The sequence below is a fragment of the Somniosus microcephalus genome, chromosome 7 (genome assembly GCF_052327205.1).
Source record: "Somniosus microcephalus isolate GS21.2 chromosome 7, FLI_Smic_1.0, whole genome shotgun sequence".
In the NCBI taxonomy this organism is placed as follows: Eukaryota; Metazoa; Chordata; class Chondrichthyes; order Squaliformes; family Somniosidae; genus Somniosus; species Somniosus microcephalus.
In genome coordinates this window covers 47,247,411-47,725,355 of record NC_140993.1, presented here as the reverse complement: position 1 = coordinate 47,725,355, position 477,945 = coordinate 47,247,411, and the positions used below count along the sequence as shown (strand labels likewise).

The 477,945-nt window shown below is 46.3% G+C and overlaps 2 protein-coding genes across 3 annotated transcripts; both read right to left on the bottom strand.

The window, feature by feature from the left end:
• Nucleotides 1–24,163: 24,163 nt before the first annotated feature.
• Nucleotides 24,164–431,343, bottom strand: col22a1 (collagen, type XXII, alpha 1). Its single transcript, XM_085992460.1, has 62 exons — nt 430,895–431,343; nt 419,516–419,640; nt 392,631–393,197; nt 314,993–315,067; nt 312,805–312,904; nt 298,952–299,075; nt 295,844–296,119; nt 294,080–294,160; nt 289,878–289,994; nt 286,417–286,461; nt 280,676–280,729; nt 278,359–278,397; nt 213,888–213,941; nt 211,153–211,197; nt 205,468–205,521; nt 192,406–192,459; nt 190,972–191,007; nt 178,641–178,670; nt 175,171–175,224; nt 170,852–170,905; nt 154,750–154,803; nt 145,681–145,734; nt 137,254–137,307; nt 134,179–134,232; nt 130,085–130,138; nt 129,912–129,956; nt 127,282–127,344; nt 117,733–117,786; nt 117,599–117,640; nt 115,105–115,137; nt 114,114–114,158; nt 106,074–106,127; nt 104,437–104,490; nt 102,449–102,493; nt 100,529–100,582; nt 98,680–98,784; nt 97,157–97,201; nt 91,922–91,999; nt 88,998–89,033; nt 86,120–86,173; nt 84,087–84,131; nt 82,906–82,953; nt 78,467–78,580; nt 77,451–77,504; nt 73,742–73,795; nt 72,507–72,560; nt 71,530–71,583; nt 65,674–65,727; nt 64,412–64,465; nt 64,088–64,141; nt 62,654–62,698; nt 61,278–61,331; nt 54,647–54,700; nt 52,824–52,877; nt 49,006–49,077; nt 39,791–39,826; nt 37,264–37,308; nt 33,961–34,140; nt 33,442–33,508; nt 32,185–32,367; nt 30,242–30,319; nt 24,164–27,491 (listed from the first exon to the last, which is right to left on the bottom strand). Exons 2-62 carry the CDS (start codon nt 419,601–419,603, stop codon nt 27,304–27,306), a joined length of 4,665 nt encoding a protein of 1,554 aa, XP_085848586.1. The 5' UTR covers nt 419,604–419,640; nt 430,895–431,343; the 3' UTR covers nt 24,164–27,303.
• A 19,525-nt stretch (nt 431,344–450,868) lies between these two features.
• Nucleotides 450,869–461,301, bottom strand: LOC147114627 (uncharacterized). 2 transcript variants are annotated; one of them, XM_085992459.1, is made up of 2 exons: nt 460,491–460,656; nt 450,869–455,697 (listed from the first exon to the last, which is right to left on the bottom strand). In XM_085992459.1, the coding sequence occupies exons 1-2, from the start codon at nt 460,512–460,514 to the stop codon at nt 454,831–454,833; spliced, it is 891 nt and encodes a 296-aa protein (XP_085848585.1). In that variant the 5' UTR covers nt 460,515–460,656; the 3' UTR covers nt 450,869–454,830. The 2 variants fall into 2 exon arrangements, with proteins under 2 accessions (XP_085848585.1, XP_085848584.1); XM_085992458.1 differs by lacking the exon at nt 460,491–460,656 and adding an exon at nt 461,201–461,301 and having other exon boundaries at nt 450,870–455,697.
• Nucleotides 461,302–477,945: the final 16,644 nt, after the last annotated feature.

The window sequence follows — 477,945 nt, the reverse complement described above, 5'->3', positions numbered from 1 at the left end:
CAAGTCATATACCCAAGACAGTGTCGGGTCATTTCGGGTCTCCTTCTCTATATCAGCGTTAGTTACTGGCAAGCGTTCAATTATAGATGAATGAAATATTTCGACAGGGTCCACTGCTGGTGCTTCCTCCGCAGTAGGCAGTGGCAGGTGTGATAGCCCATCAGCGTTTTCATGCTGTTTCGTGCCCTTATACTCGATTTCATATTGGTTTGCCCCTAGAAAAAGGGACCATCTTTGTAGCCGTTGCACAGTCATCACCGGCACGCCCTTCTTTGGATTAAAGATGGAGACAAGTGGTTGGTGGTCTGTCAGCAAGGTGAACTTCTGCCCGTGCAGATAGTGGTTGAATTTTTCACACCCCACACTAGGCTGAGGGCCTCCCTGTCAATCTGGGCGTAGTTACGCTTGGCTGAGGTTAGTGACTAAGACGCAAAGGCTACCGGCCTCTCCGAGCCGTCCGGGAACTTGTGCGACAGCACCGCTCCAATGCCATAGTGTGATGCATCACACGCCAACCGAATTGGTAGTGCTGGGTTGAAATGAGCCAACACCTCTTGTGATGTGATCAATTCTTTACACTTCTAGAAAGCTCGTTTACATTCGTCATTCCACTTCCATGGTACCCCCGTTTGCAGTAGGGTGTTCACTGGGTGTCGTAAGGTAGACAAATTCGGCAAGAACTTATGGCAGTAGTTCACCGGCCCGAGGAACGATCTCAGTTGTGACACATTTTCCAGTGCTGGAGCCTTGACTACTGCCTCAATCTTTTCAGGGGACTTATGTAACCCCTCTTCATCAATAACGTGGCCACAATACGAGATCTGCTTCTGGAAAAACTCGCATTTGTGGCGATTTGCTCGGAGCCCATATTCCTTCAATCTAGTGAGCACCTGCTCCAGGTTGGCAAGGTGAGCACTGTCATTTTCGCCCGTGACCAGGATGTCGTCCAAATAACACTGGGTCCCTGGAATCCCTTGCAGGACTTGATCCATTGCCCTTTGCCAAATAGCCGGAGCTGATGCTACCCCGAACACCAGCCGGTTGTATTGGTAGAGACCTTTATGAGTGTTGATCGTGAGGTACTGTTTCGAGGCTTCTTCTACCTCCATTTGCAGGTACGCCTGGGCCAGATCAATCTTAGTGAAGCGTTTCCCTCCAGATAGCGAGGCGAAATTATCTTCAATCCGCGGAAGCGGATATTGTACTGTGTGAAGGACTGGGTTCACTGTCACCTTTAAGTCCCCACAGATGCGAACTTCCTTTGGTTCCCCAGGCGTATTACTCAACGACCTCTTCATTACAGGAATTATGGGTGTGGCCCACTCGCTCCAGTCCACTTTGGACAGTACTCCTGAACGTTCCAAACCTTCCAGCTCTGCTTCAACGGCTGGGCGGAACGCATAAGGCACCGGTCTGGCCTTAAAAAAATTTGGGCTTGCATTTTCCTCTATTTTGATCGTCGCTGTTATGCCTTTTAGTGTTCCAAGTCCCTCCTGGAACACTTCTTGTGCATCAGTTCGCATTTTTGACAGTCGTCCAGGTGTGGTGTCGTCATCCTTTTTGGCATCTACAGTCAGTGCTTGTATGGAATGCCAATCTAGCTGTATCTTCCGGATCCATTCACGTCCTAGTAGTGGTGGTCCTCCATCTGGCAATACATATAGGTCCATTTTTGGTGTTTCCTTACCGTTATATACAACGTTCACCCTTATTTTTCCTTTGGGGTAGACTTTTTGCCCCGTGTACGTCTTCAAGACAATCTCTGTATCTCTCAAGGGTATATGTGAGAATAGCCACTTGTAGTCCCTTCGGTTTATGACTGTTAGGGCTGATCCTGTGTCCAATTCCATTTTCACTTGGACTCCAGCTATCTTGAGCGTGACCCAGATAGTTTGGTGATCCTCCGTTTGGATCACCTTATGTAGTTTCAGACAACCCAGCTCCTTGCTTCCGGAGTCTGTATCACTTTTCTGTTCGTCTGAACTACTCTCCGTCACCTTATGTACTTTCTTGTATTTCTCCTGTGGAGATTTCTTGCTGCTGGTCTTCTTTCCCGACCTGCAGACTCTTGCTCCTACTTTTCCACACTGTCTGCACACTTTGTCCTTAAACCAGCAATCATTATGGTCGTGTGTTGTTCTGCCGCAGCGATAGCACTTCACTGTTCCATATGACATTTCATTTGTGCCATATCCTTGCGGTCTCCGTTGTATCTCTGCAGCGCCCCGTGCGGCTGCTTCGTATGATACTGCCATGCTGAAAGCCTTGTCCAGCGTAAGATCGTTCTCTGATAGAAGCCATTTCTGGGTTCCTTCACTTTGAAGCCCACACACAAACTTGTCCCTTAAAGTATCTGCTAGTCCCGTTCCAAACTGGCAGTGTTTCGATAGCTTGCGCAGTTCCGTTAAATACTCAGCATTACTTTCATCTTTATGCTGGTTCCTTTTGTGAAACTTAAATCTTTCTGTTATCAGCAGTGGTGTGGGGTTTAAGTGGTTCTGTAGGATTGACACTATGTTTCCAAAATCCTTTTCCACTGGCTTCTCTGGGGTTACTAGGTTTCGCAGTAAGCCATACGTGTTTGCACCCATGGAATTCAACAATACCAGCGCTTTCCTCTCATCTGGCACTTCATTCGCCTTGCAGTACACTTCTATGCATTCGACATATGTCGTCCAATCTTCGACTTAATTGTCGAACGCTGTGATACTGCCACTCTTCGGCATCCCTGGGTGTGGTTAGACTGGCTAAAAATGGCATTTTCCCGCGCTTTCCCTTCTTCTTGCGGCTCAAAGTGGCGTTTTCCCACGCTCTCCCTTCTTCTCCGCTGCGGCTCAAAATGGCGTTTTCCCACGCTCTCCCTTCTTCTCCGCTGCGGCTCAAAATGGCGTTTCCCGCGCTCTCCCTTCTTCCCCGCTGACGCTACTCGCCCCTTGAACACCGGCTGCGCTCTGCGCGTTTTCCTTCGCGCCTCTCTTCTCCCGTCGACGCTGTTTGGTCCTGAACACCGGCTGCGCCCTGTGCGCCCTACCCTCTCTCTTCTCCCTTCAACGCCGTTCGGTCCTGAACACCGGCTGCGCCCTGTGCGCTCTACCCTCTCTCTTCTCCCGTCAACGCCGCTCAGTCCTGAACACCGGCTGCGCCCTGTGCGCTCTACCCTCTCTCTTCTCCCGTCGACGCTGCTCGGCCTTTTCTGTGCCATCGGTCGACTCTAGCCGCTGCTGTCCGGGAAGGGTCTGCGCCGTACCTGTTGCCAGCCCGTTTCACTGGACCACCGTGACTGGAGAACCAAGCCCAGCTCTCAACAGCCTCCCCTGCGATGCTCAAATCTCTGCTGGATAACTGGGCGGTTGCTCGTGGTCGACGCCCGTGCTTCTGGCCTCAACTTTCTTCCACTGTTCTCCAGGAGCGAATCCCTGGGAGGTAATGCAGAGTTGCAGGTAGGTTCAAATCTGCCTTGTCGCCAATGTTAGATCCGGGTATTTTGATGTTGTGTGTCCTTCAATAACTAGACACGAGACTGCAGGGAACAATCAACAGGTATTTACTGGATGAGGGTTACTCTAAAACTAAACGTACAGATCCCTACTCAGGGTTTATATACAGGTGTGGTCACTGCTGGTACTACAGTATACAGGAGCTGTAAAAAGTAGTTCTCCCCTTAAAGGTACATACACTACAGATGTGATATCACAAGATAGATACGGATACTCAAAAGATTTAGGCCAACATTAACTCATCCATCAAGAGGGAATCTACAGTAACCTGTGACTGGGTCCAACTGTTTCTCAGAGAATTCCAGGTACTTTGCCTCCAATTCTCTACCCAGAATCCGATTCTGCATGTTGATCACTCTTGGGGGGGATTTTGAGGCCTCCCTCCCAGCTGAAATGAGGCATCATTTGATGGGGTATGTCTTACCCTATTCCCGCTGATGGTGGGGCCAAGGCTATATTCCGAAGGTCCTACTGCTGGGCGGATGGAGCTCCCCTGTGAGTTAGGCGGTAGGCTCTTTTAATACACAAATGAGATCCTATGACGTACATAGGATCCTGAATGCCATTTTAGGAATTTGCTGGGTGGAACATGCATACTCTGCACAGATTCAGCCCAGAAAGTAAGTTTTTAATCATTTTTACATGGCTGGGAGAACCAGGAGGCTCCTTCGGGCATCTCAAAACCAACTTGGCCAGCAACGCAGCCTCTTATCAAGAATGGACCACACACCCCCGGACCTACCTTTTTCACAGCCCGGCCGGAAGCTGGCTGGGTTAGCTGATATTGCGGCAGCCTGGAGCCAGCGGGCTGTTCTGAGGTTTCAATTTTCCGCTGGTACTGTTGGGTGGCCAACTGTCATGCTCTTCCAGCCGTGACGGTCCGGTGCTGAGATCGCTCTCCCTGCTTCGGGCAGCCAGCTCTCGCCGCTCGCTCCCGCAACCGGAGCGAGGTGCTCGGCGAGTCGGGCAGAGGCAGTGCAGCGCGGTGAGCAGCAGCAGCAGCCAAGCCGACCCGCTGGAGCACATCGGCTGGCAGCTCCTCGGCGGGAAGGAATTCCAACTGGGAGGAGGGGAGCTGAGCATGGCGGCCAGAGGCCGACCCATGAGAGGGAGAAGCAGGCCCCGGGCCGTGGAGCGTGGAGCCGGCGACGGTGAGGAGGAGGCCGCGGCGATTGGAGCATTCACATCCCGACGATGTGTTCGGCGAGTCGGGAGAGGAGCGCAGCGCAACGAGCAGCAGCAGCAGACTCAACGACACGCTGCAGCACGTCGGACGGCAGCTCCATGGCGGGTAACTCGCAGTCCGGCTGGGAGGAGGGGAGCCGGGCATGGCGACCAGAGCGGGAGAAGCAGGCCACCACACGTGGAGCCGGCAACAGTGAGGAGGAGGCCGCGGTGAAGAGGAGGACGGAGCGGCTGAGGGACATCGTGCTCCCACTGCCACGGGAAGCCATGGTATTGACACTGAACGCGGTGCTGTATGTATAGCTGACGCGTCCCTCCGGGGAATAAGCATTCCATTGTACTTGTACTTGTACTGGTTACATATGGCAAATAAAGCTGAACTGAACTGAACTGAACTGAGTTGCCCTGAAACCGCATGAGGAAATATCTACACCTTTTTGTAAAAAAGAACTTGCTGGCATCTGTCCTAAATTTGACATGGTTGTGGTTTACTTTAAAGTAAGGTTTCTAGATGTACCTGTTCTACACTATTTACTATTGTGCAATATATTTGGGACACTAGAATGTTATTGAAAGAAAGCCTTGCATTTATATAGCGCTCTTCACTACCGCAGGACATCCAAAATCTCTTTACAGCCAATGAAGTACTTTTGAGTGTAGTCACTGTGGTACTGTAGGAAACACAGCAGGCAATTGCACACAGCAAGCTCCCACAAACAGCAATGTGATAATGCCCAAATAATCTGTTTTTCTTGCGTTGATTGACCAGGACACCAAGGAATTTGCTGGGTGGAACATGAACACTCTGCACAGATTCAGCCCAGAAAGTAACTAACCCCTGCTCTTCTTTGAAATAGTGCCAGGGGATCTTTTACATCCAGAGAGCAGATGGGGCCTTGGTTTAACATCTCCTCAAAAGACAGCACCTCCAACAGTGCGGCACTCCCTGAGCACGAGCCTAGAATTTTGTGCTCAAGTCACTGGAGTGGGACTTGAACCCACAACCGAAGCAGAGAGTGCTACCCACTGAGCCACTTAGGGACAGCTGTTTAGAATCATATGTTTTAGAACCAACAAGGGAACAGGCCATACTAAATTTAGTGGTGAGTAACAAACCAGAATTAGTGAACAATCTGATGATAAGGGAGCATCTTGCAAATAGTGACCATGATATGATTGAAGAGGGAGAAAGGAGAGTAACAAACCAAAGTTTTAAATTTAAGTAAGGCAAATTCGAAGAGTTGAGAAATGAATTAACCGCAGTAAATTGGGCTGAACTGTTAATGGACAAACCTATAGACAAATGCTGAGAGGTACTCATAGAATCATAGAATGATACAGAACAGAAGGAGGCCATTCGGCCCGTCATGCCTGTGCTGGCTCTTTGAAAGAGCTCTCCAACTAGTCCCACTCCCGTGCTCTTTCCCCATAGCCCTGCAAATGTTTTCCATTCAAGCATTTATCCAATTCTCTTTTGAAAATTACTATTGAATCTGCTTCCACCATCCTTTCAGGCAGTGCATCCCAGATCACAACTCGCTGTGTAAAAAAAATGTTTCCTCATGTTGCCTCTGGTTCTTTTGCCAATCACCTTAACTCTGTGTCCTTTGGTTACCGACCCTTCTACCACTGGAAACAGTTTCTTCTTATTTACTCTATCAAAACTGTTCATGATTTTGAACACCTCTATCAGATCTCCTCTTCACCTTCTCTGCTCTAAGGAGAACAACCCCAGCTTCTCCAGTCTCGCCACATAACTGAAGTTCCTCATCACTCTGCACCTTCTCCAAGGCCTTGACACCCTTTCTAAAGTGTGGTGCCCGGAATTGGACACAATACTCCAGCTGAGGCCTACCCAGTGTTTTATAAAGGTTTAGCATAAATTCCTTGCTTTTGTATTCTAGGCCTCTGTTAATAAAGCCAAGGAAGATTTGTGTACATACACCCTCAGGTCTCTCTGTTCTTGCACCCCTTTAAAATTGTACCATTCCGTTTGCCTTCTCTCTTCCTACCAAAATGTATCACTTCACACTATATGTTAAATTTAATCTGCCATACGTCTGCTCATTTTACCAGTCTGTCTATGTCCTTTTGAAAAACAAACTGAATACTGTGGATGCTGGAAATCTGAAATAAGAACAGAAAATGCTGGAAATACTCAGCAGGTCAGGCAGCATTTGTGGAGAGAGAAACAGAGATAAAGTTTCAGGTTGATGACCTTTCATCAGAACTGGAAAAGGTTAGAAATATAACAGGTTGCAAGCGAGTGCAGAGGCAGGGAAAAGGGTGAGGGGAGGAAAGAACAAAAGGAAGGTCTATGATACGGTGAAAGGTAGGAGAGATTAAATGGCGATTACGTTGAGCTTCATTGAAACAGTGTAGGAGGTTGAGGACAGAGATGTCAGTGTGGGAGTGGTGTGGAGAATTAAAGTGACAGGCGACCAGAAGCTCAGGGTCATGCCTGCGGACTGAACGAAGGTGTTCTGCAAAGCGGTCACCCAGTCTGCATTTGGTCTCCCCAGTGTAGAGGAGACTGCATTGTGAGGGGAGGAAAATATGTGTTTGGTGGTGGGATCATGCTGGAGGTGGCAGAAATGGCAGAGGATGATCTGTTAAATGTGCAGGTGTGAGGAATAATCCATATTTCAAGAGATGCACCATAATATCAATAGAATTCTGATATTTATTAATACATGATATACTGGGTTTAAAAATCTAAAGCCTCAGAGACACAGGCTGCAAACAGAAAACAGGCTTCTGAGATGGGATGGTTTGATAACAAAGTTGTAAACACTACAAGCTTTGAAATGGGAATTGGTTGTTAATGCTAATACAATGGCCCTATTGAAAAAACAGTTTGGCGCTTCTGAAAGGTCTGCGGTTTGGAACCAACACAATGAATGACCCAGGTAAAGTGTTAGAAACTGACACTTCGAACAGGAACAGGATATTAAAAAACCATGGGCTAGATTTTCAGTTGCTTGCGCCAGCAGTTAGCGCCTTAAGAGAAGTGATTTCCGGGCGCTATGCGTGTAGCGCCCGGGCGCAGCGCAGTTTGCGCCCCGCCCCAAATTAAGTTGCCCGTTAGCGCCGGCGCAAAGTTTAGCGCCCGCCCGGATGCGCGCGCAGAAAATGACGTCACATCCTCGTGCAACGCCCTTTGGCCGCCCCGATTGCAAACTTCAGTCGGACCGCCCCATTGTGCGGCGGGCGGCCGGAGCGTTTGGAAAAAGGAACGCAACACAACCAGCGCGGGCCCCGGGGGGCGCTAATTAAAGGGAACGTCCTCTCCAGTATAAAGGCCATCCATTATTTCAGAAAACAGTCTTGTGCCACGCATTTCTGGAGACACAACAAGGAGGATAGCTAACTGGTTTCAAGCAGCAAGAGCCAGGTATTTTTGGACTCAGGCAACAGCGCTGCAAGTGGCCATTTGGAAATTAGAGTGTTTGCCAGGATTTGATGGGGGTTGCATGGGGTGCCAACGCGGAGCTGCAGCTCCATGTCCGTAGGGCTCGCAGACGTATTGTGAGAGGGGCAGCCCTGGCTAGAGGCAGAGGGGGCTACAGGCGTCGGCCACGTAGGCCTTACCCAGTCAGGCTATACCGCCAGCAGCGCTCCTACCTAAACATGAGTGCCGCGCGATGTGTTAAAAGGCTCCGATTCCGGAAGGGGATGATTGCAGAGATCTGCCACCTGCTTCGCCGAGATCTGCGGCCAAAGCTCAGGTGCAGGACGTCTCTGTCGGTGGAAGTGAAGGTGACAGTGGCATTGAACTTCTATGCCACCGGCTCCTTCCAATACGCTGCTGGGGACATAGCAAACATCTCCCAGTACGGCGCGCATCGCTGCATCTGCCAGGTGACCGAAGCACTGTTCAGAAGGAGAAGCCAATTCATTTCCTTCCCCATGGTCCTGGAGAGCCAGCATCAGCGCGCATTGGGATTTTCCAGACTCGGGGAATTCCCCTTGGTGCAGGGCGCCATTGACTGTACGCATGTGGCTTTGCGGGCCCCTCTGGAGCATGGCGAGCAGTATCGCAACAGGAAGGGCTACCATTCTCTGAATGTGCAGCTGGTCTGTGACCACAAGCAGCGCATCATGGCAGTCAATGCCAGCTTCCCAGGCAGCAGCCACGATGCCTTTATCCTGCGGCAGAGTACTGTGCATGACATGTTCCAGGCACAGCCTCCCCCAAGAGGATGGCTACTCGGGGACAAAGGCTATCCTTTGTGCACCTGGCTCATGACCCCGCTCCGCGCGCCCAGGACAGCTGCTGAAGAGGCCTACAACGAGAGCCATCAAACCACCCGCAACATCATCGAGCTAACTATTGGGGTCCTCAAGCAGCGGTTCCGCTGCCTTGATCGCTCCGGAGGAGCTCTCCAGTATTCGCCGGACCGGGTCTCCCAATTTGTGGTGGTTTGCTGCATGCTACACAACCTGGCTATCCGCAGGACTCAGGCACTGCCACCTGACGTTGGACCAGCACCTCAGGAGGAGGAGCAGGAGGAGCATGAGGAGGAGGAGGAGGAGGAGGAGGAGGAGCAGGAGTACGTTCCCAGGAGGGAGCGACCAGGGCCAAGGGCCGCACGACGCCACCTTATTACACGGTACTTCTAAGCCCCCTGTCAGGGAATGGCCAGGGGCCATGAGGGAAGATGAATGCAGCCGCTCCGCAAGCCCTCAGCCGGCGAAGCCAACAAACACGAAGAAGAACAACCATGGAGACTGCATGAATAAAGATAATTTTTTATTAAACAAAAATGAAAAGCCCTTCCCACATGAATCCCCAAAAACAATAAACGGGCCCCACAAAAAGCCCAACAAACGACTCACTCCCACAAACTGGGGAGGAGCCACTCCACCTTTATTGAAACCGGGCCTCAACGTCGGCCTAACGCAAAAAAAAAGCCCTCCAAAAGCACAACCATGGGCAAAATAAAGATGGCCACCGCCATATTAAAGGAAAGCTGGCCACACCCTCTACTGAGTGGCCCACGAGGGCGAGACCTTGGCCAGCATTTTGCCTCCCCTGCCCTGCCTGCTGCTCCTTCGCAAGCTCTGCCCAGTGGCTGCTGCGAGGCTGGGGGAAGGCGCCTGAGGCTCAGAAGCCCTTCCGCCAGATGCCGCTGGGGGGCGGCCTACACGGCGTTTGGGCCTCGAGGGGCCGTCTCCTGAGTGGCGCGCCTGAGCCTGGCCACCATCAGCTGCAGCCGCTTGCCCTTGACGCCCCAGAGGGGGAATGGCGGCGACGGATGGTGCAATGTGGGCCAGCTGGCGTCTGGGATGCGCTGGCTGGTGCTGTGGCGCGGTGGCACTCGGCCGGGCCCGCACTGCAGGATCCGCAGCAATCAGCCGACGGCCGGCTTGCTGGGATGGTCCAGCGCGGCGCCTGCCCTGGCGATGCCTGCCTGAGACAGCGCGTGTGGCAGCAGTGAGTGGCCCTGTGGTCCTGGTGTGCGCGCGCATCACATCCGCCAGGGTCTTGACGGCATCAGTTAGCATGCGGCCAGTCGCGGCAGTTGCTGCCCCGAACTCGCGCACACTGGTCGCCAGCGACTCGATGGCCTCAGGCATGCGCCCCACCACGCTCATGAGCTCCGTGTGGCGCCGGTCCGAGTCGTCGGCCATCTGATCGAGCTTCCGCACCTCCTCCGAAGTGAAGGTGTCCGGACTGGAGTCGCGACTCTCCCGCTGGGGAGGAGGGGGCCGAACTAGGGGACCCTTGCCGCGTTGGTGACGGCGAGTGTGCCGAGCAGCAGCACTCCCCTCTGATCCTTCCCCCCTTTGGGGGGAAGGCCGCGGGCCACACGCACGGCTGCTGGGTGGCTGGACGCCACTGGTCCCAGAAGCTGCATTGCCCTGCGACAGTTCCTCCAGGCACTCGTCCAGTGAGGAGGTGTCGAGCATTTCCTCCTCTCCTGCGGGACGTGACTGTTCCCCCGAAGGTCCGGCTTGCTCCTCCTCCTCCTCCTGGTTGGAGGTGCTGTCACTGGCAGCCTCAGGGTCCTGGTCGTCACCAGCTGAAAGCAGGAATGCACAAGAGTAGCTTCAGAGTGAGGAGACGGCGTCAGCGAGGGAGTTAGGACTGGTGGGATTCAGCGCATTGGTGGGACAGTGGCAAAGGAGGTAGCTCGGATGGGCCAGTGCGACGCGAGAGGGCCAAAAGGCGAGGTCCTTACCATTGCCGGGCAGTGGAGGGTCGGATACACCGCACGCTGTGGGGACAATCACACGTGCTCCCATGAGCACACACACGCGCTCCTCCAGCCGAGTGAGCTTCTGCAGCTTGGCGCGGCCACCCCTGGCACGGGCCTGGCGATTAAACGCTACTTTAGCCTGCAAGAGAAAGGACGGGCTGTAAGTGCGCAGTGAAGCCCTGATGTAGTGTGCACTGCCTCCCATGGTGGAATAGCTTGGACAGAGTGAAGCCCTGATGTAGTGAGCACTGCCTCCCATGGTGGAATAGCTTGGACAGAGTGAAGCCCTGATGTAGTGAGCACTGCCTCCCATGGTGGAATAGCTTGGACAGAGTGAAGCCCTGATGTAGTGTGCACTGCCTCCCATGGTGGAATAGCTTGGCCAAAGTGTAGAGTGCCGAATGGCCATTTGATGCTCATGACTGTCCCAATGCTGCTGGCTGAGGGCTGGCCAAAAGGACTTTCAGGTCCCTTTGCCCATCATGTCAGGTGTACATGCAAGAATGAGGAGGAGACTGGAAAGGCTACTCACCCTCACAATCCTGGTCAGATCGTTGTACTTCTTACGGCATTGTGTGTGGGTCCTGGGGGCCTCGCCGGTGAACGTCACCCTCTGGGCGATCTGCTTCCAGGCTTTGGTGTAGTCGTGGTGGGTTGGATTCCTCCCACTGTCTGGAAACAAGATCTTGCGCCTCACCTCCAGAGCTGTGAGCATGATGTCCAGATCACCCTCTGAGAAGCGCAGGGCACGCTGACGGGCCTTCTCTGGCGTTGCCATGACTCCCTGGGGCTGAGCAGTAGTGTTGAGGCCTCTTTGCAAGGCTGCAGTGTGCAGGGCGTGGCAGCAGACCAATTCGTCCCTTCCCCCTTTAAGAGCTGGTCGGCACCACGGGGTCTGCTGTCAGTGCAAAAATGACCGCACCCGTGCTGCGCCCCGCCTGGGCGCTATCCCTCTGGACCGCCGGCTTAGCGCCTAAAGAGAGTAGTGGAACGCCTCTTTTAGCGCTCCACCAACCTCTTAGGGCGAAGCCACTGAATTCCCGGCAACGGGGCGGTACTTTGGGGCGGGCGCTAACTTCGGGCGGGCGCTAAAGCTAGCGCCCCAAAACTGCCTAAACTGAAAATCTAGCCCCATGTGCCTTTGTAAAAGTAACATCAAATAAGACAGGAAACATAAGATTAAATATGCAACCAATTAAGATAGCTAGAAAACAAGTAAACACTCTGGTTAAAGTGGTTTTGATTTACATATAGTAAATATGATAGCTGCAGAACACTTTGAAGATATGACTTCAATAGATGCACCAAGCAATTACATTGTTTTTGTATTGAACTTGGAACACCACGGAGTCACAACATCTGTGGTTATAACCAATTAAGCCAATATTAAGAATTGAATGGAAAATCTTCGATAAGAATGACATCAAAGAGATAAATCTGTTGTAGCCATTTTATGATGGTTTTTGGAACACCTAAAGGTAGAGACATAATTATGCATGCAGCAGCTAAATTGACAATAAGTTCAGTAAGAATTCAACAGAGAGAATGAATAAGATAATTAGCTTATATCAGCACGAAACTTCAAAGAATAAACCACTAAAAAAAGAGTATAAAAGATAGAGCTTTTCAGATGAAAAGTCAGACGTCGCTGAACGGGCAAGCATTTCTCAACTTCACAGGCACGCTCTGTAAGTTTTTAACTTTGAGTCTCGGATAATCAAGGTATTTGATTTTGGTGGATATTCTGGATTAGAATTAAGAATAAGAAATGTAAAAATGTACGAAGAAAAGATTTGAAAATAAGGATCTCTGAGAAATAAGAAATGTAAGCTAATTGTTTTTGAATTGTTAATGATGCGACTGACTCAACAGCTGTTAAATGAAGGTCGGCTCTTAAATAAATCTATATATTTTTAGAATTGTCTCAGAGTATTTCTGTATAAACTCGCGAACCCAATTTCTGTACACACTTTTGTAAAGAGGTGCAGAATTCTGGGGGGTATTCCGGACCCTCATAATATCCAGAAGGTTATAGTCTAGTTAAACTTATTAAAATTGCTATCTGGAGGACGGTAACATCTTCAGTCGTTCCTTTCCTTTAGGGAGAGATAGCCTGAACCTTTAGACCCATTTAAGCATCTTATAGAATTCGGCTATCTCTAACTTTAGTTGAAGGTGAACGTCTGCGGAATATGTCTGATCTGCGGTAGCCCGAAAAGGGCTAGGACTTGTAATTATCCCTTCACAGGCTGGTGGGGTAGAAGGTGCGGACAAGGGGAACCCTATCATGGTTCTGGGAGGGAGGGGAAGGGGTGAGAGCTGATGTGGAACGGACATGGTTGAGGGCCCTGTCAACCACGGTGGAGGGGAATCCTCGGTTGAGGAAAAAGAAAGACATATCGGAAGCACTAGTAATGGAAGGTGACATCGTCAGAACAGATGAGATGGAGATAGAGAAACTGGATTATTCTCCACCATTTCCGCCACCTCCAGTGTGATGCCACCAACAAACACATCTTCCCCTCCCCTTTCAGCATTTCGAAGGGACTGTTCCCTCCATGACACCCTGGTTCACTCCTCAATCACCCCCAACACCCCCTCCCCTTACCATGGCACCTTTGCATGCAAGCGCAGGAGATGCAACACCTGCCTTTTTACCTCCTCCCTTTCCACCGTCCAGGGCCACAAACACTCCTTCCCAGTGTACTTGTACTTCTTGCAATTTAGTATACTATATTCGCTGCTCACGATGCAGTCTCCTCTACAGTGGGGAGACCAAATGCAGATTGAGTGACCACTTTGCAGAACACCTTCGTTCAGTCCCCAAGTGTGACCCTGAGCCGGTTGCCTGTCACTTTAATTCTCCGCTCCACTCTAACACTGACCTCTCATTCCTCGGCCTCCTACATGGTTCCAATAAAGCTCAGTGTAAGCTCGAGGAACAGCACCTTTTTCGATTAGGCACTTTACAGTTTTCTGGACTCAACATTGAGTTTCACAATTTCAGATCATAACCTCTGCACCCATTTTTTTGGACAGCAGCTGTTGATGAATCTGTAATTCCCATTTACACCTCCTCTAGACCCATCTTTTGTTTCTTCACTTGTCCTATTACCATCTCCTTTTGCTTTGTACAATCATACCTTTTGTCATTTAATCTCTCCTGTCTTTCACCCTATCACAGACCTTCCCTTTTGGTCTTTCCTCCCCTCTTCCCTTTCCCTGCCTCTGCACTTGCTTAAAACCTGTTATATCTCTAACTTTTTCCAGTTTTGACAAAAGGTCATCGACCTGAAATGTTAACTCTGTTTCTCTCTCCACAGATGTTGCCAGACCTGCTGAGCATTTCCAGCATTTTCTTTTATTATGTCCTATTGAAGTCTGTTACAATCCTCCTCCTCGTTTACTACATTTCCAAGTTTTGTGACATCTGCAAACATTGAAATTGTGCCCAGTACATCCAAGTCCACGTCATTAATATATATCAAAAAGAGCAGTGGTCCTAATACTGACCCCTGGGGAACACAACTATATACTTCCCTCCAGTCTGAAAAACAACCGCTCACCACTAATCTCTGCTTTCTGTCCCTTAGCCAATTTTGTATCCTCACTGCCATTGTCCCTTTAATCCCATGGGCTTCAATTTTGCTAACAAGAAGTATTTGGTATGATACAAAATAAGTACATACCCCTAAAAGGCAAAGACTCCACTTGTGGAGTTAAGCAACCGTGATTAACAAATGAGGGATCAGTGTCAAGCTAAAAGAAAAGACTTACACAAATGCAAGGAAAAGTGAAAATCCAGCAAACTAGGCGAGCTATAAAAAGCAACAAAGGGATACAAAGAAAGTAAAAAGAGGTGCAAAAAATGACAACTTTCAAGTGATATTAAAGCTAACAGCAAAAGTTTATATAAATATATTAAGGGAGAGAGAGGTAAAGGGGAATGAGAACTAATTAAAGACAGATATATGCAAGACTACAATGGATAGTAAGGAATTGGCAGACTTGTTAAATTAATACTTTTATCTGTTTTCACAGTGGAGGAAGGGGACAAAATATCAGTGATGTGCCTTCAATAACCACAAAACTAGAAGTTATAGACTTTAACAAGTTGGCTTTTAATCACTAAGATCAGAGCTAACATCTCAACACACTGACTGGCTCACAGGAATGAGTCATACAGATCCAGGGATCTTTAAGTAAGAGAAGTCAGGGGCGGAGCCAAGAGCCAAGACCTGGAACCTTCCAGGTTAGTCAGGGAAGAGGAAGTGAAACTATACACCGTGTGGGGGAGGGTAATATACATGAGTGCAAAACGAATACAGGCAAGACAAACAGATTTCATTACATTCAGCAATACAAAGGAACCTAAACATAAGTCAAGGGGAGGAACTGAGGGGATGCAATATAAGTTAAAATGGCAATGGAGAAAATAATGGGACATAAGATAGACAAACCTCCAGGACCTACAAACTACAAACAATACACAAAACAAGTTTGAACAATGACATTTGTTCATGTACCGTGATTGGTCAGTAACTACAATGCAATTGAAAAATCTCACGCATCATTGGTCTGTCATAGCACCTGCTCAGTGGTCCCTTGAGTATCACTTTTGAACAATGACATTTGCTTTAAACCTTGTGTCTGTGTGAACAACCAACCAATGGAAGTAACAAATGTGGTGTTAGGGATGACATCACAAAGCGGCTTCAAAATGGCTGTATTTTTTAATGTGCTCATCAGCCTTCCAAAGTTTCACAGAAGATTGGAAGCTTTATAGAGTTCTAAGCTGTTTGCAGCAAGCTTCTTGAAAGCTGTCATCCTTGCTCAGTAGAGGAATAGCGAAATATTCCATTGTATTATTTTTAAAGATTTTGTATCCATCTGTCTTTTGCGCATGGAAAGATTTTGTCATATTTCCCTTATTATTGTCATTTATGACGCTTATGGGTCTTACTCCCAACAACTGTCCACTGTCATCTTCTTCAGTGTCCTGTTGGTTGCCCTGATAGCAGCTTTCATTGCCTGCTGATGAAATCAATGCATATCCCTGTTCTCTTGATAACTATTTTCTTCAGTCAGTACTGAGGGAGTCTTTTAGATGAAATGTTCAACCATCCACCTCTCAGGTGGCTGTAAGAGATTCCATTACATTGTTCGAAAAGGATGAGGTGAGTCCTGGCCAATATTTATCCCTCAACCAACATCACCAAAACAGATTAACTGAGTAGTTAGCTGATTACTGCTTGTAGGACGTAGCTGTGTGCCAACAGGCTGCCACGTTTTCCTACATTAACACTTCAAAGGTATTTCATTGGCATTAAAAACCATGTTGTTGCATTCTGAGGCTGTGAATAGTGCTATATAAATGCAAGTTCTTTTTTTCCTTCTCTTCTTTAAGCTTGTACAAATATTTCTCTTTAAGTCTAATTTTTCTTTGAACATGTCCCATTAACCAATTTAGCTTTGCTTTACCATACTCTTAAGAACATAAATTTTGCATAAAGATCATTTGAAAGCATTCCATTTTTCTTCCATGTTGCTAATGTCCTCATGCATATGACTTCTCAATTAAAGTGGATCAAATTATGTGCCATCTTTGCAAATCTAGCCCTCTTAAATCTGATATTAGCATTAAATTTACAGTAGGTTTGGTTTGGCTGATTAAGTTACAACTATAATTAATTTAGTACCCAATTACCCCTAACATGGGTAAGGAAACAGTCAAGTTTTTTTTTTACAAATCTTTCAGCTATCCTGCCCTCAATACTAGATGGAGCACTGTAAAGGAATGAGCCATACCTATTCAGAAAAGTACACCATCCTATGAACAGAATTCTGACTTTATTAAAACATGACAAACTGGGTTTAAAAATCTAAAAGCCTCAATGACACAAAGCTATGAACAGAATACAAGCTTTTGAGATAAGATGAGTTGTTAACGCAAAGCTGTAAACACCATACAGGCTTTTGAGATGGGAATCAGTTGTTGACATTGAAACAAGAGCCCTATTGAAGCAAAGGGTTGGAGCTTCCAGAAAGTCTGAGCTTTGGGAAGAACACAATATCATACCCAATTAAATTGTTTTAAACCAACACTTTGTAAACAGGCACATGAAAGAGCACAATGGTATAATGTTGGGGTGTCATAAACCAACACTTCAGGAAACAGAAACACAGAACATTAAAGAAACATATGCCTTCATAAATATGACATCAATGAAAGACAGAAGGCATAATTCTTAATACAACCAACTGAGGCAGCTAGGAAGACAATCATGTACTCGGTTGAAGTGTTTTTAATTTACATGTTGTAAAAGATACAAACAGAAGACTTTGTAAATATGACATCAATAGATGCACCAAGCAATCACATTGTTTTTGTGTTGATCTTGGAACACAGAGGAGACGCAAAGTCTGCTTACAACCAGCTAAGGTGACTTAAAAATTGAATAGAAGACTTTCAAACATATGACATCAATAGATGCACCAAGCTATCACATTGATCAGTTTTGAAAACCTACACAGCAGACAGAATCCAGCTGAACTGACTGTAAGAATAGCAGGGGTCAACAGAAAGATGACTAGAGATAATTAGCTTACATCAGCAGAAAACTTCAAAGGATATACCACTGAATAAAGGGTATAAAATATAGAACTTTCAAATAGGAAGACAGATGTTGCTGGAAGGGGCAAAGCAATTCTTGGCTTCAGAACTACTCTGAAAGCCTACAACCCTTTGAGTCTCGGGTGATCAAAGGTATTTGATTTTGGTGGATATCCTGGATTAAGAAGACTTAGAAATGTAAAAATGTAACCAAGTTAAGATTTGAGAATAAGGATCTCTGAGAATAAGAATTATAAGCTATTTGTATTTTGAACTGTTAAAGTTGTGATTGAATCACCAGCTGTAATTACATGTCGGTTCTTTAATAAATCTATATATTTTTAGAATGTTCTCACATAGTACTCTGTATCAAACTCCTGAACTCAATCTCTGTACACTCTTCGGAGAAGAGTTGCAGAATTCTGGGGGAGTTTTCCGGACCCTCATAATATCCGGAAGGTTACAGTCTAGTTAAACTTATTAAAAGTGCTATCTGGAGGACGGTATCATTTTCAAGTAGTTCCTTTCCTTTAGGGAGAGATAGTCTGGACCTTTAGACCCAATTAAGCATCTTATAGGATTCGGCTATCTCTAACTTTAGTTGAAGGTGAACGTCTGGGGAATACACCTGATCTGGGGTAGCCCGAAAAGGGCTAGGACTAGTAATTATCCCTTCAGCACCACTGGACCAGTGAATGCCTGGGATATTAGGGGATGAATTTCTGTATGGGTTCTCTTGATCATCCGCAGTACCTTCAGTGGAACAGCCCCAGAAAATTGATGTCAATGGTGTTTATGCGGCTCTTCTGCCAAAGTTCTGATGGACGAGTGGGAGAACCCCCTAAATTCACCCCCTTAAAATTCCCCATTACACAGTCATCACCTAATTCAATTGCCCTTGTAATTTGTGCCCAGAGGGCCCTTTGACCTAGAGGCCTATAATAGGTTCCAGCGATCAATTTTGGGCTAATAGCTTGATGCACCTGTATCCAAATAGCTTCAGCTGTACCTTGTGAAACAAAATCATCTCTTTCCAAAACAGTTTGTTCCTTTTGAACAAATATAGTCATGTCCCCTCCAATTTGTCATGCACAATCCTTTGGGAATCTCTTTTAGTTGGATTTCAACAGAAAAATTTCATTTCAATTTTATTGAAAGGCCTTTTTAAACATTTTAGCCTAGAAATTGCTGCCGCCTCCCTTTCCCAATTGTCCCTCCCTCTCCCAATCCTTGTCCCTCCCTCTCCCAATCCTTGTCCCTCCCTCTCCCAATCCTTGGCCCTCCCTCTCCCAATCGTTGTCCATCCCTCTCCCAATCATTGTCCCTCACTCCCAATCCTTGTCCCTCCCTCTCCCAATCGTTGTCCATCCCTCTCCCAATCATTGTCCCTCCCTCCCAATCATTGTCCCTCCCTCTCCCAATCCTTGTCCATCCTGCTCCCAATCATTGCCCCTCCCTCTCCCAATCCTTGTACATCCCTCTCCCAATACTTGTCCCTCCCTCTCCCAATCCTTGTCCCTCCCTCTCCCAATCCTTGTCCCTCTCTCTCCCAATCCTTGTCACTCCCTCTCCCAATCCTTGTCCCTCCCTCTCCCAATCCTTGTCCCTCCCTCTCCCAATCCTTGTCCCTCCCTCTCCCAATCCTTGTCCCTCCCTCTCCCAATCCTTGTCCCTCCCTCTCCCAATCGTTGTCCATCCCTCTCCCAATCGTTGTCCATCCCTCTCCCAATCATTGTCCCTCCCTCCCAATCCTTGTCCCTCCCTCTCCCAATCATTGCCTCTCCCTCTCCCAATCCTTGTCCCTCCCTCTCCCAATCCTTGTCCCTCCCTCTCCCAATCCTTGTCCCTCCCTCTCCCAATCCTTGTCCCTCCCTGTCCCAATCCTTGTCCTTCCCTCTCCCAATCCTTGTCCCTCCCTCTCCCAATCCTTGTCCCTCCCTCTCCCAATCTTTGTCCCTCCCTCTCCCAATTGTCCCTCCCTCTCCCAATTCTTGTCCCTCCCTCTCCCAATCCTTGTCCCTCCCTCTCCCAATCCTTGTCCCTCCCTCTCCCAATCATTGTTCATCCCACTCCCAACCCTTGTCCCTCCCTCTCCCAATCCTTGTCCCTCCCTGTCCCAATCCTTGTCCCTCCCTGTCCCAATCCTTGTCCTTCCCTCTCCCAATCCTTGTCCTTCCCTCTCCCAATCCTTGTCCCTCCCTCTCCCAATCTTTGTCCCTCCCTCTCCCAATTGTCCCTCCCTCTCCCAATCCTTGTCCCTCCCTCTCCCAATCCTTGTCCCTCCCTCTCCCAATCCTTGTCCCTCCCTCTCCCAATCCTTGTCCCTCCCTGTCCCAATCCTTGTCCCTCCCTGTCCCAATCCTTGTCCCTCCCTGTCCCAATCCTTGTCCTTCCCTCTCCCAATCCTTGTCCCTCCCTCTCCCAATCCTTGTCCCTCCCTCTCCCAATCTTTGTCCCTCCCTCTCCCAATTGTCCCTCCCTCTCCCAATTGTCCCTCCCTCTCCCAATCCTTGTCCCTCCCTCTCCCAATCCTTGTCCCTCCCTCTCCCAATCCTTGTCCCTCCCTCTCCCAATCCTTGTCCCTCCCTCTCCCAATCATTGTCCCTCCCTCCCAACCCTTGTCCCTCCCTCTCCCAATCATTTCCCCTCCCTCTCCCAATCCTTGTCCCTCCCTCTCCCAATCTTTGTCCCTCCCTGTCCCAATCCTTGTCCCTCCCTCTCCCAATTGTCCCTCCCTCTCCCAATCCTTGTCCCTCCCTCTCCCAATCCTTGTCCCTCCCTGTCCCAATCCTTGTCCTTCCCTCTCCCAATCCTTGTCCCTCCCTCTCCCAATCCTTGTCCCTCCCTCTCCCAATCTTTGTCCCTCCCTCTCCCAATTGTCCCTCCCTCTCCCAATCCTTGTCCCTCCCTCTCCCAATCCTTGTCCCTCCCTCTCCCAATCCTTGTCCCTCCCTCTCCCAATCATTGTTCATCCCACTCCCAATCCTTGTCCCTCCCTCTCCCAATCCTTGTCCCTCCCTGTCCCAATCCTTGTCCTTCCCTCTCCCAATCCTTGTCCCTCCCTCTCCCAATCTTTGTCCCTCCCTCTCCCAATTGTCCCTCCCTCTCCCAATCCTTGTCCCTCCCTCTCCCAATCCTTGTCCCTCCCTCTCCCAATCCTTGTCCCTCCCTCTCCCAATCCTTGTCCCTCCCTCTCCCAATCCTTGTCCCTCCCTCTCCCAATCCTTGTCCCTCCCTCTCCCAATCATTGTCCCTCCCTCCCAACCCTTGTCCCTCCCTCTCCCAATCCTTGTCCCTCCCTCTCCCAATCCTTGTCCCTCCCTGTCCCAATCCTTGTCCCTCCCTCTCCCAATTGTCCCTCCCTCTCCCAATCCTTGTCCCTCCCTCTCCCAATCCTTGTCCCTCCCTCTCCCAATCCTTGTCCCTCCCTCTCCCAATCCCTGTCCCTCCCTCTCCCAATCGTTGTCCATCCCTCTCCCAATCATTGTCCCTCCCTCTCCCAATCATTGCCCCTCCCTCTCCCAATCCTTGTCCCTCCCTCTCCCAATCATTTTCCCTCCCTCTCCCAATCCTTGTCCCTCCCTCTTGCAATCATTATCCTTCCCTCTCCCAATCCTTGTCCCTCCCTCTCCCAATCATTGTCCCGCCCTCTCCCAATCGCTGTCCCCATCTCCCAGTCGCACCCCTTACTCCCAATCGCTTTCCCCCATCTCCCAGTCGCACCCCTTACTCCCAATTACTTTCCCCATCTCCCAGTCACACCCCTGCCTCCCAACCACTTCCCCCCATCTCCCAGTTGCACCCCTTACTCCCAATCGCTTTCCCCCATCTCCCAGTCACACCCCTTACTCCCAATTGCTTTCCCCATCTTCCAGTCACACCTCTGCCTCCCAATCGCTTTCCCCCATCTCCCAGTCACACCCTGCCTCCCAATCACTTTCCCCCATCTCCCAGTCACACCCTGCCTCCCAATCGCTTTCCCCCTCTCCTGATTGACACTCTCTCCCAGGACCTACCTGAAGGCCGCTACCAGCGATGCAATGGCTTGAAATTGAAATCCTCTTCATCGGCGAGTGTGCCCGAGGACACCCAGCGGGTGTCTGCAGCTTGTCAGTCTCATGTAAATATGGCTCAAGGCCCAATGTGGGGGCCTGCCCATTCCGGAGTAGGGATTGTTCCCTGTGCCCAGTTTGCTTTCCACCTTTGTCCTCATCTACACATTTAAGTTGTTAAACTAAAGAGACTAAAAGGTGAATTATGAATAAATATTATATATTTATTTTATTGTTTTTCTAAAGCCTCCAAAAATCTGTTTGGAGCAACATCGATGTGAAATATCAGGAGGAAAAATCCGTAAATTTTGGAGGAGCTTACAGAAAGCTGGGCTTTGAGTTAAATTTCATGCATGTTCAAAGGCAGAGGCAAAGCATCCAAATATATTAAATATACATGCAAGAGTCTCAAAGGGCCGACTTTTAGCTTCAGCGGACATTTTCGTGGGTGCCCACGGCCAGGCCTAATGTCACCGGTGAGAAGCCCAAGCAATTTTTATGTTTGGGCCTAATTAACATTCTGTTGATGAGCTGCTGGGGCATTTTGAGCAGCTCATTAATCGGCGGGGTTTGTAAATCCAGCGGCTTCACTGTGGAACCCAGGCAGTCCAGTTATGTTAAAGCGAGGGGTGGGAATCCTGGGAGAAGACCATGAAGGGTTGGGCAGGACAAGGGAGGATTTTAGTGGGGCCTGGAAGACCATTAATACTCCTCCTGACCTCACAAATGTCATTTACCGGCCTTTTCCTGAGAGGCCTACAGTGGTTTCTGTTAAGGACCACTGGTTAGGCTGCTCGGGGTCAAGTGTGTGGTGCTCGCTCTGCCCATTGGTACCTCAAAATTGCAGAGGTGTTCTACTAACATCATAGGCTAATAAAGCTTCAGCCTGGGCCTTCCATTTCAAGGACCCCACCAGAATGATGGCAGCCAAGGTGGTAAATGCTGTGCTGCATTTTTTAGCCCCGTCCCCGCTCGGCCGAGGGGTTTAAAATCAAGCCCTGCCCCCCACAAGGATTAAACAGTTTTTAAAAGGTGGTCCATGCATCAATAATGCTACAGAAGTGCACTTCTCATCACTCATACACTATACTTTATACACATCCATGTACATACTCAAACAATAATTCTACACAGGCGACAAAAGTGTTCAAGAAATAGCACCATGAGATACATCTGCAAAAAAAGAAAAATCTCATTCTGGGATAAGCAAAAGGAAGCATCACAGTGAACTGCTCTTCCTCTGAAAGTCGGCATCTTTTAAAAATGTTGCAACCCCCCAAAAAACACAGTAATAAAAGATAAATCTCATTTTAAAAAATAATTTAAAAACCACGCTGTAATCAGTCTCTGGTCCCATGGTGAAAACTCTTATGTTGGTATTGGTTGTATGGCAATTTTGGCATGTCGGGTCCGTCATCAATCACAACAAAAAAGGAAACAGTGCTAAAGGGCGAAGTGAAAGAACACAATGCTGAGGAACTGCAAACCCACTCAAGTGCCAAGGATTGAATCCTCAGAGGGGCCGATTTTCACTTGCAGCAGTGGTGGAAAAATACCAGTGGTAGTTTGGCTTCCAATTTTCCTTTTCATTGACTTCAATCGAAAGGAAAATCAGGTGTGTATAGCGGGCGGCCAATCCGCTCCCGCCAGTGTTTTGTCACTGCCACCGCTGCAAGTGATAATTGGCCCCTGAATCTCCAGAGTATCTTCCTTGTGCTGCCACAGAGACAGCCTTAATGGCAAGACATGGCAAACAAAACCTGTCGACGCATGGCGATAGGAGGGTGTGCAGAAAATGGTCTTCACCCAGTTCGGGGGAATTTGATTCACTGCTCAGCCCAACAGTGCACGTAAAGACTTTTTAATGTAATACTTGTATCCAAAAAATGTGAATATACCCAGTACATAAGAGTTTTCACTCAGGGTTAATAAAATATTCAGATATTATTTCTTAGGCAAAATATATCAGCTTTGAGTGTGTTTTTGTTAATAAACATATACAATGCTATTTACTGCTACCTCAACAATTTACACATTTGACGGGAAGGTTATGTAGTTCTTATATGTTCATTGAAGCACCCTTCTTCTCTTAATTGATAAATAATAAAGATCTACATTCCCTTTTCATTGTATCCCACTAGGTAAACATCCACACAGCCTTGTGTTTTGTTAAATCATCAACCCATGTGGTCAAAGTTCCCCGAAAGCAAAGATTGAATTTATGGAGGGTGTCAGTTGTCAGACTGCAAATGACAAGTTCAGTGTATTCAATCGCGGGGTTTCGATCGCATCAAATTGTGAGAGCAATTCTGGACATTTGAACTCCTTGACTTAGGTTAGGATTTAGAATATATTTCTATATCTATAATGTAGCTATATGAAAAGTCTTGTGCATAATCGCACACTTCGGCGGTAATGTTAACCTGACCCGCTGGCATGAATCTGAGGGGATCGAGACGACTGCCCGTTTTACACCCAGCCTGATTTTACTCCCCATTGATGTAACCCCTTCTTGTCACACTTTAGTGTATCCTCCAATTCACCATGATCAATGTTGTGATAGATTTGCACATGCACACCTTATTTTTATGTTATATATACAGTATATATATATGTAAATAATAAAAATCTGGTGAACTTTATTTTGCAATTCCTTAGTGCTGGATTTCTGTTACAAGATGCTATACGATACAGAAACTGAAGGTATACTGATTCTATGATGTATAATGTGCTGGAATATCAAATTAGTACTGTAGGACTTGGAACTTCATGTTAGAAATCTTCTGTTATCAAGTGAGCAACATTACATTGCATTTTGCAATGACAGTATTATACTATTATAGAATAAATATTTTTTAATGACACACTCACATACACCAAGCATAATCACAGTCCTCAGACAGCAATTAGCATTTGTCAATGGCCTAGGCTTTCCAATTGTGGGGCATCTAGAGCCAGGAAAGACTTCTGTCCAAAATGAAGATACCTCCTGCCCACAGATGACTTTCCAGCCTGGGGGTTATTGGCACGTTGGAGGAGGGCTCTCCTTTTCCACTAAGGAATAAAGCCAGATTAGGGGTGGAGACTTGCTGTGGCCAGCAGCAGTGGGAGGAAGAAGGCAATGCCGGAACAAATTAATTTTTTAATCAAAGTTTCTCTTCCTGCTGATGGGACTTGTGCATGGCCATACTCTGAAAGCACTTGCATAGGCCCTCTATTACTAGGCCTCTGAGGTCCCCTGGACTCAGCCCTGAATGCTGGACACTGCGGCCTACCTAGCAGTCCCTGTGTCCAGCATTTAAAACTGAACACATGGTGGGAAACACAGCTGCATTTTTGCATGCCGCCAGAACTGTCCTCCAGAAAAGGTGGAGGCGGGTCGGGGGGAGGTAAAGACACAGCAGGATGCATCCCTGAGCACTTTCCTGGCTCTGTCCACCAGGATTCTTACAAAAACTGGAGGGATGGGACTGGAAAGACTAGGCCAACTCATTTATATTTCAGGCTCTCTGGTTGAGGGATGGTGTGAGGTAACTCAAAAATGAAAGATGAAATAATAATTTCTGGATGATATGAACTGAAATAATTTATTAACTGAGACTTCTTCTCATGGAGAAGCTCCAACTCCTTTGTCTCCAGGTTTAGGAGACTGATCATCTTGCCTTTCCATCTTTGCAGTTGTGCTTATCATTAGAGTGAAATAATAGTCACGATATTACTTCACTGAAAAGTATACTCTAATTTAAAAATAGAAGTATAGACATCATCATGGTCAAGGGCCTCAAATGGCTCAATGTGTAAATGTATAGTTAATTGTGGTACAAAGCTATATAGATCCGGTCTGTCCTGAGAAAGTGGATCTCATGGGGGCAGTAGTTGGGAGTGCTGCAAATGGCCTCAAGTTCACTTGGTTAGGGAGGGAAAGAAAAATAAAACCAGTCAGGGCTCTTACTCCATTGTGATGGAGAGTGTGCGGACAGTAGCTGAAGGCAGGAGTTTGCATGGCTGTGATGCTCTCCATGGTCAAGTAAGCGGTTGATACTTACTATCCTACTGGTTCACACATGAAGAATGGCTACTTTAGCGAGGTGCCAGATAGCTGCCAGCCCCAAGTGGACCCATAACCCAGCATGAGTCACTGGTCTACAAATTGGTCTCGGCCCATTTTCCACCTGAAATAGGTGGCGCACTCTGAGCACGCCAGAAGCCGAAGTCCCGAGGCTCGTGCCAAATTGGGCCATCTTTGGGTGTCATCAACATATTGCCGGTGAGCTGCAGACACCAAAATGGGCATCCAAAGGCAGCTTGCCGGTTAGAAGAGATCGAATTTGGGCCAGCTGCTCACCGACAATGACACACAGTAGTGCTATTGAACCAGGAGGAGCATTCCTGCTCCCTATGGCTCCATATAAAGGGTAGCTTAAAAAAACATACGTACCTTTTTTGATGACAGGCTCCAGCAGTCCCATTAGGAACCTAATAATTGTGTGGAGCAAGCCTGGCGCCTGCTCCGCTCAGCACTAACGAATTACTGTCAGAAGTCCTTAAACAGGCGTTAGGCCTCTTACTCACAGATTCAAGGGGCCTAACTCTTGTTTCAGGCGGCCATCAGGGACGCCTGAAAAGCCGCCTTTACCAATATGGCAGTGCCTGTAATGCAGTTACCGATCAGGCACGGAATGTTGCACTCCGAAATTGGACCTTTTTGCCCCTGTTTAAACGGGAGCAATGCGGACCAATTCCTGCCCTCCGCCCCGCCCACCTGTGCCTTGGAGAAAATGGGGAACAAAACGACAGAGAGGACCACTTGGCAATCTCACTCTGAGAGGCCACAGGATGGCTGGGGTGGGAAATGGATAAAAAGTCAAAATGGTGCAATAGGGGGTGCTCTTCCGAAACGGGAGTTAGGCAGATTGTTGAGGCAGAGTAGAGTGAGCTTTACTCTGCATCAGGCAGTACTATACCTGACCAGCGAGTGGTTGATGCGGAAACTGGGTGTTTGAAATGGGAAGAGTTCCATTCTCAGCACTAACATCTCCCACCTTGATGAGCACAATAAATTAAATTTTAAATTTAATTAAAAAAAAAACACAGCGAGCATTGGAGAGTAAATGAAGGCACAGATATTAAATGCACCAGCAAGGTCAGGTATTGCCATTTTCACGAAGAAAATGATAGGAAATCTAATATTCTCTTATTAGTTAAAATATGACTGAAAACTCACATACATCATTTTTGCAAAGTGAAAATAAACTGCCCTTCAAGGGCCAGTAGAAGATATATTTCCTTTTAAATTATGCAGTGGAAATTAGCATGTTGGCTATTAATTTTACTTCATATATATTCACAACACTGAACTCTGACAGAACAACTGAATAATCTAGTGTATGTAAATTGCATTTCACATATGCCACACTGGATTGTACTGTAGATGAGATACAATTATACAGGAAAATAACTGCAGATTTTGAAAATATGTACAGTTAGAAAGCTTTAAAACCACACAGTTAAGTCACAATTAAGAGCTGGTATGAGTTTGCAGGAGGGGCCTGTGTGTGTGCTTAACGACTGGGATACAGTACACTTCTCCTGTTAACCTATCAGAGGACAGGAACTTACATCAAAACACACCTGACCGACAGCAGGCGTGCTTGGAGTGATCGCTGTACGGGCTGCTGCTCATTACATTTTTGTTGCATTTTAATTAAACAGCCTCGGAGTGCTTCATCTCTTCAAACTCTTCTTGTCTTGGTTCAAGGTCCTTTTTGGTTGGCCGGCCGGCTGGCCAGACTTGCATAGTAAGCGCACTGCGCCAGGTCACAGATTCCATTCGGACCGGGGGGTCCCTGAGGACCAGCGGCACCAGGATTGCCAGACTCTCCTTGTGGTCCCAGAATACCAGGAATTCCATCTTTTCCATAGCCAGGTGTTCCGAGGGCACCTAGAGATATAAAATATGATTTATAAGAATATAAGCAAAAGTCTACGATGAGAAAAGGCCATTTGGCCCATTAAGCTTGTACTCCAAGCCACTCAGTCTTTTCATTTGGACTTCACAAAAGTTCATTTGGACACCCACTGTCTTTGACTCTACCACATTATCAGATACATTATGATAAATGTTCCTCACTTTTTGATTACTTCTTAACCTTTTTTTTCACTAAGTTTCATTGATGTCCTCTTTTCCTACTGGCTTGCATTATCTTCAAGTAATATTCTGCATTATCTTATCTATACCATTTACCTTATATGTGGTCCCTCTTAACCTTTAAGCCTCTCTAATCTTTCTCGTAGCTCATCTCCATCAAGTTGAGATATTTCTTGCTGTTAGTTTTGCACCTTGTCCAATACATGTATGTCTCTTTTGAAGTATGGTGACCAAAATTGGACATAGTACTCCAAGCGTGATCCAAGCATTACAAAAACATAGAATAACCTGAATAGACTTACGCAGCAAGTTATATTGATCTCAATATTCTACTTCTGGACATTAAAAATGGTGAAATGACTGTTATCCCCCAGATATCTTTCAAAGTACCTCTGTGATTGAAATGCAGAAAATGTTGGGTACTTGTTAGATGAGTTTTATCAGGGTTGGGGAGGTTCTGAGTGGAGTGCCACAGGGTTCAATCTTGAGACCACTCCTATTCCTAATTTACATCAATGTCTTTGGTTTAGAAACTCAATGCAAATTAGTTACATTTACAGATGTTACCAAACTAGAGGGAGGCACATCAGGAAAGTACAGAATGACATAACAAAATATGCATGTGAGCAAAACAATGGCACATGAAATTTAATGCTGACAAGTGTAAATTTTGAATACAGGAATGAAAATGGATGCAACATGTAGTTCTTAAATGGTGGTGAAATAAGAAGCTGAAAGAGACCTAGGAATCTTAGCAGACTCAACATGCCCAACCAATGCAGCACAGTAATCAACAAATCCAATAGAATGAATAACTACGTAGCCAAAACAATAGAATATAAGTCAGAGGAATTAGTGTTCAATCTATAGAGAGCTCTTGTCAGACCACACAGTAAATACTGTGTCCAGTTCTGATCACTGAGAAATAAAGGAGATATTTAAGCACTGGAAGCATTGCAGAGGAGAGTCACAAGGTTGATTGCCCAGGGGTGAATTTCCACTGGGGTTCACCTGCTTGTCCACTGTAACATCAGCAGAAGAGTTGTGGAAACCTCAGATAAATAGGCATGGGACTCCAAGGCTACTTTTACACAGCCTAACCTTGGCATCAAACACCAATCCCATTGACTTTCAATTACTTGGGGAAATCAGATCTTTTTTACTCATTGCTTCATTATTAACAGTATCGACAAATCTCCAGTGCAGTAGCCAAACTCTCCAGGTTTAACACTATTTAGATCTCCCTCTAAAATTCCCCAAGACTTGGCCAGATTTCCTCTTTACCAGTGGCCAGGAGCAGTTTTATGGCCAGTAGGGTGCCATGTAAACCATCTGGTGGTAGCAGTAAGAGTTGTTATTGCTGGCTTTGATTTCTGACCTCCCCTTCCCTTGAATGCTGCGATGGAGGGAAGTATACTGCCAATCCACCACATAAGCTTCCTCCTTGTATGGCAATATGGATGACAGTGTGGGCATGATCAGTTAAGGGATCATGTCTGTCGAAGGGAAAAGGGACTAGGAGGTTATGCTGATAGATTTAGATGAGGAAAGACGGGAGGAGGCTCGTGTGGAGCATAAACGCCGGCATGAACTGGTTGGGCCGAATGGCCTGTTTCTGTGCCGTATATCCTATGTAATCCTATGTAAGTAGTATTGCACAATTCCCTACCGATCTCAGTTCTGGCTCTGGTGTAAGCACCAATGAAGATTTGGAGCCAGCAAACAAAAAATAATGAGTGAGAATGTGTGCAGTTTTGGTCGCCTTATCTGAGGAAGGATGTTCTTGCCATGGAGGGAGTGCAGCGAAGATTCACCAGACTGATACCTGGGATGGCAGGAATGACATATGAGGAGAGATTGGGTCGATCGGGCTTATACTCGCTGGAGTTTAGAAGAATGAGAGGAGATCTCATTGAAATTTATAAAATTCTAACAGGACTAGACAGACTAGATGCAGGAAGGATGTTCCCAATGGCGGGAACCAGGGGTCATAGTCTAAAGATAAGGGGTAAGCCATTTAGGACAGAGATGAGGAGGAATTTCTTCACCCAGAGAGTGGTGAACCTGTGGAATTCTCTACCACAGAAGGCAGTTGAGGCCAATTCATTAAATATATTCAAGAAGGAGTTAGATATATTTCTTAATGCTAAAGGGATCAAGGGATATGGGGAGAAGGCAGGGACAGGGTACTGAGTTTGGATGATCAGCCATAATCTCACTGAATGGCGGAGCAGGCTCGAGGGGCCAAATGGCCTACTCTTGCTCCTATCTTCTATGTTTCTATGAAAGTTAATCTTGGGATGCTCCTTTACACCCACCAGTAGCCTGACTACAGAACACCATTGGTAAATGCTTAGGAGCAGGACTCCTGTTCTTGACCAATGAATGTTCTGCAACACACAATGACTAAACAAGCAGAACAAGGAAATTATTACTTTAATTCTACTCCTGATATCATTCTTTACATCTTCAATCAAGATTTCAAAACGTATGCTTTAATTTTCAGCAATGTTAAAGATATGGAATAAAACAGAACATCTTACCTGGAGGACCTGGTAAGCCAGAATCACCCCTCTGTCCAATGCCCGTCTCTCCTCGTTCACCCTTTGCACCTCTTTCACCTGCACATAAACGGGAACTACTTATAATATGCCAGGAACTGACAGAGAAAATGCCAAGTGTGCTTTTGTGAAGCCAAATCCAGATTAGGATAAGCATAATGAATGACCTGTACCTAGACTGACATGAATCTCTTAATGTTGGAGCAATACAAGCATGGTATGCACTTACATTTAAATCAGCTCTTTGGTTAATACAAAAGCTCAATATCGAAAAATACTACAATTGGTCTCAATGCTCCAGAGTCAGAGAGAAAAATATCCCACACTCAAAACATTGTACAGTGGCCCTTCCTGTGTGTGTGTGTGTGTGTGTGAGCACGCACAAACCCATTGATCTTTCGTACACTGTGGGGTGGTAATAAGGATTGTTAGGGCAATTTTGTGGAGCAATGCGGCTGGAAGATAAGAGATAGAGATTACTTTCTGCTGTCAGGAATGCAGCAGGTGCTAAAAGTTCCTTCAATTCACCATCAGTCATGAAGCCGAGAAGGACTTGGCACTATGATATTATGAGGTAAGACTAGATCTGTGCTTATTGGTACAATAAGGATGATCCCAGGAATTAAAAGGACATCATCAATGCTGTTAGGTTGACTTCTTAACCTAAAAAGGTCATCAACCTGAAACGCTAACTCTGTTTCTCTCTCCATAGATGCTGAGTATTTCCTGCATTTTCTGTTTTTATTTCAGATTTCCAGCATCTGCCGTATCTTGCTTTTGTAACTTTTTTACCCATTTGTTTCTGATGTTATCTCTGTTGAGGAGACATAATTGACACTTTAAACTGATGACAATGAGGATGCCTCTGTGAGTGACAGGTGGTGACCCTGACATGAAGCTTTAGCTCATGTCTTTCTAATCCTTGATAACTTTGCAATCTATCATCCGCCAAATATTAAGTAATGAAAAAAAAATTTCAATAATAAACATGGAAGTTACTATTAATCACTACACGCACATTCAGGTTTTACTGTTAGTTCCGATTAAACATCAGTCTGCCAGAGTCATTTGAAGGTGTGGATATTGATGATGGCCACTTACATCTTATCACTCTAAGGCACAACTTTATGGTGCGACCAGTGCGTCATCTTGTTATTTGAAAAAATAATCTATGCACAAAAGTTTAAAAAAATCAGGCAAATTTTTAAGTACTTTATGAAGGAGGGATTGGGCAAGTGGACTTGTTTCACAGAAGCAAATTTAAAATGGCAGTAGTTCTTACCCATGTTCCTTTGTGTAGATGATAAATATTATTAGGTAGTTTGGGTGTACAGCTAAGAATAGTTGCTTTTTGGACTTGAACACTATGCAATCCAAATAAAGCTTCAATAAATGATTTCCATCTATGTTGAGGAGCATGAGTAACTGATGGACTTATGGTGCTGAAGTTCATGGAATCATACAGCACAGAACCAGGGCATTCAGCCCACTGTGCCTGTGTCTGCTCTTTGAAAGAGCTAGCCAATTAATCCTACACCCCTGCTCTTTCCCCATATCCCTGCAAATATTTCCTTTTCAAGTATATAGCCAACTCCCTTTTGAAAGTTACGATTGTATCTGCTTCTCCACCCTTCCAGGCAGTGCATTCCAGATCATAACAACTCGTTGCATAAAAACAATTTTCCTCATCTCCCCTCTGTTGGCCAAAGAAAAAGTGACAATGAGGAGTGGTTATCAGATATGTGTTGTTAATGTGTTAGGATTACTAGGTTGTCCATTTGACGGGTCATTGACCTTATCATCTGACAGATTAAAACATGTACAAAGTCAATAAATAAAGCAGAACTTTTACCTCAAAATAGGAACCACCGAGTGATTTTTGTACACTTAAGAACACAGTTTTAAAAAAATAAACAAATTCATACCTTTTGGACCCAATGGTCCTCTGGCTCCTTCAGAGCCAGGTTCTCCAGGCTGCCCAGGTTCTCCTGGGACACCAGACCTCCCAGGAAAGCCATTGTTCCCTGGTGGACCAGGAGGCCCTGGCTTCCCAGGTGCCGCTTTAATGGATGTTGGTTGAAACTGAGTCATGAGATAGGACAGCCGTGCTGGAAGTGAATTTAACAAACCCTTTAATTTACTGAATTGCCAAAAAAGTACATTCACATATATATTTTTTGAAGCTTGTGTTGTTTGATCCATCAGTGCCTGCAGGAGGTGTATTGACACATCCAGGGTCTGGGCATGACGGTAAACTGGACCAGCTCTTCCACAAAGCGTATATTGCTAGTAATGTCAAAGAACCAAGGTTACAGCAAAAAACAAGGGTTTTATATCAGGCCCTGTCACTGTCACTATCTGTTTTTAATTATTTTCCATCATTTTTCATCTCCCTCTTCTCTTGGGGGATTAACTTGAGTGATTTTTCTGACCTATATGTAATATTGAGGGAAGGTGGGCTTCACAACAGAATACAAATAATCTTCAAATAGTTTCTTGTATTTCGTGCCTTAATAACTATCAAATTTAACACCTATTTTTTCTTTTATTGAAATTTTTAAGCCATCGTGTGCTCAAACGTTTCCACCTAACTAGCAGCATCAAGCACTTCCAAGTCAGGAATGGCACAATACACAGTAAAGCTAGGAAATATTGGAAACACTCAGCAGGTTAGACAGCATCTGCGGAGAAAACAAGCAAGGCAGTGAATCAGGCTTGTGTCGTTCATTCTGACGGAGGGTGCAAGCATGAGACATTTGTTCTCTGCACAGATGCTGTTTGAGTGCTGAGTGCTTCCAACATTTTCAGATTTTGTTTCACATTTACAGTATCTGCAGTATTTGTGACTGTTTTTTTGCCCCACAGAGTGAAGCTACCTCTACTCTGCCAATCATATATTTCAATCCGAATCTCAGGAAAGCACGCCGATGACACAAATGTTTTTTATTTTATTTGTTACAACAGATAGCTTTGTACTCTAAGCCAGATTTCCAATTTGTGTTGAATTATGCGGTTGTTTTCTTCCCATTAGGAATTAGGTCGAAACTGCCCAAACATTTACAGTAATCAGAGGGAAGAGAATGTCACCTCACTGCTTTAGGCTAGATTGAAACTTTGGCCCCAGGAACGTGTTCTTACGTAAGTGTAGTGCAGCAAATATAGAAATATGAAGTGCAACCTACCATCGAGCTGCTTCGACAGCTCTTCTCTTATAAGTCTTCTCAGTTGCTCAAATGATGGTGGCTCACCCTAGGGAAAGTAACACCAGTTGTGTGTGTGAGTCAATGCTAACCCTGTATGAGGGACAATTTTACAAAACTGCACTCCTGATGGGGAACCTTGCCTCCTGACAGTATATATCAGGAGCTTAGACAAGGAATTTTAAATGGACAGAAAATAGATGGGAAGTGCATGTCCAAATTCCCGCTTTGTCCGCTTGGTGGGCGAGGCACCCCGCTGGGAGTCCGATTTCACAAAATGATTCCTGATTTTATAAAATTAACAAGTCTAAAATAGGACATAAGAAAGAATCAAAATCAAGTACGAGTGATTCCAACTTTGAGTTTGGATTCAAATTTTGAAGCTCCGTTCTCTGAAGGAATTCCAAGTCTGAAGGATTTTTTTTCCCCATCTATATTCGATTGACACTCATAACTTTGAACATTGGTAACCTGGGTTGCTATCAGTATTCAGTTACTTACTCTTTCTCCAGGTGTGCCAGGAGGACCAGATTGGCCTTGTGTCCCAACTGGGCCTCTTTCTCCTGGAGGCCCCACTGGACCCATTATCCCAGTGTGTCCTTTTATACCTGGAAGCCCCGGGTCACCAGGCCGTCCTTTGTCTCCCAGGGTTCCTTTTTCACCTTTGATACCGGGGTCACCCTGCTCAAAGGAAAGAAAAACAAAATGAAACTTGGAAATAAATGAAAAAAAAGCAGGATATTTAACAAGAATTAAGGGGGAAAAATTCGGTATCAACCATTTTGGGGCGCTAACATCGGCCGGCCGCAAACTTTAGTGCCCGGTGTAATTTAGCGCCAGCGACCAAGAAATTCATCTCCAGCGCCCCAGGAGGTGATTGGAGCACTAAATCAAGCGCTACACACCTCCCTGATGGCGCTAACGTCGGGGAACGGGGCGTTACCTCAGAGCGCTACTCAAGCTCATGCGCTGTCAATTACCTAGTCCTCAGACAGACTGGCGCCTTCCAGTTCTTAAAGGGGAGGGTCCATCATGCTGCACAGCCACACCCTGATCATTGCTGCTTTTGACCTGGGCCTGCAGGGAGGTGCAAATCTTGAACCACGAATATCATGGCTGCTCAGAGGCCCAGGGAGAGAGCTCGCCGGTTTAGTGACCAGGCATTGGAGGCTCTGGTTGTGGCTGTGGAACGCCGACGGGCAGTGCTGTTCCCAGAAACTGGCAGGAGGCCATTGCCCCAGGAGTTCACAGGGATGTGGAGGGAGGTGGCCCATTATGTCTCGTCCAGGAGCCTGGTGCAAAGGACTCACACACAGTGCCGCAAGAAGCTCAACGACCTCACTCGGGTGGTCAGGGTGAGTAGATGCTTGAAAAACCTCTACATCCCACCATCTCAACCTCACTCTGTGCACAGATGGTATAAACTGCCAAATCCCCAATACTCACCCAACAACTATGCCTATCTACTAAAAGTCACATCCGCATCTCACACCTTGCAGATCTTAGCGGCTATTCAACTATGTTAGGCACATCTGCCAAACACATGGCTGCACATTCACTCACACGCTGTCCTTTTTCTTGCAGGCCAAGCTTGCTCATAACAGGAGGCAGCAACAACGCACGGGAGGAGGTCAGGCGGAGCTGCACCTGCTAACACAGCTGGAGGAGCGAGTGCACAGACTAATCGCGAGCCACGTCATGGGCGCTGTGGCAGTCGGAGAGGTCGACCCCCTTGGCGACAGTAACGGTATGTTCATCATCTCTCCCTCCTCTCTCATACCGCTTCCCCCTCACAACATGAGCCCTTCCCACTTTCCATCTAAGTATACTGTCTCCATTGCTTGCTCCCTTCCTGCCCCACTCCCCTCATGTTAAACTCACTCTTGTGCCTTCCTGCTTTCAGATAGTGAGCCACCATCTGAACAGCCTGTCTCTCAGCCTCCCAGTAGCAGCGATGCAGGAAAGGATCAGGAACACCAAGCCGGAGCCTCACTGCCTGCGTCTCCCGAGGCCGACACTGGGGCCATGGGGCTAAAGTCGCCGCGCACGGGCGGTAAGTCGTTAGCGCCCCCGGAGGCACTAATGGGAGGCGCTAACCAACCGAATTTTCCCCCCTAAATCTCATAAAAAACTGGGCTCACTGTCTTTGTTAAAAATAGTTCTCAACCGTGTTATTTATTTCCCTTCTCCAGACTCTGCATAATTCTGTATCACAGTTATTCTCCAGGTGAGTTAAGGAAAGGAAGAACAAATTTGCATTTATAAAGCATCTTACCATGTTCTAAGGATGTCCCAGAGCACTTCACAACAAAGAAATTATTTTTGAAGTACCGTTACTGTTGTTAAGTATGCAAACGTGGCAGGCAATTTGTGCACAGCAGGTTCCCTCAAACAGCAAATAAGACAAACGACCAATTAATCTGTTTCTTCTGGTGTCGGTTGGGGGAGGAATAAGAAATAAGAGCAGGAGTAGGCCATACGGCCCCTCATGTTGGCTAGGATGAGAAGTTAACCATGGGAGGAAACCTCGGCATGAACCAGGAACTCCACGGAGATAGATTTCAGCTGTTACTGCCTGGGTGTTAAGCATTGTCTCGGTGGAGCACAGAAAAGTCTGGCGTGGAGGATCACATGCTGGATTTTCCTTTTATTCATTTCAATGGAAGAAAAATTGATGGGTTCTGTTAGCAGCATGCAATCCTTCTGGACAGATTTCCCCTCCCATATTATAAAAATCTACCTCATGTCACAACACCAACGAGCTGTTCCCTTTAAAACTGAATTTTATGTTGTCTTGGTGGCTCGGTGAATAAATACATTGGCCTAGAAATTGAGTTTTGGCGCAGCCAGGGCTTTAGCGCCGGAAGTTAGTGCCGGAGCTAAGTCGCGCTGGTCGGGCCCAAAATTCAATAGTTTTGCGCCCAAACGGCTGCCGGCGCTGCTGAGAGGTGTTTGCGCCTGAAAACTGGCGCTACGTGCTGAATATCGGCGCTATTCCGGCGCTGCGGCGCCCGCTGCGGTGCGGCAGGTTCGGGAAGTGCAGGCCTCCTCCTTCCCTTAAGGAGGAGCTGCCTGCACCCGGCCGCGGCCCGCGAAAATCGTTCTAAAAATGAGCCCGGCACCTCGGACAAGTGCCGGGCTTGCTTCTGTTCCGGGGGGGGGGGGGGGGGGGGGGGGGGGAAGTCCGGGGAGGGAGTTGCGGCCAGGCGGCCGGCGGGAAAGCGGCCAGCCGCCGCGGGGCCTTTAATGCGCCGGCGCAAAGTCAGGTAAGACTCTGTTGCCAGAGTCTTAGTTGCGGCTGCCACGGGCGAGGCGGCCGCAACTGAATTTCGGCGCTGGGGCCCGTCGCCATGGCAACCGGGACGCTGCGCACACCGATGACGTCATCGGTGCCGGCGCAGCGCTACCGGTCTAGCGCGGCGGAAGGGCCCCAGGCAATTTCGGCGCCGGCGCCAATTGCAGCGCTAGGCCCTCTAGCGCCGCAAAAGCGGCGCTAAGGCAACTCAATTTCTAGGCCATAAACAGTGCAGTACTGAGCTACACAGACCGAGCAAGTTCCAGGTTTGATACCAGGTCTGTGATGATTTCAACTAACCTCACCTGGGGCATTATATTTTCCCTTAGCAGCATTGGCCTTGTGTTTACAATGAAATTAACAACATTGCACATTCAGTTATACCTTTTCACATTGGATCAGTGTCTCATCTGGTGGGTCCCTGATGTGCATCATCAGCTTACTTGGTTAACTGAGTGTTTAGAAAGCCGTAGTAATATTCTATTTGTCTTCATCATTGCTTCACTTACCCTTTCTCCTTTGGACCCCCGATCACCTGATTTGCCTGGAGATCCCTGCACAAAAGAGCAAAGCCAGTCTTAAACTATTGCATCTTCAACCTAAAGAAGAGTCTGTGGCTCAGTTCAGAGTAAGTTAAATAACGACCATGAACAGATGAATTTTATTCAGAGTGATTATTTGCACGAACATTTTTACAGACTTCTGCGCACATGCACGGTATCCCGGCCTAGCGTATGCACACTCGATCCCCTCCCTCGCCATGCGCGCTGTTTACCAACCCTGCTCATGTGCAGTACCCAACCATTGCGGCCTGTAGTGGGTCACGATTTTCTCGGCTCCGTGCGGAGAAAGTCATTGGATCCGTTGGTGGCTGGGAGGGGAAGAGAGAGGATCGAAAGTGAAGAGAGAGAGAGGGAATCGGGGGGAGAGAGAGAGGGAATCGGGGGGGGGGGGAGAGAGAGGGTATGGGGGGAGAGAGAGAGGATCGGGGGAGAGAGAGAGGATCGGAGGGGAGAGAGAGGGAATTGGAGGAGTGAGGGAGAGGGGATCGGGGGAGAGAGAGGATCAGAGGGGAGAGAGGGAGAGGGGATCAAGGGGGGAGAGAAAGGATTGGTGGAGGGAGAGAGAGGGAATCGGAGGGAGAGAGAGAGGGAATCGGGGGGGAGAGAGAGGGGATGGGGGGGAGAGAGAGAGGATCGGGGGGAGAGAGAGAGGATCGGGGGGAGAGAGAGAGGATCGGGGGGAGAGAGAGGGAATTGGAGGAGTGAGGGAGAGGGGATCGGGGGAGAGAGGATCAGAGGGGAGAGAGGGAGAGGGGATCAAGGGGGGAGAGAAAGGATTGGTGGAGGGAGAGAGAGGGAATCGGAGGGGGAGAGAGTGAGAGGGAATCTGAGGGGTGAGAGAGACGGGATCGGAAGGGGAAGAGAGAGGGGATCGGAGAAAGAGAGAGAGGCTCGGAGGGGAGAGAGGGGTGATTGGAGGGGGATAGAGAGAGAGGAGGGAGGAGAGAGAGGAGGGTATCGGGGTGGGGAGAGAGTGAGAAGAGAGTGAGAGGAGGAGGAGAGAGGGGAAGAAAGAGGAGGGAGAAAGAGGAGGGAGAGAGAGAGGGGGAGAGAGGGGATGGAGAGAGGAGGGAGAGAGAGAGAGAGAGGGGAGAGAGAGTGAGGGGTGAGGGGGAGAGAGAGAGAAGAGGGGAGGGGAGGAGTTCAGGAACTCGGGGAGAGAGAAAGTCAGGAGCTCAGGGAGGGGGTAAAGAGCACAGTGGAGATGGGGGGAAGAATGTAATCATGGTCTAAAGGAGGGGGGAAATGAGAGCGAGAACGTGATCCAGATGGTAAGATGGATCACGTTCTTCCAACACCAGCTCCTTTACACCCACACCACGTTCTCCCTCTAGACCCGGTTGATTTCTAGGAAAGCTCGGTGTGTGGGTGGCCAGTGACATCATTGGACTGGACGAAATCCGGAAGTCATGACACTGTCACTATTCACTTCATACCCAATGAACCTGTTAACAATCTGTGACCCACACACAATGCCCCATCTATGGGGGGAAGGTCAAGAACTGGTTGGGGTGAGAAGGTCAGTAACCCGGAGCAGGGGAAGGTCAGGAACTTGGGGGGAAGGTCAGGAACTTGGGGGGAAGGTCAGGAACTTGGGGGGGAAGGTCAGGAACTTGGGGGGAAGGTAAGGAACTTGGGGGGAAGGTAAGGAACTTGGGGGGAAGGTCAGGAACTTGGGGGAAAGGTCAGGAACTTGGGGGGAAAGGTCAGGAACTTGGGGGGAAAGGTCAGGAACTTGGGGGAAAGGTCAGGAACTTGGGGGAAAGGTCAGGAACTTGGGGGGAAGGTCAGGAACTTGGAGGGAATGGGGAAGGTCAGAAGCTTGGGAGGGGAGGTCAGGAACTGCGGGGGGGGGGTGATGGAAGGAAGGTTAGTAACTTGTTGGAGGGGCAGGGACTTGTTTGGGGGATGGGAGAAGGTCTTGACCCCCAAGGGTGAACTCTGTTCTGTCTGGAGCCTGGCAGTCAGAATGGCTCAAATTACACTTTGCAAAGTACAGGAAACTTTTTTTTATCCGGCACGGACGGGACCGATGTGGTGTCGGTTCATCAAAAATTCCGGATAACCGAACGCTATAGTAAAAGATACGGCGCTGAGAGCTCCGTATAAAGCAACAGCTTCAGAACAATGGGAACAAGTTGCAAGCGTCTCTGTAGCTTAGCAACAGCTGCAGCCACACCCTTGCACAGCAACAAATGGAGCAAGGGAAATACAATATGAAGTAAAACCTACTCCTGAATTTGGCCGGTTAACCGAGATTTCTGGTTATTGAGGTGCCGGTAAATCGAAAGTTTCCTGTACGTGATTACTTAGGTAGGCAGGATCTAATTACACATTCCAAATAAATTGCAGGGTTTGTCTTGTCCTCCAAGGGGACCAATCAGAAATCAGGTCTTGTCCTCCAAGGTGACCAATCAGAAATCTGGTGTTGGAAATAAACGCGACCAACTTAAACACAATCTGCATTACTTACTGTTTTGCCTGGGGCTCCTGTCTCTCCTGGCAGGCCCTGTTCATGAAGAAAATGAAGATGACAAACAATACCAACTTGCATTTATATTGTCCCTTTAACATAGCAAAATGTCCTATGCCACTTTACAAGGCATTGGTAAATACAAGAGGAAAAATTGGGGGAAGACAAAATCAAATCAAATCAAATCAACTTTTTATTGTCATTGTTAGTGCACAAGTGCAGTACAACGAAATGTAGGCTTGCGGCTCCCGAGAGTGTACAATTTGGATTAGGACACTTAAACATTTCAACATACATTTGTACATATATATTAGCATAAATATGACCATAATAAAGTGCATCGGCAGATGTGCAGGCTTTAGTGTTTATTTGTGGAGTTCAGTAGGATGACAGCCCTGGGAAAGAAGCTGTTCCTAAATCTGGTCGTACGGGTGCGAATGCATCTGTAGCGTCTTCCAGATGGTAGGAGGGCGAACAGACTGTGGCTGGGGTGGGTAGGGTCTTTGATGATGGACCGTGCCCTCCGTAGGCAGCGTTTCTGATATATATGTTCTATGGTCGGTAGCCGGGTGCCGGTAATGCGTTGGGCAGTTTTGACTACCCGCTGCAGGGCTTTCCGGTCATGGGAGCTACAGCTGCCGTACCATACCGTGATACAGTTTGTCAGGATGCTCTCTATAGTGCAGCGGTAGAAGTTAGAGAGGATCGGGGGTGACAGATTACATCCCTTCAGCCTCCTCAAGAAATATAGGCGCTGCTGGGCCTTCTTCACCAGAGAGGAGGTGTTGAGGGACCAGGAGAGGTCTTCCGTGATGTGGACTCCGAGGAACTTAAAGCTGGCCATCCTTTCCACCTCCGCCCCATTGATGTGGATGGGGGTGTGACTTCCGCCTTTGGACTTCCTGAAGTCCACGATTATTTCCTTTGTTTTCTTGGTGTTAAGGGCCAGGTTGTTGTCGGCGCACCACTTCACGAGATGCTGGACCTCCTCCCTGTAGGCTGACTCATCATTGTTGGTGATCTGGCCTACTACCGTGGTGTCATCTGCAAACTTGATGATGGTGTTGGAACCATTAACAGCCACACAGTCGTGGGTGAAGAGGGAGTAGAGGAGGGGGCTCAGCGCACATCCTTGTGGGGCCCCCATGTTCAGGGTCGGGGGGGGGAGGTGTGGTTGCCTAATTTGACAGACTGGGGTCTGTTTGTTAGGAAGTCCAGGGTCCAGTTGCAGAGGGAAGTGTTCAGGCCAAGAGTTTGGAGTTTGGTGGCCAGCTTGTTGGGGACGATAGTGTTGAATGCTGAGCTGTAGTCTATAAACAACATTCTGATGTAGGTCTCCTTACCATCTAGGTGATTCAGTGCCGAGTGTAGAGCAGTTGTGATTGCATCCTCCGTTGATCTGCTTGCCCGATAGGCAAACTGGTGTTGGTCAAGGGAGGCAGGAACACTGGCTTTGATGTGGGCTAAGACCAGTCTCTCGAAACACTTCATTATGATGGGTGTGAGTGCGACAGGTCGATAGTCGTTCAGACACGTCACAGCCGCTTGTTTAGGCACAGGAATGATGGTGACGGTCTTGAAGCAGGTAGGGACTACTGCCTGGGCCAATGACAGGTTGAAGATGTATGGTTGGTAGACTGGGTGGTTGGTAGAAGGAGGGAGGGTTTAGAAAGGGAGTTCCTGATGAAGGCTCTGTTACTAATGGGAAAGTTGGTGAATGAAGACACAGGACAGAGTTGGAAGAACAGAGAGTGCAAGCTGTGGTGCAGAGCTGGAAAATGTTGCTGAGGTAAAGTGGGGCAAGTCCATGGAAGATTTATAGACAAGGATCAGGATCTTGAAACCAATATTCTTGGATGTGGACAAGATGTATCATACTGGAGAATATAATAACTTAGAGTATGCTAATTATACAGTGAGGAACCTAGAGATTTAATTTAAATTATTCAATCAGATTGGTAAATCATGATTCTGATTTGATGAGTGGCCATTCAAAACTAAACTAGCTAATTTTTGCCACCAAGAAATGTAAATTGTTACTATATATGTAGTAAAATTATAATTAAGCTGGGATGGGATAAAGGTATTTTAGTGCTCCAACCTATTGTTTAAGGGATGATTTTATGTGTAGTGCCCAGTGGCGATAGCTAAATACCCATAAAGTTCTTTCCTGCAGCATCACTTATAAAGTATTAACCCATAAGCTGGAATTTTCCTTACCGAGTCGGGCCAGGTGCGTGCGGGCCGCGTGGTGGGTTGTATTAATCAGCCCGCTCCTCAGAGCGACTTTCAGTTCATGGCCCCTATTCAGGCAGACATGCGCATTTCCCGGCCCTATTAAATGGTGCGGGTCTGATGATGTCATCGATGACTCATTTCCAGCGGGGATATTTAAAGCAGTCTTGGCCACATCACATTTGAAGGTTCATCTAGGAGTTGGAGGGAGTCTCTTGCAGGATTTTATTATTGCTGAGACTTGTAAACATGACTTCCCAAAGACAAAGGGCTGCATCCAGATTTTCAGATGACTCCCTGGATATTCTCGTGGAGGGAGTCAGAACACGCAGGGAGTTCCTCTTCCCTGCGGATGGGAGGAAGAGACCTCCCCAGGAGACAAAAAGAACCTGGCTCCAAATTGCTCAGGTGGTCAACAGCAGGGATGTGGTGAGACGGACCTGGGTGCAGTGCTGGAAGCACGACAATGATCTGATGAGATCAGGAAAGGTGAGTGCAAAGCCACACTCACCTTCATCCTGATGTGCCTGTCAGCACATCCCCATCACCCTGCCTTCCCAAGCACATCATTCCTCACACCAACATACCTTGCACGTCCACCCATCCCTCTCTTTCTATATACATACTAACATCCCCCTCTGACTAACCACCCCTCACACTCACCCTCATCCTAATGCAATCATACCAACTAACACCACAGAAGGAGGCCATTTGGCATTGGCACCACACTCCCTTATAGTCACCCTCTACAGATGTAACCCACACACTCTTTACATGCCATTACTCTCTCAAATTTCTTTTCTTCCTTGTTGTGAGAGCGCACAAGAGCCCATCCCCCCACTGTCCAGCCGGAGGATGAAGACAACTCCTCAGAGGAGTCTTTAGCCTCTGAGAGTGCACCGTCAACAGACCCAAGTGCACCCAGCACCAGCACAGATACGTACACCTCGGTATGTCCTATGCGAGATAGTGTTGTCACCTGGTGTCTCACAAGTTGCAAGTGAGCAAGAGCAGATGGTGGAGACAGGAACAGCAGTGGAGACTCCTCGCCAGAGGGTGCAGGATGCTCCAAGCTCTGCTCAGCTGTATGCAGACGCTGAGCCTCAGGGGCCATCGAGAAAGAGGGTGATCCTGGAGGGGCAGCAAGAAATGCAGGGGCTCTGGCAGGTTTTGTAGCCATGATGTCTGCAAACTTGCAGAGAATGGAGGAGTCCATCTCCAACATGAGTACCACCATGTCGCAGGCGATGGCGACGGTATGCTCTTCTACGGAAAGGATGGCCACCTGCATAAAGCAGATAATGCGCCACTCACATGAGCACATGCTATCTATGAACAACAGATGGCAGAGGCTCATAGATCTCCTCTCTAGGAGGGATGTCAACATAGACTTGGGTGTTCATTGCCCCTCTGCTGTGCAGCAAGGTGGTCTCCAGCCCCTTGCTAGCAGGGAAGTGCAGGTGGCCCATGAGAGGGATGATGGTAAGAGGGGACATGGAAGTGGGGGCTCTTTTCAAAACGCTCACACTTCTCCACTGTTGTCACAGCCTCAGTCAGAGCCCCAAATGCCTCCTCAAATTGTGATGGCCGAGTCTGTCGCTGCACAGTCACAAGAGGGGCAGGTTTTGGCGGGGTCATCAGAGGCTCCAAATCCCAGAGGACACCTGCCAAAAGTGTCTACGCAGTCGCAGCAGGGAAGTGAGCAGCTTGCCTCTACCTCTGCTGAAGCCACAGGAGTTGCAACTTCTAGAAACACGCGGAAAAGAAAGATGACACAGAAGTAGATGCATATGGAAGTTTAAAGAAGTGTTACTGTTAAGGTTCCGTTACTGTTATGACACATATAAAAGTACTTATTTTCACCACTGTGATGAAATAACTCTGTTCTGATATTTGTACTTGTACTTGTAATGTCTGGAATGTTCCACCGGGGGGAACCACTAATGCTCCTCCCTGGCCCCGCCCCTCTTCTGGTATGTTCTACCAAGGGCTCGGTCGATGATGAACTCTGTTAACTCTGCCATGATTCTTACTTAATAAAAGCCCTCAGTCTTAAACTTTAACTTCACGGATTCGGGCAGTTATTTGCACATCAATTTTATTAAGTAACAACTTTTGGAAGATGGATCGATTTTTGAAACCAGAGCGTCTGGATATCGATCCGCATTCGGCAGACGCGTCGAAGAAATTTACGCATTGGCTGCAATGTTTTGAACACTTCATCGCATCGTTCGATTCGACGGTTAACAAGTTGGGTCTTCTAACCAACTTGGTAAGTCATCAAACTTACTCTATAATTGAAGATATTACTACATATGAAGAGGCCCTCACAGCTCTTAAAGCCCAGTACCTTAAGTCGGTTAACGAAGTATACGCCAGGTATCTCCTGTCTACTTGCAGGCAATTACCCGAGGAATCTCTGGACGATTTCCTGCAGGACCTTAAGGCTTTGGCTAAGGGTTGCAACTACAAGGCTGTCTCTGCCATAGTGTATCAGGAAGAAGCCATCCGCGATTCTTTCATATCTGGCCTCCGATCTAATTATATTAGACAGAGACTCCTCAAGAATGACTCGTTAGTTTTAAAAACGGTCGTCGCTGCTGCTCGATCGTTAGATGTAGTCCAGAAGAATTCAGAAGTGTATGCATCAGCCCATGCATCTCTCTCAGCCTCGTGTGTTCTGAGTATGGAGGCATCCATAACACCAATGGAGCCCCCACTTAATCCTATTGTTGCAGCTGTGCCCCATGGGTCTAAGTGTTATTTTTGTGGCCAATCTAAACACCCCAGGCAAAGTTGCCCAGCCAGAGAGGCTACCTGTTTTAAATGTAAGAAACGGGGACATTTTAGTAAAGTGTGTAAGGGTAATCCTGTACCCGAGGTCTTCTCTGCTGCCGCCTATCGTTTTACTCTAGCCTCGGCTACGGTTGACCAGACCATACCGTGTTCCTTGTCAAAATCTATGATGGACATCAAGATTAATGGTCGTCCTACTGGGTGTTTGATAGACTGTGGCAGTACTGAAAGTTTTATACACCCCAACCTTGTTAACTCCTGTTCATTGAAGGTGTATCCTACTCGAAGTGAAATTGTGATGGCGTCCAAATCCCTTACTTCGGAGGTAACTGGATATTGTAAAGTCACATTGACCGTTAAGGATACGGAGTATAAGGACTTTAAACTCCTCATATTACCTCAGTTGTGTGGCTTGGACTTCCAGTGTCAGCATGAGAGCGTTACCCTTAAGTATGGTGGATCTCAGCCTCCACTCACAGTCGGCGGCCTTTCTACTTTAAACGTAAGTCCGCCTTCTTTGTTTGCGAACCTTGCTCCTAATTGTAGACCTATAGCGACTAAGAGTCGACGGTATAGTTCAGAAGATAAAACATTTATAAAAGAGGAAGTGGAAAGGCTTCAACGGGAGGGAATCATCGAACACAGTGGTAGCCCGTGGCGTGCCCAGGTGGTGGTGGTTAAAACTAATGAGAAGAAAAGACTTGTGGTCGATTATAGCCAGACTATAAACTTGTATACCCAATTAGACGCCTATCCTTTGCCTCGTATTTCTGAGATGGTGAACCAGATAGCTCAGTACCGCGTGTTCTCCACCATTGATTTAAAGTCTGCCTACCATCAACTCCCCATCAAAATAGAAGACCGACCTTATACGGCCTTCGAAGCTAATGGGCGCCTGTACCAATTCCTTCAGGTGCCCTTTGGAGTGACAAATGGGGTATCCGTCTTCCAACGGGAGATGGATCGTATGGTGGATGAATACGCGTTGGAAGCAACATTCCCGTACCTGGACAATGTTACCATCTGTGGGCGTGACCAACGGGAGCATGATCAAAATCTCGCGAAGTTCCTAGAAACTGCAAAGAGGTTAAACCTGACCTACAACGAAAACAAGTGTACCTTCAATACTACACGTTTGTGTATTCTTGGTTGCGTTGTGGAGAATGGGGTAATCGGGCCAGTCCCTGAAAGATTACGCCCACTTAAGGAATTACCTTTACCTCACACTGTAAAAGCTTTAAGAAGGTGTCTGGGATTCTTCTCGTACTATGCCCAGTGGGTGGCTAGCTACTCAGATAAAGTCCGACCTCTTATTAAGTCGACGTCTTTTCCGCTATCGGCGGAAGCTCAGGAGGCTTTCCTTAATATCAAACGGGACATTGAGAAGGCAGTGGTATGTGCCGTGGATGAGAAGATCCCTTTTCAAGTGGAAAGTGATGCATCTGATTTTGCGTTGGCAGCAACTCTTAACCAAGCTGGTAGACCAGTAGCTTTCTTCTCTCGTACATTGCAAGGACCAGAAGTTCGACATTCTTCAGTGGAAAAGGAGGCACAGGCAATTATCGAAGCAGTCAGGTATTGGAGACATTATCTCGCTGGCCAACGTTTTACGCTCATTACTGACCAGCGATCCGTGGCCTTTATGTTCAACACTAAGCAGAGAGGCAAGGTCAAAAATGATAAGATTTTAAGATGGCGAATAGAACTGTCAACATATGACTATGATATTCAGTACAGGCCTGGAGTATTTAATGAGCCATCGGATGCTTTGTCACGAGGAGTATGTGCTAGTCTAGGTACAGATAAGCTTCAAAGTCTCCACGACGCACTCTGCCACCCTGGGGTTACCAGAATGAACCACTTCATTAAGTCCCACAATCTACCCTACTCTATTGAGGAGGTCCGGACAATGACCAGAACCTGTCATGTTTGTGCTGAATGCAAACCCCGCTTCTATAAGCCGTCCGAGCCAGCTCATCTTATTAAAGCAACTCGACCATTTGAGCCTCGATTTTAAAGGCCCCCTTCCATCGAGCGACCGTAATGTCTATTTTCTTAATATTATAGACGAGTACTCTCGGTTCCCTTTTGTTATCCCCTGTCCGGATGTGACTAGTGCTGTTGTAATTAAATGCCTCTGCCAACTGTTTTCCTTGTTCGGCATGCCTAACTATATACATAGTGATAGGGGTTCTTCCTTTATGAGCGAAGAATTACGACAGTTTTTGCTATCGAAGGGGATTGCAACAAGTAGAACTACCAGCTATAACCCTCGTGGTAATGGGCAGGTCGAGAAAGAAAATGCGACAGTGTGGAAGGCTATCGTACTGTCTCTGAAGTCATGAGGCCTGCCGACCTTTCGCTGGCAGGATGTCCTGCCAGACGTGCTGCATTCCATAAGGTCTCTTTTGTGTACAGCGACGAATGCCACCCCTCATGAAAGGATGTTTAGTTTTCCAAGAAAAGCTACTAATGGAGTATCGTTACCCACATGGTTGACGATCACGGGCCCTGTGTTGTTGCGCAGACATGTGAGAGGCCACAAGACTGATCCACTGGTGGAGGAAGTACAACTCCTCCATGCTAATCCCCAGTATGCGTATATTCAATATTCGGATGGGCGAGAGGATACGGTCTCTATTAAAGATCTTGCACCTGCTGGAGCTCGAAAAGAGTTCGACTCTGAGAGTAGAGTTTTCAATCGTGGTATTGGACCTTCAGAGACACAAACGCTCAGTGTGGAAAATACTGATGATTCTGGGAATTCGAATGAACCGGAGTTAGTACTCCAGGAGGAGCCTCAGCAAGAGTTACGTCATTCCCAGAGGATTATCAGACCTCCTGACAGACTGAATCTATAGCAGGGGGTGAATGTGATGAAATAACTCTGTTCTGATATTTGTACTTGTACTTGTAATGTCTGGAATGTTCCACCGGGGGGAACCACTAATGCTCCTCCCTGGCCCCGCCCCTCTTCTGGTATGTTCTACCAAGAGCTCGGTCGATGATGAACTCTGTTAACTCTGCCATGATTCTTACTTAATAAAAGCCCTCAGTCTTAAACTTTAACTTCACGGATTCGGGCAGTTATTTGGCACATCAACCACTTTCCGGTCATGCCCATTATTGTCTGCTACTTTGGAAGGGGCTTAGTGAGTTGGAGTGAATGGTGTGACATAACGTTACCTCCAGCAACAATTGTTATACTTACTGCACCAACATCACCTTTCACTTGCACCCCCGAAGTGCCCAGCCTCCCGAACAACGTCTTCTGCAGCTGTCGGTGTTGTCATCCAGCGACGCTGCAGGGGGCGGAACCGAAGTTCGGGTGCGGGGTGCTACCAGGACGATGTGCAGGACAATGATGTCACGATCTCCGAGTGAAGGAGATCGTGGCGCAAAATGTTACCGCCGCCGCAGATCTCTCGGCCAATTTAGTGGGAGTCATTCATTTCGCCGCGCCCAATCGGTCAGTCATTTGCACCCCGTTAGCGCCCCCTGGAGGTGCGAACAGGAGGTGCTAAGGTACCAAATTTCTCCCCCAAATGGTCTGGTTAAAATCCCTGTTAAGGGTCTCATAAAGAAGCAGTTAATGAGATTAATTAGGTCGCCCACCTGTGCATTCGGGTCTGCGGTGCGCTGACAAACGCGCCCAAGTTAAAGGAGGTGGGATGACGGCAAGTTCCTGACCCGCTCCCATATTTTACAAATTTTACTGCCTCCAAACCCGCACGCATGGCAGTGGGAAAATTCCAGCGATAAGAGGTATTAACACGTAGGGTACTAATTCACAGAATTTCTCCATATACCATCAACAATATGGTGCCACCCAGTTTTTTTTATACCATTGGAATTCTGATACTATATCCCAGAGTTCTTCCATCTATTGTGGAGTACTAAACACCATAGAGTTATTTTTTGATAATCATTTCTTGTTTTGGTTTTGTAATTAGCTTTATTTTGGAGCTTCGAAAACAGCCATTCCAAGAAGCCAGGACGGAGGAGACACACTGGCCTAATGCAGGTTGAGGAGCGCCTTCAAGATGTCTGCTTTAGACAATGGGACAGCCTCAGCTTTGTTGTTCCATAGAGAGAAGTTAGCCTTCATCAAGTGTTTAGCAAACACACTTTAAAAACAATTCCACCTCAGTTATGAGGAAAGGAATAAGACAAACGATACTCACCCGCGATCCTGGTAATCCCTGGACCCCTGGAAAACCTGGGTCTCCGGTTGTTCCTTTGGAACCCTTTACTCCCTAAAATTCAAAATAATTTCAGGTGAAACATAAATAGCTTAATGTCTGAAATCTGAAAAAAAAACAAATACAGGAAACTTTGTTATACCCGGCACCGACGAGACCGAGCTGTTGCCGAGCTATCAAAACTGCCGGACATACAAAGTTAATGTTGAAGCATACGGAGGTTTTCATCTCTGTATCTGACAACAAACACTGCTGCTTAGCAACAGCTTGTAAACAGTCGGCCCGTACCTTGGAAGCGTCTCTGTAGCTTAGCAACAGCTTCAGAGAGACTTTCCAGAGCCCGACTGTTGAAAACAAAGCCACGAGAAGAAAAAACACCTAACAAAACAGCTCCTGATTTCTGCCGGTAGATCGAGGTTTCCGGACATACAACTTCCGGATAAACCAAAGTTTCCTGTACATCAATCAACTAAAGGTCTGTCCAAGAATGATGGTATTTTGCATTTTTAGTAGAACATAGTTTTTTGTGAGGAAACTTTCCTATTCAAATATTAGCCTGTGCTTTACAGTATGAATGATGACAGGACACTAACATTGAAAAATCTTGGCCTCATCACTACAAGGTTACAGAAATGTTGCTTTTGGTCTTTTCCTGTTTCCTCCTCTTTTCTCCTGAAGGTGAGGCCTTCTTTCTACCTTACCAAGTGTCTGTGGGTCTAGACAGCAAGCGTTGGCAGGTTATTCTATTATGAAACACATCACTGTTGAAGCTAACCCTGTCCTCACCTAATATTCACACAGAAGACGTGGGTACTCCAACTGAATTTTTGCTCTTTCTTGCCCAAGGACACTTAGATCAATTGTAAGAGCCCCACTGACAACCCAGCTGAGATTGGTTAACTTAACATAGACTAGACATCAAACCTGCTGTATTTCTGGGTACTCACTAAATCATCGGGAGAGCAATCGCAAGAATGTAACTGGCAGTAGATTAACAATAACATTGCTCAAAATAATATATCCATATGAATAAGGATTACTTGGCATAATGCTCAACCTCCTAATACATAAACAAGTCCACTCTTTTGATTAACGTGCCCCACATATTTTTGATAGTGTACATTACCACAAGAGTCTTTTTGAACCTCATTGTTGAAAGAAACTTTACAAGTCTCCACACTCTAATGAGTCTTGAGCAACTGATGTGAGACTTGAGTTTTACTGTACCACGTACTCCATCTGTGCAGTACAGTGTAAATCAAGTTTCATATGTAACAACATTCACAATTCTGAATGAGAAGAATATATGACAGGAACTGAACTGGCAACTATGAGCCGTGACCCTGAATGTGGGATACCCGAAGAATGTAATAGTTGTGAGAGAGAAACTCTTCACTGTGAGGGAAACACTCTGAATATATGATATCCCATAGAATGTGATATGATGCACCAAAGAAAGTGCGACAGTTGAGAGAAACAGCACAGAATGTGCCATACCCCAGAGAATGTTTAATAGCTGGGAAAGATCAAGACCATTAATATGTGACACTAACACCTAGTGAAATAGCTGAGGGAGAGAATTTGAAAATAACTGATATCCCACAAATTGCAAGACAGCTGAGAGACAGAGGGGGAGAAATCAGCCTCCTTTGTGCCTCCTGTTAGCGCCTCTGGGGGTTGTTTATGGGGCGCTACCGGCTTTGCGACCGGGCGCGGCGATAGTACTGACGCCATTGAAATTGATGTGGAGGTTTGCGGCGCCAGTAACTACTAGTGCCACGATCTCCTGCGCCCAGAGATTGTGATGTCATCCAGCCGCGCAGCGCTCTGGTAGCGCCCTGGATCCGAACTTCTGTTCTGCCCCCTGCAGCATCGCCAGGTGATAATACCGGCAGCTGCAGGAGGCATTGTTAGGGAGGCCAGCCACTTGGGGAGTGGTATTTAAAAGGTAAGGCCGCTTATGTCAATGAAAAATTTGTTTTCAAACCTTAGGTTGTTTTTTCAACTTTTTCCTGTGCTGCGATTGATCAGCCCTGCGCTCTGTTAGAGTGCTTGGTGCTGATCGTCGCAGATCAAGGCTGCCGTTGGCGACGAGGGACATCGATTTAATGCAGAACCTGCAGCAATGGCCCTTCCCTTTAAGGAAGGGAAGGAGCCTCCATTCCCGGTAGCGCTGCACTCGACACTGGGCAGCGCTATACCGCTACCGCCCCTCTTGCCAAACCTCAGTGCTCCAAGGGAAGTGGTAGTTTTTGATTTAGCACTCCACTTCCTTCCTGGAGCGCTAAACCCGAAGTTCGTGTCAGGTTAGTAGCCCAGCGCTACTTTTTCGGGGCGATACTCAATTTCTCCCCCAGAGACTCTGATTGTGTGATACGTCAGAGACAAACTGCAAATGAGATAAATGGCCAGCCAATCTGTTATGATGGTGTTGGCTGCGGGACAAATGTTGACCAGGAGACTAGGAACAATCACCTGCTCTCCAAGTAGTGCCATATGATCTTTTACATCCACCTGAACAGGCAGACGGGGGTCCAGTTTAATGCCTCATCCAAAAGACGGAAATAATAAATGGGGCTGCGTTATATTGTATTGGTGCATTCACATGAGATTGGTTGACCCAATTTTAAGGGACTAAACAGATTAAAATAGTGGACAAAGGGATTTCATACTAATGTGCTCATATGTTTGTATGTCAATATCACACAGCATAATTCCAGCCATAAAATATTCAATAGTAAATTAATTCCAGTTTAATCCAAATTTACAGTGACCTAGTTTCTTTGTCCTTCTTGCCCCGACACTGGACAAGCATACCAACTGACAAACACTGTGCCTGCCTAGGCTGAGCAGCACCCAAATTTGGTAACCAGACCGTAAACGTTGTTTGCACTAATGGCGCAGCAGACCTTTGTTGTGGCAAATCGGGGAAAAAAGCGGAGCACAGCTACAGGCCTGAGAAACCTACAGCTGCAGTCCAGGCTGCTGGCTTTAGCGTCTTTCTGACTGATCCTGGGGAGCCCAAAGGCCCAAGGATCTATGAGTCTCTCAAATGAAAAGGTACAACTTAACTTTATCAGATCTCTTCACCTTGCTGTTGGGCCCTCAGATCTGAGGGGTGTCCCGCTACAAACCCACTACCAGCTTCCTGGGATGCCCTTGCATATGGGCACCCCGATAGATGCTGCAACAGGAGACTGGGCTGACTCATTTAAATCTGGCTGCTGGGCCTCAACTATTGCATGCTCAAGCAGCACTCCACTCCTGGGAGAAGGGGAACTGTAGAAAATCAGCCCCATTATTTTATGCCCCCCAAAGTATGTAACTCCTGTAGAGCTATATTGTGGTCAGTCCTGTATATCATCAGCTTTTAGAAAATAAGAACATAAGAAATAAGCGCAGGAGTAGGTCATACGGCCCCTCGAGCCTGCTCCGCCATTCAATAAGATCATGGCTGATCATCGACCTCAACTCCACTTTCCCGCCCGATCTCCATATCCCTTGATTCCCCTAGAGTCCAAAGTTTGTTTGGCAAATCATATCATAGAATCATAGATTGGTTACAGCACAGAAGGAGGCCATTTGGCCCGTCGAGCCCGTGCCGGCTCTCTGCAAGAGCACTTCAGCTAGTCACACTACCCCGCCCTTTCCCCGTAGCCCTGCAAGTTTTTTTCCTTCAGGTACTGATTCAACTCCCGTGTCAGGTACTTATCCAAATCCTGTGCTACTTTAACAGGATATTTCCCCTGGATTCACCCCTGCATAGTCTTCTTTTCTTAAAAATGAACTGTGGGACTTACCGGGACACCTGGAATACCAGACTTTCCTTCAGGGCCGAGAGGACCACTTTTACCCTGTAAACACAATACATACATAATGAGGGCAGAGTCTTATTACAGAATGATAGTCTGCGCCAGTGTTTTTTCCACATGAGCCAGCTCGTCTTATCCCACTCTTCTGCTTGCTCCCCATGCCCTGAAGTATTCCTTTTTTTCCAAGCAACTATCCAACTCCCTTGGACTCTGTTTCAGCAATAGTTTTGGCAGTGAATTACACACTCTACTCGCCCACTGTATTAATAAAGGTCTCCTAACCACCTCATTAATTATTCCGTGATTATCTTAAATCTGTGTTTTCTCATCATCTCCTCAGTTAGTGGAGACAATCTGGGGTAGAAGTTCATCTCGGGCAATGGCGCAAAACGGGCAGTATCGGATTGGCCGCCCACTATACGCAGCGCCGGATATTCAGTTCCATTGGCTGCAATGGGAGGAGCACTAATCCACTTAAACTGTTGGAACTGCAATTACAAAGCAGTTAAGCATCAGAAATAGTACTGGAAAGCCAAAGGCCAATTTTTTTCAGTGGCGAGTATCTCACCTCCTGCTTCCCCAAAGCCTTTCCACCATCTACAAGGCACAAGTAAGGAGTGTGATGGAATACTCTCCACTTGCCTGGATGAGTGCAGCTCCAACAACACTCAAGAAGCTCGACACCGTCCAGGACAAAGCAGCCTGCTTGAGTGGCACGCCATCCACCACCTTAAACATTCATTCCCTCCACCACCGGCGTACCATGGCTGAAGTGTGTACCACCTACTAGATGCACTGCAGCAACTCGCCAAGGCTTCTTCGGCAGCACCTCCCAAACCCGCGACCTCTTCCACCTAGAAGGACAAGGGCAGCCCACGCATGGCAACACCACCACCTCCAAGTTCCCCTCCAAGTCACACACCATCCTGACTTGGAAGTATATTGCCATTCCTTCATCGTCGCTGGGTCAAAATCCTGGAACTCCCTCCTTAATAGCACTGTGGGAGTACCTTCATCACACAAACTGCAGCAGTTCAAGAAGGCGGCTCACCACCACCTTCTCAAGGGCAACTAGGGATGGGCAATAAATGCTGGCCTTGCCAGCGATGCCCGCATCCCATGAACAAATATTTTTTTTTAAATTCCAGTAGATTTCGATGTTACAGAGTGAGGAAAACAACTTTTATAGGCAAGGAGGTGGAATCTTTGCTGCACAGACTCAAGGAGAGGAGGCACACAAATGTAAGGGACTGATGCACCTTTCTAAACAGTAGCACATTCATAAAGATTGACTTCTTAAGTGTGGTGGTGGGCTAATATACTTCTAGAGGTGGATGCTAAAATGACTGACTGGACTAGTTTGTATAGCTCAGCTGTCCACTGGATTAACTTGCTGAGCCTTTGAGAAAGGTCGTTTGTTGCTTACAATACACTAAATGATTCTATCACACTCTGTGGTTTCTACCACTTTATAAATTGCAAACCCAACCAATCAAAAATGTTAACTGTTGATGCAAAAGATCTGAAATTGTTGAGCCCAACAATTGACATGGTCGAGAAAATGTATAAATCTCCTTAAAGAAATTATTTGCTTTTCTGAATGTGCAGCCTTTCAATCTTTTTACATGCTGAACTGTTCAACAGATAACTGACTATTCTGTCACATATGAAAGAGTTTTGAGTCGATGCTTTCATGTCTAGAGTGTTGGTTAACTTCAATCAGGGTCAACCATAAGGAGGTTCTGAGGCTTTCGGCAATAGGTAACAGCTCCCCCATGATCTGAATTCTCCCAGAAATGCATATATCTTACCTGATCACCTCTTAAACCAGGAGGACCCTGAGGTCCTGGAGGTCCTCGGTCACCCTAAAAACAAACAGTGATCCATAGTTAAAACAGATACAGTTAAAACAAGCAGAATATTATAAGTACATTGATAGAATAAATAAGAGCTTGTTATTAAATTAGCATTTTGGGGCTCAAGTGGCCCAGTAACTGTAGATTCTTAAGGTCAATGTGCAGATTTTGTGTTTCCTGCATTAGGCACCTTACTTCTTCTATCAACTGGAACACTAGGGGCTGGATTTTGCTACGGGGGCGGGAAACCCACATTCGGGCTTGTTGTCCCGCCTCCATGGAGATGTGGCCAACCCACTGGATTTTCCTCTGATTGACCTTGTTGAGCCCGTCCTGTGGGCTCTGCAGGCCAATTAAGGGCCACCCGGCAACAGGTGACGTCAGAGATTGACATTTCATCTGTCAAAAGCTTTTGGCAGATGAAATATCAGTGTTTAACAGCTGTTTGAAGCTGTCAAGCACTGAAAAACTGCTAATTCAGCCTCAGTCCTTTCTCAGGATAACTTTAAAATCATTTTGCTGCAGAAACCAAGAAGCTGATTTTTTTTTAAAAATCGGAGCTTCTGTGGTTCTTGCAGCCGACTCCCGACACCGGAATGCAGGACTCCTGTAAAGGTAAGTAAAAGTAAGTTAAACTTATTTAAACACTTGCAAAACACTTACCTTTGCACTCCTGCACCCCTCACTCACCTGAACACTGGGCATCTTGACCCCTCCAAGACCTCAGACCCACGTCCCGCCTCGAAAACTTTTCGTGGTTTGGAGCTGTCGGGAAGCCCACAAACCAGCAATAAAAATCGCGAATAGGCAAAAAACTACCTGTTAACTACCTGTTAACAGGCAGTTTAATTGCCTTTAATCCCTTCCTGCCTCTGGGAGTCGGGTTCCAGCACTTGTCGGCAACCCGACTCCTATGAAATTGACATGGAGGCGGGTTGGAGGCGGGTTGGGGTCGGGACCCCCGGATCTCCGATTTTTATCGCCCGCACGCCTCCAACCCGACTCCAGGGGCTTAGGAAAATCCAGCCCTAGTTCTCTACATCCATTACACTGCTATACTGTGTTAGCTTGGCTCAGTTGATATCACTCCCTTCCTAATCAAAATTTGAGCCCCAAGCAATGACTTGAAGCTCATAATATTCACTGTCATGCTAGACAATTGCTGAGCTCATACTGCACTGTTGGAGATGCTGTCCCTCAGTTGAAATGTTCTCCCACAACCCATCCCACTCACAACCCAGCCTGCTGGTGCAATCCAGAGCCTTAGCGACATGCAGTGTGTGGGATGGGTCTCACTTGGTGCTGAGAGCAAGGATGATGTGTTGCATATGGAGGAAGTCATTGGAGAGCCTGGGTGCAAGCGTTCACCTTTGTGCAGTGATTGTCAGTGTTTGCAGCTGTCAAACTCCATGTGGACGTGGTCCCTTTAAGGAAACCGGCTGATGACACCATCAAATGATGTCATCAGACCTGCTTCCTATTAATTGGCCGGTAACAAGGCCAATCAAGGGAAAATCACATCTGCAGAGCGGATGCAGCTGGGAGCGGGTCTGGAACCCAGAAACCAGCTGACCCGCCCCATCCCACCTCAATTAAATTTGCGGCCCAGATCTCCCTTGTCCCATTTTAGAAGCTCATACCAAAAGCTTAATTAAGTCTCAAATCAAAAAATAGTTCTAGATATTAATGGGCCAGAAATTCGCGGCCAGAAGCGTGAGTACGGTCGGGGTACTCACGCATTTGGCCATTGAAAATGCCGGCGTTCAGCAGGAACAGCGCATGCGGGGAACGCCGGCATTTCCAGACCCGAGGTCTATTCACAGCGCGTGCGACTGCACAGACAGCGCTTGCGCAGTGAACTTTGTGGATTTCAATGATGGATTCAGTGAGGGTAAGTCCTTAGAAGTTACACTTGAAAAAAGCAAGTGTAAAGTTGTTCATTGGCTGCGGAGGAAGATATATTTTATCGTGGAGCTTCTGAAATGCAATATTTTTGTTTGGGAAAGGGAGGGAAGTTATTTTAAGAAATTTTAAGTAAGTTTTAAAGTTAAAATTTTTTTTTTTTAAAAGGGTTTTCAGAACGGTAGGTAGAAGGAGCAATTGTGGCTGTGTGAATGGAATGTGAGAATGAGTTATGTATGTATGTCCACATATATTCCTTTACGTATATGTATGTATGTTTTATATTCCTTTACTAATGTGTATGAATGTATGTTTTTAATTATGATTTTCCAATAAGTTACTTTCTCTGAAAGTCATAATTAAATAATACATTCATACACATAAGTAAAGGAATATATACATGACACGCAAAGGAATATATACAGACATACATACTTTCAGAAGCTCCACGATAATAAATATCTTCCTCCGCAGCCTCTGGAGCAACTGTACCCATGCTTTTTTCATGTGTAAGTTGTAATGACTTGACCTCACTGAAAGCATTAATGAAAGCGGCGAATTATACTGCGCACGCGCTGCCTGTGCAGTCGCACGCGTTCTGCCTCTGAACCCCTTCGTTCAGAGGACAGGAAATGCCGGTTTTCCCCACATGCACTGTGCATGCTGAAAACCGGCATTTCATCCGGCCAGATGCGTAAGTACCCCGACCGTACTCGCGCATTTGGAAGGGAATTACTGGGCCAACATTTTACATGTCAATAAAATGAAAAATTTAACAATTGCACGACTTGCCCCCTCGCATCTGCGACTGAGGGTCCAAGGAGGTGCATTGCGCAAGAGGTCATCATCGTACATATCCTCACACTGTTCCCTTTGGGGAACTGTATGAAGTGGTGGAAGGATTTATGGCCGTGATTAACGCTCATTCCGTGACCGTAACCATCTTTGAACCAGCCATTAGGGTGGTTAGTCCTATGGCGGGAGGGTTTTACGGGCTCCCACAACCCATCTGAGGGGGGGGGGGGCCACCAACACCCACGGACGCAAGTATCCCGCTGGATGTCCACCCAGAATTTAAAGTTGGAGTTCCGACTCCACTTGCCGGGACTGTCTGGAGTGGGGTTCAAAACCCTACTCCTTCTGGCCCAGCGGCGGGGATGCTTACTGCTACACAAAAGGCCCACTCCGCACAAAAGGTGACACCCATACGTTTCCTGCGCCTTTTCCCTCCCCGTGACTGGAGCCCTATGCTGCCATTTCACGTTGCTAATCGGATTGGGCCTTTGTCATAGCGGTAGGATCCCCGCCGCTGGGCCAGATCAGGGTAGGGTTTCGAACCCCGCTCCAGACAGTCCCGGCAAGTGGAGTCGGAGCTCCGGCTCTAAATTCTGGGTTGACATCCAGTGGGATATTTGCGTCCGTGGGTGTGGGTGGCCACCCCTCCTTGTATAGCTTGTGGGAGCCCGTAAAACCCTCCCGCCATAGGACTAACCGCCCTAATGGCTGGTTCAAAGATGGTTACGGTCACGGAATGTGCGTTAATCATGGCCATAAATCCTTCCACCACTTCATACAGTTCCCCAAAGGGAACAGTGTGAAGACACGTATGACGACGACATTGTTAAATAAATAAATGGAATTAAAAACATTCTTTTAGGGCTTTTAAAAGTCTTTAAATTGCTTTAATTCTCTTTAAAACTACTTCAGATTACTCAAAATAATGTAAACATTTTAAAAAGTTTATAAAAGTTACCAAAATCTTCAAAAAACTTCCAAAAACCTATTTAAACTGCTGCTTTGCATGTAAAAATGCTTAGCAGCTTGACAGAAACATTGGGGGCGTGTCCAGTGAAACTGAGACCTCAAGGGGCGTGTCTCACTTGCACTGCACGCTCCTGGCTTCGCGCTGGCTGCACTCCTGGGCGGCGTGACGTCATACGCTGCCCGGGATTCTTCTTTTTCAAACACCAAGTCCAGGCGTCCCTGGAGCTGATCGGCAGTAGCGCGGGGTAAGTGCATATACGGGGCTTGCACGCGCGGCAAGCCCCATTCACCAATTTCTGGCCCTATATTTATTTTCTTAAAAAGGATGGCGTCAGCTCAATTGGGAGTGGAAATGGGGCAGTGAGTTTTACCCCCTGTGATTTTTGGGGTGCTGCCGCCCCATTTTTGCTCAGCAGAGACAGTGAAAATCTTCCCCTGGGTATTCCAGGTAAGGTAGTGCAGTGGTTATGTTATTAAACCACTAATAATCCAGAGAACAATTATAATTTAGTTTTTAAAAAATCTGGAAATAAAATGTTGATTTCAATAAAATTGACCACGAAGCTATCAGATTGTTGTAAAAACCCAATTACTTCACTAATGCCCTTTAGGTAAAGGAGACCTGCTGCCCTTACCCGGTCATGGCCTATATATGACTCTAGTCCCATACCAATCTGATTGACTCTTAACTGTCTTCTGAAGTGGTCTAGCAAGCCACTTAGTTATATCAAACTGCTACTGAAGCTGTTTAAAAAAAATGCCCACAACCACCACCTTGAGGCGACTAGGGATGGGCAATAAATGACATTGATGCCCACATCCTAAGAATGAATTAAAAAAAGTATCGATTGAAGACAATTGTAGATCAGTACGTACGATCGAGGTGGGCAGTAGAGGAGGGAGTATATGGGATGAGGAGGAGGTTGGAGAAATTTATCCCTGAGGAATGCTTTAGGCAAAATATCCACTGAGAACAGAGGATGGAACTGTTATGGGTTGCTGCTCTGTGAGATCCAGGAGCAAGTGCCATGACAGGCCCAGTGAAAAATACGGATGGAGGCATAGAAAGAAACAGTCAGTTCACTGAGGAAGGACTCAAGCCTGGCACAATGGAAAGAAGAGTGATCGGGAGATGGATAGACCTTGAAATTCCATGGAGGTTCTTCCGGTTTCCCACTGTATCTCCAGCAGAAGACCAGCCACATCCCCTGCAAAAAATGGCAGTGACCTGGTATAATCCAGTTATGGTGGAGCTCCGCCTTTTTGTTTTAGGCTTTCCATGAGAATTATGGCGAGAGACAGAGAGCTCTCATCGAATTTTAAGGTGTGCCCAGCCGACCTGATAACCCAACCATTCCAGTTTTGCCCTGGCTGATGAAGATGTCAGGAAAATACATTATTTTTTTCACCTTCTATTGGGCAAGTGGGGGGAGAAAAGGGGCGTAGTTGAGAGAAAAAGGAGAACAGAATGACCAAAGCAAGAGAAAGGAGTAGTGGGTTTGATGCCAAAATGGCAACCAAGTTGCACATGCAAATAACAACAGCTTGAACTGATATAGCACCTTTAACGTAGTAAAATGCATTTCAGAGGAGAGTTATCAGACAAAATTTGACACTGAGCCACATAAGGAGATACAGGAAACTTTGTGCTATCCGGCACCGACGGGACCAAGCTGTTGCCGTTCCCTCAAAACTGCCGGACACACCAGCGCTAATGTTGAAACATACGGAAATCCGTATCTGGCAACAAACCCTGTTCAACAGCTTCTAAACAGTCGGCCGTACTCTCTGTAGCTTAGCAACAGCTTCAGCGAGTCCTTGCAGAGCTTGACAGTTGAGAAAAAAGCAACGAAAAGAAAAAAAACCTAATGAAACGGCTCCTGATTTTTGCCGGTGGCTCGAGCTTGCCGGACATTTAGCCTCCGGATAACACAAAGTTTCCTGTATTAGGACAGGTGGCCAAAAGCTTGGTCAAAGAGATAGGTTTTAAGCAGCATCTTAAAGGAGGAAAGAGAAGTAGAGAGGCAGAGAAGGAGGGACGTTTAGGGAGGTAATTCCAGAGCTTAAGGCCTAGACAACTGAAGGCACCACCAATGGAGGGTGAAGTAAATTGGGGATGTACAAGAGGCCAGACTGGAGGAACGCAGAGTTCTCAGAGGGTTGTAGGGGCTAAAAATGTTTTAAAAAACCATCTACTGCTATTTCATGATTTACCTTGTCTTTTAGCTAAGTAACTCAATTTAGAAAGACATAATTCAACCAGTGATTCAACCAAACTCAAACTGATTTACCAAGAAACAGGACCAAACTGAACTTCAAGTTCTGATACCATTCCGACTTTGATTCAATTACTGACTGGCATCTCTGTCAGACATTTTTTATCCTACATGAAGCAAGTAATGTTTCAACACAGGAAGCCCATCGGGTGTTCAGTGTTTCCACTTACTCTCTTGCTCCTTGAAGGTTGTCCATCTGCGTGCAGTATATATAAACAGCAAATGCTGGAAATTCTCAGCAGGCCAGGCAGCATCTGTGGACAGAGCTGTTTCTCTCTCCACAGATGTTGCCTGACCTGCTGGGTATTTCCAGCATTTTCTGTTTATATCTCAGATTTCCAGAATCTGCAGCGTTTTGCCTTTGTATGCGTGCAGCATATGTTCATTATCCTTAAAGGCAGAATTTCCAATACAAGTATAGGAAAGCTGCACATCTTAGTGTGTGAGTAAGCTATGCATTATAACTGAGAGGAACATAAATAGCCCCATAAGTGAAGTATACATAATGATGGCCTACAGAATATGACCAGATTCTCAAATGGCTATAGTGCTACAAGTGTGATATATGCACTGCAAAGGATAAACTGTTGGAAAATTATCTTTAAGTCCATTAAATAATACCAAGACCCATTTTGGAAACTTACATCTTTCCCATGTGAGCCCGGCTGACCTGGTGGCCCAACTGTTCCTGTTTCCCCCTGTAAGAAAGGAATACAAATTAATTTTAGAGGACTCTTCTGCGCCTTCTTAATGCTTTTTAAATGTAGCAGCAGGAGACCTGCATAATATTTTGGCTCAGAATTGATCTCGGCCTATCAATCAAATACCAATGGCTGAAGGGTCTTTTCTCATCTCTGACTTCTATTCTATGAGACAAAAGCGAGATTCAAGCCACCAATATTTCAGTCAGTGGCAATTCATCACAAGCGAAAATCTGTTTGAACTGGTTTGACTTGTTTTGGACTGAATATTCTGCCCCAGAATTCCCGTAGAGCCTCTCTACCAGAAGAAGAGTAATAGGGAGGCTCACAAGCCTGCTTGAGCAGAGAGGTTCAAACTCCTGTAAAGGTTTGATGTTTGGATGTAGCACTATTCTAGGCCTAACTACCAGATACTGGAAATACAGGATAACATTTATTGTATCCCTTTACCATCTTCTTTTCGTCTTAGTGGCCAGATCTTTCTCCTGCTCCGATAACTCAAGTACTTTCCCATTTAGTGCATAATGCACATCAGCCTTCCCTCTGCCAAGTTTGTTAACCTTACGTTTCCCTATATTGAACTGCATCCGCCATTTCTTCACCCACTGAGCGAGCTTATATAGATCCCTTTGAATTTGTGTGCATTGACATAAATAATTTGCCACTGCTTCTAATTTGGTATCGTTTGCAAATTTGGACAGAATAAAAGACAGTGGTCCTAATTCTGAGCCTTGTGGCACTCCACTGGTAATTGGCTGCCAACCAGATATCTGCCCATGCACTCATTGTTGTCGGCCAACCAACCATTTACCAAACCATTTTAATACATTCCCGTCTATTCCATGGGCTTGGACCTTATGTAGTAGCCTATTATATGGGACAGTGTCAAGTATCTTCCTGAACATAAGAACATAAGAAATAGGAGCAGGAGTAGGCCATTCGGCCCTTCGCGCCTGCTCCGCCATTCAATAAGATCATGGCTGATCTTCTACATCAACTCCACCTTCCCGCACTATTCCCAAATCCCTTAATTCCCATAGTATCCAAAAATCTAATAAGAACATAAGAAATAGGAGCTGGAGTAGGCCATTCAGCTCGATAACATCCACTGTCATTTCTGACTGAACAGGAATAGGAACCCTGGATGAATTTTCCCCTCCATTGCCCAGGGACACTGAAGCCAACGGAGGCCTAGTGGCTACACATCAGCACATTTTTGTGTGTGATACAGGAATAGTTTTCTGAAATAATATAAGCAGTATTTCATGATTCCCCTCTGTATTTCAACCTTCTGCTTGTTTGACATTTCGAATACTCACTCTTGGACCGATTGAACCAACAGCACCTCTAAGGCCTTTAAAACCCTGTGTAAAAGAGGTTTACAAATCAATAATTTAAATACATGCTTTCCTCTTGAGATTAATTTTGTTTCTGTCCATCCTTCATTTAAGCATGGTGTGATACTTAACTATCAAATATTCTACGAAACCATCTCAGTGAAGCTAAGCCAAGGAATCTGGATATAGCATAAACCCTCATGGAAATTCGATCCGAAAGTATTTTTGAAATGTGAGATTGATATTTGGAGGTTTAACTTGGTATTTAAGGTTAATATTCCAGTAATGATGCTATTCCTGATGTTTGAGTAGCTCTATTACTGTAATATTAGTGCTTACTTTCAGTGTCACAGTGCGTGAGCTGAAAACAAACAAAAGCGATCAGCCCAGGACCACAGTTCTCCAAAGTCTGCTGCAATTTCAAGGTGTTTTTTTAAAGAAACCTCCACTTTTCTATGGTAGCCCATGTCAGTGATCAAGAGGTATAGGCCTTGATATTCCTCTCCTATGCACCTGAGGGATGCTCTCTTCCCAGGAGCAAAACAGAGGAAATAAGGATCTAGATCAGAGATGTTGGATCTCTGCCCCTTTACGTTGCCCTGTGATTTCAAGGGCTTCTCCGAGAGTGGCAGAGTGCCTTGGTTTAAAACAGGCACAGGCAGTGCATTGCCATCAGGTAAGAGGGGGCATTCCTAGCCTTCCCGCCTTATCTTCCTGAAAGCTCACCAGTTGGGCGCACAGATGTAGGGGCGTCTAAAGAACCTGGTGCAGGCCCGCGTGTCTGGGATCAGAGGATCTCAGAAAGGTGGTCAGCAAGGTGGAGAAAGCCTAAAAAGTAGCTGTTTTCTTTTTTAGGGCTGGATGCATTCTGGTTGTTGTTTTTGGACAGCAGCTAGCCGGTGGCCATTACTGCTGCTATAGCCTCTCAGGTCTCCAGATTTTAGGTGAGGAAAATGGTTGCTGCAGGCCTGGGCACCTGGAACAGTAGAGCGGGGTCAGATGTCTTTGGGGCAACTGAGTAGAAGGGCTACATTGTTTTTAAATTTAAATCATTGCGGGGTTGTGATCACTTGCACTCCTTAATGAGGCCTTTTAAAATTTTAATCCTCTCCTGCATGCCATAGCAAAGGTGGACTCCAAGAACATACTGGCATTCCTTAGCATTGCTATAGCGATAATGACAGAAAATATGATGACTGATGTCATCCATCATTATTGTACAATTTGAATATACCTACCCATATATGCCTGAAAACATGTCGAATCAAAGCAGAAAATCTTGGCTAAACCCTTAACACATCTCAACAGGAACAATTAGCACCCTTGGCTCAGATACACTGCAGGAATAGGAGTAGTCTTTCAGTTCAGCAAACTACACCAAAATGTGTTGTATAGAATTAGAGATTCAATACTTACAGGGATTCCTCGGATTCCATTCCTGCCAGGAGGTCCAGGGCTACCTGGCCTGCCCTAAAATACAGAAGCAGGGACTGTTGAATAATGTTTTCCCATGGTATAAAAAGCTTTGAAAGATGCATCAGATATTACCCCAAAGCGTGAAGGAAACTTCAACTTAAGTTACTTCCATTTATAAATATTTGAAAGAGTTTTGACCATGGTATGAGATTTATTTTAATGAACAGTATACCCAAGTGATTTTGTTTTCCCCCATGGGATAATGAGAATATTCTATCCGTAGTTAAAACTGGATGGATTAAGAAGAATGTTTTAGTTTCTTACCGGCTCTCCTGCAGCTGCAGGTTTTCCATCCTTTCCATCTTTTCCTGCAAGTCCCTATATATATACAAACAAAGTTGACTTCTACTCTGTTCCAAGGGACAGCAATCTTCACCTGCACCTTGCGGAACTATTTCCCAGGCACTATGCATGCATAACCCCAGTGAACCTCATGGTGACTTCATTGCTGCAAATGCCCAGTTATGTGCTGGTGACTGAATGGGTAAGGAACCAATCCCACCCTGGAGTCCTTGGTGCATATTTGCTGATGGTAACATGGCTATGCAGATTGTGGTCATAATTCAAAACAAGACATTTGTTCGAACTGCCCATGTCCCTTACCAACTAGGTGAGAGATAGACTGTACCCAAGGCTTGGCAGCATGGCTAGGCACAGTGTGATCTTGAGGACAGATGGGGATACTATGAAGGAGACGCAGAAGAGGGGGCTTCAGTCCTGAGTAGTTAACCTTTTATCCACGTGGAATGCCACGGGATATCAGCCATATTATGTATCATGCTGTTGTTTTGTAAGCAGCATATCCTCCAAATCACCATCAGCAACACCATGCGAGATCCACTGGTACTGAAGAGTGTCGGAATTTCCTTGGAGCTGCTCCCACTCCACCACTGTAACTTTGTCGGAAGTGCAACGGAAATACCATTTACGAGGCAGGGTTTCCGCCACACCCGCCTCTGAGTCAGAAGTTTGTGGGTTCAAGTCCCACTCCAGGGACTTGAGCACATAAAGCTAGGCTGACACTCCAATGCAGTGCTGAGGGAGCGCTGCACTGTTGGAGGTGCCGTCTTTCGGATGAGACATTAAATCAAGGCCCCGTCTGCTCTATTAGCTGGATGTAAAAGATTCCCATGGCACTATTTCGAAGAAGAGCAGGGGAGTTATCCCCGGTGTCCTGGCCAATATTTATCCCTCAACCAACATAACAAAAACAGATTATCTGGTCATTATCACATTGCTGTTTGTGGGAACTTGCTGTGCGCAAATTGGCTGCCGTGTTTCCCACATTACAACAGTGACTCCACTTCATTGGCTGTAAAGCGCTTTGAGACATCCGGTGGTCATGAAAGGCGCTATATAAATGTAAGTCTTTCTTTCTTTCTTTCTTTCACTTCTGGTGAGGTTACAGTGGAAGAGTGGGAGTAACTCCAAGGAAATTCCTGGCCTTTGAGAGTTAAACAGTGGTTCCCATTTTCCATGCAACATTGGACTGAAAACAAAATAATGTGTAGAGTTGGATTACTTACAGGTGGTCCTAACAATCCGGGAGGACCCTGAATGCCTGGAGCAGCTTCCTTCCCCTGAAAATATCCACAGATTCAACTATTAACAGTGCTCAGAATCCTTTTTGTTTTGTTAATTGGCATCTATACTAAATATGTTTGGTTATCTGTTCATTTGTACTATCATAGCTCTTTCAAGTTGCGCCCCCACCTTCACTCTATCTGCCACTTTCTTCTGTAGGCTAGTTCTGGTTAATCCCTGTATCAATGCTGAACTTCATTGGTCAATCGTTGGGATATGTTGTATGAATGATTGGATTCTCCTATTGATAACACTACCCACCTAAAATTGTCAGTTGAACTAGGCTTCTTTAAATATGTAGAATCCAATCTTTAAAGCTTTCTGAAAGTATTGGCCTGATTGAGGGGCCTGTTGTTTGTTTCCAACATAATGGGGCTTGTTAAGTATGTGTATTGTATTGAACAATTAACACAAAGACTTAAACGTATAACTCAAACAGGTCTTTACTGGTTGGAGGTAGGGACTATACATAGGTCTTTACTTCATGCCCACAGGCGGGAACTGAGGGGAGATCAGTGCCCACAGTACTATTTATACCCCTATGGCCAGGAGTGGTACTGCGTATCACTACGCCCTACAAGTAGTGCAGTCCTGTCCATAGGTTCAAAGTAGCACACATATTACATACACAACATTCCTCCCTTCTTAGCTTTACAGTCATCTCCCCATTTAACATAACGTAATAACATATATACATATAACTTCAGGTTTACATAACAGAATAACATAGATACATAGATAACTTCATGTCAACACAGATCACAGATTCAGTCTCTGCGGAAAACAGTTCACAGATTCAATCTCTGTGGTGTAGTCGGTTCACGTTGCTGGAGTGACTCATTCAATAGTCCTTCCATGGATTTAACAGTTTGAACTTCCGAACTGAATTGGCTCCGTTCGGAGGGACCACGTGTGTGATCTGGTAGAGGTAATAATGGTTCAGATGGGTCATCTTCTGTTTCGACTTTTCCTTTTCTGCTTCTTGGAGACTCTCTGGGCTCCACTGTCAGCTGCCAGCTGCATGCGCAGTTCCTCCTTCTCTTCCTCCTTTTTCCGTAGTAGAGCCACCTTCTCCCGATGTTCCGTAGACTTTCGGTGCTCCTCCATGATTTCTGTATGGTGGGAGTCGAAGTTACAAGTTGGGCAGGACAGGACATAGTAATATTCGGTGTCGTCCTGATCTAGGCCAGCGAGAGGGTCTTCTATTTCCTCCATACCCAGCTGGGCGTTAGCCAGCTTTTGTTCCAAGTCCAGACATCTTTCCTGAAGAGACTTCTTCATGCGTACCTCTTCATCCAGCTTTTTCTGGGCTTTCAGCAAGTCGTTTACTAATGACCTAATTTGAGATTTTACTACTTCAACTTCTTTTGGAGATTGATTGATCGGACTATTCAATCCCTCTACCGGAGCAGCTGTTTCAGCGGTCTGTTGTTCTACGTTGACGTGAGTCAGCGTACTTTTGGCATCCAAGGGCTGCTCTGTTGCAGTCATCTCAGTCTGTGTTGCCACCTCAGCTCTTCCAATAACCTTTGAGAGCTCCGAACCCCTTTCGTTTGAATATTGAAGTTCGTGTTCAAGTTTTTCCCATTTCAGAGTCCTGTCCTTCAGCATATGCAGGAGTTGGCTGACCGTTAACTCCTCTGACATCAGACGTTTTGTGTGCTCCTGCTCCATTTTCTCCATCAGCTGCTTCTGTTGTCTTTCCAGATTCTCCAACTCTATATCAAAGAACTCTTTCGTTGCATTCAACTCTTGCTCAAAACGGCGAAGCATTTGTTCTAATTGCTGTTGTAGTTTGAAATGGAGTTGAGTTCGAGCCCGGTGTCCCTCAGAAATGGGCACATCAGTAGACTTGCCAGACTCAGAATCCACAGTTAAACTATGTTGTTGTTGCTCAGTGGAATTCTGTGCTGAAACTTTGTCTTTTGCACCTGAGTTGGGCTTACCATCATCCGTTCCAGAGTCTGGGCCGACTATCTTCACCGAGTTCTCACTCGTTATTGTTTGTAGGAAATGCCAGTCCATATTCATTTTCCTAATCCACTCCCGTCCTAGTAGTGGAGAACCTCCTTCAGATATCACATATAAGTCCATTATTTGACTGTCTTCGCCCTTGTGGACCACTGCAACCTCTATTTTCCCGATGGGGTACACTCTTTGCCCCGTGTATGTTTTCAATATAACCCCCGTATCCTGTAGGGGAATATGTTGGAATAACTTTCCGTAATCTTTCTTATTTATAACCGTCAATGCCGATCCAGTGTCCAATTCCAGTTTTACTTGGACTCCTTCTATCTGAAAGTGACCCAAATTGTCTGGAGGTCTGCACCCTTACCAGCGTTGAGTACTCTTAAGCTAGCCAGTTCATTACAGCTTAAGCTAGCCAGTTCATTACTGCTAGCGTCTGAATCGGACTCCTGTTCGGTCACCTTGTGTACCTTTGCGTATTTTCCTTGCGGTGACTTCTTGTTGCTGGTCTTCTTCCCTGACCTGCATACTCTAGCTATATGTCCAAGCCTACCACAAGTTCTACATTCTTGGTTTTTAAACCAACACTGGTTCTGATCATGCGTTGTCTTTCCACAACGATAACATTTGCCAGAACTCACACCCAATTTGTGTGCACTGAGCTCCGGTGACCGTAGCTGCATTACTGCCGTGCCTCTCGCTGCGGCTTCGTGTGCTGCTGCCATAGTGACCGCCTTCTCAAGCGTCAGCTCATTCTCCTCGAGCAGTCGCTTTTGTGTATCCTGTTTAAATAAACCACACACAAATTTGTCTCGTAGTGCATCTGTCAGTCCCGTTCCAAACTGGCAATATTTCGCTAATTTACGCAATTCCAGCAAATATTCAGCATTGCTTTCATGCTGTAGCTGCCTTCTGTCGTAAAATTTAAATCGTTCCGCTAGCATCAGCGGCGTGGGGTTTAGATGATCTTTCAGGACAGTAACAATCTCATCGAACGTCTTATCCGCCGGTTCATCTGGTGATAACAGGTGTTTCAATTGCCAGTATGTCTTCGCACCCATTAAATTTAATAATGTTAGTGCTTTATCAGCCTCACGAATTTTATTGGCCTTACAATAATTTTTAACTCGTTCAACATATATGGCCCAATCTTCGATGTCACTATCAAAGTTGCTAATATTCCCGTGTTTAGGCATTGTAGTACTTTATCAGATTTGCAATTTCTCAGATTTTTTTTTTTACTTGTTATCAAAGATGGCGGCTTCCCGCTCTTGCCGTCGTCCTCCGCCCACAAAATGGCGGTCTTCACCCATCCCCCGACGCCGTCTCCCTTCAGCCCCCGAGTGCGGCCCTTATCTTCGCCGCGATCGATAGCCCGCGCTGTGCACCGCGGCTCTCGCACCTTGAGCTTCTGCAGCCGCCGCGCCTTTCAGTCCGAGTGCGGCCCTTATCTTTGGTCCCGATCGCTGGCCCGCGCTGCGCCTCGCACTTGAAGCGGCTCCCGGCCTCTGGCTCACCCGCTCGCGCGGCTCTTGCTCGCTCCCTCCCGGGCTCTGGCTTACCCGCTCGCGCGTTTCACCGCGGCTCTTATCAGGGATTGCGATCGCCCTTATCTTCTCCAACTTCCCCAGCCCTGTCTTTGCAGCCAACGCTGCACGGCTTACCCCACCACCTAGGTTGAACAAGGAAACTGCAGAAAGACTTCTGTCAGTCGCTGGAAGCTGTCAGGATGGCTGCTGCACTCCAGTGCTCAGTCGCTGATGGAGGCTTCAGAGTCCTAAAGCCTGTCGCTTCTAGTGGGGTGGTGATGTTTGAAACCTCTCTTCAACTGCCGCAGGGTAAGAACCTGACTCGTCGCCAGTGTTAAGTATGTGTATTGTATTGAACAATTAACACAAAGACTTAAACGTATAACTCAAACAGGTCTTTACTGGTTGGAGGTAGGGACTATACATAGGTCTTTACTTCATGCCCACAGGCGGGAACTGAGGGGAGATCAGTACCCACAGTACTATTTATACCCCTATGGCCAGGAGTGGTACTGCGTATCACTACGCCCTACAAGTAGTGCAGTCCTGTCCATAGGTTCAAAGTAGCACACATATTACATACACAACAGGGCTGATTTTCATTTAGGATGCAGATCGATGGGTGGTCGATGGAGCGATGGCGCCAGCGAGAGGCCTGGCCCATTTTCATGGTTGAGCCTTATTTGAATAGTTATGGTGAGCTGCCAGCACTCTACCAGTAATGCCAGTTAGCTTGCCAATCGGGGGAAAGGGTTTGGGAAATCCGACAGCTCCTCTGTGGAGGTGAGTTCAAATTAGAGCTTAAAGTGGAGGAGGGGGGAGGCAATCCTGTGAAGGCATAAGCAGAGGCCCCAAAAGACATGTTCAAAACATATCTTTGTGGGGCCAGGAGGAGCAGGACCCTTCCTCCGGGCCGCAGAAAGAAAGTTTGGGCCGTCTCATGATCCCCCTTCTGTGTTTGCGAAACCCACCCGATGGCTTACCTGTGCGCCGGTCTGGCGGATATATTCACCGACTAGAACCTGGCAAGCTGCCTCGGGAGTCAGGCAGCTAACCAGTAGTTGGGAAGATTATAGCTCCTCCTGGCCCCATAAAAATCAGTGCCACAGCGGTCTTTGCCCTTTTTAAGGACCGCAAGTTCGACCGCTCAACGCTCAGTTCCACTGGACGGAGCATGTGGAGGCTGTTCACCTGTTTCCCAGCTTGCTCCAAAATCGTGGTTGTCTTTTTGTTGCATCAGAATTTTCAGGTAAATTTGCACCTCTTTACAAACCTGTTTGGGTATTCACTAATTAGGGGGGATTTTACTCCCTCTCTGCCCAGTGGAAACTGGGCGGAACGAAGTTAAAGGCTCTGCACTTACCGCTCTGCTTCCTCCCCGTGGCTATTTTTTTTTAACACTGCTCTTTCCCTCGGTGCGTGAAGGCCCTGTCTGACTCAGCCAGTTGCCTCATGAATATATGCACATCAGGGCCATTTCCATTTTAATGGCCTACTGAGCAAAGCATCCGCCATGGTCGCTCCGCTCAGTAGAACTAGCCGGAGCACAAGCAGAGGCCCCAAAAGGCATGTACAAAACTTATCTTTGTGGGGCCAGGAGAAGCAGGACCCTTTCTCCGGGCCCCACAAAGAAAGTTTGGGCCGCCTCATGATCCCCCTTCTGCGTTTGCGAAACCCACCCGTTGGCTTACCTGCGCGCCGGTCTGGTGGATATTCACTGACTGGAACCTGGCAAGATGCCTCTTGAGTCAGGCAGCTCACTTGCTGTATTTAAATGAGGCCTGGCCATTAAAATGGAACGGGCCTCTTGTAGCACCTCCCGCGTGGTCAACCTGCACGCTCTGCTGGCTTTCCACCAGGGAGTAAAATTTCCCCCTATTATCTCCCCACCTTTTTTTGTTCTGTTCAGTCCCATCACTTGCTTTCCATTTACAGATGCTGATGGGCATGCTGTGTATTTCAAGATTGTTCTGTATTTATTTATTTAAAAGAACCTATGATAATAACAATATTATTAATAATAATTTTGGAGCTGACTTCTATTCACTTTTGGTTTACTTTTCCTTTACCCCTCCACAACATTCATATCTGCTACCAGAATGGACAGGTTGCCATGGCATTCTCCATGGTTACTGACAATTTTGCTGTCCCTTGAACTGGTATGGGACTGAAATATGAAGAGTAGGGTTTCTTCCTCAAACAGGTGACAACTCAGTCCCATATTTGGAACAGGATATATTGTGTAGTATTTCTTCTAAAGTTCCATCCTCCCTAATCTATTTGAAGCTACCTAGATCTTACCTTCTCCCCTCGTAGGCCTGGTGCACCAGGAGACCCTGGTACGCCATCAGCTCCCTGAAAAGAATAAAACAATGCTGCTTAGCTCATGCCCCTAATTACACTTTAAACTGAAGTTTGGCTGCAGAATTAAGCAAAAGTCTTTGTGCAATCCCATTGTTATACAGTTTGTAAATTTCACAAAGAAGGAACTAATTCAGGCACATGGTGAATCACTGTCTATGCACAAGCCAGTTTCATCATAAACTGTGAGCACTGAGCAGTAGCGACACCGGTCAACGGGGTGTGAATATAATGAGTTCGTTGAGCGCATACTGTAAGTCAGTTCTGATGAAAGGCCATTAGATTCCTGATATCTGGAATCATTCTGGTATTTCTACCCCGGCAATTCTGCCAATTATGCCCTCATTAGGCCCAACTGAACTCTAACCAGCTGAGAGCTGCCATGAGTTCCACTGAGGCTATTAAAGCTCTGGTAAGTTCTGCCAAAGGGCATCGATCACCTTGCTAAGCACAGCAATTTACTCTCTTGGATGCGTTTTACAAACTACCCTTATCTCATCCTCCCTTGTTGGGCTTCAGTTCCACCACTGGAGTGGCATGGTGCCACTTCGATATTCCTTAGGTTAGTTCGTGCCTCTAATGTGCATGGGTGGCCTGTTCACCTAATTCTTGAAAACTTCAATTAAGCCACTTTAAAGTCAACTCTTTAACATGCCAAATGTCCTTAACCTTTACTCATAACTTAGATTCCTGCTATCTGGAATCATTTTAGTTGTTCACCTCTGTACTCTCTCAAAGGCAATAATATCCTTCTGATGATTAGGTGATTAGAACTCCATATTGTACACCTGGGGTCTAACCAAAACCAGGACTTTTTTTTATTACAGTGAAACACTGAATGGATGGCTTAATTACACTACTTTCTCTTAATGAAAAGATCCTGTTAAAAATGGGACATACTAGAAATTTATACTTACAGGTTGGCCTAGATTACCAGGTGGTCCAGGATAACCCGGCAGCCCTGGACTACCCTAGGAAAAAACAAACAAAATTCTTCAGTAAAAAAAGTAAAGACCTATATCTTTATGCATCAAATACGAGTACGTGATCGCTACCAGCAGGGATCACTGACGGTGATCAGCAAAGGCAAACTTTGCTGATTTTTAATATTCCTTAGCCTGGAGCCACTGATACACAGTAACACAGCATCCACTGACCCAGCACAGAACAAGAACTGAACAAACCTGTGATCTTCCAGGGATTTGTACCACACTGGATGATGTATTCACCCACTGAACCATACTCCGTGTTAAAACTGAAAAAAGCAAGAGTCAGCAGTAATTCAAAGAATCTGTTAAGCTCCCAGAATATCTATTTCCTTAATTTGCTTGCTCTGCTATGTCATTCAAAAGCTATTGACCATGATAACATGAAAGAGCTGGATTTAAAGATGGTAACCACTGTAATATCGACATACAATACACCATAGAAAGTAACATGTGATTAACAGTGGCTGCTGTATTTCCCTGATGTTGAGGTTGGCTCTTAAAAAAAAGTTTATACTAATTTTTCACCGCCACTCAACCTCAAACATCATTTTTCAAAAGAAGCATGATTCTACTCCCCCCTTATACCCACATCCCCGAGATTTTCCTTTTTCACCTTTCCAAACCACTGCATTTCTGAATCCATTATCCTCTACATCACCTGGAGTAGTGAGACTATCATATCTGTCACTGCTTGATGAAATAGGGTCAGGGCGACAGTCTGACCATGTTGAGGATGGTATAGTAAAATATTGTGGGCCATAGGGTCACAAAGTCAAGCAATTGTACCACTAATTTGACAGCACCTCCCAAACCCGCAACCTCTACCACCTGGAAGGACAAGGGCAGCAGGCCCGTGGGAACACCACCACCTCCAAGTTCCCCTCCAAATCACACACCATCCTGACTTGGAAATATATCACCATCCCTTCATCGTCGCTGGGTCAAAATCCTGGAACTCCCTACCTAACAGTACTGTGGGAGTCACCACACGGACTGCAACGGTTCAAGAAGGTGGCTCACCACCACCTTCTCAGGGGCAATTAGGGATCTCAGCTATAGAAGGAAGGAGCTTAGTTTTCATTTGTTACAAAGTTTGGATAAAGGTAGAAAGATGATTTGCTTGATTATCATATTGCTATAGGCAATTTACTATGACAAGTTACCTGTTCGGCCTTTTCACCAGATGAACCAGGCAAACCACGGTCTCCTTTGCTGCCCTAATACATGGGACAGAAGAATAGCAGAGTGTTAGATGCTGGTTGGAATGCAGTAACAAGTCTACTGATAGGGGGGAACAAGGATCAAGATTACTGTTGTTAGCTATGGAATTCCCTCCCTAAACCTCTCCATCTCTCTACCTCTCCTCTTTTAAGTCGCTCCTTAAAATCTACCTCTTTGACCAAACTTTTGGTCATCTGCCCTAATATCTCCTTATGTGGGATGGTGTCAAATTTTGTTTGAAAACACTCCTGCGAAGCACCTTGGCATGTTTTACTACATTAAAGGCGCTATATAAATACAAGTTGTTGTTGTTTAGAATTTCTGCTCAATTTTCTGGCTGGGGCCAATGGCTGTCGTGATTCAGAATAGAGCAGGGAATGAATGGTGCCTGCTGTGGCTAGGTGGACATGGTCACTGGCCAACAGCAGGTGCTCCTTTGTGAAGAAGGAGATTCTACTGTTGTGAAGTCTCAATAGCCAGTCAGTGAAAATTCAGCTGGTGAGAGCAGTGAAGTGAAAACTTATTTCTAATGAGGAAAGATTGAAGAAATTTGACTTGCAGGGGAAACTGTTAAATGCTTTAGTGTCCAAGATAATGAAGGGACTGGCTAGATTGATTCAGGCAAATTGTTCACAATGTTTCAGGGTTCAAATACCAGGGACATTAATTAAAAATCAGATAATAGTAAAAGGGAAAGACGCAGAGAACTTTTTCACCCAAAAATACTGGTCATTTGTGGTCAATTACTTATCAAGTAAGTTCATAGAAGCAGAGCGTGTAGAATGGTACAAGAGATAATTAGATGCATTTTTGAAGAAAGGTGGGATGGTTATAATGAGAAGGTAGTTGGGGTGCAGGGAAGTTATCAAATGTTGGGTCTCATAGCCTGTTCTTGGGCCTAAAATTTCTTACCAATTAAAGGCTGGATTGTGGTTCTGATATTAACGGGAAGGCTGGGAGGGCGCGAGGATGCGCGGTAGCACGGGGAAAACCCGGCAAGGCCGGGGACACGGAGGCCCTGCTGATCTTAACAGCAGGCATCAGTTAAATAATCTGCTGCAGACTCCCGCTCGCCAGCCATCCAAATTGAGCACTTACAAGTGGCACGAGGCCGCACCCGTGGACCCGTGTGGATGGGCCCCGGCAGTCAGCACAGGATGGAAGCTCTGAGCTACCTTTGGGAGGTGGAAGCGGCGGGGGCGGGGGGGGACGGGGGGAAGAGGAGAAGTAAGGATAACAAAGCTGTGATCGGGCCAGCGGGCGCATCATCAGGGGGAGGTGGGGAGCGAGGACAACGGGGCCATCATCAGGAGCAGGGAGGCTGCTCCTCCTGGCCCACAAGGAGCGCTAAAAGGAGCAGATTTTCAGCACTTATCTTGGCCAGTTGGCACCTCTTGCATCGGAACTGATGCCGGGAGTCCCACAGCTTGGGCCTCTCACTCACAGTTAAATTTAAGTCACGATGCCAATGAATTCATTGGGTGCCGGCTTTTCACTGCCAATTAGAACCCCACCTGCCTTACTGAAGTACAAAGGGATCTGGGGGTCCTGGTGCACGAAACTCAAAAGGTTAGTATGCAGGTGCAGCAAATGATTAAGAAGGCCAATGGAATGTTGGCTTTCATTGCTAGGGGGATAGAATATAAAAATAGGGAGGTATTGCTTCAGTTGTACAAGGTATTGGTGAGACCGCACCTGGAATACTGCGTACAGTTTGGTGTCCATACTTAAGAAAGGACATACTTGCTCTTGAGTCAGTACAAAGAAGGTTCACTCGGTTAATCCCGGGGATGAGGGGATGGACATATGAGGAGAGGTTGAGTAGATTGGGACTCTACTCATTGGCGTTCAGAAGAATGAGAGGCGATCTTATTGAAACATATAAGATTGTGAAGGGGTTGGATCGGGTGGATGCGGGGAGGATGTTCCCGATGATGGGTGAAACTAGAACTAGGGGGCATAGTCTTAGAATAAGGGGCTGCTCTTTCAAAACTGAGATGAGGTGGAACTACTTCACTCAGAGGGTGGTAGGTCCATGGAATATGCTGCCCCAAAAAGCTGTAGAAGCTACATCATTACATAAATTTAAAACAGAAATAGACAGTTTCCTAGATGTAAAGGGAATTAAGGGTTACGGGGAGCGGGCAGGAATTTGGACATGAGTCTAGGTTCAGATCAGTCATGGCCCTGTGGGTAGCGGAGCGGGCCCAGGGGCCGTGTAGCATGATCCTGCTCCTATTTCGTGTGTCTAATTCTGTTAGATTCAGGAGATGGTTCTGTGATAGTGGATTGGCGGTTAGGATCAGATCAGCCATGATCTTATTGAATGGCGGAGCAGGCTCGAGGGGCCGATTGGTCTACTCCTGCTCCTGTTTCTTATGTTCTTATGTTTTGCTGGAGCCTTATTGGTGGCCTGATTTGTGTACTCTAAACTTTAAACGGGCGGGAATGGGGTTGGGTTGGGGTCAGGTTGCTTGATCCTGATATTTTAAACCACCACCCACCCCCCACAAACCCTCTCCTGCCCGTCGAGGGTGGGGGGGAGGGGGTTAAAATCGATGCCCGATAGTTTGCCACTCTACCACTATTTTCTAAAGCAGTAATGCTGAGATCATTCGGTATATTCAAAGAATATGGTGAATCAAAGAAGTATTTTAAAATTATTTTAGTTTTCTGATTCTATCTTATAAAATTCAAATTAGAAATTCCTTCGTTATGATGTTCTTTGAGACCGAACAAAACTGTAAAAGGGATTTTAGATTGCATGCTTAAAGTGGTTTATTAAGGTAGTCTGGTGGGACAGGTCACTGGTGTATCAACATGCTGCGGTATGGAGAGAATGGCCATGGAGTTCTCATTACTTCCACATACTGTAGTGAGTTCCTAATCTCAAAAGCAGTGTAGAGTTGATTTCCCCACAGTTCAGATGGGAAAATGGCAATGCAAGACAACCTAGACCATCGTCAAGTACATTCTATCAGTAATGATACCAAAGGCCTTACAGTAGATCACTATGTGCTTCTATTGAGTGTATTGACTGTCCAGCCCTGATATTCCTCTCTGTAGTGCTGGGCAGAGCTTGTTTTCCAGAGAGGCACTACAGAAGAAAAGGTGACAGAAACCCATGTTGGGTCTCTGCTCACTCTGCACAGCCCTGGCATTTCTGCAATAGGCACAGGCCTACTGTAGTATAATGCTAGTGAGGTTGGACGGATGTTCCTGATTCTTCCACCTCTTTTTCCTCCCAGAACCAGAGGGACCAAGGGGGCATGGCAGCAAAGTGAAGAAGACCAAGAAGGAACCGTGCTCAATCTCTCATTCAAGAAAATAGCTGATTTTGGGCTACAAAGCCTTCTGGTTGCTGCTCTCCAGCAGCAGCTGGAAAGCTCTGAAGCCAGCAGGCAGGGCCACAGCCTGCTCAGGCCATGCCAGGGCGTGGGCCTATGCTGGGGGTCTCACTGGGCCATGCAAGGTCTGGATTAGCAGAGCGTATTTCCGGTACACTGCACCTGGGCAAGGAGGAGGGGAGTAATATTGGGGTCTATTTCTCTGACAAGGGACTACTGGCATTCTCACGAAGGGAAGGAACAATACTTTCAGGATCTTTGATTCAGGGAGGTACATACTGAAATTCCTGTTGTATTTTCTTACCGCCATTCCTTGTGGTCCTTGTGGTCCTGGTGGCCCTGATGGTCCTAGGTCACCCTAATGCAAAAGAAAAGTTAATTAATGTCAAACAATAAAGGTATAGCTGTGAGTATGAAGCATCTCAATTTATTTTAAAATGAGTGAATGGAGGATAATATACTCCTGAGAAGGTTAATAACAAGTCAGGTAGTGCATGCAGATGTGCTTCCTGTGATAAAGCATAGAATTTTTAGGAATTGGCTCAACAACTCCATTCCTTTCTGACTGATCTCCACTTCACTTAGTCACCATCTTAGCATGTCCCTTAGTCACTGCTCTATCGAGAAATGCAACTTGTTGCCTCTTGAATTTGTTTATGTGGCCTTACTCTATTCCACAAGCCAATTATTCATTATCGAAAAATTCTATGTCGGTTCTCCCTTCTTACTTCTAACTCTCTTATTTTAAGTTGTGTCCCCTAGCATTTGAATCCTTTGCCACAGTGAACAATTTGTCAATCTCAAAATCAATTAGTTCTCCTTGATTTCTCCCCCTTTCCAAATAAAACAAGTATAACTTCCTTAATACAAAAAGAAAATACTGCAGATGCTGGAAATCTGAAATAATAACAGAAAATGCTGGAGATACTCAGCAGGTCAGGCAGCATCTGTGAAGAGAGAAACAGAGTTAATGTTTCAGGTCGATGACTTATTCAGTTCTGACGAAAGGTCATCGACCTGAAACGTTAACTCTGTTTCTCTCTTCACAGATGCTGCATGACCTGCTGAGTATCTCCAGCATTTTCTGTTTTTATAACTTCCTTAATCTTCCCTCATAACTTAAAATCACAATACTGGAATTGTCTTGGTTTTTCATCTCCAAGCCCTTAAAGTCCTTATTATTAGCAACCAGCACTACATACAGTACTGTCAGCATTTATACTTCAACATAAATGGTTAGTGGTTAAAACAGGTTTATTTTTGCTAAGTTTATTAGTCAGGAATTTAATCTTGCTTATGAAGCCTTTTATGTTCACATACCCTTTGTCCAACTTTTCCATCTTTCCCAGAGGGGCCTGGATGACCGTTGCTTCCTTTGAAGCCTGGTACTCCTGGTAGTCCAGGCGGACCTGCTGGACAGCTGGTACACAAGTCCTGAGAGAACAAAATGAAAATGACTTCAGAAAGTATTTATTATTGTTCCATTGAACGGAAGAAGCCACCCAGTTTGCATGACCCAATTTAACAGTAGCTCCCAATCCACTGAGATTTGAGATCACTGGTAAATTAATTCCAGATTAATTTTGTAATAAAGAATGTAGAATCTCCTTGGATTCCTCATCCCATAATTCCACGCTTCTCCCTGAAGGAAACCAAGCAATGGATGATGGCAATGGAAGTCTAATGAGCTTCCCTAACCAAATACAAATACAAAGCAATCTACGTGGCTGAATTTTGGGGCAAGCCAGATGGCCGTGGGGCAAGATAGAATAGTGATGCAGCACCAACATGCTTAACAACAATGAGACAATCAGAAAGATGGTTGTCTAGATGTATACTTTGTAGCAGAGAAATTTGTAAATAAGCCTCCCTGGTCTAAATACAGATAAAAAGATACTCCTACCTACTGCCAACCTTACCAGCTGTTCAAATGGCATCCCAATCATAATCAAAGTTCACAAATAAGGAACTAATCTAAAAAAAAAAATGCCACCACACGATCTTCAGGTTGGGCTTCCACCCATGGATGTTTCTGCTACTCATGTGCTATAATTGAGGTTTAGGCCATACACGGTGTATTGTCCGCAATTGAAAGAATAGGTTTGAAAGACTGTAAATCCAGAAGGCCTCCCTAACCCTAAACTAGAAATACGTAGAGGGAATATACAGAGCAGATGTTGGCTACTTCTGTGCAGGGAATAAAAAAGAAACCATTGTGTCTCTCTAATGCACACCCAGCACTTGGGTCATGAATAGCGAATATGCATTTATATAGCACCTTTCTCCACCTCAGGATGTCCCAAAGCGCTTTACAGCTAATGAAGTACTTTTTAAGTGTAGTCACTGTTGTAATGGGGCATCAAATTTAAGGTACCACAAATAGCAATGACATAAACTTTTTTTAGTGATGTTGCTTGAGGGATAAATATTGGCCAGGACACCGGAAAAACTCTTCTTCAAATAATGTCATGGGAATCTTTTACATTCACATGAAAGGGTAGATGGAGCCTTGGTTTAAGGTCTCATCTGAAAGACGGCATCTCTGCTCCCTCAGTATTGCAATGAAGTGTCAGCCCAGATTACATGATTACATTTCTGGAGTTGGGCTTGGATCCACGTCCTTCTGACTCAGAGGTGAGAGTGTTGTCAAGGGTTCACCCGAAACGTTGACTCTATTTTCTCTCCACGGATGTTGCCTGGCCTGCTGAGTTTTTCCAGCATTTTCTGTTGTTATTATAATAAAATATATGGGGTAGTTTAAAATCAAAACAAGAAGTGATCTCTTCTAATGATAGGCCACCTTTACAACTTCGGCTTAGCATTGTGGTTACAATGAAAATCTATCCACCTATGTCACAACCATATGACCAAGAGGGAAAATTAGTTCATATCTGTCACTAGTCATGATATGAGTTGTGCTAGAGGTTGAGTGTTTTTCAGTGTCTTACAAGGCCATCTAACACATAGGGTTGAGTTTACGCTACTTATATCAGCACAATATGAGCAGAATTGGCCGAACCAGCGCAAAAGATCAGGGCCGAGAAATTCAGTTGCGTTTGCGCCCACTTAGGGGCGAAAGAGTGGGTTGCGCCGGAAGTTTTTTAGTGCCCGAAATTAAGTTGGGCCATAACATCGGCGTTAGCCGGTAGCGCTGCGCCGGCACCGATGACGTCATCGGTGTGTGCAGCGCCCCGGTTCCAACGCGATTCCGTTCCGAAGGCCAAATTCAGTTGCGGCCGCAAACAACGTTTGGAAAATGGGGCCTTGCAGCTCCGAGAGGCCGGCGCATAAAGGTGGAGGGGCGGCCGGCTGCTTTCCCGGCGGCCGCATGGCCGCACCTCCCTCCCCGGACTCCTGCACCACGCCCCCGCGGCATTGCTGTCTGACTCCCGCGAGCCCGGCACTTCTCCGTGGTGCCGGGCTCATTTGCCGGGGGAATCCAGCGGCGATCTCACGGCTGCAGGCAGCTCCTCCTTAAGAGAAGGAGGAGGCCTGCAGTACCCCAGCCTGCCGCACCGCATCGGGTGGCGCAGCGGCAGCTGGACGCCTGAAATAGACTTTCATCGCCCCAAGCGAGGCGGCCAAACCCTGCAGTAGCGCCCGCCTCCGTCTTGGCCCGTCGCAACTGAATTTCAGGCGGGCGCTGCGGGAATCCGGGCGAGCGCTAAATTTCGGGCGCTGAAGACCTGGCGGGGCCTTACTGAATTTCTAGGCCCAGGAATTTTAAACATAGGTGAATTACGCCCCAAATCACTTACGCTCATGTTTTCTGCTTGTTCAAGATTCAACTTTCCCCAATCAGGCCCCGCCCACAATACTGGCCGTGTCACCAGGTCGATATTGCGAGATTCCGCCGCTTACGCTGGTTCGGGAAGGCTTTTTAAATTGCGCTCATTTTCTGAGGCGCACAGGCACTAGTAGGCACGTTTTAAATGTTTTTCATATCAAAATATTTGCTAAGAACCTGACTAGTCTACATTAATGACATTATTAAATGGTTCATTATAGTTTTTATAATAGTAATTTTCAGTGATTTTAAATCAGGTTACTCACAATTGGAGGACTGGACAGACACCCTTATTAAAAACTCTTATCTTTGGTGAGAAACCCCTTTTCAGCTGTATTAATAAAACTGCACCAGGTTACCACTCTTAAATACATCAAGGAATACTTTTTAATGGAAAGAAACAACTAGTTTCTATTGTGTTGCCTGATTGCACTGGTTCATGGAAGATTTTACGTTTGTGATTATGCAAATGAATTTTAGCGGGAACTTGAAGTCTAACCTAACCAGCGCAATTTCAAGCGCAATTGTGCTGCAATTTCCCAATTGTGCCCAAAGCGGAAACTCTACCCTACTCTGTTTACTCTTCATCAAAAGTCTTTGGAAAATGGAGGAAACCCATCAGTTCAGAGATAATGTCCAAACTACACAATAAAAAAAGCCTGTAAGTATAATCATCTTAACTTACACTTATTAACTGTACTGAAAATTCAGTGAACTCTTGCTATTCAAGTTATTTCCTTAACTAATGAGTGTTAAATATTACTCCTATATTTTACAGTTTTGGAAGTATGTGGAACAGGTAACACACCTTGTTGGGCCACTGGGAGCATATTATCAGGAATGCTTACATTTTTCAGCGTGATCAGTACAGTAGTCTTATTTCAATTTTCAATTGGAGGCATAGACAAGAGTTCATTATAATATCTCACGTGCAGTAGGGCGCCTCCCCCTCTTAATCTGAACAGCCACCCAAATCCCCATCTTTATTTAAAACACAATTGATTAACTGGCACTTCAACTCACAACCTCCTGGTGTGAAAATTACATTATCAGCACCTCACTTGACAGCCGATTACTCACCGCAGTAATGCAAACAATCATCTTTTAGCAATATTCATTACTGTTTATTGACCACCAGAATTTATGATGTCATACATAATGCTTGATTAGTCAATTATAAAGCCAGAGTCATTGACATTCCATATTACCTTACGATTAATAAGATCAGGAGATAATCTTACAGGATAAATCTTAGGGTAATATTTAATCAACCACTGTGACATCATTGCAAAACAGTTCAATAACTGAGAACAGTAGCAATAGGTGTAATAATAGGAATAGGAATAGTAATAGCTGTAATTGTAATAGTAAATGGAAGAATATAGCGGCACATTTTTCAATATTGTTATTGAAAAATGCAAGCATGGAAGAACTTGCAGGACTTTTTTTCCAGAATAGCAGAGAAAGCAAGAACTTTACCAAATCCTGGATGTATTTTTTCCTGAACAAAATGTAATCGTTTTTTACGAGATGCTGACTCATTAATGCGAGGGGATGCCAGCATTAGGGAATTAAATGTCTCTCTTTCTGTCCCTAATGACTGCTACAGGTAGTTCATGATAAGACATGGCATAGTCATTGACATAAGAAAACTACTAGGCACTTGGTCTAAGCGTTAAACAAAGCTTTAATCAACTGTTTTACAACATGGAGGTTTCGTTGTGTCCTTCACTAATTCCTGTTAAGAATGTCCTGCGCAAGCTGGGCCCGTGCTCGAGTATTTATACTCTCCCTGGACAGCGCCACCCGCAGGCCGCTCAGTATTATTTCATAAGTCTTTCTTTCATGAATGACCGATTTATGTCAGTCATCATGAGGGTTTTCCCCAGCATTGGATCAACCACCTACTGCTCTAAACCTCCCTACATTGTCTCCCTGTGGCCATTTTACATGAGGCCACCAAAACACTCACCTTAATCCTGGTATCTAGCTCTCCCCTTGAAATAAGAGGTAATGATGCCTGTAGGTCAGAAAATACTATTGTATTATTTTTATCAATAAAGTAATTTTACATGCAATGTTGGTTATGCTTCTTTTTTTCTGTTTCTTTTTTGGCATCAATTTATACAGGAATCGAATATGGTAAAGTTAGCATCTTCAGTTTGGTGGCTAGATGCTACAAATGAAGTTGCTGAAAGAGCGGGGAAGAAGATAAGAAAAAGAGGCATGTTGGTAGTCAGAAATTTAGTCTCGTTGGTGAGTGGGGAGATATGGGTCCAATCTCCCACTCTGTTGAGCTCCTAATCTTTACTTTAATCCTGTACTGAATTGCTGAGCCTCCCCAATCTCCACAGCCACATGTACGTGGATGTGCAGCCAGCATCTTCCACAAGTTCAGGCTCTCAGCAGCATAAACGCCTGAGTAGGGCAGGAATTTCCAAGGATTCTGTGCCCACCATTAGTTAGCCTGCCTGTTGGTCAATCTGAATGGCATCAGACACCATCTTGCAGGGAAACTCGGGATGAAAATGGCAGCAAGAAAGCAAAATATTTTACAAAGGCAAAATGTGGATGCATTCCAAATTGCAACACCAGGATATCTTCAACATAGCCCTATAAAATTGGGATATATTTCTAAAATTGGGGCACACGAGAGGTATGCTTCCATTTAAAGAAGTCAGAGGGAAAGTCATCCTTTGGTCCCTCATGTGTGCCTTCTGAGGGGCAGTACAGAGTACCAGTGAAAGAGACCTTGGAACAGGTCACACATAGAATGGCGGAGCAGGCTCGAGGGGCCGAATGGCCTACTCCTGCTCCTATCTTCTATAGTGCTTCCTCTGATCCACATGGTGAGAGTTCTGGGAAGCCAAAGTGGAGGAAAATGAGCTCAAGAAGAAAAAAGGGAGAGAAACAAGGAATTATAAAAGGTAGTAAAGGAGACAAAGGTGAGAAATAGCAAGTGGTAACAGCTACTGACTAAAATAAAGATTAAAAAAAATAGAAAAAATATTTCAACTCACAATAACCAGCCATAAGTTAGGAAAATTGAAAATAAATGCAACTAGATAAAAGCAAGTAAACAGCACGAGAGTGAGCAAAAGGAAAATGTTTCTGGAAAAGGTAATAATGGCACAAGAAGAAAAGCTCACATACAGGCTCTCCTGGAGGTCCTGGCTCCCCTCTATGACCCGGTAAACCCTGCAAAACAAAGCAGAAACCACCTCACAAGTAACAATCACTTTAGTTGCCAACAATACTTTGATACATCTTTTTTTTTTATTCGTTCATGGGATATTTATTGCCCATCCCTAACTGCTCTTGAGAAGGTGGTGGTGAACCGCCTTCTTGAACTGCAGAGGGCAGTTAAGATTCATCCACATTGCTGTGGGTCTGGAGTCACATATAGGTCAGACCAGGTAAGGATGGCAGATTTCCTTCCCTAAAGGACATTAGTGAGCCAGATGGGTTTTTACAACAATCCGGTAGTTTCATGGTTACCATTACTGATACTAGCTTTTTATTCCAGATTTATTTAATTAACTGAATTTAAATTCCCCAGCTGCCGTGGTGGGATTGGCGCTCATGTCTCTGGATCATTAGTCCAGGCATCTGGATTACTAGTCCAGTAATGTAACCACTATGCTAACATGCCCCGTTCAATTCCAAATTGTTGCAGCCTACAGAAAATCTTGATGGACTAGTTCAGAGGTGGGGGTTGGGGTGGGGTGATGGAGGCGGTTACCTCCGTCTGCCTGTTGGACTGTATGTTACGCACATCATGCTGGGGTTATGAGAAATAGTTCTCATTAGCAAAAAAAGAACTAAAGGAGCAATTGAGTTGAATGCTGCAATGTTGAACATTAGAGTTTATGATGTTCCAATCAGTTTTACAACCACTCTTTTTAAAAAATAAATTATCATTAAGATTGACGACTGTTGTATCCTTTTCGCTGACTCCTCAAGGAGACCGATTCTGCGATACAGCTCCATGGGCACAGGAACCCTCTGGCACCTGCCAACTGTCCATTTTTTTCATTTATTGTTCCAAACTCTGAGTGCCAACAGGGTATTCGACCAGCAAAGGGAATCAAATCTGTGCCATCTCCAACTGGTGCTCAAACGTGTAAACTTTCAAGCAACGTCACTGGATAGAAATCAGGAGCAGCAACATTGAATTAACTTTCCCCCCTCCTTATCCCATAAGATGCCTTCCATTGCAGTTAGCTAGACAATTGACAGAGCAAGTGTGAGTTAGGAGTACATGGTTGAGGAAGGTACTATACTGAAAAGCGCGCCCAATATATTTGAACAGTTTTAAAGAGAAAAATGCCCTGTGACACTTTCTACTTCAAAGGCATTGACCGTGTTTACTTTCACAAAATATTCAGTTTTACAATGACCTTTAACAACATTATGAAGATGGGAAAGGGATAAAGGAAGACTCCAGTAAACTTGAGTGTAAAAATAAAAGAGCACCAATACTTTATGTACAATATCCCTCTTTAGCCATCCTGGTGCGCATTTGCTTTCCCCAAACCAGAAAGGGGCATTTGGGGAATAATTAGCCAGTTATTTAGTTGGTGATGATAAAAATAAGTTACGTGAATCAAAAATCTTTTCCCTTCCATCTTCTCCGAACAATATATAAATAGGTCAGCACATTCACATTGTTAGCCTACTAAGCAGGCTGATAGTTAAATATCACACTGGGAGAAATTTTGGCTTTTGCCGATAGTGTAAAATGTGCGGTTTTGGCTTGGCCACCCATTAAACATCTGTTCCGATTTTCGTTTCCATCAACTTCAATGGGTGGCCGGGCTGGTATTGTACGTTTTACACTGTCGTCTAAAGTCAGAATTGTCCCCATTGAGAGCGGGACACTTCTTTATTTGAAATGTTTTTCCTTCCCTTAGCTTCATTTGGATCTTCCTGTGCCAGACACCACCCACTGGAAGAGAGAGCGACAGGCTAACCTATTCTCGGGGCTCGATCAGTGCCACTAAGGAGTGTGTGAGAGCAGGCTGTGCTGGCTTTTCTTATGACTTCCCTTCTTCTGTGTTAGTTAATCAGGGATGGAATCTCACTGCAATGGGCTCTGTAGTGTTGGTTAGTGTGTGACAACTTAAGCTACTGGATTTTTTAAATGCAGATGTGACAGTATTCTTATGAATTTCAGCAAGACTTACATCATTTCCAGGGAGGCCTTGCTGGCCTGTGGTTCCAAATGAACCTCTTGGACCCTGGCAAGTAAAATAAAAAATTCAGTTTCGTAAAGAATCAGCTAAACCATCTAATGCAAGTAATAACTTTGAAACAGTGCTGCTGGGCGAATTCAAATGTAAATTTAAACAACTTCCACATAAAAAGAGCTTAAGAGTAAAAAAAAATATATAGGTGTGTGTCACCAAGGTAATGGGCTTAACAAGACATTTTGTAAATAGGCAGTGCTGGGTAGTTTTCCCTTCCAAGTTCCTCCCCATTTCTGCTGAAGGTGCTGTCTTGTGCTGGGGCATGGTTCCATGGGCGCTGCCATCCTCTGGTACCATGCTCAAGTGGTTATTCGGGTGGGAAAGTGGAGGTGAGGTTGAAGATCAGCCATGATATTGAATGGCGGAGCAGGCTTGAAGGGCTGTATGATCTTGGTCCGACCATGGGTGACATCACAGCCGAATCTGATCCTGTCTTTATCCAACGGCCACACACATCGACTTTTCAGCAAGAATCGCTGCACAGTGTTCTGGAGTGGGACAGGCGTTTCCCCCTGGTCATCACTGGTCTATGTGGCTCAGTTACACCGACGAACCAGCACAGACATGACGGGCCGAATGGCCTCCTTCTGTGCCGTAAATTTCTATGATTCTATGAAACTGTCAAGGCAATTAATAACCAAGGTAAAAAAAAAGTATATTGAGGTGGTCCATGATACTGCAGTGACAATACTTATTGCAATGCCAACATGCCAATGATGGCGAGGCTCCTTAGCTTTCCTTAGTAGGCAATAAGCCTCTCTGAAAATTGCTCAGTGTGGGATGTATTGGTCTGTGCATGTTTCTTTTGTATGCTTTGTGTAACAAAATCATGTACTCTTGTAAAATTATGAGGGGAAACTTTTATGGGGTTTGCATTTAGACAACCCAGCACAACTGGGAGTCAAAAGGGGTCATTTTAACGCTGCCTGCAGCTAAAATTGTCTGTGGACGTACCAGCCATGGTTCGGCTCTCTTCTCGCAGATTCCGATTGTAACCTGCTCTTCTGAGTAGGCAGGAAGGACACTGGCGGGGTCCTTCTTTAAATATGCAGATCGGGTTTCGATGATGTCATTAAGGCCTAACTGCTATTTTAACCAGAGGCCTGTGAGGGGAAACCGTTGTGGCTTTTCTGCCAGGCCAACCGAGCGGGAAGAGGAGTCAGGCCCAAAATGGTATGTTCTTATACTTTTTTTTTACTTTCAGGGCTAAAACAGTTGAATTATAAGGACAGGTTGCATAAACTTGGGTTGTATTCCCTTGAGTTTAGAAGGTTGAGAGGTGACCTAATCAAAGTGTTTAAAATGATAAAGGGATTCGGTAGGGTAGATACAAGGAAATTATTTCCCTGGGTGGGGGAATCCAGAACAAAGGACTTCCTCTTAAAATAGGAGCTAGGCCATTTAGGACTGAAATCAGGAAACACTTTTTCACGCAAATAGTGGAAATCTGGACCTCACTCCTGTAAGAACACACTATTTGCTGTAAATGTTTCTGTAACTTGACCACACTTAAAAGTTGACCACATTTTATATACCATCATGCTTCGTGAGGCCAAGAAACTGGTTGCTGAGATGTTATGGTTGTAAGCTGTGAAAGCTGCCAATTGTCTTTCAACAGATAAGGAAAACAGACTTTGAAAGTTCTGTGGGAATAGACTATTGAGCTGTGGAATCAGTGCAAAAACAGAAACACCGTCAGACTATGGAATGTAACTGGCCTTGAAGCCCACGGATGCTTAATGGACTATTGATAAGAGTAACTGAAAAACAACTAATGCCATATAGTTAGGGACATGTATGCAGTGGGAGGGTTGCCAAGTTTTGGGGTATAAAAGATGCTGTTTCAAGACACTCAGGGCTGCAGCCGGGCGACCTGGTCAGTTGCCAGAAATCATACGGATTGACCTGTCGCTGGTGTCAGTACGTATGTGGTGTTTTGCTTCAGCTTAAAGTAAAGGGATAGCTCTGTGTATGCTGAGGTATAATTGGGAATTGTTATACGCTACATAACTGTTGGATGCTTACTTGTAATCTGTTGCTGATGTTTAAGTAAAAGAAGTTTCACAGATTCATTGGGTTTTGTGTTGTCTGTTTGACGGGTCTGAACTTTGGAAACTGTTGGACGGGGCAAGGGGCGATTTCCGCAAGTCTTACACTCCTCCAAAAGGCTGTTGATGCTGGGTCAATTGAGATCAATAGATTTTTGTTGGGTAAGGGTATCAAGTTATATGGTGCAAATGGAGTACAAATACCGATCAGTCATGATCTAACTGAATGATGGAACAATACTGAGGGGCTGAATGGCCTACCTCATTCCTATGCCTGCCAGGAGGAGCAGGAGTGGCTTTCCTTTCAACTGGGAACCAGCTTGCATTATGTTTACAGCATAAGAAAGTGCTTTGCCTGCTGAAGGCAAGCAGTGCCAATCAATACCACGAAGCAGTCTGCTGAGAGTGTGTTCGGCATTGAATCTAGCAAAGAGCAGTCACAGACATGATGGGCCAAATGGCCCCTTCTGTGATGCAAACTTTTATGGACACATTGCAACTGATTGATAATTGAACTCCATTTGCACCATATAACTTGATACCCTTACCCAACAAAAATGTATTGATCTCAATTGACCCAGCATCAACAGCCTTTTGGAGGAGTATAAGACGTGCGTATATTGGACAATCCAACTGAATCTTGGATTTTAAACTTTGAACATAACTGTTTAACAAAGGGATAGATTGTTTGTTGTTATTGTGCACTGTTTAACTTACAACTCTAATTACTATAATTAACTGAATGTTTCCTATCACTGTTATCATACCGGGTGGCCTCTTTCACCATGTTCTCCTGCAGGGCCCTAAACAAAAGAAAACACAATGTTATTATTATTAAAAAAGATATAAATTCACCATTTCTGGTGGACTATTTCTCTATATAGTAATGAACAGTTAGGAGTGAGAAATGGGTCGGGTCGAGTCCACTCTTGTACATGGTTTGTGAAAGGAGCAGGATTGGTCAGCATCCCATGTTCTTTTATATTCCCAAATAAGGTTATAATGCATTTGTGTTGCATCTTTCAGGACCTTCAAAGTGCCCTTTGAAGTGTTATTGCTGTTGAAGGCAAACACAGCAGCCAATTTGCACAGATGGGATTTTAGGGGTCAGATGGCATCTCAAAAACCAAAGTTTGAGTGGCTGATCAATGTTGGATCAAGGGTGTATTTACATTACTACTGTAGACATTTGGCTTTGCACTGGCGTCATAGTTATAAGGACTAGCTTCCCAAGACATGCATGAATTGAATAGATTGGGCCTATACTCTCTGGAGTTTAGAAGAATGAGAGATGACCTCATTGAAACATATAAGATTCTGAGGGGGATTGACAGGGTAGACACTGAGTGGTTGTTTCCCCTGGCTGGAGAGTCTAGAACTAGGGGGCATTGTCTCAGGATAAGTGATTGGCCATTTAAGACTGAGATGAGGAGGAATGTCTTCACTCAGAGGGTTGTGAATCTTCGGAATTCCCTGCCCCAAAGGACTGTAGATGCTGAGTCGTTGAGTAAGTTCAAGGCTGAGATAGATAGATTTTTGGACTCATGGGGAATCAAGGGATCGGATGGAAAAGTGGAGTTGAGATTGAAGGTCAGCCATGATCTTATCGAATGGCGGAGCAGGCTCGAAGGGCAGTATGGCCTACACCTGCTATGAATTCTTAGCTCTTATGTTCTTATGAATTTCCAATACGTACTTTTAGTGTGTGAGGCTCTCTGTTGGGAAGTCAGACAACTCCCTATAGTGTAAATGTAGCCTAAATCCAGAGTGAAGACCCAAGGTGACTCCAGAGTGAAGTGAGCTTCCCTGGAGGAGGCACACTCACACTGCTGCACTCCAGAGACTGGTCAGGCTCTTTCTCCAGACTTACACTATACAGGTTTAATCATTGATGTGAGTTGGAAAATGCTTTGCACCAACATTAAATTTGTAGGGTAAAAATCCCAAAAGTTACAGCATTTTATCCGCTCTACAGTCTTAAGAAAATGCTATTAACAATTAGAGCTGAAATAACGGAGTTATATAATAGCTGATTGTGACATCATCAGGACAGATTAACATGAAAGATTAATAATTTGTAATGATCTACAAGAAGGTATATTTTCCTACATTACAACAGTGACTACATTTTAAAAGTACTTCATTGCCAGTAAAGTGCTTTGGTTGTGAAACCGACTATATAAATGCAAATCCTTTCTTTAGGGAATGATGGTTAGAAGGTTCAGATGTGGTCATGAACTGAAAAACATCCAGTTCAAGCAATTTCGATTTGAACCTCAAATTAGATGATTTTCATCGTTATCCCCGGCCTGTGCCTTTAAGTAAGTGTAGTATGGGGAAAAAGGGCTTGACTTAGGGAAAAAAATCAGAGAACATCCATCACTTTCCCACCATGTGGCCAGGTCTGAGTTAGAAGGTTATGTTGCATATTTCCAATATTATGTACTTTTGTTGTGTATTCTTGCAAGACATTAAATATGTCACTTATCAAATTACTTTGTAATCTATAAATTGTGCAGTGCTGGGACCTTATTGTCAGGGAATTATTCCAAACTAGACTTCAAAAAGTACAACTTTCCCCTTAACATTTGAATCTTGTACGGGTTTTGGTTTCTAATGTGAATTCGCTAAAAAGGCAAATAATTCATATTTTACGCCCACACAGCCATATAGAAGATATATGCAGTACTATTATCCTGACATTTGTTCTGGGTCTGTTGTACACTAATTGATAGACTGATTGCTAGGATTAGTCAACAACTCCATTATCATTGTATCATGACTACCAGGATGGTAGAAGACCTTGGCCTTTTCTCGTCTAACAATTCCTATGTTCCGATGTCCCTGGGTAATGCCTATTGCCTAGCCCTAAAATTCAGGGAAGAAAAAGGACGGAAACCCAGTGAAATGGGTAAATGAGGCGAGAGGAGGTTTTCCCAGCCTCCCGCTCCACATTCTGTTGTAACTGTCATGAGGTGCCCAGATATAGATGTGCCCTAAGAAGTTAATACTGCCCTCAGAAACTACAATGTGACCTCAGGTAGCACAACCAGCTGTAGAGTAATGCTTTCAACCAACAATGGTTGCTACGGCAGTGACATCATAAATTGCAAATCGGCAGCAAGTTGAAGAGGATCCCAAAGGTGAGTAACTAACTGCTTAGCTTGGGTCTTGGGGCCTTCTGGTTAATGCCTTCCTGAGGCCAGTGGCCAAACCCGCAGTTGTAGGCCTCAGGCTCTGCCAGAAAGCAGGCTTGCGCCTGCAATGTCTGCAAAGCCTGTCAATGACCCAGGGAACCAAAATCGGCTGCACGTCAGCCTAGACATGTGCAGTGCACTTTGGTTGAATTGCTCCTGTTGGCTGCATCATGCCATCAATCCTTTGGCTATATATTGCCAATTTCACTCAGCAACTATTGAGTGAAATTGCCAACATAGAGTCAAATTTAGGGCAATTTTGTGCTGTGGCCCTGCACTCACCAGGAATGGGGTTGAGACAGATCAAACCAACATCTACTTTCTTTTATCAGATGTATTTGTGGATTAGAGAAACAAAGACATGCAGAATAGCTATTAACAGCTCATAAGAATGAAGCTTCTATTACCGTACAAATTCAGGGGTCAATGTGACTTAACATTTGACCCAACCCTGCTTTCAGAGTTATTTTGGACAATATACCAAATTGACTTACTGATGGCCCTGGAATTCCTTCGCCTGGAGGTCCTCTGTCTCCTGGTAACCCTGGTAGACCAGGATCCCCTGGCTCACCCTGCAAGAAAAAATAAAATGTTGATCTAAGAATACACAGTTCATATTAAAGCATTAGAGAGATTTTAATGCTCTGCTTTTTATTTTTACACAATATGTATTTTTACATTCCAGTGTTCTCATTTCTTCTCTCCACAGGTGCTGGCACCTCACCCCAATGATCATTCTTCATATGTGAGCCTAGACTATAAGTTTGATGGGATAATTGATCCTGAGAGATATCACAAATAGGAATATAAGAATTAGGAGCAGGAGTAGGCCATACGGCCCTTCGAGCCTGCTCCGCCATTCAATAAGATCATGGCTGATCTTCGACCTCAACTCCACTTTCCCACCCGATCTCCATATCCCTTGATTCCTCTAGAGTCCAAAAATCTATCTATCTCAGCCTTGAATATACTCAACGACTCAGCATCCACAGCCTTTTGGGGTAGAGAATTCCAAAGATTCACAACGCTCCTGATGAAGAAATTCCTCCTCATCTCAGTCCTACATGGCCGACCCCTTATCCTGAGACTGTGACCCCTAGTTCTAGTCTCACCGCCAGGAGAAACAACCTCTCAGCATCTACCCTGTCAATCCTCCTCAGAATCTTATATGTTTCAATGAGATCACCTCTCATTCTTCTAAACTCCAGAGAGTATAGGCCCAATCTACTCAATCTCTCCTCATAGGACAACCCTCTCATCCCAAAATGAATCTAATCCTGTCCTCAATGCATGTCTATAAACAAGCTTTTCCAGCAGAATTTACTGGCTATCAGCATTGGAAACTCTGGATGATTTCACCTCCTTCTCTTTCCACTTGATGTTTCCATTTGTGAGGAGTCCAAAACTAGGGGCCATAAATATAAGATAGTCATAAATAAATCCAATAACGATTCAGGAGAAACTTCTTTACCCAGAGAGTAGTTAGAATGTGGAAGTTGCTATCACATAGAGTAGTTGAGAGACGAATAGCAGAGATGCATTTAAGCCGAAGCTAGATAAGTACATGAGGGAGAGAGGAATAGAAAGATATGCAGATTGGGTTAGGTGAAGAAGGGTGGGAGGAGGCTTGCGTGGCGCACAAACACCAGCATGGACCAGTTGAGCCAAATGACCTGTTTCTGTGCTGGAAATTCTATGCAATTTAATTCTACACTGAGTACACAGTCTAATGCGAGCTTATTCAGCACTGACCAATCTTCTCTTCAACCTACAATGAAAGCTCTGGATTCAGGAGAATGACAAAGTCCCCTGATGTTCATGATGTCCAGCAGTTATATATACCACAACATTTGTTGATGACACTAAGGTTTGGCCAGGTGACAAGTGTAAGGGAGAAGTGTTCAAAGGGTCACGGATCAAGTAACAAATGTGTTGAGGGTTGGCAATAAATTGGTGCTGCACATTTGAAAAGGAAACATGAGACATCCATGAGCAAAAGTGGAAAAGGTTTTGACAATTCAAAAAAACTTTTCAATATGAAACTCATCAGTGAAGCTAGTCAAGAACTGGGATTCAACTCAACATTTCATTATAAGTCAGAGGAAGCAATCCTAACATTGTATTGGTCATTGGTGATGTCCTCTTCAAAAATTTGGAAAGCCCAACTCGTGGCCCTGCAAACCACTTAAGTAATTGTAAAAATAACTGCTGAAGAAAGCAGCCCACAACCACCTTCGCAGGACAACTAGGATGGGCAATAAAGGCAGCCTATATCCAGAGACCAGAGACAAAACCAATGCAGTGTATGTGCTAACGGGCCATTTAACAGAACTAGAGGACACCGGTTCAGAAATAACAGGCCTCAAGTGACACTAGAGGAGTGAAATTCCACCGTAATGTTGGCGGAAGAGTTGCAGAAACACCAGCAAAGAGGCATGAACACCATTTACACCTGGGGATTCAGCAGCTCTTCTGTCTAATTTACGGCGGGCCAGCGAGAGAACTCCCACGCAAATTCACATCAGAGGTATCCGTGAGGTGCAGTATTACCATAGGAATGCTTAATGCATTTCAATAGAATCCTTTGGTTTGAATACAGGTAAACACCCAACAAAAATAAATTGCATTAAAATTGTGGACAAAGGAATTTTACAACTCATAAGCATGCCAATGTGATTTCATTCCATATAATATTTATTTCCCCAGAGTATTGCATACATGGAACAGAATCTCAAGAAAAAGCAGTTAATGCCTTCAAAAGAGACCTGGATAAATATCTGGGCAGGAATCTGATTTGAAAGTGGCTGGCCAGGTTTAAAAAATAGTTAACAAAAAGGCATTATGCAGTCACTGTTATTGGGTTAGTGGTTACCAGACTTATACCTTCCTAAAAGAGGATGCTTTCTTTGTGGACTCAATTTGAACACAGGTACCAAAGTGGGAGAAAAAAGGTAATGATCAAGTGACCCGAAGCTTGGGTTTTAAAAACCTGTAGATTATATGGGCCTGATTTTCCTCTGCTATCCCGCGTCAAATTGGGCAGAAGAAGCAGCCGGGAATATAAAGGGGCAAAAGAGAAGAGGAAATGTGTTGTGGTCTCAGCCGACACTAAGCCCTTAGTAGATGAGGAAATGGGGAGTAGAAATGGAGGGATAAGGATGTCTACTAAGTCCTCTCCCTCCATTTGTAAATTGATATTGTGCTGGTCCAGATCCAGCGAGCAGCATCAGAACAGCCATTTGGGGTGGGCACAGCTTGTCGGTTCCAAATAAATGAGGCCCAGGTCTCGAAATGGCTCTGGCCTCTTTTGCTCCGGGTACAGGCGGGTGAGTGATCCTGGTACATTTGGCCACCCAAGTGTTAAAATCTACTCCTTTAGGGGATATTTTCAGGCTATCCCTGGGCGGAAACTCGGGAGGGGAGGTGCTCAGCGGTAGATTCTTGGGGGAGATAGTCGGCCACACTGCCGGCAGGAACGTGGTGGTATGTCACCCCATTTCTGCCCAGTGGGTGGCCTGAAAGTTCCCCCAGTAGAAAAGGAAACTCAACACATTTTCTCAATAGAATTTAAATAATTTTTATTATTTTGTAAGTTTTATCATTGCCTCTTTTTACATGGTTCTGATTCAGGACTATTCTGGTGGCTTTCTTTCAGCTCCACTTTAGGTCCAGTGTGTGGCTATAATTGAGGCCTGCTCTCCTCTGACTCCACTTCATTTGTTCTGCTTTATTCCACTCCATTTTGGGCCCTCATCCTAAGCTCCACTTCAGGCATGCAACACCTGGCTGTGCCCTTGGCTCCAGTTCAGGGCTGCTCATTTGGCTTATGCCCTGGCTCTGCTTTATCCCTTTGCTTCGTTTCAGGCCCCCATCTTAGCTGCACTTCTCAGGCATGCTTTAGTCCTGGCACCACCTCAGCTGTCTCCCTGTTCAAACTCAACTGCCCACCTCCTTGGTCCTGCTTTATGCTATACTACAGAAGAGAAACAGGGTCTGCAGTTGAGTATGTTTTTATACGGTTGCACACAACCACCACATCAGTGACATTTAAATAACCGCATTTAACGTCCACAACAACACCTAATAAGGGATGATGAGGGTCAAATGCAGCAAAATGTAAGTTACACATGCACATCAATACCATAAAAGGGCAAAAATGTAAGCAAATGCACACTGTGTACATCAATATGGGCAGAAACACAATATAAGGGCATATGATAACATGTTAAGCACTTGTACACATCACAATGGGTGTCATGCACATGTACGCATCACAATGGGTGTGATGGGGAAAATGACAACCCGAGCACGGTATAAAATGGCAACATTTCTCCAGTGGTAGCATTAGTCAGAGGGAAGCCAAAGTACCACTATGGCAAGAAGCCAATCTAGAAGTTATGGAAGAGGCAGAAGACGTGGTGGAAGAAGAAGAAGGAGAAGGGGGAGGAGGAGGAGGAGGCGTCATGGACGCCGAGGGGGAAGAGGCCGTTAAATCTCCTTCAGACATTGCAAAATGGAAAATAAGCCACATTTGGACCAACCGAATATTAGAGTCAACTACTGCATGAAACATCCTGCTATCTCCTTACGATTAGCAGACTGACTGCCCTGCATGTTTTGAAGACTTCATTATCTTCTGTTGATTTGTTGACAATGAATAAAAGCATCAGCAATGATGCTGGAAAAAAAATGTGTATGCCTTGACATTCTTATAGATATATCATTAAGAGCAAAAACTCTGGCTGATCTTGAGTGCTTTTTTTTTACTGATACTGAACTGTTTGGTTTAAAATGTAAGGGGGGAGAAATTGGGTGAGTAGCGCCACCTGTTAGTGCCTAAAGAGGCAGTCAGTGGCTGTAGCGCCACTGGCTGCGCCTCCCGCGATATTCAGCAGGGACGCTAATGGTGGCGTTAGCCATTTGTGCTGCGCCGCCACCGATGACGTCATCGGTGTGCGCAGTGCTCCATTCGCGCCCCGAACGCGATTATTTGGTAGCGAACGCCGCTGTAGCGCCGTTTGCTACCGGCGCCCGGTTCACGGGGCCTTGCTGCGCCGGCAGAGGCGCAAGTTAAGGTGGAGGTGCGGGGCGGCCGCTTTTTCGGCGGCCGCCTGCCAGCACCTCCGTCCCTGGCCTCCTGGTCCCCGCACCCCCCGCGGCATTACCGGCTGTTTCCCGAGAGCCCGGCACTTCTCCTTGGTGCCGGGCTCTTTTGCCGGCACTCGCGATCGGGGTTCGTGCTGTTGCAGGTCCCTCCCCCTTAACAGTGGGAGGAAGGCCTGCAGTACCGCAGCGTGCCATGCCGCAGCATGTGGAGCTGCGGCACGTTGCGCTGCGATATTCAGTTTCAGCGCCCTAAGAGGGACGCGGAGTGCCTCGAGCCTCGCCCCGTCTCCCTCTAGGGGCACTTCAACTGAATTTCTGACGAACGCTACAGCTTCGAATGCTGCGCAAAAACCAGCGCCCAGGCAAACTTGGCGCCAGTTTGGCGCCTCAACCCAATTTCTAGGCCAAGAACTTTTGCTGTAATCATGTTTGTTCTCCTTTTCCTATCAGCTGCACTTGTAGTTCAGTCAGACTCTGGGTAAAACAAGCTATTCCATAAACTTTGCCATCTGTGCTCAAATGAAAACCATGCACAACAATAATGAAACAGGTTGAATATGACAGCTTCATGCTGAGTTCATTTTGAGAGAAACCATGATTTCATTCAACATTAATTGGCTCACCTTGGGTCCTTCGGGTCCCACCAAGCCCGACGTACCAGGCTGTCCCTACAAACACCAGATAACATCAAAGTAAACACCAGCTCATCAAAACAAATACCATGCTGTGTGCTTCAATAATACTTTGAATTAAGGTAAACCCATGTTGACGAAAAGGGCATTGAAGAAAAAGTCCAATTTTGTTCACATAATGGGGGAAAAATTGAAGATGTTATCAGAGTAGTGCTAGTCATTGATATGAATGCAACAGCCAACTTTATATTTCTCTCTATATATGTAACATGTAAATAATTGTTATTCATATCAATGACTATGTATATGTGTATATATGTATATAATCCTAAATAGATATTCTTATTTCTTTAGGTCACTCATGTCACACACACAATTTTCCCCAAATGCCTGAGAGAGCAGGAGGATGACATGTTCGTATGCCTCTGTTTATTCTGCTCTAAAGTTGGCCACAACAGCAGCATGTATCAATCCACCATCTGATTACCCCTTGCCAAAAGGCATTCTCTCTTCTGCTTGACACTTCACTTCCTTCTCTCCCCTCCTCCCCGAACAAAACTTGGTTGAGTTTGGGAATTCATTGTGTACTGGGAATTGATAGCTTAAGCTCTGTATTACAGCGTTGTTGTAAACCAAGAGGCTGTATCACAAGGGTGTTATTTTCTCTCATCATCATTTGTGACATAATCAAACTGTCGATACATTGTGATTACAAGCTGTCACTTTATGACTTGAAATTCAACTTAGTGATTCAACTGCACAAAGTGGGTTCATCAGACCCAGGTAATCTCATGCTAGAGTACAGAACAGGTTTGTATTTTTGTTATCGCGTATCAGTTTCAAATACTCCCAGGACAGGATGCTGATTAAAATTTCCTTTACTCTGTCACACTCTACAAATCCTCAGACACCAGCTCCCATTGCACCAATGGTTTCAGCACACCAACCATGCTTGTAGTTTTTTTGAGTCAGATTGCCAATTTAGTGGCAAGTATTACTGAATTGTGAGCCATTTTGTATGGTTGACTCATACCCGCCAGGAAATAAGGTGGGACGACATTTCATTCCACTTGGGATACATATAGCGAACAAAGGAGGGAGACTTTCATTCTTATATCTGGGCTTAATTTGAAGCTAGATCCCAACTCCTCATAGAGTCAAATTAATTGTGTCATTCATTTCTTTAGATAGTTTCACATTAAGCCGCCCCAAAAATTGTCATTATTATCATTCCAAAGAGATCAAAAACCTTGACATCTTACAAGACCAGGGGTCAATAAATTATCATCAATGGTACTCCCCATCATTACTCATAATAGTAATGTTCTTCAGTGGTTTGAAAGGAACAGTTTAGTTGTACCTCTGAATTGAGGCATTCTGCAAATATCTGTATTTTATTAGCACACGTGACTGCAGTGTCATTGCAATTCTTGGTTTGTACAACAGGAACCATCACCACCCATCGTGCCCTCCCCCCATCCCCAGAATTTGTTTTTTGACTAGGGATGACTTACCGGTTTTCCAGTTTTACCTTCCCCTGGTAGTCCAGGGATTCCAGCCGGCCCGGAGTCACCAGGAGTTCCGGGTAGTCCCGGCTCACCATCTGTACCAGGCGTCCCCTGTGCCAGACAACAGGAAGAATGATAAATGTTTGGCCTCAATCTGCCGGTTACGGTAGAAGACAGAAGGGTGAGCTTGATCTTTTCTCATCCTTGAATTTTCATATGTTTTTATATCTATTTTCCTTACAGTAAGTGTTAACTCCATGTAACACCCACTGCCAGCCTCTGAACTCCACATCAACTGCAGCCAATAGTAGCACCATTTCAGGATTGAATCTTCTCTCTGCTACGATGATAGTTTTGCCAGTTGTTAGTTACACCAAGAGATGGACTACTTTACAGAAACAGGGACTGTCTAGTCCCTGTGAAAGTACTGAGAGACACCATTGTATTATATTCACCCGAATTTTTTTTGATTTTCTTTCTTTTCAACTCAGTAGTCTTTCCATGTTACCTTCGGCCAGGATGGTAGCTAAAGGACCTGCTCACAGGCTCCTGCTGTTGCCACTCTTTCAACTGGTCACAAGAAAAAGTGCGAGAGGGGAGGGGAGGGGAGGGGGAACTCTGGTACCAAATATGGGCAAGATCTCAATCCACTTGGTGCAGTATGGGCATCATGTTAGGAACCACAGTAGTAAATCTGCACCCTGTTAACAGGTTGTGTCACTGCACTCTGCTTGAAGTCTTATCACATTTACACAGAGGTTGAGCAGTACAATGCATTGCCCTGCAATACGGGAACTGCTATGATTTCACGTGGGACTATGAAATGTGGCATCATACCTCTGATCTCCTTGCTTGACTCATGCCGGGGTACAGTTCCATGGACATTGCAACTGTCCAAATGACACTGAAGTGACCATTTTTCACGTGTGAGCATGCCATTTGATGCACATGATGTATTTTCCAGCAGGGGTCACTAGACAGTGATCAGGAGTAGGAAACTGGCTAGATACTTCCCTCTCTCACCTGAAGAAATGGAGGCCAATTTTAGTGTCCCTGCCACTACTCTGACTGAGAGCAGCCAATGGACCTGATCCTGATCTGTGTAGCTCGTACTATACCACAGATTACTTTTACCCAGTTGGGTTTCGGGCAGGATATGTTCACCTTCATAATTTTAATATTGTTAATCTTTCTAAGGAAAGATGATTAATTTGACCTGTTGTCAGGCCATTGTCATGCCAAACAAGCATTCCCAATCAAAAGGGCAGCTTCTTCCAGGCCTCTGTCAATGCCACTCGCAAGCCTGTCACTAGCCTGTGGTGATGTGCCCTCTGATTTTTCTTTGTTTCTGCCCTTGAAAGACATGTTTACGATTCAAAACCTCACCTTCTGTCACACTGCAGTGTGAGTCATACACCAACCGGCTGTGCCACCTTAACATTTTCATTTCATTTTTCATAAATGTATTTTAGCTGAATTTTTTAAATAGTTCGGGTGAATTGTATGCTCAGCAAGGTGAACAATGTCTGGCTAGAGAGTGTTCCAATTTTTACATCAAAGCAAGGCTTCCTTTACTATGTCCAACAGCATTCCAATAGCCTCAGAATAACACTCCCTGCTAATTTCTTCCTTTTACCACAGCAACCATTATTATCATCTCGCTGAGATTGCCAATTCTGTACTTGTTAGTGTGTTTTGCAACTCTAAAGCAATGATGCGCTTTTAGCTGACACCCTTACTTTTGAGCTTCAAAATATCCCATAGGATGCTTACATCTCATCAATCTGGTCTGGATTCAAATCCAACACCCCCAAAAGACAATCGCGGTAAATCACATTATTAGCAGCACTCTTACCTTCTCACCTCTGAGACCATCCTTGCCTGGGGGACCAGCAACTCCTGGGACTCCCTGTGTAATGAAGATGCATTAGTCATTAATTTAATGACAGTTTCTCTTTATTTGAAGATTGGGTAGCTGCCAGCACCTGTGATATATCTCTGAACCTGAATACCTGCCCCAACATGACCGGGAGTTTCCTGTAATCGGAGGTTCCTCCCCTTGAGCGCTGCCTCCAGCAGCCCGCGAGATTCAGCAATTTAAATTTCCCACCGCAGTGCAGCCCCCACCTCACCCCCCACTTCGTGGCTGCTGTTAGAGAAGCCTCCGGCTTGGTGACATCACCCGCAGAGAGCCGTGACTGTGTGGAGGAGGCTGGAGAGTCGGGAAGGCTTAGGAATTGCAGGATTTAGCATTCGGGGGTCCCTGAAATGGGGGGGGGTCTGAAATGGGGTTCTCTGAAATGGGGGGGTTTCTGAAATGGGGGTCTCTCTGAAATGGGGGGGTCTCTGAAATGGGGGGGTTTCTGAAATGGGGGGGGTCCCTGAAATGGGGGGGTTTCTAAAATGGGGGGTCTCTGAAATGGGGGGGGGTCCCTGAAATGGGGGGTTTCTAAAATGGGGGGTCTCTGAAATGGGGGGGTCTCTGAAATGGGGGGTCTCTAAAATCGGGGTCCCTGAAATGGGGGGGTTTCTGAAATGGGGGGGTCTCTGAAATGGGGGGGTCTCTGAAATGGGGGGGTTTCCTGAAATGGGGGGGTCTCTGAAATGGGGGGGTCTCTGAAATGGGGGGATTTCTGAAATGGGGGGGTCTATGAAATGGGGGGGTCTCTGAAATGGGGGTCTCTGAAATGGGGGTCTCTCTGAAATGGGGGTCTCTCTGAAATGGGGGGGCTGAAATGGGGGAGTTTCTGAAATGGGGGAGTTTCTGAAATGGGGGGTGCTGAAAGGGGGGGGGGTTCCTTGATTTCCCCTCTTTGCCTGCTCATGGGAGGCCTCCTGGCTCTTGGAACTTGTCACACAACAGCTGCGGCACCCAATCTTTATGAGGTAAATGCAACAACATTTGTAGAAGGTATGTGAACAAATGTCACATGATCAGATGTCATGTGATCAGGCATCACATGGGCAGGCGTAATGTGGTCAGAATGTTATGTGATCAAACCTCCAGGAATGCCTCCAGAGTTGGCAACCCTACCCACATATTCATATGTAGATTCATTAAAGTAAATATTCGGGTGTTGATACATCGTTAGAAGCTGCCACTCCTAAAACTAAGATAACAGTGACGTGTGATAGACCTGAACTACCTGCACATCTTCATAATTGAAGAACAAATTTCAAAATTGTACATTCGGGGCTGTTAGTTTGTAATTTGTAATTTTTTCTTCCCCCCTACAATTTGTTCCTTCTTCTTCTGAATGTCTTGATCCATGCTGGAGTCAACCTGGGTCACTCTGATACATTACTCAAGCAATTATTCTTCAAGCATGGGTCTAGACAGTGAGTCAGTCCTTTAGACCAAGGCCGAAATGTCCAACCAGCTCAGTTTGCAGTTGCAACAACCAGGATCAGGAATGTAGGCTGATTTTTTTTAAATACCGCTCCTCAGCAGTTGGGTACTGAAGCTAAATATAGTACATCAAATTCTGCTTTTCTCTGTCTCTCTCACACTCTCTCTCTCTTCCCCCTTCCCTCTTTCTCCATGGTTGATCTCAACTCACTCAGCACAGTTTAGGACTGAACCTTAAACCTTCTTGGTGTTCTGTTTGGCTCACACCATGTCATGTATTTATTTACTGAGCTATTGGGGGGGTCAATTAACTTCAGGATTTGTACAAGCATCCGAACCCTAACCCCACCATCTCCCCACCACCCCTGATTTCACAGCACCCAGAATAAAGGAATTCCCCACGAACAATGATTCTGTTGTACGCACCACATTTCCTGGCACCCCATGCGGACCTGGTCTTCCAACAATACCCTATTTGGAGACAAGTAAAAAAAAATCATATCTTAAAAACTGTATCGGCAGTAAACATATTAATCGAGAACATAAATTAAATTGGTCATTTGATGATGTGAAATGAAGCTCTATTGAAATGGTGGTAATAAAGTAACCAGCCGAATAAACATAAAAATATTAAATTCACTGGCCGTTCACTGAAAGTATTCAGTCAATGTGAAGTTGTTATCAATCAGGCTAATTACAGTCTGGATGGACCTCTAGGACAGTGTCTATAAACAGAAGATTATTTTAATCTTGTTTAAGTTTTTGGAATTTAGCGGGGTGTTGGGAGGATTGGGGTCTGATCGTGCTGAGGACAAAGGTCTGACAACATTCACTTGGGATTGGGGTCTGCCAGTGCTCTGACGGGATTGGGGTCTAGTGGCATTGAGGGCGGCTGCCAGCCTTTATGTGGGGAGGGGCTGCCCGCTGTCTCGTAGATCTCAGTTGGTGTTGGGAGTACTCAGTGGAGACTGCAATCTGGCAGTGGTCACTGGGGTCTGTGAGCTGGCAGCACTCAATGAGGTCGAGAAACATTCAGAGGCAATTTGGTGGTGTGCTTGGTCTGGCATCTGTCTGATAGGCTTTGGTGCTATCCATGTTGAGCTGAAAGAAATGTCACATCATCTAGGATTTGAGCAGGGAAGGCTACTGAAGTGGACGGTATAAATGGTTCAAGACACAAGAAAGTGCATTTCTGGAGAAAGGTAAGGCGAGAAACAAGGTAGGGTAGGTTGATGTATCAAAAAAAGGAAAGGCTAAATTGTTTCAGCACATTTTTGTCATGTTTCCTAAAATTACCTATTTTGCCCCATTTTTCAGTAAATATTGTCAGTTTTAGCAACCTTGCCTTTGAATCAGAAAGTTGGATGTTCAAATCCCACTCCAGAATTTGAGCATGTAATCTCTCTTTCTTTGGCTCTGTGTCCACTTATCTTGTTCCTCTGTGGCCTTTTTCTACATTAAAGGTGCTATATAAATGCCAGTTGTTGTTATTGACTGTGTGAAAGGGGCATACAGAGTAATCAAGAACCAGCGTTATCTAAGAGTTCACACCTGCCAAGATGCCGCCAACTATTTCTTCAGGCCCTGGCAGGCCTATCTGGAAATGGCCGTGTGGCCCAGTCTTTTCCGGCTCTAGGTTACCAGAAAACAAGGAAGTTATGCTAAACCTTTCTAAATCACTGGTTAGGCCTCAGGTGGATTATTATGGCCAATTCTGTGCACCACACTTTAGAAAGAATGTTAAGGCCTTGGCGAGGGTGCAGAGGAGATTTACCTAGAGATGAAAGTCTTCAGTTATGTGGAGGGACTAGAGAAACTGGGATTGTCTCCTTACAGCAGAGAAGATTAAGGGGAGATTTAATGGAGGTGTTCAAAAGTATGAAGAGTTTTAATGGAGCAAATAAGGACAAAGTTTCCACTGGCAGGAGGGTCGGTAACCAGAGGACACAGATTTAAGATAATTGGAAAAAAGAACCATAGGGAGATGGGGAAAATATTTTTACTCAGCCATTTCTTATGATTTGGAATCCATTGCCTGAAAGGGAGGTGCAAGCAGATTCAACAGGGAATTGGATATATACTTGTAAAGGAAAAATTTGCACAGTTATGGGGAAAGAGCAGAGGAGTGGAACTAATTGAATAGCTCTTTCAATTGACCATTCAGACAAAAGTTGCACTAGTTCTTAACCACTTGGAAGTGATATAGACCAAACAATAAACATTGTAAACTTTTTGTCAGAACATTCATCAACCTGAAACGTTAACTCTGTTTCTCTCTCTACAGATGCTGCTTGACCTGTTGAGTATTTCCAGCATTTTTTGTTTTTATTTCCGATTGCCAGCTTCCGCAGTTTTTTTGCTTTAACATTGTAATCTTATTAGCCAAGTTAATGGTATTTAAATAAACCACTTACCATTTCACCTGTTGCCCCAGAAATCCCAGGTAGCCCTTGATCACCCTGTTGACCCTGGGAATTCAAGACAGGCCACGTAAGCTAAAGGTCTGGCAGATTTCCATTCATTTTAAAATGACATGCTCAAGTATAAAACATCATTAATCCTAAAAAGGTGCAATAAGGAACTCCTATTTGAAACAATAGTGGATATGCCATGGGCACCTTTTGGTAAACTAAATCTCCACAGGGCAACTTACAATTGGAGCCTCAAAACAATTATATGTGCTGATTTGCTGTTGGCACATTTTATAGCTTTCTGATCGGTCAGCAAAATGGTCTAAAATAGTATAACATTTTATCCTGCGGCCAGGTACATTCTTTGGTGAGGTTTGAGTTTTTCTGCTTTTTTCTCCAACTTTTCAATTCAGAATTTTCTCAGCAATGCAAGTAATAAAGATAGACAATGATAAACAAGCACAAGCCTCCAAAAGTAGTTAAACAGTGCCAACTTGCACTTACATTTTCCTTAACTTTTCAGCGAGAGTCATAACCCCAAAGAGTGTCTTCCTCAATGAGCTACTCTCAGGCGTGCTCCAACATGGGACATGGTCAAGCTTCATATGTGGTGAGCCCTTGGTTTCAGTTGCCGGTGGGGAGTCCATTGAACCTATAGGCCCTGCGGTCTAAATGTTGGCACTTGCTTAGTGCCAACCTCACTTCATAATTGTATTTCTTCCTTTCTCTCACTGGAAATCAAGAGTGGTTGCAGCTCTCTCGAAATCCTACAGCTGTGATTGGAGGCCCAGGGGCACATGAGGTAACAGTTCCATTGACCGAAATGTGAAAAGCAGGAGGGTAGAAAAAGCCTCATTCTTCTTCCTGGTTGTACTATGAGCACCACTGGCCTTCCTATAATGAATCTGAACCAGTACAATGGACAATGTACTACCACAAAATAGGAGCTAGTTTGATGCATCACACTGTACTGGTGCCTAACAATACCAATGTCAAGTAGGCCCAAGCCTGCATTGGGGTTATACTCACAAAGCCCTCATGTGCCTAATTACTGATCTTAGCTGTGGTACACTCTCCATACTATTTAGTCCACTGCCCAAAGATCTGATCCCCTGAGTATGCTTGCAACATTAACAAAGTTTATTACAGAAGTTTTTCTGGCCATGTCTTGGAGGGTAGAGTTACATTGTTGGTTATAAACAGGCACAGTCACATAGATCACCCAGCTTTGAAGAAAGGGGCAAGATAGAGGACCCTTGAAAATCCCATACCTGTCTTTCACATTGTTTGGGTGACCTGCCTTCAGTCCTCTATCTGTATTGCCTACTAGCTAACACAACTCTCGACTCTGAATTTCCCCTTTCACCCTATAGGTAAGCACCTGGCCTCCGCTTGTTATGGCTGAGATTAGTGTGTACAAGTATAAACCTGCTGCATGGCACTACTATTGACGTTCTGATGAAGGGTCACATCTGAAACATGAAGCCTTCTCTCTTTTTGACTGACTGTTGACGGACCAATTGTGCATTGCCAGCTTTTTCAGTTGATTTCCAGCATGTGCACATGTTTTTTTGAGTGTTCCACACTTAGTCATCGAGTAGTATCTATATCACACATCCCTTGAGGCAAATTAATATTACCTTTGAGCCTATAGGTCCCTGTTGTCCACTTTCACCTGGTATTCCATGGGAACCCTAAAACAACACAATTTCACTTGTTACAGAGATGGAAGAGCACAGTGGTTGATTAAAACAGAGCTACTATTTCACTGGACAATGGACTCAAATATCTGCAGTGCTCGATTCACATGTCTACCCTCCAACTGTTTTCGACTTCGTGCCGTGCTCTATGGCCCTTTGCCCTTCACCTAAATTTCTCAATAAAATAAAACAAGAGCACACATTTGTGTTAAACAACATTCAGTGGAATCATATGTATTCTTGAAGAGACCAGTCAAAACCTGAAAAGTCAACCATGAGAATGAAGGAGCTGTTTAAAGCACGGCCAGTGAGCGACCTTGCAGATGAGACTTTCAATACACTATTCTGGGCTGGGTTTCGACACAGTGGTGAAAGGCTAATGTTTTAACCCAGTCCTGAACAGTTCCACCTTTTGGAGTGCCAAAGTATTCTGTTAAACCCTTGTTCCCCAGACAACATTTTAATGAGGGAGTCTCAATTTAAGGGCTCTTTATTTACTTTTATGGTTCCCCCATTTTCCGTCCAATATTTTCCCCTGAATCCTTCTCTTCTGATGCTGCACTCATGCTGGGGTATAGTTCCACAGGAACTGGCTGCCAGCTGGTACCTTGGCCAAGCGAGTATTCTTGGGACGTGCTGAAGATGTGAAGGGCGCCACATGAATGCAGGCTCCATCTTTCTTTCATGAGTGTTGGCACCCTTTTTGAGCAAGGACTGGCATCAGAGCCGAGACTGATCCTGTATTCATCCGATGTTCACACATCCATGTTTTTTTCCATTTTGATTTCTCTGCACTGATTTTGTGCAGCAGAAATCACTTTGGTAGAACACTTTCAAGCTCGTTGTACCAGCATCTGCCCACAAGGTGGACCTTCTCTGTCACCAGCAAAACGATAGCACCAATCTCGTTTTCTGGTGATTTGAACTACGGCAGTGTCAAATGCAACAGAGTCTTTAGTTCACAACAGAACTTTAAGGGACATTATGTAAAGCACCCATCCTAATGCTTTTAACCGAAGACCTTATGAGAATCACTAGTTGGTTATTGGGGAGGCACTGGACTTGATGAAAAGTGTTTCACAGGATCACTTTCTATTGACAAGAGTTCAGCTGACACCAAACGGACAGTTGAAGTTAATGGAAAGGAAAATCAGGCGGGGTGTATAACAGGCAGCTGATCCGATATTGCCCGTTTTACACCATCGCTGAAGGTTAAAGTTAGCCTCCAGTGTGTTAGTGATGTTACAAACGCAGCGGGAATTTTTTCTCTGGTCACTGTGTGTTAGTGATAAACACAGCGGGAAGATTCCTCTGAAAGAAAAAGAGACTTGCATTTATATATAGCGGTTTTCGCAACTCCAGGATGTCCCCAAATGCTTTACAGCCCATTAAGTACTTTTGAAGTGTAGTCACTTTTGTAATGTAGGAAACACAGCATTGTGCACAGCAAGCTCCCACAAACAGCAATGGGACAACAGATAATCTGTTTTAGTGCTGTTGGTTGAGGGATAAATATTGGCCAAGACACCGGGGAGAATTCCCCTGCTCTTCTTCAAAACAGTGCCATGGGATCTTCTACATCCACCTGAGAAAGCAGACGTGGTCTCGGTTTAGCGTGTTATTGGAAAATCGCACCTCCAACAGTGCAACACTCTCTCAGTACTGCACTGAAGTGTCTGCCTATATTATGTAGTCAAGTCTCTGGAGAGGGACTTCAACCCACGACCTTCTGAATCAGGGGTGATAGAGCTACCACTGAGCCAAGGCTGACACCTCGACCGCTAACTGTTAATGACAACTTAAATGCAGCAGGTAGACTTCCTCTGATCACTGTGCTGAGCAGCATCGTAAACACAGCGGGAGATTTGCTCTTATTGATATTTCTAGCAAAAGCTTTGAAAAATATTGCGTTAATGATTTCCCTAGCAAGAGTGATGAAAGGAAATCCAGCTCCCAGAGGAGTGTTTGTTTCCAGCCATGTAAAACATAAAGGGCTGAAAATAAATGCCTTTGTTAACATTTTACAGCCTCTAAAACTCACGTGTAGTCACAGTGGGCACATATGGCACCGTAAGAAGGGACACAGTACCTAAAACAAATGGTTCTGCGCATAGCTAAACAAGCCCTGTGCAATGCCATTTACAATATTGGCCTACAAATTGGATCGCCCCCCAAATTTGTGAGCAGCGGCTAAAGAGGCCGATGGCAGGACCACAGGAAACTGGTCCACCGGCCTCATTTGTTTATTACCGGCGAGCTACGGGTGCTAGTCATGACCCCGGAGGTAGCTTGAGCTTGGTTGAGATGCCGGCCGAGGGCAGCAGGCAAGTCCAGGGAGGGAGGTGGCAGGCAATCGAGGTTGGGGATGGATGGGGCAAGAGCGTCAGTTTTAATGTGAAGCCAGGAGGAGCACCCCTGTGCCCCCCAGCTCCACAACCAGGCAATAACATTTTGTAATAATAACAGAAAACGCTGGAAAAACTCAGCAGGCCAGGCAACATCCGTGGAGAGAGAAACAGAGTCAATGTTTCAGGTCGAAACCCTTCTACAGAACTGAGAAAAAAAGGCAGGAAATGAAAGAGATTAAAAGGCAGTTTGGGGGCTGGGAAATGGGGGAGGGGATGAAAGAAGAGGCATTAAGAGATATTCAAGGTGAGACGAGATAGTAATAGGACAGGTAAAGAAACAAACAATGGCTCGAGATGAAGTGTGAAATGCGCTGGCAGAGTGAAAGACAGCTGCCATGTGGGGGAGAGAACAAAGGAAAAGGCACAAACCAAAAGTGTGGATAAAAAATATTAAAATATAATAGGGGCCGAGGTTATGATCTGAAATTGTTGAACTCGAAATTGAGTCCGGAAGGCTGTAAAGTGCCTAATCGGAAGATGAGGTGCTGTTCCTCGAGTTTATGCTGAGCTTCCATGGAACAATACAAGAGGCCAAGGACGGTGAGGTCCGAGTGGGAATGGAGCGGTGAATTAAAATGACAGGCGACCGGAAGCTCGGGGTCACCCTGACGGACTGAACGGAGGTGTTCCGCAAAGCGGTCACCCAATCTGCGTTTGGTCTCCCCAATGTAGCGGAGACCACATCGTGAGCAGCGAATACAGTATACTAGATTGTAAGAAGTACAAGTAAATCACTGTTTCACCTGGAAGGGGTGTTTGGGGCCCTGGACAGTGGGAAGGGGGAGGTATAGGGGCAGGTGTTGCATCTCCTGCGCTTGCACGGGAAGGTGCCGGGCGAAGGGAAAGGGGTACTGGGGGTGATAGAGTGGACTAGGGTGTCTCGGAGGGAGCGGTCCCTACAGAATGCTGAAAGGGGAGGGGAGGGGAAGATGCGTTTGGTGGTGGGATCTCGTTGGAGGTGGCAGAAATGGCAGAGGATGATCCGTTGAATGTGGAGGCTGGTGGGGTGAAAGGTGAGGACAAGGGGAACTCTATCGTGGTTCCGGGAGGGAGGGGCAGGGGTGAGGGCAGAAGTGCATTTTGTACTTAGCTTTTTTGGTGGCAGCCTTTAAGGACCACTGGTTTGCACAGCTGCTGTGCTCCCGGGAAAAATGACGGCAGCATGCAGTCGCGATACAATTTGGAAAAGGGAGCCTGAGCCAGTGAATTGGGCCTCAGATTTGCATAGTCCACAGCCACTGCGCAGTCGAATTTCTGGGCCATCGACTTTGAGTCTTTAATCTCTGGGCAGCACGAGAGGTATAGTGCAGTGCTGCCCCTGTGTGGTAAACAGAAGTAAACACAGCCATCATTAGACATCCCCCAATGATTACACGCCACCACACTTTGCGTACAAAGGAAAGGGGGATAAAATTGCTGGCATAGATACAAAGGACACCACTAATAAAAAAAATCAAGAGATAATTTATATTGGAGGCCAGTAAACGTCAAATATTTCCAAAAGAAATGCTGTACAGATGCTGCCGGATTATTTGTCTCTACTGCCACCAAGTGGCAACCTCCAGCAATACTTCCCCAATGTATTTACATAGAAACATAGAAGATAGGAGCAGGAGTAGGCCGTTCGGCCCCTCGAGCCTGCTCCGCCATTTAATGAGATCATGGCTGATCATCCAAACTCAGTACCCTGTCCCTGTTTTCTCCCCATATGCCTTGATCCCTTTAGCCTTAAGAAATAAATCTAACTCCTTGAATATATTTAATGAATTGGCCTCAACTGCCTTCTGTGGTAGAGAATTCCACAGGTTCACCACTCTCTGGGTGAAGAAATTCCTCCTCATCTCAGTCCTAAATGGCTTACCCCTTATCCTTAGACTGTGACCCCTGGTTCTGGAATCCCCCGCCATCGGGAACATCCTTCCTGCATCTAGTCTGTCTAGTCCTGTGAGAATTTTATGAGTTTCAATGAGATCTCCTCTCATTCTTCTAAACTCTAGCGAATATAAGCATAATCGACCCAATCTCTCTTCATACGTCATTCCTGCCATCGCAGGTATCAGTCTGGTGAATCTTCGCTGCACTCTCTCCATGGCAAGAACATCCTTCCTCAGATAAGGCGACCAAAACTGCACACAATACTCAAGGTGTGGTCTCACCAAGGCCCTGTACAACTGCAGCAAGACACCCTTGCTCCTGTACTCGAATCCTCTCGCTATGAAGGCCAACATACCATTTGCCTTCTTAACTGCCTGCTGCACCTGCATGCTCACCTTCAGCGACTGGTGCACAAGGACACCCAGGTCTCGTTGCACTTCCCCTTTTCCCAATCTATTGCCGTTCCGATAATAATCTGTCTTCCTGTTTTTGCCACCGAAGTGGATAACCTCGCATTTATCCACATTGTACTGCATCTGCCATGCATCTGCCCAATCACCCAACCTGTCCAAATCATACTGGAGTTTCTCTGCATCCCCCTCACAGCACACACGCCCACCCAACTTTGTGTCATCTGCAAACTTGGAGATATTACATCTAGTTCCCTCGTCTAGATCATTAATATATATTGTGAATAGCTGGGGCCCTAGCACCGATCCCTGCGGTACCCCACTAGTCACTGCCTGCCACTCGGAAAAAGACCCGTTTATTCCAACTCTTTGCTTCCTGTCTGCCAACCAGTCCTCTATCCAAGTCAGTACCTTACCCCCAATCCCATGTGCTTTAACTTTGCATGCTAATCTCTTATGCGGGACCTTATCGAAAGCCTTCTGCAGTTACATCCTCAAAAAATTCCAGTAGATTAGTCAAGCATGATTTACCTTTTGTAAATCCACGTTGACTTTGTCCGATCCTGTCACTGTTTTCCAAGTGCTCTGCTATTACATCTTTTATAATAGACTCTAGCATTTCCCCCACTACCGATGTCAGGCTTACCAGTCTATAATTCCCTGTTTTCTCTCTACCACCTTTTTTAAATAGTGGGGTTACATTAGTTATCCTCCAATCCATGGGAACTGTGACAGAGTCTATAGAATTTTGGAAGATGACCAGCAATGCATCTACTATTTCTAGTGCCACTTCCTGAAGTACCCTAGGATGTAGATTATCAGGCCCTGGTGATTTATCGGCCTTCAATCCCGTCAATTTCCCTAACACCATTTCCCTACAAATACTGATTTCATTCAATTCCTCCCTCTCATTAGACCCTATGTTCCCCAACATCTCTGGGAGGTTATTTGTGTCCTCCTTTGTGAAGACAAAACCAAAGTATGTATTTAATTGGTCAACCATTTCTTTGTTCCCCATTATAAATTCCCCTGATTCTGACTGCAAGGGACCTACGCTTGACTTCACCAATCTTTTTCTCTTCACATATCTATAGAAGCTTTTACAGTCAGTTTTTATGTTCCCTGCAAGCTTGCTCTCATAATCTATTTTCCCTCTCTTAATTAATCCCTTGGTCCTCCTTTGCTGAATCCTAAACTGTTCCCAATCCTCAGGTTTGCTGATTTTTCTGACCAAATTATATGTCCTCTCCTTGGACCTTATGCTATCCCTAATTTCCCTTGTTAGCCACGGTTGAGTCACCTTTTTTGTTTTATTTTTATGCCAAATAGGGATGAACAAATTCTGTAGTTCATCCATGCGATCTTTAAATGTTTGCCATCGCCTATCCACCGTCAACCCTTTAAGTAACATTCCCCAATCCATCCTAGCCAACTCATGCCTCATGCCATCATAGTTTCCTTTATTTAAATTCATGACCCTAGTCTCTGAGTCAACTACTTCACTCTCCATCTTAATGAAGAATTCCATCATATTATGATCGCTCCTCCCCAAGGGGCCTCGCACAACCAGATTGCTAATTAATCCTTTCTCATTACATAATACCCATTCTAAGATGGCCTGATCTCTAGTTGGTTCCTCGACATATTCGTCCAGGAAACCATCCCGTATACACTCTAGGAATTCCTCCTCCACAGTATTGATACTAATTTGGTTAGCCCAATCTATATGTAGATTAAAGTCACCCATGATAACTGCTGTGCCCTTATTGCACGCGTCTCTAATTTCCCATTTAATGCCATCCCCAACCTCAGCATTACTGTTTGGGGGTCTGTATACAACTTCCACTAACGTTTTCTGCCCCTTGGTATTTCTCAGCTCTGCCCATACAGATTCCACATCATCAGAGCTAATATCCTTCCTTACTATTGTGTTAATCTCTTTAACCAGCAATGCTACCCCACCTCCTTTTCCTTTTTTCCTGTCCTTCCTGAATATTGAATACCCCTGGATGCTGAATTCCCAGCCTTGGTCGCCCTGGAGCCATGTCTCCGTAATCCCAATTATATCATATCCGTTTACATCTATTTGCGCAGCTAATTCATCCACCTTATTACGAATGCTCCTCGCATTCTCGCCACAATGTTTGGTTCAGTTCTGCAATCTGATCTAGCGTCAATCCAACAGTGGTATAGCAAGTATGATTCAGAAGGGAGGTAGCTGCATCTCGCTCTTGAGCAGCAAATTTGACAGCTTTTAAAAAATATATTTGAGAGGATTTTTTTTGTGCATAGATACGGAGGGAGGGGGACCCTTGAATTAAAAGTCCCCCCCACCTTAACATTATTTCACTTTTAAGCAATGATGGGCGTGGAAGTAAATTGGACAGTTTGACTGAGCAGTCTTGCCTCCTCTTCCTCTTTACCTCTCACCAGTTGTCTCCCCTTTATATGCTGAGGTACAATTCCATGAGTGCCTCTCGTCCTCTGGTACCTCGCCCATCGGCCACTCTTCATGTGTGAGCCTAAACAGTGAATGTCACAAGACTATGTGGCCATGGGATGGGTGGTGGAGAAAGAGGAATCACTGAACGCCTGATTCTGTCTTCATAACATGTCCATAAAACACACACTTTCCAGCAAGCGTCATTGGATAATGGCCAAGAGCGAGAATTCTGGTTCATTTTCCAACTTCTTAGCTCAGGGTTGCTGTGGTCAATTGCAATACCTTTATTGTGACTCTGGCTGAGATCAGCGAACTCACCACCGGTCACAGATCAAACCATCGGGGTCTGCACAACTCACTTTCACAGTTGACAACTCATTTTCACAGTGAACCATACAGGCACCCTGAGTGGGAAGGCTGAAACAAAAACATCATGATTTGCGCTCTCAGCTGCCATTCAGTAATTTCTTAGAGGGGCTCTTTTCTGAGCCTTGGACACTGTGGCCGATTGTAGTGTCACCACTTGGAAGCCAGCACAGACTATGGATCGAGTCTGGGACCTTTCTGGTCTGCATGGGTCAGTATCATGTGAGGTGGTGCACTTGCCCATTGAGCCATTGGGGGGCGTTGTCCAGATTTGGTGCAATTTATTCTTTATTAAAGGAACTGCCAATAAGGAAGGTCTTCATATCATTGAGACACTGATGTGGTGCTTGCACCCGATGTTATTGCAGGCTATATTTGTCACGGTTCTTGCATTCACCCTCCTGTGCAAAGTGACAACAATGTCCCCATGACACGGTGCTTTAAATAAAGACCCTTAGTTCAGTGGGCGACTACTCACTGGCTCTCCTGGCTCTCCTGAGTCTCCTTTCTCTCCAGGCAAACCCTAAAAAAAAATCAAAGGAATAGAAGTGGCTGTCAATCATTACTCTCCAGGATTACATTTATGTAGATTATATTTGCATGTGCTTAAAGAGGAATTATCACCATTGGGGAGGTTTTCTTAAATACATATGGGGCTAGAATTTCCGCAGGGAAATTCCTTGATTTCCTGCTGAAACCTCAGAGGTGGATTGGTGGAAACCCTGGAGAAATGACTATTTGCTCCGTCTCTTTGGGTTTTCCACTGATCTACTAAAGTTACTGCGGGAAATCAGGGAACGCCCTCCCCCCACCCCACTCCTGCAGAATTTCCGGGTAATAATCATCCCTCTCCCTCCTCTCTTACTGGAGGTTATGGCCCCACAGATCTTGGGTGCCCTGCAGTACCTTGCCATTCTTCAAATGTGAACTTATATAGTGAGTGTCTGCAGGCTATTTGACCACAAGGAGTATTACAACTGATTGCTGCTTTATCCTCAACAGACACTGTTAGAGAAGCTGTATTCGGAATCCATTTTGAATTAAAGACTCCATTTTGTGAGTGAAAGTCAGCTTCTTCAGAGATTTGCTTAAACAGCTAGCATCTGGAGAAAGTCAGTAAGACAGTTGAATCTGTAAGACTGGTGTCTGCATCAAAGATAGATTAAGAAGCTCTGAGTTGCTCATGGATAACTCTATCTGGTTGCCAACTAGTCATCTAAACTTCCAACATCAGAGTAAGGCAGTCTGTGTGGTTTTGTGTATAGGAAAAGACAAAGATGACTTCTTCTTTTGACAACTAAATGTTTCTTCTTTTCTGTACATATAAATAGATAAGTTAATTTATGTTATGACCTGATTAAGTAATCTATGTTACCTCCTGATAAGGTAATTTATGTTATGTTATGTGAAGGTGAACATTATCTCCAACAGGTACTATTAGAGAAAAGCAGCACTTATTATATACCTACCGGTATCCCAGGTACAGGAAAACCTTCACTCGCCTGAAAAAAAGAGGACAGAGAACAAATTTAGACCCATCTGTAAGAACCTGTGTGAACTTGTTCCAGTTCTGCACACTCATTTATTCAGGAGTGTGCCATGCTAACAGCTGGCATGCTGGCTAGCTGATATCTGCTTTCCATGGAAGTGGCTGAAGTGCTAACATGACCTTCCCTGACATCTTGCCTTTATTACACACCTCTGGAACGCTGTGTTCCTACAGTTTGGTGAATCATGCATTATTGCCTCGGACATCTTCAAAACCTGTGCCAGGGTGTGACTCAATGGTCTCTAAGCGTGTTACCATCATGTGATCTTCTACCAAAGTTATGTTCATGAATCACTATATTTGCAGCTATAGCTGATGCCTCTTTCTCTGACTCAGAGGCTCTGGACTACCATTCTGCTCTTTCTCCGTATCTGTCACTTGCTCTACTCATTATTTAATCCCATCCAATGGGGATAGATGGCTCATCTCACAGAGCAGTGATTGAATTGCTGCACTTTAAAATCACTCATACTCTTCAATGAAGCAAGGAAAATCTTGCTTCTTTCCATTATTCAGCACAGTTTCTTCATGTCTCAGGTCTTGGGGCTGTTTTCATAAGAACAGAGGAGATTAAAGGCTGATTTGAGAGAGGTGTTTAGGATTACGAAGGGAAATGAAACAGAGTAGATAGAAAGAGATTGTTTCCAATGATTGGGGGGTGGGGTGGTCTATAACCAGGGGATATAGATATACAATTAAATATAAGAGATTTAAGACAGAAAGCAGGAGAAACTTTTTAACAGTGGATTGTGAGGCTGTGGAATGCTTTAACCGAGTTAGTGATTGAAGCAGGAATCCTTTAAGAATAAGTTGTATAAGTGGCTGAAGGAAAAGGAAATAATGGGATATGGGAACAGAGTGGACACAAGATTAGGATTACTGCTCATGTGAAGGATAGACACCAACCTAGACTGGTTGGGCTGAATGGCCTGTTTCTGTATTGCAATTACTATGTAGCTACTGTTGATAATTTGATGATAACGCCAAACTCTGCCCAATAAACTGACAGAAATTCTACTGAGATAAATAGCTCACTGACCTACATTGGCTCCCAGTCCGGCAACACCTCAATTTTAAAATTCTCATCCTTTTATTCAAATCCCTCCATGGCCTTGCCCCTCCCTATCTCTGTTAGGTCCTCTAGCCCTACAACTCTCCGAGATCTCTGCGCTCCTCCAATTCTGGCCTCTTGCGCAGCCCCGATTCTCAATGGTCCGCCATTGGCAGCTGTGCCTTCAGCTGCCTAGTCCCGAAGCTCTAGCATTCTCTCCCTAAAACACTATGACCAAGCTTTTGGTCACCTGTCCTAATACCTCTACATAAGGCTCAATGTCAAATGTTGTCTGATAACGCTCTTATGAAGCGCCTTGGGATGTTTTTACTGCGTTAAAGGCGCTATATAAATTCAAGTTGTTCTTGTGCATTGCAGAAGGCATCAAATGCTCTCCTGGAGCTCTGCTTGGTTGGGAGTCGGAGAGGAATATCCCAGAATTTTCCCTAAATTGGCCACAGGTTTTTTCTGCTTTTCCCTAGCGACATAATCATTCGGGGCTGGGAGGATGGTTCATGAGGTTACACTGTCTCCTGAATGGAACGGGCCTGCCGGGTGTTTCCCAGGTTCTTTTCACGTCTTATTTATACAAAGCTATTTTTAAATACAGTAATAGCGAAGAAAAGACTGAAGAACAGATTTGCACAGAATGAATATTTTTAACTGAAGTCCAATAAAAGGGAATCATCATCAGTAAAAATTGTTTTCATATATGTGACAAAATTAGCACTATTGCATTAGAACTGAGTCACGCAGTCAATGCTTTTGTGAAGTGAAGATGGTATAATTAGGTAGGTGGGGTCAATCCATCAAAAATGAACAGGCTTGTTTGGCCCAATGGCCTTTCCTTCTTCCTAATTATTTTTAAATTCCTTCGACCTCCCGTGACTCATGCTTTCCCTGTGGTGAATACAATGATCCAATGGATACTTTCTGGAGCAGGCTGTTTCTGGTTATTCCAAGAACTGAACTGCCCTGGAAGCTCCCTGAGAGGACAATGATGGTCCTTTAAAGACAGAATTCCAATGAATCCCCACAATGTCCTACCCAAGCCCAGCATATAGACACAGCACATTACAGTGTGCTCATATTACATATACTGTAGTATTTTTATTCAGGTGGTTACCCTGCTGATTTTAAATGGGTTAACACTTCTGTAAAAGTAGCCCAAACAGCAATATGGCACCAGCCTGGTAAGCATCTGTACGTGAACTTCACCCATCACACAATCTACCCTGTACTTGAAATAGCCTGCAAAAGAGACCAGTCTTGCATAGGAATTGATGAAGTGTAAAGGTCAATATTATCGGAACACTGATTCCTCCATAGAGGGAAGCTTATTTTGCCATTTGCTCTTACTCACCGTCCCTGGTAAGCCTGGAGAACCGGGAAGTCCAAATGATCCCTAAAACACGAGATAAAGAAACTGATTGTAAATAGGGGAAGGCTCAATGCTCCATTGCATTTCAATTCTCAGTTTAATGAAATGTTTCCTACCTTTTCACCCTTTTCTGATGTTGGACCAATAGGGCCTTGTGTCCCTAGTTCTCCCTGTTAAAACACAACATGGTGCATAAATGGTCTAAACTTTCAAAAAACATAACCACGTTCCAAACTGTGACTATACCTGCAGCATCGAGGTATCAATCCACTGGACTCTCCATCGCTACTCTCAAAAAATAGAAGATGTAGGCAGAACAGAGTTTTCAAACCAATCTGCACAGCTGTTTTCCAAAGTTTTAGTCCACACACACTGGGGTAGAAACGGGTTATGCGTCTATTTTCGGGCCAATGGCGTGCAGATAGCCCGCGCCTCAAAAAGTAGATCTGAGGCTCGCTCTAAATTGGGTCTTGGGCCTTGGGCCTCCTTTAAATACTTTGGGAGGCCTACCATTGCGTCTCCAGAGGCAGCTCTTCCATTTCAAGTGGGTCAATTTTGTCCCGCTTGCCTGTCTGTCAGTGGCCATTAGGTAAGTCCTGGGGAAAAGGACAACAGGATACCAGGATGGGGGGGTGGGTGGTCAGGGCAATCGGGGCTGACAGTGAATTTCAGGAGCGCTGTGGAGCCAGGAGCTCTTCTGTTCCTCCTGGCATTTATTGCCCAGCTCTAATTGCCCTTGAGAAGGTGGTAGTGAGCTGCCTTCTTGAACCGCTGTAGTCCGTGTGGTGAAGGTACTCCCATAGTGCTGTTAGGGAGGGAGTTCCAGAATTTTGACTCAGCGGCGATGAAGGAACGGCAATATATTTCCAAGTCAGGATGGGATGTAACTTGGAGGGGAACCTGCAGATGATGGTGTTCCCATGCACCTGCTGCCCTTGTCCTTCTAGGTAGTAGAGTTCGCGGGTTTGGGAGGTGCTGCCGAAGAAGCCGTGGCGAGTTGCTGCAGTGCATCTTGTAGATGGTACACACTGCAGCCACAGTACGCCGGTGGTGGAGAGAGTGAATGTTTAAGGTGGTGGATGGGGTGCCAATCAAGCGGGCTGCTTTTCCTGGATGGTGTCAAGCTTCTTGAGTGTTGTTGGAGTTGCGCTCATCCAGGCAAGTGGAGAGTATTCCATCACACTCCTGACTTGTGCCTCCACATTAAAGTTAAAAAAAAAGAATTGGACTTATGTTTTGTAGGCGGCCGCTGAAGAATCCTGAGCTGAGTGGAGCAGGCCCAGTGCCAGCTCTGCTTAGGGCTATCCAGTTTAGGACAGGGATCCTAAAGCAGGTGATAGGCCCCTCATTCACATGTGTAAGAGGCCTTCCTAGAACAGTTTACGCATAGTGGAGGATGGGAAGCCAGCCAGGAAAGCATTAGATTATTTGAATCTGGAGGGGACAGAGGCATAAAAGAGGGTTCAGCGGCAGAGAAGCTGAGGTCGGGTAAATTATGTTATGGAGGTGGAAGTAGGCAGTCTTTGCGATGGACAGGATCTGGGTTAGCGCAGGGTTGAATAGGATGCTGAGGTTGCGAGAGGTCTTGTAGGGGTTCGCAAAATCCCCATAGTCCCCGAAGATCGGGAAATATTAATCCACATCGTGGACGAAGACTTTGTGTGATTTTAAATTGCCTCTGGGTTGGACAATGTTTTAAAACATACCCAGAATCGCAGGGGGGCTGCGTTGAGCTGGGCGGCATGTGGACAACACCGGAATCGAGGAACTTTGTGGGAAAATTTCGCACACTTTAAGACAGTACATTTTATTAAAAAATTGCACTCTTGAGGTTGGTAAATTGCCCAGGGATAAAATGGCCGTTGGAATGTGTGGCCAAGGACAAAGGAAACAGCTTTTTGTGTCTGTGAAGCAGTGGCAGTCAAATTCTGTCAATCAAAAGGGGGAGTTTCCCCTCCCTCCAGAGACAAGATGTTTGTTTACAGAAACTGCTGAATGTTGACACAAACGATTATCCACTTAGGCTGCGGTTTCGACTGACCACAATGAATGGGTTTCTGTTTACATAGTAATACAGCCCCATTCAAAACCCATCAGGGTGAATGGAGATGGTTCGAAGGCTCAACACAGACATTTGAAAAAGACACTCAAACTTAGGAAGGAACAGTTTAAGAATGAATGGGTTTAAATCACCCATTACTTGACAATGGGCAGTTGTATCCCTTTTGTTAGCCCAGAAAACTCCGGATGTGGGCGGGAACATTTCGGCCCCAGAATGAAGACACATTCAAACCACTCCAAGCTTTATTCGAAACCCATCCCAGACAATAGGGCAGTTTGATCCCTTTTGTTTTAGCCAGATGAACTTGGATTTGGGCGGGAACATCTCGGCCCCAAAATTGGGGTATATAAAGGTAGCTTCTGAGAAGCATCTCTCTCTCTCTGGCTTGCCTCCGTGTGCTTCTCTCTACAGTGTGGAAGTCTGTCTGAAGAAGTAAAAACACCAGCAGTTTACTTTTAAAGCACTGGGGTGTTTTCTTTACTTCGGGACAGTGAAGATCTCGTAGGGCACGGAGCTGGCATTGCAAGTGGTGAGCATATATATTGTTCTGACCTTCTACAAGGCAACATAGGATAGGCTTAGGGGTGGGGGCAAAGTGGGAATTTCGTTAAAATTGTTATTTTAGTCGTTTTCCTCATTGTGTCCATTTTTCCCTCCCCTATTTAAGCAATTTTACAGTGATTACTTTAATCGTGGTGTAGTTTCTTTAGTTTAATAAAGTTTGACTTTCTCACATCCAGACCATTTTGTCCATTTTAATATGTCATTAATTATAAGTTCCTCCAGTCAGAACTGGAAGGGTGGGTTTAGCGATTCGAAACCGTTGATTGGTATTGGTCTCAGTCTGTGGAAAAAAAGGCTTCTTGACCAGGTAAATTACCGTAAACCAGGTAAAGGAAGGTAAATTACCGTAAACCAGGTAAAGGATGCCCCCTACAAATTGGCGACCGCGGCAGGACTGGAGGCAGTTTTTGATATGATAAGTGGTCTGGATCTGGAGAAAGCATCAGCTATTGCTTTTCTTGCTTTCAGTCTGTGGGTAGCCCTGCAGAAGTTAGCGGCAGCGTGTATGCTGGCCTATTATGGTATAGGTGGCTGGGTTAAGAAGCGTGAGATGAGGTTACAAAGGCCAAGAATCGGGAGTCCGAGTTTGAAAAATGCCAGGTGGAGGTAGAATGCCTCATAAGAGAGGTGAATGAGGCCAGAGATAGTGGGATGAGGGTGCGGGAAGAAAATGCACGCCTCACACTAGAGGTCACGAAATGCCAGGCAGAGATAGAGCGCCTTGTGGAGGGAGTCACAGAGGCTAGGGACAGTGAGATGAGGCTACAAGAGGAAAACGCACACCTCATCCGAGAAGCTAGTGAGGGCAAAAGCCATGTGAGGCACAGGATAGAGTTCCTAAAGTGCCAAATTTACAGTTCAAAGAGTAACAAGATGAGACTGTGGGAAGAGAATGCCCGCCTCACCTCAGAAGTAACAGAGCAGGAGGAGAAGGTTAGGGAGGTAAAGGCAGCTTATAAGCTGGCCTGCGACCAAAGGTTTGAGGAAGCAGATCATGGCCCCTGTAGGGCAGAGATAGAAAGCCTTAACATGGCTTTAAAAGGAGCAAAGGGGATGATTTGTCTGATCAGCCCGAAGGCAGGTCAGCCAGATTTTACTGGCAACCTAAGCAAAACAACCCCACAGGCAACACCCAGGGAAAGGTTGGCTAGGGAATTAGAGATCCCAAGACAGCAGCCCACAGCTCCAAGTTTTAAGGAGCTCTGGCAGCAAGAAGGGGTGGACAATGGGGTGGTAGGAGAACGCCAGCAGGTCCCGCTAGGCAGGCGGGGACCAGGACCAGTGTACCCCCTCCGACAATGGAGGTACGGTCCGCCTGTGAACGATAATGACCCAGGGGCTGTTCAGCATACCTATCTGGTACCCTATGATACCCAACAGCTCAGAGGCCTGGTGAAACATATTCCCCTGCTCTCCGAAAAGGGAGACCCCTCAGTGCACTTCCAAGGGATAGAACAGGCAGCCTGTGTTAACGGCTGTGATGACGAAGAGAAAGCCAAAATGTTGCTTTTCTCTGTAGATAGTAAGCTCTATCAGACCCTTTCAGATGAGGCTAAGAGAGGGCAGAAGGGTTTTGAGGACCTAAAGGAGGAAATACTGGAAGCCATGGGTGTGAACGACGGCAATCCATTCGATCGCATAGGGAAAACACTGCAGAAGGCAGGGGAGACCCCACAGGCATTTGCAGACAGGCTGTGGCCAGTCTACAACAGTGCGTGTACAGGGGGACAAAATAGGGCACAAATGAACCAGCAGCAGCGGACCCAATGGCTTCATTGCCTGGTGTCCAATTGCCTGCCCCAGATAAAAGCAAAGGCTGATACTTGGTTTGACCACCGAGACCCCCTGGCAACCGAAGAGACTGTAATCCGGCAGCTCACGGTAGCATATAGGAACGGTAAGAATAGTGGGACCCCCCAGCAAAAGGGTAACGTGCACGAGGTTAAACCTGGGGCCAAATACAAGAAAGAGTGGCAGCAGGAGGGGAGCCGTCCCTCCCAGAACAAGGTCACTTGTTACAGGTGCGGGGAGGAGGGCCACTGGCGCAGGGATTGTGAAAAGCCTGGAAGAGGCGATAAAGTCAGGACCCCCACAGCTGCAACTCAGAAGTCAGAGACAGAAACTCCTCCCGATACAGTCGAGTCCGTCATGGAGGTGATAAAATCTTTCCTCAGGGCCAATCAGGGAAAGGTAGCAGCCATCAGTGGTGTTGCAGCCCCCTCGCCCACCTCTGCCTCCCCACAATGACTGGCCGATATGCTGGCCAAGGAGGGATAACGTGCAGGCACTTTCTGGGACCCATATGGGTCCGGGCCAGTGGCAGCGATTACAGGCAGGGATGGGACACGGAAAATATAAATCTGACCATACAAGTTCAAGTTCACAGGTTGTAAAACCAGGCACTGTGGCTTGTTTCAAGGGAAAAGTTGTCCGGCCCACCAATTGGGACACTTCCCCACCCCAATGGGACCTAAGTTTTGGTCAAAGTTTAAATTTGAACCAGTTATTTGGCTCAGAAACAGAGAAACAGCAGCCTGAGAGTAGAAATCTGCAGGCTGCTGCGAGTCCATTCACAGAAAATCGCCTGGGGGGCTCCAGGGAGGAGCAGCCCTTTGAAAAGACTGCCCGCGCATGCGTAGTCGCTGGTCTGGAGACAGGAATTCCCCAGTCTTTTGAACGGCCTGTTCGTGCAGGCGCAGTTCCCCAGCCCATGCCCCAGCCCTTTGAAGAGATTGTTCGCGCAGGCGCAGTTGCCTGCGGGACAACGGCGGCTCTTTTTCGGTTTTCCCGCGCAGGCGCAGTCGCGCGCCTAAGGGGAGAGGTTTCCCATCACCGGGTTCACGCAGGTGCAGTCGCGGACTTGGAACCCCCAGCGGCTCCTTTTCTCTATGAGGCCACGCGCGCAGGCGCAGTCGGCCGTTTAAAGGTCCCTGCTTCCCAGTCTATACGCGCAGGCGCAGTAGCCTGCTTGGAAGACCCAGCGGTTCTTCCTACCCTTTTCAGTGAAATCGAACGTGCAGCCGCGGTTGCCTGTGATAATATAACAGTTCCCCAGCCCTTTGAAGAGATTGTTCGCGCAGGCACAGTTGCCTGCGGGACCACAGCGGCTCCTCTTCAATTTTCCCGCGCAGGCGCAGTCGCCTGTTTGAATACAGACGTTTCACAGCCTCTGCCGTGGGACTCCGGGGAGGAGGTTTGTGCAGGCACAGTCGCCTGTTTGAAGACAGAGGCTTCACAGCCTCTGCCGTGGGACTCCAGGGAGAAGGTTTGCGCAGGCGCAGTCGCCTGTTTGAAGACAGAGGCTTCACAGCCTCTGCCGCAGGACTCCGGGGAGGATGTTTGCGCAGGTGCAGTCGCCTGTTTGAAGACAGAGGCTTCACAGCCTCTGCCGTGGGACTCCGGGGAGGAGGTTCGCGCAGGAGCAGTCGCCTGTTTAAAGGGACAAGCTTCCCAGCCCGCTTCTAGAGTGGTTCCCCCTATGGTGTGGGACCCTGGGGAGGCAGGGATAGCAATTCCTCTTGCAGGGGACATAGGGAAGGAGCTGGTACCAGGTTTTGGACCTGGAGAGGAATATTTTCAGCCACCAGCAGCGGGTGGTGAGGGAATACCTGCCCCCAGTACCGGAGTGGGTAGGGAAAAGGAGACAAACCCGGAGTACCGGCAGGCTGCCAGGTATATTATACAGTGCGGGCTGTTTACATCAGGGGGAGAATGTTCCCAGCCAGCTAGGGCTGTGACCCAGGCTCAGGGTCCGTCAGCCAAAGTTTCCCCCACAGAGACACCCCTCAGAAGGTCTCAGCGGGTCCGCAAGCCCGAGATAAGATGGTCACCCACTTTACAGTGGAGTAGGGTGGCCTCCCGAACCAGGGAGAAGCCAAAGCGCAGAGGTCCCCAATCAGCAGCCATAAGCTGCGAGGGACCAGAGCTGGAATCAGTCCAGCTTCACTGCGACAGTGACTCCAGAGATTAGCCTGGCCGCCCGGAGATGGGCGGCATTTGTATTATAGCTTTGTGTTAAGTTACATTGTACAACTTACTTTTAGGGTGTTTAAATTTTAAGTTTAGAATGTAACTAGAATTTTAAAGTTTAAGTTTATAAGTGTGCCAAATGCTTGTATTTTGGTCCGAGGTCGAGGGACCCGACCATGTCTCCAGCTAAGGCAGCAGGTCAGTGACAGACCTGGCTGCATGTCCTTTTAAGTTCTTTTGCAGGAGAGTGGACAAAGGAGCAGCCCTGTTCGCCCAGCCCGAGCTGGGCATCGAATGAAGATATGGTTACAGAATGTTGGGGATCACCTCGCCACTGGACAAATCCAGGATGAGACCCCGCAGCGACCTTCGGGAGAAACTGGACAGAGTCCGGAGGAACCTGCCTACTCATCCTATGCGGAAGAGATGGCCCCAGCTGGGTGGGGCACGGCCTCAACCCAGCACTATCCTGACCAAATTTCACTTGCGGGAGACCTCATTATTGAGGAGTCATGGTGGGGAAGCGCGGGCGCCTTGCCAGATAGGGATGCGTTCCCCGGGAGTGGGTGGTGATGGCCCGGGAAAGATTGTAAAGGGGAGGGGGAGACCCAAGAGTCGCGTGGGTGCGTTCGGGGAAGGGAGGAACTCACCCGGGGCCCACGGGCAAGGTTAGTGTGTAAGTGTGGCTGGGGAGGATGAGTGGATGGCCGGATCTGGGATCCAAGTTTGAGTGTGGGGCCAGTGAGAGCTGCTACACAGGCACCCATCATTTTCTGCAGCCAGTCGAGGGAAGACGGGAGGGGGAGGGACTGGGAGTCGCGGTCCCATACTCTCCGGTCTCGGTCTGTGAAACATGAGGGGTACCCCGCCTCCACAAAGGGACAAGGGAACGGCTCGGGGCGGGCGGATCAGACTGTTCTGTAAAAATCCATTCTGTATGTTTAAAAAGTTTAAGACCATTAAAGGGGAGGGGGGTGGAAGGAACATTTACTGCCCGGGTGGGAGGAGCAATATCCACTCGAATTTCGCGACCCATCATTGGCACGTGATGGTCGGGGTTTATTTCAGCATTTTGTTTCAAATATTTAATGGAGATTTTTGTATTTTGTTTTACAGTTCCAAGTGGTGCAGAGGCGTAGGACACTCTCCGTGCTTGGAATCATTTTGATTACATTGTATAACCAAGATTGCAACATTTTGTAATATGTTATAATGTAACAAGTGGTGCAGGGGTATGAGTCCCCTTATTGTAACATTTTGTAGTTGATGTATCTGTGGATGCCTACCGTACCACGGTTTTTTTTCTCGGATTTGAGGGGAATAGACGGGTCGGGGAATCAGTAATAGGTAGCTATACGTAAATACAGGGGATGGTTGTTTGTCGGGGGTCGGAAAATGGTGCTCACTTCTTCAAGTGGATACTACAAGCAAGTTGGAAGTACCCAAAGGGAGGAATGTAGGGGTTCGCAAAATCCCCCCAGTCCCCGAAGATCAGGAAATATTAATCCACATCGTGGACGAAGACTTTGTGTGATTTTAAATTGCCTCTGGGTTGGACAATGTTTTAAAACATACCCAGAATCGCAGGGGGGCTGCGTTGAGCTGGGCGGCACGTGGACAACACCGGAATCGAGGAACTTTGTGGGAAAATTTTGCACACTTTAAGACAGTACATTTTATTTAAAAATTGCACTCTTGAGGTTGGTAAATTGCCCAGGGATAAAATGGCCGTTGGAATGTGTGGCCAAGGACAAAGGAAGCGGCTTTTTGTGTCTGTGAAGCAGTGGCAGTCAAATTCTGTCAATCAAAAGGGGGAGTTTCCCCTCCCTCCAGAGACAAGATGTTTGTTTACAGAAACTGCTGAATGTTGACACAAACGATTATCCACTTAGGCTGCGGTTTCGACTGACCACAATGAATGGGTTTCTGTTTACATAGTAATACAGCCCCATTCAAAACCCATCAGGGTGAATGGAGATGGTTCAAAGGCTCAACACAGACATTTGAAAAAGACACTCACACCGAGGAAGAAACAGTTTAAGAATGAATGGGTTTGAATCACCCATTACTTGACAATGGGGCAGTTGTATCCCTTTTGTTAGCCCAGAAAACTCCGGATGTGGGCGGGAACATTTCGGCCCCAGTATGAAGACACATTCAAACCACTCCAAGTTTTATTCGAAACCCATCCCAGACAATAGGGCAGTTGGATCCCTTTTGTTTTAGCCAGATGAACTTGGATTTGAGCGGGAACATCTCGGCCCCAAAATTGGGGTATATAAAGGTAGCTTCTGAGAAGCATCTCTCTCTCTCTGGCTTACCTCCGTGTGCCTCTCTCTACAGCGTGGAAGTCTGTCTGAAGATGTAAAAACACCAGCAGTTTGCTTTTAAAACACTGGGGTGTTTTCTCTACTTCGGGACAGTGAAGATCTTGTAGGGCACGGAGCTAGCATTGCAAGTGGTGAGCATATATTTTTCTGGCCTTCCACAAGGCAACTTAGGATAGGCTTAGTGGTGGGGGCAAAGTGGGAATTTTGTTAAAATTGTTATTTTAGTCGTTTTCCTCATTGTGTCCATTTTTCCCTCCCCTATTTAAGCAATTTTACAGTGATTACTTTAATCGTGGTGTAGTTTCTTTAGTTTAATAAAGTTTGACTTTCTCGCATCCAGACCATTTTGTCCGTTTTAGTATATCATTAATTATAAGTTCCTCCAGTCAGAACTGGAAGGGTGGGTTTAGCGATTCGAAACCGCTGATTGGTATTGGTCTCAGTCTGTGGAAAAAAAGGCTGCTTGACCAGGTAAATTACCGTAAACCAGGTAAAGGAAGGTAAATTACCGTAAACCAGGTAAAGGATGCCCCCCTACAGTCTGGCTCAATCTGGGACAGTGGCCGTGAAGGGATTGCAGTTGGTGGCGAGGTTATGGAGTTTGTGGCGGAGGAGGCTGAAGTTAACAGCTTTGGTCTTCCTAATAATTAGCTCTGGTTGGATTTAAGCCCATGCCATAGATCTTTAACTTAATATAATGTGCCATCCAGTCTATAAAAGAATGAAACAAAGCCACTGACCTTCTCCCCATTTAATCCCCTTGAGCCCGGTAGTCCATGTGATCCTGGAAGACCAGATTCTCCCTGAAAAGAGTCAGATAAATAGCATGCATGTAAAAATTCACTACGTGCATGGCTTAAACAGATATCAAATATGCCAAACAGGAAATGAAAGTAAACCGCACTACATTAAAGTGAAACAATTGAATGGTGCCTTTCTTTAGTCATTCTTCATTATTTGGGCTTCTCAGTTTCAAAATTATAAGCCGTTTTGGCTACCAGCTCTTTTGTACCAACAGAAAGTGGTAGAGAACTTCAGCTCTGCACTGCATGTGCTTACAGTCATACTATTTAACATTTGCCAAGCTTTTAACTATACCTTTTTATTAGCAACCAAGGACGACTGGACTCATGTAAATATAAGGGCAGAGCTACAATGTGCCTTTACATTTAATAAAAATTGATAAAGAAAGGTAAAATAGAAACAGACTGTAAAAGCTTCTATAGGTGTGTAAAATAAGAAAAGATTAGTGAAAGTAAATGTGGGTCCCTTACAGGCTGAGACAGGAGAAATTATAATGGGGAATAAGGCAATGGCAGAGAAATTAAACAAATACTTTGTGGCTGACTGCACGGAAAAAATGCAAAAAACTTCCCGGAATTAGTGGAGAACCAAGGCTCTAGCGAGAATGAGGGACTGAAAGAAATTAGAATTAGTAAAAAAATAGTACTGATGTTTAACCAGTTAAATGACCAAGTATAGAAGGGATATGTAGCAACATATTGGGCTATAAAACAGCAAGATGTGAATTCATGTACACAATTCCTAATTTGCCCAATCACAGCCAAGCTAATGCAGAGGCTACCATGTGGGTGGAGGGTTGGGGGTGGTGGGATGGGGGACGGGGAGGAGGAGGTTTGGGGAGGTTCTCTCGGTTAAAATCATATACATTTTATTTACACGTTGCTTAGATTTTATTAGAATTAGTGAACAGAGGAATTGTTCCCCCAGGACATGAAAGCCAACAGACAAGTTCCTGGTGAAGGTGCTTGATCTTTGCTTGACACTTGCCCACAACCACTGATCAGAAGCAGCTGATTGACGACTGACTTTGGAGCATGCTATCTGGCCTGTCGGTCAGGGAAATGGTTCCTACCATGGTATAGGGGAGGGAGAAACAAAAAAAAAACAACTCCTGAACAAAATAAATTTAAATGTGGAAAGATTGTGGTTTTGATTGAAAGGTAAGAATGTTACATTGAAATTCCCTCTGATGCAAATCACATTGGTTCATCTGATCTGCATGCCTTCAGCCAGCTTCTGAAAGGTGACAATTTTCTTTATCAAAGTATTTATCAGCTTTTGTTTTCTCTGTCAGGTGGGTGAGCCTCCATCTACTGCTCTAAGACAGCCAACAAGATACAAGCAGGAGCAGCCAAGGGAATTCCCTACACTTCCAGTATGGAGCTGCCTAACCTCTGACAGACACCTACCCACAGCAATTGATCGCATCATCTAGCTCAGTACTGGCCAGAGATTGAACCTGGGACCTATGTGGTCAGGATCACTCTACAGCTGCACTGGGAAACGGGGGAGCCACAATGGGGCTTTTGAACATAGAAAAATAGGAACAGGACTAGGCCATTCGGCCCTTTGAGCCTGCTATGATCATGGCTAATCCTCTATCTCAATACCATATTCCCGCTCTCTCCCCATACCCCTTGATGACTTTTGTGTCTAGAAATCTATCTACAGGAAACTTTGTGCTATCCGGCACCGACGGGACCGAGCTGTTGCCGTTCCCTCAAAACTGCCGGACACACCAGCGTTAATGTTGAAGCATACGGAGCTTTTCATCTCTGTATCTGACAACAAGCACTGTTGCTTAGCAACAGCTTCTAAACAGTCGGCCCGTACCTTGGGAGCGTCTCTCTGAAGCTGTTGCTAAGCTACAGAGACTTTACAGAGCCTGACTGTTGAAAAAAAAGCCACGAGAAGAAAAAAAACCTAACAAAACGGTTCCTGATTTTTGCCGGTGGCTCGAGCTTGCCAGACATTTAGCCTCCGGATAACACAAAGTTTCCTGTATCTCCTTCTTAAATATATTCAGTGACTTAGCCTCCACAGCCTTCTATTGTAGAGAATTCAATAGGGTCACCACCTCTGAGTGAAGAAATTTCTACTAATCTCAGTCCTAAATGTCCTACCCCATATCCTGAGACTGTGACCCCTTGTTCTAGACCCCCCAGCCAGGGGAAACATCCTCCCTGCATCCAGTCTGTCTAGCCCTATCAGAATTTTATACATTTCAATTAGACCCCCTCTCATTCTTCTAAACTCTGGTGAATACAGGCCTAGTTGACCCAATCTCTCCTCATACGACAGTCCTGCCACCCCAGGAATCAGTCTGGTGAACCTTCGCTGCACTCCCTCTATGGCAAGTATATCCTTTCTTAGGTAAGGAGACCAAAACTGCACACAGTACTCCAGGTGTGGTCTCACCAAGGCCCTGTATAACTCTAGTAAGACATCCTGCCACTGTTTGAAAATTTGGGAGTCAGAGATGAGGAAGACATTACATGCTCACTAGTTAAAGAAGTGTGAACAAATCCATTCAGAACTGTGAGTGTAGCTGAAAGCCTTTCCTTACCTTTTGTCCACTGGGCCCTGCGATACCTGGCAACCCGGTTTCTCCCTGTTCAACAAGGAATCGAAGGGTAAAACATACACCAGCAACTTCCCCGCCACAGTGAAAAGGAACCGTTTCGTGCATTCAAAATAAATATTAAGCAGGAATAAATAAATCCATATCTTTCCCCCTACCACTTCACCAGGTTTTCCAGGGAAACCATCCTGTGCTTGTTCTCCAGCTTCTCCCTGTGTTAGTCAAAGGTGAAAGCAGAGTAAATCTGGGATATATTCTGCAGGGATCATTGACAATGACTGTTCTAATCCATTGCGCTTCAAGCAGTCAATATTATTTTACTGTAATATCTGGTGTACAGCCTGTGCTGGTATAAAATATCACGACTATTCCAAAAAAAATGTTGTTTGCATTAGTATACAAATCACAGCCCCGTATTTGATGGTTGTAAAAATCTGGCTTATGCACTGGATGTTATGATCAATTAAAAGCTGGCAAGCAACCTTTCAAATCAACGGGGGTAGAATTTCTGCTGTTGACATCTTTTCTCCAGGGTTTCTGCTGATCTTCTGCCAAAGTTATGGTGGGAGATTGGTAGAACATCCATGGAAATTACTATATATACAGTAAACTCTTGTTTAAACGGCACTTAATCATGCGGAATTCTTTAATAACCGGCAAAATAGATAACCGGTAATCTTGCCAAATCCATCCATTTTTCGTTTTTCCGAGTCCAAGTTTCCCGCGGTGGCCGAGTTAGTCAGTGGTTTTTATTTTTTTATGTTAAAAATTGCCTACCTTTGTTATCCGGAATTTTTCATCAATCGGCACCATCCTGGTTCCATAGGTGCCGGATACAAAAGAGTTTACTGTACTGTGTTTAAAGTAAAATAAAAACTTCCCAAGATACTTCAGAATGAAGGTAGATAGGACAACAAAGAGTGAACTACGGCGGGAGAGATTAGGAAGCGTGAATGAAAGTTTGGGTTGAAAAGGTGAGTTTTGAGTAGGTTTTTAAAAGTGAAAGGGAAAGTTGGAGGGATAAATGAAAGAATTTCCAGCAAGTGGGTCTGAGGCGGCTGAATGCTCTACCACCAATGCTGGGGTGAAGGGATGGGGAGGAAATACACAAAAGGCTTGAATCAAAGACTGCTGAAGGTGATATAAGCTGGAGCTGGTGTGAAGATGTCGGGATTATAAGAGAATGATGAGAATTTTTAATTTAATGCATTGGGCGACAGCAACCTAGTATAGGTCAGTGAGGATGAGGACAAGGTAGTTTAAAGAATGAAAGAAAGACTTGCATTTATATAACGCCTTTCGTGACCTCAGGATGTCCCAAAGTGCTTTGCAACCAATGAAGTACTTTTGAAATGTAGTCATTGTCGTAACGTAGGAAATGTACAATAACTAGATTTGAGATTCAACAGTATAGTGTATTATTGTGAGAAGAGAAAGAAGAGATTGTGTTGCTCAGCAAGAATCAATACTGTTTAACAATTTGGAAGGTTCCTCAAGGTGTACAAAACATGTGACTGACTGGAACAATCTGTGGAACTTAATGAAGTCAATACATCAGCATCTAGAAAGCTGGCTGGACAAGTTGGTGAGCTAGCCAGCAGAGAAAGGGTAAGCAGATTTAATGGGCCGTATTTTCCGATTGGAGGCCTCCTGTGTGTGGAGGCCTCCGATCTGGAAAAATCTACGAACTTCCCTGAGGGTTCCCGAAGTCCGGACACTTCCGATCCTGGGCCTCTCCAAACTCCAAGTGCGCAAGGCCCACGTATCCCACAGGCACAGGCAGTTCGCAGTGTCCCTGGGATCACGTGGGCCATGGGGAGCCAATAGAAGGGAATCTCCCTTCATACACTTGACAGATAGACCTGTCAAATATATGAATGGAGATCACCCCAAAAACACAGTAAAACTTTAAATAAATTAAAGAAAAACCATCACCTTTCTTAAATTAGTTGAAATTACAATACATTAAATATTTTAAACAAAAATTTAATTTTTTGAAAAAAATATTTAAAGTTTTTTACGGGGCTAAAAATAAACTTGCCTTTTCGTAAAAGTATTTTTAAATGATTAAATCAGTGAAAAATGTTTTTTAAAACTTTTTTCAACTCTTATCCTGGTAAAAGCAGGCCTTACACCTGCTTTTACCAGGCGTAAGAATTGTAAGGGTTTTCTGAGGGCAGAGGGTCTCCAGAAAGCGGAATTATCCGCCCGCAGAGGCCCTTCACCAGGGCAGGCGTCCGATCTGTCAAGAGCATTCTTGACAGATCGGAAATGCCGGTTTTCAGCGCATGCGCCGTGCATGCCTGAAACCGACATTTCCGATGTCCCTATGGGTGTGTACACAGCGCGTACACACCGGAAGGGATCAGAATATCCGGGCCATTGTACTTTCTTTTTTGGGAGCAAGGCAATGACAGCTATACATTCACTCCCAGTTTGCACTGCTGTTAAGTTGGGAAGGCCGAATTCTGCACATGCACACTCAAATGCACCCACGTATGATTATTAATCAGTCTTCAACAGAGGGGATTGTATAGATTGCTCTTAGACCCCACCTAACACATTCACACTGCAATACCACACATTTCTCACTAAGGGTGCCAATGCCAATTTTTCTATTTTGTATTGCACTTTTAGCATTGAGCTAATGCCCAAAACGATTGCAGCATTAGACAGAAATGCCTCTATACCTATGGGTAAATAGGCTGTTAATATTCACTGTCAAGATATACCCAGAAGTTAATAGTCATTTGAATGAGGTGTCAGAGAACTGGTTGATTCCTTAGGGAGTGGGAGATAACTGGCATGAAAAATGTTATTAAAGACAAACACTACTGGTATTTAGTGTTTTTGACCAGAAAAGGCATAAATGGGAGAGTTTGTTTTCAAGTTTATGTAAGGAAGTTTATTTTTAAATAATGCATGTGTTGGAGTGTTTAAGGATCCCGATATATGACCGACACAACAACTCGATGAAGGAGACCAAAGGATTGAAAGCACCTTGTTCAATACGATAACAAAAATATTTAAACAGGCTAACATCTTCATTTAAATAATGGAAAAGGGAATTTCATGCCAATACGTTAACAAATTGCTCTCGAATATTGGACAATGCAACGTCAGCCTTTAGGGGCTGAATTTTAATGGGGGAAGGCGGGTTGGGAGCGGGGGTCTTCGAGACGGTTGGGAAACCCGGGAGAATTTAATGGCAGGGCCTGACTTGCATTGGAAACCTCTGTTTCCCACCCACAGCCAGCCAGATTGAGAGGCTGGCTGGCTCTGGGCAGGTAGGCCTGTGAAACACAGAGAAGGGAGGGAGGGATCGCGTGTGGGCTGGGGAGCGGCTGGCGGAGCAGGGGTGGGCCGGGACCAGCACAGGGGTGGGGGGAAGAAGATTGGGGGCCGGAGGTGCAGGATGTGGGGAAGTCGGGTGAGGATCAGGGGCCGGAGGAGCGGCGGCGGGGAGGGGGGTGGGTTGGGTGAGGATCGGGCAGCCAGAGGAGCAGGGGGGTTAGGTGAGGATTGGGGGCTGGAGGAGCAGGGGCGGGGGGGGGGGGGGTTGGAGGAGCAGGTGGGGGAGGCCTCGTGGGTAGGATCTGAGGCCTCATTTGGGGCGATAGGAGGCGGGGCGGGGGGAATCAGAGGCCTGGGGTGTAATCGGAGGTCTCGTGGTGGGGGGGATCAGAAGCCTGGGGGGGAATCGGAGGTCTCATGGTGGGGGGGGGATCGGAGGCCTGGGGGGGATCGGAGGCCTGGGGGGAATCGGAGGTCTCATGGTGGGAGGGGATTGGCGGCCTGGGGTGGAATCGGAGGTCTTGTGGCAGGGTTTTCGTTCGCAGGGACGCTGGATTCAGGAGCTAAGTGTAAAGGCACTTACCTCCTCGATCCAGCAGTCCTCACCATGCTTCAGCTGGCGGGTTTCACGAGGTCTGCAAAACCCGACCAGCTAAAGTTAAATTCAAAATGGAGGATAAAGCAGAGGCTTCCAGCCTCATTATAATATTTAAATAGATGACCCACCTCCTGGCAGTGGATTGGCTGTCCGGCCCCGTCCCGCATCCGTTAAAACCGGAAGTGGGCGGGTTGGAGGTGGGTTCTGGTCAGGATTCAGATTTTTAACACGTTAACATCTCACACGTCCCAACCCACCTTTTTTTTAGGTTAAAATTCCCCCCAAGGTGTCTATTTTCTATAAAGCTATAGTATCTACTTGTTCAATCTTAGTTTCCAGAAGAGAGAAAAAAATACTTGCCTTAACTCCTGGAGGTCCAGGGAAGCCATTTTTCCCATCTATCCCAGGTGCGCCCTGAAAATATATAAATTAGAAAAGATGACTAGCTTGTGATTAATTCTTCTAAACTGGATAAAGGAACTCTGACATTTCCAAAGGTAGATATAGGTTTAAGATCACCGGTTTGAATGCTGAGTATTAATCTCCATTATAGAATCTATACTTAAGTTAACATCACTAACTCCATTAATCTTTGGACGCCAGCCATTTTAAAAATTCCATTTAAAAACAAATTGTAACAGTTTTATTTAGAAGGGAAAATAAATCAATTTTATGGATTTGCCAGTGCCACTGTTTTGGAATCAGTTAAGTAATGTAGTGACAGAAATATTATTTCAAGTCAATGAAACATAAAGGCCTAGAAATTGGGTGTAGCCCCACTTGGGGCGTTAGAATTGGCGCAGCGCAAAGTTTATAGCCAGACGCAACTTATCGCCACCTGGCGCGATATTGGGTTGCATCGCCCCTAAAGGTGATTGAGGCGCGAATTCAGGTGTTACACGGGACTCCTAAGGCGCTAAACGTCCGGCGCAACCCAATATCGGAGTGGACGGGTGCAGCGCAGGTGCTCTCAATTACCGATGACCACGAGACTTCCAGGCGCCGGCCAGCTCTTAAAGGGGTGGGTTAGTCAGCTTCAGCATCCAGACTCTGCGCCTTGTAGGCCTCAGAATCGGCACAGGCCCTTCTCTGGTGCTAAAAAGTTGGACCAGATGGAGAAGGTGAGAGAGAGAGCAGAGCGCTTCACCAATGAGGCTCTGGAGCAATTGGTGGCTGCAGTGGAGCGCCGTCGAGATGTTCTCTACCCAGACAATGGCAGGAGGCCGAATCATAAGGACTACCGACGCGCTTGGAGGGATGTATGCCAGAGGGTCAACTCCAGCAGCATGGTGACCAGGAGCCCTGTCCAATGCAGAAAGAAATTCAACGACTTCACTCGGGTCGTGAGGGTGAGTGTTGTTTCTGCAAACTGCTGCATCCCTTCATTTGCACCTGACTTTATGGCTACAGGTTGGGCTGTGCCCCATTGGCCATCTGCCAGCAAGCACCCATGGCCCTTTCTGGGCACACACATGCACATTTGACTCAAGGCGTCATGTAAGGGCTCTTGCACCATGGGGGACATGAGATGATAACTCAGGGCATTATGTAAGGGCTCTTGCACCATGGGGGGCATGAGATGATCACTCAGGGCATCATATAAGGGCTCTTCCACCATGGGGGGCATGAGATGATCACTCAGGGCATCATGTAACATAACTTCCCCTCCTTTCCCCTGCAGTCCAAGCTGGCGAGGATTCGCAAAGACCAGCTTTGCACTGGTGGAGGGCCTCCACAAGTGGTCACTCTCACGGATCTCGAGGAGAGAGTCCACCAGATTCTTGGAGGACGTCTGAGTGGTCCTGTAACAACTGCAGCTGCCGACCCCATTGTCGACAGCGATAGTAAGGTTCTCACCATTTACAACTGTCTCCTTCCACTTGTTCCCCCCGTCAGCATGCTTTCTCACTGTGGACCCATGTCATAGCCTTGCCGCAATCTGTCATCCCTTGCTGCCAAGCTGTCCTTTTGCTAAAGCCACTCTTCCACCTCCCTGCTTTCAGATGCTGCATCACCAGCTCGGGAGCCGGGCCCTCAAGCTGCCAGTGCCAGTGCCTCCGAAGGCTCAATGAGAAAATTACTGTCCAACAGAAGGTCAGCAACTCTCTCCAGCAATGATCAGAATGGCCAGCCCAAATGGCTGCAGCTTTTATACTACTGCTGTCCCCTTTAAATAGCACCCCCGAGTCCGAGAAGGGCCTGGGAACGCTCCATCCAACTGTCACTAATAGCGCCAGGTGGAATGGTTGCGGGCGCCACCGAATATCCGGTCCGGGGCGCCAAAAAGGCGTTGCACACTGAAATGACGTCATGATCTGCCTGCGCCCGCGGGCACGCGCAAAGTGTTAGCGCCGGCGCTAAAAGGATACTCAATATGGGAGGTGGCACTATATTCACTGCGCCCGCCCGAAAATTGGGTAACGCCCAAATTCTCGGGCTCTTTACGCGCTAATCACTGGCGCTACCAACCGAATTTCTAGGCCAAAATTCTTACAGGGCTTGACAGGGTAGATGCTGGGAGGATGTTTCCCTTGGCTGGGGAGTCTAGAACCAGGGGTCACAGTCTCAGAATAAGGAGTTGGCCATTTAGGACTGAGATGAGGAGAAATTTCTTCACTTAGAGGGTTGTGAATCTTTGGAATTCCCCACCCCAGAGGGCTGTGGATGCTCAGTCGTTGAGTATATTCAAGACAGAGATCGATAGATTGTTGGATATGGGGATAGTGCGGGAAGGTGGAGTTGAGGTAGAAGATCAGCCATGATCTTATTGATTGGCGGAGCAGGCTCGAGGGGCCGAATGGCCCACTCCTGCTCCTATTCCTTATGTTCTTATGTTAAGTCGTCGGAACAGCTGTGGTGCCGGGAGATGCATTCCTGCACCTCCTGGCTCCCCAGAAGGGTTTTTATAAAAGCTATTTTTTTAATAACTTACCTCTTGTTGGTAGCCGCAGAGGTTGCTGAAGAATCCTGAGCAGTGCAGGCCTGTCGCCTATGCTGCTCGTCGCTGATGAATTTTAATCGGTGTTAGGCCCCTAAATTATATATTCAGTGGGCCCAAGGCCTATTTTAGGCATCCACCAGGGAAGCCTAAAAAATGGGCTCCATGAATTTAGCAATGGGACCAATGCCTGTGCTGATTGGGTGCAAGATGTCCCACTGGTAAATTAATATTTAGCAAACCATTGTTCTATGATTCACCTGTCTTTGCTTCTACTTAAGAAACTTGGGGTTGAAATTGTGCTGTGCAATATCAGTTTTGAGACATTGGAATGTCTTCTATTTTAATGGTATTACAATAAATAGGTTAACATCTTTGCTAAAATTGCAAATCAAGAAATTTCATTTGAGCAAGTAAGTGAGTTTGTTACTAATATGGCACAGCAAGGTTTCAACCCCCTTGTGTCAACAAAACAGCAAAATGTCAGTATTCCTTACCGGTTTTCCCACTGGTCCTGGTTTTCCTGGAAACCCAATTTCACCTGGCAATCCCTAACAAATAGAAAATGTTAAATACATGGCAACAAATTCATATCATCATCAAATAAATATACTGGATCTTCCTACTACTACAGCACATCTATATTAAACTAGCACGGGGTGCCCGGCGTTGCCAGGGCAATTTTGGGCAGCGCGGTCTGCCTGCCGGTGTCTGTCCCCTCTCTCTCTCCCTCCCTCTCCCCATTGACGGCCGGCAGCTGCAGGTCGCCCACCCATTGCGTGTCTGGGGCCTAGCGCTTGAGGCCTGGCCAGGCTCTCAGGGCGAGACGGACCTGAGCTGAGCTCCCCCGCGGATCGCGCGGCTGACGGCCGGCCGCTGCAGCTCTCCCGACCGCTGTGTGTGTCGGGCCGAGCGGTTGCGAGGCACGGCCCGAGTGAGCCCAACTTACCTGCCGCTCCGGCGGGGCGGGAGCGGGATCGGGAGCCGCAATGTGTGGGTTTCTTTTGCTGCTGCTGTCCCTGTGGGGATGGAAAAAATGGTGGCGAAGTTTAGGGAGACTGGAGGGTTAGGACCCGCCCGTGACACACTGATTGGTCAACCATCAGGTGAGTGAACTGTAGGATTGGTCAACCGCTAATGAGTGGATTTTTGAAAGTTTTTTGTATACTGTCCAAACAATTTTTGTCTGACGAAAAAGTAAATATGTCTACGAGAGTCCCCTAACGATAAGCTTTCTTTCGATATAACATACGTGTAGTTACGCTCTATAACTTTTGATTGTATAGCCGGACAGACAGAAAGACAGAGAGACAGACAGAGAGATGTACCGGTTTACATATATAGATATGGGCTAGAAATTCATTATAGCCCAGGAATGGGTGGTGTCATTAGAAAAGTTGGAGATTCAGCACCAGGCGCTAATGCTTTAGACTGCATACAAAATTCATGCTCACTGCTCAAAAAAATGATTGGAGTCTTAATTCAAATCTTAAAGCCCAAGTTCATTGGTGTTACACTCAAAGGGTGGTCAAAGGAGTACAATCAAAAGAGTGCACTCAAAGGGTGCACCAATATCAGGTGCCGTCTAATCACAAGTCATGGTTGTCACAGGCTTTTTTAAGTACCTAAAGGGGAGGTTCATTGATGCTGCATTACCTCATTCTCAACTGTGCAGCTGCCTCAGCAAGGAGAAGCAGGACAAGGAGAAGGAGCCAGGGGACTGAAGCAGCTGTACTCATGGCCCAGGGAGAGAGCCCGCAGATTCTGCGATCAAGCATTGGAGATGTTGGCGTTCACTGTGGAGAGACGGAGGGCGGTGCTCTACCTGTCAAGTGGCAGGAGGCCCTCGCCGCAAGTCTTCTGAACCACGTGGAGGGAGGTAGCGCAGCACATCTCTGGCAGCACTGTGGTCCCCAGGACCCACACACAGTGCAGGTGATCAGGGTGAGTGAATGCTTCAACAAATGCTACATACCATCATCTGTACCACAATCTTCACACTCTGTCCAAAGCACCACACCCCCAGCACTCACCTACCAACAATCTCTACCTGCCAACACTCACAACCACATCTTGCACACAATGACAGCTATTCAACTATGGCAGGCACATCACCCAAACACATTGCTCCACATTCACTCACACACTTTCCTTTCTCTTGCAACGGGAGGGATCAGGAGCACAGAGGCGGGGGATAAACCGACACCCTGTGCTGGAGAATAGAGTACTGCAGATTATTGGGCGCCAGGTGGTGGGCGCCATGGCCACCAGCGACGTTAACCCCCTTGGGGACAATAACGGTATGTTCATCCCTACTCCTTCTTCTCACATCCCACTTCCCCCTCACCCCACAAATGTTTTGTATTTTCAAGCTAATCATGCTGTATGCATGCATTTGTCCCTTCCTTGCCCCCTCCTCTCACCTTAACCTGACTCTTGTGCCTTTATGCTTTCAGATAATCAGCAAGCACCTGAGCAGCCTGTCCCAGAGGGTACTGTTCAGAGCAAGGCGGGAGAAGAGGAGGAGGAAGAACACACCGTGTCACTGCATGTCTCACCCACAGGCGCCAGCTCAGATACTGGCACTACGCGTTCATTAGAGGCTAGTATAGTAGTGGGATCTGCACAGGGTGAGGCACCGGGGACGAGTGAGCTGCAGCAAGGCCAGGGTGAAAGGATAGCTCGGGGCCAGCTCCCCAGAGGGTGAGTTCATGCGTGGGTTCTGCTGCACAGGACTCAGATGAGGACCTCAATGGGGAGGCGTTTAGAAGGAGGGTGATGGGCATGCACACAGAGATGATAGGTGCAATGGTAAGGATGCCCGAGAGCCTGTCAGCAATGATAAGGAGCGCGGAGGAGTCCACCTCCAACACGGCACAAGGTTCTGCGCACACCATGGAGCCCATCATTTCCAGATTGCAAAGGATGTTAGACTCCCAGAGAGATCATGGCGACCCAGGCCTGATGCCGCGTGTGATTGGTGATCTGGCAGCTTCCATTGAAGCACATGTGGAAGTGATGCAACATCTTAATGCTGTAATGGAGTCTATGCTTGGTGGCATCCAACCTCAAACTGCTCACATGCAGTCTCAGCTTGATGCCACACAAGCTCTGACTGCTGCCATCGTGGCTGGGTCTACCACCGTCGACCAGGGCTTTCACAGTGTCGCAACAGGTCAGCAATCTGTGCTCCAACAGATTACTGGGGATGCTGAGGTGCTGCTCCGGGGGTTTGGCAGTGGGTCAGAGGAGCAGGAACCTGCAGTCCTCTCTCAGGATGACAGCATTACTGCTCCCACCACTGCCACTCCACCATTGCCCTTGTCGCTGCCTGTCATCCAGCCAGCCCAGACTGCTGCCACCCATGCTGAGGTGGTGCAGTCTACAGCCAGATTTTCCAGGCCCAGAGCTGGTCGAGGGCGTCCTGCAAGGCCATCTGAAGCCTCCTGCACAGAGACTCAGCAGCCTTCCACCAGCCCTGCTGCAGCCATTGGGCCAACACTTCATAGAAGCACTAGAGTAGGCAAAGGCACAGTAATGAGAGGCACTAAGGAATTGCACAAGGGTGAATAGTTAATATTTTTGTTGTAAATATGTGTTCACTGATTATTGATAAATTTATTAATTCAGTTTGGATTCTTTTGTGGTGTGTCTCATTTCAGCTTTGCGCTGTGATATGGCCTGCGACAGGGATGGAATGATAGGGATGTGGTGAGCAACGGGGATCTGGAGTTTAATTAATTGAACCGCAGTCTGATGAAGCGATCATCTCCTCTGGGCTGGGGAGAAACTTGGAGTGGGAGGGGGAGGATCCAGTTGTCGTGGTCCATGTTGGTACCAACGACATAGATAAGACAAGGAAAGAGGTTCTGCTGAGGGAGTTTGAGCAGCTAGGGGCCAAATTAAAAAGCAGAACCACAAGGGTAATAATCTCTGGATTACTACCTGAGCCACGTGCAAATTTGGCTAGGGTAAATAAAATTAGAGAGTTAATGTGTGGCTCAAAGACTGGTGTGGGAGAAATGGGTTTTGCTTCTTGGGACACTGGCATCAGTACTGGGACAGGAGAGAGCTGTTCCGTTGGGACGGACTTCATTTGGCCAGTGCTGGGACTAGAATCCTGGCGAATCGAATAACTAGGGCTGTAGAGAGGGCTTTAAACTAATTAGTGGGGGGGGGAGGTTTTAAGAGAGCGAAAAATAAAAATGACAGTGGAGAAGGCAATAGAGCAAGGTAGCAGTGGGGAAATTAAAAACCAGAGCGTGTCAGGAAGGGACAGAATGTATAATGATAAAGGTAAAGTAGTAAAAGGGGTAAAAGCAGGAATAAATTGTCAGAAAACATATTTGAAAGTTCTTTATCTGCATGCACGCAGCATTTGTAACAAAATAGACGAGTTGACGGTACAAATAACTACACATGGGTATGATCTGGTGGCCATTACGGAAACATGGCTGCAAGATGATCATGACTGGGAACTAAACATACAAGGGTATTTGACAATTAGGAAGGACAGACAGGAAGGAAAGGGAGGTGGGGTTGCTATGTTAATCAAGGATGAAATCACTGCAATAGTCAGAAATGAGATTGGGTCAAAGGATCAGGTTAGTGAAACAGTTTGGGTGGAGATAAGGAATAATAAGGGGAAAAAGTCATTAGTGGGCATAGTCTATAGGCCTCCTAACAGTTGCAACTCTGTTGGTCGGAGTATAAATCAGGAAATAGTTGGGGCTTGTAATAAGGGAACAGCTATAATCATGGGGTATTTTAACTTTCATATTGACTGGACTAATCAAATTGGGCATGGCAGCCTTGAGGAAGAGTTCATAGAGTGTATTAGGGATGGGTTCCTTGAGCAGTATGTAACTGAACCAACCAGGGGGCAGGCAATCTTAGATCTGGTCCTGTGTAATGAGACAGGATTAATAAAAAATGTCCTAGTAAAGGATCCCCTTGGAATGAGTGACCATAATATGGTTGAATTCCAAATTCAGTTTGAGGGTGAGAGAGTTGCATCTCAAACCAGCGTACTGAGCTTACATAAAGGAGACTATGAAGGTATGAGAGTAGAATTGACTAAAGTGGACTGGGAAAACAGATTAAAGTGTAAGACGGTACAAGAGCAGTGGTCTACATTCAAGGAGATATTTCACATCTTTCAAGACAAATATATTCCACTGAGGAAAAAGGGGAGTAAAAGAAAAGACAGCCATCCATGGCTTAGTAAAGAAATAAAGGATAGTATCCGACTGAAAACAAGGGCATATAAAGTAGCCAAATCTAGTGGGAGGATAGAAGATTGGGAAGCATTTAAAAGCCAGCAAACAATAACTAAAAGATTAATTAAGAAAGGTAAGATAGTATGAAAGTAAACTAGCAAAAAATATAAAAACAGATAGCAAGAGTTTCTACAGCTATATAAAAAGAAAAAGGGTGGCTAAAGTGAACGTTGGTCCCTTAGAGGATGAGACCGGGAAACTAGTGGTGGGGAACATGGAGATGGCAAAGACGCTGAACAAATATTTTGTATCAGTCTTTACAGTAGAGGACACTAAAAATATCCCAACACTGGACAAACAGGGGGCAATGTGGGGGGGGGGAGGAGCTAAACACGATTAAAATCACTAAGGAGATGGTTCTCGGTAAAATAATGGGACTTAAGGCGGATAAATCCCCTGGACCTGATGGCCTACATCCTAGGGTCTTGAGAGAAGTGGCGGTAGGGATTGTGGATGCATTGGTGATTATTTTCAAAAACTCCCTGGACTCAGGAAAGGTCCCGGCAGATTGGAAAACTGCTAATGTAACACCCTTATTTAAGAAGGGAAGTAGACAAAAAGCTGGAAACTATAGACCAGTTAGCCTAACATCTGTGGTTGGCAAAATGTTGGAGTCCATTATTAAGGAAACAGTAACAGAGCATTTGGATAAACATAATTTAATAGGACAGAGTCAGCATGGTTTTAGGAAGGGGAGGTCATGTTTGACAAATTTGCTCGAATTCTTTGAGGACGTAACATACAGGGTGGATAAAGGGGAACCAGTGGATGTAGTGTATTTGGACTTCCAAAAGGCATTTGACAAGGTTCCACACAAAAGATTACTGATCAAGATAAAAAATCATGGGATTGGGGGTAATATATGGCATGGGTGGAAGATTGGCTATCTAACAGAAAACAAAGAGTTGGTTCGTTCTCGGGCTGGCAATCAGTAACTAGTGGTGTTCCACAGGGGTCAGTGCTGGGACCCCAACTCTTTACAATCTATATTAACGATTTGGAGGAAGGGACCGAGTGCAACATATCCAAGTTTGCCGACGATACAAAGGTGGGAGGAAAAGCAGTGAGTGAGGAGGACATAAAAAACCTGCAAAAGTACATAGACAGACTAAGTGAGTGGGCAGAGATTTGGCAGATGAAATATAATATTGGAAAGTGTAAGGTTATGCATTTTGTCAGAAAAAATCAAAGAGCAAGTTATTATCTAAATGGAGAGAAACTGCAAAGTGCTACAGTACAAAGGGATCTGGGGGTCCTGGTGCATGAAACACAAAAAGTTAGTATGCAGGTGCAGCAGGTGATCAGGAAGGCCAATGGAATCTTGGCTTTTATTGCAAGGGGGATGGAGTATAAAAACAGGGAAGTCTTGCTGCAGTTATACAAGGTATTGGTGAGGCCACACCTACAATACTGCGTGCAGTTTTGGTTTCCATATTTAAGAAAAGATATACTTGCTCTTGAGGCGGTTCAGAGAAGGTTCACTCAGTTGATTCCGGAGATGAGGGGGTTGACGTATGAGGAAAGGTTGAGTAGGTTGGGCCTCTACTCATTGGAGTTCAGAAGAATGAGAGGTGATCTTATCGAAACACATAAGATTGTGAGGGGGCTTGATCGGGTGGATGCGGTGAGGATGTTTCCACTGATGGGTGAGACTAGAACTAGGGGGCATAATCTTAGAATAAGGGGCTGCCCTTTCAAAACTGAGATGAGGAGAAACTTCTTCACTCAGAGGGTAGTAAATCTATGGAATTTGCTACCCCAGAGAGCTGTGGAAGCTGCAACATTAAATAAATTTAAATCGGAGATACACAGTTTCCTAGCAGATAAGGGAATTAGGGGTTACGGGGAGAGGGCAGGGAAGTGGACGTGAGTCCAGATTCGGATCAGCCATGATCCTATTGAATGGCGGAGCAGGCCCGAGGGGCCGTATGGCCAACTCCTGCTCCTACTTCTTATGTTCTTATGATCACGGACCACCCTTCCGGAAGGCCGATTGAGTGGCTGCCACGTCCCTCGCTCCTGTTCCTCCTTCTCCTTGTCCTCTTCGTCTTCCTCTTTGTCCTTTCCCTCGGAGTGTAAGGCCTCCTGTTGAGAGCCCTGATGGCCCTCCTCCTCCTGCTAGGCACATGTTCCAGTCTTTCTCGCTGCCTCAGCTCCCTCCGTTGAAATGCATTGAATGGCATGAAGTTGCTGTAATTGTGCGGTAGATGCAAACTAAATTTGCCACAGATACTTAGGGCTTGTTCATTCCAGTGTAAGTACAATTTGATGGTGTGGTAAGTCTTAATTATTGCCTGTCAACCTATATGGCACTGAAAATTAACCATTACAAGTGTGGAGTCTCATTCTGTCAGGCTTTAATTGTTGTTTGGCATTTTAAAAATGTAGGGCTAGATTTTCAGTTGCTTGCGCCAGCAGTTAGCGCCTTAAGAGAAGTGATTTTCGGGCGCTATGCGTGTAGCGCCTGGGCGCAGCGCAGTTTGCGCCACGCCCCAAATTAAGTTGCCCGTTAGCGCCGGCGCAAAGTTCAGCGGCCGCCCGGATGCGCGCGCAGAAAATGACGTCACATCCTCGTGCAACGCCCTTTGGCCGCCCCGAATCCAAACTTCAGTCGGACCGCCCCATTGTGCGGCTGGCGTCCAGAGCGTTTGTAAAATGGAACGCTACACACCCTGGGGAGCGCAAATTAAAGGGCACCCCTCCTGCACTATAACAGGCAGTCTGCATGTGTTGTGTGGAAGGATCCAGTGTGTTGTTGTGAACGGTGTATTTATGTTTCCCTCCTCCTCCTCCTCCTCCTCCTGTTTCCCCCCCCAGACTCTGCCTTTGAGAATAACACCCTTCCCCTTTAAGAGCTCACTGGCACCAGAGTGTCTGCCGTGCGCTGCGCCCGAGCTCGGGTGTTGCGCTCTGCACCGCCGGCTTAGCGCCTAAAGATAGTAGTGGAACGCCTCTTTTAGCGCTCCACCAACCTCTTAGGGCGAAGCCACTGAATTTCCGGCAACGGGGCGCTACTTTGGGGCGGGCGCTAACTTCGGGCGGGCGCTAAGGTTAGCGCCCCAAAACTGTCTATACTGAAAATCTAGCCCGTAAACTTTTCTGCCTCTGTTTTCTCTCTCGCTCTTAATCCAATATGCTTTCCCTCCCTTTACTTTTCTTTCTGTACCTGATTTGACATTGAATTCACCTACTCTAATTTACACTTCCTTCTCAGTCCTTGCGCTGTTAATTTTACAATTCTTCAATCTCATTGGTTAGGGAGATACACAGCTGCTTGCCCCATTCACTCAGGTCCCAGATGCTCGGTTTCCCTCACTGCGATGGCATCAGCTCGCACATTCAGCAACTTCCCACGCAAAAAACATAAAAACTTAAACATGCTGGGGCAAGTCTAATGAATGGCAGACACTGTTAGATGCCCTGCTACGGCAAAATTATGGCTCAATATAACCATCGAACTGTTTAAAAAAAAAATTGGCCCTGCTTTGATTTGGCAAAAAAAAACAAGAAAACTTTAAAAGGGAAGTATCATAGTGGTCACTCAGTCCTAATGTTCGATGACTCAAATGATAATTCATGTTCATTTTTTAATCTAATAATATGGTAAGGTTCAGTTGGATAGAAAATATCTACAAACTCTCTCACCTGTTCTCCAGGATATCCTGGTGGTCCAGCAACACCAAGCTGTCCTTTAGCACCCTAGAAGAAAGTAAGAGTACATGGCTAAGAATTGCTCATTCCAAGTTCCTCCAATGGCTCAGTGAGTTAATTTGGCGAGTGGTTGAGCCGCACAAACCAGAAAGGTCACTGGCTCAATCCATGGTCTTTAATGTCAGTTGATCTCACCCAGGATGGCAGAAGGAACATCATGATTGGCCTCAGTGCCCTTATTTTGGGGAGGGGAAAATCAGCCCCAATCCAGCGACCCCAGCAAGAAAGTGTATTGGTGTGGATGTTAGGTAAGGGCACCACTGGGGTTGTCTGTGATGTCTTTCCAACTTTGAATGTTTTCCAAACACTGATTGTGTAGACTCATGAATATTTGGCCCCTTGGACAAGTGGACATCTGCAAGATGCACGGCAGCAACTCACCGAGGCTTCTTCGACAGCACCTCCCAAAGCTCTACCACCTAGACGGACAAGGGCAGCAGGCGTATGGGACCACCACCACCTCCAAGTTCCCCTCCAAGTCACACACCATCCTGACTTAGAAATATTTTGCCAATCCTTCATCGTCACTGGGTCAAAATCCTGGAACTCCCTACCTATCAGCACTGTGAGAGTACCTTCACCACACGGACTGCAGCAGTTCAAGAAGGCAGCTCACCACCACCTTCTCAAGGGCAATTAGTGATGGGCAATAAATGCTGGCCTTGCCAGAGACGCGCACATCCCATTAATAAAAAAGAAATAAGGTGCCAGAGGGCAAATGTACATCCTTACCTCAGCAGAGAGTCAACATCTTCTGGGTAGGAGGTGAAAAAAATTGGTGAGAAGAAATAAAAATAAAATGAATTGATTATTCCAAAGAGCCAATGGGTTAGAAACTCCTTTGTGCTCATTTTCGGGTGGCTGAAATGGACGGTGAGCATGGAGTGCCTGCCCCAACAAGGAGGCACTAAGCCAGCCTGAAATTGGGCCTTGGGCATCACTGACATTATTTGGGTGAGCTGCCTGCAGCTGGTGTGCCTCCATAGGCAGTTCGCTCATTTAATACAACGGCCCTTAGTTAAGTCCCAGGAGTGGGCGTGGAGCGGCAATGGGGGTGGGGGAGTGGGGGGTGGGTGATCGGGAGTACAGTGGAGTGGGAAGAGCAATCCTGCTTTAAAATTGAAAGAGAAACACTTCACCTTTGAAGAATTCCGAGTGGAGCAGGCCCGGCGTCTGCTTCTCTTATCCCAAACCAATTTCTGCCAGGGAACCTAAACCAGGCGTTAGGTCCCTCATTTACATATATAGGGGGGGCTAACGCCTGTTTTAGGCAGTCGATGGGGACCCCTGAAAAATGACCCGACACAATATCGGGTCAGATGACTTTGGATGCGGGATGTTGATCCTCAAAATTGGCCTAATTTTTACCCGACTGCTTAATTCAAAAATACTAAAGAAAATGCTCGAAATACACAGCATCTGAAAGGGAAAGTTAGGTTAATGTATCCAGACCCTTCATATTTTAATTATGCAGTATTTATGATCTTATTGATCAATTTCTGAACCCTGGCTTCCCTCTCTATTACCCAAGGGCCTCAGGGCCAATTGTAATGGCCCTATGGTGTCCTGGCTGAAGTGAGCTAATTCAGCACAGGCCAATAATCCAACCCCCTTCCATTCACTTTTTTATTTTCTTTAAATCTACTCATGCACAATATAGTTTATCGTTAATTTGAAAGTGTGGTTACATTATTTTCCACTTTCCACTTTTAATGAGATCACTAAACCCCCAAGAGCTTGAAGCGCTTTTGAAGGTATGATCTAGTGAAGCCCTGAAATTTTTGCAGAGGGACTAGCAGGCTGATCCCTCATGTTCGGGAATTAAATTACGAGCATAGGCTTGAAGACTCGACTCTCCCGCCTTGAAAGGAGCTGAGTAATGGGGGATCCTATAGAGGTATATGACACTGTGGGGAATAGATAAGGTAAATCTAGAGCACTATTTCAAGTTAAACCACGACTGCAGGACAAGGGTATAAAGAGGGGTGAGTTCATTACTAATGACAGAAAGCTCTTCTTCACACTGAGAGTGTTTAATACCTGAAATGGCTTCCCTGGTGAGTTAATGGAGGCAAAAACTCTGGAGTTATTCAAGAGGTGTTTACATGCTGGGATGGAGGTGAACTGTAGTCTCCCATGAATGGCCTTGAAATTACATCATGAGACATATAGGCCTAGAAATTGGGTTGGGGCGCCAAAGTGGCGCAAAAGTCGCCTGAGCGCAAGATTTAGCGCAGTGTTCGAGGCTTTAGCGATCGTCAGATATTCAGTTTAATTGCTCCTCGAGGGACACGGGGCGAGGCTCGAGGCGCTCCGCGTCCCTCTTAGGGCGCTGAAACTGAATATCGCAGCGCAACGTGCTGCAGCGCCACACGCTGCGGTACTGCAGGCCTTCCTCCCACTGTTAAGGGGGAGGTGCCTGCAACAGCGCGATCCCCGCTCGCGAGTGCCGGCAAATGAGCCCGGCACCAAAGAGAAGTGCCGGGCTCTCGGGAAACAGCCGGCATTGCCGCGGGGGGTTGGTTAGGAGGTCGGGGACGGAGGTGCTGGCAGGCGGCCGCCCCCGCACCTCCACCTTAACTTGTGCCACTGCTGGCACAGTAAGGCCCCGTGAACCGGGCGCGGGTAGCGAGTGGCGCAACTGCGGCGTTCGCAACCAAATATCGCGAACGGGGCACGAATGGGGCGCTGCGCACACCGATGACGTCATCGGTGGCGGCGCAGCGCAAATGCCTAATGCCACCATTAGCGCCCCTACTGAATATCGCGGGAGACGCAGCCAGTGGCGCTACAGCCACTGACTGCCTCTTTAGGCGCTAACAGGTGGCGCTGCTCACCCAATTTCTCCCCCATAAACACTTATCATGGCCAGCTCACATTAATTTTTCTGCTGTTTTAATAGATTGTTAATCATTTAATTTTAAGCTCCTTAGCAAAGTTGCAGAGGGAGGACTTTAGGAACATGGGAACAGAGGTAGGCCATTCAGCTCCTCGAGTCTGATTCGCTATTCAATTAGATCAGGGCTGAGCTGTACCTCAACTCCATTTACCCACCTTAGCTCTATATCCCTTGATACCCATACCTAACAAAAAATTTGAGATGAACGCAGTGTTTGTACACTAGTATCACACAGTGTAATCTTATAACCACAAGTGGAAAGGAAAACCGACGGAGTGTATAACGGATGGCCAATATGATACCACCAGATTTCCGCCACTGTTGGAAGTTGTAATCAGCCTTAGTGATTTATTCTGCAGCACCGATTTACTTTGCACCTCTTGACCACAAGATGGTGGCATTTCCTTTTGAAATGAATAAAAGCACCAGTCTGTATATTACAAACTTACACAAATTTCTCCAATACCCTTTGTTGAATTTAAAGTTATCTCTCACAAGGTAGCTGCGTTACTCCAGTTTTGGCTAATAGATAAATGGGGAGTGGGATGGAGACAATTTACTGGTATATAATTCTTCTTTCATAACATACAAAAAAAAGCTAAGTGATATTACAGCTAATGCAGCGGCCACGGACCGCAGTTTGTGAATAATTATTTTCAATTTATTTTTGTGCGCATGTGTTTTGTGTGATGAGTATTAGTGCTTGGGAATAGAACACTTCCCACTTCATACTCCAGTGCCAGCATCAAGCACTCTCAGGTCACAAATGATCCAGGGACAAGGCTCCTCTACTCTGCCCCAACAATGCATCTGTCCCAATCTCAAATCCACCCCATGGCAAAAACGGGACATTTTTCCATTTTTCACACTATCCATCCCGTGATGTCTTGGAGTGAGATTGCTAATTTAGTATCAATTGATGTCAAATTAGGAACAGCTTTGGTGCTGAGGTCCAATACTCAGCAGGAACTTGATTGAGGCTGTCCCATAAAAATTGTTCATTGTGTTGTACTGTTTCTTATACTCAAAGTACAGTAGCAGTTTTTGAATGCCTTGGGTTGGCTCCACAGTGGCTGAGTTGACAAATGCAGTGGCAGGTGTGATACTGAGTCGTACAGACCAGGAAGAAACCAGGTTTAATACCGGGCCTGTGCTGAGTTAACTGGCACTCATAAGGGTATCACTTAATGCCCCCTGGATTAGGAAGAGAACAAAAACTAGCCAGAAAAGGAGGGGAGACAATGAGTGACTCAGATGTTCATCTCTTATGAACTTTTGATTATTCAAACAGTGTGCAGATAAAAAAACCACATTGGGCAGGATTTTCATTGGGCCATGGAGGCAGGATTGGAGGCGTGTGGGGGGGGTTAAAATCCTGAAATTGGGGGGCACGAACCCATCCCGCCCCCAACCCACCTCCATGCCAGTTTCAAAGGAGGTGGGTACCCGACCCACACTGGGACCCGCCTCCCCGAGGCGGGAAGGGGATTACTGCCAATTAAGCGCCTGTTAACAGGTAGTTAACAGGCAGTTTTTAGGCTCATTCGTATTTTCATTCTTGAAGTAGGGATTCCCGATGGCTCCTAACCACGCCAAGTTAGCGAGGCGGGCCGTCGGGCTGAAGGGCTTGGAGGGGTCAAGATGTCCAGTGTTCAGGTGAGTGATGGGTGCACGAGTGCAGAGGTAAGTGTGTTTGGTGTGTTTAAAGTGTTTAAAGAAGTATTACTTACCTTTACAGCCTTCCTTCCTTCAGGTCTCGGAGGTCCCTCATCTCACCGGCACAGAAAGCAGAATGGCCGCGATCTGTCAAAAATTGCAGCATTCAGCTTTCTGTTCCAGAGAGATCTCTAAATCATCCTGAGAGAAAGGAATTAACTTAGAGTACAGATTGTCAGTGTTTGACAGCTTCAAACAGCTGTCAAACGCTGATATTTAATCTGTCAACAGGTCTTGACAGATGAAATATCAATCTGTGACGTCACCTGTTGCCGGGTGGCCCTTAATTGGCCTGCTGAGCCCGCTGGGTGGGCTCAACAAGGTCAAGCAAGTCAAAATCGCGTGGGTTGGCTACAACTCGATGGAAGCGGGATTACAACCCCGAAAGTTGTAGTCCCGCCTCCTCAATGAAATTCCAGCCCATTGTATTGTCAACAGGTACAGTCATATTGACCATGGACAGAACTTATGATAAAACCCGTAAGGGTGAAATGTTAGGTTCTTCCTATTTACTCAAAGAATGTGACCTCTCTGAACACAAGGCATTGCTTTTGTTTTCTTTGAGATGTTAGTCTGTCCAGATTTTCTGCTTGTTTTCCCACGCTATCTCACTGCCATAAAAGTATCTCTGCAAAAATTGTAAAAAAAAAGCCGCTTGATTTTCAGTTCTTGCCCATTTCTCGTTGCTCTGAGAAGATGGTGGTGGGCCTTCTTCTTGAGCCACTGCAGTGTAGTAGTTTGATACAACTAAGTGGTTTGCTAGGCCACTTGAGAGGGCAGTTAAGAGTCAACCACGTTGGTGTGAGACTGGAGTCACATATATGCCAGAACGGGTAAGGTTTCCTTCCCTAAAGGACATTAATGAATCAGTTGGGTTTTTACGACAATTCGACAGCTTCCTGGCCACCTTTACTGATGCCAGATTTATATTTCCAGATTTTTTTTAAACAAACTGAATTCAAATTCTCACACTGCCACGGATGGGATTTGAACTCACTCTCTGGATTATTACTCGGTGCCTACTGAATTATTGATTCAGTAGCCAATACACTACACGGGTAAACGGGGTTTCCATCACACTTCCAGTGAAGTAACACTGGTGGAGCAGAGCACCTCGAAGGAATTTCCTGACATAATCTAGGTTTATACTCCAGTGCAGCACTAAGGGAGTACTGCACTGTCGGAGGTGATGCCTTTTGAATGAGACGTTAAACTGAAGTCTTGTCTGCTCTTTCAGGTGGATATAAAGGAACCTTGTATAAATGCTGGCAAGGACACCAGGAGAACCTACTCTTCTACAAACAGTACCATGTGATCTTTTATCGCGCGTGCAAGCCCCCGATATGCACTTACGCGACGCGCCGGCCGTTGAGCTTCAGGGACGCCTGGAATTGCTGTTTTAAAATGTTGACTCCCGGGCAGCGTCTGACGTCACGCTGCCCAGGAGTGCAGCCAGCGCGAAGCCTGTAGCGCGCTGTGCAACTGAGACACGCCCCTTGAGGTCTCAGTTTAATAGGACACGCCCCCAATGTTTCTCACAAGCTGCTAAGCATTTTTACATGCAAAGCAGCATTTTAAATAGGTTTTTGGTATTTTTATGAAGCTTTTGGTAACATTTATAAACTTTTAAAAACATTTACATTATTTTGAAGAATCTGAAGTAGTTTTAAACAGAATTAAAGCAATTTAAAGACTTTTAAAAGCCCTAAAAGAATTTTTTAAATTCCATTTATTTATTTAGCAATGTCGTCGTCATACGTGTCTTCACACTGTTCCCTTTGGGGAACTGTATGAAGTGGTGGAAGGATTTATGACCGTGATTAACGCTCATTCCGTGACCGTAACCATCTTTGAACCAGCCATTAGGGTGGTTAGTCCTATGGCAGGAGGGTTTTACGGGCTCCCACAAGCTATACAAGGAGGGGGGTCCACCCACACCCACGGATGCAAATATCCCACTGGATGTCAACCCAGAATTTAGAGCCGGAGCTCCGACTCCACTTGCCGGAGCTGTCTGGAGCGGGGTTCGAAACCCTACCCCGTCTGGCCCAGCGGCGGGGATGCTACCGCTACGCCAAAGGCCCAATCCGATTAGCAACGTGAAATGGCTGGAATGAGCACAATTCACGGCATGAAAAGAACTCACAATTGAACTGATGATGACCTCAGCAATCTCCTCAACGAGGTGGAGGCGCAGCGCCTGCTCATCATTGGTAATGAGAAGTCAAAGGCGCCGCAAAAAGGACAGATGATAGCTTGGTCTTTCAAGTGGCAGCATAGGGCTCCAGTCACGGGGAGGGAAAAGGCGCAGGAAACGTATGGGTGTCACCTTTTGCGCGGAGTGGGCCTTTTGCGTAGCGGTAAGCATCCCCGCCGCTGGGCCAGAAGGAGTAGGGTTTCGATACCCCGCTCCAGACAGTCCCGGCAAGTGGAGTCGGAGCTCCAACTATAAATTCTGGGTGGACATCCAGCGGGATACTTGCGTCCGCGGGTGGCCCCCCCGCTCAGATGGGTTGTGGGAGCCCGTAAAACCCTCACGCCATAGGACTAACCACCCTAATGGCTGGTATGAAGATGGTTATGGTCACGGAAGGAGTGTTAACGTGGCCAGAAATCCTTCCACCACTTCATACAGTTCCCCAAAGGGAACAGTGTGAGGATACGTACGACGATGACCTCTTGTGCAATGCACCTCCTTGGACCCTCAGTCGCAGATGCGAGGGGGCAAATCGTGCAATTGTTAAATTTTTCATTTTATTGACATGTAAAATGTTGGCCCAGTAATTCCCTTCCAAACGCGCGAGTACGGTCAGGGTACTCACGCGTCTGGCCGGAGGAAATGCCGGTTTTCAGCATGCACAGCGCATGCAGGGAAAACCGGCATTTCCTGTCCTCTGAACGAAGGGGTTCAGAGGCAGAACGCGAGCGACTGTACAGGCAGCGCGTGCGCAGTAAAATTCGCCGCTTTCATTCATGCTTTCAGTGAGGTCAAGTCCTTACAATTTACACATGAAAAAAGCATGAGTACAGTTGCTCCAGAGGCTGCGGAGGAAGATATTTCTTATCGTGGAGCTTCTGAAAGGCAATATTTTTGTTTGGGAAAGGGAGGAAAGTTATTTTAAGAAATGCTGAGGTAAGTTAAGTTTATTTTTGTTTTTTAAAACGGGTTTTCAGTACTGTAGGTAGAAGGATCAATTGTGGCTATGTGAATTGAATTTGCTGTGTTTATTAAATGTGAAAATGACTCCAACATTTTTAAGAAAGAAACTTTTCATCAGTAATATATTCTTTTAAGTAATTATGTATGTATGTCTGTATATATTCCTTTGCGTGTATGTATATATTCCTTTACTTATGTGTATGAATGTATGTATTTAATTATGACTTTCAGAGAAAGTAACTTATTGGAAAATCATAATTAAAAACATACATTCATACACATAAGTAAAGGAATATAAAACATACATACATATACGTAAAGGAATATATGCGGACATACATACATAATTACTTATTACTGATGAAAAGTTTCTTTCTTAAAAGTGCTGGAAATGTTACATTACTCATTTTAGAACACTCATTCTCACATTCAATTCACACAGCCACAATTGCTCCTTCTACCTACCGTACTGAAAACCCGTTTAAAAAAAATAATTTAAACTTTAAAACTTACCTCAGCATTTCTTAAAATAAATTTCCTCCCTTTCCCAAACAAAAATATTGCCTTTCAGAAGCTCCACGATAAAATATATCTTCCTCCGCAGCCTTGGAGCAACTTTACACATGCTTTTTTCAAGTGTAACTTGTAAGGACTTACCCTCACTGAATCCATGAATGAAATCGACGAAGTTCACTGCGCAAGCGCTGCCTGTGCAGTCGCACGCGCTGTGCCTCTGAACCCCTTCGTTCAGAGGACTAGAAATGCCGGTTTTCCCCGCATGCGCTGTGCATGCTGAACACGGGCATTTCCTCCGGCCAGACGTGTGAGTACCCCGACCGTACTCACGCGTTCAGAGAGGAATTACTGGGCCAATGTCTCAACTGAAAGATGACACCTCTGACAATACAGTAATCCCTCAGTACTGCACTGATACCTCAGCTCTATGCTCAAATCCTAGCATAGAGCTTAGACCCATGATTTTCTGATTCAAAGGCCCAAGTTCGACCACTGACACCAAGGTAAGCAGTTCCACAGATTTAGGTTAAGTTTAATGGATAAATTCTGCATCATAAAATCTTGTTGTAAATCAAAAAATATTAAGCCTCTTTAAAAATCAACAAACCTGACTCTGTCTCTGTAATAGCAGTACCACATTATAAAATTAGAATAAACCAGAATCTAAGCTTTACTCATTCATGGGAAAAGCTCTCAATAGTTTATCACTCACCAGAGGTCCAGTGATTCCCTGTGCACCAGGCAGTCCCCGGTCCCCCTTCCTTCCCTAAAGAACAGCAGAGACAGCAGGATCAGTGTTAGAACATATCAGATAAAACAGTGAATGCTGGGGATGAGGCAACTGCTTTTAGTGAGGCATGATGGAGTTCTATTACGTGGCTGCGATATCAGTGAAAGAAATGAGTAATATTTTTATGATATACATGTGAATCTTCCATAGAATTACATAGAATGCACAGCACAAAATCAGGCCATTTGGCCCAACTGGTCTATGCCGGTGTTTATGTTCCACATGAGTCTCCTCCCATCATTCTTCATCTAACACTATCAGCATATCCCTATATTCCTTTCTCCCTCATGAGTTTATCTCCTTCTTCTTCTTAGGCAGTCCCTCGGAACCGAGGGTGACTTGCTTCCACATTAAAAATGAGCTCGCAGGTGACTGATGAGTCCAATGCGGGGCCTACAGTCTCTGTCACAGGTGGGGCAGACGGTGGTTGAAGGGGCAGGTGGGTGGGGTGCTTGGGTTGACGTGCGCTCCTTGCGTTGCCTGCGCTTGGCTTCCGCTTGCTCCCGGCGAAGAGACTCGAGGTGTTCGGCGCCTTCCCGGATGCTTCTCCTCCACTTTGTGCGGTCTTGGGCCAGGGATTCCCAGGTGTCGGTGGGGATGTTGCACTTTTTCAAGGAGGCTTTGAGGGTGTCCTTGAAGCATTTCCTCTGCCCACCTGGGGCTCTCTTGCCGTGCCAGAGCTCCGAGTAGAGCGCTTGTTTTGGGAGTCTTGTATCGGGCATGCGGACAATGTGACCCGTCCATTGGAGCTGATGGAGCATGGTCAAAGCTTCTTTGTTAGATATAATTCTTAAGGCTAAAGGGATCAAGGGATATGGAGAGAAAGCAGGGACAGGGTACTGAATTTGGATGATCAGCCATGATCTCATTAAATGGCAGAACAGGCTCGAGGGGCCGAACGGCCTACTCCTGCCCCTATCTTCTATGTTTCTATGTCTATGTTGGCCTGAGCAAGAACAGAGTTTATCTAGCTTCCCCTTAAATGCATCTTTCATGGCCTTGCTCATGGTTTTCACCCATGAACCGCCCAGTATGATTTTCAAGGAATTCTTGATTTAGTCCAGCCAGAAACAGGCGGAAGCATCAGTATTCCATGAAAATTGGAGTCCTATGACTTTTTAGGACCGCCAATGTCATTAACATTGTTTCCAAAGAGGTGCGTGCTCGGTGGTAAATCCGCCCACTATTCTCGGGCAGGAAATGGCCAGGTACAGCATAAGTTAAAGGCGTCTTTGGCGTATTAAAGGGGGATAGAGTGATCGCAACAGCCTGTTGATATTGTCGGCGACAGGGCTGAACCGTTTTGATTGTCGGGCCTCATTTAAATATAGTTGGTGATCTGCCTGTGCAAGTCAAGCGCTGAGTAGCAGCTCACCATTTCTGGAGGGCGGGAAATTTGGTGGGCCAGCCACTGAGCATGTTTCTGCAATGCCTTAAAAGGGAGGGCTGGACAGATAGGGGAAAGGGGGAGGCGACAGAGGGCATAATTTAAGGGGCTGAGCAGGGGCCTGATTCAGAAGGAGCACTGAGGGGAATTCAAGTAATCCTGAAGGCTCAAGACCAAATCAATAAATTAATAATATTTCTAGACCTGCCAGTTGACAACTGCCCACTGCCAAAATCATGGCTTGTGTCTCTTCAACCTGTGGTTGTATGACCAACTGTGGAATGGCAACTGGTTGCTTAGCAACATGGAATGACTAACTGTTGTGGGGTAACTTGGAAGAATCTTTTATGTCACAATCAATGGCAAAATCAAAGGATGTGATATCACGTTGTCATGGAGATGTCAGTCACGATTACAGGATTTTAATTTGGATTTTTTAAATATCTAATTATAGCATTGGCTTTGACAGCATATTGACGAAACATAATTTACTTAAAATCTTATTTTATGATCATGGACTCAATATTAAAGTAACTTTCTCAACGATTTAAATCAGTATCATGAAAACCAACTGTTGCTTGCTGTTTCAATGTATCTCCACTGTTGAAGGAGACTCATGGGGAGCCTGCACACTGGCATGGACCAGTTGGTTTTGAATGATCTGTTTCTATGCTGTACATTCTGTGTAATTCTATGCATTTCTATTTTATTCGTCTTGAAATTAGAGTGAAATTTTATGCTGCTCATTTTAAAAACTTTTCTTTGCCAGTCTTTTCCCCTTCTCATTCAAAGGTGCTGGCTTCAGTTGAGGTACTGAAGTAAGATTCCATGGCACCTTGGCCAAGTGTAGACAACAAATGCAGGATCGGTGTGTGGGGGAACTGAAGCAAGTGGCGCGCCCGCTGGTTGGGAACAAAGTGAGGCTTGGCTGAGTTTAACTGTCGAAGTCTCATTCACATGGAGCCTTTCAACCTCCTGACCAAACCTGGGCTAACCCGCTACCTGGCTGGTGGGCAGCAGGAGGTCATGCTGGGGACCCACAGGAACAATACTGGCACTAAGGTAGGTTGATCAGGGGAGGAGTTGGCTGGTGAGGGAGAGCCAGGGGTTGGGGAGCCCCAAGGTATCTTTGTGGGGCCCGAAGGAGCACTCCTGCTCCTCCTGGTCCACCAGGAAGCTTTAAAACAAATTGAAATAAATTTTTATCTTGCTGGACCTCTTCTAGCTCATGATCCAGCATCCAGCAGGTTTGGCTTGATGGAGAAACCACAACTGCTCCCTCACTCAGGTATTAGATTAATATTGCAGTCAGGCCCTGATAATGTCATCAGAGCCCAATTTGCATATTTAAAGAAGGACCCCACCGGCTTCGGGCAGGTTTCCTTGCCGCCTGCAATTTAATATTTGCAGTCGGCCAAATTGGGGTGGGAGGCTAGCCGATGCATCCCCTGCTTCATTTAACTGACCCTCACTTGGTTTCCACTGGGTGGGGGGATTATCAGGGCCAAACAGATCATGTCCTCTTCTGACAATCCATACAGGCGCATTTTCCAGCAGGAATTATCCGATAATGTTCAGCAGGGGAACACTAGGCTAATTAAACACATCGCATCAATACTTAACATAGAAACATAGAAGATAGGAGCAGGAGTAGGCCATTCGGCCCCTCAAGCCTGCTCCGCCATTCAATGAGATCATGGCTGATCATTCAAATTCAGTACCCTGTCCCTGCTTTATCCCCATATCCCTTGATCCCTTTAGCCTTAAGAAATATATCTAACTCCTTCTTGAATATATTTAATAAATTGGCCTCAACTGCCTTCTGTGGTAGAGAATTCCACAGGTTCACCACTCTCTGGGTGAAGAAACTCCTCCTCATCCCTGTCCTAAATGGCTTACCCCTTATCTTTAGACTGTGACCCCTGGTTCTGGACTCCCCTGCCATCGGGAACATCCTCCCTGCATCTAGTCTGTCTAGTCCTGTTATCATTTTATAAGTTTCAATGAGATCCCCTCTCATTCTTCTAAACTCCAGCGAGTATAAGCCCAATCGACCCAATCTCTCCTCATACGTCATTCCTGCCATCCCAGGTATCAGTCTGGTGAATCTTCGCTGCACTCCCTCCATGGCAGGAACATCCTTCCTCAGATAAGGCGACCAAAACTGCACACAATACTCAAGGTGTGGTCTCACCAAGGCCCTGTACAACTGCAGCAAGACATCCTTGCTACTGTACTCAAACCCTCTCGCTACGAAGGCCAACATACCATTTGCCTTCTTAACCGCCTGCTGCACCTGCATGCTTACCTTCAGCGACTGGTGCACAAGGACACCCAGGTCTCGTTGCACTTTTACTTCTCCCAATTTATTGCCGTTCAGGTAATAATCTGCCTTCCTGTTTTTGCCACCATTATACTGCATCTGCCATGCATCTGCCCAATCACCCAACCTGTCAAAATCATACTGGAGTTTCTCGGCATCCTCCTCACAGCACACACGCCCACCCAGCTTTGTGACGTCTGCAAACTTGGAGCTATTACTTGTTTGTAAACAAAGGGTAAAATCTTTCTCTGCTGCTTTACAAAGAGATTAGTGTTAATTTAATTTAATTTGAACAGTGCATGTTGTAGTTGGAAGACAATGGAAATTACTGAGCAGCAGGAAGTGTCTGGTCTGCAGAGAATGGGCAGACAATAGAGCTCTGAAGTACAAGACATCCAGCACTTTACCACTGAAATATTTTTGAGTCACAGGGAATAATAAGACTTTTGTTGGAAGATGTATTTGCCAGACTGTGGTTAGAGCGTAGGGTTTTCGCAGAATATAATCCTTTTTTGCTCTTATTTCACACAGTAAAAATAACTAAAATTGAAAGACTCTTTCTATAAACCCTCCTTAAACTTAATCTCCAAAGCAAGTGATAGGCCTAGCACACATGCTTGATCTTCACACTGGCTCCTTTGTCTTTCCACAAAGCTCAAGCTGCTTTGAATGTATACTTGAGGAATACTGCATACAGTTTTGGTGTCCATACTTAAGAAAAGATATACTTGCTCTCGAGTCAGTACAAAGAAGGTTCACTCGGCTAATCCCAGGGATGAGGGGATGGACATATGAGGAGCGGTTGAGTAGATTGGGACTCTACTCATTGGAGTTCAGAAGAATGAGAGGCGATCTTATTGAAACATATAAGGTTGTGAAGGGGTTGGATCGGGTGGATGCGGGGAGGATGTTCCAGATGATGGGTGAAACTAGAACTAGGGGGCATAGTCTTAGAATAAGGGGCTGCTCTTTCAAAACTGAGATGAGGAGGAACTACTTCACTCAGAGGGTGGTAGGTCCATGGAATATGCTGCCCCAAAAAGCTGTCGAAGCTACATCATTACATAAATTTAAAACAGAAATAGACAGTTTCCTAGAAGAAAAGGGAATTAAGGGTTACGGGGAGCGGGCAGGAATTTGGACATGAGTTTAGGTGCGGATCGGTCATGGCCCTGTGGGTAGCGGAGCGGGCCCAGGGGCCGTGTAGCCTGATCCTGCTCCTGTTTCGTGTGTCTAATTCTGTTAGATTCAGGAGATAGTCCTGTCATAGTGGATTGGCGGTTAGGATCAGATCAGCCATGATCTTATTGAATGGCGGAGCAGGCTCGAGGGGCTGATTGGCCTACTCCTGCTCCTATTTCTTATGTTCTTATGTTCTTATGTTCTAAGCCAGTGGGGCATTTGGCACCTCACCCAAGTTGCCACATTTCATTGATGAGGCTAGGCAGTGAATTGTTGGCAGACTATTCAACCACAAAGGGGGAAATAAAGACACAAGGCCAAGCCTAATCCTGTCCTCACCCAAGGTTCTCCCATCTGCATTTTCCAGCAGGAGTAATTGGGCCATTTATCAGAAGCAAGAACCTTGATTGACCAAGGCAATGGCTCCCTGGGTGAAATCGACTGGCCCAGTACAGATGAGGCATTGAGCCTTGGACCTATGCAGTCTGTGTGGCTCAGTTTCATACCATTTATTGACTGAGCTATTCCTGTCTCTCGGGGCTAGCTGGCTTTGTTGATCAGACACTGAAAATAATAGTACCAATAATTTAAAAAAAAATTATAGTCTACTTTAAAATTGAATCTGATCTAAATTGTCACCTTATGGATCTATCTTGTCAAATTCCCCTTTCCATATTCTGCCTCCAATTGAAGGAGTTTTGACCTAAACCCAATGGAAATATTGTAGGAATGTCTAGTTCCTATCAAGAAACTGAGGTCGACTCAGGCGATCAAACAAATGATGTTTAATGTGAAACTAATTGAGTTTAACAAACAGATGCAAGAAAACTACGAATACAGGTCTAGTCAGTTCGGAAGCTCCACGAGGACTGCTTGGACGGCCCCGTGGCTGGCGTCATGACATCTGATGCGCTATCAATTACTCATAAAAGACTGAGAGTTAAGAGAGTAACTAAAGGCTTTTATTAACAAAAGAATGAAGGTCTGCCTCGAGTGGTCGACCGGTCCAGAATACAAAGGGGGCTGGGGAGCAGTCACCTTTATACTAGGACTTGTGGGAGGAGTCAGCCGAGGCATGTCCAGGCATGTACACAGTGGAACACAAACAGTGGTTTACCACATTCACCCCTTGTTTAAAATTGAGTCCGGCGGGGTGAAGTGTATTAAAAGTTAGTGTATTGGAGTCTCTCCGGAGGTCTTGTCTGCCGCTGTGATCGGCGTGGCGACGGCAGGGGTAGTGGAGCTTCCGGCGTCGAGTCCCGCGTAGGCTGTGGCACAGGCGTGTCGTCCTCGTAGGTGTCGAGCGGGTCGCTGGGCCCAGGCCTGCCGTCTGCTGGGGCTGGATATCGGATCGTGGGGGGGGGGGTGGTAGTGAGTAGTGGGTTACTGCGGCCCCCGAGGGTGCAAGGTCTCTTATGGAGACTGTGTCCTCCCGCCCGTCCGGGTATGCAATGTAAGCATACTGGGGGTTGGCGTGGGGGAGGTCGACCCTCTCGACCAGGGGGTCCGTTTTATGGGTCCTCACGTGCCTTCTCAGTAGGACCGGCCCTGGGGACGTCAGCCATGGCGGTAGCGATGTCCCCGATGTGGACTTCCTTGGGAAGACAAACATTTTCTCATGAGGGGTGGCGTTAGTGGCAGTGCAGAGCAGTGACCGAATAGAGTGGAGCGCATCGGGGAGCACATCCTGCCAGCGGGAGGTTGGAAGGCCCCTAGACTTTAAGGCTAGCAGGGCGGCCTTCCAAACTGTCGCATTTTCTCTTTCCACCTGTCCGTTCCCCCGGGGGTTGTAACTGGTGGTCCTGCTTGTGGCAATGCCCCTAGTTAGCAGGTACTGACGGAGTTCGTCGCTCATAAACGATGAGCCCCGGTCGCTATGGATATAGCTGGGGAAACCGAACAGGGTGAAGAGGTCGTTCAGACATTTAATGACCGTGGCACTGGTCATGTCCGGGCAGGGGATGGCGAACGGGAAACGGGAGTACTCATCAATAATATTGAGGAAGTACACATTGCGGTCGGAGGAGGGGAGAGGCCCTTTAAAATCAACGCTCAGGCGCTCGAAGGGGCGAGTGGCTTTTATCAGGTGGGCCCTGTCTGGTCTATAAAAGTGCGGTTTGCACTCAGCGCAGACTTGGCAGTTCCTGGTCATGGTCCTGACCTCCTCAATAGAGTAAGGCAGGTTGCGGGCCTTGATGAAGTGGAAGAACCTGGTGACCCCCGGGTGGCAGAGGTCATTGTGGAGCGCCCGCAGTCTATCGATCTGCGCGCTGGCGCAGGTGCCACGCGATAGCGCATCCGGGGGTTCATTGAGCTTCCCGGGCCGGTACAAGATCTCGTAATTGTAGGTGGAAAGTTCGATTCTCCACCTCAAGATCTTGTCATTTTTGATTTTGCCCCTCTGCTTGTTGTTAAACATGAAAGCAACTGAACGTTGGTCAGTGAGCAGGGTAAATCGTTTTCCCGCCAGGTAGTGCCTCCAATGATGCACAGCCTCCACAATCGCCTGGGCCTCCTTCTCAACAGCGGAGTGTCTGGTCTCCGGGCCTTGGAGGGTTCGTGAAAAGAAGGCCACGGGTCTCCCCGCCTGATTGAGGGTAGCGGCCAGGGCAAAGTCGGACGTGTCGCTTTCCACCTGGAAGGGGATAGATTCGTCCACTGCGTGCATGGTGGCTTTGGCAATGTCTTCCTTGATACGGTGGAAGGCTAAACGGGCCTCTGCCGTCAAGGGAAAAGAGGTGGACTTGATCAGCGGATGGGCCTTGTCCGCATAGTAGGGGACCCACTGGGCATAATAGGAGAAAAACCCTAGGCACCTCTTCAGGGCCTTGAGGCAGTGGGGCAGTGGGAGTTCCATCAGGGGACGCATCCGGTCGGGGTCGGGGCCGATGACTCCGTGTTCCACAACACAGCCAAGGATGGCGAGGCGGTTTGTGCGGAATATGCACTTCTCCTTGTTATATGTCAGGTTTAGGAGTTGGGCGGTGCGGAGGAATTTTTCGAGGTTTGCGTCATGGTCCTGCAAGTCACGGCCGCAGATGGTCACATTGTCCAGATACGGGAAAGTGGGCTGCAACGCATTTTGATCTACCATCCGGTCCATCTCCCTTTGGAAGACGGAGACCCCGTTGGTGACGCCAAAGGGAACCCTAAGGAAGTGATAGAGGCGGCCGTTTGCCTCAAAGGCAGTATACTGGCGGTCCTCAGGGCGGATAGGGAGCTGGTGGTACGCTGATTTCAGGTCAATGGTCGAGAAGACGCGGTACTGCGCGATCTGGTTGACCATATCAGCTATGCGGGGGAGTGGGTAGGCGTCCAGCAGGGTGTAGCGATTTATTGTCTGGCTGTAGTCGACGACCAGGCGCTGCTTCTCGCCGGTCTTAACGACCACAACCTGGGCTCGCCAGGGGCTGGTGCTGCCCTCAATAATCCCCTCCTTCAGGAGCCGCTCCACTTCGGTTTTAATGAAAACCCTGTCCCCGGCACTGTATCGCCTGCTCTTTGTGGCGATGGGCTTACAGTCGGGGGTGAGGTTAGCAAACAGTGGGGGGGGGGGGTGACTCTGAGTGTGGAGAGGTTGCACCTGGTGCGCGGCGGGCAATTTGGGAGCTGCTGGCTGCGGACTGTGAGTGGGGGTAGGGGTCCACCGTACGCCATCGTAACACTTTTAAGGTGGCACTGAAAATCTAACCCCAGCAGGACGGCAGCGCAGAGGTCGGGCAGGACCAGAAGTTTAAAATGATCGTACACGGTCCCGTCTACTACGAGTGTCACTACGCAGTAGCCGCCGATGTCCGCCGACTGGGACTCGGAGGCCATAGAAATCCGCTGGTGCGCAGGCAGGACTGGGAGAGAGCAACGCCGCACCGTGTCGGGGTGGATGAAGCTCTCCGTGCTCCCAGAGTCAAAAAGGCAGATTGTATCGTGGCCATTTACCTTAATGTCCATTGTGGAGCTGGCCAGCTGGTGCGGTCTCGCTTGGTCCAGTGTAACGGATGCCAGCATAGGGGTCGGTGTGTCGCTGCGGGTATCAGATGAGGCGGTGTTGGGGGCCTGCTGCATTCCGGCTGTCGTCCAAGATGGCGGCGTCCATGATCCCCATGTGGCTGGAGGCGTCCAAAATGGCTGCTGTACCGGTGGTTCGCACATGGCCGGGGAGGCCCAAGATGGCGACCCGCATGGCCCACACGCGGCGCTGCTGGGGTTCGGGGTGGCTTTGGCCCTGCAGACGTTAGTGTAGTGTCCCTTCTTCCCGCAGCCCGAGCAGATCGCGTTTTTCGCCGGGCAGCGCGCTCTGGGGTGTTTTGCCTGGCCACAGAAGTAGCATTTCTGGCCTTGGGGCACTGCTGTCTGGCCTTGGGACACTGCTGCGGTAGTTGGGCCGTTGCTGGGGTGTGGCTGGGGTGGCACGGCGCTATGAGGCGGTCCTACCGTGTCCCAGGCTGTCATTCCCCGCGGCGTCCACGGTGCAGAGGAGTAGGCATCCATGCCCCGGTAGGCTGCATCCAGTGATAGTGCGAGTTCAGAGGCCTTGTTGAGGTCGAGGTCACTCTGCTCCAACAGTCGCTGTCAGGTGTAATTGGATCTGTGGCCCGCTACAAAAGCGTCCCGGATAAGTTCCTCTGTGTACACGGCGGCCTTTACATCCTTACAACCACAGGCCCGGCCAAGCACAGACAGTGCCTGAAGGTATTCCACGGTCGATTCCCCAGGTTGTTGTTTACGACTCCCCAGAAGGTGCCTGGCGTACACTTCGTTCACTGGGCGCGTGTACTGGTCCTTGAGGAGCTTGATAGCGTCCGCGTACGAGGTCGCGTCTTGGATGACCGAGTACACTCGGTGGTTCACTTTGGAGGTCAGGACATCCAGTTTGTCCTCGTCCGATTTGATTGCTGCGGAGGCGGTCAGGAATTTTTCGAAACACTTAAGCCAGTGAGGAAACTTGGTGGATGAGTCCGCCTCCCGATGATCTAAGTCCAGGCATGCTGGTGTGAGGATCTTCTCCATTATAAAAATTTTGTTAATAAAATTGATGCGCTATCAATTACTCATAAAAGACTGAGAGTTAAGAGAGTAACTAAAGGCTTTTATTAACAAAAGAATGAAGGTCTGCCTCGAGTGGTCGACCGGTCCAGAATACAAAGGGGGCTGGGGAGCAGTCACCTTTATACTAGGACTTTTAGGAGGAGTCAGCCGAGGCATGTCCAGGCATGTACACAGTGGAACAACATCATCACATTTTTCCCACCAATGGGGGATCACGTGATGAACGGCGTGACGTCATCGCGTTTGCCCGCGCTCTTAAAGGGACCGCGCTCTGTACATGCAAACAGTATATACAAAGATACAGATTCAGGCTGTAGTTAACATATTGTTAAAGGGAATTATATACATTTGATCGGAGTCCCTTAGTGGCTCTGCCACATGCGCCCCCCCCCAGAATTGTCTTTAACAGAAAAAGTGAAACTGCGAGGAGGCCTGACAAGCCTGTCAGAGCGACTTCTGTACTGTTGGAGTGGAAGCTGCTGGACGGCGGGCGGGCGGTTGCGCTTGATCTGGCACGGCGACTGTGGGCGGTCGGCCATGTTTTGGCGGCTGTGCGGTCTCGACCGGGTGGTCAAGGTCCAAGTGTGCCGGCTTCAACCGGTCAACCGAAATGTGGTCCAGTTTACCTCCGATATCCACCGAGAAAGTTTTGTCTCCCGGCTCTAGCACGCGGAAAGGACCAGTGTAAGGGGCCTTGAGCAGATCCCGATGAGCGTTGTGGCGGATGAACACATATTCAGCGTTCTTCAGCTCTGCTGGGACGTGGGAGCTCTGAAAGCCGTGATGCGACGTTGGTACTAGTGCAAAACACCTGGCTGCCTCCTGGTGGCTGATGAGTTGATTGGATGCGGACCATGGCTCTGTTGGAGTCGGAAGGAAATCCCCTGGTACGTGTAGCGGCTGGACGAGCTCTGCCAAGGACGAGCGAAGATCTTCCTTGGGTGCCGTGTGAAGACCCAACAGGACCCATGGTAGCCTGTCCACCCACCCAGTGCCTTGGAGGCTGGCCCTCAGTGCGGCTTTGAGCGACCTGTGAAACCGTTCGCACAGGCCGTTTGCCTGTGGATGGTAGGCTGTGGTGCGATATAGCTTGATGCCGAGCCCCTGAGCCACTGCGTTCCAGAGCTCAGAGGAAATTGCGGTCCACGATCAGAAGAGATGTCCGCCGGTACCCCGAAACGGGCGACCCAAGAGGAGATGAATGCCCTGGCTACGTCTGCCGAAGTGGTGGATGACAAGGGAACTGCCTCTGGCCATCTAGTGGTGCGGTCTACCATCGTAAGGATATGTGTAAACCCATGAGAAGGTGGAAGTGGCCCCACCAGGTCCACATTCACGTGATCGAACCGTCGCTCCGGAACAGCGAAGGTGGCCAATGGAGCTTTGACGTGACGCTGCACCTTGGCCTTTTGGCAGACCACGCAGGTGTTGGCCCAGTCGCGGACATCCATATGCATGCCCCGCCAAATGAACTTGGACGACATCAGCCTTTGCGAGGCCTTCATGCCAGGGTGTGACAACCCGTGTATGGCGTCAAACACTTTTCGGCGCCAGGCGACCGGCACGATAGGGCGAGGATCTCCTATGGAGACGTCACAAAGTAGCGTGGTGACTGCGGCGTGGAATTTGACGTCGGCCGCTTGGAGGCTAGAGGGGCTGGTTCGGTAAGCTTGCACCTCTGGATGTGAGGCTTGATCCGCAGCCATGAGGGCATAGTCGATGTCGAGCTGGACTGCCTGAACGGTCGCGCGGGAGAGGCAATCCGCCACCAGGTTGTCTTTACCGGCCACATGCTGAATATCAGTAGTGAATTCAGAGATAAACGTTAACTGACGCTGTTGTCGGGCTGACCACGGTTCGGTAGTCTTGGCCATAGCGAACGTTAGTGGCTTATGGTCGACAAAAGCAGTGAAAGGACGTCCTTCCAGCAAGAACCGGAAATGGCGGATGGCCAGAAAAAGAGCCAGCAACTCCCGGTCGAAGGTACTGTACTTCCGCTCGTTTCGCCATAGTTGACGGCTGAAGAATGCCAGCGTTTGCCATGTTCCATTTACCCACTGTTCCTGCACTGCGCCGATGGCGTAGTCTGACACTTCGGTGGTGAGGGCGATGGTGGCACTTGGCAGCAGGTGCACCAGCATGGTCGCGTTGGCGAGGGCGCTTTTTGTGTCAACGAACACCCGGTCCATGTCGACCGTCCAGCTTACCGGGTCCTTGCCAGACTTGCCCTTGAGGGCCTCGTACAGGGGCTGCATGAGCAGAGCTGCCTTAGGCACGAAGCGGTGGTAAAAATTTACCATCCCGAGGAACTCCTGCAGGGCCTTGATGGTCTGCGGGCGCGGAAAGGATGTCACCGCCTCTACCTTTGCTTACAAAGGCACCGCTCCCTCCGATGTAATGTGATGTCCCAGGAAATCAATGTGGGGCAGACCAAACTGACACTTTGGCCGGGTTGAGAATCAGGCCGTGTTGGCTGAGGCGACAAAAGAGGGTGCGTAGGTGCGCGATGTGTTCCTCCTTATTTCGACTGGCCACAAGGATGTCGTTTAAATAGACGAAAAGGAACTTGAGGTCCCGCAGCACGGAGTCCATGAGGCGCTGGAAGGCCTGGGCAGCATTCTTCAACCCAAAAGGCCGAATGGGGTGATGACTGTGGTCTTCTGCACGTCCTGCGGGTGTACCGGGACCTGGTGGTAGCCTCGGACCAGATCCACCTTGGAAAACACGGTGTTCCCAGCCAAATGGGCAGAGAAATCCTGAATGTGGGGGATCGGGTATCGATCAGGAGTGGTAGCGTTGTTAAGTCGCCGATAGTCGCCGCATGGCCGCCATCAGGTTTCGGTACTATGTGGAGAGGCGAAGACCAGGGACTATTGGACCGGCGAATAATCCCCAGGCGTTCCATCGTAGTGAACGCCGCCTTCGCGACCGCCAGCTTGCTGGGTTCGAGGCGCCGGGCCCGCGCGTGGACCGGGGGGCCGGTGGTAGTGATGTGGTGTTCCACACCATGCTTCGTGGCCGTAGAGGAGAATGTAGGTCTGGTCAGGTCCGGAAATTCACCGAGCAGGCGAGCGAACTCGTCCGGAGTTGGGAAAGTGCAGGAGACGGTGCGTGACATGGTGGTACCACGGTGGCAAGGAATGGAGTGAAACGTGGCCGCATTGATCAGCCGCCAGTTCCTCACATCGACCAGGAGGCCGTTGGCGCACAGGAAATCCGTGCCGAGGATGGCTTGTGAAACCCTGGCCGTAACAAATTCCCAAACAAATCGCTGGCTGCCGAAGCACACCTGGACCCGCTGTTTGCCGAAGGTCCGGATAGCTCCGCCATTAGCCGCTTCGAGTGAGAGGCCGTGCCTCTCAGCTTGAACATCAATAGCGGACGTGGGTATAATGCTGCACTGTGCGCCGGTGTCACATAGGAATCGCCGACCAGAGATGGAATCGATGATGAACAACAGCTTGCCAGAATTTCCGATTGCCATCGCAGCCGCGGGGCACCCGTCAGACCCGTTCTTCTTTTGCCGGGGTTGCAGTTGTTTTTTTTGGGGAGAGAAGCTGCAGGGAGGGCGGCAACATCTGGCTTTCGCGCCAAACCGCGCGTGGTAAAAGCACAGCCCCGAAGGTTGAGGAGCTGGGGTGGTGTCTGTGGGGGATGGGCACCTCGTGGCAGTGCAGTACTGCTGCGTCACCGCGAAAATCTTGTCCGCTTCGGCAGCAAGCGCTGCGCAGTCTGAGACTTCGGACCTGGCCAGGGCAGTTTGTACTTGCTCCGGTAACTGACTGAGGAAGAGCTCCCTAAAGAGGAAGCATTCCGGTTCGGAGCCAAGGAGCGTGAGCATTTGGCTCATGAGCTCAGACGGCTTGGAGTCCCCGAGGCCGGGCATAGCGAGCAGTCGGCGGACGCGCTCCAACTTCGTGAGCCCGAAGACCTGTAACAACCGCGCCTTGATTGTTTCATATTTGCAGTCGTCCGGGGGGTTCTCAAGCAGGCTGACGATCTGGGCTTCGACCTGGATGAACTAGGCGGTCGCTTGTTGCTCCCAGAATTGCGGTAGCTTCAATGCAACGGCGTTCGTTTCCATGCTTCGTTCCTTCTGCGAAAACCGTTCGCAAAAGTCGGGGTCACCAATGTAGGAATGTCTAGTTCCTATCAAGAGACTGAGGTCGACTCAGGCGATCAAACAAATGATGTTTAATGTGAAACTAATTGAGTTTAACAAACAGATGCAGCACGGTGGCATAGTGGTTAGCACTGTTGCCTCACAGCGCCAGGGACCCGGGTTCGAATCCGGCCTCGGGCGACTGTCTGTGTGGAGTTTGCACATTCTCCCCGTGTTTGCGTGGGTTTCCTCCGGGTGCTCCGGTTTCCTCCCACAGTCCAAAGATGTGCAGGTTAGGTTGATTGGCTATGATAAATTGACCCTTAGTGTTAGGGGGATTAAATACGTGGGGTTACAGGATAGGGTGGGATATGTGTTGGTGTAGGGGTTACGGGGATCGGGTGGGATATGTGTCGGTGCAGGCTCGATGGGCCGAAATGGCCTCTATCTGCACTGTGGGGTTTCTGTGATTCTGTGATTCTGTGAAAACTACGAATACAGGTCTAGTCAGTTCAGAAGCTCCACGAGGACTGCTTGGATGGTTCCGTGGCTGGCGTCATGACGTTTTTCCCGCCGATGGGGATCACGTGATGAATGGCGTGACATCATCGTGTTTGCCCGCGCTCTTAAAGGGACTGCGCTCTGTACATGCAAACAGTATATACAAAGACTAGCTGGGGAGCCCCGCGTTGCGAGGGCAATTTTGGGGCGCTTGGTCTCCCTGCCCCTGTGTGTCCCCCCTCTCCCTGTCCTATCCCTCCCCTCTCTCCCTCCTCTCCTCTCCCTCCCGTCCCCTCCTCTCCCTCCCGTCTTCCTCCCTCCCCTCCCGTCTCCCTCCCTCCCCTCCCGTCTCCCTCTCTCCCTCCCTCCCCTCCCCCACCCCCACACGCCCACCCCCGCCCACCCCCTCCGCTCCCCTCTGTCCCTCTCTCCGGCCCCTCCCCCTGCCTAGCGCCTGAGGTCCGGTTCTGAGGGCGGGACGGACCGGAGCTGAGATCCCCCGCGTATGGCGCGGCTGATGGACGGCCGCTGCAGGCGGGCGGCGCATGCGCGGTCAGTGCGGGCGGCGCGAGGCGGCCCGCGGGGAGCAGGCAAGGGCGGCTTGGCGGCCGTTAGCGAGCGGGAAACTTCGGGCGGCCCGCCCGCGCTCCGTCCGCGACACCGTGAAACCTGAGAGGGGGAAGTAGAGCGAGACAGAGAGGGAAGAGGAGAAGGAGAGAGAGGGAAGAGGAGAGAGGGAAGAGGAGAAGGAGAGAGAGGGAAGAGGAGAAGGAGAGAGAGAGAGGGAAGAAAGAGAGAGAGAGAGATACATTTTTTGAGCTTCAGGCCCCGAGTCCCCCCTGCGCGAGGGTGAGGAGGAGGCGGGGGAGGGGTTGCTAAACACAATATAAAACTCAAATAAATTGTTAATTAATTCCCTAACACATAATTCAAATATTTACCTTACTTCCCTAACACACTGAAAGTGTGGGGAAAAAATCGTGAAAAATCAAGATGGCGGCCACTCACCTCAGTTCCGAAGGATAAGGCCCGCCCACACACGCACCGATTGGTCGACCGGTCAGGTCACCGAAGCGTAGGATTGGTCAATCGTCGAGTCACTCGACACTCAACTGTAGGAAGGAACCCGCCGTCCGATTGGTCGACCTCGACGTCACACGGTCGCTAATGAGATGCTAATGAGCGGAAGGCTGAACGTTTTTCGGATACCGCGGGCGCGGTTTTTGTCCGGCCGAAACGTAAATACGCCTATAACCGGTCCGGAATCGCAAGCTTTCTTTTGAGGCGACGCGCGCGTCGGTACGCTCTGTAACTTTCAAACGTATAGAGAACAGACAGACAGACAGACATCGGGACAGACAGAAGAGCTCTTTTATATATATCGATACAGACTCAGGCTCTAGTTAACATATTGTTAAAGGGAATTATATACATTTGATCGGAGTCCCTTAGTGGCTCCGCCACAATATAACTGTTTACATACCCTTTGACCTTGTAATCCAGGTTTTCCAGCAATGCCATCCAGACCAGGAGGACCCTAAGATGAGGAAAAAAAACACGTCATTTTTTTATCTTATTGACCTCGAGCTGCTTACTGTGGAAGTTCACACGAGTTACCCCAGGCTATTTCTCATTGGATTCTCCTTCTCCTTCCTCCCCGGGACAGCAATTTATTACCAAAGCTTTCGCTGCATCGAGATCGGGCCTATTTTTTGTGCCTTCACTGCATTTTCTTCCTTGCATTTGGACACATTTTTACCTATGTTAGGAGGAGAAATTTTAATCCAAAAAAAAATGCATTTTCTCAAAGTATTTTGGTGCTAACCCAGCTAGTTCACTAATGTCCTTCAGGGAAGGAAATCTGCCATCTTTACTTGGTCTGGCCTATATGTGACTCCAGACCCACAGCAATGTGGTTGACTCTTAACTGCCCCCCGAAATGGCCCAGCAAGCCACTCAGTTGTAACAAACCGCTACGAGAAACAACAATAAGAATAAAACTGGATGGACCACCCGGTATCGACCTAGGCACTGACTTTGGACACGGCAATGGCACACCCAGCCCAGTCGACCCTGCAAAGTGCTCCTCACTAACATATGGAGGACTTGTGCCAAAATTTGGAGAGCTGTCCCAGACTAGTCAAACAACAGCCTGACATAGCCATACTCACAGAATTAAACCTTTCAGCCAATGTCCCGAACTCCTCAATCACCATCCCTGGGTATATCCTGTCCCACCGGCCGGACTGACCCACCGGAGGTGGCGGCACAGTGGTATTCAGTCGGGAGGGAGTGGCCCTGGGAGTCCTCAACATTGACTCCGGACCCCATGAAGTCAAGCATGGGCAAGGAGACCTCCTGCTGATTACCACCTACCGCCCTCCCTCAGCTGATGAATCAGTACTCCTCCATGTTGAACGCCAGTTGGAAGAAGCACTGAGGGTAACAAGGGCACAAAATGTACTCTGGGCAGTGGACTTCAATGTCCCTCACCAAGAGTGGCTCGGTAGCACCACTACTGACCGAGCTGACCGAGTCCCGAAGGATATAGCTGCCAGACTGGGCCTGCGACAGGTGGTGAAAGAACCAACACGACGGAAAAACCTACTTGACTCTTAACTGCCCTCTGAAATGGCCCAGCAAGCCACTCAGTTGTAACAAACTGCTATAAGAAACAACAATAAGAATAAAATTGGACGGACCACCCGGCATCGACCTAGGCACTAACTTCGGACATGGCAACAGCACACGCATCCCAGTGGACCCTGCAAGGTCCTCCTCACTAACATATGGGAACTTGTGCCAAAATTGGGAGAGCTGTCCCACAAACTAGCCAAGCAACAGCCTGACATAGTCATACTCACAGAATTAAACCTTTCAACCAATATCCCAGATGCCTCCATCACCATCCCTGGGTATATCCTGTCCGACCAGCAGGACTGACCCACCAGAGGTGGCAGCACAGTGGTATACAGTCAGGAGGGAGTGGCCCTGGGAGTCCTCACCAATCTACCTGTCACAGATGTATTTGTCCATAACAGCATTGGTAAGAGTGACCACTGCACAGGCCTTGTGGAGATGCAATCCCATCTACACACTGAGGACACTCTCCACCGTGTTGTGTGGCACTACCACTGTGCTAAATGGGATAGATTCAGAGCAGATCTAGCAGCTCATTTCTGGGCATCCATGAGGTGCTGCGGGCCATCTGTAGCAGCAGAATTGTATTCCATCACAATTTATAACCTCATGGCCTGGCATATCCCTCACTCTACCATTACCATCAAGCCAGAGGACCAACCCTGGTTCAATGAGGAGTGCAGAAGAGTATGCCAGGAGCAGTACCAGGCGTACCTAAAAATGAGGTGCTAACCTGGGGAAGCTGCAACACAGGACTACATGCATGCTAAACTGTGAAAGCAGTAAGCTATAGACAGAGCTATGCAATCCCACAATCAATGGATCAGATCAAAGCTCTGCAGTCCTGCCACATCCAGTCGTGAATGGTGGTGGACAATTAAACAACTAACAGAGGAGGAGGTTCCATGAATATCCCCATCCTCAATGATGACGGAGCCTAGCACATGAGTGCAAAAGACAAGGCTGAAGCTTTTGCAACCAACTTCAGCCAGAAGTGCCGAGTGGATGATCCATATCGTCCTCCTCCTGAGGTCCCCACCACCACAGAAGCCAGTCTTCAACCAATTCGAATCACTCCACATGATATCAAGAAACGTCTGAGCGCACTGGATACAGCAAAGAGTATGGGCCCCGACAACATCCCGGCTGTCATGCTGAAGACTCATGCTCCAGAACTAGCCATGCCTCTAGCCAAGCTGTTCCAGTACAGCTACAAAACCTGATAATGTGGAAAACTGCCCAGGTATGTCCTGTTCACAAAAAACAGGACAAATCCAACCTGGCCAATTACCGCCCCATCAGTCTACTCTCAATCAACAACAAAGTGATGGAAGGTGCTATCAAGTGGTACTTAGTCACCAATAATCTGCTCACTGATGCTCCGTTTGGGTTCCGCCAGGACTCGGCTCCAGACCTCATTACAACCTTGGTCCAAACATGGACAAAGGAGCTGAATTCCAGAAGTGAGGTGAGAGTGACTGCCCTTGACATCAAGGCAGCATTTGACCGAGTATGGCATCAAGGAGCCCTAGTAAAATTTAAGTCAATGGGAATCAGAGGGAAAAACCCTCCATTGGCTGGAGTCATACCTAGCACAATGGAAGATGGTTGTGGTGATTAGAGGTCAATCATCTCAGGCCAGCAGGAGTTCCTCAGGGCAGTGTGCTAGGCCAAGCCATCTTCAGCTGCTTCATCAATGAGCTTCCCTCCACCATAAGGTCAGAAGTGGGGATGTTCGCTGATGATTGCACATTGTTTAGTTCCATTTGCAACTCCTCAGATAATGAAGCAGTCCATGCCCGCATGCACCAAGACCTGGACGCCATTCAGACTTAGGCTCATAAGTGGCAAGTAACATTCACGTCACACAAGTGCCAGGCAATGCCCATCTCCAACAAGCGAGCATCTAACCACCGCCCCTTGATATTCAATGGCATTACCATCACCAAATCCCCCACCATCAACATCCTGGGGGTCACCATTGACCAGAAACTTAACTGGACCAGCCACATAAATATTGTGGCAACAAGAACGGGTCAGAGATTGGGTATTCTATGACGAGTGTCTCACCTCCTGACTCCCCAAAGCCTTTCCACCATCTACAACGCACAAGTCAGGAGTGTGATGGAATACCCTCCACTTGCCTGGATGAGTGCAGCTCCAACAACACTCAAGAAACTCAACACCATCCAGGACAAAGCAGCCCGCTTGATTGGCACCCCATCCACCGCCTTAAATATTCACTCCCTCCACCACCGGCATACCGTGGCTGCAGTGTGTACCATCTACAAGATGCACTGCAGCAACTCGCCAAGGCTTCTTCGACAGCATCTCCCAAACACATGCCCTCTACCACCTAGAAGGACAAGGGCAGCAGGTGTATGGGAACACCACTACCTCCAAGTTCCTCTCCCAGTTACACACCACCCTGACTTGGAAATATATTGCCGTTCCTTCATCGTCGCCTGGTCAAAATCCTGGAACCACCACCTTCTCAAGGGCAACTAGGGATGGACAATAGATTCTGGCCTTGCCAGGGATGCCCACATCACAGGAATGAATAAAAAAAAACTCAGAGGACAGAATTCCTCAGAGCTGTATGGATTCCTATATTGTATGAAACCTGGCTCAAAAAGGGGTACGGGAAGCAATTCCTGTAAATGCTTGTGCTTGCGGGCTTCCTCAAGCCACATGTGAACAAATAAAATGGTCACTTGAGATTCTTCAAAAAACATCTACCTTTTGACACTCCCTCTAATATAAATTTGGTCCATTGCAGCAGCCATCATCTTCTCCTCTGTTCCAAACTCTTCTTCTCTTCCTCCACATCTCAATACTACTTTCCAGGAAGAGTTTCCTAGATCAGGCATATGCATGCAGCTAACTATTCCTCCTTCAACGTTTGTGGTATTTCCTTATCCAGCATAACATCAACATAACATCAGTTGCTGAAGGACATTGTTGTGATTTAAAGGTCGGTGTTATCTGCAGTAATTATGCGGCTCTTTTTATTCTGTTGGCCTGCAACACAACACGAAGCAAGGGCAAACGCACATTGTGGATGAGAGGAATCACAAGCCTTCATCGATGCTTTGTGATAATGTCATCATGTTGGCTGGTTTGCTCAAATTTCTTCCTTGCAAGTTAAAAAAAAACACTTACCACAGGTCCTGGAGGACCTAGCAAGCCTGGATGGCCGCGAGGCCCTGGTTGACCCTGTAAAGGTAAAGCACATTATATTTAAATCAAAATAAAATACTCTATTTGTATATTCAGTGGCAGCTGTAAATACAATACACAAGAATGGTGCATTATTGAGGTAGTTTTATTCACATTTTCAATTTTTTCTCTTCACTTTGTAGGAGAACTGCCCTTAGAATTGTCTTAAATGTGTTCCTTCCCTTCCCTCTCTGACAATCACTGCACCACACTTCATAGAAATACACAGAATTACATTGATATTTACAGCACTGAAACATGCCAACAGATCTATGTCCATGTAACTCTCCTCCTATCTTACTTTATCTCACCCTATCAACACTCCACCTCTTTCCCCTGCTACTCACACATTTTGCACATCCTACTCTCACCTCTATTGCAACCCTCACTTCCCTACACTTCACATCTTGCACACACAACGGCCCAGAACTTCGGGTCTCCACGGGTGAGTACGCACGGGGTACTCACCCGTAAGCCCAATGGAAGTGCCGGTTTCCTGCATGCACTGAGCATGCGCGGGAAACCGGCACTTCCGTTCCACTGAAAGAAGGGGTTAAGAGGTGGAACGCGTGCGCAGGAGAGGCAGCGCATGCGCATCGAACTTACGTTTTTTTTGCAGGTTTTCCCGGGAAGGTAAGTCTCCAGAAGTTAGACATGTGAAAAGCAGTCGCAAGGCCTGCTTTTTACAAGGTAAGTGGTGGATTAATTAAAAATAAAACATTTTTTCCACAGGTTTATTATTTTTAAATACTTTAAAGGTAAGTTTATTTTTAGCCACGTAGAAAATAAAATTATTTTTTTCAAAAATTTAAATTATTGTTTAAAAGTTATTTCATGTAATTTATAGTTTATTTTAAAAATGTGATTTAAAAAAAAATTTATTTGAAGATTTAGTGATGTTTTGGGGCTTATAGTATTTATAGGTTTGACAGGTCTTCCTGTCAAACTTATGATTGAAGCATTCCCTGCTACCATGTGATCCCAGGGGATGCATTGAACTAACTGTGCCCCTGGGATATGCAAGCACTGCGTGCCGGCAGTTGGAGGAGGCCCAGGATCGGAATCCCACACGGGCCCACAGCTCAACGGCCGGCGCGGTAGGTAAGTGCAGGTCGGGGGCTTGCACCCGTGGGAAGCCACTGACCTGAATTTCTGGGCCAAGATCTGCATTATTCGACCATAACAGGCACATTCTCAAAACAGCTCACAAGGCTGTCACTAACTCACTCCCTTCTATCTTGCAGGAGAAAGTCGCGCACAACACGAGGCAGGAGGCAGCGACCGGAGGAGGCCGAGCCCCCCCTGTACACCCTTTCCCCACCGGGAGGAAGACGTGCTGGCTATCAAGGGCAGTTAATTGGCACTAATCCCTTCCCGCCTCGGGTTGGTGGGTCCCAGTGCGGGGCGGGTACCCGCCTCCTTTGAAACTTACATGGAGGCGGGTTTTGGGCGGGATGGTGTCGGGACCCCCGAATTTGGGATTTTAGCCCCCCGCACGCCTAAAAGCCCGCCTCACGGCACACTGAAAATCGACCCCATTAACTCTGTTTCTCTCTCCACAGATGCTGCCTGACCTGCTGAGTACTTCCAGCATTTTCTGTTTTTATTCCAGTAAAAAGTTGCCAGCAGAAGCCAGAATTCACTTGTGGAACAGAGAAAACAGCCAAATAAAGGCCAAAAAATTAACCAGTAGCCTATGAGGGCAAACCAATTACTAACCTGCATGGAGTGGATAACCCCTTTAAATAGTGCTCCGACCGGATACTTACTGACTGTTAAGACCATGATTTTCTGTGGGAGCTTATCACATGGCGAGTCAGGCACTGGGGCAAACCAATTCCCCAAAAGGGTCCTAAAACAAGTGTAGGACCCTTATTTTTATATTACACTGAGACTTTTTTGTACTTCCGGCGTGCGCCATGGACTCCTACTGAGCAACCCGATCCAATATGGTGGGTGGTGCACTTCCAGCGCAGAATGAGCATGCGTACGCTGCCTGTCATAGTGAACCCTTAGGTTTTATGCCTGTAAAATGGCATTAGCTCTTAGAAATAGACTGAGCGATAAACCACAGATGGCTCCTTGAAAATGAGTTTAGGTGAAGGGGTTAAGGATTCATCTGCTGCCCTTGATGAACATTCTTGTCAGGCTATTGATTCCAGTATTCTTACACCTTCCTTCTTCATGGATTTCATTGCTTATAGGATATGATGTTTTGGGCAGTAAGATGCCTTGTCCAAGTGGCCATTACTCATTTGTGAGCCTTGACAGTCAGTGCAGCAGACTATTGGATTGTGGTGATTTATATGCTCTTATTTTAGTTACCATCAGTTACCGCATGCGTGACCTGTATGAACAGGGATGTTTGACCAAACGTGTAGAAGAATTTTGAGCAAATTCATTCTTTTAAAAAGGAACCTTAAAACTTTAGGGCGAAAAATTGAGTCGCGCCCCCTTTGGGGCGCTAACTTCGCCAGGGCACTACTTTTAGCACCCTGGAAAAATTAGCGCCCCCGCGACCGAAATTGAGTGGTAGCGCCCCGCCTCCCTCTTGGGGCGCTGTGAGGGAATATCGCGGTGCTACGTGCCGCGGTATTGCAGGCCTTCCTCCCCTTCTTAAAGGGGAGGGGCCTTGCGCAGCATGACCAGCTGGGCCCCCGGGGATCGGGAGTGCCGGCAAAAGAGCCCGGCACTCAAGAGAAGTGCCAGGCTCATGGAGTGCAGCCGGCACTCCGCGGGGGGCGGGGGCAGACCGGGGATGGCAGCGGAGGCAGGTGCTGGCAGGCGGCCAGCAACAAAAATGGCCGCCCGGCACGTCGCCTTTAAATAGCGCTGCCCCGGCCGCAGGTAGGCCCCCATGACCCCGACGGACACAGCATCCGGTGGTAAGTCAGGGGGCACTACCAAAGATCGCGGCCGGGGTGCAAGTGGGGCGCTGTGCATGGCAATGACGTCATTGCCAGCGGCGCAGCGCTGCGAGGCCCTAACGGTTAGCACCGCCGCTAACCTCCCACTGAATTTCGAGGGAGGCGTTGGTGGGGCCGCGCTCCTCTTAGGGCACTAACGGGAGGCGCAAAGCAACCGAATTTTCCCCCTTTAGAGTGATAGCAATATTAGTAGATTAGTTAGATTGATTTGGTGATTAGGAAGTACAGAGATCCAGATGAGAGGAATCCATGAGTGAAAGGCAGTCTGATGGAATTAATAACTTTTTTTAATTTCAAACTTTAATATGCTCTTAATATGCTGATAGATTACCTGGATTTGCTCATATTCCCTTGTAGGTGTATTTCATAAGAGTTATTAGCCAGTAATGCACAGCCATCTTGAATAATACAATATTCCAATATAAAGACTAAGATATATTTCCTTTAGGCAGCTTTATGATGATTGTGTATGGGCATTATACTTACTGGTTCTCCCTTTAAACCGCCAAACTCCACCTGAAAGAAAAGATGAAGTTGTTAGTGATCAACGTCAAACTGAGAAATGAGAACAAAAGGTCAGAGTGTAAGGCACAGATATGTCCAAAATTGCCTAGCCTGCCTTTGCCAAATGGAATCGAACCATGGTTTGCATTTGGCTCCTTTTAGTGCTAAAATTTACCAAACTAATTGCAACGATACATGATTAAAGCACCAGGGTGGGGCAGTTCTAACTTCTGAAGATATCGAAGGGTGTAGGGGTAACATTTCTCAATTTGCATCAAATTAGAGGCTGTAATGGGTCTTGTGCATGAGGCAGCATGAGCCCCCTGTGGCTCAGTGCTACGCGAGCGGAAAATACAGATGTATTTCATGCACGTGACTTTTGCTCCAGATTTTCTGTCTGCCTCCTGCCCACACCACAGCAGTGCACAGGAACAGATAATCATCTTTTAATATATGCAGTAGATTAATGAGAAATAACAGTGCTGGTTCAAAGATAAAGAATGCAGGAAATGTGGCAGACTTGGTCACATAGCGAAAGTATGCCGGTCAGGAAAGAAGACCAGCAACAAAAAGTCGCCGCAGGAGAAGTCCAAGAAAGTACACAAGGTGACAGAGAACAATTCGGATGAACAAAAGACGGATTCAGACTCCAGCAGTAAGGACCTGGGTTGTCTAAAAATACATAATGTTTGGTAACACAGCAGACCACCAAACTATCTGGGTCATGCTTCGGATAGCAGGAGTCCAAGTGAAGATGGAATTGGACACTGGATCGGCATTGACGGTCATGAATAAGCAAGAGTACAAAAGGTTATTCTCACACATTCCCCTGAGGGATACGGAGATTGTATTGAAAACATACACGGGGCAAAGAGTATACCCCATCGGAAAGATAAAGGTAAAGGTGGTCTACAAGGGTAAAGAAAGTCAGGGAATGGACTTGTATGTGTTACCTGAGGGAGGTCCACCACTACTGGGACGGGAATGGATCCGGAGAATAAATATGGACTGGCATTCCTTACAAGCACTAACTGTAGATTCCTGTAAAGAGGACGATGTCAAACCTAAACGACTGTCCAAAATATTGGACGATGCTAAGGAGGTGTTCCAACAGGGACTGGGAACACTGAAAGGAATTACGGCAAACATCAAGGTTGAAGAACATGCAAACCCAAAATTTTTCAAAGCCAGACCGGTACCTTATGCGATACGACTTGCTGTGGAAGCAGAGCTGGAAGGGCTAGAATGTTCAGGAGTACTGTCAAAGGTGGACTGGAGCGAATGGGCCACGCCCATTGTTCCTGTCATGAAGCGTTCGTTGAGCAACAAGCCGGGGGAACCTGGGAAGGTTCGCATCTGTGGCGATTTCAAGATCACTGTTAATCCGGTTCTTCACACGGTGCAATATCCGCTTCCGCGGATTGAGGATATCTTCGCTTCGCTGTCTGGCGGGAAACACTTCACCAAGATAGACCTGGCGCAGGCGTACTTACAGATGGAAGTTGATGAAGCGTCACGCCAGTATCTCACGATCAACACACATAAGGGCTTATATCGGTATAATAGACTGGTTTTTGGAGTGGCATTGGCTCCAGCGATTTGGCAAAGGGCCATGGAGCAGGTATTACAGGGAATTCCAGGCACACAATGCTACCTGGACGACATTCTGATTACAGGAGATGATGATAAGGAACACCTCGCGAATTTGGAGCAGGTGCTCACCAGATTGAAAGAATATGGACTCAGAGTTAATCGCCAGAAATGTGAGTTCTTTCAGAAGCGAATCTCGTACTGCGGTCACGTCATTGACCAGGAGGGGCTTCATAAGTCACCTGACAAGATCGAAGCTGTTGTGAAAGCTCCCGCTCCGGAAAATGTATCCCAGTTGAGGTCATTCCTTGGGTTGATTAACTATTACCACAAGTTTCTTCCAAATTTATCCACAGTGTTACACCCGCTGAACACTCTTTTGCAAATGTGAGTACCATGGAAGTGGAGCGAGGACTGTAAGCGGGCTTTTCAAAAAAGCAAGGCACTGATCACCTCTAAGGAAGTGTTGGCTCACTTTAACCCAACGCTGCCTATTCGTTTAGCTTGTGATGCTTCTCCATATGGTATCGGGGCAGTGCTCTCACATAAGTTGCCAAATGGCTTGGAAAGGCCAGTCGCGTTCGCATCCAGATCATTGACCTCCGCTGAGCGCAACTATGCTCAGATAGATAGGGAGGCTCTCAGCCTCGTGTGGGGAGTTAAGAAATTTAACCATTACCTGCAAGGCCAAAGGTTTACGCTGCTGACAGATCACCAGCCGTTGGTTTCCATCTTTAACCCTAAGAAGGGTGTTCCGGTTATGACGGCGCAGAGGCTTCAGAGATGGTCCCTTTTCCTAGGGGCACATCAATATGATATCGAATTCAAAGGTACAAAGCAACATGGTAATGCTGATGGGCTGTCGCGCCTGCCACTACCTACAGCGGAAGAGGCACCGGCAGTTGACCCTGTCGAGATATTTCACTCGACCATCATTGAATGCTTACCAGTCACCAATGCGAGTATTGAGAGAGAGACCAGAAACGACCCGACACTGTCTCGGGTCTACGGTTTGACAGTGAAGGGATGGCCAACACATGGCGAACCACTGTTACCGGCATTCTCAGCCAGACGAGAGCAGCTGTCCGTCTGTCAAGGAACATTGATGTATGGAACAAGGGTGATTATTCCTCCTAAATTAAGGGAGAGAGTTCTGAAGGAACTGCATGAAGGTCATCTGGGGGGAGTCAAGATGAAAGACCTTGCTAGGGCTTATGTGTGGTGGCCAGGTATCGACAAACAAATAGAGGATCTGACTAAAAGCTGCTCAGGGTGCCAAAAAGTTCAAAATGCACCTCCAATTGCACCGCTGCATCCGTGGGAATGGCCTTCAACCCCATGGCAACGTGTGCATATCGACTTTGCAGGTCCATTCATGGATTCCATGTTTTTGATAGCGGTAGACGCACATTCTAAATGGCCAGAAGTGATTAAGATGTCGACCACTACCACTGAAAAGACGATTGCAGTTCTAAGAACCATATTTGCAAGGAATGGGCTGCCGGAACAAATATGTTCAGACAACGGACCACAGTTCGTGTCAGAAGAATTCCAGAAATTCATGAAGAAGAATGGGGTGAAACACTATACATCTGCCCCATATCATCCGGCTACAAATGGGTTGGCCGAGAGATTTGTACAAACGTTCAAAAAGGCGATAAAGGCCATGAGCGAAGACCATATTCCACTACAACACAAGGTGGACAATTTCCTGATGGCATATCGAAACGCCACGCATGCAGTGACAAATCAAAGCCCTGCCATAATGTTCTATAACAGGAGGTTGCGGTCCCGATTGGATTTGTTAAAACCCAATGTGCGTAGGGAAGTCGAAAACAAGCAATTCCAGCACATAAATAACAAGGGCACTCGGAGTTTCGAAATAGGACAACCAGTGTTGGCCAGGGACTATAGGAATGATAAATGGCAATCCGGAACAATTCGTGCCCGACAAGGACCCTTGATGTACACGGTAGACGTTGGTGAGAACGTAATACGACGTCATGCTGACCAACTTGTGGAATCGAGAACAAGGGTCGACCCCATGTCTACGGCAGAGACACCAGTTGAAGAAGTTATTGAGCCTGTAGCATCTACCTCAGACTCGAACGTACATGATGATGTTCAATCCATAAGAGATCAAATGGATGAGTCACCCCAGCAACGAGAACCAGAGACCCCTGAAAGGCGTTATCCGACCCGGATCAGGAGGCCTCCTCAGAGACTGAATCTTTGAACAGTTTTGTATGAAAGTTGTATATACGTTATCCATGTTATGTTTAAATTGGGGTGTACACTGTTAAGCTAAAAGGGGAGGAATTGTAGTGTATGTAACCTGTACCACCTTAAGAGACTACCTTAAGGTGATGAACTACTTTCTGATGGCTCCTGTATATTGTAGTACCGGTGGTGACCACACCGGTATATAAACCCTGTGGAGCAGTTTTTATTTCAGTTCAGCCCTGACCCTCAATTACTAAAGACCTGTTTAAGTATTCTGTTGTCTGTGTCCAGTTATTCAGCATAACTACATTTGGAAAACACAGACTCAACAATCTGTGCAGGGCTTGTCCGAGGCAGTGGAGCGGTCGGCACCTGCCTTGTCCGAAGCAATGGGAAGAACTGTCCAGGCCTTCTCCGAAGCACTGGCACCTGGCACACAGGTCCTCACTGTTGCCACGCAGTCACTTGCTGGGCTCCTCCACAGCCAGATTGACACAACGCGATCTCTCACTGTAGCCACCCTCTCTGCATCAGTTAGGATCACCCCGGGCCCTTCCAGTCCCATACAAGGCCAGGAATCAGTGGAGCATGCGATTGTGGCGGATGAGCCGAGCCGCTCCCCTCAGATAGCCAGTGTGTCGTCCGACCATGGTGCAGATGTCCTCTCTCGGCAGGAGACCACTGCACATGCCAGCGCTGGCGCGCCTGCATTGCAGCTGCCACCACCTGCAGGCCACACTGCTTCCAGCCATGGTCACATCAAGCATCCTGCGTCCGCACCCTCCAAGCCCAGAGGTCGGACAGGCCGTCCCTCAGGGGCTTCTGCGCTTCCAGACAGTCAGCAGGCGTCCCCCAGCCTTGAGGCCGCCAGTGGGGTCCAATTACGTAGGAGCAGCAGGGAGGGAAGGGGCCGGGCGCGAAAGAGAAGTCGTTCTCCCTCAAGGGGCCAGTTGTAGAGGGAGGTGCTGAGACGTTTGTTTGTCCAAATTCAAGGACACCCTCACCTGTTGTTATATTTGCAGAAGGTTTGTTGAGTTTTGCGGCTTGGCCGAACAGTTCACAGTTATTTTGAAAGTTATGGTTTCTGTTGACATTACGTTGTTTAGCTGTAATGAAAGACTTTTGTGCCAATAAACAGAAGTTTCAATGTGGCATGGTGCATGTGACTAGTTTCAGTGATGCTGGCATTCAGAGGCCCTCAAACATCCAAAGTGCGCATAAGTTAAGACTCTCATCATTCCGCCACAGGGGTCTCGACACGAGTCCAGATGAGCCTCTGACGTATGGCCCTTCCACTTTCAGCAGCCCTTCCATCTTCCTCCTCCTCCTTCTCCTCCGCCTGCTCTTCCTCCTCCTCCTCCTCCTCCGCCTGCTCTTCCTCATCCTCCTCCTCCTCCTCATACTCCTCCTCCTCCGCCTGCTCTGCTGGTCGTTGAGGGACAACTGGAATTGGCTGGGTGCGTCGATTCACCAAGTTGTGGAGCATGCAGCAGACGATGACGATGTGTCCCACTTGCTGCGGCGAGTACTGGAGGGATCCCCCCGAATCTTCCAGACATTGGAAACGCTTTTTGACAACACCAATAGTGTGTTGTTTACTGTGCCTGGTTGCCTGATGGCCGCTGCTGATCAGCTCTTCTGCTGGGGTGTCGGCCACACGGAGTGTTGTCATCAGCCATGGCCAGAGAGGATAGCCCTTGTCCCCAGTAAGCCAGCCTCGTCTTCGAGGCAGCCCCTCAAAAAGGTAACAAACTGAGGTCAACCGTAGGATAAAGGCATCGTGGCTGCACCCTGGGAAATGCGCGGTGACTGCCATGATGATTTGGCGGTGGTGACAGACCAGCTGCATGTTGAGGGAGTGGAACCCCTTGCGGTTGCGGAAGTCCTAAGTATGATGGCATGGCGCCCTCAAAGCCACGTGTGTGCTGTCACTCGCCCCCTGCACCATGGGGAAGTTGGCAATAGAAACGACACCATGCGCGCCCTCTGCCTGCTTGTGCAGGGTCCGAGGGAAGGTAATGAATTGACGCCTTCGCCTATAAAGGGCATCTGTAACTTGCCGGATGCAACAGTGGACTGCAACCTGAGCGACAGTCGCAATGTTCCCAATGGTTGACTGAAAGGATCCGTTGGCATAAAAATGGAGGCCATTGTTATGTTCATTAATAACTAGACATTCTTATTATGAACACAGCTAGCTTCTAGCTAGTTATTTATTCAGTACACGTTTTCTAGGTACAGTATCTGTAGAGGCTTCCATGTGTGCTCCTGTGTGCAGGCTGCCATCTTGACTGTTGCCTTCTGGGTAGCCTAGTGCCTCATGGGTAATGTAGTCTTAAACATACAGCTATATACAGCTCTACACAGCTCCACCTAGTGTCCACTATAGAATGACATGCTATTGATCACTACATCCCCCTTTCTTTGAGGTTTAACAAAATCAATATCAATCAACTTTCAAGAAAACAATAAAGATAATATCAGAAACACTTTTGTTAGTGCTCTATAAACATAAACATTTTCAAAACAGTCAACACATTTTCAAAGCTTTACATTGTACTCAAAGATTAAGTCTATCAGGCTCTTTTACTTCACGTGTGGATCTTCTCAACACGGGTAAGTCTGATGTGTCTTCATGAGATTGTTCTGGCGGTGAATGACAAGATGCAGTTGCGGCATTGTCATCAATCTGGTCTTGAATAGTCTGTTGTGTTTTTAGGAGGGAACGGTGGTTCCTCCTGAGAATCTGTCCTTCCTCAGTTCTAACAGTGTATGACCTTGGTCCTACTTCCTCAAGAACTGCAGCTTTCCTGTTCCATGCATCTGGATCCTCAATCCTGACAACATCATCCTTTGTCAATGGTTTTAGAGTTTTGGATGACTTGTCATAGTATGATTTCTGTTTCAGGTTTAACAGTTGAAGTCTCTGTCTCAGTTCCTCACTTTGCTGTTCTTTTGCACAGCAGGGTAGCGTGGTGCGCAACTTGCGACCCATTAGTAGTTCAGCAGGTGAAGAACCACAGTATAAAGGTGAGGCTCGGTAGCTCAGCAGGGCGAGATAAGGATCAGACTTGCTTTCTGTCGCTTTCTTCAGTAGCTGCTTGAGAACTTGAACACCTTTCTCTGCCTTACCATTTGGCTGAGCATACAAAGGACTGGATGTGATGTGCTGAAAGTCATAATGTGCTGCAAACTGTTGCCACTCCTTACAGTTGAAGCACGGACCATTGTCGCTAACGGCAATCCTGGGAATTCCATGTCTGGCGAAGATGGATTTCACATGCATTATGACACTGCTTGCTGTGGTGCTTGAGAGCAGTGCCATCTCAGGATAGTTAGAATAGTAGTTAATCACTATTAGATAGTCTTTACCATTTAAATGAAAAAGGTCCATGCCAACCTTTTGCCATGCTGCTGTTGGTATGTCAGCTACTATCATTGGTTCCTTTGTTTGTTTGCTTTGGTGTTTCTGACATGTCTCACATTTGCCTATCATGTTCTCAATGTCCTTATTTATGCCAGGCCAATAAACAGTGTCTCTTGCTCTCCTTTTGCATTTTTCAATTCCGAGGTGTCCCTCATGAATCCTTTTGAGCATGTCTTGACGTAGAGCCTGTGGAATGACTATTCTGTTCTGTTTTAGTAATAGTCCACTTGCGACACTCAATTCTGACCTTATGTGAAAATATTTTGGACAGGAACCTTTTGGCCAGCCATGATGAATGTTCTCTATTACTGTTTGTAATACTGTATATTTTACTGTTTCTTCTGCTATTTGCTTTGATTTTGTGTCTGACACGGGCAGCGCAGCAGTGACCATACTCACATGAACATCCACGTCTTCTTCAGTAGAGCTCACATGACTCATTGTGGGTGCTCGGGATAGTGCATCTGCTAACACTATGTATTTGCCTGGTGTGTAGATCAGTTCAAAGTCATATCTTTGCAGCTTCATCATGAGTCGTTGAATCCTTGGAGACATCTCATTCAGGTTTTTTTTTTATGATGGCAACCAGAGGGCTGTGGTCTGTCTCAACTGTGAAGGTGGGAAGTCCATATATGTAGCCATGAAACTTTTCTAGTCCAACTACCAAGCCTAGACATTCCTTTTCAATCTGGGCGTATCGACTCAGTATCAGTCATAGGCCTGGAGGCATAGGCAACAGGCTTCCAATCTTCACCATCTGCTTGTAGCAAGACCGCACCTAGGCCATCTTTTGATGCATCCGTTGACACTTTGATTTTTTTGGTTGGGTCAAAGGTGGTGAGTACAGGTGTGGTTGTCAGCACTGTTTTGAGGTTTATCCACTCTTGTTCATGTCTTTCTGTCCATGCGAACTCATTTGTTTTATGTAGCAGGTCTCGCAGACAGGCTGTCTTGGCTGACAAGTTAGGAATGAACTTTCCAATGAAGTTTATCATCCCCATGATGCGTAGCACTCCTTTTTTGTCAGTGGGTTGGGGCATTTTGAGTATGGCGTTTACTTTTTCCATATCTGGCTCTATTCCTTTACCAGATAGATTATCTCCTAGGAAAGTGACTTCCTGGACGCCAAACTGACACTTGGCTTTGTTGAGCTTCAGTCCATTCCGGCGTATGCTCTGCAGCACTTTAGTCAGTCTCTCATTGTGTTCTTTCAGTGTGGAGCCCCAGATGATGATGTCATCAACATAGACCCGAACTCCTTCCAGATCTTCAATTATGTGTTCCATCGCTCTATGAAAGATTTCAGATGCAGATATTATCCCGAAAGGCATTCTGAGGAAACAATACCTGCCAAATGGTGTGTTAAAGGTACAGTATTTGGTGCTCTCTTCATCCAGTTTTAGTTGCCAAAATCCTTGTGAGGCATCGAGCTTTGTAAAGTATCTGGCACCTGACATTTCACTGGTGATTTCTTCTCGCTTGGGAATCTGGTAGTGTTCACGTTTTATGTTTGCATTTAAGTCCTTTGGATCCATGCATATTCTTAGATCATTGTTCTTTTTCTTTACACATACCATGGAGTTAACCCAGTCTGTTGGCTCTTCGACTTTCCTGATGACTCCTAGTGTGGTTATTCTGTCCAGTTCATTCTTGAGCCAGTCACACAGGGATGCTGGAACTCTTCGTGGAGCATGTACCACTGGCTGAGCATCCTGCTTTAGCTGGATCTTGTAAGTGAATGGTAGAACTCCAAATCCTTTGAACACATCCTGGAAATTATTCACTACAGAATCCACCGAGTCATCTGGCCTGCTTATGGCACAGTTTATACGGTAGACTCTTTTGACCCGTTCTAAGTCCTAACAAGCTTTGTCACCCAGTAGTGAATCAAGCCTTTCAGCCACTACAGAAAACATGAGATGATGCACTTTGTCTTTGACTGTCACTTTAAGTCTGCATACATCTAAGCTATCTATTTTCTGTCCATTATAGTCCTTCAGTAGTACTGACTTTTTCTGTATTTTGGGCTTTTCTTTCATATTGTTAATGTCACTCATACTGATTAAGTTTGCTTTTGCCCCAGTGTCCAGTTTCAATTTAACTAATGCTCCATTTATCTGCAGTGGGATCATCCATTTGTCCTCTTTTACTGCATTAACTTTATGTTCAGCATTGTCTATTTCTGAGGGCTGCACATTTTCTGTATCTTTTTTGATATCGTCACATGACACCATTCCTACAAAAAATGTCTCACTTACATCAGTGTCCTCAATCACATTAACTCGTTGCCCTTTCGTCGTTTTTACTTTTGAAAAGCATTGTTTGGCAAAGTGATTCTTTCCATTACACTTTGTGCACATTTTTCCAAACGCTGGGCATTGTCTTAACTGGTGTTTGTAACCACAGCGTTTACAATTAAAAATGTCATCCTCCGATTGCTTTTCATTTCTGTTCTGCCCACGTTTCTTCCCCTTGTAGGACACAGCATCGACAGCAGCATTATCACTCATTACATTTGCATCATTATTGATTTCACTGAAAGTCTTCACGTGATTTCGAGCTAGCTCGCTGGCTTTGCATATTTTCACTGCATTTTCCAAATTTAGTTCGGTTTCTCTCAACAGACGTTCCCTGACTTTTTTATCATGAATACCAAACACAATCTGGTCACGAATCATGGATGCTTTGAGCTCAGAGAAATTACATGTCTGTGCTTTCAGTTTCAGATCAGTTATAAAGCTAACAAAAGTCTCATTTTGTTGCTGTGTCCGAGAACGGAAGATGTATCTTTCATACGTCTCATTCTTTTTGGGAGAGCAATGTGCATCAAATTTTTTTAGCACATCTTCTAATTTTTCTCTGTTCTCCGCTGGATTAAATACAAATGTATTAAATACCTCTATCGCCTGTGGGCCTGCAACCGTAAGCAGCAACGCTATCTTCCTTGCATCTGGCTTCGTACCGAATCCGATTGCTGCAATGTAGAGTTCGAATTGTTGTTTAAAAATCCGCCAATTGTAGTCGACATTTCCCTCGAGATTCAAACCTCCTGGTGGCTTCAAATTCTCCATGTCGCTTTTCACAATTTGCAGCAGATCTTCACCACCCTGGTACCATGTTATGTTCATTAATAAATAGACATTCTTATTATGAACACAGCTAGCTTCTAGCTAGTTATTTATTCAGTACACGTTCTCTAGGTACAGTATCTGTAGAGGCTTCCATGTGTGCTCCTGTGTGCAGGCTGCCATCTTGACTGTTGCCTTCTGGGTAGCCCAGTGCCTCATGGGTAATGTAGTCTTAAACATACAGCTATATACAGCTCTACACAGCTCCACCTAGTGTCCACTATAGAATGACATGCTATTGATCACTACAGCCATCAGTCAGTTTAGCCATCACGGACAGAGAGGCTCTGCAGCGTTCACGCGGCTGCAGATCCTGACCAAGCAGGTGGCACAGATCAGTAACAATGTCCCTCCAGAATCGGAGCCTTCCCAAACACTGCTCCTCCGACATGTCAAGGCTTGTCACCTGCTGCCTAAAGACCCTCGCAGCTTCCCGTCGGATTGGCTGACCTCCATTGCCCCTCCTCCTTCTGGCCAATCCCGGCCCTCTCTCCCACCGTCTCTCTGCCTCTTCACAGTGTTAGGCGATGAAGCCGTCGCCCTCCAAACAAGCTCTCATTCCGATGCCAGTTGGTCAAAAGGCTTTTAGGTGTAGTGCTGCAAGTGCTTCGGACAGGTTTGAAGGTCCCAAGTCCTGTAAAGCTAAATTCCCAGAACTCCGTTCCACATTAGCTCGCCAACTCTCTCTAGCAACGATCGCAATGAGCAGGCCAAGTGGCAGAAGATTCTGCACTAAAGCTGTCCCCTTTAAATAGCGCCCCCCTACTCCGAGAAGGGCCTGTTAGCCCTCCCTCGAACTGTCACTAATAGCGCTGGGCGCTAAGGCTCCGGGCGCCACCCAATATGCGCACAAGCGCTCCTAGAAGGCATTGCACACTGAAATGACGTCATGAACTGCTTGCGCTCGCGGGCGCACGCAAACACTTAGCGCAAGCGCTAAATGTATAGTCAATATCTGAGTTGTCGCTATCTTCATAGCGTCCGCCCCAACATAGGGCATCGCCCCAATTCTAGGTCTCTTTAGGCGCTCAGCGCCGGCGCTACCAACCCAATTTCTAGACCTATGACTCTTAGCTGTTAACCACAACAAATATTTTTTTCCTGGTATTGCAGTGGCACTCAGAGTGCCTGATTAAAGGATTGCTTAGGCTGCATTTGGACATCTGTGGAAAATCTGAAAACCTGCCCTGAAATTTAAAGGCCCCAATTTTTGATCTCTCTGCCGCTCTGTTTCTCAACGAGAACAAGACATTAGCCATGACAAAATTAAAAACCATTACCACCAACTTACCGCCTAAGGCCCCTCCCTCAATTTAGGAGGCCAGTGCTCCTGCCGGAAATAGGGAGGTGCCTCATTAGAGCATGCTAATCAGGGTCTTGTTACCTTTTAGAACCCCAACCCCAGTGCCCAGCTGTCCAGTGTCCGTGCTAATGATTTGGAGATATTTCAATGTGAACCTTTAATTAACTTGTCACTTCAGTTTTGAAACAGTAGAACTTTTTTTCCAGTTACTTCTACAGAGACGGCATTAGTTATGAGGTTTTCATTGAATGTGTATCAACTGAAAAAGTAGCTTAAAAGGGGCAATTTTATAAATTCAAATGGATGGAAAATACTTAGCCGGCATTCCTGATGCTCACTGCTGGGAGGTGAAGCTTTCTGCCAAGTGCACAAATTCATAAATTTACCCCAAAGAACTTAATAGCTGATCACAATCCCTGCTGTAATCCTTTCCTGTATCCATCAGAGTTCTGGTTATGACCAAACCAGACAGCTCAAATTGTCTCTGATCTCAATCGAGCAGCCTGATGGAAAGCGTGGGAAGCCCGGAATGTCTGAAAACCTGATGTTTTCCGTTGCTGACTAAGCTCATCCCACTCCTTGATTTCTTTAACAGGTTACTCCATCTCCCACCGCAATGTGTTTTGCTGAGTTAATACTTACCACGCTCCCCGGGTACCCTGGAGGTCCAGCTTCTCCCTGTGAAACAACACAAAGGAGTCAAATTATGGCCGGAAAATGGATTTGCCTGAGCCTGAGATCCTTTCCTCATAAACTGCCCAGGATGGGAATGAAGCAACATTATGACAAATCCACAGGTATATCCAGTTAGGGAAACCTCCAATTTTGATACAAATCACACAACTTTTTTCCCCTTCCAATTCTATTCCCTTCGCTCCCAAGGAACTTACTAATACAGGAGACATGTTTCACACGTGAATTACCCTAGTAGCCATTTTATTTATGTGTGAGGCTAGACAATGAGTTTTGGCTGGTTGCTCAACTATGGGAGAGCATCAGAGCTGAGACCATACTGTCCTCATCTGACATCCACACAAATATTTTCCAGCAGGTATCCCCAGATAGCAATCAGGAACAGATTTTTGATTCTTGCTGATTTTTACCCTCTGTAGACTGGCTACTCAGCTTAATTGTAGCTCTCCAACTCTTGCCTTGGCCCAAATTAACTAATTTAGCACAGACACAAAAGCAAAATACTGCAGATGCTGGAATTCTGAAATAAAAACAGAAAATGCTAGGAATACTCAGCAGGACAGGCAGCATCTGTGGAGAGAGAAACAGAGTTAACGTTTCAGGTCAATGACCTTTCGTCAGAAATGGAAATAGTTAGAGATGTAACAGATTTTAAGCAAGTGCAGGGATTGAACCAGGGACCTATACAGCAAAACACTACACTGAACAATGGCCCTGAAAATTCATGGGACAAGAGCTCCAATGCTCAGCATCTCTACCTCAGTCAGATCCCTACTTGATAAACTGCCTTCCTGTTTTTGCCACCAAAGTGGATAACCTTGCATTTATCCACATTATACTGCATCTGCCCAATCACCCAACCTGTCCAAATCATCCTGGAGTTTCTCGGCATCCTCCTCACAGCACACACGCCCACCCAGCTTTGTGTCGTCTGCAAACTTGGAGATATTACATCTAGTTCCCTCATCTAGATCATTAATATATATTGTGAATAGCTGGGGTCCTAGCACTGATCCCTGCGGTACCCCACTAGTCACTGCCTGCCACTTGGAAAAAGATCCGTTTATTCCAACTCTTTGCTTCCTGTCTGCCAACCAGTTCTCTATCCAAGTCAGTACCTTGCCCTCAATCCCTTGTGTTTAACTTTACACGCTAATCTCTTATGCGGGACCTTATCGAAAGCCTTCTGAAAGTCCAAATACACCACATCCACTGGTTCTCCCTTATCTATTCTGCCAGTTACATCCTCAAAAAATTCCAGTAGATTAGTCAAGCATGATTTAACTTTTGTAAATCCATGTTGACTTTGTCCGATCCTGTCACTGTTTTTCAAGTGCTCTGCTATTACATCTATTACATTTTCTAAGTTTTTTTAATACTTACTTTTTCTCCCTTATCTCCAGAACCACCAGCGATTCCTGGACTACCAGTCGCACCCTGTGAATATGGATAGAATAGGTTACAACAACAACAACAACAACAACTTGCATTTTTATAGCTCTTTTAACTGAGTAAGACATCCCAAGGTGCTTCACAGGAGGGTAGTCAGACAGAATTTGACACCGGGCTAAAGGAGGAGACATTAGGACAGGTGACCAAACACTTGGTCAAAGAGGTAGGCATTAAGCAGCGTTTTAAAGGAGGGGATTGAGGTAGAGAGGCAAAGAGATTTGGGGAGAGAATTCCAGAATTTAGGGCCTAGATGGCTGAAGGTATGGCCACCAATGGTGGGGCGAAGGAAGTGGGGGATGCAAAAGAGGCCAGAGTTGGAGGAACGCAGAGTTCTTGGAAGGTTGTATCTTGGTGGATAGGGAGCCAATGTAAATCAGCGAGCACAGGGGTGATGGATGAATGAGACTTGGTGTGAGTTAGGATACGGGCAGCAGAGTTGTGAGTGAATTCAAGCTTCTGGAGAGTAAAGGATGAGAGGCGTTATCACACAATTCATAGCTATTCTAGGTCTGTCCCACAATTGCCTCTTTTGTGAATTAGTGTTTTTGTGGCTGAAGGGATTCCACACAGCCTGATAGCTTTTTCTTTATCTTTCTTCAATTTTCTTGTCCCCCTTTTCTAAGGTTCTGGCCCATGTTGGTCACAGTGATAGCTGCTCTGCAATACTTCTCCCAAGTGGCCCGTCTTCATGACAGATTGAATATCAGCAGGCTATTTAATCACAGGGACTTCACAGCCAGGTTCAATGTTGCACTCACTGACATCCACATAAACACACTTTTCAAAGTGAGAGCGGGCAGGGGATGATGAGATAATGATGAAGAGTGGGAACAGTTCCCCCTCCACCTGTTAGATCCGTGATTCTGAGAGTATGATGTTTTTCAATAACTACACGGATGCTGTAACTTAAAAATCAACAGGTGTTTACTGGAGTAGGGTAGTCTCAAGACTGGGGGTACAGAGGCATGCTCAAGGCTTATATACAGGTGTGGTCACTGCCGGTACTACAGTATACAGGAGCTGTAAAAGTAGTTCTCTCTTAAAGCTACATACACTACAATTCCTCCCCTTTTAGATTAGCAGTACCCATAATATTCAAATAACAATTAACACTTTAACATGCACATTAAACAACAATAGTCCATTTAAAGATTCAGTCTTTGGGGCGGCTTCCTGATCCTTTCGGGATAGCGCCTTTCCTGAGGTTCTTGTTCTTGGTGCGGAGGTGATTCTGGCCCCTTTTCGTCGGTTGGTTCATCGGTTTCCACTGCTACTGGTTCTGAGGTAGATGCTCCCGGTATGTCGGGTTCATCCCCAGGTACGCGAGTCATGGGGTTGACTCGTTCCTGTGACGCTAAGATCTGATCGATGTGGCGTCTCACAATGTTTTCCCCGACATCCACTGTGTACATTAATGGCCCCTGCCTTGTGCATATCGTTCCGGGCTGCCATTTCTCTGTTCGGTAGTCACGGGCCAAGACTGGTTGTCCTACATTGAAGCTCCTTGTCGGCTTTTATTGATGTGCTGGAATTGTTTATCCTCCACATTTCTTCGCACATTTGGTCTGAGCAAATCCAGACAAGATCTCAACCTTTGGTTAAAGAACATCATGGCCGGGGTCTGGTTGGTAACTGCATGTGTCGCATTTCTGTAGGCTAATAAGAAATTGTCCACCTTATGCTGTAGTGGAATTTCATCATCGCACATGGCCTTTATCGCCTTTTTAAAGGTTTGTACGAATCTCTCAGCCAATCCATTTGTGGCTGGATGATACGGGGCGGATGTGTAATGCCTTACCCCATTCCTTCTCATAAATTTCTGAAACTCTTCGGACACAAACTGTGGTCCATTATCAGAGCAAATCTGCTCTGGCAAGCCGTTCCTGGCAAATATGGTCCGTAGGACTGCAATCGTTTTCTCTGTAGTGGTTGAGGACATTTTTATCACCACAGGCCATTTCGAGTGAGCATCCACTGCTATTAAGAACATTGAGTCCATGAATGGACCAGCAAAATCAATATGCACCCGTTGCCATGGAGAGGAGGGCCACTCCCATGGGTGTAGAGGGGCATGTGGTGGTGCATTTTGGACCTTCTGGCATCCTGAGCAGCTCTTGGTTAGGTCCTCGATTTGTTGATCGATTCCCGGCCACCACACATAAGCCCTAGCAAGGCTTTTCATTTTCACCCCTCCCAGATGACCTTCATGAAGGTCATTTAGCACTCTCTCCCTTAACTTGGGTGGAATCACCACTCTGGATCCACACATCACTGTCCCCTGGCATACTGACAGCTGTTCTCTTCTGGATGAGAATGCTGGCAACAGTGAGTCGCCATGTGTTGGCCATCCCCTCACCGTCAAATCATATACCCGAGACAGCGTCGGATCATTGCGGGTCTCCTTCTCTATATCCGCGTTAGTTACTGGCAATCGTTCAATTATTGATGAATAAAATATTTCGATAGGGTCCACTGCTGGTGCTTCCTCCACAGTAGGCAGTGGCAGGCGTGATAGCCCATCAGCGTTTCCATGCTGTTTCGTGCCTTTATATTCTATTTCATATTGATTCGCCCCTAGAAACAGGGACCATCTTTGTAACCGTTGTGCAGTCATCACCGGAATGCCCTTCTTTGGATTAAAGATGGAGACAAGTGGTTGGTGGTCAGTCAGCAAGGTGAACTTCTGCCCATGCAGATAGTGGTTGAATTTTTTTACTCCCCATACTAGGCTGAGGGCCTCCCTGTCAATCTGGGCGTAGTTGCGCTCGGCTGAGGTTAGTGACCGAGATGCAAAGGCTACTGGGCTCTCCAACCCGTCTGGGAATTTGTGCGACAGCACCGCTCCAATACCATAGAGTGATGCATCACATGCCAAACAAATTGGTAGTGCTGGGTTGAAATGGGCCAACACCTCTTTTGATGTGATCAATTCTTTGCACTTCTGGAAAGCTCGTTTACGTTTGTCATTCCACTTCCATGGTACCCCTGTTTGCAGTAGGGTGTTCAGTGGGTGTAATACCGTAGACAAATTTGGTAAGAACTTATGGTAGTAGTTTACCAGCCCGAGGAATGACCTCAGTTGTGACACATTTTCCGGTGCTGAAGACTTGACTACTGCCTCAATCTTTTCAGGGGACTTATGTAACCCCTCTTCATTGATAACGTGGCCACAATACGAGATCTGCTTCTGGAAAAACTCGCACTTGTGGCGATTAGCTCGTAGCCCATATTCCTTTAATCTGGTGAGCACCTTCTCCAGGTTGGCGAGGTGATCACTGTCATTTTCGCCCGTGACCAGGATGTCATCCAAATAACACTGGGTCCCTGGAATCCCTTGCAGGACTTGATCCATCGCCCTTTGCCAAATAGCCGGAGCTGATGCTACCCCGAACACCAGCCGGTTGTATTGGTAGAGACCTTTATGAGTGTTTATCGTGAGGTATTGTTTCGAGGCTTCTTCTACCTCCATTTGCAAGTATGCCTGGGCTAGATCAATTTTGGTGAAGCGTTTACCTCCAGATAGCGAGGCAAAAATATCCTCAATTCGTGGAAGCGGATATTGTACCGTGTGAAGGACTGGGTTCACTGTCACCTTAAAATCCCCACAGATGCGGACCTTCTTTGGTTCCCCAGGCGTATTACTCAACGACCTCTTCATTACAGGAATGATGGGTGTAGCCCACTCGCTCCAGTCTACTTTGGACAGTACTCTTGAACGTTCCAACCCTTCCAGCTCTGCTTCGACGGCTGGTCTGATCGCATAAGGCACTGGTCTGGCCTTAAGAAACTTTGGGCTTGCATTTTCCTCTATTTTAATCATTGCTGTTATGCCTTTTAGTGTACTGAGTCCCTCCTGGAACACTTCTTTTGCGTCAGTTAGCATTTTTGACAATCGTCCAGGTGTGACGTTGTCATCCTTTTTGGCCTCAACCTTCAGTGCCTGTATGGAATGCCAATCTAATTGTATCTTCCGGATCCATTCACGTCCTAGTAGTGGTGGTCCCCCATCTGGCAATACATATAAGTCCATTTTAGGTATTTCCTGGCCTTTGTATATCACTTTCACCCTTATTTTTCCTTTGGGGTAGACTTTTTGCCCCATGTACGTCTTCAAGACAATCTCTGTAGCTTTCAAGGGTATATGTGAAAATAGCTGCTTGTAGTCCTTTTGGTTTATGACTGTTAGGGCTGATCCTGTGTCCAATTCCATTTTCACTTGGACTCCGTCTATCTTGAGTGTAACCCAGATAGTCTGGTGATCCTTCATTTTGGTTACCTTATATAGTTTCAGACAACCCAGCTCCTTGCTTCCGGAGTCTGTATCACTTTTCTGTTCGTCTGAACTACTGTCCATCACCTTATGTACCTTTTTGTACTTCTCCTGTGGAGATTTCTTGCTGTTGGTTTTCTTCCCAGACCTGTAGACTCTTGCTATGTGTCCTGCTTTTCCACACTGTCTGCACACTTGGTCCTTGAACCAACAATCCTTCTGGTCGTGTGTTGTTCTGCCGCAGCGATAACACTTCCCTGTTCCATAGGACATTTCATTGGTGCCATATTCTTGCGGTCTCCATTGTATCTCTGCAGCGCCCCTTGCGGCTGCTTTGTGTGATACTGCCATGCTGAAAGCCTTGTCCAGCGTAAGATCCTTTTCTGATAGAAGCTGTTTCTGGGTTCCTTCACTTTGAAGCCCACACACAAACTTGTCCCTTAACGTATCTGTTAATCCCACTCCAAACTGGCAGTGTTTCGAAAGCTTGCGCAGTTCCGTTAAGTACTCAGCATTGCTTCGTCTTTATGTTGGTTCCTTTTGTGGAATTTAAATCTTTCTGCTATCAGCAGCGGTGTGGGGTTTAAGTGGTCCTGTAGGATTTCTACTATGCTTTCGAAATTCTTATTCACGGGCTTCTCTGGGGTTATTAGGTTTCGCACTAACCCATAAGTTTTTGCACCCATGGAATTTAACAAAACCAGTGCTTTCCTAGCATCTGGCACTTCATTCGCCCTGCAGTACACCTCAATACGTTCCACATATGTCGCCCAATCTTCGACTTCATTGTCGAACGTAGAGATACTGCCACTCTTCGGCATCCCTGGGTGTGACTTAACTGTCAAAAATGGCATCTCCCGCACTCTCCCTTCTTCTCCGCTGGCACAAAATGGCGTCTCCTGCGCTTTCCTTTCTTCCCGCGCTCGCCCTTCTTCTCCGCTGCGGCTTCTAAAAATGGCGTCTCCCGCGCTCTTCCTTCTTCTCCGCGGCTCAATGGCGTCTCCCGCGCTCTCCCTTCTTCTCCCCGCGGACACTGTTCAGCCCTTGAGCCCTGGCTGTGCTCTGCGCGTTTTTTTTCTGTGCGCCTTTCCCGTTTCCGCCGCTCGGTCCTGAACCCGGCTGCTGCTTTACCCTTTTTCTCTCCGTTTTGTTTTTCCTCGACGGCGCTCGGTTTTCAACCCCCGGCTGCGCCCTGTGCGCTTCACCCTCTCTCTTGCCCCGTCGACGCTGCTCGGCTTTTTCTCTGCCGTCGGTCGGCTCCAGTCGCCGCTGTCCGGGAAGGGTCTGCGCTGTACCTGTTGTCAGTCTGTTGCTGATCGTCATGGCTGGGGAACCAAGCCCGGCTCTCCACAGCCTCCCCTGCGATGTTCACTCTCTGCCGGACGACTGGGCGGTTGCTCGCGGTCGACGCCCATGCTTCTGGCCTCGACTTTCTTCCACCGCCCTCCCGGAGCGAATCCTCGAAGGGAAATGCAGAGTTGCAGGTAGATTCGAATCGACACTCGTCGCCACTGTTAGATCCGTGATTCTGAGAGTATGGTGTTTTTCAATAACTACACGGATGCTGTAACTTAACAATCAACAGGTGTTTACTGGAGTAGGGTGGTCTCAAGACTGTGGGTACAGAGGCATGCTCAAGGCTTATATACAGGTGTGGTCACTGCCAGTACTACAGTATACAGGAGCTGTAAAAGTAGTTCTCTCTTAAAGGTACATATACTACAGCACCCAGTCTAGGAGTGTTGAGGTCAATCAGGGGTACGGTAGTACAGTGGTTATGTTACTGGACTGGACTTAATAATCCGGAGATGTGAGTTCAAATCTCCACCACAACAGCTGGGGAATTTAAATTCAGTTAATTAAATAAATCAATCTGGAAGTTTGAAAAAAAGCCAATGTCAGTACCGGTGACCATGAAACTACCGGATTGTCGTAAAAACCCATCTGGTTTACTAATGTCCTTTAGGGAAGGAAATCTGCCGTCCTTACCTGGTGTGGACTACATGTGACTCCAAACCCACAGCAATGTGGCTGACTTTTAACTGCCCTCTAGCAAGCCATTCAGTTGTACCAAACCACTCACCATGTGGACTGCAGCTGCTCAAGAAGACAGCTCACCACCATTTCTCAAGGACAATTAGGGATGAGCAATAAATGCTGGCCTTGCCAGTGATGCTCACATCCTGTGAATGAATTAAAAAAAATATTGTAGCTGGTCTGTCTGAATGCAGCTAGTTCAGCATAAAGCAAGGATTGAGCCTGGGACCAATTGGCCTGCATGGGGAACTTTGAGTGATGCATTTACCCACTAAGTCTTTTAGGAATTTGTTTTTCTTTTTTTTCAACAAATATCTCAGAACAAACTGACAACTATTTACAGTTATCATGAAGTGGCAGCTGCCACACTAGTGTAGTGCCCCATTTTATATTTAACCCATCTTAAAACACAGCTACCATCAGGCGCACTAGAAACAAAATCTGGTATTCAGAGTGGCTTGATTGGTGTGTGTGGAATCACAGAATCATAGAATAGTACAGCCCAGAAGGAGGCCATTTGGCCCATCGAGTCTACGCTGGCTCTTTCGAAGAGCAATCCAGTTAGTCCTACTCCCCCGCTCTTTCCCCATATTCCTGCAATTTTTTAACCTTCAAGCATTTATCCAATTCCTTTTTGAAGGGTACTCCATTCTTCATTCTCAAGTACAAATTGACAATGTTAATGTTCTCTGTTTTAAAATGTTGCCTGGTAGTGTTCAGCCTTGGCTTATTGGTATTTTAATAAGGTTTAGTCAGTTTTCATTTGCTCCACCGTGTCAGAATCAATTACTTTACAATTTTAACCATAGCCTCAGAAGCCACATCAAAGACAAAATCAACATTATCCTTAATCTTGTGAGCTGTGAGGAGCAGCCCCACTGTTGGTCTGATTGTGGCCTGTCTTAACTCATGCATATAAGTGATGGACAGCTGGCTATGAATAGTAGTGTGGAGCACCTCAGCTGGTTTATAAAGGCTTGTGATGTGATTTTTTAGCAAGAATACTACAAAAGATAAGATGGCCTCTCCTATCTCGCTACCTAATAATAAGGTCCATGCCTTGCAATGCAGCGCAGAACTGGTGAACCTTACATGTGCAATCTAATTCAATGTTAAATCTAGTTTCCCTTTCTTAGGCAGTCTTCTTCTTAGGCAGTCCCTCGGAACCGAGGATGACTTGCTTCCACACTAAAAATGAGTTCTCAGGTGACTGATGAGTCCAATGTGGGACCTACAGTCTCTGTCACAGGTGGGGCAGACGGTGATTGAAGGGGCAGGTGTGGGGGGGGGTGCTTGGGTTGACGTGCGCTCCTTCTGCTGCCTGCGCTTGGCTTCCGCTTGCTCCCGGCGAAGAGACTTGAGGTGTTCGGCGCCTTTCCGGATGCTTCTCCTCCACTTTGTGCGGTCTTGGGCCAAGGATTCCCAGGTGTCGGTGGGGGTGTTGCACTTTTTCAAGGAGGCTTTGAGGGTGTCCTTGAAGCGTTTCCTCTGCCCACCTGGGGCTCTCTTGCCGTGTCGGAGCTCCGAGTAGAGCGCTTGCTTTGGGAGTCTCGTATCGGGCATGCGGACGATGTGACCCGTCCATCGGAGCTGATCGAGCGTGGTCAAAGCTTCGATGCTGGGGATGTTGGCCTGAGCGAGAACACTGACATTGGTGTGCCTATCCTGCTAAAGTTTCCCTTTAAGATTCTTCTGAAGACACTTCAGGGACTTCTGTAATGGCTTAATTGACCAGTGTGGTGCATTCTGGCAGAGATTACCTGTGTGGACATTGGCTGACGTCAGGATTTATTTATTTACTTATTTATTTTTGGGATATGGGTGACCCTAGCAAGGGCACATTTATTACCCATCACTTGGTGTCATGATAATGTGATTGTAGGTCTTTTCTTTTCATCGCTGTAGTCCTTGTGGTGATGGTCCTCCTACAATGGTGTTAGGGAGGGAATTCCAGAATTTTGACCCGGCGACGCTGGAGGATTGAGCTTGTTTGTGATGTTTGCCCCTCCATGATTGAAGAGCTTACCAACATTCATTGTTAACACTCACAAATTAATAAGGACCACTTGAGTGAGTCACTGGGGGGGCAACCTGCACCTATCCCAGTAGACTCAAAACCTTCAGAAGAAGAAGCCATGAGAAGAAACTAGAAAGTCAAATAGTTGAGAAAATAAATAAATTAAAAAGGTATTTTTCCAAGCATTGGCAGGTTCCCCAGGCATATGTGCAGAATACACCCCATGCAAGGCAAAGATGTGTCAGTGATGGAAATAGAGACTCAGCTTGATTCAAACTGCAAAACCTCTATATTATGGGATGATTTCCCAGTCAGACACTTCTAAAGCGGAGCAGTGTTTGCAGGGAGCACTGGTTGGAAAACCGTAGGCCTACAGGTCTTGATTTTCCAATCATTTAAATGAATGGCTGGAAAATCAGGGGCTTTGGGCCCACAATTTTTGACCAGTACTCCCTGTGCGCACCAATAGGTGCTGTGAGTGCCCTATTGGGGAATCAGTCTATATATCTCTTCTATGTGAAACTTTTGATTGACCAATAGCCTGTGAACTCAACTAATTTAATTAGTAGTCTCTTGAAAGGCAATAGGATGATTTTTAGGATTTAGCATTCCATGTGCAAAGCTACGCGGAATAGAAGCTTACATTGGGAGTTAATGCTAATGTGTGGAAAATTGAACAAGGTTTTATGTCCTCCATACTCCAATTTCCTACCTGTAACCTTGTTGCACGAACCTTTGTGTTGGGAAATCTAATTCATAAAAACTAAATCATAATATGGCAGCTTGAGGATTTTAATTCAGTGTAAACAAAATTTTGGAAATAAAAAAAAAAGCTGGCATCAGTTAAAGTGACCGTGAAGCTGCTGAACTGTCATAAAAACCGAACAGGTTCACTAATATCCTTTAAGGAAAGAAACCTTCTGTTCTTACCCAATCTGGTCTATAGGTGGCTGTTAACTGCCATCTGAAATGGCCTAGTAAGCCACTCATTTGTACGACCATCACATGGTAACTAGGGATGGGCAATAACTGCCAGCCTTGCCAATGTCGCCCACATCCCGAGAATGAATCAAAAAAATATAAAATTATGAGTTTCAGATCGTGACACAGGTCTGCTCAAAGAATTGTAACAAGGTCTTTCTTCCCCCCTCCCCGTATGCACCTGACTAGCTAATGTTTATAATTAAAAAGCAAACAACCTCCTGGCGTAGAAGGAGATGTCCCTGATTCCTATTTCCTATTACTATTAGCGACAGCTAACAACACTGTGGAGATTTTGCTGTGAAATATGTACTTTCTTCTGCTTGTGGTTCAAGTCAGAATCTGCATCTTAGGCGTTCTGTGGCTGGCAGGGCAAGATGAGAAAGGTCACAGACTTCCCAATGCAGCATGTTGCCAAAAAGAGTAATGCAGAGATCAAAGGTCACACAGCTGCTACAGCAAGAATAGGCAGCAAATCCACATGAAGCCGAATCACCAGATGGAGTAACTTTGGCAGAAGTGATGTTTGAAAAACAAGGTCAGGTGTGGAATATCTATTACCAAAATATCCAGTGTGATATCCTTTCCAAGCATCCAACAAGAGATCTGGTCACTATTTGTAAGTAGTGGGGGAAGAATTTATAAGGGTACATTTGATGATGTCATGTTCCCACAGAGCCTCACTCAATGGGAGTGTAGGTCACAGAATCAATCCTATAATGTTAAGGGACCCACCAGTGACCTACATTCCCAGTGAGCGAGGATCTGGCTGGCATTGCTGAATTTAGGAAGGAGCCTTATTAGTTTTATGTAGGAGGAAAGCTAAAAGTAAAATAATGTAAAAGGAGGACGACCATGGGAGATGGCAAATGAGTCGAGCATTTTCCTGAATTCTGAACCTAAATTTCATTAGCCTTAATCAGACTGTATGAGGGAAGTCTTGCTGTCTGCCTCTGGTTACAGGCTTCCAGTGATGGTTGTGGGTTTCTATGCACTTGTATGATTTGCTTTTGGCTGGAAGTTATCGGGATCTTAAGGGATAAATTGGAATTCTGCAAAAGGAAAATTTATATCTTCCAATTAGCTGTGATTCTGTACTCTGGAGCAATCTAACATGGTTTACTGAGGGCTTTCTCTTACGCTAAGTAGGCTGTGTAGGGTAACATAAATTTGGCAGATCTGGCTTCATCATTGCACAGTTACCTTAGAATCATAGAATCATACAGCATAGAAGGAGTCCATTCAGTCCATCATGCCTGTGTCTGCTCGCCGAAAGAGCGACCAATTAGTCCCACTCCCCTGCTCTTTACCCATCGTCCTGTAATTTTTTTGTTTTTTAAGTCGTGACCCAACTAAAATGATTGGTTTTCCTTTTGAGCCAAATTTCAACAAAATTTCAGCTCTGGTGATGTCATCTTACCCACAAAGCACCACAAACAATGTTAGCATTTTGCATCTAACGCTACGCTAATCTGCTTCCATATTTGAGCTTCAAAGGTGGTAGAAACCTGAAGTGTAAAGAGATTTGTTGTTGCTCTGATGAGCTGCTTTTTCTCGGCTTGCTTCTAACAAAATCGGAAAACTGGTTCTGTGTCCGAATTCTGCGTCTCTCAAAGGCCTATCCCACTCTATGTTGGCCGTAACTGATGTTGTTTTGAGGTGTACAAACTAAGAGGGTGCTGAACTCCGCTAAAGGGCATGGGGTCAAGGTGAACAATGGGACTCGGTGTCCCTGGGTTAGGTCATGGAAATTCACCCAGGGTTACCAGTCCTGGTCGGTATGCAGCATTTCCTCCTGAAAGTGCCGCGGTGCGGACAGAATTATGTGATGCCTCCCACAGTTTAATAAGCTGCTGACACTGTCACATATGAATATTAGTCACTTGGATGAAGTACTGGAGGGAAACCAATGTTGTGGAAATATACACCAGCAAGGAATTAACACTTTCAGGAAAGAAAATGAAAGGGTTTGGTTAGGTGACATACCTCACACAATGTGTGCATAAACAGAGGAGCCATAATCTGGCATGTATTGACACCAAGTTATCATGAGCCTTGTCTGCCGATAAGAGATCTTCTCATGGTTTTGCCAAAGAAAGCAGAGGTATATGCCATTAAGGCTGACAGGGTGTCAAACCAGTGCCATTTTTCTATCAGGCTGCTCCTGGTTGTGCCAGGAATTGAAACTGTGCAGAAACTCCCTGGTGAAGTCACACTGCCCTTCGAAAGGTCACCTGAGTGTTACAAATATTTTGCGGCCGGCGGCATAACTACAGATTACGCCGCCAGCATCCGAATGGAATGCGCACTAACCTGATGGGGACCTCCTTCGAGAACTTGCTGGCAGACGCTGCGGAGCATAGTGGCCCACGGATCCCAGGGGCGCACCGTGTGCGGAAGCGTACCTGGGATCATGTGGGCCGGTGCTCCAATCAGCAAACAGAAGGTCTCTCATTATTTATAACATAGATGTTTATGCACATTAAATCCCAGAAGGCTCTAGTAATGAGGGTTTGTTTTTTCTCCTTTCCTCCACTTCCTGTGCGGATTTATTTTTAAGCTAATGCTTCACGTAGATTGAAAAAAAAATCTAAAACCCTCAATGTAGAAACCGCTTCCTCCAAACTTTTCATGGACAATAAATACTTTTCATGGACAAAATCCTAAAATGCTTCCATTTCCGGCCTCATATAGCTTTTAAAATTACTTGGATTCGTCAGGAGGTATCCCCTGACGCTGCGCAAATAGGCCCTGGACCCGGGAAACACGGCCTCCCAGAGTTAGATTTAAAATGGTGCTTCAAAATGAGGCACGCAGCCTCATTATGATATTTAAAGTGCCAACCCACCTCCTGCCCGCTCACCGTCCCGCCTCCGTTAAAACCGGAAGTGTCGGTTTGGAGGCAGGTTGGGGTCAGGATTCAGATTTCTAACAATTTAAACTCCCATCTGATCCAAACTCGTCCGTTTATTTGGGTTAAAATTCCACCCCCCCTTGTCTTCCCTTCCAGGTGGATGTAAAAGACCCCATAGCACTATTCCAAGTAGAGCAGGGGAGTTCTCCCAGTGTCCTGGCCAACATTTATCCCTCAACTACTATCACTAAAACAGACTATCTGGTCTTTGCTGTTTGAACATAAGAACATAAGAAATAGGAGCAGGAGTAGGCCAATCGGCCCCTCGAGCCTGCTCCGCCATTCAATAAGATCATGGCTGATCTGATCCTAACCGCCAATCTACTATCACAGAACTATCTCCTGAATCTAACAGAATTAGACACATGAAATAGGAGCAGGATCAGGCTACACGGCCCCTGGGCCCGCTCCGCTACCCACAGGGCCATGACCGATCCGAACCTAGACTCATGTCCAAATTCCTGCCCGCTCCCCGTAACCCTTAATTCCCTTTACTTCTAGGAAACTGTCTGGGACCTTACTGTGTGCAAATTGGTTGCTGCGTTTCCCTAATATTTCAAAAGTACTTAATTGGCTACGAAGCACTTTGGGATACTGGTACGACATGAAAAGTGCTGTATAAATGTAAACTCTTTCTTTCTTTCTTTAATTCCCTGATCACAATTTTCCACTGTAAAGCCTGGCACTGCATTCACTACATTTTTTGTGTCATATATAAACAGATAAGCAGAAGTTGAATCCTTTAACTTTGAAAGCTGGGAGGTTTTCACTTACCACTTCTCCAGGTAAGCCTGCTTTTCCAGGAAATCCATCAAGGCCATATTCCCCCTAAGAAAAGGAAGATAGCATTAATTATGATGTATACACAGTAACCTATATCCCTGGGAAACAAATCCCATTCAGAATTTATAACGCAATGTGGTTGTGGGTTAAATCCCACTCCGGAGACATGTACACATAATAGCAATTCAGTGCAGTACCGAGACAGTGCTGCACTCCTGGAGAAGCCATGTTTCGATGAGACAGTAAACCAAGTTCCTGTCTGCACTCTCAGGTGGGTGCTAAAGATCACATGTCACTAATTGAAGAACGACAGGGGAGTTACCCTGGTGTCCTGGCCAATATTTATTCCTCAATCAACACCTAAAACAGATGATCTGGCCATTTATTTCATTGCTGTTCATGGGACCTTGCTGTGCTCAAATTAGCTACTGTATTTCCTATCTTACTACAACAGTAACTATGGGGGGGAATTTTTTGGGGGTCAATGGGCGCCATCGGTGGTGGGTCGGGTCGGGATAAAAACATTTTTGTGACAGTAGGACAGGACCCCACTGTCAACCCGCCGCCCCGCGTCTTTCCCAAATGTTGGGTCTGTTAGGGTTGAGCAGACCCGACATGCAGTGGCGGAAGAGGCAATTCAGGTCATTATGACCTTGTTAACAGACAATTAAGAAGTATTTTGAGCTCACCTTCAGAGTTTACCAGGTCACCCATGGGGTCTACACTGCTCAGGAATCACGTCAGGTAAGCAGGTCGGGAGTTGAATGGCCTCATTACTTGACAGCTGCAAATGTGCTATAAAAGCTCCCATCTCCTTACAGCTGTTCACTTTCAAAGCTCAGAAGCTGTTGCTTACTGCATTTGGAAGACAGATTTATGCAGGGTGCAAGTGTTTGGAATAAACTTTGTATCCAGTGTCACCTCATTGGAACAACATCTCTCACCATTGACAGATCGCTTCTATCATCTGAAGTTCACCTGCCATCTATTACATTAGCATTCCATTGAAACTATCTCACCTTGGACCTCAGAATCCCATCACGATCTGCCCCAACACCAGCAACACCAGGCACACCAGCAGCACCAACAACAACATCAACCTTCTCCGCAATCAACTGAAGCTGCACAGGACACAGGTCATCAGCACCCGGGACGTTGCTGTCCGGGACATCAAGGATGGCCTCACCAGGGCCAGATTTACTTCACTTGATGCTGTACACCCTGGCCACCACATGATGCGCCAGGTTGGCACCACCCCACAACAACGCCATAAACCATCCCTACAATGCCCAAGCCATTTCTTTCACACTCATCAGCAATGCGGGGGGTACCGTTATGTCTCACCATTCAGTGTAACTCACTAAGACACTTCCAAAGGTGCACACAAATCTGTCCAAGAAGGCAAAGTGTTAAAAATAAAGGTTTCAATGTTTGACAGCACATTAATAAAAACTTCACATGAACATTGGCTAAAACACTCAAGTGCCTACCCTTGTGTGTTGTTAGTTGATATGATAGGACTAGGATGAGGGTGAGTGTGAGTGGTAGCTAGTGAGATGGAGAAGTGATAATGTAGATAGAGAGGGGTGGGTGAAGGTGCAAGGTAAGTTGATGTGAGTAAGGATGTGCAGGAGTAGGGTAGGGAAGGCAGAGTGATGGGGATGTGATGAATGGCACAGCAGGATGAGGTTGAGTGTGGCTTTGTACTAACATTTCGTGATCTACTGAGATCATTGAAAAGTTTGCGTCACTGCAGCCTGGTCTTCCTGATGACATCCCTGCTTGTGTCCTCCTGTTCAATGTGCAACCAGGCTGCTTTGGTGTCCTGGGGAGGTCCATTCCACCCATTGGAAGGGAAGAGAACCTCCCTGTGTGCTGTGACTCCCTCCATAAGCATATGGAAGGAGCCATGGGAGAGCATGGGTGCTGCCCTGCACCTTTATGCAGTGCTTGTCAGTGTTTGCAGCACCTCAATGCTGTAGAACACTGACAGCACAACTAAATTTGCGCATGGTCCCTTTAAGGAAACCGGCTGATGATGCATCATCGAATGACATCATCAGACCCGCTTCCTTCAATTGGCCGGCAAACGCGCTGGAAGGCTTAACAAGTCCTAACAGGGGAAAATCATTTTGGACAGTGGGATGGAGCCAGCAGCGAGGCTCGGACCCGCCACCGACGTCGCCCATCCCGGACCTGCCGAGGTTGGTAAAATCCAGCCCTATACTTCAAAAGTACTTCCTGAGGCAGTGAAAGGTATTATATAAATTCAAGTCTTTCTTTTTGCTCCAGATATTCTTACTATTTTCAGTATTCATTAGAGAAGCACAGTGGGCTCCACAGAAATGCATTATGAATGCAAATATTTTAAATACTGTATGCTCTTTTCATGCTGAGGCTTACCAGTGTAATGACAGCCTTAGATCAACTGTATAGCATAGCAGTTGGAGTTAGTGTATCCTTGTGAATCGTCAGCATTTCAGTCCCATTTATAGCTGTCACTCAAACTACCAGCCACAGCTGCATGAGTTCTCTGCCAGAGCATCTTGCTGTAATAGAGCATTATTGGCCCCTATTAAAATATGCTTAATCACAAATCCAGGCTCAAAATGATCTGGTTGTGATATAGTGACATGGGGAAAAGTGGCCCACTGGTTATGGTACTAGACTAGGAACCCAGAGTTCGTGAGCTCCAATCCCACTTTGGCAGGTCTGGTAATTTGTGGGCCTACACCAGAAAATGACCATGAAAGCTGCCGATTGTTGTAAAAACTCAATTGTTTCACTAATGTCCTTCAGGATGGGGATTTGCCACCCCTACCTGTTCTGGCCTACATGTGACTCTTAATGCCCTCAGACAATTACAGAGGAGCCATAAATATTGGGGTTCCAGTGTTACCCACATCCCAAGGACAATTAAACAAAAGGTGAGAATGGGAGGAATAGCTGATGAGAATGACACCAGAATGATGTTTGTCCTGAGCGGGTAAAAGAGATTCCCTTGTTATTGCAATTGGGTGCACTAGACCACCTGGGTGTATCCCATTGAGGCCAATCAGCTGAGGAGGAAGCCCACCTGTTTTCCAGCTATTCATTTACAGTAGATAGATCGAAATTACAGGAAACTTCGCGATATCCGGCACCGAGCTGCTGCCGATCTATCAAAACTTCCGGATAGACCAGCGCTAATGTTGAAGGATACGGAGGTTTTCATCTCCGTATCTGACAACAAACACTGTTGCTTAGCAACAGCTTGTAAACACTCGGCTCGTACCTTGGAAGCGTCTCTGAAGCTGTTGCTAAGCTACAGAGACGCTTTCCAGAGCCTGACTGTTAAAAAAAAATGCTAGAAGAAAAAAAACCTAACCAAAACGGCTGCTGATTTCTGCCATTAGATCGAGGTTTCTGGACATACAACCTCCGGATAAACCAAAGTTTCCTGCAGATGGACTGAAATTTGGGCAGGCTCCCTTCTAGACGTGCCTCACCCAATTTTCTAACTATAGCCTGCACACAGGAGATTCAATGCAATACAAAAGAAAGGAAAGACTTGCATTTATATAGTGCCTTTCACGACCTCTGGACATCCCAAAGCACTTTACAGCCAATGAAGTACTTTTGAAGTGCAGTCACTGTTGTAATGTAGGAAAAACAGGAAAATCTATCCCAATCTTGTCAGAAAGTTCTAAGCTTTGTCAGAAAGTTCTAAGCTTTGATCAGTAATTGAGTGTAATATACTTTACAGACATCAAACGAGAGCCTAAGGGTCCACTATGACAGTCGGCGTGCCATGCTTATTCTGTGCCGGAAGTGCGCCCTGTAATCATATTGGTAAAGAGTCCTTCCTTACAATTTCTAGGCCACTGTATCTTCCCTATTGAATTCCTTTATCATTTGAATGCCTCAATTAGATCACCCCTCAATGTTCAATAAATCCAGGATTAAATGAACAGAAATGTCCTCAAAATAAATATTGGGAAGGCCGAAACCATTGTCTTTGGTCTCCACCACAAACTGTGTTCCCTAGCCACTGACTCCATCTCTCTCCCTGGCCACTGTCTGAGGCTGAACCAGACCGTTTGCAATGCTGGCATCCTATTAACCCTGAACTGAGCTTCCGACCCAATATCCTCTCCATCACCAGGACCACCTACTTCCACCTCTAAGATCATCTGCCTCAGCTCACCTGCTGCTGGAACCCTCATCCATGCCTTTGTTACCTCTAGACTCGACTATTCCAATGCTCTCCTGGCCGGCCTCCCACCTTGCACCCTCTGTAAAGTTGAGCTCATCCAAAAGTCTGCTGCCCCATCCTAACTCGCACCAAATCCCAATCACCCATCGCCCCTGTGCTTGTTGTCCTACATTGGTTCTTGGTCCATCAACGCCTCAATTTTAGAATTCTCATCCTTGTTTTCAAATCCCTCCATGGCCTCACCCCATCCCTTCTCTGTCACCTTCTCCAGCCCTACATCCCTCCGAGTTATCTGCGCTGCTCCAATTCTGGCCTCTTGCACATCCCTGATTTTCATCATTGCACTATTCAGCTGCCCAGGCAATAAGCTCTGGAATTCCCTCTCTAAACCTTTCCACCTCTCTCTCCTCCTTTAAGACACTCCTTAAAACCTAACTCATCGACCGAGCTTTGGTCACCTGTCCTAAAGTTCCTGTGAAGCGCCTTGGGACATTTTACGATGTTAAAGGTGTTATATAAATGTAGTTGTTGTTGTTGTTCTAAATTATTGGAATACAAGCCAGGTTTATGCAACCTGTCCTCATAAATTAACACTTTAAGCCCTGGTATCATTCTGCTGAATCTGTGCTGTATCCCTCCAAGGCAAATATATCTATCCTTCCTTCCCGCGGTTCGGTGCCCAAAACTAAATGCCATGTTCCAGATGGGGTCTAACCAAGGCTCTGTACAACTAAACCATCACTTCCTCACTTTTGTATTCCAACCCTCTTGAGATAAAGCCTGTCTGTTCCCCAACTATTGAATCCCCTATCACTATTGCTTTCCTGACCTTCCTCCTCCCACCCTGTACAGCTGAGGCACCCATGTTGCTGTGGACTTGGCTCTGGCTGTACTCCCCAGAGGAACTATCGCCCTCACCAGTATTTAGAACTGAATGAGATGCACTCAGGGGACTGCTGCACTACCTGCCTGGTCCTCCTTGTCTGTCTGGCGGCCACCCATTCCCTCTCTGCCTGCACACCCTTAAGCGGTGGAGTGACCACCTCCTGAATCCCTTTGTTCCTCCACAACTCATAAGAACATAATATTTTCAGTTTCTAGATGTTTTTCTATTACATCTTTGAGTAAGGATTTCATTATCTTTCCTACCACTGCCGTTAAGCTAGTTATTTTTAAATATAGGAATCACATTAGCTGTCTGCCAGTCCTCTGGCACTATTCCCGTTACTAATGAATTTTTTAATATATGTAATAGTGCCTCTGCTATCTCTCCCCTAACTTCTTTTAATTGGTAGCAGAAAAAGATACAGGACTATGAAGAGAAAGCAGGGCAGTGGGATTAGTTTTGGATTGCTTTAGCGTAGATCCAGCACAGACACTATGACCCAAATAGCCTCCTTCTGTGATGTAAAATTCTATAATTCTAGGCACTAACCTAAAAGCTATCAAACATGCTGCGTATGTTAAAACACTTCTCTTACCTTCTGTCCAAGAGATCCTTTCTGACCCCTTTCACCTTTGTTACCCTAGAAACAGAAAAATAGCAATAACTGGATGTAATAAGAACAGATACTGTGCCCATTTCCAATAATGAATACTGGGTTTGCAATAGACTACAATATTGATATGTTGTCAATTACTTTATGATCCTTTTACTCCAGCCTATTGGCTACATGAGACAGAAGTACTTCTGATGGCACATCTTGTTTTATAAGTCTAGCCTGTGCAATCTCCAATATATTGCTAATGTTTACTTTAAGAACGTATGTGATTGCTACATACTGTTTAGTGGTTAGATTAGTAATCTACATAATTTGTTTACATACATAACCAGAGAGAATAAGTTTAGGTAGTCCAGAAAATTAGAGAGTGAAAGATATGGGCTGGATTTTCCCAGGCCACACCCGCACGGTGTGGGGGGACTCAGGAGAAAGCAGGAAACCTGGAAGATTGGGCTTCCCGGCACGTTCCACAGCGTGCATGCGATGTCAGGGGTGGGGTCCCCGCCTAGAAGCCAGCCTGATTGACAGGCTGGCTTCCAATTGGGCAGGGTACGTGGAGAAGGAGGCCGCAGGATAAGGTAAGTGCTGGGCCCAGGGTAGCGGGGTGAGGGGGGGGTCGAAGTCTGCAGGAGCGTCCAATTCCGGGGCGGGTCCAATCCCCGACCCCAGGTCTGAGTCGCAATCCCGGTGGGGGGGGGGGTTCCAGGCCTGGGGGGGTGGGGTCCGATCTGGGTGGTGTCCGAACCCCGACCCCGGGGGATGCGGGCTGATGGTGGGGGAGCTTGGGGGCCGGGATGAAGCACTCCTGCTCCTCACGGCCCACAAGGATTGCTCCCCAAGGCTGAGGACGCCTCGTTGCAGCCACCAGGCTCCCCGGCCACCTGCAGTAAAACCTGCAAAGCAGGTTAAAGTAGAGGCTTCAGGCCTCATTATAATATGCAAATTGCCAACCCGCCTCTTGGCAGCAGGTTGGCAGCCTCCCTCCCCCCAGTCCCTCCTGATTTAAAGGTGAAAGTGGGCAGGTTGGAGGCGGGTTGGGGTCGGAGTTCACATTTTCTGCAACTTTCACTTCCCCCCCCATGTCTCCGACCCACCTGTTCTTGCCTCTGAAAATTCTGTCCATTACCTCTATGGCTCATAGCCTCTCTAGCTTCTTTATTAATAGATCTTACAAAACAGATGCACAGAGACGGCATCCCATCAGCCACCTAAATGTGACCAGGGATTGATTCGGATATTTGCTTTGCTGATGATGAAAATTCAGCAAAAACCGTAATAACCTCAATAACTAATGGCTCCACATCATGAAACACAGAAGCTAATTTGGGAAAAAAAAGACTTATTATTTTAAAACAGCAACTTGGATTTTATAGTGCCTTTAATGTAATGAAACGTTTCAAGGTGCTCCACAGGTGGGCATGACGAAATGGAGACTGAGCCAGTAAAAGAGAGATTAATAGAAACTCGAGTCTGGAATCGTCAGAGTAGAAAGTCAGTAAGAACAGGGTGATGGGCGAATGCTTAGAGTTCTGGACAAGTTTATGAAGAGAGGATGGGAGTCCGGCAAGAAGAGTGTTGGAAGAATTGATTCTGGAAATGAAAAATGGTTACAGCAGCAGAGAGTTGAGGCGGGTTATGGAGGTGGAACCAAACGGTTCTGATGATGAATAAACTATGGGGATTAAAGTTCAGCTCAGGGCCAAACAGGATGTCAAAGTTATGAATAATTTAGTGCAGCCTGACAGAGTAGTTGGGGAGGGAGATGGAATCAGTACAGAGGAGGTACAGTTTCTGGTGGGGCCCAGAGACTTTGGCTTCGGTCAAATCAAAAATCAAATCAAATCAAATCAACTTTTATTGTCATTGTTAGTGCACAAGTGCAGTACAACGAAATGTAGGCTTGCGGCTCCTGAGAGTGTACATTTGGATTAAGACATTTAAACATACAACATACATTTGGCTTGTAGTATATTAACATAAATATGACCATAATAAAGTGCATTGGCAGATGTGCAGGCTTTAGAGTTTATTTGTGGAGTTCAGTAGGATGACAGCCCTGGGAAAGAAGCTGTTCCTAAATCTGGTCGTACGGGTGCGAGTGCATCTGTAGCGTCTCCCAGATGGTAGGAGGGCGAACAGACTGTGGCTGGGGTGGGTAGGGTCTTTGATGATGGACCGTGACCTCCGTAGACAGCGTTTCTGGTATATGTGCTCTATGGTCGGTATATGTGCTCTATGGTTCGGTCTTATTAATGTTGAGCTGCAGAAGTTATGGCTCATTCAAGACTTGATGTTGGACAAGCAGTCTGACAGTACAGAGGCAGTTGAGGGGTTGAGAGAAGAGGTGGAGAGATAGATCCTTGTTTTAGAGAGGGGAAAATGCGGACAGGTTTCCTGATTCTGAACGCCATCCACTATAAGTGCGTGGGGTGAGGACAGGGCTCAAGTTCACGGTTGGATAGCCTGTCAACATTCATTGTCAAAGCCCAGTCCTGATATATGGAACTTCGGGTGAGGTACATGATGTTGCAAGGAACCTATGGAAATATACTCCAGAAAAGGACTCAACCGTTTCAGGAGGAAAGGGGAGAAGAGAAAATCGGCGAGAAAAATAAGCGAAAGATAAAACTCCCCACTGAATCAAACATAGAAATACCAACTAGACTTTACAGCCACGATAACAGGCAAGTGGCAAATTCATTGCATCAACTCACAGGTGGTCCAGCGATGCCTCTAAAACCCTGTTCTCCTGGATAACCCTGGTCTCCCTGTTGGAAAACATGAGCAGTTAAGAAATGAAAATTCATTTAAAACAAACTGTACTATACCTACCAAAAATAGGAACAGAGGTGATTGAACTACAGAGTTTATTTCCTGCACTATAACAGGACGGAAAATAAGTGCAATTTAAAAAATATATATATTTAACTGCAGCTTCCTCACAAAGTAGGTGGGCACTTTAAATTTCTTTCTGAGGAGGTGGGTGGGGGTGGGGGTGCTGGAGGAGGAGGGGGAACCAGCACTCTGGCAAGTTACAGTTGGATTCCTGGTATCTGTACCATGGGAGGCACCCAAGATTCATCTCTAATGGTACAGGTGCCCGCCAATACCATGCAAAATAAGGAACCTCCCCCCTGACCCCTGAACGTTAATCGAGATCAGCAGCGGAGATTTGCAGTGGGCGCGATCCATGTGTAATTACCGGGATCGTAGGCCTGCAGATTTTACATAGAATTACATCAAAATTACAGCGTGGTAACTGGTCGTACGGCCCAACCAGTCTGTGTTGGTGTTTATATCCTCCACACATGCAGTTATAATCACATACGTCTCTGTTCCTGTATCCTTTTATTCCCCTTTCCTTCAACTGTCAATCCTAATCTTCCTCACAAACCTTTATGTAAAAATGTCGCACGGCTATTGATTTTTGCTAGTGTGTCACCAAAGTGTGAGCCTAGATAGTATGTGTTGGGCTAGTTGACCAAGGAAGGCATCTGAGGCAAACCATTCCTATTCTCACTCAACAGCCTCTCATATGATCAGGATCAAGAAACAAGGCTGATTTCTGCCTCCCTAACCCAGGCTGCTACGCCAGTTATAGTGCCCTAGGTGTGATTAGATAATTCGGCAGAGACTAGGGAATCTACTCTCCCAGTCTGTATGGATCCGTTGCATGCTGTCGTTATTAAATAAATCTTAACTTCAATTTCAATAAAATATATTGTTATAAGCACCAGCAAGATATTTCCACTTTTCACACTGCTGTGTGTTGTCTTAATCAGACTTCAGTTGTTCACTTGAGTCGTAACAAATTCAGTCTTCTGGTTATAATCATTTTATTCTTCAACTTCAGCATAAAAAGCAGTTTACAAGCAGAGTATAGTTACAGATAGAGCACGCAAACCTAGGCATGGGTCCTTTCTCGTGCTGCTTGAACAAAGGAAAAAGCTTATACTTATACACTGTTTTCTGATCAAACTGGAATTGGCATTGCCTAATATGGTAGTCTCTGGCTACTACATAGTCCAGAGACACAAGTCTACATTTCCTTCAACATACATCAACAACGTTAAATGCATGTAAAAACACTGTAACCTTGATGTGGTAAGCATAGTCGCTAGAAATTCTTATCATAACATTTTTAATCTAAACATTCTATTATGAAAATATCCAAGGCCGTTTGGTTGTGAACATCGGCTGTTGCTAAGTGAAATCTGCATCTCTCTCTCTTTCTCTCTCTAATGATGCCAACTACATCTTTTCCCTATATTGAATGAACTAAACATGAACACCTTTCAGAAGCTGAATTAACCGAGTTCCATATGCCAACACTGTGGCAGTTTGGATGATCACCGAACTTGCATGTCCATAATATCAAGGTGCTCAGCATGTCAGAAACTGCTCTCTGTGGGTCTTTCCACATGTGTGAGGCAGATGTCCATCATTTAACTTGATGAAGAATCGCTGGGATCTGGGTCAACAGCTAGGAGACCATTACCTGGATGCTGGGTATGAGAACACATGTTCATATATTGCTCTTACCATGGCTGGATTATAAATAGGCAAGTAGCTGAAACTCTGCACGTCCAACTGTTCACTGAGGTACAGGCCACAAACTGAGAACGGTAGAATACAGCAGGGAAATAGGGGAGTCAGCTAAGGTCTTTAGCAGTTGAATCCAATGTTCACACATTGCTGAAGAACTTGTAGGGCTAAGATGGAACTGGCACTAGTGGGGGCAGTACACACTCTGTCCAACTGCTAATCAGTGCCCATATAGTAAGCTGTACATTTCCCTTTTAGTTTCTGAAAAACATAGGTTTCTGTATGAAACATTTTAGAATGGATGACATTACTAGGATTTGCCTAGAGGTGGACGATGGCACAACAATATAAGAGAATTCATAAGGGACATGACAGTCTAGAATTTACATTGTGTACATATTTCAGGTCTGATTCTGATTGGACAGTCTAGTTTTTGAGAGGTCTTTCTGTAAATTTCTAAAATGACATCAAAGTCTAATTTTTTGACAACAGAAATCCATTTTTTTAAATTTACTTCTTTATCTCATGATACTGAAGCAATATAGTTATTATATTTATTAAGCTTTTCAGTTAATTTTTATCACCCTAAGTACAGTGTGTTCTTTGCCTGTGGCAGCTCTGTACACAATGCAAGACTTAGTTGACATTGAATTTGGAATTAATCTATCTTTGGCTGAATAGCAGTAAAGTTTAATGTGGCAATGCATCAATCTGGTGCTACTTTAGATATATTATATATAAAGATCAGGGGCGAGAATTGTAACTTGGTGCGTGTTTCTGGCATGTGGGAGGTCAGGGGGGGATGTCATCAGTTTGACTCCCGGGCTCTTTTAACCACTGGGCCTCATTTACACTCCACCGTCCAGCTGCCTGCTTGAAATGGGCGAAGAGGCAGCTGGCTGTGGGCAGGTCAAAATTGTACGGCCTGGAGGCCACTTTCCAGCACCAAGGCAAGTCACATAGGAGCCTGGGGCAGCAGAGGCACAGACTTTTCTTCTGGGGTCAGGAGGAGCACTCCCATTCTTCCTGGTCCCACTAAGGAAAGTACACCATCACGGTATACTTGTGACATCCATTTTCTCTTTCAGTCTACGATACCTCACCACTTACCTGTATTGAATTTTACCTGCCACTTTTATCAAACTCCTTTTGCAGATCCCTGAATTCTTCCACTGACTTGAATCTTCCTACATTACAATAGTGACTACACTTCAAAAGTACAGTACTTCATTGGCTGTAAAGCGCTTTGGGACATGCTGAGGTCATGAAAGGCGCTATATAAATGCAAGTTATTTCTTATTTTTCTTTCTTAATTTAGTATCATCTGAAAACCAGTCCAGTAGCATTGGGTATCTGAATCTAAATGATTAGTGTCCATTCGGAACAGTAGGAGCCTCAGCACTAATCGCTGGGTCTGGCTAAATGGACCGTAATGGCCTTTTTTGATCCCATATATTCATATGTTCCTGGGGCACTCCACTCAGAGTATATCTTCTCATCCTGCCATCACGTCCTAACGAGGAACAAATAGTGAGTGTGAATAGGTTTAAGTCTTGCTGAGTTTCCCCCTTTAGTCGAATAATTTGTTAGCATTCGCTGTCAAGGCTCACGCATGAGTAATAGATGATAGGCAGCTTCCATGGAACTACATTCCAATATTAGCCACCACGTTCAGCAGAACAGGGGAGAAAATTTGGAGGAAAATATTCATATATTATTTTTATTCTCTTAACCAGAGTTTATTTAGTAGCAGATATGTTGATTTATTTTAGCAAATGCTAGTTGATAATGCAGCAGCAACGTATTCTTTCTTTACATTTCCTGAGGGAATAGAAAGACATGGATGCAGTTGAACTGTCGGGATTAACTTACAATCTGGAAAATTGCTGGTCTGTCAGCTGGTGGTAACACAAGTTTTACAAGTACAGCAAGAAGTCAGCAACTGTAAAACTCATAATAGATTCAAGGCAGGACTGCTGGTACTTCGCTGCTGAACTTTCTCAAGCCTGATGACAGCAATTGTGCAATTAGTTCCTTGTTGGAATATTAGATGCAATACCATCTGTAACTCCAGGTGGCAGCACTACTACTAATCGTGTGATCATCACAATTAGAAAAATACAGTGGATTCGTCAGGCAAGATTGCTGTGTACTCCAACATGCACAGTTTTATCTACATTGTGTCATAATTTCTGCAATTATCTCTGCCAACAGTATCTCAGCCTAGTTCATCAGGGGGTTATGGCCCTAAATATGCAAAATGATCAGCTTTGAATACTCTGTAGAACATAATGGCTCCTGGGCTAATGGAACTGTAAACAGTCATGTCAAGGAAAGCAGCCAAGAAAAGGTTAGTAACCTAGGCTGTACAGTTAGACAGTCTCATGTTTCAGGATTTTTTGACCATTTTTCCACAAAATGGATTTGGGAAAAAAATTGCACCTTCAGTGTTGAACTTTAAATACAAAGTGAATTTAAAAATGAAAGCCACAAGCTGTAGGCATTTGTCGTATAGGTGCAAAAAGTCAGATATTGACACAATTACCCAGGGTAATCAAAAATAATAGGGGAGCCATTATTTCATCCCAGGGGCTCCCAATATTCACAATGGGGGTGAATGGAATGCCCCTTCCCGTTGAACTTTGCACAAAGTTAGTTTCAAAGGGAGGGGACACAGTAGCAGGCTTGATTATCAATTCTTCTCATCGACACCTGGAGCGGTGAAGCCAAGCTCCAACTTCATGTGGGGGCAGGAGGGCCTCGCATGTGAGCTTTGGTTAAAGGAAAAACCGCGAGGGCCTTCGCTGGGGCAGCCAGGCAGCAAGGTGCTGTGATGACACATAGTAGATGTTAGATAATTAACTTTAAGTCAAGCACGATGACTCGCTGAAGTGGGGTAACATAGAATATTCATTATTTTTATATCATTAAGTTACATAAAGTTTTACTGATTGAACTATGTAAATCTGATTATAACTGTTGATCTGCATGTTCCCTTTACTGTGAAATAAAGCATCTTTAATGATTGGTATCAAGTGTCCCACAGCGGTAACTCAGTCTGTCATTGGAAAAATTGAAGAAATATACATGTGAAAAAAATGAGTATCTGGTCCAGCTTGTAAGGAGATGTTATAGTTGCATCCCCAGGTTATGTACAATATACCAGAAGATATCAGGCAGTGTGAATCAGCGCCCATAAAAGTAAGATGCTCAGACAACTTAGGAGCGCAACTGATGCAGTTGAATCTGTAACAGACCAATATTGTTAAATTTTGGTTGAAATAACCTTGGAGGGGAGAAAAAAATCTTTCAAAATCTTTCCTAATGAGATTAAGTGGGGTTGGGTAGAATCCATGACAGAACTCTAGATCACTGCTATACAACAATAAAGCACGCCTACCGTGCCATTGCTCGGCTGGGCTTCGGCAAATCAGACCACATTTCCGTACTCCTACTTCCTGTTTACAAACAGAAGTTAAAGAGCACACCCACAACAGTAAAAACGGTGCGAAGCTGGACAGCGGACACAGAACTACAACTGCAGGGCGGGTTGGAAATAACAGACTGGAGTGTTTTCAAGAACCCAGACCTGGATGTGTACGCAGGTCACGTTACTGGATACATTAACAGACTGGTGGATGAATGCATTCCTACCAAGACTGTCCGTTTATTTCCTAACTGCAAACCATGGATGAACTCAGACATCCGCAACAAACTAAGAGAACGGCGTACCGCTTTCAAATCAGGGGACACCGAACTCTACAAGAAGGCCAAGTATGGCCTCAGAAAGGCTATCAAAGCAGCAAAAAGAGACTATAAGAACAAACTAGAGTCTCAGTATGGCAGGGGCTCTGACGCCAGACGCATGTGGCAGGGACTAAGGGCCATCACCAACTACAAGGGGAGCTCAGTGGGAGTCACCAACACCGATCCCTCCCTACCAGACGAACTGAATACTTTTTATGCTCGCTTTGAGAGGGAGAACACTGAGCCGGCCATCAAAACCCCCAGCCACCCAGAGGATTACACATTACAGCTGACTGAACCCGAGGTCCGGAGAACCTTCAGGAGGGTGAAAGCACGGAAGGCAGCCGGCCCAGACGGGGTTTCACCCCGTGTCTTCAAGACCTGCGCAGACCAGCTGGCTCCTGTGTTCACGGACATTTTTAACATCCCATTGCAGCAGTCTGTTGTACCAGTGTGCTTCAAGGAGACAACCATTGTGCCGTTACCTAAGAAGACCAAGGTAACAGGCCTCAATGACTATCGTCCCATGGCTCTAACATCCATAGCCATGAAGTGCCTGGAAAAGCTGGTCATGACACACATAAGCAGCATCATATCCGATTCCTTGGACCCATTCCAGTTCGCATATAGGGCGAACAGGTCTGTAGACGATGCCATCTCCCTAACACTACACACTGCCCTGGAACACGTAGACAGGAGGGACACTTACATCAGACTGTTGTTCATTGACTACAGTTCTGCATTTAATACTATTATTCCCTCCAAGCTGGTCCTGAAACTGAGGGACCTAGGCCTGGGCACCCCCATCTGCAATTGGATTCTGGATTTCCTGACTGGTAGGCCTCAAGTGGTGAAAATAGGGAACAACACCTCATCCACTCTGGTTCTCAACACCGGAGCGCCACAAGGCTGCTGCCTCAGTCCTTGGCTGTACTCTCTGTTTACACATGACTGTACAGCCATACACAGCAATAACCAGATTATCAAGTTTGCCGACGACACCACAGTAATTGGCCTGATAAGCAACGATGATGAGACGGAGTACAGAGATGAGATAGTCCAGCTGATGAGATGGTGCAATGACAACAACCTTGCCCTGAACGTTGGCAAAACTAAGGAGCTCATCGTGGACTTCAGAAGCCACCGAGGGAACCATCGCCCCATCAGCATAGACGGGACACCAGTGGAAGTCGTCAGTTGCTTCCGATTCCTGGGTCTGCAGATCTCTGATGACCTGGCCTGGAACCATAATACTGAGGCTATGCTGAAGAAGGCACACCAGCGCCTCTACCCTCTACGGTGCCTGAGGAAATGCGGCATAAGCACACAGTGGCTTGTGAACTTTTACCGCGGCACCATAGAGAGTGTTTTGACGAGTGGTGTCAATGTGTGGTATGGTAACACCACTGCACAGAACAAGAAAGCCATCCAGAGAGTTGTGAATACGGCAGAAAAGATCATCGGGTGCTCACTTCCATCCATCGAGGAGATCTTCCAGACCAGGTGCCAGAACAAGGCCCGCTCCATCATCCAGGACCCCAATCACCCTGGGCACAAACTGTTCTCCCTCCTGCGGTCCGGACGTCGGTACCGCAGCATCCGAACCAGGACCAGCAGGTTTAAGAACAGTTTCTATCCACAGGCAGTGCGCCTACTGAACTGCTAATCGCACTGCCCCATATATTATAGTTATATGTTTATGTAAATATATATATTATACTTATATTACCATATATTTATCATATTACATTACTATTATTTCCAGTGGTAATTGAGGCTTTTTTGCACTATTCATCATATCCTGCAACTTGGACTGTTATTGCTATACTTTTTGCTTATTTGCTTATTGTTTTTATTTATACTTGTTTTTATTTTTTTGCTTTTATATTATATGCTTGTATTGTGGGAGTGAGTGGGGAGTAAGCATTCCATTGTACTAGTTACATATGGCAATAAAATGATCTTGAATCTTGAATACATGATGTGGAAGGAATGGGCTTGACAAAGAGACATTTTTCATTGATGCCTTAAGTTTCTACCATTTATAATCACTATAACGGGAATGTTTATGTCAGTATAATGGATATACCTTACATAAAGGGGTGGCCAGGCTTTATGTCTTCCTGGGCCTCATTGGTACATGTCATGGAGCCTCATGGGCATAGTTGTTATGAGTTTAGCCATCAATGCCAAGAACCTTCATTTCCATATCACTGGACCTACATAATTCAAACAGGACAAGCCAGCAAATAATAAATAAAAACGCAAATTGGACTAAGTTACCTGAGTCCATGGATTGTAGGTTAGTCACTTTCATAGTATATCTACAAACAAAAAGTTGCAGAGAAACCTCTACTCTTTAATACAGAGAGAAAAGCTAGTTCTGTTTTTTTCATGAATGGAAATGTTTCATCATATTATGAGTGGATATTGGAGTTATCCACACTGGACAAATTCTACATGTAAAAGTTTTCAGCCACAAACCACATGTGCCAAATTATAAACATGGTTGAAAGCAGCAAACAGCATGTGTTACATTTTTTGCTAAGGTATAGCCAAGTAGCCATTAATGTATTCTTTTCTTCCTCTTCTTATCTTTCCTTTTCTCTCTTTTTCAATTTCTTTTTCTTCCATATTTGTCCTTCTTTCTTTATAGCCACCTGGCTGTGGGATTTCTAAATCTTTGGGGTGAAATCGGTCTTTGGCGACAGTGTAAAAATGGGTGATGACAATCGGCAGCCTGTTTTAGAGCACGCCCGATTGACATCAATGGAAAAGAACATCAGCCACGTGTAAAACAGACTTCCGATTCACTTTCACACATTTCATGCTCCAACCAAACATCAAGGTAGTATCAGCCGTGGTTCAGTTGGTAGCACACTCGCTTCTAAGCCATGAAGGTTGTTGGTTCAAGTCCCACTCCAGAGACTTGAGCACAATAATCTAGGCTGACACTCCAATGCTGTACTGTCAAAGGTGGCATCTTTCAGATGAGACCTTAAACCCCGGCTGGCTGTAAAGTGCTTTGGGATGTCCTGAGGTTGTGAAAGGCCCTATATAAATACAAGTTCTTTCTTTTAATTTCACCCCTTTTTTTCCCTGGTTGGTGAGATAGCTTTGAAACCAGAACTCTCCCAGTGGTCAGTATGATAGTGAAAGTCCTCTTAAGCGGCAAGAACTATAGTTTTAATAGAAGGATTTCACGACTGTAAGAATGCTGGGATAGTTTTGCCTCCACCTGCTTTCTCTTCATCCTCCATGAGAGAAAGCATGAGAAATGTTGGGAATTACTGGCACCATCTACCAATACTGAGATCGCAATCCTCAAGCAGAACAGTGGGATAATGCGATCTTCTGCATAGGACTACTACTGAATGTAGGAGAGTCCATGGCCTGGTGCCTATGACCTTTTCTTTCCAACACACAGTTGGTTTCCACATAAAAATAAGAGTTTAAATGAATATTTTTGTTGTTTTTGTAGCTAAAGGAAGCTGCTAGAAGCTGCTTTCACATGGCACTGTCTAATTGTGCTATCACAAAGCAGTGTACGTGTGCTTGTTATATCCAAACCTGCTGCAGAACAGAGATGATGAGTAAAGTTTAGGCCACCGTAAAGGGATTTAAGTTGTAGCATTTATACCGGTTAAATGAATGAATTATTGTAAGGCTTTACACTGCTGTGAGTCACCGTAGCATGGCTGGGATCAAAAAGTCAATATATTGGGGAAGAGGGGAAAGTTGAGTCAACGTCGCTCTGCTCCTCAGTGCTATATCTTGGTCCTAAAATGCAGTCCATCGCTGTGATTTTAATGTTAACAGAATTAAAAAAGCATTTAATTTCCTCCAATTCATGGGTCATTATAAAACCGCTTAAGTGGCATTTCTATTGGTACAATACATCTATTGTAAATCCATCTATGCCAAGGTTGAATCGAGTGAGGTCTGAGCCTACTAATAATCTGTTCATAACTGCTGCACTAAAGAACAAGACAACATTCAACACCATCACACCCCATAGACACACTAATCCAGATCTTCAGTAACTACCAATTAACGCATATATTCTCTTTCAACACAAGACTGAAAATTCTTTCATGTCGATGTGTAGCAATGGCTCTGCTCCAACTGGTGTGAGAACTGAGCCAAGTTCATTCAAGCTTAAAAGTATCCCCTCCCACTCCTCAAAAACGGAGTTCTTGTCAAGGCTAGCAGAGATAAAAATTTCCGATAAAGAGAAAAAAAACTGTTCCCTGGAGGGAGTTTATCCATTGAGTAGCTGAACCACAGAGGTGAGAGTCCCTGTCGATGCTGAGTTTATTGAGGTAGTAGTAGGGGTGTTACAAATAGTCTCCCCGGGTTAGGAAGAGTAAAAAAGAAATTGGCCAGAGTCCCTGCGCCTGATTGCTATCCGGTGATTCCTGTTAGAAGTGCATGTATGTGGATGTGTGCGAGGATAGAATCAGGCTCATCTGTGATCCCGCCTCCCTAATGCTGAATAGTCTACCAACGATCACTGTGCTGCGAATAATGGCCATTTAGGCAACATATTGGAAGGTACCCAGCATGCACTCAGCTGTACAACAGCAAGGAGTCAATGCCTTTAGCAAGGGAGAAAACTGAGAAGAAAAGGAGAAAGCTATTACATGGTTCATGTAGAAATATAAATTAAATCTTTGTGAGAAAATTATAAAAACAAATTGGAACAATAATGTTAATCTTCAGATCCCATCATTAAAACAGTTACAATGGAAATGAATGATAGCACTCAGTAAAAGAGAGGTTAAAAGCCAGCTGCTCTGCATTTTATAAATAGGATAGTAGGTGGCTACCAGCTAACAAAAGAATTCCATGCCCATAACCAATTTCCACACTGTAAAGTGACAGCTGCTTGCTACCTATTTATTTTGCTTCGCTACACTGAATGGTCAGCAGATTTTAAGTCCTCAATCTTTCCTTCCCACTTCCTTCCGGTGGTGGCAGTAGTGAGTCGCTGTATGGACTTGATTAATGGAGAAAGTTGGGGTCCTCTGATGGTTTAATTGTTATAAGCACAGTCATGCATTGTATCGGCACGCAGACCAGAGCAGAAGTTTCCTATTCAATTCTTGTTCTTGGTCAGCCGTGGCTCAGTTGGCTCAAGAATCTAGGCTGATACTCCAGTGCAGTACTGAGGGAATGCTACACTGTCGAAGGTGCCATCTTTCAGATGAGACGCGGGTGGACATTAAAGATCCCATGGCAATATTTCGAAGAAGACCAGGGGAGTTATCCCCAGTGTCCTGGCCAATCTTTATCAATCAACATCACTAAAACAGATTATCTGGTCATTATCACATTGCTGTTTGTGGGAGCTTGCTGTGTGCAAATTGGCTGCCGTGTTTCCTACATTACCACAGTGACTACACGTCAAAATGTACTTTATTGACTGTAAAGTGCTTTGGGACATCCGGTGGTTGTGAAAGGCCCGATATAAATGCAAGTCTTTCTTTCTAGCTCACTGCTAAAATTGGCCTCAGTATTCTTGGGACGAAAAAGAGAAAAATCAGCTAGGGTTTCTGCTCTAGATTTCTATCCCATGGCTCCTGTTGGAAAGTATGTATATGTGGAAAGTGAATGAGGGCAGGATTGAGTTTGGCTGTGATCTGCCCACAACCTGCCGACACTCACTGTTTAGATAACGGAGGGCTACTGTGCCCATGGAGTTGCATCCCAGCAAGATTAAACACTTTAACGAGAGGAGAGAAGGGTAAGTGCTGAAAATAAAAGAGACAGTAGAGGGCAGTAATGTGATTGATAAAAGCAGACCAGGGACCAGTGCTATGCTTTAACAAAAACACTTCCTTCACCAATGTTCTCCTCTTCTGAAGCCATTGACCTTTTGCTGAATGTTCAAAATTGCAGGTTATTTTCTCAGGTTTACTATCACCAGTCTCTCCCATAAGTGAACCCTGCGTCCTTTATGATCAGGATTTTTCCTTTACTGCCCAATTTCTAGTAATACTATAATATGACCCAGAGCTGTAATATTAAAGCCCTATGTTAAACAAACAGGATACTGTAAACTCACACTTGTCCCCCAGCATGCGCCTCTCCTGTCTTCTGACAGGCAGATCGCTCAATAGTTTACTGAGACGAAGCCAGTGACAAACAATCATGAAGCTAGTTGACTTTGCAGATAACGTATGACTGAACAGAGTAGTAGGTCCAGCAGCAATTATCCACCCCACTCACCTGAGGCAGGGGCCCAAGCCATGTCAAAAATGGTCCTGTCACTCATCCAAAATATTTAAATATCACCTGACCCCGGAAAATTGGCCGTAATTAGGGGTGCACCCGAGGGGCATCTGGAAGTCCTGTCCCACCAAAGGTCTGCCGCCATTGCAGCAGGCATCAAACTCGGACTCAGTAATTCAACTGATAATGTTGGCTTACCCTTGTTTCAAAATCTAGAGCGTTGGAGTGGTAACATTTTAGCAGCTCTTGTGCGGAGTTGTATAATGCTCCATGTGCTGAGTTAAGCAGCAATGTGGGCGTACTCACTTCCTACAATGTGCCAGGACATTCAGTCTGTTTTGAGGCTGATCGTAAAGTGTCCCATTTTTGTTTTAAGCTTCCAGCAAGTTTTTGTTACACTTCCTTCATTCTGGCAGCTAATAATTTATTCATTTTTTGCGCAAATAATATCTCCTCATTTAATATCACTCATCCATTTTCACAAAACGTGATGCTGAGCACATTTCTGCAACCAGGATCCAGCCTGTTCATTCCCAAAAGATTGGCTGTCTCTTTAAACAAAGGAAAGACAACAGCTGTGGACGCAGCTCAATCTTCCTTCCCCATTCTCCTGCAACCCGGTCAATCTTTATGGGATGATTTTATATTTCCATAAAATTCGGGACCAAATTGAATTCTTCAGTGTAATGCGAAGCAATGGCTTCTTATGTGACACAGTGATGCAGTGCTATTTCAACTCTTTGAGTGGAGGCATGCCCAGAAACCACTGGAATTACATGGGGATTTTCGTGACAGGTTCATGGTGTGCCTCCCAGAAATTCAACAGACAATATAACGGCGACTCATGTTCTACAGGGATTTATTGGAGGCAAGGGTTCAGCTTGTTGTGTGGTGTTGTTAATTGTTGTAATTTATAGGCTGCTGTCAAGAGCAATTCAATTGAATTCATTATTTGGAGGATTTAGAGGTTTGTTTCCTGTACATGAAAAGGAAGCAGGGTGATGATCTTACATCTGGGACCTGAATTTGAATTTGGACCAAGTAGATGACATGAAACTTTTCTCTCTCTCTTTCTCTGCTGACTGTTAAATGAGTTTCTGGCAGTCTTAGCTTAGGTTCCAAGGCTTGTAGTGCACAGCATAAAGATGGCACCCTTGCAAAACCTCTTTGCTTTGCCAACTACCTTCCTTCCTTCCAAAGTCATTTAAAAACTTACTTCTTCAACTGCACGCTCAGTTACCTCCTTTAATCCTGCTCATGTCATGCTTGACATCTTCTCCCCCCCATGTAATGTGGTGACGTCTTTCTACATGTGAGTAGTGTGAATGAGTGTTTCCTGACATCAGTCCTGATCTTGGCTTTTTCCAGTTGTTACCTACATCTCCTTGTTCCAAAGTCATGGTTCTTGAAACGATGTTCAAGATTAACCGTTTATATTCCACTTAGTATCTTATATACCTCCATAGGATCTCTTCTCAAGGTTAAAGAGTTTTCTGACCATTCCTCATAAAACAGTCCTCTGACACGAGGGATCAGCGTCTTGGTTCTTTTGTGCACTGTTCCCAGGTCTTGAATGTTTTCCTTGTGCGTCAGTAGACAGACGGAAACACAGTATTTGAGGTGACCAGGGCAGCATGATAGGCTCAGACCTATACAGCATAACTCAGTAGCTGTTAAATTTATAGATTGCTGCTCTGCAACAACTGGACATGGTCAGTGTAGAATAATGGCCAATTGTCGAGGCATCAGAGGGCACCCACACTGCGGAAGCATATCCCAGCAAGGAGTCAAGTCCTTCAGGAAAGGAGTAGAGAAAATCATTGCAAAAAGAAAGTACCACTGGCAGAAAAACTGGCAACCATGGTTCTGTCCAGTCTTGTCATCATTGAATGGTGCAGGTGATGGAATGGTCGGGAAGGGGAAAAAAATACTGGGAAACACTTCAAGAGCACCATATTTTTTGGACTTAAAAGGACAATTATCATTTTCAACAAGTACATTTCCCATTTCTCACCAGTGATGTCATATTATACAACGGCATTGCTGGGAGAAAATGCTGTTTTCCAATAGAAATGCTGTCCAATGGGTGATTTTGGTCTCCCAGCAGTAAATGGAGGTTGGTGGAGCTAGAGCAGTGGCCGCCTGAATGAGTCGGTGTGGAACCTAATCCATTTTCCAGGATGCCCCTCATTTTTTATATTTGTTCCTGGGATGTGGACATCACTGCCAGCATTTATTGCCCATCCCTAATTGCCCTTGAGAAGGTGGTGGTGAGCCGCCTTCTTGAATTGCTGTAGTCAGCATGGTGAAGGTACTCCCACAATGCTGTTAGGGAGGGAGTTCCAGGATTTTGATCCAGCGACGATGAAGGAACAGCGATATATTTCCAAGTCAGGATGGTGTGTGACTTGGAGGGGAACTTGGAGGTGATGGTGTTCCCATGCCCCTGCAGCCCTTGTCCTTCGAGCTGGTAGAGGTCATGGATTTGGGAGGTGCTGTCGAAGAAGCCTTGTCAAGTTGCTGCAGTACATCTTGTAGATGGTACACACTGCAGCCATGGTCTGTTGGTGGTGGAGTGAGTGAATGTTTAAGGTGGTGGGTGGGGTGCCAATCAAGCGGGCTGATTTGTCCTGGGTGGTGTCGAGCTTCTTCAGTGTTGTTGGAGCTGCGTTCATCCAGGCAAGTGGGAAGTATTCCATCACACTCCTGACTTGTGCCTTGTAGACAGTGGAAAGGCTTTGGGGAGTCAGGAGGTGATACACTCGCCGCAGAATACCCAGCCTCTGACCTGCTCTTGTATTTATGTGGCTGGTCCAGTTAAGTTTCTGGCCAATGGTGACCCACAGGATGTTGATGTTGGGGATTCAGCCATTGAATGTCAAGGGACAGTGGTTAGAAGCTCTCTTGTTGGAGATAGTCATTGCCTGGCACTTGTGTGGCGCGAATGTTACTTGCCACTTATCAGCCCAAGCCTGAATGTCGTCCAGGTCTTGCTGCATGTTGGCATAGACTGCTTCATTATCTGGGGATTTCCAAATGGAACTGAACACTGCAATCATCAGCGAACATCCCCACTTCTGACCTTATGATGGAGGGAAGGTCATTGATGAAGCAGCTGAAGATGGTTGGGCCGAGGACACTGCCCTGAGGAACTCCTGCAGCGATGTCCTGGGACTGAGATGATTGACCTCCAACAACAATAACCATCTTCCTTTTAGCATGGTTGAAGTGAGCTGCCAGCACGTAAAGCAAGCCCCATAGGCAGCTTGTCGATTACGAGGCGGGAAATTGGCTGCTTAAAGGGAATTTTTTGTGGGCAAGATACAGAAGTAACACCATGGAACTGCAGGAAGCTGTTTGTGACTGCAGGTGGCATGAGTTCCAGCAAGGCTCCAAGGTTTTTGGATGCAGCCGTGGAGATGCTGGTAGAGCAAGTGAACAACAGAAAGGTGGTCCTTTTCCCTATGATGGTAGATGGGTACCAAGACCAATTCGTTGCTGGGCAGGGCAAAAAGTAGTGAAAAATCTGATCATTCAGTTTCTAACTGGATTTCTGTTGTAATATTTTGAAACAAAGTAAAATGATGCCAAATTTAATTAGGGCCACAACAATGTTAACATTTGGTTCACATTGTCGCAGTCTTCACATTACACAGAATTACATAGAATTTTACAGCACAGAAATAGGCCATTCAGCTCAATAGGTCTATGGCAGTGCTTATGCTCCACACGAGCCTCCTCCCACCTTACTTCATCTCACTCTGTCAACATATCCTTCTATTCCTTTCTCCCTCATCTAGCTTCTCCTTAAATGCATCTATGGTGTTTAGTTCAACCACTCCATGTGCTAGCATGTTCCACATTCTCACCATTCTATTTATTAAGATTGAAAGCAATCTTGTCAGACAAATTACCAGGCAAAAAATGTGTGCTTGAAACTAGTTGTCGACTGACCTTCCTGAGCCCTGATTCAAGAATTTTGCTCTGCTCAAGTGTTGTGCATGAAATTTTCCATCAGTGTCAATTAGTCCAGAACAAGTCTTCCTTGTTATAAAAGGGGATTTTTTGTTCAATTATAATTTGTACAATAGGGACTTTTTTTTCAGTGACTGCAAGATGTGTGAACTCCCATTGATTTGGACCGGTCATTACTGCATCACTGGATCTGGCAACATTGAGAAAACCAGGGAGGATGTCACTGGAATCTGCTTCAGTAATGACCTGCAATCTGCAAACATAGTCATTATTTGCATAAACTGGTGTCTCTTCATTGCATTCATTCTGATGGCTTAAAGGGACACTGTGAGAAAGATGCTCAAATTTATAACTGAACAAGATTTCCTTCAGACTTAGACTCGAGAGTGGGACTACCTCTGTAACTAGTTTTTAAAAAGAAATACCTCTTTAATAAATTAGTGCTGTCATTATATTTATGATTTCCTTTGCCCTCCAATGATCTCTCCTGCTCTGTTAAAGGTGCTGACAGTTGCTCATTGTCAGCCATGGCTCAGTGGTAGCACTCTTGCCTCTGAGTCAGAAGATTGCGGCTTCAAGCCCCACTCCAGAGATTTGAGCATATAATCTAGGCTGGCACTTCAGTGCAGTACTGAGGGAGTGCTGCACTGTCGGAACTGCCTTTTTCGGATGAGACGTTAAAGCGGGGTCCCGTCTGCTCTCTCAGGTAGACGCAAAAGATCCCATAGTACTTTTCGAAGAAGAGCAGGGCAGTTCTCTCAGTTTCCTGTCCTACATTTGTCCCTCAACACCATCATGAACAGATTATCTGGTCATTATCACACTGCTGTTGGTGGGATTTTGCTGTGTGTAAATTGACTGCCATGTTCCCTACATTACAACTGTAACTATATTTCAAAAGTACTTCATTGGCTGTAAAGTACTTTATGACGTCCTGAGGTTGTGAAAGGCGCTATATAAATTCAAGTTCTTTCTTGTTCGGTTATGGTTCCGTGGAGAGCAGTTGTTTTCCAACAGCTCACCCATGAAGATATGCTTAAAGTGTGTGAGCCCAGACAGGAAGTGGCGACAGTGATAGGCTTATTGTAAAACCTCACTCAGGTCACTGGATAGTCCTCAGGAATGGTAACTCTGGCTCATTTTACCCTTTGTGAGGGATCGAAGCTGGGAGCTTCCTGGTTTCAATGGCTCAGTCCCTCAGTGGACAGTGCACTTAGCAAAAAAAGGAAGACTTGCATTTATATAGAGCTTTCACAATCTCAGAATATCAAGAAACGGCTGAGCGCACTGGATATAGTAAAGGCTATGGGCCTCGACAACATCCCGGCAATCGTGCTGAAGACTTGTGCTCCAGAACTAGCCGCGCCTCTAGCCAAGCTGCTCAAGTACAGCTACAACACTGGCATCTATCCGACAATGTGGAAAACTGCCCAGGTATGTCCTGTCCACAAAAAGCAGGACAAATCCAACCCGGCCAATTACCGCCCCATCAGTCTACTCTCAATCATCAGCAAAGTGATGGAAGGTGTCATTGAAAGTGCTATCAAGCGGCCCTTACTCAGCAATAACCTGCTCACTGATGCCCAGTTTGGGTTCCGCCAAGACCACTTGGCTCCCGACCTCATTACATCCTTGGTCCAGCACAAAATAGCCCGCCTGATTGGCACCCCATCCACCACCTTAAACATTCACTCCCTCCATCACCAGCGTACCGTGGCTGCAGTGTGTACCATTTACAAGATGCACTGCAGCAACTCACCAAAGCTTCTTCGGCAGCACTTCCCAAACCCGCGACCTCTTCCACCTAGAAGGACAAGGGCATGGGAACACCACCACCTCCAAGTTCCCCTCCAAGTCACACACCATCCTGACTTAGAAGTATATCGCCAATCCTTCATCGTCGCTGGGTCAAAATCCTGGAACTCCCTACCTAACAGCACTGTGGGAGTACCTTCACCACAGGGACTGCAGCGGTTCAAGAAGGCGGCTCACCACCACCTTCTCAAGGGCAATTAGGGATGGGCAATAAATGCTGGCCTTGCCAGTGACACCCACATCCCATAAAAAAAAGAATTAAAAAAATATATTAAAAAATATCCCAAGCACTTTACAGCCCATTAAGTACTTTTGAAGTACTGCTGTAATTAGGAAACGCGGAAACCAATTTGCACAGAGCAAGCTCCCACAAACAGCAATGTGATAATGACCAGATAATCTCTTTTTAGTGATGTTGATTGAGGGATAAATATTGGCACTGGGGCAACTCCACTGCTTTGCTTCGAAATAGTGCCATGGGATCTTTTATGTCCACTTGAGAGAGCAGATGGAGTCCTGGTTTAACATCTCATCCAAAAGACGGCACCTCTGACAGAGCAGTACTCCCTGAGAACTGCACTGGAGTGTCAGCGTAGATTTTTGAGCTCACGTCTCTGGAGTGGGACTTAAATCCTCAACCTTGGCCGCAATTTTAATTGCCCTGAGGGGGCAGGTTTGGAGGCGGGTCTGGCGCGAAAATCGCAGATATTGGGGTCGGGCTGTGAACCCGCCTCCACGCAACTTTTGGAAGTGTCGGTTCAGCCGCTCCAGAACTGACCCAACACCAAACGGCAGGACATGTTGTTAAGGCAGTTAACAGGTCGTTAACTGCCTGGTTAATCCTATTTTAAAGGGCTGACCAGATTTTCGTGGTTTTTGAAGATGCTGCCCGCCTTCATCAAAACACGCCTGGTGAATGGAGGCGTGTTCACCTCGGACCTCAATAGTTGACAGCTGCTCAAGCAGCTTTAAAGCGGTCCTGCAAGGTCTTATTCTTTCACATGCCACAACTTAGTGGCTTGATGTTTGGGGGACATTTTGGTGCTCAACTAATCTTGTGAGGTTAGAGTCTGACATCCGTCTGCTGTGTCAGCTCCTTGGAAAACCCTCTGGCCATTTTGGCTGAGTGCTCACAACCTCCATTCCTTGACTGGGATATCTACCAGCGGTATGGGCTCCATTTATTTCCTCTCATCCTGGTCGTCATAATCGGAGGAGCAGCAGCCGCGTGGCTCAGTGCAGAGCTTTCTCGGAAGAAGAGGAGGAGGACGAGGAAGAAGAGAAGGATGATGAGGAAGAAGAGGAGGAGGAGTGCCTTACGGGCCCTGTTGTGACCAATGCAGCATCCCTCCAGTTCACTGCTGCCCATCAAGCAAGGGATGCACTCTTCCATGCCACATTCAGATAAGCTTACTCTTCAACCATAGGTGGTTACCATATGGCTCTCTAATTGTAGGCAACCTTCCTCCAACAACATACATCATCTCTGCTATAACCGGTTCTTTCCTATCACTTTCACCGTCATCATTACAAATGCAAGTCCCTGAGCCCTCAATGCGCATTTGCTATTTCCCAGAACACATAGGCCACACATTCAACTGTTTGCCATCTCTTTTGTTTACTACATTGACAAAAGGATCACAATTCAAACTCTTAAGTAGAAGCAGAAAAATCATGACAAAACTCCCAAGTGAGTCCCCTTGTGACTATTTGTGCTTTATCTTCCTCTTACGCATGCTTCTACATGGTGCTTCCCCTGTGGCTTCAGCAGATGTGGAGGCATCTTGCTCACTTGGATGCTGCGCCTGCTTAGACGCCTTTGGCGGGCGTCCTCTGGATTTGGGAGCCTGGGAGGGTGCTGCAACAGTCTGCTCTTCCTGCGGCTGTGCAGGGGCTGAAACAGCCATCTCAGTTGGGTCTGCAAAGTGGGTCTCTGAGCGAGGGCTCCGCAGTGGCATGGTCGTGTGAGCGCTTGGAGAGGAGCCCACACTTTCTTGTTGGCTGCCACCAACATCCCTCTAATGGGTCAGCTAGACTTCAGTGCTAGCAAGTGGCTGGAGAGCACCTTGCTGCACATCAGGGGGGCCATGAGGACCTGTATCTGTACTGGCAGTCCTCATAACAAGGACATCCTTGAAGCTTTGGTGTCTCTGCTCAATAGCTGCCCATCTCTCCTCTAGAGATGACAATCTATTTTGAACAGTCACCCTGTTTTCGTAACTCTGGTGACTTATGTCCTCCATGGCGGTTGCCAACGTATCCATGGAGGTTGCCATCCTACCCATGGAGATTGCCATCCTACCCATGGAGGTTGCCAACCTATCCATGGAGATTGCCATCCTATCCATGGAGGTTGCCATCCTATCCATGGAGATTGCCAACCTATCCATGGAGGTTGCCATCCTATCCATGGAGGTTGCCATCCTATCCATGGAGGTTGCCATCCTATCCATGGAGGTTGCCAACCTATCCATGGAGGTTGCCAACCTATCCATGGAGGTTGCCATCCTATCCATGGAGGTTGCCTTCCTATCCATGGAGGTTGCCATCCTATCCATGGAGGTACGTTCATGCGCCATTGGCTCCACAAAGGCAGTGCTCATGTTAGAGATGGACTCCTCCATTCTATGCACACTCGCACTTACCCTGGAAACAAACCCTTACTGAGAGTCCTGCACTTTAAGAAAAATGTTTTTAAATTCATTTATGGGATCAGGGCGTCGCTGGCAATGCCAGCATTTATTGCCCATCCCTAGCTGCCCTTGAGAAGGTGCTAGTGAGCTGCCTTCTTGAACCGCTGCAGTCCGTGTGGTGATGGTACTCCAGTGCTGTTAGGTAGGGAGTTCCAGGATTTTGCCCCAGCGACGATGAAGGATCGGCGATATGCTTCTAAGTCAGGATGGTGTGTGACTTGGAGAGGAAGTTGGAGGTGGTGGTGTTCCCATGCGCCTGCTGCCCTGGTCCTTCTAGTTGGAAGAGGTCGCGAGTTTGGGAGGTGCTGCCGAAGAAGCCTTGGCAAGTTGCTGCAGTGCATCTTGTAGATGGTACACACTGTAGCCACGGTATGCCGGTGGTGGAGGGAGTGAATGTTTAAGGTGGTGGATGGGGTACCAATCAAGCGAGCTGCATTGTCCTGGATGGTGTCGAGCTACTTGAGTGTTGTTGGCACTGCATTCATCCAGGCAAGTGGAGAGTATTTCATCACACTCCTTACTTGTGCCTTGTAGATGGTGGAAAGGCTTTGAGGAGTCAGGAGGTGAGACACTCGCCGCAGAATACCTAGCCTTTGACCTGCTCTTGTTGCCACAGTATTTATGTGGCTGGTCCTGGAGTTCCAGAACCGCTCTCTTTCTGGATGACCACAGAGGTACAGCGTCTGCATGCAGCTGAGCAGAGCTAGGAGAGTCCTGCGACCTCCGAGAAGGACTCTCCACTGCTGTCGCTGTCTCCACCATCTGCTGATACTCACTTGTGAGCTGTGATACACCAGGTGACAACACTACTCTATGGCGCGAAGGCCCCGCCGAAGTGTGCATTGCTGCGCTGGTGCTGAGTTCTGGTGATGCTGCTCCCTCAGAGGCTGCAGGTTCCTGTGAGGAGTTGTCTGGCTGGTCCTCCTGGACAGTTGGGGGAGGGAGGGTCATTTGATGGTCCTGTGGAAGAGTAAAGGCAGGAGTTAGACCTCTTATTTTGAGGTAGCAGACACATCCTTTTGTAAAGATGATACAAAGAGATTCTCTATGAACATCATATGCCATTGCAGTCCATCATTAAATCTAAATGAGAGGGACGAAACTCTATTGTGTCACCAGCTTCGTCTAATGCCCCGTCTCTCCGTTCCCCACTTCCAGGTCCTCGCCCCCTCCAGTGATGGCGTGCGCTGCCTCCTCAGCACTTGTTAGTGTTGTGATTGAGGCTGTGCCTCCTCCTGTCTGTGCTCTTTCCCTCTTATTGTGGGCTATCTTTTCCTGCAAGGAGGGACACAAGTGGAGTTTCAGCGAGAGTGATGGAGACACTGGGAAGAATCCATAAAATAGAAGGTTGGAGGGAGACGAGGATGGAGTGAGGTTGCCTAGAGGAAGCTAGCTCCCTGTGCGTTGTTAGTTGTTGTCAATGCATAACAATGACAGCATGTGTGAGGGGTGCATAGCAGGATGGTGAAGTGATATAGTTCAGATAGAGAGATGGATAGGTAAGGGTGACAGGGAAGTAAGGGTAAGGTGGGATGTGGAGGAGCCGGCTTACAAAGCACAGTGTTGGTGATGAGAAGAGAAGGGAAACAGATTGAAGGTAAGTGTGATGTGATACTCACTTTTGCTGATCGTAGAAGATCATTAAAATGTTTCCGGCACTGGATCCAGGTGTGTGAGTATATGGACCTTGTGCTGACCTCCTCAGCAATGCACAGCCAGGCTGCCTTGGTTTGCTGAGGAGGCTTCCTCCGGCCATGCAGAGAGAAGAGAAGTTCCCTGCGCCCTCTTACTGCCTCAACAGGAGCTTGGAGGGACACCTCATTGAAGCGTGGAGCTGCCTTGCCTCTGGAAGCACTCATTCTTGCTCTCACACATGCAAAAACCAGCAGAGTCAAGAACTGAAAGGCCGAAGCTGCATGGGACCATTAAAAGCATCTGTAATAATGACATCATCAGAGACAGCTAACAGACCCAATCCCAGTCAATGGAGCGGCCAGCACGCCCCAATGAACTTAACAAGGCAATTGAATAAAAATGTCAAAACCGGAGCTGATCCAGCTGGCAGCGGGTCCGGAACCCACCCACCAGGCAACCCAACTCCAAGCCGCCTCCGCAATAAAAATTGCGGCCCTTGTGACTCAAAGGCAAGAGTGCTACGAATTGGGCCACGGCTGACACTTAGCAATTACGCCATAAAATTCAGAAAGGTAGAAAGTATTAATTTGCAATGGTTGGCTTCCTGATTAAAACCCCCGGCTTTTGAATCCTTTCCCAGGCTTTCCGTTGAAACAAGGCATTTGTCTTGTCTCTCTGCAACTCCTCCACAGTTCCCTGTTGCCCTTACGCAGCAGCCATCAATGATGCACATTAATCCACACCTTCTCACTTGTACTGTCCAGTTTATACAGGTTACGTAAAGTAACAGTCTGGTTTTCTTTGAAACTCACAGTGCATAACTATGTGCAGACAAATAGGGATCGACTTTCAACTTGCTATCAGGGCATGAATCTAATACTACAGATTGGCTATCTGCCCGATTTTCATTTACATTGACTGCAATGGAACTGAATATCATGCGGTTTCTTTAACGGGCGGCCAAATTATCCTGGGCCTAGAGACTAGTTTGCGTCAATTTTGGGCACGAATCCAGCGTCAAACATGAACCGCCGAGCCAAACTGAGCAAAAGCACCGAAACAGCGATTTACTTGTACTTCTTGCAATCTAGTATACTGTATTCGCTGCTCACGATGCGGCCTCCTCTACATTGGGGAGACCAAACGCAGATTGGGTGACCGCTTTGCGGAACACCTCCGTTCAGTCCGTAAGGGTGACTCCGAGCTTCCGGTCGCCTGTCATTTTAATTCACCGCCCCATTCCCACTCAGACCTCACCGTCCTTGGCCTCTTGCATTGTTCCACGGAAGCTCACCGTAAACTCGAGGAACAGCACCTCATCTTCCGATTAGGCACTTTACAGCCTTCCGGACTCAATATCGAGTTCAACAATTTCAGATCATAACCTCGGCCCCTATTACATTTTTACTTATATTTTTTATCCACACCTTTGTTTTGGCCTTTCCCCCCCTCCCCCCGCTTTCTTTTTTTTTCTCTCTCCCACATGGCAGCTGTCTCCCATTCTGCCAGCGCATTTCACACCAAATCTAGAGCTGTCTTTTGTCTCCACTAGTCCTATCACCATCTCGTCTCGTTTTGAATACCTCTTAATGTCTCTTCTCTTTTGTTCTCTCCCAGCCTGGCCTCTTAATCTAGTTCATTTCCTGTGTTTCTTTAGTCTTGACAAGGGGTTCACCTGAAACGTTGACTCTATTTTCTCTCCACGGATGTTGCCTGGCCTGCTGAGTTTTTCCAACATTTTCTGTTATTACGCATTATTGGTTCCCTGGCTTCATCAGGAGACGACCAGCATGCTGTCCCACTGTTGTGCCTATGAGTCAGTTTGTCGAGTAGCCGCAAATTGGCCAGCGGGAACAGCGGCACTGGAGCAAGCGTGAATCCAGGGGGTTGGGGTCGGGGGGGTGGGGGGAGAGATTGGCATGGGGGTGTGCGGTGACCGACAGCAGCCCGCAGTTTTAATGTGGAGCCACAAAGGGTCCTTCTGTTCCTTCTGGCTCTTAAGGTAAGTACGTACATTTTTGGTGGCAGCCTCTAGCAGTCCCTTTAAAGATCTCTGGTTTGGCTGCTGTGTGTCGGAGAAATCTGAATGCAGCACGCGTGACACATGGGCCGGAATTTTGCCGGCGTTCAGTGGACGGGTAGGGTGGTAGGTCAGCTGTTAAGTTGAAAATGATTGACAGCGAGTCAGGAACCCGCTGTCAAAACGTGCACACTGGACTTTCCTGATGTCGGGTCTGTCAGCGCTGAGCAGACCCGATCGGCAGCGGCGGGGCAAGCAATGAAAATCATTAGTTGCTTCTTTACAGCCACTTAATGCTTTTTTCCCAGCTTTTTGAATTTGACAGTTTGCCCACCAGTTTCCCGCTGTGACTAGACTTCGTCTGTGAAGCTGAGGCAGGAGGTCATTGGCCATTGATTCAGCTGATGAGTTGACAACTTCAAATGTCATGTCAAAACTCCCAGCTGATTGAGAAATGTTCCCTTAGCCACTAGCTTCTCTAAACTGCATTTCCATTATAGATTTAGAATGCTGCGAGTCTTTACACAAGTCTCCATCCAGTCTGAACTCATTACCTCTCCCACCATTGGCAGATCACTCTGTCAGCTCTACTTCATCTGCCATCTCTCCCATCAGCATCAGTGCACTTTATACACTCTCACCTTGGTCCTCAGAATCCCACCATGATAAGCCCCAACACCAGCAGCACCAGCAGCAACAACAACACCAAACTTCTCTGCAATCAACTGATGCTGCAGAGGACAGAGGGCATCAGCACCCGACCACATTGCTGCCCGGGACGCCAGGGATGGCCTCACCATAGCCAGATTTACTTCACTTGACACTGTACACCCTGGCTGCCACATGATGCACCAGGTTGGCACCACCCCATACCAGCACCATAAAGCATCCCTACAATGCCCAAGTCATTTCTTTCATACTCATCAGCACTGCGGGGGGTACCGTTATGTCTCACCATTCACTGTAACTCACTAAGCCACTTCCAAAGGTGCACACAAATCTGTCCAAGAATGCAAAATGTTCAAAATAAAGATTTCAATGTTTGACATCACATTAACAGAAACTTCACATGAACATTGGCTAAAACACTCAAGTGCCTACCCTTGTGTGCTGGTAGTTCATATGATTGGACTAGGATGAGGGTGAGGGTGAGTGTGAGGGGTGGCTAGTGAGACGGGGATGTGATATTGTAGATAGAGAGGGATGGGTGGAGGTGCAAGGTAAGTTGGTGTAAGGATGTGCAGGAGTAGGGTAGGGAAGGCAGAGTGATGGGGATGTGATGTTTGGCACAGCAGGATGAGGTTGAGTGTGACTTTACAGTAACGTTTCATGATTTACTGAGATCATTGAAAGGTTTGTGCCACTGCAGCCTGGTCTTCATGACTGCATCCCTGTTTGTGTCCTCCTGTGCAATGTGCAACCAGGCTGCGTTGGTCTCCTGGGGAGGTGTCTTCCGCCCATTGGAAGGGAAGGGAACCTCCCTGCGTGCTGTGACTCCCTCCATAAGCATATGGAGGGAGTCATGGGAGAGCCTGGGTGCAGCCGTGCATCTCTGTGCAGTGCTTGTCAGTGTTCGCAGCACCTCAATGCTGTAGAACACTGACAACACAAATGTCAAAATAAATTTGTGCATGGTCCCTTTAAGGAAACCGGCTGATGATGCGTCCTTCAATTGGCCAGGAAACTCGCAGGGCGGGCTTAACGAATCCCAGCAGGGGAAAGTCATGTTGGATGCTGGGATGGAGACAGGAGCAGGGCCGGGACCCGCCACCGATGTCGCCTGCCACGAACCCACCGAGGTAGAGAAGATCGTGACCATTTTTGGGAAGAGGCTTGAAATAGACATTAGGCCCCTGGTTTACATAGGCAATGGGCCTAATGCCCGTTTAGGGCAGATACCCTGGATGACTACAGGGCACACTAACCAATGTGGCATATGGTGCAAAATGTGTAACACCATATTGGACCCTCCAGTGCCTGTTTTACGTCTGAAAAACTGGCGCTGCGTGCTCCAATTTCTAGGCCCAGGTCTTTCCTCAAAACTCTGTCCGAAGATAGTATTCCATTAGTGAGTCATTCATTTTACAGCTTTCTTGTTATGAGAATTTCACCTATGTGTAGGTTCATTTTTGCATTGCCTGAACTTGATAAACAAAAGTTGCAATATTCACACTGCAATGTTAAAGCAAATTAGGACAAGTGAGTTTCCAGTTTGAGTAACATTGGGTACATTAGTCACAGCACTTTCAGTGGCATTTGCTATTACAAATCAACCAAACTGCCCCGGAACTTGCTTAGTACAAAGGTGTCAGTTTGCTGACTAGCATTTCAACAGCTTTTGTTGTGCCATCATTTGATACGACTGACCTCACAGGCACAATTTAACGCTGATTTGTTGTCAAACACAAACTTTCTTTATTCCCCACTTTCACTGTGCTGTCTGCTAGTGAATGAGCCCTCTGTTCTCTGCCGAGAAATGACATTTTCTTCCCATAATATTTAAATCCCTGCATCCTCCTCATTCGCCCACCTCTTCCTCGAATATGGGCCTTTTGTGAAATGATCTTAATCAGCATGGTTTTATCTTAAAAAACAACATGAAGGAAAGAGGCTGAAAGTACTGAATGGAGGCAAAGCAAAATGAAACAACGTTGAGCAAGCAGCAATTTAAAAACATGGCTCTGGTGCTCCCCACTCTCTTGTTGGCTCAGTTGGTAAGATTACTGCATGATATAGAATAGCAGCAACCGAGGCCTCAGTCTGTCCCTGTAGTTTCTTCTCACAAATCCTTTAAATCTATTTATACTTTTCAATTGTCACTGCATTTGAACTTTGCGCAAAAGGCAATATTTGAGAAGTTCTAAAGTCTATTGAGATGCCGAACAGGTATATAAGAGATTAAATGATATTGGCAAGGCAAACGCGATTAGCATTAAAGCAAATTAGGCTGGTAGGGTCAAAGAACACAAAATTAATTTAGTGAGAAGTAAATTGCTCAAATAATAATAGATATTTGGAATAATCTGCCATGCAAGGTAGTAGAGACAAAGGCATTAGAGCCATTTAAAATGTAGTTGGAGGTTCGGTTGGAAGCATCAGAGTACCAAAGGGATACGCTTAATGGATGAAACTGACTGTTCTTATGTACAAGGGAAAGAGTTCCAAACATCTGCAAAGGTTAGGGTTCATCTATGTCATTGTAGGAAGGAGCTAAGCCCATACTAGGGAACTCATTATAAGGAGGGAGGTAAAACTAGCAAGCTAGTCACTCCCAGCCTGCTTGAGCACCTCCTCGCAGCTAGCTGAACAGCTGGATTGTTGCAGGCACGAGAGTGAGTCTCCCGATCATCCTCTCAGCCAAAGAACAGCCGCAGAGATGACAGGAGAGAAAAATAAAGAAAAGTGATAAATTAACTTACAACGCTCCTCTTGTAACAGCAACAACAACCTATGTTTATATAACACCTTAATGTTCTAAGTGGGAGGTGAGACTCAAGCAGGAGCAGTAGGGAAATTAGGGCTAGTAACTGAAGTTGTGGATGAAAAGTTAGGTTTCAGGGAGCATTTTAATGGTGGGGAGAGATATAGCAAGGCAGAGGGATTTAACAAATTACTTCCAAAGTGTGGTGGCAAGCTGGCTAAAGGCTCTGCCATCAATGATAGAGTGGAGGAAATGCATAGTAGACCAAGGTGACTGTACAGGTATGGGGGCGAAAGCCAATACAGGAGATGTACTGCCTGCTTTGCAACAAGTATCAATGGAACCACTTGAGGGCAGTGCTATTAAGGTGGACCATTGAGGAGAGGTATTGGAGAAGGATCGTGTCATCAGTCATTTCAAAAGTTGTCGAGAAGTTAATGACAAGGATAGATAATGCATAGTGGTCACATGTTATTGGTGATGTTAACCAGGTGGGACGAGAGCCAAAAGGGTTCTAAGCACTTAGTGGTGGAAGAAGTAGATACAGAGTTTGGTGTGATGACATACTCCAGAACATTAGAGAGAAAGGGGAGATTGTAGATGGGGCAGTAAATGAAGAGAACAGAGGATTCAAGTGTGGGCTTTTTAAGGAGTGGGGTGATTATAATAATTCCGAAAGGGAGAGGCAAAACAGTGCCAGAAGAGATGGAGTAGCTGACAATGTCACGCAACATTGGGGCAAGGAGGGGTAGTTGAATGGTCAGGAGCTGATTTGCGCGATTTTGTTGTGATCATTTCATACGACTGACCCCACAGGCACAATTAATGCTGATTTATTGTTAAACACAAACTTTCTTTATTCCTAAATTCCTGAGTTGGGATATGGTCAAGGAAGTGGATCTTATGGAAGAGATAAGTTTGGTAGAGACCTAAGGGGAGACTAATAGAGTGCTATGAGGCCAGAGTTGAGCTGGAGGTGGTTGGGGAGGGAAAAGTTTTGGAGGAGGCTGAGGCAGGTGTGCAGTTATACAATAGCACGGGTCAAGACAATCAGTATACTTTCAGTTCATGTTATAACCTTTCACATTTTCACATTCCTTTCACTAACCTCATCATGTTTACTGCAAAGAAAAATACTTAAATATCTCAAAGCATTTCACTCAATTAACTACTTTTGGAGTGCAGTGGTTCATAGAATCATAGAGTCTTTCAGCACAGAAGGAACCATTTGCCCCATCATGCCTGTGCCTGCTCTTTGAGAGAGCTATCCAATTAGTCCCACTCCATTGCTCTTTCCCCATAGCCCTGCAATTTTCACTCCTTCAAATATTTATCAAATTCCCTTTTGAAAGTTACTATTGAATCTGCTTAAGAACATAAGAAGATAAGAAGTAGGAGCAGGAGTAGGCATACGGCCCATCGAGCCTGCTCTGCCATTCAATAAGATCATGGTTGATCTTCTACCTCAACTCCACCTTCCCACACTATCCCCATATCCCTTGGTTCTCTTAGTATACAAACATCTATCAATCTCTGTCTTGAATATACTCAACGACTGAGCCTCCACAACCATCTGGGGTAGAGAATTCTAAAGATTTACAACCCTTTGAGTGAAGAAATTTCTCCTCATCTCAGTCCCAAATGGCTGACCCCTTCTGAGACTGTGACCCCTAGTTCTAGACTCCCCAGCCAGGGGAAACATCCTCCCAACATCTACCCTGTCAAGCCCCTTAACAATATTGTACATTTCAATGAGATCACCTCTCATTCTTCTAAACTCTAGGGAATATAGGCCTAGTCTACTCAATCTCTCCTCAAAGGACAACCCCCCCATCCCAGGAAGCAGTCTAGTAAACCTTCACTGCACTCCCTCTGAGGCAGGTTATGCTTCCTTAGGTAAGGAGACCAAAACTGTACACAATACTCCAGGTGTGGTTTCACCAAAGCCCTATATAATTTCAGTAAGACTTCTTTACTCTTATACTCCAATTCTTTTGTAATAAGGGCTAACATACCATTTGCTTTCCTAATTGTTTGTTGTACCTGCATGTTAACTTTCTGTGATTTGTGTACAAGGACACCCTGGTCCCTCTGAATACAAACATTTCCTAATCTCTCACCATTTAAAAAATATTCTGTGTTTCTATTTATCCTGCCAAAGTGGATAACTTCACATTTATCACATTATATTCCATCTGCTATGTTCTTGCCCACTCACTTAATCATGGCTGAACTTCTACATCAATTCCACTTTCCTGCCCTATCCCCATATCCCTTTAGTCCCTTAGTGCCCAAAAATCTATCGATCTCAGTCTTGAATATACTCATCGACTGAGCCACAGCCCTCGGGGTAGTTGTTATGTTGTTATATATGTAAGTAGGAATGTGAAATGGTAGGTAAACATGGCACTCATTCCACAATACCAACATCCCAAATAAGAAATGAGATGATGATCAGGTAATATGATTTTATGTGGTATTTGTTGAGTCTGAAATGTTGGACGGGGCTTCTTATTATTCTTCCAAAAGTGACATAAATCTTCATCCACCTGAGGAGTCAGTAGGACCTCAGTTTAATGTCTCATCCAAAGGAACACGCTTCTGACAATCAGCACTCCCGCAGTGGTGTACTACACTGTCAACGTAGATTATGCACTCAAACAGGGGAGGAGGGGGTCAAATCCACAACCAAGTGACCTAAGGAGACGATAGGGCACAACTGAACCAAACTGACTGGTGCGGAGCGTTTTTTTTATTGAGATGGTCAAGAACCACGGTGCGGGAAACCACCAAATTTGAAAAGAGTAGCAGAGAAGAATGCATAACATCAAGTCTGGATTTTCAAAGTCTATGGGGGAAAACTTCAGTCGCGCCCCGAAAAAGTTAGCGCCCCCGTGCCCAAAATTCACTGGTAGCGCTCCAAGAGGGAGTTAGGACGCTACTGGAAGCACTCCCCCTCCCTCTTGGGGCACTACCAGGGAATACCGCGGCGCTACGTGCTGCAGTGACATACGCGGCGGCACCTCGCGCCGTGGTACTACAAGCCTTCCTCCCCTTATTAAAGGGGAGGGGCCTTGCGCAGCATGACCCGGGGCCCAGCTGGGCCACCAGGGATCGGGGTGCCGGCAAAAGAACCCGGCACTCAAGAGGAGCTCGGCCGGCCCCCCATTGCGGGGCGCGGGGGGGGCGGGGGTGCGGTGCTGCATTGGAGGCTGGGGAAGGCAAAGGAGGCGGGGAAGGCAAAGGAGGCAGGTGCTGGCAGGTGGCCAGCAACAAAAATGGCCACCTGGCACCCCCACCCCCCCACGATCCCTCCCTCCCTCCTCTCTGTGGCCTGGTGCCACAGGCCTACCCGCCTGACAGCCAGCCAGCGGACGGGAAACAGAGAATCAAAATGCTAATCAGGCCCTGCCGTTAGATTTGGACGGGCCTGAGAGAAACTGTTTTCCAGACTACCCCTGCTCTCTACCCGCCTCCAAATTTAAATTCCGGCCTTTCAGAACAAAGGCGAATACATTGTTGATGCTGATAGAAGTATGGCAGAGCATCATGAGAAATCTGTACACATTTATTATTGAATGGAGTTGAATTTTCTTCTTAGGAAATTGCAATTTTTAAATTATTTTTTTCACTAAACAAGGGAATAGCTTCAGATCTATACCTTATCTCCTTTGGTTCCTTCCTTTCCGGCTAAACCAGGGAAACCAATTGCACCCTGAAAATAAAAAAGTGAATACATTTTTTTCTGGAACTAACCACATTTTCTATTCATCCTTTCCCCTCCATTTATTTCCGTGGCACCGCCTTCATTTTAAAATTCTCATGCTTGCTTTCAAATCCCTCCAAGGCCTCACCCCTCCCTATCTCTGTAACTTCCTCCAGCCCTACAACCCTCCAAGATCTCTGCGCTCCTCCAATTCTGGCATTCCCTGACTTTAATCGCTCCACCATTGGCGTGCCTTCAGCTGCCAACGCTCTAAGCTCTGGAATTCCCTCCCTAAGCCTCTCTACCTCTCTTTCCTTCTTTAAGATGCTCCTTAAAACCTACCACTTCAACCAAGCTTTTGGTCATCTGTCCTAATATCTCCTTACGTGGCTCGGTGTCAAATTTTGTTTGATAACGCCCCTGTGAAGCGCCTTGGGATGTTTTACTACATTAGAGGCACTATATGAAAGAATGAAAGAAAGATTGCACATATGTAGCACTTTTCACAACCACCGAACACCCCAAAACACTTTACAGCCAATGAAGTACTTTTTTGAAATATAGTCACTGTTGTAATATGAGTACAAGTTGTTGTTGTTGTCTGGTAATAAATGAGCCTCTCCATACACAACCGATATGCTACAGATTAATGTTCCCATCTTTTTCTTTTCAATATTTCGGTGAGAATTTGTTTGTCAATGTGTGGAATTGCTCTGCTTTGGACTAGACCAGAACAACGTTCCTTCTAATTTTTTGGGGGGCCGCGCAGCCCATTTAACGGGCTACGTGGCCCATTTGGAATTCCGCGCATGCGTGGTTTTTTCACATTTAAAACCCGGTGAGCCGGCTGCGCGGGAGCTCCAGAGCGCTGTGCGGCCACGTAGCTTAAAGGGAACGTTGGACCAGAATATTTCTCAATGCTTGAATATCTGGCTTAGCTGCAGTGCAAAGATCTCTCTGCATCACTCAGGCTGCGAATTTCTGCAGGGTTGCGCCTGCTCCGCTCCGTCACTTTGCCAAATTGATGACGGAAATGGGTTTCCTGCATGCTTCCGTCGATGTTATGGATGAGAATCTGCTCCGAGGAAGTTCCCAGCCTTGGGATTTACACTATGCACAAGAAAATGTTTAAAATTACATCAGATCAGATATTAAAAAGACCAACTGGGAGTTTTCTCCAACTAGCAGTTTCAAAGCACAAAATGAATTGCCTGGCTAGCTGGGGGAAGGTGTTTAAAGGTACCACTGGGTGTGGTTTGAAGCCATACAGACCAGAAGCCCCAAAGTTCACTCCCTTCCCTGTACAGATCTAGCTGAGCTCAGCCACAGTAGCAATTAGCATACCAAAATAGTCCTCCCTCAGAGCCACTTGTCTGGGAGAGGGAGAGAGAACAGAAAACAAATCAGCCACCGTTTGAATGCTAACCAGTGATTCCTGTTGTAAAACATGTGGATAGGAACAGGGTTGGGTAAGTTAAATTCTGCCTTTGTGCATTTCCACAGACTCTGTTAGTACTTGCCGCTACATAGCATCTTGCCAAATCAAAATGTCTCCATGCTTCTCACATAATGTGGTAGATCTTGACTTTGTGTAAAATGGGTGATAGCGAGTCCGCAGCCTGTTTTACATCTCAATGTGAAAGTCAAGGAAAACAGGCTACTGATTCGCTATCACCCATTTTACACTATCACACGAAGTCAACATCTACTCCAATCAGTGACTTTAACGGTGCAGTCACTATTATTATATAAGCAAATGCAAGAGCTTTTCTTTCCCACAAACAGCCCCCAGGATAAATGACTAATTAATCTGCTTCATTTTGCGGGTGTTGGTTGAGAGCGAAATGTTGGCTGGGTTACTGGAAGAACCCTGTGTTGTTCAACATTCCCATCGTATCGTTAATGTCCACCTGACCAGGCAGCTGGGAGCTCAGCAACACAATCTTATTTGAAAGATGGCACCTCCACCTCAGTACTGCACTGCAGTGTGAGCCTCGATTATGTGCTCAATTCCAGATGCTTAGCATTCACAACCACAATCTTCTGATATCAAAAATGTGGCTCATACTCACTGCCTAAGCTCACACATGAAAGATGACTATATGGGCAAAATATTAGAGTGTGGTGGTAGTGCCCATGGAATTATAGCCTGACAGCATAAAGGAACTAAAGTGGAGCAGGAGGAGAGGTTTTATAAGGTTGCCATTCATAGGTTAAGAAAGTGAAATTGGATAGTCAGGAGCTGGGATGATTTGGGATGAGAAGGGGTTCAAGGAGCAGGTGATTGGCTCCATGGGGTGGGTTGGTGGTGGGGGGGAATGAGACTAATGAAGGCTGGTGGAGACATGGGGAGAGATTGTGGTGTGTAGGAGAGATGAGGATGTTTTGTAAGGGAGGATTAGGAAGAATGGAAATGAGAGGAGAGTAGGGATCGATGAGATGGCATTGGCATAACTTAAGGCCTAGCATATACTGTAGATCAAAAAGAGCATTAACTTTCAGCATCAGAGGTGAGAATAGACAAGTTTTATGATGGAGAACAGGAGTTTAAAGATACTGTTGCTCCCCAGAATGAGCCTGGATAAATAGGAGCATTTGGCCATGAAAAGGGAGAGGAGAAGCTGCTTAAGGTGGGCAAGCCAGATTGGTTGTATGTAACTTATGTTCCAGTCTATGGCCCATGGAATCCGCAGAGGAGATTCACAGCAAAATATTGAGATGCTGTCTCATGGTGAAGGAAAGAACATCTCAATGTTTTTTAACAAAGATTTAAGAAACCTACTTGTTGTTTGAGGATGCAGGGTCGGGTGAAGAATTCTGAGCTGGACAGGCCATGGCCAGCTCCACTCATCCTAAACTAATTTCAGCAAGGGTCCTTCAACCGGCGTTTACAAATGCAAGGGGCTTAATGCCTGTTTTAGATGGCCACCCTGGACGCCTAAAAAATGGGCCTGATAAATTTAGCAGTGGGCCAAATGCCTGCACTGTTTGGGCACAGGCTGTCCCCACTGATAAATTGGTACGCGTTGCACCTGTTTTCGGCCTGCAAAACAGGTGCCATGCACATCAATTTCTACCCCAAAAGCAATGGAAAGGCGCAGCATAGATTCGCTGGGGATGAGGAGTTACAGCTATCAAGAGAGATTTGAGATTTGAGGGCTTTTTTCACTGTAGATGAGAAGATTATATAGTGACCTGACAGATCTCTTGAAGATTATGAAGTGTTATGAGAAGGTGTTACAATCGTCAGCTTTGCGCCAGATATTCTTTCAGGTTCATCGATCTCTCACCAACTGACAGACCAACATTTGTTCTCTTTTCTCCTGCCCGTAATGGAATTTGGGGCTTAGTTCCTAATCCCTAGCTCTGCAGGCAGCTGGCCAGATAAGTTGCTAATCATGTCTGTGACCGCCCCCCTGGATATGGATCTCTAGAAACTATCTTCTGCAATTATCAAAAGGAATGGGACATAACAAGCCAGGTATAAATCAATTGATTCTTATTGGACTGAAATGTTACGTGAGTAGTGACATTCCACAATCTGTCCAGCATTAATAAACATTCACTCCCTCGTCTCCTCTGGCTGTTATGATAATTTAAATCCCTTGGGAGCTGGATGGAAATTAAAAAGGATACTTTTGAAGAAAAATGGTCAAAAATCCCCAAAATGTCCTTCCTTACCAATGGTTAAACAATCAATATAACCTGCCGCTACCTTTACGAGTTGATTATAGAGGAACCTGGGCAACAGTGATCAGAATACTTACACCACTTTATTTAAAAGAGGAAGTGCCTCCAAGTTACACCTATTGGCATTTACCAAGGTCAAACTGAGCAAAATTTAAGTTATTCAAAATTAATCTGAAAAGATCCTATTTTGACCAGTTCAAATGAATCCTTTGACATCATAATAAGCAGGAAACTATGCGGTATCAAATTAGAATATGACATGCTCGGTATGAGATATGATGAATACTCCCACTTATGAAGCTGGCCATAAATCATTTGTGAATGAATTGCTTACAAATTGCCTGGTTCCGCTAATTTGTGAGTCATAGCTCACTGCTGGCAATGACATATCCTCTGTTATACAGCTTTAAAGAAACCATATATCCTGCAGAGAGCTGAAAAGAGATTGGAATAACAGAATAATGGTAACACTAAAACATTTTACACTATTGCAATGATGAAGACATCAGCGCAGAACTCAGACCACTCTGTAAAATCAAACTCAGCGAAGAAAATGTAAACTCACTGCAATCAGTATGATAAAGGTGTTTCTCGCAATCTGAAGAGTTGAACATTAAACATTTAAAAAAATTGAAAAAACACCCATTGATAAAAAATGGGGGGAAAAATGATCCCCATTCCTGTCATTTTGCCAGCAACTGGCTGACATGTTGGTGTCAGCTGTGGATGAGTGGGTAGCACACTTGCCTCTAAAGCCAGAAGGTTGTGGGTTTAAGTCCCACTCCAGGGGTACATAAATCTAGGCTGATACTCCAGTAGAGTGCTGTCTTTGGTGCCGTCTTTTGGATGAGATGTTAAACCGAGGCCCTGTCTGCTCTCTCAGGTGGATGTAAAAGATCCCATGGCACCATTTTGAAGAAGAACAGGGGGTTTATCCCTGGTGTCCTGGCCAATATTTATCCCTCAACCAACATAACAAAAACAGATTATCTGGCCATTATCGCATTGCTGTTTGTGGGAGCTTGCTGTGTGCAAATTGGCTGCCGCATTTCCCACATTACAACAGTGACTCCACTTCAAAAAGTACTTCATTGGCTGTAAAGCGCTTTGAGACGTCCAGTGGTTGTGAAAGGCGCTATATAAATGCAAGTCTTTCTTTCTTTAAGACTCCTTATACTCCTTATGAATCAAGCAAGAGTCCATACTTCATTCTACTTGGAATGGTAATTCAGAAAGCTATGGGTATGCAACCAAAACCCCTTCCATTGCCTCAGCAGGCAAGCACAGCAGTGCATTCCACCACCACCTTCAATCAGCAATTTGAATATATGTAGGCTGCATACACTGACATCACTATTCCTGGCCAGGATGGAGATGATTGGTTAATTCTCCCGTCATTCATGCCTGTAAGTGACTGGGATTGATTTAGGTACATAACTTGCATTATATAACTATCCTCCACTCATTGCATTTTGCTGGGGAAATCACCCTGCTGTTGTTGGGAGAAGCTGCTGAGTTATGCTTGCTGTAGTTCGTAGAGGCTTTTTTTTAAAAAGTCTCTGTAAATAGACTTTGTCTGCTTTGCTGTTTGCTGAGTAAATAAACGTTGTTTGCTGTAAAATAGACTGTTTGCTGCAAGTCCTGCCATAAGTCCCACCACACCTCCTACTCATTGGCTGACACAATGGTGTCAATAGACACTCTGATTTAGTTAGCTCTTCTAACATAGAAAAAAACATTGTGAGCTGCTTCTTACAGGTGTAATCGAAAATTAAATTAAACGCTGAGCCAAAGAAAGGGGATATTAGGAGGGGTGACAAAAAGCTTGGTCAAAGAGTTGGATTTTAAGGAGCGCCTTAAAGGAGGAGAGGGAGGTGGAGATACAGCATAGTTTAGGAAGGGAATTCCAGAGTGTGGGATCTAGTATGACTGAAGGCAGGGCCACCACTGATGGGATGAAGTTAGGGAGCACAAGAGGGTGGGGAGGGTTGGGCTGGAGCAGGTTGCAGAGTTAGGGAGGGGTGAAGCCATGAATGGATTTAAACAGCCGTAAGAACATAAAGTACAGGACCAGAAAAGATTATACAGTCCATCTTGCCAATCCCAAAGGCTAAGGGGGCTAAATTCGGTTGATTTGCGCCTCCCGTTAGCGCCCGAGGGCGCTAACCAGGCACAAATCAACTAGCTCCTGGGCACGGCGCTGCTAACACCTCCCGCGAAATTCAGCGGGAGGTTAGCGGCGGCTCTAACCGTTAACGTCGCCCGGTGCTGCGCCACGGGTGATGTCCTCGCAGTGCGCAGCGCCCCGCTCGCACCCCAGCTAATATAGGGTGGCGCCCCCCAACTTACTGCTGGACGCTATGTCTGCTGGGGTCAGGGGGGCCTACTGCGGCCGGGGCGGCGCTAGTTAAAGGGGAGGTGGCGGGTGGCCATTTTTGTTGCTGGCCGCCTGCCAGCACCTGCCCTTGTTGCTGTCACGGCCCCCGTGAAGCCACCCCGCTGGGTGCCGGCTGCTCTCCGTGAGCCCGACACTCCTCTTGAGTGCCAGGCTCATTTGCCAGCACTCCCGATTCCTGATTGTAGTGTATGTAACCGTTCCACCTTTAAGAGAACTATTTTAAGGGTTGCACTACTTTATCTTGGCTGCTGTATACTGTAATACCGGTGGTGACCACACCGGTATATAAGTGCTGTGTAATGATTTATTGGGCAGTTCCGCCCTGACCTTCAACTAGTAAAGACCTGTTAAAATTTACTCTTGTGGTCTGTGTAGTAATTCGCAATATAACACACAGACTTAACAGTGGCGACGAGTACGATCTTACCCTGTGGCAGAGATACATTTAAGGCAGTTTAACAGGCGTCGAGAGGAGGCATCCGCCCTCATCATTCTGCTGAGAAAAGACTCGGGTCTGCAGAGCAAAGGAAGAATTCTGACACAAAGCCTTCCATCAGCAACAGGCAGTGATCATCCCTTCTATCACGGTGGTAGGTAAGCCGATCAGCGACGAGCAGCAAGTCGGCCACGTTGACTGTGAGTAGGGGAGAAAATTAAAAAAAAAACGGAGGATATAAGGGCGGAGAACTCGACCACGGCCGGGGAAAGGAGCCGGACAGAAGTCGGGGCCAGAGGCGCTGAGACTGGGGCAGCGTAAGGCACGGAAGCCGCGGTGAATGCAAACGCAGCCGGTGCGAAAGACCGGGCTGCAAGCGGGCTGGGAGACGCAACAGCGTCGAGAGAGAGCTCGACCGCGACTGGTGAAAAAGGCCGGGCAGCTACCGAGGCCGCGAGGCGCAGCGACCGGGTCAGCGTAAGGCGCGGGAGAAAATAAAAACAAAAACCGCGGAGAACTCAGCCGCAGCCGGGGGGAAAGGACCGGATTGCAAGAGGGGCTGGGAGGCACGATTTGGAAACCGCTGGGGGAGGGCGAACGCAGCAAATCGTCAATCGCCATTACAGCCAGCGGGGGAGAAAGGCAAACGCGGGAAGCCGCCATTTTCGGAGGCGGGGGAAGAAGACAAGCGCGGGAAACCGCCATTTTGTAAAAGAAAAAAAAAATAATTCTTTTGTTTCTCAAGAAGATCGCGAGGATGCCTAAGCGTGGTAACATCAACGATTTCGATCCCGATGTTGAAGATTTGGCCACGTATGTAGAATGCATAGAGATATATTGTAAGGCAAATAAAATATCAGATGAAGATAAAGCACTAACCTTACTAAACTCAATGGGTGCGAAGACATACGTGCTATTGAAGCATCTTCTATCACCAGCTAAACCGGCGGATCAGACTTTCGCTAATATTGTTGCTGTCCTGAAGAATCATTTGAACCCCACACCGCTGATGTTAGCGGAACGATTTAAATTTTATGCGAGAACGCAACTGAAAGAGGAAAGCAACGCGGAGTATTTAATTGAACTGCGCAAGCTAGCGAAATACTGTCAGTTTGGGGAAAGCCTGACAGAGGCACTGAGAGACAAATTCATGTGTGGATTGTCGAAAGAAGGAACACAAAAGCGGTTGCTTGAAGAGAATGATCTTACACTTGATAAGGCTGTCACTATTGCAGCATCGCACGAAGCCGCAGCGAGAGGCACCGCGGAAATGCAGCTGAAGGCAGCGGTACTCAGCGTAGATCAAATGGCTTCGGGTACAGCGAAATGTTATCGTTGTGGGAAGACAACACACGATCAGAACCAATGCTGGGTTAAAAACCAGGAATGTAGAAAATGTGGCAAGCTTGGTCACATAGCTAAAGTATGCCGGTCAGGAAAGAAGACCAGCAACAAAAAGTCACCACAGGGAAAGTGCAGAAAGGTACATAAGGTGGCTGAGAAGAGTTCGGATGAACAGAATTCGGATTCAGACTCGAACAGCAAGGAACTGGGTAGTCTAAGAATTCACAACGTGAGTAAGGAAGCTGACCTACAAACTATCTGGGTCACACTGCAGATAGCAGGAGTCCAAGTGAAGATGGAATTGGACACCGGATCGGCGTTGACGGTCATGAATAAGCAAGATTACAAAAAGTTATTCAAACATATTCCCCTACGGGATACGGAGATAGTATTGCAGACATACACGGGGCAAAAAGTATACCCCATCGGAAAGATAAAAGTCAAGGTGATACACAAGGGCAAAGAACACCAAGGAATGGACTTATATGTACTACCTGAGGGAGGTTCACCACTTCTGGGATGGGAGTGGATCAGGAAAATAAATATGGACTGGCACTCCCTAAACGCAATAACGGTAGATTCCGGAAAAAAAGATGTCAAACCTGATTGTCCAGAATATTGGATGAGGCTAAAGAGGTGTTCCAACAGGGACTGGGAACACTGAGAGGAATTAAGGCAAAAATCAAGATTGCAGAACATGCAAACCCAAAATTTTTCAAAGCCAGACCGGTACCGTATGCGATACGACCTGCTGCGGAAGCTGAGCTGGAAGGGCTGGAACGTTCAGGAGTACTGTCTAAGGTGGACTGGAGTGAGTGGGCCACGCCCATTGTTCCCGTCATGAAGCGTTCATTGAGTAACAAGCCAGGGGAACCGGGGAAGGTCCGCATCTGTGGAGACTTCAAGATCACAGTTAACCCGGTGCTTCACACGGTGCAATATCCGCTTCCGCGGATTGAGGATATCTTTGCTTCATTGTCTGGCGGGAAACGCTTCGCCAAGATAGACCTGGCGCAAGCGTACTTACAGATGGAAGTTGAGGAAGAGTCGCGCCAGTATCTCACAATCAGCACGCACAGAGGCTTGTATCGATATAATAGACTGGTTTTTGGAGTGGCTTCGGCTCCGGCAATTTGGCAGAGGGCCATGGAGCAGGTATTACAGGGAATTCCAAGCACTCAATGTTACTTGGACGATATCCTGATTACAGGAGATGACGATGAGGAACACCTTGCAAATTTGAAACTGGTGCTCACCAGGTTGAAGGAATATGGCCTTCGAGTTAATCGTCAGAAATGTGAGTTCTTTCAGAAACGGATCACGTACTGTGGTCATGTCATTGACCAGGAGCGGCTGCACAAGTCACCTGACAAGATCGAAGCTGTTGTGAAGGCTCCCGCTCCGGAAAATGTATCCCAGTTGAGATCGTTCCTAGGGTTGATTAACTATTACCATAAGTTTCTGCCAAATCTATCCACGGTGCTGCACCGCTGAATGCTCTTTTGCAGAAAGAAGTACCATGGAAGTGGAGCGAGGACTGTAAGAAGGCCTTTCGCAAAAGCAAGACATTGATCACCTCAGAGGAAGTGTTGGCTCACTTCAACCCAACGCTACCTATTCGTTTAGCTTGTGATGCTTCCCCTTATGGTATTGGAGCAGTACTCTCACACAAGTTGCCAAATGGCTCGGAAAGGCCAGTCGCATTTGCATCCAGATCATTGACCTCCGCTGAGCGCAACTATGCTCAGATAGATAGAGAGGCTCTCAGCCTGGTGTGGGGAGTAAAGAAGTTTAATCATTACCTGCAGGGCCAGAAGTTTACACTGCTGACAGACCACCAGCCGTTGGTATCCATATTCAACCCTAAAAAGGGCGTTTCCATTGATGTGTGGATCCAGAGTGGTGATTCCACCCAAACTCCAGCATAAAGTGCTAAAGGAGCTTCACGAGGGGCATCTGGGTGGAGTGAAAATAAAGAACCTAGCCAGAGCGTTCGTGTGGTGGCCAGGTATCGATGGAGACATCGAAGAAATGACCAAGAGCTGTCTAGGATGCCAGAAGGTCCAAAACGCCCCACCACAAGCTCCTCTGCATCCATGGGAGTGGCCCTCATCTCCATGGCAAAGGGTACATATCGACTTTGCTGGTCCATTTATGGACTCAATGTTCTTAATCGCGGTGGATGCACACTCCAAGTGGCCGGAGGTAATAAAGATGTCCTCCACCACCATGGAAAAAACCATCACAGTATTAAGGACCATATTTGCCAGGAATGGGCTGCCGGAACAGATCTGTTCTGATAATGGACCGCAATTTGTGTCCGAAGAATTCAGGAAGTTCTTAAAAAACAATGGGGTTAAGCACTACACGTCCGCCCCATACCATCCCGCCACCAATGGATTAGCTGAAAGGTTTGTCCAGACCTTCAAGAAGGCCATAAAGGCCATGGGTAATGAAGACATAAATCTACAACATAAGGTAGATAACTTCTTGTTGGCATACAGGAATGCAACACATGCGGTCACAAACCAAACTCCCGCCATGATGTTTTTCAATAGAAGACTAAGATGCCGGCTGGATTTGATCAAGCCAAACATCAGAAGGGACGTAGAGAACCGGCAATTTCAAGGCATGAACGAAAGGCCAACTAGAACCTTCCAGATAGGTCAACAAGTTTTGGCCCGGGACTACCGTACCGAGAAATGGCAGCCTGGAACTATTTGCACACGACTAGGACCGCTGATGTATACCGTGGACATTGGTGAAAGCATAATAAGGCACCATGCTGACCAGATCATAGCGTCATCCGAAAAGGGACAACCTACACCACAACTCTATACGCCCAATGATGAAGCAGAGATACCCATAGTATCTACCTCCGAGCCGGTGATACTGGAACCAGATGAACCCGACACTGACATTCAAGCCGAATCGACCTTGCCAAAAGAACCTACTACATCACCGAAAACTACTACACCACCGAGGCGTTATCCGGACCGAGTCAGGAAGCCTCCAGAGAGACTGAATCTGTGAACTGTTTTTACATGAAGTTGTGTATATATGTTATGATGTTATGTTTAATGGGAATATATACTGTTAACCTAAAAAGGGAGGATTGTAGTGTATGTAACCGTTTCACCTTTAAGAGAACTATTTTAAGGGTTGCACTACTTTATCTTGGCTGCTGTATACTGTAATACCGGTGGTGACCACACCGGTATATAAGTGCTGTGTAATGATTTATTGGGCAGTTCCGCCCTGACCTTCAACTAGTAAAGACCTGTTAAAGTTTACTCTTGTGGTCTGTGTAGTAATTCGCAATATAACACACAGACTTAACACTGGTGGCCCAGCTGGGCGCCAGGACGCGCTGCGCCAGGCCCTTCCCCTTTAATAAGGGGAGGAAGGCCTGCAGTACCACGGCACGTAGCGCCGCGATATTGGCTCGCAGCACCCCAAGAGGGATGCGGGGCGCTTCCAGTAGAACCCCTCCTCCCTCTCGGGGTGCTACCTGGGAAAATCGGCCGCAGGTGCGCTAACGTTTTCAGGGCACTGGCGAAGGTAGCGCCCCAAAGAGCGCTAACCAATTTTTACCCCAATACCTTTCAATTGCCTACTTCCTGCAATATCAATCCCATTCTCCCCCTAAATCTTTTCACACTATCTACCTTCACTGCCTCCTTGACAGTCCATTCCACACAAATGAAAACCATCTTTATAAAATAGCTAAATCCTGCTCATGTTTCTTCCTCTAAGCATAAGCCTTACTTCAAAAGTTTGTGGCAGAATATCATATTGTAAGCCTCGAAGACAGGAATATAGGAATTGCGAGACAAAAAAAGACTAAGATCCATCTAGTTCACCTTCTACCATCCTGGTAATTGCATGATACAACAATAATAACATTGCTGACAAATCATGGCAATCAATCTCTATCAATTAGTCTACAACAGGTACAGAAATGACGCAAGGAAAACCCCAATGGTGGAGAGTTTTGGGAACCATGGCCCAAAGTCTTGTGTTCTTCTTAAGCATGCTACATTCATCACATATCATGTCTTAAATTAATCGAATACTGTATCCCAAATTTCATTTTCTGATGTTCTGCAAGCTGCTCAACAAAGCTCACTTGCTATCACACTGTATTTAATATGAAGATTAATTCATGGATTCCACACACAGGACAGGGAGCTGTGCTCAAAGGGAGCGTGAGTCAGAGAATCATTTTCATAGTGTTATGGCCCTACTTCCAATCCATGCTCCCTTTGAGCGATGTCCCTGCTGAGAGTGAGGGATTGGTGAATTTACCCTGTGCTGTACATCATAAATATAATGGCCCAGAAATTCATGTCTCCACGGGTGAGTACGCACAGGGTACTCACCTGTAAGCCCAATGGAAGTGCCGGTTTCCTGCATGCACTGCGCATACGCGGGAAACCGGCACTTCCGTTCCCCTGAACGAAGGGGTTAAGAGGTCGAACGCGTGCGCAGTAGAGGCTGCGCATGCGCATCGAACTTCGTTTTTTTAAATTTTTTTTACAGGTTTTCCCGGATGGGTAAGTCTGCAGAATTTACACATTTAAAAAGCAGTCGTAAGGCCTGCTTTTTACAAGGTAAGTGGTGAATTAATTAAAATTAAAACATTTTTTCCACAGGTTTATTATTTTTAAATACTTTAAAGCAAGGTAAGTTTATTGTTAGCCCCGTTAGAAAATAAAATTATTTTTTCAAAAATTTAAATTATTGTTTAAAATAGTTATTTCATGTAATTTATAGTTTATTTAAACAATGTGATGTTTTTTTTCAAATTTATTTGAAGATTTAGTGCTGTTTTGGGGCTATAGTATTTATAAGTTTTGACAGCTCTTCCTATCAATCTTATGAATGGAGCATTCCCTGCCCAGGATCGGAATTCCACGCGGGCCCACAGCTCAACGGCCAGCGCAGTAGGTAAGTGTAGGTTGGAGGCTTGCACCCACGGGAAGCCCCCGACCCGAATTTATGGGCCAATGTGTTTACTTGCTGTCACCGAAGAACAACTGATTTTTTTTCAAATTAAAGAAAACAGAAGACCATTAGCTGAAAGAATCCTCAACATGAGGAATGAAGGTCAAAAGGCTCTATAGTTTAGATGCCTTTCTGTCTATTTAGGCTTGTTTATGTGTATTTGGACAGCAATTGCATATTATTGTGTCTCCCCGTGGTCAAAATATGTAGTCCTTTTAAAAAATGTAGCATGCAAACACCCAGTTTTGGTTAGGTCTGTTGATTGTCAAAAATAAATCCTCAAAGCTCCACGTAGTGTCTGTAAAAATGTAATTGGGTCTGAATATTACAGCAGCATTTTAAAAATGTTTTTTTTAAATCAGGGCAGAAAAATTTTAAACAGTGATTTGTTCCTGGAGCACAGCTGTTATCGTCTATGACTAAGGCAGACTCAGCTTCATTTCAAACATGAGATGATTTCTACCCATCCTCCTGGAATGGCTGTGGGTGTTTTAGCATTACGAACCTGGAAATATTTGGGAATAGAAAAAGATCATTGGCCAGGAATTTCCTCAGGACATCAGCCACTCTGCCGGCATAACTTTGGCGGAAGCCCTATTTATGCGTGTAATTAAGATTTGTATTCTGTCCACCGTTAACACAATCTGATGGAGACATTTCTTCTCTGCCTAAATATTTTGAAATATTGGGCAGAGGAAGTTGCAATGGAGACCCATTACGCCAGATCTGCCCTGTTTGTGTTTGAAAGGCAAATCGTGTTTAACTAACATGATTGAGTTTTTTGATGAGGTAACAGAGAGGGTTGAAGAGGGCAATGCGGTTGATGTGGTGTACAAGGACTTCCAAAAGGCGTTTGATAAAGTGCCACATAATAGTCTTGCCAGCAAAGTTGAAGCCCATGGAATAAAAGGGACAGTGGTAGCATGGATATGAAATTGGCTAAGTGACAGGAAACAGAGAGCAATGGTGAACAATTGTTTTTCGGACTGGAGGAAGGTATACAGTGGTGTTCCCCAGGGGTTGGTACTCGAACCACTGCTTTTCTTGATATGTATTAATGACTTGGACTTGGGTGTACAGGGCACAATTTCAAAATTTGCAGATGACACAAAACTTGGAAGTATATTAAACAGTGAGAAGGATAGTGAAAGACCTCAAGAGGACATAGACAGGCTAGTGGAATGGGCAGATAAGTGGTAGAGGAAATTAATGCAGAAAAGTGTGAAGTGATACATTTTGGTTGGAATTACGAGGAAAGGCAATATAAACTAAAGGGTACAATTCTAAAGAGGGTGCAGGAACAGAGAGACCTGGGGGTATATGTGCACAAATCATTGAAGGTGGCAGGGTAAGTTGAGAAAGCGGTTAAAAAAGCATACGGGATCCTGGGCTTCGTCATAAATAGAGGCATAGAGTACAAAAGCAAGAAGGTTATGATGAACCTTTATAAAACATTGGTTCGGCCTCAACTGGAGTATTGTGTCCAATTCTGGGCACTGCACTTTAGAAAGGATGTGAAGGCCTTAGAGAAGGTGCAGAAAAGATTTACAAGAATGGTTCCAGAGATGAGGAACTTCAGTTATGTGGATAGACTGGAGAAGCTGGGGTTGTTCTCCTGAGGGCAGAGAAGATTGAGAGGAGATTTGATAGAGGTGTTCAAAATCATGAGGGGTCTCGACAGAGTAGATAGAGAGAAGCTGTTCCCATTGGCAGAAGGGTCGAGAACCAGAGGACACAGATTTAATGTGATTGGCAAAAGAACCAAAGGCGACATGAGGAAAAACTTTTTTACGCAGTGAGTGGTTAGGATCTGGAATGCACTGCCTGAAAGGGTGGTGAAGGCAGGTTCAATCATGGTTTTCAAAAAGGAATTGGATAAGTACCTGAAGAAAAAAAAATTGCAGAACTACGGGGAAAGGGCAGGGGAGTGGGACTAGCTGAAGTGCTCATGCAGACAGCAGGCATGGGCTCGATGGGCTGAATGGCTTCCTTCTGTGCTGTAACCATTCTATGATTCTATGACTCGCATTCCTGGTGTATCATTAATGTGGGCTGAAGTTCTCACCTGAAACTTGAATGTTAATTACAGACGAGTGACATAAAACACTTCCCCCATAATTTTCCTGGGTTTCAATTTGGCAGGTGTCCAAGAAGACAACTGCCCAAGAGAATGTGAGTTTTAGACGTTGCAGTCAGATCCTTCCGATTGGAGGATCTGAAAAGGGACTGCCAGTAACCAGCTAGCACCTTCAGAAAGGTAAGTTAGAATGTTGTTAATGATCAACAAGGAGGGGCTTTAGAGCTGGATGCTATCTGACTGCTGTTTTTGACAGTAGACGGAAGGCCTTTGGGTTGGTGGGTATTTGCTAAAAGTTTCCTCCTCCATCTGGGATTCCCTCATTCCCACAGTCATTCTTCTGTCCAGACCATGTAAATAAGCTGAACTCAGAAATTCAGCCACGTTCTGTTGCACTCCAGACCAGTAGCTTCAAAATGCACACTTCCTGACTAATACTGGGGCAAAGGTGGAAAGCCAATCTGCCTCAATATCTTATTTGCTGTTTTATTATAGCTAGGCACAGTTTCATAGATTTATCTGCAATTAGCACTATGTCTTTTTTTGCTGATCACCGCACTATCCCACAGCTCAGTTTAACATTGTCTGTCTGCCATGTTATTTAATATGCTGCGTCAGATATTTTGTTGGTTGCTGATGGTGTTCCAGGATGTCAAATAAGCCACGTCACAAGTGATTGGTTGTCAATTTTTTGCAAAGCTTGAGTTTTATCATCCTAGTAGTAGGATTTAAGGCAAAAATTTTGCTCGAGTATTTTAAACTATTTACAGAGATTGGACCATTTTCCATCGGCCTTATTATGGCACTGACAGCTCCTGTACACCATACACAGGTAATTGGCTGGCTTTACTAGCAGAGCGATGTCATAATTGTGTGACAAGAATGAAAAGATACATGACTATTCCAAGTTACGTCAGAACTGATTAATTCAAATTCCCTGCCCAAGCTACTGACAATCACTAAGGAGCTGAATTTCAGAGGAAGGTGAGAGTGACTGCCCTTGACATCAAGGCAGCATTTGACCGAGTGTGGCATCAAGGAGCCCTAGTAAAACTGAAGTCAATGGGAATCAGGGGGAAAATGCTCCATTGGCTGGAGTCATACCTAGCACAAAGGAAGATGGTTGTGGTGGTTGGAGGTCAATCATCACAGCCCCAGGACATCGCTGCAGGAGTTCCTCAAGGCAGTGTCCCAGGCCCAACCATCTTCAGCTGCTTAATCAATGACCTTCCCTCCAACATAAGGTCAGAAATGGGGATGTTCGCTGATGACTGTACAATGTTCAGTGCCATTCACAATTCCTCAGATAATGAAGCAGTCCATGCCCGAATGCAACAAGGCCTGGATGACATTCAGGCTTGGGCTGATAAGTGGCAGGTAACATTCGCACCACAGAAGTGCCAGGCAATGACTATCTCCAACAAACGAGAGTCTAACCACCGCCCCTTGACATTCAATGGCGTTACCATCGCCGAATCCCCCAACATCAAAATCCTGGGGGTCACCATTGACCAGAAACTTAACTGGACTAGCCATATAAATACTGTGGCGACAAGAGCAAGTCAGAGGCTAGGTATTCTGCAGCGAGTGTCTCACCTGCTGACTCCCCAAAGCCTTTCCACCATCTACAAGGCACAAGTAAGGAGTGTGATGGAATACTCCCCACTTGTCTGGATGAATGCAGCTCCAACAACACTCAAGATGCTCAACACCATCCATGACAAAGTAGCCCACTTGATTGGCACCCCATCCACCACCTTAAACATTCACTCCCTCCGACACCGGCGTACTGTGGCTGCAGTGTGCAGCATCTACAAGATGCACTGCAGAAACTCACCAAGGCTTCTTCGGCAGCACCTCCCAAACCTGCGACCTCTTCCACCTAGAAGGACACGGGCAGCAGGTGCATGGGAACACCACCACCTCCAAGTTCCCCTCTGAGTCACACACCATCCTGACGTGGAAATATATCACCGATCATTCATCGTCACTGGGTCAAAATCCTGGAACTCCCTACCTAATAGCACTGTGGGAGTACCTTCACCATACGGACTGCAGCAGTTCAAGAAGGCGGCACACCACTAGCTTCTCAAGGGCAATTAGGGATGGGCAATAAATGCTGGCCTTGCCAGCGACATCCACATCCCATAAACGAATAAGAAACAACTATCTATTCATCTGATGACCTGCCCCACTTTCTTTGTATAGATATATAGAGGAAATCCTATAGATTAAGATTAGTGTTGTGATCTTTCGTCCCCTGTTAAACATTGACTTAGATATTATATTATAGTTCATTAACCTGAAAAGAGTAGCATTCTTCAAATGTTAATGCTTTGATAATGCCTTCTAATAAGATTTTTTAAGTCAATACAGCGTAACTTGCATCCTCTCACTATTTGATGTATTTACCATGCTCAGTAACCAACACCTATACTTAAGACCATTTGTTTCAATCAGTTACAACTAGGTAATGGCTGTGATTCATCTTCAGTTATAAACATGGGGGGAATTTTAACCTCAAAAAACAGCTGTGTTGGGGTTGGGTGGGAGGTTAAAGAGTTAAAAAACTGAATCCCAACCCCAACCCGGCTGCAACCTGTAATGTATGTACCTTTAAGGGGGGAACTACTTTCTACAGCTCATGTATACTGTAAAGTACCGGCAGTGACCACACCTGTATATAACACTGAGTAGTAATCTGTTGTTTCAGTTGCAGTTTGAACCACGTTGAGTAAACACCTGTTGTACCGTTCTCTGCAGTCCTTTTCTTATTATTACATGGACGTAACAGTGGCGACGAGCAAGTTCGAACCTACCTGCAACTCTGCATCACCTCCCAGGGATTCGCTCCTGGAGAACAGTGGAAGAAGGTCGAGTCCAGAAGCACAGGCGTCGACCACGGGCAACCACCCAGTCATCCAGCGGAGATTTGAGCATCGCAGGGGAGGCTGTCGAGAGCCAGGCTTGGCTTTCCAGTCACGGTGGTCCAGCAAAATGGGATGGCAACAGGTACTGCGCAGACCCTTCCCGGACAGCGACGGGCTAGAGCCCGACCGAGCGGCACAGAAAAAGGCCGAGCAGCGTCGACGGGGGAGAGAGAGAGGGCAGAGCGCACAGGGCGCAGCCGGTGTTCAGGACTGAGCGGCGTCAACGGGGGAGAGAGGCGAGAGAGAGCAGAGCGCAGCCGGTGGTCAAGGGCCGAGCAGCGTCAACGGGGGAGAGAGGCGTGCAGGAAAATGCGAGGCGCTGCCATTGCCACAAGGACCGCAGAGAGTGGCGTTGGCAGCAGCGCAGGAGACGCCATTTTAAGCCGCAGCGGGGAAGAAAGGAAAGCGCGGGAGACGCCATTTTAAGCCAGTCTAACCACACCCAAAAATGCCAAACAGTGGCAGTATCACAGCGTTCGACAATGAAGTCAAAGATTGGACGACATATGTCGAACGCATAGAAGTATACTGCAAGGCGAATGAAGTGCCAGATGACAAGAAAGCGCTGGTATTGTTGAATTCAATGGGTGCAAAAACGTATGGCTTACTACGAAACCTAGTAACCCCAGAGAAGCCAGTAGAAAAGGATTTTGAAAACATAGTGTCAATCCTACAGGACCACTTAAACCCCACACCGCTGCTGATAGCAGAAAGATTTAAGTTTCACAAAAGGAACCAGCATAAAAATGAAAGTAATGCTGAGTATTTAACGGAACTGCGCAAGCTATCGAAACACTGCCAGTTTGGAACGGGACTAGCAGATACTTTCAGGGACAAGTTTGTGTGTGGGCTTCAAAGTGAATGAACCCAGAAACGGCTTCTATCAGAAAAGGATCTTACGCTGGACAAGGCTTTCAGCATTGCAGTATCACACGAAGCAGCAGCACAGGGCGCTGCAGAGATACAACGGAGACCGCAAGAATATGGCACAAATGAAATGTCATACGGAACAGTGAAGTGCGATCGCTGCGGCAGAACAACACACGACCATAATGATTGCTGGTTCAAGGACAAAGTGTGCAGACAGTGTGGAAAAGTAGGACACATAGCAAGAGGCTGCAGGTCGGGAAAGAAAACCAGCAGCAAGAAATCTCCACAGGAGAAGTACAAGAAGGTACATAAGGTGACGGAGAGTAGTTCAGACGAACAGAAGAGTGATACAGACTCCGGAAGCAAGGAGCTGGGTTGTCTGAAACTACATAATGTGATCAAAACGGAGGATCACCAAACTATCTGGGTCACGCTCAAAATAGCAGGAGTCCAAGTGAAAATGGAATTGGACACAGGATCAGCCCTAACAGTCATAAACCGAAGGGACTACAAGCGGCTATTCTCACATATACCCTTGAGAGATACAAAGCTTGTCTTGAAGACGTACATGGGGCAAAAAGTCTACCCCAAAGGAAAATAAGGGTGAACGTTATATATAACGGCAAGGAAACACCAAAAATGGTCCTATATGTATTGCCAGATGGAGGACCACCACCACTAGGACGTGAATGGATCCGGAAGATACAGCTAGATTGGCATTCCATACAAGCACTGACTGTAGATGCCAAAAAGGATGACGACGTCACACCTGGATGATTGTCAAAAATGCTAACTGATGCACAAGAAGTGTTCCAGCAGGGACTCGGAACACTAAAAGGCATAACGGCGATGATCAAAATAGAGGAAAATGCAAGCTCAAAGTTTTTTAAGGCCAGACCGGTACCTTATGCGATCCGCCCAGCCGTCGAAGCAGAGCTGGAAGGTTTGGAACATTCAGGAGTACTGTCCAAAGTGGACTGGAGCGAGTGGGCTACACCCATCGTTCCTGTAATGAAGAGGTCGTTGAGTAATACGCCTGGGGAACCAAAAAAGGTTTGCATCTGTGGGGACTTTAAGGTGACAGTGAACCCAGTCCTTCACACTGTACAATATCCGCTTCCGCGGATTGAAGATATTTTCGCCTCGCTATCTGGAGGGAAATGCTTCACTAAGATTGATCTGGCCCAGGCGTACCTGCAAATGGAGGTAGAAGAAGCCTCGAAACAGTACCTCACGATCAATACTCATAAAGGTCTCTACCAATACAACCGGCTGGTGTTCGGGGTAGCATCAGCTCCGGCTATTTGGCAAAGGGCAATGGAACAAGTCCTGCAAGGGATTCCACGGACCCAGTGTTATTTGGACGACATCCTGGTCATGGGCGAAAATGACAGTGATCATCTCGCCAACCTGGAGCAGGTGCTCACTAGATTGAAGGAATATGGGCTCCGAACTAATAGCCACAAATGCGAGTTTTTCCAGAAGCAGATCTCGTATTGTGGCCACGTTATTGATAAAGAGGGGTTACATAAGTCCCCTGAAAAGATTGAGGCAGTAGTCAAGGCTCCAGCACCGGAAAATGTGTCACAACTGAGGTCGTTCCTCGGGCTGTTGAACTACTACCATAAGTTCTTGCCGAATTTGTCTACCGTACTACACCCACTGAACACCCTACTGCAAACGGGGGTACCATGGAAGTGGAGTGACGAATGTAAACGAGCTTTCCAGAAGAGCAAAGCATTGATCACATCAAAAGAGGTGTTGGCTCATTTCAACCCAGCACTACCAATTCGGTTGGCATGTGATGCATCACCCTGTGGCATTGGAGCGGTGCTGTCGCACAAATTCCCGGACGGCTCGGAGAGGCCAGTAGCCTTTGCGTCTCGGTCACTAACCTCAGCCGAGCGTAACTACGCCCAGATTGACAGGGAGGCCCTCAGCCTAGTGTGGGGAGTGAAAAAGTTCAATCACTATCTGCACGGGCAGTAGTTCACCTTGCTGACTGACCACCAACCACTTGTCTCCATCTTTAATCCAAAGAAGGGCGTTCTGGTGATGACTGCGCAACGGCCACAAAGATGGTCCCTTTTTCTAGGGGCGCACAAATATGAAATCGAGTATAAGGGCACGAAACAGCATGGAAACGCTGGTGGGCTATCACGCCTGCCACTTCCTACTGCGGAGGAAGTACCAGCAGTGGATCCTGTCGAAATATTTCATTCGACTATAATTGAATGCTTGCCAGTAACTAACGCTGGTATAGAGAAGGAGACCCGAAATGACCCGACACTGTCTCGGGTATATGATTTGACGGTGAAGGGATGGCCAGCACATGGCGACTCACTGTTGCCAGCATTCTCATCCAGAAGAGAACAGCTGTCAGTATGCCAGGGGACCTTGATGTGTGGATCCCGAGTGGTAATTCCACCCAAGTTAAGGGAGAGAGTGCTCAATGAGCTTCACGAAGGTCATCTGGGAGGGGTGAAAATGAAAAGCCTTGCTAGGGCTTATGTGTGGTGGCCGGGGATCGATCAGCAAATCGAGGACCTGACAAGGAGCTGCTCAGGATGCCAGAAGGTCCAAAATGCACCACCACATGCCCCTCTACACCCATGGGAGTGGCCCTCATCTCCATGGCAACGGGTGCATATTGATTTTGCTGTTCCATTCATGGACTCAATGTTTATAATAGCCGTGGATGCGCACTCGAAATGGCCTGAGGTGATCAAAATGTCCTCCACCACCACGGAGAAAACTATTGCAGTCCTACGGACCATTTTTGCCAGGAATGGCTTGCCAGAGCAGATTTGCTCTGATAACGGACCACAGTTTGTGTCCGAAGAGTTTCGAAGATTTATGAAAAGAATGGGGTAAGGCATTACACATCCACCCCGTATCATCCAGCCACAAATGGATTGGCTGAGAGGTTCGTACAAACCTTTAAAAAAGCAGTAAGGGCCATGTGCGATGACGACATTCCACTGCAGCATAAGGTGGACAATTTCCTGTTCGCCTACAGAAATGCGACACATGCAGTCACCAACCAGGCCCCGGCCATGATGTTCTTTAACCGAAGGTTGAGATCTCGTCTGGATTTGCTCAGACCAAATGTACGAAGAGATGTTGAGAGTAAGCAATTCCAGCACATCAATGAGAAGCCGACAAGGAGCTTCAATGTAGGGCAACCAGTCTTGGCCCGCGACTACCGAACAGAGAAATGGCAACCAGGAACAATATGCACACGGCAGGGGCCACTAATGTACACAGTGGACGTTGGGGAGAGCATCGTGAGACGCCATGCTGACCAGATCCTAGAGTCACAGGAACGAGTCAACCCCATGCCTTGCCCATACGTACCTGGTGATGAACCCAACGTACAGGTAGCATCTACCCCAGAAACAGTAGCATCGGAAGCTGATGAACCAACCGACGACAGGGGGCCAGAATCGCCTCCGCACCAAGAGCAAGACACTCGGGAAAGGCGCTATCCAGAAAGGATCAGGAAGCCTCCCCAAAGACGGAATTTATAAATAGACTATTTTCAGCTAATGTTGCATGTTAAAAGTGTTAATTGTAATTAGTTTGATATTTAATTGTTAAATGAGTGTTATGGTACTGTTAATCGAAAAGGGGAGGAATTGTAATGTATGTACCTTTAAGGGGGGAACTACTTTCTACAGCTCATGTATACTGTAGTACCGGCAGTGACCACACCTGTATATAATGCTGAGTAGTAATCTGTTGTTTCAGTTGCAGTTTGAACCACGTTGAGTAAACACCTGTTGTACCGTTCTCTGCAGTCCTTTTCTTATTATTACACGGACGTAACACAACCCATGCACTTCCGGTTTTAACAGAGGCGGGATGGGGATGAGGGGGGCGGGAGGGGGGTGGTGGGGGCTGGAGGGTGGTGCCGGAATGCCAACCCGCTCGCAGGAGGCAGGTTGGCACTTTAAATATTATAATGAGGCTGCAGGCGTCATGATGATCCACCATTTTCAATCTCCAGGCCTCGGGGAGCTGCCAGTTAAAGCGAGATGAAAACTGTTCCCAGGTGGCAAGTGCCTTTCCACTTACTTGCTGGGTCAAACATTCCTGCCTCGCCAACCCCCCTCGATTGGACAACCGCCCAACCCTTCTGATCTCACCCAACCTTCCCCCCCACCCCCACCCCCCGCGGCCTCCGTCCCTTCCACGAAGCCTCCGATCTCCGATCCCCCCTCCGGCCTTCAATACCCAGCCCCTGATGCCCCCTCCAGCCCCTGACCACTCACTCCAGTCTCCAATCCCCCCTCTGCCCTTCTGACCATCAGCCCCTGGCCCTCAAACCCTCTCTAGCCTTCCAACCTCCCTCTCCAGCCCTCGATGCCACTCTGGCCTTCTGACCTCCCCCCTCCAGTCGACAATCCACCCTCCGACTTTCCGACCACCCCCACCAGCTTTCCGACCCCCCCCCCCGCCTGCCTGCCTCCGACTCCACCCCTCCCCCAAACCAACCCGATCCCTCCCTCCTCTCTGTGGCCTGGTGCCACAGGCCTACCTGCCCAACAGCCAGCCAGCCTCTCCATCTGCGGGCGGGAAACAGAGATTCTAAATGGTAATCAGGTCCTACTGTTATATTCGGCAGGGCCTGAGGGAAACCCGTTCTCCTGGATTTCCCGAAAACATTGCAACCCCCAAGCCCCACTCCCAATCCACCTCGAAGTTAAAATCCCGGCCTATGCTTCAGTTTGTACATCACATCCAATCTAGTGGCACAGTTAAACAGCTGGAAAAGTTGGTCGAAGAATGGAACCCGTAAGAAAGCTGAGCCCACTTGTGACTATCAACAACTTCAATGTTCAATGAGACCTGTCCATGCTCCATTTTGGATCACTGTAGGGCTGTTAGACAGCACACAGTGAAACCATCCTTTTACTCTTAGACTCAGTGGGGTTAAATTTAACATTCAGCGGAGTGTAAAAGGTACAATATCAGGCCAGCCGCCTGTTATACACAAGCACCATTGTCCTTTACATAGCAGTCAAAAATGAGTAAGCCTTGTTGCCTGTAACACGACTGAATTACTTTCTGTAAATAAACTGGTTTCTGATGTGTACTTTATTCATCATTTACAGAGTATTCAAATGTTTTGCAAGGGTTTTTATATAACATGTATGTTGTGTATGTACCTTTAAGAGAGAACTGCTTTTATCCTGTAGTACCGGCAGTGACCACACCTGTATATAAAGCCGTAGCAGGCTTCTGTACTTTCAGTTCCAGCATACCCTCTGTTCAGTAAACACCTGTTATTATTGTTCTCCTGCAGTCCATGTGTTATTGATACGCGGACACTACACTGGCGACGAGCAGGTTCGAACTCACCTGCAGTACTGCATCACCTCACGGGGATCCATCCCTGAAAAGAAGCTTCTTGGAGGTCGAAGTCAGAGCAACGGGTGTCGACCGCGGGCAACCACCCAGTGATCCATCGGAGTTCAGAGAATCGCAGGGGAGTCTGTGGAGAGCTGGGCTTGGCTCCCCAGTCAAGGTGTTCCAGCAAATCGTGCTGGTAGCAGGTAGTGCGCTGACCCTTCCGGACTGCGGCGGGCTCGAGCTCGATCGAGCGGCTCTGCAAAGGGGCCGTGCAGCGTCGTCGGGAGGAAAAGAGAGAGAGGGTGGAGTGCACAGGGCGCGGTTGGTGCTCAAGAACTGGGCAGCATAGAGAAAATGAAACGAGGGGAAGGAAAAGAGAGAGGCGCCGAAGCCGCGGGGCGCCGCCATTACCCTTTAGAACGCTAGGAGCAGCGTTGGCATCAAGGGGAAGAAGGAAAAGCGTGGGAGGCGCCATTTTATTCCATTGGGGAAGAAGGAAAAGCGCGGGAGGCGCCATTTTAATCCATTGGGGAAGAAGGAAAAGCGCGGGAGGCGCCATTTTAAACCACCCAAGATGCCGAAGAGTGGCAGTATCACTGCTTTCGACAACAAAATAGAAGACTGGACCACGTATGTGGAAAGAATTGAAGTGTACTGCAAGGCAAATGAGGTGGCCGATGGAAAGAAGGCATCGGTATTATTAAATTTGATGGGCGCGAGAACATACGGCCTATTGCGGAATTTAATTACCCCAGCTAAACCAATGGAGAAAAGTTTTGAAGAGATTGTCAATATCTTACAGGAACACCTAAACCCTACACCGCTGCTGATAGCAGAAAGATTCAAGTTCCATAAAAGAAACCAGCACAAAGATGAGAGCAATGCTGACTATCTTACGGAACTACGCAAGTTATCGAAGCACTGCCAGTTCGGAGCAGGACTGGCAGATACCTTAAGGGATAAGTTTGTCTGCGGGCTCCAGAGTGAAGGAACCCAGAAACGACTACTTTCGGAAAAGGACCTGACGCTAGAACAGGCTTTCAGCGTGGCAGTATCCTACGAAGCAGCAGCACGGGGAGCTGCGGAAATACAACAGAAACCACAAGAATATAGCGCTAACGAAATGGCATATGGAGCAGAAAAGTGCTATCGCTGCGGCAGACCAACCCATGATCAGAAGGACTGCTGGTTTAAGGACAAAGTATGCAGGCAATGTGGGAAAGTGGGACACAAAGCAAGAGTCTGCAGGTCGGGAAAGAAAACCAACACTAAAAGAACTACAAAGGAAAAGTACAAGAAAGTAAAAAAAATGACAGACAGTAGTTCAGAAGATCAGGAGAGTGATAATGACTCCAGGAGCAGGAGACTAAGTTGTCTAAAGTTACACAACGTGATCGCAAAGGAGGATCACCGAACCATTTGGGTCACCCTCATGATAGCAGGGTCCCAAGTAAAGATGGAATTGGACACAGGATCAGCCCTAACTGTCATGAATCGACGAGACTATGAGCGGCTATTCTCACACATACCCTTGAAGGACACGTCCATTATATTGAAGACATACACGGGGCAAAAAGTCTACCCCAGAGGAAAAATAAGGGTGCCCGTTAAATACAACGGCAAGGAAACACAGAAACTGTATCTATATATACTACAAGATGGAGGACCACCATTATTGGGACGTGAATGGATCCGAAAATTACAATTGGATTGGCATTCCACTCAGGCGCTAACTGTGGCTGACAAAAAGGATGACGATGTCACACCTGGACGACTGTCAAAAATTCTAACTGATGCGAAAGAGGTGTTCCAACAAGGACTTGGGACTCTAAAAGGAGTAACGGCAACGATAAAAATCGAAGATAACGCAAACCTAAAAACTTTTAAGGCCAGACCGGTACCGTACGCGATCCGCCCAGCCGTTGAAGCAGAGCTGGAGAGTCTGGAGCGTTCGGGTGTGCTGTCCAAGGTGGACTGGAGCGAGTGGGCCACACCCATCGTTCCTGTAATGAAGAAATCATTGAGCAGCACGCCTGGGGAGCCAAAGAAGGTTCGCATCTGTGGGGACTTCAAGGTGACTGTGAACCCAGTCCTGCACACAGTACAATATCCATTTCCACGGATAGAAGATATTTTCGCCTCACTATCTGGAGGGAAACGCTTTACGAAGATTGATCTGGCCCAAGCGTATCTACAAATGGAGGTGGAAGAAGCATCTAGGAAATACCTCACGATAAACACTCACAAAGGTCTTTACCAGTACAACCGACTGGTATTCAGGGTAGCATCAGCCCCGGCTATTTGGCAGAGGGCGATGGAACAAGTCCTGCAAGGGATCCCTGGGACCCAGTGTTATTTGGACGACATCCTGGTTACGGGCGAAAATGACAGTGAACACCTTGCCAACCTGGAGCCGGTGCTCACTAGATTACAAGAATATGGGCTACGAGCCAACCGCCCCAAATGCGAGTTTTTCAGGAGACAAATCTCGTATTGTGCCCACATGCTTGATGAGGAGAGGTTACATAAGTCCCCAGACAAGATTGAGACAGTAGTCAAGGCTCCAGCAGCGGAAAATTTGTCGCAACTGAGGTCGTTCCTCGGGTTGGTGAACTACTACCATAAGTTCTTGCCGAATTTATCTACAATTCTGCACCCACTGAATGCCCTGCTGCAAACTGGAGTAACATGGAAATGGAGTGATAAGTGTAAGCGTGCCTTTCAGAAATGTAAATGCCTAATCACTTCAAAAGAAGTATTGGCCCACTGCAACCCAACACTACCGATTCGGTTGGCATGTGATGCGTCTCCCTACGGCATTGGAGCGGTGCTGTCACACAAATTCCTTGACGGTTCAGAGAGGCCAATAGCCTTTGCGTCGCGCTCGTTAACCTCAGCCGAGCGCAACTATGCCCAGATTGACAGGGAGGCCCTCAGCCTGGTGTGGGGGGTGAAGAAGTTCAATCACTATCTGCACGGGCAGAAATTCACCCTACTGACTGATCATCAGCCTCTGGTCTCCATTTTTAACCCAAAGAAGGGCGTTCCGGTGATGACGGCGCAACGGCTGCAAAGATGGTCCCTTTTTCTAGGGGCACATCAATACGACATAGAGTACAAAGCTACGAAACGGCATGGAAACGCTGATGGGCTGTCGCGCCTACCGTTGCCTACGGTGGAGGAAGCACCTGCAGTGGACCCTGTTGAGATATTCCATGCGACCATAGTCGAATGTCTACCTGTTACAAACTCAAGTATAGAGAAGGAAACCCGAAATGACCCGACACTTTCTCGGGTCTATGATTTGACGGTGAAGGGATGGCCAGCACATGGCAACTCACTGTTGCCAGCATTCTCGCCAAGGAGAGAACAGCTGTCAGTGTGCCGGGGGACCTTGATGTGTGGATCCCGAGTGGTAATTCCACCCAAGTTGAGAGATAGAGTGCTCAATGAGCTTCATGAGGGTCATCTGGGAGGGGTAAAAATGAAGAGCCTAGCCAGGGCGTTTGTGTGGTGGCCGGGAATCGATAAAGAAATCGAGGATATGACCAAGAGATGCACAGGATGCCAGAAGGTTCAAAACGCTCCACCACAGGCCCCGCTACACCCATGGGAGTGGCCCTCATCTCCATGGCAACGGGTACACATTGATTTTGCTGGTCCATTTATGGACTCAATGTTTTTAATCGCCGTGGATGCACATTCAAAATGGCCAGAGGTCATCAAAATGTCCTCCACCACCACGGAGAAAACTATTGCAGTCCTACGGACCATCTTCGCCAGGAATGGCTTGCCAGAACAGATTTGCTCCGACAATGGACCACAGTTTGTGTCCGAGGATTTCCGGAGGTTTTTGAGGAATAATGGGGTAAAACATTACACATCTGCCCCATATCATCCAGCCACAAATGGATTGGCTGAGAGGTTTGTTCAGACCTTTAAAAAAGCAATAAAGGCGATGTATAACGACGACATACCACTACAACACAAGGTGGATAATTTCTTGTTTGCTTACCGGAATGCGACACACGCAGTCACCAACCAAGCTCCAGCCATAATGTTCTTCAACCGAAGGCTAAGATGTCGCCTGGATTTGCTCAAACCAAACATAAGACGAGATGTTGAGGATAAGCAATTCCAGCACATCAATGAGAAGCCAACCAGGAGCTTCAAGATAGGGCAACCAGTCTTGGCCCGCGACTACCGAACAGAAAAATGGCAGCCAGGAACGATATGCACACAGCAGGGACCACTAATGTACACAGTGGACGTTGGAGAGAGCATCGTGAGATGCCATGCTGACCAGATTCTAGAGTCACAGGAACAAGTCAAACCCATACCACGAGCATGCGCACCTGGTGATGAACCCGAAGTACAGATTGCGTCTACCTCAGAATCAGTGGTATTGGAAGCTGACGAACCAACCAATGACAATGAGCCAGAATCGACTCCGCCACAAGAACAGGATACTCGAGAAAGGCGCTATCCAGTCAGGATCAGGAAGCCTCCTCAAAGACTGAATTTATAAATGATTACTTCAGTTGATGTATATAGTACAGAGAAAATTGTAATTGTAATTAGTTATTATTTAATTGTTAAATGAATGTTATGTACTGTTTATCTGAAAGGGGAGGAATTGTTGTGTATGTACCTTTAAGAGATAACTGCTTTTATACTGTAGTACCGGCAGTGACCACACCTATATATAAAGCCGTAGCAGGCTTCTGTACTTTCAGTTCCAGCATACCCTCTGTTCAGTAAACACCTGTTATTATTGTTCTCCTGCAGTCTGTGTGTTATTGATACGCGGACACTACAATGTATGCCTTGGCTTCATACATAATGATTGCAGTTTCTTTATAAAGAAAGCAAATTTAACTGAAATAGACTACTGGCAATATACCATTACTGATTGTTTTTACAATGGCCATTTTGATTCAGTTCAAGCTGGTCCAGGGTGGCTGCTGGTGTCCCATGGAGAGGTATCAAGCAGAAGCAAGATACCTTAGCAATAGCTGGGAGGGGAAATGAGATGGACAGTCAACCTGTACTAGCTGTGCCCACCTTTAAGGCCTGGCTTCAGAACAACATATGCAGACACTGGAATGAAGATCTCCAATATAACACTCAATTGATAAATGGCGTAAGCTGTGGAGCGAGGCTAGTGGCAAGTGAGGGAGAACAAAAAATAAAAATAAGTATAAATTATCATTAAGGACACATGCATTTATATAGCACCTTATCACTTCTGCAAGATAAAAACACCCACAACCAATGAAATACTTTTGAACTATAGTCACTGCTTATATGTAGGAAAACATAAGAGGCCAATTTGTACACAGAAAGGTCACACAAACAGCAAATCAAATGAACAACCCACTATTCTGGTTTTGGTTGAAGGATGAATGTTGGTCACCTCACTGCTCTTCAAATAGTGCCATGTCATCTTTCAGATCCACAACAATAGATGCATTCCTCGACTTTGCTGTCTCCATCTCTGGGGATAGGCTATTGACAAACATTCACTATAAGCCCACTGACTCCCACAGCTACCTGAACTACACTTCCTCCCACCCCGCTTCCTGTAAGACAATGCTCAGTACTGCACTGGAGCGTTAGCCTTGCTCAAGCCTTAGAATAGAGATGGAACCCACAACCTTTCGAGGCAGGAGTGCTACCAACTAAGCCAAACCGACACTTAGGCTGGAATTTTGCGGGCTGTCAGCGGGCGTGATTCGTGGCAGGTCGGGTGGAAAAATGTTTTTTTCCCCCAGTGGGTCAGGACCCTGCTGTGAACCGGCCGCCACGTGCCTTTCCCAATGTCGGGTCTGTCAGCCCTAAGCAGACCCGACACGCAGCGGCGGGTTCACAGCGGGCGACCCAATTATAGTAATTAGTGGCTTGTTTAGAGCCACTTAAGAATGACTTTCAGCTCACCTTTTGCATTTGACAGCTCGCCCATGGGGTCCATGCTGGTCGTGGAACACGTCTGTCAAGCTGAGGTGGGAGGTCAGTGGCCATTGAATCAGCTGTTGAATTGACAGCTTCAAATGTCAAGTAAAAGCTCCCATCTTACAGAGCTATCTTCCCTCAGCCACAAGCTCTTCCTCACTGCATTTCCACAACAGATTCCGCCAGGTTGGCACCACCCCACACCAACACCATAAAGCATCCCTACAATGCCCAAGCTATTCCTTTCACACTCATCACCATTACGGGGGGTACCGTTATGTCTCACCATTCACTGCAACTCACTAAGCCACTTCCAAAGGTGCACACAAATCTGTCCAAGAACGCAAAAAATAAAGGTTTCAATGTTTGACACCACAATAACAGAAACTTTACCGAAACATTGCATAAAACATCCAAGTGCTTACCCTTGTGTGTTGTTAGTTTTTATGATTGCACTAGGATGAGGGTGAGTGTGAGGGATGGCTAGTGTGATGGGGAAGTGATAATATAGATAAAAAAGGGATGGGTGGAGGTGCAAGGAAAGTTGGTGTGAGTAAGGATGTGCAGGAGTAGGGTAGGGAAGGCAGAGTGATGGGGATGTGATGAGTGACACAGCAGGATGAAGTTGAGCGTGGCTTTGTACTAACGTTTCGTGATCATTGAAACATTTGCGGCACTGCACCCAGGTCCTCCTGACCACATCCCTGCTTGTTCCCTCCTCTGTAATGTGCAACCAGGCTGTATTGATCTCCTGGGGATGTCTCTTCCGCCCATGGGAAGGGAAGAGGACCTCCCTGCGTGCTGTGACTCCCTCTATAAGCATATGGAGGGAGTCGTGGGAGAGCCTGGGTGCAGCCCTGTGCCTTTGTGCAGTGCTTGTCAGTGTTTGCAGCACCTGAATGCTGCAGAACACTGACAGCGCAAATGTCAAAAGAAATTTGGACATGGTCCCTTTAAGGAAACCAGCTGATGACGTGTCATCAAATGATGTCACCAGACCCGCTTCCTCTAATTGGGTGGGAAATGCCCTGGGTGGGCTTAACAAGCCCTATCAAGGGAAATTCATTCTACACAGTGGGCTGGTGCCAGCAGCGGGGTCAGGACCCGCCACCGACATCGCCCGCCCCAGACCTGCCAAGGTTAGTAAAATCTCGACCTTAATTTTTAGCTGTTCAGATCCTATAGAACAGCACTAATGTGACTAGATTGAATTAGGATTATTAAGGATTTATTTATAAATTTTATGAAGTAACATAGAGATGTCAAGTGTATTGAGACTGGACTGAGCATCAGATATCAGCCCAGAATCATTCCAATGTTAAAAACAGCTTATAAGTGACGCCAGCCAGAATGACTCAGTCAGCATTGCTATTAGAGATCCAGGTGTCAATTACTGTAAATGTATAAATGGCTCCTTATGAAATTGTACAATTCTGAAAATTAGGGAATGACTCTTCAAATCTTCAACCAATGATCAAAAGATTATTTGCAACAGCCTACTGTCATCTTCTACTAGCATCCCTCCACCTCCCTCCACCCACATCACCCCTTCAGCTTCCCAACATTTTATTTCTACTTCTCAGCTTAATGTAAACTATCCTAGTATCTATAATGGGAATACTTGGCCCCATTATCAATATTTTGCATTTCTGAAGCAGCAGTCCGGGTTCTTTTCCTGGTTTGTTTTTCCAGTGTTAGATGATTGACTAATCAAGGTGCTGACTTTAGAGAGTTGCACTCTTGGAAGATAGTCTCACAAATTGGTGGGATTGACAGGCGATCTCCTGACGAAGGGTCATCGACCTGAAACGTTAACTCTGTTTCTCTATCTACAGATGGTGCCTGACCTGTTGAGTATTTGCAGCATTTTCTGTTTTTATTCCAGATTTCCAGCATCTGCAGTATTTTGCTTTTGGAGTTGAGGAGAAATTGTTTTACGCCACAAATTATGATTTGGAATTCACTGCCTGAAAGGGCGGTGAAAGCAAATTCAATAGTAACTTTCAAAATGGAATTGGATATATACACTTGAAAAGGAAAATTTTGCAGGGGAGTGGGACTAATTGGATAGCTCTTTCAAAGAGCCGGCACAGCCATGATGGGCTGAATGGCCTTCTTCTGTGCTCTGTGATTCTGTGAATCTGTGAACATCACTATCAATTGCAAATGCTTGGCTTTTCTCATTTTCTTAAAAAAGACAGTTTTGCATCTGTTAGAAATTGACAGAGGATGTCCAGTTCGTCTGCTCAGATATGAATGGACGTAGTGTAATAATATCCAAATAAGGGAAACACATCATCTGACGGATTTCCTGTTATTTGTGCCAAAGCAACACTGGATGCAAGGGATGCCTGTTCACCCCTGGTGCTCAGCATGGTTCTGGGCCATTGATTGCATAGCTTTTGGCATCAAATCCAAAACACATCAAATTATTTTTCAAATTTATGCCTCAGCACTGTGGTTGACAGCATCATTACATTGATGTTTTTTGAACTGAGGGCATTGTTCGCCATAAGTGGCTATTGAGGCAGAAATCAGAAAATAATTGGAAAGGGAATGGGATAAATATTTGAAAAGGAGGAACGTAGAAGGATCTTGCATGAATGGGGTTACAGGATAGAGAGCCAGCACCAACATCGGGGGCTGATGGCCTCTTGCTGTGCTGTAATTTCTATCATTCGATGAAAACTCTCCTTTATTAAGACTGAGCCCAGGAAGTGGTTTAGAAATGGTACTGAGCTGAGTTTAGGACAATGTGTCCCGTGAGGAGTGCCCCAAACACTGAGCCCGCTGCCCTTTGTGCAGTCTGTCGGTTTGGTTCAGTTCGGTCTGTGCCGGCTAGGGTTGTAGACAACAACAACAACTACTACTACTTGTATTTATGTAGTGCCTTTAACGTAGTAAAATGTCCCAAGGCGCTTCACAGTAGCATTATCAAACAAAATTTGACACATAAGGTGATATTAGGACAGGTGACCAAAAGCTCGGTCAGAGAGGTAGGTTTTAAGGAGCATCTTAAAGAAGGAGAGGTAGTGGGGCAGAGAGGTTCAAAGAGGGAATTCCAGAGCCAACATCTCTGGAATTATACCCTATCATTCGTCAGCACCTTTAGGAAAGGAAGGGAGAAAATTGGGATTGTTTTTAAACTGACATTTCTTGTTTATCAGTTAAAAAAGGGCCTTCTTTTGTATTGATATGGAGATTGATATCCAAATCTTCCTCGTACTTTCTCTCTGCTACTTCTTTCTGATACACAGGTGCAGTGATACACAGATGGACTGCCAGCAACAATTTGATAGTGAATATTCCCCAGCCTAGCAAACAATTTGTCTTACCTTTTCACCTTGCCCCCTTGAAGCGTAACTTATTCTGCCCTGTAATGTAAAGAATATTATGAGTAAAGCTTCCTCTTATCACAATCATTAACATGAACTTAAAAATGCCCCACTCAAAATGATCCAATTCTCTTCCATCTTTCTCAATTATATCATAAATGATCAGGGCATTTCACCTCTTCAAACGATTGTTGTTTGATTGCTGAGGTGATTCTCAATCTTTGGAGGCCTCCTTTAAAGGGAAGGCACTCGCCAAACATGTGCGCCTGTAATTTCCAAAGGGTTTCTCCCACTGTAATTTTGGTGGGCAATCAGCAGAATCCATGGAGATATGGCATAAATGGCTAAAACAGCTGTTTATACCATTTCTCTAGGGGTTCTGCTAATCTTCTGCCAAAGAACCCGTGGAAATTCTCTCCCATGTTTAATTAACATGTTTCAGAGAGCAACTTGGGGAAGTAACTTTGTTAATCAGGGAGGTGTAAAAAATGTGGAGCAACAATAAAATGATTAAAGATGGACTGTTTAAAAAGGGGAATATTTTTGTGGGTAGAGACAAAGAACCAGAAGTGTTATCTATGACCCTTGCAGTGATGAAGGGACATCCAACTGATTCAGAAATGCAGCAATATTTTTGATGCAATTTGGGTCATGTGACATTTATTTGGCAAATATTTGTTGTTAATTGCTGAAGGTTTTTTCATGAAGGCAACACCCCTTTAATGGAAGATGGAGAGGACAACTGGTACAATGATATTGCCCCTAGAAGCTTTGCAAATGGGATGCGATCTATAATATCCAGTGGCTGAACTTAAATATTGTTCTTACCCTATTTTTATTTAATCGACAGACCATTCAATTTGAACCACTTTTATAGTTTTTATGGCATCCAATCAGTAGACCAACATTAGATAATTGGACATATCACTATATCCAGAATGACTGAGGACCAAGGGAGCTGTTACCTAATCAACTCTCACCAGTTCATAAACTTGTTACCAACGTTGTGGCTACTTCAGTTCCAATATAAGCCACAGACTAGTTTGGTAATAGCACTAGAATGGGAGAGGTAAAGATAATTTTTTTTACACAAAGGGTTGTTGGAGTGTAGAATGCTCAGCAGAGAGGCACCTTTTAATAAAAAATTGAATAAATATTTGAAGCAGAGAAAGACAGCGGGATATATAGAGATGGCAGCGTAGTGTGATTAATTTTTGGATTGCTTTAGCAAGGAGCCAACACAGACACAATGTGCTGAATGGCCTCTTTTTGTACTGTATATGTCGATCATTTGATAGTTCTGTACCGTAGCTTATCATGCTGAAATATCTCAAAATTCGTGAAGCAATGAATCTTCTTCTTCTTCTTAGGCAGTCCCTCAGAACCAAGGATGACTTGCTTCCACATTAAAAATGAGTTCTCAGGTGACTGATGAGTCCAATGCGAGACCTACAGTCAATGGTTGAAGGGGTGGGTGGGTGGGGTGCTTGGGTTGACGTGCGCTCCTTGCGCTTGGTTTCCGCTTGCTCCCGGCGAAGAGACTCGAGGTGTTCGGCGCCTTCTCGGATGCTTCTCCTCCACTTTGTGCGGTCTTGGGCCAGGGATTCCCAGCTGTCAGTGGGGATGTTGCACTTTTTCAAGGAGGCTTTGAGGGTGTCCTTGAAGCGTTTCCTCTGCCCACCTGGGACTCTCTTGCCGTGCTGGAGCTCCGAGTGGAGCGCTTGTTTTGGGAGTCTCATATTGAGCATGCGGACAATGTGACCCGTCCATCGGAGCTGATCGAGCGTGGTCAAAACTTTGATGCTGGGGATGTTGGCCTGAGCGAGAACACTGATGTTGATGCACCTATACTGCCAATGGATTTGCAGGATCTTGCGGAGGCAGCGTTGGTGGTACCTCTCCAGTGCTTTGACGTGCCTGCTGTACATGGTCCATGTCTCTGAGGCATACAGCAGGGTGGGTATCACCAATGAAACAATGAATCACCACCAAGTACAGTAACTGTTATTATGTAGGCAAACACAGCAGCCATTCTGTGTCAGCTAAATCCTATAAAGCTGTCATGAGATGAATGTTTTTGGTGGTATTGGTTGAACAAGAAATGTTGGCCGCTCTGCTTCTCTTTGAACAATGCCATGGGATCTTTTGCATCCATTTGAGCCGCATGCAAATGTGCTCTCAAGTTCAACATTTCAACTGACAATGCAGCACTGGAGTGCCAGCTCAGGGACAGAATTATGGAAACCTGCCTCAACATGCTATCCCACATTGCTGCCCCTAACAAATTAGAAATTACATTTAATATATAAGTACTTACTGGTTCCCCTTTTTCTCCTTTGAGACCACCAGCTCCCACTTGGCCTGGTTCACCCTGCCAGCAAGAAATGAAAAACAAGGTTGTCAGTTCAATCAATAGCGACCAGACCACGGGTTTGTTTGTAAGCATTTTCTCTCCGGCGTCCTACATAATTACTATCATTTAATGGAGGGAAAACATGTCTGTGTGTAAAGGGAGGGGGAAGAGGTTTCAACAGACAAGGCTACTACATAAGCAGGCTTTTTAAAATCCAAGTTTGGCATTGCTTTATCAGTACTTTTTGATTTACCTTGTTTTTTCTCCCATAATTTTAAATTTGGGTTGTGTATAAACCTTAGGGAGAAAAATTCAGTATCGCCCCTTTTGGGGCACCATTATCGGCCGTGCGCAAAGTTTAGCGCCTGGCGCTAATTATCGCCTCCGATGGCAAACTTGGCTTTTATCACCCCTGGAGGTGATTGGAGCGCTAAATCAGGCGCTTCACACCTGTCTTATAGCGCAAAGGCCAAGGAGCGAGGCGCTACCTCAGAGCGCTGGCGAAGCAAGGAAGGGCAAATCAAAATGAACCTGCATAGTGCTGCTCAGTACCCAAAACTCCTTCACACAGCGTTGAATCTCTCCAGAAGTCTCTCTCTCTCTCTCTCAGAATGCGTGGTGCAAAAATGTCACCAACAAAAAGAGGCAGGAAGCGGTCGCCTTTAAATAGCGCTCCCCCAGTCCCTTTCTGACTGCAAAACGCTCCCCTCAACCTGTCGTTGCTAGCGGCAGGTGGTAAGGCAGGGGGCGCTACTGGGGCGTTGTGCACTCGACTGACGTGATGATCAGCCAGCGCAGGAGATCATGGCGGTAGTGTTTAGCGCCGCCACAAAATGTCTAGTTAATTTCGTGAGCGGCGCAATCATCGCCGCGCCCGGGCACTAGTTGCTTTGCACCCCATTGCCTCCCTCTTAAGGCGCTAACGGGAGGCGCAAACAACTGAATTTTTCCCCCTTAGTCTTTCACCCCAGTTTATCAATGAGAAAGAAAGATAATTAGTGTCCCTTTGACCCTGTTTGACTTGAGTTTTTCTCAGGCCCCTTGGTGCCATTCTTGATCGAAGGCCAGCTACTTTTATCTCTTCACTAGCATTCAACACTTTAGTCCATGTCTGGATCAAGACTGCGATGAGGTCTGGAGCCGAGTGATGGAACCCAAACTGAGCATCAGTGAGTTGATGGCACTACTCCTTCCATCAATTTACTGATGATTGAGAGGAGGCTGATCGGTTGGTAATTGGCTGGGTTAGATTTATCCTATTTTTGTGGCTAGTATATACCCGAGCAGTCTTCTACATTGTCGGGTAGATGCCAGTGTCAAGTCTCTACTGGAGCAGCCTGGCTAAGAGAGTGGCCAGTTCTGGTGCACAGGTGTTCAGCACTATTACCAGGATGTTGTCAGGGCCCATATCTTTTGCTGTGTCCCGTGCACTCAGCTGCTTCTTAATGTAATGTGGAGTGAACCGAATTGGCTGGACTCTGGTATCTGTGATTGTGCTGACCTTGGGAGGAGTCTGATTAGTATCATCCACTTGGCACATTTGGCTAAAGGTGCTTGTCATCTCTTCAGCCTTGTCTTCTACACTCATGTGTGGAGCTCCACCATGGTTAATGATGGGGATGCTTATACCTCAATTGCTCAAAAGTGTCAAATCCTGACACTGGTTGACACTCCATTCAGTAAGCCATTGTCTCCTAATAGTAGAGAATTATTAGTCTGTTTAGGACTCTGGCCTACCTGGTGTAGCATAATTACAAAAGCTAATGAGGAGACTGTGACCTTCTGTGAGTAGGTATTAACAATTATACAGTGCACACTGGTTAAAATCTGACTTCACTCACACTCGATGCATTAGAGCTTCCGTGCAGTTCATGTATGATGAAACTGGATAGGCTACCCGTCTACCGTAACAGGAGGCTCAATATTCAAGCACAGAACAGGCTGTGTTAGTGACAGATAATTCATTTTAATCAGACCATCTCAGCAGCTAGAAAATTGGTGGTAAATAAGCATGTATGGTAGTTAAATACATATTGAAATTAGCTTGTTTGATAATAGATGTAAGCTCTAATATGATTCATTTGGACAAAATCTAAATATTCTATTTGATAATTTGGCAAGGAAGAGTTTGGCTTCAGTTCTTCTGATGCTGAGCTACAGCAAGTTTCAGCACATTCAGTACTTGACGCTGGATGGAGAGTTAGATAGTGCAGTAATAGCCATGGAGTTGGTGGAGGCAGCGGAGGAGTGGAGTTTGGTGATACAGGTGTACACGTGGAAGCTCAGCCCATGCTTGTAGATGAGTTCGGACCGCCTTAATTTTTGAAGATCTAGGGGGAGAAATTCGGTATCGCCCCGTTTGGGGCGCGATTATCGGCCGGGCGCAAAGTTTAGCGCCTGGCGCTAATTATCGCCTCCAACTGTAAACTTGGCTTCGATCACCCCTAGAGGTGACTGGAGCGCTAAATCAGGCGCCACACACCTCTCTTAAGGTGCTAACACCAAGGAGCGAGGCGCTACCTCAGAGCGCTGGCGAAGCTCATGTGATGTCAGTCAGCAATGGCACACAGATACACTGGCGCCGTACAGTTCTTAAAGGGGAGGGTCGATCTTGCTCTCCATCCACACCCTGCTCATTGCAGTCTTGAGTCTCGGCCTGGAGAGACCTGTCCATCAAATCTGCTGGAAAGAACAATGGAGAGGCCCAGGGAAAGAGCTCAGAGTGCAGCCCCCATAGTCTCTTCTAAATCGATGCAAGGATGGTCAAATCAAAATGAACCTGCAAAGTGCTGCTCAGTACCCAAAACTGCTTCACACAGCATTGAATCTCTCCAGAAGCCTCTCTTTCTCTTTCAGAATGGGTGGTGCAAAAATGTTGCCGACAAAAAAAGGCAGGAAGCGGTTGCCTTTAAATAACGCTCCCCCAGTCCCTTCCCGACTGCAAAACGCTCCCCTCAACCTGTTGTTACTAGCGGCAGGCGGTAAGGCAGGGGGCGCCACTCAATATCCGGTGTGGGGCGCTACTGGGGCATTGCACGCTCGACTGAAATCACGATCTGCGGCCGCAGGAGATCGTGGCGGTAGTGTTTAGCGCTGCCGCAAAATGTCTGATCAATTTTGCGAGCAGCGCAAACATCCCGCACCCGGGCGCTAGTTGCTTTGCGCCCCATTAGTGCCCTCTTAGGGCGCTAGTGGGAGGCACAAAGCAATCGAATTTTCCCCCCCTAGAGTTTGCCTGGAGTTTGAAGGTTTAGGGCCTACCTGAAGTTCTGAGAATTTGAGCTAAATCCGGTTTGATTTATGATTCAATGCTCAACCCTAGTGAATTATAATCTACTCGAGGTGTTACACATTTAACGTTACTTCTGTAACTCATAGGTCAATTAATTACCATATTCAGAATTGCCACCCATAACATTCACTTAAGTCTGTTGGCCTCGTTTAGCAAAGAACACTGAAGACATAGAAACATAGAAGATAGGAGCAGGAGTAGGCCATTCGGCCCCTCGAGTCTGCTCCGCCATTCAATGCGATCATGGCTGATCATCCAAATTCAGTACCCGGTCCCTGCTTTCTCCCCATATCCCTTGATCCCTTTAGCCTTAAGAAATATATCTAACTCCTTCTTGAATATATTTAATGAATTAGCCTCTACTGCCCTCTGTGGTAGAGAATTCCACAGGTTCACCACACTCTGGGTGAAGAAATTCCTCCTCATCTCTGTCCTAAATGGCTTACCCCTTATCCTTAGACTTTGACCCCTGGTTCTGGACTCCCCCACCATCAGGAACGTCCTTCCTGCATCTAGTCTGTCTAGTCCTGTTAGAATTTTATAAGTTTCAATGAGATCCCCTCTCATTTTTCTAAACTCCAGCGAATACAAGCCCAATCGACCCAATCTCTCCTCATACGTCAGGAAATTGGACATGAGTCTAGGTTCGGAATGGTCATGGCCCTGTGGGTAGTGGAGTGGGCCCAAGGGCCGTGTAGCCTGGTTCTGCTCCTACTGTGTTCTAATTCTGTGTTAGATTTCAGGAGATGGTTTTATTCCTGTTCCTGGCTGGGGTGGAGATCGCCTTTACAGAAGGTAAGTACTGTAGAAAATATAGGGACAGAGTGATCTCCTGGAAGAATTTCGATCGCCTAGATGGGTTGGAGAGGAATTTCCCAGATTTTTTTCTCCCAAATTGGCCATTGGGTCTTTATCTGGTTTTTCGCCTCTCCCGGGAGATCACATGGGTTCGGGTGGATGCAGAGTGATAGAAGATTTGAGGTTAGGATCAGATCAGCCATGATCTTATTGAATGGTGGAGCAGGCTCGAGGGGCCGATTGGCCTACTCCTGCTCCTATTTCTTATGTTCTTATGTTCTTATGTTCTGCCATCCCAGGTATCAGTCTGGTGAATCTTCGCTGCACTCCTTCCATCCAAGAACATCCTTCCTCAGATAAGGCGACCAAAACTGCACACAATACTCAAGATGTGGTCTCACCAAGGCCCTGTACAACTGCAGCAAGACATCCTTGTTCCTGTACTCAAACCCTCTCGCTACGAAGGCCAACATACCATTTGCCTTCTTAACTGCCTGCTGCACCTACATGCTTACCTTCAGCGACTGGTGCACAAGGACGCCCAGGTCTCGTTGCACTTCCCCTTCTCCCAATCTATTGCCATTCAGATAATAATCTGCCTTCTTGTTTTTGCCACCAAAGTGGATAACCTCGCATATATCCATGTTATATTGCATCTGCCATGCTTCTGCCCAATTACCCAACCTGTCCAAATCATACTGGAGTTTCTCGGCATCCTCCTCACAGCACACATGCCCACCCAGCTTTGTGTCGTCTGCAAATTTGGAGATATTACATCTAGTTCCCTCGTCCAGATCATTAATATATATTGTGAATAGCTGGGGTCCAAGGACCGATCCCTACGGTACCCCACCAGTCACTGCCTGCCACTCGGAAAAAGAGCCGTTTATTCCAACTCTTTGCTTTCTGTCTGCCAACCAGTTCTCTATCCAAGTCAATACCTTGCCCCCAATCCCATGTGCCTTAACTTTACACGCTAATCTCTTATGCGGGACCTTATCAAAAGCCTTTTGAAAGTCCAAATACACCACATCCACTGGTTCTCCCTTATCTATTTTACCAGTTACATCCTCAAAAAATTCCAGTAGATTAGTAGACCATTTCATATATGTATTGACTCAGTAACTAAATTTGTTTGTTGTTCTATTAACAGAAAAAATAAAGGAGTGAATTTATATAAAGGATTACAATGCAATATTGTTTACTTTTGGCAACCAGTGCCCGTGTTCCCTGACCACAAACCTCAGAAAATGACTTCTCACTGCAACAGTATAACATTTTCATTTCACACACAGAAATCCTTGTGGTCCCTCTGGGTCAGATTTTCAACGAGTGCTACTAAATATTTAGTTGTTGACAGTTTTGATTATGGACTAGGTTGTGACTGGCCAAACTCATTTCACTTGGGATTCTTACAAGTGACAGAAGGAACATAAGCCTGGACTTTAGAGATGAAAGGATAGTTGCCTATCCCATGTAAAAGAACCTTGAACAGGATACTTTGGGGGAGAAATTCTCTTCATATATTAATGCATTATTATTATCTAGCAAAAGCCAAGCACAGCTTTTAAAATGATTGCAAGCCACCTTCTTGGCCCTCTCCACCCAAACTAACCTTTGGGCCACTGGGTCCTTGAAAACCAGGTAGGCCGTGATCACCCTGTGGAAATTGCAATAGAAAAATCAGAACAGCCGCTGTTTAAATAAAAAAGTATTTGAACCACATCACATAGAGACATCAGCAGCCACTTAGGTTGCAACAAGACAATTGCCAGAAAAATAGGAATAAGTGCATTCTGTCTAGAAAGAGTTGACAAGCTAATCGGCCCAAATGTGTTCAGAATCCAAGTTTTCTGGAATATTTGTTTGGATGTAAAAGTTATCCTATTAGTTTCTAGAAAATCATAAGAGGTTCTTGTTGAAGTATATAAAATAATAGTTAAATAATTTAAGTGCTGAATATTATTTTATTATAAGTCAGCATAATAGGACAGGAGATAATAAGTATAAATTTATGAAAAATAAATTTAGAACAGAAAGAACTTCTTCATGCAAAGGATGATAAATATCTGAAATAATCTGCCAGGCAGGGTAGTGGGAATACAGACTTTAAGGTATTCACAACAGAGTTGGATGTTACTTCTGGTGAATTTGGGTTTTGGAAAGACGAGCTTCACTTTTTCTCATCCTTGACATTTCTTATCTTCTTAAAAATCAGGCCAATACCTGGGTAAGGGTGCAATATTTATTCATTCAGATTCTAGAAATTTCCATTTCTAGAAATGAAGAAATGTGGTGTTCTGGTTTTGTGCATCATTGTGTGTGTGTGTGTGAAAGTATATGAGTGTGAGGGTTTATGACCGTATGTGCGTAAGTGAATATGAGTTTTGTGTGTGTCAATGTACAAGTATTCCTGTGTTAGAGTGAGCGTGTCTAAGTAATTATCTGTATATGCTGAACTAAGCATTAGGGTACGTGTCAGGGACTCATAGCTTTCATGAAAGAACTTAATTTTATTGTGGACACATATTTGTATTATACCATATATTGTATCTGCTGTATGTATGAATTTTGAAATAATAGTACACGGTCATGGTGACTTTTCACAGAAATAATGTGTATTATAAATTGAATTAAAAAAACAACTTGCCTTTATATACAGGAAACTTTGGTTTAACCGGAGGTTGTATGTCTGGAAACCTCGATCTACCGGCAGAAATCAGGAGCCGTTTTGTGAGATTTTTTTTCTTCTCGTGGCTTTGTTTTCAACAGTCGGGCTCTGGAAAGTCTCTCTGAAGCTGTTGCTAAGCTACAGAGACGCTTCCAAGGTACGGGCCCCGACTGTTTACAAGCTGTTGCTAAGCAACAGTGTTTGTTGTCAGATACGGAGATCAAAACCTCCGTATGCTTCAACATTAACTGTCCGGCAGTTTTGATAGATCGGCAACAGCTCGGTCCCGTCCATAACAAGGTTTCCTGTAGCATCTTTTATAACCTCAGGATATCCCATAATGCTTCACAGCCTGTTAAGTACTTTTGAAATGCAGTCACTGTTGTAATGCAGCCGGTTTGCACACCCCAAGGGCCCACAAACAGAAATTTGATAATGGCCAGATAATTTGTTTTGGTGATTTTGATTGAGGGATCATTATTGGCCAGGACACCAAGGAGAAATCCCCTGTTCTTCTCCAAATTAGTGTCATGGGGTCTTTTATGTCTACCTCAGAGAGCAGACAGGGCCTCAGTTTAACATCTCATCAGAAAGACAGCACCTCCAACAGTGCAGCACTCCCTCAGTACTACACTGAAGTGTTAGCTTAGATTTTATGCTCACGTCTCTGGAGTGGGATTTGAACCCACAACCTTCTAATTTCAAGTCAAGAGTGCTACCACTGTGCCACAGCTAATACTGTTTATAGTGATTATGCTATTTATACTGATGGTTTTGAAAGGGATCATTTATGGGGATCAATTATCTTGTCAAATAAGTTCTCATTAAATAAAGCAAGTAGGAATCTGTCCTCTTGCAGATACATCTATTATGATGATTTTTATATGCCCAGTCAATCTATTTTGCTTCAGTCTGGTTTGGTTTGAATTTTCCACATCCTGAAAAACATTCCTGAAATTGTATATTTGAACCCTGTAGACACCTCCAGTTGAGAGGCCGGCTAACTAAGCCTTATGGTCAACGTGACAAAGCTATCATTTTTAAATGGCAAAACAAAAAAAGGTTCCAATAATATAAGCTTTCTTTTACTACTTTCTAACCAACTAGCCAGAGATAGAATTTATTTTAAAATGTGGGACTTAAAGAAAATATTCCCGTCTCCAAGCACCAACAATTTCTAATATCAGGTTTCTGTCACTAGTCTTTAGCCATTGCCTCCAGACAGTACAAAAAAAAAACAAGTCTGGTAGATATTACCCACTTGAAGTAAACATTACCATTAGAGAGCCTTTAATAACTAGATGTTGCTATCATTAGGCTACTAAACAACAAGGTGGAAAACAAGAGATCTGCGTCTTTTTTTTAAGTTCGTAACTCTTGGTGAACCTTACACTTTTTAATGTGAAGAATGAGAAAAAAATGAATCTCTATAATGTCAATGTCTGTGTATCTGTATGATTGTATACATATGTTGAACTAAGCATTAGGGTACATGTCAGGGATTCAGAATTTTCATTAAAGAACTTAACTTTAATGTGGACATACTTTTGTAATATACCATATATTGCATCTCCTATATGTATGAATTTTTGAAATAATAGTACACAGTCATGGTGACTTTTCACAGAAATTATATTGATGGGTTTGTATTTTAAATTGAATTTTTAAAAAAGACTTGTACTATATCGATGCAAGTTCTTTCTTTCTTTTTCTTTTCTTTTATATCTCACACCAACCAGCATTCCATTCTTACATTTTGGTCAGTTTTGTGAATCCACACCACAAAAAGCAGCTTGACTGAAACTGGCTTAAACTCATTTAACACAGGCGGCAGAGAAAGCGAGAGGAAACTTCAATTGCATTCGTCAGGCCTGGATTTAACCCCAGGTCTCAGATCTGACAGGGAACTGCACTAACCCAATGCATGTTCAATTCCCCAGACAGCGATGCTTTTTAAATTTGTGGTTTTCTCATAGAGACTCAGGCCGGAATTTTCTTTACCTGGGCGGGTCCGGTGTGGGCGGCCGCCATGACAGGTCGCGAGCCCGTTGCTGGCTCCATCCTGCTCCTCAGAACGACTTTACGTTAATGGGGCCCATTAAGCCCACCCTGCGCGTTACCCGGCATAATTGAAAGGTGTGGGTCTGGTGATGTCATTGATGTCGCGTTTTCAGTTGGGATATTTAAAGGAGCCATGGCCACATTGCATTTGAAGGTTCATCTAGGCGTGCGCAGGCAGTGTACTTCACTATTCCATTGCTGCACACACCACCAGAGATGGCTGCACCCAGGTTCTCCGATGATTCCCTCCATATGCTTGTGAAAAAAGTGGGAACGGGTTGAGAAGCGGTTTTGGACATGGTAAATAGTGGCAATTCTCCAATTCAGTCAATTACTTCTAGTACCTTCTCTCCCTTATGACAGGAACAGTTGACGGTCTTCGTACTGTCAGCCTCAGCAGGTGCTCGCGGTGTTGTTGAGATCTCAATATGAGGATGTTGGGTGGCAAGTGTAATCTGACACTGGAACAAATGAGAAAGAACTGGCTGTTAGAAATGGAGATTGAGTGGATAAGAAGTGTAAGAACAGTGGCCTAGAAATTCACTTTGGGCCCGCCAGCTGGCGTGCGCCCAAAAGTTAGCGCTGAGCGCGGAGCCAGTTGCGCGCGTCAGATATTCAGTTTTTGCGCCCCAAGTCGGAACCGGGCGCTATTCCAGGGTGTGCCCGCCCCCGCTTGGGGCGCTGAAACTGAATTTCAGCGCTCTAGGCGCCGCTGCGCCACCCGCTGCGGAGCGGCAGGCTGCGGTACTGCAGGCCTCCTCCTTCTCTTAAGGGGGAGGTGCCTGCAACGGGGAGATCGCCGCTGGATAGTGCCGGCAAATGAGCCCGGCACCACGGAGAAGTGCCGGGTTCGCGGAAAGCAGCCGGCAATGCCGCGGGGGGGGGGGGGGGGGTGGTGGAGGAGGCCGGGGAAGGAGGTGCGGGCAGGCGGCCGCCGAAAAAGCGGCCGGCCGCACCTCCACCTTAAAGCGCCCCACTAAGGCTACAGTACGGCCCCGTTTTCTGATCGCTGTTTGCGGCCGCTGCGGAAGAGGCGGCCGCAACTAAATATGGCGGTCGGGCCGGTATCGGGGCGGAACCGGGGCACTGCGCACACCGATGACATCATTGGTGCCGGCGCAGCGCTAACGGCTACCGCCGCCATTACCGCTGCGCTGAATATCAGCGCAAACTCCTCTATTGGCGCAGAAGCCCTCTTTGGGCGGTAACTGGCCGCAAAGCTGGCAGCGCCTTACTGAATTTCTAGGCCAGTTAGCTTCAAATGTATCTCAGTGTAAGCCACGTACAAACAACAGTACTGAAATGAATAACTCATAAGAGAATATCTCTCTTAAAGGAACTCCCTACATTCTCACCCACCATTCTAACCCACCACTCTAAGGAGGTGAAATTCGGTCCGTTTGTGCCTCCCGTTAGCGCCCCCTTTAAGGGAGGGAAGGAGCCTTTGAACGCGGCAGCGCTGCACGGGCCAGTGTGCAGCGTTGCTGAAGTCTCTGTCCCGCCTGCTGCCGATTACGCTCCAAGAAGGAAGTGCAGCACTTGATTTAACGCTCCACTTCCTTCCTGGAGCGCAAATGGTGAATTTTTCAAAAGTTTGAAATCGTTAGCGCCTGGCTCTAACTTTCCAAACATTTAAAACTTAGCGCCCCAAACGGGGCAATAGTGAATTTCTCCCCCTATGACTTAGTGGGCAAACATAGGGAAGACCAAAGCCATTGCCTTTGGCCCCCATCACAAACTCTGTACCCTCGCCTCAGATTCCATCCTCCTCCTCTGCCACTGTCTCAGGTTAAAGCCAACTTTTTGCAACCTCGGCGTCCTATTTGACCTCAAGCTCAGCTTACGACCACATATCTCTCTAACATAAAGACTGCTTATGTCCACCTCTGTAACATCTCCCATATCTGCCCCATCTGCTACTGAAACTCTGATTCATGTCTTTGTCACCCCCAGACTCCAATACTCCAATGCTCTTCTCGTCGTCCTCCACCCTATATAAACTTCAGCTCATCCAAATCTAACCTGCACAAAGTCCTGCTCACCTATCTCTCCTCTGCTTGCTGACCTACATTGGTTTCTGGTTCACCAACGCCTCGAATATAAAATTCTCACCTTGTGTTCAAATCCCTTTGTCGCCTCACTCCTCCCTATCTCTGTAACCTCCTCCAGCCCAACAATCCTCCGAGAACTCTGGCCTCTTGTGAACCCCCAACTCCCTTCGCCCCACCATTGGCGGCCGTGTCTTCAGCCATCTAGGCCCTATGCTCTGTAATTTTCTCCCCAAAACTTTCCTGCCTCTCCACCTCGCTCTCTCATCCTTTAATACCCTCCTTAAAACCCAGCTCTTCACCAAGCTTTTAGTCACTCCTTCTAATATCTCCTTCTTTGGCTCAGTGTCAAGTTTTGTCTGATTATGCTTCTGTCAAGCACCTTAGGATGTTTCCTACATTAAAACTGCTATATCAATGCAAGCTGTCGTTATTGTAAATGAATTACTCATTGTAGTGCTGAGCCATACAGGTCTGTAAGGTCTCAGATTCAATTCCTGATTTGCATTGTGTTAGCTGATTTCAGCTACGTTGTCACTAGGGATGCCACTCTGCCTCAGTAGTTGCTAGTTGCCAAGGTCATCTCATTGATGTCCAGTGACCTTTGCTGGAAAGTGCCTGCGTGGATGTTAGGGAAAGATGGGATTGGGTAGGGTTGTAATGGTGCACCATAGTTTAAAAGCCCATTAATCCTCATTGTCCAGGCTTGGACATGGTATTGGAGATCTGCTGGCATCTGTGGCTCTGTACCCCACTATGCCACTAGCTTCAGTAGAGGAAGAAAGAAAATTGAGGAAAATAAACTATAAAAAATCCCAATAAACTCAAACCCTTGGTGGTGTAGTGTCATGCAGCAATAAGATGTGTTGAAAATGCACTTTTCCACACAATGGGGTCAATTCTGACTTTAGGCTATAGTGAATCAGCAGCCAGTTTTACATCTCTCCTGATTACAATTCCAACAATGTAAATGAAAATCGGGATAGATGTAAAACGGGATGCCGATTTGCTATTGTCACTCCTATGCTACCGCAAAGTGTGATAGAAGTTTGGAACTCTCTTCCGCAAATGGCAATTGATGCTAGGTCAATTGTTAATTTTAAATCTGAGATTGATAGATATTTGTTAACCAAAGGTATTAAGGGATATGGGGCAAAGGTGGGCATATGGAGTTAGGTCACAGATCAGCCATGATCACAGTGAATGGCAGAACAGGCTCGAGGGGCTCAATGGCCTACTCCTGTTCCTATGTTCCTATGCATTGTCCGTTTTGCACTTTTGCCCAAAGTCAAAATAATCCCCATTGATTTTGCATTCAGTCTGTGGGAGGCGGTGGAGGACCCAAATTGACCATTCTTCATGTGTGAGTTTAGCAACTAATAGTAGGATTTTAAACCATTTAAGGATAGCCTGATCCTTTTGTTGCCCTGTTGTGCTGTTTTAAAGCAGTTTCTGGATAGCAAATAGGATTGGGAATCCCTCCTTAAATGGACAAAGCCAGAGTTGATTGTAACCCCCTCACTGCTGTCCTGTCTGAAATCAGCATACTTGGTAGGTATCAGGAACTGAACCGAGCACCTTCCTGCTTTGCATGCCTAATTGAATTGCTTTTAATCTCTCCCCTCTCTTTCCCACTTGTCTTTCCACGCCACAAGAACACAAGAAAGGTTAAGGATGAGAAAAGGTATCATCCATAGACAGTGATTCCTAAAGTACCTTAACTCCCCCATCTTAGCATTTAAGTTCAGCCATGATCTTATTGAATGGCGGAGCAGGCTCGAGGGGCCGAATGGCCTGCTCCTGCTCCTATTTCTTATGTTCTTAACCCCATTCTGCACCATGCATCTTACCTGTAAATAGATTTGAATACTAGTTTTGCCCTGAATGATGTCATCTAACAGTGTGGTGTAATTCACCTTTTTGGAAAGGCAGGAGTGCATAATGGGTAACATCTACGCTCCCCCTCCCCCAGAGCAAAATATTTCAATGACAGCGTAATTAATCTGTTATTCCCAGTCATGGTGTAGTTTTAGATCATAGAGGCGATTTGCCTATTCAAACTACATTTTGCTGCGAACACAAATAAAGAGAGTTGGAACTGAGTGTGAATTGTAATTATATCAAATATCATATTTGTTCAACAACAACCACTTGCATTTATATATCTTTATAATGTAGAAAAGCACTTCGCACAGGGTCTATCAGACAAAAATGGACACCAAGCCAAAGAAGAAGATATTTGGAAGGGAAGTGCGTTTTACAAAGGATCTTAAAACAGCGGAGGGAGGTGGAGAGCTGGTGAGGTTTAGGGAAGGAATTCCAGAGTGTCTCGCAACTAGGCCTAGACGACTGAAAGGACAGCTGCTAAAGATGGGGCATTGCAGGTAATCATTTCATTAAAAAGGTACTTGCTGAATGTGTACCAAAAAACATCAATCAGCTCTGAAGCTTTTAGCTGCCCCTTTGTTTTCTCTTTGAACGTTTTGCTTCTTACTCACCGGGTTGCTGGGAAGATCACAGCAGCTCTCCAGCTCCGCATCCTTGGCGTCGCAGTAAATGACGATCCGCTGAAGGTCAAACTGGAGTAAAATAAAGAAGCACAACAGATTTTTTTTTTAGAAAATGATGAATGAACATTGTAAATTTATTTTGAACCCATTTTTTTTTTCTACCTTCCTCTCCTTTAGGTTCTACGTCAGCTTTCCACTACCTGCTGTGGGTTCGGGCCTCACAACCCAGCTCCATCCACTTCTCGTCAAAGGGGAGTGAACTTTTCCTTTATCAACTAACAAGAGAATGCCTATTTTACTCTGAATTATTGACCCACTAATGAAATAGATTCTCAGAAACTGCACACGTCAAAGCCACTTTTCCCGCAAGTTCCTTTGTGGGTTGTTAATTATTCAGAAAAACAAGTACTTTCCCATTATTTTCATTTAAAAATGACTTTTACCACTATTGCTTGCACTTGGGCATTTTCCAGGGGGATGGAAAAGGAAGGAGGGGCAAACCCTTGCTGAACACCCGCCGCCCCAGCCCAACTGATGTTAACTGTAGTATCTTTACTGGCAGCTGAAATCTTCTAATTCAGTTCAAGCCAGGGATTAAACCTGGGGTTCTTAGTCGGCTTTACGGTTGTGTTTGTGCAAGTGTTAACATGGTGCTTATACCATCGGTTCCAAATGTGAGAATCTCGTTCAGCTGGCAGCAACCCCAAAGAAAACATGACGGATCTGCTAAGGCCGTGAAGACCTAGTAAATTTTCTTCCTGATTTGAAAAATGTATTGTACGCATTTATCCTTACTCCTCCATCACTCTGACCTACTGATTGCTCCCATAGGTGACCTTACCATAGTCCCAGCAGCACAGAAACCATTCTATTCCGTGGTCCCTCTCCAGAAATGTCAGAGTTTGTAGCACTTTTGTCTCTGGGTCAGAAGGTTGTCGGTTCAAACCCCACTGTAGAAACCGATCACATAACCTAAGCTTGCACATCATGGCAGTGTCGCATCTTTAGAGATGGGTGCATGCACCTAACGAGGCCGGTGGCAGGACCACAGAAAATTACTCCCGCGGCCTCATTTGGATATTACCAGGGAGCTGCGGGAAGCCAGTCGCGGCCTCAGAGGCAACTTGTCGCTCGTAGGGGGAAGTGAGATCGGCTGGCTGGGCTGCAGGCTGAAGGCATCAAGCAAACTGGGAGAGATGAGGAAATCAGGAGGCAGGGGTGGGGTGGGGATGGGGCGAGGGAGTGGCGGATGACAGTGAGCTAGAGTTTTAATGCGGAGCCCGGCAAAACATTCTTGCTCCTCCGGGCTCCACATTTACCTTTTTAGTAGCAGCCTCCAACTGTCGTTTAAGGACCACTGGTCTGGCTGCTGTGCGCCCGCGAAAATTGACCTCTGCAGGTGCGGTGCTGCATTTAGTCACAATCCATTATGGCAAAAGGGCCTGAAACAGGCATTAGGACCCCGATTTGCATAGGTAATGGACCTAACGCCTATATCAGGCAGGTGCCCTGGACTACCATAGAGTGCCCTAACCAATATGGCACGTGGTGCATTTCCGGCACAGACTGAGCGGGCGCACGGCATAGTGGACACTTCAGCGCCTGCTTTGTGGCTGAAAAATGGGCACTCTGCAATCGAATTTCTAAGCCATTGTCTGAAATCATTGAAATAAAATAATTTTTGGGCTAAACTCAGGATCCATTTTATTTTCATTCATTCTTATCTAAGATCACAAATGGGACACTACTCACATCGATTGGGATACTGTCATACAGGCGCTTGCCAATGACTGTTTTCCCTTGGATGTTGATGTTCTCCCGTTCTTCCATTGGCAGCGTTTCAATCAGTTTGCAGTCGATGTAGAGGGAGACACTCTCCGACTGAATGCTTAGTGCCATCTTGTGCCAATTGCGGTCAAATAAGCCGCTGACTTCTCGGTTTCTGAAAACAGTCCTCACGGCATCCTTCCTCAGTCCGACTGCGTTGTATTCCACAGCTTTGTTCTCACCATCTAATCGAATGGAAACCTGAATAATGCAAAGAAAGTCATCACTGGGCACTCCAACCTTAAAGAAGCCTCGCTGCTTAAACTGGTATCGGCCACTGACACAGTGATTCTATCACCAATGATCTGGCACAATATCAACATCTCACATATGATCAAGCAGCCCTGCTCAGTCTGACTCTAGGGGGTCGATTTTTAGTGTGCCGTGAGGCGGGCTTTTAGGCGTGCGGGGGGCTAAAATCCCGAATTCGGGGGTCCCGACACCATCCCGCCCAAAACCCGCCTCCATGTAAGTTTCAAAGGAGGTGGGTACCCGCCCCGCACTGGGACCCGCCGACCCGAGGCGGGAAGGGATTAGTGCCAATTAACTGCCTGTTAACAGGTAGTTAACAGGCAGTTTTTAGCCTAATCCCTATTTTGAAGGTTGTTGTGTGGGATTCCCGATGGCTCCAAACCACGCCAAGTTAGAGGAGGCGGGCCGTCAGGTTGAAGGACTTGAAGGGGTCGAGATGTTGGTGTTCAGGTGAGTGATGGGTGCATGAGTGCAAAGGTAAGTGTGTTTGGTGTGTCTAAAGTGTGTAAAGAAGTTTAAATTACCTGTACTTACCTTTACAGCCTTTCTTCCTCTAGGTTTCGGGAGTCCATCATTCAGCCGGCACAGAAAGCAGAATGGCCGCGAGCAGTCAAAAGTGGCTTTCAGTGCCGGTGAGATGTCTAACTGAGTCTGCGTAGAAGGACTCCGTTTAGAAGTAAGACTGTCAGTGTTTGACAGCTTCAAACAGCTGTGAAACACTGATATTTCATCTGTCAACACGTCTTGACAGATGACATTTCAGTCTGTGACGTCACCTGTTGCCGGGTGGCCCTTAATTGGCCTGCTGAGCCCGCTGGGCGGGCTCAACAAGGTCAATCAAGTCAAAATCGCGTGGATTGCCCGCATCTCGATGGAGGCGGGACTACAACCCGAAAGTTGTAGTCCCGCCTCCTTCCCGGCTTCTGGAGGAAAATCCAGCCCTAGGTCCTTACAGCATGAATTTATCCCATCTTCTAGGCACCAGCTGATGCAGTGACAAACTCAACAACCTACTCATTTAATCTGGAAACAGCTGATGGTTACTGAACTGACCAGACTTAAAGGATCGAGTCTGCAATTCTTGCTGTTTTTAAATTTCACGTTTTATTCTGCCCTTTTCTATGTTCCTTTCCTGAAGGCCTTCACTCATGCTGGGGCATGGTTTCACAGACAGTGACCGCCACCTTTATATTTGAGTTTAGGCATGTGTGTTGGCTAACTATTTAACCATGGAGATCATCAGCCACGCCTGATTCTGCCACATTTTACTTCAATGGAAAGTAAAATCAGGTGGGGTGTAAAATGGGTGGCCGATCCCACCAGTTTCTAGCCGGGTGGATTAGGTTAATACCCGAATAAGCCAGTTCATAAAATGTGTTTTGACTATAAGGGATAGTTGTAAAGAAGGAAAGGCAGGATTTGTAGGTTTCATCCCATCACTAACAGAGGTGAATAGTACAACAGAGCTTTCATCCTCACGGCATGGGTGCAGCAGTCCTACCCTCTTTTTAACTGTTCTTTTACTTTTTATCTGGTTATAAAAGCCCTTACTATGTTCTTTAACATTATCTGCTAACCTTTTATATATTCATTTTTGGACTTTCTAATGTCCTTCTTCACTTCCTAACTACACTTTTTACATGAGTATCTTTAGTATTTTTAGCTCTAACTTTATCATATGCTTCCTTGTAAATGTCAACTTAGTTTTAATCCCTTTATTGATCCACAGAACTGTATCCTTTGATCCTTTCTCCTTCTAGGACTGTATTTTGTATTTTGTATTTTATTCATCTCATGTTTTAAGATTTTCCATTGCTCACCTATTAACCTGCTTGCTAACTCTTCTTCCCAGTTCATTTGGGCTAGATCCCTTCTTATCAATGCTGAATGTTGCCTTTTGCCAGTCCAGCACTATTATCTTTGTCTATTCATTATCCTTTTCTATTCTTTTATTGAGGTTGATGTTGTGGTCACTATTTCCCAATTGTTCTCTGTCTCATTTCCCAGAACTAAAGCAATGCTTCTGCTATTGTTGGATTCGAAACATGCTGATCCAGGAAGCAGTCTGGGATGCATTTTAAAAAAAACATTCTCCACTTTGATGACATGCATTACCTTTATTCCAGTCTATCTTGGGATGGTCAAAATCTTTAATATCGTTGCCCTGCTATTCTTGCATATCTCTATGATCTGTATGCAAATCTCTCGATCTGATTTCCACTGTTTGGTGGCCTGTAATTCAAATCGGGAATTGTACCATTTCCTTCCTATTTCTTAGCTCTAGTCAGATGTATTCGATCTTGATTTAATCCCTAGGACATCCTTACTTTTCAGAGCAGTGATAGAATCCTTCAGTAGCACTGCCACCTCAGTCCCTTTTTCACCCTCTTGATCTCTCCTGAAAATATTTCAACCAGGAGTCTTATGTTCCCAGACCTATCCAATCCGAAGCCAAGTCTTCATTATAACTATTACACTGTATCCCTCCACAGTTGTTAATGCTTCCACAAACACACCAGAAAATGCACATCAATGCACAACTTAGAGGAAGTGCACACAATGCTTATATTGTGAAGCAATTTTAACCAGTTTGTAAAAAGTAACAGTTTGTGCTATGGAGCCTTATCCTATATAGCTATTGGAGAGACCTATTTTTAATCTGTGCATGATGCTATCTATTCCATGATTTCGAAGTAAATGGTTGTGTTCTAACCCTTCACGCTTATCCAGTTTTCCTGGACAAATCACATTTGAATGAAGAGCAAACACGTGACAATATACCTGTGGAATCCCGTATTTGTCGATAATTTGCCAGATGTACCAGTCTTCTCTTCTTGAAGCTTTTCGGAATTTGAATGTAGCAACAAAAGCATATTCATCAGGCAGGCCTTGAGGAAACACATCTCTGAAAGAAAACAAAGCATCCTTAAATGTTTAGCAGGTTTAAGCGGCTAGTAGCTGAGCCATACAGATCAAGAAGATCCCAAGTTCTGCCCCCAGTCTATGCTGAGTTAGTTGATTCAGGCAGGGTGGTAGTCAGAGGTGCTGAACTAGCCAACAACTCCCATATATTTCTAGGCTTTTGTTTTCAGCAAACACACAAGTAGACTACACCGCCGAAATGTACTGAAAGTGAGTAGTTGTATATCGGATGACTCAGAGCTGAGCAGCAACACATTGTGGGGTTTAGGAGACAACCTGGAGAACCGGGATAGCCTTAGTGCCCTTACGTTAGGGCAGGAAAATTGCCATGTGCATCCTGCTCCTGATTGCTGACCATTTTCCCCTGCTGAAAGTGCGCCAATGTGGATGTTGGCTGGAGACAAGCTTGGGGTCAGCTGTGACGGTCCCTGTGATCAAGCATCCTACCAACACACAGTGTCAAGGCTCAACCATCATGGTCATCTAGGCAAGGTACTGGAGGGAAACTGGCCCACATGGAACTATACCCTATTAAGGAGACAATTTCTTCAGGAGAGGAGGTGAAGGAGAGAAATTAACAAAATAAAATAAATCAAATTTGAAATAATTATGGTGAGTAGTTGGTGGTTCACTCTCATCTTTGTAACTTTTTCAATCTAACCTTGCTCAACATAAGCTTGAGGAACAGCACCTCATCTTTCGATTACGCACTTTACAGCCTTGTGGACTCAATACCGAGTTCAACAATTTCAGATCATAATCTCTGCCCCCATTTTTTCAGGTGGCAGCTGTTGATGATTCTGCCATTCCCATTTACACCTCCTCTAGACCCATCTTTTGTTTATTTACTTCTCCCATTACCATCTCCTTTTGCCTTGTACAATCATACCTTTTTTTCATTTAATCCCTCCTGCCTTCCACCCTATCACAGACCTTCCCTTGTGTTCTTTCCTTCCCTCCCTGCTTTCCCTGCCTCTGCACTTGCCTAAAATCTGTTATAGCTCTCACTTTTTCCAGTTCAGATGAAAGGTCATCGACCTGAAACGTTAACTCTGTTTCTCTCTCCACAGATGCTGCCTGACCTGCTGAGTGTTTTTAGCATTTTCTGGTTTTATTTCAGATTTCCAACATCCACAGTATTTTGCTTTTGTAATAATCCAGAGAATAATCCAGTCAGGAGTGTGATGGAATACTCTCCACTTGCCTGGATGAGTGCAGCTCCAACAACACTCAAGAAGCTCGACACCATTCAGGATAAAGCAGCCCGCTTGATTGGCACTCCATCCACCACCTTCAACACGGCGGCACGGTGGCATAGTGGTTAGCACTGTTGCCTCACAGCGCCAGGGACCCGGGTTCGAATCCGGCCTCGGGTGACTGTGTGGAGTTTGCACATTCTCCCTGTGTTTGCGTGGGTTTCCTCCGGGTGCTCCGGTTTCCTCCCACAGTCCAAAGATGTGCGGGTTAGGTTGATTGGCTATGATAAATTGACCCTTAGTGTTAGGGGGATTAAATACATGGGGTTACGGGGATAGGGTGGGATATGTGTTCGTGTAGGGGTTACAGGGATCGGGTGGGATATGTGTCGGTGCAGGCTCGATGGGCCGAAATGGCCTCTATCTGCACTGTGGGGTTTCTGTGATTCTGTGATTCTGTGAACATTCACTCCCTCCACCACCGGCGCACTGTGGCTGCAGTGTGTACCATCTGCAAGATGCACTACAGCAACTCGCCAAAGCACCTTCAACAGCACCTTCCAAACCCGCGACCTCTACCACTTAGAAGGACAAGGGCAGCAGACGCATGGGAACATCACCACCTACAAGTTCCCCTCCAAGCCACACACCATCCTGACTTGGACCTGTATCGCCATTCCTTCACTGTCGCTGGGTCAAAATCCTGAAACTCCCTTCCTAACAGCATTGTGGGTGTACCTACACCATATGGACTGCAGCGGTTCAAGAAGGTGGCTCACCACCATCTTCTCAAGGGCAATTAGCGATGGGCACTAAATGCAGGCCTAGCCAGCAACGCCCACATCCCATCAATGAATAAAAAAAAAATAGGACTTCAAATCCCACCATGGCAGTTTGTGAATTTCAATTCAGTTTTTAAAAATCTGGAAATAAAAAGCTGGTATCAGTAATGTCCTTTAAGGAAGGAAACCTGCTGTCCTTACTTGGTCTGGCTTATACGTGACTCGAGTTCCACACCCATGTGGGTGACTCGTAACTGTCGTCTGATATGGCTTAGCAAGTCACTCAGTTCTATCAATATCAGGGCAACTTGGACCAGGCAATAAATGTCCGCCTTGCCAATGAACCACATCCTGGGAATGAATGTAAAAAATAATACAATGGGGCCTCTGCTCAGTTCATCCGTCAACTTGAGTGAGGTGAGAGGTTGTAGCAAACATATCCATGAATTTGGAACAGATGCCTGTCCCAGAATGTTTATCATTCCTACTGCCATGAGGATGTTGTGAGTTGGGATGGGGTCATGCATAAATCTGTTACCCTGAGATAACTGAAGAAACCCTGACAGGGCTGGCAGCTGGGTGAGTGGAACACTTCTCGCAATCCTCTACTGTGCATCAGACATGTCCTTACCAGTGCTTATGTTTTCACACATATCAACCTACAATTAAACCTACAAGCGTCTGATAGCCTAATGTACAGCAGAGTGCGTGGACAGAGTTACAATTACCCGCAATTCAATGAACTGCTATTTTGATCTGTGAGGTAGTGGTTTGGCCAGATGCAGTTAAATGATTCAGTTTTATTTCAGGATGACACTGCCTGACCCATGGACCACTGGGAGCCGCCACAGCCTGGTGTGAGGAGAGGTGAGCCCCTGTAAAGTGACAGCCAGCTGCTCGAGAAGCTAACTTAAGACAGAAAGACATGGGCAAAAGTGCTTTAGCTGCCAGGCTGACAAGGGCAACGGTCAGAAATGACGCAAGACTTTGTTATGAGGCTGTGTGTTTTCAACACCTGTTCTCAGAATGAGGTGAGGAACAGCTGCATGAGTTTGCCTCAGAACTCAAGTCCATTCAGTTTAAAACTTTATTTTCAATTTTTTTTTATGGGATGTGGGCTTCGCTGGCCAGGCCAGCATTTATTGCCCATCCCGAATTGCCCTTGAGAAGGTGGTGGTGAAGCCGCCTTCTTGAACCGCTGCAGTCCGTGTGGTGAAATTGATGGGATTGAAGGCCGATAAATCTCCAGGGCCTGATAATCTACATCCTAGGGTATTTAAGGAAGTGGCCCTAGAAATAGTAGATGCATTGCTGGTCATCTTCCAAAATTCTATAGACTCTGGCACAGTTCCCATGGATTGGAGGGTAGCTAATGTAACCCCACTATTTAAAAAAGGTGGTAGAGAGAAAACGGGGAATTATAGACCGGTAAGCCTGACATCGGTAGTGGGGAAAATGCTAGAGTCCATTATAAAAGATGTAATAGCAGAGCACTTGGAAAACAGTGACAGGATCGGACAAAGTCAACATGGATTTACAAAAGGTAAATCGTGCTTGTTAAGTCTGTGTGTTCCAGTTATATTTAAGGTCAATTACTGACACAGACTACAAGAATAACTTTTCAATAGGTCTTTACTATTCGGAGGTTAGGGCTGTACTACCCAGCAAATCACTACACAGCACTTATATACCGTATACAGCAGCCAGAGAAAGTAGTACATCTCTTAAGGTGGAACAGGTTTAAGTTCTCTTAAGGTGGAACAAGTTACATACACCACAGTGCTTAACTAATCTACTGGAATTTTTTGAGGATGTAACTGGTAGAATAGATAAGGGAGAACCAGTCGATGTGGTGTATTTGGACTTTCAGAAGGCTTCCGATAAGGTCCCGCATAAGAGATTAGCGTGTAAAGTTAAAGCACATGGGATTGGGGGTAAGGTACTGACTTGGATACAGAACTGGTTGGCAGACAGGATGCAAAGAGTTGGAATAAACGGGTCTTTTTCCGAGTGGCAGGCAGTGACTAGTGGGGTACCGCAGGGATCGGTGCTAGGACCCCAGCTATTCACAAAATATATTAATGATCTAGAAGAGAGAACTAGATGTAATATCTCCAAGTTTGCAGACGACACAAAGCTGGGGGGGGCGTGTGTGCTGTGAGGAGGATGCAGAGAAACTCCAGTATGATTTGGACAGGTTGGGTGATTGGGCAGATGCATGGCAGGTGCAGTATAATGTGGATAAATGCAAGTTTATCCACTTTGGTGGCAAAAACAGGAAGGCAGATTATTATCTGAATGGCAATAGATTGGGAGAAGGGGAAGTGCAACGAGACCTGGGTGTCCTTGTGCACCAGTCACTGAAGGTAAACATGCAGGTGCAGCAGGCAGTAAAGAAGGCAAATGGTATGTTGGCCTTCATAGCGAGAGGATTCGAGTACAGGAGCAAGGATGTCTTGCTGCAGTGGTACAGGGCCTTGGTGAGACCACATCTTGAGTACTGTGTGCAGTTTTGGTCGCCTTATCTGAGGAAGGATGCTCTTGCCATGGAGGGAGTGCAGCGAAGATTCACCAGACTGATACCTGCGATGGCAGGAATGACGTATGAGGAGAGATTGGGTCGATTGGGCATATATTCGCTGGAGTTTAGAAGAATGAGAGGGGATCTCATTGAAACTTATAACATTCTAACAGGACTAGACAGGCTAGATGCAGGAAGGATGTTCCCAATGGTGGGGGAGTCCAGAACCAGGGGTCACAGTCTAAAGATAAGGGGTAAGCCATTTAGGACAGACATGAGGAGGAATTTCTTCACCCAGAGAGTGGTGAACCTATGGAATTCTCTACCACACAAGGCAGTTGAGGCTAATTCATTAAATATATTCAAGAAGGAGTTAGATATATTTCTTAAGGCTAAAGGGATCAAGGGATATGGGGAGAAAGCAGGGACAGGGTACTGAATTTGGATGATCAGCCATGATCTCATTGAATGGCGGAGCAGGCTCGAGGGGCCGAATGGCCTACTCCTGCTCCTATCTTCTATGTTTCTATGTGTTGGTACTCCCACAGTGCTGTTAGGGAGTTCCAGGGTTTTGACCCAGTGACAATGAAGGATCGGCGATATACTTCTAAGTCAGGATGGTGTGTGACTTGGAGGGGAACTTGGAGGTGGTGGTGTTCCCATGTGTCTGCTGCCCTTGTCCTTCTAGGTGGAAGAGGTCGCAGGTTTGGGAGGTGCTGCTGAAGAAGCCTTGGCGAATTGCTGCAGTGCATCTTGTAGATGGTACACACTGCAGCCACGGTACGCCGGTGGTGGAGAGAGTGAATGTTTAAGGTGGTGGTTGGGGTGCCAATCAAGCGGACTGCTTTGTCCTGGATGGTGTCGAGCTTCTTGAGTGTTGTTGGAGCTGCACTCATCCAGGCAAGTGGAGAGTATTCCATCACACTCCTTACTTGTGCCTTGTAGATGGTGGAAAGGCTTTGGGGAGTCAGGAGGTGAGACACTCACTGCAGAATACCTAGCCTCTGACCTGCTCTTGTTGCCACAGTATTTACTCTTGCCTATAGGACCAGTTTCCCATGCCAACAACTTTCCCTTCCGTTTAGCTGTACTATTCTGCTTTCCATTTGTGGCACCTCCTGCTTTAGGCAATAAAAGAGAACCTCCTGCTTTAGGCAATAAAAGAGGACCTCCTGCTTTAGGCAATAAAAGAGAACCTCCTGCTTTAGGCAATAAAAGAGGACCTCCTGCTTTAGGCAATAAAAGAGGACCTCCTGCTTTAGGCAATAAAAGAGGACCTCCTGCTTTAGGCAATAAAAGAGGACCTCCTGCTTTAGGCAATAAAAGAGGACCTCCTGCTTTAGGCAATAAAAGAGGACCTCCTGCTTTAGGCAATAAAAGAGGACCTCCTGCTTTAGAGTTGCCAACTCTGGTTGGGCATATTCCTGGAGGTTTCTTCACATGACCTCCCAACCTCTGAACCATCCTGCCCCCACAATCCTGCCATTGGTCCATCCTCCTGGCGCCCTGCCTTCCCACGGCAATTGGAATGGGAACAGGCTCTGTGACTCCGATAATAGCTGCGAGGCGGGAAGGGAGCGGGGCGGTGGGGAGCGCAGGGGGAGGATTTGTGGCCGGGAATCCCGGACGTATGGGTTTCCCGCAGGTCCTGTCAAGTTTAACAGCAGGACCGTTTAAAATTTTAGCAACAGCTCTCCCGGCCGCAGCCAGGCAGATTGAGAGTCTGGCTGGTTGTTGGGCAGGAAGGCGGACGGGGAGTGGAGCAGAGTTAAGTCCGACATGGGGGTGGGGTAATCAGACATCGTGACTGGGGTGTCAGACATCACAGCGGGAGGGGGCGAGTTGGACATCGCGGGGCGGTGTCAGCCCATCGCGGGTATCCCATCGCATGGAGGTAAGTTTGGTGGGCCGGGAGGAAGCACCCCTGCTGCTCCTGGCCTACAAGCAATGCTGCAAAGCACTTACCTAATGGATCGGGCCCTTCACACTTCCCTTCAGCTGCCGGGTTTCCCAAGGCCTGGGAAACCTGGCCTGCAGCCGTTAAAACTAAAAGTTATGTTAAATTGGAGGCACGTAGCCTCCTTAAAACATTTTAGTGACCGGCCCACTTCCTGACAGCACGTTGGTCACCTCCCCCCCCCCCACCCCATCCGCCTCCGTTAAAACCGGAAGTGGGTTGGGTTGGGTTCCCCATAAAGATGGAGGCCAACTTCAATACCTCATTTCAAAAAAGTTACGGTGTGAAGGACTTGAATAACATCTGCAGAGATTGTGATTATTTACTCTGGTGTCCTTCAGCTGTGGATGAATGATTTAGCTCCGTTGCAGAGTTGCATTCACTAATTCAGAAGCACTCACTGTTTAAACAAAGCTGTTCAAAAACTCAACAGAAACTCGGAGGCAAGAAATGATGCCCAGGTGGGTTGGGGTTGGGTGGGAGGTTAAAGAGTTGATAAACTGAATCCCAACTCCAAACCGCCGACTTCCGGTTTTAATGGAGGCGGGACGGGGGACAGGCAGCCAACCCACTCCCAGGAGACGGGTTGCCCATTTAAATATTATAATTAGGCTGGTGTGCCTCATGGTGATTCACCATTTCAAATTTAACTCCAGCTGATTGGGTTTCCCGGGCCTCGGGGACCCCGCCAGCTCAAGTGAGTTGAAGACCTGGATCCAGGAGGTAAGTGCCTTTATGCTTACCTGCGGGATCCAGCATCCCTGCCTCACCCACGCCACCCACCCCTGCAATCAGACCACCCCCCCAACACTTCCGATCTCCCCCTGACATTTCCCCCCCGACGAGGTCACTGGCCTACCAACACCACCCCCCCCGTGGCCTCCGACCTCCCCTCCGATTCCCCCTCTGGCCTCTAACATCCCCCCTCCTGCCCACCCCACACCCCCACCTCCAGCCTCCGACCTCCCCCCTCCAGCCCCGATCCTTCTCCGGCCCGCATCCACTCCTCCCGATGCTCCTCCAGCCTCGATCCTCCTCCGGCCCGCATCCACTCCTCCCGATGCTCCTCCGGCCTCGATCCTCCTCCGGCCCCCAACCACCCCTCCCGATCCTCCTCCGGCCCCCAACCTCCCCTCCCAATCCTCCTCCAGCCCCCAACCACCCCTCCCAATGCTCCTTTGGCCTCGATTCTCTGGCCCCGATACTCCTCCGGCCCCTGACCTCCCTCCTCTCTGCGGCTTAGTGCCACAGGCCTACCCACCGACAGCCAGCCTCTCCATCTGGCTGGCTGCCAGCGTGAAACAGAGCTTTCAAATGCTAATCAGGCTCTGCCATTAAATTCGGCATGCCCTGCGGGAACTCCATTCTCCTGGGTTTCCGATCACTTTCTAGCCTCCACCACTCCCAACCGGCCTCCAGATACCTCATTTATTATCTGTGTTTTAAAAAAAATCAAATGCAAGTGACTTCAAATCCTTCATAAAGTACAGTACATAGCCTTTATGTCAAAAGGCTATTTGAAGCGTAGCCAAGGCAAAGCGCCTTGCTAAGATACAGATTTGCATGTTAGGTTCCTGAGGTAGTCAGGTAGAAATGAAACCCACCCCCAGCCCCAATTCTAGTCCTAATCATAGGAACATGGGAACAGGAGTAGGCCATTCAATGAGATCCTGGCTGATCTGCAACCTAACTCCATATACCCGCCTTTGGCCCATATCCCTTAATACCTTTGGTTAACAAAAAGCAATCAATCTCTGATTTAAAATTAAGAATTAATCTAGCATCAATTGCCGTTTGCAGAAGAGAGTTCCAAACTTCTACCACCCTTTGTGTGTAGAAGTGTTTCCTAATTTCACTCCTGAAAGATCTGGTTCTAATTTTTAGACCATGCCCCCTGGTCCTAGAATCCCCAACCAGCGGAAATAGTTTCTCTCTATCTACTCTATCTGTTCCCCTTAATATCTCGAAAACTTCAATCAGATCATCCCCTTAATCTTCTAAATTCTAGGGAATACAACCCTAATTTGTGTAATCTCTTTTCGTAATTTAACCCTTGGAATCCGGGTATCATTCTGGTCAACCTACACTGCACTCCCTCCAAGGCCAATATATCCTTCCTAAGGTGTGGTGCCCAGAACTGCTCACAGTACTCCAGCTATGGTCTAACAAGGATTTTATCTGAACTCAAACTGTACTCTAAGGGGGAGAAATTCGGTGGGCTGCGCCACCAGTTAGCGCCTAAAGAGGGCACTCAGTGGCTTTAGCGCCACTGGCCACGCCTCCCGCGATATTTAGCTGGGGCGCTAATGGCGGCGTTAGCCTGTTGTGCTGCGCCGCCACCGATGACGTCATCGGCGTGCGCAGCGCCCCGCTAGCGCCCCGATCGCGATATTTGGCAGCGACCGCCTCTGTAGCGCCGCTCGCTAATCGCGCCCGGTTCACGGGGCCTACCTGTGGCGGCAGTGGCGCAAATTAAGGTGGAGGTGCGGGGCGGCCGTTTTTTTCAGCGGCCGCCTGCCAGCACCTCCGTCCCCGGCCTCCTGTTCTCTCCCCGCGGCATTGCCGGCTGTTTTCCGAGAACCCGGCACTTCTCCTCGGTGCCGGGCTCTTTTGCCGGCACTCGCGATCTCTGATCACGCTGGTGCAGGCCCCTCCCCCTTAAGAATGGGTGGAAGGCCTGCAGTACCACAGCGCGCCGTGCCGCAGCGTGTGGCGCTGTGGCACGTTGCGCTGCGATATTCAGTTTCAGCGCCCTAAAAGGGACGCGGAGCGCCTCGAGCCTCGCCCCGTGTCCCTCTTGGGGCGCTCAAGCTGAATTTCCGACGATCGCTGCTGCTCCAATCACAGCGCAAAATCTGGCGCCCAGGCGAGCTTGGCGCCCCGTTTGCGGCTCAACCCAATCTCTCCCCCTAAATCTTATCATAATCCGAACTCTAATCCTAGCATGAAAAATTAAGGACACAGCAAAATATGAATCAAAAAAGGCATTAATTCAGCTCATTCAAGCTGTTCTTTTGAACAAAGTACAATAAGCACAATAATGGACTCTATTTACTTAACCCCTTAAAGGAAGCTGAATCAGTGGATGAAGCTCTGTGAAATTTCTCCCTGACCATCAAAGGCAGTGAAACAAAACATCCAAGACACCCATCTGTCATGAAAATCTATATTTTCCAACCTTGACCGCTTGCATTCCATAGATAACATTCCTGGTGGGTTTGCAGCCTTACAACGTTTGAAAGGAAATTTTTATCTCTACCTATTTCGATCCTCAGTCCCATACCTAACTGAAATATTCATCCAGCTCTTTCTAAAATGAGTCAATCAATATAATATTTTCTGTTTAGTTAGGAATCTATTTAACATTTTTACTACATTGTGCGAAGAGAATGCTTCCAATCTCAAATTTTGCTTCAGGCTTGTTCATTCTGTGTGCATGTCTCCTATTTCTGTCAGCACAGATAACATGGGTCAAATGAAGAAGAGCTGGGAGTCAGTTAAATTGACATTTGACCTGCCACAGCAAAACAAAAAAAAATGGAAGTTTCTTTATAGAAAAACGAATGTGTCAAACTCTAATGTTCTCAATGTTTCTTTAAAACACAGTGAGGGAGAAATTTCCCTCCTTTGCGCCTCCCGTGGGGGGCGCTAACGGGGCGTAAAAGCCTTTTTGCCCGGCCACGGCATTGACTGCGCCTCCCGCCAAATTCCGCAGGAGGTTAGCAGTGGTGCTACCGGATTGCGCCCCGATCTCATGCGCCCGGAGATTATGACGTCATCTCCGGGCGCATCACCCTGGTAGCGCCCTGGCAGAAAAATTCCCCTTCGCCCCCTGCAGCAGTGGTGGGTGATGGCAGCGACTGTTGCAATGGACGTAAGCAGGGTGGCCGGCCGCTAGCAGGGCGGAAGTTAAAGGTGAGGTGGCCGACCACCCTGAAAAAAATGTTGGCTTTTTTGAGAAATGTATTTTTTGCTCCGGAAGCGAGGTCCGTGCCGTGATTGGCCAGCCTGGCACTCTGCTTAAGTGTCGGGCTGGTCGCGCGGCACCCCCATTCCCCGGTGCTGCAGGTAAGTTTTAAAAAAAAACTGCAGAGTTTGCAGCGTGGGGCCCTTCCCTTTAATTCAGGGAAGAGCCCATGCAACGCATCAATGCCACGCGGCCCAGTGCGTGGCGCTGCTGATCCGTGCGCCCCGGGTCATGAATTTCCCCACCCGCCATGCGACCCAAGATGGAAGTGGAGCGCTTGATTTAGCATTCCACTTCCCTTTTGGAGCAAAAAGTGGGAATTTTAGAAAGGCTGGCGCTAACTTTTCCAGCTTTTCTGATTTAGCGCCCCAAACAGGGCTCGAGGGGAATTTCTAGCCCAAATGACTGGGATTTTGGATTGATTTCTTCACATCCACTGCATGTTAACGTCAAAGGGTCAACTTTAATCTGGTTCATTTGTTCTAAAAGACACCACATAGCCTTCAAGTCTTTCATTTTTGAACTAACAAATTGGAGCACTTTAGAAGTATAATCCTTACTGCACTTCCTGTCTTCAGATATTGCAGACTGATAGGGGGCGATTTTGGCGGCACTCAAGGGTCAGAATTGGAGGCGGGACTGCTGGCAAAATCAAAAAGATTGGCAGCGGGTCCCGAACCCACTTCCAACCCGCCTCCAATCAATCTTCCTGGGAGTTGGGTCCCCGATTTGCGCAGGGACTCGACTCCTAGCGGCAGGAAGAGGATTATAGCCACTTAACTGCTTGTTAACGGGTAGTTAACAGGCAGTTAAGAGGCTTTTTGCAATTTTGACACTTCTACTGCGGGCTTCCCAACGTCGGGAAACCCCGCCAGGGTAAGTGTGGTGTGCTGTGGGCCTACTGTAATATTTGTGTATAGATGACAGCTGCAGAAGTGGTGTGAAGGATCCAATGGGACACTGGTGAGTTGCAGAGGTAAGAAAATGTTGGGAAAGTCATTTTTAATGTGTTTAGAATTTTCTGTATGTGACAAGCTTTGAAGTGTTTGTGTAGTCCCACTTCATTGGGAGAACCTCTCTCACCAGTGACAGATCGCTTCTGTAACCTCACCTGCAGCTGCCATCTGTTTTAGCCTAAGGAGCGAGTCACCGGAGAGCCTGGGTGCAAGGGCTCACCTTTGTACAGTGATTGTCAGTGTTTGCAGCACCTCAATGCTGTCAAACACTGAAAAAATCATCTGTCAAAAAGAAACAGTGGTGGCCCCTTTAAGAAAACCGGCAGATGACGCATCATCAACTGACATCATCTGACACCGGCTTTCTCTTAATTGGCTGGCAAGCCCGCAGGGCGGGCTTAACAAGGCCAATTGATGCAAAATAGCGTCTGTGCATCGGACATTGCTGGGGGCGGGTCTAGAACCCGAAAGGCAGCAGTCCCGCCCCCCAACGCACCTCTTCAGGTATGATCCCGGCCATAGAATCTGCAGTGACAGATTAAATATGGCTAGTAAATGTTCACACAGTGCCTCATTAAACATGTAGGTGACAAACCTGCACATGCATTGTGTTAAACACATCGGCTTTGGTTCCCTCATCCTCAGTAAATTATAATGCGCTTGTGAAGTTTGTGTTCATCATACTGAGAGATGCTAGTGCTAAGGAATGGGATGCTTTTTATTTTGGACACTCAGTTCAGCACCAAGCACTCCTGGTAAGACATAGGGATATACAGCCTTGGAAAAGAACTCTGTAGCCCATTTGGCTGGTCCCATGGTTAAAGCAAACTACACTATAGGAGTGCACAAAATGCACCCTGTGGTCCACATGTAACACCTGAGCACTGACAATCCAGCCCTCAAAGTCCAAGCAACTCATTCTTCTTATGGTTATATTTCTTATTTGCTGGTTTGTTCTGTTTGAATTGTAGGTTTGGAAAGATCTGTTCTTAGCACGGAATCTCTAAATCAAGACACCAAGATCTGTTATATCAGCAACTTAATATATATGCCAATTAATGAGAATTAATATGGATATATAAGCATTTTGGGACATCTTACTACGTTAAAGGCACTATGTAAATGCAAGTTGTTGTTGTTATTTTGAACTTTGCATGAGACTCCATGGTGTGAGCCTACATGAAGACAGAAAACCTGGACACCTTTGCTATAGTATATGCTCTATCTCTTATACCTACCAATTGCTTCCATCCCCAAAATAATTTTCATCTCCCTCTTGAATTTGATAACACTCTCTTGTTCTGCTGTGTTCCTAGATAGTCTGCTCCATACATTCATCACCCTCCATGTGAAGTAGTTAAATCTAAGAAGCATAGTTAGGTGCAATGTAAAACTCTGTTTACTCTGCCAACAATATGCCTCAGAATCTAAATTGGATGCTACCACATCAGTATGGCATTTTTCCACAATGTGACCTAGACTCCTCTAACTTCTCCTTTTTGAATATACTTTACACTATCACCGACCAAGAGAGTGAACAGGCAACCTGCTGTTGGGTCTCCATCTTTGCCACACTGAGACCAGATGCTGGAAAGTATGTCAGATTTTTCTTCTGATTTCCTCTCCCTGCCTGAGGGCAGGTGGCTGGCTTCCATTGATTTCCCAACACATGGCTTGCATCAGGAACCAAAGGAGTTGCACATTGATACCTCAGTACTTTGTAGTGAGGGAATGGAGAACAGTGCATTGCAATGGTATCCAACGGAGCACAGGAGTGTGCAGTGGTGTCTGTTTACAGCACAGCCATTTCCAGTGGAGTGTATCCACTGGAGTTCAATAGAATAGAGTGCAAGACAGTTCATTGTATCTAATGCCATAGAGTGGTGAGTAGTGGAGTGAAATGATGTTCAGTAAGGCGGAGAACAATGAAGTGATCTAAAGAGCTGTTTTTTTCATATTCAGTGGAGTGGAGTGGTGAGCACTAGAGTGGAACAAAGTGGAATGGAGTGGAGCAAACTGAAATGGAGCAAAGTGGAATGGAATGGAGCAGACTGGAGTGCAGCAAAGTGGAATGGAATGGAGCAGATTGGAGTGCAGTAAAGTGGAATGGAGTGGAGCGAACTGGAATGGAGCAAAGTGGAATGGAATGGAGCAGACTGGAGTGCAGCAAAGTGGAATAGAGTGGAGCGAACTGGAATGGAGCAAAGTGGAATGGAGTGGAGCGAACTGGACTGCAGCAAAGTGGAATGGAGTGGAGCGCGCTGGAATGGAATCGAATGGACTGGAGTGCATAGAGTGCAGTGACTCCAGATACACCACATTTTGTCACTTACTTTGTCATCTGAACTACTGGCATTATTCCAAGGCGAACAAATCCTCCATCTTTCATTTTGATAATGCTTCTCACATGGAACAGCTCCATCAGGTCAAAACCTGTTTGAATACACACCAAAAGTAATCTGATGTTATGAAGATGGTTTTTAAAAAATATGGGGGAGAAATTCCCCTCCTTTGCACCTCCCATGGGGGGCGCTAATAGGGCGCAAAGGCCTTTTCACCCGGGCGCAGCATTGACTGCGCCTCGCGACAAATTCCGCAGGGGGTTAGCGATGGCATTACTGGGTTGCACTCGGAGATCGTGACGTCATCTCTGGGCACATCGCCCTGGCACAAAAGTTCCCCTTCGCCCTCTGCAGCAGCGCCGGGCGATGGCAGCGACTGCTGCAGGGGACATGAGTAGGGCAGCCGGCCGCTAGCGTGGCAGAAGTTAAAGGTGAGGTGGCCGGCCACCTGAAAATAAGTCGGATTTTTAAAAACCTTTTTTTTGCGCCTCCGGACGCGGGGTCCGTGCCCTGATCGGTCAGCCCGGCACTCTGCTTGAGTGCCAGCTAATCGCGCAGCACCCCCGCTCCCCGGTGGTCCAGGTAAGTTTAAAAAAAACTGCAGAGTTCGCAGCGTGGGGCCCTTCCTTTTAATTCAGGGAAGCGCTCCTGCAACGCGGCAGCGCCATGCTTGGCCACTCGTGGCGCTGCTAAGCACATTGCCCCGGGTGGCGAACTTCCCCTCCTTGTGCACTCTCTTGGAGCAAAAAAATGGGAATTTCAGAGAGGGAGGAAGAGGTTAGCGCCTGACGCTAGCTTTTCCAGCTTTTCTGATTTACCGCCCCAAACGGGGCTCGGGGCTCGAGGGGAATTTCTCCCCCTATATGTTTTATTATCTTTTTCATCATTTAAAGCAGGGGTGTCAAACGCACGGCCCGCAGAGCAGTTCCATTTGGTGTGCTGTGGCCTAGTCTCCCGGGCATTGCTTCTAACAGCCCAGGGAACTGCTCCTTTTAAATCTGGTGCTGCAGCAGCGTCCCTGCTCCGTAACGTCACCACCCACCGTCAGCACAGAGAACTGACCCCCGTGAATAAAGTACAGAAACCTTAATGTATCAGGATGTGGGAGGGACTAATATTTTGTGTTTAAAGTACTGATTTCATTTATGTCTTTAAGGCGCCTGGGATTCTTTTCACCTCTTCCAATAATCCTGCAGGCCAATGTGCCAATGGGAAGCTGGGTTTTAGTTGGACAAACAACAGGAACCCTCATGTGTGTTGAGGAGTACTGAAGCTTATCGCTGCTCTAGTCCTGCTGAAAACTGATAGGGATCCCTAAGCCTTGACTTTGCCAACCTGTGTCTAAGCTCTCTGGCTTTAGGTAAATGGTGGGGTCGAGTTTCCACTTGTTTACACCAATAATAGCAGCGCAATCTGGGCCGAATCAGCAGAACCATTGCAAAAATTGGGGAATTTTAAGCACAAGTGAGATACGCCCAAAACCACTTTAATTCGTGTTTTCCGCGATCTTTTACGCTGTTCCTAGATTCAATTTGCCCGGGTCAGACCCCACCCACCAAACTGGCAGGTCGAAATCGCTAGATTTCGCCGATTGCGCTGGTTCGAGAAGGCTCTTCAAATTGCATTCATTTTCATAGACGCACAAGCACCAGTAGGCGCATTTTAAAAGTACTTCCATATCAAAAATCAGGTTACTCACAGGTGGAGCACTGGACACCCTTATTAAAATTGCTTATTTTTGCTGATAAGCCCATTTTCAGCTGTATTAATAAAATTGCCCCAGGTTACCACTCTTAAATACATCAAGAAATACTTTTTAAAGGAAAGAAGAAAAAAAGAAACAATTATGTTCTATTACGCTGCTCAACTGCGCTGGTTCATGGAAGATTTTACGGTTGTGACTACACAAATAAATTTTAGCGGAAACTGTAATCTAATCAGCCCAATGTCAAGTGCAATTTGAGTACAATTTCCCGATTGTGCCCAAAGTGGAAACTCGACCCCCAAATGTTTATCCTACAGCACAATAACATTCTACCTATCTAGATTTCTTAGTAGCTCGGTTTGGAGACTCATAAGCATGCTGATTGGTTGTTGTGTATGTCAAAAAAATAGACTAACTGCAATGCGACATATATGAGATTCTGCTATTACATGTCCTGCTATGCAACTCACTTACCTGGGATGTTAGCTGGAGCTTTATTTGGTAGTTTGTACTGACTGCCCTCCAATCTCAGATTGGGACATAGCACATCTGTTGAAGCATAAAATACAAATGTTACTCAATGTATAACTATAGAATACCATCAGATCATCTATGGCATTGCTCACTGCAACGTGGATGATTTGCTGTTTTATAATGAGAGGAGCGTTATACCTCGCAATGTACAATGTATTATCCTGCTACTGGAGCTATGTTTAAACTGACCTGTCCATTTAAGACCACAAAGTCTGATTCCTGTAAGCCTGACGTCAAGTATATAATTGTACTTGATGGGGAAGTTTGCGGATTGAGATGTACACCAATAAACTCTGTTCGCTAGAACCAGATTGTTCACAACCTTGGTGTCCTATTTGACCCTGAGATGAGCTTCTGACCACATATCCGCTCCATCACCAAGATCACCTACCTCTACCTCCATAACATTGCCCATCTCCGCCCCTGCTTCAGCTCATCTGCTGCTGAAACCCTGATCCATGCCTTTGTTACCTCTAGACTTGACTATTCCAATGCTCTGCTGGCGGACCTCCCATCTTCCACCCTCCATAAACTTGAGCCAAGACTCTGCTGCCTGTATCCTAACTCGCACCAAGTCTCATTTACCCATCACTCCTGTGTTCGCTGACCTACATTGGCTCCCGGTCTGGCAGCACCTCGATTTTAAAAATCTCATCCTTGATTTCAAATCCCTCCATGGCCTCGCCCCTCTCTATCTCTGTAACCTCCTCCAGCCCTACAACCCTCCAATTTTGGCGCACCCCCAATTCTCATCACTCCACTATTGACGGCCCAACCTTCAGCTGCCTAGGCTCCAAGGTCTGGAATTCCCTCCCTAAACCTCTCCACCTCGCAACCTCTCTCTACTTCTTTAAGATGCTCCTTAAAACCTACTTCTTTGACCAAGCTTTCTGTCACCTGACCTAATGTCTCTTTATGTGCTCGGTGTCAAATTTTATTGCTAACTCTCCTATGAAGCGCCTTGAGATGTTTTACTACATTAAAGGAACTATATAAATACAAGTTGTTGTTGTTTAAATATAAAATTAGGAAAGGTAAAGGATTGGGATTGGTGGAGTGGTAAATCACACATCCACATCAGTAATGTCCCACTGTTGACTATGTAATTAGATACTTTTACTTGTGCTCAAAATTGTGCTTTGTTTCAGAAGAATGACCAACAAGTGCCACTCTCTGGCCTTTACACTCAGAAATGGTAGCTCAGGAGTAGGTGTCTGGGGTCCACTTTTCATATGAAGCCTCACAACGTGCGTAGGCTCCCTTTTTGCAACCGCACGACCACAGCTACATCTGGATCTACAATGCCACCAGTTCCTGGAACCTGGGCTTTTTTTTTACATAATGGAGTGCAACAGATGGATGGAAACTCAAGCACTTGCATTTTGTGCTGCACTGCTATAGTGGAAGAGGTGGATGGTGTCTTCTCTTGCCCACAGTACATCCCTTGTTGGATGACATCAGTTTGATCAGCATTTATGGGCCATTATGCTGATTTTTAGCTGATTTCAAATAATAATAACCCTTCAAAATTGTGAAGAGCTACACAGAACAGATGGAGAGGTCAAACTGCACCAGTACTGACATCCTACCCATAATGCCCCTGGTCCGGGTTTGAAATGTGGGGAAGGGGCGGTTCCAGAGGTGAAACAATGGTGCTGCAGGGCATTGTTGTCACACATTGACTGGAGAACTGGAAACACACCTGTTGACTGTCCTTTTGAAATTCTCGGGAAGCGCGGTGAATTATAAAAAGAACGCAGCTGTCACTTTTAAATAGTAGACTGACTCAGTGTACCATATCGAGTATTGGGTTTAAATCACAGTCCTGTAAATAATCTGTTAAATATAAGTCCACCGTTTAGTGGATACTTTATCACCAACTTGGCTGTCAGCTGGCATTTTGTGATTGTAACTGACCAATTCATCAGTGCTCTGAGATCCTTTAACAGCTGCCAGTCCCAATGTTGGGGAAAAGGATTCTGAATGAAGAAATCCAGCAGTTTGTGTAAGATATGTGCAAAGGAAAACACAGAATTCTATTTCCTTCTGTTGCTTAATGAAAATGACTTCAAATGAATTAAACTTACATCAAGCTGTTTGCCTTTGTCTCCCTAATTTTCTCCTCCCAATAGGGAGTCATCAAGGCACCCTTGATAAAAGAATCAAGACAATAGAGCTAATGGTGATGAATTGCACTGGGTGGCCGGTCACTGGAAGATTCAGATGTGGAGGCCTGAAGCCTGCAATGTGGCCGAGATGCTCAGTGCCTATCTGTGTACAAGGCGAGTGCAGAGGGCAGCGGGAGCTTGTGCACAAGTAGCATAGGGCTGATTCCACGATCGAGCGCTCTCACCAGGGAGTGGAAGGTCAGAAAATAGCGGGCCCGCAGCCCGTGGTTTATTGCCCATTAATATCAATGGCTGGAAAATCATGGGTTGCAGGCCTGCAGTTCCCTGACCTGTGCTCACTGCGAGCGCTGTTCCTTGCTGCGAGTGTCCAATTGCCAAATCATCCCTGGAGCCTGTTGCATAAAAATTGCCATCTTCGCAACAACTGACAGTCATTCCTGGCCTGGAAGTGGTTCTCCAGCCTGGCTGCAGGATTGTCCATAGTTCTGTTGTGGTCCTGTTCAGGATACATGTACAGAAACAAGTGCCTAACCTTGAACACATGGGTGGTGAAATAAGGATAAGCTGTAACGCAGCATCGAAGAAACAAAAGCGCCTGGTTGTCATTCCTGATCTGATTGTCTTTCTACTTCAGCTTTCAAATAGAGAGGTATGCCCATAAGATTCCCATAACTCTTTGCAAATCACCAATGTCATTTGCTGGACTTACAGGCACAGACAAAAGGTGCAGTTATCTTTAAGAAGCTGTCAGGATGGTTCCAAGAAATTTCACCATCTTCAATTGTTCGCCAATAGCAAAAAAAGAGAAAACAGAACTTGCAAAGAGAAACACTAAAAACATCAGTGCACCTTTAAGATTCAACTACAGGAAACTTTGGTTTATCCGGAGGTTGAATGTCCGGAAACCTCGATCCACCGGCAGAAATCAGGAGCCGTTTTGTTAGGTTTTTTTTCTACTTGTGGCTTTTTTTTTCTTCTCGTGGCTTTTTTTCCTTCTCGTGGCTTTTTTTTCAACAGTCAGGCTCTGCAAAGTCTCTCTGAAGCTGTTGCTAAGCTACAGAGACGCTTCCAAGGTACGGGCCGACTGTTTAGAAGCTGCTGCTAAGCAACAGTGTTTGTTGCCAGATACGGAGGTTTTTTTTCTTCTCGTGGCTTTTTTTCAACAGTCAGGCTCTGCAAAGTCTCTCTGAAGCTGTTGCTAAGCTACAGAGACGCTTCCAATGTACGGGCCGACTGTTTAGAAGCTGTTGCTAAGCAACAGTGTTTGTTGCCAGATACGGAGGTTTTTTTTCTTCTCGTGGCTTTTTTTTCAACAGTCAGGCTCTGCAAAGTCTCTCTGAAGCTGTTGCTAAGCTACAGAGACGCTTCCAAGGTATGGGCCGACTGTTTAGAAGCTGTTGCTAAGCAACAGTGTTTGTTGCCAGATACGGAGCTGAAAACCTCTGTATGCTTCAACATTAGCGCTGGTTTGTCCGGCAGTTTTGATAGATCGGCAACAGCTCAGTCCCGTCGGTGCTGGATATCACAAAGTTTCCTGTAAAAGGAAGAGGCCTATTTTTCATTGCAATTTATATGGGTGTTTAGCCCAGGAAGTGTTTTTTCAGGGGCTTTACTCAGATTGGGACATCCCTTTTGACTGAGTACTGGGGCTTCAATGAGCATAGTGCAGAAATGGGCCTGAGGAACTGCTGGATCATGCTGTTGAGGCCTGTGTGCATGGGCACTCGATGACCTCAGACCCCAGCCCACCATAATGCAGCGTGTGGTGCTCGATGTGTATCAATGCTGCAGGCCCCATTTGTATGAGATGTATGGGGTGACTGGATGCATATTTAAAAAATTTAAGATAAAATAAACCCTTAAGTTAAATTTAAAATTTGCTATGCTTCCCCACCCATCAAATAAAACACATTAGAAGAGCTTTGCTCTGATTCAGATCTTTCAGCAGCTGCTATGAAAATTTAACCCAACCAAAATCCTTGCAGATGTTGGGCAGAGGTTTCAGAGAAGGAATTTTGCGCTCCCACTTTTAATCATGTTCCTAACCTTGTCAAGATCCTCCCTCACTACATACTAGTGTGGAGAGTGTGGGCTGATGACCTGCTCTTCTCACCACCCTAACAGCTTGGCTTTTCAAGAAGCGTATTTGACAGCAGCTCTTCTGAGAGAAGAATGGGACATCATATTCTTCTTCTTCTTGGAACCGAGGATGACTTGCTTCCACACTAAAAATGAGTTCTCAGGTGACTGATGAGTCCAATGCGGGACCTACAGGCTCTGTCACAGGTGGGGCAGACAGTGGTTGAAGGGGCAGGTGGGTGGGGTGCTTGGGTTGATGGGCGCTCCTTCCGCTGTTTGTGCTTGGCGTCCGCTTGCTCCCAGCGAAGAGACTCGAGGTGTTCAGCTCCTTCCCGGATGCTTTTCCTCCACTTTGTGCGGTCTTGGGCCAGGGATTCCCAGGTGTCGGTGGGGATGTTGCACTTTTTCAAGGAGGCTTTGAGGGTGTCCTTGAAGCTTTTCCTCTGCCCACCTGGGGCTCTCTTGCCATGCCGGAGTTCCAAGTAGAGTGCTTGTTTTGGGAGTCTCGTATCGGGCATGCAGACGATGTGGCCCATCCATCGGAGCTGATCGAGCGTGGTCAAAGCTTCGATGCTGAGGATGTTGGCCTGAGCGAGAACACTGACACTGGTGCGCCTATCCTGCCAATGGATTTGCAGGATCTTATCATCAGGACATCATATTAACCTGGCTTCAAATAACTCATACAGATCTCAGCAGCAGTGGATGCCGAGTGGAAAATGAGGCAAGAAGTTGTCTACTCATACCAACTGAAACAGCAAAACTTGGAGTCTCTGAGCCCTATACTAACCATAAATACTTGGCTTCTACGAGATTGTGTGCGACCTAGAAAATGGGATGAACACGGGGCCTCACACTCAAAAATGGATCTTGTCCACCCAGCCTATTAGGACTTTCCAATCAAAAATGGCCAGTGACAACTCCAACACAAGTTTGTGAGCAACTTTCTGCCCTCTCTCTTGGTGAGAGTGCATGTTACAGACAGGCCAGCTGATGCAACAAATCGAAAATCACAAATATATCACTTAACCACACACAACCACACTAGTATGTTGCCCTTGGCATTGCCAATGGTGAGTTGATGTTTTTTTTTATATACATGATGATGATTAGTTAGGAGAGAGACTGCAGAAACTCAGTTCACAGAGCTGCCTTGTGACCAAAACATTGCGACAGTTGATGTGGCAAAATTGAAATGGAAATGTTGACACTAAACTGTGTTGAAAAATTGTGACACCAATAGGTAATTATTTGTGTATATCTACACAAGATATGCTGTCCATCTGTTGCTTCCCTTCACTTTAGCACTTGGATGGACAAAGACCTAGAATATAAGAATGCAGGTGTGCAGGTTAGGATGATTGGCTATGATAAATTGACCCTTAGTGTTAGGGGGATTAAATACATGGGGTTACGGGGATCGGGTGGGATATGTGTCGGTGCAGGCTCGATGGGCCGAAATGGCCTCTATCTGCACTGTGGGGTTTCTGTGATTCTGTGATAAGAAATAGGAGCATGAGTAGGCCATTTGGCCCTTTGAGCCTGCTCCGCCATTCAATAAGATCATGGCTGATCTTCTACTTCAATTCCACCTTCCCACCCTGTCTCCATATCCCTTGATTACCTGAGTATCTAAAAATCTAGCGATCTCTGTCTTGAATATACTCAATGACTGAGCATCCACAGCCCCCTAGGGTAGAGGATTACCAAGATTCACAACCCTTTGACTGCTTCTATATAGCAATTCCCTTAGTGTAATACATTTTACATATGGCTCTAAGATAGAGTCTTCTGTTCTCATTGGGATTTGTGGACCCCTTTGTGGACAGATTCATACATGTTCACTTTAAATATCTACCATTGGCTTTCATTTTATTGTTAACCCTTTGAGTTCTGCAGTCGAGTTTACTTGCCCGGGTGCTGTCGAGCAGCAGGGCTGCTGACAGGTATATCTTTAAAATGTATTTTTGTCCAATTAAATTATTTTTTTCCAAAACAGACCATAGGATCAAGAGTAATGGCGCAAGCAGCTAAATGAAAAAAGCTTTTAAGTACATTTTTTAAGGAGGAGCTGGTGGAGAATGTGAAAGAAGGATAATACAAAAATGATTGCGCCAAATAATAATTAGAGCAAGTTACTTGTTGTGATAAGTTTCAATCGCTCGAACACCCTCATTCTCACCGCCTCCACAAGCTTTTATGCAAAGTTTCAGTACTTGAGCAGCAAGTCTGTGGGATATCTATGGGATGTCACGCTGCATCAAATCATTTGCCCTAATAAATATCTGTATTGGACACTGGCTGGAAGGAAAATGTCAAGTTCAATCTTTAGCTGCTGTACTAATGCCTATTGTCCCTACTGTTGCTTTGGCTGAAATTAATACAGCATAGACTGAAACTCGAACCTGGGACCTTATGTAAGACCACAAGAAAGTCCAGAGTGAGAATAAGCCATTCAGCCTATCAAGTCCAATCAATCCAGAGCCCAAGTATAATTACTCTATCCTGAACTTTCCCCTCCCACACCGCCTAGTGATCCTTACTTCAGATATCCTTATCCTATCTCCCCTGAAATAAAGTCAAACAGACTTTATTTTTAAAAGTTAAGAGACAGCAGTGAGCTAACAGTTATAAGCGAGGCCAGTTGGTAGCTATTGACCAGTGTGGCTAGGATCTTCCTGAGGTAATTTTGGATAGTAATAGGTGGAGGGCAGAGTTTCTGTTTGATTTGTTTGATTTGTTCTCACTATGGTAGTTAAGCTGGAAGATGCAAATATAGAACATTTATTTCTATCCAAATATGCCAAGCTCTCAATACAAGTACCAAATGAATTTGCTGTACTGTCAGTCTTGGCTAAAATGGCATCTCTGTGGCTAAAAATGAACCTTCGTGTTTAAATGAGGGCCCAGTGGGTAAGCAAACTGCATGTTGCGGTATTGAGATATAGAGAAAAGAAGCTAATTCGGGATAAATTGACACCTTGAAGAGGGAGCTGGATCCATTTCTGTTGAGAAGTGGATGAAGATTCATCAGGAGACCATTAGCAGTGTTTGACTTTATTTTTGGGGAGATAGGATAAAGATATCTAAAGTAAGGTTCATTAGGCGGTGTGAGAGGGGAAAGTTCAGAATAGAATAATCATACTTGGGCTCTGGATTGATTGGACTTGATAGGCTGAATGGCTTATTCTCACTTTGAACTTTCTTGTGGTCTTACATAATGTCCCAGGTTCGAGTTTCAGTCTATGCTGTATTAATTTCAGCCAAAGCAACAGTAGGGACAATACTGTCATTTTAATTCACCGCTCCATTCCCACTCAGACCTCACCGTCTGCGGCCTCTTGCATTGATCCACGGAAGCTCACCGTAAACTCAAGGAACAGCACCTCATCTTCCGATTAGGCACTTTACAGTCTTCCGGACTCAATATCAAGTTCAACAACTTCAGATCATAACCTCGGCCCCATTACATTTTTATATATTTTTTATCCACACTTTTGGTTTGTGCCTTTTCCTTTGTTCTCTCTCCCACATGGCAGCTGTCTCTCACTCTGCCAGCGCATTTCACACTTCATCTAGAGCCATTGTTTGTTTCTTTACCTGTCCTAATACTATCTCATCTCACCTTGAATATCTCTTAATGTCTCTTCTTTCATCCCCTCCCCCATTTCCCAGCCCCCAAACTGCCTTTTGTTTCATTTCCTGCCTTTTCTCTTAGTTCTGTAGAAGGGTTTCGACCCAAAACGTTGACTCTATTTCTCTCTCCACGGATGTTGCCTGGCCTGCTGAGTTTTTCCAGCATTTTCTGTTGTTATTTAGTAGGGACAATACAATTGGCTTCAGTGTCCCTTGGATAGACAATGCGGGGGGGGGGGGGTGTGCAGGGAGAAATCAGCTGGGGTTTATGCTTCTGATCGCTGTCCAAGAACTCCTACTGGGAAGTACGCAGGTGTAGACTATAGCCAGGGACAGGAACAGGTCCAGTTGTGATGCCCAGTTGCTTGAATATCTTTTTTGACATCCAGGTTGAAAATAACATTCAGTTGCGCAGTTTGATTATTTCATAGCTGAAATACATGGAAAGTACCCACATATTGTTAAACCCCTACAGCTCACACAAAAACATCACCAAACCTACGCTACAACGAATGGCTTCAATAGCAGGAGACGCAGGTTACAAGTTAAGTATATGAAAAGAAGCCAAGCAGAATTACTTCACCCAATGATTAATAAAACTGTGGAATAAGTTACCAGAGAATGCCATTGCAATGGACAGTATAGTGGATTGAAGTACCAATTAGACATACTTCTGAGAGATTGGATTTTGAGGGATATGGTGAGAATACAAGTAGGCGATTTTGATGTCTAAACAGGCTTGTTGGGCGTAATGGCACTACACTATTTCTGAAGTTCTTATATTCTTACAGCGAAGTCAGTGCTAGAGAATGGGTCACTTTGCTAGTTTTGTATCCATAGTCAGCATGAAGCATTTTGAATTAGATATTGCACAGGCCAAATGCAGGATAAAGCTCTCTCAGTATTTCAGCATAAGTATTGGGATGTCTGGAAACTCTTTTGCTGACTTCTCCAAAGTTTCTGGCATCAGAGGGGGGGGGGAAATCTCTTTTTTGGAATAGGAAAAGCAGGCAATTGTGCCACTAGAGGGAGACTCTGGGACACCTGGCCACTGAAGAGACCACAACTTGCAGCACAAGAGTGGCCGTCAACAGGGCATTGGTGGATTCCCGGGAAAAACGTTGAGCTGTCCCCATCAGCCCAGGCAAGCCTGGAATGATCTCACCAGGTATCACCGCTGCCAATGATATGCCAGGTCCCTCTAAGAGCCAGGAACGTGCACAAGATGAGATCCCACAATGAGGTGAATGACTATTCATTCGCTTTTTGATGTATTGGTTGAAGGAGACTGGGAGCACTCCTTGCTCCTTTTTAAATAGCGGGATGGGATCTTTAACATCCACCTCAACCAATCCAGCAGGTAGGACCTTGGGGACCCGGCCCAATATTACTCTCTATCGCCTTCAATGGAGAGTAAATTCGGGCGGGGTGTAAAACCAATGTTGCACCTGATCCCGTCAGTTTCCCAACGGGCGGGTTAGTTTAAAATTGCTCCCTCTGTCTCAGTGAGTGTGGCGTTGAAAGGATTTATTTTGTACTTTTTGAGGCCAGCTGTTATATTTTCAACATGCTCTGATCCTCATTTTGAGTGAAGTATGCATTTAGCTCAAGAGCTTGGAAGTGATCCAGACCACAGAGGGTGCCAACTTTCTCTATTTCTGTCTGTTAAAGTTGAAGTCTTTAATTTTTCACCCTCTATGTGTTTCCAGCTGTCAGGACGAAAGATGGCAAAGAATTAAGTCATCCCTTCATCTCAAGTAAATAATACTGTAGAGGAAATGGTCAGGTTAATAGGGGCTAAACCTGGCAATTGGGATAAAGGCAAACACGTGTTTATTAGAGAGAGAGTAAAAAAATCAAGATCAGCCTTTGGCTCTCCAAACATCACAATACAAAGCAGCTGTCAATTTGTTCAATTACTCCCTCACCTCCACCTTTGATGGCTTTGTCCCCAACAAAACTTTTTCTACCTCCTATCCCAGTTGTTCTCTAAGGTATGGCCCCATCTTCACTCCATCAGGTCGAAGTCTCCCTCCTGCTCTAATCATGAACCCCCATCTCCGCTCAAGCCCTGTCCGAGCTCATCTTATCCATCTGATCCACCTCCTATTCCTTTGATTCCATTCACTCTAAGTTGCTGACCACCCAACGTCCCATCCCTGCCCCCACTCTAGCTGACATTGTAAATGGTTCTCTCTCCTCAAGTGGTGTTCCTGTCCCTTTCAAAACGGTTTTAGTCACCCCACTTCTCAAAAAACTACCTTCAGCCCCTTTGTCCTTGCAAACTACCATCCGTATTCAACCTCCCTTTTGTCTCTAAATTCATTGAACGTGTTGTCACCTGCCAAATCCAAGGCCATCTTTCCCTGCTTAAATTTTCCCAATCATGTTTTTTCTCCTGCCACAGCATCCAAACCACCATAACTAAAGTCACAAACAATATTCTCTATGATTGTGACCACAGTGCAATATGCATCCTCATCTTTCTCGACCTCTCTGCATCAGCTGTGGCTCAGTGGGTAGCACACTCGCCTCTGTGTCAGAAGGTTGTTGTGGTTCAAATCTCACTCCAGGGACTTGAGCACATAAAGCTAGGCTGACGCTTCTGTGCAGTGCTGAGGGAGTGCTGCACTATCGGAGGTGCCGTCTTTCGGATGAGATGTTAAACTGAGGCCCTGTCTGCCCTCTCAGGTGGAAGTAAAAGATCCCATGGCCCTATTTCGAAGAAGAGCAGGGAAGTTATCCCTGGTGTCCTGACCAATATTTATCCCTCAATCAACATAACAAAAACAGATTATCTGGTCATTATCACATTGCTGCCGCATTTCCCACATTACAACAGTGACTCCACTTCAAAAGTAGTTCATTGGCTTTAAAGCACTTTGAGACATCCGGTAGTCACGAAAGGCGCTATATAAATGTAAGTCTTTCTTTCTTTCTTTGACATGGGTGACCACACCATCCTCCTCTAAAGGCTCTCTTCTGTTGTCTAGCTTAGTGGACTACCCTCCCTCGGTCCCACTCTTACCTATCCGATTGTAGCCAGGGATCTCCAGCAATGGGTTCTCTTCCTGTCCTCACACTGTTAACTCTGGATTACCTGAAGGATCTATTCATGGCCCCCTCCTATTCCTCATCAAAATGTTACCACTTGGCAACATCATCCAAAGACATGGGCTCCAATCTTGACTGGGGCGGATTTTCTGAGCGGGAGGGAGGCGTTGCCTGTATCTTTTTTTTCTAGTAGGTTTCCCGCCCAGAAGCCGGCATGAATGACAGGCTAGGCTCCCTGTTGGGCGGCGCACTCTCCTGAAGGACACAGCCCCAGGAGCAGGTAGGGAGCCTGCTGTTGGAGTAGTGAGAGTGTGTGGAGGTGGGGGGGGGCGGCGGCATCTGAATCTTGGGGGGAGGTCTGATCCTGGGGAGGTCCAATCCTGAGAAAGTGGAATTGAGGTCAAAGATCAGCCATGATCTTATTGAATGGCGGAGCAGGCTCGAGGGGCTGTATGGCCTACTCCTGCTCCTAATTCAAATGTCCGATCTGAGGGGGCTGGGAGGGGGGGTGGGGGGAGTCAGCGATCCTGGAGTGGGGGAAGCAGGTAAGCTTGGGGGGCCAGGGGAAGCATTTCTGCTTCTCCTGGCCCACAAGCAGTGCTGGAAAAGCACTTATCTGTTCCACACAGAGGTCCTCGCCTCCTTTCAGCTGCCAGTTTCCTGAGGCCTGGGCAACCCGGCCGGCCAGCATTAAAGCTGGAAAACAGATATAATATGAGGCACACAGCCTCATTATAATATTTAAATGACCAACCCGCCTCCTAGGAGTTGGTTGGTTTCCCGCCCCCGTCCTGCCTCTGTTAAAACCGGAAGTAGGTGGATTGGAGTCGGGTTGGGTTCAGGTTTGTGAATTTTAAAATTTTCACATCCCACCCGACTCAAATCTACATAATTTTGGGGGTTCAAATTCCCTCCATGGGTTCAGTTTCCATATGTATGCTGATGACACCCAAGCTCTACCTCTCCACTACCACTCGACTCCTCTACAGCATTTGTGTTGTCAGATGATTTATCCGACATTCAGTCCAGTTTCCTCCACCTAACATTGGGGTGACCGAGGCTATTGTCTTTGGTCTTTGCCACTAAGTCTGTACCCTTACCATTGATTCCATTCCCCTCCTCAGCAATTGTCTCAAGCTCAACTAGACTGTTCACGTCCTCAGCGATTGCGAGCTGAGCTTCTGAGTTCCGACCTCCTATTTTCTCCACCACCATACGTCACCCTCCTCCACCCCTGCCTCAGCTCATCTGCCACTGGATAGCAAACAGAACTGGGAACCTTGGTCAATTTTACGTCCTCCGAGTCGAACACTGAGATCAACTGTAGATCATCCACTGCCTACCCAGCTGAGATTAGTTAACTTTTTAATAAGGTTGGGAATTGTTGTTGGTGATATTAGTGATTGAATATGTTGATAAAATATTCCTCTGTCCAGTATTTTAATGGAGATATTAAAATATATCAAATAAACAGGCTAATGCATGTATAGTAATAAGGAGGAAAAGGAACACATTAAGCATCTGCTAATATTGTAAACAGTAATTTCCAGACTAGATTTTAAGTAACACCTTGCATTTCTCTACCACCATTAACATAATTAATGTCCCATAGCAATTGACAGATAAGCAGGCATAAGAGAAGAATGGACACCAAGGCAGGAAGGGTGTGCTGAGGATGCCTGACCAAAGGCCCGATCAAGGATATGCGTTTTGAGGAGATTTTTAAAGATGGAGCGAGAGGTGGAAAGATTGAAGGAGGAAATTCCGGAAGCTGGGATGGATGAAGGCCAATGGAGGGTCAAATAGAGGGTAGATGCACAAAAGGTCAGAGAAAGGAGAACAGTGTTCAGAGGAGAATACAGGGTTGAAGGAGTTTCCAGAAATAGGGTGGGACAAATTCTTGCAGAAATTTAAAGATGCAGATGAGGATTTTAAATTTAATGCTTGAGGGCAGTGTGCCAATGTAAGTCAGTGAGGATAGGGCTGATGGGCGAAGAGGATTTAGTGCAGGAAAACATTCTGTGCAGCAGAGTTCTGCACAATGCAGGGTGGAGGAAAGGTGGCCAACAAGGAAAGCATTGGAGCAGTCGAGTCTGAAGATGATTGAAGGTGTTGATGTATGAGAGTTTCAGCGGCAGAGGGGCAGAGATAAAGGTGGACGAAATGTTACAGTGATGGAAGTAAGCAATTGTATTGTTGGAGAGGATATGTGCTCTGAAAAATACTAGCTCAGAGCAGATTATCACACTTGCTGCTCTGCCAAGAATACTATAGGACGAGGGTGGCCTGTGAGTACAACAACAACAACAACATGTATTTATATAGCACCTTTAACGCAGTAAAATGTCCCAAGGCGCTTCACAGGAGTATTATAAGACAACAAATTTGACACCGAGCCACATAAGGAGAAATTAAGGCAGATGACCAAAAGCTTGGTCAAAGAGGTAGGTTTTAAGGAGCGTCTTAAAGGAGGAAAGAGAGGTAGCGAGGCGGAGAGGTTCAGGCAGGGAATTCCAGAGCTTAGGGTCTAGGCAACAGAAAGCACGGCCACCAATGGTTGAGCGATTATGATCAGGGATGCTCAAGAGGGCAGAATTAGAGGAGCGCAGATATCTCGGAGGGTTGTGGGGCTGGAGGAGATTACAGAGATAGGAAGGGGCGATGCCATGGCGGGATTTAAAAACAAGGATAAGGATTTTGAAATCGAGGCGTTGCTTAACCAGGAGCCAATGTAGGTCAGTGAACACGGGTGATGGATGAACAGGATTTGGTGCAAGTTAGGACACGGGCAGCCGAGTTTTGGGTGACCTCAAGTTTAGGTAGGGTAGAACGTGGGAGGCCAGCCAGAAGTGCATTGGAAAAGTCAAGTCTAGAGGTAACAAAGGCATGGATGAGGGTTTCAGCAGCAGATGAGCCAAGGCAAGGGTGGAGGTGGACGATGTAATGGAGGTGGAAATGGGCGGTCTTAGTTATGCTGCGGATTGTGGTCGGAGGCTCATTTCAGGGTCAAATATGACACCACGGTTGCAAACAGTGTGGTTCAGCCTCAGACAGATGTTAGGGAGAGGGATGGAGTCAGTGGCTAGGGAATGGAGTAGGCTGCAACTACACCCTCTTGGCCTGAGTAAATTATAATTTGTGCCCAAGACATTTTCTTTGACCATTCACATCAGCCATATTACATGTTAACATTGAAATAAAAGTGGACAGCAGATTATTCAGAAAGAAAAATGCAGGTTAACGTTGGAGCTGGGACCCTTCAGCAGAACTGGTCAGCAGCAGAATCCTTTTAGAGGACTGACCGAAACAAAGAGGGTGAGGCAAAAACAAGAAGTGAAGATCAAGCATATAAAATGACGTCCCTCCTCTCTACTCACCTTTGTGAAATGCCAGTTACTTCAACAGTGAGGCAGCTAATGGGTTTAATATAATATTCAAAGAAAAAAGTGTATTTATATAGCACCTTTCACGACCTCAGGACGTTCCAAAGCACTTTACAGGTAGTCACTGCTGTAATGTATGAAACACGGCAGCGAATTTGCGCACAGCATGGTCCCACATACAGCAAGATAATGACCAGATAATCTACTATTTTGGGGTTGTTGGTTAAGGGATAAATATTGGCCAGGGCACTGGGGAAAACTCCCCTACTCTTCTTCAAAATAGTGACATGGAATCTTTTACGGCACCTCCAATAGTGCAGCACTACCTCGGTACTGGAATGTCAGCCTAGATTTTGTGCTCAAGTTTCGGGAGTGGGGCTTGAACCCACAACCTTCTGACTCAGTGAACCATTTCCCTTTAAGAGATAAGGGAGGAACTGACACTAAATGATATGTGCCTTATAATAGCTGTGGCTTATGCTCTAATTATAACCTGGGTTTGATGGGTGTAATCCCTCTGTAAACATCACTTACATTGCAGTCCTCCATATAATTGAAGATTGCCTATGTGGCTTTGGACAGCAACCATGATTGTTGTGTGTATTTGGATTTGTACAGTTCAGTTCATCAAGCGATCACACTGATGATTGCCATTTTCACGTACTGCCTTTTCCAAAAGTTGCACTTTGTAAATGACATCCACACCCATTTTGTATATTTTTCCCCCTGCCTTGCTTTTAAATTTTCTGTCCCTCTTGTGCTGTGTTTCACTTCCGTATCTGAATAGGCTGAGCAAGCTCTAATTAGATCTAATGAGATCATTGAAACATTTGTCCTTCTCAACCTGTCTGAAGCCTTTGACATGGTTGACCACACCATCCTTCTCTTAGCCTCTCCCCTGTCAGCCAGCTAGGTGGGACTGCACTCGTCTGGTTCCATTCTTATCTATCCGTTTGTAGCAAGAGAATCACCTGCAATGTCTTCTCTTCCCACTCCCGCACCATTACCTCTGGTGTCCCCCAAGATATTATCCTTGGCCCCCTCCTATTTCTCAGCTACATGCTGCTGCTCGGCGACATCATCCGAAAACACAGGGTCAGTTTCCACATGTACGCTGACGATACCCAGCTCTACCTCACCACCACCTCGCTCGACCCCTCCACTGTCTCTAAATTATCTGACTGCTTGTCCAACATTTCTGCATGAGCAGAAATTTCCTTTGTCTAAATATTGGGAAGACCAAAGCCATTGTCTTTGGTCCCCCCCACCACAAACTCCGTTCCCTAGCCACCAACTCCATCCCTCTCCCTGGCATCTATCTGAGGCCGAACCATACTGCTCGCAACCTTGGTGTCATATTTGACCCCGAGGTGAGATTCCAAACACATATCCGCGCCATCCTATTTCCGCCTATTTCCACCTCTGTAACATCGCCTGACTCCGCCCCTGCCTCAGCTCATCTGCTGCTGAAACAATCATCCATGCCTTTGTTACCTCTAGACTTGAGTATTCCAACGCACTCCTGGCTGGCCTTCCACATTCCACCGTCTGCAAACTTGAGGTCATTCAAAACTCTGCTGCCCGTGTCCTAACTCGATCCAAGTCTGGTTCACCCATTACCCCTGTGCTCGCTGACCTACATTGGCTCCCGGTTAAGCAACGTCTCGATTTTATAATTTTCATCCTTGTTTTCAAATCCCTCCATGGCCTCGCCCCTCTCTATCTCTGTAACCTTCCCCTGCCCCACCAACCCTCTGAGATATCTGCGCTCCTCCAGTTCTGGCCTCTCGCTCATCCTCCATTTTAATCGCTCCATGATTGTTGGCCGTGCCTTTATTTTGCCGAGGCCCTAAGCTCTGGAATTCCCTCCCTAAACCTCTCCGCCTCTCTACCTCTCTTTGCTCCTTTGAGACGCTCCTTAAGACATATCTCTTTGACCAAGCTTTTGGCCATCTGCCCTAATATCTCCCTATGTGACTCGGTGTCAAATTTTGTTTTATAACGCTCCTATGAAGCGCCTTGGGATGTTTTACTACTTTAAAGGCGCCATATAAATGCAAGTTGTTGTCTTTTTTGTATGCACACATGGCAGATGCATATTTAATGTGACTATTAACATTCATTCCACAACAGGAAAAGCTCAGATACTTATCCTTTGCTATTCTTTAATTTCTAGGATGTTGTTTATGAAATTACATGGTGAAAACCATGTGGTGGGCAGTTAAAATCGATTGGATGACTTACCTGCTGATGTCCCACCTAGAACGCGCCGTCCTACATTTAGGAACATAGGAAAAGGAGTAGGCCATTCAGCCCCTCGAGCCTGTTCTGCCATTTAATTTGATCATGGATGAACTGTACCTCAACTCCATTTTCTTATCTTTGCTCCATATCCTTTGATACCTTTACCTAACAAAAATCTATCGATCTCAGTCTTAAAAATGTAAATTGACCCAGCGCCCACAGCCTTTTGGGGGAGAGGGTTCCAGATTTCCACTATACTTTTTGTAAAATAGTACAGGTTGAGCGTTCCAAATCCGGAGTTCTGGAATCCGGACTCCGGGACGATTGGTGGCAGGGGTCCGGGATCCGTAAAATGTTCTGGAATCCGGACACCCTGAGGGAGGCTTACCAAAAACCGGAAATAGCGCAACCTGGGCCCAGGCATTTCCGGACTCGGAACGTGTTTCCTGATGTCCGAAGTCTGGAAATATCGCAACCTGGGCTTGGGCGTTTCCGGACTTCGGACATCAGAAACACGTTCCGAAGTCGGGAAAAACCCGAAATCTGGCTCGGCCTCGGTCCCGAGGTTGCCGGATTCGGGACGCTCAACCTGTACTTCCTTTTTTCCTAGCTCTAACTTTAAGATGATGCCCTTTTGTTCTGGATTCCCCTACCAGAGGAAGTAGTTTATTTGTATCTACCTTATCTAATCCTTTTATCATTTAAAGACCTTGATTCGATCACCCCTCAACCTTCTAAACCCAAGCAAATACAAACCAAGCTTAGGCAACCTGTCCTCGTAAACCATGGTATAATTCTGGTGAATTTTCACTGTACCTCCAATGGCCAATATATCATTCCTGAGGTTCGCTGCCCAAAACTGAGAGCAGTACTCCAGATGGGGGTCTCAACAAGGATCACTTTCTCACTTTTGCATTCCGAATCGAGATAAAGGCCAACATTCCATTAGCCTTTTTTGATTAGTTTTTGGATCTGTGCATGGGATTTGGACCTGCTCTTCTGAGCAGGTGGCAAAGGCACCTGTTTGAAGCCAGCGGGGCCCTTCTTTAATTATGCAGATCGGGGTCCAATGAAATCATCGGGCCCTGACCGCTATTTTACCTGCAATCTGAGTGGCGGAGCCATTGCAGTGTTCCCACCAGGTAAAGTGAAGCCAGAAGAGGATCAGAAGCAGAAAAGCACATTCAAGGCAATTTTTTTTACTTATCATTGTGGGGCCAGGAGGAGCCTGAGGGATATTGGCTGGTATGTTAATGATGCTCCACATTTTAAATGACCGTGGCCACATTCTACTGCAGGCGTGTGGGAATCTAACTGAAACCTGCAGGTTGCCACAGGGCAGCTAAACCCCTCCCCCCGTCCCCCTCACCCACATTAAAGGGACAGAGCCTGGACCTGGACCTGGGAGAGAGCAGCATCGGCGGCAGAGCTTAAGAGCGGCGGCAGTGAACAAGGCCCGACCACAGAGCCTGGACCTGGACCTGGGAGAGAGCAGCATCAGCGGCAGTTAAAACCGGCAGCAGCGAACGAGGCCCGACCACAGAGCCTGGACCTGGGAGAGAGCACCATCGGCGGCAGTTAAAACGAGCGGCAGCGAACGAGGCCCGACCACAGAGCCTGGACCTGGACCTGGGAGAGAGCAGCATCGGCGGCAGTTAAAACCAGCGGCAGCGAACGAGGCCCGACCACAGAGCCTGGACCTGGACCTGGGAGAGAGCAGCATCGGCGGCAGTTAAAACCGGCGGCAGCGAACGAGGCCCGACCACAGAGCCTGGACCTGGACCTGGGAGAGAGCAGCATCGGCGGCAGTTAAAACCAGCGGCAGCGAACGAGATCCGACCACAGAGCCTGGACCTGGACCTGGGAGAGAGCACCATCGGCGGCAGTTAAAACCGACGGCAGCGAACGAGGCCCGACCAATTCAGCAGCAGGGGAGGGAGGTAAAAAGTAATCAAAGTGTGACGTCAGCAGGAAACAGGTAAGTGATTGGTTGGTGAGTATTTCTCTCTTTTTTAAACTTTAACTCTGGTTTATAGTTTCTAAGGTCTCTCTGGTGTAGCCGGGACTGTTGGTAAAACTATTTAACTGTAGTGTAATTAGTGGGATTGATTGATTTAATTTAAACTCAATTAATTAAAGGGTAAATCATGGCAGGACAGCACGGCCCCGTGATCTGCTCCTCCTGCGATATGTGTGAACTCAGGGACACTTCCTGTGTCCCTGACAACCACGTGTGCAGGAAGTGCACCCAGCTGCAGCTACTGACAGACCGCACTGCGGCGCTGGAGCTGCGATTGGATGCATACTGGAGCGTTCACGATGCTCGGGACAGCGTGAATAGCACGTTTAGGGAGTTGGACACACCACAGGTGGAGGTTGGACAGGAAGAAAGGGAACGGGTGACCAACAGGCAGAGTACTAGGCGCAGGCAGGTAGTGCAGGGGTCCCCTGTGGCCATCCCCCTCTCCAACAGATACACCACTGAGTACTGTTGCGGGGTGGTGGCTTATCAGAGGAAGGCAGCAGCCAACTTCCTGGCACCAGGGGTGGCTCTGCTGCACAGAATGGGAGGAAAAAGAGTGGTAGAGCTATAGTAATAGGGGATTCAATTGTAAGGGGAATAGATAGGTGTTTCTGCGGCCGCAAACGAGACTCCAGGATGGTGTGTTGCCTCCCTGGTGCAAGGGTCAAGGATGTCTCCGAGCGGCTGCAGAACATCTTGGAAGGGGAGGGTGAACAGCCAGTTGTCGTGGTGCATATAGGCACCAACGATGTAAGTAAAAAGCGGGATGAGGTCCTAAAAGCGGAATATAGGGAGTTAGGAGGTAAATTAAAAAACAGGACCTCAAAGGTAGTAATCTCAGGATTGCTACCAGTGCCACGTGCTAGTCAGAGTAGAAATAGAAGGATACTTCAGATGAATACGTGGCTAGAGGAATGGTGCCAGGGGGAGGGATTCAAGTTCCTGGGACATTGGAACCGGTTCTGGGGGAGGTGGGACCAGTTCAAACCGGACGGTCTGCACCTGGGCAGGGCTGGAACCGATGTCCTAGGGGGTTTGTTTGCTAGTGCTGTGGGGGAGGGTTTAAACTAAAATGGAAGGGGGTTGGGAACCTGAGCAGGGAGACAGAGGAAAGGGAAACAAGGATAAAAGCAAAAGATAGGAAGGAGAAAAACAAAAGTGGCAGTCAGAGAAATCAACAGTTTAAATCAAACATGGCCACAGTAAATAATAATTCTAATAGGTCTAAGAGCGTTAAAAAAACAAGCCTGAAGGCTTTGTGTCTTAATGCGAGGAGCATTTGTAATAAGGTGGATGAATTGGCTGTGCAAATAGAGGTAAACGAATATGATTTGGTTGGGATTACAGAAACGTGGCTCAAGGATGGCCAAGACTGGGAACTCAACATCCAGGGGTATTCGATATTCAGGAAAGATAGGCAAAAAGGAAAGGGAGGTGGGGTAGCATTACTGGTTAAAGAAGGGATTAACACAATTGTAATGAAGGATATTAGCTCTGATGATGTGGAATCTGTATGGGTAGCATTGAGAAATACTAAGGGGAAAAAAACATTAGTGGGAGTGGTATATAGACCTCCAAACAGTAAGGCGGAGGTTGGGGATGGCATTAAAAGGGAAATTAAAGAAGCGTGCAGTAAGGGCACAGCAGTCATCATGGGTGACTTTAATCTACATATAGATTGGGCTAACCAAATTGGTAACAATACTGTGGAGGAGGAATTCCTGGAGTGTTTACGGGATGGTTTCCTGGACCAATATGTCGAGGAACCAGCCAGAGATCAGGTCATCTTAGACTGGGTATTATGTAACGAGAAAGGGTTAATTAGCAATCTTGTTGTACGAGGCCCCTTGGGTCGGAGCGATCATAATATGATCGAATTCCTCATTAAGATGGAGAATTAAGTATTTGACTCAGAAACAAGGGTCCTCAATTTAAATAAAGGAAACTACGATGGTCTGAGGAGCGAGTTGGGTAGGATTGATTAGGGAATGGCACTCAAAGGGTTGATGGTGGATAGCAAACATTCAAAGACCAAATGGATGAGCTACAGAAGTTGTTCATCCCAGTTTGGCACAAAAATAAAACAAAAAAGGTGACTCAACCATGGCTAATAATTGGGAGCAGTTCAGGATTCAACAAAGGAGGACAAAGGGATTGATTAAGAAAGGGAAAATAGAATATGAGCGTAAGCTTGCAGGGAACTTAAAAACTGACTGTAAAAGCTTGTATAGATATGTGAAGAGAAAAAGATTGGTGAAGTCAAGCGTAGGTCCCTTGCAGTCAGAATTGGGGGAATTTATAATGGGGAACAAAGAAATGGCAGACCAACTAAATACATACTTTGGTTCTGTCTTCACAAAGGAGGACACAAATAACCTCCCAGAAATACCGGGGAACATAGGGTCTGATGAAAGGGTGGAACTGAAAGAAATCAGTATTTGTAGGGAAATGGTGTTAGGAAAATTGATGGGACTGAAGGCCGATAAATCCCCAGGGCCTGATAATCTACATCCCAGGGTACTTAAGGAAGTGGCCCTAGAAAGAGTAGATGCATTGCTGGTCATCTTCCAGAACTCAATAGACTCTGGAATAGTACCCATGGACTGGAGGGTAGCTAATGTTACCCCACTATTCAAAAAAGGTGGCAGAGAAAAAGCGGGGAATTATAGACCGGTAAGCCTGACATCGGTAGTGGGGAAAATGCTAGAGTCCATTATAAAAGATATAATAGCAGAGCACTTGGAAAGCAGTGACAGGATCGGACAAAGTCAACATGGATTTACAAAAGGTAAATCATGCCTGACTAACCTACTGGAATTTTTTAAGGATGTAACTGGTAAAATAGATAAGGGAGAACCAGTGGATGTGGTGTATTTGGACTTTCAGAAGGCTTTCGATAAGGTCCCGCATAAGAGGTTAGCGTGCAAAATTAAGGCACATGGGATTGGGGGCAAGGTATTGACTTGGATAGAGAACTGGTTGGCAGACAGAAAGCAAAGAGTTGGAAGAGTTTTCCGAGTGGCAGGCAGTGACTAGTGGGGTACCGCAAGGATCGGTCCTAGGACCCCAGCTGTTCACAATATTTATTAATGATCTGGACAAGGGAATTGGATGTAATATCTCCAAATTTGCAGATGACACAAAGCTGGGTGGGAGGGTATGCTGTGAGGAGGATGTCATGAAACTCCAGTACGATTTGGACAGGTTAGGTGATTGGGCAGAAACATGGCAAATGCACTATAATGTGGATGAATGTGAGGTTATCCACTTTGGTGGCAAAAATAGGAAGGCACATTATTATATGAATGGCAATAGATTGGGAGAAGGGGAAGTGCAAAGAGACCTGGGTGTTCTTGTGCACCAGTCTCTGAAGGTAAGCATGCAGGTGCAGCAGGCGGTTAAGAAGGCAAATGGTATGTTGGCCTTCGTAGCAAGAGGGTTCGAGTACAGGAACAAGGATGTCTTGCTACAGTTGTACAGGGCCTTGGTGAGACTGCACCTTGAGTATTGTGTGCAGTTTTGGTCGCCTTATCTGAGGAAGGATGTTCTTGCCATGGAAGGAGTGCAGCGAAGATTCACCAGGCTGATACCCGGGATGGCAGGAATGACGTATGAGGAGAGATTGTGTCGATTGGGCTTATACTCACTGGAGTTTAAAGATTGAGAGGGGATCTCATTGAAACCTATAAAATTCTGTCAGGCCTGGACAGACTAGATGCTGGAAGCATGTTCCCGATGGTCAGGGAGTCCAGAACCAGGGGTCATAGTCTAAGGATAAGGGGTAGGACATTTAGGACTGAAATGAGGAGGAATTTCTTCACCCAGAGAGTGGTGAACCTGTGGAATTCTCTGCCACAGAGGGCGGTGGAGGCCAGTTCATTAAATATATTCAAGAAAGAGTTGGATATATTTCTTAAGGCTAAAGGGATCAAGGGATATGGGGAGAAGGCAGGGACAGGGTACTGAATTTCAATGATCAGCCATGATCTCATTGAATGGCGGAGCAGGCTCGAAGGGCCAAATGGCCTACTCCTGCTCCTATCTTCTATGTTTCTATGAGGGGATCGTCATTTAGTAAGAGCCTGCTGATATGTTATTAACGTTTCCTCAGAGGAGCTTCTGGTGTTCAGAGGGATCTGGGTGTCCTTGTACACGAATCACTGAAAGTTAACATGCAGGTACAGCAAACGATATAGATAGGCCAAGGAAAGACGTTCTGCTGAGGGAGTTTGAGCAGCTAGGGGCCAAATTAAAAAGCAGAACCACAAGGGTAATAATCTCTGGATTACTACCTGAGCCACGTGCAAATTTGGCTAGGGTAAATAAAATTAGAGAGTTAAATGCGTGGCTCAAAGACTGGTGTGAGAGAAATGGGTTTTGCTTCTTGGGACACTGGCATCAGTACTGGGACAGGAGAGCGCTGTTCCGTTGGGACGGACTTCACTTGGCCAGTGCTGGGGCTAGAATCCTGGAGAATCGAATAACTAGGGCTGTAGAGAGGGCTTTAAACTAATTAGTGGGGGGGAGGTTTTAAGAGAGCGAAAAATAAAAATGACAGCGGAGAAGGCAATAGAGCAAGGTAGCAGTGGGAGAATTAAAACCAGAGCGTGTCAGGAAGGGACAGAATGTATAATGATAAAGGTAAAGTAGTAAAAGGGGTAAAAGCAGGAATAAATTGTCAGAAAACATATTTGAAAGTTCTTTATCTGAATGCACGCAGCATTCGTAACAAAATAGACGAGTGGACGGTACAAATAACTACACATGGGTATGATCTGGTGGCCATTACGGAAACATGGCTGCAAGATGATCATGACTGGGAACTAAACATACAAGGGTATTTGACAATTAGGAAGGACAGACAGGAAGGAAAGGGAGGTGGGGTTGCTATGTTAATCAAGGATGGAATCACTGCAATAGTCAGAAATGATATTGGGTCAAAGGATCAGGATAGTGAAACAGTTTGGGTGGAGATAAGGAATAATAAGGGGAAAAAGTCACTAGTGGGCGTAGTCTATAGGCCTCCTAACAGTTGCAACTCTGTTGGTCGGAGTATAAATCAGGAAATAGTTGGGGCTTGTAATAAGGGAACAGCGATAATCATGGGGGATTTTAACTTTCATATTGACTGGACTAATCAAATTGGGCATGGCAGCCTTGAGGAAGAGTTCATAGAGTGTATTAGGGATGGGTTCCTTGAGCAGTATGTAACTGAACCAACCAGGGGGCAGGCAATCTTAGATCTGGTCCTGTGTAATGAGACAGGATTAATAAAAAATGTCCTAGTAAAGGATCCCCTTGGAATGAGTGACCATAATATGGTTGAATTCCAAATTCAGTTTGAGGGTGAGAGAGTTGGATCTAAAACCAGCGTACTGAGCTTAAATAAAGGAGACTATGAAGGTATGAGAGTAGAATTGACTAAAGTGGACTGGGAAAACAGATTAAAGTGTAAGATGGTACAAGAGCAGTGGTTTACATTCAAGGAGATATTTCACAGCTTTCAATATAAATATACTCCACTGAGGAAAACGGGGAGTAAAAGAAAAGACAGCCATCCGTGGCTTAGTAAAGTAATAAAGGATAGTATCCGACTGAAAACAAGGGCATATAAAGTAGCCAAATCTAGTGGGAGGATAGAAGATTGGGAAGCATTTAAAAGCCAGCAAACAATAACTAAAAGATTAATTAAGAAAGGGAAGATAGATTATGAAAGTAAACTAGCAAAAAATATAAAAACAGATGGCAAGAGTTTCTACAGCTATATAAAATGAAAAAGGGTGGCTAAAGTGAACGTTGGTCCCTTAGAGGATGAGGCCGGGAAACTAGTGGTGGGGAACATGGAGATGGCAAAGACGCTGAACAAATATTTTGTATCAGTCTTTACAATAGAGGACACTAAAAATATCCCAACACTGGGCAAACAGGGGGCAATGGGGGTGGCGGGGGGGGGAGCTAAACACGATTAAAATCACTAAGGAGATGGTACTCGGTAAAATAATGGGACTTAAGGCGAATAAATCCCCCCGGACCTGATGGCCTACATCCTAGGGTCTTGAGGGAAGTGGCGGTAGGGATTGTGGATGCATTGGTGATTATTTTCCAAAACTCCCTGGACTCAGGAAAGGTCCCGGCAGATTGGAAAACTGCTAATGTAACACCCTTATTTAAGAAGGGAAGTAGACAAAAAGCTGGAAACTATAGACCAGTTAGCCTAACATCTGTGGTTGGCAAAATGTTGGAGTCCATTATTAAGGAAACAGTAATAGAGCATTTGGATAAACATAATTTAACAGGACAGAGTCAGCATGGTTTTATGAAGGGGAAGTCATGTTTGACAAATTTGATCGAATTCTTTGAGGACGTAACATACAGGGTGGATAAAGGGGAACCAGTGGATGTAGTGTATTTGGACTTCCAAAAGGCATTTGACAAGGTTCCACACAAAAAATTACTGATCAAGATAAGAAATCACGGGATTGGGGGTAATATACTGGCATGGGTGGAAGATTGGCTATCTAACAGAAAACAAAGAGTTGGGATAAATGGTTCGTTCTCGGGCTGGCAATCAGTAACTAGTGGTGTTCCGCAGGGGTCAGTGCTGGGACCCCAGCTCTTTACAATCTATATTAACGATTTGGAGGAAGGGACCGAGTGCAATATATCCAAGGTTGCCGACGATACAAAGATGGGAGGGAAAGCAGTGAGTGAGGAGGACATAAAAAAACTGCAAAAGGACATAGACAGGCTAAGTGAGTGGGCAGAGATTTGGCAGATGGAATATAATATTGGAAAGTGTGAGGTTATGCACTTTGGCAGAAAAAATCAAAGAGCAAGTTATTATCTAAATGGAGAGAAACTGCAAAGTGCTACAGTACAAAGGGATCTGGGGGTTCTGGTGCATGAAACACAAAAAGTTAGTATGCAGGTGCAGCAGGCGATCAGGAAGGCCAATGGAATCTTGGCTTTTATTGCAAGGGGGATGGAGTATAAAAACAGGGAAGTCTTGCTGCAGTTATACAGGGTATTGGTGAGGCCACACCTGGAATACTGCGTGCAGTTTTGGTTTCCATATTTAAGAAAAGATATACTTGCTCTCGAGGCAGTTCAGAGAAGGTTCACTCGGTTGATTCCAGAGATGAGGGAGTTGACGTATGAGGAAAGGTTGAGTAGGTTAGGACTCTACTCATTGAAGTTCAGAAGAATGAGAGGCGATCTTATCGAAACATGTAAGATTGTGAGGGGGCTTGATCGGGTGGATGCGGTGAGGATGTTTCCACTGATGGGTGAGACTAGAACTAGGGGGCATAATCTTAGAATAAGGGGCTGCCCTTTCAAAACTGAGATGAGGAGAAACTTCTTCACTCAGAGGGTAGTAAATCTATGGAATTTGCTACCCCAGAGAGCTGTGGAAGCTGCAACATTAAATAAATTTAAAACGGAGATAGACAGTTTCCTAACAGATAAGGGAATTAGGGGTTATGGGGAGAGGGCAGGGAAGTGGACGTGAGTCTAGATTCGGATCAGCCATGATCCTATTGAATGGCGGAGCAGGCCCAAGGGGCCGTATGGCCAACTCCCGCTCCTACTTCTTATGTTCAATTAGGAAAGCAAATGCTAGGTTGGCCTTTATTGCAAGAGGATTTGAGTATAAGAGTAAAGACGTCTTACTGTAATTATATAGGGCCCTGGTGAGACCACACCTGGAGTATTGTATACAGTTTTGGTCTCCTTACCTAAGGAAGGATATACTTGCCACAGAGGGAGTGCAACGAAGGCTCACCAGACTGGTTCCCGGGATGGTGGGATTTTCATATGAGGGCAGATTAAGTAGACGATGCCTATATTCTCTAGAGTTTAGAAGAATGAGAAGTGATTTCATTCAAACATACAAAATTCTTACAGGGCTTGACAGGGTAGATGCAGGGTGGATGTTTCTCCTGGCTGGGGAGTCTAAAACCAGGGGTCACAGTCTCAGAATAAGGGGTCAGCCATTTAGGACTGAGATGAGGAGAAATTTCTTCACTCAGGGGGTGATGAATCTTTGGATTTCTCTCCCCCGGAGGACTGTGGAGGCTCAGTCGTTGAGTATATTCAAGATAGAGATCGATAGATTTTTGAATATTAAGGGAATCAAGGGATATGGGGATAGTGCAGGAAAGTGGAGATGAGATAGAAGATCAGCCATGATCTTATTGAATGGCGGAGCAGGCTCGAAGGGCCAAATGGCCTACTCCTGCTCTTATTCCTTATGTTCTTATGCTCTCCAATGCCTCAGTCAGTAAGTGTGCTGCTCAGTGCTGAATGGACCCATACTAGTTCCTGGTTCAATCCCTGGCCTGGCCTGGCCTGCCAATGAGTTAGCTGATCTCAGTTAGAGTGACAGTATTAGCACAATTGTCCACAGTGCACCGTGTTAGGCAAATAAGCCCAGGATTTAACTCCTGGTTAGTATCTAATGACTTCGAATGCAAAGTCCAGAGGGGGCCATCAAGTGACAGCAGGTTTGAACTGGGCTGTGATGTGGAAAGGCGCTTACCTCCTGGATCCAGCAGTCCTTGCCTTCCTTTAGCTGGCGGGTTCCCCGAGGACAGGGAAACCTGTCAGCCACAGTTAAATTTAAAAATAGAGATTCAAAATGTGGCACGCAGCCTCATTATAATAATTAAAGTGGCAAACCCCTTACTGGGTTGGCGGCCCGCCTCCCCATCCCCAACCCGTTGAAACCGGAAGTGGGCGGGTTGGAGGCGGGTTGGGCTCAGGATTCAGATTTTTAAAACTTTAACCTCCCACCCGACCCCAAACCACCCATGTTTGGGGGTTAAAATTCCCCCCATTAAACGGGCAAGGGCAAGTCTGACAAATGGCGAGCGTCATTCGTTGGCCTGCCACAGCAAGTTTGGGGTCAATTTGATACCAAGATTACCACGGGGACAAAAATTACTTCCTAAGTGTACAGTTATCCAATATGTTTGGTCTCATTTAAAACAGGTATTTGGGTAACAAGTGAAACAAACAATAGTTACAGAAGGTGACATAACCTAGTTCGAAGGGAACTTGGGTCTAGAAATTCGATGGCGTTACACCTGATTCGTGGTACTAAATGGGCACCAAAGCTTCCAATATGGCAGGTAAGAAGTACACACTCATTACAAAGTGGAAGTGCGCCGCCCACCATATTAGTATAGGCAAAATATAGGCTACCAGGGTTGGTGCCTTAAACAGGCGTTAGGCCCTTTGCATATGCAAAGAAGGGGCCTAACACTTGTTTGAGGCACCCTGTGGAAATTTGGGTTGCCCTGAAAATCAGGAAAACCAGGTTATGCGGCCTAACTGCCGACCTTTAAAGAGACCGCTACAGGTCATCACCAAGGTAAGTTTTGAAAAAATACTGACCTGAATGTGGAGTTAGGAGATGCAGGAGTACTCCTCCTGGCTCAACAATAAAACAAGACACTGTCAGCCACCATTTATGCCCTCCCATCCCAATCCGCCACCTGTCCCAATGTGCCGATCAATCCCTCATCCCGATGTCCCTCTACCTTCCTCTATAGCAACAACCCTCAACACCCACTACCCTCAACATATGCTCATGGAAAACTCTCTCCCAGCTCCCTCACTGGTTCATTCTCAAATTCCCATCTCCCTCTCATCTGGCCTTCTTTCTGTCTATCTGTATTGTTGACTTGCTAAACTGCTACCTTGCCTTTCCCACTGATGCCCTCGATCCAACCAAAAACTGTTCCTCACCCCCACCATTTCCCCCATACATTCTCCATCTTCTCTATCTTAAGTCAGAGGGCTGCAAACTCAGATGCAACTGATGCACAACTAGTCATTTATTGACAGATTGACTTGCATTACCATGCCTTGTTTCCTAGACAAAATCCTCCAATTCCTCTAGAATTACATTGGAGGCAAGAACAATCCAATGCTCCTTTTCTGCTCCTCAAATCTATCTCTTCATCCCCCTCCACCCTCACCTCCAATGCCAAGTCTGAGGAGTTCAAGGATTTCAGCCACCTATGCTATTATCTCCCCTTTCTCTCCATGTCCAACCTCCTCTCCCTCTCCTCCCAGTCTCCTACCTACATCAATCACTTTATTAATCACCCTACCCTCTCTAAGCTAATCTCTTCTGAGACATACCTAGTGCTCCCTTGATAACTCCTGACCAATCAACTACTCTTCCTGGCCCTCATGCTGGCCAACGTTGTTAATGATTTTCTTTGCTTGGGCATCTACCCTATCCCTTTCAAAACCACTATTATCATCCTTCCATTATCAACCTCACCTCTGATGCATTTGTCTTCTCTAAGTACAGCCCCACCTCTAGCCTTCCTTTCTTCTATAATGTCCTAGAACGTGGCATTTACTCGCAGCTCTGTATCCATCTCTCCCAAAACTCCCTGTTAGAATTCCTTCAGTCTAGTTTCTGCCCTGCTCACAGCACTGAGACCACCATGACCAAATTTATAAATGACATCTTCAGTGATTGTGATGCATTATCCTTCCTTATCCACCTTGACCTTTCCACAGCACTCAATATGGACAACCACACCATCCCCCTCCATGGGCTTTCCTCCATTGTTCAGCTCCAAGGGACTGCCTTTGTGATTCGATTCCTACCTGTCCCAACACAATGGCACATCTTCCATATAGCCAGTCCTGGAATCCTTTACCTCTCCTCTTCCTCATTCACATGCTACCCTTTGGTGATTTCATCTGAAGACACTAGTTTTACTTCTCCACCATTTCCCTTGACTCCACAATCAGCTCTTTGTAGTCTGCTATCAAGATATGGATAAGCCAATGTCTCCTCTGACTGAACATCGGGAAGACTGTTTCAGCCACCACCATAAACTCACTCCTTTGCCACCATTTCTCAGCCACTTGCTCAAGCTGAACCAGTCCAAATGAAACTTCTGTGTCCTGTTTAACCCAGAACTGAGCTTCAAACCCTATCACAGTTGCACTGCCACTGAAATCCCTATCCGTACATTGCTACCTCTACACTTGCTTTCTCCAAAGTCTTTCTTTCTGGTCTTCCATTCCTCACTGTCCATTAATTCCAACTTGTCCAAAATTCAGGCGTACATATCCTGACCTGCACTAAGTCCCACTCATCCATTGCTCCTGTCCTTGCTTTCTGTTTTCCAATGCACTAAATTTAAATTCCTTATTCTCATTTTAAAATCACTCCATGGCCTCACTCCAATATAACTCTGCAACTTCCTCCAGCCTTTACATTCTCTCCCATACCTTTCAGTCCACTGACTCTGGCCTTTTGTGCATTGTACCCTCCCTTCACCCACCATTGGTCACCTCAGCCCTACTCTCTGGAACATCTCCATCTTCACTTTTCTCTCCATCTGTTAATCATCTCAAAAACCAATGATTTTTCCCAAGCTTTCAGTCACCTCTCTTAACTCTCCCTCCATGTCTCAGCGCTTGTTCATTTATCTGTTTTATTTCATTTTTTTCTCCTCCCCTCTGCAAAGTGCCTTGGCTGACTGCTATGATAAAGGTGCTAAATAAGTGCACATTGCTGTGACCCAGCAGTGAGGGTGAGAGGCACTAAAAACAGATGCCTTGTTCTACTGCCTTTCCCACAGGGCATACAGGAGAGGTAAGCAGTGGAGAAGGTCATAGGTCGCTGATTGAGCAGCACTGTCCCAGGAACCCCAGCAGCAAAGTAAATGCGCCTCTAAAAAAATGGCACTTAATATCCATCTTTGGCACAGACGTCTTGGGCTAATTTTGGTTATCACTATCAGAGCTATTATACAGAAAGAATAGAAGAATAGCTATTGTCTATTAAAAGACTGAGTTCACACTTAGAATTGTAGGAATTCATACATGGTCCTTCTAAACTCCATTCCATTCTCCTTCATCTGTCATGTGTTGCAACCAAACACATTGCACTATCCCCTATTCTAAAGGATGAATTCAATAATCCTACTTTCAGCAGGGGACATACTCAGCTGTGGAGCCAAAACAGCGTAGTCCTGATTCTCCGACATTCAAAAAATGCGGGGAATAATACATTTACCGCTAACTCTTTCTTTTCTATACCCTTAAGAGCTGTGCTGTATGACTTTATGGTCCCGATATTTATAGGGAGGCGGTGAGGGAGCGGAAATGCGGTTAAAGTGGAGGTCCTGCCGAATTTAACGGCAGGACCTCATTTGAATTTTCTTCTCCATTTCCCGGCTAGCAAGCCAGCCAGATTGAGAGGCTGGCTGGCTGTCGGGTGCAAAGGCCGATGTTGGAAGGCTGCAGCCAGAGAGCGTGGAGTAGGGAGAGATCGTGGGTGGGAGATGGGTCGAAGAGTTTGTGGGTTGGGGGAGATCGTAGGTCAGGGGGAGATGGTGGGGGGTGGTTGAAGTGATCACTGGTCGGGGGGAGATCGTGGGGTGGTGGTTGAGGAGATCGCTGATCTGGGGGAAATCTCCGGAGTGGGAGTTGAAGAGATCACGGGTCATGGGGGGCTTTGAATCGCGGGGAGGGAGGCATGTTTGCTTGAGGAGCTGGAGGGAACCACACCTGCTCCACCAGGCCCACAAGCAGTGCTGGAAAGGCATTTACCTGTTGGATCCGGCCTTTCTCATCTCCTTTCAGCTATCGAGTTCCATGAGCCGTTAAATTTAAAAGTCTGTTCAAATTTGAGGCATGCAGCCTCATTAACACATTTAAATAACTGACCCACCTCTTGAGGGCAGGTTAGTTGCCCACTCCCCAACCCGCCCCCATTAAAACCGGATGTGGACACATTCGAGGTGGGTTGGGGTCGGGTTTCAGATTTTTGAAATTTTAACCTTTCCCCCCCACCCTTTCCTGCCCGTCGTGGGGGGTTAAAATTCGCCCCTATGATTCTTTGCAACATTGGCAGTTTTCTCTACCTTGGTCCTTGGCTTTTTATATAGGTTTATTAATTTGCCAATAGTTTTGTAGCTTTGGAGAGAAAGGGAAAGATTATTTCGGACTGAGTCACATACCTGTTTGTGTACAACATCGGGAGCCCTGTAATACAGTACTGCACTCCTCCCAGTGATTTATTTGCTGTCCATTCCTCAAGTGTAGACACCAAGCTGCCTCTAACTATAGCCAGGAATGCAAGTGTGATAATTTGGTAAAAATACGGTGTCTTGTTGTCTGGCCCCATAGCACATGTCTCACTTAAGTTACTTTGATGCTGACTTCATTCAACTTTCACCATTTTGTCAGTTTTTTCTTAAAGTGGCACTATCTTGATAAAAAGTTGTTTGTCAATCTTTCGTTGGAGGCGGAAAAGCCATGCATCTGTTTCCTCAGGATGAGGATAAGGTGCATGATGTGTCTCGATATGGTTGGCATCATTGAGATGTGCATTTTCAAACAAATAGAAGTAAGGTGTGCCCACCACTTTTCCATGAAGTTGGCACCTCTTTAAATCCGGAAAGCGGAGAACACTGCTCAAGAACTAACATGACACCATGTAAACAGATAATAGCAATTGGGTAAAGTTTCACAGAACATCATCAACTGAGAGGACAAGGTTTTCTATATTTTTACGTCCCAGTATTGTGTCATTCATTCTGACAAAATTGTTATGCTATAAAAGTTCCATAAGTAGCTAAGATGCCATTTGGTCCATCGCTGTATGAAAATATCTGCAATGGAATTCATCAGAAAGAATGAATTTTCATTTCTGTAGCACCTTATTACACCCTCAGGATGTTCCAAAGCCTTCACAACCAATTAAGTACTCTAGAATTGCAGTCCCTATTGTTATGTATGCAAGCATAGTAGTCAACTTATGCACAGCAATGCCCCACAAAAGCAAATGAAATGAATGGCCAGGTAATCTGTTCTTTTTTCGCTGTTGATTAAGGGAGAAATGTTGACCAAGACAGCTCCCTGTACTTCTGTAATGAATGTCATGAGATTTTGTTTCATCTACGTGAACAGACGGATAGAATCTTGGTTTAGCATCTCATCCAGAAAATGACACCTCTGACAATTCAACACTCCAGTGAAATGTTGGCCTAGATTAAGTCCTGGTATTATGCTTAAACTCACAAATTTATGATTCAGTGGTCAGAGTGCTACCATCTGAGCCAAGTTGACACACAAAAGATATCAGTAGCAATTAGGTCACATGATAGAAGGATAATGTAGCAAGAGGAATAATGGCATAACTCATATTGAATCACATCATGGAACATAGAAGGCAAATGATAAAGAAATATTTTTTACTCCCTGTGTTTTTCAGAAATTCCACAGCCATTCCATTTTATATCTCTTGAGGACCTGAATCTCAACTATTTCATGTGAGGAACGTGTCTAAATGTAGTATCACTGCCTTCGATCAAGGAGTGGGATGCCCACATCTAGAGGTTTTCGTCTTGTCATTATGGGATACTTTTTGTAATTGGCAAAGTTGAAATCCAAATACTTATAGTCCTCCTCCATTATTTGCTAGGGAGATAATTAGACATTCATTAAGAGAAAATGAAATGACTGGTTTTAAATTGGAATTTGGAAGATAATTATCTATATTAACACATTTAAGCATCTACCATATTTGGGGAGGCTTGTCCACTAGGCTATCCTACTTTCATTTTGGCCTCCAAAACCACTCCACTCTACAGTACTTTTTCCAGTTCTGACGAAAGGTCATCGACCTGAAACGTTAACTCTGTTTCTCGCTCCATAGATGCTGCCTAACCTGCTGAGTATTTCTAGCATTTTCCGTTTTTATTTCAGATTTCAGATTTCCAGCATCCGCAGTATTTTGCTTTTGTCCTCTCTATCTATCTACTGGAATCCTTCTTTTTATTGATATTAGTAGGGTCACACTGCTCCTTGACCCTCCTAAGCTCCTACACGCTCTTCCCCCTTCCAGCATCCAAACCATGTTGAAATCAAGACTCATCATAATGTTTCCATTCTCATTCTTTGTCAGCATGTCAAAACTCTGAACTCCTTGCTTCAGTTTTCCTACAATGCACAGTCTACAATACCTAAGCTTGGTGTCAGCGAACAACTACTATTTTTATTTCACAAAACGCTGGAATCCGAAACAAAAACAGAAAATGCTGGAAACACTCAGCAGGCCAGGCAGCATCCGTAGAGAGAGAAACAGAGTTAATGTTTCAGGTCTGTGACCCTTCGACAGAACTGGAAAAAGTTAGAGATGTAACAGATTTTAACCAGATGCAAGGGCAAGGAAAGGCAGGGACGGTCTGTGAGAGGATGGAAGGCAGGTGTTAAATGTTGCAAATGAGGATGGCAAAATTATCAACAGCTTGAAAAAATAAGGGGCAGAGGTTATGGTCTGAAATTGTTGTACGCGATGTTGAGTCCAGAAGGCTGTAAAGTGCCTAATCAAAAGATGAGGTGCTGTTCCTTGAGCTTACGTTGAGCTTCATTGGAACAGTGTAAGAGGCTAAGAACGGAGAGGTCAGAGTACCTGCCTTCCACCCTATCACAGGCCATCCCTTTCATTTTTTCCTTCCCTCCCCCACTTTCCCTGCCCCTGCACCTGGTTAAAATCTGTTACATCTCTAACTTGATCCAGTTCTGAGGAAGGGTCACAGACCTGAAAGGTTAACTCTGTTTCTCTCTCCACGGATGCTGCCTGGCCTGCTGAGTATTTCCAGCATTTTCTGTTTTGTTACTATTTTTATTTATCTTGCTTCTTCTCATGGAGAGGGAATTTTCTGACAATCGTTATTAGTAAAACTGTGAGCGTCCTTTATCCAGATTTTTATGATTTTGCTATGAACTGCAAACACAAAATCTTCTCTCTAAGGCTTTTGAAACTTGTTGGCATCTTGAACTATGGGTCCTGATCCTACATCTAAGTATCTTGATAGAAAAATCTTCATCAGAACAAATGTGACTCCAGTTCAGTTTCATGCCTTGAACTCGTAATACACATCAAACTGCTTCACAAAACCATGGAATAAACTGCTAGACATTTTGAAGCTGGTACAATTTTTTTTTTTTCATTTTTGTGGCCATTTCCACTCTTGAGCTAGCCAGTTCAATTATTTTAACATGCAGTGGGTGTAGTTTGTATTCTTTAAGTGGTGGGTGTTGAGTTATATCGAAGTACGACTTTACTTCCTAGCCTTTAATCAACCAGTGCTAGATTTATTAATGGTAAAACTAATTATAGTCAATAACATTTGCAATGGCTCAAGAAAGAAATATTTGAGTTGTTACTTAGTGGTAAGGTAGAGACAGAGTTGATAATTTAGGAGTCTAACCACCTACCCTTGACATTCAACGGTATTACCATCGGCGAATCCCCCACCATCAACATGGGGTCACCATTGACCAAAAACTTAACTGGACCAGCCACATAAATACTGTGACAACAAGAGCAGGTCAGAGGCTGGGTATTCTGCGGTGAGTGTCTCATCTCCTGACTCCCCAAAGCTTTTCCACCATCTACAAGGCACAAGTAAGGAGTGTGATGGAATACTCTCCACTTGCCTGGATGAGTGCAGCTCCAACAACACTCAAGAAGTTCGACACCATCCAGGACAAAGCAGCCTGCTTGATTGGCACCCGATCCACCACCTTAAACATTCACTCCCTCCACCAGCGGCGTACTGTGGCTGCAGTGTGTACCATCTACAAGATGCACTGCAGCAACTCACCAAGGCTTCTTCGGCAGCACCTCCCAAACCTGCAACCTCTTCCACCTAGAAGGACAAGGGCAGCAGGCGCATGGGGACACCACCACCTCCAAGTTCCCCTCCAAGTTAAACACCATCCTTACTTGGAGGTATATCGCTGATCCTTCATCGTCGCTGGGTAAAAATCCTGGAACTCCCTCCCTAACAGCACTGTGGGAGTACCTTCACCACACGGACTGCAGCGGTTCAAGAAGGTGGCTTACCACCACCTTCTCAAGGGCAACTAGCGATGGACAATAAATGCTGGCCTTGCCAGTGATGCACACATCCCATAACGAATAAAAAAAATTATCCGCATTTGTGTCATTCATGTGATCTTATAAACAAACTAGATTGGTGTTTTCAAATTTTGTTCCCTTGAAATGTTTTTCCTCCTCTCCTGAAGGAAGTAGCATATGCTGGATCATGATCCATAGGTCAACCTCAACCAGGTGGTCATTCTTACGAGTCCAAATGGCAAATGATGGCAGATCATGCAGAGTATCACAGCTGAGTCCAATCCTGTCACTGCCTTACCTCCACACATGTACACTTTCTAGTAGAGGCCACTGAACACTGGGATCACTAGCTGGTGTTTTTTTTTCTCCTCCTGATCCCAGGGGTACTGAGGACAGTTGTGGAATGCAGCCACTACTTTAACACAGATCTGTTAACTAATAACAACTTTCACGTGTCTCCCTCTATCCCTAGCACTCCTTTCATAAAAATACATCTCAAAGCACTTTGTAAGGTGGAGAAATGGATACCAAGCAGGAAAAGGAGGAATTTGGGAGGGAGAGAGAGGGAGAGACCACAGATATAGTCACAGAAAGGGGAAGCAGTCTTTAAAGAGGCTTTTGAATGCAATAAAGGAGATAGTGAAGGAAAATGATTTTGGAGAGAATTGCAAAACACAGGACATAATGGCTGATACATAGATACATAGAAGATAGGAGCAGGAGTAGGCCATTCGGCCCCTCGAGCCTGCTCCGCCATTCAACGAGATCATGGCTGATCATCCAAATTCAGTACCCTGTCCCTGCTTTCTCCCCATATCCCTTGGTCCCTTTAGCCTTAAGAAATATATCCAACTCCTTCTTGAATATATTTAATGAATTGGCCTCCACTGCCTTCTGTGGTAGAGAATTCCACAGGTTCACCACTCTCTGGGTGAAGAAATTCCTCCTCATTTCTGTCCTAAATGGCTTACCCCTTATCGTTAGACAGTGACCCCTGGTTCTGGACTCCCCGACCATCGGGAACATCCTTCCTGCATCTAGTCTGTCTAGTCCTGTTAGAATTTTATAAGTTTCAATGAGATCACCTCTCATTCTTCTAAACTCCAGCGAGTATAAGCCCAATCGACCCAATCTCTCCTCATACGTCACTCCTGCCATCCCAGGTATCAGCCTGGTGAATCTTCGCTGCACTCCCTCCATGGCAAGAACATCCTTCCTCAGATAAGGTGACCAAAACTGCACACAATACTCAAGGTGTGGTCTCACCAAGGCCCTGTACAACTGTAGCAAGACATCCTTGCTCCTGCACTCGAACCCTCTTGCTACGAAGGCCAACATACCATTTGCCTTCTTAACCGCCTGCTGCACCTGCATGCTTACCTTCAGCGACTGGTGCACAAGGACACCCAGGTCTCGTTGCACTTCCCCTTTTCCCAATCTATTGCCATTCAGATAATAATCTGCCTTCCTGTTTTTGACACCAAAGTGGATAACCTCGCATTTATCCACGTTATATTGCATCTGCCATGCTTCTGCCCAATCACCCAACCTGTCCAAATCATACTGGAGTTTCTCGGCATCCTCCTCACAGCACACACGCCCACCCAGCTTTGTGTCATCTGCAAACTTGGAGATATTACATCTAGTTCCCTCGTCTAGATCATTAATATATATTGTGAATAGCTGGGGTCCTAGGACCGATCCCTGCGGTACCCCACTAGTCACTGCCTGCCACTCGGAAAAAGACCCGTTTATTCCAACTCTTTGCTTTCTGTCTGCCAACCAGTTCTCTATCCAAGTCAATACCTTGACCCCAATCCCATGTGCCTTAACTTTACATGCTAATCTCTTATGTGGGACCTTATCGAAAGCCTTCTGAAAGTCCAAATACACCACATCCACTGGTTCTCACTTATCTATTTTACCAGTTACATTCTCAAAAAATTCCAGTAGATTAGTCAAGCACGATTTACCTTTTGTAAATCCATGTTGACTTTGTCCGATCCTGTCACTGTTTTCCAAGTGCTCTGCTATTACATCTTTTATAATGGACTCTAGCATTTTCCCCACTACCGATGTCAGGCTTACCGGTCTATAATTCCCCGTTTTCTCTCTACCACCTTTTTTGAATAGTGGGGTAAGATTAGCTACCCTCCAATCCATGGGTACTGTTCCAGAGTCTATCGAATTTTGGAAGATGACCAGCAATGCATCTACTATTTCTAGGGCCACTTCCTTAAGTACCCTAGGATGTAGATTATCAGGCCCTGGGGATTTATCGGCCTTCAATCCCATTAATTTCCCCAACACCATTTCCCTACAAATAATGATTTCTTTCAGTTCCTCCCTCTCATTAGACCCTATGTTCCCCGACATCTCTGGGAGGTTATTTGTGTCCTCCTTTGTGAAGACAGAACCAAAGTATGTATTTAATTGGTCTGCCATTTCTTTGTTCCCCATTATAAATTCCCCTGATTCTGACTGCAAGGGACCTAAGCTTGACTTCACCAATCTTTTTCTCTTCACATATCTATAAAAACTTTTACAGTCAGTTTTTATGTTCCCTGAAAGCTTACTCTCCTACTCTATTTTCCCCTTCTTAATTAATCCCTTTGTCCTCCTTTGTTGAATCCTAAACAGCTCCCATTCCTCAGGTTTACTGCTTTTTCTGGCCAATTTATATGTCCTCTCCTTGGATCTTATGCTATCCCTAATTTCCCTTATTAGCCACGGCTGAGTCACCTTTTTTGTTTTATTTTTATGCCAAACTGGGATGAACAAATTCTGTAGTTCATCCATGCGATCTTTGAATGTTTGCCATTGATGACCATTCTCTGATAGTGGAGCAGGTAAGAAGCAATGGTCTGAAGTCAAAGGGGTGGTGAATTCAGGCTGGAGAAGATTGCTTAGCTAGGGTGCATTGAGACTGTGGAGTGATTTGAAAGACAAGGACAAGGATCTTGAAGTCAATCCACTGTGGAGGAAAGAGACGGACAGAAATCAGGAGAGTTCTGGATTAACTGATGGATGGAGGCAAAGAGACCAACAAAAAGAAATATAGGCGAAAGCAGGCAATGTTCTGCAGGTGGAAAAATGTAATCTTGACAACAGCTGGATTGGAGGTAAAATGCTCAGCTCAGGATTGAAGAGGGTGTTGTTGAACAGCACAAGATCCAATCTGAAAGAACAGCCGAAGTGGCTGATGGAGTCAGAGTCAAGGGCATGTAGGGATCAAAGCTGATTCATGCAGCTCGGTATTCTGTTGTATAGGAGGAAGCACATTTTTTTTTGAATAACAAGCAACCCAGAGACCGAAATTTATAACCTCCTGTTTGAGAGTCAAATGGCATCTGCTTGATCTGTTATTATAACTTCTGTAATGTACTGTAACACTTATGATATGCCATGACCTTTGATACAATACAAATTGCTTATGTCTCCTAACAGAGAAACTCACTGTTGCACTGAAACCATTCCAAGCATATCTTTTAGACATGACATCAAATGGTTTCCGTTGAAGGGTCACCATCTGACACTAACGTGATTGATTGGTTGTCCCTCAGGGCTCTGCAATGGGATCATTACAGCTCCCACGTTATGTTAATAGCCAGCAGAAAGTCTGTACCCACACTAAACTACTTTCATCTGCGAGCGATACAGTTCTTCCACAATCATAAATCTATAGACATAATTGGAAAGGTTTTAGCAGATTCAGAACATAAATCAAGAATGAAAAAAGAACATTTGGCCAATTAGAGCTCTTGCCCCTCCTACCCTAGTTCTTAGGAACATTCAAACACAGGAACAGGAGTAGGCCATTCAGCCCCTCGAGCCTGTTCCACCATTCAATTAGATCATGGCCGATCTGTATCTTAACTCCATCTACCCGCCTTGGTTCCGTAACCCTTAATACCCTTGCCTAACAAAAATCTATCAATCTCTGTCTTGAAATTTTCAATTGACCGAGCCTCATCAGCTTTTTGAGGGTCAGAGTTCCAAATTTCCACTTCCCTTTGTGTGACGATGTGCTTCCCAACATCACCCGTGAACGGCCCGGCTCTAATTTTAAGGTTATGGCCTCTTGTTCTGGACTCTCTCACCAGAGGAAATAGTTCCTCTCCATCTACCCTATCAAATCCTTTAATCATCTTACACCCCTCGGTTAAATCACCCCTTAATCTTCTATATTCCAAGGAATACAAGCCTAGTCTATGCAACCTGTCCTCACAATTTAACACTTTTAGCTCCATATTGAATGAATCTGCGCTGCACCCCCTCCAAGGCCAGTATATCCCACCTGAGGTGCGGTGCCCAGAACTGAATGCAGTGCTCCCGATGGGGTCTCACCAGAGCTCTGTACAGCTGTATCATAATTTCCACCCCTTGGTATTCCCGCCTCTTTCTGAACATCACAAATAAGTTTTAGTCTCAACACCCTGGGGTGAGGATGGTCTTTGGCTTTAGCTCCCTCTTCCTGCTCACTTCGATACTCTCTGATCCCTCGCTGGCTGAGTCTCAATGCTTTGTCCCTTCCTATCCAAAGTGCTGTACTGCTTCTGCCTCTCCCTCCGCCAGATCCCACCGCTTTGCCGGAATGTGTCCTAAAGCTCTTCTACCTCTCCGTTGCTGAGTCCCAATATGCACAGCTTTTACAAATCTCAACCAGCTTAGAATGGAAATAATAATGCAAAGTCACGTTCCCTTTTATTTACTGTCTAGCTAAACAGACTGAAGCGATTTTTGCAGAAAAAAATAATAATTTTGAAGTTAAAGGGGGTACTTTTCACTTTTGGCAGGGTGGGAAACTGATTTCAACGAAAAGCAAAATGGGCGGGATGTATAATGGGTGTATAATAATCCAGAGAACATGAATTCAAATCTCACCATGGTAGTTTGAGAGTTTGAATTCAGTTGAAAAAAATATCTAGAAATAAAAAGCTGGTATCAGTAAAAGCGACCATGAAGCTATCAGATTGTCGTAAAAGCCCGACTGATTCACTAAGGTCCTTTTGGGAAGGAAACTTAGCGTATTTAATGGGTCTGGCCTATCTGTGACTTTATTCCCACACCAACGTGGTTGACCCTTAACTACTCTCTGAAGGAGCCTAGCAGGCCACTCAGTTGTATCAGGGCAACTGGGGATGGGCAATAAATGCTGGCCTTGCCAATGATATCCACATCCCAAGAATGAATAAAGACATTTAGAAAAGTGCCACTGCACCTAAAGTGTTGCATCTTTAATAGCTACTTTTGTATTCAGAAGATCACAAGATAGTAACAAATGAGGAAGGCCATTTGGTGTATCTAGATTCTTCTATTCAGAAAGATCCTAAAGTCCTCACATGGCAGCATCCAACTGTTTCTTAAATAGCTACAGAATCTCTAACTTATACTTCCTTAAAACTTAAAAAGGTATAAATTAGAAACCAAGGGCAATTTGTTTTATTGACTTCATGTTACGGTTTAACTTTGACACTTAATAAACCTGGTTCGCAGTTTATGATCTAATTCATACATACCTCATATTGGGCTGAATTTTAATGGAGAACGCAGTTTGGGGGGGTGGGCAAGCTCCGAGGCGATCGGGAAACCCGGGAGAACAGGTTCCCAGCATGGGAAGCCTCTGTTTCCCACCTGCAGCCAGCCAGATTGAAAGGCTGGCTGGCTCTGGGCAGGTAGGCCTGCAGCACTAGGCCGCACAGAGGAGGGATCAGGGACTGCGGGGGGGTGCGGAGGGGGTGCGGTTGTGCTGGGAGAAGATCGAAGATAGTCTCAGGCCGGGGAAGATCGGGGGGGTCCAAAATGGATAGGGGGCCGGGGAAAGATCAGGGGAAGGGGGGTCCAAAGAGAGTCAGGGGCCGGAAGATGATGGCAGGGGGGTACAAAGAGGATTGGGGGCTGGAGGAGCAGTACGAGGCTGCCGGAGGATAGGGGGGATCGGAGTCCTCAGATGGGGGGAAGCCTTGTGAAGGGATTGAAGGCCTCGTAAATGGATCAGGGGTCTGGGGGGAGAGGCATCGTGGAGGGATCAGAGGCCTGGCAGGGCAATTGGTGGCCTGGGGCAGGGATTGATGATCTTTGGGAGTGGGGCGGGGGGGGGGGTTTCGGAGGCCTGGGGGGTGATTGGAGGCTTGGTGGTGGTGGTGGGGGAGGCCTGGGGGGTAGGCCTGTGGGGGTGATTGAGGTCTAGTGGGGGGGTCTCTGATCGCGGGGAGTGGGTTAGGCAGGGATCCTGGATCCAGGTGGTAGGTGTAAAGGTACCTCCTGAATGCAGCAGTCCTCAACTTGCTGTAGCTGGCGAGTTTTACAAGGTGTGCAAAACCCGACTGGCTACAGTTAAACACAAAATAGAGGTTAAAGAAGAGGCTTCCAGCCTCGTTATAATATTTAAATAGATGTCCCGCCTCCGTTAAAACTGGAAGTGGGTGGGTTGGAGGTGGGTTCAGGGCGGTTCAGATTTTTAACACTAACTATCCCCACGCCCCCAACCCACCCATTTTTTTTAGGTTAAAATTCTCCCCAGAGTATTTAGTATTCCACCATCAGAAAAGCACGAGAAGGCTCATGCCAATTTGTTAACAAGGGTTCATGTTCAACCCAGCCCTGGACAATGCTTACAGGACAGACATTGAGTATATAGAGTCACACTCTGGTTGACAGGAATGACGATCTATTATTGGGTGTGGTCTTTAGCATTGACTTTGAGAGAAAAATTTGGAATGAAGCCGCGAAAACATAACAGACGCATCTTTCAGTTTAAGAATGAGCATCAAATGTATATCCAGACTGATTCCTATTGAACCTTTTTAGATTAAATCAGGAAATTCTGAATTTGGCCTAGCGCAGTTTTATGGGTATTTTCCCTTTAAATAAAATGGTGTATATATACGGAGAGAGACATGCCTCACTAAACATGGACTGTCAGAACTAATGACTTCCCCTCCCTTACAGCCAGCAAAGATAGGTGCCAAGGGCTGAGGTCATTCGTTAATTTAATCCCTATTAGTCTAGTAGACGGGTGTGGGGGTGGGGGAACGGGAGGGAGGTGGGCGGGAGAGAAGACAACCAGTTATCCAAGTTTCCCACTGTTGTTAAAGCTGCACGTTGGGGAACAGTAAATACTAGGCTATAACATTTAAATATCAGGTCTGTTGCTGTATAAAATTATTCATTGCTTCTAATAGAAAAAGACTTGTGCCAAAGTACAGCAGGACAGGCAAATCTCTAACCCTGTACTTGGCAATCTTTATGTTGTGAATGACTGTCTGCACCAAACTCTGCTCACTAGTCGAGTGCTGAGTGCCGACAGTCTGGCGGCTGTCAGCAGTCAAAGGCAGAGACGTTACTGAGCTGCACTGATTAGACTGGACAACATTTCACCAGTGATCGCAAAGTATGTCGATGCACGTGTGAGGATAAGTGGTAGTCACTGAGGTGCATAATGACAACAGATGAATGACAAAGCTACATTCCAATTTATATTGGGCGAGTATTTGGGTTTTGCGATAAAATCAATTATACAGTTTAACAACTGAATTCTGTCAGATGCCTGGAGCTTTCTCAAAACCATTTAAAGTTTCCTGTTCAAACACCTGAAAGTTTGTTTCAAATGTTGATCACCCTTTTGTGAACACAAAATTGCCTATTTAGCTTTATACAAATCTTATACAAATAGATATGACAGGAAAAATCATTACAGGGCTATGGGGAAAGGGTAGTGGGATTAATTGGCTAGCTCTATCAAAGAGCCGGCATAGGCACAATGGGCCAAATGGCCTCCTTCTGTGCTGTATGATTCTATGATTCGATACAAATCTCAGAAATACCCTATCACTCTGGAAATCTGTGTACTGTATCAAACATACAGTAACCCTTCATAAACTTATACCCAGTCTCCCCTTAGTCTGCTTGTTTCAAGAGAGAAAATCCCAGCATACACAATCAATCTTCATTGCTCAATCCTCTAAGTTATTTTATTCGTTTATGAGATGTGGGTGTCGCTGGCAAGGCCAGCATTTATTGCCCATCCCTAATTGCCCTTGAGAAGGTGGTGGTGAGCCGCCTTCTTGAAACGCTGCAGTCCGTGTGATGAGGGTACTCCCACAGTGCTGTTATGTAAAGAGTTCCAGGATTTTGACCCAGTGACAATGAAGGATCGGCAATATACTTCTAAGTCAGGATGGTGTGTGACTTGGAGGGGAACTTGGAGGTGGTGGTGTTACCAAATGGCTGCTGCCCTTGTCCTTCGAGGTGGAAGAGGTCGCGGGTTTGGGAGGTGTTGCCGAAGAAGCCTTGGCAAGTTGTTGCAGTGCATCTTGTAGATGGTACACACTGCAGCCACGGTACGCTGGTGGTGGAGGGAGTGAATGTTTAAGGTGGTGGATGTGGTGCCAATCAAGTGGGCTGCTTTGTCCTAGATGGTGTAGAGCTTCTTGAGTGTTGTTGGAGCTGCACTTATCCAGGCAAGTGGAGAATATTCCAACACACTCCTGACTTGTGACTTGTAGGTGGTGGAAAGGCTTTGGGGAGTCAAGACGTGAGACACTTGCTGCAGAATACCTAGCCTCTGACCTGCTCTTATTGCCACAGTATTTATGTGGCTGGCCCAGTTAAGTTTCTGGTCAATGGTGACCCCCAGGATGTTGATGGTGGGGGATTTGGCGATGGTAATGCTGTTGAATATCAAGGGGAGGTGGTTAGACTCTCGCTTGTTGGAGATAGGCATTGCCTGGCACATGTGTGGCATGAATGTTACCTGCCACTTACCAGCCCAAGCCTGAATGTCGTCCAGGTCTTGTTGCATGCGGGCATTGACTGCTTCATTATTGTGAATGACGCTGAACACTGTGCAGTCATCAGCGAACATCCCCATTTCTGACCTTAAGTTGGAGGGAAGGTCATTGATGAAGCAGCTGAAGGTGGTTGGGCCTAGGACACTGCCCTGAGGAACTCCTGCAACAATGACCTGGGGCTGTGATGATTGACCTTCGACCACCACAACCATCTTCCTTTGTGCTAGGTATGACTCCAGCCAGTGGAGCGTTTTCCCCCCGATTCCCATTGACTTCAGTTTTACTAGGGCTCCTTGATGCCACACTCGGTCAAATGCTGCCTTGATGTCAAGGGCAGTCACTCTCACCTCACCTCTGGAATTCAGCTCCTTTGTCCATGTTTGAACCAAGGCTGTAATGAGGTCTGGAGCTGAGTGGTCCTGGCGGAACCAAAACTGGGCATCAATGAGCAGGTTATTGGTGAGTAAGTGCCGCTTGATAGCACTGTTGATGACACCTTTCATCACTTTGCTGATGATTGAGAGTAGACTGATGGGGCGGTAATTGGCTGGATTGGATTTGTCCTGCTTTTTGTGGACAGGACATACCTGGGCAATGTTCCACATTGTCGGATAGATGCCAGTGTTTTAGCTGTACTGGAACAACTTAGCTACAGGCGCGACTAGTTTCTGGAGCACAAGACTTCAGCACAATAGCCGGGATGTTGTCGAGGCCCATAGCCTTTGCTGTATCCAGTGCTCACAGCCATTTCTTGATATCACATGGAGTGAATCTAATTGTCTGAAGACTGGCTTCTGTGATGGTGGGGACCTCAGGAGTAGGCCGATATGGATCATCAACTCGGCACTTCTGGCTGATTATGGTTGCAAACGCTTCAGCCTTGTCTTTTGCACTCACGTGCTGGGCTCCACCATCAGTGAGGATGGGGATATTCATGGAGCCTCTTCCTCCCATTAATTGTTTAATGGTCCACCACCATTTATGACTGGACAGTGTGACTGGACAGCACGGTGGCATAGTGGTTAGCACTGTTGCCTCACAGCGCCAGGGACCCGGGTTCAAATCCAGCCTCGGGTGACTGTCTGTGTGGAGTTTGCACATTCTCCCCGTGTTTGCGTGGGTTTCCTCCGGGTGCTCCGGTTTCCTCCCACAGTCCAAAGATGTGCGGGTTAGGTTGATTGGCCATGATAAAAAAAAATTGGCCCTTAGTGTTAGGGGGGATTAAATATGTGGGGTTACGGGGATAGGGCTTGGGTGGGATGGCTGTCGGTGTAGGGACCGGGTGCTAGGGTTTGGATGATCAGCCATGATCTCGTTGAATGGCGGAGCAGGCTCGAAGGGCCAACTCCTGCTCCTATCTTCTATGTTTCTATGATGTGGCAGGACTGCAGAGCTTTGATCTGATCTGTTGATTGTGGGGTTGCTTAGCCCTGTCTATAGCATGCTGCTTCTGCTTTTTATCATGTATGTAGTCCTGTGTTGCAGCTTCCCCAGGTTGGCACCTCATTTTTAGGTACGCTTGGTGCTGCTCCTGTCATGCTCTTCTACACTCCTTATTGAACCAGGGTTGGTCCCCTGGCTTGATGGTAATGGTAGAGTGAGAGATATGCCAGGCCATGAGGTTACAGATTGTGGTCAAATACAATTCTGCTGCTGCTAATGGCATACAGCGCCTCATGGATGCCCAGTTTTAGAGTCATAGAGTCATAGAGTTTTACAGCACAGAAAGAGGCCCTTCGGCCCATCGTGTCTGCGCCGCCCATCCATCCCTGTCCAGTCTAATCCCATTTTCCAGCATTTGGTCCATAGCCTTGTATGCAATGGCATTTCAAGTGCTCATCCAAATGCTTCTTGAATGTTGTGAGGGTTCCTGCCTCTACCACCCTTTTAGGCATTGAGTTCCACATTCCAACCACCCTCTGGGTGAAAAAGTTCCTCCTCAAATCCCCTCTAAATCTCCTGCCCCTTACCCTGAATCTATGCCCCCTTGTTATTGACCCCCCTACTAAGGGGAAAAGTTCCTCTTTGTCTACCTTATCTATGCCCCTCATCATTTTGTACACCTCAATCAGGTCCCCCCTCAGCCTTCTTTGCTCCAAGGAAAACAACCCCAGCCTGTTTAGTCTTTCTTCATAGCTGAGGCACTCCATCCCAGGTAACATCCTGGTGAATCTTCTCTGCACCCTCTCCAAAGCAATCACATCCTTCCTATAGTGAGGCGACCAGAACTGCACACAGTACTCCAGCTGTGGCCTCACCAGCATTTTGTACAGCTCCATCATAACCTCCCTGCTCTTATATTCTATGCCTCGGCTAATGAAGGCAAGTATCCCATATGCCTTTTTAACCACCTTATCTACCTGTTCCGCTGCCTTCAGAGATCTATGTACATGTACACCAAGGTCCCTCTGACCCTCTGTACTTCCTAGGGTCCTACCACTCATTGTGTATTCCCTTGCCTTATTTGTCCGTCCAAAATGCATCACCTCGCACTTTTCAGGGTTAAATTCCATTTGCCACTTTTGCGCCCAACTGACCAACCCGTCTATATCGTCCTGTAGCCTGAGGCTTTCCTCCTTGCAATTTACCACCCCACCAATTTTCGTGTCATCTGCAAACTTACTGATCATCCCTTTTACATTCTCATCCAAATCATTTATGTAGATCACAAACAACAAGGGACCCAGCACCGATCCCTGAGGTACCCCACTGGACACAGGCTTCCAGTCACAAAAGCAACCTTCGACCATCACCCTCTGCCTCCTGCCACTCAGCCAGTTTAGGATCCAACGCGCCAAGGCACCCTGGATCCCATGGGCTCTTACCTTCTTGACCAGTCTCCTATGCGGGACTTTGTCAAAAGCTTTACTGAAGTCCATGTAAACCACATCCACAGCATTTCCCTCATCCACCTCCCTAGTCACCCCCTCGAAAAATTCAATCAGATTTGTCAGACATGATTTACCCTTGACAAAGCCATGCTGACTATCCCCGATTAATCCTTGCCTCTCCAAGTGGAGACTAATTTAGTCCCTCAGAATTTTTTCCAATAATTTCCCTACCACAGATGTTAGGCTCACTGGCCTGTAATTCCCTGGTTTATCCCTGCTACCCTTCTTGTATAATGGTACTACATTAGCTGTTCTCCAGTCCTCTGGTACATCCCCTGTGGCCAGAGAGGTTCTGAAAATTTGTGTCAGAGCCCCTGCAATCTCCTCCTTTGCCTCCCACAGCAGCCTGGGACACATCTCGTCCGGGCCTGGGGATTTATCCACTTTTTGGCCTGCTAAAACCGCTAGCACCTCCTCCCTCTCGATGCTAATATGTTCAAGTATGTCACAGTCCCCTTGCCCGATTTCTATGTCTGCATCGTCTTTCTCCATAGTGAACACAGATGCAAAAAATTCATTTAAAACCCCGCCTACATCATCTGGCTCTACACACAGATTGCCACTTTGGTCCCTAATGGGCCCTACCCTTTCCCTGGTTATCCTCTTGCCCTTAATATACTTATAAAACATCTTAGGATTTTCCTTTATTTTGCTCGCCAGTGTTATTTCATGGCCCCTCCTCGCCCTCCTAATTTCTTTTTTAAGTATACCCCTGCACTTTTTATACTCCTCTAGGGCTTCTTCCGTCTTTAGTCTTTTGTAACTGCCAAAAGCCCCCCTTTTATTTCTAATGCATTTTTGTATCTCCCTTGTCATCCAAGGTTCCCTTTGCTTGTTGGTTCCACCCTTGACCTTTACAGGAACATGTTGGCGCTGTACTCTCTCTATTTCCCTTCTGAAAGTCTCCCACTGTTTTGATGTGGATTTTCCTATAAGTAGCTGCTCCCAGTCCACTTTGGCCAGATCCTGCCTTATCATATTAAAATCAGCCTTCCCCCAATTTAGAACCCTTATTTCTGGGCCGTCTTTGTCTTTTTCCATGACCACCTTAAATTTCACCGAATTATGGTCACTGTCGCCAAAATGCTCTCCTACTGACACTTCCACCACTTGCCCGGCTACATTCCCCAGAATTAGGTCCAGTACCGCCCCCTCTCTTGTAGGACTTTCTACATGTTGGCTCAAAAAGCTCTCCTGGATGCACTTTAAGAACTCTGCACCCTCTAAGCCTTTCACACTCTGACTATCCCAATTTATATTGGGGAAGTTGAAATCCCCCACTATTATTACCCTATTATTTTCACACTTCTCTGAGATTTGCCTACATATCTGTTCCTCTATCTCCCCCTGACCATTTGGGGGCCTATAGTACACTCCCAGCAAAGTGCTTGCCCCCTTTTTGTTTTTAAGTTCTACCAATATGGCCTCATTTGAGGAACCCGCTAATATATCATCCCTCCTTACAGCAGTAATTGACTCCTTAATTAATATTGCAACACCACCCCCCCTTTTACACCCCCCTCTGTCTCGCCTGAAGATTCTATACCCCGGAATATTGAGCTGCCAGTCCTGACCCTCCCTCAACCATGTCTCCGTGATGGCAACAATATCGTACTCCCATGTGTTCAACAACAACTTCAGTTCATCCACCTTATTTGCAAGACTCCTTGCATTAAAATAAATGCATTCCAGCCCTGCCATATTCCCTTTTGCCTTCACATATTTGCTCTGCCTTCCCAGCTGACTTGTTTTTTCCTCTGTATTTGGCTGTAAATCACCCCCTACTATAGCTCCACTCTGTACCCCATCCCCCTGCCAAGTTAGTTTAACCCCCCCCCAGCAGTGCTAGCAAACCCCCCCGCAAGGATATTGGTTCCCCTCTGGTTCAGGTGTAAACCGTCCGACTTGTACAAGTCCCACCTTTCCCAGAAGCAGACCCAGTGATCCAGGAAACTAAAGCCCTCCCTCCTGCACCATCCCTTTAGCCACGCATTCATCTGTTCTATCTTCCTATTTCTATACTCACTAGCACGTGGCACCGGGAGTAATCCAGAGATTACAACCTTTGAGGTCCTGCTCTTTAATCCTTCACCTAGCTCCCTAAATTCTTGCTGCAGGACCTCATCCCTCTTTTTACCTATGTCGTTGGTACCAATGTGGACCACGACCTCTGGCTGTTCACCCTCCCCCTCCAGAATGCCCTGCAGCCGCTCAGTGATATCCTTGACCCTGGCACCAGGGAGGCAACAAACCATCCTGGATTCACGTCTACGGCCACAGAAACGCCTATCTGTTCCCCTTACTATAGAATCCCCTACCACTATTGCTCTCCCACTCTTTTTCCCCCCTTCCTGGGCAGCAGGAGCACCCCCAGTGCCAGGAAGTTGGCTGCTGCTGCCTTCCCCTGGTGAGTCATCCCCCTCAACAGTATCCAAAGCGGTATACTTGTTTGAGAGGGGAATGGTCACAGGGGTCTCCTGCACTACCTGCCTGCTTCTATTGCTCCGCCTGGTGGTCACCCATTTCCTGTCTTCCTGTGCAGCCCTTCCCTGCGGTGTGACCAACTCACTAAACGTGCTATCCACGACCCTCTCAGCATCGTGAATGCTCAACAACCCATCCACCCGCAGCTCCAGCGCCTCAATGCGGTCTGCTAGTAGCTGCAGATGGATGCATCTCTGGCACACGTGGTCATCAGGGGCACCGGGGTCCCTGAATTCCCACATAGAGCAAGAGGAGCATATCACGGGGCTGGGCTCACCTGGCATGACCTTCCCTTTACTTAATTTAAATTAATTTACTATCACCAATTAAAATTGGTGCTGCTAGATCTGTTCTGAATCTATCCCATTTAGCACGGTGGTCATGCCACACAACACGATAGAGGGTGTTCTCAATGTGAAGATGGGACTTCATCTCCAGCAATGACTGTGTGGTGGTCACCGCTACCAATATTGTCATGGACAGATGCATCTGCGACAGGTAGGTTGGTGAGGACGAGGTCAGGTAGGTTTTTCCCTCATGTTGTTTCTCTCACCACCTGTCACAGGCCCAGACTGGCAGTTATGCCCTACAGGACTCGGCAAGCTCGGTCAGTAGTGGTGTTACCGAGCCACTCTTGGTGATGGACATTGAAGTCCCCCACCCAGAGTACATTCTGTGCCATTGCTACTCTCAGTGCTTTTTCCAAGTGGTGTTCAACATGGAGGAGTACTGATTCATCAGCTGAGGGAGGGCGGTAGGTGGTAATCAGCAGGAGGGTTCCTTGCCCATGCTTGACCTGAAGCCATAAGACTTCATGCAGTCTGGAGTCAATGTTGAGGACTCCCAGGGCTACTCCTTCCCAACTGTATACCACTGTGCCGCCACCCCTGGTGGGTCTGTCCTGCCGGTGGGACAGGGCTTACTCAGGGATGGAGGAGTTTGGGACGTTGGCTGAAAGGTATGATTCTGTGAGTATGACTATGTCAGGCTATTGCTTGACTAGTCTGTGACACAGCTCTCCCAATTTTGGCACAAGTCCACAGCTGTCGGTCAGGAGGACTTTGCAGGGTCGACTGGGCTGGGTGTGCCATTGCCGTGTCCATATCCAGTGCCGAGGTCAGTTTCATTCTTATTATTTTGTTTCGTAGCAGTTTGCTACAACTGAGTGGCTTGCTCTGCCATTACAGAGGGCAGTTAAGAATCAACCACATTGCTGTAGGTCTGGAGTCACATATAGGCCAGACCAGGTAAGGACAGCATTTTTCCTTCCCTAAAGGACATTAGTGAACCAGATGGGTTTTTACCACAATCCGATAGTTTCATGGTTACCATTGCTGATACTAGTAATTATTCCAGATTTATTTATTTATTTGATATTTAATTAACTTAATTTAAATTCCCCAGCTGCCGTGGTGGGATTTGAACTCACGTTTCTGGATCATTAATCCAGGCTTCTGGCTGATTAGCCTAGTGACATTAACACTGTGCTACCGTTCCCTGTTCTGGAATTAACACTGGACACAATACTCGCAATACTAATGATCTCACCAAGGTTGCATTTAATTTCAAAATCACCTCTTAATGATGAGTTAACTAATTGCAAATTAGGCATTGTTAACAAATTGCAAAAAGGATCTGTATCAGAACTACAGGATTATCATCCCCAATAAATAAGGCAGCACCTGCTTCCAGACCTCAGTACTTGCTATTCTATTATTAGCCACTAGAATAATAGAAATTACAGCACAGAAGGAGGCCATTCTGCCATTGTGAATGTACCTGTGAATGTGAATGTGCAAGCACTTTAACTAAAGCAGACTAATCGTATTTTCCTGCCCTCGCCCCATATCCTTTTACCTTTTGCTTTTTTGAGTATTTATCCAATTTCCTTTTAAATGATGTTATAGTTTTTGCCTCAGTATCCACTTGTGGTAAGGTATTCCATTTTCTAATAACCCTCTGTGTAAAACTCTCCCTTTCTTCATCCAGTGATATTCCTGAGTCTCCGTCCCCTTCTCACGTTGATGGGAAGTGGGTAGTTGGTTGCCACAGTGCTGGGCTTTTCTTATTGGTATTCCTACCTATATATATATGGATGATTTGGAATTGGGCATGAGGATCACAATTTTGAAATTTACTGGTGACTCAAAACGGTAATGCAGATTGTAAAAGACTTCAGGGAACATATACATGTCAGCAGAATGGGCAGACAGGTGGGCAATGGAATGGGCAATTTAATGCAGAGAATTGTGATGTAACATTTTGGAGGAAAACATAAGAATGAAAGTTATATACTCAAAAGAAAGATGTTGAATGGTATGGATGAACAAAGAAACTAAAGGGTTCAAATACAGAATTCCTTAAATGTTTGAGTGCAGGTAGTTAAAGCTACAAAATAGGCAATCATAGAATGGTTACAGCACAGAAGGAGGCCATTCGGCCCGTCAAACCCGTGCCAGGTCTCTGCAAGAGCACTTCAGCTAGTCCCACTCCCCCGCCCTTTCCCCATAGCCCTGCAACTTTTTTTCTTTCAGGTACTTATCCAATTCCCTTTTGAAAGCAACAATTGAATCTGGGGCAGTGCATTCCAGATCCTAACCACTCACTGTGTAAAAATGTTTTTCCTCATGTCGCCTTTGGTTCTTCTGCCAATCACCTTAAATCTATGTCCTCTGGTTCTCAACCCTTCCGCCAATGGGAACAGTTTCTCTCTATCTACTCTGTCTAGACCCTCATGATTTTGAACACCTCTAGCAAATCTCCTCTCAACCTTCTCTGCTCTGAGGAGAACAACCCCAGCTTCTCCAGTCTATCCATGTAACTGAAGTCCCTCATCCCTGGAACCATTCCTGTAAATCTTTTCTGCACCCTCTCTAAAGCCTTCACATCCTTCCTAAAGTGCGGTGCCCAGAATTGGACACAATACTCCAGTTGAGGTCGGACCAGTGTTTTATAAAGGTTCATCTTAACTTCCTTGCTTTTGTATAGGGCAGGATTTTCATTGGGCCGTGGAGGCGAGATTGGAGGTGTTTGGGGGGTTAAAATTGCGAAGTCGGGGGGCACGAACGCATCCTGCCCCCAACCCGCCTCCATGCCAGTTTCAAAGGAGGCGGATACCCAACCTGTGCTGGGAGCCGCCTCTTCGAGGCGGGAAGGGGATTAGTGCCAATTAACTGCCTGTTAACAGGTAGTTAACAGGCAGTTTTTGGCCTAATCCCGATTTTTATTCCTGAAGTGTGGGATTCCCGACGGCTCCAAACCACGCCAAGTTAGCGAGGCGGACCGCCAGGCTGAAGGACTTGGAGGGGTTGAGATGTCCGGTGTTCAGGTGAGTGATGTGTGCATGAGTGCAGAGGTAAGTGTGTTTGGTGTGTGTAAAGTGTTCAAAGAAGTTTTACTTACCTTTACTTACTAATGCAGGCTTCCTTCCTTCAGGTCTCGGGAGTCCCTCATCTCACCGCAGAATGGCCGCGAGCTGTCAAAATCTGCAGCATTCTGCTTTCTGTTCTGGAGAGATCTCTAAATCAGCCTGAGAGGAAGGAATTAACTTGGCGTACAGATTGTCAGTGTTTGACAGCTTCAAAGAGCTGTCAAACGTTGATATTTCATCTGTCAAAAGCTCTTGACAGATGAAATGTCAGTCTGTGACGTCACCTGTTGCCGGGTGGCCCTTAATTGGCCTGCTGAGCCCGCTGGGCGGGCTCAACAAGGTCAATCAAGTGAAAATCACATGGGTTGGCCACAATTCGATGGAGGCGGGCCCACAACCCCAAAAGTTGTAGTCCCGCCTCCTACACACCTCCAGTATCAAAATCCAGCCCTTTACCTCCATTTATGAAGCCCAGGATCCCATATGCTTTTTTAACCACTTTCTCAACCTGCCCTGCCACCTTCAACGATTTGTGCACATATACCCCCAGGTCTCTCTGTTCGTGCACCCCCTTTAGAATTGTACCCTTTAGTTTATATTGCCTCTCCTTGTTCTTCCAACCAAAATGTATCACTTCGCACTTTTCTGCATAAAATTTCATCTATCACGTGTCTGCCCATTCCACCAGCCTGTCTATGTCCTCTTGAATTCTATCACTCTCCTCCTCACTGTTCACTATACTTCCAAGTTTTGTGCCATCTGCAGATTTTGAAATTGTGCCCTGTACACCCAAGTCCAAGTCATTAATATATATCAAAAAAAGCAGTGCTCCTAATACCGACCCCTGGGGAACACCACCTTCCTCCAGTCTGAAAAATAACCGTTCACCACTACTCTGTTTCCTGTCACTTAGCCAATTTCGTATCCATGCTGCCACTGTCCCTTTTATTCCATGGGCTTCAACTTTGCTGGCAAACCTATTATGTGGCACTTTGTCAAACACCTTTTGGAAATTCATGTACACTACATCAACTGCATGACCCTCATCAACCCTTTCTGAGACCTCATCAAAAAACTCGATCAATTTAGTTAAACATATGAACATAAGAACATAAGAAATAGGAGCAGGAGTAGGCCATACGGCCCCTCGGGCCTGCTCCGCCATTCAACAGGATCATGGCTAATGTAAATCTAGACACACCTCCACTTCCCTGCCCTCTCCCCGTAACCCCTAATTCCCTTATCTGCTAGGAAAATGTCTATCTCCATTTTCAATTTATTTAATGTTGCAGCTTCCACAGCTCTCTGGGGTAGCAAATTCCATAGATTTATTACCCTCTGAGTGAAGAAGTTTCTCCTCATCTCAGTTTTGAAAGGGCAGCCCCTTATTCTAAGATTATGCCCCCTAGTTCTAGTCTCACCCATCGGTGGAAACATCCTCACCGCATCCACCCGATCAAGCCCCCTCACAATCTTATATGTTTCGATAAGATCGCCTCTCATTCTTCTGAACTTCAATGAGTAGAGTCCCAATCTACTCAACCTTTCCTCATACTCTGGAATCAACCGAGTGAACCTTCTCTGAACCGCCTCGAGAGCAAGTATATCTTTTCTTAAATATGGAAACCAAAACTGCACGCAGTATTCCAGGTGTGGCCTCACCAATACCCTATATAACTGCAGCAAGACTTCCCTGTTTTTATACTCCATCCCCCTTGCAATAAAAGCCAAGATTCCATTGGCCTTCCTGATCACCTGCTGCACCTGCATACTAACTTTTTGTGTTTCATGCACCAGGACCCCCAGATCCCTTTGTACTGTAGCACTTTACAGTTTCTCTCCATTTAGATAATAACTTGCTCTTTGATTTTTTCTGCCAAAGTGCATAACCTCACACTTTCCAACATTATATTGCATCTGCCAAATCTCTGCCCACTCACTTAGCCTGTCTATGTCCTTTTGCAGGTTTTTTATGTCCTCCTCACTCACTGCTTTCCCTCCCATCTTTGTATCGTCGGCAAACTTGGATATGTTGCACTCGGTCCCTTCCTCCAAATCGTTAATATAGATTGTAAAGAGTTGGGGTCCCAGCACTGACACCTGCGGAACACCACTAGTTACAGATTGCCAGCCCGAGAACGAACCATTTATCCCAACTCTTTGTTTTCTGTTAGATAGCCAATCTTCCACCCATGCCAGTATATTACCCCCAATCCCATGATTTTTTATCTTGATCAGCAATCTTTTGTGTGGAACCTTGTCAAATGCCTTTTGGAAGTACAAATACACTACATCCACTGGTTCCCCTTTATCCGCCCTGTATGTTACATCCTCAAAGAATTCGAGCAAATTTGTCAAACATGACTTCCCCTTCGTAAAACCATGCTGATTCTGTCCTATTAAATTATGTTTATCCAAATGCTCTGTTACTGTTTCCTTAATAATGGACTCCAACATTTTGCCAACCACAGATGTTAGGCTAACTGGTCTATAGTTTTCAGCTTTTTGTCTACTTCCCTTCTTAAATAAGGGTGTTACATTAGCAGTTTTCCAATCTGCCGGGACCTTTCCTGAGTCCAGGGAGTTCTGGAAAATGATCACCAATACATCCACAATCCCTACCGCCACTTCTCTCAAGACCCTAGGATGTAAGCCATCAGGTCCGGGGGATTTAGCCGCCTTAAGTCCCATTATTTTACTGAGTACCATCTCCTTAGTGATTTTAATCGTGTTTAGCTCCTCGCCCCCCCCATTGCCCCCTGTTTGTCCAGTGTTGGGATATTTTTAGTGTCCTCTACTGTAAAGACTGATACAAAATATTTGTTCAGCGTCTTTGCCATCTCCATGTTCCCCACCACCAGTTTCCCGGTCCCATCCTCTAAGGGACCAACGTTCACTTTAGCCACCCTTTTTCTTTTTATATAGCTGTAGAAACTCTTGCTATCTGTTTTTATATTTTTTGCTAGTTTACTTTCATAATCTATCTTTCCTTTCTTAATTAATCTTTTAGTTATTGTTTGCTGGCTTTTAAATGCTTCCCAATCTTCTATCCTCCCACTAGATTTGGCTACTTTATATGCCCTTGTTTTCAGTCGGATACTATCCTTTATTACTTTACTAAGCCATGGATGGCTGTCTTTTCTTTTACTCCCCTTTTCCTCAGTGGAATATATTTATCTTGAAAGATGTGAAATATCTCCTTGAATGTAGACCACTGCTCTTGTACCGTCTTACACTTTAATCTGTTTTCCCAGTCCACTTTAGTCAATTCTACTCTCATACCTTCATTCCTTTATTTAAGCTTAGTACGCTGGTTTGAGATCCAACTCTCTCACCCTCAAGCTGAATTTGGAATTCAACCATATTATGGTCACTCATTCCAAGGGGATCCTTTACTAGGACATTTTTTATTAATCCTGTCTCATTACACAGGACCAGATCTAAGATTGCCTGCCCCCTGGTTGGTTCAGTTACATACTGCTCAAGGAACCCGTCCCTAATACACTCTATGAACTCTTCTTCAATGCTGCCATGCCCAATTTGATTAGTCCAGTCAATATGAAAGTTAAAATCCCCCATGATTATAGCTGTTCCCTTATTACAAGCCCCAACTATTTCCCGATTTATACTCCGACCAACAGAGTTGCAACTGTTAGGAGGCCTATAGACTACGCGCACTAGTGACTTTTTCCCCTTATTATTCCTTATCTCCACCCAAACTGTTTCACTACCCTGATCCTTTGACCCAATATAATTTCTGACTATTGCAGTGATTCCATCCTTGATTAACATAGCAACCCCACCTCCCTTTCTTTCCTGTCTGTCCTTCCTAATTGTCAAATACCCTTATATGTTTAGTTCCCAGTCATGATTATCTTGCAGCCATGTTTCCGTAATGGCCACCAGATCATAACCATGTGTAGTTATTTGTACCGTCAATTCGTCAATTTTGTTACGAATGCTGCGTGCGTTCAGATAATGAACTTTCAAATATGTTTTCTGACAATTTATTCCTGCTTTTACCCCTTTAACTACTTTACCTTTATCATTATATACATTCTGTCCCTTCCTGACGCGCTCTGGTTTTTAATTCCCCCACTGCTACCTTGCTCTAGTGCCTTCTCCGCTGTCATTTTTATTTTTCGCTCTCTTAAAACCTCCCCCCGACTAATTGGTTTAAAGCCCTCTCTACAGCCCTAGTTATTCGATTCTCCAGGATTCTAGTCCCAGCACTGGCCAAGTGAAGTCCGTCCCAACAGAACAGCTCTCTCCCATCCCAGTACTGATGCCAGTGTCCCAGGAAGCAAAACCCATTTCTCCCACACTAGTCTTTGAGCCACGCATTTAACTCTCTAATTTTATTTACCCTAGCCAAATTTGCACGTGGCTCAGGTAATAATCCAGAGATTATTACCCTTGTGGTTCTGCTTTTTAATTTGGCCCCTAGCTGCTCAAACTCCCTCAGCAGAACCTCCTTCCTTGTCCTATCTATGTCATTGGTACCAACATGGACCACGACAACTGGATCCTCCCCCTCCCACTCCAAGTTTCTCTCCAGCCCAGAGGAGATGTCCTTAACCCTGGCACCGGGCAGGCAGCACAGCCTTCGGGACTCTCGCTCTCGGCTGCAAAGAACTCTATCCATCCCCCTAACGATACTATCCCCTACCACTACAACATTTCTTTTAACTCCCCCCACTTGAATGGCCCCCCACTCCACGGTGCTGTGGCCAGGTTGCTCATCCTCTCCGCAGTCCCTGTTCCCATCCTCACAGGGAGTAAGAGCCTCAAACCTGTTGGACAAGAGCAAGGGCTGCAGCTCCTCCAATACTACCTCCTGGATCCCCGTACCTGCCTCACTTCTAGTCACACCATCCTGACCCTGACCACGGACTACATCTGAATTAATTATTCTAATTGGTGTGAGACCTCCTGATACACAGAGTCCAGGTAACTCTCCCCCTCCCTGATGTGTCTCAGTGTTTGAAGCTCGGACTCCAGCTCTTCAACACGGAGCCGGAATTCCTCGAGCAACCAACACTTACTGCAAATGTGATCACCGTGAGCATCAATGGTGTCCACCAGCTCCCACATATTGCAGCAGCAACACATCACCTGATCTCCCATTCTATGTAATTAATTAAATTTATTAATATTATTTTTAAATACCTTCTGCTCCGATTCTAGATGATGAATATCGCACCTTAGAAACTATAAACCACAGAGTTTAAGCTTAAAAAAGAGAGAAATACTTACCAACCAATCACTTACCCGCTTTCTGGTGACGTCACACTTGGGTTACTTTTTACCTCTCTCCTTCCCTCTGAGTTCCGAGTTCGGAGACTGGTAGTCCTTACCTGGTCTCTGGGGCCTTTTATAGCCCCGCTCTGCCGCTCGAGATTCCCGCAGACGCTGTGAGGCCTTACCTGGTCTCTGGGGCCTTTTATAGCCCCGCTCTGCCACTCGAGATTCCCGCCGACGCTGTTTTGCCTTTAACAAATCCGTACTGGCTTTCCTTAATTAATCCACACTTGTCCAAGTGACTGTTAATTTTGTCCCAGATTATTGTTTCTAAAAGCTTCCCCACTACCAATAGCATTTTGGGCTTTATAAATACAGTCTTAGATTAAAATAGCAAATGGCAATGATAAAAGCAATAGCTAGGCTACAGTTGGAGTAAAGTGTGCAATTTTGGTAACTCCATTATGAAGGATATTAAAGCCATCGAGGGCATGCAGCGTAGATTCACCAGGATGACATCAGGGCTGGGAAACTTCAGTCAATTACCGATCTAATTCAAGACTGTGATGGAATACTCACCACTCACCTGGATGGGTGCAACCACAACACACTCAAGAAGCTCAACACCATCCAGGACAGAGTGGTTAACTTGACTGGTGCCACTGCCACTGGACTCAATATCCACTCCCTCCAACCTTGGCTCACATGTAGATGCTGTATGTACGATCTACACGATGCACTACAGCAACTCACCAAGGTTACTTTAGCATCACCTTCCTCGTCTGTGACCTCTACTGTCAAGAAGAACAAGACCAGCAATGTTGTAGAAGCACCATCATCCTGACTTCAGTGTCGCTCAGTCAGAATCCTGGAATGCCCTACATAAGACCATTGTGGAAGCACCATCATCGCAAGGACTACATCAATTCAAACTGAAATTCCACCACCACCACCACCTTCTTGGGGAAACTAAGATGGGCGATAATTGTGGCCTTGCCCATGTCACACACATCCCAAGAACAAGTTAAAAAAAACTACGTGTATGAAGAGAGACTTAAGAAGCAGGGACTATTTCCACTAGAGCAGCAACCCCAAATGTCCCATCCTACTCTCTCCCCGACCTTCCCGCCCAGCGCGCCCACTGGGGGCTAATCTTGCCAATCTCCTCCCCGTCCAACTAATCCTCATCAGTGCTGACCCTGTGGATGCTGGCAGTGGGTCAGCCATCACCGACCCTCCCTACATCTCCCTCCAGAATGTCCGTTCACTTGCGAACAAGGCTCTTGCCATCCATGAGCTTAGCGTGGATGATTGCATCGACATCATGGCCCTGACGGAAACTTAGTTGAGGGGTGATGACACCTTACCCTTAAATGAAGCCTCCCCGTCTGGCTATACCTTTCACCACTTGCCCTGCTCAGACTGCCGTGGTGGCGGTGTGGCTCTCATCACCAAATCACACCTTGGTCTGTGCCCCTACTCCTCTGACAGTTTCTCCTCCTTTGAGCATCTCACCTTATTTCACCCCTCTCACCACTCATTTAAAATTCTCATTCTCTACTGCCCACCCAAGTACCATAAAAATGTTATTACTGAGAAACCTTCACTGCTTTCCTCCCTCAGCCTTTACACCGAACGACTTCTCATCCTCAAAAGCAAAATACTGCGGATCCTGGAAATCTGAAATACAAACAGAAAATGCTGGAAATACTCAGCGGGTCAGGCAGCATCTGAGGAGAGAGAAACCGAGTTAATGTTTCAGATCGATGACCCATGTTTCTCGGTTTCTCTCTCCACAGATGTTGCCTGACCTGCTGAACATTTCCAGCATTTTCTGTTTTGACTTCTCATCCTCAGTGATTTCAACCTCCATCTCAATTCATCGTGCTCTCTCTCCTCTGAGTTCACCAGCCTCCTATCCTCCCTTAATCTCTCCCTCCATATAAACTCCCCAACCCATATTCACAGCCACCCCCTCGACCTTAACATCTCTCGTGGCCTTGCTACTCCCATCGTGTCAATTGCAGATAAGGTCATATCAAACTCTCTCCCAACTCTTGTACAACTGCACTTATGAAACCCCAACTGTCTAGCCTTTGGCCCTCCATTCACCACGACATTTCTGTAGCTACCGATCTGCTCAACCACACCCTCACCACTACCTTTGATGCCCTAATCCCTATTAAAACAATTACTCTCTGTCACCTTGGCCATTCCCCCGATATGGCCCTCATCTTCGCTCTCTTAAATCCAAGGGATGCAGACTTGAACGGATATGGTGGACAACTGGTTTAGCCATTCACCGCCAGATCTGGCTGGACCACATAAAGCATTATTCAGTCCTGCTCTCGTCTGCCAAAATTGCTCACTATTCCAGAATCATTCTGGAATGCAAAAATAAACCCCGGCTTCTATTCTCCACTGCTAACTGACTTCATAAACCCCTCTCCTCCGACAATAAGTGTGAGGAGCTCATGGATTACTTTGTCTCTAAGATTGAGACCATCTGTTCAGCTGCCTCAACCACTTCCCTTCCTTCCCTTAACCAACCGGGCCAAGGTTCCTCTAAGGTTCCCCCCTGCCCTAGCCCTGAACTTATATCTTTCTCCAGCTACTCTCTGATCTCCCCTCATGACCTCTTCGCGCTCATGTTGTCCATGAGACCCACTTCCTGCTCCCTCGACCCTATTCCCATCAAACTGCTGACCACCCAATTCCCTTTTCTGGCTCCCATGTTAGCTGACATTGTTAATGGTTCTCTCTCCTCAGGTTCTGTCCCCCTCTCTTTCAAATCTGCCGTCATCACCCCTCTCTTCAAAAAACCAACCCTTGACCCCTCCATCCTTGCAAACTAGCGCCTCATCTCCAACTTCCCTTTCCTTTCCAAAGTCCTTGAACATGTTGTCGCCTCCCAAATCCGTGCCCATCTTTCCCGCAACTCCATATTTGAATCTCTCCAATCAGGTTTCCGCCCCGCCACAGCACCGAAACAGCTCTCATCAAAGTCATCCTTTGTGACTGTGACAAAGGTAAACTTTCCCTCCTCATCCTTCTTGACTTGTCTGCTGCCTTTGACACAGTTGACCACTCCATCCTTTCCAATGCCTCTCCACCATTGTCCAGCTGGGTGGGACTGCACTCGCCTGGTTCCATTCTTATCTATCTAATCATAGCCAGAGAATCACCTGCAATGGCTTCTCTTCCCGCTCCCGCAATGTTGCCTCTGGTGTCCGCCAAGGGTCTATCCTTGGTACCCTCCTATTTCTCATCTACATGCTGCCCCTTGGCGACATCATCTGAAAACACAGTGTCAGTTTCCACATGTACGTTGACGACACCCAGCTCTACCTCACTACCACTACTCTCGACCTCTCTACAGTCCCTAAATTGTCAGACTGCTTGTCCAATATCCAGTTCTGGATGAGCAGAAATTTTCTCCAATTAAATATTTGGAAGACCGAAGCCATTGTTTTCGATCCCCGCCACAAACTCCATTCCCTAGCCACTGACTCCATCCCTCTCCCTAACATCTGTCTGAGGCTGACCCACACTGTTCGCAACCTTGGTGAAATGAACTTCCGACCACATACCCGCGACATAACTAAGACCGCATATTTCCACCTCCGTAACATCGCCCGTCTCCGCCCTTGCCTCAGCTGAAACTCTCATCCATGCCTTTGTTACCTCTAGACTTGACTATTCCAACGCACTCCTGGCTGGCCTCCCACATTCTACCCTACGTAAACTTGAGGTCATCCAAAACTCGGCTGCCCACGTCCTAACACGCACCAAGACCCGTTTACGCATCACCCCTATGCTTGCTGACTTACATTGGCTCCCGGTTAAGCAGAGCCTCAATTTCAAAATTCTCCTCGTTTTCAAATCCCTCCATGGCCTCGTCCCTCCCTATCTCTGTAATCTCTTTCAGCCCCACAACCCCCCGAGATATCTGCGCTCCTCTAATTCTGCCCTCTTGAGCATCCCTGATTATAATCGCTCAACCATCAGTGCCCGTGCCTTCTGTTGCGTAGGCCCTAAGCTCTGGAATTCCCTGCCTAAACCTCTCCGCCTCGCTACCTCTCTTTCCTCCTTTAAGATGATCCTTAAAACCTACTTCTTTGACCAAGCTTTTGGTCACCTGCCCTAATTTCTCCTTATGTGGCTCGGTGTCAGATTTTTGTCTTATAATACTCCTGTGAAGCGCCTTGTGACGTTTTATTATGTTAAAGGCGCTATATAAATACAAGTGGTTGTTGTTATTGTTATTCAATAGATATTTTTAAAATGATGAATTGTTTTGATAAAGTGAATAAGGAAAGACATTTCCTTTGGTTGGGGAGTCAGTGATAAGGGGTCATCAATGAGTTGATCACTAAGAGAGTAAGAAGAGAAATTAAGAAACATTACACAGCGAGTTTTTGGAGCATGGAATGCTTGCCACAGAGAGTGGTCGAGGCAGAGACCATTGCATCTTTTAAGGGAAAACTGGATGAATATCTGAGGCAGAGAATAATACTGGGCTGTGGGCAGAGCATGAGTAGTAGGTTTGGTTTTGGATTGCTCTAGCAAAGAGTCAGCGCAGACATGATGGATAGAATGGCCTACTGTGCTGCACATTTTCTGGTTCTATTTACCATACATAATGCAATTGAGTGGGGTTTATGATACCATAGAAGTCCCACATAAAATGCCTTCTCCTAGGCAGCTCAAGATGAAAAATTCTGAAGCTTAAAACAAAGGGATGAGATGCCTGATAGATGTTGATTAATGTCCAGTTACTTCCCCCTATTGTAAGATTCGCAATTTTCAGCAAAAATCACGCAAGAAAACTGGATAAAATTAAGACTGTTTATTGACCAAAGTAAGCTTGCACAGAAAAACCTTTGATAAAAGGGCATACAAAATGGCCGCCAGGCCCCGTGATCAGTTTATGAACCATTTTATTTCTGTTACTGCAAGCCAGACAGGCTTGTGGATTGAAGACAGTGAGCCCACGAAAGCCAATCTCTGGGAACCGAAACTCAGAGCAACAGCATACATATTCAATGGATTATAAGTACAGGATGGGGCCCATCAAGATATGGGCGGACAATGTAAAAACACTTATACCCATTTATCGTACAAAGGAAAAACCGTTTAGCAGCCATCAAGGAAAATGTCCGGACCGATCAATATGCGAACCGAGCCACGGTGACAATGCAAAAGACATTGAAAGACATTATCGGCCAGGAAGGCCAGTTTAAGTTATCACCGGCTCCGTTACAAGACAAAGCGCCCCTGCAGAGATTTCTGCCCGCCAAAATTAATACAAAGACAGGACTATGATTTGGCGGGAGATAAGACTGTCCCAAAAGAGTATAACTATGGATTGAAAGTCCAGCTAAAAAACTTCGGACTCCGGGTTACTTGAACAACTTCTTCTTCACTGCCACGGCTTTCTTGTTGGGCGACTTCAGGCTTCCATTTTCTTCAAGAACTTTCTTCTACGAGGAACGAACGAAGGGCGGACGGTGCCCGGATCGGCGCCTCTTCCACTTCGGCAGATCGATGAAAACGTTTTCGTCTTTTTAAAGACGGACGGTTTCGGTAAAAGGACAACGTGGTCGGTGTTCAGCCAAACAAGGCTCGGCCACGACGAGAAGACGACGAGGGTGGCCCGGGTACTGGGGTCGGGAGATCATCGACGACCCAGGCCGACGGAGAAGAAACCCTCTGGAGAACCGGCGATCGATGCCACAAGATTCTCCCAAGTGCATAGCCTGCATCTGGGTCTGCTCCATGAACCCAAATTGACTTGGTGGATCTCAACCTTAACGAGCGCTCATCGAGGCTGGGTCTACCCCACCGCCTCGAGGAAGGAGAGAATATCGACTGCGCCAGAAGTTTCCAAATCCACGTGACGACGGAAAGCGGTGCCAAAAAGGCTGCGAACCCCCCTTTCTCGCGATTTCGAGAGTGGTGAGCATGATCCCAAGTTCCCCAGGTCAAAACTTAGTTTAGGTATAGGGGAGGGAGTTAAGGGAAATCGTAATGTGTTTCCCCTTTTTCGATGTGCCGTGTGTTCCCCATTTCCATAGAGTCAAGTTCATAAATTTGTGCATGATTGTAGTAACTTTAATCTGTGCCTATGATATGTATTTTGTAATGCTTCAAACTGTTTAAAAATAAAAGCATCCATTTCGTGCTATTCAACCTGGTCTATTGAGTTCTTTCTCTGCACTACTGTTCTCTGCACCTAAGTCCAAGGTCTAGAACCGTAGGGGGGAGTGGGTCGAACCACTCAAGGGTAATTATTGCACGAAGCCTGGCAGGAGACCAGAAAGAGCAAGAGAAACCCCCTACAGAAATGGCGACCGCGGCAGGACCTTGGCAGCAGGAAAGTAGTGTGTTAGATCAAGATCTGAATAGACGAAATGTGATGGATGAAAGAATAGCAGATTATGTTTTCGGAAAAGTCAACCTCACAAAACAATGGATATCTGATCTACTAAGGGATAGGCGCCCGCTAGACGCAGCCATCAAGTGGACAGCGGGTAGAGAGCATAAGAAATCTGTAGAAAAGGCGGTCTGGCTGATGTGCTACAAGAAGCAAGTCCAGCTTTTGGACCAGGTAGTTGCAGCACAGACAGTCCAGATCAACGGCTTGCTTAAAGGCGTGGAGGAAAAGGTTGCGGGAGGTCAAAAACTGATTGAATCGCTTGACGCGCTGAACCAGGAACGCCGCTCTGTAATTCGCTGCCACGAAACCCGGGTAGAATATTTAAAATGTCAGGTCGTGGAGGCCAAGGCCAGTGAAGGTAGAATGAGAGAGAGGTGTTCCCGTCTAGCCAAACAAGTAGATGCCCAAGAGGAAAAGCTCCTGGGAGCCAGGGCAGCATATAAAATGGCCATGGAGGATAGATCTGAGAACACCGACCACAGCACTTGCCGCCGGGAGCTAGAGGACCTGAGAAAGGCCCTAGCGAAGGCAAACGGGTTGGTGTGTCTCATAAATCCACCAGCGAGTCAGCTGTTGCTAGCCAAGGAATCCAAAAGACCGATTCCACAAGAGGCAGTTGGGGTACCAACCCCCGAACCTTCTGCGCCTCCTGCCTATGAGGAGTCTTGGACTCCGGGACAGGAGACGGAGACGGTAGAGGAAAAGAGCCCTGAGGTAGAGCAACCCCAGACAGTAGAGTTGGGGTCGGCGCCAATATGTCCAACGAGACACCGGAGGATCGGTCCAAATGAAGAAAATGGCGATGACGGACCCCTTGAGAGTCAGATCATAATGCCTCATAGCGCACGACAGCTAAGAGAGATGATAAGTCACATCCCAAAACTCTCCGAGTCAGGAGATCCCTCCGTGCATTTCAGGGACGTGGAGCAGACCGCAGCAGTCAATGACTGCGACGGGGTTGAACAGTCTAAAATGCTGCTGTTCTCCCTGGACAGTTCGCTCCTCCAGTGTCTCCCTGACGAGAGCAAGAGAGGGCACAGGGACTATGAGTTGCTACGGGATGAGATTCTGGAGATCATGGGAGAGGGGGACGGAACTCCGTTCCTCCGTTTAGAAAAGACAGTGCAGCTAGAGGGAGAACCCCCACGGGTTTTCGCCGACAGGTTGTGGCCAGTGTATCGGCGCAGCTGCCCGGGCGGGCCGGCCCGGGCCGGGCTGGATGGCGAACAAAGGGCTCACTGGCTTCGGTGCCTGGTAGCAGGTTGCCTGCCAGTAGTGAAGGAACAGGCCAAAGCATGGTTTGACCCCACTAACGCCCGCTCCACGGAGGAAGTAGTACTAGATCAGCTCACGATCAGTTATAGAAACAACAAGGGCAAGAAAACGCCTGTTGTGAAAGGAAAGGTGCATGAGGTGAGACCCGCAGCCTCTGCTAAAAAGGAATGGCGTCAGGAGGGAAATCGCCATCCCCAAGCAAATAGCAGTTGTTACGGGTGTGGGAAGGAGGGTCATTGGCGCAAGGACTGTAGGAATCCTTGGAAGGATAAGAGGGAGAGAGAGTTCGCCGCAGCCCAAGATCGAGCCCAAGCCCGAGTCGCCAATGGCCCGAGAGTTTCCCCAACACCAGCACAACCACAAGTGCAGGCCGCTGCCCCAACACCAGTCCAGAACCCAACCGTAGCTTTTGCCCCGAATGAAGGGGGTGGTGCGGTTGTGGACCCCGCTGCGATCGAGTCAGTCTTGGAGACTATGCGGTCTCTGATGACCGGGCAGGGGAAGGTAGCGGTTGCTAACAGCCCTATCGCCCCCGAGACCCCAGCCGAAACACCTAAATGACTGACGCCCGCGCAGCCCATCTACTTGTGTCCGCTCCGCTATGACGCTTGGAGAAGACCTGTGGTGGAGATGGAGGTGGAGAAACAAAGGGGTAGTTACCTGTTGGATACGGGAGCTTCATGTACCTTGATCCACACGGACAAACCTTTTGCCTCACCTCTGTCCGCCCAGGCTCCATATTTAGTAGCGGGTTTCACGGGTAGAGCACAGGCTGGCGCGCACTCCCTCCCGCTCTCCATTCAGTTGGGAGCGCTCCACACCACATGGACGTGCATCCTATTGAAGTGGAAAGAGGGGGGGGGGAAAGGCATCCTCGGGGCTGATTTCTTGGTGGAACACGGGATCCTCGTGGACCTGAGAAATCACTGTCTCTGGGGAGCCGAGGGCGGTTTAGGTAAGGTAGTCGTAATCCCGGGGAAGGAAGAAAAGGGGGCCCTGTGCACTATGAAGCCATCAGGAGGTTACGATCTCGAGCTCATGATAACAAACGTCCCAACGGACTTGCAGGCGCGTGTGTCAGAAAATCTGACCGCGTTCGCCACCCACAAGCACGACTGCGGGAGAGTCACTGGGTTCGAAGTCAGCGTAGACGGGGACCCCATGATCCGACCCCAAAAGCAGTATAATTTCCCCAAGGAGGCAGAACCCGACATGGAGACAGCAATATCTTCATTGGTACAGCAGGGCGTATTGAGGACGATAGCCACCCACGTGAACTCCCCATTATGGCCGGTAAAGAAACCGGACAATTCGTGGAGAGCCACGGTGGACTATAGAGTCCTCAATAGTAATATCCCAGCCTGCGCGCCCACGGTAGCAGCAGTTGCAGACTTAATAGGGAGTATTCCAGCATCGGCGACCACATTCACGGTGCTGGACATCTCGAACGGTTTTTGGTCCATTCCGCTGCGGCGGGAGGACCAGTACAAGTTTGCCTTTACTTTCAAAGGGCAACAGTACACCTGGAACTGCTTACCACAGGGTTTTCACAACAGCCCCAGCATTTTCCATCAGTGTATGGCGGGGAGTTTGAAAGAGTTCAGCCAGCCCAACCAGATAGTGCAGTATGTGGACGACTTACTCCTGTTCACAGATACAAGGGAGCAGCACGGCCCACTGTTAGCCGAATTGTTGGAACTGTTAGAAAGGAAGGGTTTCAAAGTAAACCCAAAGAAAGCGCAGATCGGCCAGCAGGAAGTTAAATTCCTGGGTCTGGCCATCCGCGCTGGGGAAAGAGCCATAGATAAGGCCAGACGGGAATCTATACAAGATCTGCCGATTCCCAACACAGTAACGGGTGTAAGGTCCTTTTTGGGATTGACCGGGTACTGCAGAGATTTCATCGAGGACTATGCTGCCACAGCGGCCCCGCTACTTCGACTCTTACACAAGGGAGTCGAGTGGTCTTGGGACGAGGGGTGCCAGGCAGCATTCGAGAAGTTGAAAAGAGATCTGCAGACCGCGCCAGCCCTAGGGGCCATAGATGGGGGAGAGGAGTTCTTTCTGGAGGTAGCCGCTAGTGGGGACAGCCTGAGCGCAGTACTGCTCCAAGAGCGGCACGGCAAGCTAAGACCAGTAGTTTATTCCTCCAGGGTGCTCACGGATGTGGAGAGGAGTTTCTCCAATTGCGAACGGCATCTCCTGGCCACGCATTGGGCTGTGAACAGATCAGTGATCTTCACAGGGACCTCTCCCATTACGCTCCTCACCCATCACACCCCCACGAAGATGCTTCTGGACGGGAGGATTAAGGATGGGACCGTAAGCAGCGCTCGGATTGCGCGCTGGACCCTCCTCCTTTCCCAGATGGATCTCAAAGTTAAAGGCCTCTGCGCGCCAAGGCTCGCAGCCAATATGGCATATCCCGGGACAGCCCATCAATGTTCCGTAGAAGGGGTATGGGAAGTTAACATAGGTTTACGGGCCGGGATACATCCCACGGGCCGCGAGATCTACGTAGACGGTTCTAGCACTGTAGCTGACGGCAAGCGACTCACAGGGTGTGGAGTTTATGACCCTGCGGCAAACATTGCCCTGGCAATAAAGCTCCCCAGCACTATGAGCGCGCAGCAGGCTGAACTGTCCGCGGTGGCGTACGTGGTTACCCACCCCGAGATTTTCCCAACCCCATACACGATTTGCTCAGACAGCATGTTCACGTGCAATTCGTGTACGGAGTACCTCGCCATCTGGTCCCGACGCGGGTACACCTCCGCGGACGGGCGGCCTTTAACAGTTAAGCCCTTGCTGGAGAAGATCCTAGCAGCTGTGGGGGAGAAAGGAGAGGTGTTCATCCATAAGGTGAAGGCTCACTCCATTACAGAACCCCGCAGTCAGGGCAACCAGCAGGCGGATGCGCTAGCCAGGGAGGGTGCCCGCAACGGCATTCTCTGGGACCCATACGAACCCGGACCCGTGGCGGCGATCCAAGGCAGGGAGGGAATTCCCGGGAACACAGGGGTGACACCGCCCCCAGACCTAAAGACCGTCCAAACCCTGGATCCCGCCCTAAAAGCAGTCCTAAAAGCCATCACAGAGGGCAAACAGGTAGAAGGTCCGTACAGTACGGCAGCCCTCACAGTCAAAGAAGGTATGCTGTTCCGAAAGGAGCAGTGGGTTGTGCCGCAGCAGCACCGAAGGGAATTCCTGCAATTGGCCCACGAGGGTCCAGGAGCGGGACACCCCGGACCTGAGGTCACCTGGCAACGGGTGGAGCAGGCGGGATGGTGGCCGGGACTTCGGGACGATGTCCGCGAGTTCTGCGCAAGCTGTCTTGTGTGTGCTGCTAACAACCCAGACCCCCACAAAAGGAAGGTGCCCATGGGGCACATCAGGAGGGTAGAGGGACCATGGCAGTCGATTCAGGTCGACTACATAGGGCCCCTGCCCGCCGCCCAGGGAGGCTATAAGTACTGCCTTGTCCTGGTAGATGTGTTCACCAAATGGGTAGAAGCCTTCCCGTGCAGAACAGCTACGGCACTGGGTACTGCTAAGATCTTGATTCGGGAAGTGTTCTCACGGTGGGGACTCCCCCGTTTTGTAGAGTCCGACCAAGGGAGTCAGTTCACCGGTCAAGTAATGCAGAACGCCCTCAGGCTCTTGGGCATTGAGGGAAAGTGGCACGTAGCATACAATCCCCAGTCATCCGGGATTGTTGAGCGTATGAATCGGACCCTCAAGGAAAAGCTGAGGAAAGAGACAATGGGCTCGCCCCAGAAATGGGCGGAGGTCCTGCCTTTAGTCCTCATGGGGATCCGAGCCAGCCAGTCCAAAAGCACGGGGTATTCCCCGCACGAGTTAATGACTGGAAGGATCATGCGAACACCCACCCATGTGCTAGCCCCGGTGCTCACTGAGGGCCAGCTCCGAGAGGTGAAACGGGACAAATTCGCCCAAACCCTCTTGGAGCGCCTGAGACAGATTTATGGGCAGGCGGCTGGGAACATGGGAAGACAGCACCAGGGAAATAAACTGTTGTTGGAACCTCGGAAACAACAAGAGTGGGTAGTCGGGGACCAGGTCATGGTCCGAAACTACGCCAGGGTAGGGAGTTTTGAACCACTGTACATGGGGCCATACAGCATTATAGACAAAGCCAGCCCCATGGTTTATGCAGTGAAGACGCCCCGACGTACCAAATGGTTTCACATCAACCAGTGTAAACTGTTTAAACCGGGTACACCAGGGCCACCAAAGGGGACCAGGTCTGAGAACAAAGATCCTCAGCCTGTAACAGAGTCACAGACCACACAGGCTGGAGCAGTAGCCTGCGTGAAGGGAGAGGCCATCCCATTGGAGTGGGAGGTCTCATCTTTTGAATGGGATTTAGGCAGGGGAGAGCCCGAACAGCTCAACCTCGCTTTAGACCCAATCACGGAGGAGGAAGAGTCAGAGGACGGCAGTCCCGCCCTCGACTCAAGCTTGGGGGAGGTAGGGAGTGGGGGTGAAGACTCGTTACCTGTAGGGACAGGTGAGGTGGAGTCGGAAGCCACAGATCCCGACCCCGGGGGGGCGGAGCCTGAGGAAGGGGAGCTGGAGCCGGCAGCTGTGGAGGAACCACAGGCTGTGACGGTAACAGTCACGACCCCAGGTCCATCGGCCCCGGGAGCCCAACCCAAAGCAGCCCCTCGTAGGTCAGCTCGAGCGCCCCAGCCCAGAAAATTTTGGCCAGATTCTCCCCATCCTCCCCAACCACGGTTTAAAGCAGCCCCAGGAAGACATGATCCCCGTTCAGCAGCGACAGGCTGCGGGGGATCAAGGCCAAAGATCAATGCAGCCCCACCGCAGGGTGTGGCACACGACAGACCTCACAGGGATTCGGAAAGCCGCCCCACGGAGGGCGGCGCTGTACATAAGTTAAGATAGGTAATTATGGTCATAGTTTAAGGAATGTAAAGTATATGGTGTTAAGAGTACAATTTTGAAGTCTGCCCGGTATGTGTGTTTGTTAGGGAGCGGGGTCCAGGAACCCGCGCGTCCAATTAATTTAGGCCAGCACCTATCGGGAGCCCGGCTACATCATTTTGTTGGTTACAGAAACCTGGGATACGATGGAAAGGATTGTCGTCGCGTTCATGGCGATCGGGTGCGGGTGGGCCTACCGAGGCCGCACCAAGGACGTCATCATTTTCGGGTGCTCCGGGGACACGGCCCCCATCGCAATGGATGGGACGGGGGAGCGAGAGGTAGAGGAAACCGCCACCTACTTCCACCAAGGGAGATGGCCAGGTTGGCTGGGAACGAATTCTACGGAATATTCCAGCAATTTCGGTTTTGCCTACCAAGAGACTTCATTAACGTGCCCTCGAGTGAGGATCCTAGCGCCCAGAGTCAGCGTCACTGTGGGAAAGAGGATTTGTCTGGTGTGCAATGGGAACGTACCACCAAGGCGATGGTGGTGGCTACGAAAGCTGGGAAAGGACATGAGAAACTCTACGGTCGAGTGGGAGCGACTGGGTAATAATACCCATCGGACTATTACGGGAACTCACGGACAATTACGTGTGTGTTGGGACAAATGGTGGGAACCGGATGAGGGAATATATGTCTGTATGTGGGGTTCGAGACGCGTCTGCCCCAAGGGCGTGTCCATCTTCTTCCAGAGGCAGTGGCAGGATGAAGGGAAGGGGATGAGATGGGATGTTAGCACTCGAGCGTGCGGAGCCCCATACTCCCCTATTCCGGTGAACGCCACTGAACTCATCACCCGCCCACGCAAGCCCCTGCCCACGCTTCCGGTAGCACTAGCCCAGAAAGGAGGGTGCCCAACCACCACCAGGGGACCCGGGAACGGTTTAGTATTGGTACCCACCGGTCAGGTGCTGTACCAGGGGTACACTACGCGGTGGCCTCAGTGATTTTAAATCTCACTGAGGTAAGATTGCCGGAGTGGTGTCCCAAAGAAACGGAACAATTATACCAGGTCCTGTTAACCAGTATGTTTAGACAATTTTACGAATTTGATTTTGCCGACATCGACAGAGACAAATTATACACCACACTGCCAGAAGTTTTGGATCGAGTCGGGAGGCAAAGAAGGGGTACTGTAAATGACATATTCACTGCTTTTAATACCGGGACATCTGTTGTCAACGCTCTAGATAACGTGGAACTGCAGACACAGATCAACGGTTTAAAAGCCCAGTTAAGGAACATATTGACAGACGAAAACAAGGTCGTGGGTTCTGAGTTGCATGAGGACCAGGCCATGACACTACACTTTAAGGACATAATTGCTGAGCTGGAGAAACACGCGAGAACGGTAAATGCACTCATTAAGGAGGATCGGAATGCGTCCGATCAAGCTGCGCAAAACGAGGCCTGTGTGCTGTACGGGGCGTGGTTATTGGGCGAGGGCCGCAGTAATCTTGAGGATTTAAAACAGGGTTTGGTCCTGTCCTGGATCAGCAACAAGCACTTGCAAGCGCTCCACCCTTTTGAGAATGCATTAAGCCCGTGCCAGCTCAGACTAGCCGCAGAAGCATACCCAGTTCCAGTGGACTGCGGACATTCGAATCACACTATTATGGGAATAGTAGTAAGAATGCCGGTGTTGGGTCCCGCAGCAAAGCCCGCCCCGGTATACAGAGTAGAGAACATTGGAGTCATTCAGGGGGGCGCACACATTCGTTACGCAGTGGTCCCGCCTTACGTCATCAGATGGGAGCGTACGATGACAGGCACCGACCTCTCGGGATGTCGGAGCCGGGGAGCACACATCATCCTGTGTCCCCAGCACTTGAATACCTTTTTGAAACCACAGTGCGGGTTCAGAACCGCTAGCGCGAAGCCGGTGAATTGCACCATGGAGGCAATGGCAGAGGACCATGTGCCCCCACAGGTAGCATATATCGGGGGTGGGACATACTGCGTCACCACTGCAGCGCCTCAGTACCGATATGGACAACACGAGTGGTGTTCGGTCGGTGATAGCAGTTTCTGTTTCAAACCCAGGGCCGAGGTTCAAGTGGCACAACAACGAATTGTTCCCATTCCTGCGCCCTCCACTGTACACATCACTATCAAAGAGAATTTCACAGACTTACAACGATTTGTCGCGCATTTTGGTTATGTCATTCCCCCTCTTCCCGAACACCTCACCAAGGTTTTAAAAGCCGTTATAGTTTCGCAGAAACATTTCTATACACTGGAGCAGAAGACTTTAGAGATAGGAAAAGACATATTGGATATAACCATCCCACCATGGTGGGACTTGTTCACCAACATAGAGGTCCCCGCCTGGATTAGAATAGCATCCCATATCCTAGTAGTATGTCAGGTTTTGATTGTGATATTTTTGCTCTTCGTGCATTGCAAAAGAGGCAAACGCCTCCAGAGGCACGAGAACACAAGAGAATGGAGAGAACGCTATGTGCAGATGGGGGAAGCAGATACCCCACTCTAAGCTGCTAGTATAAGATTAAGCGTCCCACCATTTAAAAAAATTTTTTTTTTTTTTTTTTGATTGTTTTGGGTTATAAGGAAATAAGTATTGTCATGTTATTAGTTGTTCTTAAGTTTTTTTGGATTAATAAAAGATGCATGCAGATGGCGCAAAAGGGTATCAACCCCTGCCCATCTGACAGGTGAAGGTGTTATAGTTTAAGATTTGCTGTCTATGATTCCAAATGTGCATGAGGTAATTTTCATTTTTCTCCGGAAATGGGAACTGCATGTGTCGTGAGGGGCATAGATAGTTAAGTGCCAGGAATGTTTGGATGTGGGGAATCAGGGAAAATTTGCTCATCAAGGATTATTGATACTTTAAGCAAGCTATCAGTATCACAGGGGGGCCTGTAAGATTCGCAATTTTCAGCAAAAATCACGCAAGAAAACTGGATAAAATTAAGACTGTTTATTGACCAAAGTAAGCTTGCACAGAAAAACCTTTGATAAAAGGGCATACAAAATGGCCGCCAGGCCCCGTGATCAGTTTATGAACCATTTTATTTCTGTTACTGCAAGCCAGACAGGCTTGTGGATTGAAGACAGTGAGCCCACGAAAGCCAATCTCTGGGAACCGAAACTCAGAGCAACAGCATACATATTCAATGGATTATAAGTACAGGATGGGGCCCATCAAGATATGGGCGGACAATGTAAAAACACTTATACCCATTTATCGTACAAAGGAAAAACCGTTTAGCAGCCATCAAGGAAAATGTCCGGACCGATCAATATGCGAACCGAGCCACGGTGACAATGCAAAAGACATTGAAAGACATTATCGGCCAGGAAGGCCAGTTTAAGTTATCACCGGCTCCGTTACAAGACAAAGCGCCCCTGCAGAGATTTCTGCCCGCCAAAATTAATACAAAGACAGGACTATGATTTGGCGGGAGATAAGACTGTCCCAAAAGAGTATAACTATGGATTGAAAGTCCAGCTAAAAAACTTCGGACTCCGGGTTACTTGAACAACTTCTTCTTCACTGCCACGGCTTTCTTGTTGGGCGACTTCAGGCTTCCATTTTCTTCAAGAACTTTCTTCTACGAGGAACGAACGAAGGGCGGACGGTGCCCGGATCGGCGCCTCTTCCACTTCGGCAGATCGATGAAAACGTTTTCGTCTTTTTAAAGACGGACGGTTTCGGTAAAAGGACAACGTGGTCGGTGTTCAGCCAAACAAGGCTCGGCCACGACGAGAAGACGACGAGGGTGGCCCGGGTACTGGGGTCGGGAGATCATCGACGACCCAGGCCGACGGAGAAGAAACCCTCTGGAGAACCGGCGATCGATGCCACAAGATTCTCCCAAGTGCATAGCCTGCATCTGGGTCTGCTCCATGAACCCAAATTGACTTGGTGGATCTCAACCTTAACGAGCGCTCATCGAGGCTGGGTCTACCCCACCGCCTCGAGGAAGGAGAGAATATCGACTGCGCCAGAAGTTTCCAAATCCACGTGACGACGGAAAGCGGTGCCAAAAAGGCTGCGAACCCCCCTTTCTCGCGATTTCGAGAGTGGTGAGCATGATCCCAAGTTCCCCAGGTCGAAACTTAGTTTAGGTATAGGGGAGGGAGTTAAGGGAAATCGTAATGTGTTTCCCCTTTTTCGATGTGCCGTGTGTTCCCCATTTCCATAGAGTCAAGTTCATAAATTTGTGCATGATTGTAGTAACTTTAATCTGTGCCTATGATATGTATTTTGTAATGCTTCAAACTGTTTAAAAATAAAAGCATCCATTTCGTGCTATTCAACCTGGTCTATTGAGTTCTTTCTCTGCACTACTGTTCTCTGCACCTAAGTCCAAGGTCTAGAACCGTAGGGGGGAGTGGGTCGAACCACTCAAGGGTAATTATTGCACGAAGCCTGGCAGGAGACCAGAAAGAGCAAGAGAAACCCCCTACACTATAAACATTACAGTATTCAGGGATTGTCTAAACTTCTACAACACCAGGACAGTGAAACAGTGCAGAACTAGTGAGTACAGTGGCCAGTGTTGGGTTGGTACCACAGATTCACCTTCTAGCCTTTATATTGCACCTCCTTCTAATCAGCTTTGAGCGTTCAGCACATTCATGGTCCAAGCGTCTTGCCAGAGTTCTAAAATAATTAAAGAGGCACAGCCTTGATCGAAATACATTTGGCAAACCTGTTTTCTTCCTTTGCCAAATACCCGATGAGTGAAGTAATCCACATGAAAGCACTGGATTGTGAGAACGTCACACTCCATGTGCCTGACATCACTGAGTCAAAAATGATTCACGGCTGGCCTGCCTCTGCTATCGCCTTGGAGATGAAGACGGTGCCCTTTAATTACTTCTTTCAAGTCATTTGCTAGTTTCATGAATAATTAGATGTTTTCAGCCAGTGAAAATGGAAAGAGCTGTCATTAGTTATCCTTTGACTGTGCAGCACTTAAAATAAATCATGGGCAGAAATATTTTGCATCACCTCACTTATTCCAGACACGACGAGACTTCTTTTTTTGGTAACTGGCTGGTGGAGTGGCTCAAGCGCATTATATACATTCACCTCTTGAGCCTGAATCTGAGCCCCAGCCCAGCCCACTGGCATGAAATTCAGGGGGCTTAATTACCTCGGGGCTTCTTCCGCTCCGCCGCTGTAACTTCGGCGCGAAATCTCATTTGCGCGCATAAAGATGGAGTTTCCCACCCTCCGATCTTTCGGTGAAGTGACAGCGGTGGAGCAGGAGACGCCCCAAAGAAATTCCCTGAGCAAGTTGCTGAGAGCTTTAAGGACACAAGGGAAATGAGCTTGGACCTTGCAAGTTCACAGCGCAAACCTTCAGTTCTGCTCAACCCATGAGAGCAAAATCTGTTCCAATAGGGAAAAAAAAGAACAAACTTCTTTTTTATATCATTGTGCATTTTTGAAGTGTTGCTGATGAAGATTGCAGAACAACAGCTTAAAAGTCAAGCAAAACAGTTTCTTTCTCACAAATGTTCTATCGCCATCGAATAATAGTGTAAAAAATATATAATTCTCTGATCTGGGAATTGCAACAGTCTTTGTTTCGGGTGAGGGGGCATAGTGGGAGTGCACATCTGGTCAACAGCAAGTGCACACACAGACAGCAACATAGAATTTCTAGCGCAGAAACAGGCCATTCGGCCCAAAAGCTCTATGCCGGTGTTTATGCTCCACATGATACTCCTCCCACCTTACTTCATCTCACGCTATCACTAGAACCTACTAGTCCTTTCTCTCTCATGTACTTATCTAGCTTCCCTTCACGCATGCACAGGAGTCCAGACAAGTCAATTTGCCAATATAAACGATCCCTGCTGCCGACTTGGCAATTTTGCTTGTTTATGTTTACCGATTACGAATGCCGATTTAAACAGCAGACTTTCGAAAGGGACACATGAAGGGATTTTCAACTGCCAGCCCTGCGTATCTCACCTGAAAAATGGACGACTGCAGAGGAAAATCTGGTGGGGACCTTGGACAGCCAATTTGTGGACGGATTCAAATTTCAGGCAGGCTTTTAAAATCGGTGTCAGACACACCCACCCAGAACAGGTGGAAGCCTGTTTAAATATGCAAATGCAGGTCCCACACCAGTTTTTGCAATTTTCGTGGCGAAAGGGGTGGAACGGTTTTTCCAGGCATTGAGCTGCACAACCAGCGGTCCTTAAAGGCACCGCGGGCGGTCGGTCCGATAAGGTGAGTTGTTACATTTGATCATTTTTTTGCGAGGGGTCAGGAGGAGCATTCTTCCGGCCCACTGCTGTCCCCCCAGAATTCACACCCCCCTCCCACATCCCCTCCCCCAGCCTCCAACAAGCCTAACCTGCCCGCTGGCTCTGTGCAGAAGCTGACCGATTTTGTGTCACATCAAACCGGGGAGCTGCAGCAGGATACCCTCCGCCAAGTATAACTTCTGCTTGTCCAATCACATATACTTCTCTGCCTCAGGCAGGTTGACATAGTTACTTTAAATCATGGATGAGTACAGTTACATACATCTAAAAATGAATGATCAAAAAATTCACAGGCGCATGAAGCCCATTAGGTAAATGAATTTATCTGGTTTTCCAAAACCTTCGGGTAACATCTTCTTGCCTGATGCGCTTCACCCCATAACAAACAGTAAGTACTTACTTTGACACAGTCTTTGTCGCAGTATTCCTCGGACCCTATCTATGGCATTGAAATCGGTAACGTGGAACATGTGAGCTGATTTGGGTTCAGAGGCGATCTCCTCCAGTTCCTCCTTAAGGGCATCACCAACACCCACGGCAAAGAGCCTGATGCCAGCGGAGTGAGCCAAGGTAGCATTCGGCAACACTTCATCCTGACTTCTGCCATCTGTCAAGAGGATTGCCACTTTCTGAATGTCCGGCTCATTGGGTCGTGCGCCCGCCTGTTGCGAGAAGCTATTCAAAGTGATGTAGCCAATGGCCTCCCCGGTTATGGTGTTCCCTCGGCGGTACCTGATACTCGCCGCAGCCTGCTTGATGTCCTCTACGTTCTGGTAAGCACCTAAGTTGAACTCGGTGTGCGGCTTGTCACTGTAGCTTACGACCCCTACCCTGGTCTTATCTGGACCGATATCAAACGTCTCCACCAAATTGGCCACCCACTGCCTGACCTTTTCAAAGTTCTCCTTTCCCACGCTGTAGGACGTGTCCAGCAGAAAGACCAGATCATAGTGGACATTCTTGCAGCCTGTGAAGGAAGCAGAGTCGGCAGGTAATACACAGTATGCATTGAAAATCATCAGCACTGCTCCCCAAAGCATTTCACTGCAACATGCTGCTTCGAAACAGTGGATGCCAGAAAGATAAAGGAAAGCCTGGCTCTTTCACTTGGCTCCTTTGTGCTCCTTTTGAGAGCAGGTCCACTTAAAGTGATGTACGACACAATTGAAGGCTGTTATTATACGCACTGCCAGCCTCCCTCTTCAGTTTGTTAAAGCCTGCCCTCATCAGACTGAAAGTATTAAAAAAGTTGTTTTCTTGTTAATTCCCAAGTGAAAAAGAGCTTCCAGCAGTGGTTTTCAAGGTGTATTCTACCTTAAAATTTCTATTCGTTAAAAGTAAAGATTTCATTTCAAAATGAAGGCGTGTGCTCTGTTGGGTCCTGCTCTATGTTTTAATTTTAAACAATAGCGCTTTGAGTGAATATTTTTAAGGCACGTTTGTGGGTTTATTGTAGATAATTTACTCCCAGCAGTTTGTGTTAATGTAGAATTTTTTGTTGTTGTCTTGTATTGTGAGACTCCAAGCCAAGCTGCACTAACCCATTCATGGGGAACGCAGTATTGTACTCCCTTACTCCTCCTCAGTCTTTGATGGCCTTTTCCCTTTGGCTAAACTCCAGCAGAAATGTTTGGGACACTTTATCAAACTTTGCAGTCCACACATTGTAATATATCATAGAATCATAGAATCATGATTACAACACAGAAGGAGGCCATTTGGCCCTTCGAGCCCATCCCGGCTCTCTGCAAGAGCACTTCAGCTAGTCCCACTCTCCTGCCCTTTTCCCGTAGCCCTGCAAATTTGTACTTTTGCTCCAGGGAAAGTACAAAACGTGCATTTTTTTTGGCGCCTTTCATGACCTCAGGACGTCCCAAAATGCTTCACAGCCAACGAAGTACTTTTTGTAAAGTAGTCACTGTTGTAATGTAGGGAAATGCAGCAGCTAATTTGTGCACAGCAAGGTCCCACAGACAGTAATAAAATTATTAAGTGAATAAACTGTTCTAGTGATGTTGGTTGAGCGATGAATATTGGAGAGCTATTGTCCAAATAACACCATGGAAATTTTACATCCACCTGAGAGGACAGACAGGTTTGAGTTTAACATCTCATCCAAAAGATAGCACCTTCGATAGTACAGCACTTCCTCAGTACTGCATTGAAGTACCGAGATTATGTGCTCAATTTCTGGAGTATAATTTTTCTCCAAATTTTCTTTCCTCCTTTGAAGATGTTGAATCCTCATATTTGAGCCTGGATGGTCAATGTCATGGGTGGATTATTAAAGTGGAGTATTAAGGGAATGGTAGCATAGTGGTTAGGTTACTGGACGAGTAATCCAGAGGACTAATGATCTGAAGACATGAGTTCAAATTCCAAATTTAAATTCAGTTAATAAATAAATCTAGACTCAAATGCTAGGATCAGTAATGGTGACCATGAAACTACTGGATTGTCTTAAAAACCCATCTGGCTCACTAATGTCCTTTAGTGAAGGAAATCTGCCGTCCTTACCCAGTCAGGCCTATATGTGACTCCAGACCCACAGCAAAGTGGTTGACTCTTAACAGCCCTCTGAAATGGCCTAGCAAGCCATTCAGTTAAGGGAAATTAGGGATGGGCAATAAATGCTGGCCAGCGACACCCACATCCCGTGAATGAATAAAAAAAAAGACAATCTTGTCTTCACCCAAAGTAGATCCTACAGCAGAGGGCACTAGACAGTGATCGGTAAATAGGAGTCCCGGTGACTGATAAGGGTAATCTTCCAGCCAACTGCACTTGCTCTGTGACTTTTTTGATAGTGTAATAATGTACATTGCTGTAGAACCATGGTTTGCAAAGTGTTAAAACACTCAAGGCTGGTGACATAAATTGAAAGGCAACCACAAATTGTTTCTAAAAGGATAATATTCAACTCACACCTCATTTTTAAACATTAATCCCTTTCTTAAAAGAATCAAGCCCCAACCGGTACTGATTTTTAAAAACTGATCAGAACCCAGGGCTGGGAAGCCTGCCAATCTGTTGTTGAACATAAAAAGAACTAATCCATGACAGACCTGGCCTTGTGGTTTTTTTTTAGAAAACTTTAACAGGCATGCAGCTGATTTTTGTTTTGAGCAACCACTGTGAAGGGCTGACACCAAAGTTGAAAAGAATAGAAAAATAGATGAGGTAAATCTCTTGATTTTGTTTTTGCCTGTCTCTGGGTTAGAATTACTAGTAATTGGTGAGGGTGAAATGGATAGGATGAGCATTCATGGACCTAAAGTTCTTTTTTCATCTCTAATTTCATATGTTAGTGCAAATCAGGAAGTAGTGGTTAGATTATGGGAAGTTTGGATTAGATAGGTTGTGAAAATAAATGATAGGAATGTTGGTCAGTGATCAGGGTAGAAATTTGAGCGTACCCTTTTTTGAACACACGGGGTGGGGGGGGTGGTGGGGGAGCGGCACAGGGTGAGGCCTGAGGCGCCCTTGATATTGGACCTCGGGTCTCATTAACATCAAGCTGTTATGGGGCGATAAACCAGCTGGCGAAGAACCAATGAAGTTCAGGTTGCTGCAAGTGCTGCAGCAGCCCTCAGTTAAGAGAGGGCTGGGGAGGGAGAAACTGAGGGTGAGGGGGAATCGGAGCCCAGTTGGGGAGGGAGATTGGAGGGTGGGTCGGGGGGAAGTGGCGATGGTTGGGGGAGGGGGAAGCAGCGTCAATGGTAGGGGGAGCGGCGACCTACGTTCTTCAAATTCTTCAAAAGCACTCCATTTCTCCATAGAGGTTGAGGAAAACAACCACCCACAGCTGAGAAGGCTAAGAAGCTCGGGCACCTCTTTGGCTGTATCATTGTAAAACAGCATGCCTGAATCTGACTGTTGAATAGACCAATAACAAATCTGGTTTAAGATGTTTCTTGACATCACCTCTCATCCTTACCAAAATGCTGCCAAAACCATGGTAAAGCTGGATGTGAGTCAACTTTATGTCAGAAATTCACTGAGACCATCACAGCAGCATTAAACAACACATCAGCAACAAATGGACTAGAAGCTGGGTGGACAAAGTTGAAAGAAGCTGTATACAAAATCTCAGCCAAAACCATAGGCCTTTGACACTGTAAGCAGGAAGGCACTGTGGAAGCTCTTAGCTGATCTTGGCTGTGCTGACCAATGTGATTCAAAACTGCATGATGGGATGTTAGGGAGAGGGATTATTAATGTGACAATATCTGATGCGTTCTCTACCACCAGCGGAGTCAACTTATTTGGCCTGTTCTTCTTTGCCGTGCTGAAGGAAAACATATCAGACCCCTGGGAGTGAGCATATAACCCGTTCATAACAGCTGAAAAGCTGTTTGATTAAGTAAGTCATCATTCATGCGATGGTGTTCACTGATGATTGTGCTTTGTTGTACCAAAACATTGGAGGATCTCCAGACCAATACCAACTATTTTGAATCTACAGCCAAAAGCCACAGGCTACCCATCGGTCTGAAGAAGGCTAAATTTATGTTCCAGCTGGCACTTTGCTCACAATAAATACCACCATTGCTGTTCATTGAATGAACACAGCTGAGTTCAGTCCATAAACTGACTTGCCTATGCAGCACCCTGTTATTAGGCACATCTCGGGATAAAGAGGAGTTTCCGTGACAAAGTAAGACCTGCTCAGTTTTTGTCTGTTTGAGAACACATATATAGAACAAACATGGACTGAAAATGAAGCCCAAGATTAAGTTGTATATGGCGATGATCCACAGTTATTAGGTTTGGAGAGTTTATCTACACGACATCAAAGACCTTGAAGATTTATACATTCTCAGCAGAAAGAATGAAAGAAAGAATATCATTTTATATTTGCTTTCATGACCTCAGGACATCCCAAAGCACTTTATAACCAATGAAGTACTTTTGAAGTGAAGTCACTGTTGTAATGTAGGAAACACGGCAGCCAATTAGTGCACAGCAAGCTCCCACGAACAGCAATGTAATCATTACCAGATAATTTGTTTCAGTGATGTCGGTTGAGGGTCACCAGAGTGAACTCCCTTGCTCGTCTTCGAAATAATACCATTGGATCTTTTACATCCACCCGAGAGGGCAGACGGGGCTTCAGGTTAATATCTCATCTGAAAGACGGCACCCCCAACAGTGCAGCACACTCTCAGTACTGCACTGGAGTGTCAGACTGGATTATGTGCTCATGTCACTGGAAAGGGACTTGAACCCACAACCTTCTGACTCAGAGGCGAGAGTGCTACCAACTGATAGCAAGATAGAATTCTAAGCACTGAGGTCTTTGCTCATGCTGGCTGTCAAGGGGCTGCTTAGACACCCATGGCACCTCTTAAAAGACGTCTAATCGCAAGATGTCCAAGATTTTCTTCTGTTCCAAACTAAACTTGGATAAACATTCCCAGTTCAAACGTTGTCACAATACATTGAAAAACAGCCTCAGAACATCAGAAACATAGACATAGAAACATAGAAGAGAGGAGCAGGAGTAGGCCATTCGGCCCCTCGAGCCTGCTCCGCCATTCAATGAGATCATGGCTGATCATCCAAATTCAGTACCCTGTCCCTGCTTTCTCCCCATATCCTTTGATCCCTTTAGCCTTAAGAAATATATCCAACTCCTTCTTGAATATATTTAATGAATTGGCCTCTACTGCCTTCTGTGGTAGAGAATGCCACAGGTTCACCACTCTCCGGGTGAAGAAATTCCTCCTCATCTCTGTCCTAAATGTCTTACCCCTTAACCTTAGACTGTGAACCCTGGTTCTGGACTCCCCGACCATCGGGAACATCCGTCCTGCATCTAGTCTGTCGAGTCCTGTTAGAATTTTATAAGTTTCAATGAGATCCCCTCTCATTCTTCTAAACTCCAGCGAGCACAAGCCCAATCGACCCAATCTCTCCTCATACGTCATTCCTGCCATCCCAGGTATCAGCCTGGTGAATCTTCGCTGCACTCCTTCCGTGGCAAGAACATCCTTCTTCAGATAAGGTGACCAAAACTGCACACAATACTCAAGGTGTGGTCTCACCAAGGCCCTGTACGTCACTATGGAATCTTGGGAACAGCAGACCACAATGGGTGGCAGAATGCACTGAGACCAATGCCACTTTGAGAGACAGAGGTAGAAATTAGTCTTTGTCCGTTTTTGGGCTTCGTGAGCAGCACATAACCGAACCAAGAGATCTGAGGTTCGCCAGAAATTGTCCTCCGGCTTCAGCTACATATTCGAGGCGAGCTGCCGGCGACGATCGCGCCTCCACAGGCAGCTCACCCCATGGGAAAAGTCAATGTTGGCCTGCCTGCCTCGCTGGCAGCGGCCCTCAAGTAAGTACCGGGAGGGGGCTTGGAGCGGGCAATAGTGTGGGCGGGGGGGGGGGGGAGGGGCGTGATCGGTAGGACTGTGGAGTCTGGGGTGTATTTCTGCTCCTTTATAAAAATATATAACTTAACCTTAGCTGGAAGTCTAGGGCCTGCTGAAGAATCCTGAACGTGGTGGAGTTTGATGCCTGCACCACTCATCGGTAACTAATTTTGTAAAGGGGTCCTTAAACAGGCATTAGGCCCTACATTAACGCATTCAAGGGGATTAATGCCTGTTTTAGGTGGCAGCCCGGGACACCTAAAAAAAAGAACCCCACAAATTTAGCAGTGGGCTTGGGCAGATTGGGCGCAGGCCGTTCCACTGCTAAATTGGTATGCTTTACATCTGTGTTACGCCCGAAAAACAGGCGCAGTGCATACCAATTTCTATCATGTTCAAGCTGCACTGATGAAAGGGAATAACAGAAATAAAAGCTGGCAGCCAGACTCTGAATTCACTCTTGCTAAATATGATCACATCGTGTTTCAGCCTAGTGTGTGATAAAAGAACACATGGGAGGAGACACTCCACCACAACAACCCAGGTTCTGACCTCGTTGAGTTGGAAACGTTGATCTGACAGGTAGCAGCGGTGTCGCAACCGGCCTCAGTGCCAACTGTCCTGGGGAATGAATAAATTGTCCAGCTCCGAATCGCTGCTCAGTAACCCCTGCTGGAAAGTACATAAATGTGGTCTGTCAAGGCGGGGACGGGATCTGGCTCAGGTTTCTCCCCCACAGTTGAATAATATGCTGCCATGCACTATGAGGAAGAGTGAGATTAAGAAGGAAGGCCAGTGCCTGTGGAACAGCAGGAACCAAATCTTCAGGTGTGGAATGGAGAGAAAATGAGAAATCAGTACATAAAATGAGTATGTATTTAGAATATCTTAAAACAAAAAAATAAAAATAGCGGTGAAGAGGCAATTATAGATTCAGACCATCTGGATTGCAGTAACTTCAGATGTGCAGATATATTTATGCTGATGAAAGGGTTCACAGAGCAATCATCATTTCATCAGTTAAGTGAAAAGAGATGCTTGCAAGAAAAGAGTAGCATGTATTTTAGATTCCAGTTTTGTGATATTCTATTAAAAAAAAATTAAATTATTAAAAGAGCTCAGACTAAAATTTCACCCCTTCCAAGTTTCATTCCTGTCCTGATTTATGATGAAAATGTGGGGGGTAGAAGTTGGACCTAATCAAGGCAGCATTTGACCGAATGTGGCATCAAGGAGCTCTAGTAAAACTGAAGTCAATGGGAATCGGGGGGAAAACTCTCCACTGGCTGGAGTCATACCTTGCACAAAGGAAGATCATCACAACCCCAGGACATCGCTGCAGGAGTTCCTCAAGGCAGTGTTCTAGGCCCAACCATCTTCAGCTGCTTCATCAATGATCTTTCCTCCAACATAAGGTCAGAAATGGGGATGTTTGCTGATGACTGCACAGTGTTCAGTGCCATTCACAACTCCTCAGATAATAAAGCAGTCCATGCCCGCATGGAACAAGACCTGGACGACATTCAGCCTTGGGCTGATAAGTAGTAGGTAACATTCACGCCACACAAGTGCCAGGCAATGACTATCTCCAACAAGCGAGAGTCTAATCACCTCCCCATGACATTCAACGGCATTACCATCGCCGAATCCCCTATTATCAACATCGTGGGGGGTCACCATTGACCAGAAACTTAACTGCACCAGTCACGTAAATACTGTGGCAACAAGAGCAGGTCAAAGGCTAGGTATTCTGCGGCGAGTGTTTCACCTCCTGACTCCCCAAAGCCTTTCCACCATATACAAGGCACAAGTAAGGAATGTGATGGAATACTCTCCATTTGCCTGGATGAGTGCAGCTCCAACAACACTCAAGAAATTTGACACCATCTAGGACAAAGCAGCCCGCTTGATTGGCACCCCATCCACCACCTTAAACATTCAGGCCTAGAAATTCAGTCGCGTTTGCGCCCACTTATTGGCTATAGAGTGGTTTGCGCCGGAAGTTTTTTAGCGCCCGAAATTCAGTTGGTCCCTAACATCGGCGTTAGCCGGTAGCGCTGCGCCGGCACCGATGACGTCATCGGTGTGCGCAGCGCCCCGGTTCCAATGCTATTCCGTGCCGATGGCCAAATTCAGTTGCGGCTGCCTCGCCCGTAGCGGCCGCAAACAGCGTTTGAAAAACGGTGCCTTGCAGCTCCGAGAGGCTGGCGCATAAAGGTGGAGGGGCGGCCGGCCGCTTTCCCGGCGGCCGCCTGGCCGCACCTCCCTCCCCGGACTCCTGCACCACCCCCCCCGCGGCATTGGTGTCTGACTCCCGCGAGCCCGGCACTTCTCCGTGGTGCCGGGCTCATTTGCTGGGGGAATCCAGCGGCGATCTCACGGCTGCAGGCAGCTCCTCCTTAAGAGAAGGAGGAGGCCTGCAGTACCCCAGCCTGCCGCACCGCATCGGGTGCCGCAGCGGCAGCTGGACGCCTGAAACTGACTTTCATCGCCCCAAACGAGGCGGCCAAACCCTGCAATAGCGCCCGCCTCTGTCTTGGGGCGGCGCAACTGAATTTCAGGCGGGCGCTACGGGAATCCGGGCGAGCGCAAAATTTCGGGCACTAAAGACCTGGCGCGGCGATACCGAATTTTTAGCCCTCACTCCCTCCACCATCGGCGTACCGTGGCTGCAGTGTGTACCATCTACAAGATGCACTGCAGAAACTCGCCAAGGCTTCTTTGGCAGCACCTCCCAAACCCGCGATCTCTTCCACCTAGAAGGACAAGGGCAGCAGGTGCATGGGAACACCACCGCCTCCAAGTTCCCCTCCAAGTCACACACCATACTGAGTTGAAGTATATCGCTGATCCTTCATCATCGCTGGGTCAAAATCCTGGAACTTCCTACCTAACAGCACTGTGGGAGTACCTTCACCACACGGACTGCAGCGGTTCAAGAAGGCGGCTCACCACCACCTTCTCAAGGAAAATTAGGGATGGGCAATAAATGCTGGCCTTGCCAGCAACGCCCACATTCCATAACCAAAATTTAAAAAATGGACCCTTCTGGGAATTTGGGCTGCTCTGAGTGGAGCAGGCTTCTAGCCTGCTCTCTGCAAGCTTCACTGGTGTGTTTGCCGCCTAGCTGCCTCTGGTGGCACGACAGCCTGAAATATTATGATCAGGCCTAAACACCAATTTCAGGTGGTCCTTGGGCTGGCCTCTTCTGGCACGTGCAATTTGTGTGGCACCTAGTTCACACCCGAAAATGGACACTAACCAATTTATCCCCCTTTGTGTTGTAGGTGCCAGTTGTCCTGTAGTACTTCATTCGGCTTCATTCTGTGAAACCAGAGAATGTTAGCATACTATTTGTAGCAACTGTAGTAAACTTACAGCTGCCTTGCCTGAGATCAGCCAACTCAACATAGACCAGGGATTAAACCTGGGGTCTGCCTGGTCTGTACTACTTAGTACCATACTGGGCAGTGGATTTCCCAACTTAGCCATGAAGGTAGAGCTAATACTTTGATTTCTGATTCAAGAATAGATCGCCTATGATCTTGAAACCAATGCGATGGTCCATAGTGCAGACACCAATAAGGTTGAAACGAATGAGAGAGAAGTCAAGGTAAGTTTGGTAGCAGTGATTTGGTGAGGTAAGCTTAGACTGAGGCCAAGATAAATGGACTAAAGCCTACAGTCACTGTGTTAATGTGCTTCTGAGTTGCAGGATATGGCCAGGTGTCCACAGTGGACCATAGGAAAGACTTGCTGAGTGGAGTAAAAGGCCTAGAAATTCAGTATAGCAGCGTTTGGGGCGCTAGTCCTGGCGATACACAAAGCCTAGCGCCAGTTGCGATTTAGCGCCACCTAGCGCGGTATTGGGTTGCAGCGTCCCTAAAGGTGATTGCGGCGCTAAATCAGGCGCTGCACGCTACTCTTAAGGCGCCAACCTGGCGGCGCAACCCAATTTCGCGGCGGTGGGGCGCAGCAAGGGTGCTGTCAATAATCACTTTCCCTGAGACACAGTGGCGCCAGCCAGCTCTTAAAGGGGCAGGTCAATTGGCATCACCAGACACACTCACTGCCTTGTAGGCCTTCAAAGCGGTGGGAGCCTATCTGTGGTGCACCAGCCTAGCAAGACATGGAAAGGGTGAGGCAGAGGGCGGAACGCCTCACTGATGGGGCATTGGATGCTTTGGTTGGCGCAGTGGAATCAAGGCCAAGGAAGATGGTCGGAATATGATTTATGTTTTCGACAGTCTCCCGGGTGTGAGAGTCAGTTATGTGTCAGTGTATTAGTTTTGCTTTCTGTTGCCATAGCTTTCTCATGTTTGAGGGAACCACATTTTGTGTAATGAAACACTTTCTTCATTTACAATGGCCATGCCTTCTATTTACATGCATCTTGCCCTTCACAGGCTTGGGGGTATCAGACCGGTTCCATTCCTGTTCTTGGAATGGTAGCAAGCATTCCGTGAGAGGGGCCTAGAAGCTACTTCTGATCAGCCTCTGACGCGCAGCCTGAGAAGAGCCGCTCGCGTAGAAGTTCAGGCCAGCAGGCATCTTCTCAGCCACCGACAGAGATGTCCTGCACCTTATCTGAGGCTGCAGATCTGGCTGAAGCAGCTGGCACAGCTCAGTCACCACCTCCTTTCTAAATTGCAGCCTTCTGACACACTGCTCCTCCGGCATGTTCATGTAGGAAAACTGCTGTCGGAAAACCCTGCCAGCGTAAGGTCTGCTGTGGCGATGTCTGTTGGCCCTCCTCCGTCTGGCCATGCCCGCCCCCCTCTCCCAGCATCTCAGTGCCCTTTCCAGATGATTCAGCAGCAGGATGTTCCCCTCCAATGCAGCCCCCATAATAAGTGCCCACAGGAAGGTTCCCCGTTGTCAAGGCTCACCAACAGCAAGGTGATGGTCAGAAGGCTGAAGATCGTCTGCCTGCGCTGGCTCAGTGGTCAAATGGCTCTCAGTGTGCAGCTCAGCAACTCTTTGTAGCTCTCGAGGAAGTTGTGCTCCAAAAATGGCTGCCGCTTTTAAACCACACCAGTCCCCTTTAAATAACGCTCCTCCAGCCCGAGAGCAACTTGGTAAGGTCCAGGTAAGCTGTCACTATTAGCGCCAGGCACTACGGAGGGGGGCGTCACTGAATTTCCGGTCCGGGGCGCCCAAAAGGCGTTGCACACTCAAATGACATCATAATCAGCCTGCGTCCATGAGCAGGTGCTAAGATTTAGCGCCGGCGCTAAATGCATGCTCAATATGGGGCGAGGCACTAGGCGCCTTGCGCCCGCCCGGAAATTGGCTAATGCCCCACTTCTCGGCCTCTTTAGGCGTTAATCGGTGGCGCTAACAACCGAATTTCTCCCCCAAAGTGCTTCTGCTATGGGAATGGGAAAATCAGAGAACGTGTCAACCTGTATTGCTCTTGTGCGTCTCTTAGAAGTCAATACAAGAGTGCTATCAACTAAATGACCCCTCCCTACTCCCCTCACCCCCCACCACCATAGTTCAGGACCAGAAGAATTTTTTAAGCGCTGCTATTAAACTAAACTGTTATCTTTATGTCAGGAACGCAAGAGATGATACAACTGCAAGACTATGGGCTAGATTTTCAGTATAGGCAGTTTTGGGGCGCTAACCTTAGCGCCCGCCCGAAGTTAGCGCCCGCCCCAAAGTAGCGCCCCGTTGCCGGGAATTCAGTGGCTTCGCCCTAAGAGGTTGGTGGAGCGCTAAAAGAGGCGTTCCACTACTCTCTTTAGGCGCTAAGCCGGCGGTCCAGAGGGATAGCGCCCAGGCGGGGCGCAGCACGGGTGCGGTCATTTTTGCACTGACAGCAGACCCCGTGGTGCCGACCAGCTCTTAAAGGGGGAAGGGACGAATTGGTCTGCTGCCACGCCCTGCACACTGCAGCCTTGCAAAGAGGCCTCAACACTACTGCTCAGCCCCAGGGAGTCATGGCAACGCCAGAGAAGGCCCGTCAGCGTGCCCTGCGCTTCTCAGAGGGTGATCTGGACATAATGGTCACAGCTCTGGAGGTGAGGCGCAAGATCTTGTTTCCAGAGAGTGGGAGGAATCCAACCCACCACGACTACACCAAAGCCTGGAAGCAGATCGCCCAGAGGGTGACGTTCACCGGCGAGGCCCCCAGGACCCACACACAATGCCGTAAGAAATACAACGATCTGACCAGGATTGTGAGGGTGAGTAGCCTTTCCAGTCTCCTCCTCATTCTTGCATGTACACCTGACATGATGGGCAAAGGGACCTGAAAGTCCTTTTGGCCAGCCCTCAGCCAGCAGCATTGGGACAGTCATGAGCATCAAATGGCCATTCGGCACTCTACACTTTGGCCCAGCTATTCCACCATGGGAGGCAGTGGACAGTACATCAGGGCTTCACTCTGTCCAAGCTATTCCACCATGGGAGGCAGTGCACACTACATCAGGGCTTCACTGCGCACTTACAGCCCGTCCTTTCTCTTGCAGGCTAAAGTAGCGTTTAATCGCCAGGCCCGTGCCAGGGGTGGCCGCGCCAAGCTGCAGAAGCTCACTCGGCTGGAGGAGCGCGTGTGTGTGCTCATGGGAGCCCGTGTGATTGTCCCCACAGCGTGCGGTGTATCCGACCCTCCACTGCCCGGCAATGGTAAGGACTTCGCCTTTTGGCCCTCTCGCGTCGCACTGGCCCATCCGAGCTACCTCCTTTGCCACTGTCCCACCAATGCGCTGAATCCCACCAGTCCTAACTCCCTCGCTGATGCCGTCTCCTCACTCTGAAGCTACTCTTGTGCATTCCTGCTTTCAGCTGGTGACGACCAGGACCCTGAGGCTGCCAGTGACAGCACCTCCAACCAGGAGGAGGTGGAGGAGCAAGCCGGACCTTCGGGGGAACAGTCACGTCCCGCAGGAGAGGAGGAAATGCTCGACACCTCCTCACTGGACGAGTGCCTGGAGGAACTGTCGCAGGGCAATGCAGCTTCTGGGACCAGTGGCGTCCAGCCACCCAGCAGCCGTGCGCGTGGCCCGCGGCCTTCCCCCCAAAGGGGGGAAGGATCAGAGGGGAGTGCTGCTGCTCGGCACACTCGCCGTCACCAACGCGGCAAGGGTCCCCTAGTTCGGCCCCCTCCTCCCCAGCGGGAGAGTCGCGACTCCAGTCCGGACACCTTCACTTCGGAGGAGGTGCGGAAGCTCGATCAGATGGCCGACGACTCGGACCGGCGCCACACGGAGCTCATGAGCGTGGTGGGGCGCATGCCTGAGGCCATCGAGTCGCTGGCGACCAGTGTGCGCGAGTTCGGGGCAGCAACTGCCGCGACTGGCCGCATGCTAACTGATGCCGTCAAGACCCTGGCGGATGTGATGCGCGCGCACACCAGGACCACAGGGCCACTCACTGCTGCCACACGCGCTGTCTCAGGCAGGCATCGCCAGGGCAGGCGCCGCGCTGGACCATCCCAGCAAGCCGGCCGTCGGCTGATTGCTGCGGATCCTGCAGTGCGGGCCCGGCCGAGTGCCACCGCGCCACAGCACCAGCCAGCGCATCCCAGACGCCAGCTGGCCCACATTGCGCCATCCGTCGCCGCCATTCCCCCTCTGGGGCGTCAAGGGCAAGCGGCTGCAGCTGATGGTGGCCAGGCTCAGGTGCGCCACTCAGGAGACGGCCCCTCGAGGCCCAAACGCCGTGTAGGCCGCCCCCCAGCGGCATCTGGCGGAAGGGCATCTGAGCCTCAGGCGCCTTCCCCCAGCCTCGCAGCAGCCACTGGGCAGAGCTTGCGAAGGAGCAGCAGGCAGGGCAGGGGAGGCAAAATGCTGGCCAAGGTCTCGCCCTCGCGGGCCACTCAGTAGAGGGTGTGGCCAGCTTTCCTTTAATATGGCGGTGGCCATCTTTATTTTGCCCATGGTTGTGCTTTTGGAGGGCTTTTTTTTTGCGTTAGGCCGACGTTGAGGGCCGGTTTCAATAAAGGTGGAGTGGCTCCTCCCCAGTTTGTGGGAGTGAGTCGTTTGTTGGGCTTTTTGTGGGGCCCGTTTATTGTTTTTGGGGATTCATGTGGGAAGGGCTTTTCATTTTTGTGTAATAAAAAATTATCTTTATTCATGCAGTCTCCATGGTTGTTCTTCTTAGTGTTTGTTGGCTTCGCCGGCTGAGGGCTTGCGGAGCGGCTGCATTCATCTTCCCTCATGGCCCCTGGCCATTCCCTGACAGGGGGCTTAGAAGTACCGTGTAATAAGGTGGCGTCGTGCGGCCCTTGGCCCTGGTCGCTCCCTCCTGGGAACGTACTCCTGCTCCTCCTCCTCCTCCTCCTCCTCCTCCTCATGCTCCTCCTGCTCCTCCTCCTGAGGTGCTGGTCCAACGTCAGGTGGCAGTGCCTGAGTCCTGCGGATAGCCAGGTTGTGTAGCATGCAGCAAACCACCACAAATTGGGAGACCCGGTCCGGCGAATACTGGAGAGCTCCTCCGGAGCGATCAAGGCAGCGGAACCGCTGCTTGAGGACCCCAATAGTTAGCTCGATGATGTTGCGGGTGGTTTGATGGCTCTCGTTGTAGGCCTCTTCAGCAGCGGTCCTGGGCGCGCGGAGCGGGGTCATGAGCCAGGTGCACAAAGGATAGCCTTTGTCCCCGAGTAGCCATCCTCTTGGGGGAGGCTGTGCCTGGAACATGTCATGCACAGTACTCTGCCGCAGGATAAAGGCATCGTGGCTGCTGCCTGGGAAGCTGGCATTGACTGCCATGATGCGCTGCTTGTGGTCACAGACCAGCTGCACATTCAGAGAATGGTAGCCCTTCCTGTTGCGATACTGCTCGCCATGCTCCAGAGGGGCCCGCAAAGCCACATGCGTACAGTCAATGGCGCCCTGCACCAAGGGGAATTCCCCGAGTCTGGAAAATCCCAATGCGCGCTGATGCTGGCTCTCCAGGGCCATGGGGAAGGAGATGAATTGGCTTCTCCTTCTGAACAGTGCTTCGGTCACCTGGCGGATGCAGCGATGCGCGCCGTACTGGGAGATGTTTGCTATGTCCCCAGCAGCGTATTGGAAGGAGCCGGTGGCATAGAAGTTCAATGCCACCGTCACCTTCACTTCCACCGACAGAGACGTCCTGCACCTGAGCTTTGGCCACAGATCTCGGCAAAGCAGGTGGCAGATCTCTGCAATCACCCCCTTTCGGAATCGGAGCCTTTTAACACATCGCGCGGCACTCATGTTTAGGTAGGAGCGCTGCTGGCGGTATAGCCTGACTGGGTAAGGCCTACGTGGCCGACGCCTGTAGCCCCCTCTGCCTCTAGCCAGGGCTGCCCCTCTCACAATGCGTCTGCGAGCCCTACGGACATGGAGCTGCAGCTCCGCGTTGGCACCCCATGCAACCCCCATCAAATCCTGGCAAACACTCTAATTTCCAAATGGCCACTTGCAGCGCTGTTGCCTGAGTCCAAAAATACCTGGCTCTTGCTGCTTGAAACCAGTTAGCTATCCTCCTTGTTGTGTCTCCAGAAATGCGTTGCACAAGACTGTTTTCTGAAAAAAGGATGGCCTTTATACTGGAGAGGACGTTCCCTTTAATTAGCGCCCCCCGGGGCCCGTGCTGGTTGTGTTGCGTTCCTTTTTCCAAACGCTCCGGCCGCCCGCCGCACAATGGGGCGGTCCGACTGAAGTTTGCAATCGGGGCGGCCAAAGGGCGTTGCACGAGGATGTGACGTCATTTTCTGCGCGCGCATCCGGGCGGGCGCTAAACTTTGCGCCGGCGCTAACGGGCAACTTAATTTGGGGCGGGGCGCAAACTGCGCTGCGCCCGGGCGCTACACGCATAGCGCCCGGAAATCACTTCTCTTAAGGCGCTAACTGCTGGCGCAAGCAACTGAAAATCTAGCCCTATGTTCTGTGTCAATTTCAAAAGTCTATCAACAGCAAAGCTTTACACACTGCATCTCCTTCCCATGGATCTGTTCTTCAGAAAGCGTCTTTGGCCCGGCGAAGCACAGGAGCTAGCTGCTGACCCTGAACTACGCTCCTCACAGGGTTCTCGCAATCCCTGTGTCGAGAGCTTCGGGTTTTCTGACCTTCAATTCAATTCAACGGAACTTAATGGGGATCCCCTTGAGTGAAGTGCTGTGGCATCAACAGGCTGTCTAAGCAGCAAATCAACAGGCAAAATTCTCAGTGACAGCGAACAAGGAAATGAGTAAGTCCTTAAAATTCTACCTTTGTAAAATAGTTAGTGAGAGCAAAAGAAAGATTGGGGTTCTCACATGGGGAAAAGGAAAAACGAAAATAAAAATGCACAAACTTCAAAAAATGTAATTTTTAAAAAAACGTTTCTTAAAAATTTTATTTTTTATTAAAATGGACAAATTTCACACTGCAAAAAATTAAAATTCATTTTCCAGGCCCTTAACATTTGTTTAGTAGTCAATACGCTTTTAAAACCCCAATGACAGCTAATCCCTTTGGGTCTAACTTTTAGTGGGGAATTTAACAGCATAATTACTGCGGAAGAGCCGAAGTTTTCGTCAGTTTCAATGATTTATAAGATTTCACTGAATGACGCCTTTGTGGGGGGAGGGGGTGGCGGGGGCACTGTGCAGCCAGTTTCGGAGGCGTAATTGACGGACCGCAACTTCGGGATTTCAGCATGCGCTTGCGCCAAATCCCGAAGTTGCGGTCAGTTTCAATACTCTGGGAGTACACCACCGTACCTTTATCTGCGACACCAGTCATATTATGCAGGAGTAGGAATGTAAAGGTAAATGTTATGAATGGACAATCCTGGGCAGCGCCTCAAGCGTCAATAATGCATATCAGGAATTTGGATGTCTGACCCGACAAATTCCCATCCACTGGAATCATGGGGGCAGGTGTGCAAATTCCTGAGAGGGCCATTCCGCAATTTCACGGGGAAGCCAAGCTCGCAGAGAGCACAGATCGGAGACTGCAACACTACCCCTCAATTCACTGAGCTGTTTTCTCTGCAGGTGCAGCCTCACATTGGGAGCATGGGAAGCACAGAATAACCCCTGATATGCGATCCCTGTGGGTCCCACTCTCTCCAGAAACCCAACTGCCCACTCTGTATGTACTGCCTACGTCAGTGGCCTTCTCTGGTAACATTATACACACATGGGATATGGAATATAAGCTGTGACTAAGTGATCATGTGCTATTGTGATTATGAATTGGAGCTTCTGACAGACCAGAAAGGATGTATGGAAAGCTAACGGAAAGTTGACCTTTATCTCAAGGGGATTGGAATTCAATAGTGAGGAAGTGATGCTTCAGTTGTAGAGTCTTGGTCAGACCCCATCTGGAATATTGTGTTCAGTTTTGGGCACTGTACCTCAGCAAATATATATTGGCCTTAAATTATGAGGACAGGTTACAGAAACTGGCTTGTATTCCATTGAGTTTAGGAGATCGAAGGGTGATCTAATCAAGGTATTTAAATTGATAAAGGGAGTTGATAAGGTAGATACAGAAAAACTATTTCACGAACAAGAGGGCAAATTAGAGCTCGTCCATTTCGGAGTGAAACCAGGAAGCATTTCTTTGCATAAAGGGTAGTGAAAATATGGACCTCTCTCCTCTAAAGGTGAATTCAAATTTTCAAGACTGAGATTGATAGATTTTCGCTAAGTAAAGATATCAAGGGGTTTGACCAAATGGGGCTAAATGGAGTTGAGGTACTGATCAGCCAATGGTGGAAAAGGCTTGAAGTGTGAATAGCCTACTGTTCCTATGTTCCTAATAAGAAGCAAGGTGAGACTGTAACTTCCTAACTTGTGTTCCTGGTATTAGAACCCTTCGCCATAGTGAAAAAATTGTCTGGATTGACTTTGTCATTTCCCTTCACAATCTTGAAAACTTCAGTTAGGGCACCTTGAAGTTTTACAAAATTACGAAGTCCCACTTCCTTATCATTTCCTTATAAATTAACTATTACTTGCTAAACTAAGGTTTTTGGAGCATGCATTAGGGCTTAAATCTTGGACTAGGTGATTAGCAGCCCAACGTAATTTTTTCTAGGTCTTTCTGCACTCCAAAAAAACAGCTGGAGTACTGTAGCAGCAGTCTTTGACTTTGATTGATGTTAAATGACACTGCCTTAGGCCTAACACTTCAACTTTGAACTTAACCCCACTTGTGTATGTTCGAACCTGGCAAACAAAAACTGGTCTTTGCATTGAGTCGGGCTCTGTAAAAAAGCTTAAGGAACAATTGTTTCACTGTGTTGATTATCACTAATGGCGGTGTTATTCTATGTAACCTCCTCCAGCCCTACAACCCTCTGAGATCTCTGCACTCCTCCAATTCTGGGCTCTTGTTTATTCCCAATTTAATCACTCCATCATTGGCAGCTGTGCCTTCAGCTCCCTAGGCCCGAAGCTCTGGAAGTCCCTCCCTAAACCTCTCCACCTCTCTACCCCTCTCTCCTCCTTTAAGATGCTTCTTAAAACCTATCTCTTTGATCAAGCTTTTAGTCACCTGTCCTAATATCTCCTTATATGGCTCGGTGTCAAATTTTGTTTGATAACGCCCCTGTGAAGCAACTTTGGGAGGTTTTACTATGTTAAAGACGCTATATAAATGCAAATTGTTGCTGTTGTACACTTAATTTTATATTAAAAGGATGTTATTCAGCTCAGCCCTGTGTTAATATTAGTCCCTTAATCGTTTCTTTTTTTTGGTGATTTGCACTCATTAGGGTGAAGGATGATTAAGGATAAATTTGCAAGTTTGTGCTCCCGTAACAGAACTAGAAGCGACATGAGCACTTTTGTCTTTTGACAGCCATATGATTTTCCATCCATTAATTTCAGTGGATGGAAAATCAATCATATTGTCCTCCATGTCTGATTTCCTGCTATGTGCTTCCATCGTGCACAGCTCTTTAACAGAAGTGTAAAATTACCCCCATATTCCTCACTACACCAGTCCGAGAGTTCCACACCTGCTGTGCTTGTGTGAGATTGACAACTTAACAACAGTTTTGTTTTTTTATTGGCCCATGGTTACCAGAAACTCGGTTAAAATCAGGCAAATCCATTTCAGGTAGGAACCTGACAACCTGCAGGGAATGGAGACTTTGATCCATTATTATGGAATGGAGTCAAACTCAAGTCCCAGAGATGAAAGGACTATGGCCCGGACCTAGCGTTCACCATCATTACCCCTCTGAAGCTGACCGCAACTTCAGGATTTAGCGCATGCCAGATAAAGGCGAAAATCCTGAAATTGCGGTCAGTTGTTCGCTGCTCAGCTGCAGGCTGCGCTGTGGAACTCCCCATAGCTGGCAATCAGTGAAATCAGCTGAACTGATGAAAACTTAAGTTTTTCGGATTTATTTACGCATTGGCAGAAACCCCAGAGAGACACATAAACAGGGTTTCCGCTGATTTTCCACCAAAGGTATGGTGGCCGAGTGGGAGAATCTCTCAAGACAATGTCCGGCTCACATGTTAAGTGCCAAGTCAACCATCATCCCCTAAATCCCTTTCCACCTTACTTTTAGCTATTTCTACACCATTCTTTATATACATGTGGCAATCATTTTTCTTTCTAGTCTAAATTCCCTTGCACGTGTCTGTATTGAATTTCATCTACCACTGATTTACCCATTGATTTATTTTATTTAACTCCTTTTTAGATCCTTAGCTGCTTGACATTCCTCCTTAGTTTAGTGAACTTGACCAGTTTGCATTGCTTTTCTGTATCCAACTTATCAATGTAAATTGGGAACAAAAGGGACCCAGCACCAAACCCCGTGACACTCCACTCAGTGTTCTCCACTTCCCTAACAAGTAACTGCTGCATTCTTTCCTTCAGTCAATTCCTTATCTCCATCCAGGTTTCACTTTGAATTCCTACCCCTTTCAGATATAGTAGTAGCCCTTCAGGAACGACTTTATCAAAAGCTTTTTGAAAATCTAAGTACACCACGTCAGGCAGTTTTGCACTGTCCACTTGGGATGCCACTTCCACAAAAAAGTCAAGGAGGCTCATTAGGCTTCTTAAGCTCAGTCGCCTATTACTTAATAGATTAGTTTAATAAGGATACTCCTCGAGTTTATTCCTAGCAATTGATTCCATGATTTTTTTCAGCTATTTATAAGACTATTGGGTCTGTGGACGAAAGGCTCAAGACACTGCCATAGAATCATTGGGTGTTTCAACAGAGAAAGGTTATGTGACCCATCAAGCCTGTGTCAGCAATTGTCCCCACCTGAGGTACCTAGTCTAATCCTACTGTCACGTTTCAGGATGTCTGTATATTTCACTTGGGAGCAACTCTTGGTTTAAGCTACATTATGGCTTTGATATGGTTAAACCTAAGGTTCTAAGATTTAATATTCCGAGTTCCAATAATGTTTTTTGTCCCTTAGTAGAGGGAATGCAGGAGCCATTTGAAATATAGAGAACCAGGTGTCTCAATGGGTTCTCACGAATAGAGATGGGCCAGACGTTGAAATTGTTATCCTTATGAGATCAAGACCATAAAATTTTCATATAATTCCAACATACATTCAAAGCTGGTATGTTCAAATAACTGCCCTGACTAGCAGCTTGCCAGTTATCTGGCATGACCAGTTTGATTGGTAGTACTATTGGCCAACTCCAGGGAGGGAGTTAGCATCAACAATAACTTGCATTTATATAGCACTTTTAACTTAGTAATAGGTCCCAGGGTGTTTCACAGGAGTATAATCAGACAAAAATTGACAAAGAAGGAGACATCAGAACAAGTGACCAAATGTTCGGTCAAAGGGATAGTTTTAAGGAGCTTCTTAAATGAGGAGCAAGGGATGGAGAGGTAGAGAGGTTTAGTGAGGGAATTACAGAGCTTAGGGCCAAGACAGTTGAAGGAATGGCCACCAATGGAGGGGTGAAGGAAGTGAAGGCTGCACACAAGGCCGGAGTTGGAGGAACGCAGAGTTCTTAGAGGGTTGTAGGACTGGAGGAGGTTACAGAGCTAATGAGGGGCGAGGCCATGGAAGGATTTGAACACGTGATGAAAATTTTAAAATCAAGGCACTGATGGACTAGGAACCAATGTAGGTACGTCAGCACAGGGCTAATGGGTGAATGGGAGTTGGTGCGAGTTAGGATACGGGCAGCAGAATTTTGGTTGAGCTCAAATTTATGGAGGGTGGAAGATGTAAGGCTGGCCAGGAGAATATTGGAATAGTCGAGCCTAGAGGAAACAAAGGCAGTCAAACTGCCACCTTCCTGTCCAGGTAAAGAATAAAGATAGTCTGGGGTCAGTTGTGGAAGACAGGTAAGGGTAACAGGGAAGGGAACGATCCACCATTATTTATTGCACCGTGGTATTGCAGGCCTTCCTCCCCTTCTTAAAGGGGAGGGGCCTTGTGCAGCGCGACCTGGGGCCCAGCTGGGCCCCCGGGGATCGGGAGTGCAGGCAAAAGAGCCCGGCACTCAAGAGAAGTGCCAGGCTCTTGGAGTGCAGCCAGCACTCCACGGGGGGGGGGGGGGGGGGGGGGTGGGGCGTTTCAGGAGGTCTGGGACGGGAGCGCAGGCAGGTGCTGGCAGGCGGCCAGCAACAAAAATGGCCGTTCCATACCTCGCCTTTAAGTTGCGCCTCCTTGGCCGCTGGTACGCCCCCCTGACCCCGTCGGACATAGCATCCGGTGGTAAATCAGGGGGCACTCCCGAAGATCGTGGCCGGGGCATGAGCGGGGCGCTACACACGCCAATGACATCATCGCCAGTGGCGCAGCGCTGCAGGGCACTACCGGTTAGCGCCACCACTAACCTCCCGCTGAATTTTGCAGGAGGCGGGGGCAGTGCCGCGCCCGGGCGCTAGTTGCTTTGTGTCCCGTTAGCGCCCTCTTAAGACATTAACGGGAGGCGCAACCAACTGAATTTTTCCCCCCATATGTTATGGGAAACATTATGGAAGAAGTTAAAATTCAGGATTTGCTACTTTGTTCAGTCAAATGTAATCTGTAAAATATGCCAACTTCTTATTTTTTTCATTTTACTCTCTCACTGTTCATCAGTTCTGCCTCTTGGAAGATTGGAGAACTGTACATGGTTGCATGTGGGAGATAACATGACCCAATTCATAGAGCATGGGGCCTTTATTGTTATGATCTTGAGTCATGCGATCATATGACTAGATATTGGGCAGGAATGGTAAACTCCTCATTGTAACAGATATGGGATTCACTTACGGAAGAGAGCAGTGATGACAGATTAAAGAGAATACCTAGAATAGGCCCAGAAATTATAACACACCACAACAATAACAACTTGCATTTATATATCACCTTTAATATAGTAAAATGTCCCAAGGCGCTTAAAACGAAGGCGTTGGTGGATCGGGAGCCAATGTAGGTCAGCGAGCACAGGGGTGATGGGTGAACGGGACTTGATGCGAGTTTTGGATGAACTCAAATTCATGGAGAGTGGATGATGGTGAGGTACCCTTCAGCTTGCTCCCCACAGACTTTATATATCATGAGGTAGAGTTTCTGCTTTGGGCGCATTTGGGAAATTGTGCCCAAAATGCACTTGAAATTGCGCTGGTAAGGTTATGCTTCATGCTCCCGCTAATTCGTGTAATCAGAAATGTAAAATCTTCCATGTACCAGCGCAATCGGGCAGCATAATAAAACATTATCATTTCTCTATTGTTTATTTCCATTAAAGAGTATTGCTTGATGTGTTTATTATGTGGATATTCAACCAGCCCGACAACTTGTGAATGTGGAACTGAGGCACAGACTAAGCAACATCTCCTGCAATGCCCATCGTTAGAGGAACCCTGCACTGTTGCAGATCTTGCCGAATCCAACAACAAGGCGCAAAAATGTGTCCAGTTCTGGCTGGGCTATGTATAGACTGTCCGTGGACACGATAAGAGGAAGAAGCTTGATATGTTTAAGAGAGATAACCTGGTGCAGTTTAATGAATACAGCTGAAAATGGGTTTATCACCAAAAATAAGCATTTTTAATAAGTGTCCAGTGCTCCATCTGTGAGTAACCTGATTTAACATCACTGAAAATTATTTAAAAAAACGATGCTGAACCATTTAATAGTTTTATTGGTGTGCACTAGTCAGTTTCTTAGTAAATTAAATATTCTTTGACATGAAAAAGCTTTTAAAACATGCTTACAATGCCTGTGCACCTAAAAGAATGAGTGCAATTTGAAGAGCCTTCCCGAACCAGAGCAAATGGTGGAATCTCGCAATTTTGACCTGGGTGGATGAGGGGGGGGGGGGAGGGGGGGAGTGAGGCCGGTTTGTGGGTGGAGCCTGATTTGGGCTAATTGATTCTTGAACCAATGTAAAAGATCACAGAAAGCACGAACGTAAGTGGTTTTGGGCGTAACTCACTTACACTATAAGTTCCCAAATCTTTTGCGCTATTTTAAAAAACATCGCACTAGAAGCCGGCCCCAACCACAAAACTGGCCATGCCCCCAGATCGAATTAATCACCATTGTGAGTTTCCGCTAATTAGCGATATGCAAACTTAAGCAACAAAAACACTTCTTAAAACTAGCGCAATTTTCAGCGCAATTTGCGTCCATATGGCTGATTGCGCTCAAAGCAGAAACTCCTGGCTCTGTTCTTTTGTTACTGTCTTGTCAAATAATGGAAGCAATGGCCGGAATTTTAATTTGGAGGCGGGTAGGGAGCAGGGATGCTGGAAAGCGGTCTGGAAACTGGGGAGAACGGGTTTCCCGCAGGCCCTGTCGAATTTAACGGCAGGGCCTGATTAGCAGCCCAAAGCTTTGATTCCTGCCCGCATGCCAGCCAGATGGAGAGGCTGTGGCACCAAGCTGCAGAGAAGAGGGATGGAGGGATGGGAGGGTTTGTAATGGTCGGAGGTCAGAGGAAGATCGGGGCCAGAGGTTCGGCGCCAGAGGAGGATCGGGGGCAGAGGAGGACAGTGCTGGAGGAGGATCGGGGCCGGAGGAGGATCGGGGTCGGAGGGGGGGAGGCTGGGAGCTGGAGGGGGGGAGGCTGGAAGGCTGAAGTAGGGATCGGAGGCCAGAGGGGGAGGTTGGGGGCCAGAGAGTGGATCGTGGGCTGAGGCCGAGGATCGAAGGCCAGAGGGGGGATTGGAGGTTGTGGGGATCGGATGTCTTGCTGCAGTTGTACAGGGCCTTGGTCAGACCACAACTTGAGTATTGTGTGCAGTTTTGGTCGCCTTATCTGAGGAAGGATATTCTTGCCATGTAGGGAGTGCAGCGAAGATTCACCAGACTGATACCTGGGATGGCAGGAATGATGTATGAGGAGAGATTGGGTCGATTGGGCTTATATTCGCTGGAGTTTAGAAGAATGAGAGGGGATCTCATTGAAATTTATAAAATTCTAACAGGACTAGACAGACTAGATGCAGGAAGGATGTTCCTGATGGCGGGGGAATCCAGAACCAGTTGTCACAGTCTAAAGATAAGGGGTAAGCCATTTAGGACAGAGATGAGGAGGAATTTCTTCACCCAGAGAGTGGTGAACCTGTGGAATTCTCTACCACAAAAGGCAGTTGCGGCCAATTCATTAAATATATTCAAGAAGGAGTTAGATATATTTCTTAAGGCTAAAGAGGTCAAGGGCTATGGGGAGAAAGCAGGGACAGGGTACTAAATTTGGATGATCAGCCATGATCTCATTAAATGGCAGAGCAGGCTCGAGGGGCCGAATGGCCTACTCCTGCTCCTATCTTCTATGTTTCTATGTTAACTCTTTAACCTCCCACCCGACCCCAACCCACCTGTTTTTTGTGGTTAAACTCCGCTCAATGTATCACTAATTACCTTTCATGTAAAGTTATCCTTAAACTTCTCCACTTTGGTGAAAAAAATCTGTAACTTATCAAGTTTTGCTTCATAACTATAATCCCTCATCCCTGGTAACATCTTAGTGATTCTACACTGCACCCTTTCCATTCGTTCTATAACCTTCCTGTAACAGGGTACAAAACCACACACAAGTCTCCAACAGCAGCTTAACTAAGAACTTGTACAAGTTCAACATTATCTCTTTGCTTTTATATTCCATGCCTTTAGATACAAAACCAAGGATACCATTTTCCTCTTTTATGGCTTCATTTGCTTCGGGTGCTATCTTTAATGACCTCTGTGTCTGCCTGCATACATAGGTCTCTCTGTTCCTCTACTTCAATAGTTAAATTTAAACTATTTGTGGTGCATTCCCTTCCCTATTTTTAACTTCCAAAATGTATTACTTTACAGCGTGGAAGCACTGGGGCCAGTTTTGATGTCCCGCCTTGGAACTGGTGGTGGGAATAACACCACAAGCACTGAACCACAAGCACTGAACCACAAGCACTGAATCCAGCCACATTTATGAGTTTAGTCTAATTTAAGAAATAAAGAACTTGCATTTATATAGCGCCCTTCACAATCTCAGGATGTCTCAAAGTGTTTTACAGCCAATGAAGTACTTTTGAAGTGTAGTCACTGTTGTAATGTAGGAAAAATGGTAACCAATTTGTGCACAGCAAGGTCCCAGGAACAGCAATGAGATAATGACCAGATAATCTGTTTTAGTGATGTTGGTTGAGGGATAAAGATTGGCCAGGACCCTGGGGAGAGCTCTCAGCTCTTCTTCAAATAATGCAATAGGATCTTTTACATCCACCTGAGAGGGCAAACGGTGCAGCGGTCCCTCAGTACTGTACTAAAGTGTCAGCCTAGATTATGTGCTCAAGTCTCTGGAGTGGGACATTGAAACCACAATTTTCTGACTCAGAGACAAGAGTGCTACCACTGAGCTAAAGCTGACACTTAATTTTTACATTGTGGGTGACCTGCAGACTTGAGAATTGCCTAAAATTTGCAATTAGAACATAGAAAAATAGGAGCAGGAGTAGGCCATTTGGCCCTTCGAGCCTGCTCCGCCATTCAATATGATCATGGCTGACCCTCTATCTCAATACCATATTCCTGCTCTCTCCCCATACCCCTTGATGTCTTTTGTGTCTAGAAATCTATCTATCGCCTTCTTAAATATATTCAGTGACTTGGCCTCCACAGCCTTCTGTGGTAGAGAATTCCACAGGTTCACCACCCTCTGAGTGAAGAAATTTCTCCTCATCTCAGTCCTAAATGTCCTACCCTGTATCCTGAGACTGCAACCCCTCGTTCTAGACCCCCCAGCCAGGGGAAACATCCTCCCTGCATCCAGTCTGTCTAGCCCTGTCAGAATTTTATACGTTTCAATGAAATCCCCTCTCATTCTTCTAAATGAGTTCATCCATTGGGGGTGGTAAATCGTGTACTGCTGCTGCAGGTCTTAAAGGCTTGCTGCAGATTAAAGAGGCATTCGCTGACATGTCTTCCAGCAGTGAAGGGTGCAGCAAGCGGCACGAGAGCGGCTCTGTGCTTATCCACTGATCTCCACACACCCACAGCTGCAGATCAGACCTCGATATAGCAAATGATGAATGCCTTCAGAGTCCAACTCTCGACGGTACAATGTGACGGCAGGCTTAATGGTAGGTGGAGTAAGCGGAACGATGAGGAGGTTGGTAAGGAAGTTGGTGAAATTAGTCCCCAGCAGGCGTGCTGGGCAGAAAGTTCAGTGAGAGAGGAAGATGGCACAGTAACAAGTGGGCACAGATTTACGGTTATTACAAGAGCAAAGTGGAAAGTTGGAAGACTTTTCACACTGTGTTATTTGCCACAGTGCTTGTTGAAGTAGAGATTAATTTCAAATGGAATGAGACAGGTATTTGATAAGGCAGAATATGACAATGTTGAACTGAACAAAGGAGACAAACTCAAAATCACACTAGATTTTGAGCAAAATGGAGATTTTCCGTGCTGTAATTTTTACAACTGTATGGACAACGGAAGCAGCGGATGTCTGAGAAAAGGGATTTTCATCATATCTGACCAGTTGTACTTTCAATAATGAAACAGGCACCATACCTGCTCTCTGTGCATTTGTCTCCTCTCCAGCCCATAACGAGAGAATTATGATGACATATGAAACTCGAGACATAGCTCGAAGGACCATTCCTTTTTGCTGGGAAGAGATATTAGGACATTAAACCCTGTGGTAAAATAGAAAGAGATTAATCGTTAACTCATAGATTGCTCTCAACATTCTATTCGACAAGCAGAAATCCAGCCAGGTGGACCGCAATGGTCTTTTCTGGTCCTGTACATTTCTAATGTTCTGGAAACCATAATTACACATTTTGGCGCATAGACGAATGGAATGCTTTAAAATTTTCAAATGTAAATGGTATATTTTTTTATTAAGTTCCCTTCAGTCTGCTTTCTCTCCTGAAGGGTTAACCTTCCACACAGTTCCCTTCTGTTGGAAGAACAGAAGAGCAATGTGGACTTTTCCTCCACTGAGACCAACCCCTATGACGGGGGGCTTCGCTCTTACTTGCAGGCAGTGGAGACAGTGTCCATCCTTTTGGCTGAGATGACAATATAAAGAGAGGTACCCACTACACACATCTGCAACATGTTACAGGAAGTTTTTCATGGCATGCAGAGCACCCTGGAGTGACACTTCTAAAAGTTCTGCAGCAACAAGTTGCCAGGAGGAGATTCTAAGGACAGTGGTGACTCCTGGAGTGGCAGCTACTCAATGCTTCAGTGGAGACCTTGAAGGTTAACCTGAACACTGCACGTGCACAAAGCTTCCAAGACTTGGTTAGGTCTGTTATGACATCGTGGTCAATGTCACTTCTGAGCCTATGCCCTGCACCAGTGGGCTGCAAGGAGTGGCCACATATGCCACTGTCTCTCCAGAAAGTGGTAATGAACCTGCTTCCTTAAAGTCCCTTCGAATGATGCACATGAGAGAGCTTCAGACATGTGCCCAGTACACCTTGACAATTCAAAAGAAAGGCAGCCAGAAGCTGATACATCTGAGACAGCTGCTTCACGGAAACAAGAGTCACCCGTAAAACTCCAGGAAAACCATCCCAGCCACCAACGCAACCTGATCTCATTCAGGGATTACCTCATAATAGTAGCAGACAAAGAACTCGAGCAAGTAGGGTAGCTAGCACAATGACTAGACATGGTGTTAAGAGTAGTTCTAGATAGGGTGAACGAATGTCATTCACCCAAAGATGGCTTGACCACAAAGAGTTCTGAATTCATCTCTGTGGATCTTTGCAAGGTGATACTAACAGAAATATAGATTTCTGTCTTATGACAGAAATCGACAGAAGGCTTTGACAGTGAGGGACTTTGTGAGGGTTTTGGCGGTGTGGGGGGTGGGGTGGAGGTAGGCAGCTGTTAAGTGACTTTCTCTGGTGTGTCAACCTTTATTCATCAAAGGCACTGGGCTATAAGCTGTGTCCTCCTTTCTCTGTCTGCTGGCTGTACTATAATGATTCTGGTGACTCTCACTAGGCTGTATCACCAAATGCATCCAGCCAACTAAAACGAGGCTGCAGTCTGCTCTATGGTACTTTTTGTACTGACATGAGTCTCATGATATCTGTTTCCCCCCTCAATCCATGGAATCCTTATAGGGCCCATGAGTCATGACTGCAAATGGTAGCCCTGTTCACCAATCAGCCATCTGAATATCCGACTGTCATAAAAGCTGGTATGGTAGATTGTCATATGATGTAAACATCATGAAAGTTTCCTGGGTAATGGGTATTCACATGCAGGATAGGGTGATTGGCATTTCAATGGAATGAAAAGTTTTTCTGTTCTTGGAATTGAATGGGTTCACATATGAAGCTTTCCGTCAATTGCTCCTTGCACCTATAGGAATGTTGTCAGTCAGTAGAATTGGACAACTCACTGTCTTTGCTTGGTTCTATCAGGAAAATAATTGTATGGCCTGCCTGAAATTTCTTTATACTGCTGCCTATCTAATGTGTCAATGGTCATCAGGTGCTGCCTGGAAGGAAATTCAACCTGGTGGAAATGGGGTGAAAGTCTGAAGCCAGGAGCTAACATATCTCCCCAGTTTTTTTGAGGAGGGGAGAAGTGCAGCCTTCTGAGTCAAGGATGACAAGTCTAAATAAGACCATTTTTAGTCTGTAAACCTGGTGAGTGGGTATTTGCGTATAGTGAATATATGTCTTCATCCCTCATCCCCATCCTTCTCATTCACAAAATATAGGAATAGAGGTATTCCCATCTGGAATTTACATCCCCAGTCCACAACTGTACTGTCTGCAGAGTTAAACAGGATCGTTAAAGTTGCGACAAACTCTCCAGAGCGCCATGCAGCAAACAAAATGGCCTCCTGAATCTGGTGTCACTCTCAGGGATACTGCTCTGCAGCTCATACTGACACTTATATAGTAATGGTGATAATTTGGGTGAGATTTGGGGTGGAAATTGTGGAAAATGGAGCAGGTGTTAACTCTGGCCACTTGGCCCCATTTGACTGTGGTAGGAATGGTGCTATTTCTGCAGGATAATTCTGGTGCAAGTTTTTACCAGCATAGTTGAGGCAGTAGCTATTATTGCCCATTTTACTCCAAATTACTTGAAAATGGGTGGTAAATCAAAGGCAAACGCAGTCCAAAATGTTAGAATGTGATCAGTTTGTCGGATTGGACTGACGTTCTCACAGACTGACAACTTGTAGGCCTACTTCACAAGGGGTTAATTACACGGATAGATACATAAGAATGTAAGAAATCTTGCAGTGAGAAGAAGTCTATTAAACTCATTCTTTACATAGACAACGTATAATCTACCCTGTCATGGGCTCCACCAATTAATCTCCTGAGGGAAATTCTGCACAATTACTTCTTGCTCCCCAAAAGTTATGATGTAAAGCCTCTAAATATTTATTCATTTCCCAGTCTGCACAATTGGAAACCAATCTCTTGTCATTCACAGGCAACATTGCTTATACCTCCAGCCCCCCACCACCACCACCCCCCCCCCCCACCCCCCACCACCATCATTTCAGGAGCCATCATGCCCTGTGGGGATATTTGGTCATTTCACTCTATCCCAATAAAATCCAGTCCCATTCATAACTGGGCATTAAATAAACCACCTGTTAGGCATAAAGATTTGACAGCTTTACGATGTTTATCAGATGTTCTACTAGTAAAAGAAAGAGTGTAGCCTCCAGTTTTTTGATGGTAACAAAATAAACCACAGAAAAAATGGCAATTTAATGGTGGGTTTGATCGGACATAAAACCAGCCCTTTGACTTAACTACTCATTACGCAGTGATAATTTATAATATTGCCTTTGAACAAGAATCAGCCAAGCTAAAAGTGAGTTTCCTTATGGGGAAATATATTTAACGATTTGTCACTTAACCCAAAATGCTGTTTACTTATCAGTGTCTCTGAATCACTCTTGTTACTTTTGTCTTTAAAGTTGCTAATTAGAGAGAGCCTGGGCTATTTTGTCCAGAACAACGCCTATTATGACATAGTGAATGTGCAACAAACCATGTCCAATTTCATACATTCTGCCCAATTTGTATAACCTACTGAGAGAGATAAGGAATGATAGGTATGTGGCAAAGCCACCAAGAGACTCTTGCAGTAATGTATATAATTGCCTTTAACAGGTGCTTGTTACCTTTAAGTGTTTGCTCTGTATAAACAGCGTGGGTTCGGTAAAATGGCGATCCAGCGCGATGATGTCATCACACAGGTCACGTGACGTTCCCAACGGCGGGAAACGCGATGATGTCATGACGTCAGAGGGGAGAGGCATTCCCCCTCAGTCCTCGTGGAACCAGTTGGTGTACAGACCTGTATAGAGTTTCTCCTGCGTTTTTGTTTGTAATTTTTACTAGTGCATTAAACCACGTTTGGTTAACTGCTAGTTTCAGTCTCAGTACTTTCGTTAGGAGTTCAAGCACTCCTACATTGGTGACCCCGAATCCTCGTGGACATTCTTCGCGGCGGAAACGGAACGCAGGGCTATGATGGAAGCCAATGCAGTGGCTTTGAAGCTCCCCCAATTTTGGGAACAACAGGCGGCCTCCTGGTTCGTACAAGCGGAGGCGCAGTTCGAGCTCCGCAACGTCGTGCAGGATCAGACCCGTTATCTTTACGTGGTCTCCGCACTTGACAGCTCGACGGCATCGAGGATCATCAGCCTACTGGAGAACCCCCCGGCCACCGACAAGTATGTCGCCATTAAGGCACGGCTAATGCAGGTATTCGGCCTTACGAAGGCAGAGCGCGCACGCCGCCTACTCACGCTGCCCGGGTTAGGAGACTCCAAACCTTCGGAGTTGATGAGCCAGATGCTCACACTCCTGGGGTCTGAACCGCAATGTTTCCTGTTCCGCAAACTGTTCCTCAGTCAACTGCCCGAACAGGTGCAGGCGGCCCTCGCCAGATCAGATGCCGGGGATTGCATAGCGCTCGCCGAAGAGGCGGATAAAATATACGCGGTCCGACAACAATACTGCGCTGTCGCGAGACACCCCGCCCCAAAGGGCCCTGCCTCGACGCCTCCAACAACCGGTTTCTGTTATTACCACGCTCGGTTTGGCGTGAAGGCCAGAAGCTGCCGTCCGCCTTGCAGTTTCGTGCCCAAAACACCGAACAAGCAACTGCGCGTCAAGAACACCGACTCCGGGGCGTGCCCCGCGGCCACGATGGCGATCGGCGATTCCGGGAATTTAGGAGTCGTTCAAACAGGCTTGTCCGACCTCCTCTGTGATTGACTTTCCTTATTAAAGACAATTCTGGGGGGGCGTATGTGGCAAAGCCACCAAGAGACTCTTGCAGTAATGTATATAATTGCCTTTAACAGGGGCTTGTTACCTTTAAGTGTTTGCTCTGTATAAACAGCGCGGGTTCGGTAAAATGGCGATCCAGCGTGATGACGTCATCACGCAGGTCACGTGACGTTCCCAACGGCGGGAAACATGATGTCGTCATGACGTCAGAGGGGAGAGGCGTTCCCCCTCTGTCCTCATGGAACCAATTGGTGTACAGACCTGTATAGAGTTTCTCCTGTGTTTTTGTTTGTAACTTTTACTAGTGCATTAAACCACGTTTGGTTAACTGCTAGTTTCAGTCTCAGTACTTTTGTTAGGAGTTCAAGCACCCCTACAGGTAACAGTTACAAGATTAACATTTATGAATTTTCTCCTTAAGTGAATGGAATTCATATATCAATCTATTGGCAGACTGTGTGGTGCAGTGATTTAGACACTAGCCTTTCAACTCTAGAAGTTGGGGTCAAATCTAGTTAAGACTAATGAGATAAAAGTCTCTTTTGTCCACTGGCTGTAAGAATATTATGTGAAATGAGCCTGGCCAGCCTTGATCCAGTTTCTGGTGGGCATTGACCCACAGCACAAAACTTACAAGTTGGCACTGATTGACAGAAAACTGGCAGTTTCACTCAGATGGGCTACAAAAAAATTAGCATCGCTCACTGTAATGAGCATAAATTTCACTAAACACATGCAAAAAAGTTACACATCAATCTCGAATTCCTAACCACATGAATCAAACCTGGCTGGTTACATTCCACAGCTAATATCCCTATTGCCCCCAAAAGACTGAAACCATGTGTTGACCATAGAGTAATTGATAATCTACGTCTTTACCATCCTTATTATCATTGAATCCATTATGGACCAGATATTCTCCACTGGAAAAGCAATAATCCTCACAGCATCTACTAACTTGCATTGCAGTCTGTTTCATATTTTCACTGCAGGGACAGCAATGATTCTAATCTCTTATAGGCGCTGATGCTTGCCAATGTTTTCCTCGTGCCTATTGCCAGTGGTCACAGTTGAATTCAAATTTCCTAATTACATCTTTATTATATGTGCCTTTTGACTCTTGACAAAGTTCTTCACTGAAGGCCAGTAGTCAAGCTGAAAGCTACGGCAGATTCAGGGTATATCTTGCAAATGGCTAAGAAATTGGCTGAAGGGTAGCAAGCAATGGGTACTTGTCGGACAAGTTATGTCAGAGTGGGGGGGAAGTAGTAAGTGGGGTGCCCCAGGGCTCAGTATTGAGACTATTACTCTTTCTAATTTATATTATTGGCTTGGATTCAAAAACTCAATGTAAATGTGTTAAAGTTACTGATGATACTAAACTAGGGGAATTGAAGGAAACAGCTCAGAACTTAAAGAATGAGTTGGACAAACTATATGTGAGCTGAAAAAAGTTATATTTACTGTAGACAAGTGTAAAGGAAGGAGGAAGAAATGAGCAAAACATGTAATCCATGGACGGCGTTGAAATAGCTAGGGCTATGGTTGAAAGAGACCTAGGAAACCCAATGCTTAAGATGTATGACAATTGCAAAGCAACAATTAACAAATCTAATAGAATGTTGCACTACATAGCTAAAACAGTAAAATATAAGTCAGAGGAGGTTGTGATTAAACTGCACAGTGCTCTGGTCAGATCTTAAGCACTGTGTCCAGTCTTGGTCACCAAGAAACAAGAGAGATATTCAATCATTGGATATTCAAGTAAGGAAAAGCCATGAGCAATACAAACTGGGAAGAACCCAGGTTTGATTCCAAGTCTGTGCTGAGCTATTTGATCTCTGCTCAGAAAGTGATAGGGAGACCACAACTAGCATCAGCTCCCAGGGGTTACATCAAGGAAAAGCAGTTGCTATCCAACAAGCCCTGAATTGAAAGTACAAGTTTATAGATATCAGGTGAGGAAAGCATCATGTGCAGCTATGCCACCTTGTGTTGTTAAACAACCTGCTGATACTGTCAAGGCTTATACGTGAATAACGGCCATTTGGGTGACTACCAGAGAGTACCTAGTGCCAGTAGAGTCAATGTGGTAGATTTACCTCTTTACTACCTTTCAATGGAAGGAAAATCCAGTGGGTTCTGTTACTGGTATGCAAACCTCCCTGCCAGATTTTCCTTTCTGCACCCTGCACAGGTGATGCTTAACACCCTGGCCGTGAAGAGGAAAATCTGCCCCAATATCTGTCCTGTTCTTCTTTGAATATGCCATTGGATCTTTTCCGTCCAACTGAGAGGGCAGACAGGACCTCGCTGTAATATCTCATCTGAAAGATGCTACCTTTGGCAGTGCAACTCTCCTTCAGTACTGCACTGGATCGTCAGCCGAGATTATGCTCAAATCCTGTGGGCCAGGTTTGAGCACATTACTTTCTGACTCAGAGGCAAGAGTGCTACCACTGAGCCAAGGCTACCATCCATTACACGTAAAAACGTTACCTGATTTCACTCCTAAGTGGTCTAGCTCTAATTCTAAGTTTATGCCACTTTGTTCTGGATTCCCCCACAAGAGGAAATGCTTTCTTTGTTTCTGTCCTATTAAATCCCTTTATCATTTTAAACATAGATCTTGGCTTTCAGTTACTGGCCTATTGTCACTGAGCACTAAAGTATGCAGAGGCATTGTATAATTAAACAGAGAAGGCAACTCTCAAAGACTTCCAAATGGTTAATGTGGCTTCAAAAATAAAAATAGATGTTGAACCTACTCAATAACCATAATAGAAAGCAGACAGATACACTGATTATACACTACAGCAAAGTTTATTTTTAACTAGTTTGTTCAAAAAAAATCCCTTTAATCAGATGTTAACATGCCAACAGTATCTGTAGGGAAACAGCAACCTGAAGAGCAACTTAACCAACTCTTGTTGCTTCATACATTGCTTATAAGATCCTTCAGAGAAACCGATTTCATCTCACTCCAACTTCACGGTTCAGGCTGGTTGAGGTGGGGCATCATAAATTTGTTCTATTTACGCCTGCTACTGCTGAGATAGTGACTATGTACATCTGAAAATAGTTTCATGGAAACTGTAAGCTTGAAATGACCGTTTGCGATAATAAGAGAACAACTCTTAACATGTTTGTACTACATTCTTCTCTCTACTATTTCACAAAACTGTCAACCTATTGATTTCAATGTTGCTATTAAAATAATGGAAAGAATAATGGTTCTGGGGGATTAGTCATAATTCTAAATCCTTGTTGCACATAGTATGTAAAAGTAGAACAGCTTCTATATATTTATGTAGTTTGATTCTATGATTTGATATTTTTCTCAATTTTAGCTTCTTTTCTGAAAGGGCTGATTCGTGCTGTGGTATGATCTCATAACAACTGACACTCATTCAGTCTTCTTCTCTTCTTCTTAGGCAGTCCCTCGGAACCGAGGATGACTTGCTTCCACATTAAAAATGAGTTCTCAGGTGACTGATGAGTCCAATGCAGGACCTACAGTCTCTGTCACAGGTGGGGCAGACAGTGGTGGAAGGGGCGGGTGGGTGGGGTGTTTGGGTTGATGTGCGCTCCTTGCGCTGCCTGCGCTTGGCTTCCGCTTGCTCCCAGAGACTCGAGGTGTTCAGCGCCTTCCCGGATGCTTCTCCTCCACTTTGTGCGGTCTTGGGCCAGGGATTCCCAGGTGTCGGCAAAGCCTGATCTTGATCTCTACACATGATTTGGCCCTGGCAGCAGTCACTGGATAGTGCCCAGGAGCAGAAACTTTGGCTAAAGAAGCAGCTGACTTGACTTGAGGGCTAGTTACACCGAACTTATCAGCTCAACCTCATCCTGCTCACTCTTCAACACAAGAATACAGGCTAGTGCCCGAGGCCTCAGTTTACAAGCAGAGTCATGTGTATGCCATTGGATTAACACAGGTTACTCAGGTTAGATATCCTATAATTCATTAAAAAATAATTCCATTGTAGGACCATTCTGGTGCATTTCTTCCAATGAACATAAGAACATTAGAATTAGGAGCAGGAGTAAACCATACGGCCCCTTGAGCCTGCTTCGCCATTCAATAAGATCATGGCTGATCTTCGACCTCAACTCCACTTTCCTACCCGATCCCCATATCCATTGGTTCACCCAGAGTCCAAAAAGCTATTTATCTCAGCCCCGAATGTACTCAATGACTCAGCATCCACAGCCCTTTTGAATACTCTCTGTTTTCTGTCTGTTAACCAATTCCCTATCCATGCTTATATTACCCCCAACCCCATGAGCCCTTATCTTGCACTACGTAGCAACCTTTTATGTGGCACCTTATCGAATACCTTTTGGAAATCCAAATATACTACATCCACTGGTTCCCCTTTATCTACCCTGCTAGTTATATCCTCAAAAACTCTAATGAATTTGTTAAACATGATTTTCCTTTCATAAAACCATGTTGACGCTGCTTAATCATATTATGATTTTCTAAGTGCCCTGTTACCACTTCCTTAATAATGGATTGCAGCATTTTCCCAATGACTGATGTTAGGCTAACTGGCCTGTAGTTCCCTGTTTTCTCTCTCCCTCCTTTCTTGAATAGCAGGGTTAGAATGGTTGGTTTCATAGCGCTAGTGGCTGAGGCCCAGGGCTAGGTTACCCATTCTGTGTTACTGGCAATGCAAGGCACCAAGACAAGCCAGTGGCATTCCTCTACAAGGTGGAAAAGAAGGATAGGAAAACAAGAAATTGGTGGGCAGTGACAGCTGTGTGGTCTGTAGTATCTCATTGTAGCTGGATACAGGCGCATTGATAACATGCCTTTCTTGCTGATAATAGATGTGCCATAGTCAAGCAGACTGAAGATGAGGGTTAATTTTGGAAAAACAAATAGCACCACAGTATAGAAATTCACAGTGATGTGAGTGTGTAGCCATATAAGAACATAAGAACATAAGAAACAGGAGCAGGAGTAGGCCAATCGGGCCCTCGAGCCTGCTCCGCCATTCAATAAGATCATGGCTGATCTGATCCTAACTGCCAATCCACTATCACAGAACCATCTCCTGAATCTAACAGAATTAGACACACAAAATAGGAGCAGGATCGTGTACTATTCACCTTGAGAGTGGGAAGGCAGCACTCTGGCTTCTGTTCCACAGTGAGATTTCCAATGATTTGAAAAGTCCTCTGCACACTAGTTGAAATTACCGATATTATTTATTATCTTTAAATAGCGTGGGACTTCAAGCATCGTCCCAAGTGCCAAGTGTCAGATGCCACTATGACATCACATAGTTACACTGCAGCCGCTCTGACACAGCATGAATTACCACAGCCTCCAATGCAAGACCTGGCATTTACTTGGGGCATTAGATAGACACAGTATGAAAGAACAAACCTTTCAACGCAAGACCTATCATTTAGGTGGGGTATTAGATAGGCACAGCGTGAAAGAACATACCCTCCAATGCAAGACCTGACATTAATTGGGGCATTAGATAGAGACAGTGTGGAAAATACATCTTCCAACACAAGACCTGGCATTTAGATGGGGCATTATATAGCGACAGTTTGGAAAATACATCTTCCAACGCAAGACCTGGCATTTAGATGGGGCATTAGGTAAAGACAGTGTGGAAGAAGGCACCCTCCAATGCAAGACTTGACATTAATTAGGGCATTAGATAGAGACAGTGTGGAAAATACATCTTCCAATGCAAGACCTTGCATTTAGATGGGGCATTAGATAGAGACAGTATGGAAGACGACACCCTCCAATGCAAGGCCTGACATTTATGTGGGGCATTTGATAGACACAGGGTGAGAGGCCATGCCCTCTGACACAATACCTGGCACTTAATTGGAGCATTAGATAGGCCACAAAAGAAAGCTGGTTTGTAAATAGCAATGTTATCCTGATGCAGTAGGGGGCTCTCTTTCTAAACTTGAGGGCATATTGTAAGCGGCAGAGCAGAGTGTTATGTTCTGCCTCTCACTTGTCATGACAACTGGGTGCCCAAAGTGGAAAACCGTGCCATTGCCTGCACTGGCAAGCATCAAACCTATGAACACACACACACAGATCATTTTAAAAACGGGTTAAGACATTTTGGCAGAATGGCACTGGCCTTTCAGTTATGTCCAGCTATAATCGAACTCTCGATGATCAGCATCTCAAAGTATCCTGGAGTTTGAATGTAAACCCAGGACTGGAAACACAGGAGAGAAAAAATGTTGCCCTCAAACCACGCTGACAGCATTCTTTTACTTGCCGTTTGCTTTCATTGTCCAAAAGTAAACAAGCGACCGAGAAATAAGATTTTCATTGAACTAAAAAAAACTGTTCCCGAATTTATATAACGCTTTTGTTCGGGGGGGGGGGGGGGGGATGTAAAACGCAACATTGCATCACATGGGACATAATTACTGAACTTACAATCAATACACTTAATTTAAAATAAAAGAGTAAACAAACACCACGGGATAATTATTTAAAGAAGCATGCAGACAAATTAACTTTTTGCACTAAGCATTATTAAAATTAATATTTAAGCTTGGCATTCCACCGACCTGTAAGTAGCTCTCATTCGAGCAATAGCCTTTTAGCTCAGGGAGCAAAGATTATGTTGGTTTCAAATTAGATTCTTACCTGCACTAAAGATTTCCTTAAAAAAGAACTTCCAAGGTCAAATTCTCACGATCATGGGGAAAAAGAAAATAATTGACAAAACTGAGCAAAGAGCCAAAAAAAACTCCAGATTATTCAATTCAGTTTTTTTTAAAGTGACAGCTCTCCCATCACGATCCAAGCGTCCAAGTTTTTCCAAAGAAAAATCACACTTTGAATGAATCCGAAAATCATCTGAAGATCATCCACTGAAGAAGTAAACCCAGTGAGACACACAAAAAAAGTTCACAGGCAATACTCTAAAAATAAAGGTCCCCTCTTCACTATTTATTTTTTCTCTCTCTCAGTAAATCCCTCATCTCTTGATCATCTTCAGCCCTTCTAGATTTGGGCAGTGTCACTGTATTAAGTTTCAGCGGCAGCACATAGACTAAACCAGACTGTCAGCCCATCCAATTATAGCAAACTTTGGGGTATTTTGGTACTTGTGTATCTGAAACCATCTCATAGCAAATCCATTAAACAGAGAGGCTGGTTGCCTTCCTTCAATGACATTTGAGGTTTGTTTCATATTCCCCGGCCGGGTATTTTTTTAAAGTTTAATACAATTATAAAGATACAGTATATCAGTAATCTGATCGGAAACTGCTATTTTATTTCAGAACTGATGTTTTCAAAAGTGATAATCCAGCCTCGAGGCGATGGTGCAGAGAAATCGCGCCACCTGGTGTTCGGGCTTTAAAATTGGTTTAAGGGGTTCAACGGCTGTCACGGCAGATAGTAGTCAATTAAATAACGTGAAATTTGTTAAAGTTGCAGCAATAAATGAAAGTTTAAAATAAAATGTAAATAAAAGCAATATCATATTTGATTGCATTGACAGATCTAGGCTAAGGTTCCTTGTATTAACACCAAACTTCAGTTATTACCTTTGAAATGCATCATTGATTTCTCAAGTTAATGCAGTTGACGCTTGGCGCATTTGTAGCACCTCAGTTCTGGGTCAAGCCACAGTCCAGGGCTTGATCACATAGCCTAGTCTGACTCTGAGGGGAGTCAGAAGTACCAGCCATTGTAGGAGATATTCACCTGTTCTGGTAAGTAGTAAAAGTTACCATGGCACTATTCAGAGAGCAGCAAGGTGTTGTCCTGGCAAGCATTCCTTGCTTTAATCAATAGAGTTCGATTCTAGCTGCCAATGGTGGGGCGAAGGGAGGAGGAGATGCGCAAAAGAGGCCAGTGTCGAAGGAACGTAAGGTGGTTCGGCTCGGGGAGGTTACAAGGATTGGAAGGCGGAAGCCGTGAAGGGATTTAAATATAAGATTAATGATTTTCAACTGGAGGCCGCAGATATGGCGAAGTTACAATGGGGGAGCAGAAGCAACTCTAAAGAAACTCATGGCCAATATTGGAGCAGAGCTTTGATGTGCAGCTAACCCATGTTACGTGGTCTGAGATCTCCTGCTGCAGACACTGGATGCAAAAAGTGGAAATATATTCCCTTTCAGCACTAACATCCATCCAAAAAAAACACAATTAAAAAAGATCATTCTCTAGGTGGACTCTTGATTGATTAGGATGTCATGCATCCTGATTGCTTTACATAAATGACTCCAGTTTTGGAAAGAAAAAATATCCTGAAGAGTTTAATATGTTAGTATTATCGCCATTTCTAAGAGTGCAAGAGAGCTTAACATTAACAGTTGTCATCGCAATTCTTGAAACATCTGCTGTTAATGGTTATCCCTCTGGTAATGCCATCTGTTTCATTTGTGCTGGGTTTAGTAATTCCTACAAGTCAATGCTCCCAATGTCATAAGTTTTATGAGCTTCATGAAAAAAGTGTTTGGCAATGTTTGATTTTCTTGGTTCACAAACACACAATCAAATGACATACATCGTATTGAACTCACATATGAGTAATTTGAGACATGACATTTGGTAAGTGTAGTCTGCTTGGGATGTCTGTGAGCACTCATGACACTTACCTTGGCCAATCTGTTGAGGCCACTAAAATGAGTCTAGCCCTGTATTGTTTGTAGGTAGGTTGATGTGGCATTGACTGCATGCAGCACCTCCCTCCAGATTGCATACACTATCCTTTATTTAGGACTTTCTGACTTCGATGCCAAATAATCTACCCCCCACCCCCCATTGCCCATGTCAGCCATGGCTCAGTGGGTAGCACCCTTGCTTCTGAGTCAGAAGGTTGTGGGTTTAAGTCCCACTTCAGAGACTTGAGCACAAACATCTAGGCTGACATTCCACTTCAGTACTGAGGGAGTGCTGCACTGTCGGAGGTGCCGCCTCTCAGATGCGATGTTAAAACTGAGGCCTCGTCCGGTCTCTCAGGTGGATGTAAAAGATCCCATGGCACTATTTTGAAGAAGAGCAGGTGAGTTATCCCTGGTGTCCTGGCCAATGTTTATCCCTCATTCAACATCACTAAAACAAATTATCTGGTCATTATCACATTGCTGTTTGTGGGAGCTTGCTGTGTGCAAATTGGCTGCCATGTTTCCTACATTACAACAGTGACTACACTTCAGAAGTACTTCATTGGCTGTAAAGTGCTTTGGGACATCCTATGGTTGTGAAAGGCGCTATATAAATGCACATCTTTCTTTTTCTTTATATCTCTGCTAATGTTACCTCCATGGAAGCTGCTGATATTCTAGGCACTTTGATCACAGCAAACACTTCTGCTGCTGGCCCACCTTCTGCTATGCTCTGCTCACTGTGTTCCTGCTCTATCTCTACCTCATGAAGGCTTGAGCTGTTCTTTGGCCCATTGCGCTGTAGCAGCCTTTTAACCACGGCAGCTGCACAAGATTTACCTCCCTCCACAACAGTGACAACCCACTCAGCAACGGGGCTTTTGGTTTTAACCACTCTTGTGTGCTTCATTAAGCCACTCCCAGGAAAAGGCATGATCTCGTGATTGGGCAGAAGTCCTGGCACAGACTCGATGGGCCATCTGGCCTCCTTCTGTGCCGTATGACCATAGAGTCATAGGGCTGGATTTTGTTCATGGGGAACTTTTGGCGGCGGGACTCCCACTTGTTGGGTTTTAGTCCCACCTCCATCGACTTGTGGCCAACCCACGCTATTTTCCCTTGATTGACCTTGTTAAGCCTGCCCAATTAAGGGAAAGCTGGTTACAGGTGACTTCAGCGAGTGCCGTTTTATGTGTCAAGAGCTTTTGACAGATGAAATGTCATCGTTTGACAGCTCTGTGAAGCTGTGAAACACTGACAATCTGTCTTCTAAGTTGTGTCTTTACTCAAGACTCAATTAGAAAGCCTTCCTGACCAGAGAGCAGAAGGCTGCAGCTTTTGACAGTTCAGCGGCCATTCTGCTTTCTGTGCCGGTGAGCTGAGGGACTCCCGAGACCTGAAGGGAGGAAGCCTGCAGGAAGAAGTAAAGGTAAGTAAAACTTATTAAAACACTTTACATACACCTCACACACTTACCTCTGCACACATGCACCCATTACTCACCTGCACACCGGACATCTCGGCCCCTCCGACCCCCGCAGACCGACGGCCTGCCTCGCTGACCCTGGCGTGGTTCAGAGCCGTCGGGAAGCCCATACTTCAGGGCTCAAAATAGGGATTAGCCAAAAAACTGCCTGTTAACTACCTGTTAACAGGCAGTTAATTGGCATTAATCCCCTTCCCGCCTCAAGGAGGTGGGACCCGGCACGGGTCAGCTACCCGCCTCCTGGCAAGATGGCATGGAGGTGGGTTGGGTACCCGCCCCCAAATTCTGCCATTTTCCTGGCAGTCCCGCCTCCAAACCCGCCTCCCCAGGGCTGGCGAAATCCAGCCCTATGATTCCAACCCTGAAATGTTTCCAATGGGCACTAGAAAATCCAAGCCAATTGTTCCAATATGTGGACCATACTAGGAGACCATCTTACCTGTATGGATGAGTATAATAAGCTGTGAAGGGGTTATGGGGAAGGGAGAGAGCATTTTTCTCACGTTGTTTATTTATTGTTGGATCATTTTTATTCTAATGCAAAATCATAGACAAAGAGCAAAAGCACTCCTCACTGCAATTGGGCACATTATCACCATGCACGTATAATCAGGATGGCAGTAGGGGTGCTTCAGTTTGGCTCAGTGCTCCTCTTATAGGGAGGGGGTAAAAATCTGCCAGAATTGATATGTTGCTAGGGTAAGGTGAAGTAAGGTGGGAGGAGGCTTGTGCGGAGCATAAACACCAACATAGACTTGTTAGGCTGAATGGCCTGTTTCTGTGCTGTAATTCTATGTAATAGTTCTCACTCCCAAATGGTGTCCAGTGACTGCTCCAGAATGTGTGCTTGTGGGCAGCAGGTTGAGAACAGACTCCAGCTCACCTGTAATGCCCTGAATGGTCATATAGCCCAGTGATTCAGTGTGTGGACCTACACATGATGGATGGCCACTTGGGCAACCTGGCATCCTGGAACCGTACCCAAATATGAGTTGCCGCCTTCAGAAGACAAAGGGGGAAAATTGGAGGAAGACGAAGGGGAAAAATATAAATAGAAAAATACCAATTCACATGTATCTTCCTTTCACACATATAAAGAGGAAATGCTGAAAATACTCAGCAGGTCAGGCAACATCTGTGGAGTGAGAAACAGAGTTCATGTTTCAGGTCAGAGCTGTATCTTCCTTTCCAAAGCTCCCACACAGCTTTCTTAAAAAAACAATACATTTTCAACAAAAGAAAAATAAAGGATGGCAATATTACACACAGATTTTTTCCTAAGATTATTATTTTGCAATTTCATCTAAAGAGCTGTAATGTTTGCCTATAAATAAGGGACTGACTACATGACATGAACGATTTTTTTCAGTTTAATGCAAGACTGATGATGAGAAACTGATATAATGCAATTCTTTCCTCAGATAGTGGCAGCTATTTTTCTCTCTCTCTGTCATTCTCTGCAGAGGACTAATGTGTCTCAAGGTCGATTTGCTGCTTTGGCAACCTTAGTGATGTTAAAAACTGTAAACAGCACAATGGAGGATAGGTCGTTTCTGTAATTTTAACTCCTCTCTAACAAACATTCAGTAAGATAAGAGCAAACAGTCGAACCACACAGTCGCATGGTTAATCCCTTCCCGCTGAGAGGAGGGGGAGCTTTATTTTGCTATGGAAGATAAGTAGATGACTGGCAATTATATACAAGGAAACAATTCAATGAAGTAGTTCTTAACTGCAGGAGCGAGAGTCTGGAATATGAATAAGGGTTGGAATGTTGTGGTCTACACCCTTGGTATCAAACTGTTCATTAAACCAGACTCCTAGGCCACTGAATCCTACCCTGCTTTGAAAGTTTTTCATGCTTTTCTTTCTACTACCTATCCCCTGTGCATCCTCCCTCTCTCCCCTGCCCCCCACACCCCGCCACCACCCCTTTAGCTATTCACACGGTCTCTGTGCCTCATATATGTCTTTTATTTCTTAGCATTCTCATATTCTGCCTCCTATTCTCTTCTGCTAATATCACTTCTGCCACTTCACTATTTCCTGTTCGCCACCTAAGCATTTTACACACTGTTCTGTTTCTTTTCTTCTGCTCAAACCTCAGGTTGGCACGGAGCGGCGGGCAGAACAATTGCTCCGCCGACATGCTGCCCGGTTCGGGCACAAGACAAAATTGTAACCCTCGAGTGCAGTACTAAATGAGCACTTCATTGTTGGCGGTGGCGCCTTTTGGATGAGACATTAAACTAAGATCTCCATCTGCCTCCTTGGATGCATGTAAAAGAACCCATGCCCTTATTTGGTAAGAGTGGGGAGAAGTCCTGACCAACAGTCCTCACTCAGCCACCCAAAAACAGGTTAATTCATTCATTTGTTCACTTGCTGTTTGTGGGACCTTGCTGTGCACAAATTGGCAGCCACATTAGCCTTCATAACAACAGATGCTGCACTTTGAAAAGTAAGCCCTTTGTTATAAAATGCTTTGGGATGCCCTGAGGACCTGATATGGCACTATTTATGTCTGAAGCTTAGGGATAATGATTTTTGTAGTCCCTTTCACAGACTGCTGTAGAATCATAGAATCATAGAAAGTTACAGCGCAGAAGGAGGCCATTTTGGCCCATCGTGTCCGCGCCGGCCAACAAAGAGCTATCCAGCCTAATCCCACTTCCCAGCTCTTGGTCTGTAGCCCTGCAGGTTAGAGCATCCCAAGTGCACATCCAAGTACTTTTTAAATGTGGTTAGGGTTCCTTCCTCTACCACCCTTTCAGGCAGTGAGTTCCAGACCCCCACAACCCTCTGGGTGATGAAATGTCACCTCAAATCTCCTCTAAACCTTCCACCAATTATTTTGAATCTGTGCCCCCTGGTTTTTGACCCCTCTGCTGGGAAATAGGTCCTTTCTATCCACTTTATCTATGCCTCTCATAATTTTATACACCTCAATAAGGTCTCCCCTGCCTTCTCTGTTCCAAGGAAAACAGACCCGGCCTATCCAACCTTTCCTCATAGCTAAGATTCTCTACTCCCGGCAACAACCTTGTAAATCTCCTCTGTACCCTCTCGAGTGCAATCACATCTTTCCTGTAATGTGGTGACCAGAACTGCACGCAGTACTCTAGCTGAGGCCTAACTAGTGTTTTATACAGTTAAAGCATAACCCCCCTGCTCTTGTATTCTATGCCACGGCTAATAAAGGCAAGCATTCCGTATGCCTTCTTAACCACCTTATCTACCTGGCCTGCTACCTTCAGGGATCTGTGAACATGCTCTCCAAGGTCCCTTTGTTCCTCTACACTACTCAGTGTCCTACCATTTAATGTGTATTCCCTTTCCTTGTTAGCCCTCCCCAAATGCATTACCTCACACTTCTCTGGATTGAATTCCATTTGCCACTGTTCTGCCCACCTGACCAATTTATTGATATCTTCCTGCAGTCTACAGCTTCCTTCTTCAATATCAACCACACAGCCGATTTTAGTATCATCTGCAAACGTCTTAATCATACCCCCTATATTCAAGTCTAGATCATTGATATATACCACAAAAAGCAAGGGACCTAGTACTGAGCCCTGCGGAACCCCACTGGAAACAGCCTTCCAGTCACAAAAACACCCACCGACCATTACCCTCTGCTTCCTGTCTCCGAGCCAGTTTTGAATCTAACTTGACACTGTGCCCTGGATCCCATGGGCTTTTAACTTCATGGCCAGTCTGCCATGTGGAACCTTATCAAAAGCCTTGCTAAAGTCCATATACACTACATCAAATGCACTACCCTCATCTATCCTCCTTGTTACCTCCTCAAAAAATTCAATCAAGTTTGTCAAACACGACCTTCCCTTAACAAATCCGTACTGACTATCCTTGATTAATCCATGTCTTTCTAAATAAAGGTTTATCCTGTCCTTCAGAATTCTTTCCAATAATTTCCCACCATTGAGGTTAGGCTGACTGGCCTGTAATTACTCGGTCTATCCGTTTCTCCCTTTTTAAACAAGGGTACCACATTAGCAGTCCTCCAGTCCTCTGGCACCACACCTGAAGCCAGAGAGGATTGAAAAATGATGGTCAGGGCCTTTGCTATTTCCTCTTTTGCTTCACTTAAAAGCCTGGGATACATTTCATCCGGGCCTGGGGATTTATCCACTTTTAAAGCTGCTAAACCCCTTAATACTTCTTCTCTCACTATGTTTATTTCATCTAATATTTCACATTCCTCCCCCCGATAGCAATGTTTGCTTCACCTCTCTCCTGTGTGGCCAGGAGCTTCCAATTGAGAGCTTATATCAGTCTGCAAAGGCTCAGATCAGTCTGAAGCCATCAGAGAGACTGAGCAAGATCTGGCTCTTCGGTAACATTTCATCACACAAGTGAGTGACGATGTTTCAAGGATCAATATTTGTTGACAAGTAGCACCGGAGAAGTATCTTTGTTGTTCTGATCTTTCAAGGGGATTTGTAAAATTTGCAACTACTTTTGTAAAACTCTGGTTCGGCCTCAACTGGAGTATTGTGTCCAATTCTGGGTGCCGCACTTTAGGAAGGATGTGAAGGCCTTAACGAGGGCGCAGAAAAGATTTATGAGAATGATTCCAGGGATGAGGGACTTCAGTTACGTGGATAGACTAGAGAAACTGGGGTTGTTCTCCTTAGAGCAGAGAAGATTGAGAGGAGATTTGATAGAGGTATTCAAAATCATGAGGGGTCTGGACAGAGTAGATAGAGAGAAACTGTTCCCATTGGCGGAAGGGTTAAGAATCAAAGGACACAGATTTAAGATGATTGGCAAAAAAAACAAAGGCGACATGAGGAAAAACCTTTTTACGCAGCAAGTGGTTAGGATCTGGAATGCACTGTGTGAAAGGGTGGTGGAGGCAGATTCAAACATGGATTTCAAAAGGGAATTGGATAAGTATCTGAAGGAATATTTTTTGCAGGGCTACGGGGAAAGGGTGGGGGGGTGGGTCTAGCTGACGTGGTCTTGCAGAGAGCCGGCATGGGCTCGACAGGCCAAATGGCAACTTCTGTACTGTAACCATTCCATGATTCTATGATTCTAAATATCCTGTTTTTACTGTCCGTTTACCAGTTGAGTGTTAAATTAATTTGTTTTTGGGTTTATAGCCTAAGCCTCATTCTAACAGAGGGTATATTCAATCTACCTATTTGTAAGACATGATATGTTACAGTATGCTGAGCTCCCTGTCCATTCCTTAACCCTGGGTCTCACTACATTTACCTGGATCTTGGCATGCAAGATAAAGGCATGCAAGTTCCACTTATGAGAGTGATCACTGATGCTGAACCAAAGTAGAATCCCAAGCATAAAACCCCAAAAATGTAATAGTATGTTTCGGACAGACTGGAATGGTTTGCATCTTAAGCTGCATGAGGGGGTTGCAATTAGAACTGCCAGTGAGTGCCACCTGAGCCATTCCATGGCACCATCTCATAGGTCAACATTGCAGCATACCTGCAATGTGGTGAAGCCAAGTTTCTGTCATCAGTTGACCGCTACGACCACTGGTTGTGCCAGCCTTGTACTACATGGTAGCTGTAAGCATCCTTGCAACAGATGGCACTGCACCCCATTGGCTTCTCTGCTAACCTAGAACCCGAGAAGACAGCTCCCCACTGGTAGGTGGGTGCGTCAAGACCTACAGTAAAAGTTAGTGGCATCTTGGTGTATGTGGCCAAATGATCATCCTGTCATGCCTTTCATGCGAGCAGGTGCTTTCATGGAAGAATCCAACATTGCAGTTAGTCAGGCATTCACATACCTTAATGATGCTATCAGTGATCTGCTGTCCTAGCTTCCTCTGTCGGAAGAAACTTCCACCAGCACTATTTGCCAAAAGGAGGTATGTCTGCAGATGCGGGTGTGTGGCAATTCATAGGTGAGCAGAGCATGTCTCATGCAACCTGAGTTGCTTAGCAGCCCTCAGTAGGCTCTCCTAAATCTTCCATTCATATCAGATAAGGGGCTTCTCATTGGGAAACCAATTGGTACTAGAATAGTGAATAACTTATTGCAGGGCTCATTAGAGCTGAAGTGCCAGCATGAAAAAAAAGTAAGTTTTTTTTCCAAATGGCTAAAATGCACTTACCTTTCTATCACTATGTCTTTAAAAGACAGTAAAAAATAACAAAAAGATTGATTAAGAAAGGGAAGATAGATTATGAAAGTAAATTAGCAAAAAATATAAAAACAGATAGTAAGAGTTTTTATAGTTATATAAAAAGAAAAAGGGTGGCTAAAGTAAATGTTGGTCCCTTAGAGGATGAGACCGGGAAATTAATGGTGGGATATAGGGAGATGGCAAAAACACTGAATGAATATTTTGTATCAGTCTTTACAGTAGAAGACACTGGGCCAGAAATTCCAGAACGGGGCTTGCAGCGCGTGCAAGCCCCGTATTTGCACTTACCCCGCGCTCCTGCCGATCAGCTTCTGGGACGCCTGAACTTGGAGAAATAGAAAGCACATTCCCGGGCAGCGTATGACGTCACGCCGCCCAGGAGTGCAGCCAGCGCGGACCCAGGAGCGTGCAGTGTAAGTGAGACACGCCCCTTGAGGTCTCAGTTTCACTGGACACGCCCCCAATGTTTCTGTCAAGCTGCTTTGCTTTTTTACATGCAAAGCAGCAGTTTAAATAGGTTTTTGGAAGTTTTTTGAAGATTTTGGTAACTTTTATAAACTTTTTAAAATGTTTACATTATTTTGAGTAATCTGAAGTAGTTTTAAAGAGATTTAAAGCAATTTAAAGACTTTTAAAAGCCCTAAAAGAATTTTTTAAATTCCATTTATTTATTTAGCAATGTCGTCGTCATACGTGTCTTCACACTGTTCCCTTTGGGGAACTGTATGAAGTGGTGGAAGGATTTATGGCCGTGATTAACGCTCATTCCGTGACCGTAACCATCTTTGAACCAGCCATTAGGGCGGTTAGTCCTATGGCGGGAGGGTTTTACGGGCTCCCACAAGCTATACAAGGAGGGGGGGCCACCCACACCCACGGACGCAAATATCCCACTGGATGTCAACCCAGAATTTAGAGCCGGAGCTCCGACTCCACTTGCCGGGACTGTCTGGAGTGGGGTTCGAAACCCTACCCTGATCTGGCCCAGCGGCGGGGATCCTACTGCTATGACAAACGCCCAATCCGATTAGCAACGTGAAATGGCAGCATAGGGCTCCAGTCACGGGGAGGGAAAAGGCGCAGGAAACGTATGGGTGTCACCTTTTGTGCGGAGTGGGCCTTTTGCGTAGCAGTAAGCATCCCCGCCGCTGGGCCAGAAGGAGTAGGGTTTTGAACCCCACTCCAGACAGTCCCGGCAAGTGGAGTCGGAGCTCCAACTTTAAATTCTGGGTGGACATCCAGCGGGATACTTGCGTCCGTGGGTGTTGGTGGCCCCCCCCCCTCAGATGGGTTGTGGGAGCCCGTAAAACCCTCCCGCCATAGGACTAACCACCCTAATGGCTGGTTCAAAGATGGTTACGGTCACGGAATGAGCGTTAATCACGGCCATAAATCCTTCCACCACTTCATACAGTTCCCCAAAGGGAACAGTGTGAGGATACGTACGATGATGACCTCTTGCGCAATGCACCTCCTTGGACCCTCAGTCGCAGATGCGAGGGGGCAAGTCGTGCAAGTGTTAAATTTTTTATTTTATTGACATGTAAAATGTTGGCCCAATAATTCCCTTCCAAATGCGCTAGTACGGTCGGGGTACTTACGCATCTGGCCGGATGAAATTCCGGTTTTCAGCATGCACAGTGCATGTGGGGAAAACCGGCATTTCCTGTCCTCTGAACGAAGGGGTTCAGAGGCAGAACGCGTGCGACTGCACATGCAGCGCGTGCGCAGTATAATTCGCCGCTTTCATTAATGCTTTCAGTGAGGTCCAGTCATTACAACTTACACATGAAAAAAGCATGGGTACAGTTGCTACAGAGGCTGCGGAGGAAGATATTTCTTATCGTGGAGCTTCTGAAAGTATGTATGTCTGTATATATTCCTTTGCGTGTTATGTATATATTCCTTTACTTATGTGTATGAATGTATTATTTAATTATGACTTTCAGAGAAAGTAACTTATTGGAAAATCATAATTAAAAACATACATTCATAGTAAAGGAATATAAAACATACATACATATACGTAAAGGAATATATGTGGACATACATACATAACTCATTCTCACATTCCATTCACACAGCCACAATTGCTCCTTCTACCTACCGTTCTGAAAACCCTTTAAAAAAAAAAAATTTTAACTTTAAAACTTACTTAAAATTTCTTAAAATAACTTCCCTCCCTTTCCCTAACAAAAATATTCCATTTCAAAAGCTCCACGATAAAATATATCTTCCTCCGCAGCCAATGAACCACTTTACACTTGCTTTTTTTCAGTGTAACTTCTAAGGACTTAACCTCACGGATTTCATGAATGAAATCCACGAAGTTCACTGCGCAAGCGTTGCCTGTGCAGTCGCACGCACTCGAGGTCTGGAAATGCTGGCGTTCCCCGCATGCGCTGTTCATGCTGAACGCCGGCATTTCCAACGGCCAGAAGCGTGAGTAAGCCGACCGCACTCACGCTTCTGGCCTGGAATTTCTGGCCCACTAAGAATATCCCAACACTGGTCAAGCAGGGGGCTATGGGGGGGAGGAGCTAAACACGATCAAAATCACTAAGGAAGTGGTACTCGGTAAAATAATGGGACTCAAGGCGGATAAATCACCTGGACCTGATGGCTTACATCCTAGGGTCTTGAGGGAAGTGGCGGTAGGGATTGTGGATGCATTAGTAATAATTTTCCAAAACTCCCTGGACTCAGCAAAGGTCCCGGCAGACTGGAAAACTGCTAATGTAACACCCTTATTTAAAAAGGGCAGTAGACAGAAGGCTGGATACTATAGACCGGTTAGCCTAACATCTGTGGTAGGTAAAATTTTGGAGTCCATTATTAAGGAGACAGTAACAGGACATTTGGATAATCATAATTTAATAGGACAAAGTCAGCATGGTTTTATGAAGGGGAAGTCATGTTTGACAAATTTGCTGGAGTTCTTTGAGGAAGTAACATATAGGGTGGATAAAGGGGAACCAGTGGACGGAGTGTATTTAGACTTCCAAAAGGCATTTGACAAGGTGCCACACAAAAGATTATTGCTTAAGATAAAAAATCACGGGATTGGGGGTAATATTCTGGCATGGATAGAGGATTGGCTATCTAACAGAACAGAGAGTTGGGATAAATGTTTCATTCTCAGACTGGCAATCAGTAACTAGTGGTGTTCCGCAGGGGTCAGTGCTGGGTCCCCAACTCTTTACAATCTATATTAACGATTTGGAGGAGGGGACCGAGTATAACATATCAAAGTTTGCAGATGATACTAAGATGGGAGGGAAAGTAGTGAGTGAGGAGGACATAAAAAACCTGCAAGGGGACATAGACAGGCTAAGTAAGTGGGCAGAGATTTGGCAGATGGAATACAATACTGGAAAGTGTGAGGTTATGCACTTTGGCAGGAAAAATCGTAGAGCAAGTTATTATCTTAATGGCAAGAAACTGGAAAGTACTGAAGTACAAAGGGATCTGGGGTCCCGGTGCACAAAACTCAAAAGGTTAGTATGCAGGTGCAGCAAGTGATTAAGAAGGCCAATGGAATGTTGGCTTTCATTGCTAGGGGGATAGAATATAAAAATAGGGAGGTATTGCTTCAGTTGTACAAGGTATTGGTGAGACCGCACCTGGAATACTGCATACAGTTTTGGTGTCCATACTTAAGAAAAGACATACTTGCTCTCGAGTCAGTACAAAGAAGGTTCACTCGGTTAATCCCGGGGATGAGGGGATGGACATATGAGGAGAGGTTGAGTAGATTGGGACTCTGCTCATTGGAGTTCAGAAGAATGAGAGGCGATCTTATTGAAACATATAAGATTGTGAAGGGGTTGGATTGGGTGGATGCGGAGAGGATGTTCCCGATGATGGGTGAAACTAGAACTAGGGGGCATAGTCTTAGAATAAGGGGCTGCTCTTTCAAAACTGAGATGAGGAGGAACTACTTCACTCAGAGGGTGGTAGGTCCATGGAATATGCTGCCCCAAAAAGCTGTAGAAGCTACATCATTACATAAATTTAAAACATAAATAGACAGTTTCCTAGAAGTAAAGGGAATTAAGGGTTACGGGGAGCGGGCAGGAATTTGGACATGAGTCTAGGTTCGGATCGGTCATGGCCCTGTGGGTAGCGGAGCGGGCCCAGGGGCCGTGTAGCCTGATCCTGCTCCTATTTCGTGTGTCTAATTCTGTTAGATTCAGGAGATGGTTCTGTGATAGTAGATTGGCGGTTAGGATCAGATCAGCCATGATCTTATTGAATGGCGGAGCAGGCTCGAGGGGCCGATTGGCCTACTCCTGCTCCTATTTCTTATGTTCTTATGTTCAATCTATCGTTTCCAGGATATTTACTGCCGTTTAACATCCCTGGATTTGCATTTCAAATCGGCGTTACTTACATCTCCAGAATGATGGGAAATGCTATACAGGACTGGCATGCCCATAAATTAATAGTTAAATGAAACACCCTCAACTTTTGCCTCTTCTGGTCCCACCCATCAGAAAATGTGTCAGGATAAAAACACAAATGGGGCAGGATTTCTGCCCATTTTCCGATATGCACCACTTAATTTACACCACCAGATAGTGGCCAGCATCTAATAATCTTTTCTTCTCCTCTAATCTTATGCATGAAGGATGGCCACTTTAATGTGGTATTGGAGAGCTGCCAGTGGCAACTGAACCCCAACATAGGTTATAAAAGCAGAAAATGCTAAAAATTCTCAACAGGTCAGGCCGCATCTGTGAAGAGAGAAAGTTAACATTTCAAGTCGATGACTGTTGTGTATGTACCTTTAAGAGAATAACTGGTCTCAGACTGCAGTACCGGCAGTGACCACCCCTGTATAAAAGGCGCTAGACGGCCTCTGTTGTTTAGATTTGTTTATGCCTTTCACCAGTAAAGTTCTGTTTGTTTTCTCTCCTGCTAGTCTGTGTCTCAATCATTCACGGACTTAACACTGGCGACGAGTTAGAAACAAACTTACCTGCAACTCAGCAGCAGCTCCGACGACGTTGTTGAAGGTCGGAGCCAGAAGAAAGAAAAAAAAAAAAATAGGCCATTGAAACTTGAGAAACGGGCGTCGACCGTCAATCATCGAGTTCAAAACTTGCAGGAGAGACTGTCCAGAGCCGGGCTGGGTTCCTCGGTCCGTGGTTTCCCAGCTAATCGGGCTGGTGGCAGGTAGTGCTCTGATCCTTCCTGGGCTGCGGCGGGCTGAAGCTCGATCGGGTGGCCTTTCAACGGGGCCGGGCAGCGAGTCGGGAAGCAAGGAGAGAGAGAGGGGGTGGAGCACACAGGGCGCGGCTGGTGTTTCAAAGCTGGGCAGCGTTCAGACCTCAGAAGAGGGAGGGAAGTGTCCCAGAGGGTCCGCTCCACGACGGGAAGATAATAAAAGAAAACAAATGAATATTTAACGCGCAGGAAACCGTGGAAAGCAGCGCTAACAACAGCGGGGAAGAAGACAAAGCGCGGGAGGCGCCATTTTGTTAAATCGGGGAAGAAGGCAAAGCGCGGGAGACGCCATTTTAGATTTGCAAGATGCCGAAGGCTGGCTGTATCACTGCTTTTGATAATACATTAGAGGACTGGACCACGTATGTGGAAAGAGTCGAGGTATATTTCGAGGCAAATGAAATAGCGGAGGGGAAAAAGGCATCAATATTGCTAAACATAATGGGCGCTAGAATGTACGGCCTATTGCGGGATCTGATTACTCCAGCCAAACCGAAGGCGAAGAGTTTTAATGAAATTGTTGCTGTTCTACAGGAGCACTTAAACCCTGCACCGCTGTTGATAGCAGAAAGATTTAAATTCCACAGGAGAACTCAGCACAAAGATGAGAGCAATGCTGAGTATCTTACGGAACTACGCAAGCTATCAAAGCACTGCCAGTTCGGAGCAGGACTGGCAGATACCCTACGGGACAAATTTGTCTGTGGACTCCTGAGTGAAGGAACACAGAAGAAGTTACTCGCAGAAAAAGAGCTGACGCTAGATAAGGCTTTCAGCGTGGCAGTATCGTATGAAGTAGCAGCCAGGGGAGCTGCAGAAATTCAACAAAAACCACAGGAATACGGCACCCACGAAATGACACGGGGATTTGCAAAATGTTATCGCTGCGGCAGAACTAACCATGACCAGAAGGACTGCTGGTCCAAAGACAAAATATGCAGACAATGCGGGAAGATTGGACACATTGCACGAGTTTGTAGGTCTGGGAAGAAGACCAACGACAACAAAAAGGCTACTAAGGAACCGTACAAGAAAGTACAAAAGATGACGGACAGTAGTTCCGAAGACCAGATGAGCGATAGTGAATCCAAGAACAGGAGATTAAGCTGTCTCAAACTTCACAATGTAATCGCAAAAGAGGATCACCGAACCATTTGGGTCACCCTCACGATAGCAGGGTCCCAAGTTAAAATGGAATTGGATACAGGATCAGCGCTAACCGTCATGAATCGACGAGACTATGAGCGGCTATTTTCACACATACCCTTGAGAGAGACATCCATCGTCTTGATGACATATACAGGGCAAAAAGTATACCCCAGAGGAAAAATAAGGGTGCCTGTCGAATACAATGGCAAGAAAATACGGAAATTGTATCTCTACATACTGCCAAATGGTGGACCACCGTTATTGGGACGGGAATGGATCAGGAAGATAAACTTAGATTGGCATTCCATTCATGCAATGACGGTGGACGGTAAAAAAGATGAAGACGTCACTCCTGGACGATTGTCAACAATCTTAGCTAACGCCAAAGAGGTATTTCAACAAGAACTGGGCACGCTTAAAGGCGTAACCGCCTCGTTAAAAATAGAAGAGAATGCAGTTCCCAAGTTTTTCAAAGCGAGACCGGTACCATATGCAATTCGTCCAGCTGTCGAGGCAGAGCTGGAGAACCTGGAGAAGGCGGGCGTGTTGTCTAAGGTCGACTGGAGCGAGTGGGCGACACCCATCGTTCCTGTCATGAAGAAAACGTTAAGCAATAAGTCCGGAGAGCCAAGGAAGATTCGCATCTGTGGGGATTTCAAGGTGACGGTGAACCCTGTCCTTCACACAGTACAATATCCTCTTCCAAGGATAGAAGACATCTTCGCCTCACTGTCTGGAGGGAAGCGTTTTACAAAAATTGACCTAGCACAAGCATATTTGCAGATGGAGGTTGAAGAATCCTCTAGGAAGTATCTCACGATAAACACTCACAAAGGTCTTTACCAGTATCATCGATTGGTATTCGGAGTAGCATCGGCTCCGGCGATATGGCAAAGAGCGATGGAACAAGTCCTGCAAGGGATTCCGGGGACTCAGTGTTACTTGGACGACATCCTTGTAACAGGTGAAGATGACAGTGAACACCTTAACAACCTAGAACAGGTGCTCACTAGACTACGGGAACATGGGCTACGAGCCAACCGCCCCAAGTGCGAATTTTTTAAGAAACAGATATCGTATTGTGGCCACGTGATTGATGAAGAGGGGTTACATAAGTCCCCTGACAAAATTGAAGCGGTTGTTAAGGCCCCAGCGCCTGAAAATGTGTCGCAACTGAGGTCATTCCTCGGGTTGGTGAATTATTATCATAAGTTTTTGCCGAATTTGTCGACAATTCTGCATCCACTGAACGCCCTGCTACGAACGGGGGTAGCATGGAAATGGAGCGATGATTGTATACGTGCTTTTCAGAAGAGTAAGGACTTAATCACTTTGAATGAAGTATTGGCTCACTACAACCCAGCACTGCCAATCAGGCTGGCGTGTGATGCGTCTCCCTACGGCATTGGGGCGGTACTGTCACATAAATTCCTTGATGGTTTGGAGAGGCCGATAGCTTTTGCGTCACGCTCGTTAACTTCTGCCGAGCGTAACTACGCCCAGATTGACAGAGAGGCCCTCAGCCTAGTGTGGGGGGTGAAGAAGTTCAATCACTATCTGCACGGTCAAAAATTTACTCTACTAACCGATCATCAACCTCTTGTCTCCATTTTCAACCCTCAGAAGGGCGTACCGATAATGACAGCACAACGGCTGCAGAGATGGTCCCTTTTCCTAGGGGCACACCAATATGACATCAAGTACAGGGGAACTAAACAGCATGGAAATGCTGATGGATTGTCACGTCTACCGTTGCCGACGGTGGAAGAAGAAGACCTTGCAGTGGATCCAATGGAGTTATTCCACTCGACCATAGTCGAATGTCTCCCTGTGACGAATGCAAACATAGAAAAGGAAACACGGAATGACCCGACACTATCACGGGTCTATGATTTAACGGTGAAGGGATGGCCAGCACATGGCGAACCACTGCTGCCAGCATTCTCGCCGAGAAGAGAACAGCTGTCAGTGTGCAGAGGAACCTTGATGTGTGGATCCAGAGTAGTAATTCCACCTAAGTTGACGGATAGAGTGCTCAATGAGCTTCATGAGGGTCATCTGGGTGGGGTAAAAATGAAGAGCTTAGCCAGAGCGTTTGTGTGGTGGCCGGGAATCGATAGAGAAATCGAAGAGATGACCAAGAGCTGTGCAGGATGCCAGAAGGTCCAAAACGCCCCACCACAAGCTCCTCTGCATCCATGGGAGTGGCCCTCATCTCCACGGCAAAGGGTGCACATTGATTTTGCTGGTCCCTTCATGGACTCGATGTTTTAATTGCGGTGGATGCACATTCAAAGTGGCCAGAGGTAATAAAAATGTCCTCTACCACCACGGAAAAAACTATCGCAGTTTTACGAACCATATTCGCCAGGAATGGGCTGCCTGAACAGATTTGCTCTGACAATGGACCTCAGTTTGTGTCTGAAGAGTTCCGGAGGTTCTTAAAGAACAATGGTGTTAAGCATTACACATCTGCCCCATATCATCCAGCCACTAATGGATTGGCCGAGAGGTTTGTCCAAACATTCAAGAAGGCTATCAAGGCAATGTGTAATGAAGATATACCCCTACAACACAAGGTGGACAACTTCTTGTTTGCCTACCGGAATGCGACACATGCGGTTACCAACCAAACTCCAGCCATGATGTTCTTCAATCGAAGACTACGATGCCGCTTGGATTTGGTTAAGCCAAACGTCCGAAGAGATGTGGAGAACAGGCAGTTTCAGAATATGAATGAAAGGCCGACCAGGAGTTTTAAGATAGGTCAACCAGTTTTGGCCCAGGACTACCGCACTGAGAAATGGCAGCCAGGAATGATTTGTACACGACAAGGACCTCTCATGTATACCGTGGACGTTGGGGAGAGCATTGTAAGACGCCATGCTGACCAGATTCTAGAGTCACTGGAAAACGTCAACTCCACACCACGATCTGATACACCTGGTAATGAAATCGACGTTCCAATTGCAGCTACCGCAGAACCGGTAATATTGGAAGCAGATGAACCAAACAACGACATTGATTCTGACTCAACATTGCCAGAAGAACCTGATACTCCAAAGAGGCGTTATCCAGACAGAATTAGGAAGCCTCCTCAAAGACTGAACTTATAATTGCTTAAACTTAACCAATGTATCTAGCAACAGTAATTGTGATTGTAATTCGTTATCATTAGTTGTTAAATGAATGTTATGTACTGTTTATCTAAAAGGGGAGGAATTGTTGTGTATGTACCTTTAAGAGAATAACTGGTCTCAGACTGCAGTACCGGCAGTGACCACCCCTGTATAAAAGGCGCTAGAGAGCCTCTGTTGTTTAGATTCGTTTATGCCTTTCTCCAGTAAAGTTCAGTTTGTTTTCTCTCCTGCTAGTCCGTGTCTCAATCATTCACGGACTTAACAATGACCTTTCATCAGAACTGGAAAAAGTTAGAGATGTAACAGATTTTAAGCAAGTGCAGAGGCAGGGAAAGGGGAGAGGGGAGGAAAGAACATAGGTTAGTTGCTCAGGAGGCAAGGGCAGGAAATCGTGCAGCCTGTGATTTTGCATTCCTTGCTGGCTGTGTTTGAGGCCTTGCTGGCAGTGGGAAGCCTCACAAAATTGTCCCTTGAGCAACATCCCTGTTAATTTTTTTTGGGTGTGTAACCCCTTTAAGGATCTGCGTGACCCATTCAAATGACCACAAATGACGTTTTTTCCCCATTATAACGCCGTTGAGCGGCCCGCGCAGGTTAAAGGGAACATTGCCCTTGAGCCTTTGTTTTCTTTTTGACTAGGAATAGATTATGCTTTCTTATTGTTTGTCATAACCCAGTTATACATCTTCACCTGTGACGAGGTATCTCTCAGGCTGCGAGCAGTGGGCCCACAATATTCCAATGCATGGTATCTCAACAGGGAAAGGATTTTGAAAATCTATCCTGTGGAATCATCTTTGTTGCCCATCTCTGAATTCTTAGCCCTGTCTCCATGGGGCAAATTTTATAATTATAACGAGTGGACATAAAGCCCTGCTGTTAAATAGGGTGAAAAGACTTCCACTCCCCAAATCCAGAAATGAGCGCCTGTTGTACTAAGTTCTGTGTCAAGAATGCTTAATTGTAAAATTTACTCCAATATTGGTTTTAAAAAATATATAATGGCCTGGATTTTGCAGTCAGTGGCGAAGGGACGGTGTCGCCACTGACCTCGAAAGAAGCTGCCCACAAAGATCTCTCCTATACAAGTTGTTGTTGTTGTTATTATTATTCTCGCACCATCTATAGGGGATCTGTGGTGTCCAGCAACAGTGAAGTCATCAAGCAGGCTGATCAGCCAATCAGATTGAAGAATTCTCACAGACAGCAAACCAGGAAGTAAAAAGCATGGATTATAATTCACTTTTTAATCATTTTACAGAAAGCAAAATTAAGATTGGGACATACACATGGGATTAAGGTAGAAGCTGAAATATCATAAACAAACTTAAAAAAACATTTAAATGTTATTCTGAGGGAATGATGCTACACATTTATAAAATTCATTTTTCAGGGCCAGAGAGGCTGTTCAGCAGTAATTATGACTTAATATGCCATTAAAAACTCAGTTACACTTCAGTCAACACAGCTTAACATTTTCAAAGCTTTTTACAGCGAGAATAGTGCATAAAAAGTTGAAGTTCACGTCAACTCACTGATTCTGTGTTGCTTGCATCTGTGAAGACTGCAACAGCATACCCCATAGAGGAGCAGGGTATCACTGACAGCAACATCCAGATTTCTGGGTTTAACTGCACATGTGCAGATGCCAGCAGTTGCTGTCAGTTTTACACAGTAATGACGGCGAGCGCTGACAGTTTTGCCGTCATTACAACCGCAAATTCCAAACCCTTGATTGCAACTGAATACACTGTACAACATGTAGAGATAAATTTTCATCTTCAGCACATGGGCAGTAATCTGCAGAGTGGTTCTTCCGCCTGTTATAGAACACCTCAATTTTCATTCCATTGATTTTAATGGAATGAAAATTGGATGGGTTCTATAATGGAAGGGCAATGGACTCCGCCAGATTATTGTCCAAGTAATGAAGCTGAAAATTTACCTCATGATTTTACTAATGTGTTAGATAGTTTCAGTATCCTTGCCTTGGACCTCTGTTTTGTTTGCCTTTGCAACTGTTCATATGATAAGGGTTTAAATGTGCTTTGTTTACTAGGGTATGGTGTATGTCCATGCTGTGGGCAGGGGATAGTAGGGAGATATTCACACATTTCATGGTGAGTGGTGCTGCTTATCTTCCTGCTGGGTGGAAGACTGATCTAGCAAAGGATTAAACCCATGCTTGTCTCTTGTGTAATGATCAACTAGAGTCTAACCTCCTTGGGATTTGCAGTAGGTAAATGTGATCTTTGCTTTAGGGGTTGGTTTTCTGTTACAGGAGTACTCCATGCACATTTGGGTGTTCATAAGCCTTGATAGTTTTCAAAGTGCACCTGGGTTCTTCAGGCTAGGTTGGGATCTGTCCATGGAATTAGTGCACACTTCAGGCAATGTGAAGTTCTATTGACGTGAATTTCTCAGTATTTGATTCGGAGACTCCTAAGCAAATTGATGGGCTTCCACACATACAAACTGACCAAAAAAACCCCCCAAATATTATCACAATCTTCCTAATTTTATTTCAATTGAACTTTATTAGGAATATAGGAGCATTTGAAGCTGGAGTAGACCATTCAGTCCCTTGCACCTGCTCTGCCATTCCAATTAGATCTTGGCTGATCTGCACCTCAGCTCCATTTGCCCACCTTTGCTCCAAATTCCTTGATACCATCACCTAACAAATATCTATACATCTCAGTCTTGAAAGCTCAAATTGTCCCAGCATCCACAGCCTTATGGGGTAGGGTAGTGGTGGGCAGGGTGGGGGGAACAGGTCTAGATTTCCACTACCTTTTGTGTGAAAATGTGCTTCCTGATTTCATTCCTGAACAGCCTAGCTCTAATTTTAAGATTGTTCTAATTTATTTCTATATTACTTATTCTACCCATTTTAGTGGTGGAAGCAACCTTTTTTCAATGGCTGAAAACTGATTTTGAAGGTTAGTTTTGCAGCCAATGTAAAACCAAAATTCTATAGGGTAGACATTCTTTCACGCTGCATCTGTTTTGCACCCAAAAAAACACCGCAAAGCATACCAATTTAGCAACGAGACTAATCTGTTCAGGTATCGGTCTCACTGCTAAATTCATGGGGTCCTTTTTTTAGGTGTCCTGGGCAAACACTTAAAGCAGGCCTTCGGCACCTTAAATATGTAAATTGGGGGCCTAATGGTGTTGAAAGACTCCATTAAGAAATTTGTCGGTGAGGAGTAGGACAGTCAGCCTGCCTGCCCCACTCAGGATTAATCAGTGGCCGTCAACGAAAGGTAGGCAATTAAAAAAAAAACATTACTGGAGGAGCATAAGTGCTCCACCGACTCCATAGGAGTCACGACTACCGCCCACACCCCGTAGCCCACTCCAACCCCCACTCCCAGGCTTACCTGAGGGCCAATGTTGGCGAGGCGGCCGGGAATTGATCTTTAAACTCAGGCGAGCTGCCTGTGGTGGCGCGACCAACGCCAGCAACTTGCGGCCAGTATGCTGATGAGGCTCGAGAACTAATTTTCACCGATCCTCGGGCCTCTCGGTTCAGGTGCACACTGGTCAAAAAACAGGCCCAGACCAAAATCTATCCCTATAAGTTGATGTGGCAGGTCAATTCTTGATACTAGAATCATATCAAGAACAAGAAGTTGTGAGGGATTTTTAAAGAGTAGTTGGGGAGAAACTGTTTCCACTCACAGGTGGGCCGGTAACCAAAAGACACAGATTTAAAATAATTGGCAAAAAAGCCAGGGGGAGGTGAGGAGAATTTTTTTTGTTCAGCGAGTGGTTATGATCTGGAATGCATTGCCTGAAAGGGTGGCAGAAGCAGATTTAATCGTAACTTTCAAAAGGATCCCTACTTGAAAAAGAAACATTTGCAGGGCTATGGGGAAAGAGCAAGTGAGTGGGACTAATTGGTAGCTTTTACAAAGTACCAGCACAGGCACGATGGGCCGAATGGCCTCCTTCTGTGTTGTATGATTCGATTCTAGGAACTGCTTTGCTTGGCAACAAGACAGTAAGTAAGCCCCAGGACTTTAATGGAATTTAATACTGTAAGGGTTAAATGTCATTTGCAATTAATCCAGCTGCTAAGTATCTGTAGATCTCTTTGAATTTTAGCCATTCCTCTGAGGACCCTGCCTTGCCATCAGCCTTGGTACCACCTGTGCACTTGGCACAGTCTACTTTTAATTCCTTGCAAGAAACCAAACACATTGTATCAACGGTTGAAGCGCAACCTTCAAACTGGCATATTTCTATTCTGGTGCATATAAACAACAGAAATTACATAATTATAGTAGGAGAATTCAAAATAAACCTGCATATTCATAACATAAGGAACAAATGAGCTTGCTGAAATTTTAAATGTGTTGCCATCATCTATTTTATTCATGTATGAATTTCCATTTGGATGATCAATGGGAATAGTTCGGTGCCCGTGGTATTCCTTTTGCCATATTCAAAATTGCTTGTTCTTTGTTATTCAGATTTGTCATTTACAGTGGGGTTTTTCATTCCATCATTCAACCCCAGCAACAGTCCTACATTCGAGAGTAAAATCAACTACAATCCATGGAAAAATATAAGCTGGAAAATGTAAACAGAAGAATAAATCTCTTGCAAAGCAAACACTCCTTTCCGCAATGCTCCCGATGTGCTCTCCTCTACTGCATTTGATAATCTGTTTCTCAGCGGTTTGGCATTTTTCTGTTATTTATTTCTTTGTTTTTTTTCCCTGTGCAAACTAGTTTCTCAAAGCGTCAACGGTCACTGACTTGAAGTATGCAACTTCTTTCAGTTTGCTGAAATCAGGTCTGCTATCCACTAGTTTTTCTTGTACATTTTCTCCTGGCTCCATTGTTAAGTAGCTTGCTTGCCTCACAGAGTTCTTTCTCTGTCTGCTGGCTCGCAGTGTTAAGTTCTTCATTGATGTTACCATTACTAAAGGTTAATCGTAATGGTTTTAAAGGCTTAGACTTATCACGTGTTTCATTATCACAGCCTTTTCCGTGCCGAAGCCTTAATCTCCCTCTTACAGCATGGTGTGAGGATTCAGGATTTTCATCAGGAATATAACTCTGTGCCTCGTGTGCTATTTCAGATTTAGCATTTATTTTTGTAATCTTAGGAACCAAGGGTTTGCTTGGAAGTGCTGGTTCTTCAAATTTCCGGTTGGTGCTTGAAAACGAGATCTTGGCAGGGAGAAATGGTGCTTCTTGCAGCAGGTGTTTTGGGGCTTTTTGGTTTTCTAGAAATGTCTTTTCTGCCAGCCTTATCTTCTCCAAGTTCTCCAGCTGCTTGCGATTCCTCACTTTTTTTGGCTGGTGTTCAATGTTAATTGCTCCAGTGGCGGCCAGTTTCTCTGCAGCTATCTTGGCCTCTATTTGAATGTCTCTAAGCTTCTCAAGTTGGGCTTTCTTGACATCCTCAGAGAGTTCTAATGGAGCCAACTTTATTGGCTTCTTAGGAGGAAGTTCTTTTAATTCATCCTTAGCTCCTTGGTATGACTTTGGTGATGTAGCCTTGAGCTGTTCAACAGGGCTGTCCATATCACTGGTTGCTGAATGATTTGCACCAGCTGCATTTAAGCTCTTTCCGTCTTTAGTTTGGTTGAGATTGAGGATGCTTAGCTTATTGGAGACCTTTTTAAGTTTGGATTCTGACCTCCCCTCAATTGGGACTCCCTTGAAAATAATCAATTAATTTTGTTATCGTTTTAAACCATATACAGCGTCACACATTCTCATATATGCCTCCCTTAAAAGACAAAAACTCTTAAATTAGAAATTAAATCAAAACAGATTTAATTTAAAGAATGTAAGCAGAGATATCTACAGTTCTCTATTCCGCATGTCCTTGTTTTTGTAACTTGTACTTTCTTTTCTGATTATTCAACAGAGAGCAGACAGCAATCTGTTCCAAGACCTCGACCGACATCATTCATGAACTCGGCACAAGAGTGGCATTCAGTCCCTCCAGTATCTTATCTCCATTCAGATGATCTGAGTGACATTGTGAACTGGCCATGTGGGAACTGTAGAGCAGAATCCGACCACTCTGGGGAGCACAATATTACTGCTGTTTGAACCTGATATATATAACTGTTTAAAGAAACCTTTGTATTTATGGGTCTGTTATGGTTTCAGATTTAACATTGCATTAAACAATGTAAATGTTGTTTAAATGAATACTCTTTTTACCAAAAACTGCCATTTTGTTGATATGGAGTTGGTTTGTAGCAGGATTCTCACCATTAGTACATGTATAAATATTAAATGATTATCAATTTTGACACCTTCATATCTATGGTTATTTGAATATTTTAAATGGTAGTAGCTGGTGATATCAGCAGGGAAACTGAGCCAGACAGTGTGAGTTAACTGAATTTTATTATCATTAACCTAGGCTGCTTCAATAAACTCGCCATTTCAACTCTACACTTTGAGGACATTGATGGAGAATGTAGGACTTAGGCACATAATGGTTGATACACTCACTTCATAATCTTCAATTTGGCTCTACTAAATGATAATCCCAGTTGAAGGTAGTAGTGTGAAGGGAAGCTCTTTGTTGGGCCTGGGAAATGATGGAAAATGTGATTACCATCCTGTAGCATGTAATATCACAGGGTATTGCTGCTATGCCATCCATAAGAAAGGAAAAAGAGAAAGACTTGCATTTATATCGTGCCTTTCATGGCCTCAGGACATCCCAAAGCAGTGTACAGCCAATGAAATACTTTAGAAGTGTAGTCACTGTTACAATGTACAGTTACACATGGAAGCCAATGTGATCATCTGTTTTAGTGATGTTGGTTGAGGGATAAATATTGGCCAGGACACCGGGAGAACTTCCTTGCTCTGCGTTAAAATAGTGCCGTGGGATCTTTTATGTCCACCAGAGATAGCAACAGGGCCTCAGTTTAATGTCTTATCTGAAAGCCGGCATCGCCGCCTTGCAACACTCCCTCAATACAGCCCTAGACTGTCAGCATAGATACCGTATTTTTATTTTGAATATTTTGTGTTCCTTTATTGTGTTTAAAATTTAAAATCAGATATTAGGAAGTAAAGAGATTGAAGGAGAGACACAAAAGACATTTTTTGTTGTTGCACGAAAGATAATACAGTTATGGAGTTAGTTATCAGGGAAGCAATTAGTATAAATAGGTCAAGAGGCAATTAGACTTGTTCCTGGGGAAGAATTTGAAGGACATGGTAAGAGCATGGGTAAGTAGGGGCAATCTGTTAAAAAAGGGTTTGTTTTATATTATACAAATTAATTTGGTTAAAGTTATTGAACAGTTAGAGTGGGGAAGGGGATTAGGTAAGAAGTTTCAGTCCTCCCCTGATCCATCAGCATTAGTTATGTCCCACCCCAGTCTCTGCACACTCTAAATTGCAGAATTGTCTGGAATGTCACCTCCAACAATCTTTATATGTAGTTCTGTCTCTAATTTGTAAAAACTTATCTATTAGTTATTGCTTGGTTCACAATAATCATTAGAAAATTAGGCTGATATCTAAACTGAATCTTTGGAAAACCCACCTTTAGAAAGGTCAGAGTTTAGACAGAGTAGTGGATTTTTACGAAGGGCTTTCAGATTATAATAATTTGGGTAGGAGCGTACCAACTGAATCCATCAATGTTGTATGTGTAGATGACCTGTAGGTGCTGATTATGGTTATTTTGTTATTTTTAATACAGATTTCTATCTGTAAGTGAGAGCAGCAACAGGGAGTGCTGCCATGGAAACAATAGCATGGGAAATGGGACCAGACAGGGTAAAAGACAACTGCCTCAGAAAATGCTGCCGTGTGATTTATTTTTCCCCCTGAGTTGCCTTTTTTGGTTGTTCAGAAGCACCAGTTTCTTTTGCAAGCTCTTATATCACATTGCAATCTTCTGTGCACTATCTAATCCCAATTATTTTCCTGGGAGCAATCTGGAGTCTATTACATGAATTACCATATTTTCTAATATAAGCAGGAGTCCCCCTGCACTTCTCCATTGCACTGAACATTTCCTTGGTGAGTTACTATTGTATATTTTTATTGCCCTCCTTTATTCTTGCCGTTATTTATGTTACTACTACACTACCAGCTGTGCTGATTGCATTCCTCTCTCCTACATATCAAAAGTGTTAAATGAAGGAAAAATAGAGGAAAGAAAAGTAATCATTTGGAAGAAATATAAAGATAACTAAATGTAAAGGAAGGCAACTATGAAGAGTGGTCACTTGGGAATGAAAGGAAAGGAGAGGAGGAAAAGATTGTTGTAGATTAATACGTTGAAATGACGCTGTGTGTTATTAGCCCAGGAATGCTTAGTGCCTTTGCCTGCTATTTTAGCAGAGGCATTGATAATTTTATTTCAAATGACTTATCACCTCCATTAAAATAGCAGACAAAGGAATTTCATACCACACATTAAGATTTTACCAACCTCGGCGGGTCCATAGTGGGCAACGTTGGTGGGGGGTCCCAACCCTGTTGCTGACTCCAGCCCACTGTCCAAAATGATTTTTCCCTGATTGGGCTTGTTAAGCCCGCCCAGCGCGTTTGCTGACCAATTGAAGGAAGCGGGTCTGATGACGTCATTTGATGACGTGCCATCAGCCGGTTTCCTTAAAGGGACCATGCGCAAATTTACTTTGACAGTCTGCTGCCAGTGTTCTACAGCATTGAGGTGCTGCAAACACTGACAAGCACTGCACAGAGGTGCAGGGCTGCACCCAGGCTCTCCCATGACTCCCTCCATATGCTTATGAAGGGAGTCACAGCATGCAGGGAGGTTCTCTTCCCTTCCAATGGGCGGAAGAGACCTCCCCAGGAGATCAACACAGCCTGGTTGCACATTGCACAGGAGGACACAAGCAGGGATGTCGTAAGGAGGACCAGACTGCAGTGGGACAAACCGTTCAATGATCTCAGTTGATCATGAAACGTTACTGCAAAGCCACACTCAACCTCATCCTGCTGTGCCACTCATCACATCCCTATCACTCTGCCTTCCCTACCCTACTCCTGCACATCCTTACTCAAAGCAACTTACCTTGCACCTCCACCCATCCCTCTCTATCTACATTATCACATCCCCATCTCACTAGCCACCCCTCACACTCAACCTCATCCTAGTCCAATCATACAAACTAACAACACACAAGGGTAGGCACTTGTGTGTTTTAGCCAATGTTCATGTGAAGTTTCTGTTAATGTGCTGTCAAGCATTGAAATCTTTATTTTCAACACTTTGTATTCTTGGACAGATTTGTGTGAAACTTTGGAAGTGGCTTTGTGAGCTGCTGTGAATGGTGAGATATAACGGTACCCCCCACAATGGCCATGAGTGTGAAAGGAATGGCTTGGACATTGTAGGGATGCTTTATGGTGTGTAGTGGTGCAAACCTGGCGCATCATGTAGCATCCAGTGTTAAGTGAAGTAAATCTGGCTATGGTGAGGCCATCACTGGCGTCCCCGGCAGCAATATGTCGGGTGGTGATGCCCTCTGTCCTGTGCAGCATCAGGTGATTGCGGAGAAGGTTGTTATTGTTGTTAGTGCTGCTGATGTGCCTGGGGATGCTTGTGTTGAGGCTGATCGTGGTGGGATTCTGAGGACCAAGGTGAAATAGTTTCAAGGGTATCGATGCTGATGTAATAGATAGCAGGTGAACTTGAGATGACAGAAGCGATCTTTCAGTGGTGAGAGAGATTGTTCCAATGAGGTGACACTGGATAGAGAGTTTACTCCAAACACTTGCAACCTGCATAAAGCTCAATCTGTCTTCCAAATGCAGTAAGCAACAGCTTCTGAGCTTGGAAAGCGAACAGCTGTGAGATGGGAGCTTTTGTAGCACATTTACAGCAGTCAAGCAATGAGATGATTCCATGTTAACACAACTCCCAACCTGCTTACCTGACGTGATCCCAGAACAGCGTGGACCCCGTGGGCAACCTTGTAAAATGGTAAGTTGAGCTCAAAATACTTCTTAATGGGCTGTTATCAAGGTCATAATGACCTGAATTGCCTCCCCCGCCGCTGCATCTGGGAAAGGCGCATGGTGGCGGGTTGACAGCGAGGTCCCGACCTGCTGTCAAAAGAAAACTTTTTCCTACCTGACCTACCACTGAACGCGCCCGCTGACACTCCAAAAAATTCGTCCCTAAGTGTTTGCACACCAATATCTCATTATGTCCTTTCAAAGCAGTAGAGATTAAAACCCAAACAGTTTTGGACTTGCATTTTAGATTCAATTTCAGTGCAGCATTGCCACGTTCAGAGGCTCCTTCCCTCCCTTAAAATGAAGGGCCATCGCTGCAGGCTCTGCAATTTAAAAAATACCTACCTGGATCACCAAGGCAACTGCGATCCTGTGCGATAAGCCTGGCACTCAAGCAGAGTGCTGGGCTGATCGATCACGGGCAGGAACCTGCGAACAAAACTGGAACAAGAAAGGTCTTTTTTTTTTTCACTTACCTCGGCCACCTCACATTTAATCATCGCCCCGGAAGCAGCCGGCTGCCCGATGCATGCTTTCTGCAGCTGTTGCTGTTTTTGACCGGCGCTGCTGCAGGGGGCAGAAGTCAATTACGGGTCCGGGGCGCTACCGGGGCAATGCGTACGCCGATGACATCACGATCTCCGGGCAAAGGAGATTGGGCCGCAACGCTGTAGCGCCGCCGCAAAACTCCCGCCGGAGTCGATGTCAGCGCCGCGCCTGGTCGCAAAGTCATTTGCGCCCCATTAGCACCCCCCCCGGGGGCACTATGGGAGGTGCAAAGGCACCCAATTTCACTCCCTCTGAATTTGAAATATTCCAATAGCGGTCAAAATAAGATATTCACAATTTAATCTACATTTGGACAGTTATAGATTCTGGTGGTAGACAGACAGACAGACAAATAGATAGACAGATAGATAGATAGATAGATAGATAGATAGATAGATAGATAGATAGATAGATAGATGATAAATTGATAGATGTTAGGTAGATAGATAATATATAGATAGATAGACAGGCAGGCAGACAGACAGACAAATAGACAGACAGATAGACAGACAGATATAGATAGATAGATAGACAGACAGACAGACAGATATAGATAGATTGATAAATTGATAGATAGACAGACTAGAATGATTACAGAGATAGGCAGCTGCTATATAAATGCAAAGGACTAACTTACTAGCCTTCCCAGTGGTTCCTGCCTTGGCCTTTGTTTGATCATCTCCCTGCAGCTTTCACCTCCAGTACTGTGCAGCCCAGAGACCAGCAGGGAGCTCTCAGCATGACTTTACTATGGATTAGGGATTTATAAATGTCACTATAAGGTAATTACATGAAGATTAGGGTCACTGCTTAAACAGGTACTTGCAGACAAATTCATGTCAGTGTGTGCAACTGATACTCATCAGAATTGCCTGAAATCCATAAACCAGCACGGAATTTAATATTCATTATGTAAAATATAGCTGAATAGAAAATGGTATGGTTAAATTTGAAGGAAAGTCCAAGGGCAGTATTCATTAAAATATTCCCTATACCTTACACTAATATTGTGCCTTTTCACAACCCATTGCACTTTGCAAGTTGAATAGCAGTTACTCTGCTTTTGGTTAAAGGAGGAATGCTGGCCAGGACACTAATGGAACTTAAACAAAACAGAAAATGCTGGAAACACTCAACAGGTCAGGCAGCATCCGTGGAGAAAACAGACAAGACCAGAGGTGCGCTGCAGCTGTGAGAGGAGGCATGCACCCCACTCCATTTTTTTCTCCTGGGCCATTTGCACGGTCCAGGTGTACTGCCAGCACAGTTGGGATTGATGTCAATGGAAATGAAAATCGGGAGAGATTTATAACGGGCAGCTGATCTGATGTCGCCTGTTGTACACTATCACCCAAAGTCAATCCCACCCTGTGGATGTGAAAGACATTATATAAATTCAAGTTCATTCTTTCCTCTTTACACAACTATGTAAATATATTGTACTATGATCAAAATTTCCCAAGTTGAGAGAGATTCACCATTATTTCTCTAGGGTCATGCTGTTGACCTTACTAATGGAAAACCAGCACCTTGTTTTACCTTGCTTCATTAATTTGAATGGGAACCACAACTTTAGACGAGCAAGGGAAATGATCGGGAGCCATGCTACTGACTGCGTATGCTGCATATATTTTCCTTCCCCTTTAAGTATTGGCCCAGAATTTGCTGGAGTGGGGCACGCTGGAAGTGCCAATTGATAACAGTGTGGTCCTCTTTTTGTTTGCTTGATAACAGTGTGGTGAGGTCAATGGGGCATCTGGGACCTTGGTGAATGATGGGATCAATAATTTATCTCCTTAACCAATGAAATTTAAAGATAGAAGGAAATACAGAGAGGGAAAGAACGAGTGGATTAAAAGAGAGGAAAAAAAGACGGAAAAGTAAAACAAAAATTACAACATTTAAATTTTTTAATTTTAAAAACCTCTAAGAACAATTTACTACCTGCAGAAGTGAAACTCCAAAGTTTCAATTCTTTCCTTTCTGGGCCTCCAGGGTTGAGTGGCATGTCAGGATCATAAATCATCCCATGAACAGGGTCCTTATGCCGTGAAATAGCAGCCCTAACATTGTGCGGCTGGTTTAATTCGTATTTATGGTGCAAATCTAGCAATTTCTTAACACTCAAGGGGAGGTTGATGACGTGCTCCCATTTTTGCGAGGGTAATGGCAAAATGACGCAAGTTGCCCAGCAATTTGTGCTGATTCCCGACTCATGGCATATCTCTTCCTCAACATAAATTGCTGGCTTGTTTACGCACTAATAACGGCATGCGCCGTGAACTGGCAGTCATTTTTACAGCAAATTCTAGGCCATTATTTTTCATTGTGAGCTGATGACAACCTTCGGATTTAGTGAGTTTCCCTAGACCCAGAAAAATACATGTGAAACTACATATTCACTGCATTAAATTTACAGGGTCTCTCAGTGCATCAGGAAGGAAGAGTGAAACGGTGATGGTCTGTGCTCAGCAACAGTTTACTACTATTTTCCATATTGATGCTCTCTTTTTTCCAGAAATGCTGTTGGGACTTTATGGGGTTGATTTTAACTCAGGGGCGGGCAATTGTCGGGTTCCCCGAATTTGTGATTCCCACACGAATCTAAATGGATGTGTGAGATTGATGCAATTTTAACTCAATTGGCCAATTGATTTCCAACGTGTGGGAAGCCTTTGCAAATGGGTTTTTCATGACTGCAAGTCCCCTCCGATGACGTCATCATTGCTGCTGCATTTAAGGTCCACAGCAAGCGTTGCTTCCTCTGCAGGCTTCCAAGCTTTCCCCTTATGATGGCACAGGAGCCTACAGGAACAATGGGCAGCGGGAGGGCAAGAGCTGCGCCTAAATTTGATGAGGCATCACTGCAGGCATTGTTGGATGGGGCTAGGGCCCACAGGGAGGTCCTGTTCCCTTCTTCAGGGAGGAAGAGGCCTCCCAGTCAGACCAAGGCTGTGTGGCTACAGGTGGCTGGGGAAGTCAACTACTTGGGGCTCACATGGCGCACCTGGATGCAGTGCAGGAAAAGATTCCATGACCTTCATTGCACTGGAAAAGTAAGTATGAAGTTTCCATCACCCTCAATCTGATCCCCATTGCCTTTCCTTACCAGCACTCAGCTTTAGCAATCACTTCCTCCACATCCCACTTGACACTCACATCCATGCACCCTTAGCCATTCCCTCTCTCTCTATGCTCACATTCACCTAACTATTTGACCATGCAGCCCTCACACTCCCTCTCACTCTGATGCTTTGAACACAACTGACAACACACAGGGAGGGGCCTTGGTCTTGCAACCTCACTCCATCTTTGTCTTCTTCTAAATATCTATGCTATGCAATCTCTACACTCACTCCTTCATTCTCACTCAAACTCCACTTGTCTCCCTCATTGCAGGAGAAGAGAGCTCACAACAGGAGAGAGCAAGTCAGGACAGGAGGAGGGCCGCCCTCATTAGCCCAGCTCACCCCCTGGGAGGAAGCCGCCTGGAGATTGTCGGGGCTGACATAGATGCGGAAGTTGGGGAAGGACAGACAGGTGCATCCCCGCAAGCTGGTGACAGAATAGTTTTCCATCTCTCTCATTGACATTGCAAGACTCGCTGATAATGATTCTGAAGCTATATCATATGGACTTATGATCATCTGCAAAATGCAATGTGCATGTAACCTTGGCATCACATCTCTAACTTTTTCCTTGACTCCCCCACAGGACCATCGAGAGCCCCGATCCCCACTGTGCAGGAGGAAGAGCCTGAGATTCCAGACTCCTCAGAGGAATCTGCAACCTCTGAGGGCACAGCATCAGCAGAAATAAGCGCACCCAGCACCAGCGCACTCACACCTCGGGGGGACCTTCGGGACATAGAGTAGTGTTGTCACCTGGTGTATCACAGCTCACAAGTGAGCATCAGCAGATTGTGGAGACAGGGAAAGCAGTGGAGAGTCCTCGTCAGAGGGTGCAGGACTCTGCCAGATCGGCTCAGCTGCATGTCGACCCACTGCCTCTGGGTCCATCCGTAAGATCAGAGGTGATGGAACTCCATGCACAGATACAGGAGTCTCTGGCAGGTTTTGTCTCCAGGGTCGCTGTGAGTGTGGAGCGAATGGAGGAGTCCATAGTGAACATGAGCAGAGCCTTAATAACAACAGAAAATGCTGGAAAAACTCAGCAGGTCAGGCAACATCCGTGGAGAGAAATTTGAGTTGACGTTTCGGGTCGAACCCTTCTTCAAAACTGGAAAGAAAAGAAAATAGATCGAAAGCAGGGCTGCGATCGGACAAAAGAAGTGAAAGAAACAAAAGAGCTAGACGAGATGGTAATAGGCTGAGATTAGGTGTACAGTGTACTGGCAGGGCAAGAGATAGCTGCCAGGTGTGAGAGAGAAACAAAAGGAAAGTGGGGGGGGGGGGAAAGGAGTGGAAAAATTACAAGAAAAAATGTGTAATAAGGGCCGAGGTTATGATCTGAAATTGTTGAACTCGATATTGAGTCCGAAAGGCTGCAGAGTGCCTAATCGGAAGATGAGGTGCTGTTCCTCGAGTTTACGTTGAGCTTCTGTGGAATAATACAAGAGGCCAAGGACGGTGAGGTCCGAGTGGGAATGGAGCGGTGAATTAAAATGACAGGCGACCGGAAGCTCGGGGTCACCCTTACGGACTGAACGGAGGTGTTCCGCAAAGCGGTCACCCAATCTGCGTTTGGTCTCCCCAATGTAGAGGAGACCGCATCATGAGCAGCAAATACAGTATACTAGATTGCGAGAAGTACAAGTAAATCGCTGTTTCACCTGGAAGAGGTGTTTGGGGCCCTGGACAGTGGGAAGGGGGGCGGTATAGGGGCAGGTGTTACATCTCCTCCGCTTGCACAGGAAGGTGCCAGGCGAAGGGGAAGGGCTGTTTGGGGTGATAGAGGAGTGGACTAGGGTGTCTCGGAGGGAGCGGTCCCTACGGAATGCAGAAAGGGGAGGGGAGGGGAAGATACGTTTGGTGGTGGGATCACTTTGGAGGTAGCGGAAATGCCGGAGGATGATCCGTTGAATGTGGAGGCTGGTGGGGTGAAAGGTGAGGACAAGGGGAACCCTATCGTGGTTCCGGGAGGGAGGGGCAGGGCTGAGGGCAGAAGTGCGGGACCTCACTCGGACCTCACCGTCCTTGGCCTCTTGTATTGTTCCACGGAAGCTCAACGTAAACTCGAGGAACAGCACCTCATCTTCCGATTAGGCACTCTGCAGCCTTTCGGACTCAATATTGAGTTCAACAATTTCAGATCATAACCTCGGCCCCTATTACACATTTCTTCTTGTAATTTTTCCACTCCTTTCCACCCCCCCCCTTCCCTTTTGTTTCTCTCTCACACCTGGCAGCTATGTCTTGCCCTGCCAGTACACTTTACACCTAATCTCAGCCTATTACCATCTCGTCTAGCTCTTTTGTTTCTTTCACTTCTTTTGTCCGATCGCAGCCTTGCCTTCGATCTATTTTCTTTTCTTTCCAGTTTTGAAGAAGGGTTCGACCCGAAACGTCAACTCAAATTTCTCTCCATGGATGTTGCCTGACCTGCTGAGTTTTTCCAGCATTTTCTGTTGTTATTTCGGATTTCCAACATCTGCAGTATTTTGCTATGAGCAGAGCCTTTGTGGAGTCAGTGGTGTATGAACGCATCAAAATGGAAAGGATGGCTACCTACGTGGAAATGATTGCTGCCTCCGTGGTAAGGCTGGCTACGGTAGAGGAGAGGAGGGCTACCGCCATGGGGGAGGTTGGTCGCCAGGGTATGGAAAACATGGTGAGTGTTCAGGATAGAGTGACATCTCTTGAGGAGCGATGGGCATCTATTGAACAGAGAAACCAGACCTTCATGGAAGTCCTTCTGAGTAGGACTGCCATTGCAGATACGGGTCCCCATGGCCCCCCTGATGTGCAGCAAGGTGCTCTCAAGCCACTTGCAGGCGCGGAGGGGGAGCTGACCCATGAGAGGGAGGTTGGTGGCAGGCTTCAAGGAAGTGGGGGTTCCTCTCCAAGCGCTCACACTTCCATGCCACTGCAGAGCCCTCGGTCAGAGCCCCGCCGGAGTCCACACCCAAGTGAGATAGACGTCTCAACCCCTGCACAGCTGCAGGAGCAGCAGACTGCTGACGAGCCCTCACAGGCTCGCCACCCCAGAGGACGCCCGCCAAAGGTGTCGAGACAGGAGCAGCAGAAAAGTGAGCAAGGGGCCTCCACATCTGCTGAAGCCACAGGGGAACCACAACGTAGGAGCATGTGTAAGAGGAAAATAAAGCACAAGTAGTCAAAGGGTAGTCACTTGGGTGAAATGTTGTGTATGTTGTAAAAATGCCATCAGTTGGTTCTTGTGCATAAAAATTCTGATGGCAACTGTTGCAGTTCTGGCATGTGTCATTTCGTGAATGGGGCTTTCACATTGAGGGCTTGGATTACTTGCAGTTGTCAGGATGCTGGTCAAATAGCTAGGAATCTGCAGGGTTTGGCCATTGTCGATGCTCAGGTAAGAAGCTGCGAGGCAAAAGAGCTTGATTTACTAGGCTAAGCAAATCTGTCCAGGATGAGTGCATTCCTTGCATCCCGGGCAGCAATGTTCTGGCGTAATGCTGCCGCTGGTTGATGGGCCTCTGCAGGATGCTCGTTTTCACCCTCCTCCTCCTCCTCATCATCATCATCATCATCATCAGCATCTGAGGAGGGTGTGTGAGGAGCCACTTGGTCCTCAGGAATCTGCAAGCCACGACGCTGTGCCATGTTGTGGAGTGCACAGCAAACCACAATGATTCTGGAGACCCTGGCTGCTGAGTACTGTAGGGCTCAACCTGATCTATCCAGGCATCTGAAGCGCATCTTCAGCAAGCCGATGGTTTGCTCGATTATGGATCTGGTGGAAATGTGGCTGGAATTGTAGCGCTCCTCAGCTTCGTTGGCTGGCCTCCTCAACGGCTGAATAGCGGAGGCACACTAGACTGGCGCAGTATGAAGGAGTCATGGCAACGGCCAGGGTACTTGGCACAAACATGCAAAATCTCCTTCTTGTGGTCACACACCAGCTGAACGTTAATGGAGTGGAAGCCCTTGCGGTTGACAAAAATTCCTGGATTGCGAGGGGGTGCCCTAAGGGCCACATGTGTGCAGTCAATGACGCCCTGCACCCTTGGAAAGTCTGCCAGATGAGCTAATCCAACCGCTCGCGCCGTCACATTTGCTTGATCCCTGGTGAAATGGATGTAATTGTGCTCGAGGGCAAAGAGGGCATCGGTTACCTGTGTGATGCAAGTGTGTGCGGCTGACTGGGAGATGCCGCTGATGTCTGCTGCTGATCCCTGGAATGAGCCTGAGGCAAAAAAGTTGAGTACGGTGGTGACTTTGATGGCCACTGGTAAGGAGTGTCCACCTGGTCCTCTGGGCAGCAGGTCTTGCTGTAGCATTGCGCAGATGTCAGTCACTACCTGTCGCGAAAGTCGGAGCCGCCTTTGGCACTGCTGCTCAGTCATGTTGAGGTAGCTGACCCTGTGTCTGTAGACCCTGTTTGGGGGGTATCTCCTGCGCCGACGGGCTTCCATGCGCTGGCCCCTTCTGGCCTATGCTGCGTAAGGTGGGTGAGCAGTAGCCTGTCGCTCCTGCTGCTGCTGCTGTTGCTGGTGCTGCTGTTGTTCCTGGTTCTGCTGCTGCCGCGCCTGGTGCTGAAGCTCCTCTAATGTCAAGAAGGGAAGGAGAAAAATGGCTCCCATACTTCTGGCATATGCCTCCGCTGAGGAAGCGCTGAGTGAAGGTGGCGAGAGGGGTTTCCCAGGAGTTCACACTGGAGATGTGTGTGAGGCTCCAACCTTCCACAGATGTGGTTAAGCCTGGTAAAAGTTGCCCCAAGCCTGAAACAACAAAGTCCTGCCACCTGCAAATGATGACTGATCAAATTTCCTCTTTAACGGGTGACCTGCAGCTGATAGTCAGCAAGCCAATAGTGTTCACGCCAGATTTTACAGGCGTGATCCCCACCAGGCGTGTTTTACGTGGGAAAAAGGTTAAAAATGCAAGGGCCCGTTAAAATGGCATTATAAAGGCCAATTGTTGCTGATTAAGGGCCTTAAAGACCAGTCCCGCCTGTTGGAGGCGGGACTGATTCGGGACCATCAGACATGCCTGGGTTAAAATGGCTCGGGGTCGGGAACCAGGCTGGGGGTGTCTCGCCCGCCAGTTTTAGCGATTTTAACCCCCCGCACGCCTCAAAGCCCGCCTCATGGCTCAGTTAAAATTGACCCCTATAGTTCAAGGTGGACAGTTCCATTATTACCACAAAGAGAAATTATGTTGTGTGCGGAAGTGTCACAATGCCATAGTGGTCCATGGTTCAAGGTCTGATGCCTCTGCCGCGCTGGTGAAGAACAATAGAAAATGCTTACCTTTCAAATGGAGACATTTTTAGTCATAACCACCCCATAGCCTACTCTAGAGGTCAAAGGTAGAAATTGCTTTAGGCAATTATATTTAACAGTTGTTGCAAATACTTCCCTATTTTTAACCTCAGAATGATGTACACATTTATAGCTTAAAATATGTCTACATATAAACCAGATAATGAAGTCCCCCGCTGCGAACAATGATGAAAGCCTTCAATGGAATAAGGAAGTGCATTATTCTAAAGCAAAATGCAGGAAATGTAGGTCAGTCAGTATCTGAAAGAGAATAAAACAGAATGATGGGTTATTGTTTCAGGCAGGACATTTTATCAGAACTGGCATATGCAGGAGAACTCAAAATGCGTGCAATACTGGCAAGGGAATATTTCTATCAGCCCCAGTTGCTCTGAGCAGGTAACAGTTAGCCTTCTTCCTGAAATACTGTGCTTGTTTGTACCGCTACACTGTAGCATATGGGACTGACCACACCAGTTATAATGAAAGACTCCACCCAAAATATTTTCCATCAGTTACTTGATAAACACAATGTCAGTCCCTGGGTAAGTATATACATAAAAACATAGAAGATAGGAGCAGGAGTAGGCCATTTGGCCCCTCGAGCCTGCTCCGCCATTCAATGAGATCATGGCTGATCATCCAAATTCAGTACCCTGTCCCTGCTTTCTCCCCATATTCCTTGATCCCCTTAGCCAAAGAAATATATCTAACTCCTTCTTGAATATATTTAATGAATTGGCCTCAACTGTCTTCTGTGGTAGAGAATTCCACAGGTTCACCACTCTCTGGGTGAAGAAATTCCTCCTCATCTCAGTCCTAAATGGCTTACCCCTTATCCTTAGACTGTGACCCCTGGTTCTGGACTCCCCCACCATTGGGAACATCCTTCCTGCATCTAATCTGTCTAGTCCTGTTAGAATTTTATAAGTTTCAATGAGATCCCCTCTCATTCTTCTAAAGAACCAAAGTCCCTCAGTTACACATGCAACAGCTTTTAAGGTTTCGGTAGCATAGTAGTTATGTTACTGGACTAGTAATCCAGAGAATGTGGGTTTAAATCCCAACATGGCAGTTTGAGAATTTGAATTCAGCTTAAATAAATCTGGAAATAAAAAGTTGGTATCAGTGAATGTGGCCATGAAGCTGTCGGATTGTTGTAAAAACCGAACTGATTAACTAATTTAGGGATCTTATCTAGTCGTCCTGGTTATCTAATTCTGGTCCACACCAAAGTGCTTGGGGATAATTCTGACTTTGTGAAATAGTGTAAAACGAGTGATAGCGAATCGTAGCCCACTTTACGTCTCTCCCAGTTGGAGTCACTGGATGGAGATAGAAGTGGGAACCCAGGCTGATTTTAACCTTCTAAGTTAGGGACACTGATGCCATTGCAGCACCTTTACTGCTGCTTAGGTGGGATCAACCAATTTGGCATAGAGCAGGGATTGAATTTTGGACCATTCCGGTCTGTATAACTCAGCCACTCATTGGTTAAACTCACTTATTTATTTAAATGTTTAATCTATCACCTTCCAAAGTTGAGATGAATCATGTGATATAACCAGCAACAAGGGCTTTCCATTTGCTCCCTGGGTTCATTACACATACCTACATATTGGTCAGATTATAGGGAGTGAGGTTTCCCCCGGGAATGGTCGGAGACACTGAACCTGAGAAAAATTTCAAGAGTAACAACCCAAAAATATAACAAGGATATTGGCATCCTATCCCTTGTGTCATGGCATCTTCATTTCATCCCTGCCAGTGCAGAGATGATTATAAGAACACTACAAAGCAAGGGATGAGAAAAGGCCACTTGCCCACTCTGCTCTTCACACGGTGTGCTCTCCTCTCTAGCTTGGACTTTACACAACCAATTTAACCTCCCGAGGAAAGAGACTGCAAATTTCTCCCTGACATATTCCCAAGGGATGCATTGATGTCCACTTATGGTTGGTATCAAGTGTTATCTATGGCAACCTGAAGGATTTGGACGTTTGCTCAGAACCAGAAGAAAGCAAAACAAAAAGGCAGAGAAATGTGTTGCTGTTACCTAAGCGGGCAGGAGGAATGCAGATGCACAATTCAAGCCTGATGTGTGCCTTCCGCCTTACTGATAAAGACTCCTGTATAGGCGTCCAGAACCCTGCCCTTTGTATTTGCAAACCTACTGAGTCATCACGCGCCATGCAAGCTACGGTCGGTATTCTCAGACGCTTGGCAGCCAAAGAGAAGTTTTCTTTTTACTTACCTTATTGTGGAGTCGGGAGGAGGACGAGTGCTCCTCCTGGCTCCACATTAAAATTGCAGGCCGCAGCCGACCACTGCTCGCCCACCCTCCTGATTGCCTCACCCCCCCTGCCACCCTCTTCCAGATTCTACTTTAATAGCAAAATATTGCGGATGCTGGAAATCTGAAATAACAACAGAAAATGCTGGAAATACTCAGCAGGCCAGGCAGCATCTGTGGAGAGAGAAACAGAGTTAACGTTTCAGGTCTGGGACCCTTCATCAGAACTGGAAAAAGCTGGAAATGTAACAGATATTAAGCAGGTGCGGAGACGGTGGGGGGGGGGGGCGTTTTGGAGGGGAGGAATTATCTGACAATATACTGTGTTCGCTGCTCACGATGCGGCCTCCTCTACATTGGGGAGACCAAACGCAGATTGGGTGACCGCATTGCAGAACACCTCCATTCAGTCCGTAAGGGTGACCCCGAGCTTCCGGTCACCTGTCACTTTAATTCTCCGCTTCACTCCCACTCTGATCTCTCTGTCCTCGGCCTATTACTTTGTTCCAATGAAGCTCAACATAAGCGCGAGGAACAGCACCTCATCTTTCGATTAGGCACTTTACAGCCTTCCGGACTCAACATCGAGTTCAACAATTTCAGATAATAATCCCTGCCCCCATTTTTCATGCAGCATGATTTTGCCATTCCCATTTGCAACATTTTCACAGTATGTTCTTTCAACTCCTTCCTCCCCTCCTAACCTCCCCCCACAACCCCCCCACCCGCTGTCTCTGCACCTGCTTAATATGTTACATTTCCAGCTTTTTCCAATTCTGATGAAGGGTCCCAGACCTGAAACGTTAACTCTGTTTCTCTCTCCACGGATGCTGCCTGACCTGCTGAGTATTTTCAGCATTTTGTGTTGTTATTCCAGATTCTACTTGCTGCCTATGCTGGGATCCGAGTTGGGCAATTTGCGTTCTTCCGGGGGCCGGCGAGTGCTGCCTCGGGAGGTCTCGACTGGTGCCAGTAGTCAACAAACGAGGCCAGCGAATCCAATTTTCCATTGTGCTGCCGCCTGCCTCATTGTGTGCTGCACTGGGATCGCGCCCCGATTTCCAGGCCAAACACTTTCCTAATACAAAAGAATAAATGTGCCATCAGCTGCAGAGAACCTGCTGCTCAGAGGCTTCAATATTTGCCTTGCCTGGAATGTAATCACTATTGCTTCCATGCTCCATTGTGCTCAAACTATGCATATCAGATCTGTAAACTCTGCTATGCTGTCCGACCAGCTTGCGTTCTGTATCTTGACACTGAGGTAAAACCACGGCACAGTCTTTTGCAGAACTGATGGCCTCGAAAATCATTAGCCAGTAAACACAGATACATTCTCACAAGAAGTCCCTCGGGGATACAAGGAAAGCAAGCAAGGTAATTACAACTAACTGCCAGGAAATCGGCAGACTGGAGAATAAGGTTAAGTTTGCTAAAAGTTATTTGTTGCATTCATGCAACATTACACACTCTCACGCATTTAAATTACATGAGCATCGATAGTGCCTTTGAATGTAATAGCAGTATTTGTCACTTAATGGGCTCGATGAGATTAAATTCATAGCAACTGAGGGGGATGTGCATTTACCCATTACCTAAAGCTATTGGTGAATCAATGATTTGAAAAAAAAAATCATAGAAGTTAGAATGTTTGAAACCTGCTGGGAAGCATTGATATAACATAAGCACTTTATTAAAAATCCCTATAATGTTCACTCTGCTGCGTTACACACTGCAATAACTAGGACCTTTAGTACTCTACAGTCGTGGGGTGATATAGATGTAGACAGTTCAAATTTTATTAGCTGTGTTACGACCTGGATGCTCGCGATGCAGTTTTTTTTAGTAATATTACTCTCTATTTCCAATTCTTTTCTCGTTTCTCTCCCGTCTCCCAAAGATAATGGGGAAAAAATTAGACTTGCGCCCAAATTGGCAGATCGAGTGCCCAGTGTGGAGCTCAAGCAAAATTCAGCCTCGGGCCATATTTGAATGGAAGCAGGGTATGACGCATTCCAGTCGGCTCCACCGTGAGCCGGCCTGCAGGAAGGTCTTCAGAGGTGGGGTCGGGTGGAGAGGTGAAGCCAAGTGGGGAAAGCCCAGGCTGGCAGCGGTCCACAATACTTTTGTGGATCCAGGAGTAGCACTCCTGATCCTTCAAAAGTAGAACATCGAAAAAAATATCAGCTCCTATTGTTCTTTTAATACATCCCAAATCTGTTTTGCTTCACTCACCAACACCGGGCGTTGTTGCATAGCTTCAATTTATTGTCAATCACGACCCCCAGATTCCTTTTATTTTCTTTACACATTAATTTCATTCCATTTAAGTTAACCTGGTGTGCTTTGGACCCAGCGCTGAATTCAACGCTCAGGTTGAAGTTCGCATTGGTGACGTTAAGTTGGTGTTGTACGCCGATTGACGTCATCATAGAAACAAAGAAGATAGGAGCAGGAGTAGGCCATTCGGCCCTTCGAGCCTGCTCCGCCATTCAATGAGATCATGGCTGATCATCCAAATTCAGTACCCTGTCCCTGCCTTCTCCCCATATCCCTTGATCCCTTTAGCCTTAAGAAATATATCCAACTCTTTTTTGAATATATTTAATGAACTGGCCTCCACCGCCCTCTGTGGCAGAGAATTCCACAGGTTCACCACTCTCTGGGTGAAGAAATTCCTCCTCATTTCAGTCCTAAATGGCTTACCCCTTATTCTTAGACTATGACCCCTGGTTCTGGACTCCCCGGCCATCATAAACATCCTTCCTGCATCTAGTCTGTCCAGGCCTGACAGAATTTTATAAGTTTCGATGAGATCCCCTCTCATTCTTCTAAACTCCAGTGAGTATAAGCCCAATCGACACAATCTCTCCTCATACGTCATTCCTGCCATCCCAGGTATCAGCCTGGTGAATCTTCGCTGCACTCCTTCCATGGCAAGAACGTCCTTCCTCAGGTAAGGCGACCAAAACTGCACACAGTACTCAAGGTGCGGTCTCACCAAGGCCCTGTACAACTGTAGCAAGACATCCTTGTTCCTGTACTCGAACCCTCTTGCTACGAAGGCCAACATACTATTTGCCTTCTTAACCGCCTGCTGCACCTGCATATTTACCTTCAGCGACTGGTGCACAAGAACACCCAGGTCTCTTTGCATTTCCCCTTCTCCCAATCTATTGCCATTCAAATACTAATCTGCCTTCCTGTTTTTGCCACCAAAGTGGATAACCTCACATTTATCGGGCGCTGCCAGTTACCGGCAGCGCAAAGGGGGAGAGGAATATGGCGGCCACTGCGGGACCCACCACCAGCTGGCAAAAGAGCGGCAGCCACCATTTTATTGCCTTTTCATGGCGCTACGGAGTGTCGGTAAGGAGATGAATTTCTAGCCCATACTGTTTTCATTGAATACTGTATATTTATTAAATAAATGGTCTGCTCAACCCCAATTATAAAATGGAGCAAGATTCAGGTGGGTGGCGATTAAAGCGAACATGAAACCGCTCCCTTGACCCCAAAAAAATGAGACCCGGGAGATTTGAACGCCCAGGTCTTATCTGTATGCCGGCGATTAGCTGCCCACCCCAAATGAATGGGAAGCCATAGCTCGCTGGTGGGCGGAATGGAATTTTGGGTGGCAGGAGGCCAAATAGCTGGCACCAAAGGGAGGAGGATCGCTGGCACTCAATTAAGTTGCAGGGAAAGGTTTCTGGGAGGGGCTCGCGATGGCGGGGGGGAGTGGGGAAAGCCAAGACAGGGGAGGCCTAAACTTTCCTTGTGGGGCCCAAGGAGGGAGAGACCATGAAGGAAATTTCCGAGATTAAATGGAAAATATAATTGGCAAATGCAACCATAGATCATATAGGAAATATTTAAACAGGAGATGGAGAGGCTACAGATTAAGTGCAATCCAGTGAGGAAATAGAGACTGTCTTAAACTCTGGACTCCATGCATGAATGGAGAGATTAAAGCCGATCTTAAACTATAAAAGAAGCATTTATGGCTTACCGAACAGATAATAAAAAAGTCACTAAATCTGTGACATTACAAAAGCATCAGAGGTGGATAATAGAATAGTTAGTGGAAGCTATTAGAACATAAGAACATAAGAAATAGGAGCAGGAGTAGGCCAATCGGCCCCTCGAGCCTGCTCCGCCATTCAATAAGATCATGGCTGATCTGATCCTAACCGCCAATCTACTATCACAGAACCATCTCCTGAATCTAACAGAATTAGACACACGAAATAGGAGCAGGATCAGGCTACACGGCCCCTGGGCCCGCTCCGCTACCCACAGGGCCATGACCGATCCGAACCTAGACTCATGTCCAAATTCCTGCCCGCTCCCCATAACCCTTTATTCCCTTTACTTCTAGGAAACTGTCTATTTCTGTTTTAAATTTATGTAATGATGTAGCTTCTACAGCTTTTTGGGGCAGCATATTCCATGGACCTACCACCTTCTGAGTGAAGTAGTTCCTCCTCATCTCAGTTTTGAAAGAGCAGCCCCTTATTCTAAGACTATGCCCCCTAGTTCTAGTTTCACCCATCATCGGGAACATCCTCCCCACATCCACCCGATCCAACCCCTTCACAATCTTATATGTTTCAATAAGATCGCCTCTCATTCTTCTGAACTCCAATGAGTAGAGTCCCAATCTACTCAACCTCTCCTCATATGTCCATCCCCTCATCCCCGGGATTAACCGAGTGAACCTTCTTTGTACTTACACGAGAGCAAGTATGTCTTTTCTTAAGTATGGACACCAAAATTGTATGCAGTATTCCAGGTGCAGTCTCACCAATACCTTGTACAACTGAAGCAATACCTCCCTATTTTTATATTCTATCCCCCTAGCAATGAAAGCCAACACTCCAAACAGAAATGGTACTAAAGAAATTACTCAAAGAATATGATAAATTTACCAAAAAGGAGACTTTGCTGACAGGGTGTATGAGAAAAAAATACCAAAAAATATGAAGGGGAAAAAAAAGGCCTTACTGTAGGCACAAGAGGATTGTTAATGTTGAAGTAAGGTCTTTAACATTCCATGGACAGCAAAATGGTGTCAGAACACTGGGAGGTGCTAAATACAACACACCTCTTCAAAAAAGAAGAAAGGAAACATAGGGTGGAATATTAACCCCCAAAAAAGGGCGGGTTGGTGTCGGGTGCAAGGTTAATGTGTTAGAAATCTGAATCCTGACCCTAACCTGCCTCCAAACCGCTGACTACTGGTTTTAATGTAAGCAGAACCGGGGCAGTCGGCCAACCCGCTCCCAGGAGGCGGATTGGCACTTTAAATATTAGAATGAGGCTGAGTGCCTCATTTTGAAGCACCATTTTAAATTTAACTCTGGGCGGCTGGGTTTCCCAGGCCCCGGGGAACCCAGAAGCTAAGGGATGGCGAGGACTGCTGGGTCCAGGAGGTAAGTGCCTTTTGACTTACCTGCTGCATCCAGCGTCCCTACCTCACCAACCCGCCATGATCGGACAACCTGCCAGCCCTTCTGATCTCCCCCCCCGCCGACCTCCCCCGTGAGGCCTCTGATCTTGCACCCAAGGCCTCCGATCTGCACCTCACTCGAGGCTCTGATCTCAACCCCAAGGCCTCCGACCTCAGCTTGAGGTCTCCGATCTCCCCACCCCCCATGCCTTCCGATCTCACCCCTCTCTGGACCTCTGACCCACCCCCAAGAGGCCTCCAACCCCCTCTCCATGAGGCCTCTGATCCCCGGCCCCCAATCTGCAACCCCACCTCCAACCTTCCGATACCCAGCCCCCGAAAACCCCCCCTCCAGCCTTCTGATCCCCGGCCCCCGGCCCATGACCTACACTCCGGCCTCCGGTACCTGACCCCTGATCTTCGACACCCCTCCGACCTTTCGATCCCCAGCCCCCGGCCACCGAGCCCTGATCACTGACCCCCCCCACCATCTGGCTTACCGACCCCCACCGTTCCCAGCCTTTTGACTCTCGCCCGATACCGCCCGCCTCCAATTCCAGCCTTCTGACCCACCCAATCTCGGCCTTCAGATGCCCACCCCAATCACCGACGTCCTCCAATCCCGGCCTTCCGACTCCCTCCGATCCCGGCCTTCAGACTCCCTCCAATCCCGGCCTTCAGATTCTCTCCGATCTCAGCCTTCCAAACCCCTCCGACCTCCGGTCCCTGGCACCCCCCCACCCCGGCCTCTGAACCCTCCCTCCCTTCTGCTCCCCGGCTGTGGCCTGGTGCCGCAGGCCTACCTGCCAGACAGCCAGACAATCATCTGGCTGGCTGTATGTGGCAGAGAAAATAAATGTTAATCAGGCCCTGCCATTAAATTCGGCAAGGCTTGAGGGAAGCCCATTCTTCCGGGTTTCCCGACCGCAAACCTGGCCCCCTCGCTCCCTACCCGCCTCCGTTAAAATCTTGCCCATAGGAACAGAAGTTGGCCATTCAGCCCCTCGAACCTGTTCAGCCATTCAATGAGATCATGGCTGATCTGTATCCACCGCCTTTGGCTCCATATCCCTTTATATCCTTGGCTAGGAAAAATCTATCACTCTCAGATTTAAAATTATTAGTTGAGCTAGCATTCACTGATTTTTGTGGGAGAGAGTTTCACACTTTTGTCACCCTTTGCATGAAGAAGTGTTTCCTAACTTTTCTCCTGAAAGG

Excerpts from the sequence above, each read along its gene's own strand:
- col22a1 (XM_085992460.1), bottom strand. The coding sequence starts at position 419,603 with ATGGTCCTTCGAGCTATGTCTCGAGTTTCATATGTCATCATAATTCTC. Across the intron at positions 134,233-137,253 it reads CAGGACCAGTGGGAAAACCG|GGCGCACCTGGGATAGATGG; the intron begins GTAAGGAATACT and ends ATATATTTTCAG. Across the intron at positions 117,787-127,281 it reads GGGGATTAAATGGGGAGAAG|GGAGAACTAGGGACACAAGG; the intron begins GTCAGTGGCTTT and ends GTGTTTTAACAG.
- LOC147114627 (XM_085992458.1), bottom strand. The coding sequence starts at position 461,242 with ATGATCAAACAAAGGCCAAGGCAGGAACCACTGGGAAGGCTA. Across the intron at positions 455,698-461,200 it reads AGGAACCACTGGGAAGGCTA|GGAGTCCCAATTGAGGGGAG; the intron begins GTAAGTTAGTCC and ends ATTATTTTCAAG.